This window comes from Maniola jurtina, chromosome 23 (assembly GCF_905333055.1).
Source record: "Maniola jurtina chromosome 23, ilManJurt1.1, whole genome shotgun sequence".
NCBI lineage: Eukaryota > Metazoa > Arthropoda > Insecta > Lepidoptera > Nymphalidae > Maniola > Maniola jurtina.
The window spans coordinates 2,905,983-3,396,622 of NC_060051.1; the positions used below are offsets into that span (position 1 = coordinate 2,905,983).

General features: G+C 36.8%; 12 protein-coding genes across 48 annotated transcripts; 8 read left to right on the forward strand and 4 right to left on the reverse strand.

Moving 5' to 3' along the window:
- Positions 1–50,764: 50,764 nt before the first annotated feature.
- LOC123877239 (nuclear factor interleukin-3-regulated protein) lies at positions 50,765–68,421 on the forward strand. Its single transcript, XM_045923792.1, has 2 exons — positions 50,765–51,058; positions 66,128–68,421. The coding sequence occupies exon 2, from the start codon at positions 66,173–66,175 to the stop codon at positions 67,271–67,273; it is 1,101 nt and encodes a 366-aa protein (XP_045779748.1). The 5' UTR covers positions 50,765–51,058; positions 66,128–66,172; the 3' UTR covers positions 67,274–68,421.
- Positions 68,422–77,638: 9,217 nt separating this feature from the next.
- LOC123877243 (protein THEM6-like) lies at positions 77,639–86,660 on the reverse strand. The gene is made up of 5 exons (XM_045923794.1): positions 86,488–86,660; positions 85,250–85,446; positions 83,944–84,158; positions 79,055–79,243; positions 77,639–78,220 (listed from the first exon to the last, which is right to left on the reverse strand). Exons 2-5 carry the CDS (start codon positions 85,413–85,415, stop codon positions 78,095–78,097), a joined length of 696 nt encoding a protein of 231 aa, XP_045779750.1. The 5' UTR covers positions 85,416–85,446; positions 86,488–86,660; the 3' UTR covers positions 77,639–78,094.
- A 2,463-nt stretch (positions 86,661–89,123) lies between these two features.
- LOC123877244 lies at positions 89,124–90,304 on the forward strand. Of its 2 annotated transcripts, XM_045923797.1 has the most exons (3): positions 89,124–89,399; positions 89,748–90,143; positions 90,176–90,304. In XM_045923797.1, the coding sequence occupies exons 1-3, from the start codon at positions 89,216–89,218 to the stop codon at positions 90,184–90,186; spliced, it is 591 nt and encodes a 196-aa protein (XP_045779753.1). In that variant the 5' UTR covers positions 89,124–89,215; the 3' UTR covers positions 90,187–90,304. The 2 variants fall into 2 exon arrangements, with proteins under 2 accessions (XP_045779753.1, XP_045779752.1); XM_045923796.1 differs by having other exon boundaries at positions 89,748–90,304.
- A 1,766-nt stretch (positions 90,305–92,070) lies between these two features.
- LOC123877364 lies at positions 92,071–129,006 on the reverse strand. Of its 11 annotated transcripts, none has more exons than XM_045924034.1 (17): positions 128,869–129,006; positions 125,789–125,953; positions 123,915–124,326; positions 122,418–122,569; positions 121,804–121,929; positions 120,999–121,187; positions 120,120–120,218; positions 119,564–119,743; positions 118,641–118,894; positions 118,047–118,213; positions 116,726–117,743; positions 101,293–116,590; positions 100,821–100,985; positions 99,001–99,111; positions 97,637–97,781; positions 96,870–97,123; positions 92,071–96,360 (listed from the first exon to the last, which is right to left on the reverse strand). In XM_045924034.1, exons 1-17 carry the CDS (start codon positions 128,953–128,955, stop codon positions 95,371–95,373), a joined length of 19,812 nt encoding a protein of 6,603 aa, XP_045779990.1. In that variant the 5' UTR covers positions 128,956–129,006; the 3' UTR covers positions 92,071–95,370. The 11 variants fall into 11 exon arrangements, with proteins under 11 accessions (XP_045779990.1, XP_045779995.1, XP_045779989.1 ...); XM_045924039.1 differs by having other exon boundaries at positions 101,293–111,827; positions 112,392–117,743; XM_045924033.1 differs by having other exon boundaries at positions 101,293–110,909; positions 110,979–117,743.
- A 1,515-nt stretch (positions 129,007–130,521) lies between these two features.
- LOC123877365 (rho GTPase-activating protein 190) lies at positions 130,522–169,365 on the forward strand. 10 transcript variants are annotated; one of them, XM_045924050.1, is made up of 40 exons: positions 130,522–130,614; positions 131,322–131,457; positions 136,449–136,561; positions 136,927–137,071; positions 139,775–139,980; positions 140,693–140,935; positions 141,182–141,282; positions 141,809–141,896; positions 142,287–142,414; positions 142,993–143,155; positions 143,600–143,709; positions 144,344–144,530; positions 145,061–145,176; positions 145,885–146,034; positions 146,898–147,000; positions 147,137–147,290; positions 148,207–148,313; positions 148,922–149,016; positions 149,717–149,872; positions 150,507–150,651; positions 151,137–151,243; positions 151,706–151,890; positions 152,320–152,497; positions 153,207–153,328; positions 154,022–154,099; positions 154,478–154,522; positions 155,472–155,584; positions 156,138–156,233; positions 157,047–157,151; positions 157,800–157,890; positions 158,315–158,429; positions 158,884–158,996; positions 159,231–159,322; positions 160,121–160,228; positions 160,568–160,642; positions 161,028–161,163; positions 161,986–162,117; positions 162,846–162,984; positions 163,412–163,619; positions 164,326–169,365. In XM_045924050.1, the coding sequence occupies exons 2-39, from the start codon at positions 131,394–131,396 to the stop codon at positions 163,608–163,610; spliced, it is 4,803 nt and encodes a 1,600-aa protein (XP_045780006.1). In that variant the 5' UTR covers positions 130,522–130,614; positions 131,322–131,393; the 3' UTR covers positions 163,611–163,619; positions 164,326–169,365. The 10 variants fall into 10 exon arrangements, with proteins under 10 accessions (XP_045780006.1, XP_045779999.1, XP_045780002.1 ...); XM_045924043.1 differs by having other exon boundaries at positions 130,529–130,729; positions 131,297–131,457; XM_045924046.1 differs by having other exon boundaries at positions 130,529–130,729.
- A 4,136-nt stretch (positions 169,366–173,501) lies between these two features.
- Positions 173,502–253,955, reverse strand: LOC123877366. 11 transcript variants are annotated; one of them, XM_045924053.1, is made up of 10 exons: positions 253,641–253,955; positions 189,671–189,774; positions 189,312–189,400; positions 188,071–188,201; positions 183,560–183,595; positions 183,230–183,268; positions 182,849–182,884; positions 181,405–181,521; positions 176,855–178,027; positions 173,502–174,853 (listed from the first exon to the last, which is right to left on the reverse strand). In XM_045924053.1, exons 2-10 carry the CDS (start codon positions 189,739–189,741, stop codon positions 174,692–174,694), a joined length of 1,854 nt encoding a protein of 617 aa, XP_045780009.1. In that variant the 5' UTR covers positions 189,742–189,774; positions 253,641–253,955; the 3' UTR covers positions 173,502–174,691. The 11 variants fall into 11 exon arrangements, with proteins under 11 accessions (XP_045780009.1, XP_045780010.1, XP_045780011.1 ...); XM_045924054.1 differs by lacking the exon at positions 183,560–183,595 and having other exon boundaries at positions 253,641–253,954; XM_045924055.1 differs by lacking the exon at positions 183,230–183,268 and having other exon boundaries at positions 253,641–253,954.
- On the forward strand, positions 207,141–208,704 carry LOC123877370. The gene is made up of 2 exons (XM_045924067.1): positions 207,141–207,724; positions 208,024–208,704. Exons 1-2 carry the CDS (start codon positions 207,553–207,555, stop codon positions 208,632–208,634), a joined length of 783 nt encoding a protein of 260 aa, XP_045780023.1. The 5' UTR covers positions 207,141–207,552; the 3' UTR covers positions 208,635–208,704.
- On the forward strand, positions 209,642–211,275 carry LOC123877371. The gene is made up of 2 exons (XM_045924068.1): positions 209,642–209,928; positions 210,612–211,275. The coding sequence occupies exons 1-2, from the start codon at positions 209,757–209,759 to the stop codon at positions 211,214–211,216; spliced, it is 777 nt and encodes a 258-aa protein (XP_045780024.1). The 5' UTR covers positions 209,642–209,756; the 3' UTR covers positions 211,217–211,275.
- LOC123877369 (kinesin-related protein 4-like) lies at positions 211,613–213,608 on the forward strand. The gene is made up of 2 exons (XM_045924066.1): positions 211,613–211,982; positions 212,742–213,608. The coding sequence occupies exons 1-2, from the start codon at positions 211,811–211,813 to the stop codon at positions 213,467–213,469; spliced, it is 900 nt and encodes a 299-aa protein (XP_045780022.1). The 5' UTR covers positions 211,613–211,810; the 3' UTR covers positions 213,470–213,608.
- LOC123877367 (transcription factor Adf-1-like) lies at positions 214,896–221,098 on the forward strand. Its single transcript, XM_045924065.1, has 3 exons — positions 214,896–215,194; positions 217,043–217,432; positions 218,437–221,098. The coding sequence occupies exons 1-3, from the start codon at positions 215,029–215,031 to the stop codon at positions 218,937–218,939; spliced, it is 1,059 nt and encodes a 352-aa protein (XP_045780021.1). The 5' UTR covers positions 214,896–215,028; the 3' UTR covers positions 218,940–221,098.
- A 6,184-nt stretch (positions 253,956–260,139) lies between the features above and the next one.
- LOC123877372 (ankyrin-2-like) lies at positions 260,140–356,683 on the forward strand. Of its 7 annotated transcripts, none has more exons than XM_045924071.1 (52): positions 260,141–260,683; positions 281,522–281,626; positions 285,828–286,007; positions 288,623–288,739; positions 289,240–289,395; positions 289,940–290,105; positions 290,681–290,841; positions 292,044–292,213; positions 292,630–292,736; positions 293,457–293,617; positions 294,166–294,468; positions 294,966–295,103; positions 295,742–295,888; positions 297,532–297,675; positions 298,382–298,503; positions 299,453–299,546; positions 299,892–300,063; positions 300,161–300,313; positions 300,759–300,879; positions 301,334–301,354; positions 302,036–302,155; positions 302,903–303,007; positions 303,816–303,976; positions 305,079–305,204; positions 305,908–305,996; positions 309,907–310,114; positions 311,202–311,228; positions 312,616–312,775; positions 313,126–313,291; positions 313,907–314,119; positions 314,937–315,067; positions 331,650–331,819; positions 332,342–332,482; positions 332,618–332,797; positions 332,892–333,055; positions 333,137–334,267; positions 334,360–334,572; positions 334,773–335,036; positions 335,611–336,436; positions 336,522–336,743; positions 336,822–336,948; positions 337,070–339,951; positions 340,088–340,224; positions 340,551–341,625; positions 341,697–341,813; positions 342,030–342,125; positions 343,259–348,941; positions 350,026–350,147; positions 351,819–351,964; positions 352,968–353,121; positions 353,395–353,503; positions 354,964–356,683. In XM_045924071.1, exons 1-52 carry the CDS (start codon positions 260,654–260,656, stop codon positions 355,019–355,021), a joined length of 18,291 nt encoding a protein of 6,096 aa, XP_045780027.1. In that variant the 5' UTR covers positions 260,141–260,653; the 3' UTR covers positions 355,022–356,683. The 7 variants fall into 7 exon arrangements, with proteins under 7 accessions (XP_045780032.1, XP_045780027.1, XP_045780026.1 ...); XM_045924070.1 differs by having other exon boundaries at positions 281,525–281,626; positions 351,807–351,964; XM_045924074.1 differs by lacking the exon at positions 311,202–311,228 and adding an exon at positions 354,507–354,552 and having other exon boundaries at positions 281,525–281,626; positions 351,807–351,964.
- Positions 356,684–366,028: 9,345 nt separating this feature from the next.
- LOC123877240 lies at positions 366,029–486,852 on the reverse strand. The gene is made up of 20 exons (XM_045923793.1): positions 486,685–486,852; positions 392,892–392,957; positions 385,074–392,013; positions 383,346–383,526; positions 376,551–382,575; positions 376,323–376,457; positions 375,959–376,221; positions 375,507–375,636; positions 375,003–375,149; positions 374,665–374,784; positions 374,156–374,301; positions 373,577–373,687; positions 372,659–372,789; positions 371,379–371,475; positions 371,084–371,144; positions 370,065–370,218; positions 369,625–369,675; positions 369,284–369,368; positions 367,678–367,755; positions 366,029–366,894 (listed from the first exon to the last, which is right to left on the reverse strand). The coding sequence occupies exons 1-20, from the start codon at positions 486,749–486,751 to the stop codon at positions 366,862–366,864; spliced, it is 15,021 nt and encodes a 5,006-aa protein (XP_045779749.1). The 5' UTR covers positions 486,752–486,852; the 3' UTR covers positions 366,029–366,861.
- Between the last annotated feature and the right edge of the window lie 3,788 nt (positions 486,853–490,640).

A 490,640-nucleotide genomic window follows, 5' to 3' on the forward strand; every position in this document is an offset into this window, starting at 1 on the left:
GGAATCCAAATTTTTTATGAAACAATGTCGCAAAGTTCCTCTATCGATTAAAAAAGAAATGACGCAAATCGGTTCAGAAATCTCGGAGATTTCGGTGTACATAGGTAGAAAAACACAACTCCCTTTTTGAAAGTCGGTTAAAAAAGTAGCCTATGTTACTCCCTGGTCAATTCTCTACTTGTCTGTGAAAATCCCGGCAAAATCGGTTCAGCCGTTCCGAAGATTAGCCTTTTCAAACAGACAGACAGACAGACAGACAGACAGACAGACAGACAGACAGACAAAAATTTTAAAAATGTGTGATTCAGTTATAGTATCGTTCAAATAACCATGTGACCTTAATATGCGGTAGTTATTTCGATATTACAGACAGACACTCCAATTTTATTTATTAGTATAGATTGTACTATATTTATACTTATGAACTCAGACTATTTCCCTCTTTTATTTGATATCCCACTCGATAGGTAGGTACAATCCCAAAAAAATTTTTGGAGATCCTCACTTTTTCGGATGTAACATCCGGCCGGTCAATTTTTTTCCTATAAAATGTAGCTATGTCACCCGGACTATAATAACGAATCGATTGACATCTCATTCATCAAAATCGGCTCAGTAGTTTAGGCGGTACGGTGGAACACACATGTGGTCTGTGAACACACATAAATACATATATACATACAGATGTAGAGGCATGCAGCCTCTTTTAAGACCGGCAGCTGCGAAGAAAGCAACACACTTTGCAGCTGTCAGTTAGAGAACACAATTTGAATTCGGAGCGATTCAAATATCTTGCTGGCCTGGACGAACCCCGGGCAGCGCATTCAACGAATTCACTTCAGATCATCAAGACCGAAACACCTCGGTCTAGCATCAAGCTCCGGACCTCGTTTTTCTACCACAGTTTTAATTGTAACCAAAGCACATATTGTAATTGTAACCAAGTAATACAAGTTAATATGTAGCGGTATCTTTATTTATCAAGTTATCTATCATACGCTGCATGGCTGCTACATATTCTGGTGACCCCGACCGCAAGCATATGGGTGACCGCCGAGAAGAACACGCAAGCATATACATATTCTGGTGACCGCCGAGAAGAACACGCAAACATATGGGTATTGCTGCCATAACAGTTGGCTCGCTACAACTGAACCTTTGAACCCTTTGGACCCGACACGCTGGTTCATACTTCATACATGCCTCGTGAGGACATATCCGAGGCGCCCTGAGGAGGATCCAGGTTCTATAAAAACATTACTTTGTTCTTCTGTGCTGAAAAACATATTCGAACAATTATTTATTATTATTGTGTCATTTATTTTTCATTTTTTTTTGGTGAAAGACATTTTGGAGTGACAATTGACTTTTTAAATTTTAAATTCCGTATAAGAACTTTTCTTCTTCACGCATAAACAATAGAGACATTAAGTGACTTTGAACTTTCAAAATCTGAAAAATGAATATTTGTAAACATTTAATATTTTATTTTATATTTTATATATTATTCATTTTGTAATTTTTTATGTTGTGATTCTTTTTATTTTGTGTAAGGTTTTCAGCTATTTAAAATGGAACAGAGGGTCCGGCAGCTTAATGATTAATGACGAAGTGCTAGGGAATTGTAAGCCGTCCCAGTTTCTTCGTCATTTATGTTCCCTGGCTGGTCACGTACCTACTTACCGACCAGATTTTTGTTTACCTCAGCTTTGGATGCGCCGCTTGCCACAATATTTGCAAGCCATATTAGCTGCGCAGTCCAAAATTTCATTTGATAAGGTGGCCGAACTGGCAGACTGAATTTTAGAGGTCCCCCCCCTGGCATCATGGCACCTTTTACTTATATTGGCACTTTATAATACGCGATGTTAACACCGCTATTATAGGAGCCGCTTTCTTATCATATTTTAATTTATTGCCAAATTGCAGAAGCGGTCGGCTGATCGACAACACGACTGGTCTTTCTTATATGGCATCCATAACTACGGATGTCCAGGTTAGCATAAAAAACCATAAATGGTAAGCATGAAATATTATTCAAGTTTCCTGCTATTTTAAGGCCTCCAGGCCCTGTGCGTGAGATCAAACATACCACGGTGCACCTCATCCGAACGACGGATGGTCCGCCGGTATCGTGTCGTCCACGCCGCCTAGGCCCTCACAAATTAGCCATCAAGGATCTTCAGGAGTTTCCCTTGCCGAAGACGGTACAAGGTCTTCGAAGATTCCTCGGTATGGTGAATATTTATCATAAGTTTTACCGGGCATAGCCCATAGTACCTCTCCATTCATTGATGCTCTGTCAGCCATTCAAGGTAAAGGCGACAAGCCGTTTACTTGGGCACCTGACTTAGAGCGTTGTTTCAACTCGTGCAAGGAGAGTTTAGCTAACGCAACTCTGTTAGCTCATCCAGTCGCCGACGCTCAACTCGGGTTATTTACCGATGCGTCTAGCTCTCATGTCGGCGCTTGTTTACAACAAGTTAATAAGGCTTGGCAACTAATTGCATTTTTTTTTAGCTAAAAAAGCTAAACTGCAATTTGTCCACAAACCCTTATTATATGTTTTCACTCAACGGCGTGAGAAACTTCCGCCTGTACAATTAAATCAATTAATATTTATTCCACTCGTACCAGTCGTACGGTTCGCTTCCTCGTACCCTATCAAGCTGCTTAGCAAATAATTTATTAATTTTTTTTATTTTCTCTTCTTTTTCACTCCGTAGGGGGGTGATGTAGAGGCATGCAGCCTCTTTTAAGACCGGCAGCTGCGAAGAAAGCAACACACTTTGCAGCTGTCAGTTAGAGAACACAATTTGAATTCGGAGCGATTCAAATATCTTGCTGGCCTGGACGAACCCCGGGCAGCGCATTCAACGAATTCACTTCAGATCATCAAGACCGAAACACCTCGGTCTAGCATCAAGCTCCGGACCTCGTTTTTCTACCACAGTTTTAATTGTAACCAAAGCACATATTGTAATTGTAACCAAGTAATACAAGTTAATATGTAGCGGTATCTTTATTTATCAAGTTATCTATCATACGCTGCATGGCTGCTACACATACATAGACTGCTATAAAATCAAAACCCTTCCTTTTGGCTATGCCGTGGTCGGGTAATGAGCGTGATATCAAAATTTCTATCTATAGTAATTCGAAGATCTCATTACTCTTCCATCTAAGACTGCATCATCACTTACCACCAGCTGAGATTGCAGTCAAGGGCTAACTTGTATCTGAATATATATATTCAGATACAAGTTATAGTTAGTTAAGATAACCATCGGGAAAGTCAAAGTTGAACGTGTATCTGATTGATAAAAACCAGTGTTTTATTCACATCTTTTAACTAAAGTTTATTTAACTATTAATAGTAAATAATTATATTACAGACAGGAAACAATGTATTATCAGCTAGGTCTTATAATTATGCAAGCGAGCTGATAGCGACCTTGTCCACGGTCATACATATTATACTGTTTTCCTCTTACATTACTTATTCTACTGTCACCATTGGGAAGTTATGTCCTCACCTTGATGGTTCTGTTTACTCAAGATTGTAATTACTACATTACTACATCATAGTAATTATTGCTCTCTTTATTCTATTGACTACAATAAAAGGTTTAAAGTTTTGAATGCAATCTCAGTTGCAACGTAAACACGTGATTATAAAAATCACGCGCAGTCCAATGTCTGGCAACTAGTCAAATCAGTATTTTTAGAGTTCCGTACATCAAAAGGAAAAACGGAACCCTTATAGGATCACTTTGTTGCCTGTCTGTCTGTCTGTCAAGAAACCTATAGGGTACTTCCCGTTGACCTAGTATCATGAAATTTGGCAGGTAGGTAGGTTTTATAGCACAAGTACAGGAATAAATCTGAAAACCGCGAATTTGTGGTTACATTATTTAAAAAAATTAAAGTGTATTTCAAAAAAAGAGGGGTGTTATAAGTTTGACGTGTGTATCTTTGTATCTGTGTATCTGTCTGTGGCACCGTAGCTCCTAAACTAATGAACCGATTTTAATTTAATTTTTTTTTTTCGTTTGAAAGGTGGCGATCGAGAGTGCCGTTTGAAAGTTATCAGCTCTTTTCTAGTTACTGTAACCTTCACTTGTCGGGGGTGTTATAAATTTTTAATTTACACTTGTATTGAAATAAAAAACTACACATTTCAAGAGTTTGAATCGACGACCATTCAAAATTCAGTCCCCTCCTGTCGAGCTATTGAGACTATGAGTTACGCAATACCCATATCACAAAATGTGTTGGTACAATAACTAACAACACGCGCAGTCACACGTGGCAGATGCAGCACGTTGCAAATCGCGTGCGCTTGCGCCGATAACATTGACTTGTAACTCGCTTATTGATTTTATTAGACGCAAACCAGATTAGAGGATAAACTATGTAATTAATGTTATCTTTTACCGACTGCTCTCACGCTTCTTAACAAAATATAAAAAGCCGAAAAGAATTATACTGAGAACACTGATAAATTCATTTTCAACATAGGCAAATACCGTATTGTAATGGTAAATAATTGTAACTATTTTGAAAAGCACTTGTAAAAGTTTATTTGAATAAAAATATGTTCTATTCTACATGGACACCATGAAGTTAGTAATCACGTGGAGAAAAACGCGCCTTTACACGTACCTACCAATGACTACAATGTTTTGTAAACTATTTTCTCTTTTCCTGCCAATATTACTGCATTTCACTCCACTAGTTGGCCACACATTTGGCCAATACTGGCCAACATAATCATTCATTGGCTTACGATGTCTTCCTTCACAGCTAACGCTCCGGCTACACGGGCTGTCTTGCCTACACAGATAACACTGCAAGGCAAGACCGAGAACTGCGCAGTCCAATCTTTAGCAGCTTTTAGAACTGCGCGGGATATACCGTCTGACCGTCCACACACACGCACTTAACTGCGCAAACTGGCTTGTGCAAATAAGCTCTCAGAGAAGACAGAATATTAAGTGGTTAAAAGCTTAAAACGTAACTCGTAACTTTGAAAAGTTGAATAAAACAGAACTAATGAAACAGAAGATCGAATCTTGGATCTCCCGAAGCAGAGTCTTAACCACCAGGCTATTACAACTTTTTACAAATGTTTATATACCTAACTAGATGATGCCCGCAGCTTCACCCGCGTGGATTAGTCAGATCCCCTGCAGCATCAGGATTGACGAGTTGGAATCCAATTTTTTATGAAACAATGTCGCAAAGTTCCTCTATCGATTAAAAAAAATTACGCAAACCGGTTCAGAAATCTCGGAAATATCAATGCATTGGTAGAAAAACACAACTCCTCCATTTTTAAAGTCGGTTAAAAAAGTAGCCTATGTTACTCCTTGCTTAATCCTCTATTTGTCTGTGAAAGTCCCGTCAAAATAGGTTCAGCCATTCCGAAGATTAGCCCGTTCAAACAGACAGTCACTTCAATTTTATTTATTAGTATAGAATAGATTTGTTTATTCGCTCATTGGTTTATTTAGCCAAAGATTTGGGATCAAAGTGTACAGCGAAAGTGCCAATGTCGGGCAAGCTGCCATGTTATTAACCGACTTCCAAAAAAGGAGGAGGTTCTCAATTCGTCGGAATCTTTTTTTTTTTTTTTTTTTTTTTTATTTTTTTTTTATATTTTTTATGTATGTTCCCCGATTACTCAAAAACCCCTGGACCGATTTGGAAAATTTTTTTTTTGTTTGAAAGGGTATACTGTGCAGATGGTCCCATATAAATTTGGTGAAGATCTGATGAATATCTTCGGAGATGGAGAACAGAACTCCTCAATGGATAGGAGCAAATTGCTCGCGATCAGTGTAATAGCTTAGTAAACAGTAGGGTTTTAACTGGGCACAGCATATTATAGTACAGTGGGGCCACTAAAAATTGTGAAATAAAAAATTTTCAAAAGAAAAATAAAACCGACTTCAAAAACGACAAACACTAAAAAGTAAAAAATAACTTTTGTTTAGCTACACGTGTAATGTACCTAGGTATGAAGTCGGGCGAGCTTCACTCTTGGATTTCTAATTTTGTTTTAATATGCTCGCTCGACTTCATACCTAGGTACATTACACGTGTAGCTAAACAAAAGTTATTTTTTACTTTTTAGTGTTTGTCGTTTTTGAAGTCGGTTTTATTTTTCTTTTGAAATTTTTTTATTTTGATATTTGTTACCATTTCGGAAGTTTCTAGGAATACCTACTTGTAATTTGTTGCATTGTGCGATTGTGCAATATTTATCTTTGCGTCGCAGTTATTCTCCATTTCTGAAGGTCGTGACCCTTTTAATATAGTAGTTGTATTCTAGGGTAGGAGATAGGTACTCGTATACTCTATCAAAAGTTAGCATACGAGTAGAGCTCTCTCTGTCACGTAATTCCATACAAATGAAAGAGACGAAAATCTCAGAGGGTGGTAACCTTATGAGTCACGAACCAATCGGAAACGAAACTATGTTTTCTAATAGTACATTTTCGGATTGAATCTCGAATGTTTGTTGAAAACTTGTTTGTGATTGGTTAGTAACTTTCAAATATAATGGCTACGAAGGTATATTATTTTCATGCAGTACCTAAACAGACAAAGACAACGGCTGCTTCTACAGTACAGACTTTAGAATAAAATACGTACTACAAGAAAGTTTTGGCTGTAAGTTTGTTTACTATGTAATAATAAGGCAACGTGAGTATATCAAGCTCTCCCACGTAACACGCAGTCTCTATTTTGGTTCGCCTTCATATAAATCTGCTTGTTTATTTACTTACATAATTGATCGAGACCCGTAGTAGTTTAACTTCTTTTTCTTCATAGACTGGTGCTTGGATGCAATCAGACTTGCTAGCAAGTGACGATGCAGCCTAAGATGGAGCGCGCTTGCAAAGAAAATGCCTATTCACTCTTGCCTTGAAGGTTCATATTAAAAGTGGGGAAAACTGATGCCGGAAAAATGCTAAACATAAAAAACGTCAGTCAAGTCAACACACGAAGGGTCCGTACCATCGTATAAGAAATAACACTTTTTAATATTTTTTTTAATTTTCATGGCGGCCATTTTTCAGTAATTTTATTATGTGTTTATAGCGGCAATAGAAATACACATTCTGTGAAAATTTCAACTCTCTACCTATTACGGTTCACGCTAACAGACAGATGTACAGACGGACGAACCTTTAAACTGGTCTAATCTAATCACTATACAAATCATGCGCGCATGATATAGGTGTATTCTGGCTGCATTTCCGCGCTGGACAGCCAAGCTGATCCTTTGCGCAAAAAATGAGCCAGCCCTTTTTAATAAGTTGTTTCTAAATTAACTTCATAGATTTTTGCCACAAAGATATTTTGTCTTGAAGTTAATAATTTATTATATTATACTACTCAACTTAGGCACGTACCTATAATTAAAGTATTTGTTTAAGTATAGGTAGCATTTAAAACAAGTTAAATGGGTATTTTATAATATGGCCCATATCGAAACAAGTTTCCTTATTATTTGGGCAAAAAATGGCAAACTCTTACATAACCCAATGTCATGTGTGTGCCTTTGCAATAAGTAATTGTAGGACATTCCCATTTCGAAAAAAAAAAAAATTAATCTGTATTCCGATATTTAGTTTAGGAGAAATATTTGGAAGAAATATTACTTATTTTATTTAGGTACCTACTTATTTTATAAATACGAAAGTGTGTCTGTATTTCTGGCTGTGACGCGAGTTATGTAACCGCGAGTTTTAATGTTGGCGTACATTTATATTCATGAACTTCTTTCTCCTCTTTCACTTAACATCCCACTCAACACAATAGCAAAAAAAATTTTTTCGAGACCCCCACTTTTTATGTAACATCCGTTAGGTCACTTTCTTATGAAATATAGCCTATGTCACCTGGACCTTTATGACGAATCAATTAGCACCTCATTCATCAAAATCGGCCCAGTAGTTTAGGTGCTACGTTGGAACACACAGAATCTGGATACAAACATACATACATACGAGTTCATACATAGACTGATAAAATCATAACCCTTCCTTTTGGCTTTGCCGTAGTCGGGTAAAAACAGGAAATATATTCGGGCTGTGATAGCCTAGTGGTTAGAACGTGCGCCTCCTTATCGGAGGTCGGGGGTTCGATCCCGGGCACGCACCACTAACTTTTCAGTTATGTGCGTTTTAAGCAATTAAATATCACTTGCTTTAACGGTGAAAGAAAACATCGTGAGGAAACCTGCATGCCTGAGTGTTTTCCATGTTCTCAAAGGTGTGTGAAGTCTGAATCCGCATTGGGCCAGCGTGGCAGACTATGGCCTGAACCCTTCTCATTCTGAGAGGAGACCCGTACTCAGTAGTGGGGCGGAAATGGGTTGATCATGATGATATTCTGGAGTATCCCAAGAACTCCGGCAAGTTTGGTGACCTTACCCCCACAGGTGGCTGTCTATTATCACGTGTAGACTGTACAGGTCACGTGTCCATCGTTTTCGGTATAATCGTTGTAATTACGTAATGCATATTATGTTCGGGCGGCCTTGACTTTGGTTTAGTCGAGTTTGTGCGGAAATCTGGTTTTTACATAAATATTACTAAGATTCATATAAATGAGCATTTTAACATTAGTAAGATAATAATTATTCTCGGTTCGCTGTTCTTTGCTTTGATTCAAACAATTTCATCATCTTTATCATGATGATGAAATTGATGATTGAATGATGATGATATCGTCCATACTTTGTGCTATTGGGCACGAGTCTCATCTAAGGCTGAGATCTATAGATCGCACTTTAACTTCGCTCAGAATTAAGACACTGTTAAAACGAGACAGCGTTATACCGCTGGCATAGTCTGTCTCGTTTTAACTGAAACTTAAGTCTAAGCAAAGTCAAAGTGCGCTCTATAGATTTCAACCTAAGTATGAGAAAGGTTTTGGCCATAGTCTAAACTACGAATGGGTAATGAGTTGCTTAACAGCTTTGATAGTTCCAATAAGTTAAGTAAATGATTTTGGGAAATGGTGATAGTAAAAAGAATACCCGGCTGAGTTTGTTGTGGGCTCAGACCTGGGAGCGTTTGAAACCCTCGTAGCTTTAGTTTTAAGTTTACTCTCTTAATTCTACTCTACTTGTCTGTGAAAGTCCCGTCAAAATCGGTTCAGCCGTTCCGAAGATTAGCCCGTTCAAAGAGACAGACAGACAGACAAAAATTTCAAAAAGTGAGATTCAGTTATGGTATCGTTTAAATAACCATAATATGTGCTTAATATGAGGTAGTTATTTCGAAATTACAGATAGACACTTCAATTTTATTTATTACTAGCTGATACCCGCGACTTCGTTCGCGTGGATGTAGGTTTTTTAAAATTCCCGTGGGAACTCTTTGATTTTCCGGGATAAAAAGTAGCCTATGTGCTAATCCAGGGTATAATCTATCTCCATTCTAAATTTCAGCCCAATCTGTCCAGTAGTTTTTGCGTGAAGGAGTAACAAACATACACACACACACACACACACACATACAAACTTTCTCCTTTATAATATTATAGTGTGATGTGATGTGATTAGTATATTTATTAGTATAGAAGATAGATTAGTATAGAAGTATAGATAGAAGCTTAGTGTCAGCATTCAGCACTACAAATATCGATTACACCCAAAGAAATCAATCCATAAAGACAACACACGAACCTATTGCGTAAAAAAACATATTTTATTCATTCAGTGTTAGTCGATACTCGTGCATTGCCCAACACGATTTTCCCGGAATAGGAAAAATTGACGCACGTGACGTGAGCTATCATCCGTTTAATTGGGTCAGTCGAATGGAAAGAATTGTCACGTTTGAGTAGGGTTTACATTTATATGGGACTTACCAGGTTTGTCCCATCTTCCCATTAATAGACTCTTGGACTGTAGTAATAAAATGCTGTGATGTTTTGTATAGCGGTAGTTTATGGGGGTTACAATACAATTATCATACATACATTTATTTATTATTTTTATTTTAAAAACAAATATACATTTAAAAAATTACAATGGTAAGATGACCCCGGTGCATCATAAACCTGCTCTGGTTTATCTTTGCACCGGCATTCCTTGTGTTGACTCATAAATATATGTACATACCTCCACTACATTTACACTAAAATCTAACTAATAATAATAACTACCTGCTTAAGAACCCTAATTCTAATCACAGAATACTAAAAGTTTGTCTAATCTTTACTAATTTTGGTACTTACGAGTACCTACATATAACTATTATTTACTTAATACTCTATAAACATGAAATACTATTTAATATTATGTATGTGGTTTATGTCTATGTAGTTTCAAAATAACATAATATTATGCAAAACTACTACAACCAGAAAAAAAATCACATTACAATCAAAATCATGATTTTTATTTATTTTTAACCTAATTAATCATTAACGTCACGCTGTATCTGAGTTGAATCTATCTGTCGTTGAGACCGACGAAACGTCACATAGGTTTGTGTGACAGAGACAACGCTCTACGAAGCTGAAATCTCTTTCTAAAGTTCAATATACAATATTTCCTGCGGGGCTCTTTACTGAAACGTAGATATTTTGGTTGTTTATTGAAAATCACAATTATTGGAGTTTGTCATAGGTATTGATTCTGTCCTCGGAAATTTTGGTGAAATGGTATCCCTATATTTGATTACAAAATTAAAGACATTGTATATTTATACCTACGGATACTAGACTGATACATATTATTATGATGAAATGTTATATTTTGACTTTTCCAACGTTTGATCGACTATTGTCTGACCTTGGTTTGGTAGTAATGTGACCTAGTTGCGACAACATAGTATTTCAAAAGAGTTGGTTAAGCAATGTTGACGAAAGATGGTAATTTTATATGTTACAATAGGAATAAACTTCTACAACCTGAGTTGCCTGCACTTTAATATGAAGAGCGTAAACAGGTGATTAGGAGGACTCATGATGCCATAGACTTTATCCGTGTGAATTTAGTTTTTGAAAATCTTGAAACTCTTTTTTCCGGGACAAAAATGTCCTTCCTGGGACGCAAGCTATCTTCTATACCTTTCGCCACAATAATTGGTTAAGCGGAGGGGCTGTAAAAACTAGCAGAAAAACATACAGATGGACAGACATACTTTCACATTTTTTATATTAGTATGGATTAGTAAATGGATCTAAGATACTACAAATTCATCACAAATTCTCCAAATTCATAGGGCCTTGAAAGAAAAAACAGTTTGTGAAGATTTTCCGTCGACCATGTACCTACCAAGGTACCTACCTATTTACTGAACTATAATATTATCTACCTTCAATCAATCAATTTCAAAATATCATATAATATAGATATATAGAACATTCGATATAGACCAAGAATACAGTATATTACATAAGTACGTGATAATATGATTGTAATTCGGTATGTTATGTCACGGAACAATAGATGGTGATAAGATGGGAATTTTATCGGCGAATCACTGCGATAACACTAACTTATAACGAACAAGGTGGAATATGATTGAGAACGTGATATGGAAAGGGAGACGGTCGTATTCGTCATGATAAAACTATTTTCATATAGGTACTTATAGGTACACAAGTGAAACCTAATACAAGTGTAAATTAAAAATTTATAACACCCCCGACAAGTGAAGGTTACAGTAACTATAAAAGAACTGATAACTTTCAAACGATTGAACCAATTTTCTTGGATTATAGCTAAGAACACTTTCGATCAAACCACCTTTCAAGCAAAAAAAACTAAATTAAAATCGGTTCATTAGTTTAGGAGCTACAGATGCCACAGACACACAGATACACACGTCGAACTTATAACACCCCTTTTTTGGGTCGGGGGTTAAAAATGTCTTTATAGGACAAATCAAATTGAATTTCTTTCTTAAAATATTAAGTTACTTAATTGTGTTTAATATTTATTTATTTTTATTCATATACCTACTAATAACATAATAAAGTCAAAGTCAAAATCATTTATTCAAACTAGGTACAATTGTGCTCCTTTTGTAGGTCGAAATTGTTTTTGTACGATTAGTGGTGATAATCAATTACGCAACTTAAAACTACTAGGGTTCCATTACAAAAATATATTACCTATCCCTAAAGAGATTAAATAGGGGATGAAAGTTTGGCTGAAAGTCTGCCAATTTTCAAGTATGCGTGAAAATTGGTATTTGGACTTCCGTACGATGCCCTGTAGAAACCGATAAGGAACATAGGTTTAATAAAAACTGCCATACCCCTTCCAAGTTAGCCCGCTTCCATCTTCCACTGCATCATCACTTACCACCAGGTAAAATCGCATTCAAGGGGTAACTTGGAACTGTTTGATGAAGTTACGTAAACCGAAACTTACCTATTAGTTACGCGCTACCAATGTATTTATAGAATTACCCTACGCAATACGTATCTATGTTGTTATTTAATTAAACACTACAAGTTAATTCTATGGCTTAGAATAAACATTACATGTTACGGAAACCTTTTTCTAATGCTAAGTAATTCGTTTACGTCATAACCGACCTAGGCCAATAGAATGAGGGTTATTATAACATAATAATAATATTATTGTTGGAAAATGTTCATTTCATTTTTTAAACAAGCAAAAAGTTATTATAATATGCTCTATTGTCAGAGAGAACTAGAGTGAGGGAACTCTCGGTTTAATCCTGAATCGACGATTTATGTCAAACTAGCTGATGCCCGCAGCTTCGCCCGCGTGGATTTAGGGTCTGAAATCCCGTGGGAATTTTTGATTTCCCCGGGTTGCAACGTGGTTCTGTACCACGTAAAAACATTTAAACGGATGATCCTTTAAAAATTCCGAGGGTTAGGAATGCAATTCCTTACAGCATCAGGGTTGAGGAGTTGGGTCCTCGAGGTCAACGACAAAGTCTTTACTTGGTACAGATACCTTCAATATCAATCAATTTATAACCGACAGTTTCTAAATCCCATCAAATCGGTTAAAAAAGTAGCCTATGTTACGCCCCAATCCTCTACTTGTCTGTGAAAACCCCGTCAAAACCGGTTCAGCCGTTCCAAAGATTAGCCTTTTCAAACAGACAGACAGACAGACAGACAGACAGACAGACAGACAAAAATTTTAAAAACGTGTGATTCAGTGTTGGTATCGTTCAAATAACCATATGAGCTTAATATGAGGTAGTTATTTCGAAATTACAGACAGACACTCCAATTTTATTTATTAGTATAGAGTATAGATTAGGCTATGGTGACGTAAAATCTATAGGGCTACTTTAGTTCTACCTGCGTCAAATGTACTAATATTTGACGCCTGCTAGTAATGTCGAAGCCTCGACGTTTTATTACAAGTTTCCTTTGTCGTGAACTTGCTAGTGGACAAATCCATCTACCCAATCCATGCTAATACCATAAATGCGAAAGTTATAATCTCTCTGTCTGTCTTTCTGCTACCATCCGTTTAGCCAATCTTGACGAAGGACTTCGTCTGTGGTGGCGTTTGCTGGCGCGCGTGCGGTGCTTTTTTGGAGTGTTTTTTTTGTGAGAAGTGGCCGGTTTTTGTGTTCTGCTGGTGTTTATTGGTGGTGGAACTGACTGGGAAGCGCTCTAAAGAGGCGCCGCGTGTATGTCGGCGAGCGCCGGCACAGACGAAGTCCATATTTATACATATAGTTTCCCTAACTTGTAAATAACTACAAACTTGACATTGGCTAATCAGTGTAAAGCCAGACGAGAGAGAAAATCTTGACGAAAGGTACAGAGTTAGCTTACATCAAGGAGACGGATTTAGGCTTCTTTTTATCCCGAAAAATGAAACGAATTCCGACGGGATTTGTATAAAAACTAAATTCACACGAACCCGCGGGTATCACCTAGTAGTATAAAATCACAATAATATAAGTAACCTACCTACATTATACAATAAAGAAGGCACTTGTAGGTAATTGGGGATACGCGTGACCAGCAGCACCTAGTTGCACCTACTCGACTAAGAGCCAGCGTGTGCCAAACCTTTGTTATTTTATAAAAGCTATCCCTAACACAGGAAGGAACGATAAGGCGACTATGAAGTTTTGAATCGTGGTGACTTTAAAAAGTTTTACGTCAAAATTTAGTCTATTTCTTTTTTCTTCGGAATAGTATGATGTCAATCATGTCATGCATTGCCAGAAATTTAGTATTGTAGCAACAGCTTGCTAGAAAACCTTAAAACTTCTAAACTTGAATAGCGTCTGGCATTAGTGTCGTGCATGACGTAATTTCTAACACTATTCCAAGAAATTGAAAAAAAAATTAGACTTTATACTTTGACGCTAGATTTGTACACCTTTATTACCTGTTATCTTCAAAGCCACCACGATGTTTCATAATCGCTGATCGCTCCTATCTGTGTTGGGGACAACATGCCGAGAAACGTTTTTTTAAAAAGCTTTTATAAAATAACGAGGATCTGGCACACGCTGGCTCTCTACCATTGCTAGAAACTTGCTAGAACAAAACGTGACAGCTAAGGTCTCGTGATCAGTCTCTGACGTATTAATCTAGTTAGCATGTAATTGGCAGTTACTGGGTCTTGCGTTTTACTTTTATAGGTGCGAGTGAAACATATACAAGTGTAAATTAAAAATTTTCAACACCCCCGACAAATCATTTTCAAATAAATAATTATGTATATCTAGGCAACGTCCATCTTGACAGCTTGACATTTGTCAATTGACACTTGAATATTATGAACCTAAGGGTTATCTAACCTTCTTTTCTACAAGAAAACTAGAAAAGAGCTGATAACTTTTAAACGGCTGAACCGATTTTCTTGGATTATAGCTAAGAACACTCTCGATCAAGCCACCTTTCAAACAAATAAAAGTAAATTAAAATCGGTTCATTCGTTTAGGCGCTACGATGCCACAGACAGATACACAGATACACAGACACACAGATACACACGTCAAACTTATAACACCCCTCTTTTTGGGTCGGGGGTTAAAAAGTATATATAAAACGTATATGCAATATGACATAAAACGCCAAAAACGCAAAATACTAAAATTAAACTGTGGCGTTTTGCGGTAGCGCCTTTTGATTTTTAAATGTTGGATTTGGAAGATGATGTAATGTTGATAATTAATTACGTAAACTTAAAACTAAAGTTACGAGGGTTCCAAACGCGCCTAGGTCTGAGAAGAGCCCACAACGAACTCAGTCGTAATAAATAAAACTATGTTCTTTTGAAATATTACCTCCGCAAAAATCAAAATACCATTGATGTAGAAGGAATACTCGTAGTGCAAAATACCAAACAAGTATAACGCCAAACGGTTCGTCTCTGTGGAATTAGCCGCCACCCGGACCCGTGACTGAATTTCACTCAGAAGGACACTATTATAATTTACCTAAGGGAAATTCATACAGACAAATGATAGTAGCTCTATACTAAATTTTGTCAAAAAATCTTTATTCTTTATAAGTATAGTAAATTGTTTTCATACAAAACAGGTAGGTTAGACATGTGGTACCGGGGTTATCTAGGCTTGAAATTCAAGCCTAGGTAACCCCGGTACCACATATCTAAGTACCAAGTTATCATAATGCCAAAGACGATAGTATTATAACAACTCTAGAACAATCCACAAAGAAAGTTATTTGACAAAAATAACCTTTATACCTCCCACATAAAATACTTAAAAGAAAAGTTCCAAAGTTAAATTGGTCTACCATAGGTACAATGGAAGATACTTAAATGCATATCTATATTTCAATACTATTTAGATAAAATTAATAGATAAAATCACTCTCTTAGGTCCTTGGTATTTGAACCTGAAGCTTTTGGGATCCCATGATCTCCGAAGGTTCTGCGTGAACAGACCAATTATTGGACATACATTAAACTCTGATTTCAAACTACCAGGGTGTCATAGCTTCATGGGCCATAGCAACCACCAAACACACATACAAAATTTACAAACAAAAATAGCCTTTATTCCACCCACATAAAGTGCTGAAAAGAAAAGTTGGAAAGTTCCTGAAACTTGTGTGGAAGTAGAAGATTGAGAAACAGTGCAACGTGACCCGCCTATCACGAGGCGGGAACGAAACGTGAGCGGCGGTTTTCGAGAGCTTATGTAACGATAGTGATGGAAATATGTCGATAAACCGGGAATCCCGGAAAATTGTGCGTTATCAGACTATGTAATAAAGAAAATATGTGTGATGATGTCTTAGAAAAATTGCAGGATTTTTTTGCATAATTCAGGGTTCCGTAATAAATGAAAACTCATAGTCTAAACCATAATTGAAATAAAGAAAAATTGTTTTTTTGGATTTATATATAAACTATAGAGCTTCTGTAGGCACCGGAACAAGTTAATCATTTAAAACCTCGAAAATCATCCACATTTTTATTCTTATTATGGTACAATACTGTTTTCTGGGATCCTGCCTGCACTTAATATGTTAAAAAAGAGAGTGCGTGGAGACGCGGGATTATTGTATACATACCTTTATATAGTAAAACAACCACCTAATAATATATCGCACGTTTTTTACCTTTTAGACTTAGTAGTAGGTACAATGAAAAATAAATAATTTATTGCTCAGATGTCATAAAAGGTTTTACATTTTATGATCAATCAATATAATTATTTAACACGTGATGAATGATAATAAATAATTAATTATGTAATTGGTTTTAATACACATATTAATTGCTATATTGATGGTTTATTCATATTTTATAATCACGTGAAACGCTATTAGGTGTAATTATTATTATTACAGGAAAAAGGAGTGCGTCAGACATGAATGTGCGCTTTACATTTTTTATATTTCGCTCGTTTCCTATTAGTGACGTTTATTGAAAAAGAATATTGGAAAAGTTAATAATGCTGTCCATTTTTTACATAAATATACTAGAGTATTCGCCTCTTTTTCCTACGAACTGGTAAGCGGACGCCAACCACCGAAAACTAAAATTTTTTGGGGCATTTCCTAATTTCATTATTATTTCCTTGGTATTATCAAAATGGTTGATTGATTTTAAAAAATGAGGTGCTATTCAATTTGTTTTGGTCGTCGAAGCGTCGCGTCGGCAAGGAATGATTTTTGAAAAAAAATAGTAGTAGTTTTGTAAAAAAAAAGAAAATAAGGTGTTTTTTTTTGGCTGGGACGCCGTTGAATAGGTTTTTTTAAAAATCTTTATGAGGTTTCTTTTCCAGTTTTTCGAGAAAAAATGTGCTTGAAACGTTTAACAGTCAACAGTTTTCACTTTAGCATGTCCCCGGCTGAGATACTAAGATAGCACTGCAGTTTAGTTATGAAACTTCAAAAAATAAAAAGTATTATTTTTTGTATAATGGTACGGAGCCCTTCGTGCGTAATTCGGACTCGCACTTAACTGTTTTTTTTACTATACACAATTAGTTCTAGAGTCCAGGCAGACGAAGTCGCGATCAAGTACTAACTCATCACTGTATGTTGTGTAACATACGACCGATATTCGTAACCGGCTATGAATTTTATCAGTAAACTTTATCTACGCAGTAAATGATGTAATTGTAGGTTAAATAAACTAGATAACATTCACCTATATACCTAACATTTTCTAGACCAAGTGAAATAGGTTACAAGAGTTAATTAAAACATGGAATACTTGATATCATACATAAAGCAAAATGGATTTTACAAGTCAAGTTTTTTTAAACTGTGAACTAAATTTCTGCTTTTAAATCTTGTAGAGATGAATACTGCCTTGTGCAACTCACTTTGTTTTTATATTATGTCGTATCTCAATAAAAAACCAGCAAAGTGCGAGTCAGACTTGCTCACCGAGGGTTCCGTTCTCGGGTTTTCTGACATTTTGCACGATAAATCAAAAACTATTATGCACAAAAATTAATAAAAATCTGTTTTAAAATGTACCGGTAAAGCCCTTTCGCTATATAGTAATCACATTTTAATTTTTTTAAATCGTGTGACCACAAATTCACGGTTTTCAGATTTATTCCTGTACTTGTGCTATAAGACCTACCTACCTGCTAAATTTCATGATTCTAGATCAACAGGAAGTACCCTATAGGTTTTCTTGACAGACACGACAGACGGACGGACAGACAACAAAGTGATCCTATATGTAAGGTTATTTTTAAAAATTGATTTGAGTTGTCAAAAATAATATAAAATTATTAATTTATCTAATGCAGGCAGTTTGATAAAATCGATATTTTGCTCATTCGATGTCATACAATCTGTTGCTAGGAGGCCAACAAGATTGAACTTGCATAAATACGGGTGTTTCGAAGGTTTTAGTTTAGTCTCCTTCCGAGATTCGGGGCGATATCGCATATTTTCGGTATTTGGATTGTGAACTGAATAATTAGATGTTGTGATAGCAATCACGCTCTAATTAAATTATTTATTTTGGCATTAGTTTGTTTAGATTAAAACTCTCGGATAACCTTACACATTAAACTTGTGTTTTTTGTGTTGGTTTTGGAGAGTACATTCCAATAATTCGATAAAAATAATTAAATAATACCTGCTTTTCTGAGTGACGCCAATAATTCAGAAGTGGGATGTGTCTCACGTTGTCTTAATTTCGCTTTGGTATCTTTTTTTAAACAACCCACATTTGATTAAAATTTTAATTGAGTTTGATTTGGTGATTAAAATTTTTAGTTTTTTTTTAAGAATTTAGTCTTTTGTGAAGTGGAAAGTAATTTGCAATAAGTGGTTCAGATTTTGTATACATCGAATGAGAAGTTAGTCGTTTGGATTTATTGTTGACTTGATATTAAAACTGAGAGTTCGGCAGTTCAAGGGTAGGTTTTAATGATTTGACGGAGGGCAGGATAGCCCATGATTTGGATTTGACTTAGGGCAAGGAAGCCCGCGACTGACATGACAAGATTGATTAGAAACACGAGGACGTGTTAAATTCAGGACGGCCGAACTGTAAGGTTATTTTTAAAAATTGATTTGAGTTGTCAAAAATAATATAAAATTATTAATTTATCTAATGCAGGTAGTTTGATAAAATCGATATTTTGCTCATTCGATGTCATACAATCTGTTGCTAGGAGGCCAACAAGATTGAACTTGCATAAATACGGGTGTTTCGAAGGTTTTAGTTTAGTCTCCTTCCGAGATTCGGGGCAATATCGCATATTTTCGGTATTTGGATTGTGAACTGAATAATTAGATGTTGTGATAGCAATCACGCTCTAATTAAATTATTTATTTTGGCATTAGTTTGTTTAGATTAAAACTCTCGGATAACCTTACACATTAAACTTGTGTTTTTTGTGTTGGTTTTGGAGAGTACATTCCAATAATTCGATAAAAATAATTAAATAATACCTGCTTTTCTGAGTGACGCCAATATATAAGGGTTCCGTTTTTCCTTTTGAAATACGGAACCATAAAAAAGTAAATTGAAAAAATCCGGAAAAAACATCGACCCAGTCCCATCCCTGATACATAACAATCGAAAATACAAATAAAGAAACTGAAAAGGATTGTGAAAAGGAAACTTTCTTTCGAGAAAAAAATCTTTGAAATTTTTCCATCAGTACCAGCGTTGGGTTTCAGTTCAGAAACTGACTGACATGTGCCCGGCCAATCACGTGGCCGCTCAAAATGTATTTTTTGTGTAGTTCTTCTAAAGTCTTCGACGTACTTTTTTTTGGTTTTACGTACTTTCTATTGTATTACTTTGCTTACTTGTTTTCTCGCTTTCGAATAATGGAAAATAGAATGGTAGCTATAAAATTATTTCGAAACAAAAGAATCTTTTATATGTATAAGTACTTGTTAGATTTGAAGTAAATGTACCTACTTGTTATTGCGAAATTATTTAAATCGGAAGTTAATTGGACAGATTCTCACTCGATTTATTATTTATATTATCAGTATATTAGCCTCGGTAGTTCAAAGGTTGAGGAGCGGCCTAAATTCCGAAAGGTCGGCGGTTCAAACCCCTCCCGTTGCACTATTGTCGTACCCACTTCTGGCACAAGCTTTACGCTATTGGAGGGAAAGGGGAGTATTAGTCATGATAAGCATCATGGCCAACATTCTTTTTAAAATAAATAATAGATTTTAAAATAAATAGATCTTTTATTTATTTATTTTAAAAAGAATTTAAAATAAATAAATAAAAGATCTATGCAGTGATAAGGCTGCCAAATTATACCTTCTATCTAACTTGCTATGATATTTTTTTTTTTCTTAAACCTTATCACCGAAATTTGCAAAACGAAAAATCTTTTACACTGAAAAAATATTTACACTTATCAGGAATGAGGTAGGAAATTATTATATTACACTAGAAGATGCCGGGATAAAAAGTAGCCTATGTGCTTGCTAATCCAGGATATTATATTCTATCTTCATTCCAAATTTCAGCCAAATCCATTCAGTAGTTATTGCGCACACACACACACACACACACACATACAAACTTTCGCCTTTATAATATTAGTGTGATTGTGGAAATATCCATTCACAAAACAAAAAAAAAATAACGAGCTTTTAAATAGCTTCACAATATTTATGTTCAAAAATAATGTGAAGAGGAAAAATGATAATTAAGTAGGTACCTATTTAGTATCAAAATAAGGAAAATAAAGTAATAAATTAATATTAATCAATTTTCCTCTGATGATTAATAATAAATAATAACAAACCCCGATACATATAAATAATTGTCTCTCTTTTCGTCGCATTACTCATTGCTGAAGATAGTGATTCCTTACCTTTTTTTAATTTTAGCCAAACTTAGTCGAATAATCTAAATAATGTATATGTAATATGTATGGGAAAAGGTAAGTGACTGACTGATCTCTCAACGCACCGTTCAATCTACTGGACGGATCGTACAGTTTGGCATGCAGATAACTATTCTGACGTAAAATTCCGCTATGAAAGGATTTTTGAAAATTTAACCCATAAGGGCTAACCCCTTTGGGTTTGAAATTTATGAAGTCCACGCGAATGAACTTGCGGGTATCAGCAAGTATTACATAATTATGTAATAATTTTGAAGATCCGCAATGAAGAGATTCGTAGGAGATAAAAAAATCACAACCTACATGCCAAAGTTACGGATATATGGCAACTTGAAAGCAAAAAGATAATCCTCTTCATTCCCGATCCCGTGGGAAACTAAAAATCCTTAGTTACTCCTTGTTTCATTATAAAAGGAACCTCTGCGAAATTTCAGTTTTAGGCGTAATAAGTTTGTATGGAAAAGCGCGTAAGAAGTGTACCCTTAACTGCGATCGATCTCACATGGTGGTAAGTGATGATGCAGTCTAAGATGGAAGCCAGTTAACTTGGCAAGAGTATAGAAGTTATTTTTACTTAGCCCACACCCCTTATCGGTTTCTACATTGCAAAATACCGAAATGCTAATTCACTTGGCGGCATAGCAGGCTTTGCTGGTAGCTAACTAGCCACGGCCGTACCTAGTCTTCCACCAGACTAGACCAGAGACAATATAGAAATTATAAACTCCCGACAAGCCTCTGTCGGGAATCGAACCCGGTACCTCTCGCTTATAAGATGCTCTCAGTACTGTGCCAAGGAGGTCATCTAAGTTTACGGGCTGTGCAACTCGTACAACTTGACTAAATTAATTTTTTACAACTTAAATTATTCATTCCTTCATTCATTGTCCAGCCAGTGCCATACTAACTCTGATTTTCGTTTGAAAGTGTTTGAAATAGTCCTTCTGTGACTATAGTGCGCGACAGGTTGAGATGGCAACTGGGGTCCGCATAGTCCCCGCGCTAACCCGGTGCGGGTGACGTGCGGGTGTGCGGGGCGTTCCCCCACCTTTTTTTTTCTCTCGTCTGGCTTTACAAAGATTAGCCAATGTCAACTTTGTAGTTATTTGTAACAAGTTAGTTAAACTATACAAGTATGGACCCCGTCTGTGCCGGCGCTCGCCAACACACGCACGGCACCCCCTTAGAGCGCTTTCCAGTCAGATTTAACAAAAAAAAAACACTCCAAAAAGGCAGAGCATGACCGCCAGTTAACACCAACACAGACGAAGTCCCTTCCCCCACCTTGTCATTGCATAAAAAGTATGACGTATCTACTTAATTAAATAAACGTATTCTTATAATCCCAAAGTCCAAACACTATGACGTCATGAATGTATAATCCGAAAGTCCAAATGGTGACGATAAAATCATTATGGGTTTAAGTACCTACTTATGTTTTCAACGAAATATAGTGACGTGTCATAATCACGCCTCTGTTTCCTATGGTTATCGATGAATATTGCGTCAAGCTAGTGACGTAGCTTGCTCATGCCAACCGGTCCGGACCTCAGCACTCTTAGGGCCTGCACACAAAGACTTTTTTATAGAGAGTAGCGTTTGACTGAAATCTTTTTTTTTTTAGATTTGTATTATAAGAGTCATTATTTGTAATATTATGTTTATGTGTTGGTTCAACGAATAAATTTTATTCTATTCTATTCTATTCTAAACCAGACCTGATGGCAAAAAATGCGCAGCGTGTTTGCCTAGAAAATACCTATTCATTCTAGACGTCTTGAAGGAAGTTGTCACACTATCACATCACACTAATATTATAAAGGCGAAAGTTTGTGTGTATAATATGTGTATGTGTGTATGTTTGTTACTCCTTCACGCAAAAACTACTGGACGGAGTTGGCTGAAATTTGGAACATATAGATAATATCCTGGATTAGCACATAGGCTACTTTTTATCCCAGAAAATCAAAGAGTTCCCACGGGATTTCAAAAATACTAAATCCACGCGGACGAAGGCGCGGGCATCGGGTAGTATTAAATTAAAATAGAGTGGAAACCTATCGTGTCAATTAGATATTTTATTTGCAATATATTTTGAACTTTTGAAAAATACAGGATTTGAAATTTTTTTTCGCCTTTTTTTCTGTGGTGCCTTATCAGTAATCATTATTACTATCATCTGTCTTTGTTACACTCTGTAGGTACACCACGCCGTCTGCGCAGGCCCTAAGCGTACAATAATGCAAAGTCCGGGAAAATATGACGGCTTTATTACTACGTGAGATGGTTTCTAATTAAAATTAACGTGTGTCGTAGTACATAATATGTATTATTATGGTTGTCGGATACTTGTGTGTGTTTTGTGGTATTAGTATCGGAAAATTTTTAATTGGATTACCTGTCGAACTCATAATTATAACTAATACTGAAACTAATACAACTCAACACGCAAAAGAACGATTAGTCCACGTTGTTTTGGAAGTCCAGACTCCAGGAGACCAGAAATCATAGTAATTAGTATTTTAAATTAGTAGATCTAATTGATTGATAGTCTGTATAATAATGTAAAAAAAAAGCACCTATACCTACTTAGAAAATAATTGAAATAATTTGGGAAAATAAATGGCTTATTATTATTATTATTATAGATCTAATTGATAAACAATTCTGGTAGAAACTAGGGAGGACATTCCAAACGAAAGCAGTAGGTACCTAGTTCATTCACCTGACGATTTAAAACACCTTGTAAAAGTTTATTTGAATATATATTTCTTTCTATTTCCTTAATAAAAAATAAATAAGCATCTAATTAACATCCTAAAACTATACATCCATACTATTAAATAAATGAATAAATCCTTTATTTCCAATCGTTAATTCAATGAATACAATAATTCATATAGGTATAGTTCAGTAGGTAGGTACAAGCATAATTATTTGTTTTAATTCAATAATATTATGACAGTATTATTCTCGTAGTTTACACAAAAATAGTTACAAATAAAGTAGGTAAGTACCTATCATCCATACTATTGCGCGAATAAATATGTTTTCTAAGCATTTTTTAAAGAAAACAACTTCTCTTTTTCGCCCATCGTTGGACATAGGCCTCTTCATGTACATGTGCGAACCCGGGGTATATCAGCTAGTTTCTCTATTTCTAGGTACATACTACATAGCTAGGTAGACATTTCGTGATAACATCCAAGGCCGCTTGCGGAATGTTTTGGCCTTGATGATAGTGTTAGCGTTGCGTAACATCTGGTCACACTTGGCAATATTATTATAGACTAAGGTCTAAGAGCCAGGACGTGCCAGACCTCCATCACACTAATATTATAAAGGAGATAGTTTGTATGTGTGTGTGTGTGTGTGTGTATGTTTGTTACTCCTTCACGCAAAAACTACTGGACGGATTGGGCTGAAATTTAGAATGGGGATAGATTATACCCTGGATTAGCACATAGGCTACTTTTATCCCGGAAAATCAAAGAGTTCCCACGGGAATCTTAAAAAACCTACATCCACGCGAACGAAGTCGCGGGCATCGGCTAGTTATTTTATAAAAGCTGCAAGTTTATCTGCGTGTTGTCCCCAGCACAGAGAGGAACGATCAGCGACTATGAAATTTGGATCAGGGCGGCTTCAGGAGACAAAAAATCCTGCCCTAGGAGGTTGCCACGACACTATGAAAACTATAGAGCGCACTTTGACTTTGTTTAGACTTTTTCAGTTAAAACGAGGCAGAGTTATGTCAGCGGTATAACGCTGTCTCGTTTTAACAGTGTCTTGTCAGTATCTTTAATTATAATTATAATACTTATAATTCTTCAAATACTGACTCAGACTTGGCATTACCATGCATGACGTGTTTTCTAATACTATTCCGAAGAAAAATATAAAAAAGACAGATTTTTTGCTTTGACGTAAGATTTTACACCTTTATTACCTGTTCCCTAAGCCACCATGATCCAAACTTCATAGTCGCTGATCATTCCTCCCTGTGCTGGGGACAATACGCAGAGAAACTTTTAGCTTTTGTAAAATAACGAAGGTCTGGTACACACTGGCTCTCGCTCTCTATTATGTAACACATAATAATGGCAGACGGTTTAGAGAAGTGCTACAAGTGGTCGTAAAATAGTGGTGAAAACAAAACACACTTAGTAGGTAACTATTATAATCATCATCATGATCAACCCATAGCGGCTCACTACGGAGCACGAGTCTCCTCTCAGAATGAGAAGGGGCTTTCTTTCTTTTCTTTCTTTCTTTCTTTTCTTTCTTTCTTTTTTTTCTAGTCTACCACACTGGCCAAGTGTGGACTACCAAACTTCACACACCTTTTGAGAATATATGAAAAGCTCTCAGGCATGCAGATTTCCTCTCGAGGTTTACAAGGTACAGCGAGTGATATTCATAATACGCGACAGGTCGAGATGGCAATCGCGGTGGGGACGCCCCACAGAACCACACAGCCTTCGTGTTAACCCGGTGCAGGATAGCGCGGGTGACGTGTGGGTGTGCGGGGCGTCCCCCTGCCTCATACCCCGATTGCCAACTCGACCTGTCGTGTACTATATGTAGCTCCGAAAGGTTAGATATGCGTGTCCAGGAACGAACCCTGGACTCTCTGACTAGGCCGATGGTATCAGCGCTTTTTATAATAAGAAAATGTACTTAACTAGAGGATGCCCGCGACTTCGTCCGCGTGCATTTAGATTTTTAAAGATCCCGTGGGAACTGTTCGATTTTCCGAGATAAAATGCCTTTTTCAATTACAGGGAAGTAAGCTACCTCGGTACCTTTCATACAAATCGGTTAAGAGTATGGGGTTTTAGGAATCCCGGAACTCTTTGATTTTCCGGGATAAAAAGTAGCCTATGTCCGTCCCCGGGATATAAGCTAACCCTTAAACTGTTGGGCCATGAAAAGGTAGCAGACAGAAAGACAGACAGACAGAAACACTTTCGCATTTATAATATTATATAAGTATGGATTAAGTATATTATCATCTAGGTACACTGAGGTAGTATTTATTAGTTCAGTGTCTAAGTAGGTAAGTTAGTCATTCAGTTTATTCTTTACTAGCTGATGCCCGCGACTTCGTTCGCGTGGATGTAGTTTTTTAAAAATCCCGTGGGAACTCTTTGATTTTCCGGGATAAAAAGTAGCCTATGTGCTAATCCAGAGCATAATCTATCTCCATTCTAAATTTCAGCCCAATCCGTCCAGTAGTTTTTGCGTGAAGGAGTAACAAACATACACACACACACACACACACACACACACACACACACACACATACAAACTTTCGGCTTTATAATATTAGTGTGATTTAATCTATAGGTACTAGTTCCGACCAATTAACACTAAAAATCGAAGGAAAATCCATTCAATATCTAGTTTACGAGATTAACGCAGTCAGACAAACTCGGAAGAATGACTTTGTCATTATTATTTAGGTAGTGATTTTTAATAAACCACCTGGTGATATGATGATGCAGGGGCATGGCTCTGCTGATTCTAATAGGCTGGTAACTGGTCACGGCCGAAGCCTCCTACTTACCAGAAAATACATTGTTTCCAAGTATTGCGCCATACCTACATCAGACTATCTAGAATTTAGTTTATCATGTACCTAACATATTAGATTATAGCGCGTGGTGCTTATTTATAGCATTGCTTTATTAATAGTTGCAACTTATTGCGTTGTTACGTCGCGTTTGAAATTTGAACGTTATTTCCACAGAGTATGGTTTATTTTTCTTTGCATTAAATATACGTGGCTTTTCAATGTAAACAAAAACAATGTGTTATAATATCGGCTGTTTTCGGGAAAAACACGATGACATAACAAAAAACTGATTGCAATCAGTACGATAAGCGGGAGGGAACATATTAGCCTAATGAATTAGGATTATGTCGGCCTATGTAAATGCCACGGCTTGCGAATTGAATTTGCGAAAAATCCTTTGAAGATTAGTTTTGACTTATCTTCTGTGTTTAACACTAAGCATATTACTTATGTAATATTCATACACCATTCATAGGTGAATGTATAGGGTTCCAAACACAATATCAACATTTGTTTCACCTGTATACAGTTTACAAATAAACTATTTTTTATATAGATGATGCACGACTTCGTCTGCGTGAAATTAGGTATTTAAAAAGTCATGGAATCTATTTCTACTTCCGGGATTAAAAGTAGCCTCTAAAACTTAGCAGTTCTTTAACTATATACTTACATGCAAAAAGTAGATCTATTGCTCAGTTACGGCTTGATTGAAGGATAAACTGATATACAAAACACTTTCGTATCACACTAATATTATAAAGGTGAAAGTTTGTGTGTATGTGTATGTGTGTGTGTGTGTGTGTGTGTATGTTTGTTACTCCTTCACGCAAAAACCACTGGACGGATTTGGCTGAAATTCAGAATGGAGATAGATAATATCCTGGATTAGCACATAGGCTACTTTTTATCCCGGAAAATCAAAGAGTTCCCACGGGATTTCGAAAACCCTAAATACACGCGGACTAATGTCGCGGGCGTCAGCTAGTTTATAGATAATTTAAAGTATTAATTACCCTTTGATGTTTGTATAAAAAGTGAAAACCTCCGAAAATCGGCGTACCGGCCAGCGAGCTGCCGTACGCAGAAAATAAAGGCCAAGTGACCTGTACAAGTTCACCGAATGCGTTCGCCGAGTGCATATGGCCAATGTACACTGGGGTCTTCATGTCTGCTCATAATTTGTCACACAACTAAAAAAGTGTGTAACATGTTGAATAACTCCTTTTTTTTGGAAGTTGGTTAAAAATCGCAATAGTGTAGGTATATAAATTCATAACATTGGCGAAAACAAAACACAATTAGTCATCTTTTGTTATCAGGACTTGTTTTTCAGAGAAACTTATACACTATAGATAGATAAAAATATGATTTATTTCTTATTATTTCCTATATTAATTGCTTCGCACCTGTGCTATCAGATAAAATCCTTGATTATCACAATATTGCGCGTTATGTTGTAACCGCAAAATATTGTGGCCATAATTGTGATGGCATAAAGATCAAAAGAACAAATAAGGTTTCAAATCTTGCAAAAAAAAAGCGCTCGTAGAAATTAATTGAGTGGAATTCCGCGCACATTAATTTACTAGATTCAGCTAGATTTGCCCTGAACTTACCTAAGTTGTAAATTGTAATCATCACATCACACTATCACACTAATATTATAAAGGCGAAAGTTTGTATGTGTGTGTGTGTGTGTGTGTGTGCGTAGGTTTGTTACTCTTTCACGCAATAACTACTGAATGGATTTAGCTGAAATTTGGAATGGAGATAGATAATATGCTGTATTAGCACATAGGCTACTTTCATCCCGGAAAATCGAAGAGTTCCTACGGGATTTTAAAAAACCGAAATCCATGCGGGCGAAGCCGCGGGCATCTTCTAGTAATATTGTAAAAGGAAAAGCTGACTGACTGATCCACTCGTATCAACGCACAGCTCAATTAATTACTGGACGGATAGGGCCGAAATTTGAAAAAAAATCAAAAATCCCAAAAATCCTTTCTTAGTGGGTGTCTACGTCATAATAGCTATCTGCATACCTTTCAGCCCGATCCATCCAGTTACGATTAGTTCGAACTGTGCGATAGATTAGTCAGTCAGCCATCATGACGGCTTCCCTGGCGCACTGGTAAACGCTGTGGTCTTATTAATGGGGGGTCCCGGGTTCGATTCCTGGCAGGGGTTTGGAATTCTATAATTTCTCTGGTCTGGTCTGGCGGGAGGCTTCTGCCGTAGCTAGTTACCATCCTACCGGCAAAGCCGTACCGGCAAGCGATTTGGCGTTCCGGTACGATGCCGTGTGCAAACCAAAGAGGTATGGGTCTAATAACAATTGCCCTCCCAGGTTAGCCCGTTTCCATCTTAGACTGCATCATCTCTTACCACCAGGTGAGATTGCAGTCAAGGGCTAACTTGTATCTGAATAAAGCATATATCCGTTTTATATATTTATTTAGATAAACAGGAACTTACTTATTCTTACCTAATTATTAATTTAAAATTCTATTGAAATTTGTTTTAATACTTTTCTTTTCTAAGTTTCACAAAATAATCCAATTGATAGGCAACAGAGTCCATAGAGGTAAATAACTCGATGATATACGTAATACATAACTACAATATTATTTGCGATATTGTTGTGAGTTTGTCAACAAGTTTATCTATCTTTTCCAAGGATATTATATTATGTAAATTGTGTTTTCCAGTTATATTATTTTTGGTATTGCGTTTTTATTATATAGAGTACTGTTATCGCTACTATCATTTTGTTTTGCGCATTTGTAGGTACGCATTATTTTGACATTATAGTAAACATTTTATTCACAATATCATTCAGTGTCTGGATGATAGTTTGCTAACACTATGAGTACAAGAATATTTTTTGTAAAACTAAAGAAAAAAATTGCACTCGCTTCGCTTGCCAATTTGTGAAAAAAATTAAAGGCGTTCTCGAAAATTATTCAATAGTCACAGATCTTGATAGAGTCGATGATAAAGGACCTTTAGATCCTGACCTGTACCTTAAATACATAAATACCCAAATTCTGAATTCTTTAACTATAGGTGAAAAGACAATAAACTTTATAACAAATAAATAATAATTAATCAATCTTCAATCTGTAATCAATTCCATGATAAAGCAATCTAAATAACCTAAACTAATCCATACTTAATGTTAGTGTCTGTCTGTCTGCTGACTTTTCACGGCCCATTCGTTTTAACCGATTTCGATGTAAGTAGGGGAAATAATAGGTTAATTTTTATCTCGGAAAATCAAAGAGTTTCCGCAAGATAAAAATACAATAGGTAACTTACGCGGTGTAGGTCACGGGTATTATCTATTTGGTACATCTCAGCTAGCATCCCAGAAACGGATATAGGCTACTTTTTATCCTGGAAAACCAAAGAGTTCCCAAAGACATTTTAAGAAACTGAAACTTACGCGACGAAGTCATCATGTCACAGGTATTATAGTTTAATAGTTAATAATACTTATACTAACTCATATTCGCAATGAAGATGATTGAATTGAATTGAATTGAATTATTTAGTGAATATTGATGCCAATGCCATGCTAGAATTTTCGAAATAATTTCCAAATGTCACCATGACATTCAGAATCGTGTTACACTGTGTTACATCACAGCGACTATTGATCCGCGCTTATTCAATGAGTGGCTTCCTATCGCAATAGTTTATCCTTGTATTAAAATTAACGAACAATAGGTAATATAAGTACCTACTTATATAAGTAACTTAAGTAAATCAATGTAGCCTTTACTTATCGTCTTAAACCGCCACCACCTGCAAATCCACTAATAATCACGGGTTTCCAGTCAAATTAGGGAGAGCCTAAGTGTTAGTCCAGCCCGCTGGACTGGTTACCTGAAGAAAGTGGCGGGGAGCGGGTGGATAAGGAAGGCGGAGGACCATGTTTGGTGGCACTCTCCAGGAAAGGTCTATGTCCAGCAGTGGACGCTGATGGAAATGGAAATGGAAAAGGCAAAAGTCTACCACGCTGGCCAGGTGCTGATCGACAGACTTCACTCATGTTTGAGAATATTATAGAGAACTCTCAGGGCATGCGGGCATCCTCAGGACTTTTTCCTTCACCGTTAAAGAAAATTTTATTTAATTACTTAAAACGCATATGACTCCGAAAAGTTTGAACCTCGGACCCCCGTGATTGGAAGATCGATGTTCTAATAAAAAGCAAAACCCTACTCATTCTGAGAGGAGACCCATTCTCAGTAGTGAGACGGCGCGGGCAATGGGTTAATCATGATAAAGTACTAAAAAAGGGCTATTGCGACACAATAATTTTGTACTCGACTCTGTTTTTACACGGTTATCAATATTATCGGTGTTTCCGACCGTCCTGTACGACGAACAAGCCAATTTCACAATATTGTTACGAAATAGCGTTCCTTATCAGAGTAAGCGATAAAGAGTCCGTTACTTACTTTCACGTTAACACTTGTTTGACCCAAAGAGCAGATGTGCAAAATTTAAATATGATTGGAAGGATTGGGCTGTTTGGCATGCAGATGGCTATTATAAAATAGACATCCGGTAAGAAAGGATTTTTGTGTAGTCCACGCGGACGAAGTTGCGAGCATAAGTAATACATGTACTTACATTATTTGTTAAAAATGTACACTTTTTCCTTTAGTACCCACTTTTCCTATAGTGCAGCGTGTGCAATGTACAGTAGGTACATGGTAAGTATATTATGGGTCCCATTAAAAAATCCCCTCTTCCAATCCACGTCATATCAATATCGAGGAAAGCCTGTATGACTCACCCAACTACAATATACAGATAATTAAAAAAAGGCATGTCATGTTTTCAAGGTTCATGTAAGTATAAAAAAAATTAAAACACAACTGCCCTGCCAAAAACCAGCTAAAAAGACTTTTTCACATTTGAAAATGGCGCCAAACACTCTTGTGGCCAAACAACCGCCATATTTTCAAAATATTTATAGCCAGTGTCAATTGGAATGATGTAAGGGATAAAGATTTTATCGGTGCCCCACACAACCAAATCTGTTCATGAATTTCGAAGTTATAATGGAACAAAGCAAGTCACTTATAGACACATTATATACTATATATACTGAAAATATTACACTCCTTTTTTGGCAGTCGTGTAAATAAGTTTAAAATAAAAGTCGTGGTATAAAAGTCAGTGAATCACAAAAAGTCTAAGAAAAGAGAATGTATTTTATTACGTGGTGGTAATTTTCTAAAGGAACAGTGTAGAGCACTTTCGACATAAACATGGTTTGATTCACACAAGATGGCTCTTCCGATTTGCCGGAAATGTATGAGTCATGGCGTTTTGACGCCAAAATTAATGAATATTTTGTATTGTATAGAAGCAGGTGTTACTTTGCGGGAGTTCATGATACAGGGAACCAAAAGCTTAGTTTCCCATAGACTCCGTTGAAACAGACAAATCTGTATGGTACGAAATGCAGCTTGCGATATGCCCTCCCGCCCTCCCACTGCTAAATATGCAGGAAAAGCCAGCCACCAGGCAAGCAATATGCACCACCACCACGCAACACCACACCCTCGAGAGATGTAATTTGCACAACTACAAAGTGAGATGACGAATTCCCTGGCGCTTTGGTCTTATTGGAGGGCGGTCCTGAGTTCGATTTTCGGCAGGGGTGTGGAATTATGCATAAAAATAAATAAAAATCTGATTTAGAATACATACTAGTATTATACAAGTAAAGTTCTTTCATATGATACCCCACTTGGTATAATCTTACTTTGAAATTGGAATACATTTTAATTTTTTTAGGACGGACGGACGGACAGAGAGACAGACAGACAACAAAGTGATCCTATAAGGGTTCCGTTTTTCCTTTTGAGGTAAGGAACCCTAAAAATGTGCTCGCATATAATGCATGAAATTCCCAACGCTCTATGGTTAGATGTGACTTCCGATTCCCGCGAATTTTCTATGAGTCAGAGTCTTGGCGCCAAATCGACGTTACGTATGTACTGGCTTTTTTTTTATTTAGATGGCTGACGAAGGCTTTACATAATAGCTGTTGTAGAACAGGTTTTAGGTTTTATATCGAATTTCAAAGTCAGTATGAATTTTGGTTAATTAATTAATGATGACCTTGAATACATAATATTTGCCATTATAATGGCCAACCACACTACTTACATTACATATTTGGTATTATTATGAGTATCATAATATTAGGTAGGTATATTAACATTGATTATATTATTATTATATATTTTATTACAATATTAATATTGACAGTATTGTAGTATTATAACGACTGCAATCTATTTTATTACATTTTATAGTTTATAAAATATAGCTTGAGTCCTGTGACAGATGTCAGAGTGACATAAGTAGGGCTGCGACAATGTTGAAAATCCATCATAATAATACCGATATTATTGATACCAACCTGCAAAATTGTTGATTTTATTGTAAATATATTATTTCATTGAGAGGTAATATAATAATTTTTAACTAACTACCTATTATAATGAATTCAAACAAAAGGGATAAAGGTTTCATGTATTTTATTATGTAGTCGTGCACAACGGAAATCATCGACATTTTGGTTACGATAACAACGAACGTCACTATTAATGTGCGTAAACCAATGAAGTATGATATTTTTCGCGTACATTATTCATACATTTTTACCATTACAAAATACTGTACTTCATAGGCGTCATTTGGTTGACATCTGTCACAGGACTCAAGCTATATTTTATAAACTATAGTTATATCTCTGAAAACAAAGGGATTTTTAAAATACCTAAAGTGCATTATTTTATTCAGATACATATTATATTAGGTATAAGGCCACATGCATAAAAAATATTTTTGAATAGTAAATATGTTACAAAAATATGTTATATACCTACAGCACGTACATATTTATTTTCAGGTTTACATATTTGTAACGCTAGTATATAATAAAATTGTATTTTAAAGTAATTTTATATATCTACATAAATCATAAATATGTATTTTAGAACAGAAAACCTCTCTTATTGAGTTGATTTAATATAAAACATTTTATGTAAAACCACAGTAAGTAGATTGTAAACTATGTGAGTTATGTCACATACTCACTAAATAAACATGTTTGTATGTATTTATTCCTACACACATCTTCCTAGACTTTAACAATAGACAAATATGTTTTCACAGTTAGTTCAAGCTTCTTATCGTATTACTGTAACAGACGTCTATGATAACAGCCTCATTCAGGCATTCCTTAATAATCTGCGACTTTACAGGGGAAGAGATGACGAAAAAACGACTCTATAGCTACACAAAATAAGGTAGAAATTTTGGTGACATGGTGTTTCATTCAACCATGGCTATACCATAGTTTAGTGATCTTACAGTTTGGAAATAACAACAGAGCGATTGCAGGCGCTATTTAATTGATTTCTTGTGGTTGCATTCTTACTCGCTTCTCTATACAAACGTATTACGCTGATTATTCTATTTTTTATTGTTTTAGATCTAAAACTAAGCAAGATATCGATTAATCTATTATTTATGCCTGACAATAGTAAATAAAATAGTAAAACTATATTTTATTTTTAAGTTATAACTATATATGACGCTAAAAAAAATCATTTTAGGGCAAGTATTATAAGAAAAAACAACGTTGCAAAACTAAAATCCATAATTGTTAGTGGGAGACGATATAGTTCATAAAATGCATGCTGTATATTGTACCTTACAGATTCATCTCGTCTAGCAAATTTTTATACATAAAATAATTTCCTGATCCTTTTACATCACGGGCATTCGCAGAGTATCTAACGCCTGCTTCTATCCAACAATTCATTTCGCCCATACTTTTGATCCTAAGCAAATACTTAGCGAGACAACTTTTCAAAAGTCCTACTTACATTCGCACCAAAGCCAAAAGGCCAAGACCAAGCGTATTCGAACTGTATGATTGGTAAGCTGTGACCATACATACATCATGCAGAGTTTCGAGCACAAATAAAAATTTATTTTATAGCTTCGTCCATAAAGTAGTAATTACAATGATACGGTTATTTCGTAGAAACAATAAAACCATAGATAAAACGCTAGGCATTTCCGCCGCGATTTAAATGATTATGCTATTACATCACATCGAGTGTTGATATGAGACTTGTTCCGAGAACAAACCTGTTATGACCAAATGCGTCAAAATAAATAATTTAATAGTAGGTAATCTTCAAGGGGCAACGGTTCATACGCGTGGTTTGACGTCCGTCCGTCCGTCCGTCGTGTCTGTCAAGAAAACCTACATGGTACTTCCCGTTGATCTAGAATTTGGCAGGTAGGTAGGTCTTATAGCACAAGTAAAGGAATACGTCTGAAAACTGTGAATTTGTGGTTACATCATTTACAAGTGTAAATTAAAAATTTATAACACCCCCGACAAGTGAAGGTCACAAGAACCTAGAAAAGAGCTCATAACTTTTAAACGGCTGAACCAATTTTTTTGGATTATAGTTAAGAACACTCTCGATCATTACCTTTCAAACAAAAAAAAAACTAAATTAAAATCAGTTCATTCGTTTAGGCGCTACGATGCCACAGACAGATACACAGATACACAGATACACACGTCAAACTTATGACACCCCTCTTTTTGGGTCGGGGGTTAAAAAGAAAATTAAAATGTGTTCCAATTTTCAAAGTAAGATAACTATATACCAAGTGAGGTATCATATGAAAGGGCTTTACCTGTACATTCTAAAACAGATTTTTATTTACTTTTATGTATAATAGTTTTTATTTATTGTGCAAAATGTTGGAAAAAATACCCGAGTACGGAACTCTCAGTGTGCGAGTCTGACTCGCACTTGGCCGGTTCTTTCAACATAACTATGATTTCCGGGATAAAAAATAGTCTAAGATAGATATTCGATTCAAGTATGTTTAAATAAAACGTCTAAATCGATTGAACGGATGGGTCGGGAAAGGTAATAGGCAGATAGACAAGGCACGGTTTCGCATACTTATTTTATTATATTACCTAGTATGGATATGGATTATAAATAATATCAACTCTTGCATAACGGTAGGTATAGGTAATTAGCTAATTACCTATGCTAAGACGACTATCTAGGTAATTCACTCGTCTTAGTCATAAAAGAATCTCAGATTTCATAATGGCGATGGTCTATGTGCTTACACGTGAAAGACATAATAGGTTGCTATATTAATAATTGTAACACGAGCTATGTAAAGCCGGCTCTACACTCGCACGCGAAGTCGCACCGTTATTTCACGCCGTGAATGTATGCCGCGATCCACGCGTGAACTGTGTCCTTCCACATTCGCAAGTCTTGTTCGTGACGTTGACGATGCGTTCACGTTCGCGTCGCAAACCCTTTGACGCGGACCAAAAGCCGACACTGATCGGGGGAAGGCGCGAAGAGCGAACGCGAAGGCGTGAACAACATCTACACTCGTGATTCGCAGGTGTCGCGGGCTTTCGCGGCCGTTCGCGCCGCGAGTGTAGAGCCCACTTAAAATAACCCATACACGGGGAAACCGATAAAAATAATAAAGCACGTGATAAAAGAAATAGGTAGGTATTACGCAATTCTAGAAAACTGATATGCTAACTGGCAGTTATTCGCTAGAAAGTCCTTGCGTGTTATTCCAAAACAAACACTACTCAAATATTTCTGATCTACTTTGATTGTGTAAATTCAAATTCAAAATATTTTTAACCCCCGGCCCAAAAAGAGGGGTGTTATAAGTTTGACGTGTGTATCTGTGTATTTGTGTATCTGTCTGTGGCATCGTAGCTCCTAAACTAATGAACCGATTTGAATTTAGTTTTTTTTGTTTGAAAGGTGGCTTGATCGAGAGTATTCTTAGCTATAATCCAAGAAAATCGGTTCAGCCGTTTGAAAGTTAGCTCTTTTCTAGTTACTGTAACCTTCACTTGTCGGGGGTGTTATAAATTTTGTTATTCAATTAGATTTTTACAAGTTCTTTTGAATCGTCAATTCAATTAGACTTTTACAAGTTCTTTTGAATCGTCAAAAGCATCTACCACTGGTTTGGAATGCCTTTCCTACCGAGAAGAACCAGCAAGAAACTCGGCGGTTGCTCTTTTCAAAGATTTGATATACAATATTATGCCATGTATAAAAGCAATTGAAGTCCCGCGCATTGCTGGAGCGAATTGCAGGTGAAATCCACGCTCGTAGTATATTATACCTATAGTACACGACAGGTCAAGATGGCAATGATATTATCCACCCGCCCATGCTACAAACAATATTTTGATACAGTAGTACATTATATCCGCCGAAAAACAGTACCTTGCCTGGTACAGTCGGGTAAAAATGATAACTCACAAGTGTAAATTAAAAATTTATAACACCCCCGACAAGTGAAGGTTACAGTAATAACTAGACATGAGCTGATAACTTTCAAACGGCTGTACCGATTTTCTTGTATTATAGCGTGTTCTTAGCTAGCCACCTCTGGATCAAGCCACCTTTCAAACAAAAAAAACTAAATTAAAATTGGTTCGTTAGTTTAGGAGCTACGATGCCACAGACAGATACACAGATACACATAATACACAGATACACACGTCAAACTAAAACTTATAACACCCCTCTTTTTGGGTCGGCGGTTAATAAAATAAAGACGACACGCCTACATTAGGTATATCAAATTATTTCTGCTATCAAAATCTTAGCTTACTCGTTTATTACATATCGGTTTATCAAAAACCAAGCCTGGTTCATAGAAAATAGATAATTATAATTCGATACGTAATAAAATTGATTAAAAAATGATAAGTAGGTATTTTGTGGTGGGCCGGATGTTCTGAATTAGAATCAATTATCAAAAGATATGATAAGGATTTTTGATGTCAAATAATACAATGGAATTCGGATGTGCCTACCTACTTATCACAAAATTGCACAAAACCAAATAAAATGGCTTTCATTCATGATTTTATAAGAAATTGTATAGGTAAATCGTTAACAGTACTTAGACTTAGTGCACAATATTGGGTAGGTATACCTACCTACAAATAATATATGATAAGATGTTTACAAAATACTACTACTTCATAACGTAATTATAGGGCTGATAGCGTAGTGGTTAAAATGTCGCGCGTCGTCCTATTTCAAGGATCTGAGGTTCGATCCCCGGCGTGCACCTCTAACTTTTAGTAGTTATTTAGTTTTGAAACAATTATTTAAGTAATTTAATACCACTTGCGCTAACGGTGAAGAAATATATCGAGAGATCTGTATGCCTTAGAGTTCTCCATAATATTTTCAAAGGTATTTATAGTAAAGCTTATAATATAAAAAAACTGGCCAAGTGCGAGTCAGACTTGCACACTGAGGGTTCTGTACTCAGGTATTTTTTCCAACATTTTGCACGATAAATCAAAAACTATTATACATAAAAATAAATAAAAATCTGTTTTAGGCTATACAGGTAAAGCCCTTTCATATGATGCCCCACTTGGTATAGTTATCTTATTTTGAAAATTGAAACACATTTTAATTTTTTTTTAACGATGTAATCACAAATTCGCGAATTTCAGATTTATTCCTGTACTTGTACTATAAGACCTACCTACCCACCAAGTTTCATGATTCTAGGTCAATGGGAAGTAACCCTATACGTTTCTTGACAGACAGACAACAAAGTGACCCTATAAAGGTTCCGTTATTCCTTTTGAAGTACGGAACCCTAAAAAGGTATGTTAAGGTAGTTAAAAGTTAGTGGTGCAGCTTTTTAATTTTTTGCCATGCCAACGATGCCATTTGAAAATACTATACAGCTGCCATAATGATTAAAAAAAAAGTCAATGCCACTCGGGATGATGTAAGGACTCTAACATTCCCCATACATACAAATCTGGTAGGCTAAAGAAACTCACATTACGTGCCTACTTACCTACAGCCTGAAAATATTACACTCAATTAAGGTTGTTTTGTAGGGGTCTCGTTAAGGTTCCGTACCTTAAAAGGAAAAACGGAATCCTTATAGGATCACTTTGTTGTGGGTCTATCAGTCTGTCTGTCTATCAAGAAAAGCTACAGTGTACTTCCAGTTGACTTAGATATATGAAATTTGGCAGATCGGTAGGTCTTATAGCACAAGTAAAGGAAAAAATCCAAAAAACGTGAATTACGAACACATATAGATGGCGCACACCGTTATTAACTTACAGACTTCTACATAAAGGTGTTAGGTATATCTTGACGGTACGGAACCCTTCACATGCGGGTCCAACTCGCACTTGACCGGTTTTTTGGACAGTCGTGTAAAAATCCAGTCCCCAATCTTTAATCTACACAAAACAATTGCTGACTCATATTTTCACACAACATATTAGATTGTTTCATCATATAAATATCTACAGGATTTTCATATTGATAATGACTGTTGGGTCTTGGTTAATGATGGGTGTATGAAAAATATGCATAATAATGTAATATATTATGAGTCATAATATGTTAGGTACGCAATTTTATCGAATTGCGTTACGACTTATATGTAGGTATACCAAAGTTTCATAATGCTCTTCCCGAAGATCATTGACCATCCAAGAAAAATTACTGAGTGGCAAACGGTGTTCTGGAGTGGAGACCGCGTACCGGTAAGCGCAGTGTGGGACGACCTCCAGCCCGCTGGACCGATGACCTGAAGAAGGTGGCGGGGAGCGGGTGGATGAGGAAGGCGGAGGACCGTGTTTGGTGGCGCGCTCTTGGAAAGGCCTATGTCCAGCTGTGGACGCATATTATAGGCTGATGGATGGATGGATGGAAACGGTATTCCGAACCTGTGGTAGTTATTATTTTGTCTCTCATTTATTTATTTATCACATTTTATCCTATTTTTAAACAATAAAATAACGAAAACAACAGAAAAAATAACAGAAACAACAAAAAATAAAATAACATCAACAACAAAATCAATAAATAACAGAAACAAAAGAGAAATAAAATAACATAAACAACAAAAAACTAAAGTAACGGAAAAAAAAATCATTGAATAAAAATATGGTAGTTTATTATTATAAGCCTATTATTATAAGCCTACCTCTAAAACCTTTTTATTTTCTTTAATTTACCTGTGGTAGTTTACTTGAATAAAAATATATTCCATTCTGTTTTACCTACGAGTATTAGGGTTAGAGAGCTTGAATAACTTTTAGAGCTGATACAATAAGACCTAAGCCTCTAGTAATGCGACAATATAACAAACAACCGTTGTTTGTCAACGGGTCAACGGTTGAATAGACAAAGAAAAATGTTTTAGTAAATAGTAACAAAATGTATGAGTGTTTTCAGTAAATATAGTTACATTGTTTGCGAATTCCAGTGGGATTGTTCTCGGGTAACTGTTAATGAGTGTACGCTTTATTCTATATCCATCCATACCCACATCTATTAGTAATATTATAAATGAGAAAGTATTTCTGTCTGTCTTGTTGCTATTTTTTGATACATCGGTAGTTTGTATCCCAGGGACATAGGCTACTTTTTATCCTGGAAAATCAAAGAGTTCCCACGGGTTTTTAAACCTTAAATCCACGCAGACGAAATCGCAGACATGCACTAGTGTACTAAAATATTCCAACCCCATTTCACTCTCCGTCTTTAACTATTTGCTACATGATTGAAAGAAGAACCAACAAATAAACACAAAAAGTCAAAAAAGTCGAAATCATTTATTCAAAGTACTTAGGTACAATTACCTAATACTCCTTGTGATGGTCGAAATTGTTAATTTTTAACCCCCGACCCAAAAAGAGGGGTGTTATAAGTTTGACGTGTGTATCTGTGTATCTGTGTATCTGTGTGTCTGTGTATCCGTGTATCTGTGTATCTGTGTATCTGTGTATCTGTGTATCTGTCTGTGGCATCGTAGCGCCTAAACGAATGAACCGATTTTAATTTAGTTTTTTTTGTTTGAAAGGTGGCTTGATCGAGAGTGTTCTTAGCTATAATCTAAAAAAATTGGTTCAGCCGTTTAAGAGTTATCAGCTCTTTTCTAGTTTTCTTGTGATAAAGAAGGTTAGATAACCGTTAGGTTCATAATATTATGTCAATAGACAAATGTCAAGCTGTCAAGATGGACGTTGCCTAAATACATAATTATTTATTTGAAAATGATGTTTTGGAAAATTCAAATACTTTGGATCGTCGGGGGTGTTATAAATTTTTAATTTACACTTGTGTACGATATAGTGGTGATAATTGATTACGTAACTTAAAACTAAAGCTACGAGGGTTCCCAACGCGTCCAAGTCTGAGAAGAGCCCTTCCGCATTTATAATAATATGCGTAGTGATATTCAATTATTTCAACGTAGTTTTAGCCATAATTGAGAACATTTCATCATCAGTTGTTAAACAATTTTTGAGGATACATAATATCACTAGGTTTAATAAAAGCGTGTATTAGAAAAATACCCTATTACATAAATAATTTTGAATCATATTACACATATCGTACATTTTTCCGGTCACGTTTATGTTTCATAGGTAAGTACTAAGTACCTACTACCTCAGAAACGTGTATTTATAGCTATTCAAGTTAATACTATATAGTATACCTATTGCTAATGATTTTTTACATATATATCTGCCTCGTAAGCGGTGATAGTGTTATGTCATTTTATTGTACACTAGGGGATGCCCGCGACTTTGTCCGCGTGGATTTAGGGTCTTAAAGATCCCGTGGAAACTGTTTGATTTTCAGGGATAAAAAGTTACATGGACGCATGCTACCTCGGTACCTTTCATACAAATCGGTCAAGCGGATGAGTCTTTAGGAATCCCGCGGGAACTGTTTGTTTTTTCGGGATGAAAAGTAGCCTGTATCCTTCCCCGGAATGTATCCTAAGTCTGTACAAACAATAAAATCGGTTCGCCGGTTGAGCCGTGAAAGCGTAGCAGATAGACAGACAGACAGACAGACAGACAGACAGACAGACAGACAGACAGACAGACAGACGGACGGACGGACACACTTTCGCATTTATAATATTAGTATAGATGAATTTACCGTACTCAATTTCACCCTCACCACCTGGGTGCCCGGTGTCCGTTGTGCCAGATTCTTTTTTCCACGCACTATAATAATTCATGGGGCTGCAATTGCTTGTATAATATGGCATATTATTGTAAATTGAACAATTGAAAAGAGCAACCGCCGAGTTTTTAGCTGGTTCTTCTCGGTAGGATCGACGTTCCGAACCAGTAAATTATTTTGACGATTCGTCAAACTTAAAGTTATTCACCTCTACGGCGTAGAGGTACGTAGCCATACGAGTAAAAGCGTTGGTTCGATTTCTAGTTGAATTTATTTACCTTACTAACCTAGATCTTACTAGCTTAGATCTAGACGAAAATTATAACTTTTAATCTAGCCTACTACTAGAATAAAAAGTTATAATTTTCGTTGTTGAGCTTAGTAATTGGCTTAAAAAACTTATAACTATAAAAACTACCGAGAAACAATTTTCTTTAGGTACAATTAGGTACATTTTAATTTTTGCAAATTGCAATATCTAATCTAACAGGAAAGAGGTACTTAAGTTACAATTTCGATAATATTTCAAGGTATCATTTAATAGTCTAATGATGTGCCGACATGGATAACGAAAAGTAATTTCCCTCGATTAGTTTAAATATCACATTACGGCTGCTTTTCCAGTAAAGGTTTGTTATGCTATGCGTGAGGAGGTCAAAACTACGTTACGAAATTATGTGACCGTTTTCACGTTACGAAGTGCTGTAGCGAAGGGGTTCCGCCCGAAACCTGCGAAATATGAGTAGCGAAACCGCTAGATGAATTCCGCTGTGGACAAGTGTGGTTTGAGTAGCGGAACTTGAGCTAAGCGATGCATCGATGGTAGGGAGAGCATGGGAATATATCATATACCACTCGCGCATCCATACCACCATACCATACCATCATATAGCTCCCATCCGCAGAACTCTTTGACCTAGTTCCTCCTTCACCTTTCTACGGGCATCGTCAAGGTCTGCATCCATACGTAGTCGTAATTCCTCGAACACGTACGAAGCGATTTGCTTCCTCTTTTCTAATCCGAACTGCTAGGGTGTGGAACGCCTTTCCGGCATTAGTTTTCATAGGTGGAACCTATAATATGCGTATTGGACCTTCAAGTCAAGAGTGAATAGGCAACTTCTAGGCAAGCGCGCTCCATCTTAGGCTGCATCATCACTTGCTAGCAAGTCTGATTGCAGCCAAGCGCTAGTCTATATAATTTAAAAAAAAAAGCTGCCATCTATAGCACGCGTCCATAGCATCATTCATGAATGAGTGCTATGGACGCGAGCTATGAAAATCATTGGTGGATATCATACACATTCATAGCAACTCCGAAACTATTGACCGATTTTAATATTAATTTTTCACTATTAGCAAGCTACTTTACCCAGAATTAAGAAAATGACACACCTACTTGTACCACGGAAGAAGTCGCAGGCAAAAGTCAAGATACAGACCAACTGTTTCAGAATAAAATAGGTTAAATTTTATATTATCACAAACATAAGTAGACTAAATACTATATCTGTTAAAAAGGTTATTGCAATCTTGTTTGTTAGTTTGATGAAAAAGCGAAGACCAAATAAATAACTATAATAATAATAAAATATGTACACGTCATTTGTTATTTTTAAAAAACACATTAGTTAATAAATAGTTCATTTCCCCCATAATCAAATAAATAAATAATTTATTGATTCAATAAATTACACTATATTAAATCTAGAAACTAATAAATTACTATTATAATTTATATCTAGCACATACTTACTTAATTAAGACAATATTTTTTTATAATATCGTTGAAAAAAGCTAAGCAAATATTATTTTGCTTCAATTAAAGTTATCTGTGCTGTTGTTCTTGACCGCATTTTCTGAGATAAAAAATATATAATAATAATAATTGTGCCATTGTAGGTAATCGTTATACAAACAATATAATAAAGAAATATTAGGTGTATTAATAAACCCAGTAAGTAATTATTATTCTTGATAATATGAGGATTCGAAGCGAAAACAGATTCACTTAGGCATTGATAAATAAATGTTATCGCCGATGTCAGTGTCTCGTAGATGTCCAATGCTGGTTGCATGACGTCTCTTGTATGGACTACGAGTACCACTAACCACACGCCGCGATGTTGCACCGCTTTGACTGTCTAATAGCTCGTTCACACAGGCTGCGTAAGCGTAGACGTAGCGCATACTATTGGGTTGCAATGTATGGAACTGTCTGAAACATGGCACACCGCTTGCGTAAAGCGTGGATGTATGCGTAACCCGGTGTGTTAGGGATTTACGCACGTCACTACGCACGTGTCACGTGTACGCAATTGGTGTGAATTGGCCTTAAAAGTTGATATTATACTACAAAGTACAATTATTTATAACAAACTAGCTGTACCCGGCATGCCCTGCAATGCCGTAAAACATGTTTTTTTTTTTATTCATATATATACTTAGTTTTTTTGATGCAGTAACCATCTCGGGCGCCCTCAAAACACCCTACCAAAGTTTCATAAAAATCTGATCAGCGGTTTAGCCGCCTATAGAATACAAACATACAAACATTGATTTTTATATATAAGTAAAAACAAAATCCACATTATCCATTGAGACATTAATTCACAGCTTCCGCAAACCAAATTCTAGTAGAATAGAGAAAAAAGTGTTATCAAAATTCAAAACTCAGTATACATGGATCCGTATTCCGTACATTGTAGGGGTATAATAATTCCAGTCATTCTTGATAATATTAGTGTGATTTTTTAAACCATAATACTTATAAGTAGGTAATCTTTTACTGTGTAAGTTACTACTTACTTAACTAAAAGAAATTAGTTTACTCAACTAAATGAAACAAAATATTTTCATAAACGAATTCACGAGAAAATTCTAGAAAGAAGAACAATAAAGAAAATTTTCCATTTATTAAGCTTCCGAAAATAAATAAGTAAAGTTTTCCACCAGATGTTATTTTTAGAGTTCTCTACCGGAAAAAAGAACCCGTATACCTACGATCACATTGTTGTCTGTCTGTCTGTCCGTCTGTCTGTCTGTCTATCTGTCTGTCTGCCGTGTCTGTCAAGAAAAGAGAATCGAAACGAATCGAATAACTCTGTAACACCATCATTAAACCTGCAATCGTGGAAATAAATGATTTGTATTTGTATCTTTTGGGCTACTATGTATTTACCGTTGACCTAGAATCATGAAATTCAGCAGGTAGGTAGACCTTATAGCACAAGTAAAGGAGAAAATTCGAAAACTTTTAATGAAAGAATTACATATAGATGTCTATAGATAGTCTGTATTAACTTGCAGTGTTGCTCATAAAAGTGTTATAATATCTTGTACGATGGTACGGAACCCTTAGTGTGTGAAACCGACCCGCACTTGACCGGTTTACAGAGGCTTATATTGACTTACAAAGAGATTTTCGCCGAAACGCAAATATCATTAGGTAACAAGTGTAAATTAAAAGAGCTGATAACTTTCAAACGGCTGAACCGATTTTCTTGGATTATAGCTAAGAACACTCTCGATCAAGCCACCTTTCAAACAATAAAATCTAAATTAAAACCGGTTCATTAGTTTAGGAGCTACGATGCCACAGACAGATACACAGATACACACGTCAAACTTATAACACCCCTCTTTTTGGGTTGGGGTTAAAAATAGCACCCAGATATAATTTGCAGCCTACTTTAACTTACATAACTGAAATAACATTATTTATGCATTATAATAGGTATTATCAAATTATAGTAAGATACTGGTCACCGCAGTCAAGGTTATGAAATTTTCCAGAATAACGATTTATTTCCCGGAAAAAATATGTTTTTTGATATAAAAAAATGACTTATTCACGACATCTCGGTCGAGTCTTACATAACTTGTTTTTTTTATTAAAAAATCGCGTATAATGCGCAAGTGTTTAAACTTCAAAGGTTGAAAAAAGATGCATATAACCTCTGGAACGTTTTGTAAAGTCTAATATTATGTAAAAGATTTCTTATATCACCTTACGATATACACCTTACGATGTAAATAATGTTCTGTTCAGATAATAAAGATTTATTTATTTATTTATTATAAAAACTTTATATGTCACTAGCCGATGCCCGCGACTTCTTTCTCGTGGGTATAAGTTTTTAAAAAACCCGTGAGAACTCATTGATTTTCCGGGATAAAAAGTATTTTATGTGTTAATCTATGGTATAATCTATCTCCATTCCAAATTTCAGCCAAATCCGTCAAGTAGTTCTTGCGTTAAAGAGTAACAAACATCCATCCATACATACTTACAAACTTTCGCGTTTACAGTATTAGTAGGATTTTTGTATAGGTAAGCTTTTTATCCACAAGAAAATAGAAACTCTTACTCAGTGGAAGTCGCGAGGAACATCTTGTATGCAGTATTTTTATATTGTACCTACTTACACATTAATTATTGTCTATTATAATGATTAACATTGGTTTTACTGGCTGAAACATCATCGTTCGATAGTGAAACGATAAAGATAAGGCCAGGGCTTCCCCTACTTATATAAATTACCTATTACAGTTTCAAATACCTGACATATTATTAATAGCGTTATAATCATAGATACGTAATATACACATAAATATAGGTGCAACGCATAAAACATATACCTAATTAAAGTCCCGTACCTACTTTCTGAGATAAAATTAGCCCATGATTGTGTCCGAGATGTAAGCTACGAAAAGGTACATACAGTAGGTAAACTACAGACAGACACACTTTCGCAATAAATTATTTCTAACTAGAAGATGCCCGCGACTTCGTCCGCGTGGATTTAGGTTTTTAAAAATCCCATAGGAACTGTTTGATATTCCGGGATAAAAAGTTGCTTATGTCAATAACAGGGGCGCAAGCTACCTCGGAACCAAATTTCATACAAATCGATCAAGCGGATCGAGAGTTTTTAGGAATCCCGCGGGAACTGTTTGTTTTTTCGGGATAAAAAGTAGCCTATTCCTTCCCCGGAATGTATCCTAATTCTGTACAAAATTTCATTAAAATCGGTTCAGCGTTTGAGCCGTGAAAGCGTAGCAGACAGACAGACAGACAGACAGACACACTTTCACATTTATAATATTAGTATGGATGAGTTTTAGATGCTGAAGTCGGTTATATTCTTGTTATCCTAATAAATGTGAAAGTGTGGATGTTTGGATGGTTGTTACTCAATCACGCAAAAACTACTAGACGGATTTGGCTGAACTTTGGAATAGAGATAGATTATACTCTGAATTAACACATAGGCTACTTTCCATACACACTACTACTACACATGTAAATCCATGCGGACGAAGTCGCGGGCATCAGCTAGTATTATTATAAATCACTCAATGATGCCCGCAATTTCGTCCACATGGATTTAGGTTTTTTAAACCCGACCCAAAAAGAGGGGTGTTATAAGTTTGACGTGTGTATCTGTGTATCTGTGTGTCTGTGTATCGGTGTATCTGTGTACCCTGTGGCATTGTAGCTCCTAAACTAACGAACCGATTTTAATTTAGTTTCTTTTGTTTAAAAGGTGGCTTGATCGAGAGTGTTCTTAGCTATAATCCAAAAAAATTGGTTTAGCCGTTTAAAAGTTATCAGCTCTTTTCTAGTTACAGTAACCTTCACTTGTCGGGGGTGTTGTAAATTTTTAATTTACACTTGTTAATAATTAAAATCCCGTACTTTCCGGGATAAAATTAGGCATAATTTGTGTCCGGGATGTAAGTTGTAGGCCACAAAAATGTACAATAAGCAAACTATAGACGGACACACTGAATTTTAGGTACTCAAGTCGGTCACATTCTTGTTTTCATAAATTATATGACCTAGGTATTACGTAACTTGACAAACACGAGTGTTCAAAAACAATGAAATTATTCCATACACTTATTCCGTGATACAGCTTGACAACAATGCTTATTCTGACCTTGTGTTAGGTTAGGTTAGCCACACGTGATAATATACTAGCTGTACGACTCTATAACCGTGACATTCGTATTGAGGAAAGTGATTTTTAGGGTTCCGTTCAGAGAAAAAAACCGGTCAAATGCGAGTCAGACTCGCGCACCGAGGGTTCTCGGGTATTTTTCCCGACATTTTGCACGATAAATCAAAAACTATTTTGCTTAAAAATATATGAAAATCTGTTTTAGAATGTACAAGTAAAGCCCTTTCATATGATACCCCACTTTGTAAAGTTACCTTACTTTGAAAATTGAAACACATTTTAATTTTTTTTCTATGATGTAACGACAAATTCACGGTTTTCGGGTTTCGGGTTTATTCCTTTACTTGTGCTATAAGAGTTACCTATCTGCCAAATTTCATAATTCTAGGTCAACGGGAAGTACCCTATAGGTTTTCTTGACAGACACGACAGACGGACAGACAGACAGACAGACAACAAAGTGATCCTATAAGGGTTCCGTTCTTTTCCATTTGAGGTATTGAACCCTAAAAAGGAACCCATATCGTCAAGACAAGGGAATCTAAACCTACAGCAGGAATTCGCTCAAATTCGTGCGAATTTTTCATCTGGGCAAGAAGTTTGTAGTGTACGTGGTGGAGATAAAGATTTTTGGAAATTCGCTTCGATTCCCTGCTAGTATAATTATTGTCCAGTCATTTGGTAATTGTACCTGGAAAGTTTTTCTAGGGTTTTGAAAATTGGTGATTTTATAGATTTCGACATGCTCTTTCCGAATTTTCATTTTGCCACCGTACCCTTGCCGCAAAAATGGCACCCAAAAACAGTTTTTTGACGATATCACTTCTTTCCGATTCGTTTAACGATGAGAATGGTTATGTAATAAATTAAACTAGAGACAATTTCCTACAATTTGTGTAGTTTTTTGTAGAATCAATAGTTTTAGAATAGGAGCGCCGCAAAATCCACTCCAACGCTCGTTTTAGCCAAATAACTCATTTGCACACCACGACGGGCGAGGTTTTTTTGTGGTATATCCAGTAGGTGGTAGTCATTTTAAATTTTATACTAACTCTCCTACCTATTACGGTTCAAAAGATACTCCAATAATCCTAAAATAATAAAACTCATACCAGAATTATAATATTTTGTAGTTATAAACTATTGCATTTATTTAACTCGTGCTACATAGCAGCACGTACATCAAACGTCTTATGTAGGTCTAAGTCAATATCAAAGAACGTGCGCTAACGCCATCTAGCGTAACTTTCACATTGCAGTTTCCCTCTACGAGCCTATGACTTTTCACTGAGAGAGTTTTCCGAATGAGACTTTTAAAACCAGCTTGAAATAAACCGTTTCAAGTTAACTTTTGCGCCTAAATCTGTCATTTAGAAGGTACGGAAATAACAGGTACAGAAAATGTCGTAATTGACATCTTTAGACAATTGAAACCAGAAAGAAAAGAAAGAATACAAACATGAAAAGTTAAAAACTTTAAAAACCACTCGCGCATAAAATACTTAATTTTTTTTTCAAATTTTGGTCTTAGTACAGTATACTAACGGTCAAATGCGAGTTTCAACACAAAGGGTTCCGTACTAGTACCTACAAGATTCATAACACTATTTTTTTTAATTTGCATGACTGTATTTTAAAATTCGCTATCTTAGTTTCGCTATGGAGCGAACTATGTTTGGTATCACTCTCAGGGATAAAATCTGGAACGAGGAAACTCGCAGAAGAACAAAAGCGACCAATATAGCTCAAAGGATTATCAAGCTGAATGGCAATGGGCAGGTCATGTCTGTCGCAGAATCGACGGCCGATGGGGCAGACGTGTTCTGGAGTGGAGACCGCGTACCGGTAAGCGCAGTGTGGGACGACCTCCAGCCCTCTGGACCGATGACCTGAAGAAGATGGTGGGGAGCGGGTGGATGAGGAAGGCGGAAGACCGTGTTTGGTGGCGCTTTTGGAAAGGCCTATGTCCAGCAGTGGACGCATATAGGCCGATGGAATAGAATGTACTAATGTAGTAATACTATCAATTCAATTAATATAATTACTAGATTCTAGTAACTAGAAGTAAATTGTCATGGACAAATTATATAACAAATCATTATTGTAACTCTAGTGTTACATAATAGAAGATGCGAATAAAGATAATAATATGAGTACACAATATTATAATCGCTAGATAAAAGTTAATACCTATTTATATAGTTTTCCTAGTTTGCCGCGTGACATGTTATTCATACTAGGCGATAAAATATTCGATTATATAAAACTATAAAATCATTTATTTAAGTACTGCTAAGCTAATGCCCGCGACTTCGTTCGCGTGGATGTAGTGTTTTATAAATCCCGTGGGAACTCTTTGATTTCCCGGGATAAAAAGTAGCCTATGTGCTAATCCAGAGTATAATCTATCTCCATTCTTTTCAGCCCAATCCGCCCAGTAGTTTTTGCGTGAAGGAGTATCAAACATACACACACATACAAACTTTCGCCTTTATAATATTAGTGTGATATCTACTTACTAACTGATGCATCTTAAAAATAGGATATGGACGACTGGCTGATTCGCCTGGCTTTGCTCGCCTGTAACTTTTAAAAATCCTTCCTTACTAGAAAGTGAAAGTAAGGAAAGTGATGTCTCTTTGTGTAAGGAAGAAGATCGTAAGATAGACTGGTTAAAAATCCGGTTAAAAATATTTACCTACTTAGTTCTACCAACCTAATTAAGTACATTTAAAAAGTAGGTACCTACTCTAAATGGAGCAATTTTCATAAAGTTACGCTATTTGTAATAATGAATCTCCAGCTTACAAAATCTGTTACGGACAAATTTATTTACTGAAACAACCCAGAAAAAAATGCTGTAATACCAAGTCCAAAGTCTTAAATACCTAACATTGCCATAGATTTTACGTCAACCAAGATTACAAAGTAGGTAAGTACTAACAAGCGAAAAATTGGTCAGGCCGGAGCCGTAGTTAAAAATTTGCCCACATTTAAATTAATTCATTACGCCATCCACTGTAAATTGCCAAAAACTGACGCTTATCAATCGATTACAGATTTCGTAGAAGCAGAAAAACGCTACAAAATAATATACAATATGACTCAATCGAGAATTAGCTAAAAAAAAATTGGACACTACATTGAGTCAATAGCGCCGACTAAATGATTACACACAGCTAGTCAGCTAGGTTACGTAAATATCCCACACTGCCACAGACACGCACACACTCAACGGACACGCACACAAACGTAATGTGCAGTAGTGTGCGTGCTGCAGACCGTGAGTCGGTCGACCCCACTACAAATTTTAGTCGCACTCTAGACTTCGCAGAGGATAGACGCGTACAATTGACTAGAGTACTACGCCATCGCAGTGGATATTTCGTCATAACAACATTGTGATAGTGACAAATTCATTCAGGACGTGTAAAGTGGGTGCATAACATTTATTATAACATTTCAACGCACTGTTAACTACGCCGAAGACGGTTTAGTGGTTTGCTGTTTTTGTGAAATTATGACATTGTTCTCAATATTTGGATAATTCCCGATAAGGAGTGCAATATTGCCGCAAATATTTTCGTAAGTATTTTTTAATATTCTAAACCTACTTGAATTATTTATAAATGGCTTTTATAACCCCTTGATAACAAGATTAATTCATCCAAAATTTTAAATATAATTATTTAACTTACTTTAAAATATTAGCATACTTTTTTTCAATCTACCCCTCATCAATTCTATGTTTTATTCAAGAAATTAAAGTAGGTGCACTTTGTAATATTATAAAATTTAATTAAATTACTAGAAGAAAAAATAAAAACAATTAATTAAATAGCAATGAAAAAACTAAAATCACAAGTTAAAGTAAATCCAAAACAAAAATGAGCATGAAAATAAATAAGAATTTAAAAATGAAACTAATTAGTATACTCAATTTAAAAGTAAATTCAAAAATTCTGTATTAAATTCTAATTCAATTTATTTAAATAAAAAATTTAAGTGAGTCAGTAAATAAGAAGAATCAGTTAACTCATCCAAATGACTTCCATAGAAGTGTTTGGGCGAATGTCATTGACATCGCCGTACAAAATTTGTTTACTCACGCCCGCCGCGTCTCGTGCCAAAAGATTTTCGCCTTAGCTCATTTCATACGTAGAATTTCCCACATGTGCGCATATCACTTTTTACTGACCCTCGCCATATTTTGCATCTTCAGAGACTCTTTGTTTTATATAGTCTGTTTTATCTTCTGAACTGAGTTTTTTTGTTGGTTTCAAACAGGAATCTATATTATCTATCTATCTGTCAATTCAAAAGCACATGTAAAAGTGTATTTTAATTTCAGAAAATTTATTCTATTATTATCTGGTTCCCTCACTTTTCTTCTAAACCGTGAATTATCATAATAGCCTTAGCCATAGCACCCTTACGTAGTCTTAATTCCATAGACCACAGATTTGCACGAACTGCTTTGCCACTTTGCTTACGGTTCTGATTCCCACCATTAAGGTCTAGAATTTGTATACTGGCTTCCATTTATCCTGCTGTATCTTCTAGTTCTAAGCAAGTACGCCTTAACATCACTTTTCGTCAGGTGTGCTTTCAGTAAATCTTTTGTTGTGTATTTACTTCCTCAACGTCACGACGCTTCATTATTATTATCATTGTTTACACCGTATCTTTAGACTTTATTATCTCTTCGTATCATGTTATTTATTCCTTTGTTTGTAATCGAACAAAAGGTGATTGCTTTGTGTTTTTATTCGACTTAAAAACTAAGTGCCTAATATTTAACTTTTCCTTTTCAAAAATTATCTGAATAAATTCATCGGTCAAAATGTTATAGTAACGTAGAAATAATCGCGAATTATTAATAATTTAATACCTACTTCCTATTTCCGCTGTAGAGTTTAATTTTTGATTCTTCATTCTTTTTATTTTATTGCTTTAAATGTTCTTCTAGATTAGTAGTTTTGGTATTTGATTTATTTTTGAGCCTGTTGAAAACATTGTTATTATTTATTAGCAATGTTGTGGAGCAAAATTCACATTAATCAGCAATTCTGAAATGATAGCAATGATAGCAACTATTTAAATAGGTAATTAATGTATTGCGATTGTTAGTAACTAGTGTCGTAAGCGGCGCCTGGCACGACTGCTCTGTCGTAAGCTATTGTAAACGCTTACACAACTGGTTCAAGGTTCCCATCCAGCGTGCGTTCGCCTGCGGATGTACGGAACTAGAGTATTCTTGAGACGTACTACACCGCCTCGATTATAATTTACATCTTAAATCAAATTAGTTATTATTAAATCTCAATCAACAACGTCTAGTAAATCTGAATTAGCATTTTCGTAACTTGTATTATCAATGATAACCAAATTATTATCTGAAATAGTATCTGTCTTACAAAAAACCATCTCATAACATTCAATTATTATAAATACGTTACCTATTATTAAATGGAATAAGCATCAAATATGTCTACAATGATTACTTTGCGGGGTTTTTCGAAACCATATCCCAGATCTGAAGTGCACCTTCCGTTCAAACAATTGATAGCAACTTGAGCCTCGAATCGATTGTTTAAAGGTCAGTTAGCTATCTACGTATGACACAACGTCCCTAGGGCGGCATTGCGCAATCCACTGCAACTCACACAGATAAACAATGACATTGCACGGACTATAGATAACAACGTGGAAACGTCAAATAGCACTAGAACACTTAATAGAAAACGCAGTAATGAGCAACTTGTTTTGTGCAAACAGTTCCGCACTATATCTAAATATATAAAAGGAAAAGGTGACTGACTAACTGACTGATCTCTCACTGAATATTTCAAACTACAAATGGCATGCATATAGCTATTATGACGTAAACATCCGCTAAGAAAGGATTTGTGGAAATCTAACCCGTAAGGAGGTAAACTAACCAGGGGTTTGTTTGTGTAGTCCCCGCAGACGAAATTATGGCCCTAAACTAGTTAATAGATAGGTACTCCAAAAGGGGTAAAATAGAGGTATTAAATTTGTATAGTCCACGTGAAGACACGGACATAAGCTAGTTAATAGACAGACAAAGAAGTGTAACACTGAAGCATAAAGTGCATTATCGGTACGCAAGTGATGTAATACGGGAAGTGGAAGCAAGGTCGTCCGGAAGGTATTATTAAAGACCGTAAGGTCACACCCGTATGCATTTAGTTAATCGTGCATCATGACTGGCATAACTATGAATTTTAATTCCCATTATGACGACGCTCGTAGTCGATACTCGACCCTGATTGCATAGCGTGGATCATGCGAAACGATGAAATCATCTACGAGTAAACTATTTAAATGCTACATTTATGCAATACGAACTAAGGCTGAGATCTATAGAGTTTGCTCAGACTTAGGACACTTAAAACGAGACAGCGTTATACCGTTGGCATAAATCTGTCTCGTTTTAACTCTGACTTACTCGTAAGACTGAGCAAAGTCAAAGTATAGTATAGATCTCAGCCTGAGTGTTCGCATCATCATTATTATCATCATGATCAACCCATCGCCGGCCGACTACTGAGCACAAGTCTTCTCTCGGAAAGAAAAGCGTGTAGGTTATAGTCCACCACGCTGACCAAGTTTGGGTTGGTAGACGTCACATATCTTTGAGACATTGTGGAGAACTCTCAGGCTTAAAGTTTTCCAACATCGTTAAATCAAGCGATATTTAATTGCTCCGAAAAGTGCCCGTGCCCGGAATCGAATCTCTAACCTCCAGAATAGAAGGTGCATGTCACTACTAAGCCATCATGGCCCAACAATCGGTGTTCGCATACAGTTTGCCAATTTCATGTATCAATTCTTCAACAATGAGTTACACAATGAGATTGTCCTCATTATTCAAGGCGATATTTCGTTTAGCTTTTATCACGCAGTTTATAATGTATCACAATAGCGATATATTATCATGATAGTCCATAATGAACGCCGTTACGTAAGCTACAATTTTTTCACGCGCAATAACATCGCCGACGATAATTTCATCGGTACGAGGACAAGCGAAGATAACTTGACCTATATTTTTTATCTCGCCCGCTCGCGTAACTATAACCTACTTACTGTGCACGTGAGTGTAAGCAATTGCGACAAAGAGGCAAGTGCGCCAACGTATGACGTGCAATATTTGAAGTCCCAAATTTCTAACGGTCAACGAAATTGGAGCGTTGTGACTTGTGACGCTCGTAAAAAGCGGTGGTAGTTGATATCCTAGTGGTCAACACGTTGGAATTGTATTCGGAAGGTCAAGGCTTTGATTACGGGCTTGCACCTCTAATTTTTCGGAGTTATGTGCGTTTCAAGCGGTGGTTTTATCAATTAAATAACACTTAGATGATAATGGAAAACTGCATGCCTCAGAGTTCTCCATAACTCAAACGTACGTAAAGTCTGCCAATCTGTATTGTGCCAGCGTGGAAAACTATGGCCTTATTCTCGAGGCACGTATTCAGTAGTGAGCTGACTATAGGTTGATCATGACAATGATGACGCAAGTAGTAGATTCTGATAAATACGATAAGTTCTTGGTAATCACGACTAAGATGAACCGATTTGGATAAATCATCAACAGGAAGAGATTCATTTATAAAACGCTTCCTCATACCTCCATAAGAATTTTCGACCATAATTCTTTAGCAATTTTCCTCCCGAAATTCTTGATGGTTTTCAAGATTATACGCCGCAAAAATATTAACAGGAATTCCCGGTGAGTCATAACAAAACTGGCGCACCTATCTATACGCCACACATTCAAGCTGGTACGTAGATTAAACTGAACAACAACGCATAATGAGTAATAAGGGAACAACGCATAATAGTAATAAGGGAAATTCGAACTCATTAAGATCTCGGCCCTGTTTACTATGCTTCCTATTCCTAGAAGCAAAACGCTTACGTTGCGCAAGAACAGAGGTGGATAACTAAATTCAACGAATCTAGCTCACGAAAATAGGTTAAGTGTTTCTTAATAATGTAGCAATTAACAGTGTGGAGCAAGGTCGGTACGAAGTAGGTTCGTCATTGTCTCGTTAAACACTGAGTATTTGTTTAAGGATTATTTTTATCTGATAGGGAAATCCACCGGAACAGCACTCGAGTGAGAGGACCTTGACACATTTAGCCGGCGGTTTATCACTCGAGGAGTTACGAAACGGGACCTTGACACCAAACTATTATCGGGAGACTGAGGCCGTCCCCAAAATAGCGTGCTCTTTAATTGGGCCTTCGCTAAATACAAATGCGAAAATCGGTCAAGTATGCGCGTTTTTTTTTCTCAGCAAAAAATGCTTGAAACGCATCCAAAGTTGTAACCTTGCTTAATCCTTCATTATCATCAATCCATCGCCAGCTCTCTAGTCTCTACTGAGGACGGGTCTTATCTCAGAATGAGAAGGATTTGGTTATAGTCTACCACGCTGGTCAAGTACGGATTGACAGACTTCACACATCTTTGAGAACAATATGGAGAACTCTCAGGCATGCAGGTTGCCTTCCTTCACCGTTAAAGCAAGTGACACTTAATTGCCTCAATACACATAAGTCCGAAGAGTTAGAGGTCCGGGATCAAACCCTGGACTCTCCAACTAAGAGGTCTTTTACTTTCTTAATCCTACAGTTTAGGTTATATAATTCTCATACGGATTCTTAAGTAGTGACTGGAGAGTACAGACATAACAAGATAATAGTATATCGAATGTTTTCATAACATCTGCATCTGATGCATACACTGTAGGCGTTGTTCTGAGATAATCACTGGCGCCTAAGAACTTACGCCTACTTAGTTAACCACCACAAACTGAACTAGTATAGTTTTAAAGAATCTCTCTGCGATCTTTGCTTCCTTCATATCTGAAAATTGCGGTCTTTGCAAGATCTCAGCCTATATTAAATCAGCCGTTTCCATTTTCTTCTGTCTTGTTAAGCGATAATGTAGAACTGGCACGATTGGACTGCTCTATGTTTTGTTTTTCTCTAGTCTGATGGTCAGAATATCAAATGCCAGAATACATAATGAAAATTATGAAAAGAATCAGAAAGAAGAAGAAGAAGCTATTTTTAGGAATTTGGCAAATGACAAGAAATCCTTGCAAGAGATAAAACGCGTTGAGGGTATTGAGTTATACGAGGAAACATTAAACCTCTTAGTAATAGACAGGATATCGACGCAAATTCTCAAGTTCACTCTATCATTGGATACAACTTGTTTTATTTGATTAAAACTAGTAATGCCACGACATTGTGCGACGATACAATGTCATGAAAGATGGCGGACGACCTACTTTTCCTCAGCGCTAGTGGCGAGCGTGTGGAAAGTTACCACTGTACTACTTTCTCTACTTTTTCCAAGATGGCTGATACTGTGTCTATGAGCATTTATGTCTCGGTAATTGTCTCTGGTAGGTCAAGAGCAAAATGCACGCAATTTAGGCGCCCTGAGAGAAATGTTTATCTTTCCCTCGTATCCCATGATTATTATCATATAGTAGATTAATTAACTTGACAATCTAATTGTATTCTTTTACATGCTTAAACAAAAGCAATTTTAGAATTTAGATGAATAATAATGGAATTGATTGTTCTTTTGAAATATTTTTACAACAATTTATAATTTGTTTTTCTCTGGTCTGGTCTGGTGGGAAGGTACTTCCGTACCTCGTTACCACTCTACCGGCACAACGTACCGCTAAGCGATTTAGCATTCCCGTACAATGTCGTCTAGAAACCGATAAGGAATATTTTAATAAAACTGTCATACCTTTTCCAAGTTAGCCCGCTTTCATAATAGCATCACCATTTACCACCAGGTGAGATTGCAGTCAAAGGCTAACTAAAATAAAACTCTGTTTCGGAATTTTAAAAGGGGTAGTGATGAGTGATAGAAAGTAATTACATCAGAGAGTTGGCGATCTACACAACAGGCTGACTAGACACGTAACAGGCTTGCTACTCCTTCGCTCCGCCTCAGGAAGGTCCAAAAGTCATTTGTGGCAATGGGTATAATCTTTTATAACAAAATTCCTCAGCCAATTTAGGACTTGCCTTTACACAGGTTCAAAAAATCTATTAAAAATATGCTCCTGAGAAAAGCATATTATACTATCGAAGATTATGTAAATGATAAAAGAGCGTGGATTTTACCTGCAATTCGCTTCAGCAATGCGCGGGACTTCAATTGCTTTTATACATGGCATAATATTGTATATCAAATCATTGAAAAGAGCAACCGCGGAGTTTCTTGCTGGTTCTTCTCGGTAGGAAAGGTATTCCGAACCAGTGGTAGATGCTTTTGACGATTCAAAAGAACTTGTAAAAGTCTAATTGAATAAAAATATTTTGAATTTTGAATTTTGAACCAACCTCAAGCCAATTGCGTATTCTTTGACAAATGAACGGTCAAGGGCGTAACCAGCGCATCTGATTAGCTCCATCGGATCACGTTGGCTTATATAACGGTCGAGAAGAACGTGCGGAGTTACGCAAGCAACGTGAGTTCAAGTTCACGTGTCGAACGCCGCGTGACCGCCACTACCACACGTGCAGGACAATAATGCTAAGGTCATGTCCATTCTGGTGTTTGTTTGCGAGCCTGATGCGATTTAGATGCGATATTGATCTTGAAAATGCTATGCTCGTAACTTCTCTGCAACGTTAATGGTCTAACGCCATTTTTTTCCAATTTTATTTTGGATTTAATAAAGGATTGTAATAAGGATGTAGAGGATGGCCTGATACAACCTAGATAAGTAAAAGTAGGTAGTTTACACAATAGTATGCGTATAACAAACCCATCTTAGATTACCTTCTAGAAGTAGACCGTACAGTATTCAGATATGAATGTTCAGTTCCAGAATGAATTAATACGATTAAAATGTAATATAAATTTTTGACAAAAGAAGCTCTGGTGACCGACAAATGATGGTATAACCACTTTCAAATTAGGTAGATTAGATAAATGGCACAGGCCAGTGTCGGGCCATTTTTGATTCTTTTCATTATTCAAAATTATACTTTTGTACTTACTCAAAAAAAAAATTTTCATGTTGAATAACTTTTTGAAACACATACAGGGCAATTCGACCCAAAAATGGACACGACCTTAGATTATTCTGAAGTAAATTCTCAAGTCAATGTCCTTTCTTGTATATTTTATTAATACGCTTGAAATGAATTCGCCGTTGGTTCTTTCGAAATTAGAAGTCTGCTCGTAACTTTGTTGTTGTTTGGTTTATTTTCGGAAGCTCAAAATAATGTTGTTCTTTTTGTTTAATTGTATTGCTTTTGTTTTACACGTTACATAGTTAACGACGACATTCATTATCATAATCGTCAACCGATAGGCGTCCACTGCTGGGCTTAGATTTCTTGTAGGGAGTCCCACATGCCACGGTTTTGATCTGCCTGAATCCAGCAGCTCCCTACGATTCGTTTGATTTAGTCTGTCCGCCTAGTAGGCCGCAACGATGCGCTTTCCGGTGCAAGGTCGCCAATCAAGCACCTTGGGACAGTACTAAGGAGACTTGGCAAAGTTTACTTGAGTAAAATGAGTTTGTTTAAATGCATTAGCTAGAGAGCATTCCTGGATTTTTCAGTCTGGAATTTTTGAATTTAAAAGCATATTGAAACGTTGACAATGAGAGACGCCTGTGGGACGTAAGGTCACCTGTCAAACATGAGAAATAGTTCATCTTCGCTTGCAATAACAACATGTCACTCTCAATGTACAAATATCTTTATCACTTAACTTTAATGACCGACAGTAAAGTTGTTATTTTCAACATGTTTTCAACTAGTAGGCATTGCGTTACCTATAACATTAAACTCAGTTGAAACATAAAAATGTTTTTTAAAACTATTTTCTGTTACAAGTTAAAGTAACTAATTACAATCATTATCATATTTGTAAGCAATAAGGAAGTTTTAAAAATAAAACATTCGCTTTGAAGCGATAATCGACGAATTAAAAATTAACGCTTACTTTAGTGATGAGTTTTTGTTGTTACACAACAGGTATAATTATCTAAGGTAATGATTATATTCATATCCATTGTTCAATCTATGATGTAGGTATACTGTAGAAATATTTATTTCATTTAAAAAAAATACCTTAGAAATAAAATTTTAGTCTAAATATCAACATCGTTGATTGCTTCAAGAATAAGGCCGGAATGCGGTTAATCTATGACGCTGCATTATTATGTAATCGCAAAGACAAAATCTGTAAACAGAGAGGTCAAATAGTGCATTTATATTGACAGTAGCTAGATAGTTACGTAAGTCGCTAAAAATGTCTTGTTTGTCGAACAGTGAGTCACAGAGATACATGTATTATGAAATACCTATTCCCGGTTTATCTTTATGTAGGTATATTACAATTATGTTTTTCTTTCTTTGTGTTATATGTCTCTATAGTAACTGATATTTTTATAGGTGTGATAAAAACATTATGAGTTTAACGTGAAATATAGGAAAATGTTTGTTTATATGATAAATAAGTTAAATCGTGCAATCATTTATTTGTAGTTACTTTGATTGTTTACACTCTGAAAACTTAATAAATAAATCGCCATCTCAAAAAGTTGACATATCACTAACGTACCTACTTGAAAAAAAAACTGTTTGTTTTTTTTAAAATAAGTAATTTAATTTAAAAAGTAATAGTTTTTACATGAAAGCTCACAAGTTGCAGTCGAAATTTTGAATAATAAAATAATCAAAAGTTAAATAAGTAATTGTCTTTATTTCGCAAAAACGATCACGAAAACTCAGTGAAATATTCGGCAGGTACTCATTTTTAAACCTGGGTAATAAGTCTGTTGAACTTTCTCTGTAGTCTATTAAAAATGGGAATTAATGGGAAAATTACGAGAAAATTTTAGGGATGGTGAAATCAAAGGGCACGTGGTCGCCCCCTCAAGCCCGTGCCTTCCTCCATCTCTCCCTCCCTCACCTGACTGATCAACGTGAGCATTACAACTAGAACACGTGTTTATACTCTGTGGTACAGTGCTAAGGTTGTGACATTAGTTAGTATCTATAGTTTTTACGGTTACTTTCAATTAGTAAAATACCTTTCAGATACGAATTTTTTTGGCTTAACTTGTAGTCAAAAGTTAAAAAAAACTAAATTAAAATCGGTTCATTCGTTTAGGCACTACGATGCCACAGACAGATACACAGATACACACGTCAAACCTATAACACCCCTCTTTTTGGGTCGGGGGTTAAAAATAGGTAAAAATCTTAGATTAAGGATCCTTAATCCAAGGTAAAAAATAAAAATATACCTTTCAGCTACGAACTTCTTTTAATTCATTTAGTAATCAACAGCGTTAAAGATAATTCAATTTTAAATTTTAAACTTAATACAAAAATAAGGCTAATTATGACTAGGTACAAGTTTCAGTTTGCTTAGAAGTAATTATTAATAATATTAATAATAACAGTAGCTGTTTGAAAATACCAAATAATTAATTGTTTTAAAAATAACTACGCGAGCTTTACAACTTAACAAGTTATGCCTTAACTTGTAGTCAAAAGTTAAAAGTGGGTAAAAATATATGTTTTAAATAGTAAATGTGCAACGTGACTGATTGCACGCAGTTATAACACGTGCTAATACTTTATGTACTCCGCAGTTCAATGTGAAGGTTAAAACATAACCTAGCACAAGCCGAGTGCTAGTTTCCAATGCTAGTTTTGAATAACTATGGATACAATAGAATAGAATAGATTTTTATTCAAATAGACTTTTACAAGTGCTTTTGAATAGTCAAATAATTTACCACTTTTTGTTTTTACAAACGATTTAAAAAATGTCTCTTTATTTTTCAGTTCGTAGTGCTTTGGATTTACTAATACCTTTAGTGTCATTTATTTGCTGAATGATTGATCATTCAAAACTTATTTATTTTATGTAGGATAACTATAGTACGCGACAGACCGAAATGGCAATCTGGGCGGGGACGGGATGCGAAGAAATTAAATGGGATATTTTTTTTATTAGAAAAGGAAAAGATTTTAAACATACCAACCGAAACCGAAAGAAATGGCAAAGAGTAACTTACATATAAAAATGTTAAAGTTAAAAATGTTAACTTATACCCACAGATAACCAAAAAACAATACTTATAGCTAAAAGTTCTCATAAGTTAGTTTAAAACATTACATTAAGAATGCCAGTAATTGCTCAATCCAACCTTGAAATGACGAAACATCAATTTCATAACGAGTTTGTACCAGATGACTTTGAGTGTAAAAAGCGTGGTACCGTACGAAGCCAGTTTTTGGCTAACGGTTAGTAAGAAAGTAAATGATTAGTTATAACTGTCTTCAAATGCCGATTGTTATACAAGACGCGATATTACCGTTAGTGGAATTTCGAACGGTATCAAATTTGTTATCAAAATGATATTTTTGAGAAATTGTGTCAGTGGTTAGGTTATTGATGAATTGATTTTAATTGTTTAGGAAGTTAGCGATTTTTATAACTACTTGTTGAACTACATTATAGTAGTACCGTTGGTAAATAGTAATTGGAACTCGTAGTTCATACTTCATGTATATAATTTACCTAGAAGCTTTTACACTATAAGTTTATAGGTCTTTCAGTCTTCTAAAGCTTCTTCTTAACCTAAACATAATAGTAATCTAATCTAGAAATAGAAATCTAATAAAGTAAAAATAATAGTAATAGTAATCTCTTTTACTTATGCTTTTGGTGTACGATAATCAGTTCTTAAATCAGCAGCAGTTAAAGTTTTTAATAATCTATAAAAATAGTGCAAATGAAAAAAATGTAAACATCTTTGTTGACTCGGGCGCCTAAGATTTTGATTCAGACACTAGAAAAAATCCAAAAAGTTATAATTTGATAAATATTTTTAAAATAATATTTGTCACGTCGATTATGTGAGTATGTGGAAATTGTCTATGCTTTTTTATAGTTTGCTATTAATATTCTCATAACCGTAAGACCGTATAGATATCAGTAATAGCCAGTGTTGAACCGTTTGTGCCGTCAACCGACCAGTTAACGTACTTTTTTATAACTTTCAAACAGCAGTTAGCGTCATAGCAAGAAAAGATAAACTATGCAATGAAAATTAGAATTTTTGTCTTAAAAAAATATATTTTTTTCAATTATTTATTGTTTCAATAATGAAAGTGAACTTTGAAACTGGAACATAACCTAACGTATTTGATTCGTTTACGTAGTACGCAAATAAGTTAATTAAGTAAATGTCATTGGTTGTATAATGATAGTGAATTTTAAAAATAAATCGCCTTGGAACTAGAACCTAACCTAACGATTTTTTTCACTTACGTAGTAGGTACTGAATACTTTTTGTATGATTTACACCTATAAGTATAGTCAGACGGTCGAAACGGCAAAAAATGCTTATTCAATGTAACTGTAATGAAATATAGCTGTTGATAACGGTTTTAAAAAGTCGGTGAATCAACTGTTTTTTTAATTAATGTAAAGTTTTGCCTTTTACAGTAACCCAAAATAATTTATTTATATTCTTATTTAAAAATAAGTGATTTTGTTGGAATGCTATATTAATTATGACCCTAACATATTATTTAAAAGGTTCAACTTACAATTTTCTTGATATTTGCAGTTCACATGTGTTCATTATTTTTATGGAGCTAAAGCAAAAAAATACTTTTTACATTTTTTCATTTACATATTTTTGAGAAGTTGAGATTTACGAATTGAGCAACTCAGTTAAAAAGTTAATTTACAACATTTACGAAAGCTTTTCAGGATGGAATCAGGGAGATTTTTGCAGATTTTTAGTTTTCTTCACATACAAAATAAAAAATCTTCTTAAAAAAATTAACCTGCGTCAAAAGCCAATTTTAGAACTAAACAAAAGTTCGTGATACAACCTTACTCAAGACAACGGGTAAAGTAAAAGCCTTCGACGTTTCAACCAATTATAGCTGGCTTTTAATCGACAGTTAGCCGTAACGGGCGCGCGTGCGCATCTGGGACGGCCTACTGACACCGAACGAACCCATCCGCGAGTTAACCTAACTAATAACCTGTCTTTTGCTAATCAGGGTTCCGTAGCCCCAAAACGGAGCCCTATTAATGTCACTCTGCTGTCTGTGTGCCACGGGTCTCTAGCTTGTACACGAAATGAGTTACAAATCTGAAAATTTAATATTTGGTTAAGAACCTTGACCCAAAACCAAATATAAAATTACAAATTCAATTAAATTATTTTTCAGGCAGACTACCATACATGAAAACCTTTTAACTGTTGCGTCTTTATTGGTGCTAATAATAATAGGTATAAAGAAACCAATAAGTACAATAATTCCAGACTTACCATTATATACACTTTTATCCTACACAATACTACACATAATAAATACGTTTTCAATTAGAATAGAAGATTTTTACTAACGAAAAGTAGTATCTGAATGTGCAAAGAATACTTAGTGGTATTATAGTATGTATTGCGTTATAAATTATAACTGATTACAATTCGCTGTCAGCAATCAGCATAACTGTTGTTATTGCATCCTACATATTTTACTTTGCGGTTGAACCGCTGCGCTGGTAGATCTGTCTGCTGCTATTCAAAAGTTAATAGATCAGTCGACAGTTTTTTCTTTTATAAATAGATTTTACTATCAATCAATCAATCAGACTTTTTGCTTCCACTTCTGAACGTAGGCCTTCGCGAGAGCGTGCCACCACACGCGGTCCTCCGGACGGACGCTTCCTCGTCCACCCACTTTCCACCATCTTCTTAAGATCGTCAGTCCAGCAGGTTGGGGGTTGCTAAAAAGGGTATTTTTTTAAACTGGAATAATTTCAAAAAGAAAAGTCCTGACTGACTTATCAGAGCGACATCTAGCTTAAACCCTGGAGTTAAAAAGCTGATTTTTTTCACAAAGCTTCTCTTTATAAAGTAGACAAGAAATAAAGCTAATTTTTAAATTCCCAGGGCGAAATCAAAAGCGATCGCTAGTAAAGAAATAAGCCAAAATAATCGGAAATTGTAAGGTACCTAATGAAAATGATAAACGTTCAAAACATCTTAAAATTCTCTAGCGTTGGGCTAATGACCTTTTTCGAATTTCATAATATGAAGTCGTTTGTGAATCACTTTGTTCCCATATAAGCAGTGACCTCTATATTAACTTCAATGCGTATACTTAAGTGAGAACACGTGTTTTGAATGAAATGAACATATTGCTGGAAAAGCCGGGATAGTCTCGAAATTTGATTGAAAAAAATGACTGAAATACAGACGAATAGATAGACGGACTATAGGTACTAAACTAGAATTCCTTGTTTTACTATTGAAATATGAAAAATTATATATTTGGTATTTAAAGGGTAAGGCGCACTACTTATTTTTAATTCATTTCGAATTTATGCAAAAACTAAAATAACCTTTAGAAAGCTATGAAAAAGTGTGAATAGTGTCGGAATACCAAGAAATTCCTGAAAATGTCAATTTTTTAGGCTACCCTAGTGTCGAAGATGGGAATAGTTAAAATTACATTCAGATCCGTTAGGAAACGCATAACATCTTTAGAAAATTTAGAAAGAACTCTCACGTTGGGATTACCAAACCTCGTGCTCTTTAACGTGACTACAAAAAAAAACGGCGTAGTTCTATGAATAGTTTGTATTCAGTAGTTTTATGAGTTTTCACAACAATGGCGCGATTTTCATTCATTGTTGTCCTTGATAGTAGTTTTGTTGGTGATTATTGGTTTTTGAACGTTTTTCTAACTTCCTGCCGTTGTTTGATTTTAGTAGGAGAAAAGAAAATAAAGACAGATTTATGTCTTAGTTTTCACGATCAATTATTTTGAAATATTTTCAGAGTTTTATAAAATATACGAAACGCCTTCGCAGATATGATTTTTGGTATAAGCGCCTTTTTAGTAATGTCTTAGACCATCATCAACATCATTTATATTATGATCAATCAATTTTTCGATTAAGTATCAATTTTTCAAAATAGATCATTGACCCTGGTGGTGGGGGAATAAACTATGTGAGTAGGAAAATAATTAGGACCTTCTCTTTACTCAAGTTCATTCACACCGATCGATAGGGACCGTATTTTAATATCAAATAAATATCTGAGGTCGATGTTCTCAATCTCGGCCCACGCAGCAACCAACGTGAGACCTCTTGCGAAATCTAAATATTGTACTGAATCTGTGCTTAGCTAATAAAGCACTTAGTTGACTTTACTATACCTTCTCTAGGCACATGGCCGCAGGCGTGGCTTTTTACTCGCTCCAAATAGCTACTTCAGCGCTAACTTAACATTTCAAATATCACTTACGGTGCAATAACTCCCGTTGGAAATTGAGTTTTAACAGTGTCATTGTACGGGTGATCTCTGAAACGTTTAGTCCGCACGTGAGGTTAGATAATTTGACTTACTGAACTGAAATATCGTATAGAGGCATGAAAAATAAATTGTAATGTGGCAACGTGGTTACACAGAATTGAAAAGTTGCGCGTAGTCTTGCAACATCACATTTTTGCAAGCGTACGTAATTTGTAAGACGTTTAGTAAATTGGGATTGTGTATTAACGTAACGTCTCTTTTGTTACAGAGCCACAGTGAAGATCCGTGCGGACCGGGCGTCGTCCGCCGCAACATGGTCGCCGAGTTCATCCTGAGCCAGCAGCAGCTGCTGGGAGCGGGAGGCGCGGCGCTGGGCCCCTCGCCCAGCCCCGCGCGCGTGCCGCCCCCGCCGCGCAGCCGCCTCTCCGTCTCCCCGCACTTCCCCATGGACGGCCCGCCCTCCGTCGGCAGCCCCGGCGACCCCAACGACTACGGCAACTCCTTCGACTTCAACAAAAGGAAGGAGTTCTTCGGGCAGCGCAAGCAGAGGGAGTTCATCCCGGACAACAAGAAAGATGACGGCTACTGGGACCGCAGGCGGCGGAACAACGAGGCCGCCAAGCGCTCGCGCGAAAAGCGCCGCTTCAACGACATGGTGCTCGAGCAGCGCGTCGTCGAACTCTCCAAAGAGAACCACGTACTGAAAGCGCAACTCGACGCGATCAAGGAGAAGTACGGCATCTGCGGCGAAACCCTCATCAGCATCGACCAAGTGCTGGCGACTTTGCCTACTTGTGACCAGGTTCTCTGCGTCACGAAGAGGAGTAAGCTCTCCGGCAACGCTCTGTTCCCGCCAGCGCCGCCCCCGCCGCCCCCGCTACCCCCGGCATCACCGCCGTCGCCGCCGCCTCAGCGTGCCCCCGAACCTTACCAAGAGAGGCTTCCGGCACCCGAAGCGTACTACCCCCACCCGGCACACTATGAACCTCCCGGTTCAGTTCTCAATCTCTCCCGATCTCGCCGCGCCCCTTCGCCATACGAGCTCTCCTCTCTCTCCGGATCCGGAGATGAAACAGCCGAGCAGTACGCTCCGGAAAACAATTGTCTCCCACTCAAACTGCGCCACAAGTCACACCTCGGCGACAAGGACGTCGCGAGCGCCCTCCTCTCCCTGCAGCACATCAAGCAGGAGCCCGGCCCCCGGTCCTCGCCGTCGTGGGACGGGGAAGGGTCGAGCGACGAGAGGGACTCGGGGATCTCACTGGGCGCGGAGTACAGGCCGCCGCGGTCCGACGAGCGGATGGCGGAGGAGGAGGACGCGCACCTGAAGGCGGAGCTGGCGCGGCTCGCCACCGAGGTGGCCACGCTCAAGAACATGATGCACCAGAACAAAGCGCGCGCGCTGGAGCACTGAGCCGCCGCGGCCGCGCCTGCGCCTGACCGCGCAGCCAGCGCCTCGTTCCGCGATCGCGAGTCGATCTAGTTCGTACAAACTGTCTCAACCTACCCCTCCTCCGTAGTCGAAGTTACCACGTAAAGAGAATATATTTGTATGATATTGTGCAGCTGTACGCGGCTAAGTCGCAACGCCTAATGTAGTCCTTCCTAGTAGTCGTATCGGTGTATCGTATGATATCGTAGGGTAGAGAGAGTCGTCCGGTCGACGCGCGCGTGGACCGCACATGAGACTTATTCGTTTTCGGTTTAGACTTTTCGAGCAGAGAAAACTTATCTACTCAGTGATAGATTTTAAAAAAGATGCATTTTTAGTGGTGAGCTATGTATAATGTATATGTAATATTATAAGTAAGCGCAGTAGATCTGTTTCATCTCTTCGAAGACTCGGTAGTGAAAATCGATGGCTAAAGACTATTTCTCTTGTAAGTTAGTATTAAGTCGATCTAAGTAAAATTAAGTCCTACTTGGATGTTTATTTATAATGTTTAATGTATAGTCTTTCTCATTCGGAATGCCCGTTAAGTTCCAAACCAAAAACATATATGAGATCGATCCTCTAGCTGTCAAGAAATCGCAAAATAATCTTAAGATTTTAATATTTCCACTTAAAATTAATATTGTTCAGAGTATTGAGTAATCAGGAAATAAGGATACCAGTGCCTTCGACAATACATACCTACCTTGAATAGCTACCTTTTAAAAGTAATATTTTTGTACATTTGTTAGAAAAAGCATGGCGATTTCAATTGTCTATACCGTAAGTGGCCCCTACCACGAGTCCAGCTCTGCGATAAAATCGCGTCGATTATGGGTATTAAAATTGTTTTAAAAACTGATTCGCATGGCGTTTCACTCATTTTTATTTCGCCTCGCGTCTCGTCTTCGAGTTCAGACCCGTGGTCGGGGACTTGTATCAAATCCTAGAAGGCTTGATGGAAAGTATTCGATGTAGCTATACTCCTATTGCCCAAAGGGCGTGTGATAGGGACTGAAAGGAGTTTTAAGTATTTATTTATTCGGACCGTGAAAGAGGATTTTACAATTTATTATCTTTGTATAAGAAACACTATACGATATAAATAAATTGTGTACATTACATTTAAACAAATGAATTTTATTTAATCCCTACCAGAAAGATCATAAACCTTATCCATACCATACAAAACCATATACATATACCTATCTACTTATAAGCAGTACCTACCAGCGAGAGCTTTTAATATTTCGTCGGAAGAAAAAACTTTTCATCAAAATCGAACTTCATATTGCAATATAGAGATTAGGTACAATATTCTCTCAGAATGTTACTTAGCAGTTTAAAAAGCTTCCATGTGGAATCCTCTCCAAGAGGTCGAATCGCTAACTCAGTGCCTAATGTTGAATGATAGCCGCCGAGCTCGTTTTCCAAACCATTGAAGGTTTTCAACGAAAAAATATTTTAACTTCACCCATGAAGCAGCAATGTAGAACCAACCAAACTCGGTGGCTATCACGCAGTGTTAGACACTGAGTTAGCGAATCACCTAGTAGGACATGATTTGCGCTTCTCTAGTAGGCATTGTACCATGCAAAGGTGTGTGAAGACGTCCAGCCCACACTTGGCCAATACGGTAGACTATGGCCGAACCTTTGTCATTCTGAGAGAAGACCTGTGCTCAGTAGTGAGCCGGCGACGATGGGTTGATCATGATCATGATTAAGTTGCTTGATCAGAAATTAGTCACAAATAGCATCTCCATCGACGCCCTCAATGACCGGAAGCTCCTCTTTCGCTTTCTCAAGCCCTAATTAAATAGCAATCGTTAGTTGTTCAGAGGGCCTAGAAAAAGTGACATTTTATTAGCGATATCGCTAGTAGAAAAGTCCAAAAATGTATGGGGTTGACATTAGCTATCGAAATGTCACACACATGTCAAATGAGTTCGCACACATGTCAAATGAGTTCGCGCACATTGTACCTATAGTGCGCGACAGGTCCAAATCGCAATCGGGGTATGAGGTGGGGGGACACCCCGCACACCCGCGCTATCCCGCACGGGGTTAGCGCGGGGGCTGTGTGGGTGTGAGAAGCGTCCCCGCCCCGGTTGCCATCTCGACCTGTCGCGTACTATCTATACATATAATAAAATTGTAGAAAAGTGGTGTCTGTACAATGGAAATATATAAAAAAAAGTAGCAGGGGTTGTTATTATATCGATGCCGAACCCGAAATTGTAATTAATTTTTTTTTGTCTGTTTGTCTGTGTGTTTGTGCACGCAAATATCAGAAACGGCTTATTCGATTTAGATACGGTTTTCATTAATATATTGAAGTAAGCTTCACTTAACATTTCGTGTTTATTTCATGTCAATCGGTTCATAAATAAAAAAGTTATGTCTATTTAAAGAATCACGCTGCCCAAAAAGTCACTATTCCACGCGAACGAAGTCGCGGGCACAGCTAGTTAAGTAAATAATTGTAAGTAGGTTTAATTGATGCAGCCAAAGGTGGGAATTGATAGTTATCAGAAGGCATTGCACAGTGCAAAGGTGAGTGAAGTCTGCCAGTCCATACTTGGCCAATGCGGTAGACTATGGCCGAACCTTAAACTTTTGTCATTCTAAGAGAAGACCCGTGCTCAGTAGTGACCCGGGCTGATCACGATGATGATGATTAGGTTGCTTGGTCAGAAATTGGTCACAAATAGAATCTCTATCGACGCCCTCCATGACCTGAAGATCTTTCGCTTTCTCAATACATAGGTACAGTCAAAGGCAGTAAGTCGTTTAGCACCTATTCGCGTGGCACGGTTATTCGCATGCGTTAAATGTGTGTGACGTGATTATAGAAAAAGGTCATAAGAGCAGGTTTTTGATGCAACAGTTGCGCGGAATTGCTACTCGAATTCTGAGGTCGACTGTATCTAATTAGGTAGCACTTGTCAGTTGTTCAGGCCAGTCAAGTACCTACGTTTGTGCGAATTGTACCTAGTTAACTAAAGTAAGTAGCTTTAATTGATCTAGTCAAAGATGGGAAACGATAGTTATCAGGCGACATCGTGCTCAAAGGAAAAACCTGTCATTAAAAAAACCTGCTCTCACCCACAACGGGTAACTTGTAGGTAAGTAAGTATATAAGTTACTAGATGGTCCGACTTTGTCCGCATCGATAAAACTTATGTTTTGAAAAATTCAGTGAGAAATCTTTGTTTTTCCGGGATAAAATGTTGCCTATAATACGCGACAGATTGAGATGGCAATCGGGGTATGAGGCGGGAGGACCCGCCGCACGTCACTCGCGTTATCCCGCAAAGAGTAAGCGCAGGGGGTGTGCGGGTGTGGTGGGCGTCCCAACCTCGGTTGCCAACCTGTCGCTCACTGTACATACTTCTCCGTTGCATATTAGAAGCAAGTTTCTCGGTACAAATTGGATCAGTTCTAACCCATATAATGCCCGGGTGCAAACAATTCTTGAGAGGCCGGCAATGCATTGGCGGTTCCTCTGGTAGGTACCAACTACCAACTGCAAATGTTCACGGGTAGCAGTAATCACTTAACATCAGGTGACTCGCCTGCTCGTTTTCAATGGCCCCATCCTTGTACCTAAGTACCTACTACAATCACTATTATTATAAATGCGAAAGTGTGTTTGTTTATTGGTTTGTTCTTCAATCAAATCGCAACGGATTGACGTGATGTTTTGCATACATATAGTTAAAGACTTTGATTTTTTTTTTTTTTTACTATTCAAATTTCTTTTAATTTCTGTATAAAATTGCATTAATTTAAATTATCACTTAGAACTAGATTTACAACATAGACTTTGGTGTGAGGCCCTTTTTTTTTTTTTTTTTTTTTTTTTTTTTGTTGACGCTGGGGAATGCATTTACGCATCCCCCCCGGAGGGAGGGTATGTGGGACTCGCCGGCCGAGAGGCGACCGGAATACCCACTAAACCCCAGCGGCGCTACTGCGCGTCGCCTGGCGACTGGGTCACGGGAACGGCCGTAGCAAACAACCGCGACCCAGCCAGCGACGTCTGCCAAGGCAGACCCTCCACCGGGGACCTGCTCGGTCCCCATCGACGCACCTCCGGGACGCACCAACGAAGTGCGTCCCCCGACCTTGGGACGCGCACGTCGCCCGCGTCCCATCCTCCGCTTCATCCACTGTGCCCTCTGCTAGTCAGAGGGACACGCGGAGAAACCTCCCCCCCTGCCAGGTCATTAGCCATAGCCAACAATATCTCCGAAGAGAAATTATTAGCCATGTTACCGGGGCGCACCGGCCCGAACACTGCTCTTCCCCTCGGACGCATCCAAAAGGGACCAGCAGCATCCAGGCACACTGGGAGGTTACCTGGCTGGCGCCCCTTGGTGTGAGGCCCTGCCTCCTGATGAAGTGAAAACTGTGTTTCAGGAGGCAGTGTCTTCCCATAATATAGTGTTCAGCACAATATAATATAACCACTTATAATAATTAAATTAAATTTAAATTTAAAACCATTAACAGGGCTCTCTCCGTCACTCGTTTCTGCTCGTTTCATACAATCGTAGTTCTAATTTCATTTGAATATTAAGCAACCAAAGTCCATGAAATTTTGCAGACATATTCTAGAAACTAATATCTGTGTCTGTGGTGTTTTAGATTTTTATAAAAATATGTAGTTTTAAAATTACAGGGGCTCAAAGATTTGTATGAAAATTTTTAAGACCGCGTAACTTTGAAACCGAATATTCTAACAGAAATCTGGAAAACCACAGACATAGATATTAGTTTCTTGAATATGTCTGCAAAATTTCATGGACTTTGGTTGCTTAATATTCAAATGAAATTGGAACTACGATTGTATGAAACGACTGACGGAGAGAGCCCTCTTAAAGAGTTTTTTCGAGTTCTCGGGATAAAAGTAGCACTTTCCAGATCTGTAATTAATATCACATCAATGCGTTGCTCCGTTGCGACGTGATTGAAGGACAAACAAACACACTTTCGCATTTATAATACGAAGTAAGTAATGACAGCAGTTTACCCAAATAACGTTTCAAGTACACGAAGAGCAGTGGCGCGCGACGTTTCTGTAACCCGGTTACAAGTTACGTTAGGTACCTACTTTACAAGTGTTTTGGCAACGTAAGAGCTCGTTCACACAGGCTGCGTAAGCGTAGACGTAGCGCGTACTATTGCGTTGTAATATATGGAACTGTATGAGACATGGCGTACCGCTTGCGTGGCGTGAACGTTCAAGTAGACGTAATGCGTGCAGCTACGTCTACGGGTTCACGCGCGTCACTACGCACGTACGTGCTGCATACGCAATTGGTGTGAATCGGTCGCTAGTCGTACACCTAAAGACCGATTACATTGGGTCAGTTACTAAGTACTGACTTGTAACTCAAGTGGTCTAACTACACTGGAGCGCTTTCAGCTTATTATAGATAAAGAGCCAAGGCGTGCTAGACCTTCGTTATTTTATAAAAGCTGAAAGTTTCTTTGCTATTGTCTCCAACACCGGGAGGAACGATCAGCGACTATGAAGTTTGGATCATGGTGGCTTTGGGCAGGGGCGCCGGTTTTTTAAAATTCCCGTGGGTGCTCCAGCCATTTTAATGACATACCTACCTAACTACTTATATTTTTGTTAGTTATATCAGTACTAGCTGACCTGGGTGAACTTTGTACTGCCGCGCCGTACCTAGTAGAATTATTTTAGATAGTCGTGGGTGCCCAGCACCCACTATTTACCTCTCGTGGGTGCTAGAGCACCCGAGCACCCACGGAGTCGGTGCCCCTGGCTTTGGGAGATAACAGGTAACAAAGGTGTAAAAAAGTTTAGTAACTGGCAGAGGGTTGCCACTTTCCTAAGGCTGAACGATAGACTGCACTTGGACTTTGCTCAGACTTAAGACACTGTTAAAACGAGACAGCGCTATACCGCTGGCATAAATCTGTCTCGTTTTAACTGAAACTTAAGTCTAAGTAAAGTTAAAGTGCGCTCTATAGATGTCAACGCAAGTGTCTGGCAATGCATGGTGTGATTTGTAATACTAACCCGAAAAAATAAAAAATAAATTAGACTTCATACTTTGACGTAAGATTTTTTACACCTTTGTTACCTGTTATCTCCCAAAGCCACCATGATTCAAACTTCATAGTCGTTGATCGTTCCTCCCTGTGTTGGGGACAACACGCATAGGAACTTTTATAAAATAACGAAGGTCTGACCCTCGCGTTCTTGTGGTCCAATAGAGGTATCCGCCATGAAAGCTACTCAGACCGTGTTTGAACTTTGAATCGATACATAAATTATCAAACCCTGGGGCCAGAGTTGTATAAGTTACTAGCTGATGCCCGCGACTTCGTTCGCGTGGATGTAGTTTTTTAAAAATCCCGTGGGAACTCTTTGATTTTCCGGGATAAAAAGTAGCCTATGTGCTAATCCAGAGTATATCTATCTCCATTCTAAATTTCAGCCCAATCCGTCCAGTAGTTTTTGCGTGAAGGAGTAACATACACACACACACACACACACATACAAACTTTCGCCTTTATAATATTAGTGTGATGCAGCACCTGAAATTAAGACCTGAAATGAAGCATAACTCCGGAAAGATAGAGTTGCGTGCTTAGGACTTGCTTAGGATTTAATAGGGTAATGTAAACAATAAATTAATAGGATATTTTGAAACAGAGGTAATTTGAAACAGTACTGACTTCGCGAAACTTGAAATTGTTAGCGAGCTCATAACGTTACCTCTACTTCATTCAAGGCCCGCGCTCCGATATATCAATCACTAGCTGATACCCGCGACTTCGTTAGCGTGGATGTAGGTTTTTTAAAATTCCCGTGGGAACTCTTTGATTTTCCGGGATAAAAAGTAGCCTATGTGCTAATCCAGGGTATAATCTATTGCCATTCTAAATTTCAGCCCAATCCGTCCAGTAGTTTTTGCGTGAAGGAGTAACAAACATACACACACACACACACACACACACACACATACAAACTTTCTCCTTTATAATATTAGTATCAATCATTTCTATTTTACAAACCTTCCAAAAACTGTTTCAACTCACCCTGATCACTGTTTCAATTTATCTGTTGTACGAGGGGAGTTGAAACAAATTACTTATTACATTCAAGTCGATTTTTCAGTCGCTACATAATCGTGAAAATGTAAGAAAATGAACTATCATTTTCAACAGAATAGAATAGAAAAGAATAGATTTTTATTCAAGTAGACTTTTACAAGTGCTTTTTAATCGTTAAAATAATTTACCACTGGTGCGGAATGCCGTTCCTACCGAGAAGAACCAGCAAGAAACTCGGCAGTTGCTCCTTTCAATTGTTCAATTTACAATAACGGCAGTAATCTCATGATATATATACAATACGATGTGCGTTTAGATTTTGTGTATGAAGCAGAAATGACAAAATTTTATTTGTTTAATTGTTCATAATTTACACGGTCCTTTATTCCAAAATTGTTTCAACTGCCCTCAGTCTCTTGTACCTATTTATATAATCAAGGTTTCAAAAAACTAGAAAAACACAAGTAATACGTCGATCTATAATTTTTATTTATACTCGTTATTATATAGTTTGACGAATTATATACAATTACATAATATCATTATGTTTCATATTACATAGGTACCTTTTAGGAAATTTTCTTGTCTTAGCTAAATTCACAATTTTTTTTCAAACTTTTTGCTTGATAACCAAATTATTTACTTACTGAGATTTACAGCGCCTTTTATGGCTTTCAAAATCTTTGGATTTTGATAAATTTTGTTTCTTAACAACATAGATTTTATGCTTTAAATGAACATAGGTACTATAATATTAAATAATATATATGATATTGTGTTAAGTATAATAATAATTATTATTATGAAGTTCATATCATACAAATCCCATCAAAATCAGTCAGTGAATAGCTACGATGATTAGAATACAATTTGCGCGCAATTTTTTTAATCGTCATCAAACTAATTATAAATTATGATAGTATGAACGGGTTTATTTGACTCATTTACATACATTTCTGATTGAAGTTAATTCGGGTTCCGCATCTTGTTACATTTGCAAGTCTCGGTTTGACCAAGACTTTAAACATAATATCAGTCACGTATTTTTTTTAATCAGATATAAGTTAGCCCTTGACTGCAATCTCACCTGGTGGTAAGTGATGATGCAGTCTAAGATAGGATCGGGCTAACTTGGAAGGGATAGGTATGGTAGTTTTAATAAACCCATATCCCTTTGGTTTCTACATGGCATCGTACCGGAACGCTAAATTGATTTGTGGCACGGTTTGCCGGTAGGCTGGTAACTAGTCACGGCCGAAGCCTCCCGACCAGTCTCTGGTCTGGTCCCACCAGACCAGACCAGAGATTTAGAAATAATAAAGTTCAAAATCCCTGCCTGTTCAAATTTTTGTCACAACAGTTTTTTGTCGAATGTCGCGAGCTTAAAATAACTTAAATTAGAATTTGAATAAGTAAACAACTATAGCAATAATTAGAAATATTTTTCTTATAAAAATATGAGTAACAATATTATAAGTAATGAAGTAAGTATAGTAAATAATATCAGTCACATAGATATAGGTGGAGACACATTACTGTATTTTACTCTACACTCACAGAAGGTGATCAGAGTCATACTTGTTACATCAAGCGTCAGTTCTGCACCTGATCTCTCTCCAAACATGTCGGGTTGCCGTTCCATCGGGCTATGAGAGTGAGGAAACAGAGATAGAGAGTGTATCTGTGTTTGCACTTTGCATACACACTTGTGCACTTTACTACCGTCCTATTTCTAAAAAGCCAGTATGATAATATTTTCTACGTGAAATTCAGTTACGGTGCCTAATCTCAACGGAGGTTAGCCAACTAGTAACTACCAATTTATTCCCTCACTCTAAGGCACTTAGATCTCCACGGGCGAGGATATCGCGACGAGTCCGTCATACTATCGTCGGATAATCTCCCCGGTACAACGATAATTCCGCTACCGAGTCGTCGCGACTCGCAGCTATACGCACGAGACCACAACGGATCGCCGCGTGACGTGACCGAACGTCTCGTTGGGCCTCTCAAAGTCTCAACTGTGAGGTCGCGCGGGGAATTTGCGAGACCCGACGATATCGTTGCGAGTCACTCAACGTATCGCCGCGATAATATCGCCCTGTTAAGATAAGCCCATAGAGTTTGTATCGGATTTGTGGCACGGCGAGATTATCGCCGATACTCTCTCTCCCCCGTGGAGATGGCGCCTTATAGTCCGTCAGATCGGAAAGAAATCAGGCGCAGAACAAACTGCTTTAGTACTTTCCGAGGCACAAGGATGTAATACCGCCGATTTTCCGATTCCGGGCTGGAACTGATAATAATTTCTCGACACAAATATTTATTTACTTACTTTGTAAATCTGACCTTACCTGGAAGTTGGGACCAGAACCCAGAATCTCATAATTCGTAGCCGAAAAAACTAATCACTAAACCAAGGCAGTTAATACAATTAATACACAACCAAACAGTTTATCTGCATCTTAATTCCAAAGAAAATAAACGTCAAAGCGAACATCTAAATATGCATCCATCACAAGTTTCATAATCACTAGTATTTTCAGTTGTATAGAAGTAGTGTCTCTTGTCCTTTCGACATTGATTAATATCGCTTGTCCAATAAAAAACCCGAACGAATTCCTGTACAAATCCTACCTAATCAGTCTTTTCATCAGGGATGCTCGCAAAAGCAGCGAGGGATATAAGTGAAACCTATTACTTATCATCATATTTGTAAGCTATAAGCTATGAAAATGATCCTTTTGGCAAGGTTAAATACCTACTTACATCCCTCACAGGGAATTCCATCACATCCGTGGTGAAAAGGCAGCGTTAGACTCATTTTATAAATATTTATTGTATCCCATATTCTATGGAAAATCTAGCAGTAGACACTTTGTTCATAGATACGATGTAGGTATAACTACAGTGCCTGGCAAACAACTTGAGCAATGACGCGATTGGCTGACGAATGGCGGGTGCACGCGATTGGTTAATCAGTCGGCGCGAGTGCACGCGATTGGTTGATACGACGACTTTCGCTTCCCGGATTCGCCAACTTTCTCCCACTGTACACCTCTTCAGGTCCAAGTTGTTTGCCGGGCAATATACCTAAAATTCCTAAAATGTTGAATTCTTATAATGTTGAAATAAACAAAATATACAAAATGTTGAATTCCTAAAATGTTGAATTCGAAATTTGTTAAATGTTGAGTCCTAAAATGTTGAATTTTGGAATTGCAAAATGTTGAATCCCAAAATGTTGCATTCGCAAAATGTTTAAAAATGTTATTAAAAAAAAGGAATCAAAGAATTACTATCAAAGTTGTCAGTTTTTGTGACAGGAGCTATCTCAAAAATTGAGTTTGTCCCTGAATCCAGTTGATCTTTTCGTTAGAGAACTATTTACATACCTTCAACTTTGTAAGGAACCCTCGGAATGTGAGTCCAACTCGCACTTGGCCGTTTTTTCTGTTAAAATTACGTATATTTTGAGATTCAACATTTTGGGAATTGAAATTCAATATTTTGCGAATTCAACATTTTGGGATTCAACATTTTGCAACTTCGAAATACAACATTTTGCAAACTCAACATTATGAGAGTTCAACATTTTAGGAATTCAATATTTTGACCCTGAAGGTTTATGGGATACAATAAATGATGATGACAAGTCTTAAAGCTCTTTCCGATGCCGCAAGCCTTCGCTCGGGTTGATTGTGTCTCACTCAGCCATGCTGGTTTTCACGTCCCCACAGCTGAGGGTGTTGGGTTCTGGGGAGGGCAGGGCGGCTGGCGTTGGTCTCAGCTTGGCTGAGCTCAACTCGTTGCTTTGCACCCAGAGTTCCAGCTGGAAAAAGATAGAAAAAAGAGTTCCAAAAACAGCTTCCGCTAAAAATCGCCTAGGGATTTAAACGTCTTGGTAAAGACAGACATTTATAAAAGTCTTTCCACTAAGCCCGAATTAATTATTTAGGTAAGTAACTAATATCTCTTAAACTTCTTCTTGAACCTGCAACATCAAGAATCTATACAATTATATCGGATGTGCCTTTAAAATTCTTGGAGCAATATGTCTTAACTGCGAAATTATCTATTGAAAAAGGTTGTCTACAGTTAAAATTAATAAGAACCATCTTCATTCAAAAAATCAGACCGATTTCTATCATGCTCTACAAAAAATGTTTCCCAAAGACATAGATCATACAAGATTAGACCCTCCCGTCTTTAAAAAACACCGGCCAAATGCGAGTCAGACTAGCACACCGAGGGTTCCGTACTCGGATATTTTTTCCGACATTTTGCACGATAAATCAAAAACTATTATGCTTAAAAATAAATAAAAATCTGTTTTAGAATGTGCAAGTAAAGCCCTTTCATATTATGATACCCTACTTGGTATAGTTATCTTACTTTGAAAATTGAAATACATTTAATTTTTTTCTGTGATGTAACGACAAATTCACGATTTTCGGATTTTTTCTTTACTTGTGCTATAAGAGCTACCTACCTGCCAAATTTCATGATTCTAGGTCAACGGGAAGTACCCTATAGGTTTTCTTGACACACACCACAGACGGACAGTTAGGCCAGACAGAGAGACAACAAAGTGATCCAATAAAAGTTCCGTTTTCCTTTTGAGGTACAGAAGCCTAATAATGGTAAGAATCAACCACATCCTGACCTCAGATGGCATCTTTTCCGGCGCAGGTTTGCAAGTCCCAGCGCAATGCAGCTGAAGCAGCAACTCAGCGATCGCAGCCACTGAAGTATCAATGATCCTTTGTCGGCACAAAGCAACTGCGTGGACGAAGCCACCCGGTCCGATGAACTCATGCTCCATGAAAAATGTCTTCTCGTCCCAGTAGATTGCCTGGAAGTATGAGATATGGGGTAGAATGGGAGAAGAACATAGTTTGGCTACATCAGGGTATTAGGTATGGGTACCTACACTGAATAAGAGTGTACGACAAAACATTCTCAGTTAAAAAAAATTGGGGACTACCACGACAGGCAAACTAGAAACCGTAATAAGTTCGCAACTCCGCTCCGCCTCAGGAAAATGGGAAAGTCATTTGTGGGGATGAGTGTAATATTTTATAATACAATCCCACATTTGACTTGCCTTTACAAAAGTTTAAAAAATCTATTAAAAGTATGCTCCTGGAAAAAGCATATTATTATACAATTATGTAAATGATAAAAAAGCATGGATTTGACTCGTTCCAGCAATGCGCGGAGCTGCAAAATTGCTTGTAGGTATAGTATGACATAATATTATTGTAAATTGAACAGTTAAAAAGAGCAACCGCCGAGTTTCTTGCTGGTTTTTCTCGGTAGGAACGGCATTCCGAACCAGTGGTAAATTATTTTGACGATTCAAAAGCACTTGTAAAAGTCTACTTGAATAAAAATCTATTCTATTCTATTCTATGAAATTCCTTCAATAGTTTTATCTGAAGAACCCGTTCTTCCCAAAAAAGTAATGGCCTTTGATGGTACCTAGTAGATCCGTAACGATAGTACCTACCTAGATATAGATTCGTTTCCGAAATTTATCTTTCATCATTACAAGAATGCTTGTAAGTAGTGCTTGTATCGTATTTTTGAATTCAATACTAATTGTTTTAATCTACATAATATATAAAGTGACAGCTTAATCAGCAGCTTAGAATTAAAACTAATATACCTAGGTATCTTGTATATTATAATCTACTATATAAGTATAATAAAATTGTAGAAAAGTGGTGTCTGTACAATGGAAACATATAAAAAAAAAGTAGCAGGGGTTGTTATTATATCGATGCCGAACCCGAAATTGTAATTGATTTTTTTTGTCTGTTTGTCTGTGTGTTTGTGCACGCTAATATCAGAAACGGCTTATTCGATTTAGATACGGTTTTCACTAATATATTGTAGTAAGCTTCACTTAATATTTAGTGTTTATTTCATGTCAATCGATTCATAAATAAAAAAGTTATGTCAATTTAAAGAATCACGGCGAACATTTTTAACGTACAGAGTACGTACTACACGCCTCGCGCCTGAGCGTCCGTGGCTATATAAAGCGCGGTCACTCTTCCAAGCGAACGAAGTCGCGGGCACAGCTAGTTAAAGATAAAATAGGTATCTAGCTATAAAAAAACGATAACATTTTTATAACCTGCGTTCTTAATTGATTTATAACATGATTATTTTCCATTGACATTATTGTATTTTATGAATGTAACGGTATCGTTATCAACTATCGGAAGTCTATAGCTTTATCTTACAAAAAGATAAAATTATCGACCTTAGACTGGTATGTACTAGATAGATCTACCTACTGAAATTCTGAAAACTTCACATCCGGTTGGTTCTAGTTTTGAGATTCAATAAAAAAATATTCAAAACTAGCTGATACCCGCGACTCCGTTCGCGTGGATGTAGGTTTTTTAAAATTCCCGTGGGAACTCTTTGATTTTCCGGGATAAAAAGTAGCCTATGTGCTAATCCAGGGTATAATCTATTTCCATTCTAAATTTCAGCCCAATCCGTCCAGTAGTTTTTGCGTGAAGGAGTAACAAACATACATACACACACACACACACACACACACACACACACACACACACACACACACACACACACACACACACACACACACAAACTTTCTCCTTTATAATATTAGTGTGATTATTTATCAATATTTTAGAAATACCCACGGGATTATTGCTTGCCTTATGGAAATTATTGTTTAATTAATATTAATTAAAGTAGACCATTTGATTTATTTACTGGTTAATCGACTTCAGCTGAGCTCGAATGGAATTTCTAAAAACCCTTTCTTATGGCGGAAACAAATTATCGGATGCGGCTGCGGTGGTCAGCCGTGACTTATGTGTAAGTATCTAGATAATATAAAACTGGCCAAGTGCGAGTTGGACTCGCGCACCGAGGGTTCCGTACTCGGGTATTTTTTTCGACATTTTGCTCGATAAATCAAAAACTATTATGCATAAAAACAAATCAAAATATGTTTTAGAATGTACCTACAGCTAAAGCCCTCTCTTATGATACCCCACTTGGTATAGTTATCTTACTTTGAAAATTTAAACACTTTTTTTTTAATGTTGTACCCACATATTGACGGTTTTCAGATTTCTTCCTTTACTTGTACTATAAGACCTACCTACCTGCCAAATTTCATGATTCTAGGTCAACGGGAACAACAAAGTGATCCTATAAGGGTTCCGTTTTTCCTTTCCTTCCTAAAAATGAACTTTTATTTATTTTATTTTATTTATAGAAGGAAAATCTACAGCGAAGTAATACTAATAAGAGTCTTAATACTAATTACATCGATAAATATGGCTAATTACAGATTTTCTCGAAAATAATAATTATAATAATTTGTCTGAGTGAGTGATACATAGTTAGATACTAAAAAAAAACCAGAATTAATTAAGTAAATACATCAAAAGTGGGTTAAGAAAATAAATAAATAATTTTATACGTATAAAAAAAACAGTATCTCAGGTAGCCTAAATAAAAAATAACATAACATAATAATAATATTGAATATAATTATGAAGCATTTAACGAATTAATGTTTAAGGTACAAACAAGGTGTTTGTGTGTGTGAGTGTGTGTGTGCATGTGAGTGTGTGCGTGTGTGTGTGAGATGATGTTAAGTATGTTGCACTTGCGTGTAAGAGAAAAAAAAAAAAATTATTTGTGGAGTAGTGAAATGTGTCGCTTAAATGTCTTTTTAGAATGGCGAAAAAGGTCAATTTCCGAGTAACGGTTATTATGGGTGCGAGTTATTCTAGCAATGGGTGAATTTTGTGAGTATTTTTTTCTTTTAAAATCAACGTGAAGCAGTGATGTATGCCGAGTGCGTTTTGGGGGTGCAACTAATTGTATTTCGGATAAAAGATGAGGACTGTCAATCTTACCGTTTATAATATTATACAGCATTAACATGTCAGCTATTTGCCTCCTTTGCCCACAAGTTTGTATATTATAGTGTTTACAGTTTTCTTTATAGTCGGAAGGTTCAAAGTAAGTACGAAAGTTTAAATGTTTAATAAACTTGCGCTGTATCCTCTCTATTGCTTCTATAGGCTTTATGTAGATAGGTGACCAAATGCTACTACAATATTCTAAGTTGCTCCGCACGTATGCAGAATAAATAATCTTAAGTGTCCTAATTTTCTTGAAGGGTTTACAAGTTCTTAAAACAAAGCCAAGCATAGAAAAAGCTTTGTTAGTGATTGTTTCAATATGAGGATTGAATGACATTTTATTGTCGAGTATAACTCCCAAATCGCGGACCTTATCAATTTTGGGGATAGTTTGGCCGTCAATAGTATAATTAAATTGTATAGGATTTTTGTTTCTTGTAAAACTGATGTGCTGACATTTACTTATATTAACTTGTATTCTATTTTCTTTGTAATAGCGAGAAAGTCTATTAAGGTCACTCTGTAACTTCTCACAATCATCTTCACTGTTAATTCCTAAGTATATTTTGGTATCGTCAGCATACATTAAAAACCTCGAATAAAAAAAACATTTATCAATGTCATACAAATATATGTTATAGAATAACGGACCCAAATGCGAGCCTTGTGGGACTCCAGAGGGGATCTCACAGACATCTGATCTACAGCCACCAACCACTACAGCTTGAGAACGATTAGTCAGATACGATTTTACCCACCTCAGAAGATCTCCGTGGATGCCTAGATATTCCAATTTATTTAACAGGATCACGTGATCCACACGGTCGAAGGCTTTCTCAAAATCTGTGTAGATCACGTCAACCTGTACACGATTATCCATTGATGACAGTATGTCTTCGGTAAATGTTATTAAATTGGATGATGTGGATCGCCCTTTTATAAAACCATGTTGTTCTGGTGGGATCGCCCTTATAATAATTGGATATATTGAACTATAAACAATTTTTTCGAGCATTTTGCCAAATACATTTAAGATCGATACAGGACGATAGTTTTCTACGTGACTTTTACTACCTTTTTTATGAATCGGAACAATATGAGCTTCTTTCCACTTAGACGGAAAGAACCCTTCTGCTAATGACCTATTGAAAATAATACTTAGAGGTGTAATGAGAGCCTTACATGCGTGTCTAACAAAGTAAGGTGATATGTTGTCACTTCCCGCGCTTTTAGATGTATCAAGCTGGCCTATACTTTTTGAAATTTCGTTAATATCAACTTTGAGGGAATGAAGGTGTGACATACTAGAGTTAGTTGGAGATCTGAGATTTGAAGATGGGTATTGCTTAAGGGGTTGAGAAAAAACGTTATAAAAGAACCTATTAAACTGAGCTGCGTGATCCTTATTACTAATGGATTCGACATTTTTATAAACTAGTTTTCTTGGTAAATTGGTAGTGTTACGCTTGGATTTCGTATATGACCAGAAACTTTTTGAATCTTTTTCCAAGCAATGTTCGGTAAGATCAGTATATTTATTGTAGCATTCAGTTTCAACCTCACGTACTCTCTTTCTCAACCTGGAAAATTCTTCTTCTTGAATGAATTTCTAACTTGAAAGACTTACCTTAGAAGTAATAGTAAACTTGGTAAAAGGCTTCAAGTATCGTCTGTAGCGGATGGTAGTGGCGGCCTGCAGGACCGCGCCGCCCGCCGCTTTGATGTTGGCGTAGAGGCCAGTCCTTTCGTAGTAGTCCGCCCTCGCAAAGTCCAATTCTCGGAGGTATCTTGCGTTGTTCATGTGGTAGAGTAGGGTGTCTATGTCGTTGAGAAGGCACCACGCTAAGGGGATATATTTAGTCGTATTGACAAACGTATAGCTATTGGATGCAGTGTAAGGTAAGGGGCAAGCGACGGGTCTGCCCGCGAAATTCAAATTTTATTTGGTTTTGACGTGACAACGTCTTATAATTCGATAGAGCCGGCTGCACGTACGAAAAAACATGACTCATGCGACGTTACCTCGCTCTGAGGCGTTCCATGTAAGGCTTGAAGTGCAAGCGAGAGCGCGGAACGAGCGACAAAGAAGCACAATCGGCCTTTGTTGTCACGTTCAACTATCGTCAGTAAACCGACTTTACAGACAACCAATTTTTTTCGCAATTTGTAAACTAATACGACAAAGTAAGCTTATGGCATTCTAGTTGCGACAATGGCAGTATCATTTCCACGTGTTTATATAAAAATCTTTACTTGATAAGGTCCAGTTTAAGAAATTAGCTCTAGTATCGACTAATTTGTGAGTTACAGTCGATACTAGAGCTAATTTCTTAAACTGGACCCTTTCAAGTAAAGATTTTTATATAAATAGGTGGATATGATACTGTTATTGTCGCAACTAGAATGCCATAAGCCTACTTTGTCGTATTAGTTTACAAATTGCGAAAAACCAGATAAAATTTGAATTTCGCGTGCAGACCCGTCACATCCACCTTAACGAAATGTGCTAATTTGAACGTATTTTGAAGGTTTTTAGTTTAGTCTCCCTCCGAAATTCGGGACGATTATTTGGATATTTTCGGTATAGGGATCGTGAACTGGATAATTAGATGTTGTGATAGCAATCACGCTCTAATTAAATTATAGGTATATTTTGCCACTAGTTTTTTTATATTAATACTCTCGGATAACCTCTACGCGTTGAACCTATGTTCTTTGCGTTGGTTTTGGGAGGACATTCCAATAATTCGTTAAAATTAACTAAATAATATCTGTTTTTCTGACTGACGCTCATAGTATTCAACAAAATTAGTAAGCCACCGAGGCGGTTAGTAGGTAAAAATCCTACATAACCCACCCCCAAGACGACTAATAAGATGACTGTGACTCACATACAGGCGAAACTACACGGGAACCCTAAAAATACGACTTACATTCTACTTCAGTGGTGTCCAGTATACAAATCTTCTTCCTGAAATACCTCGCCTTGGCTACGGTGTAAAACATCCTCGCGAAGTATGCTACGTCCAGGGTTCCGTACAGTAGGAGTGTGCCCGCCACCATCATGGCGCCCCAGCCGGGGACGCACACCATCCACATGGTGGTAGCTGAAGATATGTGCGTATTATACCTAGAAGGGAGATAAAGTTGTATGTGTTTGTTTGTACGTTACCACTTTTCTCGAAAACTAATAAACTGATGTTGATGCAGTTTTTGCATCAAGTACTCGTACCTACGTATTATGTTAACCCATATGTTGGCCGTTGACAACCTAATACCGACCTACTGCCTAATTAATTTGTTTTTTAGGGTTCCGTACCTCAATAGGAAAAAAGGAACCCTTATAGGATCACTTTGTCTGTCTGTCTGTCTGTCAGTCGTTTCTGTCAAGAAAACCTATAGTCCCGTTGACCTAGAATCATAGGTAGGTAAAACTTATAGCACAAGTAAATGAAAAGTTCCGAAAACCGTGAATTACATCACAAAAAAAATATGAAAAGTTTCAATTTTCAAAGTAAGCTAACTATACCAAGTGGGGTATCATATGAAAGGGCTTTACCTGTACATTCTAAAACAGATTTTTATTTATAATAGTTTTTCATTTATCGTGCAAAATGTCGGAAAAAATACCTGAGTACAGAACCCTTGGTGCGCGAGTCTGACTCGCATTTGACCGGTTTTTTTATATAATAAAATAGCGAGCAAATGTGCAGGTGGGTCACCTGATGTTAAGTGATTACCGCCGCCCATGAACATTTGCAGCACCGCCGATGCGTTGCCGGCCTATAAGACTGCAGACTGCAATGTGTGGAAACTTGGAATGACTTTTTAAGACGACCTAGGTAATTTATCCAACAGTGGATGTCCATGTTGCATCGTGTGGACTGTGGATATAGGAGCATATCCAACAGAGTATTATCCATATTTTTTATTTATTTATTTATTTATTCATATAAATTCTACAACAACTGTCCGGCGGCTGCCAGCTTTTTTGAAGAACTTACCTACTTATACCTTGAAAAAATAAAAACTATGGATAATGACCAGTAGACTTGACCGTTTAATAAAATAATAATAACTTGGAATAACTTGGAAAAAGCAATAAGTAGATCCTAAGAAACCATCAGCTCAATGAATGTAAAATTATGAAAATTTTACAAAAAAAACTCACCAATTTTCTCGAAACCGGCATTTGCGAACTAAAACATTGCACCACAAAAATTATATTTAAAGCAGATTAAATGATTGGAACACGGTATAAAACTAATATTGTTTTTCCTAAATAAAATTTAAAAATAAAATTGTGGATGCAGTGGCGAAGGGTTTTCACTGACAAATCTTGACATTTTGGTCAATGCGCGCGCATCCTAATCGATACGATTCGTATATGGTCCCATACCTCTAGTAAAACAAGTTGGTACACTGGACTTGCGATTGCCGACCTCTTTTTGAAGCAACTTGATTTTCTCCAAAGTCTAAGTCTAAGTCAAAATCATTTATTCAAAGTAGGTACTACTATTACACCTTATGTTTGTCAGATTTATTAGATACACTGAACCTGCGATTGCCAACCTCTTTTTGAAGCAACTTGATTTTCTCCAAAGTCAAAGTCAAAATCATTTATTCATAGTAGGTACTAGTACACCTTTTGTCTGTCAGATTTATTAGATTTGAAAGCCAAGTTTGAAAGATGATATAATGTTGATGATACAGACATAGATATTAGTTTTTAGAATATGCCTGCAAAATTTCATGGACTTTGGTTGCTTAATATTCAAATGAAATTGGAACTACGATTGTATGAAACGAGTGACGGAGAGAGCCCTCTTAAAACTAAATCTCCATACATACTAATATTATATGTAGTAATTATAAAGTAAGCTAACATTAAAAAAATGTATCAGCCGGTTTTCTATTCTAGCTCTAATATTCGCAAGTAACCTGTGATCTGTTCATTCACTGGAGGTTTTACCCTTATAGGGTCCAATTTGTACCTTTCTCGTACGGAACTCTAAAAATTACGCCTGTGAAACTTTACGTTGTAAGTGCTTTGTAATAAAGTGGCGTTCAATTAATAGGGTCTTGGACAGTTTTACGAAAAGTATATTATCTTAGTATGATCTCAGCCTAATTTTAGTATCACACTAATATTATAAAGGCGAAAGTTTGTGTGTGTGTGTGTGTGTGTTTGTTACTCTTTCACGCAATAACTACTGAATGGATTTGGCTGAAATTTGGAATGGAGATAGATAATATCCTGGATTAGCACATAGGCTACTTTTTATCCCGGAAAATCAAAGAGTTCCTACGGGATTTTAACAAACCGAAATTCACGCGGGCGAAGCCGCGGGCATCTTCTAGTATAATATATATGTCGCAGGTATATTGTCAAAGCTGTGATATTACAATCTCATTAGTGATATTATAACTAAACGGTAGATTGTCAATCGACTTCATTTCTTGCAATTTATCGGCCTGGTTTTAGTGACATTGTAATGTCACGGGGTCACTACAGCGATGTTGTGTGTTGTATGTGGTTGTAAGGCAATGATCATGATTGACACAGGACTAGTTTGCTGTCGAGCGTGAGGACGAAGTCATGTCCGGTGGGTCTCGCGTCGTCGTATAGTCGTCGCTTGGGTCGCACGAGGTAGCTGACGCCCGGTCGGCGGTGGAGGGATGTGTGGACCAAAGAGTACGTGGAGTGTGGACTGTGGAGCGATGCATTACAGCTGCAGTCCTAGAACCCTATTATAACTCATAAATTCGTCGACAGATGGCGCTGTAGGATATTGCACCGCGTAATCATATTAGAGTTCATAAGGACATAAGATGCATAGTTGTGGCTATGGCGCATTATTGTGGGAGTCACACATACCTAACTAATGTGTGAAATTTTTGAAGAGTCTGCAATCCTGATAGTTCACAGTTACCACCGTGGTTGCAGACTTGAGAAGAGTGCGAGTACTTCACTCACAAGTCACATCACAGCGTTGCCTTCATGTTGCCTATAGTCGACGTATTTTTAACCCCCGACCCAAAAAGATGGGTGTTATAAGTTTGACGTGTGTATCAGTGTATCTGTCTGTGGCATCGTAGCGCCTAAACGAATGAACCGATTTTAATTTAGTTTTTTTTTTGTTTGAAAGGTGGTTTGAACGAGAGTGTTCTTAGCTATCATCCAAGAAAATCGGTTCAGCCGTTTGAAAATTATCAGCTTTTTTCTAGTTACTGTAACCTTCCCTTGTCGGGGGTGTTATAAATTTTTAATTTACACTTGTTATAGGAACAAAATCGATCTGACGGATGTCACATCCGAAAAAGTGAGGGTGTCCAAAAATTTTTTTTGCTATCAATCAGTTCGAATGGGATATCAAATTATAAAAGAGAAATTATAAAATATATAGTTAGGTAAAATGTTAAAATACACCCAGCGACAGAAAAACAATTTAACTGTAATATCCGAATTCTATCCCTCCCTATCGGCGTTCACGGGTATTACCTAGTTCGGTTTTCAGTGTTGTTTAACTTTTAGTATATTATTTAGTTTAATCTAGGTAGAAGTAATTATTCTACCGATAATTCGATTAAATAGAAACAAACTTTCCAAAACTTCAAGATCTCTAAAATATTCAATCCAAAATGGTCATCACGCCGAACCACACGAGTAGATATTGACGGCCGAGACACGCTATGAACTCGGTGACCTCGTCTACATTTATACATCCCTTTCTTTCATATGACTTTAGAAAGAGATACAACTACTACATCCGATCCGACATTTTGACGCCACTCGGCGTTCAGTGACGTGCTCGGAGTCAAACAAGATAGTCTTGCTTTATCATTGAAAATATTGCATTTTAAACGTTTTTGAAGTTGAAAAATTACTTTTTCGAGCCATGCGAGAGTTTAAATACGATGTTGTTCAATTAATTCACGCTGTAAGAGACAGGCCGTGCTTGTGGGACAAGACGGCGGAAGTATACAAAGACCGGGCAGAAAGACGTGCCGCTTGGGAGCAGGTGTTCAGTCTTTTGGAGGAAAACTACGAGGAACTGTCGTCGGAACAAAAACGGGTTACTGGTAAGTTTAAACAAGATTAACTAAGCAGACGGGAAAATAGGTACGCGTAGATATTTTTAACCCCCAACCCAAAAAGAGAGGTGTTATAAGTTTGACGTGTGTATCTGTCTGTGGCATCGTAGCTTCTAAACTAATGAACCCATTTTAATTTAGTTTTTTGTGTTTGAAAGGTGGCTTCATCGAAAGTGTTCTTAGCTATAATCCAAGAAAATCAGTTCAGCCGTTTGAAAGTTTCTAGTACTCTTTTCTAGTTACTGTAACCTTCACTTGTCGGGGGTGTTATAAATTTTTAATTTACACTTGTTAATTATGATAAGCATACTTGCCTGAACTCGTTTTTCCTTTCAGGTGAACAAATTCTAAACAAATGGACGAACATCCGCGATACATTTGTCAAGACACTCAAACGATCTAGAATGGGAAGACCTCGTAGAAAATACCTATTATACGACCACGTGAAATTCCTCATCAAAGTTACCAACACCGAGGATGATTTCAACGTCGAACTAAGCACTGATGACAACTCAGCCTATATGAAAACAGAAAGGGAAAGTCCAAAAGAGATTCCGACCACCAGTACCAGAAAACGGTCAAGGAAATCAAATTATAGTGACGAAGAACCAAGAAGAAGCAAGGAATATGATAAATATGAGAAAATGGAAGATTTCGCGGAAATAGACGAATGTAATGATCCGAGGATAATGAACGAGGACGAGGCGTTCTTTGCTTCGCTCTTGCCATCGGTTGTTAAGTATTCTGAAGATGAGAGACTGGAGTTCAGGATTGAGGTGTTGGCGGTCATGAAGAGAATTAAGGAGAAGAGGAATTGGTGATTCATTGTTGTATAGATAGCTTTGTACAATAGTGTTTATTTTGGGAAAAAAAACAAGCCTCCTATATTAAGACTTAGGCCCATTTGCACACAGACACTTCAGATTTATATACAGAGTGTGACCGGAACGCTAGCAAAAACGAACACAGCTGACAGTACTGATGATTACTCATAAGATACCACAAAAACTCGAAAAATAAGTTAAAAGTTCTGTATTTCTTAACAGGGCTCTTTCCGTCACTCGTTTCATACCATTTCATACAATCGTAGTTCCAATTTCATTTGAATATTAAACAACCAAAGTCCATGAAATTTTGCAGACATATTCTAGAAACTAATATCTGTGTCTGTGGTGTTTTAGATTTTTCTAAAAATATGTAGTTTTAAAATTACAAGGGCTCAAAGATTTGTATGAAAATTTTAAGACCGCGTAACTTTGAAACCGAATATTTTAACAGAAATCTGGAAAACCACAGACATAGATATTAGTTTCTAGAATATGTCTGCAAAATTTCATGGACTTTGGTTGCTTAATATTCAAATGAAATTGGAACTACGATTGTATGAAATGGTATGAAACGAATGACGGAGAGAGCCCTCTTAAAAGTTCACAATATATTGTAAATAAAACATTTGACTGACGCTAGAGGTCAACGAACGTTGCGTAAATAGGTCGTAGGTGGGGCATCGACTCGAATTTTACACGTTATACTTTGCGGGTTTGAAAAATACTAAATCTCAAAAACTACAAAATAAGGCAATTTATTTATTAAGGTTATTGGCATTGGATTGCGATAAGGTATTTTAATAATAACGCTAAGTGTTAGCTAGTCTTTTTTTTTCTAGAGTTCCGGTTACACACTGTATAGTGCGCGACAGGTAGAGATGGCAACCGGGGTGGGGATGCCCCCGCACACCCACACAATCCCCGCTGTGGGTATGCGGGGCGTCCCCCCGCCTCATACCCCGATTGCCATCTCAACTAGAGCTGTAGCAAACCGTATGTATTCGTTACTGAGTAACGGGTGCGCCATCTAGTACCGAGTAACGAAACGTTACTCACAAATGCATCTCGTTACTCGAATTTTTCGTCGTAATCTCAACAATCTCAACCTATCGCGTACTCTAGTTAAAAAATTTAAATGCTGTCACTTTTTGGCAGCCGCATTATGCACTCATTTTCTGGCACTTGCCAGAAAATGACAGCATTACAAAATTATTAACTTATGCAAAAGTGGGCCTTCTAATGTGATTTATCAATGTGGCTAATTCAACAAAACGCAAAATCTAAAATCGAAATGTGTGAAATTACCAAAAGTCCAGAGTTGTTAAACTTTTAGGGTTCCGTACCTCAATTGGATAAACGGAACCCTTATAGGATCACTTTGTTGTCTGTCTGTCAAGAAAACCTATAGGGTACTTCCCAGAGACCTAGAATCATGAAATTTGGCAGATAGGTAGGTCTTATATAGCACAAGTAAATGAATAAAACCGTGTATTTGTGGTTACTACAACACAAAAAAAAAATGAGTTTCAATAAGCAAAGTAAGATAATATACCAAGTAGGGTATCATATGGCCTTTACCTTACATTCTATAACAGATTTTTATTTATTTTTATGCATAACTAATAGTTTTTGATTTATCGTGAAAAATGTTTGAAAAAATACCGGAGTACGGAACCCTTGGTGCGCGAGTCTGACTCGCACTTGGCAGGTTTTTTTTAAAATATTTTACTATAGCTATTTGGCATTTTGCGGTTTTTTGGCGTTTTGCAAGGGGCTGCAGCGGTCGACAAAAAAATATTATGACGTGGCACGTTGATTTAAAAAAAAAAAAAAAAGATTATTAGCCATGCCAATCATGGATAATAGTCCCCTTTCCCATCCAACTAAGCGCAAAGCTGTGTTAGGAGTAGGTACGACAATAGTGCAACGGGTGGGGTTTGAACCGCCGACCTTTCGGAATTCAGTCGGCTCCTCAACCGTTGAGCTTATTGAGGTTCTTGCGAGTACTTTTTCCAACACTTTGGCCTAACGTGTTGGAAATGACAACTATTTAAGTTTTTGTAAATAAAAGAATTATATAATAGATAAGTTTTTAATGATCATTTTTGTAGCACTTTTAAAAGTAATGTTTACACAATAATCATTAATCTCAAAAACACTTTTTGGGTGAAATAGAAAAAAAAATGAAACCTAAATATTATCAAGTCATTTACAACTAATAAATTTTAACCTCTAAGTGAAAAATAACAAAAACAAACCCTCAATACTTGTAGTTTGATAGTTAATATCGCAGGTAAACCGATCTACAATATCGAACAATAACAACATACTTACGGGGAATATAATATAAAAAACTCGAATTCTTAATTTTACGAAACGGCAGAAAAACAGTTTTTTTGTCCTTTCCGAGGGAAAAATATACACAAAATTTTCCAAAAAAAATTTATGGAGCACGCGTCCGAATATTTGGGCATCGGTTTGCCTTTAGTCGGTTCTTCACAAACCTTTTGAGTTATAAAATATGTATATACCTTCACACATGAAAGTCTTTGTTGCAAGGTTCATCAGAACGACAGAATATAGGGATAGTATACAAACACATCACACAACTCCTCGACAATCTTTTCAAATTCAAATTTACAGCCTACAAGTCCTGCACCTATTTAGACAAATTACTAAAATCCACTTACAATTTTCATATACGCTATGACAAACCTGATTTTTCTGTTAATGCATTCAAATTAGCGAATTTCTTTGCCCATATGGATTCTCGCGTTTGCCAAATAAAATACCTACAAGCGAAACTTACGCCCAGTCTTATCAAACGCCAGATATATTCTAAACTTCTTTCAGTCGTCGGAACTTTTTTATGAATATGGGGGTAGTCACAAAACCACAGGAAGAACTGACTAAAGGCGCGTGTGAACTTTACCTAACAACACTATCTTACAACTACTTGAAGTAACATCGTGAACTATGGTTTATACCGAATCCCACTCGATTACGAGCGCACAAAACATATTTTGTTACAATTCACTATAACATAGGACCGTTTTGAGAACGATCGAGCTCACTAAATTCACTAACTCTTCCCACATTTTTATATACATTTATTACGCGTAAGTACCACGAGAAAATTCTGTCATCGAAAAATGGGGGTAATCCCCCCCATGTCTATAAGTTTATATACACAAGCGGCAGAATACTGTATTTATTTGCGGCTTAAAGCCTTAAAAATCGGGGATGCCCCCGATAATACCGCGTCGACTCTACACAAGTCTATAACCGTACGTAGTGACTAGAGTCCCCGTAACGATATTGGGGGACATAGTTATTTACACCCTTAATATGGATATTTAAAATCACTCTAACTTAATAAATTCTACTATACTATACGGCGACACGTCATCGCTCTTCGTTAACGCAAAGAACCTCCTCTTTTTGAAGTCGGTTAAAAAAGCACTGAAAAGGCGCATTGGCACCGATTGTTTCTCAAAACGTAATCTCGAAAAATAAACCGCCGAAGTTTAAAGCTCGACGTCCGTTCGACGTCCGATTTGTGCAGTTCCCATGGAAGTTGCCATTTCAATTAAATCTAGTAATTATAGTACACAGTATCGAAAATTAAAATATAAAACATCGGCGTAGCTAACGGCAATACACTAAGGAAAACTCTCTTTTATCAGTCTAGCATTATTATGAGGGGATATAGATTTAACCATACATCTAAATCTAGGACAAATTCACATTTGAGTATGGCTTGTATCGTCTAAACGGAAACGCTTAACCTGCGCTTAACCTATGAAATCCCACTTTTATACAATTAATATATTATTAATACAGTATGTATACGAATATATTACACGAAATCTAACAACTAAACAAAGTGTCTTCTTCTAAAAAAAAAAAAATCGCCATTAAATCACGAAATACAAGTAATTGAAATAAGAAATGGCGTTTAACTCTTCTGAAATATACAAAGTAGCCACAGATACATCATCAAGGAATACTAAATACTACTTGTATTTCGTAGAATGAAAAAAAATGTAGATTTGAACTGTCCGGTGACGTTATGTGAAACCTAACATAGACGATATTAAAGGACAATAAACTTACAGCTAAAAATCAACAAAAAGAAAATACTTTCGAACAGAAGCTAAGTTATTTATTGTTATATACAAAACGATTTAACAATGTACCATCACTTAAACACTAGAGAGACCTCATAGTAAGAGATCGGTGTCAGTCTGGTGCGGCGACATGAACGTAAGGGACATCACTCACTGCGACTTTACGCACCGTCTATATATACCGTCTAAGCGTATGCTGAGATGGTGGCGTAGCACAGCACTAAAGATTTTGCAGAGCAGGGCAGGGGATGATGCATACGTCAAAAATAAATTATTTCTTAGTAATTATTAATTAGTGTCTTCCAAAATTGATAAAATCCACATGAGATATGCTAGTTTTATAATAGCTAACCATTTTAACTATCGGTTTAGTTAAAGAAGTACGTCAAATTACGTCGAATGTTAGGATGTCACATCTGTGAATTTCATTCAAGCTCCCTTACTAAGCGAGCGTTTTGACATTTGATAAAAAGTCGCTGATTTGACTAGTAGTCATCATCCCTGTTGAGCACACATGGGCTACGAGCATATGCTGCGACGCAGCTAAGGGTAGGATCCTATAGAGCGTATTCTGAATCTGCTTAGATTTGAGACAGAGTTAAAACGAGACAGATGTATATCTCTCACATAAATCTGTCTCGTTTTAACGCAACCTTAAGGCTAAGTAAAGACAAAGTGCGCTCTATAAATCTCACCCTAACTGACACAGAATCTTTCTAGTTAGTACAAAGAATAGTTTCTGAGTTGACGTGCACGCGCCGCACAGACATCTGTGCAGGCACTACAACGTACAACAAGTACGTTCATGCATTAAAAATCTGCCCTGCCCTGCTCGGAGCTGCATCGCCTGCGTGTCAGCTTACGTTTAGCCAGAATCGTGAGTAAAGGTAAGCCGGTCTAGCGACACATCGCTACTGGCTGTATCGCTGCAAAAAGTCGCGGTGGGCGATCACCCTAAGTCGCCGCGACGCGTTATAAGTCCATAAAATCACTATACGTCTTCTAATTAGTAAAATCCATGGCAGGCTTTCTCTGTCGGGGCTTTTTCGGCCTCGGGGGAGCCGGGGAGCCAGTGCAGCAGTGGCATCCTCGTTTCACGACCCCGCGGCCCGAAGCCCGCCGTCGAACTTCCAAACTATCTGGGGACCTTTCACCTGCCCGAGTTTTTCCGGACATGCTCCGTTCCACTTCTCCGTCTAAAGCGTGATACATCCGTTTCGCGGGGTACGTACGCAGCGGTGGATGCGTATCGTCCGCCGACGATCCGTCCGCACTGCCGCTCCGTTCGATCCCCCTCGCGTTTTTAATCACCGAATCCAGTCTCATATGGGTTCCTACTCCACTGGAATCTGTGGAGTTCGTCTCGTCAAATGAAGGGCTTTTACAACACTTTTCGCTGTCGCTACTAAAATCCATGGGTCGTCTGCTTTCAGATCGCTCGGAAGCAGAATTCGACTCCCAGAATAACTCTGCGTGTCTCTCTGGTGAAGAGTTGTCATCGTCCACATCCCCTGCGATGGATTCTAAGGTCGCATCTCGGGAACTGTCTTCGGCTATCATTTTGGCGTCATCACCAGCGATTATTGCGTCCGGTTCGTCCATTAGGAACCTCGTGTCCCTTTTATCGTCTTCGTAGCAGACTCGTCTTATTACTTGCGTAGCGTTTCCCGTCGCGTGAACGATCGCCGAAGCCGTATTGGAGAGGTGGAGTTCTCTTGAATCTGTCAATATATTATCGAATTTTGTGAGTCCATCGTCTTTGACCAGCACTGATGAGAGATTGAGATTTCCGTGAGTTACTGGGGAGGAGTTGATGATTTGGTCCATGTTGGCGTATTTGACGTTATTCGGCATTGCATGGTCGGGGTTGGCCTGTGATATGACCGTGGTCTGGGGCGCTGTAACGAGCACGGTGGCGGGCGCTCGACCGGCGTGGAATATTGTGGATGTGATGTGACGACCTTTCAGCCCTGATATTGTAAATGGTTGCACCTGGAAAAAGACAAGTAATAACTTATATTCAAGACATTTAACGATACATAACAATATTTTAAGGGCTATAATGGCTGTTGATGCATTAATCATTGACATTAATTAGAGCCTCGATAGCTCAACGGTTGAGGAGCGGGCTGAATTCCGAAAGGTCGGCGGTTCAAACCCCACCCGTTGCACTATTGTCGTACCCACTCCTGGCACAAGCTTTACGTTTGATTGGAGGGGAAAGGGGAGTATCAGTCATGATTAGCATGGCCAATATTCTTTAAAAAAAATCAAAGTATGAAGCTTTGATCCAAGCTAAGGTAAGGAGGTAAATGGCAGTATTCAAATAAATTCGGATCGTTAGTCCAGTTGGATAACAGGTGGCCTAAGTTACGTTATTTGGACCAAAAATACTAACTTGTGCAACCCACTTCGCTTCTTATTGGTGATCAACGCTAACCATAACGTAACTTTAACCATCCGTCATACAACTGGAGCTAATGTGAGAAGAACGACCTTACCTCTCCTTCATCCGTAGGCTCACTATGGAAGGTAGTGTTGGGATGGGAGCGGGCAAACTCTTCCTGATCCAATTGTATGGTAGCCTGCATCCCGTCTTCGCTCACAGTCACTATGCCTTCATCCAGTCCGAGGGTGGTCACGTCCAATTCCTGCTGGTCCTCATGGACGTCTGGTTGCAGCAACTCGTCTGTTGCTATCTGGTCATCTATATCTGGCTGTGGTATGCCGCTTTGGTTGAGGATTGTTGGTTGAGCTGCAACAAAGTACAAGTCCAAGTTTATTTTGCACTTAATGATGCGACATCTTCGTAGATTTCTGTTTTTTGAGAATCCTGCTTTTTACAACAGGGATTTTCTGGGATAAAAAGTATCTTAGCTAGAGTTTAGTAGCAAGACTCCGGGTTGCAAGCTTTTTCTGTACCAATTGCCAAAATCGGTTAAAAGGGATGGACCGTTAAGCCCTTTCATATGATACCCCACTAGATATAGTTACCTTATTTTGAAAATTGAAAATACTAATTATGTGTTCATGACCACATTTATTTATTTTTTGTTATGTAACCAAAAATTCACGGTTTTCGGATTTTTCCCTTTACTTGTGCTTTAAGACCTACCTACCTGCCTGCCAAATTTCACGATTCTAGGTCAACGGGAAGTATACCCTATAAGTTTTCTTGACAGACACGACAGACAGCAAAGTGATAAGGGTTCCGTTTTTCCTTTTGATCTACGGAACCCTAAAAAAAGTGTAAAAGGAAATGTCTTACGCGTGTGTGAATGCTGCGGAGGGTCGTGTGCTGGCGAGGCGGCAAACAGCAGCTCTGCCTCGGGAAACAACTCCGAGGCGGACGGGGAGTCCACGCCGAGGTCCTCGCACTCCTCGGATAGAGATTTCTGGAAATAGCCACTACCCTGAGGCCAAGGTCTCCAATTCAATATGGTTTCCTTATGTATTAGCTACAGACATAATGCCTGAGTAGGTTCCTACGGTAGTATAGCGGTGCGGGACAGGTGTGATGACATGACGCAAGATCTCAGGTTGAAATTTATAGATAGATAATTGGCTTCGCTTAGACTTAAGTTTCAGTTAAAACGAGACAGATTTATGCCAGCGGTATAACGCTGTCTCGTTTTAACAGTGACTTAAGTCTGAGCAAAGTCAAAGTGCGCTCTATAGATCTCAACCTCCGAGATTCGTCAACTTGTGACGTCAATCTCCCGCACCGTACCACTATCGCAGGGGCTTCCTCAGTTGTGCTAAGCCTATAATATAAAGTACGTAATACAGGTCTTATGTATGAAACTTCTGAACTATTGTAAAGGAGCAATGCCCACAAACGGAGAGGAACGACGTTGAAACACAGCATCTATTTCTTTTCAAGCTCAGCCTATTTCCTTTCACAAGGCTAAAATTATAATAATGAAAATGAGAGCCTGGTGGGAGGCTTCGGCCGTGGCTAGTTACCCTACCGGCAAAGCCGTGCCACCAAGCCATTCAGCGTTCCGGTACGATGCCGTGTGGAAACCAAAGGAGTATGGATTTAATCAAAACTGTCATTCCCCTTCCAGGTTAGCCCGCTTCCATCTTAGACTGCATCATAACTTACCACCAGGTCAGATTGCAGTCAAGGGCTTGCATCTGAATAAAAAAAAACCGGCCAAGTGCGAGTCAGACTCGCGCACTGAGGGTCCCGTACTCGGGTATTTTTTCCAACATTTTGCACAATAAACCAAAAACTATTTTACATAAAAATAAATAAATATCTGTTTTAGAATTTACAGATATGATACCCCACTTGGTATAGTTATCTTACTTTGAAAATTGAAACACATTTAAATTTTTTTAAAATGATGTAACCCCAAATTCGCAGTTTTCTGATTTATTGCTGTATTTGTGCTATAAGACTAGTGCTACCTACCTGCCAAATTTCATGATTCTAGGTCAACGGGAAGCCCGTAGGATTCTAGGAACGGGTACCCTACCCTATAGGTATCTTGACAGACAGACAGACAGACAGACAGACAGCAGACAACAAAGTGATCCTATAAGGGCTCCGTTTTTCCTTTTCAGGTACGGAATCCTAAAAAATGAGAGCGCTCAAGGGAGACCTCGTGCGTCAGGCATACATACCTGCAACCGTAGTTCATGCTCCAATATAGCGTACTTATGCCTCAGAGCTGCCGCCGATACGTGCGTTAGTCTGTGGTGACGTTGCGACGTACCATCCTTTTTCTGAACCACCTGTGTAAAGTTACTCTGTGTTATGACAAGCATTCAGTTATATTATACACGTTATATACAACTTTTTATAATGCTATAAGCTTTTAGTTGTTAAGTTTATTAATCCTGCAACCCTCAATTGAGTAATACATTCGACAATCATTATAATTATTGATCTATTATATAATAATAATAATAAAAATTGATCGATTTATAAGAGTTAAATGAAGTAAGCTAATAAAATAATCTATAAATCAAATATATTGAATCTTTAAAGAGGAGAGATTCGTTTGTTTGTAATCGAAAAATTCTCAAACTTAATGAACAAACCGATTTTAATGATTCTTTCACCATTCGAAAGCTACTTTATCTAAAAGTAACATATGCTTATTGCTTATTATGTATTTATTTCAAATTCAACCCGAGCAAAGCCGGGCAGATCAGCTAATATTATGAAAGCTCGCGTTTCCTACGATAACAGATTATTATTGGATTCATAATGTATTGGTACTATTCTGATTGCGAGTGCATTACGCAATTACTCCCTCCATCTTTACTCTTATGTTATTTTCTAAAAGCGTTTCTTTTACACGAAGCTTTTATAGGTTTAATATTTTTAATTACGCTAAAATGATTTTTAGTCTTTTTATTTATATGAAAAACACAATACAAGCGACCGATAACTTAAATGAAATCAGATAGTAACTACATATTTAATCATTGTTATGTTTTAAGCTAGGTTTTATTGGAGTTAATACAACATCAAAGAAGAGAAACAGCATGAGTATAAAAAATACGATTTGCCTATTGAAAACTACAATACAATCAAGTCCCACTATATATGTGGACTAGGGGAGAAAATATATGTAAACAGCACATTTGGAGGTATGTATATGACTGAAAATATAAGATCTAACAAAATATCGTCTTTAGAATGAAGATGAATAACATGCACCATGATACAGATCGTACTTGACTATGAAATTACCGAGGAGACATTGCCACATGCAAAAATCAAAGTAGTTTTAATATCAAAGGACAAAATCTAAATGTATGACGGTAGAAAATTTCAAAATAAGCGTTTATGAGAACGTTCAGTTCAAACATCCTTCTCAGAACATAGACAATTAAAGATAAAAATCAAAAATACAAAGACTATTTGGGAAGACATTGAGACAAAAGAATATGGTTTTTCCTCGTTACGTGTACAGAATGCCAAACTATAGAAGCGACAATTCTTTGAACTTTACATTAAAAATTAATCATTAAAAAGTGTCAGTAGTTTTATTTGATAAATACGCCAACAACACTGTCTTTTATTAATATTGTGGCTAATTCTCTTGTACACAATGTGTAAACTAAACTAGACAGGCCTAAATCTAGTGCTATCCTTTTTCGTAGGTAGGGTATGAAAAGGATAGCAATATATAGTTAGATCTGTCATTTTATTATAGTTTAGCGACTGTGTAAAACAGAATTAGCCGCATTGTAAAACAATAAGCAAGCTAAAAGCATGACGCCAGTAATAGTTTTTTTAGTAAGAACTCCCATATATTTAGACTGGAAACTTATGGTTAATGTAACGTAAGAAATTATGCAAGCATGTCGCATCTATATTTTAAGGTAAACTAACACGGAACGAAAGAAAAGCGCTTAAAAGAAATCGAGGCGTGCATGTCTACTAAGAGGCGTTCTAATCGGAGGGATCGGCGTCAGGACTACGATATCACCTGGTGGTACACCTTATCGTCGCAGTCTGACGCGTCAATATCGTATGCGCAACGGGACGAATCGTCGTGCGAATCGATGTACGACTTTTTCGACTCAACGTCGAACATCTTATCAAATATCCTTTGCGCCTCCATATCGGGACTGTATCGATCGGGGATCGCTTCCTGAAGTTTCAAAATGTGCGTCAAAATACGATTCATCTACTAACTTTTCGGCATAATTTCATGTAGTTATTGCGCAGACCTAGTTTATTGACAAACACCATAATGTTATAATATACAAAAAAGATTATCAATATAGAAGTTCCCGGCTGTACTTACGTGGTAAGTCGATGTAAGCCCGACTAGTTTCGAACCCATCCGAGGTCCTTTTTCACAGGGTAAACCAGGTCTAGTAGTGACGGGAAAGTCTATGTTGATAATGGAAATCACTCACGATAGTTTAAATGCTAAAATACAAAAAGATACTTACAAGCACAGTTCTGTCCATGTTGTCGGTCCGAACAGTTTCTTCGTAGGTGTAGTCGTGCGGGTCAGCCGAGGATGGTAGATTCCACGGTTCGGAGCCTTCGGGGCTGGAGTCTCGCTCGGGTTTTACATCCTGCGACTCTCGGTCGGTCCACGGGGAACTGTTCGCCCTCGTCTCTATCAGCTCGGGAGGCGTAGGCGCTGGTGCTGGAGAAGCCGTGCTATCCGGCGGCTGGACTGCCGTCGCAGTCGTCAAGTTAAAAGCTTGAAGATTGTGCAAGGCCGCTGTCGGCAAACGGACGTGGCGAACTCCGGGCCGCGTCAACACTGGCTTGAGACCCGCCGGTCCGATCAGACGTTGTAACAGAAGCGCGTTCGTAGCACCACCCTCGCCGCCACCGACTGTTAGCAATTTCGGCCCACGGTTCGTCACTATAGCAATTTGTTGGCCGCCTTTGACCATCGACACGGGCAAGATGTAATTGGCCGGCATCAAGACTGCCGTGGCAGGCTTCCCGGCCGTTCCTCTCGCGACGGTTATCGTTTGACCGTCGGCGACTATAACGTTCCGCTGCGGCTGCGGTCTCTGCGGTTGGGCGACGGGGGAGGTCTCGTTCTCGAAGGTCAGTTTTCTGACGACTTTGCGTGGACTGTCCTGGGGCGAATGGCTGTCGAGGCAGCTCTCGTTGCAGTCGCCCTGGGAGGTACCGCAGCTGCTGTCCTCGGAACCCATGGTGCGGCACGTGTCTTCGCCGTGCACCGGGCTCATGTCCCGAGCGCCGGGACGCCTAGAACCGCTGGAGCTCTTTTTACGTTTCGAGGACCCTGATGGATTTGTTGGAGGATTGGATCGCCTTCGCGGCGCTGGTTTATCTTTATCAGGCGAGTTTTCCACTTGCTCTTTATATTCCGCTAGTATATAAAGTATTCGTTGAGTAGTCTGTTCGTCTTCGAGTGGTTTTTGAGTGGGTTTTGGAGGCAATGTATTTATTTTCAATGAGCTTGGCGGATTCGAAGATGATTTTGGTCTCGATTTGGATTTGGAACCGACTTTCGCCGGTTTCGGTTGGCTCGGCTGCGCTGACGCTTCATTTAATGTCGATTCACTAGTGACAGTATGAGGAATTTGTACGTGCGATGAAGAGGAAGGTGAATCTATGATCCCAGAGGAATCGGGTGATCGAACAAAAGTTGACGTAGTCGGTGTCGTAGCAACTGTTTTCCTGTTGATATATGCTACGTTTAATGATTGGTTGGATCCGATCGAGTACAGCACTTGTTGTGTAGACTCAGTCACCGTTGACGTCACGGATGTGCCTTCGTTTGTTTCCGTCGTCGGAGTCAGCAGTTTAGTAAAGGTGTTATTTGTATTTGAGTTGGGTTGAACGGTACTTCTTTCCTTCACTTGCTCCAATACCATATCGAATTCTCGCAGCTGTTCGAGTGTTGATGAACTCATTTGAGGTTCGGAAGTCGATTGGCCATCTGCAGTTTTTGTAACTTGTCTGTTTGCCTGAGCTTGTGGCAGTCGAATAGTATGTTGGCCGAGCGGCGGTGCTGCGGTTAGAACCAATTGCTGATACACATGTTGATTGGCACCGCCGATGACATTGCGCTGTATTTGAAAGAAAGATGGTCGTACCACCCTGGCGCCGGATACCATTTGAGGAGTTTTACTCAGCATCGGCAATTTTATTCGCATTTGCGTTAAGACAGGTTGATGTTGAGCTGGTGTGTTTGTGTGCGCACTCTCGTTAGACATTCCCGTGTGGTTATTAGTGTCATCATGCGTACTTTCAGCGTTTGGCGTGCTTTGATTCTGCGGCACAATTTTTATGATTGGCGAGTCTAGTTCGTTTTGATTGACGAACTTAACATCGCCTTTTTGTTTTTGGTTGGCCTCGTCTATGAGTTCCGTGCTAGGCACCGTTATCAAGTTGATTGTCTGACCACCTCCTATATTGACGGGTATTTGCCGTGTGTAAATGACACCCCCGTGCATAGTTTGTATGTTCATTGGGGCAATGGTCTGCTTTATTTGCTGCACTAAGTTTGGCTGTGATGGTTGCGAATGAACAGGCTGAGACGGTGATTTTCTCAGTAACAACGGTGGGCTGTTTAATTGTCCAATATGATCTAGGTTGACCGAATTATCATTGGGCTGACATTCAGAGCTTTCGGAATTAGAATTGATGGATGACAGATTAGAATTGTTCGCATTTATGTCGTTTCCCTTTTGATTACCATCCTGAAATACCTGTTTTCCAAAAGCTTGACCAAATTTTGGTAAGCTAGTAGACTTTTCTACAGATTTGTTGGAAGAATTTTGTATAAACTTTGCATAGTTTTCTTCATACACAGATCGGGATTTTATTTCATGCTGTGCATTAGTTGATTCTTTATTAGTGGTTGTGTTACTATTGGTGTTAGACGAGGGACTGGCACTTGTATTATCTTGACATTCTGCTGCTTTTTGGTTGGCTTGAATATTTGGAGATTCAATTGGTTGTAATCTCAAAACCATACTTCTTTGATGTGGGGCATTTAAATGGATAGATTTTCCATCTGCAGATTTACAAACGAATTGTACCATTTTTTGTTCATTAGATCCTTGGACATTAGTAAGATTCGTCAAAAGGTTCACTCTTTTTAGTAACTGGTTATTCTTTTGGTTCCCGGTGTTAACAATATGAAGAAGCTGATTACTACCCTGTTGGATTCCTGTGTCAACTAAAGACAGTCCACTGTAAGAATTTGTATGCTGTCCTGAATTCGCATTGGACGTTGAATTAGTGCTTGCTCCTTTGTTTTGTACTATATGTAGCACAGGTGTATTAGAGTTGTTAATTACGGAATTCTGAGAGTTATCTACTAGGGTGATTTGGTTGCCATTTGTATTTTTGCCTTGTACAATATGTAAAACCTGTGAAGTTACAGAGGAGCTCGTATTTGTTTGATTGTTTTCATGAACATTGGTCTGGTTTAGTGGTGGAGGCAAAATTTGTGCAAGTGCTTGTTGCAATGTCATCGCATTTACAGGGGCCTTTGAATAGTTATTTGCGGGCGAAGCAGTAGACGCAGCAGGTCCCTCTTGACAATTTTTTTGAGATAAAATGTTTACTAAAGGATGGGCTCTTGTATTCATGATTGTATCTGGTGTAGTTGTTATACCAGCAGCGTTCATTGCATGAGCAATTTGGTCAGTTTTTTCAGGTGAACCATTTTGTCGTTTCTCTTGTGGTGAGAAGTCGGTCTCATTATTTTCTAACGATTCATAAGAAACATCCGTATTTGACTGCGGTTCTAGTATACTGTTGTCGTTTGAATCAAATGAATAGTCAACGTTGTTTATATGTTTGTTTACAAGTGATTGTAAATCATCGCTATCGTTGTAATCGATTGGCTCTTCTTTTAGTGGTGACAATTCTATCGTGATTTCTGTTTTAACTATTGACGTCATTTCAGTCTCGACTGGAATGTCTTCATGATGACTATTGGTCATTTTTGAAGATTCTTGTGACTCCATATGTCGATCATATTCTTGGACTAACGGTAAGCTGAGATCTGCAGTAGTTAACTCCGTATATTCAGTCTTGATGGGAGACTGTGAGTCATCGTGGGGGCTATTTTCAATTGAACACTGCGGGCTGGCATCCGTCACCTGAGTAACGCGGGGATCACACGTCACCGGGTTTTGCGCTGCCGCACTTACAGGTAACTGGCCCACCTGGACAACTTGTACTATTGTTTCAACCGGAGCCGGTTCGATGAAATCTGAATTTAAGAGATCAGACGGAAACCCACTTTTAAGAAATATGCTATTATTATATGAATTCTTATATTTGCTCTTCATGGTGTCCATAAGCCAATGGTAGTTTAATTCCGCTGTTGTCTTCTTGAAAAATGAACGTACTTTATCTCTCAGTTGAATGTAGGAGATAGAACGTTTGAGAATTTCTATCTGATGTTTATGAGACATCCGTAGCATTTGATTTTTACCCCAATGTTCGCAATGCTTCGACGTTAAAAACGGCTGAGATTGTTTTACGTCCGACAGAGTCGCAGCCGAAATTTTTGAAATACTATTTCCATCTTCCGATGTTTGTATGACTCTGTCGGACCCCTCACCAAAACCCATATTAAAATTAGTTTCATTAATATCATAGCTAATGTATTGCTGCTCGTTACATTGAGATATTTCTTGTGCAAGAGTTTGCTGCGAAGGATCGAAAGGAACTTTATTATCAGACTGCTCTTCTGAGAAAAGAATATTTTCAAAGTCTGTATTATCTGACACGTTCATATTAGTCTCTTTGATAGGCCAGCCGTTCAATATATTAGGAATGTCAAAATCTTCTTTATGAAATGGTCGTGAATATGAAAATTTTATAGAAGTCCAATAATCTAAAAGGCGCTTATACTCTTTACTATATCCAGACTCTAGTACAGTTGCTACGGAAAATTTTGGGTAGTCAATATTTTTTCCTTTTCTATATCGTTTTGCCTGAAACTTACTATCATAACAACTGAGTTTCCGTTTTAAATTTTTTCTATTTGTCTTATCGCCTGTAGTAATGAAATCATTATTTTCAAACCTTTGTCTTGAATACGTTAATTTTGGTAATACCACATTTAAATTTTCAACCGTTTGTACGTCTTCCAAGACATCGTATTCACTACATTCTTCAAAAACATTGCTCTTCAAACTTTCTATGACATTAATTGTTTTACTATCACAAACATTGCTGCAATTCATGCCGTCAGTTAACGAAGTTCTGTTTACTACGGGGAACACATAACAGGTCCCGACCACTGGATCTTCGTATATAGAACCCTTTAATATGATATTAGAATCACCTTTATATACGAGCATAACTTCATCAGTTTTACTTTCATTGCACTCCTTTTCTAAATTGATCTCGTCATTTACATAAATACATTCAGAGTTTTCATTAATATCTTGATCCGTCTGAAATACACTGTCACTATATCTGATATCATTATCTATTATTTTCTCTTTAACAGAAACCAGATTTTCGGTATGTGTAGGTTTTTTCTCTATTCCTGTAATTTCATTTATATTGTTTATGTCATGTGGCGTGAATTCATTGGATTGATAAACGATGCCATCTCTGTCAGTTTCATTTTTCTGAACTCCAATATCATTGCCACAAACTTTGGCATGTGTTGTAAGTTGAAGGACATCCAACACAACACTACAGTTGAAATTATGTTTTAGTTTAGAAAGCTTATTGGTGGTTTCTCCACTACTAACGCATTCACTTTCTTTTGAAACACAACTTTTAAATATATCTTCATTATGGTCACGTAAGCTAAGATTTGAATTTACAGAGGAATTTATTACGTCCTTTTCCATGGTTATTGGAGAATTTAAGTCACAAGACGTTGACGTACTTTCTACATGTACTTCTACTTGTAGTTCGTATTTCATATGAGGGTTTAAAGACTTTCTGTCAACTTCAACATATTTGTTATTTTCTTTCTGTTCAATTATATCTAATATTCTATCTTGTGATTCTTCCGTCAAGCAAATTACATCACGTTTAGATTGATCATCAACTTGTAAACGTTCTTGACTGTTGAATATTGGTTGCAATAATGGCAAGGCTTCAGTTAAAATTGATTTATTTTCTAAATAACATTTATCGCTTGTAGCGGACACTATTTTTTCTTTAACAGTAGCATCAGATACTACATTGTCTTCGATCTCTTTCAATTTATAAATTGTTTCATGGCTAACCGTTTCTGGCTTTATTTCATTGTCGATTACATCGGAGTTCGTGTCTTTCTTTATGATATTATCGATTTTAACGCCAGTGTCTAATTTATTTTTTGGCTCAAGACTAACTGTCTCATCTCTTACAATGTTAAAGTTCTTCTCCTCTTTTATGATTCCGCCATTAATGTTTAATTTATTCTCTGGGCATATTATTGGTACATGCAATTTGTTGTCATCATATGTATAGCTTTCTTTAATTTTACAATCATCTATATCCATATCTACGGAGGTGTCTGAAGACCATTTTTCATTTTCTTTGCCACTACAAATATTAGTAGCTAAAATTTCGGCATCAACAACGCTGTTTTCCGCCAGTTTTGATGTTTTAGAGTCAATTTTATGCTGTGATGTACTCCATTCATCCATGTGTGTATTATTATCTCTTATTTCAGAATTATTTACCAGCATCTCTTCTGATACTTTCAAAGAACTGATAAGCTTATTTTTATCTTCCATTTTAATTTGGCTTTCTTTCACTTTATAGTCATTTAAAAGCGTATATTCGCAGGTGTTCGAAGACTCTTTATCATTTCTTTTGCCACTGCAAGTATCAATATCTGAAATTTTGGCGTCAACGACTTTATTTTCATCTATTGTTATTGCGTTCGTATTGTACTTAAACTTGTCCATTAATTTAGTATCCTGTGCAAAATTTGTACCATTTTTCAAGTTAACGTACTGGTCTACAAAATAAATTTCACTTTGTTTTACTTCATTATCAATAAGTGATTTATCCTCGAATTCAGTTCTACAGTTTGAATAAGATAATTTTGTTAATTGATTTGCTGTTGGTATATTTGTAACAATCAAATCTTCTTTCTTGTTTTCTTGGGTTTCAGTGTTAGCTTTACATTTTAAATATACTGTATCATTTTGAACTTCGTCAAGTTTTATTTGTTGTTGTACTTGTGTAGTATCATCGGTTGTTATCATCTCTGAACTGTTTTTACCATCGGAGTCGTAAATATTGTCTGTTTTTATATTAGAATTAAATACGTCACCATGTTCAGTCTGTTTCAATGCGTCATGGGTCTCGAGATCTGGTGTAAGCTTATTTAAAGAAAGTAAATCTAAATGAGCTTTGTCCGAAAGCGTTAATAATGAACAAGGTTTTGCATTGTCATAACACTCATCACTATCACCAGTGAAATTTTTTGCAAAACTAGGCTCGCCCAAAATAGAAGATATTCCAGTATTTTCTTTAGTGACCATAGTGATTGCTCCATCTTCGGGTGTTTTAGTTTCAATCTCAAGGCTATAATTAGGTTCTCTCGAAGTTGCATTGACATCGTAGACATCTGATTCTGATTGTAAAGCAGGTCGTGTTTCTGTTAATTTTGTGATTTTTTCCGTAATTGAACAATCTGTATCATCCAAGTCATGTGCATTACATTCTTTAGTTCCTTTAACTTGGTCGTGAACTTTCTCTTTCTCAACCAATTTCAATGCGTGATCTATTCCTAATTTTATTTCGGGTTTTGTTGGTTCTCTCGAAGTTGCATTTACATCGTAGATATCTGATTCTGATTGTAAAGCAGGTTCTTTTTCTGTTAATTTTGTGATTTCTGTATTATTCAAGTCATGTGGATTACATTCTTTAGTTTCATTAACTTCGTCGTGAACATTCTCTTTCTCAATCAATTTTAATGCGTGATCTATTCCTAATTTTACTTCGGGGTTTATTTTTAAGTCATCACTATGACCAGTGATATTTTTTATAAAACTAGGTTCGCCCAATATTAAAGGTGTTCCAGTATTTTCTTTAGAGACCATAGTGATTGCTTCATCTTTGGCTGTTTTAATTTCAATCTCTAGGCTATGATTAGGTCCTGTCGAAGTTGCATTTATATCGTAGGATTGTAAAGCAGGCCCTGTTTCTGTAATTTTTGTGATTAGTGCCGAAATTGAACATTCTGTATTATCCAAGTGATGTACATTAAATTCTTTAGTTTTATTAACTTCATCGTAAATTTTTTGTTCATTTTTTGATACGTTTGCTATATCTGTTCTCGTTTCATATGCTTGCGTTACCGTATTATGTAAGAAATCGTGTTCATCTTTTGTTTGGGGTGAACTTTCAGTATTTTTATAACAGTCATTTTCTTTGACTTCCGAGACCATCATAAGGTCATTTTCAAACATTTTTCCTGTAGTTTCCAATTCAATTTTTGACTGTGACAGGGGTTGAGCATTTGTTATAATCAAGCAAGGTTTAATATTGTTTTTGTCATCGATATCACACGTAGCGTGAATGATGATACCATCATTTAACGGAGTTATGGGTACTAAATCGTTATTTTGTTGATTTGTACTAATATCGATATTTTTTGTGCTATCTTCTTCTATATAACTAGTTTTTTCATTAATTCCAATATGTCTTGAATCTTCTGATATACGCAAAGAGCATGTTTCTATTAGTTTTAAAGATCCTATGCCTTCCGATACAGGTTTATCACTTCCTACATTACATTCATCCCGTACATTGCTTACTTTTAAATCCATAGCACTTCTTGAACTATTTTCAAAGGCTTTATTTAAACAAAAATCTTCGTTCAAAGTTGATGGGGTTTGTATTATATGCTTGGATTTACGGGCGATATCTTCATTTTCACAGTTAACTTGAAAACTTTTCATTGCTATCCGCAATAAGGAAGCAACTTGTTGAACCTGCACGTTGTTTTGTAGGTCATCTTTTACTTCACTTGGTTGATTTCTGGATTCTTTCATTTCACTATCAATATCACTTTGCTTTTCGTGCGTTAAAGAACAATGTGATATTGTAACATTTTCAGAGATATGCATCATCGAGTTATTAATTTCTGTGTTGTTACTATTTTGCATTGATCTGCACCCATATTCATAATCTAAATTATTTTCAATTTTGCAATGTTTATTTTGTTGTCTCATTTCTATCGTGTCATAAGCTTTTCTTTTTAAAGGTGAAGAATTCATAGTTTTTACATATTTTGATGTTAAATTTTTACTCATAAGTCTTTCCAATATATTGAAATCGCTCGAAAATAAATTGATGACAAGTTTGACAAGACTAGGCACTTGAAATCTTTCACCCATTGATAAACTAGACTCGTGGTCGCTGTCACAATCTGTTAAACTATCTTCATCTTTTTCATATACCTCGAATCTTTCTAACAACACTTGGTCATTATTATCAAAACTGTTATATTTATTTAAGAACGGTTTGGTCATGCCCCAATCAGCATCACATATTTTAGTGGATAATCCGTATAAAACATCAGAATCTTTTATACGATTTTCGGTTAGGATTAAAGGAGTTTCAAAGTTGTCAATCAGTGATGGCGACATTGGAGCAGAGGATTCTTCATTATGTGTTGATGATGAAAGATCAACAATAGTAACAGTATTATCTAAATCATTTAAAATTGATTCAGAGTTACTTCGTTTTAATGTTGTTTCAGTTATCTCATCTCGTAAGCATAAAACGTCATCTAGTGCATCTTCAATGCCTTTATTATAAGTACATAAGTCTTTTTTCTTTTCAATAACTTTTGAAGTGTCGTCGCATCTTATTAAACTGACAAAACATTTTTGTTTTTTAATCCTCAATTTTTCAACGAGGTCGTCACATTTCTTTAACTTTAAAATTAATTGTTTCGTATTATTTTCTATGTGCCGAACTGATATATCTTCTTTATCCTCTGTCATATTACCTTCTATTGTATTATCTTCTGTCACATTATCATCTTCAATATTTATGATTTCATTTGTAATATTAATCCTTTCTTTTTGAAGGTCAGTGCTTTCACTAACTGTTTCAATAGTTTTATGACTGTCACTAATTATATTTAGCGTTTCTAATTGAATATCAGAGGTAATATTAACTTCAATATTTTTCTTTATTTCATTAAATACAGTTAGCGATTCTATTTGAATGTCATTGGCATTTTTAATTTCTCCCACATTTTTCGTGATTCCTTTTGTTATATTAGGCGTAACTTCTTGGATCTTATCGTTGGTAAGTTCTACACCAAGATCTTTTAGTAGTAAATTTTTTAGCTCGTGAACTTTATCACTACAAAGAGTCGTGTTATTATTTGTATTTGAATTTGTCGTCGAAGATATTACTGAGATACTATCATTTGACGAATCATCTATTTCTATATAATCTGCAACAGTTTCTTTAGAAGTTGATACTAGTTTTTCAGTTGGCATATTAATTTTATCTGGCTCATTTGAGTTAATATTTGCTTGACCTATTGGAACAGCTTCTTGCAGAGCATCACATCTTTCTAAAAGCACAAAAGACTTCTGAGCTAACTTTTTTTGATGTTTCACATGTACACTTGGATCCATTGATGTAATGTTGAAAGTACCAAATTCTGTCTTAAAGTTTCGAGGGCTGGTATCTTCTTCATCGTCGCTAATTAAGTTGATAGTTTCTGTTGATGTTGGAAAAAATATGTCCTTGACTTCAGTTCTCAAAATCGACCCGTCTTTTTTATTTTGTATAGGCACTTGTTTTATATTTAATGTGCACTTCGTGTTATTATTGATATTTTTCCACAACAAAGATTTGACGGTTGGATCATCAAATATAGAATCGATATTGACGTTTAACTTTCCAGAGATCGTTGCTTTAAAAGTATTACCATTTGGAAGTTTAATACGAACACATTTTTTTTGTGGACCATTACTTGAATTCGGTAAATCCTCATACATTATTTTAGCATCCGGTAAGTCAAAACTCTTCGATTTACATGGTCCATTTTCCAAATTTTGAGAACCTCCGTTATTGTGTACATCTTTGAACACTTTTCTGTGTTGCGAAATTTCTGGTTGAGTGTTATTAACATTTTTCATCGTACTATTGCTTTTATTTGCTCGTTCTCTTTGTATCCCTGTATTTCCATTCAGTTTATCAGTGCCAAGAATTTCCTTAACTGTTTTTGGAATGTTACTTGTAACAGTTGGTTTTAGTTGCACTGTCGATTTGATCAAATCATTATTCGCATCTTTTACACTAATATTCTGGGAAATTGGACACTGCACCTTATTTTCATGTGACCTTACGGTTTTTTCAAACAAACTAATATTCTTAGCCGCGGACAACTCATCTGGTTTTTTTATTGCACTGCTTTGAGATATTTTTTGAACATGCGTCGTATTTTCGTCACCCACCACAGAAATGTTATCTATACAGAACTCATCTGGTTTTTTAATAGTGCTTGTAATCATAGCCGGAGATATTAGCGGAGAAGCTTTTTTATCATGCGTTGTACTATCGTCACCAACCAAAGGAATATTAGATTTACAAAATCCATCCGATTTTTCAATTAAAACCGGAGATATAAGCGGCATAGCTTTTTCATCACGCATCGCATTAATGTCACTTACCAAAGAAATATTTTTATGTTTACCAAGTTCATCAGATTTTTTAATCGTACTTTTAATCATAACCGGAGGTATTAGCGGACAAGTTTTTTGATCGTGCTTCGTTTTATTGTCACCAACCATAGCAATATTATCTTTACACAATTCAGTTAATTTCTTAATTGTGCTTTTAATCCTAATCGGTTTAAGTTGTTCTTCTATATCAACACACTTTATGTGTACAGAATCTGCTAGAACTTTTTCTGTGCTGGAGTTGTTATTTGATACCGTTTTCTTTATAACTTCTTTGTAAACCTTTATTTCATTTTGTGGCGTAATTTTCGGAGTAACGTCTTTATTTTCGTGGACTGCTAGCTCTCGCTGTGTACATTTATTATTTATTTTGGTACCACCGCTAATTAGTACTTCTTTACCACTTTCACTAGATATACATTCACGGGTTAGCAATTCGGATCTACTGTTATTTTCTTTACAAATACTATTATCTCTTTTTTGACAAGACTTTTTTACTCCACCAATAGTTTGGGTTTCTACGGATTTCATTTGTATGTCATTTTCACTAGCTTTCACAATAAGTTTATCATTATGAACCAAATTTAAATTATTAGCACTTTTGATTTTCTCTTCAATATTTTCCTTGAAAATTGGTTTCTCTTTATGACTTTGATTAATTTCATTGTTTGGTTTTACAAATTCGACATTTCCTGTATAATGTGCAGCTTTGATTTTTACAGTGTAAGAATTATCTGATTTGGAATTGCTTAAATTCTTCGATATATTAGGTTCATTTATATTCCTGGTCAAACATTTCTTTTCTACAGAATTTTGTATACCATCATCTTTAAAAGTGACCGGTACGCCCCTAAGAGCTGTAAGTCTCGCAGAACTACGATTAGCTCGATCTACTTTTACAGGAAGGCTTTGTTTCTGGTACGAGTCTACTTTACTTGATATCTTTCGCCCTATTCTAATATCAAGTTTACTTTTCTTCTCATTTGTTAATATCTGTTCTTGGTTTTTGTCGTATTCCTTAGACGATTTAATTGGAGCATAAGGTAGAGCAATGGGTTTCTTTTGAGTACTATTCTTAAGGTTTTCTAATTTATTTAATATTAACAAACGTTTCCTTTTTATTCTGTCTTGGTCTATTATGACATCAGTTTTGTTGTCAAGAGGTACCGTTTTACATTTAAATGTATTTGTATCAGTGCTTTCATATACGAGATCTTTTATATCTTCTTGGACTTGACTAGCAGACTTTGTATCTAAATGAAGATCCTGAATTATTTCTGGGTGACTTTGCTTACTTAACTTTTTATAAAATGACTCAGTAACTTCAGGTATCATGTTCGAAATTGATGAATTATGTTGTACCAAATCTTCTGCTATTCTATTACTTATAACAGTCGGTGTTGAAGTCGCCATATTAGAATCTACTGCTGACAATCTACTGACGGTAGCTTTGCATTTTAATTCTTCAAAATCATCTTTATTTGACGGACAAATTGTTTCATGTACTGCATTTGATGTTTTTGATTGAATAGATTCAGTCTTTATTATGTTTAACTGCTGATAATCTTTACAAACTGGGCCAGTTTCATGTTTCTTAGAGTTGGGTGATGTTAAATTCATGGAAATGTTTGGTGTAACTTTCTGAATAACTGGCAACGTTACAGTATTTTCAATAATCACGGGGCTCAAAACGGGACCAACAAATGGCGTCGATTGCAATAAAGCTACGTTCATTGGCGCTTGATTAACAGCAACGTAAGTATTCCTGTTCAAGTCTGTTGACTGAGTTATGTGTATCATAGTAAATGGATCATAAATTAAATCAGTACTACCAATAAGCATTACATTCTGTGGTTGTGTATTTCTTTGGGGTAGAGTTAGTAATACTTGTGCAGGATTTTGACTTTTGTGAGCTTCAGGAACATCATTTATAAGCATTTTGGTATTATCCACTGTCTTTGGTGGTTTAGAATCACAACAAATATTAACAGACATTTTATTTGAATGCTGGTTTTTCGTTTTGGACGTTGTCATAAGAGGATTTTTCTTAACGTGAGAAACTTCATCTTTACACAATTTATTGTTAGGCGCAACTGCTTCCAGGATCTTATTGGAAGCATTTTTACACAATTTTCCGCTACGATATGATTTTTCAGCAAACGTTGAGCTGGTTATTAGTTCATTAGAAATTATCTGCGGCTTTAAATTGACTTCTTTGGAGTCCGAATTCTTCTGAATAATTGTTTTTGGAAGACTGTTATTTTTCAAACATAAATCTTTTTTGAGCATGGGATAATTCGTATTACAAGATTTCCTGACTGAATCAGAGCTAGATATTGAACTATAGTTAAAAGGGTTAGCAGCAGCTACCACATTTGCTTTATTAATCGGTAGATTACATTCTTTTGCATGATGGTTATTTTTTATTTTAGAAGTACTTAAATTGGGTGTACGATAGGTTTCTTCATCCGACGATAGCTCTCCAATTTCCTGGCGTAAGTCATCATCCATTAATTCTTCTAATAAATCATAGTCAGAATTGGGTATGCCTGATATAAATGGGTCGTTACTATTTTGGATTACACTTGTAAAATGCTCATTTTCGATATGTAATGGCCCCTTTTTTACGTTTTCAACGGTGCCGATTTTATTGGTAAATTGTACTTTATTCTGATTTACTTTCAAATCCGCTGAATGTGTGTGTGGTTTTAAAATAATCGAACTGTCTCTGCTCGTTGAAGCTTTAATATGAGTATTCGGAGTACAATGCTTTGCAATATCATTATTGGTGACATTGTTTGGATTTTTAGAACTGGTAATAACTGTTCTATTATTCGCGCTATTTAAGCTTTCAGAAGACCTTTTTTCAAATGAATCTTTTTTAAGTACAATATCGAGAGCATTTGGCCCTATCATACTTGGAGTTTTATGTGCCAAGATATCATTCATCACGCTTTTCCAATCTGATTCAATCTTTACTTTTTGTTTAGAACTTTTAACTCGATTCTTTTTTGGTTCAGATCCGTTATTTAATGACTTATTATTTGCAACTTTTATTACAGACGTTGGACAGGACGTTGACTTCGCTTCTTCTACTAATATTGGTTTGTTTCGAAGATCTAACACCTGCCTTTCAGAGTTAACGCAGTAGGAAGTGCTATTTATTAACATACCACTTGGTTTATTCAGAAATTCAGTCTTAACTGGCATCTTAGGTGGGTTCAGCTTATTCTGTTGCCTTAGTAACGACAGTAGATCAAGTTGATCTTTCTCAGATAGAAGTGATGTAGAATTTTTAGGTTTATTACTAGATTGTCTTATAAATTTAATATCATTTTTCCCTGGTTCTGTAAAGTCCATTATCTTTTTATCTGACGACAACATATTTGATAAAACTGGGTTATTTAAAGCATATCCACTAATATTTTCTATATTCTGCACTAGAACTTTAGTCTTTTCAACTGCACATATTTTGCTTTCGGGTTTATCAATTTTCGCTAATACAATTTCCCCTGTAGCTTGCAAGTGAGAAACTTTTTCAACATCAATATCCCTTATGTGTCGAATTTGGTCAGTCGTAACATTTACCAGAGGTTTATTTTGGATTACAGGATTATTTGCTGATTTGACCTTACTTTCATAGTGTTTATTCTTATGCATGTAACTTAGTCGTGCATAAGTGTTACCTGCGTTGTCAACTTTTTTGTTTTGAATTAATTTTTTAGTGGTAGTCTTGTCATGCGTTGGTAAGGATTTTGAATCTTGCACATTGTTGGTGGTTCCAGCATTTATAGTCACTTGTAAATTTTTTAAGAAACTATGAAATTGTTTTTGACTAGGTGTTACAGTTGTGTTAATTTGAGAAGGTAGTTGTCTTGGAAGATCTTGTGTTCTGGATGGTGGTACAGGCAGCTCAGTAGATTGTAGATATTGCTTCTTAAGGAATTCCTGAAATTGTAATTGCCCTTTTGACTCAGCTGGATGTACTTGGTCTTGCATATCATCATATTTTCTCTGTAATAGAAATTCTTGGTACTGCTTTTGACTCGGAGATTCAGAAAGCTTGTTTACAGCGTGTTTTCTTACTTGTGGTGGTTGTTTAGATTTCAAAATTTTGGGTATTCCTTTCTTTATTAATTTCTCACTGGCTGAGAGATGTGACCTATCGTTATCCATTTGACAGGATAGATTTAATGTTTTCATTTCACTAGTAACATTTCCTGCATTATTATTATTACCCATAAAAACGTTAGTAGATTTATTTTTTACAACCTTTTGTTGTTTAACTGGTATGTTTACGGACGAATGAGAAGTGTTGAGAAAATTAACAGCTTTAGAATTAATTACAGAGGAATTTATGTTCTGGGGTTTTCTATTTTTTAATAAATCATGGTCTATACTAAAATTAGGGCTTTGATTTTCGGGTGGATCCTGCCTTACTGAATTATCATTGAATACTTTATGTCGCCTATAGTCAATGAGCCTTTGTATGCTTTTCTTCACTCCTGTAACAGAACTAACAGTATCAGGTGAGTAAGAACACGGAGGAAAACCAGTTCTTTGTGAATAACTTGTCGGTGTTTCCTCAACCGATTTCAGTTCGTCCATTGAGCAAAGAGCATCCGTTAAAGCATCATTAAGAGCATTTTCATTATATTCCGAGTTAATAGATGATTTTCCTTGACTGTCGTAGTCACTATCGGTAATGCACATATTACTTTTTATATTTGAGCTAGTGTTTCCCCTTTCTATTTCACTGATATTTGGTTTTGCAATTTTCATGTCTTGTTGGCATAAAAATTGCTTTGATAAATTGCTTGAAGACTGGAAATTCTTATCTTTTATATTGATATTGGACGCATCCAATTTCTCCTTCTTTTTACGCTCCCTCTGTTCTTTTTTCTTAGCTTTTTTTTGTATCTCTTTTGTAATTATGTCAGAGATCCCAATTTGTTCGTCATGATCCTTTATATTATGGTCTATTTTTAACTTGGTTTTCCTACTTTCTTTATTTTTATGTTTACTTCTCTCCTTACTATGTGGTCTCTCTTTTTTATCACTTAATGTATCAGAAACAAGACTTAGAGGATCGACTTCCTCCTCAGTGGGTGTTTGTGGCCTTTTGTTTTTCTTTTTCTTCCTTTTCGTTATAATTATGGAGTGCTCCGAATCGCAAGAGGCTGTTTCAGTGGTATCTGAATAATATGACATTATATTGTCACAAATTATATCTTCTGGTGCTGGTTCTTCAAATTCCACCAAGTGTTCATAGCCTGTTTTTGAAAAAAATGTGTAAGCTAATAAAACATATTGACAGGTTTAATTTTTTTTCTCTAAAACTTTGTTGGTCTTATGTTAAAAACTTTTAATATCTAAGCAAAATTTTTCTCTTCATTTGTTAGCCAAGAAATACAAAACATACATTGTTTGCCTATGCTACTCTGTATACTGTGATGCTATTACTATCCATAATAGTTACCCACCTATATATTATTATATTATAGTGGTAATTTTTAGCCTCTAGGACAACAAAAAAAATTTACCCTAAATGCCCCCTAATGGGACCTGAGACTTGCCTTTCTCGATTCCGTAATAGATGTCATTCTCGTCTTCATCTTCTTCCTCAGGTAGGTGCCGGAAGGAGTTGGGGTCCAAATTGAGGTATTTCAGCTCGGTGGTGAGGGCGCGGGTGCCTCCGTGTGTCCGTTCCATGTACGTCCGGCAGTTTTCTAGGAGTGTTTCCCTGGAACACAACAGCAACTTATGTACAGACCCCTGAGATGGACCATGAGTTTGTGGGACCCTGGCCTAATACTTTTTTTTATTATTCAGATAGAAGTTAGCCCTTGACTGCAATCTCACCTGGTGGTAAGTGATGCTGATGATGCAGTCTAAGACGGAAGTTGGTTGATTTTTTTACTCCATTACAAGTTAGCCCTTGACTGCGATCTCACCTGGTAGTAAGTGTTGATGCACCCTGCTGGTGTGTAGTCTGCCAATCCACATTTGTCCAGAATGCAGACAGACCAAATCCTTCTCATTCTGAGAGGAGACCCGTTGTCAGTAGTGAGCCGGTAATGGGATGATGATGATGATGATGATGCCCAAGTGAGCTCAGCGTGTTTAGTTGTACTTGTCCGCTGCCTGCTATAAATATAAACTTAATATACCTATCCATATCCCAGTACAGAGTCTTGACCCGTGGCCCAGAGAGTAGTACAGCTAAATCTTGGCACAGGTCCGCTTCGAGCCCTAGGCCTTCGCCCTCGGCAAAGATGGCGGTGGACAGGACATTGGCTTGTTTCTGAGTTTGCTTGAGCTTCAAGGTTTCGGAGGTTTTGACTAAGTTGGTCTGTGTTCGGCTGTCAGTGGCCCAGCTTCCATACTCTGTATTTGTCTCCATATCCTGTTCTTGGACGTCTGGCTGTAAGATACATTAAAATCTGTATTAAAATTTAGGAATATTGTAAAATACTGACATAAGTAATCTAACTTATTCCGGTGACTTCGTCCGCGTACACTACACAAATTTCAAACCCCTTAGGGCCTTTTCAGTGCGACGCGGACGACCCACGCGGGCGCCCGCGACGGACGGCAAAATGTATGAAACCTCAACAACTCCGCGACGCGGACAGCTCCGCGTCGCTCTGAACGCGCTGTTGAGGTTTCATACACTCCACCGTCCGCCGCGGACGTCCGCGCAGGCCATCCGCGTCGCACTGAAAAGGCCCTTAGATGTTAAATTTTCAAAAATCTTTTCTTTCCTTCAGAACAGAGAAAGCTGTCAAAGTATAGTCAAAGGCGGTAAGTCGTTTACCACCTTAATGATCATATTCGCGTGGCACAGTTATGCACAAAAGGTCATAAATGTGACAGATTTTTGAGGCAATAGTTTCGTGGAGTTGCTACTCGAATTTTGAGGTCGACCGTACATTCGCAGCTGTTGCGAACTGGCGGATAGTAAGGTGCCGAATTCGAGATTTTTTATTTGCAGAAACATTTTTACAATGAGATGTCATTAAGTACATATTATTATTAGTTGAAAAATGAATTGAATTGTAATCTAATGTAATCTAATCTAATGTAAACTCACCATGATAAGAGGTGCCAATGGTGGCGCCCTCTTGACTCGTTCGTACATGGTGGGCGAGGGGTGGACTGAGAAAGCGGTCAAGGTGCATTCGCAGCTCAGTCGCGAACTGGCGGATAGTAAGGTGCCGAGTTGAATGAACCACGACGCCAGTGTTTGCTCTATTCCACGTGCTTCCGATGCCTATAAAAGAAAAAACCGGTCAAGACCGAGTCGGACTCGTCCACGAAGAGTTCCGTACCAATGATGGATGGCTATGAAGCCGCCATGATGAATTCCCACTGTGACGTCACATGGATTGCAGTTATTATGTATTTCACTAAGAAAATGCCATTGTTTACCAATCCGTGTGAAATCATGACAGCTCATGTACCTAAACAAAATGGCAGCTAGCAAATTTGAAATACAAATTTTAAAAGCACTTTTATTGCATTTATCATCGAAAAAAAGTTTTGTGAATTTTTGGTAGTTATTATAAGTTAGGATCAAATTAATTAGGACACTTCAAAAAAGGTTACCAAATGCAGTCAACGCTTGCAATCTAAAAGGGACATCATACCTTTTCAGTCTCCAATTTGAGTTTTTCCAATTCGTTCATGCCGGCAGTGATCGCGCGGACGTACAGAGAGCATACGAATGGCTTGCGCTCATCTTTACACTGGAAAAATTGTTTTTTTTTTACAAATTGCTCACTCGGAGAGCTGCTGTAGGTAACCAGAAAGGTAACCAGTTTGCGAATATTCATGAATAGAATAGATTTTTATTCAAATAAACTTTTACCTAATAAGCTTTTGAATTGTCTAATAATAATTTACCATAAATGTTGCAGATACCGCTACTGAGGTCATGTAAAAAGAGCTAAAAAGGAAGGAAGAGAGAGGGATGAAATGAGAAGAGAGAAAGAGGAAGGAGAGGAAAAGAGAGAAGAGAGGGAGACAAGGGGAAAAGAGGGAGGACAGCAGCAGTATCTGCGCATGGGTATATAACGAAAAGCTGATAGACATCGTACCACCAAATAGATTGGATAAATAATAGCGCAAGTTAAGACTTCTATCTATTCTAATGTAAAGGATTATTTAAATGATAAAAAAGCTTGGGAATGAGTTGCTTAACAGCTTTGATAGTTTTAATAAGTTCAGTGATTTTGCAAAGTGGTTATAATAAAAAGAATACACAGCTGAGTTTGTTGGGGTCTCTTCTGAGACCTGGGCGCGTTTGGAACCCTCGTAGCTTTAGTTTTAAGTTTACATTCATTGTTATCACTATGTCATCCCACAAATCTAACAATTCTGACTTTCAAAAGTAGGTACTATACCTACTTTGAATAAATGATTTTGAGTTTGTAGCTGATGCCTGTACCATCAGTGGGTTTATACAAAAGTCACATGTCGCGGTCAACCGTACGGCTAGCCGCACGCTAGTGCGTAAAGACACTTACCAGCGCGTGCACAGCGGCAGCCAGTGTATGCAGATGCCGCGACGTAGCGGCGGGTGCGGCGAGCGCTGCGGCTGCGGTGGGCAGTTTTTCCGCAGGCAACAACTGTACCAGCGAATAAACGCAGCCGTATAGCGCCGCGCGGGCCACGCCAATGCAGTTGGGTACTACCATACATCGGGCTATCACCACCTGTGAATTGTGATCATAACAAGTGTAAATTAAAAATTTTCAACACCCCCGACAAGTGAAGGTTACAGTAACTAGAAAAGAGCTGATAACTTTCAAACGGCTGAACCGATTTTCTTGGACTATTCCGCGCCTACGATCCAAAGTATCTGAGTTTTCCAAAACATCATTTTCAAATAAATAATTATGTATATCTAGGCAACGTCCATCTTGACAGCTTGACATTTGTCAACTGACACTTGAATATTATGAACTAGAAAAGAGCTGATAACTTTTAAACGGCTGAACCAATTTTTTTGGATTATAGCTAAGAACACTCGATCAAGCCACCTTTCAAACAAAAAAAACTAAATTAAAATCGGTTCATTCGTTTAGGCGCTACGATGCCACAGACAGATACACAGATACACACGTCAAACTTATAACACCCCTCTTTTCGGGTCGGGGGTTAAAAATGTATTCCATCGATAGAAAGAGAGGCAACTTCTAGGTGAATATAGTGGTATGTAACTAGTGCTGTGCAACCTGAATTGCACTTTATTGTGTTGTAGCAAGAGTCACTATTTATTATTAAAATTATTTTGTATTCTGAGGTTGTGGACAAGTGTGAATGACAAACCTGTGCTACAAGTGTGGCCACGTCTTTGGCGTTTTTCCACAGTTTTTTCTCTTGGGGCGAATTTTCGAGTCGGTTGTGCAGTCGTTCGACGAGTTTGTACCCATTGCGCAGCGGTGTTTGCTTGGCCTGAAACAAGGTTATGGAAAATAAATAAATGTATACAAAAGTCAAAAGTAATTCTACTAACATTACGCGAAAGTTTGTATGTATGTATGTATGGATGTTTGTTATTCTTTCACGCAAAAACTACTGGACAGATTTGGCTGAAATTTGGAATGGAGATAGATTATATCCTGGATTAACACATAGGCTGCTTTTTATCTCGGAAAATGAATAAGTTCCCACAGGATTTTTAGAAAACTATACCCTCAGGAACAAAGAAAAAAATAATAAAATTTTAATATTTCAGTCATGTGCATTTTAACCAATTAAATTTCACTTTTAACGGTGAAGGAAAACATCCTGAGGATACTTGCATACCTAAGAGTTCTCCATAATATTTTCAAACGACGTCTGCCAATCCGCACTAGGCTAGCGTAGTAGACTATGGGCAAACCCTTCTCATTCTGAGAGGAGACCCATACTCAGTAGTGAGCCGGTGACGGGTTACTTACCAGATCAATGCAACGCGCACGCGACTCGCCCTTGTAAAGTAACACAAATTCAATGTCTGTGAGAAGCTCCCATATGTCTGTTGTGAAGCCAGCCTCCTTGCGGAGTATGTTGAAGAAGGTCAGCTCATTGTTGGGCACTTCTGGTTTATCTGCTAACAAAAAATCTCCATTAAATAAAATTCAGTCACACCAATATTATATAAAAGGCGAATTCACTATGTGTATATGTTGGTTACTCTTTCACGCAAAAACTATTGAACAGGTTTGGCTGAAATTCGGAATGGAGATAGATTATACCCTACATTAATACATAGGCTACTTTTATCCCGGAAAATCAAAGAGTTTACAAGAGCAGGCATCATCTAGTTAACTATGACACTGAAAAAAACCGGCCAGGTGCGAGCCAGACTCGCGCACTGAGGGTTCCATACTCAGGTATTTTTTCCAACATTTTGCACAATAAATCAAAAACTATTATACATAAAAATAAATATAAGTGTAAATTAAAAATTTTCAACACCCCCGACAAATCATTTTCAAATAAATAATTATGTATATCTAGGCAACGTCCATCTTGACAACTTGACATTTGTCAATTGACACTTGAATATTATGAACCTAAGGGTTATCTAACCTTCTTTTCTACAAGAAAACTAGAAAATAGCTGATAACTTTTAAACGGCTGAACCAATTTTTTTGGATTATAGCTAAGAACACTCTCGATCAAGTCACCTTTCAAACAATAAAAACTAAATTAAAATCGGTTCATTCGTTTAGGCGCTACGATGCCACAGACAGATACACAGATACACAGACACACAGATACACAGATACACAGATACACAGACACACAGATACACAGATACACACGTCAAACTTATAACACCCCTCTTTTTGGGTCGGGGGTTAAAAAATCTGTTTTAGGATGTACAGGTAAAGCCCTTTCATATGATACCTCACTTGGTATAGTTATCTTACTTTGAAAATTGAAACACATTTTTTTTTTTAAATGATGTAACCACAAATTCGCAGTTTTCAGATTTATTCCTGTACTAGCTGACGACCGCGACTTCGTCCGCGTGGATTTAGGTTTTTCGAAATCCCGTGGGCACTCTTTGGTTTTTCGGGATAAAAAGTAGCCTATGTGCTAATCCAGGATATTATCTATCTCCATTCCGAATTTCAGCCAAATCCGTCCAGTAGTTTTTGCGTGAAGGAGTAACAAACATACACACACACACACACACACACACATACAAACTTTCGCCTTTATAATATTAGTGTGAAGTGTGATTTGTGCTGTAAGACCTACGTACCTGCCAAATTTCATGATTCTAGGACAACGGGAAGTACCCTATGGGTTTCTTGACAGACAGACAGACAACAAAGTGATCCTATAAGGGTTCCGTTTTTCCTTTTGAGGTACGGAACCCTAAAAAAGGAAATTCACCTGATGAAAATGATTTGAAAGTAGCAGTAACGCCCATGTCTAGTTACCTTGGGGTGTTTCCTCCGCCTGGTCCGCATCTGCTACGATGCGGTTGGTGTGACGCGCGCGGTCCATGACGGCGGAGGCCAGCAGCAGCGCCAGGTCGTCGCACTTGGACGCCGCAAGCTGCCGCAACCGCGTCACGAACATCACACCCCGCTCCTCCTTCAGCCATTCTAGCACCTCCCTGTCATGCGGCTGCGGCCCTCGCGAGTCCAGCAAAGCCTTCAACACAGGGTGGCCCCAGGGGTTCGGCAGCACAGAGAGGAACCAGCATGCCCGCTGAAGCAGCTGGGTCTCCCACGCTTGGGCAACTCCTTCCCTCCTGGAGATAGCCTCTTGACACTCCTTGATGAATTCGTTGATTGCATCTTGAAGCCATGTGTGCTGTTCTGTACTCTTAGGTGACTGCCATTCAGTCTGTAAATAAAAATATTACAATAAGCAGTTGTAATAATTGAGATGCTGGCCAACAGAACAGTGTAATTGGGAAAAATTCAATTTTTTAGAAGGATCAAAAACTAACTAAGTGTAGTATCAAAATTGCATAACTTATTGTTTGGTTCAGTCAACAAATAATAACATTACAATTTAATAGGATAGTACAAATATCAATATTTATTCCATAAAGACATCAGTCGCAAAGTCAGCTGATTGCCCCAGGGTCAATGGTTCCCATCACCATGCTGAATGGTGATGACAACCTTTGGGCCAGGTGGGCCCCAAAGCATGGATTGCTGCCCCTTCCACTTAGATGACGACGGATGTCGCCCGCAAAGCTTTTTGTTTCCTTAATTTTTATTGTTTAACCTACACAAGAAAGTTTCTAAATACTTTAAGGTGCATGAAACGGGTCTGCCCTCGAAATTCAAATTTAATTTGGTTTTTCCCAATTTATCAACTAATACGACAAAGTAGGCTTATGGCATTCTAATTCTGACAATGGCAGTATCATCTTCACAGGATTACATAAAAAACCTTTACTTGAAAGTGTTTAGTTTCTTCTCTTTGGGCTGGTTTCCGCACTTAAACGTTTCTGTCTGTTGTGCGTAGTGTTTAGTTTAAGAAATTAGTCAAAATAATGAGTTTGACATGAGTTGCTCACAAATTAGTCGATACTGGTACTGATTCTCTTGGCAACTAAATTTTAGAGTATCTGCTACCTCTTCTTACTAATGTAAAATGAAAAGGACAGACATAGTTTGACAGTTTTAAATTTAATTTAGAGTTGTCAAACCTCGTGACTTTAGCTGCCAGTCGCGAGCTATATGTTTAAATTTGTAGTGTGCACTAAAGTTTAGAATCTTTAAATGTAAAATTAATGTTCTGTCCTTTTTTAGCAATACTAAAAGGAGGATGCAGATACTCTAAATTTAGTTTAAAGAAAGACAACAGAATCGGTGCCACTATAACTAATTTCTTAAACTGGACCCTTTCAAGTAAAGATTTTTATATAACCTGTGAAGATGATACTGCTATTGGCGCAATTAAAGTGCCATAAGCCTACTTTGTCATATTAGTTTACAAATTGTTACAATTACAAACCAAATTAAATTTGAATTTCGCAGGCAGACCTGTTTCATGTAACTTAATGATATAGGCTAAGGTTAAAATCTATAGATAACACTTTGACTCTGCTTAGACTTCATCATCATCATTATCATCATCATCATCATCATCACCTGTGAACGTCCACTGCTGGACATAGACCTTCCCTAAAGAGCGCCACCACACCTGGTCCTCAGCCTTCCTCAGCTTAGACTTAAGTTTCAGTTAAAACGAGACAGATTTATGCGAGCGGTATAACGCTGTCTCGTTTTAACAGTGTCTTAAGTCTGAGCAAAGTTAAAGTGCACTCTATAGATCTCAGCCTAAGACTTGCCTGTAGTATAGTATGCGAGGTATGTCGCTGCAGCCAGGACAGCAGGTGAGGGTGAGTGGAGGGCGCGGAGTGCAGGCACAGGCAGTGCACGCGGCGCCACGCCTCGCACACGTGCTGGGCGCGCTCCCCGCTCGCGCACTCGCCGCTCAGCCGCGCCTCCAATGACTGCAGCAAAACAAAAAACATATAGCTATAAATTGGCAACAGTCAACGTGTAACAAGGTCTGGAACAAGCCCTGCACAGCCATCAACATCAAGAAGAAGAAGAATGTAATAAGTTTCATCTATACATATAATAAAATTGTAGAAAAGTGGTGTCTGTACAATAGAAATATATAAAAAAAAAGTAGCAGGGGTTGTTATTATATCGATGCCGAACCCGAAATTGTAATTAATTTTTTTTTGTCTGTTTGTCTGTGTGTTTGTGTACGCTAGTCAGGAAAGTTGGAAAATCGTTTGTGGGAATGAGTGTAATATTTTATAATAAAATTCCACAATCAATTTTAGACTTGCCTTTACACAAGTTTAAAAAATCTATTAAAAGTATGCTCCTGAAAAAAGCTTATTATACAATCGAAGATTATGTAAATGACAAAAAAGCTTGGATTTGATGCGCTCCAGCAATACACGGCGCTGCAATTGCTTGTATACAGTATGGCATATTATTGTAAATTGTACATTTGAAAAGAGCAACCGCCACGCACAACAGACGGAAACGTTTAAGTGCGGAAACCAGCCCAGAGAGAAGAAGAGCAACCGCCGAGTTTCTTGCTGGTTCTTCTCGGTAGGAACAGCATTCCGAACCAGTGGTAGATTATTTTGACGATTCAAAAGCACTTGTAAAAGTTTAATTGAATAAAAATAATTTGAGTTTGAGTTTGAGTTTGAGCTAATATCAGAAACGGCTTATTCGATTTAGATACGGTTTTCACTAATATTACTTAACATTTAGTGTTTATTTCATGTCAATCGGTTTATAAATAAAAAAGTTATGTCAATTTAAAGAATCACGGTATGCTGCCCGAAAAGTCACTATTCCACGCGAACGAAGTCGCGGGCACAGCTAGTGTATAATAAAGTTGAAAACAAAAAGTCTCGTCTTTCATTTGACATCCCAATAAACAAACTCAATACAATAGCAAAAAAAATTTTTGGGAGACCCCCACTTTTCTTCTTCTCTCTGGGCTGGTTTCTGCACTTAAACGTTTCCATCTGTTGTGCGTCCCCACTTATCTTAATGTAACATCTGCTAGGTCAATTTTTTTCATATAAAATTTAGCCTATGTCACCCCGACTTTTACAACAAATCAATTGACACCTCATTCATCAAAATCAGCCCAGTACTTTAGGCGCTATGGTGGAACACAATCTGGATACATACATATATATAGACTGCTAAAATCATAACCCTTCCCTTTGGCTTTGCCACAGTTGGGTAAATAAAAACTTTTTTGCAGTCAAAGCCATTTAGGGTGACAAATTGGACTTAGTTGTTTTAGTTGTTAGAATACTAAGCTTCCACTATCTGTACGTCTTTCTGTCAGAAGGCTGTGGGCTTTCACAGTGTGTATTTCTATTGCCGCTATGACAAAGAATAAAAACCCAAGACGGTGAATTTCAAAGTGGCCTATTTAAAAAGTACATAGTGTTGTCTTGTAAAGATGGTATCCCTTCGTCTGCAAGTATGACTTGACCAGGTTTTTATCATGTATTAATCACCAAGTGATAGCCTAATAGTTAAGCTGATAACTATTCAGCCCCACAGGATTAAAACCTAAATCCAGACTGACAGGCAAATGCAGGCATTATCTAGTTGTAATATAATAATTAATAATGTATTGAATATAACTATAATTATCAATTATAGCAAAATTAACCAACAAATAAATATGAGTTATTGCATCAAATTTTATTTCTTCCAGTAACTCTTCAGTAATTAGTCCAACTTGCAGGAAGGACTCAATTTTCTAATATTTGCTTTTATATATTAATGTAATTATTGTGCAGTGATAACTTTAAGCAAATTAAATATTATGATACAATAAAATGTTGAGTAAGTATTTATTCCAAGAATAAAATTTTAGCTAAGTGAAAAAACAATGTAAACAATGCTGCATTATCAGCAAATAGTGTTAAATGTTAAGCAATGGGTCTTGGTTTTAACAATAACAATATCATATTTAAATATCAAGTTCAAATTACTTGTGAGTTAGGCGTTTTTCATGATACTAATTATAAATTTAAGTATTTAGATAACACTTGAAGGAATCACCTAACTAAATGCATAATGTCAATAATTGCAGAAAACACTCAACTCAAGCAATTCAGGATTCAATTGCCAGAGAGATTGGCTAAAGTCTTATCAGTTCTACAATTTTACAGACATAACAATGCTTATTTAATAAGGTATCTAGTTTAATAAAAATAAAAGTTATTAGAGTTATTATTAGTTCTGTGAATGTACTCAATAAAAGCTGTAATTTAAGTGTGGCATTAAATAAAAAATATACCATCCATGCAATGTGCTGAGGGATAAACTCTCTAGAAATCTATTGCAAATGATATCATCACAGAAAAGTGATATGTACCTAATTTTGTAGGTATGTAAAATATGGAGTACGTGACTTCGTGTATGGCTTTTAGGGCTGTCAAACAATTAATATATTGCAATACCTACAAAAATATACCAAACGATTATTGTGATATAATTGTTTGAACATGAACAGTATATAATAACTGTATATTCAGCGATAATATGATAGTTATTGCCAAGAATCAGCTTTCAAATACAGTATTTTATTAAAAAATCAGCATTTTTACGGAGTGTTGGTGTGGAAGTATTTTTTACATCGAGGTTGAAATACAACAAGTAATGCCATCATATTGTATTATATTGATATGGAAGTATCTTAACGCAGATTTTACATCGTATTTACATTGCAAAGCTAAAGTAATCTGTAAAAGATTAGGAAAACAAGACATCGCAGAAGACAAATATGGCGGACGCAAAGTGAACTTTACGGCCACAACGGCGTCACATTATTTCTTACTATAATCACTATAATAAGAATAACACTTACCTTGTAAAGTTCAATATAATATGTCTTGCCTTTTTGGCCACTTGTTTGATTACTTTTCACGTCTTTTCCATCATTTGTGGAAGTCATTTCTCAAGAAATTATCCCGGAGAGACATTTATGCGCTTGTGTTTTCGTAATGGCCTGTCAAAATTTGAAAGCGGTGTTGCCAGTGCCACCAATCCATCATAATTTAAAATCTCTATACACGAGGTCACAGAATAAAATAATTTACGGTATTATAATATTATATTATAACGGCTGATATGATAAAGTCAGGCGCATTCAACATAGAAATTACTGAAGATTGAGATTCCTTCTGTGAAGCACCTCATAGGTACCCCAGTGCAAGCAAATCCAGTGCATTTTTTTTTAATTTCATTGAAATCACCCAATTTATTTGAAATCTGCAAACATTAATATTGAGTGAAAAATAATACAGTTACTCGTCATAACTATTATACTATCATTGATAGACATGGCCTAAAAAAACATTCTAAAGGGCATAGATAGTATTTTTTTGCCTTTCGTGGTGGGCTATGCATTCGAGACATTTATAATAATTTTTTTTTTATGTGGGATGTGGGACGCAACGTGCGTTGACACATTGGCCCCGTGTCATATCAGGGAGACAGTATCAAGACCGGGAGCCGCAGCAGAAATGGCTGAAAACGGCAAGCGGCGCAAGTATGCCTCTCTTATTGAGAGTTACATTTTTGTTCCGTTTGCCGTGGAGACCCTGGGGCCATGGAGTCTTAGTGCAAAGAAATTTTTACGAGACATTTCACCGCGTTTAATAGCCTCATCGGGTGACAGAAGGGCTGGCTCATTTTTTGCGAAACGGATCAGCCTGGCTGTCCAACGCGGAAATGCAGCCAGTATTCTTGGCACCATTCCACGCGGGCATGATTTGTATAGTGATTAGATAAGGCTAGCTTTAAGTTTTATTGTAATATTTTCAATAAAAAAAAAAAAAAATTTATGGAACATTCACTGGAAAGTTCCTCAGAGGCAAATTTTTTCTTATAATTATTATTCTATAGAAACTATCCTAATTCTATGGTGAAATATTAATTTTTCTCTTTTTATTATTATGTAAGGGTCATACTCCAAACTGGCTCTCATATCGTTTAGTAGTAATGAAGTCACAAAAAGATAGCGACACAGTCGCGATACTAGGTAACTAGTTACCATCAAACTACCACTGGTCGTAATACCTACATATCAAAGGTATCTTTATACAAATAACAGCATCGATACAGTTACGTGATTTAAACCTCTGAACTTGTTCTGAACGCCTGCTACAGTCAAGCTATGTCATTTTTTTTTCTCTCTCGTCTAGCTTTAAAAAGATTAGCCAATGTCAAGTTTGTAGTTATTTGTAACAAGTTAGTTAAACTATACAAGTATGGACCCCGTCTGTGCCGGCGCTCGCCGACACACGCACGGCACCCCCTTAGAGCGCTTTTCAGTTTGTTTTAACAAAAAAAAACACTCCATAAAGGCAGAGCACGCCCGCCAGCTAACACCAACACAGACGAAGTCTAGCTATGTCATGGCTATGTGCTGATTAAGTTGCATTTGGAAGTTGGCATGTCTGTAGATTCTTTACTGATTAAAAGTAAGTACGAAAATTTTAAAATTGGCAACACAATTTGTACAAAGCAACGCGATTTGTGTCAGTCGAGAAAATTATTGCGTTTTTCATTTTTAATTAAATAGAATTTTAGTGAACTATGTGATTAATACGTTTGTAAAACCGCTGATTATGTATTTAATAATTTCAATATAAATTTGTGTGAGACATCTGTTTAATTTGGTACAAGGATTTTATTGTCTTGATGTGTCAATTCTTACTTCGTAGGTCTGGAGTTCTGACGGGAACACAATAAATTATTACCTTAGGATTCATTATTTGATGGATTTTATATTATTATAGACCAATTTATCGTTTAAATTGACCACTGTGTATATATAAAGACTATTATGTATATACATTTTAACTATGTTGTTAAATAATCGTACATCTGTTACAAGTTACGTTCACTCGTACATTTTCCGTTTTCACTAATTGGGAGAAAAAATATTCCATCTTAGCCTTCGATTTGAGTATAATTTCCACCTTTATTTTAACAAGAATAGTTTTCTTCAATAGTTATATAGGTGGCCAAATCTATTTAATATGTACTTCTAACATTTTTATGCTTATATTTATCTACTTCCTACTATGTTTTGCCATTTAGGATATTACTAAGTAATTTTGTGTCTATCCTTAAAATCTTGAAATTGAATTTTCTTTCATTCATCTTTTCTTTCTTTTTGATTGAATGATTGTGCTGGAAGACTTTTAGTCATCTGCCACAATCATTTTACATGTGAAATCTATCTTGTTACTTTTATTTTGGTCACTTACTTTTATGTACATATTCAGCAGTTTAATTTGTCTTATAACCTAGTGGATCTCGAGTTGTGATGTGTTTACTAAGTGTTTTTATATTTCTGTGTTATAACCCAAACAAGTGATAAAAATGGCCAAGAAATCTGAGAACACTGGTGGGAAATTGGTGACCATTTCTGTTGTTGGGCTGTCTGGTAAGTCTTTTACACTCTAAACAATGACTTCTATATTCTGATAATGGACTCTCATATTTTGAAGCATGCTTTATTTAAAACAACACCTATTTGTTGATTTATCTAAAGATGTGTAGATATACTGCATCAGTGTCTATGTCTGTATTTCTACATGCATGGGTGTCACTCATATGAGTGTATAAAGTTGTCTTCTCTTTTTGAAATAAAAATGTATGAGCTTCATCTGTCTATAAATTTTTTTTTTAACTTTGTAACTTATTGCCCAACTGCGGCGAAACCCAAAGGAGTGCTATGTGTTTGATTTTTAAGTATTTCTCTACCCTGCCTCATTCTTGCGGCTTTAACCAGCAGATTTAATATATAGATAGAAACTTGAGATATTGCACGTGGTTCTCTCCATAATAAAAACTTCCACTAAGAAAAGATTTTCAGAAATTTGTCAGTTCAGAAAAAAGCCAGAGTGTACAAATTATTGTAATAATATCATGTTATTAAACATAATGTGGCACATTTAGGTTTCTATTGTATCAAAACAATCTCTTTGCTTGCTTTTGTATTAATAGTGCTATCCCATTAATAGTGATCTTTGTGGGGGAAAATAGCTCTAGATTTAGTTCTGTCAATTTACTTAGTTTAGTTTAAAGATTGTATACTACAGAATGATTAACTTCAATAACTACTTAGTTCAAGGTAGAAAAAAAAGGTATGTTTCTTCTGTCAAACATAAATCATTTCTTTACTAGCTGATATCCACAACTTAAATTAAAAACGTAAATTCTCTGACATGGATCTAGGTTTTAAAAATCCTGTGGGAACTATATATCCATGCAAAAAATCTGTTGCTTCATTGCGACATCATTGAAGGATAAACCAACAAACAAACATTTCCAAATAATTAGAATATGGGTAGTGATGATCATTAAACAGAGGCTTTTCCAAAATAATCTGAAAAATAAATGAAATTCAGACCCTGTTTTAGTTTTAAATATTTAAGTTTGATATGGAGGGACGGACGGACAGACAGACAAAGTGATCCTATAAACTATAAGGGTTTCCTTTTTCCTTTTGAAGTACCGAACCCTAAAAACATCAAATGTTTATAATTTCACATTTCACTATTTCATGCAAGATCCCAAGTGCACATTTTGACCTTTGATAAAGAGTTACTGATTTGATTACTTAGCAACATCCCTATTGACACAGGATGTTTTCTATCAGATCCCTCTGAAACTCTGACCACGTTTAGCCCCTATGATTTACAAAGTTCAATAAACAAATGCTCCTTACATACTTAAGTAATTTGACATCAATACAATTGTCCATCTGTCTATTTAGTGGAGTAAACGAAGCATTTTCGTCGGAAGTCCTCAGAAACAGCTCCGATTTTGATGATTTTTTTTTTAAATTCTTGTTTTTTATACATTATTTAAAATCGGAAACGTTTTGAAGCGGGGAAATAATTTTAAGTATTTTTTTATCCATATGTGCGATATTTATACACGAAGTCCAGAAAAACGCTACCTTCTCTTTGAGAAGTTGTAGAGGAGGTCAAATACTACAAATGACCTCTAAACACTTATGGGCAAAGACCGCCCGTTTTTGAGTTATTGATCGTTTTCAGAAAAATACGTATTTGTTTCTTTTAAAATTCATTAAAAAAAAAGTAAGGCATATTGGCGACTTTTTATTTAATTTCTAAGTACTAGACATCTCAATTAATAATTGTGAATACTAAAATAAAAATAATCTTTGTAGGTTCCCCGGTTAGGGATCCAAGACTGTACCAGTTTCATAATTTCTAATGGGTTACTTTGCCAAAAATGCTATTTATTTTTAAAGTTACAGAAATTTTTGGCCTGAAAATTGTTTGCAAAGCTTCTACACATTTTCAGCTATCCAATGATGTACAAAACTTTAAAATAAGTTGAAAATTAGCTAAAAAAATGATAAAATAATAGCACAAGGGAGAAATTTCTTAACGCTTAAATTTTAAACAAATCGTTCCTATCGATCAATTGAGCTATCCCGTGGCCGATTTTATGATCAAACTTGACCAGACCACATATTTACAGTAAACTGTTACCTCTTTCTAAGTAGAGACTACCTTTAAACAAAGAAAAAACGATTTGTTTAAAATTTAAGCATTAAGAAATTTCTTCCTTGTGCTATTATTTTATCGTTTTTTTAACTAATTTTCAACTTATTTTAAAGTTTTGTATATCATTAGATAGCTGAGAATATGTAGAAGCTTTGCAAATAATTTGCAGGCCAAAAATTTCTGTAACTTTAAAAATAAATAGCATTTTTGGCAAACTAACCCAATAGAAATTATGAAACTGGTACAGTCTTGGATCCCTAACCGGGGAACCTACAGATTATTTTTATTTTAGTATTCACAATTATTAATTGAGATGTCTAGTACTTAGAAATTAAATTAAAAGTCGCCAATATGCCTTATTTTTTTTTTAATGAATTTTAAAAGAAACAAATACGTATTTTTCTGAAAACGATCAATAACTCAAAAACGGGCGGTCTTTGCCCATAAGTGTTTAGAGGTCATTTGTAGTATTTGACCTCCTCTACAACTTCTCAAAGAGAAGGTAGCGTTTTTCTGGACTTCGTGTATAAATATCGCACATATGGATAAAAAAAATACTTAAAATTATTTCCCCGCTTCAAAACGTTTCTGATTTTAAATAATGTATAAAAAACAAGAATTTTAAAAAAAAATCATCAAAATCGGAGCTGTTTCTGAGGACTTCCTAAGATTGGCTGTTTTACGGCTTTATTTACTCCACTAATTGTATTGTTATCACATCTTGTATTCTACTTCCTGTGGCATCCTCCTTTTATATCATTTACTTGTCAATAAACAAACGAGATAATGGTAACAAGATACATTCTAATGTAGTCTACTCATTACATCAAGTTAATACATCTTCGTTAACAAAAAACCGGCCAAGTGCGAGTTAGACTCGCGCACTGAGGGTTCCATACTTGGGTATTTTTTCCAAAATTTTGCACGATAAATCAAAAACTATTATACACAAAAATAAATAATAATCTGTTTTTGAATATACAGGTAAAGCCCTTTCATATGATAGGCAACTTCGTAAAGTTATCTTACTTTGAAAATTGAAACACATTTTAATTTTTTTTAAATGATGTAACCACAAATTTGCGGTTTTCAGATTTATTCCAGTACTTGTGCTATAATACTTACAGTTGGTATAGTTTGACTTTATATTTTGATTATTTTACTTTGAAAATTGAAAATACTAATTATTATTTTTCATGATGGTCAACATGGATGTACCCTATAGGTTTTCTTGACAGATAACACACAGACAGACAGACAGATGGACTGACAGATGGACACACAGACAGACAACAAGTGAACCTATATGAGTTCCTTTTTTCCTTTTAAGGTACAGAACCCTAAAAAAGATGATATTATAGTTTTTACTGTACTTTTTCCAAATTGATATTTCTTGATTTAATGTAAGACAACTAGGGCCACTTATGATTTTATTTATGTCAGTCTATCATCAGTTTGGAAATTAGATTTACTTGAGATGAAATGGCAAAAAACTCAGCAGTACATAGTTGATGACTATAAATCATTCATCTGCATGGAACTCTTTGATTTAAAATATAAAAAAATTCAAATCATAATTTCAGGGATTAAAAGACAGTCTTTGCTTATTTCTAAGATGCAAGATATCTTTATCCCAGTCAGAATTGGTTAAACATATAAGCTGTGGAATAGTAACAAACATGAAAACAGACACACAAATACACTTTCACATTCAAAAGTCATATTATTCATTTACTAAAAATACTTAACATTGTACTCTTTTTGATGGTCAGAATTATTAGATTTGTAAGATGATATGGTGGTGATCCGTGATAATTAATTACATAAACTTAAAACTGAAGTTACGAGGGTTTCAAACGCGCCCAGGTCTGAGAAGACCCCACAACAAACTCAGCGGGGATATTATTTTTAACCCCCGACCCAAAAAGAGGGGTGTTATAAGTTTGACGTGTGTATCTGTGTATTTGTCTGTGGGATCGTAGCGCCTAAACAAATGAACCGATTTTAATTTAGTTTTTTTTTGTTTGAAAGGTAGCTTGATCGAGAGTGTTCTTAGCTATAATCTAAAAAAATTGGTTCAGCCGTTTAAGAGTTATCAGCTCTTTTCTAGTTTTCTTGTAGAAAAGAAGGTTAGATAACCGTTAGGTTCTTAATATTATGTCAATAGACTTGTTATTATCACCACTTAACAAAATCACTTAAACTAATTAGAACTATCAAAGCTGTTAAGCAACTCATTCCCAAGCTTTCTTATCATTTAAATAATCCTTTACATTGTAATAGGATTTTTCAATAAGCAATAAAAATAATTTATTGAATGCAGCTAATGACTAGTTTTTACAAATTACTAATTACAAAGTTTTTATTAAAGCACTTACAACTAACATAATTTTTAACACATAAAGAGTATGAGCCTTTATAATAATATGATTCACAAAACTTATCAGTAGAAAACGCAAAACTGTTTAGTTTTTATTAATTAGCCGAACAAATAAACAATATAAAAACATACATTTTCAGGTGAACCTATCAAAAACTAGACACAATTTGTTGTGACGTGTGTATCTGTATCTGTCTGGCATTGTAGCTCCTAAAATAATGAACCGATTTTAATTTAGGTTTTTTTTTTGTTTGAAAGGTGGCTTGATCGAGAGTGTTCTTAGCTATCATCCAAGAAAATCGGATTAGACGTTTGAAAGTTATCAGCTCTTTTCTAGTTACTGTAACCTTCACTTGTCGGGGGTGTTATAAATTTTTAATTTACACTTGTTTGATAATCTACTGTCCCTTAACTAGGTAGTTTACGTTTTATGAAAACTACATTACATTTGTTTTATTAGTACGGAAAGTATGAATTGACAAGTTTTAATGCATGTATTCTTCAATTCTCCAGGTACTGAAAAAGAGAAAGGGCAGCTAGGGGTGGGCAAGTCTTGCTTGTGCAACAGATTCGTCCGTACAGATGCTGATGATTACAATGTCGATCACATTTCCGTGCTCAGTCAAGTAAGTTCTAACTTTTGTATTGCTTTGTAATTGGTAGGAAACACAGATCGCGGAAGAGTATTTCAAACCTTAGCCGTGCGTATGAGGAATGAAGACGCAAAACGTTTCGTGCGTGTAGATGGAATGTCGACGACATAAGGATGGAAAATCGCCCGACGTCTTGCGGTTCGTTGGTAAAATAAAGCACTACAAACACACAAACAATTTCTTTGTAGATAACTAACTTAACATCTTTATTTGTATTTAGATTTTACTATATTTAGCATATTCTTTTCCACAACATTCTTCCTATTTAGTAGTTTACCAGGTAGGTTGGCGAAGTCCTTTCGTGTCGTTTAACCTTAGCCTTATAACATTTGTTGTAGTCGGACTTCAGCGGTCGCGTGGTGAACAACGACCACTTCCTATACTGGGGCAGCGTGCAGAAGGAGCAGGATGAGCAGGAATACCGCTTCGAGGTGGTCGAGCAGACCGAGTTTGTGGACGACTCATGCTTCCAGCCGTTCAAAGGTTAGTATATCATCAGCGGTCGCGTGGTGAACAACGACCACTTCCTATACTGGGGCAGTGTGCAGAAGGAGCAGGATGAGCAGGAATACCGCTTCGAGGTGGTCGAGCAGACCGAGTTTATGGACGACTCATGCTTCCAGCCGTTCAAAGGTTAGTATAGCATCAGCGGTCGCGTGGTGAACAACGACCACTTCCTATACTGGGGGGCAGTGTGCAGAAGGAGCAGGATGAGCAGGAATACCGCTTCGAGGTGGTCGAGCAGACCGAGTTTGTGGACGACTCATGCTTCCAGCCGTTCAAAGGTTAGTATAGCATCAGCGGTCGCGTGGTATAACAACCACTTCCTATACTGGGGCAGCGTGCAGAAGGAGCAGGATGAGCAGGAATACCGCTTCGAGGTGGTCGAGCAGACCGAGTTTGTGGACGACTCATGCTTCCAGCCGTTCAAAGGTTAGTATAGCATCAGCGGTCGCGTGGTGAACAACGACCACTTCCTATACTGGGGCAGTGTGCAGAAGGAGCAGGATGAGCAGGAATACCGCTTCGAGGTGGTCGAGCAGACCGAGTTTGTGGACGACTCATGCTTCCAGCCGTTCAAAGGTTAGTATAGCATCAGCGGTCGCGTGGTATAACAACCACTTCCTATACTGGGGCAGCGTGCAGAAGGAGCAGGATGAGCAGGAATACCGCTTCGAGGTGGTCGAGCAGACCGAGTTTGTGGACGACTCATGCTTCCAGCCGTTCAAAGGTTAGTATAGCATCAGCGGTCGCGTGGTGAACAACGACCACTTCCTATACTGGGGCAGTGTGCAGAAGGAGCAGGATGAGCAGGAATACCGCTTCGAGGTGGTCGAGCAGACCGAGTTTGTGGACGACTCATGCTTCCAGCCGTTCAAAGGTTAGTATAGCATCAGCGGTCGCGTGGTATAACAACCACTTCCTATACTGGGGCAGCGTGCAGAAGGAGCAGGATGAGCAGGAATACCGCTTCGAGGTGGTCGAGCAGACCGAGTTTGTGGACGACTCATGCTTCCAGCCGTTCAAAGGTTAGTATAGCATCAGCGGTCGCGTCGTATAACAACCACTTCCTATACTGGGGCAGCGTGCAGAAGGAGCAGGATGAGCAGGAATACCGCTTCGAGGTGGTCGAGCAGACCGAGTTTGTGGACGACTCATGCTTCCAGCCGTTCAAAGGTTAGTATAGCATCAGCGGTCGCGTGGTGAACAACGACCACTTCCTATACTGGGGCAGTGTGATGAAAGAACAGGAGTATGGCTTTAGGGTGGTTGAGCAGACCAAGTTTGTGGACGACTCATGCTTCCAGCCGTTTAATGGTTAGAATATCATCATAACTAATTGATAAGTGTCCACTGCTGGACATACAAGCTGTAACCAGAACGCAAATATGAAGACAGGTGATAGTACTGATGATTACTGCTAAGGTACTACAGTAAAAAAACACAAAAGATAAAATAAAAAATCTTTTATTTTTAAAAGCTTCTTTTCAACTTCTTTTTTTTATTTATTTATTTGTACCAGAAAGTTGTAACAATAAAAATAAAAAGAAAGAAAAAGTGGACAGGGAAGCACTTCTCTCTATAAGAGATCTCTACCAGTGACCCTTGGCAGTGCGAGAGTGAGAGTGGGAGACTTCTATCAGGTTTTCGAACTATGTACAAAGATTAGTAGAGCTAAAGGCAATCAATGGGTTGGTGGAGATAATGCACTTACTACTTAGTTTATGTTGGTAATTGCAATTTCCTGAACTCATTATGTCATTTAACATTCCTTATAGGAGATAGAGCAACAGACTGTTTAAATGAAACAGATCGACGATTCCTGAGGTATTTGCTTGGTGTGGGAGCGGAGGCAGCGATGTTAAGGGTAAACTCGCACTGCAAATTTTTTCTGCGGTGAAAATTTGTAGTGCGAGCTTACCCTGAAGCCTAGTACACAATGACCCAATCCAATGCACTCAGCGAATATGTATAAGGCTTGGCCTACATTTGTCACGTTTGGCTAACGCTTACTGACTTGGCGAGTATGGGGTTATTACTCGTGCTCATACGTGGTCTCCACTCCAGAACACGTCTGCCCCATCAGTGGTCATCTGCGGCAGACGTGGCCTGCCCACTGCCACTTCAGCTGGCTAATTCGTTGAGCTTTCATAATCAGTTGGTTGTAATTTAAATTACAGTAGAGTACGATTATCCGGACCTCAGTCATACGGATTTGCGATTATCTGGATTGGTAAATGACAATTACCAAATATTATAAATTATTAGATGATGCCCGCGACTTCGTCCGCGTGGATTTAGGTTTTTTGAAATCCCGTGGGAACTCTTTGATTTTCCGGGATAAAAAGTAGCCTATGTGCTAATCCTGGATATTATCTATCTCCATTCCAAATTTCAGCCAAATCCGTCCAGTAGTTTTTGCGTGAAGGAGTAACAAACACACACACACACACACATACAAACTTTCGCCTTTATAATATTAGTGTGATGTGATATGAATTATTCAACTATGTAAAATTCCCAAAAAGTAATCAAATGTTGAATAAAAGCAGGTGTTACTTTGTGAACGTCCATGTATAAAGAATCATAGGCTTTAGGTTTTTGCGTGAAGGAGTAACAAACATACACACACACACATACAAACTTTCGCCTTTATAATATTAGTGTGATTTTCATCTTTTTTAGCTGTTGGCAAAACGGAGACGTTCGTGAAGCGCTGCACGGCCACCAAGCTACAATCGGCCGAGAAGCTGATGTACGTGTGCAAGAACCAGCTTGGCATAGAGAAGGAGTACGAACAAAAGTTGATGCCCGATGGGAAACTGAGCATCGACGGCTTTCTGTGCGTCTATGACGTCAGTTTGGTCCCCGGCCGCAGTTGGGAGAGACAGGTAATAAGAAGTTCCATTTTTATGATTAAGACACAACCTTCCATTTAGTTGCGTGATCTATGAATATGAATAAATACGAATATAGTAATAACTAGCCGATGGCCGCGACTTCGCCCGCGTGGATTAGGTTTTTCGAAACCCCGTGGGATCTCTTCGATTTTCCGGGGTAAAAAGTAGCCCTTGTGCTAATCCAGGATATTATCTATCCATTCCAAATTTCAGCCAAATCCGTCCAGTAGTTTTTGCGTGAAGGAGTAACAAACATACACACACACACATACAAACTTTCGCCTTTATAATATACGTGTGATGTGATATGAATTATTCAACTATGTAAAATTCCCAAAAAGTAATCAAATATTGAATAGAAGCAGGTGTTACTTTGTGAAAGTCCATGTATAAAGAATCAGGCTTAATTTGCTATAATCCCCTAAAACAGAAAAAAAATTATGATACACCACTCACACTCCCACTGCTAAACTTGAGATATTTTCGGGGACCAAAATCAGTCATCAGGACCATGTCCTTCCCTGAGAAGCTAACTATATTTGTACCAAATTTCGTCAAAAATCAGTTAAACAGATGGGCATAGACCTGCCTTTGCTGCGCTCTTGGAATTTCTGAAAATTCTTTCTTAATGCAAGTATATGTTTAGAGAAAACTTACAAGTGTCTCTCAACTTAAGATACCACGTTTTTATGCCTTGTTACAGAATGAAGTCCTAGCAGCGATCCTCCAAAACATCCTAAAACTTAAGAAGCCTGTAGTACTAGTGACGTCTAAGAACGATGAAGCGTGCGAGCAAGGAGTCAGGGAGGCTGAGCGATTGGTGCAAAGGAAGGAGTTCAAAGGATCCATACCAATTGTGGAGACATCTAGCCACGACAATGTTAATGTTGACCAGGCCTTCTTCCTATTGGCGCAAATGATCGACAAGTCTAAAGCTAGGATTAAGGTAAGTTAGTATAAAAAAAACAGTTTAGGATTGCTTTGGACAAACTTTGTTAAAATTTCTTAAACTGAACATTTTCAAGTAAAGATTTTTATGTACTCCTGTGTAGATGATACTGGCATTGTCGCAATTAGAATGCCATAAGCCTACTTTGTCGTATTAATTTACAAATTGCGTAAAACCAAATTAAATTTGAATTTCGCGGGCAGACCCGTCCCATGCACCTTAATGTGTTCTGTTTCTGTGCAGGTCGCGAACTATGCGGAGGCGTTGCGAATAAGACGCGAAACTTTGGACTTCGTCACCGAAGCTTTCACGCAGCTAATCAGAATACACGTCCAAGATCACAAGTGAGTCATGTTTGATTAATATTTTTTATCTTTGGATCTTTATGAAGAAGTATACATCATCTCAATAAATTCTGGAATTTATTGCCACCAGTGAACGAAAAAGCATAGAAGGTGGCATCTGCTTATGTTCGTGTGTGTGTGTGCAATAGGCTAAGAAAATATTCAAACAAGCAAATATATGTTATCATTCGATAATACGAAATCGTGTGTTATCCAACACTGGTCGCTGCCGTGATTGGCATTGACCGTGATTGGAAGTGACGAATTTCAATCGAATTGAAGACGCGTGCTCCTAATGTATGCAAGCCGTACGAAACATATATTTCTATCCTTTGTCGTTCACTGATCGCCACTAAAAATTTCATAAATGAGTGGTGAGTCCCAAAGATCATGTTTCCTAATTATAACCAATAGCAGAATCTCGAAAAAGTACATCCAGTTGTCTGAGGTGTGTGATGATAGACCAGTCAGTCAGTCAGTCAGCTTTTCCTATCTATTTAGATAAGTTTTGAATAATTTGTTGCAGGGAAATGTGGTCGGCAGTGAGCAAAAGGTTGTGCCATTACCCTGAGTGGATCAAGTTCGTTCAGCAGTTCGGCAATGATGGCACTCAAGTATGTAGCTTATTGATTACAATTGTATTCATTACTAGATCATACCCGCGATACTTCGTCGATAGGGAGTTTCTAAATCCCGTGGGAACTCTTTGATTTTAATGAAAAGTTGTCTATGTTAATTTCTGGGATGCAAGCTACCTCTGTACCAAATTTCATATAAATTGCTTAAACGGATGGACCTTTACGAAACCCGTGGGAACTCTTTGATTTTCCGGGATAAAAAGGAGCCTACGTCCGTCCCCGGGATGTAAGCTAACTCTGTACCTTATCGAAATCGGTGAACTGTCAGTGAAAAGTTACCAGACAGACAGACAGACAGACTTTCGCATTTATAATATTAGTATGGATTAATCAGCTCTGGTTCCTCATATGAGTTTTAATATACAGGTAGTCTTCCGTCGTCACATAAGAAGGTTGAAGGAGGAGCGATCAGCTAAAAAGCTGCGCAAGCAACTTGCGAAACTGCCGCAAGTGCTGGCCAGGATGCAGCTGCCCACCGACGACTTGCAGGAGAAGTTAGTTGATGATTTAGTATTAAAAATTACTTGTTTACTCGAAATCACTCGATTTATTCTTCACTAACCGTGTGCCTGCCTGACGTTTTGGGTACTTTATTGACTCAGAAATTGCTTATTATTAAAAAAAAATAACCTGCGATTTTTGGTGCGCAATTTCCAACAAGACAAATAGAAACAAGGTTTTTAAACGTCCATTAAAATGAATTAGGTATTTTTATTGAGTAGGTTATTTTATTATTTAAATTATATGTAAAGGGAAAACTTTTTTCAAAAGTTTAAAGAGGTTTTTCTCGATTTAATTTGTTTATTGTTTTGCGAAAATTAGAGATAAGTACTATACAAATCTCGGCCGAAATACCCTCATATAGTTTTAAAGAACTCTGATAGCGCCTTGTCCTTTTAAAATCACTTCTGAAACACTCAGCTTCGCCTCGCCCTTCCAATACTACTCGGCCGTAAATTGCTTTACTTTTGGACAGGCTTCGCCTGGACAGCGGCTTGTACTATTTCCACATAGATGCTCCTTCCTTTTCCAACATATTATGGCAATCTATTTCTATCCTTGTCTATTTCAGCGACTGGGGGGTGGTATTGCGTCAACTGAGGGCGCACAGAGACTTCTCAGTATACTTCAGCGAAGGGCGTGCGCACTCCGGGGGCTCCGGCTCGGGCTCGGAGCCCGACAGCCCTCTCAACGCGGACACCACCCTGAGGGTGGGGGAGAGGGCGAGATACCAGGTCAGTGCTCTATGAAGTTGAGGGTATGATAAAGCCTTTTCAGGGGTCTTCTAATCCTCAAGCTCTGTGTATAAGAGTTGCTTAACTAGTGTATAGATTTGTTTTGAAGTAGTCATTATCATCATCAGCCTGGGTTACTACTGGGTCTCCTCTCAAACTGCGAACGGTTTGGCCATAGTCTACCACTCTGACCAAGTGCAGATTGGCTAACTACACACCCTCTTGAGAACGTTATGGAGAACTCTCACACATGCAAGGGCGCTCACGATGTTTTTCTTCACCATTAAAGCATATTTAAGTGTTTAAAATGTAACCCTGAAAAGTTAGACGGGATCGAAACCCGGACTCTACGAGTAGCCCGAGTAGCCTGAGTCCGGTAAAGCTCGAGGGTTGATGAAGGAAAGTGCTCTCAGACAAGATACCAATTTCGTATTTTATTTTCAGACCTTAGGACAGTCTCAAAAAATTCCATACGAAATATTAGAAACGAACGAAGCAGCAGCGATATTCAAGACGTACCTACACGAAGCGCAGGAAAAGCAGAGGAACTATGAGTAAGTGTAAATTCTGTTATGTTTCTGTGTCTAAAATTATAAAATCCATGGCTTCTTCTCAAATCAGGTGTTTGAGAAGAATTATAAATATTGGTTGGTTCTACATTGCTACTTCACTAAGCGACACTTAAATATTTTTTCGTAGAAAACCATCAATGGAATAAAAAATGTGTACAATGGTTTTTAATTAAATGCTTTGATTTGGTATTTATGAGACTTAGCGATTATTTTAAAATAAAATAAAAACCGGTCAAGTGCGAGACACACTTCCACACGAAGGGTTCCTTACCATTGTATAAGATGTACGTACCGAACACTTATGTAGAACACTGCAAGTTAATGTAATTTAATAATCTAATTTTTGTGAACATGTTTTCATTTTTTTGTGATGTAGCCACAAATTCACGATTTTTGGACTGTTTCCTTTACTTGTGCACCAGACCTACCCTACCTGCCAAATTTCATGATTCTAATTCAATGGGAAGTACCCGAAGTATAAATTTTCTTGACAGACACGACAGACAGACAGAAAACGAAGTGATCGTGATCCTCCTTTTTTCCTTTTGCGGTATGGAACCCTAAAAAAAGGTGCTATAAGTTGTCAGAATAGTTTAAAAAATATGGCTTCTTTCAGATGGTGTCAACAATTCAAGCGTCTTCTAGAAGAAACTGGCTATGTCACACCAGGGAAGCAGTTGTCAGAAGTTAGAGTTCTTCTGATGGGAAGGGAGTGTTACGAGGCTTTGACTGAAGAGCAACAGCAGAGGGTGTATGACGAACATCAGAGAGAGATACAGAGACGAGCCAAGCATAACTTGCAGGTGAATATACTTCTAGAACCTTCTAGGGAAACTGGCTATGTGAAACTTAGGCCAAAAATAGAAAATAGGGTGGTCGTATTAGTGGGAGGTCCCGGGTTCGATTACCGGCAGGGGTTTGGAATTTTATAATTTCTTAATATCTGGTCTGGTCTGGTGGGAGGCTTCGGCAGTGGCTAGTTACTACTCTACCAGTAAAGCCGTGCCGCCAAGCGATTTAGCGTTCCGAATGATGCCGTATAGACACCAAAGTGGTATGGGTTCAACAAAAACTGCCATAGCCCTTCCAGGTTAGCCCGCTTCTATCTTAGACTGCATCATCACTTACCACTAGATGAGATTGCAGTCAAAGGCTAACTTGTATCCAAATACGAAAAAAAGCCTTTTAATCATAGTTTTGCCTTAAGATATCTACGTTTAGTCAGCATCGCAAAATGATGTACGTCTTTGAAAACGCTGGATTGAAAAAATTATGTGAAGCCAAAAGGACGTCGCGTCGTTTCAAATGGCATAACATGTTTTATTTATTCCAGGAGCTATTATTGGAGCACGCCGATTTATTCTACCATTTCAAGAGGATATCACCCACTGGGACCATTACTCAAGAGGACATCAAAGAAATAACAGACGTTCTGCAAGATGATTTTAGGTACTTACTTGATAAATGGAATACACTTTTTTCATTCTAGAATAATAAAAATTCTAAGGCCTAATTCGCACGAGAGCTTTTTTAACGTCCGTTAAAAAAGCGTTCAAAATAGAACACATGCATTTCCAAGTATCTGTTCACACGACAACGCTTTTTTAAGGCGTAAAACTTTATTACCCGCCAAGGCCGGGTTTTAACGCAACGCTTTTATAGCGCTCGTGCGAATTAGGGCTAACGAAAAGAATTTGATCCGGTAGATATTTCGTAAATAAGAGGGATAATTAATATATTCCGTCTTTCATAGTGTAAAAGACAGAATATATTATCATCAGCATCAGTAAAAAGGACATTCAATTATCCATAAAGATGGCATACTTAGTTTTAGTTTCATCAAAACTTTATGCAACAGAAAGTCTCTACTTATGTAATTTGATCATATTTTTAACCCCCAACCCAAAAAGAGGGGTTTTATAAGTTTGACGTGTGTATCTGTGTATCTGTCTGTGGCATTGTAGCTCCTAAACTAATGAACCGATTTTAATTTAGTTTTTTTGTTTGAAAGTTGGCTTGATCGAGAGTCTTCTTAGCTATAATCCAAGAGAATCAGTTCAGCTGTTTGAAAGTTATCAGATCTTTTCTAGTTACTGTGACCTTCACTTGTCGGGGGTGTTAAATAAATAAATAAATTATTAATTTACACCTGTCTAGATACAAAATGCTGGATAGAATGGAGCAAGACCGAAAGCTGATGCTGTTTCAGCATCTTGGATTTGTTCACTGCCCTATGAGAGAGCATTGTCCGGCTGGGGCCAACTGTCTGGATGCTACATTGCCTGTTATATTGAACACTAGAGTCGGGTAAGTTGGAAGCGAAGGAGTTAAAATGACAAAAATACCAATTATAAAATAAATAAATAATAATACTTTATTTAGCTCACATAACACTCAAGAAGAAAAAATACATAAAATGTTAAAACTACAAAATTACAACTAAACTTAAAACTATGAGCTAGAAAATACAAAGAGCAAATAAGGGCCGGCGCACATATAGCGGAGCGCAGCGCAGAGCATTTTTCACAGTGAAAATACTATCGACATTGTCCTCATTGAAATAATATCTAAAATCTACGTGCATCCGTGCTGATACTCGCGCATCCGCGCGCAGTCCCGCGCGTGCTCGCGCATACTTTGGTAGAAATTCGCGTAATGTGTCACGCGATTAGAAAACTTCGCGGGCATGCTCTGCGCTGCGCTCCGCCATATGTGCCCCGGCCCTAAGATTTCATGTGTGAGCTAAAGGGGCTACTGCCTCAGCATCTGCAGTAACTGACTACTGCAGCTCTAATTTTCAGGCAGAGTCGAGGTATATAATAAGAAATCTAATTTTACAAGACGATGTATTGACACAAAAAGTGTCCAGGAAATGCTTTTTCATTTCTTGGATACTTTTTGTGTTAATACTGGCTAGGAAATGATAGCAGTTCTTATAGCGTTGGATTATTTTTGCAAAAAAACCAATCGAATGAACTAAACAATCCATTGTCGATTTATTCTTCTGCATAAAAACATAAAATCGGCAGTCAATTGTTAAATTTTCGATTTTTATGTCCACCGCAATTTACACATCTAACTCAACAAAATTATGTAGTGGGGCGCGTCATTTCAAAATAGACAACCTCGTTTAGTCTATTGAGATCCCGCTAAGTTAGGTTTGGTTGCAGGTCTCTCACGTCGTCGAGTGAGTCTCAGTGCCACGCGGGCCCGCCGGCCGCGCCGTGGGCGTTGACCACCGACTCCAACCAAATCAACCTTATTATATTAGGAGTGAGTTTTTTGGAGTATAATCTTTAATAATTAATTTTATTTAGATCAAAAGAAAAAATATTTCAAGAGATTTCTGGCTTGATTTGCGTTATGTTGTCTCACTTTTATTTTTTAATATATGTTTCATAAATCTCAGGTGGAAGGCATAGCTGGGGAATTCGGAAAGCGTCTAATAGCGGGGTGTGATAGCGAGAGACGGGTTAACATCAACGGACATTCGTGGCGCGTCGAACAAAGGCTACGGACGGACGACTTCGCCGCTGAACCGCCACGGGATTTTGCACCTAATGGTACGTTTTTTTAAAAAAAAAAGAATATTAGCCATATTAATCATGACTAATATTCCCCTTTCCCCTCCAACTAAGCGCGAAGCTGTATTAGGAGTAGGTACGACAATAGTGCAACGGGTGGTGTTTGAACCGCCGACCTTTTTAGAATTCAGTCGGCTCCTCAACCTGTTTAGCTATTGAGGCTTATTTACTATTAGAGGATGCCGGCGACTTCGTCCGCGTGGATTTAGGTTTTTAAAGATCCCGTGGGAACTGTTTGATTTTCCGGGATAAAAAGTTGCCTATGTCAATTACAGGGACGCAAGCTACCTCTGTATCAAATTTCATACAAATTTGTTAAGCTTTAGGAATCCCGTGGGAACTCTTCGATTTTCTGGGATAAAAAATAGCCTATGTCCGTCCCTGGGATATAAGCTAACCCTGTACCAAATTTCATCACAATCGGTTAAACTGTTGGGCCACGAAAAGGTAGCAGACAGACAGACACACTTTCTCATTCATAATTTTAGTATGGATGTTTTACGTGATTAAATCAGAAATCAAATAGTTTTTTTTTATACTCTTTATTTTTACCACCACAAGAAGGATTACAGTTAAAAAACAAACAGACAGAAGGATACAAAAGGCGGCCTTATCGCTGGTTATAGCGATCTCTAACAGGCAACCTTAAGAATAGGAGAATTGGAGGAAACTCTACTGCAGGTGGTGTTCTAATAAATTAATTATGACTGGTTTTAAAGTTACGATTTTTTTTTAAATGAAAAAAAAAAATAGTTCTTAACATACTAAATTACAGAAAACCGAAGTCTTCACTCTCAATATTATGCGTACAAAACATATTTATCGTACGGAACCCTCTTCATGTGAGTTCAGCTCGTATTTGTCTGGTTTTTTTATGTTTACCAAATGTTCTCAGGCTACTTCTGCGTGTATCAAGATCAAGAATCGTTCGAATACATTAGAGGGTGTGCCGAAAAAACGCTTTTATCCAGTTTGGAGCAAGAGGATAAATTGCCCTTTCAGGTTAGTCTAAAAATATAAAAGGAAAAGCTAATTGGCTGATCTATCGACGCACAGCTCAAACTACTGAATTGGGCAGAAATTTGGCATGCAGTCAGGCTGAATGACATATTAGACATCCGCTAAGAAAGGAATTTTGAAAATTGAACCCCTAAAGTAAAGGTCCCACTAATAAGACCACAGGGAGGGCGTCTAAACAACGTCTAAAAACATAATAAGCCACATTGCTTTAATAAACCCCTGTTAATACTCCCAAGTGGACTAACACTTTCAGAGTGAATATAGGGGTTTGACAGTCCACATATTTAAATTTAATTTCTTCAAAACGATTGAAATAAGAAGAATGCGCGGGACTTTTATTACTTGTATATATGGCATAATATTGTATATCAAATCTTTGAAACGAGCAACCGCCGAGTTGCTGGTTCTTCTCGGTAGGAAAGGCATTCCGAACCAGTGGTAGATACTCTTGACGATTCAAAAGTACTTGTAAAAGAGTCTAATTGGAAAAAAATATTTTGATTTTTTTGAATTTTGAAACATTCGTTAATTTTTGGATGATTTTTTTGAATAGTTGACAAGTATTAATTGTGTTTGTCCTTTGTTCACAGGGGTTGCCTTTAGTAGTGATGTTCGTGCAGGACGATGGTATGGACAAGAAGGAGCTGGCTAGGTTACAGGAAGAGGGACAGAATCTCGCTGACAAGTATGTACAATTTCATATTTACACGACTTTCCAAAATGAGGGGTGTAATGTTTTCAGGGTTCGTGTAGTTGTGTGTATGGATGTATTAGAGTTCGTTCCACCATAATTTCTAAATGCCTGAATAGATTTGGATGTATGTGGTATCTTAGTATTCTCACATCATCCAAAGTGCCACTGGCTATAAATTAAAAAAAAAAAATGGCAACTGACTGGTGCCATTTTCAAATGTGTAAATTTTTACTTTTCAGTTGTTTTTTGGCAGGGTATTCGTGTTTTTTAATTTTTTTTGATTACGACTTGGAATAGATCAAAGTCGACTTAACCATTTATTTGGTGAAACTTTCGAGTGAATTTGATCATAATCACGCGTTACTTCGTTTTCGCGTTTCTTTTACCACCTTGTTATAAATCGATTTCCGAGGCATTCCGAACCAGTGGTAGATGCTTGACGATTCAAAAGAACTTGTAAAAGTCTAATTGAATAAAAATATTTTGAATTTGAATTTTAATCTGATATGAATATGATGAATGATTTGAATATGATGATCTTTGTAGCCTTGGCAAACAACATCGTATGGAATTTAGGGATAAAATGAAATGTGTCAGGGATAAATTACGTGGTTTTAGTTAGTTGCTGATTAGTTTCATTTCGTTTTTAAAGTTTATCCGGGGATGTATTAATTTTATCCTTTGTCCCCAGTTTGCATTGTTCGTACATGGAAGCGACTGTGAGCGAATTAGGCACTGAGGCGTTGACCGCGGACGCGATACAAGAGTTAATACGAGCCAACAGAGAGAAAGCCAGCTACGCGCACTTGTATCGCGATCTGATCGTCTGCTTCGACGCGGATATACGGTAAGATGAAACTAACGGCCGAAATTAATAATCAATCTATCTTTAATCTGTCGATAAGTAACTTAGCAACTTTGTTATTTGTCAAAAAATATCATATAATTCTTGTCGAATAACGTTGTGAAGAAACTTATTGACAGATTACAGATAGATAAGTTATTAATTTCGGCCGTAAGAAGTTGCCGCCATTATCAGAATACATTGTTGATACTTGGCCGCGTCGGTTACCGAACCGGGCGCTTTATGCTACGGCTACACCAGCGTGTCATGAGCATTAGATGCAGGTGCGTCCACGATGCGAATCTACGTGCACACCTGCGCGACTATTGTACTCGCATAGGTGTGCATAGCGCTGTATCGTAGGAGGCGTCTGACTCGTGAATTTACGTTCACATTTACTTTGGTATTTTATTAACGCTCACACTAATAATGCTGATTTCTCTTACACTGTATTGCTTAATCTAAAAAGAAAAAGCTGACTGACTGATCTATCAACGCACAGCTCAAACCACTGAACGTATCAGGCTGAAATTTGACACGCAGACAGCTATTATGACGCGTATAGTCCACGCGTACGAAGTCGCGGGCATAAATTAGTCAAAAATATGTCAAATCATAATTTAATTGTTTGTTGCAGCATAATGGTTTGCATGTTCTGTGACGACCCGTATTCTCCAGAGCGTGTGCTCAGTCCATTGCTCTTACATCGAGCGTGCTTCCTCACGGGCGATCGATCCATACTCATCGAGACATTTCTCGGTGATTCCAAAAGGAAAGTTGAGGTATGTTTGGGTTTTTTTTTTGTTTCCTTCCTATTTTCCTCCAACAGGAACTTGTCCTTCCGCCGACGAGGAAGCGACTATACTATATCCAAGTTATTATAGCGCTCTCGCATCGGTCTGCTTAACGCACAGCTCACCATTGGCACCTCGAGTGCCATTTCCACCTGTCACATTAGGTATCTTCAAAGCGAGAGTAAATATAGGCATCTATAGGTAAGCGAGCTCCAAACTAGACGTCATCATTGTTTTTATTAGGTTTCCGTACCTGTAAAGGAAAAACGGAACCCTTAAGGATCACTTTGTTGTCGTCTGTCTGTCTATCTCTCCGTCCGTCCGTCCGTCCATCGTGTCTGTCAAGAAAATCAGAACCCTCGGTGCGCGAGTCTGACTTGCACTTGGCCGGTTATTTAACATGATTGGCTCTACGCGTGTAATACGCGCATCAGCGTAGTTAAACCTAATTATAATACACTAATTTGTTGCAGGTGATAATCTCTAGTTTTCACGGCGCTAGTCAATTTAGGGAAGAACTAATACACGGCTTTATTTTGATATACTCGGCGAAAAGAAAAGCAAGTTTAGCGACATTAAAGTAAGTTAATGTTTTAACTTATCCTGTACCTTATAGCATTTCTAAAATTTACTAAGAGTTTAACACCCGTATTCACAAATGTTACTATGAGGTCTCATAGTGCGCTTGAACACATAGTGTAGGTTCCACCAATCAGATGACTGTGTCACGTCAATTTGCAATGATCTGATTGGTGGAACCTACACTATGCGTTCGAGCGCACTGTGAGACCTCATAGTAATGTTTGTGAATACGGCCGTAAGTATTATAAGTTCCAAGTGCAAATTGACGTATTAGAATGGATTACCATGTCTTTTGGTATAGTCTAAATCATTTCAAAGTCAAAGTCATTTATTCAAATTGGGTACTATTGTACACTTTCTGATTGTCAAACAACGATGTAGTGGTGATAATTAATTACGATAACTTAAAACTAAAGCTAGGGTGTAAGAGATGTTAGGTGCTAATTCGCGTCTTTTTTAGTGCATTTTCTATGAACATCCCGAATCTGCCCATACAAATGGTCGCGGTAACGGACGGTGGAGGCTCGGCCGCGAACACGTTCTTCGGCACGGATCTGGGACACGCGCTTATTACTGAGGGAAACGCTACTGCGGACAGACTGGGCGCGCATTTCACCACTTACACGTCCAGTGCTGAGAATAAATGTGAGTATTTACTTGTGTTCCTGACTTTTTCACTATTGAAAAATGTATTTAGTGCAGTTTTGTACGTCTCACGGTTTTCAGCGCTACCTTGCTGGTAAATGTGAGGCTACTACCCAGCCTTAAGGTTTTTAGTGTATTTTCAATGAACATCCCGAATCCGTCCACACAAATGGTAGCGGTGACGGGCGGCGGAGGTTTGGCCGCGAACACGCTTATTGGCACGGATTTGGAACACACTCTAGTAACTGAAGGAAGTGCCACTGAGGGCCCATCCTACCATGCAAAATATCATGTCGATCAGTTGCTCCGTTGCAGCGTGATTCAAGAACAAACCAATAACATAACACTTTTGCATAAATGGATCAGTAACTTATTATAGAGTGACACCACACCAATGTGTACTAATATGCCGTCGTTGTATCATTGCAGCGGCATTCTACACGCCATTCTTCAAAGAGGTGTGGGAGCGGAAAGGAGAGATTGAGCGTGCGTTCCGTTTGGAGGCCCCGCGCGCGCACAACGCACACAATCCGCACAACTTACCCGACGTTGCGGCCGGACGACCCGCGCCTCCTCCGCGGCTACACTCCTACCATCTGGATCACAAGTGAGTGTAGTATTGTCTGCGTTACCTTCATTTATGAGGGTCGTGATCCCTTCCAACAATGCTAAGGCGCCGTCTTCATGGGCGAGGGAATCAAAAAGTCCAACCTACTTTCGTCGGCGATAGTATCGCCATGTGATCTTTTTTTTTATTCACTATAGGCAAGCGCTTGACCACAATCACACCTGATGGAAAGTGATGATGTGGTCTAAGATGGGACGCGTTTACCTAGAAGGTGCCTATTCACTCTTGTTTTAAATATATATAAATGATACCCGGATTGTAATTGGTAGGAAACACAAGCGGAAGAATATTCCAAACCTTAGCCATGCGTATGAGGAATGAAGACGCAAAACGTTTCGTGCGTGTAATTGTGAAATTGGTCTATAAGAGTTGTATCGAATTTGCAAGGCGAGACTATCGTCCGTGGAGATGGTGATTAAAAGCAAGCGTATGGTAGGTAGGTGTATTGATACGTACCTTCAGCTTAGAGTCCATTACCATCTGGACCACAACTGACGCAACTTCCGTCATGCGTGTTTTACCGTAATCAAACCCCTGGATACTTCTTTAGTAATGCGACATGTAATTTTACCGTAATCAATCAGCTGGTAATTCATTTGTTCATCTCAATTTTGACTTTATTGTGTGTACGAACGTTTTTTTTTCAGAAAATATGTCCAAATATAAAAATGAGATATTTCATTTACAGAATGGACAGCCATAAACTGACTAACTCGTTAGACTTACTCATTGGACCCGACTCGCGCGCCGATATCGACTCCGAATACAGCGATACTTTGAACAATTCCAAAAATAGAGGCTTTTTGAAGGGTAAGTTATGTACACTACCCGGAAGGAAATATTGTACCTCGACCTTTAGAATGAGATAGCATTATCATAGAGCGTTGTCTCTGTCGTTGAGACCGACAAAACGTCACATAGGTATGAGTGACAAAGACAACGCTTTACGAAGCCGAAATCTCTTTTTAAACTTTGATATACAATATTTCCTGCCGGTTTACTGGTACATTTCTATGTTTTGGAGTACAATAAAGAATAGTTTTACTTATTACTTTATCTTTATTTCATAAAGATCAATTTGTGGCTCTTTCTTTCTTCCTTTTCTCTTCCTTCTGGCTCAAGACGCTACCACCGGTTTGGAAAACAAATTCCAATGAAAAGAGCCAGGAAGACATAAGCTAAGACATCCTTGTAAATTCGATTTTTAACCCCCGACCCAAAAAGAGGGGTGTTATGAGTTTGACGTGTGTATCTGTGTATCTGTCTGTGGCATCGTAGCTCCTAAACTAATGAACCGATTTAAATTTGGTTTTTTTGTTTGAAAGGTGGCTTGATCGAGAGTGTTCTTAGCTATAATCCAAGAAAATCGGTTCAGCCGTTTGAAAGTTATCAGCTCTTTTCTAGTTATTACTGTAACCTTCACTTGTCGGGGGTGTAATAAATTTTTAATTTACACTTGTTGATTGAAAAGTTGGACATGTAGTCTTTAATTTTTCTGTATAGGTTTTAGTGTGTACCCACCACCCAGCACGCCGCCGGAACCCGCGCCGCCCGATCATAGAATGCACGCGGATTTGTCACGTAAGTGTTTAAGTGAGAAAGATAGAGAATTCCTTTAGGAGAGAAAGAGAAAATTCTTTATACCTTTTTAAAAGAATTACATGTTTGTCACGTTACTGTTTAAGAGAGAATATTTCCGTAAGAGAGAAAGGGAGAAAATTCTTGATACCTTTTAAAATGCATGACATTGTAAAGAGCTATCAAAAAGTTCCTCAAAGTATATGCGATGTTTTATTAGGATTTAAAAATCATCCTTAATTTAAACATTCCGTCCAACTTGGGACGCTTGATTAACCCATTTAATTAGTTTTTTAATGCTGTCACTTTTTGGCAACCTTTGCAAAAAAGTGACAGCAAGTGGTGTTCCAAAAATAAAATTATGAAATTATTGAAACGCAGCCGATCTGAACTGTTCGGAGGATTCGCTCAGCACCCACGAGTCAGGTGATTGCATGAATAGCGATTCTACACCTTATTTACTTAACAGGACGGTTTATTTTCGTTTGTAGATAGATGTTTTTGTAGGAAGGAGTCATCCGTTGAATGGAATGCGTTGTTTAGGTCGATTTATTTATTTTTATGCATGAATTACGTAGATTTTGTTTACTTAGGTTGATGTGGTAAACGTTATTTATTTATTTAATTACAGACTTAATGAAAAGTGAAAATTTTACACCAAACTTTATAGACTAAAGCACAAGATAAAAACTTAGACTGGTATTTGCAATTTGCAGCCCAAATAGACCATAGTCTGTGCTAAGTAATTGCAACTTTGTTTATCGAAATGGTGTCATAGTTAAAACTATATTGTACCACATTAGCCTAAAGGCATAATACAGAATTTTGTTAAAGGATTTGTTTATTTCTATTCTTATTTCTTCATTAGAGTAAAAAAATTCTATGCATGTTTATAATATTGAGTATATTAAATACAAATTTGAAGAGTTTAATTTTGTAGTGATTTTTACCAAAAGTATCTTAACTTATTTAAGATATTAAGCATAATCTTCAGATATATCATTGTGTTGTGGTTTTTTTATATGTAGAAACGTGTATTATATGACAATTTTTTAACACCAATTTCAAGAAATCCTTATTACAAAATTGCAAGATTTAAAGTACTAGATGACCCGCAACTTCGTCGGCGTGGATTTAGGTTTTTTTTAAATCCCGTTGGAATTCTGTGATTTTCCGGGATAACAAGTAGTCTTTGTCCTTCCCAGGGATGTAAGCTAACGCTGTACCAAATTTCATCAAAATCGGTTTAACCGTTGGGCCGTGAAAAGCTAGCAGACAGATAGACAGGCACAATTTCGCATTTATAATATTAGTATGGATATTAGTATGGATAAAGTGACTGAGGAGAAATTATGTTAGCGAAACGTTCTGTTAGATGGCGGTGGTCTGTGGCAACCCGCGGGCTACGGACAACGTGCGTTCACGACGGGGCGAGCGCGCGCGCCCGCGCCGCACCATCAGAGGCTTAGACACTCACAGACACTCAAGGTAGTTTGATTCTATTAGACATCATCATCCGATAGATATACGTCTCTTGTAGGGACTTTCACATGCCACAGTCTTGCGCCGCTAACATCCATCGACTCCTGCGTTTTATGACATCTACCGCCGAGTTTCTTGCTGGTTCTTCTCGGTAGGAATGGCATTCCGAACCAGTGGTAAATTATTTGACGATTCAAAAGCACTTGTAAAAGTTTATTTGAATAAAAATCTATTCTATTCTATTCTACACACCCAGTGGGTAGCAAAACGTTCTGTCAGACGGTGGCGGTCTGTGGCAACTCGCGGACTAAGGACAACGTGCGTTCACTACAGGATGAGCATGTGCGTCCACGCTGCACCATCTGATAGACGTCATCATCACCGGCAACGTATTAGACGTCCACAGCTTATAGCAAATTAAGCTTTTGATTTTTGTAGGTATATCACGGGCTTCCGCAAAGTAACGCCTTCTTCTATACAATACTTCACGTTAAAAATTAAACGTAACTGGCCGAACTCTGTGAAAGGAGTTTATAATAATTTCCAACACTTTTTGTAGCAACCGGGCAAATTGGACATGAACAACTACACTATGGTCAGCGACGCGCTCCAGCATATCACAATAGGACCACCACCTCATCAACGGGAAAGAAAGGTATTTTAAAATAACTGTATAGTGATGTGTTGCACTGCACTTTGAATTGGACTGTACTGATAACACTTTTAGATATTTATGGTTTTATAATATGTTTTAATAATAAAATAGTAATAAACTGTACAACAATACAAGCGCTGGTAATACGGAGGCGGTAGCACCGCGAATGAAATCGTGTCGCGCGCCGGCGCCCTCGCCGCAAGGCCCCTCGCTCCCGCAGGCGGCCGCCGCGCACGCCTTGTTCAGTGCTATAGCACTAAACAATAACTATTCATCATCATCATCATCATGATCAACCCATCGCCGGCTCACTAACTACATAGCATAGGTCTCCTCTCAGTATGCGTTCGCGTGGATATAGGTTTTTAAAATGATGTGGGAACTCTTTGATTTTCCATGATAAAAAGTAGCCTATGTTTTAATCCAGAGTATAATCTATTTCTATTTTAAATTTCAGCCAAATCCGTCTAGTAGTTTTTGCAAGAAAGAGTAATAAATATCCATCCATACATAACTATAAACTTTCGCGTTTATAAAATTACTAGTTGGCGCCCGCGACTTCGCCCGCGTGGATTTAGGTTTTTCAAAATCCCGTGGGAACTCTTTGATTTTCCGGGATAAAAAGTAGCCTATGTGCTAATCCAGGATATTATCTATCTCCATTCTGAGTTTCAGCCAAATCCGTTCAGTGGTTTTTGCGTTAAGGAGTAACAAACATATACACACACACACATACACACAAACTTTAGCCTTTATAATTTTAGTGTGATATTGAGATGTTTGCCGATGTCTTCATCCAATGTCCTTTCGCAGTCGCAGCGATCGGGCTGGTCGCACTCGAGCAGCCAACAAGGTGGTCACCACCACCATCCGTCCGGCGTCAGCTCCGAAACCGAACTAGACGCGCAATACGCACAGGTATTTGCCTATAAACATTTTTTTTTATTTGTACTAGAAAGTTGTAACAATAAAGAGAAAAATAAAGAAAATGTGGACAGGGAAGAACTTATCTCTATAAAAGATCTCTACCAGTGACCCTTGGCAGTGCGAAAGGTTGTAAAGGGAGTAGAATAGGTATAGCAAAGTTAGAAAGTATTCATGAAAAAGGTTTAATAGATATGTGTTATATTATGTTTTACTTTAGCGCTCCATACGACGCTGCATAAAAATTTTACTTCTCCATACAAACGCATTACGCCTATTATTCTATTTGTTATTTTAGGTCTATAACTATGCCATTATATCGATTTATCTCTCCATTATCTATGCCATAAAATAATAAATTTAGTAAAATTATATTATTTACTTTGAATAATTTATGACCTTTGAAAAATCCCTATTTTAGGGCAAATATTAAGGAAACTTCGTGCGTAAATAAATTATGTAAGAAACTAGAAAATAGAAAAAATTACAACGCCATGTCACACTTTACTTTATAGTCATTTTTAAAAGTCTTTAGTTTGTGTAAAAAAATCGGATCAACGAGACGAATTCAAGGACTTCCGAAGCGATTTTAAAAAGACGATGGGCGAGTCCTTTTAAACTAAACGGGGCTGTTTTTTGCAGATAAAGGAATCGAACGAATACATGGAAGCGCCATCAATGACGAGGTTAAGAAGACACAGGAGACATGAGAAGACTGCTTTACATCAACCATGTATGATAAGATTTTATTTAAGATCCAATTGCGTAGGTCTTCTTCCATTCATATGTTTAACTATAATTTATACTTTTCTAGCTGATACCCGCGACTTCATTCCCGTGGATATAGGTTTTTTAAAAATTCCGTGGGAACTCTGCTTTCCGGGATGCAAGCTACCTTTGTACCAAACATATAAATCGGTTAAACGGATGGGCCTTTAAGAATCCCGTGGGAACTCCTAGATTTTCCGGGATAAAAAGTAGCGCCCACGGAATGTGATCTGGCTCTGTACCTTTCATTAAAGTTGGTAAAGCTGTTGGTCCAGAAAAGGCTAGCAGACAAATTATTGACAGACAGACACTTTCGCATTTATAATAAGTAAATATAAGTATGGATTACCGATGTTTACAACGTTTAATTCATGGTATTACGTGTATAGCGTTCTCGGAGACTGATAGTTCCGGGTCGAGCGAGGCGTCGGGCGGCGCGCGCGCGCACGTGCGGCGGCGCCACGCGCACCACGCGCATCACGCGCCCAGACATTACAAGAAAAGGTAACCTACCCACTATTAGTAAAGTGTTTAGTATACGGGGTTTCAGCACAATCCAATACCAATAACCATTTGCCTTATTTTGTAGTTTAGTGATCTAGTATTTTTCAAACCCGCATTGTATGCAAAAACTCAGGTCAATGCCCCACTTCAGACTTCGAGTGGCCTATTTACGAAACGTTCGTTGACCTCTAGTTTCAATCCGATGTTTTATTTGCAATATATTGTGAAACTTTTATAAGATACAGGATTTTTAAAAATGATATCCAATCTGCCACAGTGGCAATAGGTAATTGTAGAGATTTTTTTTAAATAGTTATGCGGCGTCCATCTTATTCGAGATCTTGTAGTATAACACGGTATATCATTTTTATTGTTGCCTTATATAATTAGGTTTTTTTCAGTATTTTATTATAATAGCTCCCTGAAAGCAAATAATGTATCTGTTGTATTTTAGGTCATTGGGTAACTTAGTAGCGGTTCAGAGTCCTAGAGTGCCCAAACTGGGCATGTTTGTGGGTCCGCCCGAACTGCCCACTGGATATAGAGCGAGGACGCAGGAAGATAAGGGTGAGTTTACAGTTACATGCTTTATTTCGCTGTATAATTCAATTCAATTCAATTCAAATTATTTATTCAATTATTCAACTCTATATATAACTATAACTCAGTAGCAGTACAGAATCGTAGGGTGAGATTTATAGAGCGCACTTTGATTTTGCTTAGACTTAAGTTCCAGTTAAAACGAGACAGATTTGACGTGCTTCACTTTTGGTTGTATTAATAGTTTGTTTGTTTCAACAGCAGCCAGTGAGTCAAGTGAAGGCAGCTCCGACGGCGAGACGCGGAGGCCCCGGCCTTTGCCCCCTCCACCGCACCACGAGCCTACGCACAAGGTAAATGCCTATCCATAAAGTAAAAGTCAACGCATAAGGTTAAATCCGACGCATAAGGTAAAAGCCTATGCATAGGGTAAAAGTCTACGCATAAGATAAAAGCCTACGCAAAAGATAAAAGCCTGCGCATAAGGTAAAAGCCTTCGCATAAGGTAAAAGCCTACGCATAAGGTAAAAGTCTACGCATAAGGCCTATGCTTATGTCGGCTTTACCTTATGGTAAAGAAGGAAAAAGCCGACGCATAAGGTAAAAGTCTACGCATAAGGTTAAAGTACGCATAAGGCCTATGCATAAGGTAAAGCCGACGCATAAGGTAAAAGCCGACGCATAAGGTAAAAGTCTATGCATAAGCTAAAAGCCTACGCATAAGGTAAAAGCCTACGTATAAGGTTGAAGCCTACACATAAGGTACAAGCTTATGCATGACGTAAAAGCCTACGTAAAAATTTTGATAGCTTAGTGGTTACGCCGGTTCAAACACCACCTTTTGCACTATTGTCGTACCTATTAGCACAAGCTTTACGCTCAGTTGGATGGGAAGGGGAATATTAGTCATGGTAAACTTATATAGCTGGCTAATATTCTTTAAAAACATCACTCGCTTTAATGTTGTAGAAAAACATTGGGAAGAGACCTGCGTGCCTGAAAGACAGGCTGAGATCTATAGAGCGCACTTTGACTAAGTCACTGCTAAAACGAGACAGAGTTATACCGCTTGCATAAATCTGTCTCATTTTAACTCAAACTTATGTCTAAGAAAAGTCAAAGTTCTCCAAAATGTTTGTATTCTCCCACAGGTATTATCGGGAGAGTATCCGTCTTCGGCGCAAGACAACTCGTCGTCAAGTGCCGCTGACTCGCGACGCAGGCCCACCGCTTTCGGCAAACACGACCGAAGGCATAAGGTACAACCCATCACCTACCATGGCCCCACCAACTTTGCAGCTGAATTGGGCTGAAACGCGGGAGGGTGCCTATTCGGTACTACTCGATGGCTCTTTCCTGGAGCGCCTTCTTGACTCCCTACAAGTTCTTTCTTTCTCTTCCTTATCTCCTCTTCTCTTAGGCTTCTCTTTCTGGGGCAGATGTCACAAATACGGGAGAATCCCGTCGCTAATCGTGGTGCCAAATTTCATGATTCTGGGTCAACGGGAAGTAGCCTTTAGGCTTCTTGACAGACAGACAGACAACAAAGTGATCTTATAAGGGTTTTTTTTCCTAAAAATGTATTTTATTTGTTTCAGGAATTCTCAAAAAGCAAAGACAAAAAAAACGCAGCTCAAATACAAAATCCACCCCCACAAAATTGGGGTCCACAGGTAAAGTTACCGATATATATAAATCAAAAACTATTATGCATAAAAATAAATAAAAATCTGTTTTAGAATGTACAGGTAAATCCCTTTCATATGATACCCCACTTGATATAGTTATCTTATATTGAAAATTGAAAACACTAATAATTTTATTTTTGATAATTGCATGGTTCTAGATCAACGGGAGGTACCCTATAGATTTTCTCGACAGACATGACAGACGGACAGATAGACAGACAACGAAGTGATCCTATAGAGTATTCTTTTTTCCTTTTGAGGTACAGAACTCTAAAAACACACTGTATATTATACAACTACCTATCAATATAGTATAGGCGAAAGATGCAACAAAAATATTTGTTCTTAGTTAAATAAAAATGTTTCCCAGGGTCCACACGGCGTGCCCCTGTTCGTAGAGAAGTGCGTAGATTTCATCGAGCGGGAGGGGCTGGCGTCTGAGGGCCTGTACCGAGTGCCCGGCAACAGGGCGCACGTCGATATGCTGTTTAGCAAGTTTTATGAAGGTAATGCTATAACTACCTATTATATATATTAAAACATTTCTGAAACAGAATTTGTAACATGATACTGGACTTGCGTTTTCCGGATTATCGGCTGTCAAGGCACAGCTTCACCACAGCAACAATAGACTACAAATATAATGTCAATCCTTAAAAACTACCTACTAATTATAAATTACTAGCTGATGCCCGCGACTTCGTTCGCGTGGATGAGGGTTTTTTAAAAATCCCGTGGGAACTCTTTGATTTTCCGGGATAAAAAGTAGCCTATGTGCTAATCCAGGGTATAATCTATCTCCATTCTAAATTTCAGCCAAATCCGTCCAGTAGTTTTTGCGTGAAGGAGAAACAAACATACACACACACACATACAAACTTTCGCCTTTATAATATTAGTGTGAAGTGTGATGTTAAAATTATACATCGTCAAACAGTCCGCCACTAGTTGCCCCTGAGCCAAAGGTGCCCATCAAGCTGGCGGCATTGCCACGCGGAATAGCGACGGGCAACCTTTGGACCAGTCTCCCGATTGTGTAAGAAAAACGTTTTCATGGTTATCGTTATCGTCAAGAAATTCTGCCCTTTGATTGGTTCATTCGCTGTTTACCTTTTTTCACAGCCAATCAAAGGGCAGAACTTCTTTACGGTGAATACATTTTTCTTACACAATCGGGGGGCAGGTAGGCCCCGGAGCGCGGATTACAGCCTCTTTCTCTTAGGCGACGGCCGATGTCGCGCAGAAAACCCTTCACCCCACCCCAGCAGCCCATCGTCTCCACCGCCAGTGGGACGATATGTTCCAGTGTTTTGTACAATATGTTCCAGATCCTAACATAGATCTAGAAGCGCTAGATATCCCCGTAAATGCGGTGGCGACGGCGCTCAAGGACTTCTTTTCGAAGAAATTGCCACCGCTACTCGACGACACCAGCATGGCGCAGTTGGAGGATATTGCGGGTAAGAGTTAACACTATGAAATAAAATGAAATGAAATGATTCTTTATTTTGCGAAATGTGAGTAACAATGATGGTAGGTATATTGACAGGTCCTTGGTCCTTCACATTTTGCCATTTGTGTATGGCGTGCAAAATATATAGTTAGCCTATTAATTACAATAAATAACCAATAAAAAATAACAATATTAATTGAGATTGAAATGATCACGCGAACCATGACAGTGAGATATTACAGTTGGTTAGGTACACCAGTTCATTATTCTAAGAATTACAATATCAAAGTGTCCTAGTCATTTAGTCCTAAGTATATTTTTTTATCATCTACATCTTAAAATGCAAGGCGAGATAAAAGACAAACGTAGACCTGTAGTCGTAGTCTGTAGTAGACTTGGTTCGTCTGTTGCCTTATGCCCAATTCATTTCTTTGTTACAGCAAAAAACCATGGAAAACCGAGTAAAGTATGATAGGTATAGTACGCGACAGGTCGAGGGAATCGTGGTATGACACGTCACCCGCGCTGTCCCGCACCGGGTTAGCGCGGCGCCTGTACGGTGTGTAGGGCATCCTCACCACGATTGCCATCTTGCCCTGTCGCGTACTATACCTATCGTACTTTACTCTGTTTTTCAGGCTTTTTTTGTTGTTTTTACAATACTCCATCCTCTAAGCGTCGTGAGTGGCGACTGGCTTAAGGTCAATTTATTGAGGCCTCCGTTTCGTGTTGCAGCGATGCGAGGCTGCATAGCGGGCGGCGTAGAGCTGAAGGACCGCAGTTGGAGGCTACTGGCTCTACGCGCGCTGCTCGCCTCCGCACTCACGCCGCCCGCGCGAGCGACCCTGGACTACTTGCTGAACCATTTCGCGAGGTATGTGGAAATGAAAAAATCCGGCCAAGTGCGAGTCAGACCCGCGCACTGAGGGTTCCGTACTCAGGTATTTTTTCCAACATTTTGCACGATAAATAAAAAACTATTATGTATAAAAATAAGTAAAAATCTGTTTTAGAATGTACAGGTAAAGCCCTTTCATATTATGATACCCCACTTGGTATAGTTATCTTACTTTGAAAATTGAAACACATTTTTTTATAAATGATGTTGTAACCACACATTCGCGGTTTTCAGATTTATTCCTGTACTTGTGCAATAAGACCTACCTACCTGCCAAATTACATGATTCTAGGTCAAAAGGAAAAGGCTACGAGTTTCTACGGGATTTTTAAAAAACCTAAATCAATTACGAAGTCTCAGGTATCATCTAGTACTGAAATAAATGTCAATTTTTGTTTTGCAGGGTGGCAGATAACTCGAAGCTGAACTCCATGGACAGCAAGAACCTGGCCATCTGCTGGTGGCCCACGCTACTGCCGGTGCACTTCTCGGATATGGGCCGCTTCGAGATGACGCGGCCCTACCTCGAGGACATCGTGCAGACCATGATCGACCAGCACCCGTTCCTGTTCCGCGGCCAGGAGGCCTTCGTCATGGTGTGAGGACCGTGTGTGAGTAACACTCTATTCCCTCACTCTCATATGTCGCCTCTACTGGTCTAGCTGGCTCTGGACCGATTTCTTTCAAAATCGATATATAGGGTTTCCGTGTAAAAGAAGAACCTGTAGGTCGATTCCGAAAAACCTGCTTTATTAAACTGCGACATTATTACAATCGCAATTGTTGTGATTGGCTGAATTTATGGTATTCTTGTTGCAACAATGCTTTGTAGCCAATAGACAGCGAGTGATAACCAATCAGATGTGATTGCATAATGACATTGTAGCTGTCATTCTACCGTAATGGAGCGGCTGTTCTCTGAATTAGAAAAAATGGCCACCATTTTGATTGTTTAGTCCGGGTAACTACTTGCGTTTGACGGGTGTCCTCCGACGCCTTATCTCGTTATGCCTGTGAAAACCCAGCTGGTCCGATCACTGTATAATATAGTGAAAACTTCGTTAGCGCGAATCAGGCTATTTGGCGAGTGATCGCAGATACTGTGGCGACATCTAGTTTGTTTATTGTTATTTACGTCGTCAAGGCTCGCATCGCAGTATGCTAAATCCAAACTTATCGGTTCTTTTAGCGGTTCTTATGGTAACTTGATACGGTATATCAAACCCATCAAACTTGGGTTGCTCTGAAAATGAGTATTTTTTATCTATTTGTTGAGTTTTAAAATCCAAGTTTGACGATATGATTTTGTCATTCCAGGAACCCACAATGCAGGTTGCATTCGTGATGGACGACGTGTGACGTCAGCTTTAAGAGTGACGTAACAAAACGTGGATTGTAACGTTTATATTGCCGTGTACCGTTCCAGTGAGGTTATATTATATGATAGTGCGTAAGGCGGCTATGGACACGCGATTGTAGGCTTTATTGGTTCCGAATAAGTGTCTATATTTCTCTGACGCTTCCACCGAGCCGTGCCGACCACTTTTGTACGTCCGATTCGCAGGCCGCGGTGGAGGGTCGAGCGGCTATTGTTGTTGTATTGTAGGGTTTTTAACGATTCGGTATTCCAAATTGGCGGATTATTTTTACAAGTGTTGTCATATCATATTATGCTTAGAGTTACACCGCGACGCTTCCGTAAACGATATATATTTAGGGTGTTAGCACACTGGCGATTTGCAAGCGTTTTTTCAGCGAGACGATTCGTAAACTGGTTTTCTGCAACGCGGATGTCGCGTTCTTGCAATATCGCTCACTCACTCGCACTCGCGTGTACATTTTAGGGCCAATTTCTTTGCGGCTCAGTTGCAAGCATGTTCACTTATCGTCTTGTTAAAAATACGTTCGAAAATCGCCAGTGTTTAAGCCCTTTGCGCTATTATTTTGATTATACGTCGACTAGTGTATGGGGAAGATAGGTTAAATAATTAATTATAAATTATTATTCGATCGTGTGAACTGACGATGTACGGTGGACTAATATCGGATCAGTATTTTAACGGTAGGTGTTAATCAAATTATATCGCATTTCTATTAGGCGTAAGGTTGAGATTCCTGCACAAAAAGTATTTAACGTAAAAAAAAAAGTAAAAAATAAACGTTTTTTAATCTAAGTATTATTGGTATATTTAACATTATATTATTATTATATATTTGAATTAATTACTATCAATTAAAGGCAACACCACGTAATGAGCACATTCCGTTCAGTCGTTGAGTAATTATTGGATAATTGTTAATATTAATGAATAACTAATTAGTGATATGCGTGTAAGGTTTTGAAACGCTTATTTAGGCGGACAGCAACGAAATATAACTTGGATGTTTTCATATTTGATTTAACTACCTTATTACGTACTTTTGTAATATTGTGTGTAATTCTGTGGGTGGTTCTGAACCAAATAAAATAAAATTTCCTTGGCGTGGATTTAGATTTTTAAAGATCCCATTAGAATTCTTTAAAATCTTCGTCTACGTTATAGACTTACTTAAGGTATTTCTTTCTTTGGTTTCTGGGAACTGTCTAAACAGCCACCAAAGTTCGTTTGATTTAAAAAATTATACGGCCTCAAATGAAGTTATGCCATTCAAAATTTTACCTTAATGCTTTGTGTTAAGGAACAAATTTCAAAAGCTAATAAAAATCTTGTGGCGAGTATTATTACTAACAAACGAATGCTTGTGGCTGTCTAGACACTTCTTTATTTGTATAGATTTGGTGACAGGCTCTGATTGGTCGATTTTCCCGCCAGAAAACCTACTGATACTGATGATGACACAAACTGTAGCCATCTCGCTTTCCCTCATAGAGAATGAACGAAATGCAAGTAATGCGTTGCGGTCCGACTAAATAGCCGTTTTCGTGCGTGCACAAGATTTTGAACATGGCCGGGGAATTTGAAAAAATCGATTTTGCTTTTTAGTGTGTTCTTTTACTCACAACCTTTTGTTTCTAAATCTGAACAAAATTTTACAATAAAATTGTACATTTTACAATGAGAAATATTAAAATACGGGTTTTTTTTTTCAAAACTTTATTTCTTAAGCTTAATTCAGGAAATGGAATTTTTACTAAGATTACTCTTGCCTATAACGCTTAGATTTTTGGTTCTTAGACCTAATTGTTAGGCACCTAGTTGGTTGATGAAATATTTTTTTTTTATCTTGCCATTCGAATACATATTTAAGGCTGGTAATGTTAAATCAATTATAGTCTTTATAGAGGCAGCTGATACGTATTTCGTTTTCGTATATGAGATGGATTTTATTGTAATTTTTTCGCTTACTAATGATAAACTATTTTGATCAATTTTTTTCTTGAGATTCCAATCTAACAGCTATATCATTGTATCTTTTAAGTACGTCCAATGCTTTATGCTTATAATATTTAGTTCTTAATTTCTATGTATTTATGGCTATTTGTTTTCTTTGTACAACTACCCTTTTTTACTAAGGTTTTAAATGTATTTTTTATACACATTGTAGATAAAATACGATCTCATAATTTACAAAAACCAATTCTCGCTTTGGTTTCGGGTGTAATTTGGTGCAGTAGACATTTAATACACATAAAATTGCATTCTGCATCCTTTTAGAAAAAAACATGTGAGAACTTTTTATGGCGAAAAAGATTCGAATTGGTGGCCCAAATATTTACACTGTATAATTTTGTTTGATATGAATTTTATTCGACAATAGCCATCTTTAGACAATAAGACGGCGGTGTACGATTTGACACTAGGCTGAGATCTACAGAGCACACTTTGACTTTGCTCAGACTTAAGACACTGTTCAAACGAGACAGCGTTATACCGCTGGCATAAATCTGTCTCGTTTTAACTGAAACTTAAATAGCTGTATAGATTTCAACCAAGTTAACGCACACTCGTTGTGTTCAGTGAGGGAGGACATTCCGATTTTTTGTGGGATATCTGCGTCAAAGAAGTATTTTTCGCCGATTTTCGATGGACCTACTATTATTTTATCGGAAGTCAGCGACAGGCTTACATGACCCGTCTCGCTCGCGCTACAGCACCAAATTACTGCTTACGCCACACTACACTTATCACAACTTTTTTTTGTGAAATATATACTTTGTTTAATTAATATGCTTTTACCTTCTTAACTCAAACAAAAACATCACATTGTAAATTTTTAATTTATTTAAGAATATTAATTTAGGCTAGGGACAGATTAGAGATGTTTCGCGAGCAGAGAAACCGGGTGTTTCATTCCACTCTAATGTATCGTATTGAATAAGGAGAGCGCAGCATTTGTACGGATAAGACGCAACCCGTTCGCGTTTTTTCCGTACATCCGTAACATAGTACGGTAGACGCCGAAATTCGGCAACTATATATAAATGTATAACTTCACTCCTAACAGCTCAGGTTTTATAAACTTATATACTTACTTAAACGGCTAAACTCGGGAGAATTTTACTAGTTTTGAATCCAATCGGAGTCCTTATTCATGAGCCTGTTCATGCGAAAACGCAAATGAAACTGGAATTTCTCGCGGTTTTACGCGCAAGGATAACTTGAGTTTTTGGGTGGTGCCCTAAGCGAAACTGCTGCTTGCCTAATTTCGGCTACATTCGTCTCTAGCCATAATCTGAAATATATTAGGCGAAATCTTAATAGTGGTCCGTTTATGAAGCGGATGGCCTATTTTGTATATTTAAGTGTTTATAAATAGACTGATTGTAGAAATTATTTTATGTGCGATAATTATTATGCAAAAAAGAATATTTTTGTATGCTGATTTTTTTTCAATTGATATATTTTAATTTTTAATTTATTTTAGCATCGGTATGTTAATGTGGAGGATAAGATTTCAGTTAGAATCTTTTGCATCACATATTTTTTAAATGACTCCACTTTTTGGAGCGATTTTGAGTCCAAAACACTAAAATTCAAACATTAAAAAAATCGTAAGTGACAAAAATGTTATCCTCTACATGGAAAAACATGTTAAATATAATGAAATATTATTGGCAACCTTATTTCAACGATGAAGTATGTGTAACACACAGTACGAGGGTTAATTATGTAAATTTATTTTAGAATGCATTTAGATATACATGTCGTTTTTAGTTTTAAATTCTAATCACAAGTATCCAGTGCAATCATTTAGTTTATCCCACAATTTGTACACAAAATGTATCCTCGTGAAGCTTTTAAAAACGTATAGAAGGAAATGCAATTTCTATATAATTATAATAATAATATATTTAATATATATGTTTGCGTTTAAGGCCTTAATTCTCTATGACATTGAAATCATGTAACTAATAAGGCTCAAAAGGGCTAGAACCCAATCTATAGAACGAACTTTGATGGTTCAGACTTAGAATGAAAACGAGACAGAGTTATGTAGAGATGTAAAGTCTCGTTTTAAGTCTGAGCCAAGTTAAAGTGCGCTCTATATATCTTAAACTAAGAGCGATACGCATTATTGTGACGTTAGATTTAAGACATCTTCTTACAAGAAATATCAAGTCTGACGTTGTGTTAGGATTTTAATATCATAGTGAGTATGAGCCTGGCAAAAATGTGAAATCAATGTAAACTATTCATAAGTAATATTTAAATATACTAGATGTCTCCATTAAGCATAGTTAAGGTGTATTTATGTAAGTTTTTATCGATATAAATATCATTATATTTGGCCGCCATTTTGCGTGCGCGCTCCGCCATCTTGTAACGACGCGTCGCACGCAAAATGGAGGCAAAATAATCGTGTCCAATAGGGGAATGATGCGAGGGAATTTTTTATATTTTACTATGAATCGAAAAAGACATAGAATCTACTTTCGTTTCAAATATTATTTTTATAAAAATTGTTTTATTCGCTTCTCCTCACAGCGCTCTGGTTTGAGATTTCCCTTTTTAATGTTTTGATTAAGGCGAATTATCATCGACTTGCTAATTTTCTTTCTTGAATATGAAGTGTGCGTCTACTTAGACCTGAAATCAATTGGATATCTTTATACAATATTACAATAATAATTGTTTTGAAAAAAAAAATACGTTATAGGTACATTAAAAAGAGCGCGTATTTTATAAAAAGAAAAAGAAGTGGTAATAATTCGCCTTCGTGTAATTTCTATATAAATATTCGATGTAAATATTGTACATTGATTGAGTTTTATTTATTAAATTTTTTTAATAATTGTAAAATTTGTGGAAGCCATATGATTTGTTACTGTATTTGCAATATGAGTTTTAGAGTGTTTTTAATTACTTACTATAAATTATATTCATTTTTTAAATACAGCACCTTTGTTTTTTATACCATGTGCCATTTTATTTTGGAAGTGTATGGTGATTTCGTAATTCCTATTATTTTTCACATCAGAACTCCCTTTTGGCACATATGTCAAGTTAATTGCCAAGAGTACAGAAAAAACATACTATAAGTACAACCACCTTAATAACGACTATTTTATATTGCTTATCTTTCTAGTTATCGTTTTCATATAAATACGTTTTCGTTAATTCGAAAAACTTAATATCCATGTCCCGTCAACCGTCCCTATCATATCTCGCGTTTACATTGAATATCGATTTATCGAATATAATATCGATTGTAATATATCAATATTGATATGAAAATGCTGATAAAATTCTTTAGAGAAATCGATTAAAATGCATAAATATAATCTATCTTTAGGTTGGTAAGAAGCTACAGTTAAACAAATCTGTACTCTAAAATCTCTATAGCCAATATGACAACGCTGCCAAAAGGGATTTCTCTTGACCCTTGTATACGTTGGTGCAACGCGCTTGGCGAATGTAAACATCGACCATAAAATTGCTTTACTATTCTTAAAGACGGACATAAATTAGCAGACGGGTCTATCAGCCGAAACTTAAAAGTATCTGGATAGTAAAATGTACACTGAACTGTGCACGCGGACGTAACCTTAAGGGGCAAGCGACGGGTCTGCCCGCGAAATTCAAATTTTACTTGGTTTTTCGCAATTTGTAAACTACTACGACAACGTAGGCTTATGGCACTTTAATTGCGGCAATGGCAGCATCATCTTCACAGGTTTATATAAAAATCTTTACTTGAAAGGGTCCAGTTTAAGAAATTAGCTCTAGTATCAACTATAACTCACAAATTAGTCGATACTTGTATGCTGAACAGCTTGGATTTGAACCAGAGATCTAATTAGTGCCTACTGCTCTTGTACAAGGTCAGAGGTCTTTTAACGTGAATAAAACTATCAAACCCAAGTGCGTTGGACCTACGTGAACATGGGCTTAAAGGATAGATTATTTATTAAATAAAGTGGGTTTCCCATGCTTTGTGTTTACGTCCAAATTCCTTTCCTGTAGGTTGTTCTAAAGTAGAATCAATGTACGCTTCTACGACTGAAGGTTCATTTGCTGCTTATCCAAAAACAAAAATTAGTAACCTTGAACTGGGTAACATGGCAGATTTAATAAGACTGGGCAAAGTCAACAAACATGACAACTTGGCCAATTTGATGAACTTGATAACTTAACGATTAATACGGCACCTTAACAAATGTGATTTGATTAGAACTTGGACACTACAAATTTTTCAAAATATCTCAAAGTGATACCACCCTCTTAACTCCGATGAATTGCCTACTTCAGCAAAATCAATAAGTATATTATTAAAAAAAATATTTTTGTCTGTCTAGTGTCTATCTGTTCGTTGCCTCCTATACGTTCGCGAATCATTCATCTGATTTGAGTTGAAACTTTCTACAGTTTTTGCCGGCACTTGCGTGAAGATTGACATATTAACGTCAACGTATAATAAGGGCATGCCAGTTGCATTGCAAAAAAAGCAGCGATAGCCTAGTAGTTTAGACGTTGGTCTTCCAGTTGGGGGAATACGGAGTTCGACCCCGGGCACCTCTAATTTTTCGGAATTATGTAATGTATGGTAACATTTAAAGAGTTTTTTATTAATGAAAATATTATAATTAAACTTAATCTAATCTTATCTTATTACCTTATAAATCATGCCCGCGTGGAATGGTGGCAAGAATACTAGCCGACAGTTCCGTGTTGGACAGCCAGGCTGATCCTTTGCGCGAAAAATGAGCCAGTCCTTCTGTCACCAGATGAGGCTATTACCCGCGGTGAAATGTCTCGTAAATTTTTTTTAGCACCAAGACTCCATGACCCCAGGGTCTCCATGGCAAACGAAACTAAAATTTACCTCTCGATACTCTTGTCATACTATAAGGTTGGGATCTATAGAGGGCACTTAGACTTACGACACTGTTAAAACGAGACAGCGCTATACTACTGTCTACATTCGTCTCTTTTTAACTTAAACTTAAGTCTGAGCAAAGTCAAAGTACGCTCTTTCAACCTAAGACTCCATGGTCCCATGGTTTCCACGGCAAATGGAATTAAAATGTGACTCTCGATAAGAGAAGTATACCATAAGAGTATTTGAACTCTATTACCGTCTATTACTTGGTACAGTTAGCACACTAAGCAGCAAGTGAAGATTCAGTCGTTAAACAATTTTGCTATGTGCGTCTCAACTGTAAAACACAGTTCAAAAGAATGTGTCATATTTTATAATAAATAACCATCTATGTAACAATTTTGTGTTTTATTCTATCTACTAAAAATATCTTTTTTATAATAAGTAAGCGAGCAGGCGGTTGTTACCTACAACACCTGATGTCAAGTGATTACCGGTGCCCATGAACGGCACAACGGGCGGTCGAGGCGCATCAGGCACCCAGGTGGTGACAAAACAACAAGAGTATAAATTGAGCCAATCACTACAATTGCGATTGTTATACTGATTGACACAGGTTTTCTGGAATCGACCTACAGATATTTACAACTTCACTCTCACCACCTGGGTGCGCCTGGTGCACTTCAACCGTACGTTGTGCCAGATCCTTTTTACCACGCACATGTAAACTGTGGAATCAACTCCCATGGCGGTGTTCCCACTAGATTACAACATGGGGTTATTCAAGGGGCAGACCAACAAATTCCTGAAAGACCGGGAACGCATCGGCGGTTTCTCTGTGCTGCATATGTTCACGGGCGGCGGTAATCACTTAACACCAGGTTGACCCACCTGCACGTTTGTTCGCTATTTTTTTATATTAAAAAAAAGGTGTGTGAAGTCTACCAATCTGCACTTGACTAGCGTGGTAGACAGCCAAACCCTTCTCATTCTGACCCGTGCTCAGTAGTGATCCGGCAATGAGTTGATCATGATGACTTACCTAACTAATAGCATGCAAATTGCAAACTAAAGCAACTAGGTACAGTGCCCGTCAGAAAAGATTGACATCGAACTTTAGAAAGAGATAACAGTTTTGTAGAGCGTTGTCTCTGTCGTAGAGACGACGCTCTACGAAACCTCGAGTTTAGGCCAAAGCCAAAGGATATAAATTAAAACACGTGTTACTTTCAACGTAAGTTCAGAATTTTATTCATTTATCTATTTTATAGTGCATTTAGACTTATAACCACTTATTACATTATTTACATCCATGTATCACTTAAAATATAATAATAGGCATACCTACTATTTCACACCTATCCCCAAAAGTCTTGCAAAACTTCTACCTATTGAAGACACAACTTGCGAAAGAAACAAGGTTATATAACTTTATAGTATTCTTAAATGCTTACAAATGTATAATTTCTGTTAGGTTTCTAATCAGATATTTCTTTGGCACATAGTTAACAGGACGGCTTGGTACAAAAGTAGAAAATAAGCGGAGGAACGCTGCTAATAAAAAAAGCAATGACTTTTATCCTAATTGTTTATCTACGCACTAGATATAGATCATTCCGAACAAAAATCGTGGTCTAAAAACCGGCCAAGTGCGAGCCAAACTCGCTCGCCGAGGGTTCCGTACTCGGTATTTTACCGACATTTTGCACGATAAATCAAAAACTGCAAATCTGAATCGCACTGACGATGTGGTTAGGAATCTGCACATATATCCTGTGAATATTATAAAGAAGTTTCGAGATGTAACCGCTCTGTTGGAGATCTCTCTTTGGTACGGTCGAGTGCACCCGCTCCCGTACAACTTCATAATATAATGAAGTTATAGCCTCGATAGCTCAACGGTTGAGGAACAGACTGAATTCCGAAAGGTCGGTGGTTCAAACCCCACCCTTTGCACTATTGTCGTACCCACTCCTGCCCGGCTAGCATGGGCAGTAGATAAAATTTATATCCCCGATTATATCCACTGATTTGTATGACAGTGGATATAATCGGGGGATATAAATTTTATCTACTGCCCATGCTAGCCGGGCTGGCACAAGCTTTACGCTTAATTGGAGGGGAAAGGGGAGTATTAGTCATATTTAGCGTGGCTAATATTCTTTAAAAAAAAAAACAAATCAAATGAGAGTTAGTTCAGAGTGATACAGAACTGAATAAATGCCATTTTACCTAATCATACTAATAATTTGTAACAATTTTCTAAATTTCTTACGAATTTTCATAACGAGTCCTACTTACCTACCTAATTCCTAATTAGTGCATGTTCAACATGCACGCAAACGCACTACACTTCACAAACTTCACTGTAGTACAAAAATAGTTCATAATAATATAATAGTTCTTATAATAGTTCACACAAATTCTGCGTCCCCAACTTTTAGGCCAGGATACCTATAGATCAGAATTGCTATATCTGTATTGAGTGTTATACAAAAGTTTCAATCTTCAATCTTTGACTTTGACTTTGATTAACGTTCAGCAACACTGCAGTTCCTTTGTTATCACAACTTCTTTCAACTTGACTTTTGGTATAAGAGTCAATTTAGTTCTTTGACGGAATATAGGTACCTACACATAGGCAGCTCCCTAGCATCAGCATCGGATTATGGAGTTATCTCGTGGTGCTTTCGACAGATTCCTGGACTTGGGGGGTTGGTAAAGTTTCATTTAGTTCTTCGGAGGTATCTTCACACACCACCATCGGTGCCAGAGTATCCATACAAGACAAAGACAATATCTTGCGCGCTGTTAAAAGAATTCTCAACTTGTGATAAAAAAGATTACCTACTTAGTTACCAAGTTTTCAGTTATTTCTTACACCACCATCGGTGCTAGAGTAGGTATCCACGCCAGGGCTTGGTCAATGTCAACAGAATCCTGTACTTTTGGTATAAAAAGAATAGTTCATTTGGATCTTTGGGGGACTCTTCTCACAGCCTCCAAACCAGGGTAGGTATAGACCCATCTTGCAATAATGCCAGAAGATTTCTGGACTTTTGGTATAAAAAGAATAGTTCATTTGGATCTTTGGGAGACTCTTCACACAGCTTCCATACCAGAGTATAGACCCATCTTGCAATAATGCCAGAAGATTACTGGACTTTTGGTATAAAAAGAATAGTTTTGGATCTTTGGGGGAATCTTCACACAGCCTCAACACCAGGGTATAAACCCGTCTTGCAATAAAGCCAACAGATTTCTGGATTTTTGGTAGGTATAAAGAGAATAGTTAATTTGTGTCTTTGGGGGACTCTTCACACAGCCCCAACACAAGGGTATAGACCCGTCTTGCAATAATGCCAGCAGATTTCTGGACTTTTGGTATAAAAGAATATCATTTAGTTATTCGAGGGTATCTTCACACGCAGCCAGCTCCCCAGCATCCACACCAAGGTATCGAGCCGTCTTGTGGTGCTACAGACAGTTTTCTGGATTTGTGTGTACAGGCTGAGCCGAGAGAGTTCACAGAAGAACACACACTGTTGGTCCGTTCGTGCTCAGAATGAGACGTTGTCATTTCCTAGAAAAAAAGTTTGGTATTAGTTTTTCTATGTATTAAGTAGGTAAGACAATTACTGACTATGATACCTTGATACATCATAAGTATATTAGAGGTAAGATTAAGAAAAGTACTGATTAAATTATCACGATTGGACATCGTGCACTCTAAAAAAAAGATTCCGACGAATTGAGAACCTCCTCCTTTTTTCGAAGTCGGTTAAAAAGTTATTTTGTATTGAAAACTACACCTACTTAAATTATTATAATAATGACAGTCATTTTGACATGGATTTGGCCAAGTTCAAAGAGTTAGGATGTAGGTAAGTATATAATAAAATCAATTTATATTTTGTCCTACGATCTAGCGAAATTAGAACGAAGGTTAGGCTTTTAGCCGACTTTTTTTATTCCATTAAAAAGGGATCACTTGGTAGTGACTTATAATGCAGTCTAAGATGGAAGCAAGCTAAGTATCTTGGAAGGGGTATTACAGTTTTGTTAAAACCGCACCCCTTATCGGGTTCTCCAAGGCATCGTACCGGAACGCCGAATCGCTTGGCAGCACGGCTTTGTAGGGTGCTAACTAGAAACCTCCCACCAGACTAGACCAGAGACAATTTAGAAATTATAAATTGCCTCTGTCAGAAATGGAACCCAGGACCTCCCAGTTAAAAACCCATGAATGCGCCAGGGAGGTAGTTAATTACACACTATTAGATACCTAGGATAAACCTAGTCTAAATTACGCGTCAATCTTCGAATTTTTGAGAAGACGGAATGGAATTAATTTCTAAAAATAAATAGGGCAACCACACGCGTCTTTTTGCCCCTATTTTAAAGATAATAAACGAAATTCTACATTCTTCTTCAACTTCAAACAGAGACTAAACGAATTGATGGTGTATTGTGGTGTAAGGAAGCGCTAATAATAATACAAATTAAATGTGAGTATACTATAATACATATACATATAATTACAAATAAACTATAATGTAAATGGTCACAAACATTTCATAAATGAGCGTTGTGTAGCAGTTTTTTTAATTTTTTACATGAAATAGGTTGACTAACTGAAAATAGCGTGAAAATAATGATCGATGATCTAGGAAAAGTTATTCAATAAGTAGGTATTGTAGGTAGGTAGGTATGCTTAGTCTTGTCTCAGTCGTGTCTTGGTCGTGCCTTAGTTTTGTCTTGATCTTGTCTTGGTAGTGTCTTGGTCATGTCTTGATCGTGTCTTGGATCATTGATCCAGTGATTGTTCCAGTGGTTACACTCCTCATCCGTGTCACTTTAAATTAAGAATAGGCGTAAAAACGCGTGGGACTACCCTAACCTTGCATGGTGAACTCTAAAACTGATCGCACATATAGAATGTAACCAGAACGCTCGCAATAACGAAGACAAGTGATACCTAATACTTTTGATTACTGATAAGAAACCATAAAAAAACTACAAAAAAGTATTTTTTAAGTTCACAATATAATATTGCAAATAAAACATCTTACTGACGCTAGAGGTCAACGAAGTTCTGTCAATAAGTCACTCGAAGTCATTGCCCCATCGTAGGTGGGGCAATGACCCGAGTTTTGCACGCTATACCTACAATCCGGGTTTGAAAAATACTAAATCACTAAAACTACAAGATAATTTAAAAAATAATATTGGCATTGGATTGTGTTACGGTACGTAGTATAATAATAACGCTAAGTTTTTGCTAGCATTCTGGTTAGACCCTGTATTTTGAGGCAAGCCGTACCCTAGGTATTACATTTTTCAATATTCAAAATGTCATGAGCCATTGCAGCCGACGACAATCGAATTTTGTGTACTGAAAAACGCCTTGCTTTCGGCTCTTGCGGTACCGTGCGGTCAGTTTATAAAATGACCTGCGCCAATAAAACAACGAATCTTAAACGGTGATCAATGCTAATCATGTCCTCTCACTCACACATTATACCCAGGTACAATGTATGAGCGACAAGATTATATCTTCGCAGGTCACTCTCTAAAATAGTACCTGATAGCTATCCCGCTTGTATCGCGGGCCATAACTCGAAGATGACATGTTGCTCCGCGGCGCAGGTCGGTGCCTTGTGCAGTGTTTGTGCTTCTGGTCCTGCTCCTCAATCAGCCTTTCATTATCGCTCTCCACTTGAACGGGTATCCCATTCTTCACTCCATTCTTCGCTTCCGCTTTCTTGTCCTTTCTTTTTCTCTCCCGTTTTTTAAACGTCAGCGAAAACCGCTTCCGTTTCTTAGCTTTAGGAGATTCTGGGCGTTGGGGTATCGTAGATTTATCCCGTTCTGATCGACTCGTATCATCATCTGGTGGCGGGACTTGAGATTCAGAATCTGTTTTCAAGGTTATCTCCGTACGAGATGAGGAATCATGCTCGCCATTTCTGTACGCCACCTCCTTTTCTAAAGTAGCCAGTTCCATTCTTCTTAATTTCTTTGGTAGTTTATTCACTGTTGCGTAAATAGGTTCCTCATTGTCACCGACTGGGGCTGATCTGGAGCGAAAGAAGAAATCGAATTTCTTTGGTTTGGTAGGCATCTTCTTTTCTACGAACACAACCGTGCTGGCTACTTCGGTGGTCGTCGATTGGACCTCCTCTCCCGATTTTTGACTAGGGCTACTTGGAATGGGTGTCGTTCTTGGATAGTCGTATGTTAGTTCTATATTCTTTTCTGTGACGTAACATTTTGGCGTTTGCTCTTTGTTTTCAGTCTTAGAATTCGAGTCGCGACTCGTTGAGTTTTGACAGCAGCACTTTTTTTGGACAACGTTTTTGGTGTTGCACATGAATATGGAGTTTTGTTGAATGTAAGTGGTCTGGACCGTGCTCGGTTGGACGTCTCCCAGCAAATCTTCTACGTTTCCCCCTGTATGGAAGCGTGGAGGTTGGTAGGGAGCGATGACGAAGCCTGGCGAAGGTGGTATGACCTGGAAAGGTTGGGACGTCACGGATTGAAAAAATCTTGGCACATTCGGAGCGTCATGTACAAGAACGTCGACAGTTCGATCAGAGCCATTGTCCGTCATATTTGGCTGAGCGTGAGCATTGTTCGTCGGTCGTATAGCTTCTTTGATTGTTATTGCGTCCTTACTACTTGTCTGATCGTTCTCCTCGGTCGCTTTAGCATCTTTTTGGCACTCGTCACACGTACACGGCGTAGCAGCACCACTCTGAAACGATAAATCCATTTTATAGCTCAGTATGATCTCCCTCAATGACAAATATCACGATAGTAGTTAAAATTACGTGCGATTTTATTGTACACAAAAATATTTGACGATTCATTATGATATTTGCATTATGCATGCAGTGATTTGGAGGCACGCATCATATTTATTTACAAAGTGCAATTACTGTACAGTGCAACACATTTAAAATCATGAATAATAACTTTAAAATCAAATACTTATTTGTATCACGCATAATTCGTTTAGCTATCTTAATTGATTCACTTTTTTTTAATCGTTACAAAAGAATTTAAGCACAATCGGGTCGCAGCCCTTGGACCTTTGGTTATGCTAAACCCTCTTGTACCCCTTCTGTACCTCCAGTCTATGATTAAATATGCATCGAAAACTATGTATCATGAAAGTATTTCGAGAATTCATGGTAGACTACAGCCCACTCACTCTGAGAGGGGACCCGTGCTCTGTAGTGAGCCGGCAATGGGTTAAGCATGATATATGTATTACTAGAAGATGCCCGCGACTTTGTCCGCGTGGATTTAGGTTTTTAAAGATCCCGCGGGAATTGTTAGATTTTCCGGGATAAAAAGTTGCCTATGTCAATTACAGAGCTACAAGCTACCTCTTTACCAAATTTCATACAAATCGGTTAAGCGGATGGGTTTTTAGGAACCCCGTGGGAACTATTTGATTTTCCGGGACAAAAGGAACCTATGTCCATCCCCGGGATATAAGCTAACCCTGTACCAAACGTCAGAATCGGTTAAACTGTTGAGCCGTGAAAAGGTAGCAGACAGACAGATAGACAGACAGACAGACACACACTTTCGCATTTATAATATTAAGTATTGATGTAGGTACAGGAATGCGCGATCCGGTCCTGCTTTTGGGTGGTCGTGTCAGATTTAGGCGCAGCGTCACCTCGACGAATTTGTCACGTTAATATGGTTTTGGGCACGCGACGTGCGTCACATTTCCGCACGCGTTGCAATGAATTATAAACAATTCGCCCTAAGTAACCAACAAAATTTTTAATTAAGAGATGATGCAATAGGTTGGTTTTGAATATTATAAACATATCGGCTAACTCCTTATTATAACTAAGTAGGTATCCTTTGCAAGCTCCAGAATACAAGCTATCTTTGGGCAAAATTCCATCAAGATTGGTTTAGCGGTTGAGCTGTGAAAAATAACAGACACACACACATTTATATGCAAAAGTTGTAGTGGAAAGGATATCAAAAATAAATACAGTCGAACAATAAAAGCGATCTGAAGAAAAATCTACTAAGTACAGAAATTGCACGAGTTAATTGAAGAAATATTTACAAAATAACAGGAAATTGTAAAAATTACATATCACAAACATAAAACTAGATTCCACCTTGCCAAATCGACAAAAGATGAAGCGTAGAACACCTTTAAAGATAAAAACGTAACAGAATTTCGAGAGCAGTCAAAAATTATTGAACAGACAAAACAAAGACAAACAAAAATAAAACTCCCACAAGACGTAAATCACAGTTTTTAGCCAACCAGTGAGAACTTGAGAAGCACCAAGACATCAAAAGCTGGATAGGTAAAGACATAAACAAACCATCATTATATCCTTTGACGGGTTGAAAACATAACACGGTAATCGGTAATCACACACAGTGCGGTCGTCACAACCGACGAGACTCGACTGAGTTTATTTATAATTTCTTTAGTTTTAGGTGCCACAATTCTCTCATGGCCGCCCTTGACTCGGATTTCTCCAGTCGAAGACGAAAATTGGGCGGACCTTTCCGTTCATCGGGAAATCGGGATTGATATTTTATTGGCTTTGAACTATTTTCTGCAGTTTAGATCTCGCTAATGGATCTATTTTGGGTGCGTAATGGCCACTAAAGTGTGGATTAGTACGTCAAACAGTCTATCATTGGTACGATGCACTCATTTTGAAGATTTTCGTTTGTTTTTCCTAAGCAGAAGTTTACGAGTGTTTTGGGTTGTAGATACTACTCTATTGTGATTTGTAACTCATAGAGTTTTGATGAATGACGTCTTTATCGTAACAGTGAGTAAGGGCGGATGATGATAATTACACCTTTGAGAGTCAGGGGACAGGGATGCTTGTCTAGCATAATCGTTAACGTGCTCTCGAGGTAAAGAACCTTAGAAATTTTATTTCATTTTATTTTGAACTAGAGGATGCCCGCGGCTTCGTCCGCGTGGATTTAGGTTTTTAAAGGTCCCGTGAGAACTGTTTGATTTTCCGGGATAAAAAGTTGCCTATGTCAGGGACGCAAGCTACCTCGGTACCTTTCATACAAATCGGTTAAGCGGAACGGTTTTTGGGAACCCCGTGGGAACTCTTTGATTTTCCGGGATAAAAAATGCCTATGTCCGTCCCCGGGATATAAGCTAACCCTGTACCAAATTTCATCAGAATCGGTTAAACTGCTGGGCCGTGAAAAGGTAGCAGACAGACAGACAGACAGACCCACTTTCGCATTTATATATAATATTAATAAGTATGGATTTTATTTTCTAGTAAAGCGAACTTTTGAAGTGAAGGTCCTTAGCGTTTGGCTCTGAAACCAAACTCGCAAAAAGTGATGAAAACGAATGCAGTAACGAAACCCATCTCATTGGCTATGCAGTCCATATCATTACAAGTGAACGAGACAGTACAACGCTTAATATCTATACTTACTAACTAATAAATAAAATTGGAGTGTCTGTCTGTAATTTCGAAATAACTACCGCATATTAAGATCATATGGTTATTTGAACGATACCATAACTGAATCACACGTTTTTAAAATTTTTGTCTGTCTATCTGTCTGTCTGTCTGTTTGAAAAGGCTAATCTTCGGAACGGCTGAACCGATTTTGACGGGATTTTCACAGACAAGTAGAGAATTGACCAGGGAGTAACATAGGCTACTTTTTTAACCGACTTTCAAAAAGGGAGTTGTGTTTTTCTACCTATGTACACCGAAATATCCGAGATTTCTGAACCGATTTGCGTCGTTTCTTTTTTAATCGATAGAGGAACTTTGCGACATTGTTTCATAAAAAATTTGGATTCCAACTCCTCGATCCTGATGCTGCAGGGGATCTGACCAATCCACGCGGGCGAAGCTGCGGGCATCAGCTAGTTATGATAATATGATAGTGTAGACATAGGCATGTGACTAGCATAACTAAACTTAGTCTTAAAAGTTCAGCTGCAAGTCTCTTCAGTAAGGATTGTAGTAAGTATTTCTATATAAGTAGGTAAGATAGCATATGCAATGCGTCAGAAGCTTCCCTTCTGTCAAGTGACCCACGACACCTTACACCTTTTTTTTTTAATTTTATGTCCCTATATATTACCTTATTCTCTTGCTCTCCTTCCTCAGGCACGACGCTCAGATCATGAAAGGCAACAGCGCGGACAGACCCGTCGGCGCTCGCGCACTCGGGGCACGCGCTGCACACTGACACGCTGTCCTGCCAATTGAAACTGTGCTTTATCACCTAACATTAAAGTTCATTTTCATTAACCATAAGGCTTGCCCTGACTTTTAAATAATGCGGAACACTCTGACCCTGTTTAAATACTGTAATTTATCACCTAAAAAAGTTCAATTTAATTTACCATAGGCCTACCCTAACGTCATTTGAATAATGTGCAATAAATACACGCTGTCCTGTCATTTAAAACTGCGGTTTATCACCTAACATTAAAGTTGTATTTCATTTACCATTCATAGGCCTATCCTGGTGTTCTGTTTTACAAATCGGAACTATATTTTATCATGGAGACATACCCTGGCGGGCTGCCCTATCTATTAAAACTATGCTTTATCATTCAATATTGAAAGTTTCAATTCCGTTATTCCGTTATAAGAAACTGTGCGTTATCATCTAACAATTAGGGTTAAAAAGTTAAAAGCCTTCCGTCCGCTACATTTTAGATTCCTATTAAAAACTAGCACCTACAGGCCAATCACCAAGAAAAAAGTAACATAAAAAATAATACTATAATATTATGTTACAAAATGTACCTGCACAAGGTATAAGTTATGGGTAGTGGTGCAGGGTTGACCACTGGTTCCGACTTTGTAGGATATTTATAATATTATCTATTAGATACTATCGCATTTTTACAAGATGTACCTACAGGTTTGCAAGATAGGTAGGTATAATATTCGGGAACTTTTATAAAAATATTTTAAAACAATAAATAAAACAAATAACAAAAGAGACAAAACTATCACTGAAGAGATGAGAGATTAAACTATGAGACGAGATATGGGGTGTTAACACCATGCCGATAAATGAAGAGGTGATATTAAAGACATAGGTGATGAAAAACATAGGTACTTACGTGATGAACAAGGGAAAATTTAATAAGGTGCCGTAGACTCGATTAACCTGGGTCACCTAAGTGAATCAAGTATACTACTTTATTGACTTAATTCACCTATTGCAGCTAGGTGAATTAAGTAGTTACTTATATACTGATTTGTAGATTTGGTGTTATATTTGAGAATAATTAACTTGATTAGGGTTTAATTCCAAAAAAAAACCAAAAGACCATTTTGCTTAAGTATTTGAGAACTTAATTTGAGTTTCAAAAAAAATTCCAAAAGATCATTTTGTGTCATGGCCATGAAGTACATGTAATTTCTATAGTTCTGTCGTTGATAAAGACGACACGATTGACTGGAAATGAGAGGAAATAATACATTCAAAGAAAAAATAGTCAGAGTCATTGAATTTTTTGTGATGATGATGATGAGCAAGCCCAGATGCAATAGTTACTGACACTCACACTGTGGTCTTCGTCGGCATACGGTTCAGGCGGCTGCTACAGTACGATTCATGCAAAAGTATAAAACATAGTATTAAAGGAATTATAAAATAACCTTCATAATATAAATTTTAATTTAAATAAGAGATTTAAATAAGAAAATATTAAGCTACTAATACGAGCCAAAAAAAAAAACAAAGATGTTAGGAGTTTATTTTTTTTTTGTTTAATATGCACCTTAAAGTTACAGAAAAACTTTTACAATTGAGAATAATAGACACAATAAACAGAACATTTGAGCGAAGGAAAAAGAATAAAGAAAATATAAATAACAATAAGTGGGTATAAAACAAAAGCGCAGCCAACAAATATGAAAAACGTAAATAGTATTATTTAACTTACAATATGCAAATCTTCAACGCCGTAAGCATCAGGGTTAGACTATAAGGTTGCATGCAAAATCAAGTTATCCTTTAAATATTTCTATTTAATATGGAATGGTGCAAGGTAGGTTCTATGGATACTGAATTTTAAAACTTGTATTAATTTTTATAATAATACGGATATATACAGTTTTACACAGTGGATAATGTGACCAGTAACTTTAGTATTTAGATGTAAAGAAAGGAAATAGGTCTGACTGAAAACTAATTAAAGATCAAAGTATCTCAATGGAAAAGTAAGTATATAAGTAGACATGTTTTTAAGCACACCAATAGATAAATTACTTACATTATGGTATTCAGAATCGTAAGGATCTCCTTGAGACTATATTGTGCAGCATGCAGGAAAACAAAAATAAAATAAACAGTAAGTAGATATATTTAACAAAAAAATATATGTGTACCTACTTTAGACCTACTTAGTGCAAAGAATATTTTTAATGAACCTCCCAACTTTTTTTGGGAATTAAAAAATTGTGATGTTTGGTATTGTAACTGTCATTGATTGTCAGTTCCTAGAGTAGCGTAGCGTAATAGTGTTCAAGTACCTAATTTATACAAACAATAACGCAATGAGTCTAACAAAACTACCACCTGAAATTTGGACAATAGTGATAAATTATTTAGACACGAAATCAAAAGTTAATTTATACAATACTAGTTTAAAAGTTAGGGATCACTTTCTACCAAGTAATTTTGTAAATGTTGATTTATCCCGAAGCACCTTGGCAACTATTCATAGTCTACAACTAGATCTATTTTTAGATGTAGCTAAATATGTTCTTGAGTTAAATTTGAGTGGCGTGCCTGATATGACAGCAGAGACCCTTCAGCCCTATATGAAAAATTTCGAAAATCTTATCACATTGGATGTTACATTCACAAACATCTATTTATCTGACCTTGAGAAAATATGTCCGAAAACTTTGAGAAATATAAGTATGATTTTTTTCAAATGCCCAACAGAATGTTATTATATATTTCGTGAAAAGTGGGACTGTGCTAAGCAAGTATTTATTGAACAATAATTCATACATGTGCGTTTCATAGTTTTTAACTTTGAGGATTCGCATTTTCCACTGCTGTTTTTGAATGAACTTCCTCGAATAGAACATTTAAAAGTAGACGTTAAGGATACAGAGAAATATTTTAAAAGAAGATATTATTATCGCTTCGATGATTCAGAAGAATTAACGAACATGAACTTCTCGACGACCTACGTTACTTATTTCGCAATTGTGATGCTGGAACTCTTAAATATAGATTTTAATAAAGTAGAGTATATTTTTATGATGTATTCCAAGACGATTGTCATATATGTTTCATCTATATTCAAACATTTTTTCTCAGAGACATGCTGTTTTCTCCCTATTGTAACAGTGAAAGTGAAAAATGTTCTGCCAGATAGCGTTTTAATACAAGATAATGCGATTTTTCATGCTTGGCATAAAAGTACCAATATATTTGATGAGAATTTTTTTAAAAGCATTCTAGAAGAGTATAAAGACTGCTTTCCGATATACATCTGCATGCATTACAATATGTTACAAAGTAACATAATAAATGTTTCTACAAACTGGTATTGCTTAGATAAATGTAATGGTTTTGAAAAAATTTGTAACATAATCCGGAAAAAGTTACTTTTACCAATTATTGTAGAAAGTATGAAGTGATAAGATCTGTAACTCTCAGTTTATTTATTTATTTATTTATTGTATTTACAATATTCTAAAACTATTTACATTGAATTCTTAGCGCCCTGAAGTCTTGGCGACTTGTCTGGGCGCTGCACATTCCTCTAAAAATTAACTGAATGATATACGGGTAAGACTACTCAGTACACTCAATACAAAATTATGTCGGTATAAGATAATATTATATTATGCAAGGAAGGGTACCTACTCGGTTGCACAGCGCACGAACATTAGGTAGGTATTTGTGGCGCTCGGCACCGAGGCGATGTTAGCCAGCTCGTTACCGGACTTATTCACTATACAGGCTGTTCTATGTAGATAAAAATTCGATGAGTGGGATAGACTAAGAAACATAAATTATCTAAGAATAAGTAATGTATATGTCGAAAAGGATTTCATATTAGACCTGTTTACCAATTGCAAAAGGATTGTGACATTAGATATTTATAATAATAAACCAAGTATCAATTTCCGTGATTATAATATGATACCTTTATCAAATGCAATGGAACAGGCCTGTTGTTTAAAAAACTTGAAATTATAAAGTGTGCGGATTACAACGTTTTATTTGAAGCTTTAAGCAAATGTCAAAGTTTGGAAAATATTTATATTTGTGATGTTGATGAGAGAGCGCTCGACTGTAGCGAAAACCGTGTAAGTCTATGGCTCGAAAACACTGATATCAATTATTATTCTTCAAAGATATACTTATTATTGGAAAACTGTAAGAATCTGTACAGTTTATTCATAGACCATACTAAACCATACATATCAACGATTTTGTACTCGAAAATTCATGAAGTGGCACAAAGACTTGAACTTTTTCATCTCTTTGTGGATGTCAATTGTTCGCATAAAGCTATTTATCCATTCGACGATGTTTTTAACCCTAGTCCGTTACGAATAATTGATTAATTAACTTTTTGGTAAAATAAAATGAATAAGAAAGAAGGCCAAAACTTACATTAGGTACTTAAATATATAATTTTTGCACTTATTGATCGTTTTATTGTTAAATATTTACTTTGCTTTTAATAATAGGTACCTATAGGTCGGGAAAAAAGTTTTTTCGTAGGTATTTCGTAACATGATTCATGGGCTTTTGTTATTAAATGCTTAGCAAATCATCAGCCCGGCGATAAACACCTTCCTTATTCCTGAATGACAGATTTACCCTGAGCGCGCTTCACAGCTATACCCTATCCGCGCAATAAAGTTCGTATAGCGCTCTCTCTGTTTGGCTCTATCATTTGTATGGGATTACGTAACTGAGAGAGCGCTATACTAACTTATACGCAGAATGAAGTTACATAGCGCTGTCTCTGTTTGGCTCTATCATTTGTATGGGATTACGTAAGAGAGAGAGCGCTATACTCGTACTAACTTATACGCGGAATGTAGTTACTGTAGCGTTCTCTCTATTTGGCTCTAACATTTGTATGGGATTACGTAAGAGAGAGAGCGCTATTCTCGTACTAACTTATACGCGGAATGTAGTTACTGTAGCGTTCTCTCTATTTGGCTCTAACATTTGTATGGGATTACGTAAGAGAGAGAGCGCTATACTCGTACTAACTTATACGCGGAATGTAGTTACTGTAGCGTTCTCTCTATTTGGCTCTATCATTTGTATGGGATTACGTAAGAGAGAGAGCGCTATACTCGTACTAACTTATACGCGGAATGTAGTTACTGTAGCGTTCTCTCTATTTGGCTCTATCATTTGTATGGGATTACGTAAGAGAGAGAGCGCTATACTCGTACTAACTTATACGCGGAATGTAGTTACTGTAGCGTTCTCTCTATTTGGCTCTATCATTTGTATGGGATTACGTAAGAGAGAGAGCGCTATACTCGTACTAACTTATACGCGGAATGTAGTTACTGTAGCGTTCTCTCTATTTGGCTCTATCATTTGTATGGGATTACGTAAGAGAGAGAGCGCTATACTCGTACTAACTTATACGCGGAATGTAGTTACTGTAGCGTTCTCTCTATTTGGCTCTAACATTTGTATGGGATTACGTAAGAGAGAGAGCGCTATACTCGTACTAACTTATACGCGGAATGTAGTTACTGTAGCGTTCTCTCTATTTGGCTCTATCATTTGTATGGGATTACGTAAGAGAGAGAGAGCGCTATACTCGTACTAACTTATACGCGGAATGTAGTTACTGTAGCGTTCTCTCTATTTGGCTCTATCATTTGTATGGGATTACGTAAGAGAGAGAGCGCTATACTCGTACTAACTTATACGCGGAATGTAGTTACTGTAGCGTTCTCTCTATTTGGCTCTATCATTTGTATGGGATTACGTAAGAGAGAGAGCGCTATACTCGTACTAACTTATACGCGGAATGTAGTTACTGTAGCGTTCTCTCTATTTGGCTCTATCATTTGTATGGGATTGCGTAAGAGAGAGAGCGCTATACTCGTACTAACTTATACGCGGAATGTAGTTACTGTAGCGTTCTCTCTATTTGGCTCTAACATTTGTATGGGATTACGTAAGAGAGAGAGCGCTATACTCGTACTAACTTATACGCGGAATGTAGTTACTGTAGCGTTCTCTCTATTTGGCTCTAACATTTGTATGGGATTACGTAAGAGAGAGAGCGCTATACTCGTACTAACTTATACGCGGAATGTAGTTACTGTAGCGTTCTCTCTATTTGGCTCTATCATTTGTATGGGATTACGTAAGAGAGAGAGCGCTATCCGCGGAAAGGGCATAATGTAATGTCCGCCGCCAATTAGTTTCGCTTTTTCATTTCATCAAGTTTCAAATCGCAACTGTAAGTAGGTAAAGAATTTTTTTTTTATTCTCTCATCTGGCTTTACAAAGATTAGCCAATGTCAAGTTTGTAGTTATTTACAAGTTAGGGAAAGTATTTAAGTATGGATTTCGTCTGTGCCGGCGCTCGCCGACACACGCGCGTCGTCCAGTCAGTTCCACCACCAAAAAACACCAGTGAAACACAAAAACCGGCCACTTTTACCAAAAAAAAAAAAAACACTCCAAAAAGGCAGCGCACGCGCGCCAGCAAACGCCAACACAGACGAACTCCCAAAGAAAAGCACTTCAATATAAAATGTAAAAACGTACGTCCGAGTGTTCGGGTGAGGAGCGGCGCTCGCGCAGCATTCGGTCCAGTTTGTCATACTCGTAGCGAAGCGCTGAAATTTCCCGTTTGAGCTGTTCGTTCTCCCGCTTGAGCTTTTTTATGTCGGACTGCCCTGGAAACCAAGAAACTTTTTTATTCGATAACAACTGCGACTTTGTATAGTAAGTACGATCTGTAATTTGCAGTTGTGCATTGTAAAGCTCCGGTTACACGCTCCGTCTTACATGAAAGCTTACCTGCACAAGTCAGTTTGGGCAGTTAAGAGGGGTCTCTCCGTCACTCGCTCCATACAAACGTAGTTCGTCTCTCATTGGAACACGAACCAATCATACTCAATGGAATTTTGTAGAAACGTTCCGGGAACTAATATCTATGCCTGTGGTTTTCCAGATTTCCGTTAAAATATTCGGTTTCAAAGTTACGCGGTCTTAAAAATTCACATACAAATCTTTGAACCCCTGTAATTTGAAAACTACATATTTTTCAAAAAAATCTAAAACACCAGAGGCACAGATATTAGTTTCTAGAATATTTCTGCAAAATTTCATGGACTTTGGTTGCTTAATATTCAAATGAAATTGGGACTACGATTGTATGGAGAAAGTGACGGAGAGAGCCCGTGCGTGCGTGTGGACGGCGAGACGGTATCCCGCGCAGTTGCAAAAGCTGCTAAAGATTGGACTGCGCAGTGCTCTGTGACTGTGCAATTTTAACTGCGTAGGCAAGACGAAGCCTGTAACCGGAGCGTAAGGGTTACATTTCCTGAGGATGCTCCGGTGTGGAGGGAAAAGTGGGTCTAGTATGTTTTGGGGGATTTATGTGGTGCTGCGTTGTGGGGTGCGTATTGCTTCTTGGTGACCTTATGGTGACTTTTCCTGCATGTTTAGATAGCAGTTGAAAGGTGGGCAGTGCATATCGCGTATTGCACGTCGCACCAGATTTTTTTAAAGAATATTAGCCATGCTGGTCATAACTAATACTCCCCTTTCCCCTCCAATTAAGCGTAAAGCTTGTGCCAGGAGTGGGTACGACAATAGTGCAACGGGTGGGGGTTGAACTGCCGACCTTTCGGAATTCAGTCGGCTCCTCAACCGTTGAGCTATCGAGGCTTAAATTTTTGATTTGACTCTAGCATCTACTGTGCTTATCACACGGTGGAGAACAGGCTTCGTTGTTGGGTTCGACTTACGAGGTAGAGAATGGTAAAAAAGTAAACAAATACCTCTTTCAACTTCGGCGTTGATGTTGATGGTGCGCAGACGCAGCTCCTCGTTCTCGTAGAGCATGCCCCGCGAGGACTTGCGGTCCAACCTGCAAATTTTATGATCATTTTTAACAATGCCGGGCCTTTACCTTTACCTATGGTGCAGGGCATTCGGGCGCAGGGTCTTACCTATTTAAAATTGAGGACAAAGTCCTTTTTTGGAAATGTTACAGTAAAATTTAAAGGTTGTTTTTATGTTTTAACTAAGTAATTAGTGCCGCCGTAGTAATCATGCCCGCGTGGAATGTTGCCAAGAATACTGGCTGCATTTCACCGCTGGTCAGTTAAACACCTGCAAAACTGAAGTATACACGTACTTGCGGTTGGGTTTGACGTTGACATCTTTCCTGCGCGTGCGCAGCATGCTGGCGCCCGTCATCCCCGACATGGTGCCGCTCTGCCTCCATGCGTCGATCAACACCTGCAAATATAAACATGAAACCTTAATAAAAACGGTACAAAACCGTCAAATAAAATATATAAAGAAACATTCTACACTGATAGTAGGTACCCTAGGTAATTAATTACCTACCCTAATAATAATTTTCAAGTCTTGATTGAGACTGGACACCGTTGATGGAGAAAGAACAATTTGTTCTGCAAACTAACCATCAAAATTCAAGCACGTTACACAATACATTTAAGGTGTATAAAAAATGCCCGTATATATAACGTAGGTACTCTTACGTGCGGTTGAAATAAAACTAAACTTGTGACCTCAAATCAGCTAATTTGGCGAACATTTTCATGACATATGAAAGTCACTTCGGTCAGAAGATCGGAATTACTCTCAAGCAATCTTTGAAAGCACGCAAGGAATATTTCTTCAAAAGACATCAGCTTTTCTCAAATGAAATACTTCATCAACAAACAGACCTTAGAATCCGTAGTACTGACAAAAGAGATGTTACTACTTAGTAGGTATTTGACAAGTTTGTTAAACCTGAGTTAATCCCAAATTCTCGAACGAAGATAATCCACTGAAGCAGATTTAAGTGCCCACCTTCAAACGTAAAAAGAAGGGTAGCTATCAGCTCTTCTTGTGTCAAGGTCGCAAAGTTTTAGAATAAAGACTTGGAAAGACAATACCTACGCGACGAAAGCGTCGCGCTACAATTAGGTACGCGATCAACGCGATTAGCTTACTTACAAGATGAAAAATCGCAGTCTTCAGAAATGCATAAGCGATACTCTATATTAAGTACGACGCACGCGTAGGATTTCCTTGCGGAGAACTAACGATGAAACTTCCTTAAATAAGTTTAATATGAAGATTAGAGATGCCGCGAAATCTTTTTTATTTACAAAATTTTCCTCATGTGAGGCTCGAACCTCGCGGTAATATTATGTAGGTATTGCATCGAACTTTAGAAAAAGATTAGAAAGAGATTTCGACTGCGTAGCGCGTCGTCTCTGTCACTCATACCTGTGTGACGTGTCGGTCTCAACGAAAGAGACAAAGCTTTACGAAAATGTTATCTCATTTTTTTCGATGTGAAATATTTTCTGCCTGGTACTGTAGCTACTACGCCCTCGCTGCTTTGGGCGGCCTGTTGGATTTTGAAGTGATTTCGCCTGACTGGAGTAATCCGACGCGGAATTGCATTAGAGGTCTCACTTACAACGGACGGCTACTTCTAAATGCGGAAAACCCCCAGGAAGAAAGAAGAAAAAGAAGCAGAGAATTGCTGTTTATGGAATTCTTGGACCCAACTAGGCAGTACGCTCCCGAAATCGTAAGAAATTGGGTAGCTCGTTTTCACGAAGAAGAGCTCTTTGTATTACCAGGTCTTTAGTTGAAATGCAGGTAATAACTTGACCTACTTTCGTATGTTAGGTAGGCTTGTTCTTGAGTTCACACGGTTATGAGAGCTCTCTAAAGATGCTATAGATTCCTAACTTGCTTTAGATCTCACCCAAGCTAAGAATTTGGTAAGAAACAGATTTCTTTAAGTTGTTTATGGAATATGGCGCAATAAAAAGATTATTTTTTTTGGTTCCGTACCCGAAGGTTCCTACGGGACCCTATTACTGAGCCTCCGCGGTCCGTCCGTCTGTCCGTCTGTCTGTCAGGGGGCTGTATCTCGTGAATCGTAATAGGTAGAGAGTTGAAATTTTCACATAAATGTGTATTTCTATTGCCGCTCTAACGACAAATAATAAAAAAATCTAAATGGCTGACGTGAAAATAAAAAGTTTAATATTTCTTGTACCATTATGGAACCAAAAGGAAACGTCCAAGTTTTTTAATAACCTATTTGTCAGTGGATTTTTTTTTTATAGATGTAAAGGGCTTAGATAGTTTCAATTTAGAAAATACCTTTTTAACTAGGTATTGATATTTTTTGTGTGTTTTTAGTTTTTGCTATAAGTAAATAGGAAAATACGAAAGAATTATCTTTCAGAGACTATTTTCAGTAAGTACTTTTTACTTTTGACTCTTTTAAGTGATGAGGGAATTTATCTTTCAGAGACTTTAGTACTTTTTACTTTTGAGTGATGAGGGTCTTTCAAGAACTTTTCGACTGAGAAACTGACCTATACTGCGTAGAATTATGTATATATGTATATACTTTATTGCACCATAAAACACAAATGAAAGAAAGAAAGAAAGAAAGAAAACTTTTTTTATTTGATCACTACATCAATCACATCACAATACAATATATCTTAAAATTATGAATGAACATCTACATAATAATATTAAAGTTAATATATACTAAAATTGAAATGTCCCATGTCAAATAACAGGTTAAAAAAAGAAAACTTAAAATGCAGATACAAAAAGGCGCTAAAAAGTAATATAAGCTGACCTATCATAACCTCCTTATGAATAAAGTAAGTATACAATACGGTAGTTTATAATCTGTACATGTGTTGCAAGCTAGTCGTGCACGATGAGGTAGGACTTATCTACCACGTGGTGGTACACGTGATAAGATAGCAAGATGGTAGATGCGTGGAAAAAATTGTAAATTCTTCCAGCATAGATAGGTCGCAGGCCGCTGCGTAGTCTCATATTGTATACAGAATTCTAAATAACAAAATAGAAATGGTAGGTAGGCATCTGCTGTCTTTTAAAGGGAGATAAAGCTAGTAACATTAGGACTATAACTTAAGGATTTTGTGATTAAAAATATCTGAATCGGCTCGCGCAATGTGTAAGAGCATTGCCGGGTACATTATTAGATATTAGACTACCTTACCCGCTACTATTTTACGATTGTGTTGTTTCTTACCGCTGTGCCGAAAGATAAAATTTGCTTATATTAAGTTTATTACTGTAATTTCTCATTAAGTGAAATTTGTATAATTTCTTTTGAGAATAAAATTCTTTAACCACAACATGGTGCCAATTCAAGCTTTCACGAGTGTAAATTAAAAATTTATAACACCCCCGACAAGTGAAGGTTACAGTAACACTAGACAAGAGCTGATAACTTTAAAACGGCTGAACCGATTTTCTTGGATTATAGCTAAGAACACTCTCGATCGAGCCACCTTTCAAACAAGAAAAAACTAAATTAAAATCGGTTAAAGAGGACGGGGGCCTCATTTTTTTAAGTCGCCTCAGACCTCAGAGTTGTTAGTCCGCCGCTGCTACCAAGATTCTAGGCCTAAGAAGAAAATTGTATAAGTACTACTCGAAGAGCCAGCCACCTTATCAGTCAATAGTGAATCAGCGATGGATTGCTGGTAATGATGGAAATCTCATTAAACACATGTGTCTAGAAATGTCAGGCGAGCCACAGCCCACGACCAGTCTGCCCAGATTCTGCGCCTAAGAAGATTTTCAACAGAAAATGTAGCTATACTCGAAGAGCCAGCCACCTTTCCAGTCCCCGAGATAACGCATATGGGACGTGACTGTAACAATGAGATCGCCCGCACGCCCACTTTACATAACGCCCCGGGAAACGTGTCTACATTCTACATGCAGGAAAGAAAGAAAAGTGTTTTTAGTTTTCCGTATATAAAATTTGAAGCGGTGATAGTTTTTTAACCCCCGACCCAAACGGGGTGTGTATCTGTGTATCTGTCTGTGGCATCGTAGCTCCTAAACTAATGAACCGATTTTAATTTAGTTTTTTTGTTTGAAAGGTGGCTTGATCGAGAGTGTTCTTAGCTATAATCTAAGAAAATCGGTTCAGCCGTTTGAAAGTTATCAGCTCTTTTCTAGTTACTGTAACCTTCACTTGTCGGGGGTGTTGAGTGTTGACGACGTCGGCCTTCTAGTAGAGAGGTCCCGGATTCGATCCCAGACACGCACCTTTAACTTTTCGAAGTTATGTGTGATATGTATGTACCAATCTACACACGTGATATATACAGGAAAAGAAGAAAGAAGAGACAAGTGTAAATTAAAAATTTATAACACCCACGACAAGTGAAGGTTACAGTAACTAGAAAAGAGCTGATAACTTTCAAACGGCTGAACCGATTTTCTTGGATTTTAGCTAAGAACACTCTCCATCAAGCCACCTTTCAAACAAAAATAAAACAAAATTAAAATCGGTTCATCGGGGGTTAAAAAATATTTTTAGTTTAGTGATCCACACTTTTATATAGGAATACAGTTAGCGAGCCGTTTTTTCATTCATCGGTCTGTTCGATTATCAAAATAATGTTTTATTTCAACGATTCCAACAGTTTCTAGACTTTCTAGGCACACAATCTAACAGGCAGTTAGGCAGTCAGTTTTAGTCTAGTTTTATTGAATTACACCCGCGACTTGATCCGCGTAACTTTAGGTGAAATAAAAATCTCGTGGAAACTCTTTGATTTTCCAGGATATAAAGTAGCCTATGTCCATCTCCGGTATGCAATCACTGTACCAAAGTCGTCAAGTCTATTTCATCAAATCAAAATTTTACTTCAACAAATCGAAAAGTTCTCACAGGATTTCCAAAAAGTTATAGATAAGTATGGATTAAGTATTATTTACCATCATTATTTACACGCATTACCAGCGCACTACTGAGCAAGGATCTCCTCTCAAAATGAGAAGGGTTTGGGCAATAGTCCACCACCCCCACACTTGGTGGCAGTGGTTTCAGAACATTACGAAGAACTCTCAAGTATGTCGGTTTCCTATCGATGAAACCTACACTATTAAAGCAATATTTAACATTGTTAAACGTACTTCATATCATAACTCAGAAAGTTTAGAAATAAGTACATACGTGCCCGAAATCGAACTCCGGACCTCCGGAAGTCTTAACCGCTGGTTAACACAGCGTATTTGCTATAGCACATAGGAAAATTCGCATCACCTTGGTCAGAATTACTAATTAGATACCAATTAAAAGAGGTAAGTATACCAACCCAATAAAACTACATCACTTAAAAACATAATTAATTCATATTAATTAGTAATTACACTTTTACACAAAACATTCACACACACGCACACAAATCGCCGAAACCAAAAAAAAAAATTAACATGGAACCTTACTTGCAATGGATATGGTACCACTGGCACTGTTTAGTAATTAGATTAGTAATTACGCGGCGTGAGTCAGTAGCGAGACTGCCGGTAGGAGAGTTCACTTGACCCACCACTCACCCACTCGACTTGACACATGCGCAGTGGGCGACTAACTTAATTAAAGTACTAACTTAAGTGTAACATAGGTAAGTTCTTTTTTATGACGAATATAGCCCTTATTTCGAAAATATTAAGAACTTGTATGCGGGTAGATTTCATCACATTTTCATCTTAAAGACTTGGAGAAACACAACGCGTGACGACGGTAACATGTTTATAATCTAAGGACAAATTAATGTCCACGTCGTCATCAGCCTGTGGAGTGTGGATGTCCACTGCTGGGCATGCCTTCCTTAATGAGCACCATTACACCTGACTTTCAACCTTCCTCATCCAGTCACTTCCCGCCAGCCTTTTTATATCGTCGCGTGGGTCCATCTTGCTGGAGGGCGCCCAACACTACGCTCGCTGGCTTAAGGTGTCCACGCACAACAACACGCGTACGTCATTGCCGCGCGTCGCGGCTGGGGAGAATATCGTGCGGGGCGCTGACGCGACGCGCAGTTCCGCTGCAGTGCAGTTGTGGTGTGTGGACACCTTTAAGGTGCCCACGCACTCGAACTGAACTGCAAGTGAACTGCGCGTCGCGGCAGCGCGCTGCGCGATATTGTCTTCAGCCGCGACGCGCGGCGGCGCCGCGCTACGTGGTAGCAAATAAAATTGTAACTTGATATTAACTTTACTAATTGTGGTTATGTCGTTGTATGTAAATGTGCGTGCCTGTTGGACCAATCGTAGCGAACAACACAATCATTTACTTTACTTATACCGACTTGTGAAAACCAAGAACAATAGACAATCGTTTTATTCAGTGTGTCACGCGTTGTGTCTGACCAAGCCTTAACCTGTGAGTACAATGTAGTACTGTAGAGTTTTCAAACTAACTGAAAAGTTATATAAGTGCGTACTACACTCGATTGACCTTTAACCGGTTTCAGAGGTCAGATAGTAATCGTTCTGTGCAAAATCTTTTTTAGGGTTTCGTATCTCCAGAGAAAAAAGGAACCCTAATAGGATCACTTTGTTGTCTCTCGACATGTCTGTCGGTCTGTCTGTCTGCTGTGTCTGTCAGAATCCGTCAAGAAAATCAAAACCTATAGGGTACCTACTTCCCATTGACCTGGAATCGTGTGGCAGGTTGCAATGTCATAAGGTGCCCAAGCACTGGAACTGAACTGCAGCTGAACTGCGCGTCGCGTCGGCGCCTCGCACGATATTCTCTCCAGCCGCGACGCGCGTACGTACGTCACTGCCGCGCGGCGCGGCTGGAGAGAATATCGTGCGTTACCTACGGAACTCTTCGGTGAGAGTTTGAGAGGTTAACCGGTTTATTCTGTGCTTATATTATATTCTTCATTGCTGCGGGTCGGGGCTCGTTCTTTTTAATCACATAGAAAGTTAGGTACTGGTAGAGGGTTCCTTTGGGCATTCATAGAGCTTTTCACAAAAAAAATTATTATAACTCAGTGTTATGCTTCACTTTTAGGAATAGTACTTAATAACAGAGCCTGTCCTTCTACGTCACCCGGAACATCTTGGGACTATTGCTAGGTAGTCAAACACAGTTCTCGGTTTATATATATTGTATATTGAAGACATTAAGCCATTACTTAGATATTCACAACTGCGTACTTATTCTAAGATTCACAATGATATCATTCTACATGCATTTTACACAATATAGCTTTCACCCAATCGCTTTTCTAATGATTCATTCGACTATCCTAACCGTCATCGCTGTTGACAGCTGACAACTTTTTAATGTTACCATCGCGAAGGGTTGCCACGTTTCTAACACTACAAATTGTATACATTATTTTATAATACTTGCGTTTATTTATGAATATCTAACAGTCGGCCGTCCTCACTACATTAAGTTTGTCCTCAAACTTATTAAATTTTTATATTTTATACGCAACAGTTTCTACCTATTGTCATTATAATACCTAAACATCAAGATTTTCAGCAATAGATTATAATTTTCGAGTAATTCATATTAATAGAACTATCCTCAACTCATAAGAACTGACTTTATTCCTCAGCTATACAATGCATGATAAACTTTAACTTTAACTCTAAACTACTAACTACTTGAAAACATATTCATAAATTCCAATCTTTTCTGCTTCAAATCAATAACCAGCCGCTTTCCTTGCCGCCAAATCAAGAGCTCATTTGCCACAAGACTTCACTGTACATCTGCACCGCACCCCTCACCGCCAAGTCAAGAGCTCATCTGCCACAAGACTTCACGGCCGTCTACGACTTCCAGACGTACCTAACGACTCCACTACACATCTGCACCGCACCCCTCACCGCCAAGTCAAGAGCTCATCTGCCACAAGACTTCACGGCCGTCTACGACTTCCAGACGTACCTAACGACTCCACTACACATCTGCACCGCACCCCTCACCGCCAAGTCAAGAGCTCATCTGCCACAAGACTTCACGGCCGTCTACGACTTCCAGACGTACCTAACGACTCCACTACACATCTGCACCGCACCCCTCACCGCCAAGTCAAGAGCTCATCTGCCACAAGACTTCACGGCCGTCTACGACTTCCAGACGTACCTAACGACTCCACTACACATCTGCACCGCACCCCTCACCGCCAAGTCAAGAGCTCATCTGCCACAAGACTTCACGGCCGTCTACGACTTCCAGACGTACCTAACGACTCCACTACACATCTGCACCGCACCCCTCACCGCCAAGTCAAGAGCTCATCTGCCACAAGACTTCACGGCCGTCTACGACTTCCAGACGTACCTAACGACTCCACTACACATCTGCACCGCACCCCTCACCGCCAAGTCAAGAGCTCATCTGCCACAAGACTTCACGGCCGTCTACGACTTCCAGACGTACCTAACGACTCCACTACACATCTGCACCGCACCCCTCACCGCCAAGTCAAGAGCTCATCTGCCACAAGACTTCACGGCCGTCTACGACTTCCAGACGTACCTAACGACTCCACTACACATCTGCACCGCACCCCTCACCGCCAAGTCAAGAGCTCATCTGCCACAAGACTTCACGGCCGTCTACGACTTCCAGACGTACCTAACGACTCCACTACACATCTGCACCGCACCCCTCACCGCCAAGTCAAGAGCTCATCTGCCACAAGACTTCACGGCCGTCTACGACTTCCAGACGTACCTAACGACTCCACTACACATCTGCACCGCACCCCTCACCGCCAAGTCAAGAGCTCATCTGCCACAAGACTTCACGGCCGTCTACGACTTCCAGACGTACCTAACGACTCCACTACACATCTGCACCGCACCCCTCACCGCCAAGTCAAGAGCTCATCTGCCACAAGACTTCACGGCCGTCTACGACTTCCAGACGTACCTAACGACTCCACTACACATCTGCACCGCACCCCTCACCGCCAAGTCAAGAGCTCATCTGCCACAAGACTTCACGGCCGTCTACGACTTCCAGACGTACCTAACGACTCCACTACACATCTGCACCGCACCCCTCACCGCCAAGTCAAGAGCTCATCTGCCACAAGACTTCACGGCCGTCTACGACTTCCAGACGTACCTAACGACTCCACTACACATCTGCACCGCACCCCTCACCGCCAAGTCAAGAGCTCATCTGCCACAAGACTTCACGGCCGTCTACGACTTCCAGACGTACCTAACGACTCCACTACACATCTGCACCGCACCCCTCACCGCCAAGTCAAGAGCTCATCTGCCACAAGACTTCACGGCCGTCTACGACTTCCAGACGTACCTAACGACTCCACTACACATCTGCACCGCACCCCTCACCGCCAAGTCAAGAGCTCATCTGCCACAAGACTTCACGGCCGTCTACGACTTCCAGACGTACCTAACGACTCCACTACACATCTGCACCGCACCCCTCACCGCCAAGTCAAGAGCTCATCTGCCACAAGACTTCACGGCCGTCTACGACTTCCAGACGTACCTAACGACTCCACTACACATCTGCACCGCACCCCTCACCGCCAAGTCAAGAGCTCATCTGCCACAAGACTTCACGGCCGTCTACGACTTCCAGACGTACCTAACGACTCCACTACACATCTGCACCGCACCCCTCACCGCCAAGTCAAGAGCTCATCTGCCACAAGACTTCACGGCCGTCTACGACTTCCAGACGTACCTAACGACTCCACTACACATCTGCACCGCACCCCTCACCGCCAAGTCAAGAGCTCATCTGCCACAAGACTTCACGGCCGTCTACGACTTCCAGACGTACCTAACGACTCCACTACACATCTGCACCGCACCCCTCACCGCCAAGTCAAGAGCCCATCTGCCACAAGACTTCACGGCCGTCTACGACTTCCAGACGTACCTAACGACTCCACTACACATCTGCACCGCACCCCTCACCGCCAAGTCAAGAGCCCATCTGCCACAAGACTTCACGGCCGTCTACGACTTCCAGACGTACCTAACGACTCCACTACACATCTGCACCGCACCCCTCACCGCCAAGTCAAGAGCCCATTTGCCACAAGACTTCACGGCCGTCTACGACTTCCAGACGTACCTAACGACTCCACTACACGTCTGCACCGCACCCCGCACCGCCAAGTCAAGAGCTCATCTGCCACAAGACTTCACGGCCGTCTACGACTTCCAGGCGTACCTAACGACTCCACTACACATCTGCACCGCACCCCTCACCGCCAAGTCAAGAGCCCATTTGCCACAAGACTTCACGGCCGTCTACGACTTCCAGACGTACCTAACGACTCCACTACACGTCTGCACCGCACCCCTCACCGCCAAGTCAAGAGCTCATCTGCCACAAGACTTCACGGCCGTCTACGACTTCCAGACGTACCTAACGACTCCACTACACATCTGCACCGCACCCCTCACCGCCAAGTCAAGAGCTCATCTGCCACAAGACTTCACGGCCGTCTACGACTTCCAGACGTACCTAACGACTCCACTACACATCTGCACCGCACCCCTCACCGCCAAGTCAAGAGCTCATCTGCCACAAGACTTCACGGCCGTCTACGACTTCCAGACGTACCTAACGACTCCACTACACATCTGCACCGCACCCCTCACCGCCAAGTCAAGAGCTCATCTGCCACAAGACTTCACGGCCGTCTACGACTTCCAGACGTACCTAACGACTCCACTACACATCTGCACCGCACCCCTCACCGCCAAGTCAAGAGCTCATCTGCCACAAGACTTCACGGCCGTCTACGACTTCCAGACGTACCTAACGACTCCACTACACATCTGCACCGCACCCCTCACCGCCAAGTCAAGAGCTCATCTGCCACAAGACTTCACGGCCGTCTACGACTTCCAGACGTACCTAACGACTCCACTACACATCTGCACCGCACCCCTCACCGCCAAGTCAAGAGCTCATCTGCCACAAGACTTCACGGCCGTCTACGACTTCCAGACGTACCTAACGACTCCACTACACATCTGCACCGCACCCCTCACCGCCAAGTCAAGAGCTCATCTGCCACAAGACTTCACGGCCGTCTACGACTTCCAGACGTACCTAACGACTCCACTACACATCTGCACCGCACCCCTCACCGCCAAGTCAAGAGCTCATCTGCCACAAGACTTCACGGCCGTCTACGACTTCCAGACGTACCTAACGACTCCACTACACATCTGCACCGCACCCCTCACCGCCAAGTCAAGAGCCCATTTGCCACAAGACTTCACGGCCGTCTACGACTTCCAGACGTACCTAACGACTCCACTACACATCTGCACCGCACCCCTCACCGCCAAGTCAAGAGCCCATTTGCCACAAGACTTCACGGCCGTCTACGACTTCCAGACGTACCTAACGACTCCACTACACGTCTGCACCGCACCCCTCACCGCCAAGTCAAGAGCTCATCTGCCACAAGACTTCACGGCCGTCTACGACTTCCAGACGTACCTAACGACTCCACTACACATCTGCACCGCACCCCTCACCGCCAAGTCAAGAGCCCATTTGCCACAAGACTTCACGGCCGTCTACGACTTCCAGACGTACCTAACGACTCCACTACACGTCTGCACCGCACCCCTCACCGCCAAGTCAAGAGCTCATCTGCCACAAGACTTCACGGCCGTCTACGACTTCCAGACGTACCTAACGACTCCACTACACATCTGCACCGCACCCCTCACCGCCAAGTCAAGAGCTCATCTGCCACAAGACTTCACGGCCGTCTACGACTTCCAGACGTACCTAACGACTCCACTACACATCTGCACCGCACCCCTCACCGCCAAGTCAAGAGCTCATCTGCCACAAGACTTCACGGCCGTCTACGACTTCCAGACGTACCTAACGACTCCACTACACATCTGCACCGCACCCCTCACCGCCAAGTCAAGAGCTCATCTGCCACAAGACTTCACGGCCGTCTACGACTTCCAGACGTACCTAACGACTCCACTACACATCTGCACCGCACCCCTCACCGCCAAGTCAAGAGCTCATCTGCCACAAGACTTCACGGCCGTCTACGACTTCCAGACGTACCTAACGACTCCACTACACATCTGCACCGCACCCCTCACCGCCAAGTCAAGAGCTCATCTGCCACAAGACTTCACGGCCGTCTACGACTTCCAGACGTACCTAACGACTCCACTACACATCTGCACCGCACCCCTCACCGCCAAGTCAAGAGCTCATCTGCCACAAGACTTCACGGCCGTCTACGACTTCCAGACGTACCTAACGACTCCACTACACATCTGCACCGCACCCCTCACCGCCAAGTCAAGAGCTCATCTGCCACAAGACTTCACGGCCGTCTACGACTTCCAGACGTACCTAACGACTCCACTACACATCTGCACCGCACCCCTCACCGCCAAGTCAAGAGCTCATCTGCCACAAGACTTCACGGCCGTCTACGACTTCCAGACGTACCTAACGACTCCACTACACATCTGCACCGCACCCCTCACCGCCAAGTCAAGAGCTCATCTGCCACAAGACTTCACGGCCGTCTACGACTTCCAGACGTACCTAACGACTCCACTACACATCTGCACCGCACCCCTCACCGCCAAGTCAAGAGCTCATCTGCCACAAGACTTCACGGCCGTCTACGACTTCCAGACGTACCTAACGACTCCACTACACATCTGCACCGCACCCCTCACCGCCAAGTCAAGAGCTCATCTGCCACAAGACTTCACGGCCGTCTACGACTTCCAGACGTACCTAACGACTCCACTACACATCTGCACCGCACCCCTCACCGCCAAGTCAAGAGCTCATCTGCCACAAGACTTCACGGCCGTCTACGACTTCCAGACGTACCTAACGACTCCACTACACATCTGCACCGCACCCCTCACCGCCAAGTCAAGAGCTCATCTGCCACAAGACTTCACGGCCGTCTACGACTTCCAGACGTACCTAACGACTCCACTACACATCTGCACCGCACCCCTCACCGCCAAGTCAAGAGCTCATCTGCCACAAGACTTCACGGCCGTCTACGACTTCCAGACGTACCTAACGACTCCACTACACATCTGCACCGCACCCCTCACCGCCAAGTCAAGAGCTCATCTGCCACAAGACTTCACGGCCGTCTACGACTTCCAGACGTACCTAACGACTCCACTACACATCTGCACCGCACCCCTCACCGCCAAGTCAAGAGCTCATCTGCCACAAGACTTCACGGCCGTCTACGACTTCCAGACGTACCTAACGACTCCACTACACATCTGCACCGCACCCCTCACCGCCAAGTCAAGAGCTCATCTGCCACAAGACTTCACGGCCGTCTACGACTTCCAGACGTACCTAACGACTCCACTACACATCTGCACCGCACCCCTCACCGCCAAGTCAAGAGCCCATTTGCCACAAGACTTCACGGCCGTCTACGACTTCCAGACGTACCTAACGACTCCACTACACATCTGCACCGCACCCCTCACCGCCAAGTCAAGAGCCCATTTGCCACAAGACTTCACGGCCGTCTACGACTTCCAGACGTACCTAACGACTCCACTACACGTCTGCACCGCACCCCTCACCGCCAAGTCAAGAGCCCATTTGCCACAAGACTTCACGGCCGTCTACGACTTCCAGACGTACCTAACGACTCCACTACACATCTGCACCGCACCCCTCACCGCCAAGTCAAGAGCTCATCTGCCACAAGACTTCACGGCCGTCTACGACTTCCAGACGTACCTAACGACTCCACTACACATCTGCACCGCACCCCTCACCGCCAAGTCAAGAGCTCATCTGCCACAAGACTTCACGGCCGTCTACGACTTCCAGACGTACCTAACGACTCCACTACACATCTGCACCGCACCCCTCACCGCCAAGTCAAGAGCCCATTTGCCACAAGACTTCACGGCCGTCTACGACTTCCAGACGTACCTAACGACTCCACTACACATCTGCACCGCACCCCTCACCGCCAAGTCAAGAGCCCATTTGCCACAAGACTTCACGGCCGTCTACGACTTCCAGACGTACCTAACGACTCCACTACACGTCTGCACCGCACCCCTCACCGCCAAGTCAAGAGCTCATCTGCCACAAGACTTCACGGCCGTCTACGACTTCCAGACGTACCTAACGACTCCACTACACATCTGCACCGCACCCCTCACCGCCAAGTCAAGAGCCCATTTGCCACAAGACTTCACGGCCGTCTACGACTTCCAGACGTACCTAACGACTCCACTACACGTCTGCACCGCACCCCTCACCGCCAAGTCAAGAGCTCATCTGCCACAAGACTTCACGGCCGTCTACGACTTCCAGACGTACCTAACGACTCCACTACACTTCTGCACCGCACCCCTCACCGCCAAGTCAAGAGCTCATCTGCCACAAGACTTCACGGCCGTCTACGACTTCCAGACGTACCTAACGACTCCACTACACATCTGCACCGCACCCCTCACCGCCAAGTCAAGAGCTCATCTGCCACAAGACTTCACGGCCGTCTACGACTTCCAGACGTACCTAACGACTCCACTACACATCTGCACCGCACCCCTCACCGCCAAGTCAAGAGCTCATCTGCCACAAGACTTCACGGCCGTCTACGACTTCCAGACGTACCTAACGACTCCACTACACATCTGCACCGCACCCCTCACCGCCAAGTCAAGAGCTCATCTGCCACAAGACTTCACGGCCGTCTACGACTTCCAGACGTACCTAACGACTCCACTACACATCTGCACCGCACCCCTCACCGCCAAGTCAAGAGCTCATCTGCCACAAGACTTCACGGCCGTCTACGACTTCCAGACGTACCTAACGACTCCACTACACATCTGCACCGCACCCCTCACCGCCAAGTCAAGAGCTCATCTGCCACAAGACTTCACGGCCGTCTACGACTTCCAGACGTACCTAACGACTCCACTACACATCTGCACCGCACCCCTCACCGCCAAGTCAAGAGCTCATCTGCCACAAGACTTCACGGCCGTCTACGACTTCCAGACGTACCTAACGACTCCACTACACATCTGCACCGCAGATGCAACCCGGAAACATTTGTTCATCTCATGATAGCAGACCGCTCCGTCATCAGGTTGTACCATCACATCAAATACATGGAAGTTGTCCGACATGAAAAATAGTAAACATAAAATACACTCAGACTTATTGTGTTTAAGTAACACCCGTTAATAACCACATGTACATACTTAATGAATAATTATAGAACCCTCTACATAAATTAAAATAATCTTTTACCACCTCCTCTTTCAACAGTCTGTCAGTATTAGGCTTATTTAACCCATCAACAAACCTACTCAACAGCAAAGTACCAGAATCTACCTTTACCATACTATTATGGCAGAATAACTGATTATGGTTATGCCAGGCCTCTTTATATGTAAGTTGATATGTAACCCAAATTCACACTAAAAACGATTGATTGATTGATTGGAAACTTCAAGGATATGTGCGTCCTGTGGATTTGTGGTGTAACAATTAAGTATTTAGGTACATAACTTCCTACTTGTTTTCTTGATTCTACTTTATATAGGTACCTACTTAATACTTTAAAGGCACTACCCTTTCAACTAGATTTCATTCATGTGATATGTTCATTTTCTTCTTTTATTGTTATTTGCTGATGTAGGTACCTGATTATTGTGCATGCAATCCAGTCTTAGAATTAATACCTACTACATAACTAGATATAACCTTCTAGACTCAGTCTCAGGGCTAGATATGTCACTACATACTACAGTCCATTGTGGCAATCAGAACATAATTCCTTATTTTGGACTTTCAATTAACTCATAATAATTATCCAGTTACTATTAATTATGACTTCTACTTATTCCATTCTAGAGGTAGGTAGGTACCAATCCAATATCAATCTTGCTGTTCACTCTGATATAATCATCGTTTCTTGAGAAGTTGAGTTGGTGACCCAACTCTATATAGGTGCTTTCAACATCTTAGTATATACACGTTTTTCAGGATAAATCCGTTGCTCTTGGCGTGGAATAACATCCCGGCTTCTGATAAAAACAGAGCCTGTCCTTCTACGTCACCCGGAACATCTTGGGACTATTGCTAGGTAGTCAAACACAGTTCTCGGTTTATATATATTGTATATTGAAGACATTAAGCCATTACTTAGATATTCACAACTGCGTACTTATTCTAAGATTCACAATGATATCATTCTACATGCATTTTACACAATATAGCTTTCACCCAATCGCTTTTCTAATGATTCATTCGACTATCCTAACCGTCATCGCTGTTGACAGCTGACAACTTTTTAATGTTACCATCGCGAAGGGTTGCCACGTTTCTAACACTACAAATTGTATACATTATTTTATAATACTTGCGTTTATTTATGAATATCTAACATACTAAATTTTATCTTATTGCCCTCTTCGTTTATGGGAAGTCGAATAATACGGCGATGGTTTATGATTTATCAATAATTGAGACACTACCTACTCTGCCATAGATAGGTAGTAAAATCTATAGAGATCTGTATAAAAAGACTTGTCCTGACTGACTGATTAACTAACTGACTGATCACTGATTCATCAACGCACAGCTTAAACTGCTAGGAGTAATTATACTAAGCGTGGATCTCCACTTCGAATGAGAAGGGTTTGTCCAATACTCCATATACTACCACGCTGGCTAAGTGCGGATTAGCAGACGCTCACTAAGAAAGGATTTTCAGAAATTCCTTCCATTTGATCGGATCCAAAGGCTCGACTTGTGGACAATCTAAAACTAACTGGCTCGTTGGAAAGCCTGGAGCACCGCAGAGACGTAAGCTCTCTTTGCGTGTTGTATCGCCTTTATTATGGGGAGTGCTCTGAAGAGTTGTTTGACCTCATTCCACCCTCCTTATAATAATTAATTTATCCCACTAATGACTCAAGCATAATTTAATGAATAGAGCACGTTTTAATTTAATATAGAAACCCCATGACATTAATTTAAACATTATTCCATGAATGCTCTTTTAGTCATTACATATTTACAAATTACTCTGTGGTCATTACTTACATAAATACTCATCATTTAATTTCTTAATTCAAAAAGGTTAGAATTTATTAATTATAATGATAAAATGTTACTAAGAATGCAGTAACTACTTACTATTTATGGATTCTTGTACCTATTAGATACTATTTGTATTAGTTATAGAAGTAAAAGTACCTACCTACCTAACTACTTATAAGAGTAGGTAGTTAGCTTATACACTTTGAAATTTCATACCCCCGATTTTTCCTCCACCTTTAATGAATCAAAAATAATTTTCGAGTGTTTTTATTTTCTTTGAAAAAAAAAACTATTAAATAAGTAAGTATAACGATTTTAGACTAGTACATTTTTATTCCCATGTCAACAGCTTTATTAACAGATACCTGAAATTATCAACTGTAACAGACGGACTAACGGACGGAGAAAGTCGCACCGGGTTCCATTTTTACCATTTTGTTACAAAACCCTAACAAACTTAGACTAAAGAGACAAATCCTTATTCTAAGTTAAAAGGTTTGAACGCAGGTTAAAACAATGTTTTAGACGCGAAATGTTTCGAAACATCGCTAGGCATTTTACAATAGATTAGTAAATAAGTACCTAGGTGCCTACAGAAGAACTTCGTATAATTGCTATTGCACGTGCCAATTATACTGTACTCACAAAACATTAAACAACACTCGACCAAATTGAGGAGTTGCACTGTAGAAATTAAACGTGTGAAAGCTGAAATTAAAACCAGTCGTGTAACGTTGCTTGAGAGATACACACGTTCATTTCGTGATTATGTGTGATTTAACTACCTACTTTCAACATTAGCTATACAAAAACATCAAAGTCAAACGCACATAACCTAAAAAAATTTTGTTTGTGGATTTTTTTGTGATATTTATCGAAACAATGTTTGTGAAAATGTTTTTGAGTTACATGGATTGAAACGCGCAGGCGCGCTGCATTCTCAGTAAAAACATAATATAACGCGACAGTGAAAATTGAACTGTACATTCAGTCAAATAAAGTCTCTTTTAGCCTGAAATACACAATAACACTATATTCATTGTAAATTAAACCGTATAGTTAGTGGAATAAAGTGGTTTTTACTACAGCATCAAATTAAAATGGCAGGGATGAATATATTTTCCAAAATGGCGGGCACTGAAGCCATGGTGAGATTCGTGAAGGAAATAGAAAGACATCCGTGTTTGTATGATCAAAAATCACTCGATTATGCGGATCGAGAGCTCAAGAGAAAAACATGGATAGAAATCGCTAAGAAATATAATAGTACAGGTAAATTGTATGATATTTAGTTATTTATTAGCACCTACTTATAGTACCTACATATAATTACTGCTACATTGTTCGACGAAACAAATTGATGTATGACGTTCTGTTTCACTCACTCACTCGCTTATAACAAAACAAAACAGCATCTACAGCCCAAGCACAATCAATGCTACAACATTTTATCGCGGCAATTCGTCCGTCCGTCCATTTATCTGTCAGTGGGCTGTATCTCACGAATTAACAAGTAGGTACTTATTTACATACGTACCTAAAGATGCTTATAACATTTCATTTTGTTTCAGTTAAAGAATGCAAGGGTAAATGGATAAAAATCCGGATTGCTTACATCAGAACTTTGAGACCAAGTTATGCCAAGGAAATGCGAAAGAATTTAAGAAGTCCATACTATTTAGCGAACCATCTTAAATTCATAACACCTGTAAAGAAAAACAACTCAAATTATAGCCGATCTTCTCCCTCATCATCAGAAAATAATCATCAATTAGATGAAACAAATGAAACAGACACAAACACAGCTGATGAACCGTTAAACGATTTAGACTATAATTCAGATAGTAAAGAATATGATAATTCTCAACACCAAGTGTTTTTGGATGAAGATAATAATTATTTTGATAATGGTAACGAAATAATAAATGATGATACCGAAATAGATACAAAAGAAATACTTTTGGATGAAATAAATAAAATAAAAGTAAAAGAAGTTAACAATACAAGTGAAAATAGTGGAAGAATTGTGAAGAAAAGGCCTTGTTGTGATAATATTGAGTGTAATCCTAGAAAAATGTTCCTCTTAAGTCTTCTGCCTGATGTCGAAACCTTAACTGAAAAGCAAATGAGGAGTTTTAGAAGACACGTGATAAATTTAATTGACAACGTAATAGGCGAATAACTTTTAACGTATTCATATATGTATTTGTATGGTTTAAGTTAAGTAAATAAAGTTTTTTTACCTCCGCTTACTTCATTTCTTATTTCCTTCTATTATTATGTAGGTAGGTACTTATATTATTTTTTCGTTAACTATAGACATGGACTTGACAGCAATTATATCTACCAAATAGGAGAAGATACTAGAAGATGCTTATTCGCTCTTCTTTTTTGAGGTTCCAAATCGGGGTTGGTAAAAACCAAAAATAGATTTTAAAACAACATGTTTTGTTTATATGTTTGAAACCTGTTTCAAACTGTTTCAAAAAGTAAAAATATGTTTAAAATAACTTACAATTTAAAAAACCCCCGACACAAAAACCTCTATAAAAAAGCTAGAAAAGAGCTGATAACTTTCAAACGGCTGAACCGATTTTCTTCGATTATAGCTAAAAACACTCTCGATCAAGCCACCTTTCAAAAAAAAAACTAAATTAAAATCGGTTCATTCGTTTAGGAGCTACGATGCCACAGACACACAGATACACACGTCAAACTTATAACACCCCTCTTTTTGGATCGGGGATTAACAATACTAGCTGAGTCCCGTCAGCTGCAGCTTATAGGTATCTGGATAATACCACATAGTACTAATACACTGAACTGTACAAAGGGTTACGATCGACAATTTGTACGTGGTTTGTAGTACAAAGATTGTTGATGGTATTATATCAGTCGCGGCCAAGGAATGTACTACTGTGATACTACTCAGTCTAAAGTCTCTAACGAGGTCGCGACTGTCAGCCGCAGCTTACGGACGCGTCCATGACGCGTCCAGACGCGTCCTATGGTTTGATTCACGCTTAAATATTTTTTAATGTTAGTATCTTGCTTCGTTAAACGTCAGTCTATAGTTTTATCAACTAGTCTTCGACTTCTTCAAAAATAGTTCAAAAATATCGACCGCCCTTTACGGCTACAAGCAAAATACAAAGCAACGCGTCGAGCGAAAGGTCGCGATGCGATATTTTTTGTCTCAACTAGTCGTACAACGTTTCTCGCATGAGACGGTCATGTGATTTGTTGCGCGAGCCGGCATATCGTCAAACATATTGAGTTAATTGCAATAAAGTCGGTTCCTACAATGTCACACGTCAATATTTTCTCCAAAACGTCTGACACCAAGACAATCATAAGATTTATAAAGGAAATTGAGAAACATCCATGTCTGTACGATCCGAAATCCCCAAGTTACATAGATCGAGAGTTGAAGAGGAAAACGTGGATTTATATTGCTAAGAAAGCTAATAGCACGGGTAAGTTTTAATGATAGCTATTTTTAACTCCCGACCCAAAAAGAGGAGTGTTATAAGTTTGACGTGTGTATCTGTGTATCTGTCTGTGGCATCGTAGCTCCTAAACTAATGAACCGATTTTAATTTAGTTTTTTTCTGTTTGAAAAGTGGCTTGATCGAGAGTGTTCTTAGCAATAATCCAAGAAAATCGGTTCAGCCGTTCGAAAGTTATCAGCTCTTTTCTAGTTACTGTAGGTAACCTTCACTTGTCGGGGGTTTTATAAATTTTTAATTTAGGTACACTTGTTACTTTACACAATTTGTTACAAGAACGCTTTGTAAATGTAAAGAATAAAGATAGCGTCGTCTTGCTCACACATTTGTAGAGCAATTTTCGATAAAAAATAAGGATAGATGCAGACGAAGTCAAATGTTGCGTCGGTAGACGTCAAACGCGAATAAATTATATTTTATAAGCACGATAGATAGGTTTATGTGTTATGACCTACGTGGCAAAGTATTATCGATTTTTAATGATTTTTACATAATTCAATATCCATCTACGATATCATCAAGTGATTAGATGTATCCATATTAAATTTCACAACTTGTCTTATTTTGCCTGTGAATCAAGTTTGTTAGACGAATATATTTGTTTAGATTTAAAATCGTGATTTGTAAATTAAAGATTGATTTTGTTTCAGTTGCGGACTGCAAGGACAAATGGACAAAAATACGAACAGCTTATATCAGAACTTTGAGGCCAAGTTACAATGACGGCATTCGCACTTTTGGCAGACCATATTATTTGGCCAGTCATCTTAAGTTCATATCGCCAATGAAGAGAAATGGCAAAACAAATTGCGAATATCGTGTACCAAAATCAGCAGAAAAGAATGAAACAGAGATAAATGAAGAAGAAGAAGAAGAATCAGATGATTCGGACGACCATTCCGGCAGTCAAGATGCGAATTCTCAACATGAAGTGTTTTTGGATGAAGATAACTTTGATGATAATGATGACGATGTCATGGGTTATAGTAATATTGTGATTGATAAAAAAGATGCTCCACGACAAAAAGACACGAATGAAGTAAACAAACCAAAAGTCAAAGAATTTAGGAATAAAAGTGAACAAAATAGCGGGGGAATCGAAAAGCGAAAGTCTTGTAATGAAAGTATTGAATGTAATCCTAGGAAAATGTTTGTTTTCAGCCTTCTGCCTGATATCGAGGATTTAAATGAACAACAAATGAGATACTTTAGAAGAGAGGTTATAAAATTGATTGATAAAGTAATGTCTGATTGAAATTTCAATGTATCTTTGTTAACATTTAAAATTAAGTTAAATATAAATTTTTCACTTAATTTTTTTGACTTTTTGTTTTCCTGCTCCGCTCCGTGCTCTCTTTATTCTCTTACTCTGACAATCCAATGGGATGGAAATCTGAAATAACCATAGTTTCGTAAATAAATTAATTTAATCTCCACTTTTTTAAATTAGTTTCAAACAACTTAGCGTAATTCTGTCGTACTGTACATAATCTTCAAACTAAATTCACATGACAAATCTAACGTTATCCTTTTCCGCAGGAAGCATTATGAAAAAGATAGTAATACATTTATATCTATCAAGTTTGTATACTACACGTCAAACTATTACTATAATACGGAAACAGGAAAATGTACTGAATTGCTAGCTTCGACTTTTTGTCTTGAGATATATTGTCGCTAATGTGTTCTTACGCTGTGCCAGCTTGCGTCAATAATAAACTCCAAACCAGTCCCGCAACGTTGCTCGCACATAACAGTCACATTTATTGCTTTTAAAAGTTGACGGCAAAAATATCTTACAATATTTTAAAATTGAATCGAAAGAGCATTTTTCTTACAAACAAACACAATGTCAGGAATGTATGGTTTCGCCAGGATGTCAGATAGCAAATCCGTGGTGCAATTCGTGAAGGACATAGAGAACCAACCGTGTTTATACAACACGAAATCGCACGAATACGTTAATCACGCGTTGAAAAGGAAAACGTGGATGCATATCGCTAAGAAATGGAATTGTACAGGTGAGCGCCTGCTTTGGCTATTTTTATTGAGGTATTTGTTGCGCTACTTATGTTGAATGTTGATATTAGGCCATCAATAAATATTTTTAACCAACTAACGGCCAAAATTAAAATCAATCTGTCTGTAATCTGTCGATAAGTTACTTAGCAATTCGTCAAAAGTCTTTGACAAATAACAGCGTTGCTAAATAACTTATCGACAAGTTAAAGATAGATTGAGCATTAATTTTGACCGTAAGTACAGTAGGTACTGTTGCTGCGATCTAGCATGGCGGTCCATTACCAGGGTTGATTAGCGGCTGAAATTAACAACCATTCTATCTGTAATGTGTTGATAAGTTGCTCAGAAGCGTTATTTGTTAAAAATTGAATGGTCTTATTTGATAAGTAACAATGTTGCTAAGAAGCTTATTGACAGATTACAGATAGATAAGTTATTATTTTCGGTCGTAAGTAGATACGTCATACTTAGGTTGGTTTAAAATTTAATTTTTGGAAAATTTCGTACGAACTTAAGGAAGTTAGGAACTACGACCTGTAAATCCTATCCATAGACCTATAATACTCTTCCTAACATAATTTCATAATAATATAAATTATATTAAATTTATTATTTACCCGGTAAAACCAACTGTGGTTTTTGTGGCGCTGACTGTAACAAAAATTCTCTGTATATTTTTAATGTAAATAATAATAAATAAATAAATAAATAATATGATCCACCTATTCCTACTAAACGATAATTTTGTTGTATTGTAGTGGCTGAATGCAAAGAGAAATGGAGAAAAATACGGACAGCGTACAGCAGATCTCTGAAGCCGAAATATCGTGACAATAAACGGCTTCCTACCAGGCCGTACTATCTCGCTAGTTACCTCAAATTCATCACACCTACAAAAAATAGTGTACCACCATCAAAAAACAATGACATCAAAACTGAAATGAAACCTGATGAAGTCAATGACATGTTAGAGGATTCTGATGAAAAGATTGATACTCAAGATGAACAGTCTGACGAGATGCTTGAAGACAACGACTGTTTTAATAGTGATGATGATGAATTTTTCGATGATAATGATATATCAATGGATGAGGAAACAATTTCTAATGAAAACAAAATGAAAGAATCTAAAAAAGTTAAAGTTGGAAATAATTTTATCACAATAATGGGGAGTTTAGACAATGTTACAAATAACGTAAAGAGCCACAAAATTAAAAACAACCATGCTATTTTGAAGGATAGGAAAGGAGCCATTAAAAATGAAGTGATAACGAAAGAAGATAGAAAAAGTAAAATTAGAAATAACCATACTAGTGAGCAAAGATGTTCTTACTGTGCAAATATAGAGTCCAAGCCTAGGAAAATGTTACTGTTCAGTCTTCTGCCAGATATTGAAGCTTTAACTGAACAGCAAATGAGATCTTTTAGAAGGGAGTTGATAGATTTAATTGATAAATGTAAATACGGTGAAAATACTGTTCAATAAAAATAAAGGCATAGACTAATGACAAAATCGGTCTATGAATAATTAAACATTGGTGATTAGGATCGCAATTAATTTATTTTTCAATGGCGTCGATTCTGATAGACTAGAGTTTATAAAAGTATAAATTAAAAAAATTTAACACCCCTGACAAGTGAAGGTTACAGTAACTAGAATAGAGCTGATAACTTTCAAACGGCTAAACCGATTTTCTTGGATTATAGCTAAGAACACTCTCGATCAAGCCACCTTTCAAACAAAAAAAAAACTAAATTAAAGTCGGTTCATTAGTTTAGGAGCTACGATGCCACAGACAGATACACACGTCAAACTTATAACACCCCTCTTTTTGGGTCGGAGGTTAAAAATTACTATACGTGAATCGCTGCCTCTTTGATAGTGAAACTGAATTATATTGCATCGAGCCACTCGAGCAAAATTCTTACTTCGTAATCCACTGCTTATTCCTCAAACGCAGATGCAACAAAAGTTTAGAGTAACGAGTAATGTAATACGATATTTATAGGAACGGAAGGATGCTTTTGTTGATATTGACATAGTTGTGAGAAGCGGGCAGCTAGGCGTGCCGCGTATCGCGTGGCGGAGAGCGGGATAGCGATAGATATCGAGCGAGGGCAGCGGCTGCTGTACATCATAACGGGATAAATGCATTTCTTTTAGCAATGAATAACAATATTTTGTACTAGTAACCGCCCGCGGCTTTGCTTGAAAAAAATATAAATCCTCGTTATTCCCTGTTCCATAAAAAATTTAGAAAAATCCGGCCTCATTCCTTGTGTACGCTATAAAAGGAACCTCTAGCCAAATTTCAAGAGTTTGAGCTGGGCATTGATGAGTTAATCAGTGAGTGAGTCAGGTGTGATTCCCGGGCCAGATTTCACGGGATTTTATCCCATAAAATCTGTCCCCGTGAATCCTTTATCCTTTGTACTCTAAGATGCAAGTCATCTATGCCAAATTCCTTTAAAATCGGTTCTGCAGTTGAGTTATGAAAAGGTATCAAACAGACAGACAGTTAGAATTACTCTCGCATTTATAGATATATGTTTGGATTAGCTGATGTGATTACCGTGTCCGTGATTTAATCTGAGGGATTTGGGTTTTCAACAATCTCATGGGCCTTTTTTACGGGATAAAAAGTATCCTTTATACTCCAAAATGCAAACTATCTCGGTACTAAGTATGGGGACCTTCAGTACATACATACACAACATTTATATATTTACACAATATATAAACATAATTTACGTATTATAAACATAAATACGTAACTATTATAACTATAACTCCGGCGAGATTGATTCAGTGGTGAAAACCAGTTGTGAGAATATAACAGACAGACAGATGAATACTTATAGTATTAGCATTAAAATGAGCATAAATTGTTGCTTACTGAGTTTTGATGTAAAGCGGTCAACAAGCGATCAGAGTGCACAGCGGCGTGTGGCGGGGAGCGGGTAGCGGGAGCGGGCCAATGCCGCTCAGTTCATCGCCACGCGTCCCTCCAACCCGTCGCTCCCGCTAGCGCACCCGCGTCCGCTATGAAGGTGAAAGCTAAACAAGGCGCCCGCTCCAAAAACATGGACAAGCTCATAGCCGCTGTCCAAGCGAGGGAATGTCTCTGGGACAAGAGTTACAGGGGTCATCGGAATCGGTTCAAATTGGAGAGATATTGGAACGAAGTAGCGGCCGAAGTTGGAACGACTAGTGAGTATTGGAAAAATAAATAACAAATGAAGGTGAACGCCCGCCCGCGGCCATCTTCGTTACGCCATGTTTTTTTTCTTCATAGCTAGATGGCGTTGTCTTCATTATCAACAAGATCACGTCGTATTCGCTTGATATTAAAAACGTAAATCTTCTATCTATCTATACATATAATAAAATTGTAGAAAAGTGGTGTCTGTACAATGGACATATATAAAAAAAAAGTAGCAGGGGTTGTTATTATATCGATGCTGAACCCGAAATTGTAATTCATTTTTTTTTGTCTGTTTGTCTGTGTGTTTGTGCACGCTAATATCAGAAACGGCTTATTCGATTTAGATACGGTTTTCACTAATATATTGTAGTAAGCTTCACTTAACATTTTTAGTGTTTATTTCATGTCAATTGGTTCATAAATAAAAAAGTTATGTCAATTTAAAGAATCACGCTGCCCGAAAAGTCACTATTCCACGCGAACGAAGTCGCGGGCACAGCTAGTTAGGTAGTAATACAGCTGATCTGTGGTTGATACAATCAGATTATCAGATACTCGCTCACATTCCTCACATCACATTATTGTATATTTTTAAAACAGTAGGCAGGTAGGGATGTACTTTACTTATCTATGTAGCTATTTTATAGTCACGTGTTTGTATATTCCTTTGTAACTCTTAAACTGATTTTACTACGACTTCGATGAGATTTCGTATTTAAATAGGTAGGTATTTAATAATAATACCTAGGTAAGTAGGTACTTACTTTAAAAAAATATGAAAGCTAGCCTTTCTGTTTGTTTTATTTTTAGGGTTCCATACCTCAAAAGGAAAAACGGAACCCTGTCTGTTTGTCTGTCCGTCCGTCCGTCGTGTCTGTCAAGAAAACCTATAGGGTACTTCCCGTTGACCTAGAATTATGAAAGGCAGGTAAGTAGGTCTTATAGCACAAATACATACAAACAAATAGGAATAAATCTGAAAACCGCAAATTTGTGGTTACATCATTAAAAAAAAAAATTAAAATGTGTTTCAATTTTTAGAGTAAGATAACTATACCAAGTGGGATATCATATGAAAGGGCTTTACCTGTGCATTCTAAAACAGATTTTTATTTATTTTTATGTAAGTATAACAGTTTTTGATTTATCGTGCAAAATGTTGGAAACAAGTGTAAATTAAAAATTTATAACACCCCCGACAAAGTATCTGAGTTTTCCAAAACATCATTTTCAAATAAATAATTATGTATCAAGGCAACGTCCATCTTGACAGCTTGACATATTTTGTCAATTGACATAATATTAAGAACCTAACGGTTATGTAACCTCCTTTTTACAAGAAAACTAGAAAAGAGCTGATAACTCTTAAACGGCTGCACCAATTTTTTTGGATTATAGCTAAGAACACTCTCGATCAAGCCACCTTTCAAACAAAAAAAAGTAAATTAAAATCGGTTCATTCGTTTAGGCGCTACGATGCCACAGACAGATACACAGATACACAGATACACAGATACACAGATACACAGATACACAGATACACAGATACACAGACACACAGATACACAGATACACACGTCAAACTTATAACACCCCTCTTTTTGGGTCGGGGGTTAAAAATACCCGAGTACGGAACCCTCAGTGCGCGAGTCTGACACGCACTTGACCGGATTTTTACGATACGATCTTGATAAAAAATAGATGCTTATCAATAAAGATGAATAGCTTGCAAAAGTTTACATTTATTACGAAAAAATGGTAGCATTGATGAAAATTCTCGAATAATTTACGAATTTTAACTTTCTACTTCACGTTTTAACTAAAATAACGGCGTCTCTTTTTCTCTATTCTAGGTTTGAACTGCAGAAAAAGATGGAAGAACCTAAAGGACCAATGCCGAAAGGAAATGAGGAAGAATCCTCACGAATCAGACTGGCCTCACTTCCAAAAACTCAAGTTCATCCACAACCAGTTCCTAGCTGATGAAGAAGAAGGGGACGAGGATACCGCAGACGAAGTATTCAACAGTCTAGATGACTCCATAAAGCGTCCTAAACTGGGATATACCATGAGGAAGAAGCTACTGATGAATAAGAGAAGAACTATAGATGTTGACATGAATAAGTTGATTGTGTTGGTCCAAGCGAAGGAGTTGATATGGAACAGGCAATTGAAGGGACACCATAATTGGTATAAATTGGATGAGAGTTGGAAGGAGATTTCTCAGGAGTTGGGAGTTACACGTGAGTTAATTAGGTAGATAATTCTTTGGGTGCCGAAACTGAAGAATGCCAACGGGTTCTATTACTAAGTCTCCGCTGTCCGTTCGTCCGTCCGTTTTTCTGTCTGTCTGTTAGTGGCCTGTATCTCGTGAACTGTAATAGGTAGAGTTGAAGGTAGAATTTATATAGAATGTTGCCGCTATAACAAAAAATAAATATAAAAATATCACACTTCACACTAATATTATAAAGGAGAAATTTTGTATGTGTGTGTGTGTGTGTGTGTGTGTGTGTGTGTGTGTATGCATGTGTGTGTATGCATGTGTGTGTGTGTGTGTGTATATTTGTTACTCCTTCACGCAAAAACTACTGGACGGATTAGGCTGAAATTTAGAATGGAGATAGATTATAGCCTGGATTAGCACATAGGCTACTTTTTATCCCGGAAAATCAAAGAGTTCCCACGGGAATTTTAAAAAACCTACATCCACGCGAACGAATTCGCGGGTATCAGCTAGTAGGTAATAAATTTTTTGAAATAGCTGCCATGGCATATTTAAAAAAAAATGTTATTTCTTGTACGGAACCCTTCATGTGCGAGTCTGACTCGCAATTGGCCGGTTTTTTAAGTTCCTTTAGTCAGTTGCCATACATATACCACTGCAATATGGTATATTCTGTGCTGAAACGAGCAAAAGTCTAATTATACAGGCAATAAAACTGAATCTTTTTTGACGACCGCTGGCGCAATTGTAAGCGGGAGGTACTGGGTTCTATTCCTGGCAGGGACTATTTAGAAATTTATGGATTCCATTACCACCCTACCAGCAAAGCCGTGCTGCCAACTGATTTAGCGTTCTGATGTACCATGCAGACACCTATATTAAAAGGTATGGGTGTAACAATATCTGCCATACCCCTTCCAAGTTAGTCTGTATCATCTTTGACCGTTTCATCACTTACCGCCAGGTGAAATCGCAGTAAAACCTTGTAATGGAATTTTTAAAAAAAATTGTCTGTTACAGGTGACGAAGCAAGACTGAAATGGAAGTATCTAAGAGACCAAGCAAGAAAGGAAGCCAGGAAAGGACAATCCGACTGGGAATACCTCCCGAAGCTACAGTTTCTGATCAACCAGTTCAACGATTACGAAGGAAATGACACTGCAGAGGACCATTACAGCCAAGACTTTGACACTAGCGCCGACCAAAGTAGTAACTACTATGTCGAACCTACTCCAGACCCAACTGAAGTTAACGATGTGAGCGCTAACGTGAAAGATGACGAGTTTGATGAATTTGACACCAAACCTATCATCATGGAGACTGATTTCTGTGATGATGATGACGATCTCCAGAGAAGTGCAGGAAGCAGCAATGAAGTACCTGAAGCGACGAAGGATGAAGACATTGGCTTCTTTAACAGTCTTATCCCTCATGTTAGGAAGTTAGGGCCGGCTAAGAAGTTGATGTTACGTATGAAGATTCAAGAACTAGTTTATAATACAGTTTATAATGAACTTCGATAAATTATTACACTGGGTAAGATGACTGATGTCAACATAGTGTCCGTGTATATATATTCGCGTGCTTGATTGCGTGTATATTTATTTGTAACTTAGGCAATTTATGTACATGTCGCAGGTATATTGTCAAAGCCGTGATATTACAAACTCCCTAGTGATATTATTATTAAACGGTAGACTGTCAATCGACTTCATTTCTTATAATGTAACGGTCTAGTTTTAGGGTGAATATAATGTCACGAGGAAACTACAGTGATATTGTAAGGCAATGATATTTGGGCAATTTCACTGGTCGTTAGATTATGAGGCTGCCTCTGATTGGTCCGTTTCCGAGGTTGAAAACGAAGGTTGAAAAATATAATTGACCAATCAGAACCCTTGATGTCTCCCACTGCCAAAACCACTCATAATATAGTAGATTTTTTATAGTGTCACTATAATGACCCCGTGACATTACAATATCACTAAAACCAGGCCGATAAATTGTAAAAAATTAAGTCAATTGTCAATCTACCGTTTTAGTTATAATATCACTAGTGAGATTGTTATATCATGGTTTTGACAATATACCTGCGACATTTATAAATAATGTGGTTAATTCTGTTATAACAGCTACTTACATAATGATCCTGATTCTGAGCGCAACTACATTTTAGAGTAGGTGTTTGCATCTTTTTCTTTCAATGTAATAAGAAAAGGACAGAATAAACGATTTAATCTGAAACTGTACCTGTCTTGAGCATAATGTTTGTAGAGTACGTACCGCCTATTTTCTGTCCTTTTTTAGAAATATGTATTAAAAAGAAAAAGATGCAGATATTTTTAGTTGAGAGAAAAATGTCAGAATCGTCGACGCCATATCTAAATTAAACTAAAATGACAGGTCTAAAAAATGTATTGCTATCACTTTCTTATTACTTACTGCGGAAAAGGAAAACAATAGGTTTCGACCTGCCAGTTTAGTTTTAGTTTAGATATTATCTTAGTACAACTGAATTAGCCTTATCAGAAGAAGGAGAGTTTAACAATTATTTAGTATTTTCAAGTGACTCGTGTAATTTATGTGAAAAGTCATAAGTACTAAGTTTTCCTTTTTGTAATGGTTGTTAGACGGCATTTTTGGCTTTGCTGTAAACAAAATAAACTCGACATTTTTTAGTCTACCACATCAGAAAATGAAATGAAAACTTATTAATCAAACTACGGAACCCTAAAACGAAGGAGAGCTGTAGGTAATGTTTTTAGGGTGTTGGTCTGTATGTATTTCTGTTAGGTTTTGTACCTATCTATTGTAATCATTTATCGAAGATAATGAACTAAGCACTTTTTTAAGTTATGTATAATAAATACTTTTTCATTTAATCCTTGATAAATCTATCGTTAAAAAAAGACGCATAAATAATATGGGTTTTACATACTATAAGCTACTAATAAGGTTTTTTTATTTACGAAAATAATACATTTTGTAAAGCCATACTTCGTTTAATTTTTTGTAAAAAAAAGGCATTTATGGGGAAGTTTAATCAGTGAATTGGAATTTGGCGTAAAACTCACTCTACTGAAGATTTGCTGTTGTATTTAATCTTGATAAGTAATTTTGTGGTATCTGGTATTACATACTTAATAATTATTATTATGATAAGTCCAAAAATCAGATTTTACAGGATGAGCATTTTACTTAAAATTTGAAAAAAAACCGGCATAAACGTTTTATTAATATATTTTGTTAATTAATGTTTATTCCGGCATCTTTTGATAATTATAATGTTCTAAGTATTTATTGTGTTAAAAAAAATTGTCTTAGCCAGATGAAATATTATGTTCATTTCGGTTTATGGCAGTTTTTTCAACTATCAAATATTATACTTACTGTTGAATAGTGTTGAATTTGGTTTTTGGACTTATCACAATGTCCGTATTACAAGAAATCACAGAATTGTTAAAAAAGCAGGTTGAAAAACAAAATCGTGATAAAAAGCATCACATTTTCGAGCCATGGTATCGATACGATAATATAGTTAACTATACATAATATATTTAATATTTTTTTTAATACTTTTGGAGGCTGATTATAATTTAAGCTATCTTTTCTAAACTTTAAGTGAGTACCTTATTTTTAATTACTTTTTAAGTGTTTCTGAGTAAGTAAAAATGAGTTTAATAAAATTCTTAATTCTATACCTAACCTTTTTTTTATTATTTATGTTTTTACGACGATTTAGGTAGGTAAGGTACGCTTAAAATGTATATTTTTTAACAGTAAAAAATCTGTATTTTTTTTTAGTTTGCAATTTATCTGTGTATGTATAAAGCGTAAAGTGTAAAGCTGATGACTGACTGACTGACTGATCTATTAACGCATTGCTCAAACGACGTAGACATCTGCTAAGAAAGGATTTTTGAAAATTCAATCCCTCAAGGGGTAAAATAGGGATTTAAAATTTGTGTAGTCCACGCGGATGAAGTCGCGGGGATATATGTACCTTCTCTATGAGGAAGGCCTATGTCCAAAAGTGGATGTCCACAGGCTGATGATGATGATGATCATTCCGGAACGCTAAATCGCTTGGCGGCACGGCTTTGCCGGTTGGGTGGTAAGTAGCTACGGCCGAAGCCACCCACCAAATTTAGATATAAAATACGAAACCCAACCGGGAATCTAGCCCGCGGTACCTTTTTTTTTATTCACTATAGGTAAGCGCTTGACCACAATCACACCTGATGGAAAGTGATGATGTGGTCTAAGATGGGACGCGTTTACCTAGGAGGTGCCTATTCACTCTTGTTTTAAAGATACCCGGATTGTAATTGGAAGGAAACACAAACCTACCACTAATAAGACCACAGCGCCAGGGAGATAGTCAAAACCTATAATAGCAATTGCCAACTGACATCTTTGAGATATGCTCGACAAACAAGTAACGACTGATTCTGTTGAAAATCTTGAAATCCACTTCAATCGTCGCCCAGTTTCAGCACTGACCAATAATCGTGGAACGTTGTTAGTTTAAACATAAACAATAACATGGGTCTGGTCAAAATAGCCAACATCGCATAATAGGAGGCTGGAAACGTCTAAATTTCAAGCGGAATTAGGTTGTTTTGATTCGAACTTCGATACTGATTTAGGTAGGTCTTATAGCATAAGTACCTAAAAGGAAAAAAATCCAAAAACTGTGAATTTCTGGTTGCGTTTCAATTTTCAAAGTAGGATAACTAGGAATGCGTGGAATGTGTCATAATATGAGAGGGCTTTACATGTAACTACGGTCAAAAACAGTTTTTTATATATTTTTATGCATAATAGTTTTTGATTTATCGTGCAAAATGTCGGAAAAAATACCCGAGTACGGAACCCTCGGTGCGTAATCTGACTCGCACTTGGTCGGTTTTTTTTACTTACTCTCTTCTTATTATGGTACATGAAATACAGGCCGCTGACAGACAGATGGACGGACGGAGGAGTCTGGTGGTCTTAGGTTGAAATCTATAAAGCGCACTTGAATTTGCTTAGACTTAAGTTTCAGTTAAAACGAGATAGGTTTATGCCAGTGGTATAACGCTGTCTCATTTTAAGAATGTCTTAAGTCTGAGCAAAGTCAAAGTGCGCTCTATAGGTACATATATCTCAGCCTTACAAGCAGCTTGGTCCCTGGTTCCCTGAAGGATAAGGTCCAGATCAAGGAAATCCACAGGAGAGCCAAGATCACTGACCTATAGATATCTATATATAGGTCACTGGCCTTACTGATAGGGTTCTTGGCAGTCGGCACCCTTCTGGTACGGGACCCTCTAAATGGCAACGAAAACCAGTTGTTAACCCCCGACCCAAAAAGTGGGGTGTTATAAGTTTAACGTGTGTATCTGTGTATCTGTCTGTGGCTCATAAACGAATGAACCGATTTTAATTTAGTTTTTTGTTTGAAAGCTGGCTTGACCGAGAGTGTTCTTAGCTATGATCGAAGAAAATCGGTTCAGCTGTTTGAAAGTTATCAGCTCTTTTCTAGTTTTCTTATAGAGGTTTTTTAAATCTTGAGTTATTCAAGAATATCTTCTCTAGAATTACGAGTTACGGCATGCGCAATTTCCCGAGTAAGTATACATTAGGTTTACGAAAAGTAAACAATACTGTTCTATTAATATAATTGCTTGCGCTCGCTTAATATTCGATATTTTACTGCCAATATCAATTTACGACCTACTTTGATCCTACGGAATTGATACATCAATAAAATAATAGCATCTTGCGGTGGGAAATTATATTTTGGGAAATTGTTACTTAGGGTAGCTAAAGGAGACTATACCCTAATTATAGAATACTAGCCGACGCCCGCGACTTCGTCCGCGTGGATTTAGGTTTTTCGAAATCCCGTGGGAACTCTTTGGTTTTCCGGGATAAAAAGTAGCCTATGTGCTAATCCAGGATATTATCTATCTCCATTCCGAATTTCAGCCAAATCCGTCCCGTAGTTTTTACGTGAAGGAGTAACAAACATACACACACACACACATACAAACTTTCGCCTTTATAATATTAGTGTGAAGTGTGATACTAGATATGGAAATCGGACTATTTTTACCCGACTGCGGTAAATCCATAAGGAAGGGTTATGATTTTAGCTGTCTATGTAAAGTATGTATGTTTGTATCCAGATTCTGTGTTCCACCGTAGTGCCTAATTTACTTGATGAATGAGGTGTCAATTGATTCGTTGTAAAGGTCCGGCTGGCATAGGCTATATTTTATACAAAAAAAATGAACTAACGGATGTTATATCAAAAAAGTGGGGGGTCTCTAATTTTTTTTTTGCTATTGTATCAAGTGGGATATTAAATGAAAGAGGAGAAAATTCTGAGATCATGAGTATAAATGTACGACAAAATTAAAATATACCAAGCGACAGAAAAACAATTTTACTATAATATTTCAGCGTTTACTAAGAAGATCGCAATCGGGTTTTAGTTTTCAACTTTTTCAGCTCTGGAATCAGGTTTTGATGCTTAGCGGTCCAAGTGTGGAGTTCCGGAGTTTTGAAGCTCTGTCTATTAAAAAGTTTTAATGTGAACAAATAATTCTTTTGATTTGAATATTTCTTGCGTTTAAATAAATGTTCAACTCTGTTAAGCATGAAATAAAAACAAATCAGAAAAATTACAACCTGGTAAAATTTATTAAGATTTTTCTTTAAATATTTTTATTATGTTTTCCATCGATAAAATTGGATAAGCTTTACTCTATTTCAATTTATAAAAACTTTTACTGTATAAATAACCCTTTCAACTTAAAAAAAAAACCTCAACTTTCTTCTAAAAATATGAAAATCGAAACTCCGGTTTTGTTCACGTTAACTTCGGTTTTACAAACTAACCTGTAATCCTTCAAAGCTCCGGAGTTACACCAAAACCGGAATGCCGTAGCTCAAGCCCTAGTTTAGGCCATAGTCCACTATGCTGGCCAAGTGGACTTCATCCACTTTTGGGAAGAACTCTCAGGCGTGCAGGAGCATGTAACACGATGTTTTCCTTCACCGTTAACTCTAAACAATAGTACAAACAAACCACTTTAACCGCTTTGATCATTGCCCGAAACTCTGACTCATCACATGATTGAATCCCAGCCAAAACCGCACCAAACAATCACTACTGGATAACACAATCGCACGCGTTCAATAAATAATAATAAACGACCAGTACATCGATTTAGACCAGTACTATATCTAATTAGCATATTTTGCGAAGAGAAGAAGGAAATGTTGCTCAAGTGGCGTTTCAATGGTAGCCGGGCGGTTGAAGTAGACATACAAGTGTAAATTAAAAATTTATAACACCCCCCACAAGTGAAGGTTACAGTTAGAAAAGTTAGCGCTAGCGCGTACCATTGCGTTGTAATTGCGGAACCCTCGGTGCGTAATCTGACTCGCACTTGGTCGGTTTTTTTTACTTACTCTCTTCTTATTATGGTACATGAAATACAGGCCGCTGACAGACAGATGGACGGACGGAGGAGTCTGGTGGTCTTAGGTTGAAATCTATAAAGCGCACTTGAATTTGCTTAGACTTAAGTTTCAGTTAAAACGAGATAGGTTTATGCCAGTGGTATAACGCTGTCTCATTTTAAGAATGTCTTAAGTCTGAGCAAAGTCAAAGTGCGCTCTATAGGTACATATATCTCAGCCTTACAAGCAGCTTGGTCCCTGGTTCCCTGAAGGATAAGGTCCAGATCAAGGAAATCCACAGGAGAGCCAAGATCACTGACCTATAGATATCTATATATAGGTCACTGGCCTTACTGATAGGGTTCTTGGCAGTCGGCACCCTTCTGGTACGGGACCCTCTAAATGGCAACGAAAACCAGTTGTTAACCCCCGACCCAAAAAGTGGGGTGTTATAAGTTTAACGTGTGTATCTGTGTATCTGTCTGTGGCTCATAAACGAATGAACCGATTTTAATTTAGTTTTTTGTTTGAAAGCTGGCTTGACCGAGAGTGTTCTTAGCTATGATCGAAGAAAATCGGTTCAGCTGTTTGAAAGTTATCAGCTCTTTTCTAGTTTTCTTATAGAGGTTTTTTAAATCTTGAGTTATTCAAGAATATCTTCTCTAGAATTACGAGTTACGGCATGCGCAATTTCCCGAGTAAGTATACATTAGGTTTACGAAAAGTAAACAATACTGTTCTATTAATATAATTGCTTGCGCTCGCTTAATATTCGATATTTTACTGCCAATATCAATTTACGACCTACTTTGATCCTACGGAATTGATACATCAATAAAATAATAGCATCTTGCGGTGGGAAATTATATTTTGGGAAATTGTTACTTAGGGTAGCTAAAGGAGACTATACCCTAATTATAGAATACTAGCCGACGCCCGCGACTTCGTCCGCGTGGATTTAGGTTTTTCGAAATCCCGTGGGAACTCTTTGGTTTTCCGGGATAAAAAGTAGCCTATGTGCTAATCCAGGATATTATCTATCTCCATTCCGAATTTCAGCCAAATCCGTCCCGTAGTTTTTACGTGAAGGAGTAACAAACATACACACACACACACATACAAACTTTCGCCTTTATAATATTAGTGTGAAGTGTGATACTAGATATGGAAATCGGACTATTTTTACCCGACTGCGGTAAATCCATAAGGAAGGGTTATGATTTTAGCTGTCTATGTAAAGTATGTATGTTTGTATCCAGATTCTGTGTTCCACCGTAGTGCCTAATTTACTTGATGAATGAGGTGTCAATTGATTCGTTGTAAAGGTCCGGCTGGCATAGGCTATATTTTATACAAAAAAAATGAACTAACGGATGTTATATCAAAAAAGTGGGGGGTCTCTAATTTTTTTTTTGCTATTGTATCAAGTGGGATATTAAATGAAAGAGGAGAAAATTCTGAGATCATGAGTATAAATGTACGACAAAATTAAAATATACCAAGCGACAGAAAAACAATTTTACTATAATATTTCAGCGTTTACTAAGAAGATCGCAATCGGGTTTTAGTTTTCAACTTTTTCAGCTCTGGAATCAGGTTTTGATGCTTAGCGGTCCAAGTGTGGAGTTCCGGAGTTTTGAAGCTCTGTCTATTAAAAAGTTTTAATGTGAACAAATAATTCTTTTGATTTGAATATTTCTTGCGTTTAAATAAATGTTCAACTCTGTTAAGCATGAAATAAAAACAAATCAGAAAAATTACAACCTGGTAAAATTTATTAAGATTTTTCTTTAAATATTTTTATTATGTTTTCCATCGATAAAATTGGATAAGCTTTACTCTATTTCAATTTATAAAAACTTTTACTGTATAAATAACCCTTTCAACTTAAAAAAAAAACCTCAACTTTCTTCTAAAAATATGAAAATCGAAACTCCGGTTTTGTTCACGTTAACTTCGGTTTTACAAACTAACCTGTAATCCTTCAAAGCTCCGGAGTTACACCAAAACCGGAATGCCGTAGCTCAAGCCCTAGTTTAGGCCATAGTCCACTATGCTGGCCAAGTGGACTTCATCCACTTTTGGGAAGAACTCTCAGGCGTGCAGGAGCATGTAACACGATGTTTTCCTTCACCGTTAACTCTAAACAATAGTACAAACAAACCACTTTAACCGCTTTGATCATTGCCCGAAACTCTGACTCATCACATGATTGAATCCCAGCCAAAACCGCACCAAACAATCACTACTGGATAACACAATCGCACGCGTTCAATAAATAATAATAAACGACCAGTACATCGATTTAGACCAGTACTATATCTAATTAGCATATTTTGCGAAGAGAAGAAGGAAATGTTGCTCAAGTGGCGTTTCAATGGTAGCCGGGCGGTTGAAGTAGACATACAAGTGTAAATTAAAAATTTATAACACCCCCCACAAGTGAAGGTTACAGTTAGAAAAGTTAGCGCTAGCGCGTACCATTGCGTTGTAATGTTTGGAACTGTATGAGACATGGCATACCGCTTGCGTGGCGTGAACGTTCGCGTAGACGTAATGCGTGCAGTTATGTCTACAAATTCACACGCGTCACTACGCGCGTGTCACGTGTACGTACTTGGTAGCTGGCTTGGCGAGACGCAGTTAAAATATCATTGCTGTATACTATACAGTACAATCGCATGCGTTCAATAAATAATAATAAACGACCAGTATGTCTATTTAGCTTTAACGTTGCATTCGTTTTGGAGGCAATAACGTCCTGGAGTGGAGGCAAAGATCAGTTACGGATGATTTATTTTGTTTGTTCCATAGTTATTGCCTATCGGTATGGTTACTCTGTGAGTCACTGCAAATTAGTCTATTAATCTTTAACCGCTAGATTTTATCCATATGACGCGTAGATATAGAAATTATCTATTTCTTTTCTAAACGTGATAGGGAAGGAAGTTTTAGGTAGGTAAGTAAGTACCACCAGGATTAAGACCCACAAAATCAAGGCCTGTACGGTATTTCATAGGGAAATTACTTTTGAAACGAGAAATCATTTTTTATATTATTGATTGATTACTAACCGTTAGGCTAAAAGTTCATAAGCTTAGCGTATCTTAAGTTATACGAAGGCTAAGTTCAGATAAGTATATAAAGCGTAGGTATACACGATAACACCCGAATTATTATTCTAGGAGGCAATTGACACAAATATCCTTAACCCCCGACCCAAAAAGAGGAGTGTTATAACTTTGACGTGTGTATCTGTGTATCTGTCTGTTGCATCGTAGCTTCTAAACTAATGAATCGATTTTAATTTAGTTTTTATTGTTTGAAAGTTGGCTTGATCGAGAGTGTTATTAGCTATAATCCAAGAAAATCGGTTCAGCCGTTTGAAAGTTATCAGCTCTTTTCTAGTAACTGTAACCTTTACTTGTCGGGGGTGTTATAAATTTTTAATTTACACTTGAAAAACCACTCAATCAAATCAAAAATACAACTGATCAAATTGTCACTTCTATTTATATTTCTCAGTTCATGATTGTTGTGCTCTTTATAGGTCTCCATTTATATGCCACTTAAGAAACAGGTGAATGACCTGTCCATCCATATTATATGCATCGATTTGAATACATGCACTGAAAATAATAAACTACGCTTCCGGATCACCCAAAAATCAATTAGTTCAAAGTTAAAATGGTTCTGGCTAAAATTCAAAAGTCCACAAGAATGGAGTTTTCAAAAAACATTTTTGTAGAAACATCTATTTACTTAGTTATATATTTCTTTATGTAAAGTACAATAAAGAATATTTTACCTTTTACTTCTAAGTATGTATTTTAATTAGGAACCTACTGATAAGAATGTGAACGAGCTCTCGCAAAGATTTTAGATGATGACAATTTTTAAACTCACTCTAGCGGAATCATCATTAACTTAGGGAAACTTTTCTAAAAACCGGCCAAGTGCGAGTCAGACTCGCGCACTGAGGGTTCCGTACTCGAGTATTTTTCCAACATTTTGCACGATAAATCAAAAACTATTATACATAAAAATTAATAAAAATCTGTTTTAGAATGTACAGGTAAAGCCCTTTCATATGATAGATACCCCACTTGGTATAGTTATGTTACTTTGAAAATTGAAACACGTTTTAATTTTTTTTAATGATGTAACCACAAATTCGGGGTTTTCTGATTTATTCCTGTATTTGTGCTATAAGACCTACCTAACTGCCAAATTTCATGATTTTAGCTAGGTCAACGGGAAGTACCCTATAGGTTTCTTGACTTGACAGACACGACGGACAACGAAGTGATCCTATAAGGGTTCCGTTTTTCCTTTTGAGGTACGGAACCCTAAAAATGTACAAAGCGAGATAATTTTAATGTCTCATAACTTTACAAGACGCGTAGTTTCTAAACATCGTTAGTAGAGGCAAGGTCGGCTGTCCGTTTATGTGTTTATACACTTTGATTCCGCTCTGAACTGAATCTTGGAGGTCAGAATCTTTTTACAGAACGGATTCGTTTTAGGGCAATTTCGACATAGGTGCATATCCATATAAATAAAGTTATGAATAATGTAAATTCCAATATACACACGTACGTATTTTGGAATTTACATTGTTATTCATAGCTTTATTTATATGGGTAGGTAAACTTGCATCGATCGCCCATACGATGACGAATTCCCTGACACAGTGGTCTTATTAGTGAGAGGTTCCGATTCGATTCCCGGTAGAGGTTTGGAATTTTATAATTGTAGTATAGAAGCAGGCGTTATTTTGCGGAAGTCCATGACATACAAGGAACCAAAAGCTTAATTTGCTATAATCCGCCAAACCAAAGAAATCTGTATGGTGCAACACGCAGCATGCGACATGCACCGCCCGCCCTCCCTCTGATAAACATGCAGGAAAAGCCAGCCACCAAGCAAGCCACACGCACCACCACCACGCAGCACCACACAAATCCCAACACCACTCGACGCACGTTTCGCCCCGACACCGGAGCATCCTCAGGAGATGTAGACCTTACAATGCCTAATTGCCTAATTACTTTGCAATTTGACCCAATTTGTTCCTAGAACGAATCGAAGTGATTAATTTGAATGATTTATTCCATTTAAATATCGATTAATTTTTTCACGCTTTCAACTCGATCTTTCGATAGAATGATTGTAGCTATTATAAAGGGTGACATAGGTCATAGGTATTTAGGTCATATAGGTCACTCGGCTGCATGTGTGTAAACGTGTAAGCGTGCGTTGTGCATTAAGTGGATTACCTACTACCAGTCGATGTGACAATATTTTTTTGCTATTATTTCTGCTTGACGATTTGCTCAATGGTATTTGGATATCTGGAATAACTTATCACATCACACTTCACACTAAAATTATAAAGGCGAAAGTTTGTGTGTATGTATGTGTGTACGTTTGTTACTCTTTCACGCAAAAACTACTGAACGGTTTTGGCTGTTTCGCATGGAGATAGATTATACCCTGGATTGACACATATGCTATTTTTGTCCCGGAAAATCAAAGAACCCTACGGGATTTTGAAAAACCTAAATCCACGCGGATGAAGTCCCTACCATTTCTATTTTCTAGTATATTTAAGCTTTTGGCATACATATGTAGATTCTAAAGCAAAGCCCACCACCACGCAGCACCACACAAATCCCGAAACCACTCGACGCACGTTTCGCTTCGACACCGGAGCATCCTCGGGAGATGTAGTCTGTAGACTTTACAATGCACAATTAAGCTTTTGGTTCCTTGTAGAAACTCCGTAGTCTAATAACTGGGTTTAAGTACTTTACAGACGAAATCGCGGATTACTGCCAGTACAAATGTATCCAATGGATATCTGTAACGCTTGGCCTACATTCTTGACGAATCTATTTTAGTATTGACTCCGGATGGGAATAGTTCGTCGCGTCTCGACTGCTCCAAAGGGCATTGGCGAACTAAGATCAGGGTTGTCAACTTTGTACATTACTTTATTTATTGTATTATGTTATTATTTTGTAAGTTTAAAATGTAAAATTAAATTAGCTGTAACGCTGTTGATTATAAATAAACGAATAAAATAAAATTAAAGTAAAATTACTTTTTCACTGTTCTGATAAGTTCATCCATCCATCACTCTATATTCATCCAATGCTGGGCGTGGACCTTTTGGTAAACACGTCTCCACACATGGTTCTTCACCTTCCTCATCCACCTTCTTTCCACTACCTTTTTAAGATCCCCAGTGGCAGGGGCCCAATAATTGGGAATAGCAAGGCAACCGGGATTTGACGGATCCGTCAAAATACGAATCGAATTAGTGCAACTCGGGCACTTCGAATCGTATTTTCACGAATCCCGAATACGAAAGAGTGACACCCTTAATTTAATGACATTTGGAAGTAAAAGTCGTAAAGAAGAGATCCGTTGAAGAACCAGAGTGACCGACATAGCTTACCGAGGTGCGAAGCTGAAGGGCACACAGTTCGAAGAACCGATAGTGGTTGGGTTGGGGTGCCAGAATCGCGACCTTGCGTCGGGAAGCGCAGCATCGGAAAACCCCCTCTAGTAGGACAGACGCCATTAAACGGGCCGCAGGCTTCTAATATCATTGATATAGGCTAACTCTGTACCAAATGTCGTCAGAATCGGTTAAACTGTTGGGCCGTGAAAAGGTAGCAGACAGACAAACAGACAGACGGACAGACACACTTTCGCATTTATAATGTTAGTATGGATTTTTAATTATGTATGCCACATCAAACCTCTTTTTTAAAAGTTCAAAAATCAAACAAGAACCTTACAAATCACACTGTATAAATAGAGTTATATTAAAGTCGTAAAAAAACGCATTATCGCTACATTTTTTATTAATGAAAATGCTCTGTCTCAGATCTTCTACACTGTAACAGTGCCAAATAGTTACATAACAGTATGTACTCAATGCATAACAGTCATTTCGTGTTCGTTGTCTGACCACTTAGCTGAGCAATCACACCGAAAATGACACACTAAAATGTTTTTTACGACCCATAAAATAATTTACGCCTCACCGGAGCAGAATTTTGTGAAATTAAATTACGTTTTTGCCCTTTGAGATTCTTTACATCAAAGAATACAGAAATTAAACAAGTAGGTATATCAAGTAGGTAGTAACTATGCCTCTTTTATCTGTAGTGAAGTAGTCTGTGAATTCAGTTCATGGATTTGATTAGAGTGCAAGTGTAAATTAAAAATTTATAACACCCCCGACGATCCAAAGTATTTGAGTTTTCCAAAACATCATTTTCAAATAAATAATTATGTATTTAGGCAACGTCCATCTTGACAGCTTGACATTTGTCAATTGACATAATATTAAGAACCTAACGGTTATCTAACCTTCTTTTATACAAGAAAACTAGAAAAGAGCTGATAACTCTTAAACGGCTGAACCAATTTTTTTGGATTATAGCTAAGAACACTCTCGATCAAGCCACCTTTCAAACAAAAAAAACTAAATTAAAATCGGTTCATTCGTTTAGGCGCTACGATGCCACAGACAGATACACAGATACACAGACACACAGATACACACGTCAAACTTATAACACCCCTCTTTTTGGGTCGGGGGTTAAAAATGATTTACATCACACTAATATTATAAAGGAGAAAGTTTGTGTGTGTGTGTGTGTGTGTGCTTGTTACTCCTTCACGCAAAAACTACTGAACGGATTAGGCTGAAATTTAGAATGGAGATAGATTTAGAATGGACCCTGGATTAGCCCATAGGCTACTTTTTATCCCGGAAAATCAAAGGGGTTCCCACCGGAATTTTAAAAAACCTACATCCACGCGAATGAAGTCGCGGGTATCAGCTAGTAATAAAATAATTATTTTATTTTTAGTAGATTACTTACCTACCTAGTTAATATTAATTATTACTTAATAGTACGTAACTAATCTGTTTTTAAATATATTTTATTTTGTTGAATTATCACTAAATGGCAATAGGTAGGTTTAGGTAGTACCTAATGTAATGTTTTCAAATCGACATAATCCTATAAAAGGCAAAAAAAAAATTTTTTTAAGATGCTTAGCCTAACTACCTACTGAATTTGAAAAATCTGTTGAAAAAATTTTTAATGGGACAACAAACACTCATAAAATTATAATAAAACTTAAAATTATTTTTAAAAAAAATATTATTTCTGTTTTTGGTTTGCTGGATTTGGTGTTTATAACCAATCAAAACGCCAGAAAACATTTACTTCATTTTAAAAAAACCTAAAAAATATTTCAAGCTTTATGAGAAGAAGCAAAAAGTAGATTTTACATTTTCTAGTTACTAAGTAATTATATACTAAGAGATTTATTGATCTATAAGGAATACGAATACACAATCAGCGCGTATCTTTCCACAAATCCATTCTGAGAACTACGTAAAACACTTGTAATCACTGATATCTACTGATACGAGTACGCTGGACCTACGATTGCCGACCTGTTTGTGAAGCAACTTGATTTTCGCGATTATGGCACTGAATGCAACAGTGAGCGTAGTGAGCGTTCTCGTAACTAAATGTTATGTTAGGTGATTTGACATCTGTCAACACGAAGACCTTTTGACATAGTGTCAACTTTAAATCCCGGTACAATTAGTGGGGCCACCAGACTGAACTGGAGTGCAGAAACTCTAGGTTTGATCCTGAAATTGATATCTGTCAAATATTAGGTTAAGAGTGGCGTGAAATCCATTATGTAGTTAGTAAATAATAATTCTTAATGTTCTTATAATCTAAGGTGAAATCAAAGATACTTAGTCGTTTCATAGCCCGCCTAGTGTCAAATGTAGGTAACATTTGACGCCTGCGAGTGTAAATAATGCCTCGATCTTTTGTTAGAAGTTTCCTAACTGTCGTGCACTGAAGTGAGGCGCTTCGAATCGGCACAAAAAATAAATGTCATTTTATACGACACACCTCTTCCAGCGTATTCCATATTATGTCCATTTCAAAGTTTGTACTGAATAAATGTTTTCAAACACTCCACTATTTATAATCACCCATGTTTATGTTTGAGCTACAGAACGATCTGGTATTGGCTGTAAAAACTGAAAACCGCAGATATTCTGGAAGTTGGGAGTTAGACTGAAAATATCTGCGTCTATAATCCGTGCGGTTTTGATAAAATCACCTTAATTTATTGTTTCAATAGTGTGCGATCACACTAAAGACATGATGACATAGATTTGATTATATCGATAGAAAGTACCTAAGCTTTATCGGTATATATAGATCGGATTTTTAGGGACATCATTCAATGACCTCATGTGTATAATGCATTAATTTTGAGAACGCACTCGGCATTTTTACTCTATTTGTCTGTTATTTGTTGTGTTTACCCCATTGATTTTGAAAGTGCCACCCTTAGATTAAGGACTTAGAGGGGTCTCTCCGTCACACGCTCCATACAAACGTAGTTCAACTTTCATTTGAATATTAAGCAACCAAAGTCCATGAAATTTTGCAGACATATTCTAGAAACTAATAATATCTATGCCTGTGGTTTTCCAGATTTCTGTTAAAATATTCGGTTTCAAAGTTACGCGGTCTTAAAAATTCACATACAAAGTTTCTAGAATATGTCTGCAAAATTTCATGGACTTTGGTTGCTTAATGTTCAAATGAAATTGAAACTACGATTGTATAGAGTAAGTGACGGAGAGAGCCCTGTTAAATCGTACTTTTGACATAACGACAGTCGACACATAGAGCAAAAAATGGCGAATGCGTTCTCAAAAAGTATGCTCTATATCCGATATCGATCTTCAAGAACTGAGAAGAGCTGGCAAAAAACCGTGTGATTTTGCAAATTATAGGAGTTGTAAAAATGATAACTTTTGAAACGAAAAATTACGAACTTTGGTCACAATTTTAGCACAATTTTAAGCCATTTTGCTTTGAAATAAGGACCAATTTTTCTTGTTAGATTGGATAGCCTGGAACTGAACCTTATCTAAAGAAACTTGTTTTAAAGACTTTCAAAATATATTACAACAAAAAGTCGCTAATATGATCATGCGCTTAATGAATTGTTTCGTTTATAAATACTTTGATAAATAGCAGACATTTTTCCGTCGTGATTCACGTTCTTTATTTAAAGCACTCACCACAGAAACCAGACTAGAATAGAAGTACTAAAAAAACGTGAAATTGTCGCCGCGTTGATGGGCCCAGCATTGCGCATTATTGTAAAACTCAGTCACATAATATTGTATTATGAAGATTAAATGACTATGACTATCACCGACAGTCCTCTGTGCAGGGCCTGCATGGAGGTCGATGAAACACCGACGCACGTGCTCCTGGAGTCCACGAGCGTGGCAGAACAACGAGAACGCCATTTGGGATCCCCAACCTCACTTCATGAAGCCCTCGGCAACCTGGGCGGTCTACTGGTTTCTGGAGCGAGCTTGTATGGCTGGAGCGAAGACTTCGGCGGGGAGGGACAACACACGCACAACAGATGGAAAAGTTTAAGTGCGGAAACCAGCCCAGAAAGAAGAAAGAAGACTATGACCATATCGATAAAGTTAATTTACGTTGCTTTGGACGCTGGAGATTGCATAACTAGGTTTTTCAAAATCAGCGACACGTGGTCTCGTAGACGTAGGCACTATTCACACTTCGTGGACAACACTATTTCTATCACATTATTTAAAACTCTGTGGTATCTACTCTGCGATTAAATCTACATAAATTTCATTCAAACCCGCTGACATGATGTGATGGTTTGACGATAATCTGGAAACAGGTGGCATCTTATTTGAGATGCCACGTGCGTTGATAGTTTTATTTTGGCTCCTACATTTATCTATCTACACTACTTACTATATTATACATATCTTTCGGCTCAAGGAACAATATACTTTCATGTATGGTTCCACACATCACACAGGTTCCGAATGTACTTGAGTGATAAAAATCTTCAAATTGTTGATAAATATAAAAGCGAGTTAAATATCACCTAATGTTTAATATCGGGTTGCAAATTGAAGTAGCAATGGGCAAGTTCGAAAAACTAATAAAAGTTGGGGTTCCAAGGTGTTGGAATGACAATCGCGCACCGAAATGCGACCACCCACCATTAGGTGGACGAAATGAGTCGTAGGGAGTCGCTGGATTCAAGAGGCGTCTTACTAGACTAGAATTGTCCACAGCTGGACATTAAGTCTCTACAAGAGATCTATGTCAGGGGATGTCTATCGGATAATGATGATAAATGTTAGCTAAATCTAGCTTTCGAAAAAGTTCCCATTCACAACCATAGTGGGGCACTCAACAGAAGCGTAGCTTCGACCCAATAAAGTGTAGATAGATAGATAGATAGATAGATAGATAGAAACACTTTATTGCACACAAAAACACATGTAAAGGATCACAGAAAGAAGAAAACAGAAAAAACTATTGTGTGCAAAGGCGGCCTTATTGCTTGTAAGTTGTGTAGGTATATCATCAACGCATTCGTTCGTTTGTTTCACACCCAAACTATTAACTTTTGGTTTATGACGCACTGTATGTACTCATACACCGTCGTTAAACTACGCTTACTCGTCTAAAAGTTACAGTACAAATAGCCAAGGCATATAAAACTTAGTATAATGCATACATTTTTAGCTCTCTGTTAGGTCAAAAGTACGATTTTAGGATGAAACGTACTTTTGATATGTAGTTGACACACAGAGTTACAAATGTAAATTAAAAATTTATAACACCCCCGACAAGTGAAGGTTACAGTAACTAGGAAAGAGCTGATAACTTTCAAACGGCTGAACCGATTTTCTTGGATTATAGCTAAGAACACTCTCGATCAAGCCACCTTTCAACCAAAAAAAACTAAATTAAAATCGGTTCATTAGTTTCGGAGCTACGATGCCACAGACAGACACACAGACACACAGATACATAGATACACAAGTTAAACTTATAACACCCCTCTTTTAGGGTCGGGGGTTAAAAATGGCGAGTGAGATCTACTATATTTATTTTACACCTCGTTTATTCCAATATATTTCGGTTCTTAACAGATATTTGCGGCCTCAGTAGACAATTTGTCAGTCTTGGAAAAAACCGTGTGATGTTGATCTATAAATTTTCCAGGAAATATTTTCTTTTTCACCGTTGACACTGTTACAACCTGTGTGTTTAGTATAAGATTTGACATCTTACCCAACGCTGATAGAATTCGTGATCGAAGCATACTAACTTCAAAGTAAAATGTATCTTAACAGCCTTGATTTAAAGTTAAAAATTCAGTACTATCGATTGTAAGTTTTGAAAGTTTCCTCTTAGAACGCTCTCTGTAGATGTGTGGACGCATTTGAGTTTTAAAATTCGGTGGTTAAGGTTCAGTTTACTTTAACGCTCGATTTATATTTTAATCAATGTCTGTGTAATATAGGTATAATCTCATACTAAGCACACTATTCACTGATATATTTCTTCATTTGCGTATTTTTAACGTTTAAACTGTCTACTTGTCAAAAGTGATACTACGTGAATGTTGGGACGGTGTTTTTAACAACGCGAAGAGTTTTATTTGTGTTTACTTTAGTGATAACTAAGACTCCGCTGTCCGTCCGTCCGTCCGTCCATCCGCCCGTCCGTCTGTCTATCAGCAGGCTGTACCTCGTACCATAATGGGAGAGACCTGAAATTTTCACGGAATGTGTATTTTTGCTACCGCTAAAACAACGAACAATAAAAATTTCACAAATGAAAATGGGAAAAAATTAAAAGTGTTATTAGTTATTACTTGTACGAACGGAACCCTTCGTGTACGAGTTCGACTCGCACTTCACCGATTTTTTTTCTATTATTTCTCATTGGGGTACTGTGCTACGCATACTCGTAGCTATCTCTACGTGCGGTGGCTTTACCTGCTACGTGTAAGCTACGGCATTTAATTTTGGATAATGGTTGGTTACATTTCGAATCAATGAACCTAAAAGATTAAAATATGAAAAGTGTTTTTTTGCTGAGCCCCAGCGGGGTTTCAATATCGACATAATTATAAATTGTAATTATTCACATACTTAATTAAGTTACTTAGGAATATTGTCCTTCGATGCACAAATGAAATGAAATGAAAATTTATTTATATAAATACTTTTACATGCGAGTTTCATGGAGTCAAATGACATACACGACGGACGGACGGACAGACAGACAGACAGACAACAGAGTGATCCTATAAGGGTTCCGTTTTTCCTTTTGAGGTACGGAACCCTTATATTTAATTCGTAGAGTGACCGTTTTATACAGAGATGAAACGCCACATTATGTATATTATTTCAACCTATAAAAACGTTGGCTGGTTGCCGCTTACCCGTGATATCTTTCATATTTTATTATGTGTCAGTTGTAAAAATACTAAAACATATAAATAAAATAAATTTTATTTTGATTTAATTATGTGTTTCAGGGTTGTGACTCATTTTTATTGTTCCGTACCTCAAAAAGAAAAACGGAACCCTTATAGGATCATTTTGTTGTCTGTCTGTCTATCTGTCTGTCGGTCTGTTTGCCCGTCCGTCCGTCCGTCCGTCCGTCGTGTCTATCAAGAAAACCTATAGGGTACTTCCCGACCTAGAATCATGAAATTTGGCAGGCAGGTAGATCTTATTAGAGGTGTAAAAGTAACGAAAACGAGCGTACCCGTATGCATTCGTTACTATAACAATTAGAACTCGTTACTATCGTATCGTTACTCGTTACTTTTGATACCACGTAAGATGAACGAATCGAGTCGTATTGCGTACGACAGTATGATGTCGCGGCGTCCGCGTCGCAACATTCGTAATTTGTAGAAAACATACTTAGGTCTACATTACATACAAAGCTGTGTAAGGTGCATTTTCTCACTTTTCCGTATTTTGAACCAGACGTGTGGGTGAAGTTATGCTCAATTTAGTTTGATTTAATAAGTGTAGAACTAGAAATGAACTGTTGACGGAATCTACTAAAATATTAAAATTTTTAACCTTGAGCTTGAGCGTATGTTAAATATCTATACTATTACATAAAATTAGAGTATCTGTCTGTAATTTCCAAATAACTGTCTCATTATTAAGCTCATATGGTTATTTGAACGATACCATAATAGAATCATACGTTTTTAAAATTTTAACAATAAACTAAACAAACATCGGCCTTTGTAACGTACGTTTTTAAATTCACCGAATGAGCGCGCCTGCGCGTAAAACATACGGTTAGCAAACGTTTCAATACACGTATCTACGGTACTTGCGTGAACCGAAACAGTGTAGGAACCATAGGAACGGTCATACGACGAAAAGTGCGAGTAACGAGATGCATTTGTGAGTAACGATTCGGTACTCGGTACTAGATGGCGCACCCGTTACTCAGTAACGAATACATACGGTTCGCTACAGCTCTAGATCTTATAGCACAAGTAAAAGAATAAATCCGAAAGCCGTTAATTTGTGGTTACATCATCAAAAAAAAAAAATTAAAATGTGTTTAAATTTTCAATGTAAGATAACTATACCAAGTGGGGTATCATATGAAAGGGCTTTACCTGTACATTCTAAAACAGATTTTTATTTATTTTTATGCATAATAGCTTTTAATTTATCGTGCAAAATGACGAAAAAAATATCCGAGTACTGAACCCTCCTTGCGCGAGTTCTACTCGCACTTGGCCGGTTTTCTTAACTAACTACGGTAAAGCTAAGCTGTTTCTCGTTACTCATCATCATTATCTCCATCAATCCATAACCGGCCCACAACTGAAAACTGGTCTCCTCTCAGAATAAGTAGGGTTTAGGTCATAGTCTACTACGCTGGTCAACTGTGGATTGGCATACTTCACACACGTTTGAGAACATTGTGGAGAACTCTCAGCCTCATGATGTTTTCCTTCACAGTTACAGCAAATGACATTTGATTGCTTGAAATGCATATAATTTTAAAAAGTTAGAAAAACCCCCGACCTCTCTAGAAGGCAGACGTCTTAACCACTAGCCCACCACCGCTTCATAGTGTAACAACATACTTTAACCTTGCGGCTGTCAATGCCCAACAACGCCATATTATCGCGATAATCAATGCGTTAAACTGAGTGGCCACACTAGAACGGTTAACGTCTAATGCCAATTGAATTGGGGTTAAAACCGTCTAACGCCAAACGGCATTGTGAATGCCGTTGTACGTTGACCGTGGCTACGTGGTTTAACGGGAAACGCCGTTCAACATCGCGATGTTGGCCGTTAATGTGGCCGGGACATAAGTGGAAAAATAACTCTAGATTTTATTTACTAAGAACCTTTTTCTTTTCGACTTGATGACTTTTGCGACGAACTGTGGAGTGACATCTTGATGTTTTGGACTAATTGTGAAATATGAGAGCGATGACCTTTTGTTTTTAGTTGTAACTAAAAATACAACAATGGCGACTGAGGTGGGAGGTAATGTGTCGCTTTTCAGAATCACACTTCACACTAATATTACAAAGGCGAAAGTTAGTGTGTATGTATGTGTGTGTGTGTGTGTATGTTTGCTACTCTTTCACGCAAAACTACTGGACCGATTTGGCTGAAATTCAGAATGGAAGTAGATTATACCCTGGATTAACACATAGGCTACTTTTTATCCCACGGAATTTCGAAAAACCTAAATCCACGCGGACGAAGTCGTGGGCATCAGCTAGTATCTGAATACTAAAGGAAGATGCGGTGCAAACCTAGTAGTTAAGATGTCGGTCTTCTAGTCGGTGGGTCCGATTCTAGTGGGTGGCTTCGATCCTGAACACGCACCTCTCACTTCTCGAAGTTAATTGTATTAAGTAATTAAGTAGGCACTACTTTAACACTGAAAGAAAACATCGTGAGGAAAGCTGCATGCTTAAGAAGTCTCAAAGGCATATGAAGTCTGCCAACCCGCACTTGGCCACCAGCGTGATAGATTATGGCCTATCTCTTCACATTCTGAGAGGAGACCCGCGCGTGCTTAGTGACCTGGTCAAATCAGAACTTAGTGTAAGTATAAGTAAGTTACTTTATGGTAGTAATAGTACGAGATACGTAGGAGCGCCAGAGTGACCGACATATTATCTCAACGGGCTAACAAGATAAAGTTGAAAAGTAAAACCCGGCTGCGATCATCTTAACAGGGCTCTCTCCGTCACTCGTTTCCACTCGTTTCATACAATCGTAGTTCCAATTTCATTTGAATATTAAGCAACCAAAGTCCATGAAATTTTGCAGACATATTCTAGAAACTAATATCTGTGTCTGTGGTGTTTTAGATTTTTCTAAAAATATGTAGTTTTAAAATTACAGGGGCTCAAAGATTTGTATGTAAATTTTAAAGACAGCGTTACTTTGAAACCGAGTATTTTAACAGAAATCTGGAAAACCACAGACATAGATATTAGTTTCTAGAATATGTCTGCAAAATTTCATGGACTTTGGTTGCATAATATTCAAATGAAGTTGGAACTACGATTGTATGAAACGAGTGACGGAGAGAGCCCTCTTAATAAACGCTGAAATATTATTATTGTAAAATCGTTTTTCTGTCGCTTGATATATTTTAATGTTGTAGCACATTTATATTTATGAACTCAGAATTTTCTCCTCTTTCATTTGACATCCCACTTAGGCGATGTATGTATAGGCTCATCCAATTTCACCCGAGCGAAGCCAGGCGGCTCAGCTAGTTTTAAAAATAAAAATTATAGCGACAGCCCCTACCCTACTTTCGTAAATATAGCGATTTTCATTTCTAGTACGATAAACAGGAAACCGTTATAAGAAATCAAATAAACGTAGTACCGTATCTGGCGGCCTTGGTACTAATTTCATCGCCATTTAGGTATAAACGAATATATAAATTATATGTGAATTTATCTTTTTTTACGTAAAGTAGGTCAGATTGATATTGAGAATTGGGAATTTGTCAAATAAGCACCTAGGTACATGATAAAGTTGAAAAAAATTGACACGCTAGTAGGTACTCGCTATTATTGTTCTAATGGTAAAATGTGGCACCAATTTTGAGTAGGTACGCGAACGCGAAGTCCTTTGACTGACTGTACGTGGATATGTCAGTCAGACAGTTTCTCTCCGTGACACACCTCGCCAAGGCCGCCCATGTTTCTCATAAAAAACTTTTAAACACGAGCACTTTACATTTTTCTCATCGCGTGTGTCGGAAGCCGAAAGTCAAACAGATTTAAATTTCCTGTCGTCTGTCAGTTAATAGTCTGTTAGATGGGAAATGTTTCCAAGCTAATTGCTAGCTTTTCTAAGCGTCTTGACACATGTATTTTTAATTTCTGCTACGAGATATACTAATGTTTAGCTTCGGTTTTAAAGCAAGGGCAGGTCAGTTAGTAGATATAAAACATGATTTTATACTAGCTGACGCCCCCGACTTCGTTCGCGTGGATATAGGTTATTTAAAAATCCCGTGGGAACTCTCCGAGAAAAAAGTACCTAGCATAATACGTGTTAATCCTGGGTATGATCTGTCTCCATTCAAAAACATCCAGAAGTTTTTGCGTGGAAGAGTTAGGTACACACATACATACACACACATTTTCGCCTTTGAAATATTAGTGTGATAATAATATTTATGTATCTTCAGATTACCGATCGCAACACCGGGTTTTAGCAGCAGATTAAATTAAGTCCCCATTTCTGTTATTATTATGATATTATGATACAATTTCTCTATTAGGTATGTCTGTATTTCAATTACATTAATATAAACAAGCCGTATGGCATTGTTTGTATAGTACATTACTGCGTCGGATTATCAAGAAGTCCGCTAATCGAGATGCCAAAACTGAAAGATGTATGCAATCATCGTAAACACGTGCCAATCAAATGATTATTGTAATCATGAATAATGAAAAACGCTTCCGCACCCATCCCACACCCAGAACGTGTAAATTGTGAATTCCTATACAGTGTTTCTAATAATATGATAAGTAATGAAATAATGATATTACTAAGGATATAGACAAATGCAACTGAGTCGAAATATCGGCAGTTAGGTGGATGCGACGGGTCTGCCCGCGAAATTCAAATTTTATTTGGTTTTTCGCAATTTGTAAACTAATACGACAAAGTAGGCTTATGGCTTTCTAGTTGCGACAATGGCAGTATCATTTTCACGTGTTTATATAAAAATCTTTACTTGATGAGTTCCAGTTTAAAAAAGACTCTAGTATCGACTTATTTGTGAGTTACAGTCGATACTAGATAGCTAATTTCTTTAACTGGACCCTTTCAAGTAAAGATTTTTATATAAAGCGGTGGGGATGATACTGTTATTGTCGCAGATAAAATGCCATAAGTATAATAAAAAGCTACTTTGTCGTATTAGTTTACAAATTGCGAAAAACCAAAAAAAAATTGAATTTCGCGGGCAGTCCCGTCGCTTGCCCCTTACAACACCAAATTAGTCGTGGTATGTACCAGTTATCTAAATCTACAATATAAAATTTGAGTAGGGAATTGGGAGATGAACGGAATGGCTCCCCAAGACTTGGTGGTTGATCTTTTCTGATATTGTTTTTTTATAGATTCCACGCCACACAGGCTGAGATTTATCACACTATTACACTAATTTGTGTGTATGTGTGTGTGTGTGTGTGTATGTTTGTTACTCCTTCACGCAAAAACTACTGGACGGATTGGGCTGGGAATAGAGATAGATAATATCCTGGATTAGCACATAGGCTACTTTTTATCCGGGAAAATCAAATAGTTCCCACGGGATTTCGAAAAACCTAAATCCACGCGGGCGAAGTCGCGGGCATCGGCTAGTAGAGCATACTTTGATTTTGCTTATGCTTTGCTCAGACTTCTAATTAAAATCTGGGGAGACTTGAAAGATTTTGACTTCAGGATTTGGTTAGTAAATAGTACTTCTATAGGTCTTAAAATATACCTAGTTCAATGGTTAAGGTGGATTATTCAGAAGGCGAAGAGAGATGTTTTTCTGAAATTCTCCACCCATTTGCAAAAAAGCTTAATCTTTTAAATCGGCCAAGCTTTGATCTCGCTCCTCGGCCGATAAGCTCGGTATAACAGCGATTCGCCTTAACCGTAAAATGCCGACATAAAACCATGATTTATTACTCTGTAATTCATTTTATACGACGTTTTAATACGGAAAAAAGCAGGTTGGATTAGTTCGTATGAGATAGAAGGAATAGATAAACGTAAAAACATTTTTTTTTTCATCTATGTGTTATCTATGGATGTGCCATTACTATTGAGTATAATATACCTACTGTGGTGTAGTTATGTGTTAAAAGTATTCTTGGGATGATAATACTGTGGGTTCCTAGATCCTTCCGCATACAGCTCGACTAAAAGAACGAGATTGCTACTCTTATATTTTACATTTATTACAAGTGTAAATTAAAAATTTATAACACCCCCGACAAGTGAAGGTTACAGTAATAACTAGAAAAGAGCTAAAAACTTTCAAACAGCTGAACCGATTTTCTTGGATTATATCTAAGAACACTTTCGATCAAGCCACCTTTCAAACAAAAAAAACTAAATTAAAATCGGTTCATTAGTTTAGGAGCTACGATGTCACAGACAAATACAAAGATTCACACGTCAAACTTATAACAACCCTCTTTCTGGGTCGGGAGTTAATTAACATCAGATCAGAGAGACCCCTAGATTTGCACGCTATGCATTGCGGGTTCGAAAAATACTAAACCACTAAAACTACAAGTAGGTATGAGGCAAATGGTTATGGGTATTGGATTTTAATAGTATAGTAATAGCTCTAAGTTTTCGCTAGCGTTTTCATAACATCCTGTATATACAACTATTCCGTTACTATAAATCTCTGTATCATCTTTAAAATATTTAGTAGATACTGTATAATTGGTGAGGGACAATTCCGCCATACATTGTTTTCGTCTAACTTTGAATATTTAGCGCACGCCACGGAAGCTCTGAGATCAGATGATTTTTTCCGACTTAATTCACATTATTACAATTTTCCTACGGATCTCTAAATTTAATGAAAATAAAATGTAGCCCATGTTACTTGCTGATAATGTAGCTTTCTATAAGTGAATGAATTTTTACAATCGGTTCAGTAGTTTATGAGTTTATCTTACTTTTCTCTTACAATATTAGTTAATTTTCGATGAAAATTCTCGGTCGGCTTGATTTTTCCGACAACTTGAACAATTACCGTCATATTTTAACTAATTAACCCAAAGCAATAAATATTAAACGATAGGTACATAAATATAAGCCTTTCTCTTGAATCACTCTATCTATTGATGAAAACCGCATTAACAGGGCTCTCTCCGTCACTTACTCCATACAATCGTAGTCCCAATTTCGTTTGAATATTGAGCAACCAAAGTCCATGAAACTTTGCAAATATATTCTAGAAACTAAGACCGCGTAACTTTGAAACCGAATATTTTAACGGAAATCTGGAAAACCACAGGCATAGATATTAGTTCCCGGAACGTTTTTACAAAATTCTATTGAGTATGATTGGTTAGTATTCCAATGAGAGACGAACTACGTTGTATGGAGCGAATGACGGAGAGAGCCCTCTTAAAATTCGTTGCGTTGTTTAAAAGATCTAAGCGTTCATACATACATACAGACAACAAGAAGCGACTTTATTTTATACTACGCAGAGAGTCTTTATATCGCGAACACAGATCATGATAGGTAAGAACACAAGTGTAAATAAAAAATTTATAACACCCCCGACAAGTGTAGGTTACAGTTACTAGAAAAGAGCTGTAACTTTCAAACGGCTGAAACGATTTTCTTGGATTATGGCTAAGAACACTCTCGATTAAGCCACCTTTCAAACAAAAAAAAACTAAATTAAAATCGGTTCATTGGTTTAGGAGCTACGATGCCACAGATAGACACACAGATAAACAGACACACAGATACACAGATACACACGTCAAACTTATAACACCCCTCTTTTTTGGTCGGGGGTTAAAAACAAACAACACAGTTATAACATAACGTACGGGAAATTATGATGGCAACAATATTTCTGAAACATGATTCTGCTGGCATTGAACTCGTTACGAGCAAAGTATCCAATGAATCGACCATAAACTGTGCTCAATGGGGCTGTGACGTCATAATGTTAGGCTGGCTACACACTGAGATCAGTACTTAGAACGAATTGCCTAATCTCTGTACATCATACAAGCATTGAACTCCTAACGCGATGCGTATGCAACGAGTCGACGATAAACTGAGCGCAAGAGGCTGTGACATCATAATGTTAGGCTTGGTACACACTGAGATCAGTACTTAGAACAAATTGCCTAATCTCTGTATACAATATAACTGACATTGAACTAACGCGATGCGTTTGCAATGAGTCGACTATAAACTGTGCTCAATGGTTTTGTGACGTCAGAATGTTAGGCTTGGTATATACTGAGATCTCTTCACATCATGGAGCTGGCATTGAACTCCTAACGCGATGCGTATGCAATGAGTCGGCGATGAACTGAGCTCATATGGGGATCTAACGTACGATAAATACAAGTTTTTGCTTGATATTTTTTTAATTAAAGGAATAAAATAAAAAATACTCAGACAGTTTAAATGTTTTTGCACCTTCAAAACGTCCACAATTAAAAACAATTTATTCAAGGGAAACATCAAAGTAAGTGCCCATTACGTGAATATATAAGCTGTTAAAGAGGATGTATTATGTTATTAGATATTCTAAAACACTATTAGATATTCTAAAATTCTCTGCTTCGTTTCGGTTTAGAATGTAGAAGTAGCTATGTGTTGATAGATTTAGCGCGTTCACGTTGTTAAGCCCTTCTATCACTGACCTCTACTAATACAAGTATCTACGCTGGACCTGCGATTGCTCACATGTTAGTCAAAGTCATTTATTCAAATTGGGTACTATTGTACACTTTTTGATTGTCAAACAATGATGTACTTAGTTGTTTTTAAGGCAACTTGATTTACGCCATTTTGGCGCTGATAACAGCATTGAGCGTCATGTGAGTGTAATCGGAATTAAATGTTAGTGATGAGACATCTGTCAACATAGGGTCAACATGAGTACCATTTGACAGTGTCAATTTTAATTCCCAGTAAGCTCAGTGGGACGCTTCGACATTCAAATCGACACAAGATCAGGGGGCACGGCAGTGCCCCCACCAAGACGAGCCAAACGGCGGCCGGGGCGCTACGTACCTTTTTCTCGAAGTGTTTCGCCGTATTTTCGACATGAGTACCATTTGACAGTGTCAATTTTAATTCCCAGTAAGCTCAGTGGGACGCTTCGACATTCAAATCGACACAAGATTTAAGATTATTTGCAGAAACATTTTTACAGTGAGATGTTAGAGAAATGAGAATATAGTCCGTACAAAATGACTTCCCACGCACCATTTTAATTAACTCTATGTGTCAACTGTCACGTAATACGGTTCACGTTTAAAATAAGGACCAAGATCGTACTTTTGACTTGTTATTTGACACATAAAGTTAAAATGGCGCATGAGAAGTCATTTTTTACGGATTTTATCTGTCATTTTGTATGGCACACCTCTTCCAGTGTACTTACCTATATAATAGGTCTATTTTAGTGCCTTCTATACCTACAATAATATAAATAGTTTAGTAGGTATTTAGTTGTCTAAACATAAACCCAAAATAGACTTTCTTAAATAAAGAATAACAGGTAGGTACGCCGTACGAGTAGGTATCTGGAATGTATGAATTGTAAACTCGGATAAACACGAATATTATATTGACTTATTACTTACTTTTATTTAATTAGCTTTCCACACACTTTGCCAAGATATCATCATCATCATCATCATCATCATCAGCCTGTGGACGTCCACTGTTGGACATAGGCCTTCCCTAAAGAGCGCCACCACACCCGGTCCTCAGCCTACCTCATCCAGCCACTTCCCGCCAGCCGCTTTATATCGTCGGTCCATCGTGCTGGAGGGCGTCCCACACTACGTTTGCTTAAACGCGGTCTCCACTCAAGGACTTTCCGGCTCCAACGGCCATCGCCTCTACGACAGGCATGGCCTGCCCACTGCCACTTCAGCTTGCTAATAGTTAGGGCTATGTCAGTGACCTTGGTTCTCCTGCGGATCTCCTCATTTCGGATCTTATTCCTCAGGGAAACTCCTAACATAGCCCTCTCCATAGCTCGCTGAGCAACTTTGGCAAGATAAATTGGTGCTAATTCTGTTGTACACAATCTCTAAATTATATTAAAATGATAACTCCAATCAATGTCTTGTTATCCTGTTCAAAATGCTCTGCGGAAACGCCGAGTTTCTTGCTGGTTCTTCTCGGTAGGAAAGGCATTCCGAACCGAAAAGTGGTAGAGCATATTTTGACGATTCAAAAGCCAAATAAAGCCAAATTTTGTTTTAATAATTAAAAAGCCTTTCGACCTGTTAATTTTGTTTTGAGATGTATGATTGTGTATGAGAGTACAGAATTAGCCACAATATGTATACTTAGCTAATTTATTTCAGTGTCTCTTAAGTTGATTTAACCACATTGATACGAGTCTATAAAAAGTCTATAAAGTGCCATCCTTTTGAGTATGAGTGATTTTGAAAAGAACATCGCTACTTTGTTGTATCCAATGTCTAAACGAATAATAAAAGAATAGATACGAAAATGGCTAACGGAATTAACATAACTTTCGCAAGTAGGCAGAGGAGTAGCAAAAAGTGATCTAGGCCATATTTTATTCCGGGATAAATAAATCAAAATTGAAAAAAAAAACCCGACAAAAACCTCTACCTATAAGAAAACTAGTAGGTAAAGAGCTGATAACTTTCAAACGGCGGAACCGATTTTCTTCGATTATAGCTAAGAATACTCTCGATCAAGCAACCTTTCAAACAAAAACAACTAAATTAAAATCGGTTCATTCATTAGGAGCTACGATGCCACAGACAGATACACAGATATACAGATACACGGATACTTACGTCAAACTTATAACACCCCTCTTTTTGGGTCGGGGGTTAAAAACTAAGGGTTCATATAGAATTTTTAAAAATATTGAAGTTAAAAGTTGCGTACAAAAGGTAGTTTCAAATGAGATCGTCATTACGCGAAAAAAATCTCATCAAATAAAAGTACCTAAAAACCTCAATTCATTCGCACAAAAAATAGAAAAGAACTGCAATAAACTAGGCCACCCCTGTAGAATACAGTTTTCTATGACAAAAACCGATCAAGTGCCAGTCGGACCACGTGCAGTGGGGGTTCCGTAGTCGCCCGTTATTCTCTCCAGCTGCGACGTCCATTCCATATTTTTCCATCATTGTTCATAAACGTATATTTAAGGTTTATAGTGATGCGATAGTTTCGCGGAATTGCTACTCGAATTCTGAGGCCGACGGTACACGGCGAAATTATATGGGTTCCTTGTTAACTACGGAACGCTAAAAAGAAATAGACAGGACAAAGACCCCGAGATAATGGGATGCTGCGAAACACTGTCTGGCCTGAGAACGTGACATCTTTTATTCATCTTGCTGGCCCTTTTTGAGCTAAGAAGCCTACAAAAGTCGAGTATTATAGTACTCTAGCTGATGCCCGCAACTTCGTTCCCGTGGATATAGGTTGTTAAAAATCCCGTGGGAACTCATTGATTTTCCGGGATAAAAAATAGTCTATATGCTAATTCGGGATATTATCTATCTCCTTTCCAAATTTAAGCCAAATCGGTTTAAGAGTTTTTGTGTGAAGGAGTTACAAACATACACGCACATACACACAAACTTTCGCCTTTATAATCTATACTAATACTATAAAGAGGAAACCTTTGTATTTTTGTATTTTTGTATGTTTGTATTGAATAGGCTCAAAAACTACTGGACCGATTTCAAAATTTCTTTTACCATTACTTAGAGGGATTCTTCCGAATCCGTATAGGCTATATTTTATCCCGGAAAATAGATAGGATTTTTCGTGGTAGTGTCCACCCGTGCGAAGCCGGGGCGGGTCGCTAGTATAAAAATAAAGTGTTAAGTGTGATATGTTTATGTACTTTGAAAAGAGTAAGTAGGCAGGACTAGTTGTACACTATTTGTTAGGCTATAGTTGAAAATCATGGCAGTAGATAAGTCTTAGGTGGTTTGCAGTAAAACAAGTTCATCCGTCCATTTGTATGTCAAGCTAGTTTTTATAAAAAGACAGCGGAGGTTTCGTATGAGGTCCCGTTGGCACCCTTCGGTAAGGTATGGAGCCTTTAAAAGGAACGTGGGTCTACAAGTTACATACGAAGCTAATATAAAGCGGGGAAAAAAGGACAAAAGATTTACTTGTTTACAACCCAGCTCGTGATTACATACGCATTCTAACATCACATACAACGTGAATAACAAGTTTTTCAGAGCAAGGTTGTAGCCTGAAGGTTTACGCATTTCCCGAGGGAGGCGGCGGTGAAACATAAAGTCTGAAAGGACGATCATACAATCTGTATGTATACATACAATATGTACATAGTACATACATACAAATACAAATCATTTATTTGCACGATTGCAGGTATAATGATGGTGTTATAGCGTTATTAACTACATATTACCATCTACATTCTACAATCCCCCATAAAATGAACATACAAAATTTAGGGTCTGCCCGCGAAATTCAAATTTTACTTGGTTTTTCGCAATTTGTAAATTACTAATACGACAACGTAGGCTTATGGCACTTTAATCGCGGCAATGGCAGTATCATTCTCACAGGTTTATATAAAAATCTTTACTTGAAAGGGTCCAGTTTAAGAAGTTAGTTCTAGTATCGACTATAACTCACAAACTAGTCGATACTAGAACTAACTTCTTAAACTGGACCCTTTCAACATTCCGTCGAATTGAGAACCTCCCCTCTTTTTCGAAGTCGGTTAAAAGTCGGTTCATTAGTTTTAGCTACGACGCCACAGACAGATACACAGATACACACGTCAAACTTATAACATGACTCTTTTTGGGTCGGGGGTTAAAAATTACTTTCTCTAGCGTTTGGATAAACATGACTATATTCCGAATATGAAATAATAGAACGTTAATGGAAATTAGAATAATCCGGATCATAAAAGTCGTTTATGTATATTAAAGTATTCTCTATCTATTTACAAAAGAGTTGTACGAGTACATATTATTCGGCTTTGTAGGAAAACTTTATCCGGCCGTGGACTGAATTTCCGTCTCGGAGTAAATGAAAAAACTTTCATCTACACTTTAGCTTAAAACTATACTTAGTTGCGTATTGATTTGCCACATGCAGATACACAGACAGATACACAGATACACACGTCAAACTTATAACACCCTCTTTTTGGGTCGGGGGTTAATCATGATCATCTCAATCCATCGCTGGCTCATTACTGAACACAGGTATTCTTTTAAGATGAGAAGAGTTTAGGCCACAGTTCACCAGACTGGCCAGATGCGGATTGGCTGGTTGGTACGAGTACTTTTGAAAACATTATGGAGATTGTTTGCAGAAGCTAAGGTTTCCTTTTATGTTACCGTAACATAGGAGCCGGTGTACGAAACGATTTTAACTCCCGACCCAAAAAGAGGGGTATTATAAGGTTGACGCGTGTATCTGTCTGTGGCACCATAGCTCCTAAACTAATGAACCGATTTTAATTTAGTTTTTTTAGTTTGAAAGGTGGCTTGATCGAGGGTGTTCTTAGCTATAATCCAAGAAAATCGGTTCAGCCGTTTGAAAGTTATCAGCTCTTTTCTAGTTACTGTAACCTTCACTTGTGGGGGTGTTATAAATTTTTAATTTATACTTGTATATATTTAGATTTAGATATTATAGAGAAGGCTTGTACCATGCTCGTACTAGTTTGATTAACAGGGCTCTCTCCGTCACTCGTTTCATACAATCGTAGTTCCAATTTCATTTGAATATTAAGCAACCAAAGTCCATGAAATTTTGCAGACATATTCTAAAAACTAATATCTGTGTCTGTGGTTTTCCAGATTTCTGTTAAAATATTCGGTTTCAAAGTTACGCGGTCTTTAAATTTTTAACCCCCGACCCAAAAAGAGTCATGTTATAAGTTTGACGTGTGTATCTGTCTGTGGCACCATAGCTCCTAAACTAATGAACCGATTTTAATTTAGTTTTTTTAGTTTGAAAGGTGGCTTGATCGAGGGTGTTCTTAGCTATAATCCAAGAAAATCGGTTCAGCCGTTTGAAAGTTATCAGCTCTTTTCTAGTTACTGTAACCTTCACTTGTGGGGGTGTTATAAATTTTTAATTTATACTTGTATATATTTAGATTTAGATATTATAGAGAAGGCTTGTACCATGCTCGTACTAGTTTGATTAACAGGGCTCTCTCCGTCACTCGTTTCATACAATCGTAGTTCCAATTTCATTTGAATATTAAGCAACCAAAGTCCATGAAATTTTGCAGACATATTCTAAAAACTAATATCTGTGTCTGTGGTGTTTTAGATTTTTCTAAAAATATGTAGTTTTAAAATTACAGGGGCTCAAAGATTTGTATGTAAATTTTTAAGACCGCGTAACTTTGAAACCGAATATTTTAACAGAAATCTGGAAAACCACAGACATAGATATTAGTTTCTAGAATATGTCTGCAAAATTTCATGGACTTTGGTTGCTTAATATTCAAATGAAATTGGAACTACGATTGTATGAAACGAGTGACGGAGAGAGCCCTCTTAAAGCTGGACTTTCATTCGTCCAGATTACAAAGAGTTCGAGCGCACTCTATCTGGATATTATTGGACTTGTCCGGCCAATTTACCCGCTTTGTAAATAACAGAAAGCTTGCGGATAGCGTCTGATGTCTGGTTTGGATTAAATGAAACATCTTTCTTTGATTTAGATACTCGTTCGTTATTTATTTATCTTTTTCTTGCCATTTTCTTGCTTATGAAATAAGAAATTGAGTAATAACTCTGCATGATATTTTCATCTGTTTTACCAACCAACCAACCTAATCAACCAATCTAGTTTTAGTTTATTCCAAAGACTACTAGATTATGATAGGGTGTTAAAGTAGTGATGTAATGATTGAGAAAAATCTTTTTTAGGGTTCCGTACCTCAAAAGGAAAAACGGAACCCTTATAGGATCACTTTGTTGTCTGTCTGTCGTGTCTGTCAAGAAACCTAGACCTTGACCTAGAATCATGTTTGGTAGGTAGGTAGGTCTTATAGCACAAGTACAGGAATAAATCTGAAAACCGCGAATTTGTGGTTACATTATTTAAAAAAAATATGTTTCAATTTTCAAAATAAGATAACTATACCAATTGGGGTATTATATGAAAGGGCTCTACCTGTACATCCTAAAACAGATTTTTATTTATTTTTATGTATAACAGTTTTTGATTTATCGTGCAAAATGTTGGAAAAAATACCCGAGTACGGAACCCTCAGTGCGCGAGTCTGACTCGCACTTGGCCGGTTTTTTTTTTCAGCGTGACTGGTAGAGACTGAAAAACTTGTAGTGATAGACATGTGCTAAATGCTAATTCATAATAATTTTTTTTGGTTTAGAAGTTATAATACGCGTCTTTTTATGGTAATACTTTTACCAAGTAATTAATTAACATACCTACTTATTTATTTGTATGTAAGTAGTAGATAGTAATTTATAACACTAGAAAAATAGGTGTAAAATTATAGGTACTAGGTACTAGTATTATGAGCTAAGTTTACCTTAATTGTGGAAAAAATTATCGCACCAGTCCAACAGAAAATACCAGGAGAGCAGAAACAAACAGTAAACTGAACAGAAGCAACTAACACGATTGTTTATAAGGCACTATAAAAGCTACGGTTCACTTTCGAATCGACCGCACTAACTACAGTGTGTAGACACAGAAAGTTAATATTATGATTTTCACTCATGAAATCGACACAGGGAGACGCGGGGAGGCTGGTGGAAAACGTTTGGCCGCCTGGAACGGGTACGGTATCTTTGACATCGCGATTTGGACTGGCTAAAATTAACAATGTTGATCGAATGCACGCAGGGTTGGCACAGACGATTGACCGATATTTTAAAATGGGATACGGTGTGGATGCGATTTTAGCCCTTTTTATTATATCTTTTAATTCGAATTCAACGAACTTGATCTGATTTATTGTATACTAGCTGTTGCCCGCGACTTCGCGTGGTTGGCATGGCATAATATGGTTAAAAATAAAGTAGGGAAATTCTGAACAAAAAATTTAACGGTTGCTGATGATTTCTTGTGATTTTTATTAGTAATTCTATCAACGCCAGTAACGAAAAATGAAAAGCTGGCTTGTCGAGGAGTCTTTCTATAGTTATAATGAATTCCTACTTAGAAAGATTGAAAACAAAATTGATCATTAATATTTATTATTGTGTTTTATTCTATATTTTTTAAAAAATTTGTGACATTTTATGATAAAAAATAATTTGAATTATTGGATTGACGTATAATGTATATTATCAAGAATAAATGACTATGACTATGACTATGACTACCTACCTATACTAATCTATACTAATAAATAAAATTGAAGTGTCTGTCTGTAATTTCGAAATAACTACCTCTTATTAAGCTCATATAGTTATTTGAACTGTACTGTACCATAACTTAATCACCCGTTTTTAAATTTTTGTCTGTCTGTCTGTTTGTCCATGTTTTATGCGGTTTCCATCTAAATTACAGATTCTAACGGTCGCCGTCGACTGAGTCGACCGTGCGTAATGGGCCTAAGCATCGTGTCTGCTGTGGCCCTAAAATTAGCAATGTTGATCGAATGAACGTAGGGTTGGCACCGCGGACGAATCGATATTTGATAAAATGAGATGTGGTACATAGTACGTTGCCTGGTTTTATTGCTCGTAGGTGTATGCCTATAGTGTTTGATATGAAAAGTTTAATATCTCATTTTTATAGATTCTTATTATTAATTGATGTGAATGTTTACGGGGATTTAACTAACTTTACCTTTTTATATGATTATAGTTCACTGATAAATAAGATTATTTATAAAATAGATATATCAGCTAAACCTAGGCAGTAGCCAGGCAAATGATGAGCAGGGCAGAAATGTATGCCGCAGTCCGCAAGATACCTAGTATATTTTATTTATGTATCTATCTACCTATCAATATCTTGTAGCAGATATTAAAACGTTATATAAGAGTAAGAGATAGAACTTTTTACCTATATAACTTATGTTCTACGATCTCTACCATGATACCAGCTGAAAATACTGGCCGAGTGCGAGTCAGACTGGCGCACTTAGGTTCCGTACTCGGGTATTTTTCCGACACTTTGCACTATAAATCAAAATCTATTACGCATAAAAGTAAATAAAAATCTGTGTTACAATGTACAAGTAAAGCTCTTTCATAATGATACCCTATTTGGTATAGTTATCTTACTTTGAAAATTAAAAATACACTAATTATTTATTTGTTCATGAACAAATTTTTTTTTTTTTGTGATGTAACCATAAATTCAGTTTTCGGATTTTTTCTTTGCTTGTGCTATAAGACCTACCTAACTGCCAAATTTCATGATTCTAGGTCAACGGGAAGTAGGTACCCTAAGGTTTTCTTGACAGACACGACAGTCTGGCAGACAGATAGACAGACAGTCAGACAACAAAGTGATCCTATAAGGGTTCTGTTTTTTCTTTTGAGGTACGGAACCCTAAAAATAAATTCTCTAATTAATAAAAAATCCAGAGTAAGATGTGAAAATGTTTTATTTCTTATTTCTGCTTGGAAATAAACAAGGTCTCTACGCAATATAAAATAGTTATTTGGCACAAAACAAGTGTTCAGCTTGACGAAATAAAAGCCATAATTATGAAATATGACTATGAAAACGGCTTCAACATTTTTTGGCAGCCATGTCTGAACTGATTAGGTAGGTATACGTGAATCATCCATATCAATTAAGACTGCGATATCAAAAGATTCTGCCATGGATGTGAAAAAAATTCATAACGTAAGAATCACAGCAAGTGATTTTGGATTTAGCAGTGATATTATTATTTTAAACGAGAGGGTGCCCGCGACTTCGTCCGCGTGGATTCAGATTTTTAAAGATCCCGTGGGAACTGTTTGATTTTCCGGGATAAAATGCCTATGTCAATTACAGGGACGCAAGCTACCTCGGTATCTTTCATACAAATCGGTTAAGCTGATGGGTTTTTAGGAATCCCGTGGGAATTCCTTGATTTTCCGGGATAAAAAGTACCATATTTCCGTCCCCGGGATATAAGCTAACCCTGTACGTTTCGTCAGAATCGGTTAAACAGTTGGGCCGTGAAAAGGTAGCAGACAGACAGACAGACAGACTTTCGCATTTATATTATTAGTAGTAAAGATATTAAGTATGGAAGTATGGATAGCTTGCGCCCGTGACTTCGTTCGCGTTGACTATACTCAAACCCCTATTTTACTCCTTAGGGGTTGAATTTTCAAAAATCCTTTCTTAGCGGATGGTTACGTCATAATAGCTATCTCATGCCAAACAACCCGATCCGCTCAGTAGTTTGAGCAGTGCCTTGATAGATCAGTCAATCAGTCATCTTTTCCTTTTATAATTATTTAGATGACTGACTAGTTGATGCGTGCCACTTTATACAATGTGGATTTAGGTTTTTAAAATCCTGTGGGAACTCTTTTATTTTCCGGGATAAAGTAGCCTATATCCGTCCCTGGGGTGCAAATTCCCAAATTTTGTCAGAATCGGTTTAACGGATGTGCCGTATGAAGCTAGCAGACAGACATGCAGACACACTTTTTTATTTATAATATTATGGATGGATTATGTTAATGTTTGCTACAACCTGCATGATCTAAATACCAGAAGTGGATTATTAGATTGTGACGTTTAATCCGTAAGTAGGTGCTGCATGTAAGGTATGAATTAATCCAGTTTATATACGTATCTATCAACTATAATATTATATTCGGGAGGTAGAGCAGAAATGAACTTCGCGAACCCAGCGGTTAAGGCTGTGCATTGATAACTCAGTCAGTTAGTAAAAAATCACTTATAATATTTCGTCTACGAGCTAGAGACCTGTGACACACGGACAGACAGACAGATGGACAGATGGACAGCACATGACATTCTGTGCTAACGGGAAGTTAAAATATAAAATCTGTTTCTTAATATATTGCAATTTAAGTGTCCATTCAGTAAAAGTATTTCGATCCTTAATGAGCGCAGTTTCCGCATACAAATTTAGAAAAATGCGTCTGCGCTGTGTTATCGACTGATGCGCGTTGCGATCAAAATAAATCGGGGTCGAACGCTCAGGTACTAAGGTATTCCGAACTCTCAAGATTGGTGATTTTTAGGGATCCGCATTTCTAGAGAAAAAAAGGAACCCTTAGAGAATCACTTTGTTGTCTGTCTGTTTGTCTGTCGTGCCAGTCAAGACCCATCAAGGGAATCAAAACCTATTGGATACTTTCCGTTGTCCTAAAGACACTGTATCAATGTCTAGTAGCACAAGTAAAGGGAAAAATCCGAAAACCGTGAATTTGTGGTTACTTCTTGGTGTGGTAACTTTAAACATCTGACATGCAACTGGCCCTTTTTGTCCAAATCCGTACTAATATTATAAATGCGAAAGACAGACAGAAATACTGTCTAGCTAGCAGACAAACAGACAGAGAGACAGACAGACAGACAGACAGACAGACATACTGTCTATCTGTCTGTCGATCTGCTAGCTTTTACGGCACATCCCAGTGTATGATGACTTTTGAATAAATGAACGAAAAAAACATTATTGGAAAACAGGAAGTCTAGAAAATAATAGTGATGTCTCACAAAGCAGACAATTACCGAGTCGGCTGAGGGTAAGGCGGAGTTTAAGTGTTGCTTCAGGGAACAAAAGCCTACAAGCTTATCTTAGAAACGGCTCGTTCCTGAGAAGTTTCGCTTCTGTAAGAAACGTTTCTTTGGTATTTACAGTAAGTGACAAATAATTAGCTGTTTGATTGGATAAAAAAATCACAGACTAATTTATGACTTACTAGAGTAGATGGTACCAACGACTTCATCCACGTGGAACTGTGTATTCAACTCCCATCAGCGGTGTTCCCACAAGATTATGGGGTTATTCAAGGGACAGACCAACAAACTTTCAAAAATGGAGGTGTTGTGTTTTTCTACCTATGTAGGTACACTGATAATATCTCCGAGATTTCTGAACCGATTTGCGTAATTTTTTTTAATCGATAGAAGAACTTTGCGACATTGTTTCTTAAAAAATTTGGTTTCCAACTCCTCAATCCTGATGCTGCAGGGGACTTGACCACAAAAGCTGATGGGAATTAGGAACTGTCGGTTATAAATTGATATTGAATGTATCTATACTAAGCAAAAACTTTGTCGTTGACCTCGAGGACCCAACTCCTCAACCCTGATATTGTAAGAAATTGCACTCTTAAATCCTGGTGTTTCCACGGGATTTTTAAAGGATCATCTGTTTACGTGGTACTGTGGTGGTGGGCTATTACAGATAGGCTACTTTTGATCTGGAAAATCAAAAGTTCCCACGGGATTTTGAAAAACCTAAATCCACGCGGGTGAAGCTGCGGGCATCAACTAGTTTATAATATGGGTAGTGATTCCGAAAATACCAACTTGAATCAAGTTTCAGCGCTCGAACGACATTTCCTAAACAAACGCCCACATGTTCTATGCGCCCACATGAGTAAAGTGAATTAACATGAGTCCTAAAGGTCAAGTTAGGTTTACTTTATAGTCACTGGAAACCTTTAAAGTTTAATTTTAGAGATAAGCTAAATTTTCTAGATAAGCTAAGCATTTTCTTCAAACCAACACAAATAGAGCTTTATTCTAAAGACTGGTAGATGAAGTTGTATAGTTCTATTTATAAAATTTAGTTTTCTTGAACAAACAACTTACCAAATCACGTCATAGATGGCGCTGTCTGTCATAAACTTGCACTTGTCACAAATGCACGGTGGGCTATGTGTGGGATTTTTCTATCAGCCTGTATGCGTACACTGCTGGGCATAGGGTTTTCCAAGCGTGCGCCACCAAACAAGGCCCTCCGTCTTCCTCATAAAAAAGTGGTGTGGGATTAAAAGTATTATTTCTTGTACGATGGTCCGGAACCCTTCGTGTGTGAATCCGACTCGCACTTGACCGGGTTTTTTTTTAAATCCTAGTATCCTTACGTCATCATCTCAAATGATACTGGTTATGAGTTTTATCAAACTGAAAAAAAAAAAACAATATGGCAGGGCAGTCGTGTTTTTAAATTTTTTAATGACGACTTGATGATCCCTTTAAAACTTCGGATAACTTAAAAATGGTGTCACAGTTCTGTTTCAGAGTTTCTTCAATTAAAATATGCCCAAGTGCTCTATTACTTTCTTTGAAAAAGGAGTTTTAATGACTCTGTTCGCGTTATGCGGAACGGCTCATGAAAACAGCAGTTTGAAGCGACATTGTAAGAAGTTATGTTCTCGTTAACCTGATTTCAATAGAAATATTGTCACACGTGGGTACTTATTATCCATACTAATATTATGAAATGCGTAAGTGTATCTGTTTGTCTGTCTACTAGCTTTTCACGACCCAGCAGTCTAACCGATTTAGGTGAAATTGGTACAAAATTTATATGATGCCCACGACTTCGTCCGTCCGGATTTAGGCTTTTTTCAAATACCGTGGGAACTCTTTGATTTTCCGGGATAAATAGTAGCTTATCTCCTAGTGTAAGCTAACTCTGTACCAAATTTTATCAAATCGATTTAACTGTTGGGCTGTAAAAAGCTAGCAAACAGACCGACAGACAAACTTTCGCATTTATAATATTAGTATGGATATCATTTCATTGATCTCTTCAAGGACTTGTGTTTATATTTATTTTAAGCCTTTGCATAAATGATAATTGTTTGCCGCTTCGCGAATCTAACAGTCGCTTTGTTCGCCCGTCACAGAGTCTGATATTTCCTCTCTGCATTATCGATTGTATTTGTGGACGGGACCAGCACGCCCTGACCCCTAGTACCTAGTAAGATAGCTCCGAACTACGCAAGAACTCACCAGACAGAGGGACGCGGGAAGACCAGCCTACACTGGCTCGTGTAACAGCATACACACAAAACACACACACCAAGAAAATCTCCCGCGCATGCGTTCTGAAACCACCCCACCCAACTCGTCGGCCAAAGCCGGCAAAATTCTTCTACACCCCTGAGGTGACGTCCCAAACGCAACAACTAGTACGGAAAATTCGATTTCTAAAAGAAAATAAATACTAAAAAATATGTCTCTAACATTCTGTGTCTGTGTATCGCTTCAGCTTTAATTGTTGCTTAGTGTTTTTACTACGTTAGCATTAGTTATCACTTAACAGTGTAAAAAGGATTAAGTATTACAAAAAAAAAGTTTAAAAAAAATGGCGGAACGCTCACGTTTCGAATTTTAAATAGATAAAGATTTTTTTAGTTATAAAAAAGGTCTTTTATCGGGTAATGCTTGTGAGGACTTTAATCTATAAGTACTTCGTGTCGGTTTGCTAGTGCAAGGACACGGGAAAATCGATAATTCGTCCGCGATGGCGAGCAGGCTCTAGTTTATTTGAGTCCGGAGACCGGCTAGGGTGGTTTGAAGCTGATAAAACTCGGCTGTTGTTCATGTCAGCGCAGAAAGAAGAGGATTAGACTCGCGTCAGTCGACGACATGACTACGGAAACCGCCACGCCGAATCAGGTACGTAAAAGAACCTCGGGGGTAATTTTTGCCGCAACGGGGCCCGTGTCAAGGACAGTCACCTTCTTATACATACGTCTTATATAATGTTTCTTTGACTTCTACTCTAGACTACTGAAGAGGTATTCTTTTTAGCTTTTTTAGAACCATTATTCTAGATGTTTTTCATTTAGGAAATAAGCAATGTGCCTCATATCTATATTTTTTGCTTTGTTATTCTTTTTTTTTACCTTAATACATCTTGTGTATTTATATGTTAGTGATAGTTTTTAGCATAGTCGACAACAAACAAATTCGACAATTTTTAGACTGTTTTTCTTAATTTAATTTCAGATTCTTCATTTTTCACTTCCACCTTGGTATCAGATATTATATAATGTTACTTTAGCTTTTTTAGCTTTAGACTACTGAAGAGGTCTTCTTTTAACAGTTATTACAGATTATTTTCAGTAAAAAAATAAGCAAATTGCCTCATATCTATATTTTTTGAACTATAATTGTCTGCTTTGTTCATCGCCTTTAGTGTTATATTTTGTATTGAAATATTAGTGGTTGTTTTATTATCATGTATGAAAACTTCGACTTTGATTTCATAAAAACTACATATTTTACATATTTTGTCATCATGTCGTCTTTTTCTTAATTTAATTTCAAACTCTACATTTTTCCTTTCAACGTTAACTTCTGAGATTTTAAATATGTATGTGAATATACACTTTTCATTGATTTTTTCCTTATAATCATGTTATATTATACCCAACTTAATTGAATTATTATCTGATGTTTATCCTCATTTTCTTTATTCCATCAACGTCTCATATACCTACTTTATTTGTTTCTTTTGTTTTCGTTCATTGTCATTTCTCTGTCTCCCGTATCAGTAATTATATTAGTTATCCAGAAGCCAATCGAATGTTTCGTAGACTCCCGTACTGATCTGATTATTATGTTAACTCTATTGTATGTTATTTCTATTATCATTTTCATATCTGATTATTATTTCATTCTTATTTTTGTTTATTTATTCTTTTGATACAATCATTCTGTAGAGAAGTATGAGTAATCGGATTAGTTCCAAGTTCCCGCAAGGAAACCAATCGGATCTATCGAAGTCTCTTGTTATTTCTACCGTTGTTTCTCTTTTTCTTTCCTTATTTCATGTGCTAATTGCTATTTCTTCTCTATTATCCTCCAGAGAAGAATCACCAATCAAGTAAGTTATCTGGAGCCGATCAGATCTAACGTCGGCTCACGTACTGGTGTGATTTTAAAGTTATATTGATTTCATCATGTTTCTTTTCTTTCTTTGTTTTTAATAGCTAAATAGATAGCTAGTGTTTTGGAGCTTCTTCAATGGTACAATATTCTTACAAAAATTAACGGGTTTAAAAATAACCGACAAGTTTAAAAGTAGTGCTATTTTTATCCGCAGAGAACAATTTGGAAATGGTTTATGTGCATATAACTAAATTGGCACCTATATAATATTAAAATTGGTACCTATGCCCGAAACCTTTATGCCTAATTTTCATTTACAGATCTAATTGTATATTGTAACAATACTGTTTAGCCATAACGTTCAGAAGTTGGATGAACGAATCATCAGAAGTTATGACTCTTTTATTTCAGCTTGTTGCTGCTTAAATAGATGAATTTTAGTCGATGGTTAAAGTAAACTAAAGAATGTCTTGATGTATTAGCGCAGGAACTTGATATCGAAGAGTTTCCACATTTAATGCACCATTAAGCTAGGACGTTTACGACACACAACCCTTGAGATGTATAAGTTAACAGTACAAATAAAGAAACTTTATCATTTACAGAGGTAGGTAGTAACTCGTAGCTTGCTTTTAAGATCTAATACCTACCTACTTAAATATTTTATTTGTGTTAAAGATATTTAAAAAACTAAAACAGCTAAAACATCAAAAACCATATTTTTAATTCTCAAATGAAACATACCAAATTGTTCGACTGCATTTCAAAAGGACCTTTTGAATAATAAATTGGTGCTTTGTCTTTCGGTAAACTGATACTTTGTCTTTTGTTTTTACCAGCCGCATTTTGTAAGATTTTCAGTCTTTCATTTCTGTTTAGTTAATCTGTCCTAGTAATTGAAATTAATGATTTCATCTTTTCAACTTCATTGAAGCAAAAAAACACTTTATTAACACGTTATTCCGCGAAAAACGAACATCACACTTCGCACTAATATTATAAAGGCGAAAGGTTGTGTGTATGTGTGTGTGTGTGTGTAGGTATGTATGTTTGTTACTCCTTCACGCAAACCTACTGGACGGTTTTGGCTGTTTGGAATGGAGATAGATACAATCCTGGATTAGCACATAGGCCACTTTTTGTCCCGGAAAACCAAAGAGTTCCCGCGGGATTTCAAAAAACCTAAATCCACGCGGACGAAGTCGCGGGCGTCAGCTAGTACCTTTATAAAATCACCCTTTGAGATGTTTTCGGATAGAAATTACGATACTTTATCACATAGTTGATGCAAGTCAACCAAAGGAAGTAATTATTTATGTCCTTGACTTTGCACTACTCCTGTAGGGCTTCGGTCCCTTCAAACAGCTTTCCCTACTTAAGCCGTTATAGGATACTTGGCGCTTCGACGCCTACTTACCTACTTAGAAAAGGAATGTGGCCTGCGTTGCGGTTTTCATAACACAGTAGACTATGTTATTGTTATTTAGGCTAGACTATGTTATGTGCGTAGGGTTATCAATCACACTTGCATTATAAGACTCTTTCAATGATCTAGTATCTACATAGAAATCGTTCCTCTTTAAATTCATATCTTCTCCACTTTTTACTAGTATTATATTATAAAAGTTGTCTATGTTTTCGTGTGTATCTGTGTATCTGTCTGTGGCATCGTAGCTCCTAAACTAATGAACCGATTTTAAATTTAGTTTTTTCGTTTGAAAGGTGGCTTGATCGAGAGTGTTCTTAGCTATAATTCAAGAAAATCGGTTCAGCCGTTTGAAAGTTACTCTTTTCTAGTTACTGTAGTAACCTTCACTTGTCGGGGGTGAAATAATTAAAAAAAAAAAAGAATATTAGCCATGATAATCATGACTAATACTCCCCTTTCCCCTCCAATTAAGCGTAAAGCTTGTGCTAGGAGTGGGTACGACAATAGTGCAACGGGTGGGGTTTGAACCGCCGACTCTTTGGAATTAAGTCCTCTCCTCAACCGTTGAGCTATCGAGGCACAAATTTTCCCCTTATTCCAAACTAATCTCAAATATTTATTCTCAGGGGTGTCGACCTTTGTCTGCCGATACGTACGTACGTTCAGTAATTATTATGAATTTGTTAATTAGATCATGCTAATGGGGCAAGGAGGGGCGGCGAGGTGTCACGGTCGTCTGTTAATATTTGCAAAACATGAACACTATTATGTATTTCTTTGTACTGGGAAAATGCGTAAAAGAGTTAGGTGATATCATTTTTAACCCCCGACCCAAAAAGAGGGGTGTTATAAGTTTGACATGTGTATCTGTCTGTGGCATCGTAGCTCCTAATGTAATGAACCGATTTTAATTTAGTTTTTTTTGTTTGAAAGGTGGCTTGATCGAGAGTGTTCTTAGCTATAATCCAAGAAAATCTGTTCAGCTGTTTGAAAGTTATCAGCTCTTTTCTAGTTACTGTAACCTTCACTTGTCGGGGGTGTTATACATTTTTAATTTACACTTGTTACCAATTATATTTTAGCGAAACGTGGGGGGGTTCTTTCTATCAGTATTTTTAAGTAGATTTCTGTTATTGTTCAACTTGTGTAGGTATGTAACTTTATCTAATAATAATTTTTATATTAAAGTACTTTTTAATAAGGCAGTAGTCAGTACCTATGTAGAGAACTTGGGTAGTTTTGATGACATTGTTATGAAATAGTATAACAAAAGATTTTGAGTATCTACTACAAAAACCTGTGGATATTAAGGTCAAGCGTAATTTTTGTAAGTTAAAGACACTTGCAAAATGGCTGCGAAGCTTTATAAATCCAGATTATGAAATTGATGAAAAAAAAAAATGTTACTTAAGCATTTTTTTTGCAATCCTAAACATTATTTATGGATCTAAATTCATGTAAGCCTTGTATTAATTTATAAGATGGAAAATCATCTAAGCAAAGCTAAGGAACAGAGCTATTGCCTAACAGAATACCGTACAATTATAGTCATAAAATCAGACAAATCCGTACAAATGAAGTGAGTCATCAAGATCTGGCGACACAAAAAGCTTGCGATCCGTCGAGGGGTAGCGGAGTTATAAAATGTTATGGCATTTAGGGGTTGCATCCCCCTTGGTTACAAAAAAAGCGTTTTTCTGAGAGGGGGAGCTGTGTACTTTACACTGATGTTATAAGTGTTAGTTTTGGCTCCAGACTCGGCTAGTGTTAATGAATCATCCGTAACCGACGGTTGAAGCCAGTCTAAAAGCTAAGAAACTAAAAGCTTTTATAATATTTTTGTCGGAGTTTTGGATAATCATTTGATTTGTTCAGGTAACAAAGATGCAGGAAGCTACTGTTCATAATAGCTATAATTCAAACTGTCATGTCTATTATAGTTTAATTCAAATTCAAATTCCTTTATCGCGAATTTTTTAATTTATTTAGATCTGATTTTTCGATTGTCAAATAACTTTTATCTGAGGAATAAATATGAGGGTTTGACAGTTTTTGTAGAAAAAACTGTCAATACGTCAAATTTATTCCTCAGATAAAAGTTAATTGACGATTGAAAAATCGGCTTTTAAGGCTATCCTTGCCAACGATCCCCCGTCGATTTCCTACGTATGATATTATTGTTCTTATCTCTATCTGCCCTGGTTCGTGCATTCTCGGTTCCTAGATCGGTACATTTGTGATAACCAAATTTCAAATTGCTGTGATTGGCTGAATTTACCATGTTCTTGCTGCGACAGTGAGTTTGAGCCACTAGCGGAACAATGTTAGCCGGTCAGAAATGATTGCAATTAGTCAACCTGTTTGACGTCCGTGTTCTGTTTTCGATTACAAAAAAGAAAAAATTGTTGTTGCAATCATCAATTTTAGCAAATAGTGAAAGAGAGTCGGCCAATCAGAGGTCACAACTACCGTCACACTTTCTGTCACACTATGGCAGTAGGCATACCGAGTAATGAAAACAATTTTTCATTCTGTCTAGGTCGAAGTAGGGTTGCCACCTGGCTCTTTTTGATTTACAGGCTACCACCATCAAAAATACGGGGTTTAGATTTGAAGAAATTTGAAATTTTGAAGTATTTGAAGAATATATATATAGGCGGTGGTTCTCTCTGAAATGCATGGAAAGCCTATTTAGATATTTCAGTTTATTTATAAGTTTTGTATTTTTTCTCTGTATGTTGCCGTATCTTGATTGGTGAACTGTGTTTGCAATGTGGTTTTAAATAAAAGATTTATTTATTTAAATAGCTTTTAAAAACTCTTAGTGTTGTAAAGCAAAATGTTATACATTTCATGCATACAATCTTCTCATTTCAACTTAAAATTACATTTAATTTGTAATTCCACCTTCACAGTATCAATACTATGGCCGTAGCCAGGAATCGATTGCGGGAGAGGTTTTATTAGGGCCGGAACTGAATCCTGTCATGAGGAAAAAAACATTCGCTCAACTTTATGAGCTAATTACCTGGTTAGTGGAATTTCGCCTTTCAATTTGACAGCGAGATAAAATACAACAATAAAAAAGCGCGAGCGCAGTGAGCGTAAGTGTTTTTGGTTCAATACAGAAAAAATTAAAGTGAAAGGGAAACGAGTGTAGCCATAGCAAGATTTTATTTTTAAAGCTTCCTATCCATACTAATATTACGAATACGACAGTATATCTATTTGCCTATCTATTTGTTACCCTTTCACGGCCCATCTTCTTTGCCAAAATTTTGGTACTTACTATTCAGAGGTAACTAATTGCATCCCAGACATTTTTTTTAGGCGGCTTTTTAGCCCGGAAAATCCCCCACGGAATTTTTAAAAATCTAAATTCATGCAAACGAAATTGCGGGGTTTACACCAAGTAATAGAAATTCAAAGCGCGAGTGAAGTGAGCGCGAAATGTTTGATATATTTCCAAAAAAAAATTGGTAAGCAAATGCAAGAAATAGTGTAAGTATTATTTTAGGCTTAGGTTTTTGACGGCTTCCCAGGCGCAGTCGCCATTTCGAAATTTCTGGTCTGGTGGGAGGCTTCGGTCATGGCTAGTTATATGGTTAGTATGGCCCTAACGGCCAAGAAATTAGACTGCATCATCACTTACCACTAGAAAAGATTAAAGTCACGGGCTAACTTGTATAAAAAAAGGCTTACATCCTCAAATCAAGCCCCGCCGCCTTGACAACGACCATGATCAATATCGAGTGGGTTTCGGCTACGCATTGCCGCAAAAGGAAAATATTATTTCTACTGGACATAACGTCAGTGTTTGATTTCGCCAGCCAGCTCCTGCTGAATTTGTAAAAAACCGGCCAAGTGCGAGTCAGACCCACGCACCGAGGGTTCCGTATTCGGGTATTTTTTCCGACATTTTACTCGAGAAATCAAAAACTGTTATGCATTAAAAAAATATGCATAAAAATAAATAAAAATCTGTTTTAGAATGAACAGGTAAAGCCCTTTCATATGATAACCCACTTGATATATGTAGTTATCTTACTTTGAAAATTGAAAATACTAATATTTGTTCATGAACACATGACAGACGGATAGAAGGACAAATGGACAGACGGACAGACGGAAAGACTGACAGACTGACAGACAACGAAGTGATCCTATAAGAGTTCTTTTTTGCTTTTGAGTTACGGAACCCTAAAAATATTTAGTTTTATTTGCCCCGTATTTTATTTTCATAATTACAGGTTTCTGTATCCTAAAATACGGGGTAACCAGTAAAATACGGGGCCTCTGGCAACCCTATTCGGAAAACACTGTCACATTCAAGTTAATGTCAAATATTTTGTTTTCAATTACAGAAAGCTGCATCAATCATTATTACAATATTTTCTTTGTTGTGATTGGCTGAATTTTTGAGTTTCAGCCAATAAACAGACTATTTGCCAATTAAACGTCATAACAATATAAATGCCAGAAAGTTTAACCAAATAAAACAAACTTAATGAGAACCTAGTGAGAATGCAAACGGCACACAATTTATAATACATATTATGTTAGTCGTATATAATAGATATTATAGTAGTCGTTCACTTTGGTAATAGTCAGATTGTCATCAGTAAAATTGATATTGGTCGATGTATCGTAAATTATTGTTTCGGTGACAAATATTTTTATTATCTATTTATCTTTGAACAGAATGGAATAGAATGAAATGGAATGGAATACAATGATAAATTTTTATTCCTGTAAACTTTTAGGTAAACTTCAAAGTGTTTTTGGATGGTCAGATAAATTTACCACTGGTTCGGAATGCCGATCCTACGTTTTCTAGGGTTTCGTACCTCAAAATGAAAAACGGAACTCTTATAGGATCACTTTGCTGTCTATCTCTCTGTCTGTCGTGTGTGTCAAGAAAACCTCTAGGGTACTTCCCGTTGACTCAAAACCATGAAATTTGGCAGGTAACCTAACTGCGTAATTTTGGGTAGTTTTTTTAATCGATAAAGAAAGTTTGCGACATTGTTCAATAAAAAATTTGGATTCCAACTCCTCAACCCTGATGTTGCAGGGGACCTGACTACTAAAGCTAATGGGATTTAAAAAGTGTCGATTATTAATTGATATTGAAGGTATCTATACCAAGTAAACACTTTGTCGTTGACCTCAACCCTGATGCTGTAAGAAATTGCATTCCTAAATCCTGGTGATCCCTCGGGATTTGAAAAGGATCATCCGTTTAAATATTCTTACGTGATACAGAAACAAGTTGCATCCCGGGGACGGGCTATTACGGAGAGGCAACTTTTGTTCTGGGAAATGAAAGGATCGAGATTTTTAAAAACCTAAATCCACGCGAGCGAAGCTGCGGGCATTAGCTAGTTGTAAATATATTTAGAAGCTACTATAAGATAATAGATAAGGTACTTATTTCCTTATATTTTTATTGTATGGCAGCGCGCGGTTTTAAATTATAAATTGCACGTCCTGTCCTTTTCTGTAATACATTTTTTTCTCAATATCTACCGCTTTATCTCATAGCAAGAGTCCGTAAGACATAATACAGTGAAAATAAGCAAAATATACAATTTTTGCAGTTTCCACGTCAGTACCTGTCGAATTTTTCTAACAGTGTAAGCAGCAGAGCTGAGTTTACCATCAAGTGTTGATATGTGGGTGTTCCATAGAAGCTTTGCATCTAACATTATACTGAGAAACACGGGGTTCTCCTTTATTTTCAACATATGATTATTTATCAATGAATTTATGTCATTTAAGGTCCTGGTATTGGGCAGTGTGAATTCAACACACTTAGATTTCTTTGCATTTGGAAGTAAATTGTTAGCAATAAATCAGAGAGTGACCTGTGATATGGCATTACATATAGTATACATTGTCAAAAATTATAATATTAAAGCTGTGCGTATTGCGTGAGGAATAGGTTGCAAGAGAGTTGCAACTTGCAGGGTTTGATGCATGCGCTATTGCCAGCAAACATGAGACATATTTTTATCTACAGGCAACGTCTGAGTAGGTAACGCATACGTCTAACGCAAGTTGAAATGTACCAGTGTATTTAGTTAGACCTATCGACAAGTTTGGAGTTGGGTGCAGTCTAAATGTGGCCCGTGTGTTTAGACTGTCAGTTTCTGTCAGTTTCACGTGTCGTCCCCCGCACTTCACCACCCCGCTTGCACAAATCGAGACAGCACGAAATTTTCAAGATTTCTGGGTGTAATTTCTGGTTTTCGTAGTTCCCACATAATTATAACAATATAAAATATATAACGATAATTTTTTTACTACATAATATTCATTAAATTTTCTAGGTCTGTGGTTTTTCCAAATTTCATTAAATTGCTTCGTTGTCTAGAAAAACGAGCACAAAGTTGGGCCTTTTTTTAAAGAAAAATACAAATCTTTGAGCCCCTGTAATTTTAAAACTACATATTTTTAGAAAAATCTAAAACACCACAGACACAGTTATTAGTTTCTAGAATATGTCTGCAAAATTTCATGGACTTTGGTTGCTTAATATTCAAATGAAATGGGAACTACGATTGTATGGAGTAAGTGACGGAGAGAGCTCTGTTAAAGTCATTGAACTTTCAATGACAATTAATTGATATTTATTTCATGTTGTCTAGCCTCTAACACAGGTTTGGAAACAGATTCTTGTGGAAAAAGCCGGCCAAGAATGTTATTGTTTGGAAATAAAATAAAAAATATGATGATGTGTAATCCTTATTTAGTCATTAGACTCTTTAGTGTAGTACCTATAGTCTTAAATCCATGTCATGAATTCCAATAGGTAAGATCGAATAGGTATTGCTTCCCCAATACCGTTATTATAATGTTATGGTTCCGTAAACGTAAACGTATATTAGTACCTAAATTGAATACAGGTCAAATACTATCTAAAGAACTTATCATAATCAATATCCACTACAAATAGCTTCCTAATAAAAAGATACAGTCAGCAAGGAAAATAAATGTTATCAGAATTTTACTTTTCTATAATACTTTACTATACAAATATTTTGTATAATATCATTCCACTGCTGAGCAAAGGCCTCCCCATTCTTATATTTTGGGAATTCTATAGGGCTAGTTTATATCCGCGACTTTGTCCGCGTGGACTACACAAATTTCAAACCCCTATTTTTACCCATTTACGAAGCATTTTTGAATTTTCAAAAATCCTTTCTTAACGTTTGCTTACGTCATATTTATTTATTTATTTATTTAAACAGCTTTATTGCACAAGAAATACAAAGATAATAATAAATGATACAATCATAGAAATACGAGTACAAAGGGCGACCTTATCACTAAAGTGATCTCTCCCAGGTAACCCGTATGTTCGAACCTACAGAACTATAAGACGAGGAGTCATCATGCAGCTATATATACAATTAGGTATACATAAACATACACTCTAATAGGTACATATTATACAATAAATTCAAATTCAAATTCTAATTCAAATTATTTTTATTCAATTAAACTTTTACAAGTGCTTTTGAATCGTCAAAATAATCTACCACTGGTTCGGAATGCTGTTCCTACCGAGAAGAACCAGCAAGAAACTCGGCGGTTGCTCTTTTCAAATGTACAATTTACAATAATATGCCATACTGTATACAAGCAATTGCAGCGCCGTATATTGCTGGAGCGAATCAAATCCAAGCTTTTTTGTCATTTACATAATCTTCGATTGTATAATAAGCTTTTTCCAGGAGCATACTTTTAATAGATTTTTTAAACTTGTGTAAAGGCAAGTCTAAAATTGATTGTGGAATTTTATTATAAAATATTACACTCATTCCCACAAACGATTTTCCCACTTTCCTGAGGCGGAGCGTAGGATATGCGAGCCTATTACGGTTTCTAGTTTGCCGGTCGTGGAAATCACCGATTTTTTTGTAACTATGAATGTTTTGTCGTACAAAAATTATATTAGCGTAAATATATTGAGAAGCTACTGTAAGAATACCTATTTCCTTAAATTTCTCTCGTAGGGAATCGCGCGGTTTTAAATTATAGATTGCGCGTATTGCCCTTTTTTGTAATACGAAAATTTTTCCAATATCTGCCGCTTTACCCCATAGTAAGATTCCGTAAGACATAATACTGTGAAAATAGGCAAAATATACAATTTTTGCAGTTTCCACATCAGTTATCTGTCGAATCTTTCTAACAGCGTAAGCAGCAGAGCTGAGTTTACCAGCAAGTGTTGATATATGGGCGTTCCATTGAAGCTTTGCATCTAAAGTTATCCCTAGGAACACGGTAGTTTCTTCTACTTTCAACATATCATTATTTACCATTAAATTAAAATCATTTGCTGTCTTAGTAAATATATAAATATATATAAAACATTAAATCTGTGTAATATAATTAAATAAATAATACATAGTTAAATAAATAGCGTAGTGTACATAATATACTATGACAGAAACTAAAGATTTATAGTGATAGATAGTTAGACTACAGGCCCATGTTGAAAAATGGATGGGTCATATGAACCACCAGGTGACGTATACAGGACATATATACATTTTAATGCAGACCATATCTTTTAGGCTGATGAAAATGACGCTACCATTTTAAGGGTGTAGTACTTTATGGCCATCTGATACTGTACGGCATTAACATATTTTTGAAGAGAACAATTGATAATATGATAAAATCACTATGCCGTCTAACTGAAGTGAACGGGTGTGTATATAATATCCACATCCCCTACAAACCTTTGGACCAACGAAAATGTACGGCATGTAAAAAAATATTATCTATGCATAAAACACTTTCAAAATAAATTAATTTTATGTTGTTTCAAATCACCCCCCGGACCACGGAAAGAGAGGGGGTTGCTACCCTCAATTTTTTCCCCTTGTCGCATGATTTTTGTACGGCGTTGCGGAATAATGGATTAGAGGCTGTATTGAAACAGTATGAAACTAGTGCCGTACAGAATTAAATGACCAAATTTACCCCGGAAAAGGTCAGAAAATCAAACAATTTACTGACTTTGTGGCGCACCATTTTTTTACGGCACTGCGCGCTTTCTTATTATTTTTCATGGATCTATCGATGGTAAAAATGCCGTACAAAAATATATGACCAAAATGTACTCACTCTACCTGCACTTTTGAATTCTCACCAGCACTCTGTTGGACAGCTTACAAGTGACGGCATAGTGCTGAATCTTATTATTTTATGCTCTTATATCGTCCTGTATACGTCACCTGGTGGTTCAGATGACCCATCCATTTTTCAACATGGGCCTGTAGTCTAAGTGTTTCTTGACACGATTTTTAAAGATTGCCAGTGATTTGGAGCGTCTTATTTCGACCGGAAGTGCGTTCCACAGCGAGGCTGCTTTTATAGTGAATGACTCCGCGTAGCCATGCGTATTACATTTAGTCATTTTAAGCTTAAAATCACAGGCGGGACGCAGGACGCGATCACGTTCGAAGGAGCTAAGAAATTTAAACTGATCTTTAAGGTAGAGTGGTGACCAGGGATGGATTTAATAGTTATCCAGCCCGACCCGTCCATTGAGTTTGAGTTGTGCATTTATAGATCAGTCACTCAGTCAGTCAGTCAGTTTTTCCTTTTATATATAAAGATTTACATTATTCGCTTTACATCTACTAGTGACCTTTCACCTTTAAAACAAAATATATATTTTATTTGTTTTGTAGACGGTGCTATACCGTTTACGAGTTATGAGTTATGACGCTTCGAACGACCCACTTTGTGCCATTAATAACCTCTATTTCCTTTTATACGAGTACCTACTTCGTACCTTATCCTCTTTGTTGAGTTCAGGTTATTTGTTACATCTTTCAACTCGTTTTGTATTGTGAGACTGATTTCTAATACGTTATACTGGAGATACAATGAATCCATATCCATACTAGAAAAGATGAGGGGTAATAGGCTGGCATGTTTTGGGCATATTATAATGCGGAGGTTTGCTGAGTTTGTTGTGGGCTCTTCTCAGACTTGGGCGCGTTTGGAACCCTCGTAGCTTTAGTTTTAAGTAACGTAATTAATTATCACCACTATATCGTACAAGTTTAACAATTTCGACCATCAAAAACAGTACAATTGTACCTACTTTGAATAAATGATTTTGACTTTGACTTTGACTTTGGAAGTTATATTACTAGAAGAATGTTAAATATGCATGTGGAAGGAAAAAAGAGAAGAGGACTACCAAGGAAAAGGTGGATGGATAATGGATTGCGTGAAAGAGGATATGCGTAAAGGGGTGGATGATACGTTGACGGATGATAGAAAAGAGTGGGAGAAGAAGACATGCCGACCCCGCGTAGCGTGGGATAAGGTCAGGAAGAAGATGAAGAATAGAATAGAATAGAATAGATTTTTATTCAAGTAAACTTTTACAAGTGCTTTTGAATCGTCAAATAATTTACCACTGGTTCGGAATGCCGTTCCTACCGAGAAGAACCAGCAAGAAACTCGGCGGTTGCTCTTTTCAATTGTTCAATCACACTATCACACTAATATTATAAAGGCGAAAGTTTGTATGTGTGTGTATGTGTGTGTGTGTATGTTTGTTACTCCTTCACGCTAAAATCCGTCCAGTAGGGACGGATTGGGCTGAAATTTAGAATCGAGATAGATTATACTCTGGATTAGCACATAGGCTACTTTTTATCCCGGAAAACCAAAAGGTTCTCACGGGATTTCGAAAAACCTAAATCCATGCGGACGAAGTCGCGGGCGTCAGCTAGTTTACAATAAGAAGTGTTAGTTGAAGTCCCCACAGATTTCCTCAATGATATATCAACGTAACCTGACTTATATATGGATCCCACCGATCACCTGACGGCTGCTGAACGTACTACACCGCTACGTATGAACAGCTCAAGTCATGTAATCCCAACCGAGTGACGCCGGGCTGGATGAGCTAGTCACACTAATATTATAAAGGCGAAAGTTTGTGTGTATGTGTGTCTGTTTGATACTCCTTCACCCCAAAACAACTGGATGGATTTGGCTGAAATTCGGAAAGGAGATAGATAATATCCTGGATTAGCACACAGGCTACTTTTTGTCCCGGAAAATCAAAGAGTTCCCACGGGATTTTAAAAACCTAAATGCACACGGACGAAGTCGCGGACGTCAGCTAGTTTAAAATAACATTAATTGCATACAATTTCTGGCCACATACGATTTCGCTAGCCAATTAGATTTAAGTAGCGCTTCTCGTATCCGCAAAATTCAGCGCTTAATTACTTGGAAACGCCTAAAACGAAGATCGCTTTTGAAACTTGAATTTCATATCTACCGTCAATTTTATTTAAATTTGATCTTTTAATAAATGTTCATTTAATTCAGTTTTTAACCCCCGACCCAAAAAGAAGGGTGTTATAAGTTTGACGTGTGTATCTGTGTATCTGTCTGAGGCACCGTAGCTCCTGAACTAATGAACCGATTTTAATTTAGTTCTTGTCAGGGGTGTTATAAATTTTTAATTTACCGTCATTTACATCATTGCCGTCTGTTATCTAATGGGAAACCTGCTTACTTGAGAGTTCTCTAAAATGTTCTCAAAGGTGTGTGAAGTCTGCCTATCCGCACTTGGCCAGCGTGAAGGGCTTATGGTCAAACTCTTCTCAATTTGAGAGAAGACCCGTTGTCAGTAGTGGACCGATGATGGGTTGTGATGATGATGACGATGTAATATTACTCGGAGGTCACTTTGTCTACTTGCTATCATTATCAAGATGATGGCAAGTAGGCCTATAATAAAGAGACAGTGAATTTTTTCCATAGTGTATTCGTTTTTCCATTGCGCTTGGGAGCACTAACACCTGTGTAATTGTCTGACTTAGTACAAAGACAGTGTGCGTTCCACTCGTATAGCGTTTGTACGACAGACGAGTGTACCTATGACAACAAGTATCTTTTTTTAAAAGCCTGTCTGGATATTTACTATGCGATTAAACTGAGAAGGGCATCGACATAATTGAAATCACTATTTCGCTACTATCACTACTTACTTATCATACTTCATCATACCACAGAATAATATAATAGTTACTATACGATAATACTAATATAATAATTACTATACGGATCATACTAATCCATACTAATATTATAAATGCGAAAGTGTGTCTGTCTGTCTGTCTATCTGTCTGTCTGTCTGTCTGCTACCTTTACACGGCCCAACAGTTTAACCGATTCTGACGAAATTTGGTACGGGTTAGTTTATATCCCGGGGACGGACATAGGCTACTTTTTATCCCGGAAAATCAAAGAGTTCCCACGGGATCTTTAAAAACCTAAGTCCACGCGGACGAAGTCACGGGCATCCTCTAGTAAAATATAATATGACAAGAGTACATTAAAAATTTATATAACCCCCGACAAGTGAAGGTTACAGTAACTAGAAAAGAGCTGATAACTTTTAAACGGCTAAACCGATTTTCTTGGATTATAGCTAAGAACACTCTCGATCAAGCCATCTTTCAAACAAAATAACTAAATTAAAATCGGTTCATTAGTTTAGGAGCTACGATGCCACAGACAGATACACACGTCAAAGTTATAAAACCCCTCTTTTTGGGTCGGGGGTAAAAAATGTGTTTGTTTGTAGGTTTTTCCTTCAATCACGTCGCAACGGGGCAAAGGATTGATATGATTTCTTCCCTGGGTATAGTTAACAGAAATACACACTGAAAATTTCATCTTTCTACGTATCATGGTTCATGAGATACGGCCCGCTAACATATAGACGGACAGAGGGCCGGACAGCAGAGGCTTATAGTAATAGGGTCCCGTTGGCTTGGCACCTTTTGGGTCCGGTACCCTAAAATACAAGTGATTTTTTATTGTATCGGTTTTGTACAAACAATGCCTGAAATCCAAGCATCCTACAGAAGGACTATACACATTTCAGGTACTCATTCAAAATTTAGCAAGTACAAAGCCCGTCTGGCTTTACAAGCACTCTTGTTGCGAGCATCCCTTTCTATTTTCGGCAGTACTACTTGAAAAGATTTTCCGGATTAACGTGATATTATGTTGGTACCACCTTTTTAGCTTCCGGGGTCAAAGGAGGTCATGGTTATGGATTCGATTCTAGAATCTAGACTCATATTATCTCAAGTAGGTAGGTATAGAGAAAAATATAACCACTAAAATATGATGCCAGATTTTGTCCGCCTGAGTTTTGGTTTTAAAAATCCCGTGGGAACTCTTTGATTTTTTGAGATAAAAAGGAGCAATTATGTCCTTCCCTAGGATATAAGCTATCCTATCCCTAAATGTTTTATCATAATTGGTTAAGAGGATGAGTCGTGAAGAGCTAGCAGATGGACATTCGCATTTATTAACCCCGACCCAAAAAGAGGGGTGTGTATCTGTGTATATGTGTATTTGTGTATCTGTCTGTGGCATCATAGCTCCTAAACTAATGGACCGATTTTAATTAAGTTTTTTTTTTTTGTTTGAAAGGTACGGCTTGATCGAGAGTGTTTTTATAGCTTTAATCCAAGAAAATCGGTTCAGCCGTTTGAAAGTTATCAGCTCTTTCCTAGTTACTGTAACCTTCACTTGTCGGGGGTGTTATAAATTTTTAATTTAGACTTGTAATATTATTATTCGATATGGATTATGCTTTTTTGTTCACAAGATATAAATATGTTCAGCCCGCTGACATACAGACCAACGGACGGATGAACGAACAGCGGAGGCTTAGTAGTTAATAGGATCCCGTTGGCACCCTTCAGGTACGGAGGGTTTTTTGGCGCAGTGGTAAGCGCTGCGGTCTTATTAGTGGGAGGTCCCGGGTTCGATTCCCGGCGGGGTTTAGAATTTTGTAATTTCTAAATTTCTGGTCTAGTCTGGTGGAATGCTTCGGTCGTGGCTAGTTACCACCCTACTGGAAAAGCCGTGCCGCCCAAGCGATTTAGCGTTACGGTACGATGCCGTGTAGAAACGAAAGTATGGGTTTAATGAAACTACCATACCCCTTGCAGGTTAACCCGCTTTCATCTTAGACTGCATCATCATTTACCACCAGATGAGATTGCAGTCAAGGCCTAACTTGTATCTGAATTTTGAAAAAAAAAAAACTTGATGTTACATAGTGAACAACTATGCTTGTTTTCAAAATATTAGCTAGGTACGAGTACTACTTACGCTAGACATACAAAGCCCCGTCTGGTTTCCACTTCCCAGACACTTTTGTTTGCAAGCTTCGCCAGGTATCAAGGGAAGACCTTTTTAAATAGCATCTTCGTGGAAACTCTCATATTAAGTACCTATGAGACATATTTCAGCTTTGATTTCCCGTTGGAGGAAAACACTTTTGATTTTTTTATATAGCAAATTTGTATTTTTGAAATATCGTGCAAAAATAATTATTATAGGTATATCGAGACTAATGTACCAGCCTACCGATTCGCTAACTCATTGTCTCACTGAATGACGGCCACCGAGCTAATTTTTTAATCCATTGAAGGTTTTCTACGAAAATATATTTTTATATCACTCAGTGAAGCAGCAATGTACAACCAACCAACCTCGGTGGCTATCATTCAGTGTTAGACACTGATTTAGCTGTACGAGGTGGCTATTCTAGCACCTTGGGACCTCAACGTATAGATTTTTTTTCAACCCCTATTTCAAAGGACCCCTAATAACAAGTGCCTCACTGGACGAAATCGATGATATCGGAGGGGTGCGGTAATAAATCTGTATCGCAGTCGAAATCACCCCGTTTGTGCACTGTCGCTCGAGTGTGACGTCATGGGGTGAAATGACTCGGCTAATTTGGAATTTCGATATTTTTGATTTTGTAGAACGAAGTATTTTAGTCACAAGGGGTTTTAAATTTTCTTTTGTCTTGTTAAATAAATAGAAATAATGTCTCCGACTAGTTCTTCGTAATGTTATAAAACGTTTGTGAAATCTGCACCTAGCCAGCGCAGCGTGGTAGACTATGGCCTAACCTTACTCATTCTGAGAAGAAGGGTTTGGCCCTAGGTTAGGTTTCCACTACGCTGGCCAAGTTGGAATTGGCAGTCAAAGCCAATTGTAATCAAATAAATCAATGCACAAAAAACTGAAAAAGCCATCAAAATCGGACCCAACGTAGTATTTTCGTAACACAAACAAAAACTCGCGCATTCACGCCACACGCGTCCCCTAAACAGACAGACATACATGTTTATGTACAGAGGGTGAGTAACCCTTGAGTGGGGGTTGGAATAATTGCTCGTGGTCTACCCTTCGTCTTACACTTGCTTGGGCATGCGTTACTTTGATAACTACCTACCTGTGTGGATAAAACTATACAGTTAGGTATACCTTGTTATATATAACAGGTTGACGTTCGTAGATTTAGGGTTCCGTATGCCAATGGGATCCTATTACTAAGTCTCCTATCTGTCTGTTTGGCTGTCTGTCTGTCAAGAGGCTGTATCTCATGAGCCGTAATAGGTAGAGAGTTGAAATTTTCAGAGAGTGGTTATGTCTATTGCCGCTATAACAACAAATAATAAGAATGTCAAAACCGACACCATGTTAATTTAAAAAAAAAAACAGTAAAGTGCGAGTCAGTTTCATACCATACCATACAAGAAATAACACTTTTTATTTCTTTTGTGATGTAACCACAAATTTACATTTTTCGGGTACCCTATTGTTCTACAGGACATTGCTACTGGCCTTTTATGACTCTATGTATTCTTCTTATTATAAATTTTGATTCCCTTGACAGACTGACAAGGAAGTGATCCTAGGGTTACTTTTTTTTCTCCGCAGATAAGGAACCCTAAAAATAATACTGGATAAATTTTCTAAGATAAGTAATTAATTCATTAACCTCATTTTTGCATAAAAAAGCCAAGCCCTCTTAGTGACTTGAAGAGGAAAGTATGACTAAGCTTTTTCCTAGAATTTCCTTAACCATGGGGTTTTGAATGCAAATTGCGTACACTAGTATGCAGTTTATTAGTTAAATCAGGTCTGGCTAACTTGGTCACGTGAAATAGTAGAGTAATAAAAAAATTTTGCTTGCTGAAAAGTTTAATAGCAAGTAAATAAATCGATTTTACTCTTACCTACAACAAAAAATTATTCTACAACTAAATTAACTTCCACCCCTTAGAACATTATTCATAACCATAATATGGTGTGAAATAATTATAACGTTACTGTAAGAACCATGATCATGAGGGTGATTTTTACCCGACTGCGGCAAAGCCAAAAGGAAGGGTTATGATTTTAGCAGTCTATGTATGTATATCTGTGTGTATGTGTGTATGTTTGTATCTAGATTCTGTGCGTTCCACCGTAGCGCCTAAACTACTGGGCCGATTTTTAACCCCCGACCCAAAAAGAGGGGTGTTATAAGTTTGACGTGTGTATCTGTGTATCGGTGTATCTGTCTGTGGCATCGTAGCTCCTAAACTAATGAACCGATTTTAATTTAGTTTTTTTTGTTTGAAAGGTGGCTTGATCGAGAGTGTTCTTAGCTATAATTCAAGAAAATCGGTTCAGCCCTTTGAAAGTTATCAGCTCTTTTCTAGTTACTGTAACCTTCACTTGTCGGGGGTGTTATAAATTTTTAATTTACACTTGTAATGAATGAGGTGTCATATATCAAAAGATTTTTAGGCACAATGCAAAGCGACTGATGGCTGGCACTTAGTCCATATATCATTGCTACATACTAACTGATATTAAAATATGCTTTTCTGCTAAAGAATTCTTTAGATCTTAAGTATTTCATTAAATCTACTCGAAAGTTTCCTCTTGAGTGGTTATCAAATCCGAAAATGAGACGGTGTTCAAAGAAAATCCGAAAAGAGCTGTATTTATTTCCAACCTACAAAGTAGGGACTAACAGGAAACCTTTGTCTATACCCTCTTTTATGCTCTTATACCTCTTTTGCAAAGGATACTTGAAGTGACTTGGACCATGAGGGGATGAAAGAACTAAATACTGAAATATGTAAGGGGACCAAAAACGGGGTTTTAATTTGGACACATGTGATATGAATTATCCTGGACGGTATTAAATTTTACTTTGCTGGGTAAAACGATTAATTAAAGTTTAATTTAAATAATATGTTCTAAAAACACATATATAAATTACCGGTCGCGGTGCTTTTAATACTTTTCTACTAGTTCAAACTATGCCTTTGTGCCTTTTTGTCTCTAAAACATTCGGCGTTAATTGAAGTACATTTTCATGCTATTTACTTTCTCTTAAAATGTTATCAGTTCTTTATACAATTTATTAATACATTCAAGGGATAGTCAGACACTTTATACATCGGCCTTTAAACATTTAGATACAACATGTTATATGATAGGCGCTTAAAGTTCCATTACGGTTAGGAGTAAACTTTAAGCAAAGGGTTGTTCAAGTTACTCGCTTACTATTGGCTACAATACATTATTGCAACAAGAATGCCATATATTCAGCCAATAAGAACAACTGAGATTTCAATAATGATTGAAACAGATTGGCTAGACTCGACCAACTGTCACTAATTCTGTCCCGTCCTTCCGTAACAAATATCCCAGTGATAGGAAAACCTGGTCACCCTACACAAGGGTTGCCTCTGTTAAGGGTTGCTCATAATTAAGAATTGAAGTTCATTACTTTAAAGAGTTCTTTCCTAGTTTTCCAAAACGTACTTTTTAAATATTTTTCTCAAATTGTGCAAATTGAGGGCTGAGAGTTTAGCAGACAAATAAAAATAGCTTTTTTTTATTGAATCATATTTTAGATTCATTTATACATATTTTATTCTGTAGTTTGCACCCATTTATAATCATAACATAAAAATGGCTTAAATTACTTATAGGTAGTTTAAATAATAAAAAGTAAAAAATTATTTAAATTATTACTGAATATAATAATAATATGTAACTATAATAGAGCCTCGATAGCTCAACAGTTAAGGAGCGGACTGAATTCCGAAAGGTCGGCGGTTTAAACCCCACCCGTTGCACTATTATCGTACCCATTCTTGGCACAAGCTTTTGCTTAATTGGAGGGGAAAGGGGAGTATTAGTCACATTGGCACCGACTCCAAAAATGTTATTATAGAACTACATTAACTCTTAATTCATAATTAACTGTAATAATTTGATTTTGACTTTGACTTTAATGTGTTCTTTGTCAGCAGGCGGATGCCAGCACGGCGTTCCTACGCGCCGCGCGCGCCGGCCACATCGACAAGATCATCAGCCTCTTGGAACAAGGGGTGGACATCAACGTCAGCAATGCTGTAAGTAACTATTTATGTCTTACTAGCTGATGCCCACGACTTCGTCCGCGTGGATCTAGGTTTTTCGTGGAAACTCTCTGATTCTCCGGGATAAAAAGTAGTCTATGTGCTAATCCAGAGTATTATCTATCTGTATTCCAAACAGTCAAATCCGTCTAGTAATTTTTGCGTAAAGGAGTAACAACATACACACACACATATACACACACACACACGCATTTTCGACTTTATAATATTAGTGTGATGGCCCGTTTACACTAGATCAAGGACCGAATGCGTCGACCGCATTAATTCATCATCATCATGATCAGCCCATAGCCGGCTCACTATTACACAGGGTCTCCTCTCAGAATGAGAACGATTAAGAGCAAGTCTCATAGAAAGAAACATAGGAGGATAATTGCGGATTGAATCCACGATTAAAACCGCCCAGCAACGTCCCAACTTCGGGCAGCTACACAGAATTTCTTGACGAAAAACCCAATACACAATAACTGTACTTATGGTATCTATCATAAGTTCTGAATATAAGAAATCCAAAGCAACTAAGTACAAAGTCAACCTACAGTAAAACCTGGTTTAGCAACTTAAAAAAAAACAGTAGTTCTGGTGGCTAATAAGCCTAAACGAATTGACGTGTCAATAATATTAACCCGAACTCTATAAAAATGCCTCATTATTGTTTCATTTGCCAACATTTTCACCATACGGCATCGACCTCGTCGCAGAAATGAGTTTTATGATTATAGCAATAAAGTGCTTTTTAGGAAAGCCATCATACCGTATTAGCATGCGAGAAAATCACGCGATTTAGTCACGAAAAGAGCCTAGAGCGTACACAGTCGCTATACAGTACATAGTCTGTGGTGGTTACGTAAATAATGCGGGTTAAAATGCAGCAAACATCGGAACAATGGCTTCTGTCTACAATCGGTCAAATGGCAAATGCTTCTTTTATGTAAACAAACAAGAAAATGTAGATTTTCAAAGATGGTGAAGTCAAATGATACCAACAATCAAGACTAAAGCACAGCCTTAAAAATACAGAAATGTGACCAGCCTTAAAAAACAATGAACTGTTAAGAAAACAGAACACAATACGAAAATGCTGTCGGTCTTAGGAGGGGTCTATTCGTCACTCGCTCCATACAAACGTAGTTCGTCTCTCATTTGAATATTACCCAATCATACTCAATGGAATTTTGTAGAAACGTTCCGGGAAACTAATATCTATGCCTGTGGTTTTCCAGATTTCCGTTAAAATATTCGGTTTCAAAGTTACGCGGCCTTAAAAATTCACATACAAATCTTTAATCCCCTGTAATTTTAAAACTACATATTTTTAGAAATATCTAAAACACCGTAGGCACAGATATTATTTTCTAGAATATGCCTGCAAAATTTCATGGACTTTGGTTGCTTAATATTTAAATGAAATGGGAACTACGATTGTATGGAGCGAGTGACGAAGAGAGCCCTATTAAGGTTGTAGCTCACTTACACGACATCACTCCCGTACGGTAAAAGGATAAACATTCAAATATGGGCACCCATCGGGTACGGAACTCTGAAAATTAATTTTCGTTTCTCCCATTTCTCCCAAATCTGGAATACTTGGACCGAAGCCAAGTTCATGCTGCACCGAAGTTAAGTTCGTAATGCTTTGTTCTTGTCATAGTTCCCGGCCCATTTGGCACAGCCTGACTTTTATACCTATATGTCATTCTAGGAAATACCTATAGTCCTTTTGACCTATATTGCAAGCTGGAGCTGAACCATGGAAATGCAGCTTGAATGTTTGATTCTGAAATTCAAATTCAAATTCAAAATATTTTTATACAATTAAACTTTTACAAGTGCTTTTGAATCGTCAAAATAATCTACCACTGGTTCGGAATGCTGTTCCTACCGAGAAGAACCAGCAAGAAACTCGGCGGTTGCTCTTTTCAAGTATTCAATTTACAATAATATGCCATACTGTATACAAGCAATTGCAGCGCCGTGTATTGCTGGAGCGAGTCAAATCCAAGCTTTTTTGTCATTTACGTAATCTTCGATTGTATAATAAGCTTTTTTCAGGAGCATACTTTTAATAGATTTTTTAAACTTGTGTAAAGGCAAGTCTAAAATTGACTGGAATTTTATTATAAAATACATTCATTCCCACAAATGACTTTCCCACTTTCCTGAGGCGGAGCGTAGGATATGCGAGCCTATTACGGTTTCTATAGTTAGCCTGTCGTGGAAATCACCATTTCTTTTGTAACTAAGAATGTTCTGTACAGAAAATTCTTTACGCAACTTTTTTTTAATTCAGATACATTGCCCTTGACTGCAATCTCACCTGGTGGTAAGTGATGATGCAATCTAAGATGGAAGCGGGCTAAACTAGAAGGGGTATGGCAGTTTTCATTAAACCCATACTCCTTTTCTACACGGCATTGTACCGGAACGCTAAATCAATGGCGGCGCGGCTTAGGGTGGTTACTAGCCACGGCCGAAGCCTCCCACTAGACGAAATCTAACCTTTTGTGCGTCTTAAGTAATTTACTATCACTGGTGAAGGAAAAGAGTTCTCCATAGTGTTTTCAAAAGCGTGTGTAGTTTTCCAATCTGCACTTGGCTAGCGTGTGGCCAAACTTTACTCTAAGATGAGACCCGTGCTCAGAAGTGAGCCGGCAATGGGTTGTTGTTGTTTATAATGATGATGATTGACTCCACTCTATACTTATCTTCTTATCTATACTAATAAATAAAATTGGAGTGCAGTCTGTCTGTAATTTCGAAATAACTACCACATATTAAGGTCATATGGTTATTTGAACGATACCATAACTGAATCACACGTTTTTAAAATTTTTGTCTGTCTGTCTGTCTGTCTGTCTGTCTGTCTGTCTGTCTGTCTGTCTGTCTGTCTGTCTGTCTGTCTGTTTGAAAAGGCTAATCTTCGGAATGGCTGAACCGATTTTAACGGGATTTTCACATACAAGTAGAGGATTGGCCAGGGTGTAACATAGGCTACTTTTTTAACCGACTTTCAAGAAGGGAGTTGTGTTTTTCTACCTATGTACACCGAAATCTCCGAGATTTCTGAACCGATTTGCGTCATTTCTTTTTTAATCGATAGAGGAACTTTGCGACATTGTTTCATAAAAAATTTGGATTCCAACTCCTCAATCCTGATGCTGCAGGGGATCTGATCAATCCACGCGGGCGAAGCTGCATGAATCAGCTAGTATTTAATATATTTAAGTACCTGCCTACCTAATTAATGTTCAAGTATGTTCATTACATACCACTGAGTTGAACAACTTTAAGCAGTTATTGTTGGCACTTGTGTGAAGGTATAGGCATATTCCCAGTAACCTAGCATGCAGGGCACTAGTGAAGATATTATTAAAAGACTTTGGCATTGAATCCGAGTTCAATAGTTCATCAATCGATTCTAGTCGAGACATCGCCGTCGCGTGATTGCATGCTAGTTGTTTTTAAGTCTAGCCTCAATAGCTCAACGGTTATAGGAGTGGACTGAATTTCGAAAGGTCGGCGGTTCAAACCCCAGCCGTTGCACTATTGTCGTACCCACTCCTAGCACAAGCTTTACGCTTAGTTGGAGGGGAAAGGGGAATGTTAGTCATGATTAAAATGGCTAATATTCTTTATTAAAAAAAAAAGTCATCTAGCATGTGGTACCTAGATATGATCAACATTTTTACTCCTTTCCAAAACGATCCATAATTTAAGGCTTAAGGCCTCGGTCCTATCCATTTCCCATCCCAAACATTTCGCTACGAGTAAGAGCTGCAGGTTATTTTTATTTTATTTATTTTGTAGCAAAACTTTAAACTAAAACATAAACATTGAAAGGACATAAGGACAACCAATCCCAAGGAATCCATTATGGTAGTAAGTACATTAGGCATCAGCTAGGCATTCACTCTTGCCTTGAATAACCTCAAGGCAAGAGTGAATAGGCATCTTCTAGGCAATCGCGCTCTAATTTCATCCTTACTCTGTTTCTCAGGCATGATTCCCGTCAAGCGCAAGCCTATCTCACAAAAAAAATGTCATAGACTACTTATGCTGATTAAGTCTTCAACAGATATCAACATAATCTAGTGGAAGACATGCCTAGTCTTCTTCTAAACTCTATGATATCCCCATTTTAAAAAGCTCTCATTAACAGCTCTACTCTTTTCAGAACGGGCTCAACGCAATCCACCTCGCTTCAAAAGATGGCCACGTGGAAGTGGTCCGAGAGCTGTTGCAGCGTGGGGCAGCCATCGACGCTGCCACCAAGAAGGGAAACACTGCTTTACACATTGCTTCTCTCGCTGGGCAGGAGGCTGTGGTCAAACTGCTCGTGCAGAATGGAGCACAAGTAAGTACTTGCCATCATACAACGCACGTGAAAGAGACTCAAAAACTCAAAACTCAAAATCATTTATTCAAAGTAAGTACTGTTGTACACCTTTTGATAGTCAGAATTATTAAATTTGTAAGATAATAATATTATATTATAGTGGTGTTAATTAATTACGTAAATTAAGACTAAAGCTACGAGGGTTCCAAACGCGCCCAGGTCTGAGAAGAGACCACAACAAACTCGGCCGGGTATTAATAAGCCTTTACAATATAGTAGGATTTTTCAATAAGTTTACGTTTAATAATAACTTTGAACTTGTTGAGAGACATCTCTAATATGTATTCTGGGAGCTTGTTGTTAAAATATACATAATTTCTAATAAATGAATTGCATACTAAGTTTTATTAGCCTAGAAGTGGGCATTACAAGTCTATTTTTAACCCTCGACCCAAAAAGAGGGGTGTTATAAGTTTAACATGTGTATCTGTGTATCTGTCCGTGGTATCGTAGCTCCTAAAGTAATGAACCGATTTTAATTTCGTTTTTTTTGTTTGAAAGGTGGCTTGATCGAGAGTGTTCTTAGCTATAATCCAAGAAAATCGCTACAGCCGTTTGAAAGTTATCAGCTCTTTTCTAGTTTTCTTATAGAGGTTTTTGTGTCGGGGGTTTTTTAAATTTTGAGTTATATTAAGTTGTGCTTATAACTCTGGCTGAATAAATGTTTTATTTTTTCTTGGATAAACTTTTTCCCAATCAAAAAGCCCGCCCTAAATACACAGCATTATCTTTTGCATTAATGTCATTGACATAAAAAGTACTATAAAGGGAAGTGTTCGTAATAAACCCCGCGTTCGTTATTATGATTGATGTCGATCCAAACCAACAAAGCCCGAGGTCAACGACACGATTGTTTTAAACATTTATAGATATGCCAACTTCAATGCCCAAATTAATCGGAAGCCGACTTATAAGCAAATCAATTTGTTAATTGGGATATTTGGTCCGAATAGTATGCGTCTTCATGCAAGTGGATGTGGAAAATGTTTTATAAAAAACTAAACTGACATGGTATTTTTTTATTTACATAAAAATTCCGTGGGAACTCTTTGACTTCTCGGGTTAAAAAGTAGCCTAAGTCCGTATTTGTGAGGCAAGCTATGTGCAGACGCTTGAGTAATGACCAATGGACCAAATGATAAAATCGGCTGAACGAGTGGGCCGTGAAAATGTAACAGTTAAACAGACAGACAGACAGATAGATACGAAGACATACAAATAGATGGAGAGTGTCACTATCGCTAATAATTTTTTTTTAATATAATAATATTGGGATGAATTATTTTACTAGACCCTTTAAATTGTACCTACGCATTCGCAACCTCAATTGAAATTGACAGTCGTTCATTGAAAACTGAGAATACGCGAGCAAAAGCTTTGTTTATATGTTGAAAATACATTATCAACAGTGGAGAAACGGAGAATTAGGGAGAATCAGGTAATGACATGTACGCAATCTCTTAACCAAATTACAGGTCTAAAATCTAGTGGTATCCTTTTCGGGACCTGACATTTTAGTTAAGTTTAGAGATTGTGTAAACAGAATAAGCAACATTGTTGGCCTATCTGTAGCTGGCTTAACACGTTTCAGTTCAACCTGCATCACCGGTGATTTGCGTGGAACCGCATTCATATTAACCTTCTGCAAATGTATCGTGATAATGCATTTGTACTGTAATTCAATTCACACAATGTCCATTACCAATCCTTGGAAGGTAAGTATTTGCGGATGGATGAAATCTGGACTCATTGTGTATTCACGTAGGTAGGTATTTCGAAAATAAGATAAGAAATAGATAAGAATAAATAACAAAGTTTTGAAGATAAAAGATAAGATTGTAGTATAAGTAACATAAAAGTATCCGGAGTTTTCATACCTAAATACACAACGGGAAAATGTAGATTGTAGACAGAATTATTCATTTTCACAAAGGAAAATGACATTTTCAAAATATTACAAATCAAATCACAAAAAAAAATCATGTAGGACAACTAGTGATATAATTAGATTAATTAGATTCACGTCAAAAATAATAATAATATAGGTATATCATTTAAATATCATCATCTTAACCCATTCTCGGGTCTCCTCTTAGAATGATAAGGGCTGAGGTACCATATTGGCAAAATGAGAATTGGCAGACTGTACCTTTGAGCACATTATGGAAAACAGCATACGGATTCTTTTACTACTTTCTTTCACCGTTAATAAAGCAATTGACATTTAATTGCTTAAAATGCATAATCCCAAAAAGTTAGACATGCGTGCCCGGGATGGAACCCTTTTTTTTGTTGACGGGGGAGGAAATCTTCTCAAGATACTTATGTAAGATTTCTACCCAATAAAACCCCCTCGATGGCCATTCTCAGCACATATTAAGAAGCTTCGGGAACTCTTCCGAACGCGCGCCTTGGTTGAACCCCAGACCTTCTAGCACTAGCACTATAAGCACTAGGTTATCACTAATAAATAACATTTACTTAAATGTACACCAGTTGGCTTGTCTCAAGGTTCTATTTTGGGGCCATATCTCCTCATAATTTTCATTAATAACAAATATAATTTGTTCTAGGTAAACATTCAGTCCCAGAATGGCTTCACTCCTCTGTACATGGCAGCACAGGAGAACCACGATGGAGTTGTCAAGTTTCTGCTGTCAAATGGCGCCAATCAAAGTTTGGCTACAGAGGTATTAAAAATTTCTTCAAAAAAAGTCGTTGAAAATAATAATAATGTAAGTAAACGGTAAATGACTACATACAATGATTAATAATATGATGAGTCAAATGGCGCCAATCAAAGTTTGGCTACAGAGATATTAAAAATTTCTTAAAAAAAGGTGGTTAAAAATACCTAATGTAAGTAACGGGTACATGACTACATACCACGAATAATATGATGATTTTGAATTATCGATATTTTGATCCAGTTGCATGAGTCAAGAAAGCGGGTACCAGTTCGACACTAGGTACTCATGATAGCTCGAATTTCATCTCTCGCAGCGCTGCAGTACCGTCGTAACCTCGACTCTTGCAACGGGGTCCAAATATGACAAATCAAAATCATCTTATGAATCGTTGTGCATGCCCCCATTACTTACATATGTCGCTAAACCAAGAAATAATGCTAAAAATCATTGATCAAAAATATTTTTGAAGTAGCAATTATAAAATAGTTGCACACCCACAGGATGGCTTCACACCACTAGCAGTGGCAATGCAGCAGGGCCACGAGAAGGTGGTCGCAGTACTTCTAGAAGCCGACACTCGTGGTAGAGTGCGTCTACCTGCTTTGCATATTGCTGCTAAGAAGGATGACGTGAAGGCAGCTAATTTATTACTAGAGGTAAGTTATTATTATTATAATAACCTCAAAATATAACCTATTATATAAACCACAATACCTCTTATAAATGACTACCTTACTTGGGAAAATATGAAGAAGATCGAAAGAGTAAAATCAGGCACCAAATTTTGAGACAGAAATAAGTGGTAGAGAATCATTCAAATAGTTAGTTATCACACTATCACACTTCACACTAATATTATAAAGCCGAAAGTTTGTATGAGTGTGTGTGTGTGTGTGTGTTTGTTACTCCTTCACGCAAAAACTACCAGACGGATTTGGCTGGGAATGGAGATAGATAATATCCTGCATTAGCACATAGGCTACTTTTTATCCCGGAAAATCAAAGAGTTTCCACGGGATTTCGAAAAACCTAAATCCACGCGGGCGAAGCCGCGGGCATCGGCTAGTCTTACATAATTATAGATCTTTCAGCTTGCCATACTTAGATCTTGCAAAAAATATCGTATGAAAATACGATCGTTTTTATACGATCTTTAAACATTTTCTGTCAATACACCTTACATGGTTGACTGTTTCTCAGAATGAGCACAACCCCGACGTGACATCAAAGTCTGGGTTCACACCGCTGCACATCGCAGCGCACTACGGCAACGAGTCGGTAGCTCGATTGCTGCTGGCTAAAGGCGCTGACGTGAACTGCGCCGCCAAACACAACATCTGCCCGCTGCACGTTGCTGCGAAATGGGGTAAGTTATTATACCCTTTTTTTGGTTGACATGATCAACCCATTACCGGCCCACTACTGAGCACGGGTCTCTTCTCAGAGTGAGAAGGGTTTGCCCCATAGTCTGCCACGCTGGCCCAATGCGGATTGGCAGACTTCACACACCTTTGAACATGGAGAACTCTCAGGCATGCAGGTTTCCTCACGATGTTTTCCTTCACCTTTTTTTGGTTACACAACGGAAATCCTCCGAAGATACTCTGTTGGTTTTCTTGCAGATTTCTTCTGTTCTATTCTATTATATTTATTTGGGATATTTCTTGGGGAGAAATTGGGCTATTTGGGAATTTCACCACTCGTTTGCTATCTCAAGCGCATAATGAGCAGCATCAGGATCGTCTAGGAATGGACTGATGGCTCAATTCAAAATGGCCGGCATGCAAATTTAAAAAATTAAAAAGTGAATTGTGTTTTATCTTGTACAATATTACGGAACCCTTCGTGTACGAGTCTAACTAATACTTGACCGGTTTTTTGAAGTTTTCATTGAGTCAGATGCTTCAGAATTTTTAAATGATGGTCCACTTGTTTTATCAGGTAAGGAGAACATGGTATCTCTTCTTTGCGATAACGGCGCTAATGTAGAAGCAAGGACCCGAGACGGGTTGACCCCACTGCACTGCGCGGCGCGATCCGGCCACGAAAGAGTTGTGGAATCGCTGCTAGACCGAGGAGCTCCTATCACTAGTAAGAGTAAGGTAAGACCAAAATAAAACAACAGATTTTATTTATTTGGAAAATTTTATTGCACACACAAACATATATACTGGAAACATTAGAAGAAACTATACCTACTAGATGGCGCAAAGGCGGCCTTATTGCTATAGCAATCTCTTACAGGCAACCTTTGGTGTACGGATTTAGTGACCAGAGCGCGGGATAGTGCACAAAGTAATATTAATATTCTATAATTTCAAAAAACCGGAAATTGTAATAATCGGTTCTTTGACGGAGTTATGGAGTAAAATCGATAAATGCTGTTACCCGTTGAGGAATTCCATCCCCTATTTCCAAAACTGTTCATAAAATCTTCACCAAACTTACATGGTACCAACCTGATAGTAAAACGTGTAAAACAAAATAAGAAGATTAGGAAACGAAATAAGAATAATACGAAAACAGGAAGCAGTGGTGAAGAGAAGAAAGAAAGTAATACAGGTATGTCCATGGATGAGTGTGATGATGAAAACAAAGGCAATGAGAAGAACAAATTCGAGAGAAAAAAAGGTAGCATAAATTATATGAAATTAATTCAAAAATTGAAAGAGATATATTTGTCGGACTGCACTTTCGAAGAAAAGATTAAAGCATTTATTGGTTTTATTATTGAGATTATGAAGTATATTTCGGTTTGGTTTGGGGATAATGACATCTGCACATGGCTGCTTTCTAAATCAAATTATGGATAGTGAGAAAGACTTATTTTGTTAGATTTAGAATTTTGTTGTATTGTTGTATTTAATTAGATTATAATAGGGCTGACATGTACTTTAATGTATCAAAGCCCTTAAATAAATAAAGAAAAAAAAAAACCTGATAGTACAACCTTTGTAAATAAAAATGAATTGTGGACATCAGCTCTTTGATAGAGTTATGGAGTAAAATCGATAAAAGTTTGATCCCGTATCCCGAAGAATCCCTAATTTTTTTTCGTTACAAAAGCTACCCTAAATATTAACCCGGAGTTACCGCTGTACCAAATTTCATTTAAAAATCCGTTCAGTAGTCGCGTGATGCGCGTACAGACCGACAGACAGACAGGCAGACAAAAATTCAAAGGAAAAAATTGTTTTGGGGTCTACAATAATGTTTTTTCCTATTAAAATTTTCAAAGTTACCAGTTACTTTTATTATAAGTTACGATATAGATATTATTTATTAAATCTTCTTCCTTCAACAGAACGGTCTTGCCCCTCTTCACATGGCAGCCCAGGGCGACCACTCAGAAGCTGCCCGGGTCCTGCTCTCGCGCAGGGCTCCAGTGGATGACGTCACCGTCGACTACCTTACAGCCCTACACGTCGCTGCGCATTGTGGGCATGCTAAAGTTGCTAAACTTCTTTTGGATAGGTAAGTACCTACAGGCTCATCCATACTTAATATATAATATTATGAATGCGAAAGTGTGTCTGTCTGCCCGTCTGTCTGTCTGTCTGCTACCTTTTCACTGCCCAACAGTTTAACAGATTCTGACGAGAGGTACAGGGTTAGCTTATATCCCTGGGACGGACATAGGCTACTTTTTATCCCAAAAAACCAAAGAGTTCCTACGGGATTCCTAAAGACCCATCCGCTTAACCGATTTGTATGAAATTTACGAGTAGTACCGAGGTAGCTTGCGTCCATGTGATTGACATATATAGGCAACTTTTTATCCCGGAAAATCAAACAGTTCCCACGGGATCGAACCACGCGGACGAAGTCGCGGGCATCCTCTAGTAGTTTATAAAGGGTACAATAACTAAAATAGTAATTGTTATTAACAGAAATGCAGACGCCAACGCACGCGCCCTAAACGGCTTCACGCCTCTGCATATCGCCTGTAAGAAGAACAGGATTAAGGTTGTGGAACTACTCTTGAAATATGGAGCAAGTAAGTTGTTCTTTCCCAAAAGGCACACGTGGTAGAGGAAGGCCGCATTATCGTTGGGACGATGACAAAAAAAAAGTGGCGGGACCAAACTGGATGCTCAAAGCCAAAGACAGACCAAAATGGATTTCTCTGGAAGAGGCCTTGACTTGAAAAGGGTTCTTCATAAAAATATTCAAGTATTAACTTTAACATCTAGTACTTTAAGTTGTAGGTATTTAATAATCATCCATCAGCCTGTATGCGTCCACAGCTGGACATAGGCCTTTCCAAGAGCGCGCCACCAAACACGGTCCTCCGCCTTCCTCATCCACCCGCTCCCCGCCACCTTCTTCAGGTCATCGGTCCAGCGGGCAGGAGGCCGTCCCACACTGCGCTTGCCTGTACGCGGTCTCCACTCCAGAACACGTCTACCCCATCGGCCGTCGGTTCACGACGTAGTTAATAATCCCATTGTATTTAATAATCCCTATTGTAAAATTAGAGAAGAAATAAAAGGCTTTTTTATTTTTTTCTTTATTTATTTAAGTTCTTGTTTAGAAATGCATCTTCACCATAATGATCACTACTGATCGCCGGCCCACGACTGATCTCAGGCCTCTCAAAATGATAAGGATTTAGTCTTTTTAGATTTAGATTTTTCTTTCTTTTTCTCTTCATTGTTACAACTTTTTCATACAAATAAATAAGTAAATAATAAATAATAAAATCCCTTGTTCCTAGGTATCCAAGCAACGACGGAGTCAGGGTTGACACCACTCCACGTAGCCTCGTTCATGGGCTGTATGAACATCGTCATCTACTTGCTGCAGCATGAGGCCAACCCTGACGTCCCTACTGTCAGAGGGGAAACGCCTTTGCACTTAGCTGCTAGGGCTAATCAGGTAGGAACTAAACTAGGATAAAATCCATTCAAATCCATACTCTGTACTAATTTATTTATGCAAAAGTGTGTCTATCTGTCTGTTAGCTTTTTGTGGCCCTACCGTTTAATCGACTTCAAATATAGCTTGCATCTCGGTAATGTAGGCTACTTTTTGTCTTGGAAAATCAAAGAGTCCCTTTGGGATTATTGAAAAACTTAAATCTACGAGGATGAATTCGCGGGCATCATCTAGTAATAAATAAATAGTCTATACTCTACTCCCCGAAAAGCAGTTAGTGTAGGGCTCTTTATTTACCCGACTTTAGCATTCTATGTATGTATGTATGGGTGTATGTATGTGTGTGTGTATGTTTGTATCCAGATTCTGAGTGTTCCACCGTAGCGCCTAAACTACTGGACCGATTTTGATGAATGAGGTGTCAAACGATTCGTCGTAATTACCTACGTTATTCCGTACAAATGACAGAAACGAAAATTTTAGTGGGCGTTAACCATTTGAGTCACGAACCAACCAACCAACCAACTAACCTAAAAATTTCTCAACAGACGGACATAATCCGCATCCTCCTTCGCAACGGGGCGGCAGTGGAAGCCAAAGCAAGAGAACGTCAGACTCCTTTACACATTGCGTCACGACTCGGCAATGTCGATATCGCTGTATTGCTGCTGCAGCACGGTGCTGACGTGCGGGCGATGACTGCTGATCACTACAACGCGCTGCACATTGCTGCTAAGCAGCACAATCATGATGTTGCTGCAGCATTGATAGAACATAACGCACCACTGACTGCGACTACCAAGAAAGGATTCACTGCTTTACATCTTGCTGCTAAATATGGCAACCTAAAGGTAATTAAGTTGTATTAATACCAAAAGTTGTATTAATACCTATTTAGAATAATTTAGATGCTGTAAGTAATCGGTGATCCTTCGTGATTTTTAAAGGATCATCCGTTTGAATGCAGCAAAAGATTTGTACAGGATGGCCCGTAAAAATTTAAGACTTAGAGTTAGTTAATAGATGTATGTAGATATAGTTTTAAGTGTTAGAATAATGTTAGTTAGTGTTAGAATAGGATAATAGGGACCTACCAGAGCCACATGGTCACACTAGTGACCCAGCTATCTAAATGAGAAAAAAAAAAAAAATCCGTTTGAATGTTTTTACATGTACAGAACCACGATGCATCACAGGGACGGGCTATTACGGATAGGCTACTTTTGTCCTGGGAAATCAAAAGTTCCTACGGGATTTTTAGAAACCTAAATCCACGCTGGCGAAGCTGCAGGCATCAGCTAGTTTATTATAAATAGTTTATAATATTATCTAAAATGTTTTGTGTTAGGTGGCTAACCTACTTCTCGCCCATGGAGCATCGCCAGATCAAGCGGGGAAGAATGGTATGACTCCACTACACATTGCCGCTCAGTATGACCAGCAAGCTGTTGCGAACACACTGCTCGAAAAGGGGGCAGATGCTAAGGTAAATCATATTATCCATATGTTATCCATACTAACATTATAAATGAGAAAGTGGTTCTGCGTATCAGCTAGCTTTTCAGCCAATCTGCCGTAACTCTGTAAAAAAAAAATCTTACAGAGATAGCTTACATCCCAAGGAAGAAGATAAGTATGTTACTTTTGGTCGGAAATCAAAGAATTCCCTCGGAATTCTTTCGAAACCTAAATCCAGTGGACGAAATCGTGGACATTATCTATTTGGTACCTATAGAAATAGTTTGCATCGAATAAACTACTTTTTAAGCCGAAAATCAAGTAGCTTCTACCTGATTTTAGAAAAACTTAAAATCCATGCGGATGAAATTGCGCGTATCTACTAGTAATACATAAAAGGAGAAACTGACTGACATATCATTCTAAAACCGCTGCATTGCGCGGTCAAGAATAGAAGCTTGAGATTTTGCAAGTAGTTTTTTATAACGTAGACGCCCACTAAGAAAAGATTTATTCTAAAGGAATACGGTAAAGACTATTATGTGTATGATTTTTTGTTAAATTGTACTTTATTTTTTTGTGCAAGCTGAATAAACTTTTTTATTTTTTTATTTATTATATTAAGGTTCGACAATTTGAAATGTATTCTTATTATACATTATACAGGCGGTGGCCAAAAATGGGCATACACCACTACATATAGCATCAAGGAAGAACCAAATGGAAACTGCCGCCACTCTGCTGGAGTATGGAGCTCTCACGAATGCGGAGTCTAAAGCTGGTTTCACACCTTTACATTTGGCTGCACAACAGGTTGGTATCTTACAAGTGTACTAATTTTTATTTAACTTTAAATAAAATAAATAAATAAATAAAATAAAATAAATAAAAATATTTTATTTCAGACAATAATAAATTGTGTCCATAATTTTATACACCGGTAACTTCAAAGTTGTGAGGGACCATGTTTGTGACGGGGGTTAGGTCTCAAAAACTAAAGTAGTTAGGAATATGAAATTTCGTTAACTATATTATGTACTAGCTGATGCCCGCAGCTTCGCCCGCGTGGATTGGTCAGATCCCCTGCAGCATCAGGATTGAGGAGATAATATGGACTCCAAATTTTTTATGAAACAATGTCACAAAGTTCCTCTATCGATTAAAAAAGAAATGACGCAAATCGGTTCAGAAATCTCGGGGATTTCGGTGTACATAGGTAGAAAAACACAACTCCCTTTTTGAAAGTCGGTTAAAAAAGTAGCCTATGTTACTCCCTGGTCAATTCTCTACTTGTCTGTGAAAATCCCGTCAAAATCGGTTCAGCCGTTCCCAAGATTAGCCTTTTCAAACAGACAGACAGACAGACAGACAGACAGACAGACAAAAATTTTAAAAACGTGTGATTCAGTTATAGTATCGTTCAAATAACCATATGACCTTAATATGTGGTAGTTATTTCGACATTACAGAGAGACACTCCAATTTTATTTATTAGTATAGTATAGATTTAAACAACAAGTACTGAAAATAACGATTTATAAATAGTTTGTGAGCTATTATGACAAAAACAAACGATAATTTTTTGGGGTTTTCTTTCACGGTTTATTGCAATGTTCTAGCTCAGAAAAGAAATTATGTTTCGTACACCCATAATATGATGTTCCTAATTAAGTACGGAACCTAAAAAGAGCGAGGCCCAACTCGCACCTGACCGGTTTTTAAATTGTTAGTAGGTCAAAATCGATTTTTCACTATAACTTACGGCAGATAATATGACGTTGTCCTTACAAGAACTTTAACCCAACTTCAAGCCTCAATAGCTCAACGGTTATAGGAGTGGACTGAATTCCGAAAGGTCGGCGGTTCAAACCCCAGCCGTTGCACTATTGTTGTACCCACTCCTAGCACAAGCTTTACGCTTAGTTGGAGGGGAAAGGGGAATGTTAGTCATGATTAAAATGGCTAATATTCTTTTTTTTTTTAAATTACTTAATTAAATTAGTTGAGTAGGTATTTATTGTTGTTTTATGTTAGTATTTAATTTGTTGAAATACCTTTTTGTCGAAGCTAAGGAAATAAAACTACATAACATATAATAAAACTGTAGAAAAGTGGTGTCTGTACAATGGAAATATATAAAAAAATGTAGCAGGGGTTGTTATTATATCGATGCCGAACCCGAAATTGTAATTAATATTTTTTTTGTCTGTTTGTCTGTGTGTTTGTGCACGCTAATATCAGAAACGGCTTATTCGATTTAGATACGGTTTTCACTAATATATTGTAGTAAGCTTCACTTAACATTTAGTGTTTATTTCATGTCAATCGGTTCATAAATAAAAAAGTTATGTCAATTTAAAGAATCACGCTGCCCGAAAAGTCACTATTCCACGCGAACGAAGTCGCGGGCACAACTAGTCACAATGAAGATTTCAATTTTATTTTTTCAAATCCAGGGTCACACAGAAATGTGCTCTTTACTGCTGGAACATGGTGCAGAAGTGGACCAGCAGGCCAAGAATGGTCTTGCAGCGTTGCATTTAGCTGCTCAAGAAGATAGAGTTCCTGTGGCGCAGTTGCTTGTGAAGAATGGAGCTGAGGTATTTATAAAAGCCTCAATAGCTCAACGGTTGAGGAGCGGACTGGATTCCGAAAGGTCGCCGGTTCAACCCCCACCCGTTGCACTATTGTCGTACCCACTCCTGGCACAAGCTTTACGCTTAATTGGAGGGGAAAGGGGAATATTAGTCTTAGTCTTTTTATTTATGGAAGAATTATGGGTCTATGGGAAGAAGATAGTAGTATAATTTGAATTATGATGAGTGTTCCAATGATCATTTCAAGTATACACGACAGGTCGAGATGGCAATCGGGGTGGGGACGCCCCGCACACCTGCACAGCGGGTTGTTAACCCGCTGTGCGGGATAGTGCGGGTGTGAAAGGCGTTCCCCGCCTCATACCCCGATTACTCTGTCGCGTAGTATATCGATTCCTTTATTTTGATAAAAAATTAATAAAATCTTAGTAAATAATAATAATCAGAGAAAGAAATACTAGCCCAAGTTCTTTAGCCAATAGTCTTAGGTAGTTCTTGAATCGTGAAAATAAGTTTGTGGCAAATATTCAATTATCTTATAGCTTTTTTTATAGGTTTTAATTTGTTTTTTTCTAAAAAAAAAACTATTTATCAAACTACCTTCATTAGATAAATTAATAATTTTACATTATTTTCTGACAATTCAAATCAAGCTTTAAAATAACCTTATAGTTGGTACTTACTTAAGTTTATTATTATTTGACCACAGGTGGACATTTGCACCAAGGGGGGCTACACCCCACTTCACATTGCCAGTCACTACGGCCAAGCTAACATGGTCCGATTCCTGTTAGATAGTGGCGCATCGGTAAAGGCACAAACCTCACATGGGTAAGACATACATATTTTACAGAAAATGCTGCAAAGGTGGTTCAAACATTGAAACATCTATTTCTACAACAAATTTTATTTTGTTTGTCAATTTTCAGATTATTGAAAATATTACAATAAAACTTAAAGCTAATTTAATTAATTAATTAATTCTAACCTTATCTAATTACCTACTATACAAATACGTTGGCTGCATTTTTACGCTAGACAGCCAAGCGATTTTGTTACCCGATGAGGCTATTCATCGCGGTGAAATGTCTTCTACTTTAAAAATGTTTAGCACTAAGCATTAATTTTCAAATATATATTCCAATCTAAGATTTTTAAAGCCTCGGTAGCACAACGGTTGAGGAGCGGACTGAATTCCGAAAGGTCGGCGGTTCAAACCCCACCCGTTGCACTATTGTCGTACCCACTCCTGGCAAAGCTTTACGCTTAATTTGAGGGGAAAGGGGGGTATTAGTCATGATTAGCATGGTTAATATTCTTTCTTTAAAAAATCTAATAGTGTTGAAATAATCCATCTCAATTTATCGCCGCAATCTCTTGGTGCAAATTCATCAATAAACTTTGAATTATTTTTGACTTGCCAGAAATTATAATTCAGCTGTGCTTAAAAAAGTTGTGATAGCTTAGTAGTTAGAACGTCCGGCTCCTAATCGGAAGTCGGGGGTTCGATCCCGGGCACGCACCTGTAACTTTTTAGTTAAGTGCGTTTTAAGGCAATTAAATATCGCTTACTTTGACGGTGAAGGAAAACATCGTGAGCCTGCATGCCTGAGAGTTCTCCATGTACTCAAAGGTGTGTGAAGTCTGCCAATCCACATTGGGCCAGCGTGGCAGACTATGGCCTAAGTTCTTCTCACTCTGAGAAGAGACCCGTGCTCAGTAGTGGGCCGGCAATAGGTTGATCATGATGAGAAATTATAATTGAAAATATTGATTACAGTTACACTGCTCTTCACCACGCGGCTCAGCAAGGGCACATCAATATTGTCAACATACTTCTGGAACACAAGGCAGACGCTAACGCTACTACAGTCGTAAGTAACGAAACTTATGAATGAATGAATATACTTTTACTGTACACCACAAAATTAATACAGAAAAATACAGAGCAAAACAAAAATATAGGTAAACAATTTGGTGGCCTTATCGCTACCTAGCGATCTCTTCCAGTTATCTATTTTCATTAAAATAAGGGGCACCAATGCACGATTTTTCAGATGAAATATCCAATAATTTTTGATTTGAGAACATACCTTTATTGAGAGACACTAATTTAAAACTAATTTTCATTCGATTGTTCAATAAATCATTTGGTGATGAATTGTTATAGACATTGAAAGAAACTAAACTTCAATAAACAACTTAAACCTCTGATGCAGAATGGCCAAACTCCATTGGATATAGCCTCCAAACTGGGTTATGTGACAGTCATGGAGACCCTGAAGGAAGTCTCCGAACCCTCGATGGCGCCGGCCTCTCAAGACAAGTACAAAGTGGTGGCTCCTGAAACTATGCTGGAGACATTTATGTCAGATTCGGAAGAAGAAGGCGGTAAGGAATTATGTTATTTCACTTTCTTTAAAAAATTTGTTACAGATTCATATTGAGGATACGAAGCTTAAATAATTTTATTTTATTTTAATTTTAGGAGAAGACACCATCCTCAATGATCAGCCATACCGATATCTCACGGCAGACGACATGAAGTCCCTTGGAGACGATTCCCTTCCCATTGATGTCACCAAGGACGAGCGCACTGAGTCAGCTTTGAGCCATAAGAATATTATGGAAATATCGCAAAGTTAGTATTTTTTAATATTGAAAGAGAATAGAGGAACGGAATGGATGGATGGTAAGAGGATCTGGACGTAACATGATGGAAAGAGAAGCACAATTAATGTTGAATGCTTTACAATTATTTTGATAGAACTCAAGCGATTATAAAGAGCCCCAGTATGACTTACACGAAATAAAAAAAATTGAATTTGAATTTTTTCGCAATTATCGTCCCTAGGTGGTCAGATAAATATCTGAGGCAGATTTTCCCCAAAAATCAAATAATTCTTTAATTTCTAACAAATTTCTTTATTTTGTTTTTTGCTGTCTTGTTACTTCCTCTAATTTTAATTTCAAAGTTAGCAGTATTACATATACCTGCATATAAAATCTTCTTCAAATTGCGGATTAGGTACCAGAGTACTCCTTTTTGGATAAACAATTTTCAAAATGCTTTTTAATTTCACCAGCATCAGTCAACGGTATACCATACCAACCTCAGCAAGAAGTCGTTGTGAAAAGTATTAGTCGCTACAGCACTGCGCAAGCGCCTGAAGGTTACTGCTACAACGTAGATCCCACACAACCCAAGTCAGTAAAAATATTATTTGTAAGACCTTTTAGAGTAATTTCTGAATATTTTAATAGCACGATGGACCAACGATATAAAGCGGCTGGCGGAAAGTGGCTGGATGAGGAAGGCTGAGGACCGGGTGTGGTGGCGCTGTATAGGGAAGGCCCATGTCCAACAGTGGATGTCCACAGGCTGATGATGATGATTACCTTGAGTACTCCAGACTAACTTTTTTTTGTGAACTGAATTGGTATATTGTTTTATTTGTACTTACCAAAAATAAGTAACAGCAAAAAGAAAGAAATTAAGAAATTGACAAGGAAACACTTCTCTGTGAGAGCCAGTGATCGTTGGAAGGGGGAGAAGTTGTGAAGGAATTTTATTAAATAAGAGTTTCATGCCTATTTCAGAGACGTGTTAATAAAATTAAACATTGATTGTTGCGCATGCGATCCGGACTTTGCAATACAGGAAAAAGCTTCAATGGAAGAAGTAAGTTTCGTCTTTGTTTGTCTTTTGATTATAGACTTTGTTATAATAACATTTAATCTGTATTACTTAAATTCAATTTCTTTTGCCTAAAATTAGAGGCAGAAGTTTTATAACACAGGCTGCCTTTTCAAACCATTATGTATCAGCTATGACTAACATTTCCTTTCTTGTATTTTGATCTTCTGTTTGCAACCAAGCATCTTCTTCTTCTTCTTCTATATGTCTGTTCTGTTAAATGATGCGAAAGCTTGGGAATGAGTTGCCAAACAGCTATGATAGCTCTAATAAGTACCTATAAGTGATTTAAAAAAAAGGAATACCTACCCGGCTGAGTTTGTTGCGGGCTCTTCTCAGACCTGGGCGCGTTTGGAACCCTCGTATTTTTAGTTTTAAGTTTACGTAATTAATTATCACCACTATATCATCTTTCCAATCTAAAAAAAGGACTAACAAAAGGTGTACAATAGTACCTATTTTGAATGAATGATTTTGATTTGATTTGTCTCTAACCGATGCTATTATTTTTTCGTTGTATTTCATTCTTGTAGTAAGTCTTTAATACATAGATCTAGCCTTTTCCCATGTTAATTGGGGTCGGCTCCCATGTTAATTGGGGTCGGCTAGTAAGTGGGGGTGTAGTAAGTCTTTAATAAGGGTGAAAGCATAATCTCTGATTTGCAGCTTCCTGGTGTCGTTTTTGGTGGACGCTCGCGGCGGTGCGCTACGCGGTTGCCGCGGTGGTGGCGTCAGAGTGATCGTACCACCTTCATCTGCTCAACAACCTACTAGAATTACTTGCAGGTATGTTTAGATATTGCCTTACATCCGTATTCTCATTATATGAGGTCTCATAGTGCGCTCGAACGCATAGTGTAGGTTCCACCAATCAGATGACTGTGTCACGTCAATTTGCAATGATCTGATTGGTGGAACCTACACTATGCGTTCGAGCGCACTGTGAGACCTCATATTATGAAATATGGCTCAAATATGGCTGTTAGTCTCTCAACACTTATTTTTGAGACTGCTGACCGGCCCCGGCTTCACTCGAGTAGAATTTTTGAAATTGGGGGACAATTATAATTTCCCTAATTCCTGAAACACATTCTTCTTAATTTTTTGCCTGAAAGCCCAAATAATTTTTTTATAGATATGCATACGGACTTTCATTCCTTATTACCTTTGGAGGGAGAATTTCTAAAACCCCTAAAATATGCATTTCTTCATTTTTAACCAAACGACCAAACGCCAATTTTATAGATCCTATAATTTGAAATATAACGGATTTTAGTACAAACTTTCATCCTCTATTTGACCCCGTTAGAGAAAGAATTTTCAAAAATCATTTCTTAGTGAGCGTCAGTGAGTCATGGTCAGTCAAGTCTTTCTATAAGTATAGATTAGCTACATGAAACGCCCGATTCGGAAATCCATTTTTAAATATGTGTACATAGAGAAAACTTACATGCAAAATCTCAAAATCAGCTCTCAGAAAATTACATGATCTCTGATTACATGTAAAATATACGACTATGTCCTTCATTTCAGATACTTGAAGCCATCACGAATCAACCATATGCCACCATTGATGGAAGGAGAGGCTCTCGCTGCCCGAGTCTTAGAGATGGGTCCTGTAGCTGCCAAGTTCTTAGGGTAAATTGTAAAATATTTAACACTCTACTACATTGAAATATTCTTAAACTTAAAATTTCGTAAGTTCACGCTATGAAATACATCCTTTTCTTTTACGTCGTCTGGATCTGAGGATCATGATTGTTTTCTCATTATATCATCTTCTAATAAGCCTGTGTGATAAGCATAGAAAATAAGTACCAGATTCAAATCCTTCCTTCACCTGGTCCGTCCAACATCTTGGGTTACGTCCGCATGTCTTCCTTCCTTTGTTCCAAGCAACTCCTCAAACGAATTGTTTGTCATCATCATATTATCGAGTCAAAATTATGTATTCAATTAAAATTATTTAGTTTGTGAACTCAACGGTATCATTTTTTCACTGAATATTTTAATAAAACACTAGCCGATGCCTGCGACTACGCCTGCGTGAATTTAAGTTTTTTGACATCCCGTGGGAACTCTTTGATTTTCCGGGATAAAAAGTAGCCTACGTGCTAATCTAGGATATTATCTATCTCCATTTCAAATTTCAGCCAAATCCGTCTAGTAGTTTTTGCGTGAAGGAGTAACAAATATTCACACACACACACATACAAACTTTCGCCTTTATAATATTAGTGTGAAGTGTGATTCGTTTTAAGTATAGAATCTACCGGCTATACAAAGGTATTTAGTCGATGTAAGCCCGCCTTTTCGAACCCATCCGGCGTCCTTTTTCATAGGGACTCGGCTGCGCGTCGCGGTTGAGACTGTTGACGGAAAACTACGATAGTTTAAACATTAAAATAAAACATTCGTACTATGAAACATCTAAGTGATCTTTCAGGCCAGTAATCCTAGAAGTACCACACTACGCGTCCCTACGCGGCAAAGAGCGTGAGATAGTGATACTCCGTTCAGACAATGGAACAAGTTGGAGGGAGCATAACGCTGATGCAACGGACGATGTCGTTCAAGATATACTGAATGAGACTTTGGAGATTGAAGGTACCTAATACCTATACTTACAATATTTTTTTTTAATAAAAATAGTGAGCCAACCAGCAGGTGGGTCACCTGATGTTAAATGATTACCGCTCATAAACACTTGCAGCGCCAGAGGAACCGCCAATGCGTTACAGACCTTTCAGGAACATTCCAGGACTTTATCTTAAGAAACTATTGCTTAACTCTTGGATCAAGGGTACCTTTAAGTAAGATACAGAAGGCAAGGGTTCTTGAGACGGCACGCATTGTGAGGAGGTCCCTCAGGTCAGGAGCCCTGACCACTGGCGGCTTGGGTCCAAGCTGGTAGAAGAACCCTTAAAGATCGCTTCACTTTCCTCGGTGCTGCTGATCGCCACATGAAGTTGCGCTCTTGCTCGGATAACAAGCTCCAAACCCCAAGAAATTACACAAAATTCTACGGGAGGTCCTTTACGGTATATGCAGTACAACTGTGGAATGACCTCCCCAAGAATATTCGAAGTTCGAAATCCCTGCCCATTTTTAAAAATCGTTTGAAAGAATTCTACTTATCTATGCCATAATAGTTTAAATATTGTTTTTATTTATTATATTATTATTTTTTATATTATATGTATCCCTTTTATATTATATGCAAGTAACTATATTGTCATATATAGCATATACATATATATTTATATATTATATATATATAATTACTTTTTTATGTTTATTAGTATCTATATAAATCTTTGTAAAAAAAATCCTTGCGACTTGGTACTATCCAACCTCCTTCCTAGAACTTCTCCTTTCAGTAAAGGTTGCCTGGTAGAGATTGCTCCAAGCAATAAGGCCGCCTTTGCACACAATTGTTTTTTTTCTGTTTTCTTCTTACTGTGTTGTTATCCTTATATGTGTTTTTGTGTGCAATAAAGAGTTTATATCTATCTATCTATCTAAGAACCCATTTTACCATATTTTTAATTGTGTTTATGAGTTTGTTCCTGTTATTTTATTTTTTTCATCGATGTTTCCGTTATTTTATTGTTTGTTGTTTCTGTTATTTCATTATTGTAATCATTTTTTTTTAATATCAATGCGATAATAAACAAATGAGAGAATAATGTTGATAATGTTGAAACAGAAACCAACGAGGAAGAGAAAGGCTGGGACGCGCCGCGAGTGACGCGCATCCTCACGCACGACTTCCCACAGTACTTTGCCGTCATATCCCGCATCCGCCAAGAGGTGCATGCCATAGGCCCTGAAGGTATACCCCCTTACTCTCTGCGTAATACTCCTATGTATGGATTTAATTTAAGTATCCAGTTATTAGGGTTCAGTACCTCAAAAGGAAAAACGGAACCCTTATAGGATCACTTTGTTGTCTGTCTGTCTGTCCCTCTGTCCGTCTGTCGTGTCTGTCAAGAAAACCGATGGCACTTCCCGTAGACCTAGAATCATGACATTTGGCAGGTAGGTAGGTCTAGAAAAAAATCTGAAAACTGAATTTGTGGTTACATCACGAAAAAAAAATTAAAATGTGTTTAAATTTTCAAAGTAAGATAACTATACCAAATGGGGTATCATATTATGAAAGGGCTTTACTTGTACATTCTAAAACAGATTTTCATTTATTTTATGCATAATAGTTTTTGATTTATGGTGCAAAATGTCAAAAAAAATACCCGAGTACGAAACCCTCGGTGCGCGAGTCTAACTCGCACTTGGCCGGTTTTATTACTGGTTTTACTCAATTCTTTTTGTACAATGTTAAATGCTTTAAAAATTACACACTCGCTATTTTAATGCACTAATCTTCAGCTCAGGCCTATTAACATTTACGACTCAAATTTTCATCATGCCCACTTTTAGCATAAATAACTATTATCATGCTAGAATTGTCTAGAATCCAGAGAATATTTATGAGGGCTTCGTACAGCACAACTTTATTTATCATTTTTTTTTTCTAGGTGGCATGGTATCCAGCTCAGTTGTCCCTCAAGTGCAAGCCGTGTTTCCTCAGGGAGCCCTTACCAAAAAGATCAAAGTCGGCCTCCAGGTAAACCTGTTCAAACCCCGTAAAGGTGTTAAGGATATGAATCTTAAAAAGATCACTGTTAATAACGTCTCTAAGAAGAAACGCTTCTCTTTAATTTGGTAGTATAACCTCAACTCATTGTATACGTACTATTTTTTATGATATACTTACCTAGTTATTAATTAGGTCTTACGAATCAGTATTTTTCATAGTGATATACAATAATCTATTTTAATCGACTTAGTCGGTCTATCAATAATAATCGAACTTATGAATTTTATCGTAATGTTTTACTAACTTTAAAATTATAACTCATATGCTTAGTTTATTAATACCAAAATTTGATTTCATAATTTTATGAAAAATCTTAATGGAATGAAAATTTTAACATTCAAGTTTTGAACTTTTTGAGTTATTTTTATTTTTTACATGCAATTAATATTCGAAATGAATTTATTCATATACTTAAGTAAACTTTCTTTTTTTATAAATTTTATATTGTCTATATCTCTGCTTAAAATTAAATCTACTAGGTAATAACCATGTTTGGAGAAAAGTAGCCCGAAGTTGAATTTATTGTATTTGTCCACACTGAATAAAGGTACTGGGGGATTGTCGAATAGTAATTTGAAAACATTCCAGAGGAGGCAGTTTAAGTAAGACATAATATAATGCATAATATAAAATGATTTACTTTTAATTCAAAATGATAGTAATAAAGACAGGAAATTGTTAGTTTACAAAAGTAATAACATATCAAACGGGGCAGAGACGATAGCAAATATTGTTACACTAATAAATACGATGTCTTTTACAGCTAAGTAGAGAGATCCAAATAAACCCAAATGTCTTCGCCTTTTCTGAACTTTCTTGATATTTAAAAATAAAGGGATTTCATAAGCAAGTTTATTCATTCGTAGATTTAGAGTTATAGATTCTCAAAGAATATTATTTCTAGGTTTTGCATATATTTTATATCAAATCGCCAAATTCACTGTGTTCTTGAAATAACGAAATATATCGCCTATACGAAATAAATTGCCATTTTAGTCTACTGAAGTACAAAATATGAATGCCAAATTTTTTTATAGAGCATATTATTTAGTTTTTCTAAACAGTGTTAGCAAAACGGACTAATTTAATAATTTTTATGATATTAAACATATATAAATAAACCGTAAATAATTTTAAGTATTTTATGAAATAGATAATGTTCTTATAGTTAATTGTTTTATGGAATAAGGTATGATTCACAGTCTGATAAAATATAATTAAGGAGCTGGTATTTCAATAGTAGTTAAATAAAGTGTGAAGGCGTATTAAATAAGCGGAACTTATTGCAAATGACAATATTGTACTTTTACTGAATCTCTTAGACGGATTCCATATATATAATTTAATAATGTTTAAAGAAGACTACAATATAGCAATAAAACCACCATATTGTTCAAGTAAATTGCAGAAGTCTTCTGTATAGCATCCTACTTCATTCAATGTCAAAAATAATTTATTCAAGGTTTTTACGAACACTTTTAATAAGTCAAAGTAATATAAATTTATTAATGGTAGGTATATTACATTAATCGTTCGAATTAATGGTTCAGTTATGTTATTTTGCTCACTATTTATTCTAATTCGTAATAAATTAAGTAATCAAAATTGTTATAATCATTACTTCAAATAATTTTTTTAAATTATTGTGTTTGAAGTTGGTGTTAGCTCGTAAGTTATTGTAGTTTGTAGATTTTTTACATTTATTTATTATATGATTAATGGTAATAACAATTAGGACCATTCTTGTGTAAATGTTTTAATTTTCAAAAATTAACAATGGTATTTCACATATCGTTACCAAAAAAGTTACCAACCACCATTATCTTTAAGATTATTCATAAAAATGTACGTTAATCGTATATTCATTATTACACCCAATAAATTTAGTATTTTACTTAAAAATGGAAAAATGTAGATTGAAAAATGAATAAAGTTTTTAAACTAAGCCCTTGTTTGTCAATTTAAGCGGTTACTGAATAATTATATGAAATCACTTTAAGTATTAACTAATCTTCTCACACGTAGCGATGCAAAATTGAAATGCATTTGTTTTCTCTTGTTGGTCTTTGGGTTAGAATTTAGCATGCGTTGTTTTCGCAACTTTACTGAGATAAATTTAAGGCCTCTTTGATACATCTAAATTATCATCATTATCATCATCGTCAACCGATAGAAATCCACAACTGGGGAGGTCTCTTGGAGGGCCTTCCACACGCTAAGATCTTGCGCCGCCTGAATTTAGCGGCTCCCAGCGACTCGTTTGATGTTGTCTGTCCATATAATGGGGTCATCCATGATCTAAATAAGTAAGCCAAATAATGAGTTAAAACTATTAAAATATATAGTTTTGAAGATAAAATATAATTTTTATTGAAAAATTTAAAATACTTTATAATTATTGGATTTAAATAGTAATACGAATACAGTTTATAGAGAAACGCCAGACAGACTCGTCAGTAACTTTTAATCGATGATCTCTAATGTTTTAATTAATTTGTATCGATTCACTGTTTTTGTCAAGATTTTGTGAAATGGAATTTTCTGTCATAATTATTATTCCTCTGAATAGTCTTAACTATAATTATTTAATACTGAGAAAGAGGTCCTTAAATAAAAAGTGAAAACTTTTAAAGTATTGTGATAATTTGTGCTCAATTTTTGACAGTTGATAAGCAATAATTAATTAAAGTAAAAAATTAATATAGAATAATGTAAAATTAAAAATGATACTCGTATAAGCTAACGAATGCATTTTATTACTCTGTCAAAAATTATGCATGTCGTCAATTTATTTCACATTAAATTTTTATGTATGTATAACAAAAAAAAACTATAAGTATATTAATACAAGTTGTTTGTGTGATTTAATATTTGCAGTGTCGTTTTACCGTTGGATTGTGATGTAATCTTATTTTTAAGAATTGTGCTAAATTTATTGGGTAATGTTCCAAAAGCTTAAGTAACATGAAAATTGATATAATGTTATGTGCGATTGTGACAATGTTTTGTTTCCTAAAGACCAAACGTGAGATTTGCATGATGTGAATATTTTTGTTTGCAATCTTATTTTTCTCTTGAAGCTTAATTAAAAAAATGTTTTGCATTTTGATTTTCAAGCGCATGTGTGAGAAATACTTGTATGGTGTGAGCCAATTGTATGAGTTCATTGATTTCTATGCTTTCTTGTGATTTCATAATGTTCATGTCCGCTTATTTACGCACTGTCTGCAACTACCCCTACACTGTATTATTTAGTTTTTTATCGATTACCGTTATTGATGATACTACGCTTAGTAATTAAATAAACAAAACCAATATTCTTCTCTTCACCGAAACTATTGTTATTACGTGGTTGCTTGGTAAGTAAAGTTTTCGTATTTATTTTAACTCCCTTAAATCATTAAGCACTAACAAAATTTACTTGATCAAAATTACTTAGATTTTTTAGTTCTAGGTCACGCACTACATCCGATCCGAATCCATGAAAATACGTTCCGAAGTTGTCATAGAACTATTTGTATAGTAGTTTACGCACTACATCCGACTTCCGTTATTTGATTTCTCTCCGTCATCCGAATCTCCAATTCGGAAGCAATTCTGACCGAAAAAGTGGCCGTGGTACTGTTTGTACGAATGCTTTCGCATTACCACGGATTTAGAGTGCGTAAGCAATATCCGAATTCGGTTCGAGCTTTCTATATCCGTATTTTCACGGATTCAGATCGGACGAGTGCGTAACCGCTCTTAACTCGCTCGCTTTGAATAAAATCGGCAAGTTTTTCAGCAAAATCTAATTCTTACGTTTGGTCTTTATCGGAAACAATTGTTATTAAATCAAAATTCAAAACAGAAATATCGTTACTTTTACTCTTTGCAGGCTCAAATAATAGACTCGGAGCTCACAGCTAAACTGTTAGGTCGGGGAGTCGCAGTTTCCCCAGTAGTTACAGTAGAACCTCGAAGAAGGAAGTTCCATAAGGCGATCACGCTTAGTATGCCAGCTCCAAGACCTCACACACAAGGAATGACAAACCAGTACAGCACTTCGTCAGCACCAACACTAAGACTTTTATGTTCCATATCAGGTACGACTAAGATATTCTCATATATAACTTTAGTGCTATTTAAATTAGTCACTGGAAACAACTGATTATTTCTTACTTGAACAAGTAAATTAGTTTGATAAATTGGATTTGATTGGTATTGAAAATCACATATATTAGATATCTTATAATCCCAACATATTGCGATCTGATGAATTAAAAATGAAAAAATATTGTAACATTAATTCCAGGCAAAATGTTTTCATTTTAAATTTTGCTGATTGTAGCATTGAAATTGTGCTAATACAAATTAATATTATGAACGAAAATTAGATTTTTTTTAATGAAAATAGTAACTTAATCAAGTTTTGAAAAACGAAGTTGTTTCCATTGAACAATACATTTTGTGAAGTGTTGCGATGGAGTATGGCTTATATTTGCTAATTTAAATAATAGAATAATTCGGCTTTGCGATCAACCGAAGGTAAGTAAAGTAAGGCTATTGACATTAATAGGCTAAGCAATAAAATTTTGCTTATATTACAAATTCATAGATATAATATCTACCAATATTCCATTACAACACGTTAGTTAGTAGTAAGTCATAGATCAATTCCATTAACTTTACGTCTAATTGTAAATTGGCTAGATAAATTAACAGAGGTCGGTAGAAATAGTATTTATTCCATTAACAGTTTCATATAGTTTGGATAGTCAAAAACTATAGATCGATTAGTATTATCCATAGATTTTTGTTCTTTATAAATTACAAAGGTTGACTATCGTAGTTATTTGAAAATTGATATCTTACTAGTTAACGACTATCCCAAATCCATAGACGGAGGGATGAGCATGTTAATTGAAAATGATTATACTAGATTAGTTTTTTCTTATTTAACTCCATAACAAATCTTAAAGACAAGTCAGGGCAACACTCACTATGATATATAAATATATATTTCAAACTGCGCTTATAGCAAATACACACAGCAGCTAAAGGGTTATCTCCCTATGTGTGCGTGTTGTGCGTGTCTACATTGTCTTTGTTCTCGTGTGTTTGTGTGTGTTGCACGCTCACCGTATGTGGCGTTATATTATACGCTACCAACTAATCGGCGCGCACCAACAGGGGTATTTCGCAAAAGATCTCTCGAAGGTAAAAAAATAATTAGACATACTATACAAGTAACATAAAAAATTGATTTGTCAATTAAGTTTCACTTTTATTTTTTAATTTAATTCAATCTGTCCTTTTAAATTTTTACTTTTCTCATTCATCAGTCACATCTCATTGGTGTCTATACAGCAAAGCATTAGACATAGAGTATAGGCATCAATTACATTATTTTCCCTCCTCTACCACTTTGAATGCTTTTCCATTTGCTTTTCATTCATTCTACCTCTATGCACGGGCTGAAGTTTTGCTTTCTTCGATCACGATCACTCTGTATCATATACAAATAACCTTAAATTAAAAAAGAAACAATATGCACAACAGTTTAAGTCACCTAATCTCGGTTTAGTCAGAGATTTTACCAGGATATTTAGATAATTTTTCAATACAATATTAGCACATTATAAGAGTCTATAGCACAAATATAACTATCGGTTTGTATGAATAAGTATGAATATACATCGTGTTGTCGCGATGACACATACACCATTCACATTCCATACTTCTACGTTAATGTATCGGAAATTTTGTTATTTTGCCTGTATTGATCAAGTTCTTTTCCAAAACGGCCTATCAGTTTCAGTCTCATTTTCTTTTTCATCTTTTTTGTGTTTTCATTATTTTTATCACTATCACACCGTTCAGGTCCGTTTGGATTTTTTTTTCAATATTCGTTTTAATTTTTTTTTCAGTGATCGTCCTTCGAGAGATCTGTTTTCCGATAATCAGACCAAATAAATCAGCGACTGATTCCAAAACTTTAGCATCATTAATTTATTTTTTTGAAAATACAGCACAGCGCTTAAGTAACATACCTTTAAAATTATTTACATTCTAATTCACTTTACCATTATAATAAGTAAAACACGGTACGTTACGTTTGTTTTCCTATGGTATGTCGTCCTTGCTTATTGTGTGTTTGCTATAGGCCGTTTTGGAACCATTATATTTTATTTTATTATTCTTTATTAACCTGTCTTGAACCTTACTACTAAACTTAGCTTAGAAAACAAGAACTCTACTTAAATAACACAATGAACAAACTTTTAAAGTTTATTTACTAAATTTTGCAGTACCTATATTTTTAATATTGTATGATTTAGATAGTAGAAAGGTAATATGAATTAATATAACAAGTAACTATATAGCCGTTAACGCTTATTGCATGTATTCTGATAATATGCATTGACAGAGACAAATTACGGCAGACATAAATAGCCTTAAAGCAGCTAAACTGCCTTAGTAGCTTACAATAATGATTCGAAGTATTTGAATGAAAAAAAAATGATTTGGAATTCTATAAGTATTTCTAATAGATACAACATAATGATAGAGTGACAGATTGTAATGATGTAATTAATTGCAACAGGAGGAACCAATCGGGCTCATTGGGAGGATGTGACTGAGAACACACCGTTGACTTTCGTTAACGACTGTGTTTCTTTCACAACAACTGTGTCCGCCAGATATTGGCTCATCGATTGTCGTCATGTTGAAGATGCTACCAAAATGGCAACTGAATTATACAGGTAAACAGTTTTGAGATAATAAAGACTGATACAAATATAAATATAAATCACAATAGTGCAAAAGATAAAAAATAAGAATATTCAAAAGTAACTTTTTCATTCATTGTTTTAATTTAATTTAATTATTTTTATTGGCTTTTATTTTTAATTTAGATGTAAGTTTTTTTATAAAAAGAACTCTTATGTTGACTTAAATAAATAAATAAATAAATATAATATATTATTGCAAAACGTTCAAAGAATTGTTGAAATTAAAAAAAAACGGAAGTATCGCACATAGTGCGATTGATGCAACATAAAATAATTAAGGATAATTAATTAATTACTTACTGAAACAATAAAAATTTTAGGGAAGCCATTCATGTACCATTTATGGCACGCTTCGTAGTCTATGCAAAACGAACAGATGAGTGTCAAGCTCAGTTACGGATGTTCTGTGTAACTGACGATAAAGAAGATAAGGCTCTGGAGAGGATCGAAAGGTTCATACAAGTGGCCAAAAGTAGAGATGTTGAGGTAAATATTATTAATGAGGCAAGGTTTAATCAAAATGATAACTCTATAAATTCGCTGTCATGTTAAACTATATCAAAAGATATCAAAATGGTGGGGACAGAAACTTGAAGTTTTGCATGTAGGCTTTGCTGAAGGATTTGTAAGAAATTCCACCCGGCGGAAGGTGGTGGTCAGAGTATATACAATATATAATCTATTCAATTCATTTTCCATACAAAAATAGAGTGTTAAGGAATTGAGATCTACAGAGTGAACTTTGACGCTGACTTAGACACTGAAACGAGACAGCTTTATATTGCTGACATAAGTAAATCTAGCTCGTTCTAACTAAAACTTAATTATGAGCAAAGTCAAAGTACACTTTATAGATCTCAGCTTGAGTCTTTGTATGAATAATGAATTTGTCGTTAATAGTGACAAAATGTTTTTTTTTTCTCTTTTTGAATAAGTAGGTAAATATTATAAATTACAAATAATAATAATAAACTGATGGACAAAAAACTTGTTTAATTTATATGTTTCATATTTATAATGAAAAACATTCTTTCACATGCAGAACCCTGCCCGGAAAATTTTCTCGTGATGTCTTTTTAATATTAAAATTTGATACGCTAGGTCCATGAAGGCAAACCGGTCTACCTAGAATTTGGTGGGAATCTAGTACCAGTGGCAAAATCTGGTGAACAGTTATCGATACCGTTCCGGGCATTTAGGGAAAACCGAATGGCTTTCCCAGTCATGATAAAGACGCAGGACTTGGAACCAATTTGTCGATGCCAATTCATGAGAGACCCCAAGGTTCCTAAGGGAGAACCTTCACCTACTCCGGTAAGTAACTTTACCAATTATAGTTTAGTTGGTTTAGTTTTTTACGCAACGGATCAGCCTGGCTGTCCAGCGTGGAAATGCAGCCAGTATTCTTGGCACCATTCCACGCGGGCATGATTTGTGTAGTAATTAGATAAGGCTAGCTTTAAGTTTTATTGTAATATTTTCAATTATAAAAAAAGGACGTATGGGCCCTTATATTTAAAAAACAAAGATTATAATAGTTTAGTAAATGATCGTACAGAGCCTATAGATACAAACAGCGTGAAATTCCCGGAGTGTGGAAGACCCAACAAGAGATCCAGATATGTCCAGCTGTGGAACTCCATCGGTTTACGACGATGCATGGCGCAACTACGATTTTATCTTGATATTAAATTTTTGGATTGATATTTATTATGGTAGGTCATGAAGCCCTTAATTACTCTCTACATGAACATCTACGGATTGCTAAATCAGCTGATGTCTTTGCTGGTAATACGGTAACAAGCCACGGCTAGAGTCTCCCACCAGATCTGACCTGAGACAATTTTAGGCGCTATTCAAACGCAGGATCTCCTACTTACGTTTATGGCAACAGCATACGTTTATGCTCTAAGATAACAAAGTGCTAAGAAACTAGGTGTCTAAGTAGAAACGTACTAATTTGAAAAGGATATTTCTTCAAGATCAACATACGTATCTGAAATCGGAATCGCCGTTAGGGCTTACCTAATAGTCGTGATTAAAAAATCTCATCAAAGCGTTAAAAAGTACATATACCGTACCTATACCATATTTACGGAATATATTCATATCAAAATCGTGTATTCCAAAGATTGCTGTGCTGAATATAATGGTACCAGATGACTTGCCTGTAGAAAGAACATCGCCATTACCGGCTGATTTGATACCTCGAAGAACCGAAGAACAGGAGTTAGCTTGGAGACAACGATTAAGTGATCCTAGGTAAGTGGTGCAGTAGTATTACGTTGTGGACACCATAGATACAGCTTGCTCATGGTGTTAAAAACATAAACGAAACGGTGTCAAAGTTGCAATATTGCGCAAAGTTGTGACCTAGAAAGTCTCATCGCGCATCAAAGCAAGACGTTCAAGGTTTTAAAGAAAACTGGGGCTTCGAGTGTACTTAATCAGCTTACATTAGTAGGGTAATATTGTGTGTTCTAGCTCAAGTCTCTAGATGACGCGGCGCGCCAGCGCGCGCCGGATCTATAAGACTTAAGCTAGAACACACAATATTTTCACAATAGATATCAGTTACAAGAGAATGATCAGGTTATTGTTACTAACTCATGTAGAAAGATGATTCAATGGTTGATTTAGCACATTCTCAAGTGATGCAACTAGTTACGATACTGAGTTGGAATATTTTATAGAAAATCTATTCTTAAGCATCGATTAGATTATTTAGAATAATTTATATTTTGTACTGGAACCCTTAAGAACCTACCTAATGCAATTAATGTAGCACTCATCTCAAATTTATGTTAAGCGGAGGTTCAGTTTAAGATGGGAGCATGTTAAAGCGGAACAGGTATGTCAGTTTATTAATATAAGTAATTAGTAACCACACTCCTTTATCGTAAAGTAAAAATTCAAGTGTTGCAGTATAAAGGTTCAAACACGATCGTTCAATTATTCAATCATTCATTTATTCATTTATTCAAGTATTCAACTCATGGTAAGTGGTGAGTCAGTTTAAGATGGAAGCATACTAAACCAGAACAGGTACGTTTGTCAGTTTATTAATATAAGTATAATTAGTAACCACACTCCCTTACCGAACATTCAAGTGTTGCGGTATAAAGGTTCAAAGACAATCGATCAATCATTCAATCATTCATTCATTCATTTATTCGAGTATTCAACTCATGGTAAGTGGTGTGTCAGTTTAAGATGGAAGCATACTAAACCGGAACAGGTACGTTTGTCAGTTTATTAATATAAGTATAATTAGTAACCACACTCCCTTATCGAAAATTCAAGTGTTGCGGTATAAAGGTTCAAAGACGATCGTTCAATCATTCATTCATTCATTTATTCAAGTATTCAAAACATGGTAAGTGGTGTGTCAGTTTAGGATGGAAAGCATGCTATGCCGGAACAGGTAAGTATGTCGGTATATAAGTATCAATAATAATTACTAACCACACTCTTATAATAGAAGGTTAAAATTCAAGTGTTGTAGTATTAAGGTTCATCCAATTCATTCATTCATTCTAGTGTTATGGTATCCCACTAAAGCAAGTGTCCGAGTCAGAGGTGCATGCCCGGGATCGAACCCCTGCCCGACTTATAACCGGAGGCAGCGGACGTCTTAATCACTATGATGACTCATAGAGTAGATCGAGTTCGGTTGATAGACCTACTATTCCATAAAATACTTACATTAACACTTTTCTACCTAACTATTTTTGCCGATAAAATCATATTTCATATAAGTAAGTATAAGTACTTTTTATTCTCTAAATGGGCGATAATTTTTATAAAATTATTATTAATCGATCCGCTTTTGGTAAGTAAATAATGAAATATTATATTGTATTTTGGCATTACACTATTTCAACTGCTGTAAACATTACCTACATAGTGCATAATATGCATACTTATCTAATGTAGAAATACAGAACAGACGCCATGAGTGTTAAAAAATAATATCAAAGTAGGTATAGTCGGGATACATCATGTGTTAACTAAAAGTGATTCTTTTTCGGTGTCTAATGACTCGTATTGCAGGATTGCATATTTGCAGTTTGCTTCCTAATAGGGAATCCTAAACATGCATGCGGCATCTTATGTATGTGTGTAATAATGAGATCTTTGAATGTCATTCTAATTACTTTTATGTTTAAGAGTCATTATTCTATGCAAATACTATGAACTTTTGACTTTATTGATTGACTATTAGAAGAACCTAAATTCTGTAAGCACTGTTTTCACTACGCATTTCTTTTGTGAGCACTTCAACGAGCAAACGTTTACTTAATTCACTTAAAAAATCATTTTTTAAATTTCAAAAAGCAGTTGTTTAGCTTCAGTATGTATGTATTTTTTTATTTATTTTTTATTTTTTACATATTTTAATGAAAGAGTTGTTGCATCTACAGAGAAATAATATTTTTTTTTAATATTAACTTCTTACCTAATAGTATTTTAAAAAGTTACATTAAGTACATACATGTTTAAATTTCATTTCACCAAAAAATCTTTAATTGTTTCAGAACTAGTTAATAGTATGATGTAACAACATTAAAAAAATGTTTTTTCTATAACAGGGCTTCGAACTTTAGTAATAATCCTTTTGATTCGGATGACGAATTACCTATAACTTCAAATTCAACTTCAAAGAGTAAATCACTCAATAAATTGAAGAAATCAAAAAAGCGGCAGTCAGATTCAGAATCTGAACCGGAACCACCTGTAAAGCGTAAGAAAGCGCTTCAAAAAAAGCCTGTCAAGGCTGCACGTCCTTCATGGGAGTCTGAGGTGAGTTATTACACTTTATTTTTACTGTAAATATAATATTATTACAATTGTTTTCAAGAAATATTAGAATTCTGACTGAATATAAGCATCAACTAAACCCTTTAAGAAGATATTAATGGTTTTTTACATCATTATATTTAATTATTTAATTATTAGTTAATATTAGCTTAGCACGTTTGAATATGGAGCCTAAGGTCTCAAGTTCGATTCTTGAGCTGGATCAAATAAATTGTTAGCTTTAGGGAAGGTTTCGCAACTCAACTCTGGGTTGTTGAATTTATTGATGGAAACCTATAAACAATTTATTAATAAACATTTTATTAACTGAGTTAATATTTTTTAATAACTAAAAATATTATTTTTGTCTTTTCAGTACGAAGAAGAAGTGGTGCAAAAGCTTGAACCACTTAAAAATTTTATCACCAAGAAAATAGCATCAGGGTATTCTACCCAGCGAAAACCAGAGAAATTAATAACGGAAGGCGATTATTACTTAGAACTCCGCATCTATAACGCTGCTGAAGCATCAAAGATAAGCCCGGGTAATCGATGGCGTCACGCCCTTTTTACTTATAAGTCATGTATGGATACCAACTCAGAAATTTGGCAGGCAACGAATCGCTTGGTCGCTGCTGCTAAGGAAGATTTTAAAGGGGTTAAACCTACACTATACCCAGCATGAAAATTTTAACTGCATTTTACTAACTTCAAATAATAAGTACTCTTACTTAGTATAATCTCATAATGACTTTTTGTGATATTTGTAATATAACAGTGCCAAAATACTTTTCACACAAGAAAAGTTATATTCATAAGTCTAATTGTTTACTTCGCACAGAATTCGATAATGTTCAAATAATTGGAACTGCTTTTAAGAACAGAATACTAAGCTATCGAGTATGTCCATCAAAAAAATTTTTGTTACCTGAGCAATTTTTATCTGAAGTTGTAAATACGATATGTAATTTAGTAAAAAGAAGTCTTGAGAAACATAATGCTCTTAAAATAAATTTTGAACTATTTGCGACTTTTACTTTGCCAAAAAATAATGAAAAATCTTTGAAGTCGTTTAATACTAAATATGTACAAATTTTTCAATCCACAAACATAAAAAATATATATTTAGAGTGTGTAAAAAGCCTGCTTAACAAATTATCAGAGTTTGAACATTCAGAATCAGGCTGGTCTTTTGACTCTTTGAATAATTTAGAAGTAAACATTAATAAATACAATCCTTTAAGGACAGGCTCCTATATTCCACTACCAATAAAAATTCTGAAAACTAGATCTTGTGTAAATATTAAAAATAGTGATGATAAGTGTTTTCTGTGGAGTATATTAGCACATATGTATCCCACCAATAAAAACTTTAATAGAGTATCTTCATATCCTCATTATTCAAAAGTTTTAAAAATAGATGGTATGTCGTTTCCACCATCTTTTGAGGATATCACATTATTTGAAAAAAATAATTCTGACATAAGTGTTAATATATACAGTTTAGAAAAAAATGGTGATATTAACGGACCTCTGTACAAAACCAGCAAGCGTAAACTTGTTCATGTTAATTTGCTTTACATTACTAAAAACAATAAAAGACATTTTTGTTTGATAAGAAACTTTGAACGGTTGGTTCATAGTCAACTTACTAAAAATAAGTCTAAAATTTTTTTATGTGAGGAGTGCTTCATTTATTTCAATTCAGAAGAAAAATTATGCAAACATAATTGTGCTAGAATTAAAACTGTTCTTCCAGAGAAAAATAGTAAATTATATTTTGATAATTATGAAAGAACTCAAAGAATACCAATTGTGATTTATGGTGATTTTGAAAGTTTATTAAGAGAATATTCTGATAAAAGTAAATCTGGGCATACTGAAACCATACAGGTTCATGAAGCCACATCTTTCGCGTACTATATTTGTTGTGAATCTAAACCTGAACTTAATGAACTGGTTTCATACATAGGAGCTAACTGTGCTCAAAAATTTGTAGAAACAATTTCAAATGATGTCAAACGATTACATGCAATTTTGTTAGAAAATAATCCCATGAAACTACTTACTGAAACTGAAAAGAAATGTTTTCATAATGCAAAAGTTTGCTGTATATGTAAACAAAAATTTACATCCACAGATAAAATTGTGGCAGATCATGATCATTTTACAGGGGAATATAGAGGCGCGGCTCACAACATTTGCAAGTTGAGTGCAAAGAAATGTCCTTTTATACCTATTATATTTCATAATTTAAGTAATTACGATTGCCATCTTTTTATTAAAGAGTTAGCGAGTATTAACGGTCGTATAAATATTATTCCGAAAAATAAAGAAAAATACATATCGTTCACAAAATTTATATCAGTTGATTCAAAAACTGCTGCTCAACTGAAATTCATCGATTCTTTTAATTTTCTCAGTTGTAGCTTAGATAAATTAGCTAGATCTTTACATCAAGACGACTTCGTAAACTTGCGTAGGTATTACAGTGATCAGTATTTATTTGATTTGATTTGCAGAAAGGGTGTGTACTGCTATGATTATATAGACTCTTTAAAACGTTACGATGAAACTGAGTTACCAAAACGAAAACATTTTTTTAATAAACTTACTTCAGAACTTATTTCGGAAGAAGATTATAAACATGCATTGAAAGTTTGGAAAACTTTTAAAATAAAAAATTTAGGCGAATATACAGATTTATATTTAAAATGTGATGTACTATTACTAGCAGATAGTTTTGAAAAGTTCAGGAAAATTAGCTTAGCAACCTATTGCTTAGATCCGTGCTATTATGTTTCTTCACCTTCTTTAAGTTGGGATGCAATGCTTTTGCATACCAATGTAAAATTAGACCTTATAACTGATGTGGAGATGTATCAAATGATTGAAAAAGGTATACGAGGTGGTCTAGCTCAGTGTTCATTAAGATATGCTAAAGCTAACAATAAATATATGTCTGACTATGATATCAACAAATCAAGTAGCTTTTTGGTATATTTAGACTGTGTGAACCTGTATGGTTATGCAATGATGATGAAACTTCCTACAAGTAATTTTAAATTTTTGAACAAAGACCAAATTGAGACTTTTGAAATTGATTCTATTACTGTTGATAGTAACATTGGGTATATACTTGAAGTAGATCTTAGTTATCCATCTGAAATACATGACGCTCACTCAGATTTACCATTTGCTGCTGAAAAATTTACACCTTTTGGTCATAGAAATGCCAAGCTTATTGCAAATTTATACGACAAATGTTCCTATGTTATTCACTATATCCATTTAAAAGAATGTCTTAAAAACGGTCTAAAATTGTTAAAAATTCATAGAATTCTATCATTTGAACAAAAAGAATTTTTGAAACCATATATTGAATTGAATACCTCTTTGAGGCAAAAAGCAGAGTCTGAATTTGAAAAAGACTTTTTCAAAAAACAAAATAATGCTATTTTTGGTAAAACCATAGAAAATAAAAGAAAACAAGTAAATGTAAAACTTGTTAATACATGGACAGATAAGAATAATAAGACAAACAGGATTATTGGAGCAGAAAAGTATGTAAGTGCGCCTAACTTTAAATGTTTGTCGATATTTACAGATAATTTGGTGGCAATCCAATTAGAACAAACGAAATTAATTTTGGATAGACCAATTTATGTGGGGTTTACTGTTTTAGAGTTAGCTAAAACACATTTATATAACTTTCACTATTCTATAATGAAACCATTATATAAAGAAAATATTGAACTTTGTTATACTGATACTGATAGCTTACTATATCGCATATATACTGATGATTTTTATTCAGACATGAAAAAGAATATTAAGTTTTTCGATACCAGCAATTTTAGCGATAAAAATGTTTACAATATCCCTCAAGCAAATATGAAAATTCCGGGGTTTTTTAAAGATGAGATGGGTGGAGATGTTATTGTTGAATTTGTTGGCTTACGAGCAAAATTGTATTGTATTGAATCACAAAAAATGTCTATTAAAAAGGCAAAAGGAGTGACAACATCTGTTACCAAAAGGTTGGATATAGATAAATACAAAAATGTGTTATACTACAATCAATCAGTCAGAAAGAATATGTGTGTTATTAGATCTAAAAATCATAATGTATATACCCAAAAAATTAATAAGTTAGTTTTAAATAGTGAAGATGATAAAAGACAAATTTTAAATAAGCAATTTAAAACGTTGCCGTGGGGGCACTACAGTACAATTTTTTAGTTGTTAATTTGTACTAGATTTTATGTTATTCATTACTGTGCAATTTTGATTGTTCATGTATGCATGCAAATATTGAAATAAATATTTACTACTCACCATCACTGACATTTTATTATTTTACCTTTTAGTTTTTTATTTTTATATTTATCGAGATCAATAACTTGAGTTATAGTGATATCATAGCAGGTGATAATGTTTGCTTACTGACCTTTACGTTTGTTTATATAGACCTTCAATTTCAACATTATATCCTTATCACCTTGGTCAAGAAATGAAAATGCAGTAAGCAAACATTAAGCAAAATTAAAAAAACCTTTACATTTAAGGGAATCGAACCCTTGAAATATTTGAAAAAACTTGATTGTACTACCTAATATTTACATGGAATACGTTAATATTATTAGGTACTTAGTACAATCATAATGTTTTCAATTAATAATTTAAAATTTAAAAAAACAATTTTATTCTTTAAACCACGTTTATTTCATAAATAATGAATTCATGCTACAGCTCCTTACTCTAAAAAACACTATTTTTATAAACAAAAAATATGATGATATTTAAAAATAAGCAAATTACATTTCAACAATAGTTCACATTTATATGGAGTGAGTAATTTTTGACATTATTTTACCTATCAAATTTTCTGTAGCATCCATAACTTCATCGTAATTATCCTTGACTACATACTGTGCACTAACACTAGGAGTATCACCATTTATATTTTCATCTTGTTCTCCGCCATTTAGTCCATAAATATTTATTTTTATTAAATGAAGCCGTCTTCCAGTTGCTTTGCGAATAACATAGGATGTTGATGTAGAAGTCGGGGGTGAAACAGGCTTCAATAGTGATAAACTGCATTTTTTCTTTTTTTTCATCTCCTTACTAGATGCTTGAACTGGTTCTGCTGCTTGTTTTTGAGCTAAATCCTCGCAAAGTCTCTGAAATTCAGTTTCCGCGAACCCGTTTACATCTTGTGCGTAGTAAAAAGGATTTGTTAGATTTTCGTTGGGTAAGATAGGAGTCGACATAATTCTGAAACAAAAAGAAAAATAATTAATAAATAACGGTAAAAAAATACATGCTTTATTAAAAGTCAGCACATTGTTATAAAATAATTATAATAACTTACCAAGTAAAATACTCGATATTTATTATGATAAAATTATGAGCGCGGCTACTGTTTTCTTCGGGAGCTGTAGCAGGAATGAAGCTTTAATAAATAATAATTAATCTAATACTGTCTTGCGATCTAAAACGATGTAATTTGAGCAAAACGAAAACATAATGCTTTAGTGACACAGCATCACATTCCAAGTTTTTCCCGAGAGCTGTAACAGGAATGAACATGCATCGATAGTAAAATCTTATATAATCTTGTATTCTCAAATGGGTAATTTGAGCAAAGTGAAAACAAATCTTTAGTGACACAGCAACGCATTCCAAGTTTACACGTGTATGGTGTCATTTCTTTAAATTGCTTATTAACATTATGTTTTATATTATAATATTATATTATCGAATACATTTTAGTTATAAAATTATATAGAATATAATGTGAAGACTTTATAACAGGATTTTATCTTTTTTAACAGAAAACACAATGAAGTTGATCAAACAACCAGTAACATTGGAAATTAACAATTTAAATATAGAAGCGTCATCAATCCAAAAAAGGCATAGTTTGCTGTTGCCCGATACGATTCGCTGTATAATATGTGGACCGTCAAATTGTGGCAAAACAAACACAATGTTAAGCTTATTACTACATCAAAATGGTCTCAAGTTTCAAAATGTTTACCTATATTCTAAAACAACATTTCAACCAAAATATTGTTTTTTGAATAAAGTTTTAAGCATGGTTCCAGCTGTTAAGCTCTTTACCTTCAAAGATGATAAAGAGGTTATTCCTCCTACTGAAGCCTTGAAAAATTCTGTATTTATTTTTGATGATGTTACTTGCGAGAACCAAGTAAATATCCGAGATTATTTTTCAATGGGTAGACATAAGAACATCGACTGTTTTTATTTGACTCAAACATATTCTAAGATACCAAAACAATTAATTCGAGATAACGTAAATTTTTTAATAATTTTTAAACAAGATGATATAAATTTGAAACACATCTATAACGAACATGTCAATTCTGACATGACTTGGTCAGACTTCAAAAAATTATGTTCAGATATATGGAAAGATCCATACACATGTTTAATAATTAACAAAGATTGTGAATTAAATAACGGTAGATATAGAAAATCTTTCGACGTTTTTGTAAAATTTTGAATGAAATTATTTAAACAGATTGTAATTTAAAATTAGTTTCATTTTAATTTTTACTACATAGTTCAATGGTTGTGTAAAATAATTAAAAAAAGAAATGGAAACAAGTTTGAAAAAAGAGTTAATTAAATCAGTAAAGGCTATTAAAAGTAAAGTAAAAAGATTACGTGATGAAGATGAAGAGTTAGAACTGAGGCAGAAAAAAATATTTAAACCACTGTCTGATCCTTTGAAAGCAATTGTTACACTAAGTAAATATGCTACAAACAAATCTTATCACGAAACTAATTGTAACAACGCAAGTGTTGGAAATAATCAATCGCCTGAAATTCCAAATATAAACTCAAAACAAGATGGTGATATTGAAATTACTTACAACGATAATAACTTTGAAGAAAATCCGAAAAAACAAGAGGAAATGTCTGAACCTTTGGAATTTCTAAATGATGAAGTCAACATTTCCGAAACACTGGCAGACAATGATCTGTTTGGCGAGCAAAGCAATGTATCTATACCATTTGGTATACGTCGCATTAACAAAAAATTGATGATAGGAAATACCCCCGTCAAATTTTCAACTGTAGATGATATGTGTTCAAACAAATTAACGTTTATTACTATTGATGATAAAAGTTATGAACTAACTGCTGGTTTAATAGAACTTTTATTAAGAAATAAACCAAACTTGAATAAAGTAACTGAAAGTGATAAAATCACATATAAAGATATCTTAATTAGTACTAGTGCTCATAAAAGAGATTACAATCCTGCTAATCAAATTAAAGGTGACAAAGGAAAAAAATATTCTCAAATCATCAAACCATTATTTTATGAAAAGGATATGTGTGAAACAAACAAATTAAAGTACGGTGGTAGGCTACCAGTTTTAAAGAAATACAAAACTGATACTGATCTCATCTATTGGGATGATCCTAATGAGTTAATTGAAAGATTAAGATTGATTATTGCGTCCAGAGACGCTGGCAACACTAATCATGATAATGAAATTCTTTCGATTATTGAAGAGTTAAAAGAAGCGGGTATAATAAAAGAATAAAAGAAAGCACATTTATGGAGCGTGTTCAGTATTGATAAGCAGGTTGAACATGAAAGTTGATAAGTTTGGACATCATGTTAATAAGATGCGAAGAATGAAAGGAGTGTTATTAGAATGCGCTTTGAAGTGTACAAACAATAATTTGGATGCTCAGCATAAAAGAGTAAAAAATCTTGCGCAACCGGTAGATTCTAACGATTGTGTTACAAAAGAATACGTTGATGTTTTGGCAGACAATCTTTCAAAAAAAATATCATCAATTAATCAGTTTATTACAGAAATAAATATTAAAGTAAGTAATTTGATCGAAATCACCGAGGCTAGTAAAGTAAAACATGAGCAAAAACAGCGTCGTAAATGAAATACATAAAAATGCAAGAGTAAACTTTCCTCGTCGACATGTTGTCATGAGAGATATAGACGATTTATGGCAAGCTGACTTGATTGATATGAAATCTCTTTCGAAACAAAATTCAGGTTATAAATATATTTTAGTTATAATTGATACATTCTCAAAATATGCTTGGGCATTTCCACTAAAGTTTAAAAATAAAGATCAGGTCTCTAAAGCGTTTGAATCTATATTAAAGAAAGGACGTATTCCAAAAAACCTTCAAACTGATTTTGGAACTGAGTTTTACAACGAAAATTTTAAAACGATAGTCAAAAAATTTAACATCAATCATTATTCTACATATTCCACTAAAAAAGCTTCTATAGTTGAAAGACTTATAAGAACTTTAAAAAATAAAATGTATAAACAATTCAGTTTCCAAGGAAACTACACTTGGATTAAAGGTGTGCTAGAAGAAATAGTTGAAAATTATAACACCTCTAAACACAGAACGATCGGTTTATCTCCTAACGAAGTTAATGAAAATAATAAGAAACTTATACTTCAAAGATTTAATGTAGGAAAACAGTTAAAAATCCTTAAGAAGAGAAATTTAAAAGTTGGAGATTTTGTGCGGATTAGTAAGTATAAAGGTGTTTTTGAAAAAGGTTACACTCCTAATTGGTCCACCGAAATATTCCGTATTAAAAAAGTACAGAAAACGAATCCTGTTACTTACCTTATAGAAGATGCTAAACATCAGCCAATTTTGGGCTCATTTTATGCAGAAGAACTTCAAAAAACAGAAAATCCTAATGTCTATCTTATTGAAAAAGTTTTAAAAAGAAAAGGAAACAAGATATTTGTAAAGTGGTTAGGATTTCCATCGAGTGAAAATAGTTGGATAGATAGAACGAATATTTTATAACTAACCAGTTCCCAATTTATTTATTGTTATTTAAGTGATAGTATAGTTATTTTACATTCATTGTAATAAAAGTAATGAAAGAGAGCAGTATTCTCAATTGGTTTATAAATCATTTACCATTTGAACTTCATCTACCTGGATATAATTACTGTGGTGCTGGTACAAAATTGTATAAAAGGCTTGCACGGGGAGATCAAGGTGTAAATAAATTGGATGAATATTGTAAACAACACGATATTGCATACGACTTGTCAACTTCATTAAGTGATCGTCATAAGGCTGATAAAATATTGATGAAAAGGGCTAAGCAACGTGCTTTAGCATCTGATGCAACTTTGGGAGAAAAGATAGCAGCAAATTTAGTTAATAAAGCTATGATAGCTAAATTGTATACCGGGTCGGGACTGACTAGTAAAGCCAACAATTCTAAAACAGTGTCGCCAAAAAAATCCGCTTTAGGCACTGGTTTGAAAAAACACTTTAAACATGTTGTTGCTCATGCAAAAAAGCATGTGCAAAAAATGAAACCCAAATGTAAGAAAATGGCTATAGAATTAGCCATAGCAGCGGCTAAAGAATTGACTAAAGACTCGTCAATAAAACTTCCTCGAATTATACCAATTCCAAAAACTGGTGGAGTACTTCCTTTGATACCTATTTTTGCCGGATTATCTGCTGCGGGTAGCTTAGCTGGTGGTGCTGCAGGAATCGCTAAAGTTATAAATGATTTGAAAGACGCTAAAAAACGTTTTACAGAATTAAAGAGGCATCATGAAAAAATGGAAACCCTCCATATAGGCAAAGGTTTACATATCAAACCGCATAGAGGTAGTTTAGGAATTTACATTTCAAATGAAAAAAACTAAGAGAAAGGCTACCCAAACGAGCGCTCACCAATATCGACATCATCAACCATTCGCAAGACATTCCTTACTTTCGAGGGGTGTTTATGAGAGATGAGATGCCAAAACATCCTTTTCGAAAAGAATGTGGTATAGTTAATTTGGATAGCTCCAATAATCCTGGCTCTCATTGGGTAGCCTATGCAAAAGTAAATAATGAAATTCAATACTTTGACAGCTATGGAAATTTAAAACCACCTAAAGAGTTAATTCAATATTTAGGAACTGGTATGAGTTATAATTACAAAAATTTTCAAGGTAGTCATCCTTATAACTGTGGTCATCTATGTATAAAGTTTTTAAGAAGTTTTTGGAATACACAAAATAAAATGTATAAATAGTTCAGTAAAATCAGTAAATTTTTAGTTTACGATCATGTCTGTAACAATCACTATTACCGGGCACAAATCTGTGTTGGAATCATTTTTTCAACCTCCTCTTATTCTCGATGGTGAATATGAATGCGGTTTATTATATTTTTCTGCTCTGAACTCAATACCAAACATAAATCATAGCAATAACATATTTGCATATGGTGATGAATGTAAATATTTAAAAATTCCATATGGTACTTATGATTTATATGACATAAGAGAATATCTTGCGAGTAAGTTAGACAACTGTGAAATTGAAATAAAACCAAATAATAATACTTTAACATGCTCGCTTTTTTGTTCCAAAACTGTACATTTTGACGTAGAAAACAGTTTAGGACGCTTACTTGGTTTCCCAAATGTAAAACTTGAAGCAAATAAATGGCATGAGTCTGTTAATCCAGTTAACATTCTTCCCTTGTCTGTCATCAGGATCGAATGTGATCTTATATTCGGATCATTTAATAATGGGTTTGCATCACATATTATTCATGAATTTATTCCTAACGTTCCTCCAGGATATCGATATATAGAAATTCCAAAAAATATTATTTATCTTCCTGTTAATAAGAGTAATATATCATCCATAACTGTTAAAATCATTGACGAAAACGGTAACAATATTGATTTTAGAGAAGAAAATATCCAACTGAGACTTCATTTACGTAGAGCAAAATGATAGTGTTTAATAAAACACTTGGATATGAGGTGAAAAGAATCAATCATTTGCCTGCTACTAAAGCGCGTACACGTATTAAAGCAAATCGTAATATTGTAACAAAAAGAAACAAAGATTTTCTCCGATCACTCGGATTCAAAGTATGAATATTCTAAATATTAATAACACCCCAGTATTCGATAATTCTATCGAAAGTTATGAGATCCACACGTACAATCCATACAATAACAGCTTTAAAGAAAATGATGAAATTCGCATTCCAATACATCAGCAAGACATATACATATTACCATGTAATAGTTCAATTTATGTTGAAGGCTTTGCCACAGTGACTGGAAAAGATCAATCGGGGAAAGAAATAAAGAAACCTGTAAATTTTACTAATAACCCTGTTATGTTTCTATTTCAAGACATTAGGTATGAAATGAACGGTATTGAAATAGATCGCGTAAGAAACCCTGGAATAACCACAACATTAAAATCATACATATCGATGAATGAGGGGGATAGCAAAGTCGCAGCATTGTGGGGTTGGCAAATGGATGGTTTTAAAATGACAGAGGGATATTTTAATGCTGTTATACCATTGAATAAAATAATGGGATTTGCCGAGGATTATAATAAAATTATTATAAACTGTAAACATGAACTTATTCTGAATAGAAGTAATAGTAATTTAAATAGTGTAACAATTCACAAGGATGATAATATACATATAGAAGTACGAACAATTCAGTGGCGTGTGCCGCATATAAAAGTTTCGGATCGTGAAAGACTCTCACTACTTAAGTATTTAGAAAAAGACAAACCTATTCAAATAGCATTCAGAAATTGGGATTTATATGAATATCCTTTACTTCCTAAAACTACAAAACATTCGTGGTCAATTAAAACTACTTCTCAACTTGAAAAGCCTCGATATGTTATTTTTGGTCTACAAACTAATAGGAAAAACAGTAAGACTAATGATAGTTCTATATTTGATCATTGCAAATTAACAAATGTAACGCTGTTTTTAAATTCACAATATTACCCATACGATTCACTTAATTTGAAATTTGATGAAAATAAATACAGTATATTATACGAAATGTACACTCAATTTCGTCAGTCTTATTATAATCTTCCTGTTGACCCGTTGTTTGATCTGATCACATTTAAAGAAAAGGCACCACTGTTTGTAATTGACTGTTCAAGACAAAACGAGAATTTAAAGACAGGACCTGTAGACGTACGTTTGGAAATTGAAAGTTCGCAAGAAATCCCGGATAAAACATCAGCATATTGTCTTATAATAAACGATCGCCTCTTTGAATATAAACCCTTAAGTAATATTGTCCGCAAGCTGTCATGAATGTCATCATTGATGTACAAGGATTCAAGACGGATTCCAATGAGTTTATAGTAAAAGAAATAGCTATATTATGTAATAACCATATCCAGACTTATTTAATCAAGCCACCATACCCATTTTATAATTTAACGAAAACGGAAAGAAAACAAGTTTGTTGGATAGAAAGAAACAGAGGAATACATTGGAAAGAAGGTTTTATTTCATACTTAAACTACAAAGGATATGTAAACATGAATAATTATTTAAATAATAAACGTGTTTATGCTAAAGGTGTAGAAAAAGTGCAGTGGATATCGAAAATGTTTGGTTGCGATAGTGTTTATAATTTGGAAGATAAATCTTGCCCTAGCTTATTAAGTTTGTATGAACAATACGAAACGAATAGTGATGTGTTTAGTTGTTTATACCATCCTTCAATATGTGCATTAAAAAACGTGCTTGTTTTAAGAAAATGGTGTCTCGATAATAAAATTTTCTAATAAATATATATCTAGTAGTTTTTATTTACTTTCCTTTTGTTAAGGGTTGATTAGTAATATAAGTATGACTAGCAAAGTATAGTCAATATTTTTATTAGTTGTTGATTAATACGACTTTAGTTTATTCATGTACATGGTCTAAGAAAGTCATTCCTTTTCAAAAACTCAAAGTAATCATCATAATTATAAACAAATAAAAATGATATTAAAAGTTAATGATTTAGTTGACGTTGTTATTGTAAAATGGAATTTGTGTGGGCTGCATCATGTACATATATTAAACTATAAGGAATACGATGGTATTCTGATATCAACGATCTCAAAGAAATCCAACATTTATTATAAAGGTCTTAAAGTTTCCGCACGCGTATTAAGAATAAATAATAAGTATGTTGACTTGATACCATCAGCTGATTAATGTGTAACTAAAACCGTCTGATTTTCATAAATAACCTTATAAAGCTGAGTCATTAGGATTTATCTGTAATTGACACATTAAAAGTAATTTCTTGAACGATTTAAAAAAACCATTATATAAATCCAAATAATTCTAAAATGAGATGTCAATAGTGATAAGTAGGCTATCCAAGAATAATATCACCATTGAATCATCTTCGAGGAGTTTCTGACAACCTGATCATTCTCTTGTTACTGATTATATTTAACATCGATCGTGAAATTGGAAGTTGTAGCTCACGTCTATACGATGCGCGGCGCGGTGCAGCTACACCGCTAGACGCGCCGCGCTTTATCTAGAGACGTGAGCTACAACTCCCAATTTTACCCTACTTACATTACTTATTAATAAGCCGTAAATCAAGAGTGTTTAATTTCAAACAACCAGCGCACATTTTATTTGGTGTTTCAATTTAAATAGAGAAAATATTGAAGATAAAATTGATCATAGAAAAAAAAGAATTGATATAATACTTAATATGGGACAACCGGGTATTTAAGTACAATGTAGACAAAATATAATGTCTTCTCATTAAAGTAGCAATTATAAAAATGTTAAGTTGTAGGTTAAGCATGATAGTCAAAGGACGTATTGAAGACCTATCCGTTAACCTTAAGCCATAAATAAATAAACAGATTTTTAACAGAAAATATAGACGAGTAAATAAGTAGACAAGGTCACAGTTGCTTGTAACAAGATTGGTTCAATACGGTAATGAGATTAGCCTCTTTCACTCAAACGACCCGGACTACTACTGTAAAAGGTAGTACGTCTAGAATTACTAGAAAACAAGTAAGCCCTATTATTGCGTCGAAGAGAGCGCTCGAGTTAGTCAATTTCAAATGTGTTTTTCAGTAATTTGTTTTAAAGTTAACGAAACGTTATCCTTTATTAGTGAATCTATTAATATACATGTGAAAGTAAAAGTTAAGTAAGTGAATTATGTTGTAGATTGGAAGACATTTGTAACCTATTAGGCAAAGACTGGGTGGCTTTGGCGTATGAGTTAGGTGTGAGTGTTGCGACTGTGAATCAAATTCAAGCAAAGCGTATAACTGCATCGGAACAGGCTCAGCTTATGCTTAAACTTTGGAAGACTCAGTCTGGAACTAAGGCACAGGGTATGTTTTCTTATTCCTCGATTTTTTATTGATCTCATAATATATGACTCTTTATCGTCTCCTAAAATTAAGTTCAACAATCTCAATCCAATTAAGTTTAAATAACTTGAATTGCTTGTATTGAATTTATGTTTTATTAATTTTTATCATCGCTTGGAAGATTTTGCATTTTACTTGCGAAATTTAAAGGGATCATAATAATAGTTATTTTTATAAATAAATTAATAATTCCTAATTGTAATAATTATAATTCCTTTAAATTGTCTTAAACCAAATTAATAATAATTATTGAGGTATTGTCAGCGACGAAAAATAACAAATAATGCTTGCTATGTTTGTTTTTCTATCAATTTCGATAAAATATGTGATAGTTTTAAAGTGAAATGTGTATTCATATTTATTAAAATTAGGGTCAAGGCCAGTTAATTTAGCATCATAATTCAATTAAGCCCAATTAATTTTATTCAATATAATGACAGAATTTATACTAAAATATAAATTATTTTTACGGAATACGTGTAGATAACTCATTAGAGCTCGCATTGTGTCGCATCGGAAGGGACGACATAATAGCGCCTCAATCAGAATTGTCCAATGAGCGTCGCATCCAGCGAAACATTTACCAAGAAAGACAAGAATCTGAAGAAATTGAAGCATACAAAGGTTAATAAAAACATTGTTTATCTCAAACTCTCATATGAAATTAATAAAATGAAAATATTTAAACCAATCAATAACAGTTTATATGAAGACTTAACGCTACCTAATACCTTACAAATAATTATACATTTTTCGTAGCAGAAGAAGACAATAAACTCAAAGAAAATATTTATGATGATGATGAGATCACAGAGCGTATGCGCTCTGAAGATCTAGATCAAGACGAAGCTAAATATTCACCCGAAGAAAAGTCGATTGTTGATAAAAGCGACATGGATCGAACACCAACACCAAGTGAGGAAAGCGAAGAGGATGAAGGTATGCAGTATGAAATCAGAAAAGGTTTTTGTTTAGTTTTCCTTATTATTATTCCATTAATTAAATTGCTATTATTATTACTGTTTGTTTTAAGATGTCAAACGTAGTGTCGCTGAAAGAAAGGTGCAGATAACAAAGAAACTAAGCAGTAGTAAGATTCCATCGTCTAAGCAAAAGAAAGAACTAAGAGAGGAGATAATAGAAATTAAGACTCAAATCAAACCAGATATCAAGAAATTCCAAGATATAGAGCAACAGGTTAAAAAATATTTCTAGTTCCTTAAATATTGTTAGCAATGTTTTATTTTCGTAACATATTTTAATATTTTATGTTTTCAGATCAAGGCGGAATCCAAATTAGAACAAATGCGATTTAAAACATCACCAGATTCCTTTGATCCTAAGACTGATAAAGTAGTTTCAATACAAAAGGAGCCAATTGTAGAATTAAGTAAAGAAGAAATAAAACAAGAACGAACTGTAGAACAGTTTAGAAAATTTGACCCGTCTTCACCAGCTAAACCTACACCCAAGCATTTACAACGACATATGCGCAATGAATCTATGAGGTTCCCATCTGGTGATTTCTCAAACGTAACAATTACACCGAGAAAATCCATTACAACTGAAACAATCGAGACAAAACAAAGTATTGAAACCAAAACAGAAACATTTACCAAGGAAGAAATTTCGCAAAAAGAGATAGATAGGGCTAGAGTTGAAGAAAAATTAGACGATGGTGAGAGATCACCTGAATTAGTTACAGACGAAGAAAGGGATGTAGCTGAAACTACCTTGAAAGATAAAATAAATGCATTTGAAACAAAAATATCACGGGATCCTCCTATTGATACAGCAAAAACTGTCAAACTTACAAAGGAAGCCCTAAAAAGGCATACCCTAGAACAAGACCATGGATTAGAATATACACAAGCTTTTGTCAGAGATCAAGCAAAGCAATTATCGAATTTAGAAAGTCAAAAAATATTTATTGAAACGGAGAAACATACTGAAACTGTCAAATCTGTAAGAGAAACAATCCAACGATTTGATTCAAAAGTAAAACAAGAAGATAAATTAAAACAATTTCCTAAAACTATGAGGACTGATTCAACTCTTGTACAGGTTTCATCTGAAGAAGACAGCGAATTCTTAAAGAAATCAACGGACTCAGAGACTGAAACTGAGTCGCAAACTACTGTTAAAGTTGAAAAGGACAAAAAGTCAAAATTCGAGTTCCACAAAGATTCTTTCGAGAGGAAGGGTGATTTAAGAGATACCTCTGATATTAAAAAGAAAGATAGTGATAAAGACAAAAAGACTGATGACGATGAGAAAAGAGACGATGAAGGAGTAAGTATAAAAGAACATAAGATTAAGATTGATGAATTACAATTAAAAGCAAGTGATGAAGAAATTACAGAAGTAAAAGAAGAAAATGTTTTATTAGAAGAACAAATGAAAGAAAAGGTAAAAAACAACGTAAATAAATAATTAATTGATAAAAAACTTAAGTAAATATTGGCCTCTATTATGTATCATGCGATTTATATTATTTTTAGGTTGAAACTCAACAGTCCATAGCTAGCACAAAGTCAGATTTAAGCAAACACACCAAAACAGATTCTATGGGTTCAGATACACAAGATATTCCAGGGAGAAAAGTTTCTCAAGAATCTCCGTTACCATCTGGCATTGACAAAACTGATTCTTTAGCTGACTTACAACAAAGTACCGAAAGAGATGTCAGTTTTGTTTCTCAAACGGAATCCAAAGTAAATAAACAAGTTTATTTATTTATTTAAACCACTTTATTGCTTAAAACTATGATAAAGAATAAAATACAGGATAGATTTACAAACAAAGGGTGACCCTATCACTATCGTTATCTTTTCCAGGCTTAATTATGATAAAATACATATTGAATAACATGAGACAAAGTTCACTAAAACAATAATGCCATTTTCTCTTACAGATTTATTCCAAAGACTCCAAACATAGAAGTGATTCACTAGATGAAGCTTCACAGTTTTCAGATTTAGAAGATCAAATAGGTATGAGTCCTGCTCATAAGCCATCGTTAGAAAAAACAGTAAAGGAAGCAAGGATAATTGAAGCAGATGAACAAATAAGTATCATAGAGACGAGCAGAAATCAAACACTTGAATTTTTGAAATATGAGACTGAACATAGTGCTCAAATTCATTCATCTGCACTGACACCAAAAGATAGTGAAAAGGTTAATTAGTTTCTTAAGTAATATATTATTTAAATTTTAAGTCTTCTTTTTGTTACATAAAAATTGGGGAAAATGTCCTATCCGTGGATTTATTTATTTTGTATAAAACAGTCACTTTATTAAGGAAACGACCATAGCCTAAAACTAGCCTAATACACAAGTTTTTTAGGGTCAGTTGATTTCTGCACACCTAGGTAGTGACAAAATCACATCAAAAACATTTATTTGCAGGTGTAATTTGTACTTATGCTTTTAAACAATAGCCAATTTACAACTTGCTAGACAATGCCAGCTAGTTTGTCTGCGTGGATATAAATTGTTTAAAATCTCGTGTCTTTCGTTTCCCTATACAACAATAATTAACCTCTATCTCCGGTATACAAGCTATCTCTCTACTCATTTTCATCAAAATCAATTAAAAGGATAAGCCGTGAAAAGATAACAAACAGACAGGCTTATGGACAGACAGGCACATTTCACAATAATATTTAATTTATTTGGGATGGAATAATATTATTATTTGAATGGATTGTTTATGATATACGTGAATCAGTTTAATATTAAAATATTTTAGGTACCTAGCAAAGAGTCACCAGTTATAAGTGCTAAAGCTCGTCAATTTATAGAAACCGTTCCCGAGGATGACTCTGTCCAGGAATGTTTCTTTTCTAAACGTATTTACTCTGATTCTTTGGAAGATTCCGATCATACAGACTCTAGACGTCATTCTGAAGCGGACTCATTAAAATCAGATCAATCTGATATTAAAGCAAAAATATCTTCTTCTGATTTCGATGAAAGGGCAGAGTACGAAGGAACAGCTGACTCTGGTAGTGGATTTGGTGACGAAAAGTTTGAAGAAAGTATTGGTTTCACTTCAATAAAGATTGATCCTAAAGCTTTAGAGTCTCAAAAGCAAGATTCTGACTCAACTTCAACACAACTCGATGAACTGGAAGAACCAGATGTTGTATTTAAGAAAATGGTACCCAAACGTCATACTCGCACAGAATCTGTATCAATATCGAAACTAAGTGATTTACAAGATACGGTTACACAAGAACCACCTGTGGCAAAACAAGAATTCCAAATGGTTATAACTGAAGCAGAGGATGTTGACAAATCTTCTGATAAAGATGAACCTTCAGATAAAATTTCATCTGAAAGCAGCAGAGAAATTGAAATGTCTGAAAGAAAATCGTCAGATGGGATTTCAGACAGAATAAGCTCGGAAGATGCAGTCACTGATAAAAAAACTTCTTCTGAAGAAGAACCAATAAAAGATAATTTAATATCCAATCAAGAAAAACCTAAGGAAATTACAAAAATTATTACTAACACCATCAAAGATATAGAAAAGGTTGATACAACTACACTAAAAGGAGAATCTGGGGCTAAAGGTAAGACATATTATATTGAAAATGCTTATTTGAGTACCTATTAGATATAGGCAATCTTATGATTGATTAATTTTGTTTTAATAAGTTGAAGAAACTAAGCGGCAGTCCGTTACTTCCGTGGGATCAGGTTCAGTAAGTGAGTTACGACTAGAAGAAAAACGACTATCCGATGCACATAGCATTACTGAATCGAGAGATTACACGTTTGAAGAATCCGAAGACGATATAGGAACACAGGAAACACATAAAGATGCTAAAGAAAAAGTTGAAATGAAGCAAGAAGTGGAATATAAAATCAAATCATCTGGTGAGCAAAGAAATCATAAGTTCTAGGCATTTTTTTATTTCTCACAATAACTTTCAGGAGTAAAATTATGTTTTGCAGAAAAGCCAACTGAACTGCTAAAACTGGCAAAACTGACTCACGGAGATTCACTAGATGACGTAGAAGGTTTCCCTGAAGATCATGTTGCTGAATACGTTCACAGACTACCACATATACAAGAAACTAGGTAACATTTTGAACACTAATTAATTTCTAAAAACTATGCAATAAAAGTTTTGTAAACCATCATTAGTTAAATCCAATGTAAGTTGAATGTGTAATTTAAAAGTGTTTATCATTCATTACAGTTCTGGACCAGACAAGCATATAACTAGCCAGTTTCTAATTAAAGAACGTGAAGAGCAGGTAAGGTGTGAAACTGACCTAAGGGAAATAAAAATACTCTCTGAAAAACTAGACCCCGATAAAATTATCAAAGCTGAAGAGGAAGCACAAAAAAGTAAACTAACTGAACAAGAAAGTGACGATATTTCAAGTTCTATTAAATCTAAAGAAATATCTTCTTTATCTGAGCCTTTAGAATCAATTACAGTAACAACACATGGCGAAGAAAAAATACAAAAACCTGAACAAATACGTATATCAGACGATAAAAAAATAGCTACAGAACATAGAAAAGGCCCTGCGGGCGAAGAAATAACGATAACAACCGTCACTGAAATTTTAGTAGGACCTTCTGGAGAAGAATTAGAAAAAATTACCGAAACTGAATCTACTAAATATCCATCAGGTAAAGAAGCAGTCTCCGTAAAAGTATCAGAAAATATTAGGACTCATACGCCAGAAAGTGTTCTAGCAAAACCTAAAAGTATTGTTGACCAAATGCCTTCCTTAAATGGTGAAATTCAAAAAGAAAAGATTTCTTCAGATATATATACCTCCGATGAAAAATCGGCTGGAAAACAATTTCCTCCACTAACAGATTCTATAAAAATCAAAAGCGATCACATAGAAATGTCTGAAAAATCTATTGAAGTAACATTACCAAAATCATTGCAATCCTATGAAACACCAGCATATCAATCCTTTCCAAAACCAGAAGAGATAGTAACATCGGAGGATAAGTTACCTTTAGAAAGAGAAGCCGTACCCACAAAAGTATCAGAAAGTATTACGTCCCATACGCTAGAAACAACTGCTAGTGCTACGGAGCCAAGTAAAACAATCGCTGAAACAATATCAGCTACAAAAGCTGTTGATGAATCAACAAAAAGAGTTGATGACAAGGTGACTTTAACAGAAAAACTAGACACAAAGATATTGACTGAAAAAAAGACCGAAGACATTATATCTTCTACGACGACCCTAGCAGGTGAACCTATTCCTGAAACAGAAACTAAGTCTTTTGTCATTAAAACTCACAGAAAGGAAATAATTTCAGAACCAGAAACAACCCAAGATAAAAAAATATCTGTATCTACTGATAAAAAAATAGGAGATTCGGGAGAAGAAATAACTGTTGAAACTGTTACTGAACATTTAAGAGGTTCCTCTGGCGAAGAAATCGTTAGAACTACCGTAACTGAAACTGTTAAATATCCATCAGGAAAAGAATCTGTTTCTACAAAAGTGTCTGAAAGTGTGTCACAGAAAAAAGAAATCATAGGTTCTATATTAGGAAAATCCGATAAATTTGGACATCTAGACATAGATGGTGATAAAATATTAGGTGAAACTCTCAATACTTCTATGGAGGAAAAACTCCAAGAAGAAAAAGGTCAGATATCTGACGAAGATGAAAAAGTTTCTTCAACAACTGAGACAGTGATTGGATCGACAGGTGAAGAAATAACTACGGTGACAGTAACTGTTACAAAGATACTCCCAACTGGAGAAGAAGCTATTAAAACTACTATAACTGAAACAACTAAATATCCGTCAGGACGACAAACAGTTTCAACCAGAGTATTAGAAAGTATTCGATCACATAAAGAAATGGCGTTCACCACTTCTGCATCTGAAACATTACAGTCTGATATAAAAGATAATATACAAAGTATGTTATCCAAATCAGAAGACTTAATTGGCGAAAAAGACATCTCAATTGATACGAAAGAAGATAGTAAGATAGGCCCATCAGGTGAAACAATAAAAACAACAATTGTTACTGAGAGAACTAAAATACCCACAGGAGAAAAAATAAAAACAACTACTACTGAAGTGACAAAGTTTCCCTCTGGGGAAGAATCCATATCTACAAGAGTAGCGGAATCTATAAAAACATTTGAACAAGAGAGCCAAATAATTGCTGTCAAAAAATCAAAAGAATTAACTGAACACAAAACAGCATTTCAAACTGCGCCCATACCAGAAAAACCTGAAATTTTGAAAAAAACTATTATTACAGAAATTGAAGATCATTCACCAAATAAGTTAGCAAGTGAAAGTTTAACTCAGACAGAGACTTTACCTAAAGATCTTAATTTAACGGACAGCCAAAAAACAGCTAAAGAACAAGTCAAACCAGTGATAGATGATATATTACAAAAAGGAACTATGGTTGCTGCAGCTCGTAGTCCTGTTCCAGAGAAAGACTCCAAAATGATAAGCAAGGAAATACTTGAAACAGAAAAAAGGTCTTATGATGCGAAAGTACCTCAAAAAGAAGAGCGCAGACACTCGTGTATAAGTCCTGCAATATCGCTTGAAAGAATCGCAGAATCTGAAGTTGAAATGGAAGATGAAGCAGAAAAGACTGAAGTTATCGTAAGTAAAACCACAAAAGATGAGGACATGAAGACTGAATTGAAAAAATCTGACTCCACTATGAAGCAAATGGCCGATAATATTGAAATAATTATCAAACAAGCATCGGAGGACTTAGATATATCCTCTGAAGAACCTGCATTAGAGGAAAAGGTAATGGAAGAAAAGGTAACAGAATTACAAGGTGAGGTTTCAGTGGATTCTATCATAGAGGAAGCTGTTCAAACTGTTGAAGGTTACTTGGATGAAACTGCAAATAAAGTGCCTGAAGAGGTAGATGTTAAAAAGGAGGTTATGTTTGAAGACTCAAAGCTACCCAAAGAAAGACCAGGTTTAATCAAGTCACTTTCTAGAGATAGTGGGGAGATAGTTATTATGCCGAAGAAAAAGCAATCCAGAACTTTTTCAGTTCAGAGTTCACCAGACGAAGTAGAAGAACAAATTTACACAGATTCAGAGTCAGGTAAATAGAAACAAAAATGAAATCAAACCGTAATTAAATACTTATTTAAACAAAGTTTTCCAGAAATCTGTACTTATTTTTTTTTTTTGTTCTTTTATTCTTGTAAATGACACAAATACATTTTTTTTGTTTTTAGATATGGATAAAGCAAAAGTTTTAGAAATCATTGAACCAACATCAGATATCGATGGAAAACTTCCCGCTTCTAGTTTCGATATAAAGAAAATTCGTACCGATTCACTCGATGACGCTGATGATTTTCCTGAAAAAGAGGTATGCTATAATAGAGATTGTTTCTTTGATAAATATCCGTATAACTTTAAAAAGCTGTTACTGATGAATATATTTTGAAATTTTTTATAGCAGGAAGTTTTATCATTTATAAGCCCAAAACAGTATTTTTTTTTTCTATCTGTCTATTAATAATTATTCTGTGTATGTCTTGCATTATATAAAACGAAGCATGTCATTTTCCCGCTGTACTATACTTGCTTCGCCCATGGATCAACCTTAGAATCTTTTGCTAACTCTGTTTTCAATACAATCACTCGCGCTAAATAACAACTTCACAGCCTTGCATAACAAACAAGTATTTTCAGGCTGAATATTTTGAAGACGGTGCAAAATATGATGATCCGGAAGCTTTTAGCGCAACTGCATTTAAGGACAAAGGTCAACAAGATGCACCATGCTCCAGCACACAGCAAGATCTTGATGATGATAAATTTACAGATAAGTTTGTAAAGAAAACTCACTTTGTTGATAGTATTCTACGGTCCGATTTAGTTTCAAAATCTACAACAGAGTCATCAGTTACGACCGTTATCTCAACATTAACAAAATCTTCAGACGAGGACCAAAAATCTGTATTAGAAGATGCAACTTCTGCTGATTTATCCAAAATCAGTGGAGCTGATTTAATGAAAGATCCTTCTAAAACGTCCATAGACACAAAGGATGAATCAAGAATTGAAGATCAATCGGAAGATCGGGGCACTCCAGATTTATCTAAGAAATCTCTCGATTTAACCAAGGACTACTCAAAGTCATCAATAGATAGTAAGGATACGTCACGAGACTTTGCTACGAATGAGCTATCCAAAGATTCTACTGTTGATCTTACTAAGGACTATTCAAAAGCTTCAATAGACAGTGTTAAGGAATCTTCGAGATCAATCGATGAAAAAACATTTTCTGAGGAACAATCATCATTTGATTTTTCTAAGACTCTAGCATCAGATGCATCAGATGCTATCAGTAAATGTAAAGAATTTATTGAAGAAGAAAGATCTACGTCTAAAATCATCCACATTTCAACTAGTTCTTCACAAGAAACATCAGTCATGACAGAAAGTAAATTATTTAGTGAACAAGATGAAAAATCGCTTGAAACAACAAAAACATCTGATAAGACGGAACTGGAAAAAGATTTACTCGAAGACATATTGAAAGCTAAAGATAGGATAAAAGATGAGGATGAGAAAGCTACAAAAGCGACAGATGCAACATCAGAAACAGAAGTTAAAAAAAAGTTGACTTTTGAAGACAAAAAGGAAGATGAAGATTCAGAAGTGCCGGACATGTCTGAACTTAACAGGAGATGCTCAAATTTGCTTGAAGATATCTCGGCTCAAGGTGCTCTCATAAGGATTGATTCAAGTCACGTTGTTCACGGTAAGATTCTACACTTATTTTAACATTGAAAACTGTTATGATACCTTAACCATTAAAAAAAATGATTGTAGATCTTTCCTCAAAATTCTCAAAGACGCCGCCTCCATCCCCTGTAGATTTAATAATGAAAGAGAGGATGAAAACAGATGAGAGCGCTAGTGATAAACATATTGGGCTACAACCTAAGAGTAAGTTATTATTACTTCTGAAAAGCTTTTCTCCTGGTTTTTCTTTTACAAACACAACCTGTATGGTTCTTATTTTACTACTTTTACGTATATTTCTAAAGATGTTGACTTGCTTGGACTAGTTTGTTCTGTTTTATGACTTTTATGTTTCAATCTAATAATATCTGTTTTAGGACTTTTATGTGCAAATCTAATAATATTGTGTTATACTCCTAGGTTCAGAACCGTCATTTTTGGATGCAAATCGACAATCTCCTAGAGTTTCTTCAGGTGGGGACAGCTTAACAAGTGAAACTGAAGCTCATCAAAGTGGTTAGTACATATTATTCTGTAGACTCATGTTATTATCATGTTTCCCAACCTGAACCATAAACATACCTATTTAAACAAAAAAGACTCCATAAAACCCCTATTACTTTTATACACTTTATTCAAATGTACTTAAACAATTTATTTTATTTAAAATCATCGACAATGTTATTATAATTATAATATACTCGTACCGTGAATATAATATTCCTTTTATAAAATATAATATTCTAGAAGATGCTTCATGCATTGTAGTGGCAAAATAATTATTATCAGGTAGTCATAGCGAAACTTTACTCATTGCTAAGTAGAAAATATAAAATCAGCTAAAAGTTTGTTTGCCACAGTATTTAGTTATGCCGAACGTCGCATGTCGTTTGTTTCTTCATATTATAATCAAATATTTATTATTACAGAAAAAGAATCAAATAATTTTAAGCACCTAGATTAGAAAGGTAGAAAAAACATTTGAACACCCATTATAAAATATATATTGATACATTAAAAAAAATGACGTCATCTAATCCAAACCATTAAGATTAATTTGCTATAATCACATACGTTATGCCAATATCTGTCGCACAGTAAATTTTACTTTCTTTCTTGCGGAGTCCTCACATTGCTTAGGTAAGTGGACACAATTGGAAGAAGCATCATATTAATAATAATAATTACTTCATCAATGTCGCTTTTTAAACTTTCTAAATGACGTGTTAGTTTACTATCATCAATAATTATTAGCAAGACAATTTTTGTTTCCACTCTACATCAATGTTCACCTTTGAGTAATGTTTCGCTTTGATTCCAAATTTTATTTGATTTTTTTAGACGTATTTGCCACATTCGCTTTCTTCACTGTAATCATATTTATCTTTTTTTATTTAGTCTATACTTCTTGTTTATACATTAAAATGCCTAGATGCTTTCGTCGTTTAATTTTTTACAGCAACAATTTCAATTTGCACAATCTGCTCGTTCATAATAATATACAAATAAATTGATTTTATGTAATAAAATCAAATAATTGTTACCTCATCTGGAGGACACCTACTTAGTCAAAGAATATAGTGCACTTGTATTAATTTTATTTATAGCTTTTAAAATAATTATTCTCAAATGGTGTATTTTCTTTGCAGAAATATTAACAGAAGATTTTAAGGCACTGGCTTCGATTGATAGATCCAAATCGCCAACAAAACATTTATCTGGTGATATGTCATTTGTTAATGTCGATAAACCTACAATAACAAGCGGGGCTATAGAACTGGTGGACCGGACAATCGAAAAAAGTATTGATGTGATCGACCAAATTAAAAAAGAAATTGAAGAAGAAATGCACAAATCAACTTCATCAGATACATTTTACTCAGAATCTAGAATTGAAACTTCTACATCATCCTCCTCAATCCATAAAACTGTTGAAGGAACTCAGCTAAAGTTTCAGAGTATTGATCCAGAAGCAGTTATGTTGGATATGATTTCGAAATTTGGAGCTACCGGTGAATATAGCACGGTACTTTCACACAAAGAAACAGAAACTCGGAAGATTTCGGGTCAAGAATATTTTTCAGAAACAAAGCAAGTTTCATCATCAGATGATGATTCACTTATAATTAAGACAGAAACTAGTCATGAGCTGAGAGGTCAAGAGCATGAAGTAAAAGAAAAAATGACAGTCAAAAAAGAAGGGGACCAGACAGAAACTTCACAAAAGAAAATGGAAAAAGCTCACGAAGCAACGGCTAAAAGATCTGATATAGAAACTAAAACTGTTTTCAAGAGTACTGATGATACAGATATAGTTAAAGTAGAAAGAGAATTTTCAGAACAAGGTCTTTATACAGGAAGACAAACAAAATCAGAAGAGAAAATGACTGCTTTAAAAGACGACACAGTTAAGAAAAAACATGAAGTTAAAATCTCGGAAAGAGACCTTTCCCACGAGCAATGGGGAAAAGAATATTTCACGCAGCCAGGAGAGTTAGAAGACATTAAGGAGGATGAGGACTCAAAATCTAGAATTGCATTTGTAGATTCAAGTTTAAAGATAGTCGAGAAAGATGAAATTGTATCCAGTGTTCAATTTTCTGAAAAAGGACAAGTTATAAGTTCAAAAGTAGAACACCATAAGGAAGAATCTGTTATCGAAAGTAAAGAGCACGATGATCTTAGTTCAGATGCTTCTCATATTCCAAGTTTTAAAAGTGAGGCACCAGAAAGAAGAGGTTCATCTGAAACGAGTCCTAAAAGTAAATCTAAATCATTTAAAAAGGACGATGAAGTATATGAGGTAGACTTTATAAAAGAAATAAAGGTATCAACTTCACCCGTGAAAAGTACATTTAGTCGTACGGGTAGTCAAGATACACATTCAGAGTCTGAAGTTGTACCAGAATTGCCTCATGATGACAAATTAAGTGAAACACCAAAGAAGGAAACTTCTACAAAATCTGTAGTGAGATTACCACACAGTGATGATTTGACGTTAGAAGTGTCAGTCGCTGGAGAGATATCTAGCGTTGATAAAAGTTTAGCATTCACAACCATACCTGATTCAGCGCCTATTTTATCGTCAATCCAAGTATCAAAAAGCATTGAAGGTGATATAATTGAAACGAAGAGTGGAACTATTGAAACTAGCACGAAATCTACAAAAATTGATATGTCCCCAAGTACTTTAGAAATATCAGATGATATTAGTACGACCTCTAAAGATGTAATGATAAAATCTGGGGAAAGTATTGACACTGAATGTATGGTAAAATCATTGGAATTCCATGAGAGTGAAGTATTACAGAAGTCAATGGATTCAACAGTCAGTGCTGAAACTTTACATGCATCTGAATTTTCGACTGAAGCTGATTCAGCTTTTTTAACGGGCACAGACTATAAAAAAGAAGAAATTAAATTAATGAAAGAAAAAAGTACTGAAGATATTTGTAGTAGTGGTTATGATACCGATTTTTCCTCTGCCGAGTTTCACGGAATGAAACTTGAGACTGATAGGGTAGCTTTAGACTCTTTGATATCAACTCAACCTCTGGCTGACTTATCAGTTTTAGAAAAAACTATTGATGAAGTTAAGCAATCTTTGGAGGCAGCACAAGTTGAAATAATAAGTGAAAAAAGTGACGGAAGTATTAAATATAAGCAATCTCCATCTGAATTTCAATTCAAAATTCTAATCAGTCCTGAAAGACCTGAAGTGATTAAAGAAGAACCTCATCATGCGGACATTCAAATGGATAAGACGGTCATTCATGACGATAAAACTGTAGTTATTGTTGAGAAAGATGAAAAATTACTGGATAGTCAAAAGTCTGATAGTGTGTCTCACAAAGTTAGCTCCCAGGAAGAAACCACATTCTCAGATGAAGATAAGGACACAATCCATCTGAAAGAACCTAGTCCACCACTAGAAGGAGATATATCTATCAGGTCAGATAGTGGGCCCCACTCAATATTAGACACGGAGAGTGAAGGCTTATCTGACAGAAATGATTCATCAAAAGGGAGCCCAGAAGTTAAACTTAGAGCACCAAAACATATTAAATCACAATTAGGAGTTATAGAAAGGCGATCTGCGTCTGAAATCGAAAGTTGGTCTAGTTCTGGTGAAAGCCACTATCATAGTTTTGAACATTCTGAAAGTAGACCTTTATCTTCTGATGTCGAAGTGATGATGACAGCCCAAAGTGGCACTGACTATGAAACAGCTCTCACTAGTCATGATATATCTTCTCAATCAATGAGAACGTCCAAAGATTATTTTACTGCTGGTAGTTCATTAGCTTCAAGAGATAGTATGAAAAGCCTTGATTCAGATGGATCTAGTCATGTAGCTAGCATAGATATATCAGATGCATCTGAAACACTTGTACCATCTGCTAATGAATTAAAAGAAGAATTGATGGAAAGTAGCACTTATGTTGAACAATTTCTTCATGAACCAGAAAAAAAGATATCTAAAGTAAAAGAAATTAGTGACGAAGAAATTTCTGGTGAAGACGAAGAATTGAAAATAGATAATACTGAACCATTAGGTAAGATGAAAAGATCACATGAAATGCGATTTCAACCTAAAGATATGTTACCAGAGCATTTTCCACTTGCTGGAACTTCGGAAAGTATCGAGTTTGATGACGATTCATTAAAAGAGAAGGAAGGATCTGACACAACCATTTCTAGTCAACTTAAAACTGATGAGATTTTATCATCATCTATTTCAAAACTAGACATGTCTTCATCCCAATCTCAGATAGATTTAGACAAAGAAGAAGTACAAGAAACCATCAGTAAATCATCGGCACCTAGTGACCATGCGGTACCATTTTCCGTCACTAAAGTGGAAAAATCACAAAGAGAATTTGTAGATGTAGATAGTGACATCATTCCTATAGGCTCGGCAGAGTATGAAGAAATAGAGAAATTTGGCAGTGTAACCACTAAATCGAAACCCTCTACAGATGAAAAACCCATAATCAAAACAGTCATGCAAATGGATGAAAGTATTCCGAAATCTGTTACCACTCAACCAGCTCAACCGGAAGATGTTAAGGAGGAATTTGTGAAAAAAGTAATTAAGGAAATAAGTGCTATGCCTTTTCCTATTGCGGAAAAACCATCGAGTCAGCGGGAATTAGTCGATATTGAAGATGATATAATCCCAGTAGGCTCAAAACAATATGAAGAAATATTAAAATCAAAGAGTGATTCATCTGTACCAAAGACAAAAGCTGAAAAATCAGGTGCTAAAACCCCTGAAAGTCAACTAGAAAGTAAACAAAGTTCTACTTCAAGTCTTAAAACCCACGAGCATCTCTCCACGCCCCACACGCCGTTATCAGCGCCGAGTCAAAGCTCTTTATCTACGGAAAATGGGAGAGAATATGTTCTTGATGATATGTATGATATCTCTGAAACGCCAGAACTAAAATCTGACATAATAACTGAAAGTAGCAGATCAGAGCTTATTATAACTACGGAAGAAAAAACTTTGCGTACATACGAAAAAGAACAAGACTCACCAACTAGTGATGAATTCGAGATGGTTGACAAGCCTAGTGAAATGGACGATTTCGTTGTTATCGAAGAGGTTGCTAAAGAAGCTCAAGAAACAGATCCCGAAGGTAAAAGTGTACAAATAAAAGCTCAAAAATATGTAAAACGACATGACACCGAGATAGAAGAATATTTATCTAAAACAACTAAAAAGCAAGAGAGCTCTAGCAGTGCATCTGGCTCATTATCTGATGAAGAACTTCTTCAATATGAACTGGAACAAAAAAAATTGCAAGCTCAAGAATTAGCTGAAATCGAAGCAGGTAAGCGATGGATTCAGATGCAATTTGAAGGAGACCCTAGGTATGATTATGAAAGAATTCCGTTGGAAGATATTAAAGAAGAAGAAATGACTGATTTTGATGCGAGTCGAATAGGAAGTTTAAGCTCACAAAAGGAGTCTATTGGAAGTTGCAGCAGTTTTAGAAATTCTTATGGAAGCCTCTCTGAATCAGAAATGGCCTCGCGAATGAGATTTAGGTTAAAAGGAGAAAATGATGACATTTCGATTAGCTCGTTACAGGAATTTGAAAATCTGGAAAGGGCCTTAATGGAACAATATCAACAACATTCTTCATCTTCTCAGGACTCTCTAAATGGATCATTGCCTCGTAGATATATTCTTAGTAAAAGTCAAGGTGATGACATATCAATTTCAAGTTTAAAAGAGTTTGAAGGACTTGAGTCAGCCTGCTTAGAAGCCTTAAAAGCGGAATTACTGGCAAAGCAAAAAGAAGCTTTGTTAGTAGCTGATCCTAAAGTAGTTAGTGGAAGTTTTCTAGAACAAGAAAAACGTGCATATGACGATGGCAGTGATAATAGTCCGCCATTTAAGAGTGGTAGTCCAGGACAAAAAGGTGGAAGTCCCTCTCAAAAGAGTGGTAGCCCTTCGCAGAAAGGTGGGAGTCCATCCCAAAAAGTTGGGAGCTATGGTAGTCCTTCACAAAAACTTTTGGCGGACTCAGCAGCTATTAGAAAACTTATCGATCAACAATTAGCATTAGAGCAAAGAATGCAGGAAGCTAGACCAAAAATTATCACTGTTAAGAAATTTGATGATAGAGGTGCATTTTTTGTTCCTGAACCTGAAGCGGGAAAATTAGAAACAAAACCTACTGAAGTATCAGAAGAGTGTAAAAAAGCTTCGTCTTTCGTTTGCGCTGCTGCTCCCAGCGATGGATCAGCAGAATCTATACCAGGAGATTGTGAGGAGATGATGAAAATTTTAGATCAAGAAGAAAAATCAAAGAAGCAAGAAGAAGAAAAATCTATAACTCATACAGAGGGAGGTGTAATACAAATTGTGCGGACGCAAACTGTTATCCAGCAAAAGTTCATCGATGGTAAAAAGGTTTCCGAAACAATAACCAGCACGGATAGTGAAGGAGGTGTAGATATACCAACAAGGCCTAAGCAATACGATGACGGCTGTATGTCCGTAGGTTCTGAAATGTCATCGTCCTTAGCCTCGCAACCTTCAGAAATGGATAGTTTAATGACTATAATAGAAAGACATCCATCTGATAGTGAAGTGGTTACCTTTTCGAAGCACACAATAATTACGTCATCGGAAAGATTTGAAGACAAGCCCGAAGATTTAGAGTTTTCGAGAGAGGGCAGCGCAGTTCGTGAACTATCGCCCTCCTCTGGGAGGTCGGTAGCTCACAGCATTATTTCCGGCAAATATTTCACAGATCCAGCCAGCGGTTCTTGGAGCGGCCAAGATGAAGAACTGAGTTCATCGGGAAGTTTCAGCAGGTAAAAAAAATCATTACTTGAGGACAATTAAAAGTTCAACAAGATATATCCGCTATAACTTTCCTTCCAAGTTCCAACATATGAATATAAAGAAACCTTAAAAATTAACATACGAGAGCGCAGAGCACGTCTGTTGTACCTACTTGATCTAAGCTGGAGTGCATCTGCTTGCTTGCGAAGGGGAAAAAGGTTTTCACGCATGCGCGGGTTGAGCGGAACGTAACCTATACTTACTAATATTATAAAGAGGAAACCTTTGTATTTTTGTATGTTTGTATTGAATAGGCTCAAAAACTACTGGACCGATTTCAAAATTTCTTTTACCATTACTTAGAGGGATTCTTCCGAATCCGTATAGGCTATATTTTATGCCGGAAAATAGAAAAAATAAATGTCCACCCGTGCGAAGCCGGGGCGGGTCGCTAGTATGATAATAAAAATGGCCTACTCTCATAGATTAATGCACTAAGCTACCAGCGTACCGTGCATTTACATATCAACTTTGCAGTTTGGCTTTCCACTTGACTTCATGACATCAATTGCGCGATTGCTAGACCAAAACAAACAGAAGTGTGAACAATTAGCCAGCTGTCATTGCACTCATCGCTCATCACGCCCACTCCCGTGAAAATCCAAATATAGTCCATACAAAATGAGAACTGTCATGTCAAATGTACGATTTTAGTCCCTTTTTAACCCCCGACCCAAAAGTGGGGTGTTATAAGTTTGTCGTGTGTATTTGTGTATCTATCTGTGGCATCGAGACTGCTAAACTAATGAACCGATTTTAATTTAGTTTTTTTTTGTTTGAAAGGTGGCTTGATCGAGAGTGTTATTAGCTATACTTAATCCAAAAAAATCGGCTCAGCCGTTTGAAAGTTATCAGCTCTTTTCTAGTTACTGTAACCTTCACTTGTCGGGGGTGTTATAAATTTTTAATTTACACTTGTATTAAAGGTAAACCGTACTTTTGACATGACAGAGGACACAGAGTTAACATAGCGAATGAGATCTCATTTTCTACACATTATACGCATGTACATTAGAGTTTAGAGGTATCAAAATCAAAATTGTCTTTTTGCAGAGCTCGCGCCGACCTAATGTTAGGTAGTACAGACAGTCTGGAAGCCACTAGTTCAAATGCTACAAGAGCAACATACAATTACGAAGTAGACACGCCTATGACTGGAAGTCTTACTTCTGGAGGTGAGTTAAATTAACAGTAAGATTCAAACTTATTTGCGGCTGGGAAGTTAAGTTGAAATCTACATAGCGCACTTTGACTTTGCTTAGGCTTAAGTATCAGTTAAAACGAGACAGCTTTACGCCCGCGGTATAGCGCTGTCTCGTTTTAACTGTGTCTTGAGTCTAAGCAAAGTCAAATCTCTCTCTCTATAGATCTCTGTAACACGACTTGTTACAGATGACATTTTGTTGATACAAAACTCACTCAGTTCACTTCTCAACCGTCAGAAAGCTTGAATTTTACTTTACAAAAATTAATTTATGTGAGCTTTTTTAGCTTAAATATCTAAAAGCAAAAAGGCTTTGAACTATATCTACCTTCAATCAACTAACCTACTTACCTGCAATTTTCTTACCATTAATCAATAAAACTTACCGGTTCATTTGTAATAATAATTTTATTATGTATGGTCGGTAACTGTATTATTATATAATATTTTTTCAAATTAAAAATGTTATATTACTTAAAACTAGCCTTATCTTTTTCACAAATGCTTTTATATCAAAACGATGACTTGTTCAAAATTTTGGACTAATTTTACTGTCATTATTTTGTTCGAAATTTCTACAATAAGAAGTGGACGAATTATAGTGCAGAAATTTTGAAAAAGGACTCACCGTAATATTTACTCTGTTTAGTTTACTAGTTCTGTCAAAAGTACGATCCCAATTATTATTATTATCATAGAGCAGATAATTTCTCTAAATTTACGCATTATACTTCTTGTACTCTTTCCACAATATTTTAGCATGCAACTAACCGTTTTCATTAATTATTATTACATGATTAATCTTATCTATATCATTGCAGATGCCTTCATACCCTGCTTTATCAATACTAATCCTTAAAATTATACTTACATGTACCTACTTTCTTTGGGATAATTTGTTGACTAGTACACAAAAAAAAATATGGACCTTGATCAGTTTTATCAAACATAATAAAACATTAAAAATTTGAAAAAAAATATTTTCTCCAAAAAGTAAGCACACACTCTTACTATGCTCTTCTGACTATTTACTAAAATGTAAGCACATGCCATAAATTCATCCAATCACAACAAATGAGATTATACCATTGGTTGATGCAGCATTTCCAAAATCGACCAGCAATGTGTGATCGCAATCACTTCTGATCTACCCTCTAATTGGCTGACACACTCTCATATAGGTTTAAATTGATGTTGCATAATATCTAAGTTCAGCAGGTCAAAAATAAGATTTTACCGAAGTGATAATGATTATATTTTAATAATCAACAATTTTACTTTCATAAAAACAAATTTCTTCAAGCCCATAACCATTGCATGGTTTAGGCCACAGATAAATATGCGAGGCGATTCCTAGCTCCAATATGGTTCAGAGTTTAGACGAACCGATAGTCACCTCATTGATTACCGTTGGTAAGCTTCAAGGATATAAAGTATCCCACATACATACCCAAAAAAACTTAGCCCTGAGTTTGCTGTCGCACTGTCGGCTAAAAGTTACACTTTACATATGGGGTAAATATTACTCATGAGAAAGAAAACTTAAAATTCTGTGCGTCAATACATTATCCCAAGCTTCTCTTCTCTATTGCTTTTGCCAAGCTTGATACTAATCAGAAAGATAACATAGCGCGCCCTCCAGGCTCTAACACCATGGTTTCCTCGCTCGATACCCTGGACGCAGTGACAGCGGTGCAGATGGAAGGTCTAGAACATCAATCCACCATAAGTGAGCACCATTCGCAGGAATATGAAGTTCATGAACCAGATTCTGATACGGAAAGACTGGTGAGTCATTTTATCACACTAATATTATAAAAGCGAAAGTTTGTATGTGTGTGTGTGTGTGTGTGTGTGTGTGTGTGTGTGTGTGTGTGTGTATGTATGTTTGTTACTCCTTCACGCAAAAACTACTGGATGGATTTGGCTGAAATTCGGAATGGAGATAGATAATATCCAGGATTAGCACATAGGCTACTTTTTATCCCGGAAAACCAAAGAGTTCCCACGGGATTTCGAAAAACCACCACGCGGACGAAGTCGCGGGCGTCAGCTAGTCTTGTATAAGGCTGGAATGCCCGCTTTAGTTGAACCAAGTGGAGTGGAGCGTACCGTGTTCGTCTTAATTACATGTTCATACAAGCTCCTGAGTGGTAGTGACATCTAGAGTCCAGATAATAAATGTCCTCAGGTGTGACCGCCCATTGCCCTGCTTTTTATAAAAAAATCAATCAAGATTTTATAGTGTCCTTTTCCCATCCAACTATACAAAGAACTAGACAAAGACTATAAAGGAATATAATTACAAATAGGAAGATTTTTTATTCAAATACACTTTTACGAGTGCTATTTATTGAATCGTCAAGTAAATCTACCACTGGTTTGAAGTGCTCTTCCTAATGAGAAAAACCAGCAAGAAACTTCACGGTTGTTCTTTTCTAAAATTTAATTTACAATATTGTTCTTCTCTCTTTTCGCGTCGGTACCTTAATTTTGAGAATTGTGGCTCCCTCGAAATGTCACCTTCTTTACGATGTTACGCCATTTTTCCCTATTAATGGCCGTATGGATTTACAATATTATGCCAAAGGTAATCCATACTAATAATTATTAATATGAGTCTGTCAGTCTACCTGTCTGTTTGTCATCATACGATTTCTCAGTTTTACCTCTGAATCAATATTAACAAATTAAGACTCAGCTTACATGAAAAAATGTTCCGAAAGAATGTCTTGTGAACGAATTCGAGGGTAATACAATATTATTTATCTTTGAACATTCAAATTTTCAGGAACTAGATAGTGCTCCACGTGCAAAAGAACGCACGATAATGTTCGACAGTACTGATACGCTGAGTGCCGTCAGTGGAGATGGATCTGTAAAAGAAGCTACCGTAGAGGCCCCAGCAGCCACCTTCTACATCGGAGATACACCAATAGTTAGAGGTAACCGTATAACTATTTTTTCCATTCCATCAGCCTGTATGCGTCCACTGCTGGACATAGGCCTTTTATTTCGTTAATTGAAACTGTCATTATTCTATTCCCTCTGATTCGCTATTTAAATAAAAATAAAAATAAATATTTTTATTTATTTTTATTTTTTATTTTATGACATTTTGACAGTATTATATTGATGTCTGTATAAAATTCAGCGATTAACAAATCAGTACTATAGAGTAGTAGTAGTAGGTGATAAAATGAAGATTCCAATTGCAGGAGACAGACAAGAAGAAGAAGAAGAGAGTCAACCAACACTATCAGGCAGTTGTCCAGCGTCGCTCCCCCCAGCAGCACAGTCCTCCCCACCCATTCCAGCCCAGAGGAGGTTAATACTTTATTAGTATAGCTAACTGATGTGGGTTAAAAATGCCGTAAGAATTTCACAAAATTCTTTCTTAAAGGGATCTAGAGGGATATCGCTTAAAATCTTAAGTTCCTAGACCCAACGGTTTGAGCTGTAAGTTTATAAGTATGTCAGTCAATTGGTCTCTCCTGGAAGAGAGAATGGAGAATGCAAACATTCTTATGTGATACAATTAGTGCTTCATGTACAACGAAGAAATAAACCAGTTTATATAATTAAATTGCAAATATGTGTTTTCAAACCTGAAAATCATTTTGGGTGATTTAAAAGCTGAATTTACACTGTTAAAGTTTCAGCAATTTGGAATGATTAATGCAAACGCAATACATTAAGAGGGCTCTCTCCGTCACTCGTTTCATACAATCGTAGTTCCAATTTCATTTGAATATTAAGCAACGAAAGTCCATGAAATTTTGCAGACATAATCTAGAAACTAATATCTATGTCTGTGGTTTACTAGATTTCTGTTAAAATATTCGGTTTCAAAGTTACGCGGTCTTAAAAATTTTCATACAAATCTTTGAGCCCCTGTAATTTTAAAACTACATATTTTTAGAAAAATCTAAAACACCACAGGCACAGATATTAGTTTCTAGAATATGTCTGCAAAATTTCATGGACTTTGGTTGCTTAATATTCAAATGAAATTGGAACTACGATTGTATGAAACGAGTGACGGAGAGAGCCCTGTTAAAGTTTTGATTCGGTACAGTTTTGCTAAAGGACTTTGTCATTGTTATTAAGTTTCTCTTCATTGCTTTCATTTTATTTATTTCTCGTAACTTAAAATTATACATGAATTAGTTTAGTCCTTATCATGTTGTTCATGTTGTCAAGTTATAGAACCATGCGAATCGTTATGCTTTTTATCAAACATCACTTTTATTTATAAAAAATATTTCTTTTGCTAATTTCTAGTACCTAAAGTCTACTAAGTACTAAAGTGCAAATATTATCATTGCAGCTGCTATTGTTTAAGTCACTCGTGAGACAATCTCGGCAAGTTATAGGTACAAGGTTTATATTGTATTGCTTTCTAAATTCATTTGCCTTTTCAGTTTATCACCAATTTATTGATTGAAGATCCTACCTAATATTTAGCAATCGCTTTTTTGATAGGTATTAGAGAATAAATTTACTACCTAACGTTTATTGATTTTCAAATGTGTGGTTTGCTGTTACTATAACCATCGCATGTAAAAAGGGGTAAAGTTTTATGTCTTGTGGAAATTTTCATTTGTTTGCTTTGCAGCATCAGTTCGTTTTACTTTAATTTTTTAGTTATTTTTACATTATTTGACAAAAGTGGCAAATTCCGCAAAATAACGCTGCATAAATAACTGCTTTTATCCAACAAATGAAATTCCACAAGATTTGCGCATACGCTGGATTAATAGTTTAAATCATCTTTTTCTTTGCAGGTCTCTTTCAATGATTCCGAAACCTGTGCAGTCAAGTTTTAATGGTACAAAGAAGTAAACTCCAGGAAAACATTTAGAAAAATGTTCGTTTTCATTATACTATTCTGTTTATTCACGGTTATTCCAACGTCAGCTTCGGCTTAGCGACTGCACTGTTTACTAACTCTGGTTGTGGAAACATTCCTATGTACAAAACAATGACTTTCTAAAAACAAAAGAAATGAAATTTCTATCAATTTTTTTGATAACCCTGTTGACTAGTTTAGTGTTTAGCTTGTGTACTTACTTTGAAATTTTACATCACACCAACGTTGATAGAATTCGCGTTGAAACACTTCAGCGTTAAACTAAAATGGATCTTAATAGATTTATTTTACAGCTCAAATTCGTACATACATCTTTAGCCAGCGCTCCAAAATGGAAAGATTGGGAAATAAAAATCGGTGGAAACTGAACTTTTTACTTTAAAAAAAAATATCTTTAGATGCGTTTCGATCTCAAATTTTATTAACGTTGGGTGAGATGTAAGATCTTATAACTAAACAAACTGTTAGCAAAAATGTTATCAACTGCATTTCGTCTTAAAATTTGGGCTAAACTTGCGCAGAAGGAATAATGTCCACGGAGAACAAAGTCCCTCATGTATTACTGGCATTTCGCCTTGTTATTCCATCAATCCTTGGCGACTCATTTTTGTCCCCTGCGGATAAAAGTTCTTCAACTGCGCAGGCGCAGGCCGTGCGTTCTAGTTTCCTATAGGTAACTTTGCCGTCACTTATCTCTATAAGCTTGTTGTTGTAAAAAAAAATTTCAATAGTCCAAAACGGGGTATGGGCCTCGAGGCTGAGCCTTATCCGGGCGTATTACCACAGATAGCTATAGCTGCCTGGGCTATTTCTTTCAGCCCTTTGTACACCTTCAAATGACGCCATTGAAACTTTGTTCAGAGACATAAATTACCATGGATTCGCAAAGAGCGTTCATGGCACCACACTGTGGCTAATTTTGCTGCAAACTAAACTAAATTTACAGCTCCAAATCTAACGCTATCCTTTTCCTCATCAAGCATTATGAAAGGAATAGCAATATATTTCAATGTCTTTTTAGTTTAGTTAAAAGGTAGTGTACAAGAGAATAAGTCACACAGTCGGTTTCAAAAAACGCTCTCCTAGCAGTACGGCAATGGTATCCTTAAAAACAAGACTATTTCTCTACTAAGAAAGAAAAGAAAAGTTACTCTCATCTTTTTATCAAATTATATCTTTGGACGTAACTGAACTTTAAACATGATATAGACAGACATAAAAACAGACAATACTCCATTTTCAACTTAATCAGTCAAATATAATGTGAGGTGTAATTCTTAATCCATTAATTGGATATATCGTTAGGCATACGAAATATAAGTATTGTGCAGAATTTTGGATGTATTTTGGTACTAAATTTTGTACTGTGCCGTCGGGTATCCGACATCGGTCCATGTTATCTACTTGACCTATTTAAGGCTTTTCACCAGAAATGCGCTAGGTTGCTAAGTAACGGAGTATGTCAAACCCACGAATGGATCACATGATTTTCATAGCATAGCTTAAAGCTTAGCTCTGGTGGAAAGAAGTTCAACGAAGCTTAGTTTTTACATATAATGTGTAAAAAATGATTTCCCACGCGTCATTTTAACTTTATGTGTCACTATATCATGTCAAAGTACGATTTTAGTCCTTATTTTAAAGATGAACCATACTTTTGACCCATATAGTTAAAATGGCGCGCGAGTAGACACTTTAAAAGACTATACCTACTAGTTGAAGGGAGTGATGCGACTCGAGCTATGGCCCGGTATCCACCAGAGTGGAGAATAGAGATGAGAAGAGATGATTAAGCAGATCAATCTGATTATTGAAAGAAAGAAAGAAAGAAAATGCATTTATTTGTTGTTGGTGTCACGGATAAAATAGGTGAAGTAAAAATTATCACATCCTTTAAACTTTATCCGATCGACCTGCTAAACCCATCTCCCGCCCTTTCCGCCTTGGTGAATACTGGACCTAAAGATGCAAGCTAAAGAAGCGAGCTTAAGATGCCGAGCTAAGAATGTGAGCTAGGAATGTGCGAGTGGTATAGCTTTAGCTTAATAGATGACGTGAAAAAATCGTCATCTTTTAAATATCTAATTGGTCGACTGAAAATATCTCCTCTCCACATTTCACTTAGGTGGAAACTGGGTCATAAGGTTTTTTTTTTTTTTTTTTTTTTTTTTTTCTTCGGGGGAGGAAAAAATCCCTACGGACTTCTGCCGGCTGGCAGGGTGTGTCCGACTTGCACGGACTAAAATAACCTCCCCATGTCGTCCAAGGTGAGCACGGAACTGCGTGGCATTACTTCGTGCTGACCTCCCAAATCTCGGTCTTCCTCTTTTCTTCTTTTTCCCTCTCTTCTCTTCTAATCATTATAGCTCTCAGCATTTGGCTGTATCGCTGCCAGGCGTCTTCGCTCGACAGCATGCGCGGTATAAGGTTTCGGGCATTCACACCCTCCGCGTCGGTCGATCCTAGCGCATCTACTCTTAGGTCAGCACAACCCGGACATTCAAAAATTGCGTGTCTCGGGGTGTCTTCCTCTCCGCAGAAGTAGCACCCTTCGCTCGGTGCTTTCTTAATTGCGTAGAGGTAGGTGTTAAACACCCCGTGACCGCTCAGAGCCTGCGTTAGCCACCGATCTACTTCTCCATACTTTCTCTTGTGCCACTTTTTTAGGTCTGTAATCAGTTCCCTTGTCCAGGCCCCCTTCCCTAATCCTGTCCATTCGCTTTGCCATTCCGTCAGGGTACTCTCCCGGACTTCTGCAGGCGTCTGTTCCTTGCTCATAAATAGCTTCGCACGCTCCTTTACCAGCTTGGCTATAGGAACCAGCCCTGCTATTACCAGAACGGCGTCAGTGGAAACCGTTCTATATGCTCCGCAGATGCCTATTGCCAATCGCCTTTGAACAGCTTCCAGCTTTTTGCGGTAGAGTTCCACTTTCATAGCCCCTTCAAAGATTGGCGCCCCGTACAGTATGACGGAGTGTGCAACTGATGCCAGCACCCTCCTCTTGCTAGCTCTGGGACCTCCTTTTGTTGGCATTAGCCTGTATAGGGCTTCCGTGAGCTTCTGCGCTTTATTAGCTACCTCCTCAATGTGCTTCTTGAAGTTGAGGCTTTTGTCGAGCCATACTCCCAGATACTTCACGTGATTCTTCGGAGTTACTATCGCTCCTTGAATTTTGAATTCTATAGGATCTAGCCTCCGCCTTCCACTAAATACAGTCGCCTCCGTTTTCTCTGGTGCAAGCGCCAACTGCTTTCTTTGCATCCAGCAACTTATTCGTTCGAGCGCCCTGTTTGCCCTGATCATGAGGGAAGCCTCAGTTTTAGCCACCACTACGAGAGCTAAATCATCAGCAAAGCCCACCAGTTGGATGCCCTCCTCTTGTTTCAGCTCGAAGACGCCATCATACAAAATGTTCCAAAGAGTTGGGCCAAGTATTGATCCCTGTGGTACTCCGCTGCTGACTTTGATCATGTCTTCAACTCCATTACAGTCTCTAACTTTTATAAATCTGTCTTCTAGGTAGCTACTTATCAGGTTTTGGATGTAGCCTGGGAAACCTCTCTTGCGCATTTCCAAAAGGATCTCTCGCCAAGACGCGGAATTAAAAGCATTCCTCACATCTAGACAGATCAGGGCACAAAGATTTCTCGTTTTTAGCGTGCCCTGTCTTGCCGTCATGGCTGTATGGACCACTTTTTTTATAGCCATCAGTGTGGACCGGCCCTGCCTAAAACCATACTGATGGTCAGAGAGACCGCCGTGGTCTGGCAAAAGCTTTTCTATTCTGTGAAGCAGAAGTCTCTCCATAAGTTTGCCATAACTATCAAGCAAACAGACTGGTCTATATCCGGCCGGGTCTCCCGCTGGCTTATTTGCTTTCCTGAGTAAGACCAGGCTTGCTTTTTTCCAAGCTGCAGGAAATGTCCCAGATGTAAAAGCATCGTTGAAAACTGTTCTTACTTTCTCCGGTATAGCCTGCACTGCCATTTTGACCACCTCTGGCCCTATAAGATCGGGTCCTGGTGCCTTCTTTAGTTTAAGGCCTTCAACCGCCGTCCTTAGCTCTTCTTCCGTAATTTCTGGCATCTGAGAGGCATTTCCCATGATCCGGCCGAAATCTTCATGGAACGGGAACAATACTTTGACCACGGTTCTAATTAAGTCCATTTCTAAGCTGGGCGGACTTTGCCGTAATCTTTTGGTGACAATCCTATATCCCAGTCCCCAAGTATCCTGGTCCACTTCCTCACAGAGCTCTTTCCATTTTCCTGCCTTTGACTTCGTGATAGCTATTTGCAAGTCCTGTTTCGCTACCCTATATTTCTCTCTTAGCTCCTGTATTTCTTCTTCTTTGCTCTCATCTCTGGTTGAGTTTTCCCTACCCCTTTTCCTTCTCTCACGTGTGTAGTCTCTGCGACATCTTGTGCAATGAGATCTTTTCGCGGCAATTAATTTATTCCACCAATACACTGGTGCTCTTCTGTATACTCCTTTTTTGGGCATCGCCCTATCGCAGGCTTTTGTGGTCTCCATCACCAATTCTTCTGGAGAGCCAATCACACTTTCTTTAAGGACACATTCTAGGACCTTATGGTCAAGCTTATCTAATCTCCATCCTACCTGTGTATCAATTGGTAACTTCCTTTCATGTTGAAGTATATTAAACTTTATATACCGGTGTCCACTCAAGCTATCTTCCTCCAGGACTTGCCACTCAGTAACTCTCTGTGCCAGACTTGCGTTGGCAAATGTAATGTCTGGGGTGGAGTTTTTTTCACCTCTTTGAAACGTTGGGGCGACTCCTTCGTTCACTATAACCATGTCCATACTCGCGAGCATTTCCATGATTAGACGACCTCTGGCATTCTCAGTTTTGTTGGACCAGACTTTTGACGCTGCATTGAAGTCCCCAGCTACCAAAATGTCTCCACGCTGCAACTTGATACTTTCAAAAAGCTCGTCTAGGTCTCGCTCAAAGTCCTCAAAACTATGGTTCGGCGAAAAGTAGCAACTAAAAATCGTGAGCCCAGAAATTGCTACCGCCACAAAACCGTTTCCTTGAGCCACTATTTTAACCTGGGCGCGTTTATTATAAATAATTACAGTTGCATCCCCTCTATGGTCTGTAACCCATTCACATACTTGCACTACTTTCCTGCTTGGCTCCGCCACGATAGCTAAGTCTATATCATTTTCTTTTGCCGTCACTTCGAGCAGGTCGTGGGCAGCTCGCGTTCTATCCAGGTTTATTTGCAGGACTTTTATTTGCGAGCCTATTGCACCATTTCCTGCTCCTAAACCCCGTTTTTTGACTCTTTGATCCTTCCGCCGGGCACCTTTTCTTTCCAAGACGGGCAACTTTTAGAGCCCATTCGATGTCTTGTGTTACTATGGCCTCTATCCAGACAGATAGCGCATGCCGTTTCCCTCTCACAGTTTATGGCCTTATGTCCCTCATTGCCACAGTTGTAACACTTTTTACTTCGGTCCTGGCCTGGGCACCCCACTGAAATATGCCCGTATTCGAGGCACCTGTAGCATCTTTTCCTTTCTACTGAGAGTCTGATTGGAACTCTCATCCATCCTATCTTTATCTTTTTCTGGTCTGCCAGTTTTTGAGCTTCCTCCTTTGGGAGCTCGACCAGGGCTGTCTTACTACCGTATCGGTTCTCCCAAAAACTCTTTATGTGGAACTCTTTCACCTTTTGTTTTAATGACTCTTCCACTTCCTCTTTTTCCACTGTGACATCTAGTCCCCTAATTATAACATCTGCAGACTCCTTTAATGCTCTAAGGGTTAAATTTGGGCACAGTTCCCCCACCTTCTCTTTTATTTGCAAAGCGCTTCCATCTTGAGCTTTCTCTAGCTCAAGCAGTATATCACCCTTTCTGGTCTTTCTTACCTTAGAGAATACTACATCTTCACTTGCTAGTCCCGACTTTACCTCTTTAAGTACACTGGCATAGTCACGATCTTTTACCTCGATTAGCAGTGCTTCGGGCTTTGCGGACGGCTTTCTACCCGTTGGCTTTTTCCCCACCTTATTTGTTCCTTTCTTCTTAGTTTTCTGATTTAGGGCATTTTCCTCTACCAGATTTCTCCCTGTCTTTGTCGTTATATCTTTCCTGAACTCATTCTCTTTTTCCTTATCCTGCTCCCGATTTATCCCCACAGGGTGTCTTCCTATTTCTTTCTGTCTCTCTTTTTGTCGTCGTCGTTTCCCTTTCGATTGTACTTTCTTCCAATCAGTTTCCGTACCCAGATCATCATCCCATTCTAATCCTTCCATCTCGCCTCCGGTCGATGTATTTGTACCCTTTTCTTCTACCACCACTGCACCTCTCTTTGCCCTTTTTGGGGTTCTCTCCGTCTCTTCGCCTTTTTCTTCTACTCTCATTCTTCTGACATCCATGACCCGTCCACACAGCTTTTGCAATTCTCGCAGTCTTGTCTTGATCTCGTTGGCTGTATTCTTGTATGGCCCTTGTCTGTCCACAAGGGAGTTTACAGCTACGATGTTGCCGAACAGTTCACCCAAAAGGTTATTATAGGTTATTTTGAAATAACGCGCCCCACCACCGCTATTTACACATCTAAGCGAACAAAATTATGTAGTGGGGCGCGTCATTTCAAAATAGACAAGCTCTACAGTGATAAGCGTACTGTAGCTTGCATCGTGCATCTTCCTCGTACAGCTTGTGTTACATCGACATAGCATATCTTACCCGCTCCGCACTACACCATTTATAGCTTCGGTGGAAATAGACACTATTAGCTTAGCTTAGCTTAGCCGGCTCATCGCTCATCTCTGGTGAAAGGCAGCCAACCTCTATAGATAGCTTAGCTTGTTAGTCTTGAATAATCGCTTATTCGATGATGTTAAACACTGTAGAGAATATCAACTATTTTGTAAGAGTTAATATAAGTAGAGTCCTTACTGATCATTGTTTTGAAAATCAAATGATTTTATTTAATACAGAATTGATTAATTAATGAAACAGGAAAAATGTCCCGCTTACTTTACATGCGTACATACGAGCAACTTTTATTTCTGTTTTAGTCTCCCCACATCAGTTTTAAGAAAAATATCCAGCAATTTTATGTTGCTAACTCAGATTCTGAGTAAGTCTTCGTAAAGTTTTCATTTAAAGTCAAACAAAAAACGCTACAAAGTAAATCTGTTAGCGAATCTTCCTTATTATTATCATCGACTAACTTGTACCCATGACTTCGTCCACGATATTTTGTAGCACTAGGGGATAATGTCATATATGATAGAGGATAATGCTATAATATGACAGGGGATAATAGGGGATAATGGGGATATCAGTGATAGAAATTTCAGAATAAGATTAGCTCCGGACATTGCCCCTACTCACAAACTAACAAACTTTAATGCTTAATATTATAAGTAAGTAGGTAAGTATAGATTATTTTATTCCATCGATTCACTTATTTAATCAATGGAAAAGGTTTTCGGAAACCATTTGTTGTTGATTGAACTTATGTTTCTTGACTATTGCCGAAACAAGAGTTGCTTGTCTGCGCGTAACTTAAGAGGGGTTTATTCGTGGTGCGCTCCAAGCGAACGTAGTTTGACTCTCATTTGTGCTTAATAAACAATTAAACTCAATGAAATTTTGTAGAGACGTTCCAGAAGATAAGGATTTACAGACAAATTTTTAAACCACTGTAACTTTAAAACTAGACGTTTTACGTAACTGACAAACCACAGGCAACTACAAAAATTCATTGGGTTCGATTGGTTAATATTCTAATGGAATATAACTACGTGTGTATGGAACGAATGACGGAGAGACCACCGTTAAGAGAATCGAATCATTTCTTTCCCAATAGACAGGGGCAATCTGTAAATTGGTTTCAATTCTTGCACAATTTCTGAAATAATTAGATAGGTAGAGATACAAAATGTACATGTATAATAAGATTAACGTGTTACGATCACGGTTCACGGTCAGCATCTTTCTTTTATAATTACTGCAGGCATAACGCATAACTGAGGTTGAAATCTATAGAGCTCACTTAGATTTTGCTAAGACTTAAGTTTCAGTTAAAACGAGACAGATTTATGCCAGCGGTATAACACTGTCTCGTTTTAACAGTGTTTAAGTCTGAGGAAAGACAAAGTGGGTTCCTCTGAGTAGGTTCCTGCGGTAGTGGAGTTGTGCGGGAGGGGTGTGATGACGTCACGCGAGAGCTCAGTGATTCGTCAACTTGTGACGTCACCCTCCCGCACCGGTCCACTACCGCAGAGGCCTACTCAGTTATGCGCTATACCTATAATATAAGCATTTTTCAATGTGATTGATGATATTAATTAACTATTTCTAGTCATTTTGCTTTATTATCATAAACAGTAATAAATTACTTAAGTGTAACATGCTTTGTGATTATTTTTACTATTACGAATTAGATTAGTGAACAAAGATATTTATTTAATTTATTTAAGTAAGTGCATTATTTAAGAATTTTATTTTATATACTTATATGTTTATTTTCTTAGTTTTTATGATTAGTTGATCGTGAATAAAAATTAATGTCAACGCTTGCTCAGTTTCAATATTTAAAGACTCCAGTACACATTGGCCAAATGGATTCGGCAAAATGCCAGCAAATAAGTATGTAATCTGTTTAAGTTTTATGCGAGCATCCCTTGATGTTTGTATAAGTTCCAAAGTTATGCGGCGAACATACGCCAAGTGGCCTGTACACGTTAGCCGACTGCATTGGACCAATGTGTTCAAGGCAAACGGTAAGTAAATGAAAGGTAACAATTTAGAGGTACTCATAAAATGATACTAAATGGATTTGGATGGTTTTGAATTAAAGTTTGAGACTGAAGATGACTTAATATCTCGCTGATGAGATAATAAAGCTTAGAAAAAGCACATGCTAAAACGTGATGTGCTTTATATCAGCGTAATAAGCTGGGTATTCATATGGGAGCTGCTGTATATTGTAAAGCAACCAAAAGTGTATTTTAAGCTACGGCCACACTTGCGCGTCATGAGATGCGGGAGCGCGAATCTATTTGCAGGAGTAGCGGTCGCCTAGGTTTATATGGCACCATTAAATATCGTGGAAAGCGATCACCGCACGGCTGAAGTTCCCGCTGAGTAGTTTCTAAATCGTACGTGCGTTATTTTATCTTATTTTAGTCGTTATCTTATCTTTTATTAATTGGTGAGACTTCCATTCAACGTAAGACCTACGTCATTCGTGATGTCACACGCAAGAGCACCGCGAGAAACGAAATTATTCGTACAAGCTCAACTTAAAAGTTACATAACTTTTTAATTTGTTTTTATATTTTAGTAAATCTTTCGTATTTTTGTTAGATTCAATAATATAATGTAATTAATTAATTTGAAAAATGGAAACTAAATTGTATTGTATGTTACATGAGCAAGTCTTGAGAGGCATGTCGAGCGTTAGGTTAACCTTTAAATTGCGGCAAAAACTGTTATCAGTTCGAGAACATTACGTGAGCCATGCGAAAAGGCTCGCGACAGCATCACACAAACCTGCGTGACCAATTAGATACAATAATAGTGCTATCTGTCATCACATTAAAAACTCAGTAGGAATGTTCACGGTTATATAGCTCCCATATGACTATCCAGCTTTTGGTTCCACGCGCATTGGAATCATAGCTGATAGATTAGTTAATTTTGTTTAAGAATCGGTGTGCTTAAAATAATGTTACTTGATGCTAGTGCATTGCTGTATTAAGTTTCAAAGATCGGTTTAGTTGCCACGTTCGATTGTTTCAAGTTGTATTTGTAATATTGCTGAATATTCTATCGATAAACTTAAAATTATTAATTATTATTGAAATATTAAATAAAAACGCTATGTCTCATATTTAAATGTTGGTGTTTCATTTATTCCTGTACCTGTAAAGCTACGGCCACACCTGCTCGTCGTGTATGCGGGATGCGGGACGCGATGCGGGATCGTCCACGACGCGAATCTATACGTGCGTAATGGCACTGGAAGGCGAACGCCATTGATGTTCCCGCTTCGTAGTCGCTTGGGTCGCGCAGGTGTGGATGATGCTTTCCACTCCGTAGTTTTAAGAAACTGCATAGTTTGAAAGAGAGGAAAGGTATGGAATGCACTTCAGGCATCCATGTTTCCTACCACGTATAACTTAAATATCTTTGGCAAGAGTAAAAAGGTATCATTTAGGCAAGCGTGCTCCAACCTAGACTCATCATTGCTTTTTATAAAGCATGATTGTCAGTAAGATGACGCCTGAACTCACAGTTAGTTGGAGTATGCTCGACTCACACGGGAATTCGCGACGCGCCACCAAGGAGCCGCGTCGCGAGCAGCGCCCCATTGATAAAGACCCCAAAATTAGTGCATACTCCGACTAAGGGCAATTACGCACTGCATCCGATACTAATCCATGAAAATATAATAACTAGATATGTCAAAGATGTCCACTGAATAGCTTGGATTTGGATCAGAGATCGGATTAGTGCTTATCAGATGAGTGCGTAACCGCTCTAACACGTGAGTTCACCCGTCAGACATTCATATTTTATTTATAATGGTAGATTTTCATGATAGTTTAAAACTTATCCGCTGGTCGGAGAGCATCGTAGACCAATCCTTAATTTAGGGTTTAAAAGCTAAAAAAATATTTTAGGCGGTAGGTACAAATAAAATAATGTAGATTTATAATGAATTTTAATTAACAAAAATATAAATAACTTATCTAGAAGCAATACTATAAAGGATTCATTATACTTTTACAATATAATTAATCTAAAATATCTCAATAGACATAGACACCACAAAAAATTATTGGCACTTGTTTTGCACAATATTTTTTAACAAGAAATTCCATACCAAAAAAACGAAAATTCTTCAAACAAGAAATCTACAACTGCAATAAATAATTAAGTAACAATTAATATAAAAAATAACATTGGATTTCTCATTCAAATAATTTTCATTGTGAACTTAAAAACTACATTATACTTATACATATTATGGCATTTATATTTTGTATTGGGGAAGATATTCTGGATAAATATATATAGGTACCTATTTTATTTGGTGGTAAAACGGTTGAATAGCCTCAGCAAAAGACGCAGGTTTGAATTTCTAACAAAATATCACGATTATTATAAATATTTATTGAACTATAGTTTTTAGCTTAGATAGTTTCTTGAGACGGCTCTTCTCGGTAGAACTTGTTTTCCGAACCGGCGGTAGTCTTCACATAATATAATAATAATAAATAATCAAATATCTATCATAAGAGCGTTAAGTTGGCGTTCATGAAATATATTTTTTAATTTTGACCTGTTGTTTTAATTTTAATATGTTTATTTATTAACTAAATACAAATGTATATTGTAAAATAACTGTTTGTCTGTATGCTCATGAAGCCCTGAACTAATTAATTTTGCAATTCAAAGTTTTAGTAAGTTTTATTTACATTAGGTAGTTACTAGGTAATAGATATGTTTGATAAAAAAAAAATTGAGTAGAATTCAAAATGTACGAATTTTAAAGGGATGATGGATTTTTTCGTAATACGTATTTTTCATATCATTTTTACCGTCAAAACTGTATGTGCGTAAAATTTTATGTATTTTATTACTTAAAACTAAAAATTAACTAAATAAAGACTAAAATGTCACTGTAAAAAATTTAATTTGGTAACTTTTAGACAATAGTTTAATCGAATAAAACTCAAAACATAGTTAGGAATAGCCTCTCTGTTTTAGTGACATTTTATCTTTTTTTTTTTTAATAATAAAGCAGTCTTCACAGTGAATCGAACTCCGATACATCGCTAGTCTGAAAAACATGAAATGGTATTAGGCAATAGGTATAGCATAATGGAAAACATAATATTATTATAGAGACTAAGATATAAGTACAAAGATGAACTTTGACTTCTGTTTTAAAATCAGACATTAGTAGGTACCTACTAGGTACTTATAATAAGATCAAAAATATTTGAAATGCCTAATAGACATTTTTTATTTCTTCTGTAATTTTTAACCGACTTCCAAAAAAGGAGGAGGTTCTCAATTCGTCGGAATCTTTTTTTTTTAATTTTTTATGTATGTTCCCCGATTACTCAAAGACCCCTGGACCGATTTGTTTTTTTTTTTTTTGAAAGGGTACTGTGCAGGTCGTCCCATATAAATTTGGCGAAGATCTGATGAATATCTTCGGAGATGGAGAACAGAACTCCTCAATGGATAAGAGCAAATTGCTCGCTATCTGTGTAATAGCTTAGTGAACAGTAGAGTTTTAACTGGGCATAGCGTGTACAGTGGGGCCACTAAAAATTGTGAAATAAAAAAAATTCAACAGAAAAATAAAACCGACTTCAAAAACCACAAACACTAAAAAGTATAAAAATAATGTGTAATGTACAGCTTCACTATTGGATTTCTAATTTTGTTTTAATATGCCCGCTCGATTTCATACCTAGGTACATTACACGTGTAGCTACACAAAAAATATTTTTTACTTTTTAGTGTTTGTGGTTTTTGAAGTCGGTTTTATTTTTCTTTTAAAAAATTTTCATGCATAGGTATCTAGTGTTAGTGTAGATGTGCGTATACCCACAAGGTCAGGTTTATAGAGGTGCACGTGAGGCAGGAGGAAGGTGGAGCCGAGGTCGCGTTCAGCCATTGTGTGAGCCTCCTACATACAATCCAAGTTAATTTATTAGAGCTGGACGAAAAAAGAGATTGTTACCATAAGATTAGGGAACTATGAGCAATTTAACTACACGATAATAATTATTACATGTGGTACCGTCAAGCAGAGAGTCAGAAGTGGAGTCGAGTATTATTTTAATAACAACTTAAGAGGGCTCTCTCCGTCACTCATTTCATACAATCGTAGTTCCAATTCCATTTGAATATTAAGCAACCAAAGTCCATGAAATTTTGCAGACATGTTCTAGAAACTAATATCTGTGTCTGTGGTTTTCCAGATTTCTGTTAAAATATTCGGTTTCAAAGTTACGTGGTATTAAAAATTTTCATACAAACCTTTGAGCCCCTGTAATTTTAAAACTACATATTTTTAGTAAAATCTAAAACACCACAGACACAGATATTAGTTTCTAGAATATGTCTGCAAAATTTCATGGACTTTGGTTGCTTAATATTCAAATGAAATTGGAACTACGGTTGTATGAAACGAGTGACGGAGAGAGCCCTGTTAAAGTCAGTGATATTAGCTTCGACAAAAGATTGACAACAAAACATAGAGGTAATTAAATATGACAAAGTAAGAAAATAACGATACGAATGGAAAGATTTTGTATTCTAATAAACTTTTACAAGAACGTTTGATTCGTCCTGAAACTTCAAACACTGGAAAAATGTACTTTATCTTTATTTTGTTAGACTTAGTTTTACGATATTTGATGTCGATTCACACTAACACAGAGTGGAAGTGTCAATCTATAATTTTATACAGCATTAACACCGGAATTCATAGTCAAGATAGGGGCTTCTTTAAGCATGTATCATACACAGCCTTAATGCATTGCATAAAGGTTGAATATGACACATGTCACCTACCTTAATGCCTTTTTTTTCCTCTCTCGTCTGGCTTTACAAAGATTAGCCAATGTCAAGTTTGTAGTTATTTGTAACAAGTAAGTTAAAATATACAAGTATGGACCCCGTCTGGGCCGGCACTCGCCGACATACGCACGGCACCCCTTTAGAGCGCTTTCCAGTAAGTTTTAACAAAAAAAAAAAACACTCCAAAAAGGCAGAGCACGCCCGCCAGCTAACACCAACACAGACGAAGTCCCCTTAATGCCTTAATGCATAAAGGTTAAGTATGACACATGTCATCTGCCTTAATGCATTGCATAAAGGTTGAATATGACACATGTCATCTCCCTTAATGCATTGCATAAAGGTTGAATATGACACATGTCATCTGCCTTAATGCATTGCATAAAGGTTGAATATGACACATGTCGTTTGAATCGTCCTATAAAAAAAGCCCCTTTCTTGACTATGAATTCCAGTGATATTCTCTCGTTATCCACAACATAATTCACTAATTTCTACTGAAAAAAATTCGTTATTTTTTCTCAGTAAAACCTTGTGCATTACATAGTGGAAATAGACTCAATATACTTACTATATAATATTACAGATTATCGCTTCGAATCAGTGTCAGTGTGAATCGACCCTAAGGTTACCTGGTGAGTCAAGCGTGTGGAGGAAGCAGCTCGACCGGTACTGGCCGGTAGAGTTCCGCCGACTGATCGCGCTTCTGACAGTGTCCTGTGTACAAGATATTTATTTATAATTAAATAAAAAACAATAAAATAAATGAATAAATAAAAGTTTATATTACAAAATCACAAAAAAAGAATAAAAATAATAATACAATTCATACACATTATCAACTAAACCTAAAACTAGAAAATTACCAAGTTTTATTAGTAAGACCAATATTGTGTCTGTGAGCTAAAAGTATTTTTGGCCTATATAGTGGTCCGCCATTTTTCTTTTTTCAAAAATAACGTAAAAAACTCACAGTTCACCAATACGACGTTCTGCGTCCGTCCATTCGGACATGTCTTCTTGACTGCAAAAAAGGTGATGGTTATCATTAATTATTATCAGATAGGTATCCATACTATCCATACTAATATTATAAATGCGAAAGTGTGTCTGTCTGTCTACTAGCTTTTCACGGCTCAACAGTTTTATCGATGTTACAGAGTTAGCTTACATCCCGGAGACGGACATAGGAAACTTTTAATCCCAAAAAAACAAAGAGTTCCCACGGGATTCTTAGAGGCAAAGTGATTCTCTGAGCTGTTGTTGATATTATATCAGTCAATTTCTTCTTTCTGGGTATTATAATATAATATGGCTTATAATATAATCAGCCAAAATGAAACTAATTTTACTATTATAGGATTTTTTTCGTATGTATATATATATTTATATCCTCATCCTTTTATTATGTACCTATTACTATATTTACGAAGCGTGTCGAAGTGAGACATTTCCGCTTCTAAATCAGTCTTGTTCACCGACGAAGCGTCGTCTCTGTCTTCCTTTATGGAGTTTTCGTCGGGACGCACTGTGGTGGACACTTTGAACCCAGCTGACACGAGGGCACCTGAAATACACATATTAAGAGGGCTCTCTCCGTCACTCGTTTCATACAATCGTAGTTCCAATTTCATTTGAATATTAAGCAACTAACCAAAGTCCATGAAATTTTGCAGACATATTCTAGAAACTAATATCTATGTCTGTGGTTTTCCAGATTTCTGTTAAAATATTCGGTTTCAAAGTTACGCGGTCTTAAAAATTTTCATACAAATCTTTGAGCCCCTGTAATTTTAAAACTACATATTTTTAGAAAAATCTAAAACACCACAGACACAGATATTAGTTTCTAGAATATGTCTGCAAAATTTCATGGACTTTGGTTGCTTAATATTCAAATGAAATTGGAACTACGATTGTATGAAACGAGTGACGGAGAGAGCCCTGTTAATACACACACGCTATCACAAGTTTAAACTTCAAAGTCATCCACCGTTTCTGTTTGACACTGATAATGGACTAAGAGCCAGCGCGTGCCAGACCTTCGTTATTTTATAAAAGCTGAAAGTTTCTTTACGTATTGTCCCCAACACAGGGAAGAACGATCAGCGACTATGAAGTTTGGATCATAGCGGCTTTTAGGGGTTAACAGGTGATAAAAGTGTAAAATATCGTCAACCTTACGAACTTTACCAATCGACAATGTTTCTCGCAGAAAGTATCCAAAAGGTCGTCGTAGCGTCGGTTCACTTCACCTGTTGCACTATTATTGTATCCACTCCTAGCACAAGCCTTACACTTAGTTGGAGGGGAAAGGGGAATATTACTTATGATAAACATGGCTAATATTCTTGTAAAACGAAATTATTGTATAAAGAGTGTCATTCGTAGCAGTCATCTACTTTCTTCAAAACGAAAGTAAAACAACCTACCCTTGTTAGGTCTCTCTTTGTTGATGCTGTACGAGGACTCAACACTGTGTTTTCTCCGCATCTAAAATTGAAAAAAAAAAAATTGATAGCCATAACTGAAAAAACATAATATCCTAAGTTCCATGTTTAATGCAGGTCCGTCGGCTAACCTTACCTTTTATACTATAGAAGGTAAGGGTTATTTAATTCAAGGAAGATGGTACAGAATCTATACCAACTTCCTTCCATAAATCTTCCATCTTAAAAGAATCTTCAAAAAACAATTAGTATTTTTAGGTATAACGTTATCACTTACTTCTTCAGTAACATTGGTAGCTCCAGACTCCAAGTAGCTGATAAGTTTCGCTTCGCTGATGATTTCCGCACTTTTCTTCCTCGCGAGATTATCTCGACTGTGGACATAAAATACGGCTATATTAATTGGCTTAACCTTTAAAGCCAATAGGATTTGAGTCGAGCGGCTGTTGTGACGCCGTGAAAGAGCAGCAGAATGTACAATGAAATGTGGTACGGTATGTAGAGGCATGCAGCCTCTTTTAAGACCGGCAGCTGCGAAGAAAGCAACACACTTTGCAGCTGTCACTTAGAGAACACAATTTGAATTCGGAACGATTCAAAATATCTTGCTGGCCTGGACGAACCCCGGGCAGCGATTCACCAGGAATTCACTTCAGATCATCAAGACCGCAACACCTCGGTCTAGCATCAAGCTCCGGCCCTCGTTTTCCTACCACAGTTTTAATTATAACCAAGGCATATATTGTAAATAATAATAATTGTTCATGTAATACAACGTAATAATTGTAGCGGCATTTCATTTATCAGTTAGTCATCATACGCTGCAGGGCTACTACAGGTACATCTACAAGAGATTTTTCACACTCGCAGCAACGCACAAAAGCTTAGAATGTATTATGTTAAAGCTGATTTCAGTAGGAATTAGGTAGGTATATTAACTACTTGACAACATTTTTTCTGCGTATTACATTTCATAATGCTATAAGGCAAAGGTTATAAGTCACATATGACAACGCAGATTATTATCTAGGAACAAGATTATTCACGGCATAAATATGCAATGACCCAAACTGACCGTGATTTGCTGGTCTCGTTCGACCACTTTCGTGTTCAACGTCCATACACGGGTCACGGACATAAATTTAACACTTAGGTACATCAGCTTACAGTCAAAAGGATTTTCGACTACAATGAATATACTTTTACTGGCAATCAATGACAAAACAGCAAACCAACAAACAAACACTCCTTTGCATTTAGTGTGATTTCGGTAGACTTATTTAAATACGTTATCCTTTCGAATAAACTGTTTCCGCCACTCAATTAAGTGTAACCTTATTGTATGGCCGGTCCTGCACTACGTATAGTACGCGAGTCGAGATGGCAATCGGAGTATGAGGCGGGGGGACGCCCCGCACATCCGCACGTCACCCGCGCTATCTCACACCGGGCTAGCGTAGGGGCTGTGCGGGTGTGCGGGGCGTCCTCATCTCGATTGCCATGTTGCCCTGTCGCGAACTATACGTATATCTTTATCTAAAGAAGGCCCGTAGTTACCTGTCTGAGTGCTGGGGGTGTAACCTCGCGCGGGGAATCATGAGCGCAGGCGCGGGGGGCGGGGGCGGCGCGTGCGCAGGCGGATCCGATATCACGCACTTCTTGCTGCACTGAGAGCGGGAACGAGATTGCTGGAACAGAGATGGAGATATCATGATTACTAGCTAACCCATCCCGGGTTCACTCAAGTAGAAATAGTGGAAATTTTCAAAAATCTGTAAACGGAGGCCGCAGCCTTCCACCAGAGAAAATCAAAATTTTCAAAAATTCTGAAAATTTCCAAAAATCAAAACTCGTACAAACTTGCAAGTCTGTATTTCTCTCTGTAACCCTCAGGGGTCTAAATATAAACCCCTGAGGGTTGGATTTAAAAAATCGTTAAACACGTATAATGCGCAACAGATTGAAATAGCAACCGGGCGGGAACGCTCCGCACACCCGCACGGCCCTCGCACTAACCCCCGCCTCATACCCCGATTGTCATCTAGAGCAAATAAACGATTGATTGATTAATGGATTGACTGATCTCAACCATTATTCAATACTAGAAGATGCCCGCGACTTCGTCCGCGTGGAATTAGGTTTTCAAAGATCCCGTAGGAACTGTTTGATTTTCCGGGATAAAAAGTTGCCTGTGTCAATTACATGGACGCAAGCTACCTTGGTACCAAATTTCATACAAATCGGTCAAGCGGATGGGTCTTTAGCAATCCCGTGGGAACTCCTTGATTTTCCGGGATAAAAAGTAGCCTATGTCCATCCCCGGGATATAAGCTAACTCTGTACCAAATTTCGCCAGAATCGGTTAAACTGTTGGGCCGTGAAAAGGTAGCAGACAGACAGACAGACACACTTTCGCATTCATAATATTAGTATGGATTGAACAAAGGAACTCATTTGATCAGGATCAGTCCTTACCTTGGAAGGTATGTAAGGTAGAGACGTATTCTGTACGCTACACGTTTCAGCTGCTTCTCGTTCCGCTATCAGGGCTCGTCGATCAGCTCTTTGCTTGGATGGAAGGTTACCCTGAAAAAGAGAATAATAGTAGATTATACAACATGGGGATAATGTAATGTCTTATGTCACGGGTACCTGGGACCCTACTACCACCGCTTTTAAAGTAATAATGTTTCAATATTTACAAGTTTTATTATTTACAAGTTTTATATGAAAATGTCAAAACAATATTAAACATTGCTACTTTAAGCGATGGTAGTAAGGCCCCTGGATAAATTCCAAGCATAACGAGAGATGTTAGAGTAACTCCCGAGCGTAGCGAGGGTGTTGCATCTAGAATCCTGAATGAAGTGCTGAGGCAGAGCCCCTTTAGCTCGCACACAAAATATTGTTCATTTTATTTTATAGTTTTAAGTTTAGTTGTTATTTTGTAGTCTCAACATAATTTTTTTATTTTAGTCTTTGCTGTTATTTTGTTGAGGTAAATAAACTTTTATTTATTTATCATTTAAAATAGGAAGCATTTGAAGTATTTACCTGGTGTAAGCTAGGCATTCCCTGCATGCAGCCTATCACAAAGGTCTGCGTGGCCGGGCCTCGCTGGCAGCAGCATCGCTTCGACGCCCAGATGGTCACCACTAGGATCACCACCGCGCCAATCACTGTCACCGTTATGAGCACCGCTGAAATACATAGAATCACAATTTTATTAAAAACCTATCTATGGCTTTTTGCTTCAAATCAACAAACTTAACAAAATCCCCTCTGAAATCATGAAAGGAAGCTAAGTAGATCTTACAGCACAAGTAAAGGAAAAAAATCCGAAAACCGTGAATTAGTGGTTATACCACACAAAAAAAAATTGTTCTATTTCTAAAGCGCCATCTATAAGATGACGCTTTAGAATAATACGAAATCACATATAGATGGCGCTGTTGTCATTATTTGCAATATTGCATATACAAATGTTAAAATATTTTGTACGATGGTACGGGACCCTTCGTATGCGAGTCCGACTCGCACTTTTTTAAATCTGGAGAACTTACCTTTGAGATTAACTTGGCATGTTCTACCAGCGTACCACTTGAAGCATTCACAGAACATAGCACTTTCGCGTTCGAAGCAAGTGCCGTGGTAGTTGCAACCACCACATCCTACGGCATCAGCTGAAAGGAAGGAAGTATGCATATGAATTCCTGTTACTTGTTACTAAGTTCAATTAGGATTTTTTGCAAGAGCAGGATTACAGGCAAGAGATCTCTAGGTCGCCAAAGGTAATTATATGTGTGCAATGTGTCGCAATGTTAATAGTATAATCAATAATGAAAGGAAAAAAACTTATGATTAAGAAACAAATGCTTATAATAGCTTTTTGATTACTTACAAGAGCAGATCCTTCCAGGATACAGAGTATTAACGCTCAGATCAGCGAAGCCTTCCAGACAGCTGCATGTATAAGTGCCTCGAAGGTTGAAGCACCGAGCGTGCTCAGAACAATCGTGGAATTGAGTACTGACACATTCATCAAAGTCTGGAAAAGAAGATGTTTAGATTTTAAAAATACAATTTTGCTAATTTTGTCGTGCACAATCTCTAAACTAAACTAAGACTGGTCTATCCTTCCCTTCTTGCTGGCTATCCTTTTCGAAATATATCCTGTGGAAAAGGATAAATTGCAGCATGATTATGTCTATGGTATTGACTGTGGTTAGCATCTTTATCAGACGATATGGTGTGAATTCCGCTTTATAAAGTACTAATGATAAAGCATATTTTAAGTCCTTAATACATCGACCTCGCCTCTGTTGTCTTAACCATTTTTTTTCTTTCTCAGTCCAGTTTTAATCTTAATAGCATATATTATGTTGCACATAAATAAGATTCTTACCGCTAACATTTAATCTGTCCATCAATTGGTCTGCCGCATGTACTTCTGTTCCACCAAGACTATAGTTATTGTTTCTCAGATATTTTTCTATGACTTCTTTAAGTCTGCTCTCGTGAGCATTATCAGAGAGCTGAAATAAATAAACGATTAATCAAAATATCTCAAAAACACTTGTGGTGCATTAACAGTGCTATAGTTTCAAAAAAATTTATTCGTGAAAAAGGTCACCATTGGTTTAGTAAAGTATGTCAGTACTAGTGGCGAATGCTCGTGAGGTAACATCTGCCCTCAAAGACGTTGCTTCGTGATGACCACAACTCTGCCAAGAGTGTACGACGAAGAAGAAGAAGGTATCAGTAGTATTGCCAAAATTTTAGTTACAAATTAATTTATACAATACCACGGTCAAATAACTACTTAAATTAATCATTAATATTCGTTATAATTCTTACCTGAACATAGAAATCGTTTATAACTCCTTCGTACAATTCACCTTTAGGCGTTCTCATATCAACGGGGTGGAATCCAGTTATATGGACACCATGGTACACATCTCTTAAGTCTGATTGCATTATCATTCTATTGATGCCTTCGTGAGTGGCAACGGCTAGAGTATGGTATTCCTTGCTGGAATTATCTGATAAGTTCTTCTGGAACTTCAGTCGTTCATTGCCTTGTGATCCAAGAGCGAGTCTTACTGAATATGTGTATGTCGCTGAAAACAAAATCGTTATAAAATAAATATCTACAACTAGAAATTTTCATTTATGTAAAGTTGTCTTATGTTTTGTTATCTTAGTTTCTAATTAATCTTACGTTTGCAGGGTCTATCGGGGAACATCCTAGCGAAGCCTGGTCTGCAGATACATTTCATTATGCCATCAATTCTCTGGCACCTTTCGTTTCTAGAAGCCTTACAGTCTGGTTGGCATTCTTTTCCATAACCAGTAACTAGAAAAAAAATTGCACTTTTTTAAATAAAAATACAAATTCTAAAAATGAAATTTACATTTAAAATTGTGTAAAAGTACTTGCCGGTTGGACGTGCAACATTAATTGTTTCTAGGTAAGGTGTCCCAGCCAACAATATTTCCCCAAACAAAACTTGTGATACACCATTATTGTTCACTTGCTCGTTTCTTGTAACACCGTCATATTCACCTGTTTCTACGTCTGTGTTAATAGGTGTAACTTTACCACCGTTTTGAGACTTGTTCATTACTACAAAGAATGTATCGTTGTCTTTTTCCTCTTCAATTTTTTGAATGTTCTCAGTGACGTCATTATCTCTAATGATAAAGTTATCACTCTCTTCTGATGACATAGCTATGTCATCCAGAGCAATTTTCGTATTTGTATTGGTGGATGAAGGCATAACTGGCGTTGCTTCCACTTGCTGAATAGGGATATGCTTAGTTACTGTTTCCACAATCGTAGTTGGCTGAACTTCTGTATATATTTCAGTCACTACATCAACTATCGTAGATGTATGAGTATTAGTAAGAACTAAAGTTTGGGTAACCGCTCCTTCTGACTTGCTTATCAAACTAGTTTCCGTGTGTGTGACTGTTAGGGTATGTGTTAAATTAACGTAACCAATGCTTGATACTGTTTGTGGCGGTTCCGATAGTGTTTTGGTCAAAGTGATTATTGTTGTCCTGAATTCGGTTTTCGTTGGAACAATTTCATCTGATATTTTGATTTCATTTCCAGCATGATGAGTTGGCTTTATGTTTGCATCTATTATGTCTTTGCTAATTGTCAAAGTAGACGTAATTGTCTTTTCAATTACAGATGTAACTTCTGGTGGTATAGTTGGTACTTCGATATCTTTCAAAACTTCAGTTGGCCTTATAAAATCTTCTTCCATGTTGGACTCTGAACTTTCTATGATACTCGAAGGGAAAATAGCTAATGGTCTAGAAGGTAAAGGCTTAATCTTCTTTATAGTGCTAATTCTTGGTGGGTATGAAACCTCTGGTCGAGACAGTGTTCGTGAGGGCTTAATGATTAGCACCGGTTTCGAAGGAAGTTTAAATTTGCTTATACTTGATTTTTTATCATCATTATGAATAGGATAAGGTTTACGAGTACGATTCTTATTTCCCATAGGTGTAACTTTCACTTTATTCTTAGTAAGATCTTCTTGACTAGATTCTGAAGATAAAAAGCTGCCATCATTGAAGTGAGCACCAGACACTTTATTTACATTCTTTGAGGGTTGAGTTCTGTTCATTTGTTTTACAAATGTTACTTTCTTTTCTGTCACAGGGTTTTCATAGCTAACGTCACTGGTTTCACTGGATGATTCATACTCATAAGAATTGTCAATATTTTCTGAAGAGTCATGTGAAGACATCATATCAGGCTTGTCTTGATATTGTGATACAGTTTCTGGGAAATATACGGACGTAGGTGCAAAATTAAAGCTTGAAGAAAATCCAATGTTAGATGACGTTAACCAACTAGAAGACAAGGGAGTTGGGAAAATAACACTTGTAGTAGGCGACAATACTGAAGTTTGTCTTGGTATATTTTCTGTTTGAATATTTTTCGACGGCAGCTCTCTCGGGGGTGGCAGCAAAAGTGATGACGGTTGATCAAAGTTATAACTAGGCCTCTTGATTTTGTTTGTGATTTCGTAAATTGGTCTGTACGTTGACACTTCATCTTTACTAACAGGTTTTCTCGGAGGCCTTGTTGTTGACTGCCGCGGAGTAGAAGTTCTTGGTGGTAAAGTCTTGTAGGGAGGGGGTGTTCTTATAGGTAATACCGGTCTAGGTGTTTGAGTTACTCTCAATGGGTACCTTGGTGATTGTGTTCTTGGTGGAGGAGGACTCATACCCATTATTTCATCAAACTTAGATGGTTTGTAATTTTGATCCACGTGAGGCGGCGGAGGGGATAGGTTGAGTATTTCGCTAGATGTACTATTAAATTCAGTTTGAGGTGAGATTGTAAATGAAGTAAGTGTAGATTTCTCATCAATCTCTATAGTTAATGGTTTTTTATCCTTAATATGAACTGTAGATGTAATGATATTCGATTCATTAACTATTCTTGTACTATTCAAAAGAACAGGATCACGAGGTCTTGAATGAGTTTTATTTCCACTAACTGGTTTTGCAGGACGTAAATATGGTTTGTTTGTATAGCGCGGTTTACTAGTAGATGTTGTTTTAATCTCTTCGCCTGCATTTAATTCGAAATTATCTTCATAGGACATATTATTCGTTACATTTTCCATCAACTGGTTTATTTGCCAATGCGGTTGTTGCAGTTGATTATCAAGCGGAATTGCTGTTTGAATAGTAAACGGTCTTGGCTTCATATAAATATTAAGATTATCATTAACTGGTTTCATACTGTTAGATTGGAAACTAGTCTTGTTATAAGAAGTAAATGGTTTTTCTGTTTGAGTTCCAGGGTTAAAGTTAACTAATTGGACACTCTTGTTATTACTGTCCATTTTTAGAGGATTGCTGTTTTGTGACACTGTGCCCAGAACAGAGCCTTCTGTACTATTTTTTCTTTCATTAGATGAACTTACATATGGCACACTCATAGATTCGGAGCTAACTTCACCGTCTCCAACTGTTTCTGGTTCTTCTTCGCCATCATATATTTCTTCTGCCGTTTCATATACTGGTTTTATAGAGTTTTGAGGTCCTTGATATATAGTTTTGATTGTAGTTGTTTCTTCACTGTTATCTCGCACTGGTATATCATAAGTTGGTTGCTGTACGCCATAAATAGATGGAATGTAATTTGGTCTTATAGTGAATACCGATACATTAGGTGTTCGATCCTCTTTAGACTTCGAGAATGGTTTACCCACTCCAAAATTGTTGACAGATTGCTTATTATTTTGATTCCAAAATTCTGCTGGCGGTTTTCCAACAGTCGCAATTTTTTCCCCAAATTCTGGTACACTGTCGTTATTAATATCGTAATTTAAAGGAATATTTTTTCTAGTTGTTGATTCTACATCAATATTTTTCACATTTCCTTCATTTAGAATGCTTGAATACCACCCATGAGAGTTAGTTGAAATATTTGGCTTCAGTTGTGGTATTCTATCCTGTTTAACAATATGTTTATTACTGTCGTAATTTATGACAGGGTTTGAATTTGTGTGCAAATGTACTTCTTCATTCATCATGGGGAAGTTTGCATGACTGTTGATGGACGACGTTATGAATGGGTATATTTCATTGTTAACATGTTTATCTTTACCATTATTCTGAATTTTAGTCATTGATTGGCTTGAATTTAATTTGGATGATGAGCTATCTACGTTAAAGTTATTGATATTATTAAATGGGATATGAACATGTTCATTGTGGTTAAGTGATGGATGCCTTTTTCCATGTAAAGCGACGCTCTCATATTTTGCTGGATCATCTTCTACTCTTATTGCGAAATTTGTTCCAATTGGTATATTTGCATTTATTTGTCCATTGTGGGAAGTAGTGGTTATCGGCACAGTAATACTTGATCCCATAACGTGCCCTGGTTTTCCGTCACTAGCTACGTTAGCAGCCGTATTCATAGTAACTGTATAAGTATTTTCTTCTCGGTTATTACCAATTATAGATGGATCTGCAGCGTTAGACGTAGAAACGATATAAGAATTCGAGACATGATTAGAAGTTCCCGTTTTATGTGCTTGAGAATTTATTTTAGGCAGTTGAGAATAAGCGTTGCCATTAGTAGGTGATTGTGGTATTTTAAAGGTATATGTTGGAGTTGGCTGACTATTTGGAAACTGTGAAGCGAAATAAATTTCTGATGTCACTTTAGGAGGAAGTTGATTAGATACAGGATGTTGAATGTTCAAAAATACTTTGCTGTCTTGTACAGGTTTTGTATGAATAACTGGTAGTTGATGATGGTAAGCTTTATTCTTGTCATACCTATTCTCTTGGTTAAAATGCCGTTTTGGTGGAGGCGGAGGTACTGCCAAATAATTTTCGTATTCTTTATCAATCACTTCTTTCTCTTCATTATGCTTATTACTAAGCGTTGATTGACGATGTTTTTCAAATTCCCCTTTATATTGCTCTGGGTTGTAGACTGTTATTTTGGGCCCTACTTGAATGTGTGATGCTTGACTGCTAGTGGGTGGAGGCAATTTATTTAAATCTTTTGGCCGCTTGTTCTCACTAAACTTAAATTTATGTTCTTTGCTTGTTAATATATCTTGATAGGTAGGCATTTTATTTTTGAATCCATCTGTGGTAGCTTGTCCATTGGGCTTTACTATGAATAGATTATTATTACTTGGAACAACATTATGCACGTTTGTCATATGTGGAGCATCAATACTAAAACTTCCAAAATATCCTGGTTCTGGGTAAGGTAATGGATCATCGACATAATCTCCAGTTTTATGTGGTTCGGATGATCCAGCAAAAACAATTGCTGTGGAGCTTCCATGAGGAATTAGCACATTAGCTACTTTTGAAGGTTGTATATCAACGAGGAATGGTCTGTTAATATTATCAGGGCTTTCAACAATTTGATATTTATCATCAGTTAGTATTTTTGTACTAACTATTTCAGACGAGCTTGGATTGTTGTCGGGTATATCATTCTCTTTGTTGATATCTAAATCAGGTCTTTGATTAAACGAATGATCTATTGGACTGGTATTCACAGGTTTATTTAAAGATGGAATAAAGTCCAAAAACGCGGGCCTGCCATGATTAACGAAAACAGGGCCATTATTCTTTTTCAACCCCGCATACTTATGAGGATCGTTATTTAAATGTGTCATAACTGGCATACGCGACGATGTTACGTGGGAGATTTGCTGATCGAAATAAGTTTCTAGAGGTCGATGTGAATTCTTATTTGGTTTAGATTTCAATTTCGGTAGTTCAGGAGGTCTCAAGTCGAAGGAATCGTCTGCATGTGTTGTACTCACAGATTGACGAGGTGGTGGTTTTTCTTTCACTATATAATGTTCATTGTTTGCAGCAATACTATCTATAGGTGGTGGATGAACGGGATTTTGCAACTTTATGCCACTAGCAGCTAGAGTCAAAGGCCCTCCTACGGCAGGTTTACCTACAATAACATCAGAATTAGCAGTTATAATTTCTCCTGGACTTATAGGTATACCACCATTCACCAACGGACTCTCGTGTACTATTTTTGGTTTAACGAAATTTCCTCTTAAGTTATGTTCTGCAGCCCATGCAAAATTTTGATGTAACGTAGCATTTGTAAATGCTACTTGCGTTTCAGAAGTTTCCATTTCGTCTACTGGAATATAAATTGGAAAGTTTCCATGCTTAGAGTCTACATCACTGTCAACTCTTTTATTTGCACTGTATGAAGTAATTTTAGTTACTGGCTTAACAGTTGTCGTTGTTGTTGTAGTCGTTGTCTTAATTGGCTCTTGTCTTTTTATAAATCCCCCAGTCATCTTTTCAATTACAGGCGCCAGTTGCGATAAACCTTTAATTCCTAGAGAACCTAATTTTATAAGTTCTGCCATAACAAACTTATTTTTGTCAACTTTTGGTGGTCTATCTGGTTTAACTTTTTGCGATGTTAGATTCATTGGCGCTTTATTGGTTTTAGGAGGAGACATCGGAGGAGCTTGTTCATTGGTTAAGAGATCACTTGTTTCCACTGAATTGGTATCCTTATCATCTAAATAATCAGTAACCTGTGTATACTTTTCTACAATTTTATCAGTTGGTGCTGCTTGTGTGCTGATCTCATACTCGTAGGGCCGATATTGCGTCTTATTAAGGATTTCTTTATGAGTTGGTCGAACGTCCAGTTTTGGGCCATTATATTTAGTATTCTTTGTGTGATATTTATCTGATGTTGGACTAGATGATTGCTTTATATTTGAGTACTTCGTCTTAAGAGTTTCTGTTTTGGCGTGATTGCAAGTACATGAAGTTGTGCACGAAGGGTGACTTATCTCAGAAGGTTGAATCAGATCAAAGTTGTGCTCTTCGTTGTCTATTCTTTTGTCCAATTTTGGGTTATTATTCAAATACATATTAGCAGCTGAGGGTTGTATTGTTTTGACTTCCATATATTTTGTCTGAAATTATAAAATTATACTTGGTATACAGTAATGTAATGATGTGATTGATCTACATGAGTTATATCACATTCTTAAACAATACGAAATATATTGGAATAATAACATGTCACTGTGGGATGAGTATTAAAGGAGACATTGTTAAAAAGCAACTAAAAAGTTACAACACTACAAGAAGTAGGGTGGCACTATGGCGGTGATCAATGAATATTGGGAGGGCCTTGGAACCCAGGAAGTTAACATTGGGTTCCAAAATCTATATCTTACTTTTGAAGGCTTTATATCAGCTAAAACGTCAGTGGCGTAAAGATTCGTGAGTGACTCTGTAGTAACGACTGAAACGATTGTTTCAAATGTCGACACAGCGCTTCTTTTGTTTTGAACTACAGTCGTTAAGTAAGTATACGTTGTCATACACGTCTTGATGATGTAATTATGCTGCATAAGATGATGCAGTGGGAAAAAAGCGCTCATTTCTTGGCGATTGACGACAGTGGCAACGGCTGAAGACAGTAACGACTTAAACGGTGGCGTCAAACTGACTCCATTGTTTGACGGTTTCATTGACGCTAAGTGCATAAGCTTAAGTTTTCGCTGAGAAAAGAAATAACAATTTAGTGCAATGGTTTGGTGTATCATATTATTGTCTAACACAGATAGCAACAAGTAATTAGTAGAAAATATAATAATATCGATCAAATGCTAATCAATGAAAGAGAAGTTACCTGAATGCTGTCTCCGATTAAAATTGTTTTTAAAAATTACGTTACCTGTTCTTGTTTTCCTTCAGCACTCTTATCTCTAACTAAAACCTCAACACCGTTAGACATTATTCTTGTGGCTAGATTCTTTATTTTCCTTTCATCTTCTGCCGATCGTTGTTCCATGTCTATTTCTCTTCCAGGCCTCCACGGTGAGTTGTCATACACTATGGCGTTTGTATTGAATGCTGAAATTTTGAAAACAATTTTATTTTCATCCTCTTCCTTAGTTTTCTGATTTTATTCTATTATAACTACGAATATGATTTTTAATGAATTAAAATAAAATTATTTGTACAATTAGTATTATTCTGAGCATTAGTTTTTACCCATGTATGAAATAATGCTCTATCACTAGATGATATTTCATACTTTTATCGTTACAATCAGTTAGATAATTTTGCCATATCCCGTTAGTATATGCTTCTACAGATGCATGGAAATGTGTGATTACTTATAACATTATATCTATTAATACGGTGATAAGTTTAGTCTATCTACTAGTGTTATAAAAATCATAAAGTAAAAGTCATTATACACAGTAACACATATTTTATCTGAACAAGAATTACATGAAACACCTTAATATAATTACTATGAAATTAATGACTTTTAAATTAGTATTATGAATTATCGTCTGAAATAGATCGTTTGCGTCAATAACAGATGCGATCTATTCTTTAGACATTTGATGTAAGTAATATTTTTCTACTTTAATTATGTACACACTTTTACTAATAAAACGAAAGCGTTCTACTTTATACACATAATATAACATTTAGATGATCCGGATTATTCATCAATAAGATAGATCACATGATTTTACAAAAGATTATGATCATCCAGAAACTATATTTTGATTAGATAGCAGAATAGAATACCATGGTAAAGTTACGAGAGCATCTAAATGTTTTATTTATTATTAAAGATAATTAACAGGTAACTCAAACTCACCTCCCAAGATGGTTGGTGACGCAAAATGTGGGAATAGAACCATCAAACTGGAATCTTGGATCTTCAAAGAGTGTCCGATTTGTCAAGCAGTCGTCATCAGTAACTTCAATAGCTTTACTAGTATTGTCAAGTCAAGTAATTTTGAAAATGTCTGCAGTCTCCTTACGTAACTAATCTTATAAAGCAACTTATTATTTTCAGTTGTATAATTTTCCAACAGTATTGATTCTTTCATTTTCTTTTTATATTTCCTTCCATTTTAAATGCCTTTGTGATTTTTTACTTGAATTAAAACTCTGAATTTACTTTTCTTAAGGATATAAAGTTGTAGATCAATGAAACAATTAAATTTGATTTTAAATTTTATTATTTTAACATTTTAAGTCGTAGTTTGCAATTTACAAATCAAAGCAAGTCGAGTATTATAAAATATATTTATAATTTTCTTTATACATACAACTTAGATTTTATGAGTTATTCTTAGGCAGTGATTAGATTAAGGTTACCTAGAATGCTTGTTATTCGATATTACAATTCGAATCGTGGTAACATGTCGTAAATATTTTTGGTGGTCTTAAAAAAATATTAACACATTTAGCTCCCTATCTACAAAGTCAAGTACTAAAGAGTATTTTTATCTTAAAACTAATAACTAAAACTATAAGGCACTATGCATAGTTAACTTACTATGATACAACGTAAATAAATAACTAAATCTTTACATTACCTAACCAATTGTTCGGATTTCACGACACCTCATCAACAGATCTTTGTTTTGAATCTCTAAGCGTTGACTGGGTTGCTAATTTTACAACATAAGTTGGCGAGGTATCATAATTAACATGATCACTTAACTTTCCTATTACACTTTCTAAACTTTGCGTTTCAGATTCTGATTCAATTTGGGAATTTGCTAAGTATTTATCCATATTCGAAATAATAGAATTTTCGACCAAAGTATCACCCTGTGAACTGACAAGTTGATCTATAGATGGTAAAATAGATGGCAATATTTTGACATCTTCATAATAAATCGCTTCTCGTTTCCTAACCGTTTGGGTATCTTCTGATATAACAGTTGATAGTACTGTGCTAAATTCTCCAGGATGTCTGCCAGAAACGTATAACGTTACTATGCTAGTTAATTTAGGGGCAGCTGGGGCAGGCTTAGGAGCTCTTGGTTTATTTCTTCTCCGAGCGGGCGCTGGTGAAGGAGGTGGAAGGTCTTCACCACTATCCTGACCATTATCAGAAAAGTCTTCGTTACTACTAAAGTCTGTTAATATGTTTGGTTTTGGACTATTACTGTAAATGTCGTTGTTCAAATTATTGTTTGGCACGATGTTGTTTTGTAGTAAGCTAAGATCAGATTGAGTTAATCCTAGTAAGGGGTTAGCAGTCTGTAAGGAAAGAGCTTGCTGTTGTTGTTGCTGCTGCTGCTGCTGTTGCTGAAGTAGTAATGGCAAAAGAAGAGAATTATACTGACCAGGTTGTGCTAGTACGGTTGGAGTAGTGACAACTGTCTCAGTTATATATTCTGTGGCAGTTATAACATCCGTTGTTGGATTAACAATTGTTGTTTCTATAGGAGTGGCTCTAAATGTAATTGTTAGAACAGTTTCTCTATTATCAGTTACTGTAGTAACATAGGTTGTGGTTCTGGTTTTTAACTCGGTGACAGGAGTTTGTACTACAGGTTGCTGTGGTATTAATCCCTGACCTTGTAGAGCAAGGAGAGGATTAATCCCAGGTTGCTGATTACCTAAAAGGAGTTGCGATAGCAATAAATTAGCCAATGGCACATTTGCGTTAATTTCTGGTGCAACAGTTTGTACTACAGGTTCAACATTGTATACAGTACTTGGCAACACATGAGAATAAGAAGTTTTACGACCTCGTATTGTTGTAGGCGTAAAAATAACTGTTGTTGTAGGAGTTTCGTGCAATACAAACTTAGTAATTTTAGTTGCACCGTTTTCGCCTAATTCTGTCGATTCTAAGGCAAGAACTAACTGTTGGTTACCAATAGGTCCAACCGATGTCGAAACTTGATTTAGCAATAATGTTTCAATGCTGGCTTTTGCTGTTAAAACATTTTTGTACTCTGTAATTTTTCCGTTTACTACAGGTATGGTGACTTCTATTGGTATCTGATGGGTAATTGTGATTTTGCCGTCATTTAATATATTATCATATTTATTAAATCTTTCCCCACTCAAGTTCTCAAACGAATTTCTTTGTCTACTCGATGCTCTGCTTGTTGTTGTACGAGATCGAGACCTACTTGTGGGGCGAGAAGATTGTGTGGTTTTGCTCGATCTTAAAGATTGTGCAGATTTTCCAGTCAAGCGAGGAGCTTTAGGTCTTGATGAAAGGGTAGTTGTTCTGGATGAGGTTCTTATCTTGCCTCTTCTATAAGGTGGAGAAGAAGTAGTCGTCGATCTACTTTCTCCTCGAATGATAAACGGTTGTCGTTGAGATACTTTAGGTGCTGAAGCTGTTGTCGATCTACTGTTTACTGAAGGTCTTGAATTATATCTTCCAGGTTTTTGTTTTGGTGGAGGAGGTGCTGGTGGTTCAGTTTCTGGTTCTGGTTCAGGACGTCGTGTACTTGCAGGTTTAACTCCAGGTCTTCGGAAATTAGTGAACTTTCTATTACCATAATCTACCTGTCGCTTAGTTCTTCGTTTAAATGCAAATGGTCTAATTTGTACTGTATTTGAATTTTTCCTTATCGATGGCGTAGAGGGAGTAGCAACTTGCTGTTCTTTCCTATCTGAAGATTCGTAATCATTGTCTTCTTCGAATTCTTCTTCATCTAATAACTCTTCGCTTTCTTCTTCCTTCGGTTCGTTTTCAACAATTTGTTCCACTGGCTCAAGTTCTGGTTGTTTAAATAGATTTCTTCTGGGAAACAAAGCATTACTAGGTCTTTGTCTACGCAAAGATAGTAGAGGATTTGTAGTCGATCTACTCGTAGTAGATCGCTTAGTTGTGGTTGTACGTCCACGACTAGTCTGACTTCGTCTAGATGATGGTGTAGTTGACCTTGGTAATATAGCTGTACCTGGTTGCCTAGCAACAGGTGGCCTTCTAAATCTAAGTAAAGGATTATTTGTAGTTTGTCTATTAGAAAAGTCATTTATTTCATCTAAAGATTCAGTGGCGGTGTCTTCTTGTTGCGTTGCAAACGTTTCAAATTCGTCAGCTGGAGTATATGATACAGACGCTGATTGTCGGCTACCCCTTAGTCTAGAAGAGGCGGTGGGTCGAATTCTAGGGATTGCCGATCTGCTCGCGTAATCTAAGCTGTTACTTCTAAGGGTACTAGATCTAAATCCAGTCCTTCTTGATGTAGGAGAAATGCTTCCCCTAGGAAAACCTCCAGCTCTTGAAGCTGGTATGTTTGCAGACAAATTTATCGATGCACTGCTCCTTCCAGAAAATCTTCTACCTGGACTTAGTGAACCAGGTGACGCAGCTGCCTTCCGATTGCCATTGAAACTACCAGTAGGTCTGACGGATTTTAGTGTCGGGGTTGCAGTGATTGTTGGAGTAAAATCTGCACGTGTTATAGTCGTTGCACTATTTGGAACAGGAAGACGTTTCGGACTGAACGTAGGTCTATTTCTTGAAGCGAAAGGAATAATAACTGGTGTAAAAGACGGTTTCTTGGTCGAAAAAGTAAGACGTCCTTTCTTTTTTGAGTTGGGATCGTCTTCTTCAACATCCTCTTCGAGCAGTGTTTCAGTTGTTGTTTCTGGTTCAGCCACGGAACTTTGTATTACTTCCGGAGTGGGACTTATAGCAGAGCCTTCTGTGGTTGTAGTCGTATTAGACGTCAAAGTTGTAGTATTTGTCCCCTCTCCTAAAGTTTTATTATCACCTGTAACAACTGTTGAATCACCTGATATGACTGCAACTTGGGAAAACAATATCTTTTTCTCTGTATCCGGACTAGGTGTAGTATTATCGACTGGTTTCACTTCAGCGAATAAATTGTCAATATAAGTTCCTTGTAAAACTGTGGACGATACATTTGATGGATCTGGTAATTTAGTTGCAACAATTTCTTCTTTTACTTTTGTTGGAATTATTTGTGGTTTTCCCTCAATATCCTGAATAAGGTTTTTATCAATGGAACCACTTGCTACTTTTCTACCTAACTGATTATCTTCAACTAACTTAGTGTTGTCAACAATATTTGTGACAGTTTCTAAACTACTTCTTATTATAGATGTATTTCCAGCATAAAATGTGGTGAAATAAGTATATGTCGTAAAGAATGTAGCCTTACCGTCATCCTTTTCCAAGCTGCTATCTACTAAGGAAGGCTTAAGTTCCACTTCTAAATCCTTAGGAGGCAAAACACTTACAATATCTATAGGTGAAGTATCGATAGGACTTACAGTAGGAATCGATTGAGCTGTTGGAGTAACAACATTAGAAACTATTTCCTCACGACTGGTAATTGTGGTTGATTTATCTTTGTAAAGTGTCGTCCAATACGTAAAAGTTGTGTAATATGTGATAGGTAGATTGTTCTCTTCCTCAGGTTCTGTTTTTGGTGTGATAGTTTCTGTTACCACATTCGTGATAGTTTCTAAACGACTCTTTACTTTGCTGGAGTCTTTTCCAATATACATTGTCGTAAAATATGTAAATGTTGTGTAACTAGTTTGTAATAAAAGTGTAGGGGAAGGTAATATTTCGTCTATGTTACTCTCAGAGCTTATTTGATCATCAAGTACATTATTGTTATCCAAATATTTTGATTCCCCTTTGGAAGAAGATGATTTTACATCGGTAACGAATGAATTTTCTGAGAGAGGATTAGATTCAACGCTAAACAACATATCTACTTCAATAGGTGTTGGTTGTGGTGTAGTTTCCTTTTCTTCCAAACGATTTTGTTCCATTGATATACTACTTTCAACCGATGAATTATCATCTATAGTTTGAGATGACATCCCTTTTACTTGTTTACAATTCCTGAAATCAAATTGAGCTTTTGTACTTTCAGCAGAAAGTGGATTGGTTTTTGTTGGAATCAGTTCATCGGGACCAACGTAGTTAGTATAAACTTCTCTTCTGCTACAAACATTGGCATCAGAACCCACATAAATCGTTGTGAAAAATGTGTAGGTCGTGTAATAAGTTTTGACAGTGTCTGGTTTTATACTTGCTATAATATCATCTCCTAGACTTGGAGTTGGTGTTTGAGAGCTGTAAGATTTATCTATTTCCACAGATTCAATTACATCTTTATTTTTTACTAAATCAATGATGCTATTAATTGCAAAAGATTCCGTAGGGCGGCCTATTCCTACACTTGTGGGAGCAATTTCATCCTCATCAAAGGCACTAAGCAAGGAAGGGTCAAGTTTATTTAAGTCTAATGTAGATGTGATAATGTTAGTAACAACTGATTTATGACTTGCTACACTGGAAGTCTGATCTCCAAAGAATGTAGTAAAGTATGTATATGTAGTATATAGAGTTTTGTAGATGAGATCTATTTCATTTTCAGCATCTTCTTCTTCAGAGCTAGAACTCTCAGTTGGAGTATGTTCTGTACTGACAGATACTTCTATATGACTTTGACTTGTTGATAAACGCTCAGTCGTAGTACTAGGAGAAGAATCACTCTGTGGAACAATGATTTCACTATTCTGATTAGTGTCAGTGGATTTGTCTTCTTGATCTTGTATATTAATCAAATCGTCTTTTTCCATGGGTATTGTGGTTTTTGCAGGATTTTCAGTAATCGATTCAGTTTCTTTTGGTGAATTTATATCACTTTGAGAAACTACTTCTGGTTGTTCTACATTACTTCTTTCAGTATTTGTAGCTTCAGTCGGTAAAACTGATGTCGGCTCAATAATTAGATCGGTTTGACAAACGTAATTAGTGATATACCCCACATTGCTCTCAACGACAACGTCAGATTTTATAGAAGTTGTAGTCTCAGTACTCTCCAGAGGTATGAAATAAGTTGTTAAATATGTTAAAGTTTTATATTCTGTAGTCATCGTTGATTGTGTTTCAAGACCATTTGAACAATAAACTTCTTCGTGTTTATTATATTTATTTTCCGTAGTAGTTTCGATTTCATAAGATTCGTCACTATGTCCACTTTCAGTTGTAGTTTGAACGTCAGTGTCTACTTCTTGAGTGCTTTCATCTTCTGGCACTTCTTCTTCCTCTTCTTCTTGTACTTTTTCAGTTACTTCAGCAGCCGTGTTTTCTGTCTCTTCTTCAGAATTTGTGAAAACTTGTCTTACATTATCCTCAGTCACAACAGATTCTTTCGACTCTTCGTCGCCAAGTCTAGTAGTCACAGATGGTGCTAAAAAGTCTAAAGAATCTGTTGCTTTGAAATTAAATTCTTTTACGGGTTTTTCTTCCAAATCTTCAGTATATACAGTACTTTCTGTAGTTGTAAAAGCAGGCTCTGACGGCTGTATAACATCGAGATTAAGCTCAAATTCATTATTATATTGAACACTAACAGTGTCTGGAATTTTGTCATCAACTTCATATAATACTTTTTTCAAACTTTCTTCATCATTATACAGAGCTTTTTCAGACCTATTTTCATCACTACTGGTGCTTGGTAATTTAGTCATCGTGTTTACTTCATGAGCTTTAAAGGTAGATGTAGCTACAGGAATATCTGCTGATAAAAAAGTTATTTTGGTGGCTAGCTTATCAACTGGCTTAGCTGAAGGAAAAACATTGACCTCATCTGGATTGGGTGGACGAACGGTTTCCGTATTAGGTGTGAATATTATAACTGTATCGCCTACTACTGTTGTAAAATCAGCAAAACCAGCGTAAGTAAAGGTTTTCTTCGGACGTGGTTCACTTTTATGTCCGAACAACTTTTTAGGTAATTTTGTTTGTGGTAAAGGTTGTTGTGGTGAGCGACGAGATTCAACATTATCAATATAATAAAATATTGGTGAAAACTCGTTTTTAATCGTAAATGTAGGCAAATCGTAACCAGGTTTAACTTTTACAATATTAGATTCGTTTAAAGCATCCTTCCGTATTGTAGAATCTACTTGAATTGGTTCTGTGACAGGTTCATATGCTTTACTTTGACGATTTTGTGAATCAATTAAAATATTAGGCTGAGTTTTGGTTTTTTTCTCACTTTCGATAGCTGGACCGTCAAGAAAATTGTATACCTCAAATTTCGGTTCTTTATCGTAAGATTGAGCTTTGCGCGCACTAGGTTCGTCATATATTTGGTTTTCTGATTGATAATCAAGAGGTCGAGGAGGATTCCAAAAGTTAAATGACTCCAATACAGGTTTGCTTGCATACACTATTTCCATTTTACTACTAGGAGCTAAGTAGTCGGTATTCTTGAGTATGAACTTGTCTGGATCTATAATACCTAAATCTTGCTTGACGTTCCATTCGCCATCGAAAGCGGAATGAACTCGCGTTGGATTTACAATGATAGGGTCGTCAACATTCGACGGCTTATTATAAAGAACTAATGAAGATTTAGTGAGGAGCTGTGCGTAAATGCGTCCGTTGTCTAGGGTGGTGCCTAGGATCTGAGTGGCGAACTCGGTTGTGACGCCATCTTGGATGAAAGTCCTTGCCGTAGACGTCAGAAGCCCGATTAGCGGTTTGACACTGTGGTATCGGCCAATCTTCGTATTATAGTCGTTTCGGTTCTGGTCGTTAACGAGCAGCACTGTCAAGTCTATCGTCAGAACGTGACAGTCATCGTTGCGTCAGTCGTGGGTGGGATTTCGTGGAGGTGCGTTATATTTTACAAAGTCCATTGGAGTTCGGAGTTGACCACGACCCGGGGATTAGATTTGAAAGAGAAAGAAAAAACATACAATTAATTACGCAATACAGAAAGAATAGAATACTTAGATGCTAAAAAGAGATAGCTGATATTTTGCATACTTGTTAGCACTAATTTGTACAACTTTCGTTTCAATGCAGTAGTTGACGATTTGCTAATGGCAATACTTATTTTAAACAAATATTTAGCAGTGATATTTGGTTGTAAGAAATCTCATAACTAAATTCAGCGATATAATGTTTCTCGCGAACAAGGGTGTTAAATTCAAATCATTTATTCGAAATGGCTACCATTGCACACTTTTTGATTGTTGAATTTGTAAGATTATACTACTACTACTATTATTTTCAGACCAATTAGATAGTTTGAGATTTGTACCTAAATACAATCAAATTATCACCATTAAAATATATAATAAATTATATACAAATACTAAACAATTATTATTATTCTCGTTACAACACGATTGTTACATTCTTTTTCAAACAAAAATTCTGTGCATTAAAATATTGCCATATAACTAAATCATCAACTTTAAGTCATTTCTAATTTACAAAACATCTAATAAATAACTGCAATGGCAATAGAATAAATGTTAAAAGTTAAAGAATAGAAATAAGTAAGTACAACTATCAAAAATAAAAGATAAGAAAAGGAAAGTTTTTAGAAATAAATAGAGATCAAGTATAGTAACGCAAGCAAAGTTTTTACAAGAGAAATAAGATACTTATAGTTTTTTTTAATGTTTTTTTGAGTTGATTACTCACCCCTGTTTTCCGGGACCCCTTCCCTTTTTATCCTTGATACATCTATCGATTCATTTTCGTCTAGTTCTGTAACAAAGAAATAGAAAACATTTAAAAAAAGTGTGTGTTTATATTCTATGTTTCAAAGTTTCAACTCTACAAGGTTGCAGGGTTACAACGTAGGGTTATTCAAAGGACGGACCAACAAATTCCTGAAAGGCCAGCACCACATTGCAGGTACCTCTGGCGCTGCAAATGTTCATGGGCGGCGGTAATCACTTAGGTAACATTAGGTGACACGCCTACTCGTTCGCTCGCTATTTCATTATAAAAATATATAATAAAAAACTCAACTGGACGCGCGAAGCTTTATACGGTTGTGAAACTTTGTACGGTTGTTGCAGGCACTTGCGTGAAAGATTCTGCCATTGTACCATCAACGTTATAACGCGAGTCGTTCAAAGAAATTAAAAAATAAGCTAGGTATCATTGAAACGCAAGAGTTCTCACGGAATTTAAAATACCTAAAAGACGAACGACGTCGCTAGCATAAGCTATTAATGACCCTATTATAGAAAGTGATATGAGATCTCATACAAGAAAATGATAAGTCCTGACTCACTCACTGACTAACTCATCGCTGCCCAGCCCAAACCCATGTCAAAGTTATAGTCATTTATTCAAATTGGGTACTATTGTACACTTTCTGATTGTCAAACAATGATGTAGTGGTGATAATTAATTACGTTAGCTTAAAACTAAAGCTACGAGGGTTCCAAACGCGCCCAAGTCTGAGAAGTGCCCACATTAAACTCAACCGGGTCCACGCAGACGAAGTCGCGGGCATGATCTAGTTGACTATCAAGTCCGAATTCTTACGCGATAGTTTCATAAGTTAATTTCATATGACCTTGGTTAGAGACTTTCTACAGCGCATCTGGGCTGAGTGATGAAAGTGTCTGAATTAGTTAGTACATTTTCTTGTTACCTAGGTCAAGACATTGGTCGGACCTGCATTATATTTAGTGTATGCAAAAAGTATTTGGTGAAACTTGGACCTCATTATTGCATATAAATACGCAAAAAGCATTTAGCGAATGAATGAGTGTAAGTACCTGTATTTTATTACCCGACTACGGCACAGCCAAAAGGCTTATGATTTTAGTAATAAGTAAGGACTTTTAAAAAATCCACTCGTGCGACACTAGCTAGGGTAGCCATTGAATAAATGTGAATCACTTAACAGGGCTCTCTCCGTCACTCGCTCATACAATCGTAGTTCCAATTTCATTTCAATATTAAGCAACCAATGTCCATGAAATTTTGCAGACATATTCTAGAAACTAATATCTGTGTCTGTGGTGTTTTAGATTTTTCTAAAAATATGTAGTTTTAAAATTACAGGGGCTCAAATATTTGTATGTAAATTTTTAAGACCGCGTAACTTTAAAACCGAATATTTTAATAGAAATCTGGAAAACCACAGACATAGATATTAGTTTCTAGAATATGTCTGCAAAATTTCATGGACTTTGGTTGCTTAATATTCAAATGAAATTGGAACTACGATTGTATGAAACGAGTGACGGAGGACCCCTCTTAAGAGTACTTAAGAGTAGTTACACATTTTGTTTTAATACAGAGTTAATACCAAAAGTCCATGTCAATTTTCCCAGTTATCTAATACGCTTGCGAAAGATCTCCGTGTAGTAAGAAATAACAACCCTTTGGGAAAAAAACCTTGCGTAAAAACCCCGAGAACAAAAGCCGCAATCAAATCAAATAACTGGTTGAATAAAGCTGGCCTTCTTCTCACAGTCACCGGACTTTGTGGCACGTTTCCGTAAAAGTGCTATTGCCAAATACGAGTTCATAACATACGTTTGCATGGCCATTGACATTTGAAGTGTATTAATAACTACTATTTTGAATACCTAAGTAACAAGACTTACACGCTGTAATAGATAGTGTCTGGGTTTGTACTATGTAGATTTTAGGTACTACAGTAAAATATTGTATTATTTATTTTAAAACAGACATATGTAATATTAAATATTACAATAATACCGGTGTATCAAAAAGGTCGGATTTAAAATAAAAAAAAATATCCGTGCACCGGCATTCCTTGTGTTCACTCGTGATATATGTACAACAATGTACAATGTACATATACTACATTTACACTACAATTGTTTCTAACTAATAACTACCTAAGAACCCTAAGTCTAATCTAACAATCTTTATACTATTATCTAGAGTTGTATGTAGAATTGTATGATCTAGAGTTCTTTGTGATAATAGGAGGGTCTCCTAGTCGAACAGACAAGCAGATTCAATTTATAAGGATCGGTAAGTAACTTAACAGTTACTCTTTTGAAATCATACAAAAAGATACAATATAATATTATCTTGCTAATGACGTTATCTTGTGGGCCACTGAAAGCTCAGTCGATTGCTTCCCCGCAACTTTGTCATTATGGAGTTCATGATTTGTTTACCTAATAGCACAAGTTCACGACAGTTAAAAGAACTTCTTTTAATACTTTGTTCCTACATTTGACGCTAGGTAGCTTATTATTCGCCTATTTTTCTTTGATTTTACGTCATCCATATTCCATAGGCCAATATTTGATAGATCGTCGATTCGAGATCAAAACGAAAGTTCCCTTCCAGTTCCCTTGCAGTTCACTCTGCTAATAACCTCGACTTAACAAGTATATTTTTACTTTTTACACACAGGTGTGAGAGTATTAAAAATTCTTTCAGAACCATAATATTATTAAAGCAAATAGTACTCAGCCTCACAAAGGATATTTTAAATGAGAAAGGATTCAATAATAATGAAAAAATAGCCCAGAGAAAGTCAATATAAACCAGTTCATACAAGTACACTTGAACATGACTTGGTCGCAATAAAAGCGCACGCGCAGCCGTTTTGCGGACGTTTGGAGGAATGCGTGTCAACGCACTATGTATGCGAGTGACGTTTCCGCTGACCCCAAAGGCTATGTTGATTGTTGACCCAGTGTACACTGTCCTTCAAAGAAAGTTTTTTTTTTTTTTTTCAATTATATAGACTAGCGCTTGGCTGCAATCAGACCTGCTGGCAAGTGATGATGCAGCCTAAGATGGAGCGCGCTGGCTTAGAAGTTGCCTATTCACTTTTGACTTGAAGGTACCCAGATTATAGGTGGAAGGGAAAACTGATGTTGAGTTTATTCGAGTTTTGTACAAGCTTTGACGACCTCCGCGCAGTGGTAACCGCTGTGGCCTTATAGTGGGAGGTCCCGGGTTCGATTCCCGGTAGGGGTTTAAAATTTTATAATTTCTGGTCTAGTGGGAGGCTTTCGCGGCTGGTTACCACCCTACCGGCAAGCAATAGCGTTCCAGTACGATGCCGTGTAGAAACCAAACGGGTGTGGCTTTAATAAAAACTGTCAAAGCATTTCCAAGTTAGTCCGCTTCCATCTTAGACAGCATCATCGCTTACCACCAAGTGAGATTGCAGTCAAGTGCTAACTCGTATTTGACTAAAAAAAGTTTTATTCGTTTTGCGCGTACGAATTTATGAACAAAAATGAATAAATAAATTATTGTAACACAAGATAGCTATAAATGTATTAGGAAACGTATTAGATAATAAAGGCTTTTTTACTTTACTTTACTTTTACTTAGTATACCTACTCCAAACTGAGAACGTTTTCATAAGCCAGGTTTTAGGTCAGTCAGTCAGGTCAGGATCATAGTCTAAAAACCTACCTACTTTATGCAGTCCATCAATAGAGTTCGCTCTACGCATAGCAATGCCGACCGATATTCACAGAGGTTTCCGTATCCGAAGAGCGCCAACGCGACGGGCCCTTATTGTGCTATTACTAAGCCTCCGCTGTCGGGCCGTCCGTCCGTCTGTTTGTCAGCGGGCTGTATTTCGTGAACTATTGCTATTGTCCAAAGATATTTTTATATGACACACTGAAAATGTAAGAAACTAGCCTATAGGTAACATTATCCTAATAACCAGCCCATGGTTAAAATGGCAAAAATTCATGTTCAATCATTTTTATTTTATGTAAATTCGCTACATTTGCTGTTTAGACAGTTGTCCGACCGCCGAAGATTAGCGAAATACAAATTGAGCTAAAAACTAGAAACGAGTGGCAAACAACGAGAAGCTAATATAATATAGTTGGGATAGTTTTGTCGCTTGGTTATGTGAGCGAGTATGCGAGTGTATCAGCCGTACATTAATCAATCCCTGCGCAAACTGCGCGAGTGTTTTGACCGCCAAGCGAGCTCATTTTTCTTTGATACCTCTTGTCGTTGCGACAAACAAGTGGAGAGAGAGTTCTCACCGGTAGCACCGCTAGGGTGCACAGTGAGCGGTCAACTATTAATTATTTATATTTATCTGTTTATTGACACGGAATCATTATATCGATTGTCCGTTTCTTGAGCGAGAAAAACAGTCGATCGCTAGACGCTTCCTCGTCGGCAGTGGGTCATGTGCCTTACGCAGGCATATTTACTGCTATTTAATAATAATTTACATACAAAATAACCGTTCGCATAATAATATCATCAATTCTTTGATGACATAAATGCTTTTCCCGTTACTCGTTCCGTATTTGAATATTAAACTTCTAATTACTAATTACAAAAATGTTGTCATGGTAAATTAAACTTAAGACCTATTAAATAGAGCATAAAATCCTTTACAAGGAATTGAGAACTGACCATAGACAAATTCGCACGGCCTTGTTTCCACAAAAAATAAATTTACTTAGGTAGGTTATACCTAGTCTAGGTAGGCGAAAGTTTGTGTGTATGTGTGTATGTGTATGTTTGTAACTCCTTCACGCAAAAACTAATCGACAGATTTGGCTGAAATTTGGAATGGAGATAGATAATACCCTGGATTAGCACATAGGCTACTTTTTATGCCGGAAAATTAAAGAGTTCCTACGGGATTTCAAAAAACCTAAATCCACGCGGAAAAAGTCGCGGGCACCAGCTAGTTTTTTATATGGTTGAACTTTTTGCTCGTCAGTGTAGACGGTAGCGACTACCATCGTTTTTCATCGTGATTGTTGTTTCGTGTTTTTATTTTGAGCCAGATTTTCACTTTTGCCGCGCAGTGTTGAGACTTGTGTGTCAATGAAAGTGAACGGTGTTGGCATCACGAGACAACAGCTGTTTGTTACTTTAGACTGTTTCACGATCTCTTACGTGCAGTGGTTAACGCTGTGGTTTTATAAGTCGATGGTTTCGGGTTCGATTCCTGGCTGGAGCAATTTAGAGATTTATAGTTTTAGGGTTCCTTGCCTCAAAAGGAAAACGTCTGTCTGTCCCTCCGTCCGTCCGTCGTGTCTGTCAAGAAAACCTATAGGGTAGGTCTTAGGCAGGTAGGTAGGTCTTATAGCACAAGTAAAGCACAGCACTTCGCTGGTTTTTTTGTCTCTGCCCTCTGGTCTGGTCTGGTCTGGTGGTCTGGGACTTGGGCTGTGGCTAGTTACCACCTTACCGGCAAACGATTTAGCGTTCCAGTACTATGCCGTGTAGAACTAACCGTGCTTCGTTATTCCGGAAAGATGAAAAGTAGGATGTTATTGCAAACTTTACCAATAAATTAAAAGATAAAAATCCAAAAACATACAAGCGAAATTGGGGTTCAAATAGTTTTAGTCTGTCGAAAAAGTAGGCTACTTTTTCGGGTGGAGTCGGGACCCCATACCGCGGGGCCTCTGCTTTTCGTTTGCCCGTTCGTCCATTAGCGGCCTGTATCTCATGATAGGTAGAGAGTGAAATTTTTTACAGAATATGAAAATACCAATATAACAACAAAGAATAAAAAAATCAAAATGGCTGCCATGAAAATTAAAAAAAAAACAGTGTTGTTTCTTGTACACGGAACTCTACATGAGCTATTAGTGTTGTTTCTTGTAGGTAAAATGTTACGGAACCCAACGTGAGCGAGTCCGACTCGCAGTTCACCGTTTTTATTGTGTTCTAATTTTGGTATTAAATTTTTAGATCTGTGAAATTGTATCCATTTTTAACTCGAAGGTATTTTTCCCATAGCCTAAATAAAATAGAAGTTAAATGTTACTAAATTTTAACAATTTAGTGCATATTTGTATTAAAAAGCTATCTTGGCTATCAGATAAATCAAATAAGTACCTACCTACCCCTTAATGGAATGTACCAGACTCCAACTTTACGACTGGAAAAGTGTCGTAAATATGTTTGAAAGAGACAGTCATATACATTTCTTACTAGAGTGAAAGAGATAAAGCATAACTATGTCAGTAGGGTGAGTCAATGCACTTACATTGCAGCTACGACTTGCAATAACTGTTGGACCAAAGTTTTTTGTTTAGTCCACACAATTTTAGATAATTCTCTGGCGATCGTCAAATTGAATAAGATACTTTTTTGTTATTTCTAAAATAATGCGATTTCTAAAACAAATTCAATTATATTAGTCATAAAAATGATTAAAGATTTAAATTAAAGAGTTTAAGTAAAAATTCTTCAAACGAATTAGGCAAGTAGAACAACTAAATGAACGTAATATTTTCCGTTAAAGTTTACTAACTTAGTTAAAAGTACTGCAAAGTGAAAAAAGTTCTTACCTAAATTGGCTTCTCAAGAAATCATCTTTTTATACAGATTGGTTCTCGAAATAATTTTTGGATTTTTAGTGGATTTTTAGTTTTTTGGATACCTTTCTTTTATACCTACTTATAAAGCTCTTCAATTACAATATATTTTATAATATTATTATGCCATTCCTATCTTATTTTTAACCCCCTACCCAAAAAGAGGGGTGTTATAAGTTTGACGTGTGTATCTGTGTATCTGTCTCTGGCATCGTAGCTCCTAAACTAATGAACCGATTGTAATTTAGTTTTTTTTGTTTGAAAGGTGGCTTGATTGAGAGTGTTCTTAGCTATAATCGAAGAAAATCTGTTCAGCCGTTTGAAAGTTATCAGCTCTTTTCTAGTTACTGTAACCTTCAATTGTCGGGGGTGTTATAAATTTTTAATTTACACTTGTCGAAATGAAGAATTTGCGGTAACCGGCTGTTAGAGAGCTTGCATTAGAAATTATGCATAATAATATTATCACGTTTCAAAGAGATACAAACTTTTTACTTTTATTTTCTCTTAAGAGGGGTCTCTCCGTCACTCGCTTCATACAAACGTAGTTCCATTTTCATTTGAATATTAAGCATCCAAAGTCCATGAAATTTTGCAGACATATTCTAGAAACTAATATCTATGTCTGTGGTTTTCCAGATTTCCGTTAAAATATTCGTTTTCAAAGTTACGCGGTCTTAAAAATTTACATACAAATCTTTGAGCTCCTGTAATTTTAAAACTACATATTTTTAGAAAAATCTAAAACACCACAGACATAGATATTAGTATCTAGAATATGTCTGCAAAATTTCATGGATTTTGGTAGCTTAATATTCAAATGAAATTGGAACTACGATTGTATGAAGCGAGTGACGGAGAGAGCCCTGTTAAATCTCTTAAAGAGATTAGTAATTGTTCTTGTGTATGCCTTTCCAATGTCTATATTAATTTTTAAGTTTTTGCCTCAAAGTAAATACGCATATAGTTTTAGTTTAAACTATCGTGAGTTATTTCCATTTTAAACATACAATATACCAGCTGTACTCACGTATTTAGTCGATGTAAGGCCGACTAGTTTCGAACCCATCCGGGGTCATTTTTCATAGGGACCCCGGATGGGTCTCAACAGCGATGCACAGCGAGCCGAGTCCCTATGAAAAAACCGGCCAAGTGCGAGTCAGACTCGCGCACTAAGGGTTCCGTACTCGGATATTTTTTTCGACATTTTGCACGATAAATCAAAAACTATTATACATAAAAATAAATAAAAATCTGTTTTAGGCTAAATAGATAAGGCTTTTCATAATATGATGCCCTACTTGGTATATCTACTTACGAGTATCTTACTTTGAAAATTGAAACACATTTGAATATTTTTTTCTGTGATGTAATCACAAATTCACGGTTTTCAGATTTATTCCTTTACTTGTGCTATAAGACTTACCTACCTGCGAAATTTAATGATTCTAGGTCAACGGGAAGTACCCTATAGGTTTTCTTGACAGACACGACGGACGGACGGACGGATAGACAGACAAAAAAGTGATCCTATAAGGGTTCCGTTTTTCCTTTTGAGGTACGGAACCCTAAAAAAGATCCCGGATAGGTTCGAAACTAGTCGGGCTTACATTGACTCAATACAACACTATACAATACTACAGCTGGTTCATTGTATACTTAAAACAAATAGTTTTGATATACTTTATCAGATTTACTAATCATCAGAGTGAGGGAACTCTCAGGGCTATGGTGACATGAAATAGAAAAAAAAATAGGCGTTGCATGGGCTACCCAGCGTCAATTGTAGGTAACATTTGACGCCTGCCAGTGACGTCGAAGCCTTGGCGTTTTGTTTCGAATTCCCTAACTGTCGTAAACTGTGTCATTACATACTCAGCCATTCAAATTTCAAACACACCACAAGAAAATTTTCGCCTGCCCAATGCAACATTTAGCAACATCAGTTGGAAACCCATTATGTGAACACCGTCAAATGTCGTCATTAGTCAGTGGCATTAGCTCTCAACGGTTGCGCATCACCATTATTATACGATTTTAATCGTGCGACTTTAATTGTGCAACCATTTTTAACCGACTTCCAAAAAAAGGAGGAAGTTCTCAATTCGTCGGGATCTTTTTTTTTATGTATGTTCCCCGATTACTGAAAGACCCCTGGACTGATTTGGAAATTATTTTTTTTTGTTTGAAAGGGTATACTGTGCAGGTGGTCCCATATAAATTTGGTGAAGATCTGATGAATATCTTCGGAGATGGAGAACAGAACTCCTCAATGGATAAGAGCAAATTGCTCGCGATCAGTGTAATAGCTTAGTAAACAGTAGGGGTTTAACTGGGCAATAACATATTATAGTACAGTGGGGCCACTAAAAATTGTGAAATAAAAAAAATCAAAAGAAAAATAAAACCGACTTCAAAAACCGTTTTTGAAGTCGGTTTTATTTTTCTTTTGAATTTTTTTTTGATAATAACATTCGGTACTTACTTGCTTTTATGTGAAAATCTAAATATGCATTTTGAAAAATTAAAACAAAAAATAAATACCGACTTCAGTAACCACAAACACTAAAAATTGAAAAATAATTTAATTTATTACCGAATATGTTATATACAAAAGTTAATTAATGTAGTTCTATAATAATATTTTTTGGAGCCATAATATTTCAGAAAAAAATTAGAACAATATATAAAACAAAAGCATTGTGGGCCGTAGAGGATTTTTTATAACGACCAATCTCCATTAGCTAGCTATTTCAATGTTAATTTAACGTGTTTTAACTTATTCTGTTTAATGATGCGTTGTATATTTAACGTTTAAAAATAACTTTTCGTCCAACGTCGTTATTTTACGCCACTCATGGGCATGTGTGCTTTGAGTTTCCGTGCTAAAAAAACGGCCAAGTGCGATTTAGACTTGCCCACTAACGATTCCGTAGCTTGGAAAGAAACATAATAAATACTTATTTGGTCAAATTAATCTACTCCTAAACCTCTATTAAAACCTCTGTAAACAAATCTATATTATTTGGGACCCAAAAACTAAGTTTGTTTTTAAAGGTCTAATGCTGGTAAAAGCTGTGCTTAATCCAAGCTTCGAATGTATACATTTTTTTGGATTTACAATAAACTTCTATCAACTCTTATATATTGTCTGTCTTGTATATCAGATTTTTTGCTTTGCAAACTTTGAAAATATGGAGGGGAGGGGGGGGGGATACTTTTTTACATTTTTTATTCGTAAACCGAAAACCGAATAAGGCTGAACAAGCTTTATTTAAATCTTTTGATAAATTCAAGTCAATAAATATTAGCAGTTACTGAAATAAGTAATTGTGACAGACAGACTTAGTGGAACGATAAGGATCGTTTTTTACCATTTCGGTACGGAACCCTAAGAAGATGAACGCTTGATCAAGGATAACCAGATCATAAAATATATTCTGTGCATAATAATATAAAATATGTTCTTACATAATATTGGTAAAACAGGATTTAGGTATGATTAGCTGACCAAGTTTGTGGTGACTCAAACTTGGTTGCTAAATCAATTTTATTGGTTACCATATTAAGTAGTAGATTTGTTGATATTTGTATAACTACGAGTAAACAGGGCCAAACTCGTTTCAGGATCTACTTTCCCTTACTTAAATAATAAAGATAAATAAAGGTTTTCGTGACAGACACTACAGACGGACAGACAGACAGACAACAAAGCAATCCTACAAGGGTTCCTTTTTTTTCCTCTTGAGTTATGGAACTCTGAAAATGAGCTTTAACCTTGATTTAAACCTGTCATAGCAATCCATTCGGTGGTATAAAGAGAAGCGCAACAGCGAAGGTGTCTATGCTGCAGTGCAATTTGTCCGTCAGTCAACCTTTCGTATCCCGCTGCGGTATGAAAATAAATTCCGAAAGGGCAGACGATGACATTATAAACCAAGAAAACCATAAAACACAATAAAATTACTATAGGTATCTTATTTATGTTAACATTTTACAGATATTATTAATTTATCATTAACCTTCGTGTTATTTATGAAGATTAATTACTTTGATGGTATTAATTAAAATATACAGTCGTCTTTACATAGCGTTGTGGTCATAAGTCACGTACCTACTTGTTTATGAGATATGTACACATTAAATGTAGGAATTGAGCAAGAGAGGATGCGTGAAAACAAAAAACCGACTTCAAAACCACAAACACTAAAAAGTAAAAAAATATTTTTGTTTAGCTCTACACGTGTAATATACTAAGGTATGACTTATTTTTTACTTTTTAGTGTTTGTAGTTTTGAAGTCGGTTTTATTTTTCTTTTAAAATTTTTTTATTTCACAATTTTTAATGGCCCCACTGTATTATAATATGCTATGTCCAGTTAAAACCCTACTGTTTACTAAGCTATTACACTGATCGCGAGCAATTTGCTCTTATCCAATGAGGAGTTCTGTTTTCCATCTCCGACGATATTCATCTGATCTTCACAAAATTTATATGGGATCACAGTTTACCTTTCAAACAAAAAAAAAAAAATATTTTCCAAATCGGTCCAGGGGTCTTTGAGTAATCGAGGAACATAACTATATTAAAAAAAACGATTCCGACGAATTGAGAACCTCTGAAATTGAGAATATACAAGTGTATAGATTATGCTATGATTTTCAGCCCTCTACCGAACTCCTCCAAAAGTTAAAAAGTCAAATTATTTATTCTGATGATAAAGTGGTGATAATCAATGACGTTAACCTAAAACTAAAGTTGCGAACTCCTTTTTGGGAGTCGGTTAAAAAAGGAGAGCAGAACAATAGTGTGTACTATTCTCAAGTACACAACAGATAACGAATCACGATCAGACAAGGCCCATTGAATGATCGGAAGCGTTCGTTCCTGGTCGCCTTCTAAACCGCTATTGTTACAAATTACATCATGACACCCTGTAACTAGAGTTACCTGACACTGCGGTAAGCTTTTGCATAACTTTAGCTTGATTCCAATCCAATTCAAAGTTGAAAAGAGCAACCGCCGAGTTTCTTGCTGATTCTTCTCGGTAGGAACGGCATTCCGAACCAGCGGTAAATTATTTGACGATTCAAAAGCACTTGTAAAAGTCTATTTGAATAAAAATCTATTCTATTCTATTCTAATCCATCAGCCTGTGTGCATCTAGTGCACATTTTCAAGAGCGCTTTACCAAACATTCCTCGGACCCGTACGAAGCGATTTGCTTCCTCGTTTCTAATCCGAACCACTAGAATATAGAACACCCTTCCGGCATCAGTTTTCCCTTCCACTTTTAATATGGGTACCTTCAAGTCAAGAGTGAATAGGCAACTTCTAGGCAAGCGCACTCCAACTTAGGCTGCATCATCACTTTCTAGCAGGTCTGATTGCAGCCAAGCGCTAGTCTGTAAATGCCGCTTTAGCTGGCTAAGCTTTTGAACTACAAGTATGTCTGTCGCCTTTGTTTTTCAACGAATCTCCTCCAACCAACACCTCATCCACCCGCTTCCCACCACCTTTTTCAGGTCATCGGTCCAGTAGGCTGGAGGTCCTACACGCGCTTAGGTACCCGGTACGCGGTCCAGACCACGAAAAGGTTTTTACGTCATTTTTCATATGCTACATGTGATACAATATATACATTTTTCATATGATACATGTGATATGTGTGTGTGTGCTATAGTCCATCTCTAAAACGTCATCGAATCAAATAAACTTTTAAAAAACCGGCCAAGTGCGAGTCAGACTCGCGCACTGAGGGTTCCGTACTCGGGTATGTTTGTGAGATGTATTTATAGGTATTTTTTCGAACAGACGGACAGACAGACAAGTGATCCTGTAAGGATTCCGTTTTTCCTTTTGAGGTACGGAACCCTAAAAATATCCCATACCTACTTAAACTGTTGGTATTCCACAAAAATGCTAGGTTGAAGAATGGACAAGTACTAGGTCATTGACTCATTGTTCCTATCAGTACCATACCAACATACGTGTAAATAAAACAAAGGCCTCCGCGGGACAATAGTGTTTAGCATATAATACGGTTATGCAGATTGACCTATTACACAGATAATAAACCCTATTTTGAGAACCTTGGCATGTAAATTGGCTTTCAATCAACAAAGCACCCGGAAGCGTGTTAAAAATTTTGAATATTCACCTTAAAATTAAAAAAAAAAATTCTTTCTTAGATAATATGTAAGTAGGTGTATTGTATGTATGAATTTAAAAAATTAAGACCGGACCTTCGTCTTTTAATTATTAAAAAAAAACAATTAAGGTGCCGCCGCTCGCCTTTACAAGGACCAGTAATACAAAGAACCACAGACATGTATCGCTGTAAACGATAGATTAAGAGGGGTCTCTCCGTCACTTGCTCCATACAAACGTAGTTCCAATTTCATTTGAATATTAAGCAACCAAAGTCCATGAAATGCAGACATATTCTAGAAACTAATATCTATGCCTGTGGTTTTCCAGATTTTTGTTAAAATATTCGGTTTCAAAGTTACGCGGTCTTAAAAATTCACATACAAATCTTTGAGCTCCTGTAATTTTGAAACTACATATTTTTAGAAAAATCTAAAACACCACAGGCACAGATATTAGTTTCTAGAATATGTCTGCAAAATTTCATGGACTTTGCTTGCTTAATATTCCAATGAAATTGGAACTACGATTGTATGGAGTAAGTGACGGAGAGAGCCCTGTTAACTTATTTCAAAAGAGTGTACGAAATTTTAAAGTTTCTTGTTTATTATAATCAAGATGGTTTATAATGGAATAGAAAACAAACAGCATTCCAAACTTGAAATTCAAATTCTTTAGTAGAGACGTCAACACAAACCATAGACATAATAAAGAAAGCGACAGTGAAAGTCAATGGTGAAATATTCAAAAATGGAATTTCACATGCTCATGAGCTTTGTTCACACGCCTAACGTGATAATTTGCCAGTGTATTCACGGTGTAACAACCGCAAAGTTAGCAAAGTAGCATAGTAGCATTTCAGTAAAGCCTAGCGCACATTTTGAAGAATTTTTTTGAAGAAAATAGAGCCTCGATAGCTCAACGGTTGAGGAGCGGACTGAATTCCGAAAGGTCGGCGGTTCAAACCCCACCCGTTGCACTATTGTCGTACCCACTCCTGGCATAAGCTTTACGCTTAATTGGTGGGGAAAGGGGAGTATTAGTCATGATTAGCATAGCTAATATTCTTTAAAAAAAAATTTTACTTATTCTGAATGTTTTGTATTGTCATTCAAATCAAAACAGTAATTTTGACCCTATTCAAATTACTACCCATAGTGAAAATGTGAAAATGTGTTTGTTTGTTGGTTTGTTCTTCAATCACGTCGCAACTGAGTACTGGTATTGTTAAGACATAACATGGAGAGTGACATAGGATAGGATACTTTTTATCCCGGAAAATCAAAGAGTTCCCGTGGGACTTTAATAAACCTAAATCCACGCGAACAAGTGGAGGGTATCAGCTAGTAAGGACAAAATAAGCAAGAGTTTTATTAGTCTTATTTTGTTTAAATTACTTACTTATAAGCTCAATAGTAAAAAAAATCTGACTTTTATTTGTACTTCACAGAGTACAAATAAAAGTCAGATTTTTTAAAAAACCAAAGAAAGTTCGAAATTCAAATTCAGACTGCATAATAGGCAAGTTCGAAATTCGAAATGAAGGAAAAACAGATCAAATTCAAATATCTACAGCGATCATTCGCATACCTTTGTCAGCCAATCACATACAAATAATTTTGAACTTTATCAATTTGGAATAAAGTGAATTTTCGCTTGCAAATTTTCCGAGACAACAGGTGACTTGAATGTCAAGTACATGAAATCGATTATATAGAATAATTTTTAGGACACTTTCGAATAGAGGTCATTCGCTTCGCAGTGAAAGATGATTAGCATTTTGTGTTAATTCTAATCTGTTTAGAATACAAATTCATGGGTATTTTAATCAATACTAATCGATATCGAATAATATTATTATAAATGCGATCGGGTATCTGAAAAACCGGCCAAGTGCGAGTCGGACTCGCGCACCGAGGGTTCCGTACTCGGGTATTTTTTTGACATTTTGCACGATAACTCGAAAAGTATTATATATAAAAATAAATAAAAATCTGTTTTAGAATGTACAAGTAAAACCCTTTCATATGACACCTCACTTGGTATAAATATCTTACTTTGAAAATTGAAACACATTTTAATTTTTTTTAATGATGTAACCACAAATTCACGGTTTTCGGTTTTATTCCTTTACTTGTGCTATAAGACTTACCTACCTGTCAAACTTCATGATTCCAGGTCAACGGGAAGTGCCCTATAGGTTTTCTTGACAGACAGACAACAAAGTGATCCTATAAGGGTTCCATTTTTCCTTTTGAGGTACTACTTTTTAAATTATTATTAGGGTTCCCTAAAAATGATTTAAAAAGTAGCAATAATACCCATCTCTAACTAAAACTGATACCATTCCTAGTTCACCAGAGGTACAAAAATTTATAGTAGGTAGTCAACCAATTTAATCATCAAAATCGAAAGTGATCAACCACAACGCACGTCTCAAGCCTACCTATTAAGTTGACTCGTTCAGGCTTGAGGCATACGAATCGAGGTCGGGTGAAAAGCGAACAGGTTCTTAATTCAAATTTGGGCGCGACGACACGATGCAGGTTTTCTCTCTTTCTTTCACCCACGGCCATTTTGGATTCCCCAGATAATGCAAGGACATTTTTGACAAGGACAGACTACTACTGCTGCTGCAGTGGAATGACAGCTACAACGTCACGATCGCAATCACCTCTGATTGGTTGACGCTCGCTCGCTATTGGCTACAATGCATTGTTGCAACAAGAATACCATAAATTTAGCCAATAACAACAATTGAGATTGTAATAATGATTGAAGTAGGTTTTAAGGAATTGAGGAATAAGTGTGTAGACGCATACGAGGTGATCTTATAATGACCTGGCATGATATAGCTATCCAGGCACTTGTACCACCACTAACGAGAAAACGACTAGCTATTGACTATTTTCTCGCTCAAGAAACGTGCAATGGAAGTACGAGTATGATTCAGTGTAACGACAAGAGCTATCAAAGAAAACCTCGCTCGGCGATGCTCTCTTGGCGATCAAAGAGTTTTCAACAAGTTTTTTAATTTTTGCAAATGTTATTAACATAATGTTATATATTTTGTAAATAACATAATATACAATTTATAATCCAAGTTATTATTTGACAATTGACATGTATAACTAGTTTTTACAAGCTTTAAACTAACAAAAACTATTAATATCAAACTTGGCAACTTAGGTATACTATGTTTTCGTATTCAAAACCAGTTCATGGAAAACACAGACACAAAACAAACAGGAGAAACATTTAGAAATGTCAACTCCAAGTTCGATCGCAATACGCTAACCATTTTCCAGCGAATACAAATGATTTTTAACCCCCGACCCAAAAAGAGGGGTGTTATAAGTTTGACGTGTGTATGTGTGTATCTGTCTGTGGCATCGTAGCTCCTAAACTAATGACTCGATATTAATTTAGTTTTTTTTTTTTTGTTTGAAGTGTAAATTAAAAATTTATAACACCCCCGACAAGTGAACGTTACAGTAACTAGAAAAGATCTGATAACTTTCAAACGGCTGAACCAATTTTCTTGAATTATAGCTAATCACACTCTCGATCAAGCCACCTTTCAAACAAAAAAAAAACTAAATTAAAATCGGTTCATTCGTTTAGGTCCTACGATGCCACAGACAGATACACAGATACACACGTCAAACTTATAAAACCCCTCTTTTTGGGTCGGGGTTTAAAAATGGTCACTGACACCACATTGCATCTGTGCGAAGCCGGGGCGGGTCACTAGTACAATATTATACATTCGCCTGACCTCGAACCGGCCTTACTTTCTGTTCGGACTGGTCTCCGAGTTTCCTGCTCCAGCGGTGATTTAACCACTATCATAACAACAATAATCATTATCTTAATTATTGATAACTTCAAAATTGTTAGTATTTTTTGTATAAATTAAATTACTTGCATGTCTCAATAAGCGACGGTTAATAGTTGCACGTGTCAATGGTAAGTACCAGGGTTTGAGCTCCGGAATTCCGGTTTTAATGTAACTCCGGAGTTTACACAGTGAATAGGCATCTTATAGGCAAGCGCACTCCATCTTAGACTGCATCATCACTTGCCAGAAGGTCTTAGTCCATACTAATATTATAAATTCGAAAGTGTGTCTGTCTGTCTGTCTATCTGCTAATTTTTCACGGTCCAACAGTTGAACCGATTACAGAGTTAGCTTAGCTTACATCCCGGGGAAGGGCATGGGCTACCCGGCTATTTTATCCCAGAAAATAAAAGAGTTCCCACGGGATTCTTAAAAACCCATCCGCTAAACCGATTTGTATTTTGGTACATAGTTAGCTTGCATCCCGGATATTTACATACGCATCTTTTTATCCCGGAAAATCAAAGAGTTCCCACGGGATTTTTGTAAACCAAAATCCACGCGGACGAAGTCGCGGGCTTCATCTAGTAAGTAATATTATAAAGACGACAGTTCGTGTGTATTACTTACCCTTTCACGCCCAAACATCTGGACGGATTTGACTGTTTGGAATGGGGATAGGTTATACCTTGGATTAACACACAGACTATTCAATTACCCCGGAAAATCAAAGAGTTCCCACAAGATTTTTAAAACACCTTTATCCACGCGAAGTCGCGGGCATCAGCTAGTCTATGATAAAAAAATACAAAGAACCCATTTCATACACGAGATGTACTCGTAATCTATACCGTAATAGTGTAATGGTGTTACGTCGTGTTACCGTTTCCGAGCCGTTAACCTCGGATCAGCTCTGTATTGACCACGTTTTGTTTTTAGGGTTCCGTAACTCAAAAGGAACCCTTACACAATGAAGGTTCCTATAAGGCTTATGGGATCACTTCGCTGTGTGTCTGTCAGTCTGTCAGTCTTTCTGTTTGTCTATCTGTCTGTCTGTCGGTCTGTCCGTCTGTCCGTCTGTCCGTCTGTCCGTCTGTCCGTCTGTCTGTCTGTCGTGTCTATCAAGAAAATTAATAGGGTACTTCCTTTAGAGATCGTGAAATTTGGCAGGTAGGTAGGTCTTATAGCATAAGTAAAAGAAAAAATCCGAAAACCGGGAAATTCTGGTTGCATCACAAGAAAATTAAAATGTGTTCATGAACAAATAATAATAATTAGTAATTTCGATTTTCAAAGTAAGATAACCATGCCAAGTGGGGTATTATATAAAAGGGCTTTACCTGCACATTCTAAAACATTTAGTTATTTATTTTTATGCATAATAGTTTTTGATTGATCGTGCAAAATGTCGGGAAAAATACGGAATCCTCGGTGCACGAGTCTGACTCGCACTTGGCAGGTTTTTTTCTGTTAAATTGCCTGTAATTATGCTTTGGATAATGGCTTTTTGGATTGCAAGGCGTTATTTAAAATTCCAGTAGTTTAGTATGATTACAAACGTTTGTACGTTTCTCATTGAGAAAATAATAATAGTTTAAGTATAGATATAAGATAATAATTATATCTTTTATCATTATCTTATTTCAAGATTTTTACAACTTAAAAATGTTCGTAAAAGTGAGAAGTCTAGAATGAAACTTATTATCAGACTTCGTCTGTGATGGCGTTTGCTGGCGCGCGTGCTGTGCTTGTTTGGAGTGTTTTTTTTGTTAGGAGTGGCTGGTTTTTGTGTTAGTTGGTGTTTTTTGGTGGTGGAACTGACTGGGAAGCGCTCTAAAGGGGCGCGGCGCGTATGTCGGCGGGCGCCGGCGCAGACGGAGTCCATACTTGTATAAATTCAATAACTTGAAAATATCACAAACTTGACATTGGCTAATCAGAGTAAAGCCAGATTTAAAGAAAAAAAAAAAACTTATTATCAACAGTCTACCATCCTAGCCAAATGGGCGAGCTAGATTGGGGAGAACGCTCAGGTATGCAAGTTTCCAAGAAGATTTTCCCCGGTTAGCAAAAAAAGTTTTCTCATGATATTTTCCTTCTCATTCTGAGTGGAGACCCGTGTTCAGTAGTGAGCCGGCAATGGGTTGTTGATGATAAAACATAAAAAAAAGATCCAGACGAATTGAGAACCTCCCACTTTTTTTGAAGTCGGTTAAAAAACGCACATAGCTCCGAAAAGTCAGAGGTGCGTGCCCGGGATCGAACCATGGACCCCCACCCCTTCTCCCAACTAGAAAGCCAATGTATTAACCACTAGGCCACTAGGATATCGTCCTAAAGATATTCTTACCTAATCAGGAATCGGGAAATGTTATATCAAAGAGCAAAGAATTCTCTAATACATTTATAATGTGATGTGGAGATTGTGGATTCCTATAGAGATGTGTATCATAGCGTAATAAAAAATTATTTTGTCCCGTTGGTCGACGCGTGCGCATGCCATCTGCTCACTTAAAGGCAGAAGCACACTAAGTACCTACGATATTGGCGTTGATTCTGTTCTTTCTCTAACGAATTTTAGAGTTTCGGCATCTTTTTCTTTTTAATATTGCACGGAAAATGAATTTTAATAAGTAATATTTAACAAATAATACATTTTGGCAAACAGTAAAGAGGCTTAGCTCATAAAAGCAGGTGGCAGCTAATAGCGATCGTCACACTACACCGCAGCTGCCTAACAATTTGGCAAAGGACCCCGAAATAATATGCACTAATTTTATTGTACCATTCAATAGGGATGTTTCCTATGTCAAAATAAATTAATTCTCAGCCATTCTAATCATGACTAATACTCCCCTTTCCCCTCCTATATAGGCTGTTGTAAAAGTAGTTTGTTTGCTTAGGCCCTAAATAAAAGTAATGTGTTTTGTAGCCATACGCAATTTCCATTACTTATTACCGGTACATTACCGACATTTTTGTAATGTTTTTTTTTTTTATTGTTACATAGTTTTACTGTCGTTAGAAAAATGTTCTAAATATAATGCTTTTTCTTAACGAACAATTTAAACATGAGATTTCATCATGTATGATAAATAACTTATCCATAATAATGTTGTATTACAATTAATGTTGAATGTATGTCTGTCTGTATGTCTGTTTTTTTTCACGGCCCATCCGGTTTTTTACCTATATAAAAATATGCAACAAAGTACGGCTCTCAAAATTAGAATGGTTTGGCCATAGTCTACCACATTTTACCACGGATTGGCAGATTTCGCACACCTTTGAGAACATTATGAAGAACTCTTAGGCATGCAGGTTTCTTCACGATGTTTTCCTTCATCGTTAAAGCAAGTGATAAATGTAATATTATTATTAAATACTAGATAATGCCCGCGACTTCGACCGCGTGCATTTAGGTTTTGAAAATCTCCGTGGGACCTCTTTGATTTTCCGGCATATAAACTTACTCTCTGCCCCCCCCCCCCCCCCCCCCCCCCAAGACAAGTGAAGGTTACAGTAACTAGAAAAGAGATGATAACTTTCAAACGGCTGAACCGATTTTCTTGGATTATAGCTAAGAACACTCTCGATTAAGCCACCTTTCAAACAAAAAAAAAACTAAATTAAAATCGGTTCATTAGTTTAGTACACGATGCTACAGACAGATACTTAAATGCACAGATACACACGTCAAACTTATAACACCCCGCTTTTTGGGTCGGGGGCTAATAAAAAAGATAACATGCAACAAAACAATACAACAATGAAACTTTAAAGTATATTGATGCAAATTGATTGGTATTTAAATCATAAACCCTTATAATGAAAGATGGTTCTCGAACCGAAATACCAAGGTTGTCACTTGGCAAGGTTTCACAAGGTTGCGCGCAGGAATTTATTACGTTCAGTATCCGCGAGTAAATCGTTGTACTTATACGTACTTATTAAGTTTATTAATATTAAACTTATTTTAACTTATTCACTGAACAAGTCCGGAAGGCCATACCAGTGACATGTCGTTTGACTAAAAGTTGCTAAGAAAACTACATACTTACTATATTATTATAAATGCGATAAGTACCTAGTATAATCAGAGGTAGGTATAACAAATATTAAAATCAATCTCTCAATTTAGCTAAGGTGGACGCGACGGGTCTGCTCGCGAAATTCCAATTTTGATTTGGTTTTTCGCAATTTGTAAACTAATACGACAAAGTAGGCTTATTACACTTTAATTGCGCCAATGGCAGGCAGTATCATCCTCACAGGTTTATAATGTAGAAATAGGTAGGTATAATTGTAGAAATTAGCTCTAGTATCGACTAATTTGTGAGTTATAGTCGATACTAGAGCTAATTTTTTAAACTGGACCCTTTCAAGTAAAGATTTTCATATAAACCTGTGAGGATGATACTGCCTGCCATTGGCGCAATTAAAGTGCCTTTCTCGTATTAGTTTACAAATTGCGAAAACCCAAATTAAATTTGAATTTCGCGGGCAGACCTGTCTCATGCCCCTTAACAGTTCTAAAGATAAAGACGACACATTTAGTTTTTAAGACATTGTGTAGACCTGTCTGTTACGCTGTACCTTTTGTACTGTGAAAGTAACTTCTCAATCTGACAAACAAACAGACCTTTAAAATTTTTGGTGCGTCTCAAAATTAAAGGCCAATAAAATATTTAGTAATGGGTTATATGAGGTTGCTTTTTGAAGGTCATATAAAAAAGCTATTTAGCAGATTAAATACCTTCTTGATATGTGTCGAAAAGCAATTAAGCAACGAATCGACGTGATTTTTTTTTGCATGGATACAGTTATAGACCTGGAGAGGAGAGTAACATAGGCTATTTTTTATCCCGGAAAAATAAAAAGATCCCACGGGATTTTTAAAAACCTAAATCCACAAGGACGAAGTCGCTTACTATTTTACTTATTAGGTATATAATATGATTTTTAACCCCCGACCCAAAAAGAGGGGTGTTATAAGTTTGACGTGTGTATCTGTGTATCTGTGTGTCTGTGTATCTGTGTATCTGTGTATCTGTCTGTGGCATCGTAGCGCCTAAACGAATGAACCGATTTTAATTTAGTTTTTTTTTTTGTTTGAAAGATGGCTTGATCGAGAGTGTTCTTAGCTATAATCTAAAAAAATTGGTTCAGCCGTTTAAGAGTTATCAGCTCTTTTCTAGTTTTCTTGTAGAAAAGAAGGTTAGATAACCGTTAGGTTCATAATATTATGTCAATAGACAAATGTCAAGCTGTCAAGATGGACGTTGCCTAAATACATAATTATTTATTTGAAAATGATGTTTTAGAAAACTCAGATACTTTGGATCGTCGGGGGTGTTATAAATTTTTAATTTACACTTGTAATTGTATTTGATTGCATTCTGTTTCATACAATGTTCACCATAATCAGATAAATTAATTATTATCAGCCGTGGCAAATCAGGAGTGCTCCTGCGCATCGTAGAGCGTGAAAAAATGATTTTATCGGTGTCTGCTTAACAATCATGTGTACTATAAAATATGTATTTTTTCGCTAGCGTATGACTTTTTCACGCCTTTTTAACCCCCGACCCAAAAAGAGGGGTGTTATAAGTTTGGCATGTGTATCTGTGTATCTGTCTGTGGCATCGTAGCGCCTGAACGAATGAACCGATTGTAATTTAGTTTTTTTTTTTTTGTTTTAAAGGTGGCTTGATCGAGAGTCTTCTTAGCTATAATCTAAAAAATTGGTTCAGCCGTTTAGAAGTTATCAGCTCTTTTCTAGTTGTCACCATTTTTCGTAAAATCTCGAGTCCTTCTCGATTTTATTAGCGGTTGTAGGCACATGTTTATTGTGTATAAATATTTTTGGTTCGGGCATACGGATCTAAGGATTTTCAAAAATTCTATCTTCGTAAAATCAGCTAGCTAGCCATTGACTAAAATACCATCATATTTTGTCAGTTAACCTACTACACTGGTATGTGCAGTAGGTATTTCACATCACCCCGTGAGAACATTGCAAATTCGATAGTTCAATTATAAGTACCTATACGATAGGTAGCGATATACTCAACTGTTAATTTGAGAAAAGGAAAGTACAATGGAACTAAAAGCTGTATCTAAGTATCAATTAAATATTGACACGCTAAAATAATCTCTAACACATCCGCAATAACATCAAAATTGCATTACCAAATCGGGCACATACCTAATACATATTGTTATCAGAAAATTGTTCGTAACTGGAAAATGTGCAACCGAATATAGGCCGTATTGCAATGATTTGGTAACTAAAATTGCTTGTATACAATGTTTATGTATATCAAAACTTGTCCGTGAAATAGTCAACAGGTTGCATCATCAATTGAAGTAATACATTTTAAGCTATTATAAACTCTATTATTAAAGCGATAAAAAAGAAAATAGCCTGTTGTAATATTAATTTTATCGTCGGAACTTAAGTTGATAGCCAACAATAGAACCTGCATACTTTCTATTGGCCCTGTGGCGGATCTCTTGAATTCACTTTCACCAAAAATAAACTGAGAAAAGTTGGTAAACTTGATATTAAGCTAGAACAGTTCCGTAAGATAGAAATTACCTATTGTTGAAAGAATTTTAAAACTTCAATTAGAAGGTTTCATCTCAACAGTAGGTATAACTCAAAAAAAAAAATTCGGCCATTAATCGTCTACTCTACAATTTTTTTGTGACTCTACAATCCGCATTGGTACTGACTTAAAAAATATACTTAGGTACTTATAAATTAAAATACTTATATAGATTAATGCAAATGCAGCTCATAATGCAAGGGAAAATAAAGGGCAGGCGTAGACCTGGCCGTAGACGAACATCCTGGCTCAAAAACCTTCGCCAGTGGTTTAACATGAGTACGAGGTCACTGTTTAGAGCAGCGGTGAACAAGATCCAGTTAGCCTTAATGATTGCCAACCTCCGATAGGAGACGGCACTAGAAGAAGAAGAAGAATATAGATTAAACTTATATAGATTAAAACTTAGGTACTTAGAAGTACACTAACTCTTGTATTGGCGTCACTCAGAACAGCAGGTATTATTTAAATATTTTTATCGGATTATTGGAATGTCCTCTCAAAACCAACACAAAAAACACTAGTTCAATGTGTAAAGGTTATCCGAGAGTCTTAATCTAAACAAACTAATGCCAAAATAAATAATTTAATTAGAGCGTGATTGCTATCACAACATCTAATTATCCAGTTCACAATCCAAATACCGAAAATATGCGATATCGCTCCGAATCTCAGAAGGAGACTAAACTAAAACCTTCGAAACACCCGTATTTATGCAAGTTCAATCTTGTTGGCCTCCTAGCAACAGATTGTATGACATCGAATGAGCGAAATATCGATTTTATCAAACTACCTGCATTAGATAAATTAATAATTTTATATTATTTTTGACAACTCAAATCAATTTTTAAAAATAACCTTACACTTGAAACCTACGAAATATATTCTGTAAATAAATAAAAAATATTTTTAGATTTCAGTGTTTGTGGTTATTGAAGTCGGTTTATATTTTTTGTTAGAATTTTTTATATTTAACGATTATAGAGCTTTCTTTATACATGCACTAGATGTAGATGGACTAGAATTTTGTGCTGAGTGCTGGTACTGTGTTTCTTTCCCAAAACCAATAAAATTTTAAATATATGTTTTTCAAATTAAATAATACATGTATCTGTGATTTATCAGATTTCCGTGAAAAAACATAGTTTCAAAGTTACAAGGGCTCAAAGATCTTCATACAAAAGTTTTTTTTATTTTATTATCTTATTTTTATGGAACTTTACAACAGTTTTCATACAAATCTTTAGGCCCGTATAAATGCAGGTATAAAACAACTTACTATAGGTAACTACTAACTATTAATGTGTGTAAAACTTCCTAGATACGGAAGCTGTACCTAGGAAGCTTCATACAAAAATCTTAACAAAAAACCATTAGATCATCCAATAATTTGGCGCCTTGACCGAAAACTCGTCACGTTTTGCGGCAACAATAAAAACTTGGAAAATTAAATGATGTCATATTTCTCTTGTTTTGAAGCCTAGCTTAGCCATTTTTTTACGATTCTTCACTTTACAATATTATAGTAAGAATCTGTAAGGTACTTATAAAAAATAATATTGTACCTGTTATACCTACTAAAAATAACCTTTCCTCTCCAATAAATCGTAAAGCTTATACTAATTATAAGTCTTGGATGGACTGTCAATAAATTTTGTAGTTACAATAATACACGGTACACCTATTATACCTAACTGACCCCGGTTTCAATTTTTGAAAATCCATAAATCCTGAAACAATCTACTTCTTAATTATTTATTACCTGAATTATCACTTACCACCACGTGATATCGCAGTCAAGGGCTACATAGTAAAGAACTAAAATTAAATAAATTACGTTCATCCACTTTTAAACGTCTACTCCGTCTATTTGAAGGTACCAAGGTCTATTTAAAGCAACACCAAAAACGCCACAGTGTTCGTCAATTAGACGCAAAGTTCACTGTACTCTTTAAAGTTTAATTAATTACGCGTAAGCTCAGATGAAATTTCATAAAGGCACGGAAGGTTAACCCGCTGGCCTATACCGTGCGCTTGCAAGAGCGTTGCTAACACCGTTATGTAACATTGTAATATTGTAACATGAATTCTGTGTAACGTGTAACATCAGTGATATGTGTGGCGCTTGTGTTGGCGAGATAATTTATTTTCGAGGAAATTTCGAGAAGTTTTATCGAATCAACCGGGGACTCGAGAGCTGGCAGCTACCTTGGGCAAAGAATTAGTTTGGCCATCCAAAGGGGTAATGCTGCCAGCATCTTGGGTACAATGCCACCCTGCGGGGGTCTTGATGAGGTTTTAGATTTAATTTAATTTAGCATTTAATTAAATTATTATTATTTTTGGGTATAAGTTTATTTTATAAAATTGTCATTTGTCATAATGTCTCATTCTGTACATGAAGTAAATTTTATTTATTAAGATTGTCAAGTTTATCAATTGGTTTGGTATCCAGTGGTCAAGACTCTATTCGGGTCTGAGGCTCGATTTCAGGCACGCGCTTCTTAACTTTAGGAGTTACGTGCGTTTTTGTATTTAATCAAAATGTGTAAAGTAAATCAATAGCATTCTTTGAATTGCGATTATTATATAATAAGTTTAAAGTATCCACAAATCCTGTTCATAAAACCTTGAATTAGTCGTACACATGTTTAACTGGATCACATCTCAGAAATCACAATTCATACAATAAGCTGTTAGTCTTAAATGATTTTATTATTAGCTAACAACTGTGTTCCAGTAAATAGGGTCACTGAATAATGATTAAGGCAATTTTATTGGTAGGTGGCCTAGACTTAGATATTTTCAAATTTAATTACATCATAAATCGGTAAAACGGTTTTGACATTAAAATCTATCAAGTTCAAATAATAATTATACTAAAATGTTTTATTATCTAAACATAAAGTCGTTAATTTTAATGTATTGGTAATAAAAACTTGTCAATCTATACAAAGAACAATTTATTACTCTATCGAAAATATTACTGAATGGAATATGAAAGATATGGAGATCTTTCCGCTTATGAAATCGCTATCACTGATGCTACACAAAATATCATCAAAAATACATATTCATAGTTTATAATTATAATTAACAGGGCTCTCTCCGTCACTCGTTTCATACAATCGTAGTTCCAATTTCATTTGAATATTAAGCAACCAAAGTCCATGAAATTTTGCAGACATATTCTAGAAACTAATATCTGTGTCTGTGGTGTTTTAGATTTTTCTAAAAATATGTAGTTTTAAAATTACAGGGGCTCAAAGATTTGTATGAAAAAATTTAAGACCGCGTAACTTTGAAACCGAATATTTTAACAGAAATCTGGAAAACCACAGACATAGATATTAGTTTCTACAATATGTCTGCAAAATTTCATGGACTTTGGTTGCTTAATATTCAAATGAAATTGGAACTACGATTGTATGAAACGAGTGACGGAGAGAGCCCTCTTAATGCAATAAATATAATGAATGGATGAATATTTAGTTTATGTTTATTCGGTGTAATAAAAATTATTGTTTAATATTTAAAATATGAATATGACACCATATTATTTTACTAATTATAGAGTTTAAGTTAAGTGAAGTTTAAGTTAAGTTAGTCCAGCAGTGAACGTCTATTGGTTCACGATGACTGGTAAAATCGTTGACCTTTTCCAAATTCCAAACTATGTAGGTTACAATAAATTAAGTTAATTTGAATGAGTTTTTTGCTAGAGTCATAAACGTCATTTAAGTTGACCTTCCTGCACTAATAATATTTTTAATCCCGTGGTAATTTAAACAGAATTTTACGATAATCCATTTCTGCAAAGCGATCTTTGTCATTTAAAATGCTTATCAGTGGTTTGAATTATTTGTATATCTTGGATTACGTTTCAAATATCACGTATAAATAAATCATGCTGATTTTTACCCGACTACGGCAAAGCCAAGAGGAAGGGTTATGATTTTAGCAGTCTATGTATATCTGTGTGTATGTATATATGTCTGTATCCAGATTCTGTGTGTTCCACCGTGGTGCCTAAACTACGGGGCCGAATTTGATGAATGAGATGTCAATCGATTCGTCGTAAAGGTCCGGGTGACTATAGGCTACATTTTATACGAAAAAAATTGACCTAACGGATGTTACTTAATAAAAAGTGGGGGTCTCCAAAAAAAAATTTTTTTTTTGTTATTGTATCGAGTGGGATGTCAAATGAAAGAGGAACAAATTCTGAGTTCATAAATATAAATGTACTACATTAAAATATACCAAGCGACAGAAAAACAATTTTTCTATAATATTATTTCAGCGTTTATTAAGACGATCACAGTCGGGTTTTAGTTTTTAACTTTATCTTGTTAATTTATTGTAAAAATCCTGGTCTATTATAACGCTTGTTTAATTGAACGGGGGCGACAATGAATAATTGATATATAGACGCCATTTTGAAAACAGGTTCAAGGTTGATAAAGTGGTAATAGTTGACTGGCACCAGTTAACAAGGTTGTACCTACTGGACACTGGAATTTATGTTAAACCCTATGATTTATTTGCTTTGTGTGCTTCTCAATAAACAATGAATAAAGATCTATTCACAACATAACCGTTGTTTTGCCAGGGACATAGGCTGGGTTCTAGGAATGAAAAGAATTAGTACATTTTAAGGGTTCCGTACCTCAAAAGGAAAAACGGAACCCTTACAGGATCACTTTGTTGTCTGTCTGTCTGTCTGTCCGTCCGTCCGTCCATCCGTCGTGTCTGTCAAGAAAACCTGTAGGGTACTTTCCGTTGACCTAGAATCATGAAATTGGGCAGGTAGGTAGGTCTTATAGCACAAGAATAAGAATAAATCCGAAACCGTGAATTTGTGGTTACATCATTGAAAAAATATTTTAATGTTTTTAAATTTTCAAAGTAAGATACCACGTGGGGTATCTTATGAAAAGGCTTTTTTAGCTGCACATTCTAAAACAGATTTTTATTTATTTTTACGCGTAATAGTTTTTGATTTATCGCGCAAAATGTCGAAAAAATACCCGAGTACGGAACCCTCGGTGCGCGAGTCCGACTCGCACTTGGCCGGTTTTATATTATGACTTCACTTTCACAATTCCAAAAAAAAAGTAATTCAAATTCAAAATATTTTTATTCAATTAGACTTTTACAAGTTCTTTTGAATCGTCAAAAGCATCTACCACTGGTTCGGAATGCCTTTCCTACCGAGAAGAACCAGAAAGAAAATCGGCTAAATATAATGGTTAAAATTGATTCAGATTTGACGGAGGATATGGATCATCATCTTGTCAACCCATCAATGACACACTACTCAAAGATTTGTATGTGAATTTTTAAGACTGCGTAACGTTGAAACCGAATATTTTAACGGAAATCTGGAAAACCACAGGCATAGATATTAGTTCCCGGAACGTTTATACAAAATTCCATTGAGTATGATTGGTTAATATTCCAATGAGAGACGAACTACGTTTGTATGGAGCGAGTGACGGAGAAACCCCTCTTAACCGTTGCGCTTTGAAGCTCAAGTTCAAACTCAAGTTTTAGTACATAAAAGCTCATTTTTAAAAAGGTTTTTTTTAACTGTGGACATTTAATTGTAAATAACTTATATTTAATGAATAAGGAAACCCAAGACATGGTCAGTGGACACCGTTAAGATTACCAAACTCGAAACGCGTTGGCGCAAGGCGTTGCAGAAGGACAGACTAGCTGTTTACTGTTATACGTTCTACTATTCTATATTTGATTATCATCATCTTGATCAAACCATCGCCGACACACTACAGAGCACGGGTCTGCTCTCGGTATGAGAAGGGTTTGGACAAATGTCGATCGGAAACTTCACACACCTTTGAGAACATTATGGATGTTTTCCTTCACCGTTAAAGCGAGTGATGTTTAATTGCTTAAATTTATGTATATTTGATTATGGTTAAGTTTATAATTAACTAGCCGATGCCCGCGACTTCACCCGCGTGGATTTAGGTTTTTCTAAATCCCGTGGGAACTATATGATTTTCCGGGATAAAAAGTAGCCTATGTGCTAATCCAGGATATTATCTATCTCCATTCCAAATTTCAGCCAAATCCGTCAAGTAGTTTTTGCGTGAAAGAGTAAAAACATACACACACACACACACACACACACACACACACACACACACACACACACACACACACACACACACACACACACACACACACACACACACACACACACACACACACACACACACACACATACAAACTTTCGCCTTTATAATATTAGTGTGAAGTGTGATTAGTTAATGCCCGGCATGCATTGCAATGGACTAGTGGTGTCAAAAAATAATTTATCTATAATACATATTCAATATAAAAAAATATTCAGGATATTAGATATTCCTTAAACCCCATATTTAATATAAATTTTTTAAAGCAATACATTTTCTATTAGTAATTGCTTTTAAATTTGACGAGGCGTTTGCCAAAGATAGACCTACGATCTACGTCACACGATATCAGTAGCGAATATCATACGCGATAAAATATTATATTCTATCGCTACGCGTTGGTTTTTAATTCGTTTGGAATATCGCCCCTCGGTAGTTTCATTTATCAAATAGATTCTTTCGATTTTGCTATTCAATCAGGACAGTAGTTTTATTTATTTGTGAACTTGGTTGTGGGTGAATACTGAATGTAAATAATATCATATTTCGATATTCGGAGTTGATATTATCACAGATTAGGTTAGTTACTTGATTTTGTAGATTTGTGACGCGCATATTTGTTATTATAGGTTAGGTACGTAAATTGTATTGGTCTTTTTGGAAATGTGTGTGTTTGTGTGGTCTCATGATGGAACCGGGTGGGCATAGTGGATTATATCCAGGGTCTCATGATGGAACTGGGAGGTAGCCATAGGAACCGAGTGTCTGTTATAGCTCCGGCGTGCTTGGAGCTTGGGTTGTTCGATTTTTGTATTAGTTTTAGCCGTGATGAAGGCTAAAATAAAAACTCGTTATTAAAACGATTTTTAAATAGGTAACTGGGTAAACTTATCTACTTTTTGTACCTTCTTGACATTTCTTTATCATTCCAATTGTTTTTAATTTTGCATAAATACGTAGGTAGGTATAGGTACCTAGGTATTTAGAGTAAAATTATTACCATATACTATACGTCTTTCGGGATTTCTTTATTGTCATGCTTTTTAGGGTTCCGTATCTGAACCTGAAGGGTGATTTCTGATATTTAGATTCTGTATTCCTAACAAGGAATACAGAATCTATTATTTATTTTTGTGAAGCTTGTAGGTACTTATTGAAGTAAAGGTTTACAAGTGCCTTTGAAATTTGTTGGTACTAGTATATCGTGTTAGGTACTATTTTTATTACTTGAGTGTTATTGAAATGGAGACCCGTGCTCAGTAGTGCGCCGGCGATAAGTTCTCACTTCTTTTTAATGATTCTTATAAAAAAAAATAATGAAAGAAATAATTTAAGTATAAAACTACAAAATAAAAATTATTTGTTTTTTTAAAGTGATATAATATATTTCTACAGAACCTCCTCCGACACCTCCCAGACGTCGCTTTTAAGGTGGTAATCTGTATAATGGTTCGCTAGGGGTGAAAGCAACAGAAAAACAGGTGCAAGCGATTCTCGACCTTATTGACGGTAACGAGAAAGTTGTTATTTTGTCATATTCTTGCTCAGTATCATTCATAGATTGCTAATATGTGGTTTTCTGAAATATGTCAATAAGGTTGAAAATCGTTTGCATGCAAGTTTCTGCTTGCGGCTTTTTTTTTGATAGTTAATATATTTTAACGTAAAAAATATTCAATATTTTTCTGTAACAAACATTAATATTATGATATAGGAATCTAACCATATTTGACACCTCTACAATGGACGCGCGTGCCACTCTAACCTTCACGCAAGTGCCGACCACATCTGTACAAAGTTTCAACTCAGTCATGTAAACGATAATGTAATGAAGTAATGAACTAACACACAAACATTAATTTTCATAAAAAGTAAATTTCTGTGTGTTTCATTAAAAAAAAAACATTTAAAATGTTTGTGTGTAAAAAAATCATAAAAATTATTTTTGTGTGTGTCCGTCCTTAGAACTAGCTGACCGCCTCGGCTTCGCTAGAGTGGAATTTTTGAGAATCGGTGACTTGGTGGAATTTCCAAAAAGCCTGAAACACGTTCGTTTTCATTTTTGACGGAAAGCCCTAATACCAATTTTCATGGTTAAAAATGACCTATTCCCTATTTTTATTCTCTTTTTAACAGCGTTAGGGGTGGAATTTCCAAAATTTCTACTTTTGTATATTCAATTTTTTACTTTTGTACTGGACTATGAATCTCCTCATTTCTGATTTGATCACGTAAAGTAACTCCACTACGCAAGTAAGTATAAAGTATAAGTAAAATATGAACCTATTGGCTGAATAGGTTAGACAAACAACTAAACTCCGTCCGTCCGTCTGTCACAGTTTATGTAAGAACCCGATTATTATGCAATAACTATACCTACCTTTAATGATATTGGTGTCTGTAACGTAATACTTCATGTACATAATGTACAGGTTGATTCTTTTTATAACTTGTTAGTTGTTGCCACTCCTTATCATGTTTGCGTGAAATTAAAGTTCTCGGGAAATAATTATATACTTATCTGTATTTATAAAAACAAGTATAAAATAAACAATGATTTTATCTCTGCTATCAAATTGTAATATTTTGTGTGTTTATTTTTTTGTTTGTTGAAAAGATTCAAAAGTAGATACATACTTGTAAAAGTCTAATTGAAAAATATTTTGAATTTTGAAATGTTCATACGAGTAGTACGAAAGCATAATTATTATTATATTTTTTTTTTTTTTTTTTTTTTTTTTTATTCACTATAGGTAAGCGCTTGACCACAATCACACCTGATGGAAAGTGATGATGTGGTCTAAGATGGGACGCGTTTACCTAGAAGGTGCCTATTCACTCTTGTTTTAAAGATACCCGGATTGTAATTGGTAGGAAACACAGATCGCGGAAGAGTATTCCAAACCTTAGCCATGCGTATGAGGAATGAAGACGCAAAACGTTTTGTGCGTGTAGATGGAATGTCGACGACATATGGATGGAAACTCGCCCGACGTCTTGCGGTTCAGGATATAAACTGATATCAAAATCAAAACTGCTTCAACTTCAATTAGAATTGGTTCACTATAGAATGCATTATAATATTTACATAGTACGCTAGATATTCGATTAACAGGGCTGTCTCCGTCACTTACTCCATACAATCGTAGTTCCCATTTCATTTGAATATTAAGCAACCAAAGTCCATGAAATTTTGCAGATATAGTCTAGAAACTAATATCTGTGTCTGTGGTGTTTTAGATTTTTCTAAAAATATGTAGTTTTAAAATTACAGGGGCTCAAAGATTTGTATTTTTCTTTAAAAAAAGGCCCAACTTTGTGCTCGTTTTTCTAGACAACGAAGCAATTTAATGAAATTTGGAAAAACCACAGACCTAGAAAATTTAATGAATATTATGTAGTAAAAAAATTATCGTTATATATTTTATATTGTTATAATTATGTGGGAACTACGAAAACCAGAAATTACACCCAGAAATCTTGAAAATTTCGTGCTGTCTCGATTTGTGCAAGCGGGGTGGTGAAGTGCGGGGGACGACACGTGAAACTGACACAAACTGACAGTCTAAACACACGGGCCACATTTAGACTGCACCCAACTCCAAACTTGTCGATAGGTCTAACTAAATACACTGGTACATTTCAACTTGCGTTAGACGTATGCGTTACCTACTCAGACGTTGCCTGTAGATAAAAATATGTCTCATGTTTGCTGGCAATAGCGCATGCATCAAACCCTGCAAGTTGCAACTCTCTTGCAACCTATTCCTCACGCAATACGCACAGCTTTAATATTATAATTTTTGACAATGTATACTATATGTAATGCCATATCACAGGTCACTCTCTGATTTATTGCTAACAATTTACTTCCAAATGCAAAGAAATCTAAGTGTGTTGAATTCACACTGCCCAATACCAGGACCTTAAATGACATAAATTCATTGATAAATAATCATATGTTGAAAATAAAGGAGAACCCCGTGTTTCTCGGTATAATGTTAGATGCAAAGCTTCTATGGAACACCCACATATCAACACTTGATGGTAAACTCAGCTCTGCTGCTTACACTGTTAGAAAAATTCGACAGGTACTGACGTGGAAACTGCAAAAATTGTATATTTTGCCTATTTTCACTGTATTATGTCTTACGGACTCTTGCTATGAGATAAAGCGGTAGATATTGAGAAAAAAATGTATTACAGAAAAGGACAGGACGTGCAATTTATAATTTAAAACCGCGCGCTGCCATACAATAAAAATATAAGGAAATAAGTACCTTATCTATTATCTTATAGTAGCTTCTAAATATATTTACAACTAGCTAATGCCCGCAGCTTCGCTCGCGTGGATTTAGGTTTTTAAAAATCCCGATCCTTTCATTTCCCAGAACAAAAGTTGCCTCTCCGTAATAGCCCGTCCCCGGGATGCAACTTGTTTCTGTATCACGTAAGAATATTTAAACGGATGATCCTTTTCAAATCCCGAGGGATCACCAGGATTTAGGAATGCAATTTCTTACAGCATCAGGGTTGAGATCAACGACAAAGTGTTTACTTGGTATAGATACCTTCAATATCAATTAATAATCGACACTTTTTAAATCCCATTAGCTTTAGTAGTCAGGTCCCCTGCAACATCAGGGTTGAGGAGTTGGAATCCAAATTTTTTATTGAACAATGTCGCAAACTTTCTTTATCGATTAAAAAAACTACCCAAAATTACGCAGTTAGGTTACCTGCCAAATTTTATGGTTTTGAGTCAACGGGAAGTACCCTAGAGGTTTTCTTGACACACACGACAGACAGAGAGATAGACAACAAAGTGATCCTATAAGAGTTCCGTTTTTCATTTTGAGGTACGAAACCCTAGAAAACGTAGTATCGGCATTCCGAACCAGTGGTAAATTTTTCTGACCATCCAAAAACACTTTGAAGTTTACCTAAAAGTTTACAGGAATAAAAATTTATCATTGTATTCCATTCCATTTCATTCTATTCCATTCTGTTCAAAGATAAATAGATAATAAAAATATTTGTCACCGAAACAATAATTTACGATACATCGACCAATATCAATTTTACTGATGACAATCTGACTATTACCAAAGTGAACGACTACTATAATATCTATTATATACGACTAACATAATATGTATTATAAATTGTGTGCCGTTTGCATTCTCACTAGGTTCTCATTAAGTTTGTTTTATTTGGTTAAACTTTCTGGCATTTATATTGTTATGACGTTTAATTGGCAAACAGTCTGTTTATTGGCTGAAACTCAAAAATTCAGCCAATCACAACAAAGAAAATATTGTAATAATGATTGATGCAGCTTTCTGTAATTGAAAACAAAATATTTGACATTAACTTGAATGTGACAGTGTTTTCCGAATAGGGTTGCCAGAGGCCCCGTATTTTACTGGTTACCCCGTATTTCAGGATACAGAAACCTGTAATTATGAAAATAAAATACGGGGCAAATAAAACTAAATATTTTTAGGGTTCCGTAACTCAAAAGCAAAAAAGAACTCTTATAGGATCACTTTGTTGTCTGTCAGTCTGTCAGTCTTTCCGTCTGTCCGTCTGTCCATTTGTCCTTCTATCCGTCTGTCATGTGTTCATGAACAAATATTAGTATTTTCAATTTTCAAAGTAAGATAACTACATATATCAAGTGGGTTATCATATGAAAGGGCTTTACCTGTTCATTCTAAAACAGATTTTTATTTATTTTTATGCATATTTTTTTAATGCATAACAGTTTTTGATTTCTCGAGTAAAATGTCGGAAAAAATACCCGAATACGGAACCCTCGGTGCGTGGGTCTGACTCGCACTTGGCCGGTTTTTTACAAATTCAGCAGGAGCTGGCTGGCGAAAACAAACACTGACGTTATTTCCAGTAGAAAGAATATTTTCCTTTTGCGGCAATGCGTAGCCGAAACCCACTCGATATTGATCATGGTCGTAGCCAAGGCGGCGGGGCTTGGTTTGAGGATGTAAGCCTTTTTTTATACAAGTTAGCCCGTGACTTTAATCTTTTCTAGTGGTAAGTGATGATGCAGTCTAATTTCTTGGCCGTTAGGGCCATACTAACCATATAACTAGCCATGACCGAAGCCTCCCACCAGACCAGAAATTTTGAAATGGCGACTGCGCCTGGGAAGCCGTCAAAAACCTAAGCCTAAAATAATACTTACACTATTTCTTGCATTTGCTTACCAATTTTTTTTTTGGAAATATATCAAACATTTCGCGGTCACTTCACTCGCGCTTTGAATTTCTATTACTTGGTGTAAACCCCGCAATTTCGTTTGCATGAATTTAGATTTTTAAAAATTCCGCGGGGGATTTTCCGGGCTAAAAAGCCGCCTAAAAAAAATGTCTGGGATGCAAGTTACCTCTGAATAGTAAGTACCAAAATTTTGGTAAAGAAGATGGGCCGTGAAAGGGTAACAAATAGATAGGCAAGTAGATATACTGTCGTATTCGTAATATTAGTATGGATAGGAAGCTTTAAAAATAAAATCTTGCTATGGCTAAACTCGTTTCCCTTTCACATTAATTTTTTCTGTATTGAACCAAAAACACTTACGCTCACTGCGCTCGCGCTTTTTTATTGTTGTATTTTATCTCACTGTCAAATTGAAAGGCGAAATTCCACTAACCAGGTAATTAGCCCATAAAGTTCAGCGAATGTTTTTTTCCTCATGACAGGATTCAGTTCCGGCCCTAATAAAACCTCTCCCGCAATCGATTCCTGGCTACGGCCATAGTATTGATACTGTGAAGGTGGAATTACAAATTAAATGTAATTTTAAGTTGAAATGAGAAGATTGTATGCATGAAATGTATAACATTTTGCTTTACAACACTAAGAGTTTTTAAAAGCTATTTAAATAAATAAATCTTTTATTTAAAACCACATTGCAAACACAGTTCACCAATCAAGACACGGCAACATACAGAGAAAAAATACAAAACTTACAAATAAACTGAAATATCTAAATAGGCTTTCCATGCATTTCAGAGAGAACCACCGCCTATTTCTTCAAATACTTCAAATTTTCAAATTTCTTCAAATCTAAACCCCGTATTTTTGATGGTGGTAGCCTGTAAATCAAAAAGAGCCAGGTGGCAACCCTACTTCGACCTAGACAGAATGAAAAATTGTTTTCATTACTCGGCATGCCTACTGCCATAGTGTGACAGAAAGTGTGACGGTAGTTGTGACCTCTGATTGGCCGACTCTCTTTCACTATTTGCTAAAATTGATGATTGCAACAACAATTATTTCTTTTTTGTAATCGAAAACAGAACACGGACGTCAAACAGGTTGACTAATTGCAATCATTTCTGACCGGCTAACATTGTTCCGCTAGTGGCTCAAACTCACTGTCGCAGCAAGAACATGGTAAATTCAGCCAATCACAGCAATTTGAAATTTGGTTATCACAAATGTACCGATCTAGGAACCGAGAATGCACGAACCAGGGCAGATAGAGATAAGAACAATAATATCATACGTAGGAAATCGACGGGGGATCGTTGGCAAGGATAGCCTTAAAGTGTGTTTGAAGTAACTTGATTATCCCAATTTTGGTGCTGTGAGCGTCGTGTGAGCCTTCTAGGAATATGATGGCGAGTTAACTAGTAAAAAATGATCATAATACAACTCAGGTAGTTTAAATCAAAGTTTCAAGTAAGAATTATCGTAACACCCTAAATAATAATTAGGATGTTACGATTTTTCGCCATTCCGATTTCCGTTGCCATTATTCGGTCGTTATTAATTATAATAACTATAAAAAATATAAAGACGGAATAATGGCGACGAGTAATCACTTCCGTTTCCTCATACGTATCTACTTTTACAAATTAAAAAATAATCAGCCTGTATCTAAATATATTTAGCACTTAAATAAAGTTCTCAGTGAATGTCGTTTGGTTTTGCAATTTAAATATTTGTTATACTCATAAGTTGTTTTATAAGCGATTGTAAATTAGTTAATTTATTCCTTATAGACCTAATTCTTGCTTTGTTGAATTTTGTATAACAATCAAAGTATTTAAACAAAATACTATATTATGACTAGAAACACTAATTCATTTTATTTATTAGTGATCTATGGTAATTTTTTTTTATCAGGCATACATAAAATTATAGCTTTTATAGAATCTATGACCATCTTTAATCTATCATGCTTGTTAAATATGAACCTAGAAAAAGGATTTTCAACAAAAGACTCACCAACACAACAACAAGACAAGACAAGACTTTTGTAACAAAAGACAAGAAGAAGAAAGAAAAGGATGTAGTGGTGAGATAAGTATCTCACCACTACATCAAAACCTAGCCTTACTCCATTAATCTATCATCCTATTTCCTGCGCTGGCCCACTATTGAGTACGAATCTCCTCTCACAAGGAGAGTGGTTTAGACCACTCTGGCCAGGTGCGGATTGGTAAAATTCACTCACCTTTGAGAAATTTCAGGCATGAAGGTTTCTCTTTCAGGTTTTCCTTCACGACTAAGCAATTGATATTTAATTGCATAACACGCACATAACTCCAAATAGCTAGAGACGGGCCCTGGAAGTGGAACCATCGAAATACTAATTCTATTCGAATTTATTAACCCCCGACCCAAAAAGAAGTTTGACGTGTGTGTCTGTGTATCTGTGTGTCTGTGTATCTGTGTATCTATGTATCTGTGTATCTGTCTGTGGCACCGTAGCGCCTAAACTAATGAACCGATTTTAATTTAGGTTTTTTTGTTTGAAAGGTGGCTTGATCGAGAGTGTTCTTAGCTATAATCCAAGAAAATCGGTTCAGCCGTTTGAAAGTTATCAGCTCTTTTCTAGTTACTGTAACCTTCACTTGTCGGGGGTGTTACAAATTTTTAATTTACACTTGTTTTGAATAAATGACTTGACTTGACTTAATTTGACTGCTTTATGGCTTAGGTTTAGGCTTAGTTTAGTCCTAGCGATCGACCTATGGTGGTAATCAAATTAATTACACCCAACGATCAATTTTATCGATCTATGTGTAACACACCGTAGTTTGCGTATTGTGAACTGGCGCAGGTTTTTATGCGCCCCCATTGGGTCATGGGAGCGACCGCGTAACATAGTGCATCTGTATGGTGACCATGGCTGAGGGGAAATTGAGATAATCCTGAGTGTCCATTGAGGTCTATTATTCTGACTAAGCCTGATACTTTTGGCACAAAGTTAGCTCTCGCACTAGACGAATAAGTAAGGTAGATAAAGTAAGTAAGTTAAGTAAGGTAAGTAAGATGCGCGAACGATGCACTTGGAATAAGTTTTACCTTGAAGTTTAAGAGGGCTCTCACCGTCCCTAGCTCCACACAAACGAAGTTTGTCTTCTCTGAATACTAACCAATCAAACTCAATAAAACTTTATAGAGAGGTACGTTATAGGAACTAACAGCTATATTCTGTCTGTGATTATTAGATGTTCGTTAAAATATTCAGATTCAAATTACAATGGTCTCGAGAATTTACATACAAATCTTTAAACCCGTTTATCTATAAAACTAATTATTTTTACGGAAATCTGGTAAACCACAGACATAGATATTAGTTTCTAGAACGTGTCTACAAAATTACATCGAGTTTGATTGGTTAGTATTTAAATGAGAACCAAACTACGTTTGTATGAAACTAAATGATTTTACGGATCTCAAAATCCATTGTCACTGTCCACATCTATTTCGGATACGCTACGTTGCTACGCTCGTAATCATCCATTGTTCTAAGCTCATTTAGTGATGCTACTCTACATTTAATTATCATTATCGATATCGATAAAACTGAACATTATTATTGCTGAAGCCATATGCATAATAGCATATCAAACACTAAGTTACTGGTTTAAACATATCATAATCATCTTAGTCCATGCCGGTCCACTACTAAGAACGCTCCTATCTGAAGAAAAGGGTCCAGGACATAATCCACTACGCTGGCAGACTTTACACACTTTTGAGAATATTATGGAGAAATTTCAGGCATTATGGAAACTACAAGGTTCTTCATGATATTTTATTCACCGTTGAAGCCACAGCAAGCACTAATACATAAATAAACAAAATGTAAAAATTAGAAACTTTTAATATAAAGTCCTTCGTAAGCAAAAAGTACATATGTTTTTATTTTCGGCCGATGCAAATGGTGTGCTATTATAATTTATCATGGTGGGTGGTGACTGGTGAATTAATGATAATTTGTTTAGGTGTAGGTAAGATGAAGATTTTTGTAATAATGTAATTTAAAAGGCTTGCCTGATTTAAAATCAAATTATGTATTTTCAATACCATTATCAATCATAGGGTTCATTGATCTCCGTTTAAGAGTATTCATTGTAATTTGTGAACAACAATAACGACATTGAAAGTAAACCTGGTCACGAATTGTTACAAGGACAACCCATAATTTGGTCCATTATTGCCGATTAAAAAAAACTTCAAACCTTCTCGGATTATCTCCACCTTAATTAAATTATGTTTTTGTTGGCTTCGAAATCTGGTTTCTCAAAGGCAAAGGGTCGGAATAAAAATCAAAATGGTCACAGGTTAGCTTTTATTATTTTTGTTTCTATTTCTTGCACAAGTATTGCTTTACAGTGAAGTTTTAAGTTTTATTAAGTTTTTTTCTTTGGACCATATCACGCTTGATTACGCTCGGAATAAGTAGAATTCCAACAATTATTGAAGTGAACTATAGGTCCTTGAAATTATTAATTATCGCAATTTTCCGAAAGTATTAAAAAAGTAGGTACAGTAAGTTTTTTTATGCACTATAGGCACACGCTTGACCATAATCACACCTAATGGAAAGTGATGATGTAGCTTAAAATGGGACTCGTTTACATAGAAGATGCCAATTAATTCTTGTTTTAAGGATACCCGGTCTTTAATTAATACGTAGACTAATATTCAAATGAAAAATATATCGATAGGTTTACGTACATCACTAGTCTCACCTCAAAGTATTTGCTTATGGTGTTTCGAAATGGTACACCGTTATTTTTACCTAGTCTAGGAAGTAAAGCTTTTACTCTCCATGAAATAAATAAAAGTTAACATCTTTTTACTTATTTGCTAAGTATTTTAATCTACAGTGTAATAAAAATTTTACTAAATTAAATGACTTTAAACTAAAGAGTAGACAAGTGCACCATAGTGGGCCAGCGCGATGATAATGATGAAATTAATTTAAAATAACTTGTAATAGTGTAGTATTTATAGCTTTCATATTCTGTGAGATATCTTGTAAGTTTCTGAGCTGGTAGTGGGCGGAAAAATATTGATTTAAAATAAGTTTTTTAGTTAAACTTGTTCTTGTTCGAGGTCATACGTGACCCGTTAAATTATACGTATATAGAATTCTAGCCTAACAACGAAATTTAGAACGAGGTCGGAATGTATTTCAATACAAAAATCTTTAATAATCTTAACAAACCTCAATTCGTATTTAATACAATAGAAATCCACATCCGCTTCCTCTTACCTGGAAAAAGAATAAAATATTAAAAATTGGTTACGTAAAATAATGCAAAAAATATTATTTACTTCCAATGTATTTATTTAATAATTAAACTGTATTATATAAGAAATGATTTTATTATAGAATTAAAGTAAGCTGCATTTTTAAGCATCTCTAAAATTGTAACTTATAAAAAAAAGATAGATTGGTTTTTTTAATTTATATTAGCGCTTGGCCGCAATCAAACCTGCTGGCATTAAAAGAAAAAAAAGGAAAAATGTTTGCTTTAAGAATTGGCATAGAAAAAAACAAAAAAAAAATGATACAAAATGGTACATCGGAATATCTTTAATATAACAAGAATCTAAAAGCGATCAAAAAAAATTGTTTACATTGAGAATTTACAATAAACGGACAGCATTTTTTTTCAATCGAAAGTATTCCGGTAGATTCCATAGCTACTATAAAAAAAAAAATCGTAGTAAGTATTTCTTTAAACTCATAAAAATTCTTTAAGCCTAAGCAAAAATCCAAAGACTAATGGTAAAAAGTAGACAGTAAATCTGTCGCCATAAAAAGTCCAGAAAAGCCGGTTCTACCGTCTGAATGCTTGTATAATGCACCAATATTAAAAAACCAATTTTATTAAAATTGGCATAACCTGTCAATTAGTATGGATAACTATAATTGACCATCAGGAATTATCAAATCGTCAGTCAATCTCCATTGACAGTTAGTTACCTGCGACGATTTTGGCTAATTCTGTTGTGGACTCTCTCTGTTGTGGAAACTCTAAACTAAACTAAGTTTAACAAGTCTAAATCATGTGCCTACATAATATTCGCTACAAAGTAATACTGAAATTGATTATTTACGTTACACGTTTTTGTACTCATTTATTAGCTAAAGCTTAGTCTATATCTTCCATTAAGTCTGTGTCGAAACCTAGATAAACACAGTAATCCAACTAGGTATTAGGTCTATGGTCTAGGCATACCATATAAGAGCCAGGTGACCAGTCCAAGCGTCCGGTTGGAATGAAGTCAGTGTAATAGTAAAGCGACAGTTTTTTGTATGAATCGCTGGTTCCGTAAGCTTGTTGCTTACAAATTCTATTGACATAGTTTTGGTGTCAACATCCGCTTGTAAATCTTACTATGTTTGTTAATAAATATTCATTTGGGCGTCGTTTAAAATTCTGAGTTAGATCTGCGTTCCGCGTTGGCATTCCTCATTGTTTAGGGTCATTACCCCTTTCCATTAACCACATAATGATGAAAAGAACCCTCTTTTATAATAATGCAGTAAGCTTGTTGGGGCTTGTATTTTTCTAATCCATTTATTTCTCACGGGTCTATGATATTTTTTGGTGGACTGAAAATACGTCTTCAAAAAGTTTGAAGCCAAAAACATTTCAGCGGTTCATTAATATCATCATGAACCTATCACCGGTCCACTACTGAGCACGGGTCTGAGCAGTCCATCACGCTGGCCAAGTGCGAATTGGAGGACTTTACACACCTTTGAGAACATTATGGAGAACTCTCAGGCATGCATTCTACCTCATGTTTTTCCTGTTTCAGTGGTTGGTTAAAAATGTAACAAATATAGGAAGATATTTTTTGTTCTTTGAGAGGGGTCTCTCCGTCACTCGCTTCATACAAACGTAGTTCCAATTTCATTTGAATATTAAGCAACCAAAGTCCATGATATTTTGCAGACATATTCTAGGAACTAATATCTACGAGTATGTTTGTGGTTTTCCAGATTTCTGTTAAAATATTCAATTTCAAAGTTACGCGATCTTAAAAATTTTCATACAAATCTTTGAGCCCCTGTAATTTTAAAACTACATATTTTTAGAAAAATCTAAAACACCACAGGCACAGGTATTAGTTTCTAGGATATGTCTGCAAAATTTCATGGGCTTTGGTTGCTTAATATTCAAATGAAATTGGAACTACGATTGTATGAAGCGAGTGAGCACTTTTTGTTTTAGGCATGTTTTTATATTTCAATGAATGGCGACCGATCTCCAAAAGATGTGAACATAATTTAACGTCTTCAATATTCACGAACGTCAGATGCCCTAGAAATCCAAAAATAAGCTGGACCTAAGCAAAATTCTATGCAAATTACGTAATTCATTAAATCAAAAGCCTGTTAAAATATACGACATTCCAATCTACGTCGTTAATAAATACCTTCTTAGTAAATAAGCCTACAGTTATTAAGTAAGGACTATAGGTATATCATCAAAACACTATGAGTTAAAAAAATTAGCTTTTGCCCACGACTTCGTCCGCGTGGGTTTCTGATTTATGAAAAAGGTTTGCGCTTGACAAATAAAAAAAATACAGTGTTTTTACTATGTATTTAAGTCCTAAAGCTAGTTCAAAAAGTAGTCGTTTGAGCCTCGATGGCTCAACGGTTGAGGAGCGGACTGAATTCCGAAAGGTCGGTGGTTCAAACCCCACCCGTTGCACTATTGTCTTACCCACTTCTGGTACAAGCTTTACGCTTAATTGGAGGGGAAAGGGGAGTATTAGTCATGATTAGCATGGCTAGTTTTCTTTAAAAAAAATTTACTAATGAGTTAATAAATTAATAAAATACCCGGACGTATGAAGAAAGTGTATACATAGATACATATAAAAATCATCCGGAACGTAGAAAACTGCGGATGTGATTCTAGCTTCACTTTCTCGATCCTTTTTAAGTTCTTGCGAAACTAGTTAAGCGACCCGATGCGACGCGCTCCGCTTGATGATGATATTATTGATAACTTTCTATTGTTTAATAGATCTGTTAATGGATCGTTAAGTTACCTGTTACAAAGTATTGTCAGTGTGCTTAGTATGAGTTGATTCGAATTCGAGCGTCGAAACACAGTAATGTCAGAGTGCAATTAAACTCCAAGCATAGTTCTCGTTCGCGCGTTGAGTAATTCTGGGTTTTCTTATGAAGCCCATAGTTAGCGATCATGTCTCGGATCCATAAGTCAAGTTTTTGCATATTATAATACTAGATGATGCCCGCAACTTCGCCCGTGTGGATTGGTCAGATCCCCTGCAGCATCAGGATTGAGGAGTTGTAATCTAAATTTTTTATGGAACAATGTCGCAAAGTTCCCTTAACGAATAAAAAAACCCAAATCGGTTCAGAAATCTCGGAGATATCAGTGTACATAGGTAGAAAAACAAAACTCCATTTTACAAAGTCGGTTAAAAAGTAACCTTTGATACTCCTTGGTTAATCTAATCCTCTACTTGTCTGTGAAAGTCCCGTCAAAATAGGTTTAGCCGTTCCGGAGATTAGCCCGTTCAAACAGACACGAAACTTCAATTTTATTAGTATAGATAATGTAGATAGATTTTCTTTATATTATGGTCCCACTTAGATAGGACTTTCAAAAATTCCATGCGTGTAAACCGTGTAAACCCCGTTTGCACAACAAATAATGTAGGTATAATATGAAAGCAAATAAATGTATGAAATGACACGAAAATAATAAAGCTACTAAAAACATGAAATATAACGTAAAACTACATAATCTAGACTAGCATTGTTATTTCCATAGCCTTCTTCGTTAGCTTGGACCGCTACAATAATAGCTTTTATTTGACTCTATTATCGATTCAGATATCATTTCAACAGGTTTTAACCTAAAAACTTGTATAAAGCAAGTTGTTTCTATGTAAATCAGTGAGTCATGTCTATTTTTCTGCACCTGACCTCCAAAAAGTCTTCACAAAGAATGTCATCTCGAATACGTGTGACCTTATGACCTTTTGCCTGCCAAAGTGGACAATATGAGTTTACATAAGTATTTGATTACACTCAAATACTAGTTCTAAAGTCACGTTTTAATTATTACTATTTTTTACCACAAAACAAAGCGTAGTATTGCGTCGTGAGTGGATTTTAATCCATACTAATATTATAAATGCGAAAGTGTGTCTGTCTGTCTGTCTGCTACCTTTTCACGGCCCAACAGTTTAACCGATTCTGACGTTTGGTACATGGTTAGCTTATATCCCGGGGACGGAGATAGGCTATTTTTTATCCCGAAAAATCAAAGAGTTCCCACGGGATTTCCAAAAACCTATCAGCTTAACCGATTTGTATGAAATTTGGTACCGAGGTAGCTCGCGTCCCTGTAATTGACATAGGCATAGATAATCGTTATATAAAATTATATTATACTAGCTTATGCCCACGACTTCATCCACGTGGACTACATTAATTTGAAACCCCTATTTTACCCTTTAGGGGTTGAATTTTCAAAAATCCTTTGTAACCGGATGTCTACATCATAATTATAGCTACCGGCACGCCTTTCAGCCCGAACCGTCCAGTAGTTTTAGCTGATAGATCAGTCAGTCAGTCAATCAGTCAACTTTCCCTAAGTATATAGCGCATGTGGTGATCAGAATTATTTCTTACTAGAGGATGCCCGCGGCTTTGCCTGCGTGGATTTCGGTTTTTTGAAATCCCATAGGAACTCTTTGATTTTCCAGGATAAAAAGTAGCCTATGTCCTTCCCCGGGATGTATCCCATGTCTGTACCAAATTTCATTAAAATCGGTTCAGCGGTTGGGCCGTGAAAACGTATCAGACAGACAGACAGACAGACACACTTTCGCATTTATAATATTAGTATGGATGGGTGTCGAAAAAGTCGAGTAATTATAGACTATTCTGTACCCATTATATTAAAGGTATGTAATAAAACTCGACTCATCAAACAATAATACAGGTACCTACTTGAAAACTTTATAGGTATAAATGGTATAAACCATTTAGGAAAACGTGTATTTTTACTTAATTAACATTATAATATTAATTATAAAACTGGTATTGTAAATATTGAATACTAGCTGATGCCCGCAGCTTCGCCCGCCTGGATTGGTCAGATCCCCTGCAGCATCAGGATTGAGGAGTTGGACTCCAAATTTTTTATGAAACAATGTCGCAAAGTTCCTCTATCGATTAAAAAAGAAATGACGCAAATCGGTTCAGAAATCTCGGAGATTTCGGTGTACATAGGTAGAAAAACACAACTCCCTTTTTAAAAGTCGGTTAAAAAAGTAGCCTATTTTACGCCCTGGTCAATCCTCTACTTGCCTGTGAAAGTCCCGTCAAAATCGGTTCAGCCGTTCCAAAGATTAGCCTTTTCAAACAGACAGACAGACAGACAGACAGACAGACAGACAGACAGACAGACAGACAGACAGACAAAAATTTTAAAAACGTGTGATTCAGTTATGGTATCGTTCAAATAACCATATGAGCTTAATATGAGGTAGTTATTTCGAAATTACAGACAGACACTCCAATTTTATTTATTAGTATAGATTCGTACACAAATAACCAAGGTACAGAAATCTACACAAGGGTCATAAATAATATTTTTTTTATAATACTTAAAAACATCGACATTATTTCGTTTTTTTCTTACAGCGGAATTCATAGTCAAGATAGGGGCTTCTTTAGAGGACAATTCAGACGACATATTGTGTCATACTCATATACAACCCATGTCGTTTGCATCCGATTTTAATTTAGTTTTTTTTTTGTTTGAAAGGTGGCTTGATCGAGAGTGTTCTTAGCTGTAATTGGTTCAGCCGTTTGAAAGTTATCAGCTCTTTTCTTGTTATTACTGTAACCTTCACTTGTCGGGGGTGTTATAAATTTTTAATTTACACATCTTGTCTATGGAAGGAGTAGTCTTATAAAAATACCTATACCTAGTCATACACAAGTATATGACGGTGGTAGCTAGCCCGGCATGTCCGGTTCCACTTTCGATTCACGAATCAAGGTCAGGCGGTAGAAATTTTACGCACCTACCTACCCGAGGCATCGCCTCTACCGTCTACGTGAACATAATGTGACGATAATGTGCGAAATGTATTGCTTACCAGGCGAAAATATCTGTGTAAACGAATAAGCCGTCATAGCCTAGTGGTTAACAGCTCGTTCACACAGGCTGCGTAAGTGTAGACGTAGCGCCTACCATTGCGTTTTAATGTATGGGACTGTATGAGACATGGTATACCGCTTGCGTGGCGTGAACATTCACGTAGACGTAATGCGTGCAGTTATGTCTATGGATTCACAAACGTCACTACGCACGTGTCACGTGTAGGTACTTGGTACGTGCTGCATACGCAATTGGTGTGAATCCGCCACCTAAGTATTTGGAAGGTCGGGGGTTCGATCCCGGGCATGCACCTGCAACTTTTCGGACTTACTCGTAAATGCATTTTAAGCAAATTGCTCTAACGGTAAAAGAAAACATCGTGAGGAAACTTGCATGCCAGAGAATTCTCCATAATGTTCTCAAAGATGTATCAGATCATCTCTTGTATAATAGTTGTAAATACATGTAGGTATTTTATATTTATTCTCATGAACATTTTTATTGAGTTCATGAGAATAAATAAAAAATTTAGGTAATACAAGTTCACCATCGACTTTGATAAAGGTTATCGATGAGTCACTTTTGTATTAACATTAATGGCCGATAAAAAATAAATTAGTACATCCTTATATTTTTAAACACGGATGATCAATATCTTGGAAGATGTAAAAATACAACATACAGCTACATAATAAGTTATTTTAAATCCTATACTGAGTCATCATATCATTTTGAACTGAAAATATCTTTAAGAGGGGTCTCTCCGTCACTCGCTTCATACAAACGTAGTTCCAATTTCATTTGAATATTGAGCAACCAAAGTCCTTGAAATTTAGCAGACATATTCTAGAAACTAGTATCTAATAACTAATGCTTAATATTCAAATGAAATTGGAACTACGATTGTATGAAGCGAGTGACGGAGAGAGCCCTGTTAAATGTCTATCGTATCACCGTTTCGCTATCATACTATAAATACCATACTAATATTATAAACGAGAAAGGCTGTCTGTCTGCTATCTTTTAACAACACATCCGTTTAACCGATTTTAAAACTTCCCACAGAATTTTTAAAAAACTTATGTCCATGCGGACGAAGTCACATGCATTATTTATAGTCTCATATAAAAAGTCATACATTTCATACTTGGTTAAATCTTTATTGTAACAGCCTTACAATGATCACAGTTTACAAAACGCACAGCACGCAACGCAAATGTTTCACCACTGACAATTTGCCAAAAAATAAATTGTTTTCATCAGCTTTCTTGGAGCTTTCTTGCGGTTTTTTCATAGTGTCTGAAAGCTGCATTAGTGGTTTGTCGCACTGTTTGTGTTAGCTCTAATGGTATACGTGTTCTTCAAAAGCCGCAAAGATTTTTCACTATTCTGAAAATTATTTTGCGATGCATCATATTATAATACGTGTAATCAGTGACAAAACGCGACGCAAGTAGGTATTTTCAACAAGTGTAAATTAAAAACTTATAACACCCCCGACAAGTGAAGATTACAGTAACTAGAAAAGAGCTGATAACTTTCAAACGGCTGAACCGATTTTCTTGATTATAGCTAAGAACACTCTCGATCAAGCCACCTTTCAAACAAAAAAACTAAATTAAAATCGGTTCATTCGTTTAAGCGCTACGATGCCACAGACAGATACACAGATACACAGAGACACATACACACGTCAAACTTATAACACCCCTCTTTTTGGGTCGGGGGTTAAAAACGCGACGCAAGTAGGTATTTTCAAAAATGCTATCTGTTGCAGGCCACTTCGCTGCCTTGTGCAATTGAGATATGTACATATAGTATAGTACATTTTATTCTTGCAATATTGTTTCGGGTGATAACGTTCTTAACAAACCTCCAAAAGTTTACAAAATTAGACAATTTTGGTCTCATTAGATTCTGTACACCTTAATCTAGGCACGTACGTTTTGTTTTTTTAGTATTTTACTTAAGTTAAATAAATAAAAAAACTCGCGAATGTTTTTAGTCAAAAATATGGATATGTAGACACTAGTAACTTTTAACATAAGCAATATTTCTTTAAAATTAAAACTTACGAGCATAGTTATTCATTTTATCTACATTTCTAAAAATTATGAAAATTGGACTACATATAGGGGGAGAAAAGTTATCGGTTTTCGTATGAAAACTTACAACTAGACGATCCTCTTAAGACTTGTGTTTTTGCATGGCTCATTAGTACAACGAAAGTGTGATCGAAAGTAAATCGAAAAACGCATCTTCATACAAATCTAAGATACGCATGGCGCATGCGCAATTAGTCACGCCGTCTCCGATTGCAGTAGATAATATATCTGGTTGTTTGTATTGAATACATGTAAGCCACGATTTACACATTAGTATTTGAATAGTGTTAACTGATGACATATGGATCCATAACTCAAAATTTAAAAGACCCCCGACACAAAAACCTCTGTAAGAAAACTAGAAAAGAGCTGATAACTTTCAAACGGCTGACCGGATTTTCGTCGATCATAGCTAAGAACACCCTCGATCAAGCCACCTTTCAAACAAAAAAATAATTAAAATCGGTTCATTCGTTTAGGAGCTATGATGCCACAGACAGATACACAGATACACAGACACTCAGATACACACGTCAAACTTATAACACCCCTCTTTTTGGTTCGGGGGTTAAAAACATGTCTAAAGCCTCGATGACACGGGGCGAGTTTACAAGCTGCTAGCGAACTCGCTGTCTTGTAACTTGTAAACTCGCGACGTGTCATCGAGCTTTTTCACAATCTGCTTTTGATTATCAGATTGTAAAAACGCTGCTTGAAAAATAGAAAGCCGGGCTAATTTACTCGCCATTCGCTGGCGTGTTGGCCTGTAAGCTAGTTAACTAGCCACGTGTCATCATCACTGCTAGTAAACTAGTTGCGAGCATCTGCGTTTTGGCAGTTAAAGCTAAAATGTCAACACGCTAGCTAGTTGGCTACTGAGAGAGTGGAATGTTTTGTGTGTCATCGACACTCGCTTACTCGTTCACTCGCTAGCTTTTAAACTCGCCGACTAGCAGCTCGTAAAATATTAGCCCAGTGTCATCGAGCCCTTACTATGGGCCTCATAAGAAAGCTCAGAGTTACTCAACGGGCGGTGGAGCTATGGTCGGAGTTTCTCTACGTGATCAAATCAGAAATGAGGAGATCCGTAAGGGAATTAGAGTAACCGACATAGCTCAACGGATTGAGTGCTAAATAACACTACTAACTACTAATTGCACAATATTTAAATCTCACAAAGTTTTAAGTAACTAATTTTCACGACTAGGATGCTAATATTAATGTTTTTTTTTTTCAGGTACTAGTTCAAATTAGCTGCCCTGTCTATCTCAACAATAGGTTAAGATGCAGATGTTTTTATTATAAATTGATTAACAAAGTAAGTTGTAGCTATTGAAAGACATTTCTAAATCCGTTGGTATATTGTTATTTTAAGTACATCATATTTAATATGATTATTATTACGATTCTTTTTAAGCTTAACTAATGGGAAAGAAAACTGTTTAAATTTTTGTATACTAAAGTGCCATATTAACCTGTGTAACTTATTAGTTTCATTTTCCACATAAAATAAGGAAATGCTACTTTTCTCGTGAAAATGTTACATTTTAAGCTGTCTCATGTTATAATTGACTTTCTGCCACTGGAGACGCTGGTGCTAATATAGACGGGGCACATAGTTCGAACAACATCCTTAGACGTTGGGGTGTCAAGTTGCTGGAATGGCGTCTTTACTCTGCAAGTCATTGACAAACCCTCCACTTAGTGGACAGACAACATCAAAAAAATGATAAAAAAGCGTGGCTTTGCCTCAGTTGGGTAAAAAGAGGGATTGCTAAAAACCCATCCGCTTAACCGATTTGTATGTTTGATACCAAGGTAGCTGGCGTCCTTGTAATTGACATAGGCATTTTATCCCGGAAAATCAAACAGTTCCCACGGGATCTTTAAAAACCTAAATCCATACGGACGAAGTCGCGGGCATCCTCTAGTACTGAATACTGTAGCGATGTTTACACACCTGTCGGTAAAACGACACCTTCAAGCTTGCTTCAAAATATGGTGGCCCGTTACCAGTCTACGGAAATCGTTGCATTATAGGTAACATCAATATGTAGAGGCCTACTAAATATAATTTCAATATACAGAGTAGGCACATCAGTGAAGTTATTGGCCGTTACATGAACCGTTGCTTCGCTAACGGCTTACACTGTGTCACATTAATGTCCCTCATTTTAATAATTGTACACTCTCGCGATTATTAGACACTTTTTCATGCTCATTTTTAGGTTATTGGGACATGATTGATGGTATCTCTAACAGCTATACCATAGAAATATATACTACTAGATGGTGCCCGCGACTTCGTCCGCGTGGATTTAGGTTTATTAAAAATCCCGTGGGAATTCTTGGAATTTCCGGGAAAAAAAGTTGCCTATGTCAGTTTCCGGGTTTCAGATCAGAACTTACAATTTTGACCTCTTCATAATATTTTAGTGCAGATCAAAGTTTATAAGGCTGCGCTCAATTTGCATGCCTAGTAGCTATGACTAACTCGCATCTAATGAGAGTATTTTCAGTGTTTGAAAGGTCAGGATCGTACGGTCTTTTCGAACATGTTCGCACAACCGAATTTTGTACGAAAATGCATGCAAAGTGATGTATGCTTAACGATAACGATAACTTTAACCGCCTGTCCGTCCTCCAACTGGACTCAACATCGAAGCTTTACTTTATCGCCGACGTAATCACCGATTTCTCTGTAATTAAACTAATTTCCCGTTTATCAGGACGCGTCGAGAGCGAATCAGGAAATTCTTACTTGACTACACTTTCCTTGCCATAAAAATGTCGCGAGCATTTCTGTACGTAATTTACAAGCATTTTTAGGGTTCCGTACCTCAAAAGGAAAAACGGATCTCTTCGTTGTCAGCCTTTCTGTCTGTCTGTCCATCTGTCGTGTCTGTCAATAAAACCTATAGGGTACCTACTTCCCGATGACCTAGAGTGAGCGAGTCTGACTCGCACTTGGCCGGTTTTTTATTTAAATTTACACTAAGGCTATTCTCGCACTGCATCGGAAACCGAAATTCGAATCTGGTCTACTTACCCCTCATACACGTAGTACTACGGCTACTTCGAATCGTGACCTCTGTCGTGTGTGTGCGAGTGCGTAAAGAACCTCAAACTGTGGATGACTGTATCACAATCTTTAGTTTTAAGCAATTAAATATCACCGGCTTTAACGATGAAGGAAAACATCGTGAGGAAACCAGCATGCTTGAGAGTTCTCTGTAATGTGCTCAAATGTGTGTGAAGTCTGCCAATCCACACTGGGTCAGCATGGCAAACTATGGCCAAAGCCTTCTATTCTGAGGAGAGACCCATTCTCAGTAGTGGGCTGGTAACGGGTGGATGAGGCATAGACTTAGTTACAATTTCTAGAAAATACGAACTAGAAATCAAGGATGTGAAGTATGAAATATTGCATAGGAATGCCCGTGAGAAAGCAACGTTGCATCTTAGCGCAATGGGTCACTTTCTAACATCACTATTTACTTTCGAGCCCTTTCCCTTGCCAAAGTGATCTTAGTGTTTGCAGCATCTTTAGTGCAACGATATTCTATGTATGTATGTTTGGCAAATATCTTTATACATATTTAATTACTATAGCTATAATTACCAAGAATAAGTCCTCAAGTCTTACGAGTTCCAAGCTACGCATATTTATGACCAAATAGTAATAAATAAGTAAAGTGCATTAGAGTTCTCACTCGCCATTTTGCTCTTTCTGTCAACTTTCATGTCAAAAGTACGATTATAGTCCTTAACTAGCTAATGCCCGCGGCTACGTTCGCGTGGATATAGGTTTTTTTGAAATCCCGCGGGAACTCTTTAATATTCCGGGATAAAAAGTAGCCTATGTATTAATCCAGGGTATAATCTATCTCCATTCTAAATTTCAGCCAAATTCGGCGGGTGGTTTTTGTATAAAAATGTAACAAACATACACACATCCACACAAACATTCGCATTTATATATTAGTTGTGATTTAAAGTTGAACCGTACTTTTGACATCATAAAACCAAAATGACAAGTGAGGTTATCTCATAGAGTACACATGCATTATTATGTAGTTATCAGCGCACCGTCTAGTCCAGGGCTCAGCAAGTAATCTTATGTGGGGTCCAATACTGTTGAAATTTTTCATCGAGGTCCAGAAAAAAATGCGAAAAATCCTACTGATACAACTGAACTTTGAATAGAATCCATGGTTTAAAGGCTACTCAGTTGCATATACATCAATTCTCTCTCCAACCGCGATGCGTACGAAGAAATAATTTAATTTATATGGGAAATATCAGCTGGTTACGGCTAGTAATCACCCTACCTACGGAAATGCTCAGCCAAGCAATTCAACGTTCCGGAACGATAACGCATATACCTAAGCCAATTAAGCTGGTATTAAGTACGATAGCCTAATGGTTAAGATGTTAACCTCTTATTCGTGGGGTCGGGGGTTCGATCCTGGGCACGCACCTCTAACTTTTCAGAGTGCGCTTTAGGCATGGCTTTAGGCAATGAAGAAAGACATAGTCAGAAAATCTGTTTGCCTGAGCTTTCCGGCAATATACACTCACAACGTCACTTATTCAAAACTAGGAACAATATCTATACTAATAAATAAAATTGACGTGACTGTCTGTTTGAACGGGCTAATCTTCCGAATGGCTAAACCTATTTTGACGGGACTGTCACAGACAATTAGAGGATTAACCAAGAAGTAACATAGGCTACTTGTTTAACCGACTTTGAAAAATGGAGGAGTTGTGTTTTTCTACCTATGTTTATATATCTCCGAGATTTTAATTTTTTTTAATCGTTAAGGGAACTTTGCGACATTGTTCCATAAAAAATTTGGATTCCAACTCCTCAATCCTGATGCTGCAGGGGATCTGACCAATCCACGCGGACAAAGCTGCGGGCATCATCTAGTAAGAAATAAGTAGGTACATAAACCTTTTGCAAAAAAGTTTACATAATTTTGGCATTCAAAAAAACTATGTCAATGGGTTAATCAGATAAACCCAAAGCCAAGTTTAAGAGCATAAAATCGATTGAGTTAAGAATCCACGAAACAGAGTAAAACATTAATTTGCCACGGCTCGCTAATCGCCATTGTTTCGCTTTTGGTTTTCAAACTAATTTAAATATTGATGCCGTGGTAAACGGTACGTTGAAAATTTTATTTATTTGTTTGAGAGAAGTTTTGAGAAAATTTTATCAAAATCGGTTAAATTGTTGGGTCGTGAAAAGCTAGCAAACAGACAGACAGTTTCGCATAACTATAATAATATTAGATTTATTTGCTGTGGCCCACAGAAAGAACATACACATATTACTTTACATATCTATACATATAATAAAATTGTAGAAAAGTGGTGTCTGTACAATGGAAATATATAAAAAAAAGTAGCAGGGGTTGTTATTAATATCGATGCCGAACCCGAAATTGTAATTAATTTTTTTTTTGTCTGTTTGTCTGTGTGTTTGTGCACGCTAATATCAGAAACGGCTTATTTAATTTAGATACGGTTTTCACTAATATATTGTAGTAAGCATTTAGTGTTTATTTCATGTCAATCGGTTCATAAATAAAAAAGTTATGTCAATTTAAAGAATCACGGCGAACATTTTTAACCGTGGCTATATAAAGCGCGCTGATTCCACGCGAACGAAATCGCGGGCACAGCTAGTACTTAATAAGCTTTGAGTTCTATATAGGTCTCATTTAAGGGCAGTTAGGCACATCGTGCCTATAACTACCTAACCTATGCCTCAGAACATACTAAAATGAATTTTGGAACATTTCTTAATAATAATATTGGCTCTATACGTACTAAACTACTAAGTTAATTCAATAGGTATTCAGACAAAATCTGCCTAGTATTCACTTAACATTATCAGTTTAAGTGAACACAATTTTACAACCACCTTGATACAAAACAAGTTATTACAAACGCCCTTGGTAAATGCACAATTCAAAAGCCTGCGGCATTAAAATCCGCACAATTAATGTCTACATAACCTACTTTTACCTTCTCTTGTTCGATTTCTACCCGATTGTATTGATTAAAAGTAAATATATTTTTTACAAACTGAGATTGAAAAATTATCTAATTCAAGGCGAAGAAAAAAGAAATATTTCGTTTAGTTTTGTAACACGTGTTTGTTTTGTCTCACTAGGAATTTCAAAAAATCTATCCCGATTCCAGGGGGGGTGATTCGCTAACTCAGTGTTAAACAGTGAATGATAGCCATCGAGATCATTTTTAGGGTTCCGTACCTCAAAAGGAAAAACGGAATCCTCATAGGATCACTTTGTTGTCTGTCTGTCTGTCTGTCCGTCCGTCCGTCCGTCCGTCATGTGTTCCAATTTTCAAAATATACCATGTGGGGTATCATATGAAAGGGTACATTCCAAAACAGATTTATTTTTATTTTCATGCATAATAGTTTTTAATTTATCGTGAAAAATGTAGGAAAAAATACCCGAGTACGGAACCCTCGGACACGCCGGCATGAGTTAGTAAGGTCATGCGGGGCTATTCCGCCTAAAAAAAGTGACGTGTATAATACAAATCTTTGCTATTTCACTAAAGAAAGCAATAAAAACAAATGAGTAAGTGCATCATAAAAATCATTTATCTGTTAATGATTACACTGTATTACTTTTGTATAAAATCAATGCCTATATGTAACAACCAGGAATTTTTATTTGAATTCTGGAAAACGGCGGAATAGCCCCGCTGCGGGGCTTTTCCGACTTTTGATTGTGTCTCTGCTATCTATGATTCTATTTAGGTAATACTTAGTGGTACATAAGAATCACAGCGGAATACATACTATTCTAAGTTTTAAAATAAGGTAGGAGGTTTCAAATTCCTTTAAAATCTTTTTTTGTAAATTATGGGGCTATTACGCCGCGCCTCCATACATGCTAGTGATGTGCCGAATAACTCGATAAATTTTAATCAGTTTCAAATTATTGAATTAAAGTTTTATCTTACTTTAACGGCTGATAGTAGGAGTTTTAACACCAAGTACTCTTGTAGCAATAGTCAGTGTATTAAAAAAGCGGTGTTAATTGTTTGTAGGATAGTAAAAAAAAAAAAAAATTAGATAGGTTACGTAAAAATTAATATATTTATTATTAAATATCTAATGAGGCAAATCAAGTAGTCTTCAGAACTTATATCGCTGTACCGCTTAAAACAGGGTAACATAAATAGTAACTAAATTACTAAACAGTCTTAATTTTATAGTTTCTATCTTAAATTACGTAGTCTTTAAAACAATATTCTGAATTTAAATTTAATATTCTTAATAACGAAATAACACTATACCTTTTATGAGACATGAAGTAATGAACAAACATCTTAAAGTATTTGAGGTAACTAACAGCCATGTCATAGTGATTTTCCTATATTTAATTTGTTGAGCATAAGTACTTACTTAAATTCTACCAACTTAAGACATAAAAAACCTAATTAAATTTTAAGTTTAAGGCGAACTAAAAGGGTCAGGTCGGGCAGAGGTGTTTAGTTCACCTTAATAAGAGAACATAGGTTAGTAAGTAGGTATCTAAGATTGCAGTAAGTAAACAAGATAAAGTTCAAAAACTAAAACCCGACTAAATACTTACTATTCTTATTTTTGTAATTTTTTGCATAATAACGGATTCGTTAAACTAGAAAAATAATTTGAATAATTTTTTTAGTTTTTTTAAATACGTAATTTATTGCTCTCATACTTTTGAATGTCATATCCACCATATTGAACACATCGTAACGTCATATAGATAAAAAACACTCAAGATGCGCTAAGACAATGCTAACGACTCTCACTTTTTTTTTCTTGTCATACTTTTGAATGTCATATCCGTCATATTGAATTCGTCATGACATCATATAGATATGGACCATCGGGCCGCTAAGACAAAGCTAATGACACCACATTTATCAAAATCGAATCAGTAGTTGCAGAAAAAATCGTGGTCTAATAAACCGAAAATGTCTAACTCTAATACGGGTAATACCCTTCTTTTAGTCGGGTAAAAAAATATGTAAAGGAGTAGGTAGTCTAATAAAATTAATCTGACTCACTTTATTTCGCTAATACATTACAGTGCTCCCCAAATAAGTAAAAAAAAATACATTATATTTTATAAATTTTAGAAAATGCAATATTTAATAACTGTAAATCAGATTGTATGAGCCCCATATAAACATTCATCATTATTTTATCGACACTAGCACATCACTGACTTTTTTTAATACCGTACTAAAATGGTGGGGCTATATTTGAGGGGTTATTATGTCGCATCAAATATCTCCGTAAAAACAAAGCGCAAAATAAAACTGAATAGCACAAAATAATTTCCTGTTTCTTAAATTGTCCCTTAACCATAGAAACCATAGAAAATGATAAATTTTACTCACTTTTGATACCAAATCCGTGGAGCTTAATTTTCACTACACTTGTCAAAAATGGCGTCCTAAACAAACATGACTGTCGGTCAAACAGTTAACGCTTTAGCAGCGCCATCTAAATGTCAATTTTAGAAAAAGAGTTTTCGCTATCCGTTCATAGATGCCACTAGTGATAAATCATTAAAGTATAAAAGTTACAGGCAAAAGTTGGAATAACCCCGCCGACGGAATAGCCCCGCATCACCTTAATATATAGAGAGTAGAGACACCCATAACTTTTCCATAACATATTACAGTAGTTTTAGAGCAAGGAGGTAGGTACAGTGAACACCCGTGGGTAATGACGGAGAAATGCCTGAGAGTAATGATCAGACTTTCGCCTCGAGAAAGTCATCGTGGTCATCGCTTTTTATTATTTTCGTTTCCGATCTGACGCGCCGAGCCATGGGGCTTAACCATAACTTTTTTGTATAGGCTTTAGATGTAAAGCTGAATGGAACGATTGCGGTGAACATAAAAGTAATTAAACGCCTAAAAAAAAGCTTAAAAAGGGTTACGGAATCTTTTGATGATTCAAACACTGGCAGCAATAGTGCGCGCAAAACAAGTGCCAACAATTACCTAGTTTAATTATTATTTACTAGACGATGCCCGCGACTTCGTCTGCGTGGGTTTAGGTTTTGCTTATCGGGATTAAAAGTTGCCTATGCCAATGTCCGGGATGCAAGTCTTCTTCACAAAACCGTCTCTTCATCAAATTTCATTTAAATCGGTTAATCTGATAGGCCTTTGATAATAATCCAGCCAGTAGCCTATGTCCGTCCCCGGGATACTAACTCTGTACCTTTCATCAAAATCGGTTAAGCTATTGAACTGGGAAAAGCTAACAGACAGACAGACAGACATGCAGACAGATAGACAGACACACTTTCGCATTTATAATATCAGTAGGTATTATAGATTTGAACACGAAGCGTATGATTAAATATTTATGAACTATGTGTACAAATAAGATAGATACTAAAAAGTAGATAAATATCTTAAGAAAGTTACATTACAACACAGCTAAAGTAAATAACAGTTGCTAAGAGCTACTAACAACTATTTCTATACAAATAATATACATTGATATTATACAAGTAAGTTGAAAGTACCAATCGGTTAGCAAATACATATTAAGAGGGGTTTCTCTGTCACTCGCTTCATACAAACGTAGTTCCAATTTCATTTGATATTAAGCAACCAAAGTCCATGAAATTTTGCAGACATATTCTAGAAACTATTGTCTATGTCTGTGGTTTTCCAGATTTCTGTTAAAATATTCGGTTTCAAAGTTACGCGGTCTTAAAAATTTACATATAAATCTTTGAGCCCCTGTAATTTTAAAACTACATATTTTTAGAAAAATCTAAAACACCTCAGGCACAGATATTAGTTTCTAGAATATGCCTGCAAAATTTCATGGACTTCGGTTGCTTAATATTCAAATGAAATTGGAACTACGATTGTATGGAGTAAGTGACGGAGAGAGCCCTGTTAAGGCGGGGCATACACCAAGCGCTATCTTTCACATTATTATGTCAAGCCAATGACCTCTGTGTTCTACCTGTACTATAATTACTACTATGTATTACGAGGTAGTACCTAAAGTGCACTCCGATGCACGGAGAAAAGGTACAGGGGCCTTACTACCACCCCTTAGAGTAATAATGTTTCAATCTTTGTATGAAAATGTCAAAACAATATTGAAATATTATTACTTTAAGCGATGGTAGTAGGGCCCGTGGTCATTTCCGAACCTACAAAGTTAGTCACCAAATTGCTGCCGCCTGTAAATTATGTCTTGGGTGTCTGGCAGGGAGTTGCCACGATACTAAGTGTCTGGCAATGCATGACGATTTCTAAAACTATTGCGAAGGAAATATTGAAAAATTAGACTATACTTTGACGAAAGATCTTATACGTCCTTGTTACCTATTTATTAGCTGTCAAAGTCACCATGATTTTCTGCCTTTATAAAATAATGAAGGTCTGGTCTGGCTCTAAGTCTGTGGGGTCTATGACTCAACATTTTCTTAATCAATTTAAATGATAGATGTCGCAATTAGGCCTTACAACCCTCAGGCTTATTATAAAAACCAAAATTTCATCATATACCCATGACATTAGTACATAGATTAAGCAATTTCAATTGAAATTCAAAAGCTTTCTTAACTAATAATAATAGTCGTTAACTGAAGCCGGTTTAATAATAAAATGGCAGATACAATTTTTATCAGTAAATAAACAGCCTTTCAAGGTTCATAGCATTCAACGGTAGGAACAGGTTGCGGTCGCATTGTTAGCGATTCTAATAAATGGAACACGCGATTTACAAAGCTTGTGAAGAAGCCTATTCAGCTGCCCGTAGAAGAATCATGAAAAAAGCATATTACACAATCGAAGATTATGTAAATAATAATAAAAGAGCGTGGATTTGCGATGCGAGCGATATTCAGTATTGTCGTACCTACTCCCCGCACAAGCTGGGGAGCGCTTAGTTCGAGGGAAAGGGGAATATTAGACAATTAGTCATCATGATAAAGTCGACTAATATTCATTAAAAAGAAACTACCGATAGACAGGCAACTTTTCGCCGATGTTCCAAAATTTTGAAGTTTAGAGGTGACTAGTATGGAGGATTTGAAACGACAAAAAAATGTTGTCTCCCGCTTACTGTTCCCCCTGTTACTACACCCCAGTAAAGGTGAATACATATTAGTCATCATGATTAACTTGGCTAATATTCTTTCTTTAATAAAAAGAAAAGAAAGAATGCCGATAAACAGGCAACTTTTCGCCCATATTCCTTTTGAAGTTTAGAATTGACTAGTATGGAAGATTTTGCAACTGGAAAAGAAATCTTGTCTCCCGCTTACTGTTCGACCGTACCCCAGTCGAAGCTAAATGGAGCGCGGAGTTGTGACACCATTCGCCGTTTTATACCTTGTTTGAAATGTCAACCGCGCGGTAGTGAACGGCTTACCTGTAAGCAAACAGTGTTTATTTAGTGCTATCTGAACACTACATATTCTAGACCTAGACATACTACATATTCTAGACATAGATCAGCTGTGGACAACTTTATGCTTCGAGCATTTACGAACAAACAAAGAATTATAATAAAGGAGCCTCGATAGCTCAACGGTTGAGGAGCCGACTGAATTCCGAAAGGTCGGCGGTTCAAACCCCACCCGTTGCACTATTGTCGTACCCACTCCCGGCACAAGCTTCACGCTTAATTGGAGGGGAAAGGGGAGTATTAGTCATGATTATCTTGACTAATATTCTTTAAAAAAAACTAGATAATGACCGCTCAACGGTACAGGAAATCATCGAAACTTCAAATATTATTTCTTTTGTACAGACTATGCTAGTTTGGCTTGAATAAGGACTCTTAAGAGGGCTCTCTCCGTCACTCATTTCATACAATCGTAGTTCCAATTTCATTTGAATATTAAGCAACCAAAGTCCATGAAATTTTGCAGACATATTCTAGAAACTAGTATCTATGTCTGTGGTTTTCCAGATTTCTGTTAAAATATTCGGTTTCAAAGTTACGCGGTCTTAAAATTTTCATACAAATCTTGGAGCCCCTGTAATTTTAAAACTACATATTTTTAGAAAAATCTAAAACACCACAGACACAGATATTAGTTTCTAGAATATGTCTGCAAAATTTCATGGACTTTGGTTGCTTAATATTCAAATGAAATTGGAACTACGATTGTATGAAACGAGTGGAAACGAGTGACGGAGAGAGCCCTGTTAAAATAAAAATGTTAAAAATAGAATTTTTAATGTACTAATGAGAAGTATAATGTTATATTTTTCCAAAGGGGACAGCGTAAAACATCACACGTAAAAATTTGCGGTTTTGAAGATACAGCAACTTACGGGGGAGGTATCGAAAGAATGTGTTGTGTTGATAATAACTGATAATATGCATGTCATTCTAATGATTGAAAAAATAAGCTATAACGCCCACTAAAACTTTACGATAAATAAAGTGTGTACGTACAACCTTCGGTATTAAAAAAACACCTATAATTGGTTACATTGAGTTATGTAAGTGAATTAGATTAAATTATTTCGATCACGGAAAAGACCGTTTGTCCTTAAATAATTCAAATTGCCGCACGCCTTTTCAATTATCATGTCGGAAGTGAAGTTGTCGTTAATTCAAAATGATAAGGAGTTTGTAAGTTAGAAATTATTATCATTACCAATAACAATTTTTTTTTTTCAGCAGGGTCAATTTTTTTTAATGTTTTTAAAATTTTTTTAGTTAATTCCTGAAAGGCTGGCAACATGTTAGCGGTTCTTATAGTGCTGCAAAAGTTCATGGGTGCCGGTAATCACTTAACATCAGGTGACCTGCCTGCTTGTTTGCCCGCTATTTGTACTTTAAAAAAAGCTCCTCAAGACGTTCTACAAACCGATAAAATATTAACCATAAACCATTGACATTTAACACCAGACACCAGTCAGAATAAGCTGATAGGATCATAATATACTATGTAAATAGGATTCGATATTATTTGTTAAGGCGCATGAAGTAATGATGAAAAATACTTAATTAAGGTTCTTAATAAAAGTAGGATTTAGTAATAGTTTGTGTACAGTTACAGAGACTAATTTTCAACCATTAGCACATTAGTTTTTTAATCTTGTTTTCGCTCAAGGTTGCATCAGGCAACTTTACTAAACGCCTTTATGAATTTAACCTAGAAATAACTTCTCTTACATAAACTTCTACATAATTCAGCCTGCAACAACACCCTCTGTTCACGGTTGGATGCTAGCGATTTTTAGGGTTCCTCAAAAGGAAAAACGGAACCCTTATAGGATCACTTTGTTGTCTATCTGTCTGTCCGTCTGTCCGTCCGTTCGTCGTGTCTGACCAAGAAAATCTAAAGGTAACTTCCCGTTGACCTAGAAACATAAAATTTGGCAGGTAGCTCTTATAGCACAAGTAAAGGAATAAATCAGAAAACCGTGAATTTGTGGTTGCATTATTTAAAAAAAAAAATTAAAATGTGTTGCTATTTTCAAAGTAAGATAACTTTATCAATTGGGGTATCATAATATGAAAAGGCTTTACTCGCACATTCTAACATGGATTTTTATTTATTTTTGTGCATAACTAGCCGATGCCCGCGACTTCGCCCGCGTGGATTTAGGTTTTTCGAAATCCCGTGGGAACTCTTTGATTTTCCGGGATAAAAAGTAGCCTATGTGCATATATAATCCAGGATATTATCTATCTCCATTCCCAGCCAAATCCGTCCAGTAGTTTTTGCGTGAAGGAGTAACAAACATACACACACACACATACAAACTTTCGCCTTTATAATATTAGTGGTTTTGATTTATCGTGCAAAATACCGAGAGTACGGGACCCTCGGTGCGCGAGTCCGACTCGCAATGGGCCGGTTTTTCTGTTCATAACATTATTTAATCATAACTTGGTAATTATGATCTTGCAATGCATTCCGTTCTGGCGGGCGCAGTCGCGCGTAAAGATCTGTCTAGTCGTGGGAATAACGCAATTGATACGTTATACTTATTTCAGTGTTACATCCTCGAGATTTGACCATGTAACCTACTCTACGTTTCTTTACACCTGGATCTGTCAGGCTGAGATCTATTGATTGTTTTAGAAGACTTTGCTCAAACTTAAGTTTTAGTTCAAACGAGACATTTATGCCAGTGATATACCGCTGTCTCGTTTTAACAGTGTCTTAAGTCGAAGATAAGTCAAAGTGCGCTGTATATACATATCTCAGCCTCAGTCTAGTACCAAGTATGATCCTAGTTCCCACCATAACTGCACTCTACGTCAAAGTTGTAAGGGTTAACTAGATTTTAACCCGCCCAGTAAGGATTGGAATTTCCAAAAATGCTGCAGTACCTACCAATTTTCATGGACACTTAAGACTTAAAAAGTGTCAGACATTCATGCAAAGATTTTCATCTCTAAAATTTAACTCGTTTAGAGATTGAGTTTCCAAAAAATCCCACGGAACTTCCCAGGGGATTAGGAATAAAGAGAATTTATATTTTCGACGAGCGAAGCCGTGAGCATTCATTAGTCGATTTATATACACTAAGGTACCACAAACATCCCTCAGTTATACCTAATTTCTTCAATAATTTTACCAAGGATCAGTATAAGTATAGGTTCTTACGGCTGTACTCACGTATTTAGTCAATGTAAGCCCGCCTAGTTTGGAACTCATCCATCCCTCCATCCACCAATCCATCCATCCATCCATCCATCCATCCATCCATCCATCCATCCATCGAACTAGTAGGGCTTACATCGACTAAATACGTGAGTATAGCCGTAACGACCTATACAGTGGACCCCCGGTAATCCGACAAACGTTTTGCAGGACATTGTCGGACTATCGAATTTGTCGGATTATAGAGTACTGCCTAAGACACTCTATAGTCCGGATTTTTTTACAAAAGAGTAACTTGTAATCCGACAAATTGCAAATCCAATGATAAGATTCTATATGTCATACATATTCTGAAGTACAAATCATACTTCACTATGAATGTCAAATTTAGTAAATTCAATAATAATAGACATGTCGGATTACAGAGGGTGCCGGATTAGACAGGGGCCGGATTACCGGGGGTCCACTGTACTTATAATTGAAATCACTCACGGTAGTTTAAACGCTAGGATCAGTATAATTAAAACTCGTTGAAGTCAAAGGATTAAAGGAATAAAAGAAACAAAGTATAATTCAAATTGAAGTCAACAAAGTCTAAAGTGTGTAATAAAGTAGTACCTAATCTTGCACTAGTTGTGCATTGAGTTGTGGTATTATGATATTGACCAAGATACAAGGTATTACTCATATGGTTACTGCAATAATTTCAAGAGTGAACAATCCATACTACTTAATATTACAAAAGGCAAAAATGATTATATTTGTCTGTCTGTTTGTCTGTTACCTTTTCACGACCGATCTACTTAAACGATTTTGACAGCGATAGCTTGCATCCCAGAGATAATTACAGGTCACATTTTATCCCGGAAGATATAAGCTTCGGGATTTCTAAAAAAAAACTAAATAAACGTGGATGAATTCGTCGATGATCTAGTTGAATATAACACAGAACAAAATATAGCCATATTTAAACAATGGAGGATACTTCTTATCCCGGAAAGTCAAAGAGGTCCCACGGGATTTAAAAATCTAACATCTGCATGGCCATTATCTATTAATAACAAAATTTATAATTTACTAGTAGATACCCGGCGAGTACTACTACGCTAAAGAGAATGTACCTAAGGAATTGTTTTAGTGGTCTAAAACTATCTTCGCATTATTGCCTTTCTAATGAAACCGCTTTGGGGCACATCGGTTCGATGGTTTCAAAGTCTTTAAGGTACATTACTTACAGGTAGAAACATTTTTTGTGTTTTGTATATTTATAACTAGAGGATGCCCGCGACTTCGTCCGCGTGGATTCAGGTTTTTTGAGATCCCGTGGGAACTGTTTGATTTTCCGGGATAAAAGTTGCCTATGTCAAAAACAAGGACGCAAGCTACCTCGGTACCAAGTTTCATACAAATCGGTTAAGCGGATGGGTTTTTGGGAATCCCGTGGGAACTCTTTGATTTTCCGCGATAAAAAGTAGCCTATGTCCGTCCTCGGGATATGAGCTAACCCTGTACTAAATTTCGTCAGAATCAGTTAAACTGTTGGGCCGTGAAAAGGTAGCAGACAGACAGACAGACAGACAGACAGATAGACAGACAGGCAGACACACTTTCGCATTTATAATATTAGTATGGATTTACCTATAGGTTACCTAAATCCACACATCGGAATCGATGGCTGAAGTAATAATAAACAAGATGAAACAAGGCGCGCCGGTGAAAGTGAATGCCGCCACCTGAGGCTGCTGGCTGCGAAAAGTAGGCCCTTACAGCAGCTATACGACTCGCGAATCTTTCTCATACATAAAGATAAAAGATAACAGAGGTCTGGCTTCTAAGACCTCTTTTAGAGGAATTCCGGTTGGAGTTCCTCTTCGCAATGTCCTATTGTAATACTTTAATCAGGCTATTTTACTATTTTAAGGGTTCCGTCCATGTAGAGTGCCCATGGAACCCTATTTTTAAGTCTTAGCCTGTAAAATGGTGGCCACAGATGAAGTATACCAGATCACTTATTTTTAATCATCGAATAAGAAAAGAAAAATGTATCAGATACCAATTGTATTGAAAAACTGTACCGAAATAAATATCTACGTAAAATGTTGACACACTAAAAACTGCATGCGCAGCGTCTGCTACGTATATTTTTTTTAATATTTTTTATTCAGATACAAGTTAGCCCTTGACTGCAATATCACCTGGTGGTAAGTGATGATGCAGTCTAAGATGGAAACGGGCTAGCCTGGAAGGGGTATGGCAGTTTTCATTAAACCCATACTCCTTTGGTTTCTAAACGGCATAGTATCGGAACGCTGAACCGCTTAGCGACACGAATTTGTCGGTAGGGTGTGGTGGGAGGCTTCGGCCGTGGCTAGTTACCAAGCCACGGCCGAAGCCTCCCACCAGACAAACATAAAACAGGTAATTAAACTTAAATTTATTTTTCGGCGTACCGGAAACTTCGTCTACCATATAAATAGATTTATTACATCATTATCCACTTTTTAACCGATCATGATGATCTTAATTTTTTTCCAAATACCAAATCTGTACGAATACCAATCATAGTTGCAGTGATTACGTAACAAGTCGCAATCGTGACCCATACAAAATGTCAATAACACCAAACATTATATCATCGTTATGTAAAGTAGTTAAAAACTGCACGTTTTCAGGAAGCGATAGTGAATTGTGATTCGTTGTAAATCGCGTGATTGGAGATGACTTGTTTATCCAAACTTAACTAATATTATAAATGCAAGTGTGTGTGTGTGCATGCTAAATTCCCACGGCTCATCACTTTAACCGATTTTGATTTGGTACAGAGTTAGCTTGCATCCCGGGGACGGGCATAGGCTAGTTTTTATCCCGGAAAATCAAAGAGTTTCCCAAGGGAGTCTTAAAAGCCCATCTGTTTCACCGATTTAAAAATAAAACAGTTCCCACAGGATTGAAGAAAAATCTAAATCCACGCGGACGAAGTTGCGGGCATCATCTTGTTCATTATAAATCGTTGTAGTCGCGTGATTGAAAATGTATTGAATAAATACATTCATTTGTGATGATTTTCATTTCATATACAAAGAAAATAAGAGTAGCAACACGAACATAGACGCGTTGATGTCTTTTGAATGAAATCGTTGCAATACCATTGTATACTTCTTTTAATTTATATGAGAAAGCATGTCTGTAGGTCTGTCTGATACCTTTTTGAGGCTCAAAGGCTCAATCAATCTGATGAGGCACGAAGTGGTTTGGATCCTGGAAACGACCACAGGATAGACACTTTAAAGTTTGGATACACTTTCCAACCTTGACAAATACTAAGCTTTAAAAAATTATATGTGGATTATAATTATTAAGGCTTGATTAACATCAAATTACCATAATTTTGGTAGGTGTAGTACTACTAAGGCTTGTTTCCTAGTTTATCTATACTAATATTATAAAGAGGAAACCTTTGTATTTTTGTATTTTTGTATGTTTGTATTGAATAGGCTCAAAAACTACTGGACCGATTTCAAAATTTCTTTTACCATTACTTAGAGGGATTCTTCCGAATCCGTATAGGCTATATTTTATCCCGGAAAATAGATAGGATTTTTCGTGGTAGTGAAAATTGTGGAGTAAGGCGTCGAAAAAACTGCCGTACGTTAACGATTCTCGCGAACGCTGCCTAAATGGTTAGAGATGTATGGTTGACTTCTATAGAAAAGTTGTAGAACTCAATAATGCCTACAAAAAAGTCCGCGATAGTATAAAACAAACATTTATATTTTAGCCATTATAACCACTTTTCCATAGAACACCCGTGCGAAGCCGGGGCGAGTCGTAATATATAACTTGTATAATAACAAGGAAGTAGGTACGTCTCTTTAGTATAGGACAGACAAACTGACAAGTAACTTTCTATACAAATGTTTGAAGTAGTCGGCCTCTTGGGCCAATATTGACAACTTTTTGAGGTCAAGTTTTTAACCTACCTAAGATTTTATGTTAATTAATAAGTAGTTTTTTTTTACGCTTAGCAGTCTTTCATGGACATTTTTAACTTGTAATTTTTATTGATTTTAAAACTGCTTCTTAATTTATTAGTTAAATTTATTTTGGTATAATAAATTAGTACATAAGGAGAATGAAATCAATAGCATTTATTTAAGTACTCTTTTATTTTTACACAATTATAATATTTTTACATACAATATTATGTAAGTCGTTCATTTATTATATTACGATTACATATTCTATGTACCCTCATATTCAGCAAATTTTTATTTCATTTCAAGATTTACAAATAACAAGGTTATTTTGGTTACAAAATAAAATAGAGGGGTCTCTCATCACTCGCTCCATACAAACGTAGTTCCAATTTCACTTGAATATTAAGCAACTTAAGTCCATGAAATTTTGCAGACATTCTAGAAACTAATATCTATGCCTGTGGTTTTCCAGATTTCTGCTAAAATATTCGGTTTCAAAGTTACGCGGTCTTAAATATTCACATACAAATCTTTGAGCCCCTGTAATTTTAAAGCTACATAGTTTTAGAAAAATCTAAAACACCACAGGCACAGATATTAGTTTCTAGAATATGTCTGCAAAATTTCTTGGACATTGGTTGCTTAATATTCAAATGAAATTGGAACTACGATTGTATGGAGTAAGTGACGGAGAGAGCCCTGTTAAACCACAAAATAAGCATAAAATCTTGGATTTATGTCATAAAATCCTACCTAATTGGTACGTACGTAAGTTCTTATAGGTACTTCTTCTAAAATCTTTTGTAGTTTTGACTAAAGTAAATAACAATAAGTTTTTTTTTTAATAAGAATATTAGCCATGCTATTCATGACTAATATTCCCCTTTCCCTCTAATTAAGCATAAAGCTTGTGCCAGGAGTGGGTACGACAATAGTGCAACGGGTGGGGTTTGAACCGCCGACCTTTTTCCGAATTCAGTCCGCTCCGCAACCGTTGAGCTATCGAGGTTTTTTCTTTTATAGTTTTGACTTAAGTAAACACAATCCCACCAAAAACATTTCATGTAAAATGTTGCCAAGACTCACAAGTTCATAATGCTTTCACTGTTAAAAAGTTATGAGATCTCTAGTAGAGCCAAGCCCCTAGCTGAGCTTAGAATTGCGCTGCCCATGGGACCTATCCCAAGTCCAAAGTATATAGCTCTTAAATTCTCTTGAGTATATCACATTTATAACAATAAAAAACAAATAACTCTACTTACAAGCTCTGATTTTACAAACCCAAAATCTTGGTTAAAAAAGGACGGCTTGGCCGTTTAATGTTCGTGGTACTTTTATCTGATATGACATTTAAGCCCGGAATAGCTTGTGCGACAATCATGAAGTATAATACAAATTAGTAATTGTCGAACAAACTATTCCTTATGACCTTAATATAATATGTTATGTCATGTAATAGTTTTACGAACATTAAACGGCCAAGCCGTACTTTTTTAACCAAGATTTTGGGTTTGTAAAATCAGAGCTTGTAAGTAGAGTTATTTGTTTTTTATTGTTATAAATGTGATATACTCAAGAGAATTTAAGAGCTATATACTTTGGACTTGGGATAGGTCCCATGGGCAGCGCAATTCTAAGCTCAGCTAGGGGCTTGGCTCTACTAGTGTTCGCGCCATTCCCTCTCTTTCGCACTCCTATAAACCTAAACTACCCATCTCACTCCGCTCCCCTCGCGCATATTAGAAGAACTCACACGCAAGATTCAACGCTAGTCGCTAAAACCGCATGTCACCGATCGATCGTGTGTAAACCGCAACGCGCTGCGCGCAAATAAATAAACCCACGTTTTTCACGCAAAAATCGAGCCAAAATAAAGTGAAGTGCTGTGCTGTGAACCGTAAGAAGGGAAGACTGAAGATAAGAAGAAGCGAAGAGACTTGTCCTGTAAGTGCTTTCTTTGTTCCTTTTTTATCCAGCAACAAGCCACGCCCGTCCGCCATTATTCTAAACCACGCCACTCGAATTTCCTTTGTCTCAACCCGCTAACGCAACCAAAAGTTTGGTCCTTTACGAACCGGATGGAATCAGTTCTTAATCATAATATCCAAAAGTTTGGTCCTTAACGAACCTTGGATGGAACCATTTCTTAATAATAATATTCAATTTTGGCCACAAATATTGGCCACTTCAATCTCGCTATAATATTTCACGCAATTAACGCAACGCAGGTCCTTCGGTAAAATCTCTTGATTAAAGTATACTTATACTTATTTCGCATACGCAAATTAATTATTTCGCAATTCTTACTTATTTCGCATACGCAAATTACAGGGAAAATCGAGTGTACCTATTTATTATAGTATTAATTACTACGCAACGCTATAGAACGATATTAATATATCGTATCATTTAAAACGCAGAAAAGACTTTCTTACAGTGCAGTAGGTACCTATATACAGCGCAGTGCATTTAAATCGAATCACAAAACCTAAATTAGTTCGCAAAAAAGGTTAAGTGAATCACATAAGTTATAAATCGAATAGGTAAATTCCGTACGCCAGGTTGCTTTTACCTACCTACATATCATAATTTTATTGCCAACCGTAGGTACGCCGTGTTCTATTCAGAATGGAATAGGTACATGTTGTTTACGCTAACGAGCGACTTCAATAAGTTTATACCTACTTGTTCTAAGGCGTGATATTATACTCGCTTACCCACTCAAGTATAAAATTTAATTTTTACCTACGAGTACGGGTCGTATGAATTGAATCGGTAAGTAAGTACGTACTTTGTTCTCGTAAGCTGGATATTTTATTTCTATCTACCTACTTGGTTTTATTTTATTATTCACTTTACGTATTGTATATGAATTGAATACCTACTTTGTGCCGCGGTTAATCTCGAGTTAAAAACATGTCGAAAGGAGAATGCTCAACCCCGAAGGTGAGTGCAGAGGTGTTAATTTTGGAAGCTCAGGTTGGGGCTTATTTTGCAAATATGCAGTCTATTTATAACGCATCGCAACATACGAAAAGTGAAGATGAAATTAAATACTTTTTGTCGAAAGCCGCTAATATAAATAATTTACGCACAGAATACATAAACCTTGTTAAAGATTTAAATATGGCTCGTATCCGCAATAATCCAGAATATGTCGCGAATTTTCAATCTTTAATTGCATTCGAAGATTTGTTTTCGTCCGTTCAATATAAGTTGAATGAATGTGCGCCTTCCACATCAACGCCGAATAATTACCCAGTTGTGACGTCATGGAAGCCTAAAGTGAAATTGCCACCCATAACTTTACCTAAGTTTAATGGAGATATAAAACAATGGACTATCTTTTATGAATGTTTTAATACCACAATTCACAAAAATAAAGAACTCAGTAATTCTGAAAAATTGCATTATTTATTAGGCCAACTCTCGGATACCGCCTTGACGTCCATAGCTGGAATCGAACCCGCTGGAGAAAACTATGAGCTTATTTACTCAACACTGGTGGATAAATATCAGGATATCCGCGCTTTAGGTTATAGCTATCTAGATCAAGTGCTTAACTTTAAACAGTTACAATCATCGCATAATTTAAACTCGTTTTTAGATGTTTGTGGGACATCAATCGCAGCGTTTGAAAAGTTGGATATAAAGAATAAGGCTGACTTTATTTATTTATATTTAGCTTTAAAAAAGGTAGATAAGGAGACTGCCCGCTTGTATGAAAATTATATACGCTCTGAAAAAGTACCTACTTTTGATAATTTTATTAAATTTATAAAGGAACAAGCTAAAATAAATGATAGAATTCCTGAGAACACTCATCGCACGCCAAGTGAAAATAAAAATTGGCGCCAACGCACAATCCCTTCGCCACGAAATATACCCTCTTCAAGTACATCTAAATCATTTGTTATTTCGGTTGATAATAAGAATCAGTATTGCCCGCTTTGTAAAACTGATACGCACAAACATTTTTACCGCTGTCCTAAATTTTTAAAATTGACGCCGCAAGAACGATATAAGGTAGTGAAGGCTAACCAATCCTGCACAGTTTGTTTGTCATTCCTGCATAAAAACCGGTTATGCCGTTCGGATAAATCCTGTTTTTCCTGTATGAACCCATACCACCACACTCTGCTCCATATGTCTAGTCCAAACGAAACTTCTGGACCTAAGGATGATCGCACACCTGCAGATAAGGGTGATCGCACACCTGCGGACCCTTCGGATACAAAATCACAAAGTCAAACTGCAGTCTCGCTTTGCTCGCTTAATACTAGTATACCAATGCGCACAACCGTTTTGCTGGCAACTGCGTGCGTCCGCGCTTTAGACTCACGTGGGACAGAAAACACTCTCAAATGTCTTATTGACAATGCATCGCAACACAACTATATAACAAATGATTGTGTCAAACGCTTAAATTTACATATAGAGAACCTGACACATCCCGCGTCTGTGAACGGGTTTGGGGGTACCTCTAGCAAAATTAAGGGTATAAGTCGCATAACAATATTTTCACGCTTTAATAATAAATCATATTCGCTCACGCCGTTGATTGTTGACAAAATCACAGATCACTTACCTACATCGCCAGTAGAAAGGTCGCTGCTCAATTATTTAGAGAGAGTACCACTCGCAGACAATACCTATCACCTTCCAAGTAAGGTTGATATGATTTTAGGCGCGCAAATGTTTACGCAAATTCTGCTATCAGGCCGCGTTGCGGCTCCGCCTGGTATGCCTCACGCTTTACAAACCACGCTTGGATATATTTTAATGGGCACAGCCCCGCTAACGCAATCAGTTTCACCTTCGCAAACGCAAACGCTATGTGCTATTACTAATGAACGCTTAGATAATTCTTTACGCAATTTTTTTGAATTGGAGGAGGTACCTTCCCCCAAGAGTAATTTCTTTAGCACGGAAGAACAAGAATGCGAAGATATTTATAAAAAGACGACAGAACGCGATTCTCACGGTCGATATATCGTAGCTTTGCCGTTTAAGTCCGACCCTAGTGTGTTGGGCAACGCTTCGCTAAACGCAGAAAAACGCTTTAATTATTTAGAACGCAAATTAGAAAAATCACCTTCTTTACGCGACGCTTATAATAACATTATTGAGGAATATCTGGAGAAAGACTACTTGAGTCCAGTAACGCAAACTCGCTCTGACGTACAATACGTTATTCCGCACCACGGCGTTCAACGCGACGATAAAGTTTCTACTAAAGTCAGAATCGTTCTGGATGCTTCTGCTGTTGAAAATGACACAAGCTTAAACTCGCTATTACATAAAGGTCCTAATTTGCAATCGGATTTATTTATGCTATTATTAAATTTTCGCTTATTTAAAATTGCTATTTGTGCAGACATCAAACAGATGTATTTACAATTAAAAGTTCATCCAGAATTTTGGAAATTTCAAAGAATTTTTTATCGCTTTTGCAAAGATGATCCTTTGCAATTATTTGAATTTAAACGCGTATGCTTTGGCCTCGCTTCAAGTCCCTTTCTTGCGCTTCGCACATTAAAGCAGTTAGCTGAAGACGAAGGCAAAAAATACCCTTTAGCTGCTGCCGTAATAAATGCGGGTCAATTTTACATGGATGACGTCATATGTACAACGCACACCGTAGAAGACGCAATTGAGTTGGCCGACCAATTATCGGAAATGTTCGCAGCGGGTTGCTTCGATTTATTAAAATGGTCGAGCAATTCATCGCAATTTCTTGAACATTATCCTAAAGAACTTTTGCACCCTTCGCTTGCTATTAACTTTGAACCCGAATCTAGTCAGAAGGTTTTAGGGGTTAAGTGGGAACCTCATAAAGATTTGTTTACTTTTGACTTTGCACCTAAAGAAATGAAATGCACTAAACGCAACATGTTGTCGGTCATTGCTCAGTTATTTGACGTTCTCGGATTTGTAGCACCTGTAATATTATTCGCAAAATTACTAATTAAAGAGCTTTGGCTTTTGAAAATTGACTGGGACGAGGAGCCTCCCGCACATATTGCACAAACTTGGCTAAAATTCCAAAGCGAGTTACACATTTTATCTCAAATATCGATACCTAGACATGTCGGTATAACGCAAAACTGTGAAATAAATTTAGTTGCTTTCTCGGATGCAAGTGAAAAGGCTTATGGTGCAGTCTTATATATTCACGCAAGCACACCAAACGGAATTGTTGTTAGTTTACTCTGTGCCAAGTCCAAGGTTGCACCAATTAAAACAGTATCGCTTGCTCGCTTGGAACTATGTGCAGCTTATTTGCTTTCTAAGTTGGTACGCGCTGTGTTGACAAATTATTGTTCTCGCGTTACTATTGCTCGCACATACGCATTCTCGGACTCGACAGTCGCTCTCAATTGGATAAATTCCAGTCCGCATAAACTAAAAACATTCGTCGCTAATCGGGTATCGAAAATTCAAAATAATTTAGCCCCGGAAAACTTCTTTCACGTTTCTGGTAAAGAAAACCCAAGTGACTGTTTGTCTCGTGGTTTAACTCCCGCTCAACTTGCTTCTCATCCTTTATGGTTTAACGGCCCAACTTGGATGCGCGAAAGCTGTAAAGATTGGCCCGTTAAGCAATTCGCTCCAGATTTAAACGATTTACCTGAGACTAAAACAGTCGTATTAAATAATGTCTTACCAGAAAAGCCTCTTATATTGACTATCGCGGAACGCTCGTCCAATTGGTCGAAATTGCTACGCATCTTTGTGTACATTTTACGTTTTTCTAAACGCATAATTACTCGCGGATTAATAACCGCGGAGGACTTAAATGCCGCTGAATTGTTTATCATTCGCTCGCTTCAAGAAGTTTATTTCTCTGAATATATAGAAGCCTTAAACAAAGGTACGGCTTTACCGCGCGCTATAAGAAAATTACGCCCCATATTAGTAGACGGAATTATACGCGTTGGTGGACGTTTATCTGCCTGCAAGGATATTTCGTTTGATCATAAACATCCTATTTTGCTTCCTAGCAAGGATCATATTGTTAATTTAATTATCGAATACGTTCATCGCATTAGTTGTCACGCGGGACCGCAACTCACATTATGTTTATTACGCAAGAAATATTGGATCCTGTCCGCACGGAGAATCGTCCGCGCTCGCATACGGAATACAACACTTCTCCAAGTTCTGCCAGCTGCAGACGTCACCAACGAAAATTCTCGCTTACTCTCACGCTTTTCGCTTTTAGATAAATTAGTACAATCATATTGGAAACGCTGGCGAGAAGAGTATTTACAAACGCTACAGGTTCGAGCAAAATGGAATACGGAATCTCGACCAGTAAAAGTCGGTACAATAGTTTTAATCAATCAGAATTGCGCACCACTGCACTGGCCGTTAGGCAAAGTCGAGAAAGTCTTTCCAGGCCCAGATGGCCGTATTAGAGTCGCTTTAGTTAGAACAAAGAATGGTACACTCGAACGACCTGTAGTGCGCTTATGCCCACTTCCTGTTGAACTTAATAATTAATCTTTTCTAAAGTTACGCAATTTATATTTTTAGTTTCTAGTTATTACTATTTAGTCTCTCTTAGATAATTAATGCTCAGTAAGGTTAATCGCTGTCCTAGTCATGGATATTTTAATTTTATATACTCTTTATTTAATAGTGTTTTCTTGAAACAACGTTTCAAGGGGCGGGAGCTATGTTCGCGCCATTCCCTCTCTTTCGCACTCCTATAAACCTAAACTACCCATCTCACTCCGCTCCCCTCGCGCATATTAGAAGAACTCACACGCAAGATTCAACGCTAGTCGCTAAAACCGCATGTCACCGATCGATCGTGTGTAAACCGCAACGCGCTGCGCGCAAATAAATAAACCCACGTTTTTCACGCAAAAATCGAGCCAAAATAAAGTGAAGTGCTGTGCTGTGAACCGTAAGAAGGGAAGACTGAAGATAAGAAGAAGCGAAGAGACTTGTCCTGTAAGTGCTTTCTTTGTTCCTTTTTTATCCAGCAACAAGCCACGCCCGTCCGCCATTATTCTAAACCACGCCACTCGAATTTCCTTTGTCTCAACCCGCTAACGCAACCAACTAGAGATCTCATAACTTTTTAACAGTGAAAGCATTATGAACTTGTGAGTCTTGGCAACATTTTACATGAAATGTTTTTGGTGGGATTTCATTTCTTTTTGGCAGGTGCCCTAGATTTTTTTTTGGATCTATTTTTTGTAGGTACCTACATCATTTTCATGGCCCGGTCTCTATCGTTACCTCTTTTTTTAAAAGCTTTTATTCCACTTGCAATGTATGTAACTATGTTGGTTTGGGTGGAATCTTGCAACTCAATTTTAAAGCAGACATATCAAATTTCAGTCTTTTAGGACTTCAGGAAACACATTTTTTAAATGTACAGACTGGGAAAAGTTTATTTTTCTGTTGTTTGAATGAAATCCCTAGCCTACATACCAAATTTGAGTCTTCTAGGACTTAGGGAAGTACTTTAGAACTTTTGACTAGAGGGGTTTTGAATGGCAATAAATCTGAAACCATAACAGGTAGACAATTGATACTTGGTACGTTTGATAAGTCTGTCAAGGACATATTATCCTGAAAATATCAGCATTCTAGCGATAGACTTTACAAATAATTTGCTTCCCCCCTACGTGGGAGTGGAGGGGGAAAATTTTGAATTTCTTAATTTTCCTGTAGTTTGTATGCAATTTCTAGTGTACATACCAAATTTCAGTCTCCTAGGACTTCGGGAAGTACCCTAGAATTACAGACTAGAAGTTTTGACTGTCAATAAATCTGAAACTATAAAAGCTAGACAATTGATACTCAATGCGTTTAATAAATCTGCCAAGGACATCTTATCCTGAAAATATCAGCATTCTAGCGACAGAATTTACAGATTTGCTTCACCCATAAGAGGCGTAGAGGGGGGGCATTTCCAATTTCTTAATTTTCCTGTAGTTTGTAGTCAATTTCTAGTCTACATACCAAATTTCAGTCTTCTAGGACTTCGGGAAGTACCTTAGAGGTTTTGAGTAGAGGTTTTGATGATCATCAGTGAGGGACGAAATCGGCGTATTTTAGGTATCAATAAATCTTTAACCATAAAAGCTAGATATTTGATACTTGGTATATTTGGTAAATTTGCTGAGGACACCTTATACTGAAAATTTCAGCTTTCTAGCGTCATCCAGACCGAAGTTATGACGGGTCGAAAATACGGCGAAACACTTCGAGAAAAAGGTACGTAGCGCCCCGGCCGCCGTTTGGCTCGTCTTGGCGGGGGCACTGCCGTGCCCCCTGATAAGTAATATTATTCATTGTTTAATATTTGAATAGTCAAACGTATAATAGAAGCCTATTACCCAATTTGAATATGAATAGTTAAACTTTCATAGTTAACGTTCGCAGGCCACTTCCGTGGAAAACTGTGGTTATCTTGGAAGCAAACCAGTCATTATGACTGCAACGTAATTAGCATCCAAATTATATAGCGCGCTAAAGCCTTCCGCGTATCACTTTTACTTAAAAGGCACTGGGAAACATAGCTAGCGTTCTCTTACTAAATACCAGTACATATAGTATAGTTAATTCTGTGATATATACCTACTAGACAAGCCTAAGTATATGAATGTATTGCTATCCCTTTTATAGTCTCTCTAGAAAATAAAAGCACTAGAATTAGATCTTCTGTTAATTATAGACTAGCTAGGCTGAAATCTAGGCAAGTCTAAGTATTATGTGAATGTAATGCTATCCCTTTTATAGTCTCTCTAGAAAAGAATAGCACTAGAATTAGATCTTCTGTTAATTATAGACTAGCTAGGCTGAAATCTAGGCAAGTCTAAGTATTATGTGAATGTAATGCTATCCCTTTTATAATTTCTCTAGAAAAGAATAGCACTAGAATTAGATCTTCTGTTAATTATAGACTAGCTAGGCTGCAGACCTGCTGGCAAGTGACGATGCAGCCTAAGATGAAGCGCGCTTGCCTAGAAGATGCCTTTTCACTCTTGAAGGTATCTTAAGGAAACTCAGACACTCAGCCGGCAATAAAAAAAGTTATGCTCGGAGTTTATTTAAGTGATAAAATTAGAAATGAGGAGATCCGTAGAAAAACCAGAGTAACCGATATCTCAAAGGCTTGCGAAGCTGAAGTGAAACTTTCAAGCATTTTTCGTCCTATTTTAGCAAGGACGAAAAAGATGCAGACACTCTAAATAATTTAGTTAATAAAAAGACATCAGAATCGGCACCATTATGTAACAATATGAACGTAATAGGTATGTCATAGGTCCATACTTTATACCCGATTTCAGCTAACAATGTGTATTGATAACTATCAAAATTCATCACGATATGAAACTTTAATTCGAAAACAATAGAGATTAGAATACTTTATCGTAAAAACGTAAGAATTATAGTGATTGTTTCTCACAAGAATGCAAAGGACATTTATGTACTTTATTGTATTGTCTGTCTATTATAGTTAGCAGGTAAAGAATTTTTATTATACTTAGTCAATTGGAAGTTTAAGATTATAGATTTTTCTCTTTAGTATAGACTAAAATATAGAATACTCTAGCTACCACCTCCGTTTTAAATCCGTTTCAACATGATTACAGAGATTTAGTTTAATCCATACTTATAATATTATAAATGCGAGAGTGTGTCTGTCTGTCTGTCTGTTACCTTTTCACGGTCTAACAGTTTAACCGATTCTGATGAAAGGTACAGGGTTAGCTTATATCCCGGGGACGGGCATAGACTACTTTTTATCCCGGAAAATCAAAGAGTTCCCGCGGGATTCCTAAAGACACATCCACTTAACCGATTTGTATGACATTTGGTACCGAAGTAGCTTGCGTCCCTGTAATCGAAATAGGTAACTTTTTATCCCGGAAAATCAAACAGTTCCCACGGGATCTATAAAAATCTAAATCCACACGGACGAAGTCGCGGGCACCCTCTAGTATAATATTATAAATGCGAAAGTGTGTCTATCTGTCTGTGTGTCTGTCTGTCTGCTACCTTTTCACGGTTCAACAGTATAACTGATTCTGATAAAAGGTACAGGGTTAGCTTATATCCCGGGGACGGGCATAGACTACTTTTTATCCCGGAAAATCAGAGAGTTCTCAAGGGATCTTTAAAATCCTAAATCCACGCAGACGAAGTCGCGGGCATTCTCTAGTTTATAATAAGTATTAGGGATAGTAAAGTCAGTAGCTGTGATAGCCTAGTGGTTAAAACGTCCGGCTCCTAATCGGAAGTAAGGGGTTCGATCCCGGGCACGCACCTCTAACTTTTCAATTATGTGCGTTTTTAAGCAATTAAATATCACTTGCTTTAACGGTGAAGGAAAACATCGTGAGGGAACCTGCATGCTTGAGAGTTGAGTTGTACTCAAAGGTATGTGAAATCTGCAATCCGCATTGGGCCAGCATGACAGAGTATGGCCTAAACCCTTCTCACTCTGAGAAAAGACCCGTGCTCAGTAGTTGACCGGCAATGGGTTGATCATGAAGTATTGGTATAGTGACAAATATCACTCACGATAGTTTAAACGCTAATTTTTAATCTTTTTTTTAAGATCCTATCCTGTAAATCCATTTTTTACTTAGATAGGTAGTTAATTACAATCGTCAAGTTCCAATTTTAAAGAAATTCAATTTTGCTCTTACACTACAAGTTGAAATAGAAAGTAGCTCAAAGTAGGTATTCAGTTACAAGTCAATCAACCGAACGGACAGATGGACATAACAATAGCTCTTTAGATCTTAATGATAATAGACATAATTAGACACTTATACCTACAGCTACAATAATAGTTTTACACCATTGTACAAACAAATGAGTCGTACTTTTATACATGGCATAGTAGGTACTAGGTCGGTATAGTACGCGACAGGTCAAGATGGCAATTGGGTTCCCCCGCACACCCGCGCTAACCCAGTGCGGGATAGCGCGGGAGATGTACGGGAACATTCCCCCGCCTCATACCCCGATTGCCATCTCGAATTGTCGCGTACCTACTATACTTATTATCATAAATCGATTTGAAAAAAGCAACCGCCGAGTTTCTTCTGATTCTTCTCGATAGAAAAGGCATGCCGAACCAGTGTGCATATGCATTTGACGATTCAAAAGTATTTGTAAAAGTTTATTTGAATAAAAACCTTTCTATTTCTATTTCCGAGTTACTTCTGTACAATTAATAGCTTGCTTTAACGATGAAGAAAAATATTAGTCAAATGTAGAACCCTTATTTTTAACCCCCGACCCAAAAAGAGGGGTGTTATAAGTTTGACGTGTGTATCTGTGTATCTGTCTGTGGCATCGTAGCGCCTAAACGAATGAACCGATTTTAATTTAGTTTTTTTTGTTTGAAAGATGGCTTGATCGAAAGTGTTCTTAGCTATAATCCAAGAAAATCGGTTCAGCCGTTTGAAAGTTATCAGCTCTTCTAGTTACTGTAACCTTTACTTGTCGGGGGTGTTATAGATTTTTAATTTACACTTGTGACTGTTAGATATTGTAATAATATAGAAATAGACAGTCTAAATTCAAGAGTATAAGCTTTATGTAGATTTTCTTGCATTATCAAATTTCTCACGCCCTTAAATCCAATGATAAATTCATCTCAGAGCGGGAAAGACGCCGAAAAATTTAGAAAGTGGATACCGGTGTACCATCCAATATACATTACATTGAATTGACAACCCTATGTCTTGGAAAATAAGATTAAAATTTAATCTTCCACGTTTCCATCACGCTACGCACACATGCAAACAGACAAACTTGTTTGACCTTTCATTGGATTGTGAAAGTGGTAAGGTAGGGGGCACATTGGTAGTGGTTTCGAGGTTCTTACCAAAATTTGTGATTATGACTATCGACGCGCGTCATTGGCTATCGATATGAATAAAAGAGAAAATTGTTTTTATTTTTACGTAAAGGCTTTTTCAGGTTAAGGTCATTTTTGTGATTAATTATATCAAGTACGTCCTAGTAGATAAATTGTACATAAACGGAGTTATAATCATAGCTTTTATATAAAAGTAGATGATGTTCGCGACTTTATTCGCGTGGATTTGGGTTTCGAAAAATACCGACGAAATTCTTTGATTTTCTGGGTTTAAATCCTATACCAGTCTAGCCTACGTCAGTCCCAGGGATGCAAACTGTCTCCATATCACGTCAAAATCGTAAGGGTGAGTCGTAAAAAGATAGCATACAGACAGAAACATTATCGCTTTTATAATATTAGTAGGGCTATGTCTATTTTTCAGTCTCTTTGAAATCGCCTAAAAAAGAAGTTTATTAATTTGAACTATAGGTACGTAAGTAAATATATATTTTCAACATTTGTTGTAAAAGTCAGAGCACCTGTCGTACCTTTCTTTAAAAATAAAAACGTCAATATTAATTTCTAACTCTATTGAGTCTGTTTGACTCACGTTTGATATATTAACTGTCGTGATTTAGCTATAAAATACATAATATATTATATAATACACCTACCTTTCTCATTTTAATCATTCCCGCTGTCGCTTATGTAGCGTGTGCGAGGTTTAAAGCTGTTAACTTATATTTACCTCAAACTAATAGTATGGAGTTATTCTTACTGTAAATTATGCTAATAGGTTGAATAGCTTGATCCGTGCTAATTTCTGCTCAGTAACTCGATTACAGCTTATTCGCTTATTAATCAATCAGATTTTTGATTGATCACTTTTCCTTTATTAGTCACTAGCTGACCCGACAGACTTCGTCCTGTCAAAAAGATTTGTAATATGAACTTTATACCATAGCAATAAAGCTCAAATTGACTACGTTTTAGTTAGAAATCATTTGTATGGGAAAAAGAAAAGGGCTATTTTTAGGGTTTTTCCAGCAATAATTCTAATTTTTCTCGCCGTAAAAACCATCCTTGAACTTCAACGAACATTTTAAAAAAAGATTTGGCCAAATTGGTCCAGGCGTTGTTGAGTTATGCGCTTACCAACACATTTTGCGATTCATTTTTATATTATAGATTAAGAAGATATACAGCTTTTTTGTAGTTTTTATCCTAAAACTCAAGCCTAGTTTAGGTACCTTGTGGGTTAAAACTTCGGGTCCCTATCCAGAAGTTGCGAGGCATGCAGCTCTAACATTTTTGAGTTTCGTTCGTTTAAAAAAATTACATTCCTTTAAAAATCATGAAGAAGTTGACCATAATGTTCTCAGACGTGTGTAAAGTCTGCGGCTGTATCTTCCCTGTTTTATCCGGAATATCCTTATTGAAGATTCATATCCTTATCCTATATCCTTATTTAGAGACAGTAGATTATCAAAAAAAAATGTGTCTAGTTTTTGATAGGTTTAGTTGAAAATTAATGTTTTTTCATTGTTTATTTTTTTGGCTAACTAATAAAAAAAATTGCGTTTTCTACATACTGATAAGTTTTGTGAATCATATTATGAGGGCATTACTCTTTAATCTTTATGTTAAAAATTATTTTAGTTGTAAGTGCTTTAATAAAAACATTGTTTAATTAGTAATTTGTAAAAACTAGTCATAAGCTGCATTCAATAAAATACTATTATATTATTATGATTATCATTTGTTTAGAATCTTTATTAATAAGTTTGAAATAAAATAAAGCCCTAGTATGAGTTGCAAGAATTTCTTAAAAGTAAAGTTGAAAGTTGTTTAATATTAATAGTTGAGTAATTAAAACGGAACAAAGACGATTGTCGGCAATTGAATACAGTAGTATAGAAGTACTAGTTAGTATACATTGCTTTTGCTACTTGGATCCTCTCACGCCTCGACTGCTGACCTAGTGAGGTGCAGGTTTACGTGCGAGGTGTGGCCACTTTGATAGCGTCTGTAAATTCCAAGCTAGCTTAGCTGTGTGCGGTGCGACTGTTAGCGGCGTAGTGTAAGCAGGGAGACTCGATGGACGCGATGCGTCGATATCTTGTATTATGGTAATAATATGGAGTGGCGTACAAACTAGACCGTGTTCCATACATTTACTACTCCCGCTGTTTGATTTGATTAGTCAACTGAACTGTTGTCCGCTCCGCTTCAGTCAGTCCGCTACATTACATATTTTTCTTAAAGATTAAGGTACTTATATAATAATTAACAAATTACAATTACATATAGTTAAAAATATTAGAACATCCCTACTAATATTATAAATGCGAAAGTCTGTCTATCTGTCTGCTACTTTTTCTCGGCCCAACAGTTTAACCGATTCTGACGAAATTCGGTACAGGATTAGTTTATATTCCGGTGACGGACATAGGCTACTTTTTATCCCGGAAAATGAAAGAGTTCCCACAGGATACCCAAAAACCCATCTGCTTAACTGGTTTGGTACCGAGGTAGCTTGCGTCCCTGTTATTGACATAGGCAACTTTTTATCCCGGGAAATCAAACAGTTCCCACGGCGATCTTAAAACCTAAATCCACGCGGACGTAGTCGCGGGCATCCTCTAGTTTAGAAATAAATAAAATTCCATAATCGTCCTTAAAATGGCCTCTACAAATATTCAGCGGGCAATATTCACCCGCGACAAGTAGATCCACGCCCCACAAAGCAGCTGAGATCAAGTTTCAATCTATTGACCGTATTTTTTAATCAGCTGGGACATTCTGGCACACTGTCCACATATAGCAGGAAAGTTTCTCGGAAACCTAGACGAATGCCCACTACTAATCCACTTTTATGCTCTGGTCAAACGGAACGCGTGGAGGACGCGTTATTGGAGCAGCTTCTAATATGTAATTGGAACGACTCCAGCATGAAAGTTGTACTAATTACATCGCCACAATCGCTGATTGGCTACATTTATGGTATTTGCTGCTACAGAGCATTTTAGCCAATAGTGAGAGGCTGACAGCCATTCAGAAATAACGCCTATAACCACAGAGTGAGAATATGATATTGCATACAGAGGTTCGACAGAGAATCGTGCGGTAAGTGCGGGACGAAGAAGCGACCCCAAACTCGCCGAGAAGGCAGGACCCTATGTAGAAAGGTCGTTATGGTTGTTATTTACCACAAGATCAAAAGCGTCAGACTAGTGCGACTCTCTTCATACTGTGCTATAACTTTCAAACTACAGCGTTAATCCTGCAGTACACATTGACCCAATAATTGTTTGGCCAACCCGTCCATCGTGTAAACTTTCGTGAATCGCGCCAAGATCCTTCCGTGTTTGTATGAAACCGACCAAAGTCAGATAGCCGACAAGTGCTGGCCACACGTGGAAAATGTGTAAGCCAAGTAACCCAGTACATATTCGCTGAATGCATTAGCCTTGCGTTTTGAATAAATGTGTCCTAGACTCTTTATACAAGAAACTGTTTGAAGTTCGTCATACTGCGTAACCGCATTACTGTCGCGTTGGTGTCGTAACGCGTTTTGTCTTTCCAAGTCTTTATATACTTCGTGGCAAAGCTTGATATAGCTTGATACAATTTGGTATTAACTCACATACCATAGTCCTAGACACTAATTGGTAATTATTTCTTAATTTCATCCTAATTTCAATGAAACGCGTTTCAACATTGAGATATTTTTATGTATCCTTATAATCATGATTTTTTGACATTTTGTTAATGTTTTACGGATCTTGATTCGCCGTAATTGACCGAGCGAAGCGAGGTCTCTGAGTCTACTTGAGTGAAATTGCACTTTTCAGTCCGTCCGTCCGTCCGTCAGAGCCTTATAACTTCTGAATTATCTTTATTTTATGGGGGATTTCATACGAAATGGGGGCTTTAAGAGGGGTTTCTCCGTCACTCGCTCCATATAAACGTAGTTCGTCTTTCATTGGAATACTAACCAATCAATCCAATCATACTCAATGAAATTTTGTAGAAATGTTCCGGGAACTAATATCTATGCCTGTGGTTTTCCAGATTTCCGTTAAAATACTCGGTTTCAAAGTTACGCGGTCTTAAAAATTCACATACAAATCTTTGAGCTCCTGTAATTTTAAAACTATATATTTTTAGAAAAATCTAAAACACCACAGGTACAGATATTAGTTTCTAGAATATGTCTGCAAAATTTCATGGACTTAGGTTGCTTGATATTCAAATGAAATTGGAACTAGATTGTATGGAGTAAGTGACGGAGAGAGCCCTGTTAAAGTGGAGATTGAATTCGGCGCTATATTATGTCAAAAACGGCTAGGTACATATTAGAAACTGAAACTCGTATATAATTTCAGTTATGTCCTGTACTTGTACAACAAATACTAAAATAAGATAAATATTATAAAGAAACGAAAATATTTCAGTTTTAATGGGCATCAGAATTTTTAACATACTCGTAACTTCACAATAATATTTAATAGGTGGCGCTGTTAACATTACTGAGAAGCAAAATTCAAGCATTTCGAATAACTCTTTAACTCCTTTTGCGTCTAAACTCTAATGATAAAAGTTACCTATTACAGTTAAAACTATCTTATGGGGATAATTTTCTTTTATATTTCTTTTTATAATGGTGTACAATAAAGCATATTTCATTCATTTTCATTTCAAACACATTTTCGCATTTACAATATGGGTAGTGATGACAAATACCTAGGTACAGATATGTAGGATAGGTAGGTACTAGGGCACAGTGGACGAAGCGTAGGATGGGACGCGGGCGACGTGCGCGTCTCAGGGTCAGGGGACGCACTTCGTTGGTGCGTCCCGGAGGTGCGGTGGTAGGGACCGAGCAGGTCCCCGGTGGAGGGTCTGCGTCGGTTGTTTGTGACCCAGTCGCCAGGCGACGCGCAGTAGCGCCGCTGGGGTTTAGTGGGTATTCCGGTCGCCTCTCGGCCGGCGAGTCCCACATACCCTCCCTCAGCTGGCTGGCTGCCTCACGGCTGGCTGGCTAGCTTCCGGGGGGATGCGTAAGTGCATTCCCCAGCGTCAACAAAAAAAAAGGTACTAGTTCTAGATGGATAGTGAGTGTAAGTAAATATTTGAACCGAAATTTATAAAGGCTGACGCAACAGCGGTTTCACTTTTGATCTAGATGACTTCGTGACTGGGATCGAGCTGAAAGGCATGTTTGGTTCAAGGCAATGATAGCTTTGGTATCTTTAGTTAACAAGATCGGTGTGTCGTGTCGTACGCTCGTTTAGTTAAACGGAAACATGATCGACTAATAATAAAATTGCTAATCTTGCTTCCAAACTTTATACTGGCACGGGGTTTACGCACCGAGGATTCCGTACCTTGGAAATAAATATATCTGTATATATAAAAGGAAAAGCTCACTCACTGACTGACTGATTGATCTATCAAAGCACAGCTCAAACTACGGGATAGATCGGGCGGGCGAGCATATTAAAACAAAATTAGAAATCCAAAAGTGAAGCTCGCCCGACTTCACACCTAGGTACATTACACGTGTAGCTAAACAAAAGTTATTTTTTACTTTTTAGTGTTTGTGGTTTTTGAAGTCGGTTTTATTTTTCTTTTGAAAATTTTTTATTTCGCATTTTTAGTGGCCCCACTGTACTATAATATGCTATGCCAAGTTAAAACCCTACTGTTTACTAAGCTATTACACTGATCGCGAGCAATTTGCTCTTATCCATTGAGGAGTTCTGTTCTCCATCTCCGAAGATATTCATCAGATCTTCACCAAATTTATATGGGACCACCTGCACAGTATACCCTTTCAAACAAAAAAAAAATTCCAAATCGGTCCAGGGGTCTTTGAGTAATCGGGGAACATATATTTAAAAAAAAAAAGATTCCGACGAATTGAGAACCTCCTCCTTTTTTGGAAGTCGGTTAAAAAGGAAAAGCTGACTCACTGACTGACTGATTGATCTACCAACGCACAGCTCAAACTACGGGATAGATCGGGCTGAAATTTGGCATGCAGGTTGCTATTACGACGTGGAAATCCACTAAAAATTGGTTGTCTGTAAAGTCGGTTTACTGACGATAGTTGAACGTGACAACAAAGGCCGATTGTGCTTCTTTGTCGCTCGTTCCGCGCTCTCGCTTGCACTCAAGCCTTACATGGAACGCCTCAGAGCGAGGTAACGCCGCATGAGTCATGTTTTTTCGTGCGTGCAGCCGGCTCTATTGAATTATAAGACGTTGTCACGTCAAAAAGGGTTTTTTTCAAATTCTTGCCAAATTTTATTGATATGAAGTCAATGAGAAGTATACGCTTCCTTACACAATAGGTACTTACGCACTGCTAGAATATGGAATAAATAAATAGGTCTTATATTGCTTTGAACCCTAAAAACCTACTAAGCGTTGCAAGCTTGTATCTTTAATTCATTGATTAATTTGTGTAACTATGGCAATTGCATGGGAGTACAACACAATAGACTTTACTATGTAGACTATAACATAACACATACAATCACACCTACATACCGGCAGGTCGTCTTGCAGTCTGAATCATGAATGGTATATCTAAGTGTTAGTAATGACAGGTTATTGACTACGCTCTCTGATAAACTTATGAACTTTAAACAGTATTTCCAACTGCTTTCTACTTGAGACATTCTGGTTTTAATGCTCAAATAGAGGAAGCAAAGACGGAATCGAGGATGACTGGACCAACCCTTAGATATACAATATACATATTATATATAGTGATGATGTGTGGCAAAATTAGTTAAATAAACGTTATTTCTTTCTGTTTTTCTTTCTTCCCAAAAAAAGCAAAACCAATCTCAAAAATGTAAATACGAACTAGATTATGCTAATATTCTAATAGTAAATTGTTGAAAATAAAACGTTTTCAAAACTTATGGGCAGCAAGTTGTGATTTGTCAAAAGACTAATAAATAGTAGATCATATTATATAAGTACTAGAGGATGCCCGCGACTTCGTCCGCGTGGATTTAGATTTTTACAGATCCCGTGGGAACTCTTTGATTTTCCGGGATAAAAAGTAGCCTATGTCCGTCCCCGGAATATAAGCTAACCCTGTACCAAAAGTTAGAATCGTTTACACTGTTGGGCCGTGAAAAGGTAGCAGACAGACAGACAGACAGACAGACAAATAGACAGACAGACAGACACACTTTCGCATTTATAATATTAGTATGGATAATGGATATACTATATACCAATTTCAATGACTATGTAGTTTCATTTTTACTTGAAAAGGTAAGTTTCAAGGTTGGTTCACACGTCATCGAACTTTAAATTGAGCAGGAATCAGTCTTAAATTATGCCTATAATTAATTACTACTATATTGAATTTATTATTTTTTTCTTTTAAAGATATACTACATGCTACCCACATGTAATTTTATTGAGTATAAATGTTAAAGATCACCATATGGCATCAAGTAATCTACTGATTATAATAATCGTTGTATTAACCATATAAAGCAAATGTTATTGATTCTGGATTGTACATGATTTGTTACATTTTGATCTTTATTTCTAGAATGGTAAAACTTATTTTATGAATCCCCAAATGATTTGTAAATAGTGTCTACAGGCTAAAATAGATATCATTTATTTACTTTTTATTGTACATAGGGTTGCCGTCGGTTTTAGCTCGACATGTTTGACTTTTTACGTCGTATCTGTCTAAATAATATGTATTTACTAACTGACGCCCGCGACTTTTTAGCGTGGATTTCGGTATTTCAAAAACCTGTAGTTACTCTTTGATTTTCCGGGATAAAAGTAGCATATGTGTTAATCCAGGGTATAATCTATCCCTATTCCGAATTACAGCCAAATCTGTTCAGTAGTTTTGCGTGAAAGAGTAACAAACATACACACATACACAGATACGTACACACAAACCTTCGCCTTTATAATATTAAAAGTAAAAAGTATAGTGTGATTAGTGTGATTATTCGGCCTGTCCGGTAAAAGTGTCTGGTAACAACCATAATATTATGTCGTCGACATTCCTTCCACACATGAAATACTTTGCGTCATCATTCCTCATAATATTATAGGCATGGGGGTCTGGCATACTTTTCCGAGATCAATATCTTATCACTATTAGTGTTTCCTATCAATATTATGATCCGGGTATCTTTAAAACAGGACGAATAGAAGAACAATTTCGTATAATTTAAAATTACCTGAAAAAATGTAGGTATAGGTACGAGTAGGTATATTCAACTTCTCGCGGGATGAATTAGGTAATTAATTAATTAATTTACACTTCATTGATATTATGCATGTATTTTTTTTAATTATAAAGTGCTGACAGCAGTAGATACTTTACTAACATTACAATCTAGACAACGAGTAAAGCTAATTATGTTAACCTAAACTTATAAAAGTACTTATATCTAAGAATCGGTCCGTTGACATATTTTAGATGATTTTAGTTTATAGTTACTTTTTATTTTAAGACACTTTGTTCTTGTGTTCTTTAAGTATTGTATGTGTTGTATGTATGTATATATACTTTATTGCACCACAAAACATAAATGACAGGTTACAAAAAGAAAACATAAAATGTAGGTACAAAATTATATGAACAGGCACATAATATCTGGCCAAAAGATGGTTAGGTATGAGCCGCGCAATTTGACATTTACCGCGATGACCATTCACCCGGTGTGCAAATGTTGCCTCACAACTCACGTTGATTTACAAAGATTCCGCTCGTTAAACGGCACCTTATTGCTAAACACTAGAACTATACGAAAAATATTTCTTTTGTTATAATATTATGTAAAATATTTATATAGTGCGTAAAATTTGCGAAAGGACTTGCCTTGTTTATCGTACTTTTTTTTTAAATTCAGGTACAAGTTAGCCCTTGACTGCAATCTCACCCGGTGGTAAGTGATGATGCAGTCTAAGATGGAAGCGGGCTAACCTGGAAGGGGTATAACGGTTTTTATTAACCCCATACCCCTTTTGGTTTCTATATGGCATCTTGCCGGAATGCTAAACCGCTGGGCGGCACGGCTTTGCCGGTAGGGTGGTAACTAGCCACGGCCGAAGCCTCCCACAAGACCAGACGGGAGATTCAGAAATTATAAATTTAACAATTTCGACCATCAAAAGGAGTACAATTGTACCTACTTTGAATAAATGATTTTGACTTTGACTTTGACTAAAATTTCAAACACCTGCTGGGATTCGAACCCGGATCCTTCCTCTAATAAGACCACAGCGCTTGCCAGGGAGGTTGCTTTGCCTAGACAGTTGACAAAGAGCAAATATGGCGAGTCCTTTTTCAAATTATATGCTAATAATTTAATTAATTAGGAACCATAGACGGCAGAATCAGTCACTGTTAAATAAATCTTTGAATAGAAACAATATGAGAAGAACAATATACCTACATCTATGAGATTTCGGAAGAAAACATTCATTAGGTAAACTAGGTGTACTATATTTTTTTTAAATGACTAATTAGCCCATAATTGAAAACGCTAGTTCTCATATAGAAATCAATTGAAGTCATAGAAACCTAAATATTGTATGTAAAGGGAATAATATTATAGTTTATCAGTCATTGAACCTGACTAACTGAAAGTTTAGTTTAAAATTAGAAACTTTATAAATGTTTGTGAAGTGATATACCGACTAACTTTAGTATCAATGCAATTTGATATGCAGGATTTTTCATTTCATTTCATACGTAGACACCAATGAGATTTTCAGAAAACTCCAACAGAACGAAAATAGAGTGGGTAAGAGTGGGTCAGACCCACAATAGATTAAGCTAACAATATTAATTAAAGGTAAACCTGTTCAATCAATATCTACTCTGTATAAATTGTCGATTGAAAATTACTCTTAAATGTTAAATTAAGTGATAACAATTAAAATTGCATAAACTTAAAAAAACATATCATTTGCAACTTCATTCTTCAAATTTTTATTTACCTACAATAATACAACAAAACATGTTTTTCATGATGTAATAAGTAAATAATTATTTGTTGCACTTATGCATCATTAACATTTCAATAGTCCGAGATTCTTTTCATTTTTTAACCCCCGACCCAAAAAGAGGGGTGTTATAAGTTTGACGTGTGTATCTGTGTATCTGTGTGTCTGTGTATCTGTGTATCTGTGTATCTGTCTGTGGCATCGTAGCGCCTAAACGAATGAACCGATTTTAATTTACTTTTTTTTGTTTGAAAGGTGGCTTGATCGAGAGTGTTCTTAGCTATAATCCAAAAAAATTGGTTCAGCCGTTTAAGAGTTATCAGCTCTTTTCTAGTTTTCTTGTAGAAAAGAAGGTTAGATAACCGTTAGGTTCATAATATGTTATGTCAATTGACAAATGTCAAGCTGTCAAGATGGACGTTGCCTAAATACATAATTATTTATTTGAAAATGATGTTTTGGAAAACTCAAATACTTTAGATCGTAGGCGCGGAATAGTCCAAGAAAATCAGTTCAGCCGTTTGAAAGTTATCAGGTCTTTTCGGTCTTTTCTAGTTACTGTAACCTTCACTTGTCGGGGGTGTTATAAATTTTTAATTTACACTTGTTTACGAAATTCGTTGAATATTTGACATTTGACTTAAATGGAGTACCTACTTACATTGTGTAACGCATTTTTAGAGTTCCCGACCTCAAAAAGAAAAATTTATTGTATTTTAAAAAGTGAAGACAAATTCGTATGCTTGTGTGTGACACACGCATAAAAACATAAACTATGTAGAGTGTAGACCCCTAAGATACGGGCTCTATTGGCCCCTAAGATATGGGCTCTCCTAGTTTTGGGGCCAGGACTGTAACACAAGTTATATTATGTAACCAAGTTTTATATTTATTAATATTCATTTAATAAATAAAACTTGATTACATATAACGGTTATTAATAAATATTAATTTCATTACATTATGTAGGATAGATATTGGCGCGGGGTTTATGTGCCTTTTGACACCTTCGAGCATGCTTCAAAAAATGGCAACCCTTTACTATGATTTAGCAAAATATAAAAAGATGTAACAGTGCATTCGAAAAATTTTAAATGTCCAGAAAAACCAACATTTTAGTCCATTTGTTCAATAACAATAGGTAAAATAATGTGGTGTCTTTAAACGAAGAAAAAGCCAAATCCAATCATATAAAACTAACAATTTTACTTAATTAGGTATACTTTGAATAAATGATTTTGAGTTTTGAGTTTTGAATGTTATATCTTAGGTATAAGTGCATTATATTCTAAATTGACCAAAGCACGTCTAATTTTTTTTTTTAAAGAATATTAGCCATGTTAAATGACTAATGTTCACCTTTCCTCTCCAACTAAGCGTCAGGCTTGTGCTAGGAGTAGGTACGACAATAGTGCAACGAGCGGGGTTTGAACCGTCGACCTTTCGGTTTTCAGTCCATTCCTTTACCGGTTGAGCTATTGAGGCTCTTGAAATTCGTAAATATTGGTTGATAAAGGTGATAACACTTAATATCTTATGAGATATTTTCGCATAAACAACTCTCAAAACGATAACTTATAGTAACAAAATAAAACCAAAAAAATTTTGTATGATTTCAATAAAAAGTTGTCGCCACTGACAGAAACAAGTGACATTAGACGTATTTTCGTATATACCAGTTCCTATTTGTGTAGATTTTAATTAATACTGGTATCAGAAGGCCGTATCACATCTACTTATTACCTTTCTCTTTCTGACTAGCGTAAAGCGTTTTTTTTTTTTTTTTTTGTTGACGCTGGGGAATGCATTTACGCATCCCCCCCGGAGGGAGGGTATGTGGGACTCGCCGGCCGAGAGGCGACCGGAATACCCACTAAACCCCAGCGGCGCTACTGCGCGTCGCCTGGCGACTGGGTCACGGGAACGGCCGAAGCAAACAACCGCGACCCAGCCAGCGACGTCTGCCAAGGCAGACCCTGGAGTAAAGCCTTTATAGTTGAAGTAAAATTAGTATTAAGAGGGCCAAGGCGTAGAGAGTAAGATATTTTTAACCCCCCGACCCAAAAAGAGGGGTGTTATAAGTTTGACGTGTGTATCTGTGTATCTGTCTGTGGCATCGTAGCTCCTAAACTAATGAACCGATTTTAATTTAGTTTTTTTTTCAAAGGTGGCTTGATCGGGAGTGTTCTTAGCTATAATCTAGGAAAATCGGTTCAGCCGTTTGAAAGTTACCAGCTCTTTTATAGTTTAAAGTCTACGATGCCACAGACAGATGCACAGATATACAGATACACACGTCAAACTTATAACACACCTCTTTTTGGGTCGGGAGTTAAAAAAAAATTTTAAAAAGATTTATTTCTATTTGAAGCGAACGAGATCTCAGTAACGCGTTGATGTCTTTTCTAGGAGAGCTTTTCATTGTATTTAGTGTAGTTATTTGTTGTTCGTTAAATTAAACTCTGTCATTTTTAACCCCCGACCCAAAAAGAGGGGTGTTATAAGTTTGACGCGTGTATCTGTGTATCTGTCTGTGGCATCGTAGCTCCTAAACGAATGGACCGATTTTAATTTAGTTTTTTTTGTTTGAAAGGTGGCTTGATCGAGAGTGTTCCTAGCTATACCTAATCGAAAAAAATCGGTTCTGCCGTTTGAAAGTTATCAGCTCTTTTCTAGTTTTCTTATAGAGGTTATAGTGTCGGGAGTTTTTTTTAATTTTAAGTTATTAAATACTAAAATGCTAATTTCAAGTGACATTTATGTTATCCACGACAGCAATTTAAAACATGACGATTAATTTAAAGTCATAGAACTTTTAATAATGAAGTATTCATATAAGACTCTACCAACGGTTCAGAATGAAAAATTCTACTGAGAAGAGCCAGCCTAAATTCATTAGGTGCTCTTTTTTAAAATTAAATCAATATTATGTAATAAGCTACGAATTAGTTTCTATGTCAAGGTTTCTTAATTCAGAATCAGAAAACCTTTCAAAACGTACAATACTCAAAAAGCTTTCGTAAAAAGTGTGTCAACATAATGGCTATTTTACGTATTTTTAAAATGAAAGTAATTAACTTTTCCAGTACAATTGTATTACACACAACTTTTAAATCAAAAAAGTAATAAAAAGTATGTACCTAATCAACAAGAAAACTTGTGGAAAATGTTTCTTAAGGAACGCTTCTATTTAGAACGTTTTGCAACTTCAATACCGTAGATTAGAAGTAAGTCTAAAAACTTAACATTTAAGTCCATTACATAAAACCTTTTTATCCGTTCGAATAAAAAATTGCCCAACACGGAGCTTTTGCAATCGAAAATATGACATTTGAGATCCTTACCTTGACACGTCAGTGTTGAGAGAAGTATAGGGACAGAGAACAAAATAAACACATAGTATCTGGCCATTTTGTCACAAACTTTCGATTATCATTTCACTCGCACTTTCATATGTTTCACAAACTACCAGGCTTATCGGGACATCGTTAGATGTTGCGCGGTCGACAGTCGGCGCTTGACTGAACGTTCCTCCGTGGGGATAGGTTTCGTGCTTTTTCTCGCCTTCGATGCAGTGGTCGTGCACCGTGATATGCTTTTTCAGGAAAAGCTCGGAAATGAATCTGCCACTTACATATTACAAAAGCGGTCTAATGTGTTTAAAACGTAACCCTTCTACTAGAGGGGACCAGAGTTCAATCTCGGGTATTTGCATCTCTAACTTTTTGGAAATATGTGCTTTTTAGGGGTCCGTACTTCAAAAGGAAAAACGGAACCCTTATAGGATCACTTTGTTGTCTGTTTGTCTGTCCGTCTGTCGGTCCGTCGTGTCTAAATCCTTCTTACTCTGGAGGAGATCCATTTTCAGTAGTGGGCCAACCATGAATTGTCGATGATGATGAAGATGGTATTCAAACAGTAAAACTGACTAACTATCATAACATATTCATGAGCAAGTTTGAGCTTTTCATTAGCTGTAACTAATGTAGATTCCTAATGAAAAGGAATTTTAAGAAATCCCAAAGGATTTTCAACATTTTATTGTTTTAAAATACATGAGTTTCTTTCAAATATGTTATAAAATTAGCTCTATATTCTAAAGTACATAGTACATTAGATTTAGAGAATAGAGTTCAAAGCATATACTAAAGTAGGTACTTTATCTCAGCTCAAATAATATCCTCTACAATGATTTTTCCCAAGAGAAAGTAAGTACGTAAACGTTTACGAAAGTGATTGCAAAACTCAGTATCTCTTCTTCCCCTTGCCACGTCATCATTCTCTATCTGCGTCATTATCTCAATTTTCCATCCTCCACATAATGGTAAAGCATGGGTTTTCTTGCAATATTGATGCTTTCGGATTCTTTCTTTTCTTTAAAGCTTTAGGTTTTTGGTAGATATATTCGCCACCAAAAATCTATGGCTTAGGATGTTGGTAGTAATGGTTTCTTATTAATAAGAAACAATAAAGACATCTTAGAATTAGCTACAAGTTTTATTTTCTTTTCCCAAAAACACCCCAATATTCGTATTCAAGAGTCCTTGAAATTACTCAAGGACTCTTAAAAGTTAAATTCAATTACATTTAAAAAATGGTGGTTCTCTTCTTAGTTGAAATCTATACTTAGTAGGTAACATTTAAAGTCAAATAGATTTTTAAGTATATTTTTTTTCCTCTAAATTGTTTAGTTATATTAGATAGGAGCTTCTAAAGGACCGTCCAGACGATATAGAGTCATATTCAACCTTTATGCAATGCATTAAGATTGAATATGACACTATGACATAATAATATGACACGTCATGTCGTCTGAATATGCCAGTGTAAAATGCGCAAAATTACAGAAGGTTGTCGATCCCTGCAATAATCAAACCCACTTCACTTTCGAAGCCGGTCGGCGCGCGTACACACGGAACTGTTGAAACAAGTACACTGGGACAATTACTCGTGAACCTTTACTGATTTCAGATTGTATTGATAAAGCAGCGTGGATTTGACTCGCAGCTCGCTCTAGCAATGCTTGGTAGGTACTAGGTACCAACCAGTAAACCTACCTTTTAATACTAGGTAAGTACTAAGGTAGAGACAGTAGATAAAGTGCTCTGTAAAGCCAGTAAAGCTGCGCACGTGATTAATTATTATAATTATATTACTTACTCTCACACCCGTGTACAAAATAGATACATATAAAAATCAAAAGAAATATAATATACTTACATACATAAAAAACCTACATAGACATTACCTAAATACATATTTATATTTTGTACCGGGCGCGGCGGAGGATTACACCCCGGCAGGGGAGACCAAACGGCTGGAGTCAGGGCGACAGGTTGAGAAATCGGCGGACTATCCTAGTCGAGTCCAGCCACACCGCTTTTTGCATCCTGGCTGCGAGCGAACTGCCACGGAACCCCAGTCGCCTCAGATGGTGAGCGAGGCACTGGGATCAACCCATTCGCAGATATTGACGATTGTAATGGTTTCAGTGGACTCCACACGCCACATGTCAGTACAACCTCGTGAGCCAGATCGAGATCCTTGTGTTTTGTGGTTATATTTTAAAACCTGCAGCACCTTTTCATCTTGTGCCATGTGGGTGCAATAAGTTATTATTAAGTACTTATTACAAACTACTACTAACCCATTACTCTACCTAAGTTTGTCTATACTTGTTGTTGTTTATTCATTCAAAATTTTGTTATTTTGTTTTGTTGAACGTACTCATTGTCTACTCGTTTCACTGCACAAGATGAATAAATTAATTTTTTTTCTTCTTTCTTTCTTTCTTTTTTCTCCGTATCAGCTCCACGAAGTTCTCGTTATACGGAATGGTGATGTCCACAAAAGACACCCTCGACTGTACCCGATCCACCACCATGATGTCAGGCTTATTCGCTAGAATAGTCCTGTCCGTGATGATGGACCGGTCCCAATAGAGCCGGACTTCGTCACGCTCGAGTACCGACACCGGTGTGTACTTGTAATACGGCACGGTTCATCCAGAAGACCGTACTTCAGAGGAAGCTCTTTGTAAAGGATCTTGGCTGCTTGGTGTGTGTACTTGTAATACGGCACGGTTCATCACGGAGCATCTTTAGCAGTCTGGGCAAAGCCGCGGTGAATCATTTTCATATTAAATTAAGGGTCATGAGACGGGTCTGGATTTTTATATAAACCTGTGAGGATGATACTGCCATTTACGCAATTAAAATCCCATAAGCTCGTATTAATTTACAAATTGCGAAAAACCAAATTAAATTTGAATTTCGCGGGCAGACCCGTCGCTTTGAGGCTGATAAGAAAATAATTCCTTAGCCAAATAAGATGCAGCGCCATCTGTTATGAGACTTCATAACTAACAAGCACAATTTGTTGTCAGCGCCATCTATGAAAACATAGTAAAACTACTATGAAATGTACGCAATCTAAACTCACAACCAATCGTTAGATGGCGCTGCAATAAATTTGTGTACAGAATCTAACTTTATTTCTTGTTACAAAATATGTATTATTAACTTAAACCATTGTTAATTATATTAATTATAATAAATATAGGAATATAATTAAACACTCAAGTATTCGGTGTTCAAGAAAAATCAAAAATTCACGTAAATATTTTTTGTATACTTATATTTCTCTCAATAGATGGCGCTATAGGTAAAATCGGAGACCAACTGCCCGGCAAAATATGAAAATACTTACGACTTACGAATACGTAAAATTCCTAGAGAAAGGCACCTACTACCTACCTACTTGACTATGTATCTAGCCAGAGCTAGATCTGTACTTATTTAATTCCATTTTATTCAGATACAAATTAGCCCTTGGCTACTTTTTATCCCTGAAAATCAATGAATTCCCACGGGATTCCCAAAAACTTATCCGAAGTAGCTTGCGTCCCTGTAATTGACATAGGCAACATTTTATTCTAGAAAATCAAACAGTTCCTACGGGATCTTTAAAAACCTAAATCCACGCGGACGAAATCGCGGGCATCAGCTAGTTTACTGTAAAGTTTACACGTGCGCATGAGTGGTGGAGTGTATTGACATGAATGACACATGACACCACAGTTGCATAAAAATGGCACTCGAATTAAAGTCATTCATGAAGTCATCGACCTCATTTAAAAATACCTAGAGTTCGCGACAGGTAAGTAGGTAATAAAAAATATTGAGCTTAGCACACACAGTGTACACCCCATCATTTGGTCAAATTACTGAAAAAATATTAGTAGGTAGGTAAGTACGTGTAACCAAAACGCGCGGTTGACTCGTTCTTGATATTTTTTATT

Coding starts and splice junctions, on each gene's coding strand:
- LOC123877239 (XM_045923792.1), top strand. CDS start 66,173: ATGGTCGCCGAGTTCATCCTGAGCCAGCAGCAGCTGCTGGGAGCGGGA.
- LOC123877243 (XM_045923794.1), bottom strand. CDS start 85,415: ATGTGGATGGTGTGCGTCCCCGGCTGGGGCGCCATGATGGTGGCGGGC. Junction 84,159..85,249: donor GGACACCACTGAAGTAGAAT/GTAAGTCGTATT, acceptor ATATCCCCTTAG/CGTGGTGCCTTCTCAACGAC. Junction 79,244..83,943: donor AGTTTACTATTACTTCTAAG/GTAAGTCTTTCA, acceptor TCATACTTCCAG/GCAATCTACTGGGACGAGAA.
- LOC123877244 (XM_045923796.1), top strand. CDS start 89,216: ATGCGAGAGTTTAAATACGATGTTGTTCAATTAATTCACGCTGTAAGA. Junction 89,400..89,747: donor GGAACAAAAACGGGTTACTG/GTAAGTTTAAAC, acceptor TTTTCCTTTCAG/GTGAACAAATTCTAAACAAA.
- LOC123877364 (XM_045924030.1), bottom strand. CDS start 128,955: ATGACTTCCACAAATGATGGAAAAGACGTGAAAAGTAATCAAACAAGT. Junction 119,744..120,119: donor TCAAATTGGAGACTGAAAAG/GTATGATGTCCC, acceptor TTTCTTTTATAG/GCATCGGAAGCACGTGGAAT. Junction 100,986..101,292: donor ACATGGACAGAACTGTGCTT/GTAAGTATCTTT, acceptor TTGAAACTTCAG/GAAGCGATCCCCGATCGATA.
- LOC123877365 (XM_045924050.1), top strand. CDS start 131,394: ATGGCCAAGAAATCTGAGAACACTGGTGGGAAATTGGTGACCATTTCT. Junction 131,458..136,448: donor TTCTGTTGTTGGGCTGTCTG/GTAAGTCTTTTA, acceptor TCAATTCTCCAG/GTACTGAAAAAGAGAAAGGG. Junction 143,156..143,599: donor GGGAGAGGGCGAGATACCAG/GTCAGTGCTCTA, acceptor TTTTATTTTCAG/ACCTTAGGACAGTCTCAAAA.
- LOC123877366 (XM_045924053.1), bottom strand. CDS start 189,741: ATGTCGGGGATGACGGGCGCCAGCATGCTGCGCACGCGCAGGAAAGAT. Junction 182,885..183,229: donor GCGTTGAAGATTTGCATATT/GTAAGTTAAATA, acceptor ATCGTACTGTAG/CAGCCGCCTGAACCGTATGC. Junction 181,522..182,848: donor ATGCCGACGAAGACCACAGT/GTGAGTGTCAGT, acceptor TTCAATTGGCAG/GACAGCGTGTCAGTGTGCAG.
- LOC123877370 (XM_045924067.1), top strand. CDS start 207,553: ATGGCAGGGATGAATATATTTTCCAAAATGGCGGGCACTGAAGCCATG. Junction 207,725..208,023: donor TAAGAAATATAATAGTACAG/GTAAATTGTATG, acceptor ATTTTGTTTCAG/TTAAAGAATGCAAGGGTAAA.
- LOC123877371 (XM_045924068.1), top strand. CDS start 209,757: ATGTCACACGTCAATATTTTCTCCAAAACGTCTGACACCAAGACAATC. Junction 209,929..210,611: donor TAAGAAAGCTAATAGCACGG/GTAAGTTTTAAT, acceptor ATTTTGTTTCAG/TTGCGGACTGCAAGGACAAA.
- LOC123877369 (XM_045924066.1), top strand. CDS start 211,811: ATGTCAGGAATGTATGGTTTCGCCAGGATGTCAGATAGCAAATCCGTG. Junction 211,983..212,741: donor TAAGAAATGGAATTGTACAG/GTGAGCGCCTGC, acceptor GTTGTATTGTAG/TGGCTGAATGCAAAGAGAAA.
- LOC123877367 (XM_045924065.1), top strand. CDS start 215,029: ATGAAGGTGAAAGCTAAACAAGGCGCCCGCTCCAAAAACATGGACAAG. Junction 215,195..217,042: donor GGCCGAAGTTGGAACGACTA/GTGAGTATTGGA, acceptor TCTCTATTCTAG/GTTTGAACTGCAGAAAAAGA. Junction 217,433..218,436: donor TCAGGAGTTGGGAGTTACAC/GTGAGTTAATTA, acceptor TGTCTGTTACAG/GTGACGAAGCAAGACTGAAA.
- LOC123877372 (XM_045924070.1), top strand. CDS start 260,654: ATGACTACGGAAACCGCCACGCCGAATCAG. Junction 293,618..294,165: donor TAGCTGCTAGGGCTAATCAG/GTAGGAACTAAA, acceptor ATTTCTCAACAG/ACGGACATAATCCGCATCCT. Junction 341,626..341,696: donor TTCAAGTCACGTTGTTCACG/GTAAGATTCTAC, acceptor AAATGATTGTAG/ATCTTTCCTCAAAATTCTCA.
- LOC123877240 (XM_045923793.1), bottom strand. CDS start 486,751: ATGGCCAGATACTATGTGTTTATTTTGTTCTCTGTCCCTATACTTCTC. Junction 382,576..383,345: donor CTGAAGGAAAACAAGAACAG/GTAACGTAATTT, acceptor TTATAATTTCAG/ACAAAATATATGGAAGTCAA. Junction 376,458..376,550: donor AGAAACAATTAATGTTGCAC/GTCCAACCGGCA, acceptor TTTTTTTTCTAG/TTACTGGTTATGGAAAAGAA.